This window comes from Spermophilus citellus (genome assembly GCF_964194105.1).
Source record: "Spermophilus citellus genome assembly, chromosome: 1".
NCBI classification, from domain to species: Eukaryota; Metazoa; Chordata; class Mammalia; order Rodentia; family Sciuridae; genus Spermophilus; species Spermophilus citellus.
The window spans coordinates 229,358,912-229,935,627 of NC_138182.1; the positions used below are offsets into that span (position 1 = coordinate 229,358,912).

Here is a 576,716-nt window from a genome sequence, read left to right on the forward strand (position 1 = left end):
ATATAAACTTTTAATTAAATCATATTAAATATAAGTGCAAGGCTGGGGTTGTGGCTCAGTGGTATAGCACTTGCATAGCATGTGTGAGGCACTGGGTTCAATTCTCAGCACCACATAAAAATAAAAGTTCATTGACAACTATGTGTGTATGTGTGTATGTGTGTGTGTGTGTGTGTGTGTGTGTGTGTGTAGCACAATACATATGAAAAAATCTACTATTTGCTAGTCATTTGCTACATCTTACTTACTAGGTCATTGGAGGAGGAGAAAAGGAAAGAAGAAACCATAATGTGTAGAGTAAGTTTAAAACAAGTTATTTCCTTTACAGAATCTTCAAATGCTACAAAGCAGCATTTTCTTCCTAACAAAGATTCTTTGCTTGTCCAAACTTTAGCCAGGCTTCTGAACTTTCTTCTGAGCCCATCTGTATACTTCCTTGAAAAATCCAGTTTTAGCAAACAGTGTGAATAAGTGAGTTTAGCTCTGGATATCTGATCACCCCCATTATCTGATTGGGTTCTTCATTTTCCACCTTTTTCCAGGTAATGTCTGATCATACAGACTTGTCTTTAACAAGAATTCTGTTAGATCAGTTTATCCAGGATTCCCCTTATTATTGATGTTCTACCTCTTAGTAACTTTCCACTCATTGAATCCCACACTGCTTCTTGGCTATGGATTCCCACTTGCCCCACAATGTGTTTGAAGTTGAGACCAGTATCTCCCTGCAACTGCAAGACCCCATTGCATGTTTTCTGTACTTATCAAAGTTGTTTTATAATAAGGTCTTACAATGCTTTAACAAGTGTCATTAAATAGTTTCTTTTTTTCTTTAACACTTTCCACCCACACTCTCAGATGGCTGTTTGTTAATCATTCATCAGTGCACCACTGGGTGCTCCTAAGTCAATTTTTCACCCTCTGGGTCCAGCATTCATTTAAAGTTAGCTCTTTCATAAGTGATCTTGTCATGGTTTGTAGATCTGACCACCACTGGTGATTTCTCACCTGCAGTTTCCTCAGTGTGGGAGAATGTACCTATTTCCATGGTCTCATATTTCATCATTGGAATACACAGCACAGAAGTCCACCTCTGCCTTTTCTGCCAACCACTATTTTCCCACTAAAATGCCCTTTGGATTGGTTTTAATCAAGCCAGTTCTTTCTGAAGCATATAATGTACCTAGCTCAGAAAATTTTTTGCCTGAACAAATTCTGATGATTCCCTTTGCTCTACCATCACACTCAATCACAAATCTCCTAATCATTTGGTAATCTCATATGGGAATAAGATACCAATCTACATTAACCACTGAAGCCCCTGCTTCTAGACTTAGTTAGAAGAGAAAGGCAAGACACAGGGAACCAGCAACTCTCTAACAACAATTCATTAAGGAATTGCCTGCACATTTCTTCCCTATCAAACATTTAATATCTTCATAGATATGATGGTTTCTGGCCATCCTGCATTAGACTACTGTAGGATGGTTGATCTCAGAATTGGTAGTAACATCTGACATCATCTTCTTGGTGAGTTATTCAATATTTACAGTTTAACATAAAATAATATGTTTATAAATTCAGGAAATGAAAATATTTCTATGAGATCACTCTATGTAAAGGGAAGACTGAAAGGTTATATAATACAAGTAACTGCTGTAGTAATCTTACTATTTTAGTACCAAATCTCTCAATATATGCAAGAACATTATTGTCATTATATACTTGGTTTAGAGGAATTGTGGAGAACATTTTCAATCAGTTTTTAAAGGCTTATTATCATATGGTTTAATTCTAAAGTGATTACTGTTAGTAGAGATTAAAATCTTCTCTCAAAGTGGTGCTAGATCCTGGGCATGGCAGCAGGTACATATTGAGTGGGAATACTGACACTTAGATATTCACTCAGCCTGAGGCACTTTGTAAAGAGAAAGCAACTTGGGCTGGAGTTGTGGCTCAGTGGTAGAGCGCTTGCCTGGCATGTGTGAGCCCTGGGTTCGACCCTCAGCACCACATAAAAAAAATAAATAAATAAACAAACATTAAAATTCTCTTTCTCTCTCTCTCTCTCTCTCTCTCTCTCAAAAAAAAAAAAATATATATATATATATATAATCATCCCAAAAGATGGGTAGATATACAATGTGAAAGAGTAATGGAACAAATAGCTCACAAAACTTCAAAGTCTGATCCCATTGACACCATGTGGTAGAAATTCCAGATAAAGAGTTTAGAAAGTTGATAGTTAAAATGATTAATGAAATTATGGGAGAACAAAGGAATGAACTAAGAGAAAATCAGGGAGTGTAAGAATATTTCAATAGATATTCTGAAAAAGAACCAAATGGAAAGCCTGAAAATGAAATACTTAATAAATCAAATTTAAAATTCAGTTGAAAGCACTACAATACATTAGATCATAGAAGACAGAATTTACCTGCCTCAATGACAAGGTATATAATCTTGAAAATAATAAAGAAAAGATTATGACAATAACAAGAATATTCAAGAAATCTTATACAATTTTAAGAGACTAAAACTAAGAATCTTGGCTTAGAAGAAGCCAGAAATACACAAACTAAGGGAATACAAATCATATTCAGTGAAATCATCAGAAAAATTTTCAAACCTTGGGAATGAGATGGAAATCCAAAAACAGGAGGCATTGAGAATGCCGAATGGACAACATATAAAATGATTCTCTCCAAAACACATTATAATTAAAATATCTAATATATGGAAAAATAATAGAATTTTAAGTTACTAAAGAAAAACGGCAGGTCACATTTAGGTGAAAGTCAATTATACTTATCTCTAATTTTCCAGTCAAGACTCTAAAAGCCAGGAAAGCTTGGAATAATATATACCAAACCATGAAAGATAATGGTTGCCAACAATATTGCTATAGCCAATATTGCTATAGCCAGCAAATCTATCCTTTAGAATTGAAAAGGAAAAATTTTTTTTTAAAACTTTTGGAGTTAAGCAGAAACTAAAAGATTAAAAACAAAACAAACAAAAAAAAGATTAAAAACAAGATTAAAAACAGAAACCATTTTAATACATGGAGTTTGAACAATATGCTTTTGAATAAGGAATGGGTCAAAGAAGAAATGGGGGGAGAAGTAAAATATTCTTAGAAACAAGCAATAACAGATATATGATATATCAAAATTCTGAGACACTATTAACACATTTCTCAGAGGAAATTTTATAGCATTTAATTTTTTAAAAAGTTTCCGAATAAATAATCCAATGTTATATCTCAGGGTCCTAGAAATGCATGAACAAACTAATCTCCAAACCAGTATAAAACAAAAAAAAAACAATTAAGATCAGAGCCAAAATTAGCAATCTGCACTCAAAAACACATTGAGAAGATTATATACCATAAAAAGTTGGTTTTATCCCAAAGATGCCATTTGATTTGACATATGCAAATTAATAAATAACTCATCATATAAAATTCAGAATAAAAAAAATTTAAAGAATGAATGTTACAAAGAGTTGGTTCTCTGAAAAGATAAACCAGATTGATAGATCCTTAACCAAACTAATAAAAGAAAAGACTCAAATCAACAAAATTAGAGGTGGTAAAGGAAATATTACCACAGACATTCCTGAAATCCAGAGGATCACTAAAACTATTTTTGAAAACATATTTAGAAGATATTGAAAAATTTCTAGACACATGTGACCTGCCCAAATTAAACCAAAAGTATATAGAAAACCTAAACAGATCATAGCAAGCAATGAGTTTAAAGCAGTAATAAATGGCCTTCCAACGAAGACAAGCCTGGAGCCAGATAAATGCCCAACTGAGTTCTACTAGACTTTTAAAGAAGCTAATGCCATCCTCCTCAAATTCTATAAATTAGAAAGGGAGGGAACACTCCCAAATTCATTCTATTAAACCAATATCACACTCAAAGCAAAACCATATAAAGACACATCAAGAAAACCACAGGGCTGGGGTTTGAGTGCTTACCTCGCACAGATTACGCACTGGGTTCAATCCTTAGCACCACATACAAAAATAAAATAAAACAAAGATATATAAAAAAGAAAAAGAAAACCACAGACCAATATCCATGATGAATATAGATTCAAAGATTTAAAATAAAATATTAGCAATCTGCACTCAAAAACACATTGAGAAGATTATACACCATAAAAAGTTGGTTTTATCCCAGAGATGCCAATTTGATTTGACATATGCAAATTAATAAATAACTCATCATATAAATAGAGTAAGGACAAAAATCATATGATCATCTCAATAGATGCAGAAAAAGTCTTAGACAAAGTTCAGTGCCCATTAACATTTAAAAAAAACTGGAAAAACTGGGGCTAGATGGAACTTACCTCAATGTCATAAAGCTATATATAATAAACCCAAAGTCAACATCATACTGAATGGAGAAAATCTAAAAGCATTTCCTCTAAGATCAGGAATAAGACAAGGATGTTCACTGTCATCACTGCTATTCAATACAGTTGTTGAAACTGTAGCCAGAGCAATCAGGCAAGAGAAGGAAATTAAATAGATACAAATAGAAAAAGAGAAATTTAAATTATCTGTTTGCTGATAACAATACCCAAAAAATTCTACCAGAAGACTTAGAGACCTGATAAAGAAATTTAACAAAATAGCAGAATACAATATCAATATACAAAAAAAAACAATAGCTTTCCTATATTCCAATAATGTATCTGCTCAGAAACAAATAGGAAAATAATTTTATTCATAATAGCCTTAAAAAATACTCGGGAATAAATCTAACCAAGGAGGTGAAAGTCCTCTACAATGGAAATTATGGAACCTAAAGAAAGAAATTAAAGAAGACCACAGAAGATGGAAAGACCCCTCATGTTCTTGGATAGGCAGAATTAATGTTGTTAAAATACTCATATTACCCAAAGCAATTTACATACAGATTCAATGCAATCCTGACCAATGACATTCTTCACAGAACTAGAAAAATGTCCTAAATTTCACATGAAAAAATAAAAGACCTAGAATAACCAAGACAATACTGAGCAACAGGAATGATGCTGGAGGAGCTGGGGTTGTGGCTCAGCAGTAGAGCACTTGCCTAACATGTGCGAGGCATTGGGTTTGATCCTCAGCATCATATAAAAATAAATAAATAAATAAATAAATAAAGGTATTGTGTCCAACTACAACTTTAAAAAAAGATTTTAAAAAAAGTGATGCTAGAGGCATCACAATACTTGATCTCAAATTATATACAGAGCCATAGTAACAAAAATAGCATGGTATTGACATAAAAGCAGACATGAAGACCATTGGAATAGAATAGAAGAAACAGAGACCAAATCTACATAGATACAATTGCCTGATCCTTAAGAAAGATGCCAAAAACATGTTGGTGAAAAGATAGCCTGTTTAACAAATAGTGCTAGAGAAAATAGACATCTATGTGTAGAAGAATGAAACTGGGTACTCTCACCTTGCACTATTTTAAGTTTTTTGAAACTTCAGTCTGTTTCAGATGCCCTGAGAAAAATAATCTCTAACAATGTTATTGACAAATAGTGGTGCAGCTTCAACTACACCAATATTTTCTTTAAATATTCAGTCAATTCTTAGTGTTACTTTCTTCCTGTTTTTTGAAGATAAAATTCCTGTTCTATATTTAGATTTTTACTGTTGCTATGTCTGACATTTCTAAGGTTCCCTTGTACTCTAATCCAGTAACTTAGAAACTTTGTGTGAAAGTGAAGACTGATTTTTTTTTAAATTTTACAGCCCTTTAGCAACATCTTGTGGGTATTTGAAGACAAGAAACATTTTCCTACATGAAGAACAGCAGTTTAGGTGAAAAATCTGACTTAGCAAAAAAAAAAAAAATCTTCTTAAATGCTTAAGACAGGTATAATCTTTGTGATTAAGTAACATGGGTGTGTATATAAACATTTAAGATAAAATATTAATGGCATTTCCTCACTGAGCCTGCTGTGGACTTATTTGTAATTACATTATATAATAGGCATTATCGTAAAAGAACCTTATAAAATATCCTAAGCAAGAGTACCAGAACAGTTCAAAATCTCCAAAAGTGGGACTGAGAGTACAGCTCAATGGTAGAGTACATGCTTGGCATTTGCAAGGTTTGGGGTTCAGTCCCCAGGGCCAAAAACAAAATAAAAATTCCAAAAGCAACTACCCTAGGTACACATATGACTGCACATATGATGGGATGCTACATCATGTACAACTGTAGAAATGTAAAGTTGTGCTACAGTAGTGTACAACAAATCAAAATGCATTCTGCTGTCATATATACCTAATTAAAATAAATTTTAATAATAAAAAACTCCAAAAATAAAATTAAGAGCTTGCATAGAATGACATCTACCAGAAACAGATGTTTCCAGAAATGTAAGCAGAGAGTAAGAAAGGAAAGAGAACGGGAAAAATGGGATAAGGAGGGAACACAGTAAGAAGAATACACAAAAATCAGAGGGACCCAATAGATTTCTAAAATCTATATTTCTTATCTGAAGATAATTGCAGTCTAGTCATTGTTCTTTTAACCAAGGGCAGGTTTCTCTTCACCCTCAAGCCTGTTTAAGGTGCCTATTCCTCTAAAGATCTTTGCCATTCTCCCCTTTGACTTGCTACATTACCTCTCTCATCTTGTTTTTATAAGAAGTTCTGACCCTGGGTAGAGATGAGTGGTAATTAATGAGTGGAAGAAGAAAACCTCCTGACTTCTGTCTATAGATGCAGATGAGGAAACCATGGTTGCAACTCCTCCTGTCTCCCATGCCCTGCCACCCCATCTGAACTTAACTTGAAACCTACCAAAGGCAGCACTCTCCTTAAAAGGTATAATCAAATACCTGACAGAGGGTCCTATGACAATCAGTACCCTGAGAAATAGAGGCTCAAAAAATCAATGTAGAAACACCAAGTCAATATTTGGTACAGTATTCAAGAAAAGATGTAGAAAATAAAGGACAACCGTGCCCTGGGAAAAGGAAATGGAAAATACTTTCTCTCCCACTTTTCCCATATTAAGACTTAACAGAATGTAATTTTGAGTCTTTGACAGAGGGTTAAATTAGAGGGGAGTATTTTTCTAGATTTCTTGCATTGTGTTCCTGGTGCCCTGTATCAGTGCAGCTTGCAGGACACACCTAACATATAGTGTACACCTTAGATTTTAGTAAAGCACTTGAAAATATATAACTAACTCCCATATGTCAACTAATAAGGCTCAACTATCCAGGAGAGGTGTTCAGCAATTTGTGTTTTTAGCAAGCATTCCATATGATTTTTTATCACCAGGCAATTTGGGAAACTCTGGGCTAAACACACAAAAACTGATGAAGAAAATAAACCCTCTCTCTTTCTGTCTCCACACTCACTCGGCACACAAACACATGCACATATATATTTTTTAATTTCAACATTTATTCAGGTGAGGGTGAAGGCAGGTGTCCAAGTTTCCATTTCAACATAGATTTGTGTGTTGGTGTGCTGTTTGCAAGTCAGATTGATAACATGATAAAGGAGTGGCAGTGATGGGATTATTTGTACTTGCATCTTTATCTGGTTCTAGCTGATGGTGAAACCCACCTTCTTCAAGTCACGCCATCTAGGAGCAGAGCCAGAATTATTTCCAATAAGAATCCTCCCCTCAGTTCCTTCTGGTAAACTGGGTGAATGATTCTCCTCCATCAGTTAAAATTCCTAATTAATAGGACAGAAAATCATTTAAAGTACCATTGTGTGCTTTTGCTGTGGACTGAAGGATCCTAGACCATTCTTGTCATTGCCTGGGTGGCAACGGGATGGCACCACTCCAGATTTCTGAGGCCTTTTTATTGTTCCTGGTGTTGACTGTCCAGATGTCCCAACCAAGACTGGCATGTCTTCTGTCCTTGACACTTCCACAACTGTTATTTCACTCTACTTATGTTTTACAGTTTGGGAGTCATATTAAGGTTAAAGAAACACAGATTTTTTTTTTTCCTTCAGCACTTTCACACAGGTCCTTGGAAAAAGTAAGATCAATATATTTCCTGCTGACTTCAGAACTGTCCCTTTCCAAAAGGTCTCATCCTTTCAGACCAAACTCTGGTACCCTAACACCTCAGGTTGAGGATAAGATTTCTTCTCAGAACTTCTTTAGTCTTTCAAGGCCCTCTGTTCCACATACTAGGACTTGCTTGAACTTGCAAATAAATCAACTTATCCTCCCATTCTGTGTCTGTCATTGCATAAAATATCTGGAAGAAGTTGAAATGAAGGGTTGAAACATTGTTTGAAAATCATCAAATAACTAGATTGTAGGAAATCCTGAAGAAACTTTTGGGGAATGTTCTAAGAGACAGTTATAGCTGACACCATTTTTTGAGCACTAATATGCCAATTGCTTTACACAGATTTAACCTCATATTGATGTTGTAAGGTAAGATGAAGAAAGACATTCAGAAAACTTAAGCAATTTGCCCCAAGTCATAGGGATAGTAAGGGAGAGGAGATTACATTTTACAAGGTGTTGGGGTAGGTACTAGGTTTCACTGTCATTTCCATCTTTACAGCCTGAGCTCCTCAAAGTTCAGCACTGCCACATCAAGACCCTTAAAAGTAAAAGAACTCTGAGATACCAAAGTAGTTAAGATCCCAGTGGATCAAGATTGTACAGTCCCTTTGGGAATCAGGAGTGGCAAGAGACAGGAAGGCAGGAGAAGGTCACAAAGACCTTGGTTCTTCTTTACTTCAAGTACCAAGCATATAAAAATGCTATACTTGAGGAATTGAGCCTCAACACCACCTATTATTTTGAAATATCTTATTGATAAAATTATTCTAGAAAAAAAAGTTAAGTTCCGATATTACCTAAGAATCCTCTGACTTTTCCCCTGATGTGACTTTTCTTTTTTTTGGGGGGGGGGGGGATTCAACTCAGGGGCACTCAACTACTAGGCCACATCCCCAGCCCTATTTTGTATTTTATTTAGAGACAGGGTCTGACTGAGTTGTTTAGCACATCGCTGTTGCTGAAGCTGGCTTTGAACTTTTAATCCTCCTGTTCCAGCCTCTTGAGCCTCTGGGATTACAGGTATGCGCTACGGTACCCAGCTGATATGACTTTAGTTCTGGACTTGAGAGAGAGCGAGTGGTTGAGCATAGAATCTCAAAATCTGCAACGTGGGCTGGGGTTGTGGTTCAGAGGTAGAGTGCTGGCCTAGCATGTGTGAGGCACTGGGTTCAATCCTCAGCACCACATAAAGTAAAATAAAGACATTGTGTCCACCTATAACTAAAAAATAAATATTTTTTAAAAACCCTTCGGTGTGGACTGATAAACAGGGGCAAAAGTTACTTCAGGAATCTATTCAATCCCAATGTTTTCCTATGAATCTCTTTAAAGTGTTTTCAGTAAAGTAAGCAATATACAAAAATATAGGAAAAAAGCTTAATACATATAATCATGCCACTGAATGAGATACTTCCTGTGTTAGGTCTCCAAAGGAAGGTTCTTTGGTGTTTGTTTATGCCTGGATTTGCCACTCTGACTGCCTAATTCCTCTCTGATTCTAAGCGGGAAAAAATTCAATAGACTAGAGGCTTAACTTTTTTGGGTCTTATTTTCCTCATCTACATATTTGGGCTCAATATGCATCCCTGACTACCTCATAAGAAGGTTGGGAGACTTGAAAAGAGATGATAAACTTAACTTTGGGATTCGAAGGAACTCAATAACAGACGTTTATCTTTTCTTTAATTATGTTTGATATAAATGAAGAATGGGACTAAACGATACATCAGAGAAACCAGGGAGTTGTGCATGCCAAGTTGTCATTCTACCACTGAGCTATGCACCCAGCTCAATTTCACCTCTTTTAGTGATAAAACTAATACTGGTAAAATTATTTATATCTGCTAGCCAACAGAATTCCAAATACAAAAACCAAGAATAATTAAAAGGACTTGCCCACCCACCATTGGAAATTTTAGCATCCCTGCCCTGCCCCACTATACTCCTTCAGTAAATATATGTGAGTATGGGCTGAACTTCCTTGAGTGGGATTTATGGGTAAGTTACAGCAAAAGTGAAGTTATGTCACTTTCAGCATTATACATCTTTCTTGCCAGTACTGTGTCTCTTGCCCTCTTGCTTGCTCTTTCTGATGTTTCCAGTGTCATATTATGAAATGCTCTATGGAAAGTCTCACATGGCAAGGAATTAAAGAAAGCTCCTGCCAACAGCTAGTGAGAAACCAAGGCCACAGACCAATCATTAAAGATGAACCAAATCCTGCCAACAACCACATGAGTGAGTTTGCAAGTGGCTCCTCCCAGCCAAACCTTAGAATGATCGCAGCCCATCTGATACCTTGGCTGTGGTATTGTGAAAGAAGTACAAGTCACAAGGTAATTGCACTGGGTTCATCAGAGCAGCTAGCAGCTTCCCTGCCTATATTACCTAAGATATTGTTTGAAAAAGCAATTTTGTTCATTCCAAAGAGCTATACATCATATAAGAAGGGACAGTTAGTGATGACAGGTGAATGTGCAGTAATCTGTCTTGGAGAATTATAAATGGACATAAAAAGAACCCAAGAAAGCAAGAACCCAGTTTAGAATTGACATCTGTCAATGAAACAAAGTCCCCAAATTCCAAAATGTCCAGGGCACACAGCAACTGTATAGGGAATAAGAAACACCTAGACTTTTCAGGAATTAATAGACACAGCCCTGAAACAACATTAATTCACGGAGACCCTAAATGCCACTGGAACCACAGGTCAAAGTAAAGACTTAGATGACCAGATAATAAAAGAAGTTTTGGTTCAAGTTTCAAATTACAATATGCTCAGTAAGTCCACATATCTACCTTGTGTCATATCTCTACTTCCTGAATATATAATTGAAGTAAACATACTTGAACCCTGGAAGAATTCCTGTATTAGTTTTCTAATATGTGAAGAAAAGGCCATTATAATAGGAAAGTAAAATAAAAGTCCCTGTAACTTCCCCTCCCTAACAGCATAAAAAAATAAAAGCAAAAACATTTTACAGAGATAACAAAAGCATTAACATTTTGCAAAGATACGTGTATTTACTGTCATCATTAAAGTTTTGAACAACCTGTTTGGACAATGAAACCAGTTGATTGATCTCAGAAAATGTCTGTAGAATTATCCCAAACCTAATCAGGTAGTTCTTCAGACTGCAACTGCTGCTGCTTTCCTAGGGAATAGTACTTTTACTTGAACAAATCAATAGAGCTACTGACACCTGGGGCACAACTATTGACCTGACAAATGCTTTTCTCCTAATCTACAAGAAAAACCAGAAACACTTTGCTTTCACTTGGCAGAACCAGCAGCACTCCTTCTCAGTGTTGCCTCATGATTATGTCAACTCTCCTGTTCTCTATCAAAATTATCAGAGATCTTGCTTTGAAAGGGTAAAGTTTCTAAGCTGCAAAGCCTGAGTTAAAATGTAAAGGACCAGGCATTGTAAACCTGCTTCTAAACTGCAAAGCCTGGGTTAAATTCCTGAGGCAGTTAAGACAATGCCCTACTGGCCATCTGGTTGTTTAATAACTTAGGACCCTGTGTAGCCCGGCACGTAGGCATCCAGGCCCCGGAACCAATCAGTTTGAATGTGTACCCCGCTTAGAAGTGACCAATCACCCCTGCCCAGCCTGTTCCCACCAATGAATGTACTAATCAAGTCTAAGAATTATTGTTTGATTTTCCCGTGGTGTATGGTGATTTGTTAAAAGAGACTGTGATGTATGCAAAGCCCCCGCCCTCCCCCCCAAAAAAGTGTACTTAAGCACTGCTCAACCCCTGCCTGGGGCTCTGGGCTGCTCTATCTTCCTGAGTGAGCCTGGAGCCTCAGCATGCTGAATCAATAAATCCCCTTCTGCCAATTGCATGAAGCCAGTCTCTTGTGGTCTCTTCCTCCGACGTTTCGCCAGTCCCTTACAGCTTGTCTTTTTTTTTTTTTTTTTTTAAGAACAATGAGTATTCCAACCACCCAGATTACAGTCTTCTTCTTTTTTTTTTAAGAGAGAGAGAGAGAGAGAGAGAGAGAGAGAGAGAGAGAGAGAGAGAATTTTTTTAATATTTATTTTTTAGTTCTTGGCGGACACAACATCTTTGTTGGTATGTGGTGCTGAGGATCGAACCCGGGCCGCACACATACCAGGCGAGCGCGCTACGGCTTGAGCCACATCCCCAGCCCCTACAGCTTGTCTTAAATTACATAAAATGTCACACTAATCCAGCACACTGATAATATTTATTGGTCTGATATGTAGGAAGAAGCAACTTTTTTAGAAGCCTTTAAAAGACCTATTTTACCCAGGATAAATGATGAAGCCTGTGAATATTCAGGGACCTGCCTTGTCATAAGTTTCTTGGGATCCAATGGTCTGAAACCTGTCAAAATATTCTTTCAAAGGTGAAATACAAGTTGCTTCCCCTGGCTCTACCTATGCCTAAGAAGCATAATGCATGGCGGATTTGTGTGTGTTTGTGTGTGGTACTGGGGATTGAACCCAGGGCCTTGTACATGCTCATTACCACTGAGTCCCATCCCCAACCCTTGGACCTTTTTTATAGTAGTAATAAAATACAACATATTGACTATGCTAAGTAGACCTATTTAGGAAATAAAAGAACAGATTTCCTTTTTTTTTGCATTATTTCTTTGTAATTTAAGTCAACAGCTTTCAACTCCCCATTTACACTGAAAACAGAATACTTACTGATTCAAGCTGAACTCATCTAGGTTGAATTGCTTGTGGACATAGAGACAGGAAGCAGAGCTTGTATTGCCAGATGCATCTAATTTTTATTATTTCTTGTATTTTGGCTGACAATTTTGAGTAGGTAGTAAGTCTAGGTTGCAATACAAGTTACTCTTTCACACAGGCTTTATGAACTTGATCCTAATGATCAGGGTACCCAAAGGTTTTAGGGCATGTATACATGGAGTCTCTTGCAAGCACCCATCAGAAATTTGCAACACACCTCTAATGGTTGGGAGCAAATCCATTGTCCTCTTCTGTATATAATTATTCTCCTTTTGAGAAACAACACTTTGGCTTGCTACTGTTTCCTGGAAGAGATTTAACTATTTAACCATGAGTCATCAAGTGCTTTTGAAATCTGAATTTGTGCCAGGTGTGGTGGCGCACAACTGTAATCCCTGTGGCTCAGGAGGCTGAGGCAGGAGGATTGCGAGTTCGAAGCCTGCCTGAGCAACTTAGTGAGGCCCTAAGCAACTCAGTGAGACCCTGTCTCTAAATAAAATATATAAAAGGGCTGGGGATGTGGCTCAGTGGTTAAGCACCTCTGGGTTCAATACCCAGTACTAAAAAAAAAAAGAAAAAAGAAAAAGATAGAAATATGAATTTGAGCTTACTATCAGGTACTAGATGTTATCTTACCCACAAAGCCATCGGTGTGCAGTGGCAATCTACCATTAAGTGAAGTTATGTATAATAAATATTGGTCAGTGAAGAATTAATTGTACTTTAGTAACTGTACCCTACACTTCTAAAAATTGTACTAGAAACCTCACCTGTACAAGAGATAATTTAGATGAAGAGATTTTACACATTGAGCCAATGAGATTTAGATGAGATATAAGATGTTGAACTGATGCTTCATTGGGGTGATACTCTTGAGAATCTTGGGAAAGGATGAATGTATTTTGCATTTGAGAGAGAAATAAAGGCACAGAGGATTTACTAATGAGTGATAGAATTCCAAGGTGACCCCACCCAATATTCCTGCTTTTCTTGTGTATATGCCTTTTATAGACTCCCTTCTCATCTGCAAGAAGAATCCACAAACATGTTTGAATATCACTCCATGATAATGTTATCATTATGTGGTAAAAGGGGTTTTTCAGGTGAATTAAGATTCCTAATCAGTTGATTTTGAGTCAATAAAAAATAGTTTATCCTGGGTAGGTCTGAGCAAATCAGATGAGCCCTTTTGAAAGAAGGTCTAACAGAGATGGAAGAAGGCAAAAAGTTTTCAAGGTACAGCAAATCTCCTGTAAACTCCCAGATGCTTGGGAGGCTGAGGCAGGAGGAACACAAGTTCAAAGCCAGGTTCAGCAACATAGTGAGATCCTAAGCAACTCAGTGAGACCCTGTCTCTAAATTAAAATATTAAAAAGGGCTGGATTTGGTTAAGTGCCCCTGGGTTCAATACCTAATACCAAAAATAAAACAAAACAAAAACCTTCCAAGTGTCATAGAAAGAACCACATTTCAGAGAATCGTAGGCAGACTTTATAAGATGAAAATGGACCCCAATTGACAGCCAGCAAGAAATCCAGGGCTCCAGTTCTTGCACAAAGAACTGAATTCTAAACCAAATGAGTTTGGATGAAGACGCTACAATGTAGATAAGAACCCAATTATGCCTGATTCCTTGATTTTAGTCTGATGAGACCTAAAGGAGAGAATCCAGCTGAACCTGACCTAGACTTCTGACCAAGAGAACTGTGAAATAATAGATGAGTGTTGTTTTAAGCCACTAACTTTGTGGTAATTTATTACTTAGCAATAAAATACTGATACATAAACCAGGCATAGTTGTGCATGACTATAGTATTGGGGACTCAGAGGCTAAGGCAGGAAGTTTGCAAACTGGAGGCCAGCTTCAGCAACTTAGCAATACCCTGACTCAAATCAAAAAGGTTGAGGATGTAGCTCAGCTATAGAGCACCCTGGGTTCAAATACCAGTACCCCCCCCCAAAAAAAAAGAAAAAGAAAAGAAAAAGAAAAAAGAAAGAAAAGAAAAAGGTGATACATATTCCTATTGCAATGATATGGGACTTTTAATGTAATAAGTGACCCAGTTGTCAGTGTTAATATTTTATTATTAAAAAATAGTTAAAGAGGGGCTGGGATTGTGGCTCAGCTGTAGAGCGCTCGCCTAGCATGGGCGGGACCCAGGTTCATCCTCAGCACCACATAAAAATAAAGGCATTGTATTGTGTCCATCTACACCTAAAAAAAAAAAAAGTAGTTAAAGAGATGTAACAAGATATCATTTTAGGGCTGGGATTGTAGCTCAGTGGTAGAGCTTTTGTCTAGCACACATGGGCACTGGGTTTGATCCTCTGTACCACATAAAAATAAATAAATAAAAGTATTGTGTCCATCTACAACTAAAAAGAATAAATAAAAGATATGATTGTAAAAAAATTATTAAAAAAATAATTACTACAACATCAGCTTGACAAGAAGGAATGAAGGAAGGAAGAAAAGTTAAGGCGGAGAGAGGAAAGAACAGAGGAAGGAAGTGAAGAAAAAAATAGGACTCTAGCAGACTCAGAAGTCACCAGGAAGTTGACTGAAAGGTGACTCAGCTCCCTTCAACACTACTTCCCTAGCTCATCACTCTTCCTCCTGGACTCATACATGAGATGATGATCCCTTCCTTCCTCCCCAGAGACAACCAGTGTTATACTAAAGTGTGTCATTCCCATGTTCTTGTACTTTTTTTTTTTTTTTTTTTGTACAGGGGATTGAACCCAGGGGCTTTCAACCATTGATCCACATTTCCAACCCTTTTTTGTATTTTCATTTAGAGACAGGGTCTCACTGAGTTGCTTAGGGCCTCACTAAATTGCTGAGGTTGGCTTTGAACTTGTGATCCTCCTGCCTCAGCCTCCCAAGCATCTGGGATTATGGGCCTGCACCATGGCAGCCATTTTTTCTTGTGCTTTTGATACCTGAAGAAGATATTAACTATTTAATATATGTTTCAGAAATGTTTATCATGTTTAAATGTTTATTTGGCAATTTGATTTTCTTATCCTGTTGCTTTTTATATATTTTCAAGTTCACTCATTTTTTTCTTGTTTGAGAATTCAATAATACTGATTTCATTAACTCATTTTGTCCCATCATCCCAGATGTGGAATACCTATAAAAACTAAATCAGAGTATATAAAATATTATGCAATTATATAACATATAGTATAATTATATATAGTTATATAATTATTATATGTTAATATGTTACTATGTTAATTTAATTAGTATACTAATATATCTAATCTCTAGATTCCTATTTGAATGCACCTGTGTCAATTTCATTGAAATACTCACAGAATTGAAAACTTGGGACTCTATATGTTAACAAACACTTTCTTTAAACCCTGGTGTAGTATTTCCCTGAGTTTCAAACACCAGTCCTTTATAAGTCATCTGTAGCTAACACTACAGAGAAAAACCTAGAGTGAAGAGGAAATAACCCTCTGATAGTATTTCCTTCAAGTGATAGAATAAGCATGGTAACATTACCATCCCTGTAGTGTATAGTTGGTAATCCTCAAAGCTCAGAGGCAGCTCATCCTTGGATCTCAAACCTGTTCTTTGTCAGTTTGCTCCTGGCTGCTTTGTCTAGTACATTCTAAAAATCTTTTCTTCTTCTAACCATATATATACATAGGTGTTTTTTTTTTTCAGGGTGGAGTAACCAGAGATTGAACCCAGGGGTGCTTAACCACTGATCCACATCCTCAGTCCTTTTTTAAAAAACATTTTAATAACTTTATTTTATTTATTTATTTTTATATAGTGCTGAGGATTGAACGTGTGCCTCACATATGCTAGGCAAGTGCTCTAACACTGAGCCACAAACCCAGCCACCCAGCATTTTTTTTTTTGGCAGGGGGGCGGGTACCAGGGATTGAACTCAGGGGCACTCGACCACTGAGCCACATCCCCAGCCCTATTTTGTATTTTATTTAGAGATAGGGTCTCACTGAGTTGCTTAGGTCCTCATTAAGTTGCTGAGGCTGGTCTTAAACTTACAATCCTCCTGCCTCAGCCTCCTGAGTTACTGGAATACAGGCATGAGCGACTGTGCCTGGCTGAAATTTGCTTTTTTACAAGAAATCTTACTATGTGGTAGACTTCTTGCTTATCAGTGTGAACAGATCTACCATCCAAGAATTAATCCATTCATTCATTGCTATTAAATAGTACATATATAGCTAAGATTTCTTCAGTATATTCACGATGCTAAGTGCTCTACATACATCATTTTCATTTATAAAAAAATGTTTGCATTAGATATGATATATTATTATTGACCACTCTTTCTTAATCAATATAAAGCTGAAACTAAACAGCTTGTCCAGTGACTAACAGCCAGGATGTTGTTGAGCGAACACATGTACTCTGATTTAATCACTATACTATATTGCCTTAAGTAATAAACACCTGGTGTTTCAATGATGGCAACTGCCCTATTCTAATCTATACCTAGTCTTCTCACTAAATTGTAAATTAGGTAAAATTCAGTCATTGCTTCTTGTTATCCTCACATTATTCTATAAAATGCCTTACTCAAAAATGGTGCTACCTTATATGTTTATAGGATTTGAAAGCTACACTATTGTCTATGAGATGTAACATTTACATCATCATTTGTTACATTGAATTAGCTACCAATGAGTACGATTCAGTGTATTAGTCAGGGTTATTTAGGATGTATATATAATTATGAGAGATTTGTTAGATTGGCTTAGATGACCAGAGGCTGAATAATCCCACATTATCTGTCAGCAGGCTGGAGAGCTGGAGAAACCAGTAGCTTCTCAGTCCAAGAAGCTGGACCCTCAGCAAGAGAAACCAATGGTACAGTCCCAATCTAAGGCTGAAGGCCTGGGAACTCCCTGGAGAGTTGCTGGTATGAGCCCATGTTCAGAGGCTGAAAAGATTGGGGTCTTATGTCTGTGGGGGATGGCAGCAGCAAAAACCACGCCAGCTCAAGAATGATACAGTTTGTCCCACCCCCACAGGATGGGCTTCCGCCTTCTTCCACTTTTTGTTCCACCCAGGTCCCCAGGTTATTGGACAATACAGCCCGCATTCAGAGTAGTTCTTCCTCACCTTAGTTTGCTGACCCACATGCCAATGTCTCTGGAAACACCCTCACAGACACACCCTGAAGTGTACATTACTAGTTTTCTAGGTGTCTTTCAATCTAGTCGAGTTGACAACTGAGATTAACCATCGTGTAAAGGCTTTTTCTTTCCAAACTCAAAACCGAAGAATCTTCTAAGTAATATTAGAATTACGGCCATCTGTGCTGGGGCTATAGCTCTGCAGTAGAGCACTTTCCTAGCACATGTGTGGCACTGAATTTGATCCTCAGCACCACATGTAAATAAATAAATAAAATAGAGGTATTGTGTCCATCTACAATTTAAAAATATAGAATTATGGTTATTAGTAAACTTAATTCTTATTATTGCTTATTGCTTTCCTTATGAAATTCTTGTAACATGCCAAAATTAAGGATGTTTCTCCTCTATGGGCAAAACCATATTCTGAGTCTTCTGACCCAAATAAGATAGAAATTCTAGGACCAAAAACCTATTGTAGGATTTTATTGTCCTATTCCCCATCAAATGCAATGCCAACACCTAGATATTATTCGCACTATTCATGCTCTCTTCCTAAAGATATGGCTCTTCAATTTTTGAATTTCCATAGACTCTAAACCTAGTGATAATAGAGGTGAGCTCTGTGGGCATGATCTTACAACCATACATTTCAAGAGCAATAGTGTGAAATAACACAATTTCATTCAAAGCATGAAATGTGGACCCACGGTGACATCCAAACATAATCCTCTTTTACCATATTTGGGAGACTAAGAATCAAGTTCTTCCCTAATTTTTGTGATAATAATAATAAAAAGAACATGAGGCATAGCTTTTCCACAAAGGGGTATTTAACAGGGGATTTGTAGGCATTAGTACTTGCCCATCAGTATAGATCTAAAAAGTGACCTGAACTTTGACATGCTTTGCTTAAGAACAATAGATAATGTTGATCCACTTGCTTCACAGAAAGTTGTAAAATGAGTATAAGTTGATATCAAGATGTTTTAGGCTCCATGTGATAGACTTTTCTTTAATATTTATTTTTAAATTTTTCAGCGGACACAACATCTTTGTTTGTATGTGGTGCTGAGGATTGAACCTGGGCCGCATGCATGCCAGGCGAGCGTGCTACCACTTGAGCCACATCCCCAGCCCATGTGATAGACTTTTTAAAGGATCTTCTGTAACATTTGTCAGCTATACTTTGGAATTTTATGTATCTAATAAAATTGCTCTTAAATACCAATCCTTAAGGATGAGATCACATGTCTTAAGACTTTGGGTATATATATATATATATATATATATATATATATATATATATATATATACACACATACACACACACACACACACACACACATACACATACATACTTTGAGGGGATGCCCAGTACTTTTGTAGCATATATCCAATCTTACCAAAATCTTCGGGATTTGTCCTGCTGTAAGACATGCTAAACTCATTCATTCACTCAACATGTAATTTTGAGAGCTATATTGTGGAAGACACTGCTAAGTCCAAAGAGTAAAATGGGAAATTAATGGTGGACAAAGCAGACAAGGAGCATGACCTCAAGTTGCATTCTCAGGAAATGAGACAAGCAATTGTAGGCCAGTATAAAAATTGCTATGATAAAGGAAGTACAGGGTGCCATGGGAGCTAATCCAGGCTAAGGGATAGGAGAATTCCTAGTGGAGTTGACATCTTACTAGACACCTGAAGAATGAATTAGATTTTGCTAGAGGAAAAGAAGAAGATAGGAGGTAGAGAGACACTGTTTTGTATGGAAGTGATAGAGTAATGGAGGAGGTTAATTATGAGAGAAAAAAAGAAAATAGTGGCCCTGGGCCACAGTGTGGGAGAGTAGATGAGATGAGAGATGAGATAGGAGAGGGAGATTGAGGTAAAGGATCAAACAATGCCACAGGCAGAATAGAAAAATAACTAAGAAGTTTGGGTAGATTTTTTTTCTGATGAATCTGTTTATTGGCTAAACATTTGCTTTTCATGTTGTACACAATCCCCTAACTTTTAAAAAAATTCTAACTTGTTATAAATGGCAGCAGAATGCATTTCAATTCATATTATATAGAGAGAGCACATTTTTTCATGTCTCTGGTTGTACACAAAATAGAATCACATCACTTATGTCTTTATACATATACTTAGGGTAATGATGTCCATTTCATTCCACCATCTTTCCTACCCTTATACACCCTCCCTACCCCTACTTCTCCTTTGATCTATCTAAAGTTTGTCCATTCCTCCCCCCGCCCATCCCCATTATGGATCAGCATTCTCATATCAGAGAAAACATTTGGCATTTGGTTTGGGGGATTGGCTTACTTCACTTAACATATCCAATTCCATCCATTTACCTGCAAATGCTATGATTTTAGCTAATATATTTCTTGACAAGGAAGGGAGAGCAATCTCAGGGCAATGTGGCAGGGGAAAAAAGGCAGATAGCAGTGGATTTAAAATATATTATAGGAGATGAGGAAATGGAGCCTTTTCATGAACTTTGTTTATGTGTGAGATAATGGACAGTGGTAGTATGGGAAGAAAGAGTAAGGTAAAGGAAGATAGCAAGGGTAATTGTGTATGTGTGTGTGTGTGTTTGTCTAATTAGAAGATTATCATGTTTTATATATGTGTATGTATATTTAAAAAATTATCTCCCTCCCACCACTGCCCAGTATACCCACTTCCTCATCCCCACAATTATAATTAATAACTATTATGGTTTATGTATCCTTCCAAAGTTTCTTTATGCTTACACAAGATAATAAATATTTTATTTATCCCTATTTTGTACAAAATATAGCATATTTTGATGCTATATTTTCTATATTTTTCTAAATAATATATCTTGGAGCTTTTTTTGTACCAGCAAATAGAGGATGTTTTATAAAAGTTGCATAGCATCCCATTGTTTGGACATATGGTGTACCAAGTTGTTTAACTAGCCTCCTGTTGATGAGCTTCTTTTGCAATTTTGAATGACCCTGAAGTGTGTCATTTTGTCCATTTTCGAGTAAAGCCCCTGCTGGCCCACCAGCACTATCAGTTATTCCTTCCTCCATTTCCCACTCGCAGATTCTGAGACAAGGGATTGAGTACAGTTAGTTTATGGAGAGGAGATCCCAGGAAATAAGAATGAAGGATTAGGGAGAGTGAGACAGGGAAGAAGGAAAAGTCAAAGTTAGTATGGCTTCTGGAAATTGCCAGCACCTCCTGAGAAGTGTACAGAGCACTTCAGAATTGTTCAGTGAAGGACAGAGGAGCTGGAACATCTATCCAGGTTGTCCCTAAATGCATTAGTTGCCCCAGATTTCTAGACTGAATTTTGCCCTAAGAAAAACTCAAAAAAGACTACTTTCTGCTCAACTGTCAAACTTTTCAGTGCAATGTGGCTGAGATCTGGGGGGGGGGGGGGGTGCTGAAGTATGTGATGGTGTTGCCAAAAACATCAGTTACATGAGCCTTTGTGAAAATTAGAAAAAGGCACCCATCTAAGCAGGGGTAATCTTGGATTCTCATTGCTTGGTGAGTAGAGAGTATCTCTGCATGAATTTGAAAATGTTTTATTTTTCTAAGCTCTTCTCATACCTACCTGAGGGTCAGGGTACAAATAGTAAGGAGAGCATAAACAGGATTTCAGTTCCCTGACTTAACTTGTTCAAACAGTGAATGACCTGTACAGCCAGACTGGGTGCCCCTGAGTTATCAATAGGAAAATTCCTAACAAGTGGGTCAGAATCTTTCTCCTACTTGGTTTCCTCATACATATGAACTGATAGACACTTAGACTTGAGGTGATTCCACTGCAAATCTATGGGCTCTTCCTCTGTACTTCATTCTTCCTGAAAATTCTATTCCCCTTGGCTCCCACAAATTCCAAACTCCATTCCTCAATTCAGGGTGGCACTGGGCCTCATTGGTATTGATCATGGACCCTGTCTCCTGGCAGTGAACTGGGACACTCAAAAGGTTTACCTTGTTTGTTTCCTAAGTTGCCCATCTCACAGTTCTGTGCTACCTGATAGTCAATGTCCCAAAAAGTCACCTTTTCATATATTTGGTTCAGATTTACAGTTGTTTAAGGTGTGCTAGAAAACACAGTACCTTCATGACCAGAAATGGAAATCCCTATACAGGCATTTTTTTTTGATAAATCCAAATTATAAGTGCCCATATCTTCTTATTGCCAATCACAAGGCAGAATGTCATCATTTTTTTTACCTTTGCCAATCTGATAGGAGAGAATCTTATAGTTTTAATTTATACATATCTTAATATCAATGATATTGAGACTAAGATTTTTATGAGCCATTTGCTCTTTCCTGTGAACTTTTTATTCGTATTCTTTGCCCATTAATGCTGGTTATTGGTCTTTGCCTTAATAATTGCAGAAATATTTATAATATTTAAGTCCACTACTTCAAAGGGTCACAATATTGACATTGTGGTACATTCTATACCACTGATGTTGTATTTATAAGTTACCATAATATTTTACATTTTATATTTCTATTTATCAAAGTATGAAACTTTAAAAAAGCTTGCTAGTAGCCATAGTAATGATCTCAGTAATAAGAACACACATGTAACCATATCTTGAAACAAGCATTTCTAATATAGATATATTTATTACTATATGTAAACACCTTAAAAGTAGGAAACAGATCTTACTTTTACAATTCAAGTTTTTAAAATACTTTAGGATCTCTCTCTCTCTCTCTCTCTCTCTCTCTCTCTATATATATATATATATATATATATATATATATATATGAACATAAATTAAATATGTGCTATCTTTTAATAGTGTTCTCTGATATGCCACTAGGTAACTGATATAACATAAAAATGCCTAGGCTTTAAAAGAAAAAGAATGCAGGAAGGGGGGTACTGTGGATTTAACCCAGGAGTGCTTAACCACTGAGCCACATTCCCATGACTTTTTTTTTTTTTTTTTTTGAGACAGGGTCTTGCTACATTCTTTAGGGCCTTAATAAATTGCTGAGGCTAGCCTTGAACTTATAAACCTCCTGTATCAGCCTCCTAAATCACTGGTATTACAAGTATACACCACTGTGCCTAGCTTTAAATTTTTTTCTAAATTTACCTTCTGATTACTTTTTTAGACAATATTTTCTTCCTTCATAATGCTCATTTTCATTATATGCGGCCTATTTTTTTTTAAGAGAGAGTGAGAGAGGGGAGAGAGAGAGAGAGAGAGAGAGAGAGAGAGAGAGAGAGAATTTTTAATATTTATTTTTTAGTTCTCGGCGGACACAACATCTTTGTTGGTATGTGGTGCTGAGGATCGAACCCGGGCCGCACGCATGCCAGGCGAGCGCGCTACCGCTTGAGCCACATCCCCAGCCCACGGTCTATTTTTTTTAACCCTTTGAGGAAGGATTCAATATGTCTCTACTTTCACCATGGAGAGCCAACTTTTGCCAAAAAAATTTAAAAGCAGTGTATTTTCTCAAGTAATTTTTGTTATTGAAGTAAAATATAAATATGGTAAAATGCATAGATCTTAAATGTACAATTAGATAAGTGTTCATAAATGCATGCATAGGACTGCAATATGATTTTCTTAGGCACTATGTACTTTTGCCTTTGTGTGCCCTTTATTCTACAAAAACTTTAAAAGTAGGTGTTGGGAGTGTAGCTCAGCGATACAGCACTTGTCTGGCATGTATAAAGCCCTGGGTTCAATCCCTAGCACTGAAAATTATATCTTATGACATGTTGGTAGAGCAACCAATATAATACAGGCCTTGTTCATTATTATTACATCATTTTTTACTTCTGATTTTAAAATAGATTGAATTTAAAATATCTTCACTGTTCTTAAAAGTACTGTGGGCCCACAACACTGTGCCTAGTATGTCTGAGACATGTCAGTTCCATGTATACACCTGTGTGACCACCATCTGATTGTGCTATGGAATATTTTCTATTACTCCAGAAAGCTTCTTTGTGCTTCCTTTCAGTTAGTCCCCAACCCCATAGGCAAGCATGTTCTAATTTCTGCCATTATTTTTGTCCAATATTAAACTTCATATGAATAGAATCATTTACTAGGTAGCCTTTTATATCTGGCTTCCTTCATGAACAAAATATTTTTGAGATTCATCTATGTTGTGTGCATTAGTAGTTCTGTGCTATGTAATATTTTATTATGTGAATATACTATAATGTATTTATCAATCATCCATCCTCCTGTTAGACATTTGTTTCTAGTTTGAGCTATCATGAATAAAGTTGCTTGAATATTCTTGCAAAAGTCTTTTTGTGGACATTAAAATTTATTTTCTTTTGAATATTCAAGAGACTATCTCTAGAAATCCTAGGTCATAACATAAGGGTATTATTTCATTAATAAGAAACTGCCAAGTTGGGTGCAATGGTACATACCTGTAGTCCCAGCTACTGAGGAGATTGAGGGGGAGGATCACTTGAGCCCAGGAGTTAGAGCCTAGACTGGAAAACAGCAAGACTCCAATCTCAAGGAACTGTTTTCTAGTGGTTGTTCCATTTTATACTCCCGTTGGCAACGTAGGAGAGCCACATTTTTCCATACCATTGTTTAAATTTGTTGTCTTTTAAACAAATTTTGAACTGCAAAATGGCATTGCACTTGCAACTTTTTTTCTGAAAAATTTTAAAGGGAGGTAACAAAGGAGGCAGTTATATTACCTCATCTAGCATTTTACTAAACAAAACAGTACAGAAAAGTCCCTTTTAGACATTTTTTAAATTATGTGTGTGTTCATGTAGTACTGGGATTGAAGCAGGGTCACTCTACTTTTGAACTACATTCTAAGTCCTTTTTATTTTTTATTTTGAGACAGGGTCTTCCTAAGTTGCTGAGGGTGGCCTCAAACTTGCAATCCTCCTGCCTTAGGTTCTTAAGTTGCTAGGTGAGCACCACTGTGACTAGCTTAGATATGTCTTTTCTTTTTTGTTCTTGCAGAACTGGGAGTTGAACCCAGGGCCTCATGCATGTTAGGTAAGTATTCTACCATGGAGCTACATCCCCAGTCCTATGTCTTTTGTTTTATAATAGTTAATGATTCTCATTTTTCCTCTTACTTGTTATCCACCAGCACTACCTCGAGATTCTGGCTTTAGTAACTTTTAGATCAGAGGTTATTTTGGTGAAAATAGTTTCAGGAAAGTGGTTGGGGTAAAATAGAATATGATTGGATTGACTGGATGATCCATATTTCAATTATCTTCATGTTTTCATAAAGAAAGCAATTCACTCACCAGATATATGCTTTACTGAATATTTCACGAGAGCAATATAAAAGTGCTTATATTGCATAGCTGACAGAATTTCCTAGAGAAATCCTCATTAGACTTTTCCCAAGTCCTATTCTTTATTATCTGCCACCAGTTCTCCTTCTCTTCCTCCTCCTCCTCCTCCTCCTCCTCCTCCTCCTTTTAATATTTTTTTGGTTGTAGATGTACACAATACCTTTATTTTATTTATTTATTTCTATGTGGTGCTGAGGATCAAACCCAGTGCCTCACACATGCTAGGCAAGTGCTCTACCACTGAGCTCGAACCCCAACCCATTCAGGTCACCTTCTTATTCAGGGTATATCTCCAGTCTGCATAGTTCCATCTGTTCATGATGACTGTCATAAGTTTGAAGAAAGCCAATGCACTGAAGGAAATATCAAGCAGAGATTAACCATGTTTCTAGAAAGCAATGGGGGTTTATACACATGAAAGAAAAAAAATGTTCTGCTACACTGGTTTTTTGTTTTCTGGGTTACCTTTGGTGGACTGATTATCTATATGGTATAAAAAGACACTTCCTTCTGTGTAATAGTAAAGTCATCAATGACTAGTCCACCTGTCATCTTGCATAACAACATCTTGCCAAAACAAATAAATACTGATGCAAAATGAAATAAAGTACACCCACCACCACTACATATGTTGCCTTGTGCTATCCAAAGGAATTGGCTCCAGATAATAAAATGACCATGCAATGCCCAAGTCCCCCAAATGGTGTAATATTTGCATAGAACCTACATATATCTTCCTACATTTTAACTCATCTCTAGAGTCCTTGTAATGCTAATATAATGCAAATGATATGAAATAGCTGTTATATTGTATTCTTTAGAGAATGACAAGAAAAAAGTTGACACATGTCCAATACAGACGGATTTTTTTTTTAAGAACATTTAGAATATTTTGAATCAGAAGACTTGGAATTGCAAATATGGAGATCCAGATGCATACAAACTTCACTGTTCCTGGAAATTAAACAGAACCATGATCTCTCTCAAGGCTTCCTTGCATAAATATGGTTGTGCTATTGTACTATAATGGCCTGTTTGATTCTTCAGAATGAGCTGTAGCCATCTCTTAGCATGTGGCAGAAAAAGTAAAAACCTTAATGAATGTTTATAAAATGCTAAACAAACAACTCACACTATCAGCCCTTCATGAAAAAAAATTGCAATACCAGAACATCTTCTATTTTCCTTTTAAAATTGGAAAATGAAAAATACCTGGGTGGAGTTTAGAATCACATAAAAAAAATGAGAAACAAGGGAGAAAGAGTTTGGATTTAGCTAAAAACTCTATAGAAAAAAAACTCTGTAGAATTTCTTCTCATCATACCACTTTATGCTTTTTTTTTAAATCTAAGAAAAGATGTGTTTCCTTAATGACTTGGTTTTGAAATTGCTATTGCTTAGTATTGTACAGCTGAAGGGAAGTCTTGAGAAACCTAACCATAAATAAAAGGGATTGAATGGAGTCTTTGCTTAAAATCCAGGACACTTCCTTCTTCTCTGACATTAACTCTACACTTATTGAGCAACTAATATAAACTAATTGGGGATGGTACAGTTCCTAACTTAGTTTGGGTTCTCACACCAGTGGGGGTGAAAGACAAGTAAACCAGTTATTGCAATGTACTATATAAATGGGAGACACTTAACTCAGTCAGGAGCCTGGGAATACTTTTCAGCTTTTACAGTCTTGGATACACTAGACAGACAAACAAAGACATCAAACTCTTCTATGACTGATGTTTTTTAATACCTACCCTTTGATCCTCAATCATTTATTTGTTTTTATAGTGCTAGGAATGAAAGGCAGTGCTTCACACAAGCCAAGCAAGCACTCTACCCTTGAACTATACCCTCACAAACCCTAGAATCATTTATTGAATAATCAATTTATTTAATTAACAATCCACTTTTCCCCAATTGAGTTTTATTGTATATTAAGTTGTTTTGCATATTATAATGGTTATTTATATAAAGGTCTAATTGGGAGGTTCATTTTCTATTACATTCATTTTTTGTATTCTATGTTGTTTATAAATGTTTCATTATTATTATTTTATATTTTGCTATCTGGAAGTCCTAGTCTCCCTGAATACTCCTTGTAAAAATCTCCTTGCAATCTTACCAATTCTTTTTCGAAAATTGAAGGATTATTTTCTCAAGCACTCTCTTCTAAAATAATTCCAATTTAATAGGGGTTACACATTAACATAGGCTGCATCTGACATGTTTATACCCTTCAGTCCTCTCATTCATGGATATCGGTAGGATTTGTTTATAAGGAACAAAGATTTATTCATATTGTTTTAGAAAATTAGGAAGTTATCATGAGAAGAAATAACATATTTATTTGTATTCTGCATGTATCTCTGAAATTTACTGTTTTCTTCATGGCATACATCTTTTTAAAAAAAGTTACTTATGATATTTTAGATATATTAGTTGCTATCAAGAATAGGATTAGTTTCCCTTTTTATTTTCTAATATAGAAAAGCTATTTTCTTTCCCAAGTCCTATAATTTCTAGCAGTTTTTCCATTGGTTCTTTTAAGATTACTTAATAGTATATATTGTAAATCTTGGTATATTAGTAACAATAACAAAATAAAGTATTTATATGGTGCTTATTAAATGCTTTACATATTAACTAATCAACTCTATGGATAGATACCACTGTTGTCCTCATTTTATAGATAAGGAAACTGAGGCTTAGAAAAGTAAGTAGTGGGGACTGGGGCTGTACTTCAGTGGTAGAGCACTTGCCTAGCATGTGTGAGGCACTGAGTTCGATCCTCAGCACCGCATTTATTCATACACATGAAAGAAAAAAAATGTTCTGCTACATTGATTTTTTTTTTTCTGGGTTACCTTTGGTGGCCTGATTATCTATATGTTATAAAAAACACTTCCTTCTGTGTAATAGTAAAATCATCAATGACTAGTCCACCTGTCAGCTTGCATAATAAGATCTTGCTAAATCAAATAAATACTGATGCAGAATAAAATAAAGCACACTCACCACCACTACATACAGAAAAGAAAGAAAAAAGAAGGAAAGGAAGAAAGAAAGAAGGAAAGGAAGGGAGGGAAGGAGGGAGGCGGGAAGGAGGGAGGGAGGAAGGAAGGAAGGAAGGAAGGAAGGAAGGAAGGAAGGAAGGAAGGAAGGAAGGAAGGAAGGAAGGAAAAAGAAAAACAATAAGTGGAGCCAGGAGGAAAAATCAGATAGTCTGGCTCCATATCTGGCCACTAAATCTCTATGCTAAACTGAATGGCAATATTCATGTGTAGAGAACTCCTTCCTCATTTTTCTTTTTTCTTTTTTAGTTGTAGATGGACACGATATATTTATTTTTATTTATTTATTTTGATGTGGTACTGAGGATTGAACCCAGGGCCTTACGTGTGCAAGGCAAGCGCTCTATCACTGAGCTACAACCCCAGCCCTCTTTTTTCTTTTTACCACCCCATCCACAGAGTGTGTGTTTGTGTGAGTGTGTGTGTTCGGATGTTCATTATTTAATAATGAATATATTTGCCAATAATTTGCTTTACAAATAGTGATACAATGATTAACTTTGTACATAAATAATTTCATGTGCAGGTATAAAACTTTGGGTAAATTCCCGGAGGTGAAACTTCTGGGTAAAAAGTAAATACATTTCAATTTTTAATAATTTTTAAAAAATTACCAGCAAACTGGGAATAGATGGAAAATGCCTTAAATGAATAAAGGATGCCTATGAAAAATTTATAATTACCAATATCACATTTAATGGTAATGGAATAAGGCAGAAATGTCTGTTTCCACCACTTCTATTCAACTTTTTTTTTTTTTTGGAGATAATAACTATTGCAAAGAGGGGGGAAAAAAAAGGCATAATCATAAAGAAAGTAAATCTGTCCCTATTTAGAGGTAGCTTATATTTTTAAATCTCAAGGTTTCTACAAGCAACTACTACTAAAACCAATAAATGAATTCAGCAATATGAAAAAATCAATTGATATTTATTCCAGCAAATAATTGGAAAATGAAAAATTAAAATCTCATGTGCAGGCTTACCAAAAGCTATAAGGATGAATCTAATAAAAGACATCAAAGGCCTCAACACTGATAACTACAAAACACTGCTGAGAGAATGAAATAAATGAAAGCTACATCAAGTTTAGGGGTTGGAATGTTAAGCTGGTAATTTTCCCAAATTGACCTGTAGATTTAACACAATCCGCTATGAAAATTCCAGCAAATTTTTAAAATTAGAACCAATAAGCTAATTCTAAAATTCATATGTACAAAATATGTGAACTGACACTTCACAAAAAGCATATATAAATGGCCAAAAAGCACATGAAAGATATTCAGTATTACTAGTCATCAGGGAAATGTCAATTAAAACCACCATGAGAAACCATGGCATACCTATTACAATGGCTAAAATTTAAAAAGTAATATCTGATTCATGAGGATATGGAGCAACTGGGAATTTTCATAACACTGCTGGTGGAAATGTAAAATACTACTACCACCTTAGAAAGCAATTTTACAGGTTCCTAAGAAGTTAAGTACATGCCTACCATCTGACTCAACCATTTTACTCCTAGTGGACATTTTCTACTCAAGAAAAATGAAACCATATATCTACATGAAGACTTATATATAAATGTATTCTTAGCAGCTTTATTTGAAACAATTGCTTGTGCTTTGCCTAAACCAAGACTACAAATATTTTACTCCTATATCTTCTCCCAAAGTTTATAGCTTTAGCTCTTATATTTAGGCCTATAATCCATTTGGGGTTAATCTTAGTATATTATGTCAGATAAATATACAAACTCGTTCTTTTGCATATGGATATCTAATTGTCCCAGTACCATTTGTTAAAAGACTATTCTGTTTTTTTTTATAGTATTCATGGTACTCTAGTCAAAATTTGATTATAAATGTCAAAATGTATTTCTGTACTCTAACATTTATTCCATTGATTTATCCTTAAGTCTATCCTTATGCCAGTACCATACTGTCTTGATCAATATAGATTTGTAGTATGTTTTGAAATTGGGAAGTAAGTCTTCCAACTTTCTTCTTCTTTTTCATATTGTTTTGGCTATTCTAGCCCCGTGGCATTTCCACACAAATTTTAGCATCATCCTTTCAATATCTGCAAAATATAAATACTGCTTTCAATTTTTTAAAAGTGTAGAATAAAATGTTGCTTGAATTTAATATAAAAATAAACCACAAATAAAATTGAAAGAATTGCACACATAACTATTTTTCTTCCAAACTGATTTAAAGTGAAGGAAAAACATGATGAAAATCATTGACAGGTTTTAATCATTCATTTTTTAAAAAATAGTATGCTTCCAGGAGGCTGAGGCAGGAAGATCACAAGTTCAAAGCTAGCTGCAGCAATAATGATGTGCTAAGCACTCAATGAGACCCTGTCTCTAAATAAAATATAAAATAGGGCTGGGGATGTGGCTCAGTGGTTGAGTGCCCCTGAGTTCAACCCCCAGTAACCCCCATAATAAATAAATAAACAACTACTTCTTGACTTCCTACTAGGAAATATGAAGAAAATGGCAGTTTTATGTATTCTTTTTGTAGTCTATACCCATCAATGAATTTTTCTTAATTATTATATTTAAATTATCAGAGGTTATATTTACAGTCTGTTTTGTAATAACAATTTCTGCCAATATTCTTGTCTTAGTTCTATATTTAAATTGATGTAAATTTGACAGTATTTTACCACACTTTCTCCATATTTAAATCCTCTATTTTCATTTATTTCTTGGGTCACTGAATTTCTTAGACAGGTAACATTTTCCAGAGCACTCATCATTTCTGCAAGTTATGAGTTTCTTCACCTTTGTTAAAGTGTGCACTTGCCTTTATACTTGAAGGACAGCTTGCCTGGTTTTGGTAGATTTGGGTCACAAATATGTGTTTTCCAAATATGTATTAAGTATTCTTTCATTTCCTCTTATCCTAGAATTTTGCATTTGTCCTTTTAACTCTAATTCCCCAAATCATCCTTTTTGTGGGCTAAATTCATCATCTATAATATTTCCAAGAATGATTCATGAATGTTATATTCCTTGAGAACCTTCATTTTTAAGAATTTCTGCCTGCTGCATTTACAATGTAAAGTTCAGTCTGACTGGGTATAATATTCTTGGGCAGTACTTTTTCTCAGAGTTTGTAGATGACTCTATTATCTGAGATCAACATATTTTTTTTTTCTTGTGTTTCTTTGCCTGGAATCTAAACAGCTCTTTTTATTTGTCTTTTACTTCACCTTTATTTTTTGGGAGGTGGGGGTTGCTGAGAATCAAATTCAGGGTCTCACATGGGTCAGGCAAGTGCTCTAGCACTAAGTTATACACCCACCCCCCAAGCCCTGTAAATAGGTTTATCTTTATGTAAGAGGCTTAGGAAACAAACTAGATGATGTCCCTCCCCCCCTTTTTTTATGGGCCAGGCTATATGAGCAATGACCAAACAGATTCCATTTTGCCCTGAGACTCCATGCCATGTAAGAAATGCTTCTCCCATGGGAAAGCCCCACCTCTATACCCATAAATAGTTGCTTAGTAAAGCATGTTTGGCAACATAAAATGTCAATTCTTTTTTTTTTTAAGAGAGAATTTTTTTAATATTTATTTTTTAGTTTTCGGTGGATACAACATCTTTGTTTGTATGTGGTGCTGAGGATCGAACCCGGCCGCATGCATGCCAGTTGAGCACGCTATCGCTAGAGCCACATCCCCAGCCCTGAAAATGTCAATTCTTATACAATGTAGAATTGTTCTCTCTTTGGTTTCCATTTTTCTTAGACAATGTACCCAGAGATTGATTGTCTAGACATTGGTAACCATTCTTTAACTTATACTCAAGTAGGGATGTTTTGGACCACCCCTTTTTCTGCTTATGATTTTAGATCTCATAACATTTGTTTATGGTTTTGAATCATAGCAACAGCCACTTATGCTTTAATATGGTTTTGGACTATAAAAGATGTACTCAAATCCTAGGAGGGGGTTGAAGGGTGTAGACTTGCAGCCTACCACTTGGCCCACCAAGTGTGGACTGTAGTTGGTGAATAAAGTTTCTGTCCCCTGCTTTTAGATGGACTGGGTGACTTATTGCAATCTCTCCTTAACATTTTCATGCTAGGCAAGTACTACTCCTCCACTGAGTTTGAGCTACAACTTCAGCCCTAGATGATATCTTAATTATAACCATTCTTTCATTTTTTTCTTCATAAATTACATGCCCCTTTCAACTAGCAGTTGTACTTTGTATTCTCTAATGTGTTTTTGGATTCTTTTAATAACATTTTATTTTAACAAATTTTAAAACATACACAAGTATACAAGAATAATATAATGTAGTTTCAGGTACCCATAATCCAGCATCATAATTTATCAATATCCCCCATCTTGTTTTTGAAGGCTTGTTTTGTTTCATCTGGAGAATTTTTGTTTTGGTTTGGTTTTTGTTTATGATATGTGGATTGAACCTAAGGCTTTGTGCATGCTGGGCAAGTGCTCCACATCCCAGCCACATCCACAGCCTCCATTTGGAGAGTTCCTTACTTTAAGGATAACATTTATCCTTATGTTAGATAACATTCTTTTGTCCTGAATATTTTTTTAAAATATTTGTTTAGTTGTAGATGGACACAATACTTTTATTTATTTATTTATTTTTATGTGGTGCTGAGGATCCAACCCAGTGCTTCATACATGCGAGGCAAGCTCTCTGCCACTGAGCCACAATCCCAGTCCCATGTCCTGAATATTTATAATCTATTACTAGTTGCTTGAATCATCATTTTCCTATGCATGTTCTATACTATCTTATGCCTTTCTGTTTGTCAGTAATTCTATATTTAATCTACTCCAGAGACTGCAATCAGTCTTTTCCTTTCTTTGGGGCATGTGATACCTCTATCTCTAATCCGGTTCTAATTCCATCTAACTTTCTTAGCTATTTATAGAATAGGGACTGAATGGGAAGAGGACATCTGAATCTAAGTTTTCTTGCCCAGCTTTTCTACCCTTTTAGATTTTAGAAAATCTAAAGAAATAGATTTCATTTCTGAGGGTATGCTTTTTCTATTCCCACTTTCTGTATTTTCTTCTTCTCAGAAACCATCAGTATACTTACTTCTCTTCTCAAATATAGTTTGAGTTTGTTTTTTTTTGTACTAGAAATTAAACTCAGGGGTTCTTTATCACTGAGTTACCCACCAGCTCTTTTAATTTTTGGTTTTGAGACAGGGGCTTGCTAAATTGCTTGAGGGCTTTGCTAAATTGCTGAGACTGGCCTCAAATTCGAATCCTGCCTTAGCTTCCTGAGTTGCTGGGATTACAAGCATGTTCCACCACACATGGTTTTCAGATATGGGTTTAAAAACACATGGAGGGCTGGGTAAGGTGGCGCACACCTGTAATCCCAGGGGTTTAGGAGCCTGAGGCAGGAGGATTTTGAGTTCAAAGCCAGCCCCAGCAAAAGCAAGGCTCTAAGCAACTCAGTGAGACCCTGTCTCTAAATAAAATACAAAATAGGGCTGGAGATGTAGCTCAGTGGTTGAGTGCCCCTGAGTTCAATATCTCACACCTCTCCCCCCAGCAAAAAAAAAAAAAAAAAAAAAACATATGGAGGAATCCACAGATCTCTGTGCCTCAGAGTCCAATATTTCTGCCCTCAAACATGCATGGAATACAGCATATTTTGATCATTGGCAAAAACTTTTGAACCTTACAAACACTCAAGTTCACCTCACTATCATGTACTGAGAATGGTAGAGTGTAAGACACTATTTGGTGAATAGGCATAGTATTCCCATGTTTACAGAGAGACATGCCTTACACAGACAATCCCAGTCAAGAGCCAAAATGCCCTGGTAAAGAGTCATTAAAACACTACATTCCCTGTAAGTGCTACATATGGAACTTCTCTTCAGTTTGCTAGACTGAGTAAATAAATGGTGTGTCGCAAGGGGGCAAAATTGCTACTATGCAGTCAAGGAGAGAAATAAAGAATGTCCATGCACTTCTGTCCCTTTTCAATGCTTTATTTACTCAAATCACTCAATACAGTTTCAGACTATGGGTTCTTAATCCAGAAAACGACAATCCTTAATGCTAGGCACTGCAATAGACATAATCAATTCACAACAAACAATTCTAGATTAATTAATTCACAGCAAACAATTCTAGATTAATTCTAAGCACTGCAAACACACTTACTCATGACAGGCTAATGACAGACATTTCCTCTGCATGCTAAGTTCAAAACTCTTAAGCCTTAGGCTTTATGTCCAGAAGATGCACACGCACTCGGACTGAGGTAACCAGGTCTGGAACCAAGGCAGGCTTTTCCTGGCATGGAGTGGACGACCAGTTGAGAGGGTCATAGGGAGAAGTTTTGGCTCTCACCAAGGTCCAGACAGGCAGTAGAGTTTGGGAGCGGTGAGAATCACACAGAGGTTCAGGAACGATGACAAGTGATGGGATGTCAGGTCCTCATCAGGCTCTCCAGCTCGAGTGCATCCTTGTTTCGGCTGGCTGAGTCCCAGTTCATTTGCTCTATACTAAATTTTGGGGCTTTGGACCCCCCTTTCAATCCTTACCAGCTACCACTGGATTTCTCAGTGACATCATTTATCCTGGGGTCAGAAACATCTGGTCTGGTGGTCTCCACCCTGATCTTCTCGCCTTTCCCTCTTATCAGGCAAGGGCAGCCTGCCAAGGGCTTCACTCTATTCATCAGGGTGATGGGAAGTAACTTATCTGAGGCCATACTGGAGGGCTCTGTGGGTGTGCCCGGTGAAACTGCAGGTTTTAAACTGGAGTAAAATGGAGTTGCTTAGGCTCAGGCCTAAGGCCATCCTAACTTAGTGCTTCCAGCCAGACATAAATACTCATTTTTCATAGCCAAGAGTGGGCTAACTCCAAAAGTGTTTATCTGCCTTTAGCTCACTGGCTTCACTTCCACAGCTATAGCTCATGAGGGAACATACAACCAGCCTAAAGCAGATGGAGATGTTATGCTCGAATTCAGAACCCCCAAAAGACCACCAGAGACCAAGATCGATGTAAGCAGCAAAGAGGTGTTTATTGCGAGCTAGCTTGGTCCTCAGCACGCACACAGCAACTGGTGACACTGAGAGGCCCCGAGCCCAGGGTTTGCAGCAGTTTTATACACTCTTTGAGGAAGGCAGGGACTTCACATACATCTCAGCAAATCATCACACACCGAGGGAAAATCATAAACAACTCTAAAACATGATTAGCACATTCACTGGCGGGAACAAGTTGGGTAAGGGTGATTGGTTAGTACAAGAGGGGGATTCGTTTGAACTGATTGGTTTAAGCCACGAGGGGAGTAGTGCTTTCAACTACATGGTCTCCCAACATGTTATCAACCACCATAAACTACTGGGAGGGTCATTTGGCATCCCAGGTATTTTCCCTGTCTCATGCTGATTGGTGGTTGCTAGGGGGTTGTTATGGGTCCTCACCTAGCCTGAGTCAGGGACACCTGGCTCTACAGATCTCTCCTGTTATTTGTAGATAAACAACTAAGCAGGGTGGGTATGTGCTTAGGAGTGCTCTGTGGGTCTTTCCACGCCCCCTTCCTTGGACAGGCTTTGCTCTGAGGTAGAGGCTGGTTTCTCAGAGACACTTGGGGAAGTACAAGTCTGGGAAAAGGAACTCAAGAGACAAGAAATGTATCAGCACTTTTCGCCCCAGCTGTCTCCCAAGCACCTGTGTTCCCAGAAGATTCTGAAATTTTCAAGAAATTCTGTGAATTTCTCAATTTGCTTAATTCCATAGTCACATAAACTGCATAAATTAATGAGAAAAATAATTCTGCATCCATGTGTTTCTTGAAGTTCAATAAGTGACTCAGTCACTTGAAGTAACCTGAGGAGCTTTGGTTAAATCAGGTGGTCCAACCCATAGTATTCAGGCTCTGATTTCTGAAAGTCAGGAACAGTTGCTGACTTTTTAAAGGTGTTTGAATGTTTTTTATCCATAGCTACCCATCTTGATCTCTCTGAAGCACTGTCTTTCTCTTTCTTAACACTCTTGTGGTTCTTAGTTCCACCACCAATTGTCTCATTGATCCACCATTTCAGGTCGTCATTCCCCACATCTGCTGGTAGAATGTTTTCTTTGATTTCATAAGATCTGATATGGTATTTTCAGACTTGTATCATACTAGCCATTGTGTTCAGTAAATAGAAATGAAATACTTTCAGACTCCAGAATTTGGCTGAATGAGCAGCCATTTGCAGTCCTCTCTCCTTTGCTATTTCACCAGACATGGGTTAGAAAACTTAAATATTCTATTTTATTTCTTCTCTTGCATTTGAGGGTGATAGAGTTATGGCCAAGAAGACATAAGCCAGAACTCTAAGCAATAAGTTTTGTGAAGAAATTTAAGGGACGTCTTTTTCTCAGAAATGAGACAGCTGATATGCCTCTTCATCTTATTATTTTGAACTCAGATAGTAGTTGGAATTTCAGCTACCATCTTGGAACAATGTGGGAAAAGCCTACAGAATTGTAGAGGTGCTATATCCTGTCACTGTTGAATTGATGAACCAATGCCAAAAACTACTGTAGATTTTGTGATGAGAGATTAAAAAAAAAAGTTTAAACCACTCTGAGTTAGTTTCTCCAGAACTTTTAGCTTAAATGAATAATTTAAAAATAATTCCTCCATAAAACTGATTTTTTTAGTACAGAAAAATATATTCTGAATAGTGGAATGAATCTGACCTAACTTTCGTACGTACATATATGAATATACTACAGTAATCTTACCATTATGTAATTTAAAAAAATGTAAGTAGCAGAAAGATCAACAGAATAGACAAAAGGAAAGGGTGGGGGGGCGTGGCAGGGGGAGGAGGAGAGCAAAAGGTAAGTACTAGGGACTGAATTGGAGCAAATAATATTCCGTGTATTTATAATTATATCAAAACAAATCCTAATGTTATGCATAGCTAATATGAGTCAATAAAAAATGAAGAAAATAATTTTGGTATTTAGGCAATGACTCAAAATGTACATTTTTTTCCAAAATGTAAATTTCACTAATTCCATGCTGCCTATAGTTGTTTTGTAATTACAAACACTTTCACAAGTTGCACTCCTTAATCATGGGAACAAAACCATCCACTTTATTGAAAGTTTCACATATATTAAAAAAAAATACTGCTAAAATGGAGACCAAGTTTGTAGCACATGACCATTAGGGGACACAATCAAACTATATCCAAACCATAGCACCTTTCTTCTCTATACCAGACTATACATTTTTCCCCCTTTTGGAATAAGAATGAGATCTAGAGACCAAGGCTGGCCAAACTATTTTACTTTATTCCCTATTAAATACAATGCCAAGCAATGTCCAGATAATACCATTGAACTCTTTACCAAAATTGGGATGTGATTATCTGGTGGTCCAGCCAGTCTTAGATTCTAAAAGAAAGATGCTGCCCTTGATTTGGGATAGGGTAAAAACAGAAAGCTCTAAAGCCTGTAGCCAAACTCCTATGGAACTTACAGAGCAATTATTTCAGAAAAGGACTGGGCAAGAAGAAGGCTGTCCTGGTGGCTTTCATTACCTTCTTTGGGTGTGTGCATGCGTATTATTGAGAATTTAACCCAGGGGTGCTCTACCACTGAGATACACCCCAGTCCTTTTTTATTTTGAGACAGAGCTTCACTAAGTTGCTTAGGCTGGCCTCAAACTTGCTATCCTCCTGCCTCAGCATCCTGAGTCATTGGGATTACAAGTATGAACCATTGCATCTGGCTTTCATTTTCTTCTTCTTCTTCTTCTCCTCCTCCTCCTCCTCCTCCTCCTCCTCCTCCTCCTCCTCCTCCTCCTTCTTCTTCTTTTTAAACAGGGAGAGAGAGAGAGAGAGAGAGAGAGAGAGAGAGAGAGAGAGAGGGAGAATTTTAATACTTATTTTTTTTTTTTTAGTTTTCGGTGGACACAATATCTTTCTTTGTATGTGGTGCTGAGGATCGAACCCGGGCCGCAAGCATGCCTGGCGAGTGCGCTACTGCTTGAGCCACATCCCCAGCCCTCATTATCTTCTTAAGGCAAAAATTATTAACCCACTGTGACATCAATTATAATTTTTTAACTTTACCTGGTGTGCCTGGGTCAAATTTCTTTCTAAATTATTTATAATGGCATGTGTATCAAAGCAAGCAGGAGTTCTAACCAAGAGACATTAAGCAGAATCTTCAGATACTTTATGTTCTGTTCCCTGGGTGAAAATGTACAGTCTATCTTTCCGGAAGAGGCACAGAGAACTTGTTAATACATTGACTGAGAATAGTGGTTAGTTTGTTAACCTATTACTTCACTCATCTATCTTTTTTTATGTCCCCAAAATCTTCCTGTTTCTGACTTAAGTGATCAGCAAATGTATTAGGTGTTTCCTGTGTATTTACACAGTATGGGAATACTATGGAAAATACAGAAATGAAACCACCAGTTTTGAGCTGGGCACATCATTGCCCAAAATAAAAATCACACTCCCCAGCTCTCTTGTTGCTAAGTATGGTCTTATATTTCTGGCAATTAAGATAAAAACTGTGAAAAGGAAGGTGATTCAACTGCGAAGAGATTTCTTTTTCTTTCTTACTTCCCCTTTTAAAACTTTAATTCTCTTTCCAGAGGAGCTCCAGTTGCACTCTGGGACAAGAAGATGACCCCTGAGGATGGAAGACACAACATGAAGATGGTGGAGCAGAGAGACAGAAGGATCCCAGAAATCATCATGGACTGTCATACCAGGTCTAGATTATCTATTTCCAGTTTCGTGTACCCAAGAAAGGAATAAATGCTTATCTTGTTTACTCTGATTTTATTTGGAGTTCTTTGTTATGTGTAGCCAGATTGACAGAGTTAGGGTCTTATATACTAGATCATTTTTTTTTTTTCCCATGAGTGACAGTAATTCTGTATTAAAATATTGCCCTGAGCAATGCTCTTCAGCTTCTCCTTCAATAGGGTTGCTCTGGAAAGCTGAGAAGTGTTCCCTTGAGCCATTATTCTTCTATTCTTTTTCACTTTTGCCTGGTAAAATCTTATTCAGCTCTTTCCAAGCTCTTTTATTCTTCCTACCATTACCATTTCCTTCTGGCCTCTCTTGACTGAGTTTTCTATCAGGAGCTTTAGGCATGTGGAACCTGGCTAAGAACTTTGTTCTATCCTTTGTCTTTCATTAACTCCTTTGTTAATCAGTCACCTTGGCCAAAAATTCCTAAGAATCTCAAGAATGGATGCTCACACCCCATCACACATGTGCCATTTCTACATTGTGTAAGCATTTTCCTGAGGATAATAAAGCAATTAAAATATAATCCTTTAAAGCAATTCAAATATAATTTGTACCTGCCACCAATGGACTCTACAAAATAGGGAAAGGATTAAAGAGAGGAATAGGAGGGGGACAGGAACAATAGTAGAATGACTTGGATATTATGATCCTATGTGTATGTATGATTACACGACTGGTGTAATGCTACATCATGTACAGCCAGAAGAAGGAGAAGTTATACTCCATTTATGTATGATGTATCAAAATGCATTACTGTCATGTATAACTATTTAGAACAAAAGAAGGGGGAAATGGGGAAATTGTAAGGGGAAAAAACGATCAAAACCACAGTTAAACAGTGAGAGCAGGTTTTGGGGGTGGGGGCAGCAGAAACCTTTGTGTGCACACTCTCCAGTAAACACTGTTGTGTTCTAAACCATGACACTGTCCTCTTGTATTATATGACATGCAATATTTTGAATTAATACATGCTGTGTGATTGGTTAAGCTTCTAATGCTCCATTGCAAAAGATATTTTTCATAACTTTGATGAAGAGTTGTACTTATTTATTTCCTATCACAGGTCCCAGCTGTGTTTGAATTTATATATTCCAGCCGTGGGAAGTTTTTTCTTTTTCTTTGACCTGCACAATGTTTTTTGTTTTGTTTTGTTATTTTAAATTTCAGGATTTTAAAAAAAACCAGTATATTTCAAGTGTTAACTGGCCACACTTAGCTTTTGGTAGATACTTTATGATTGATTATCCCTCTTGCCAAAGGTCAAGAGATATTTACTGAGGGCCTATTCTATGCTATGCAAAAGGTTAGGTCCTCAAGGTACATAGTTAACTAAGACATTAAAAAATTCACCATGTCTATCACTGTAGATAGGGCCAACCACAGAGCATTGTATGTTTTTCAAATTATTTGGTAAAGAGATATGAATAAAGTTCCTAAAAAGAGTAGTGGAGTATAGTAGAACCAATATAAACTTTAGAACTGGATTCAAATGCCAGTTTCCCTAATTGCTTCAAGTTGCTTAACTTTCTTTCATTTTCTTTCTTTTTTTGTAATATGAGGAGAACAACACTTATTTTATAAGGATTATAAGAATCTAACAAGATAATAGTTCAGAGAGTGCATAGTATTTTTCAGTTACCATGTTTAAAAGATAGGGCCTTAAAAATCAAGTGAAGTGCAATACCTATCCTTAAGAAATTTTCACAAAAGATAATAAGACTAGTTACAGAATATTATGGAAATATTATGGGTGTTCCAAGTATGGAGAGAGTGAATCACGAGAGAAGGTTGCATAAGAATGGTCCTTGAGGTATATATAATTAGGATTTCAACATTTAAAATTGGTAGGCATATCCAGGTTAAACTAAAAGATCTCAAGAAAAGACACAAAAAGCTCATGAATGTGACTGAAGGGCCAGTTACTTTGGCTGAAATGGGTTCACACAGAGAAGTAGTGAAAGGTGCGCAAGAAACATGGGGTGAGGCCATTTTGGTAGTCTCAAGTTATTGAGTCCAGTAGACATGAAAAATTCTTGATGATTTAGGGGCAGGCCTATGGCATAATAGGAAGATTACTGTGGCAGTCCTGCAGGACAAAGTGGAAGGCGGAAGCACCCAGGAGTGGGAAGATCAGTTAGCAGAGGTTATTGCACACTACTTTAGGTAAGAGATGATAAAGGCCTGAACCAGACTTGGAGCAGAGTGAATTAAGAGAAGGCACAGGAGTGGCGAATTTCAGAAAAAATTAATGGTGTGCAACGGGTGCCTTCAAAGGGGGTATATATAGATAGCTGGAGGCATTTACACTCATAGGTAAATCTCAGAGAGCTGTGGTTCAGATTCAGCTTGAGGTTTGGATTGCACCTCGTTGCCACCCTCCCTTTTTTATATTCCTATTTTTTTTTTCATGGCCACCTCTGCTTCCCTCCATCTCTCTTACACTAAGTAACTGAGCTCTTTACCCTCAATCAAACCCTGCGTTATTCCTCAGGCTCCAATTCTGCTTCATACTGCTGTCTTTCATAGTAAACTCACAGCCAGGACGACTGCTGGTCAGGCCCGGGGGCTACAGGACATTCCACCCGCCAGAATCCCTATAGCCTTCGCCTAGGCACTTTCCGTGCTTGCGCCCCCACGGCTCTTCGGCCAATAGGCAGGCACTGGTGCTGAGGCTCCACTAACTATTGGTTGGCTGGGACGTGGTGAGAGATGGTGCGGTGCTGGTTCTCGGCTTGGGGAGAGCTGTGGGCGGTTGTTAAGGCGACCGTTCGTGACGTAGGCCGTCAGGCCGAGCAGCCTCCAGATGATTGGCTAGACGATCGGACGATCCTTTCTTATTGGTCGCAGGCTCGTCATCCCCGAGCGTGCGTAAATCCACAGTTCCTTCCGCTCCGTGTCTCCGTTGACTGGAGACAGGCCGAACACCGGCGTCCGGGTTCGGTGGCCTCTAGTGAGATCCGGAGGTGAGACTGGCAATGGTCACGAAAGAACAGGGCGGAATGGGGCGGGAGCGGGATTGGGACCGTGTTGGTGGAGGTTCTCGAGTTTCTCCCGACCCAGGAGAGTGCCTGCGGGCAGCCCCCGGAGACCTAGCGGGAGCTGCGGTTGCCCTTCGCCGGTGTGGTGTGGCGTCCGGGTCCCGCGGGGACTGTGAGGAGACGTCCTTGAGGCCCAACTGGGCGGGCGGCGGTCCGGCCTTTTTGTGGCTGCCATCACCGTCTGTGGACCAACAGGGCGTAGCCGCGTTCGCTGGCCCTGTCCGAAGGAGGCTTTGCTGGCCAGGCAGTCGCCATCATCTGGGTGTTCGGAACGGGTGCCAGGCAGGGTGATCACGGAGGCCCCTTAATTCGAGAAATGCTGGGAGTTGGAGGGGGAGTGGGGCCGGCAGATCGCGGAGTGGACGGGAGAAGCGTCCTTAGGGTCCAGGCTTTCACGCCCAGGGACTGCTGTTAGTCGGGACCTTTCTTTTAAGTGAATGGAAAGACCTCCCTAAATGCTGCTAACTAACCCAAAGCGGTGGATTCGAGTAATGTGCCCGGTTATTTCCATGGGAACCGGTTGAGTGGACGCGGAGCCTAAAGAGGGGCTCACCCAGGGACTGAAAGGAGTCTTTTTTTGGTTCTAAGAGGCATAGTGTCTTTGATGCTGCAGTCCTTTAGTTCAAACCCGATATATTTTCCGGTGTTATTTGGTTTGGGTTAGGAAAAATGCACCTTGGAGGTAAAACAATTGATTTCTCTGATAGGAGGAGGTTGATGTACTCCATTTTAAGTGTTCATAGGAAGTATTTCATTATTTGAGAATATTCTTACTTGGATTTGGTCCTGCAGTCATAGGAAACATTATAATACTTAGTACTTGTTCATGATTTTAGCAACTCACAAAGTAGTGAATGATTTTTGTTTACTTGTGGACTTATTTTCTTATACGTGCAGTGGAAGACTTTTTATGGGTAATCCAGCAAAGGTACACAGTGTATTTTGGGGATAGACTGGATTTTGCAGGGCTGCTTTGACGTAGTGTCTTTCCAGAACTTATGATAACTTGGCAGTAAGGACAATGGTGGTTAGTATCATGAAGGTTTAGAAAATTGTGCATAGATTCCTAAATTAACATTGAATGGTTGTACATGTGGCATGACATTTTGAGATGAAGTGGGTGTATGAGGAGTTTGTGGCATGTTTGCACACTATTGGATTTGTAGACCATGGACAGACAGCCATTTTATGGGATCCACTTCAACTTTGGTTCCCCTATATGAAATTGCCATTATTTTTCAACTTTTTCCCCCTACAAAACAGCCTTTTTTACCTACAAAAATGGCAGTTTCATATGGTTTCACTTACTACTTTGTCAGAGAACTTTGAAAGAACTTCATAAGTGAATGAAGAGAGTTTGTGATTTCAAACAGGTAACATGTAATAGAATTGAGTATAGAATCCAGGTATCTGATTTCTAGTGCAAGATGATGATGATTTTATAGGATAGTAGATTGAGTATATGGTTCTAGCCTTCAAGAGGTTATCATGTATACATTAATTACTTTGAGACTAGTGATATTGATGCTATATAATCAAATACGGGAATGTATAACATAGGAGGAGTGCTGAATGGGAAGAAAGAATCATGGTACAGTGCTAAAGTATCCTTTTCAGCAGTTGGCTGGGGTAGGTAGTTTTAGTAGCAGAATTTAAGGGTTCTAGTGAATTTAAATTATCCATATTTTTAAAGAATATGTGAAATGTTTTTGGCAAACTTCAGTCAGAATAAGCAACACATATGTTGCCTATTTCTGTAGTTTGATTTAAAAAGATATTTTTATTATTGCAGCATGGTGTAAATACTGTTTATTAAATTTGTTTGAGCTACCCTATAGCCTGCTAGTACTATTCTCAACTGCTGATCAAGGGGGAGGATTGGATTCTGTGACAGTAAATGGTTTACATAATCACAGTGAAATGGGAGGGTGCTATGAGAAATGACATTGATTACAATTATAGTTACTTTTGACACACCTTTGTAAAGTTGCTCAGTTTGTATTTCCAAATAGGTGTGGTTCTCAGGGTTTGGGGTGGCTCACAGGTTAACGTGAATGTTTTTTACCCTGAATGTTGAAAAGATAACTTTACACCCAGGAGAGAAAAAAAAAATGGTTGCAAAATTGACAATACCACCAGGAATATAAGAGAAAACATAATGTGCCTAATGTATAATTATGAGTTATGCTAAATCATTTATAATCAAATTGGGGTTCCTTCCTGGTAGCAGTTCAGATTTTAATTCATCTGAATAACTTTTTGATAGTGATGTATTGACTCAGGGAAGAATCCCCAAGTTGAGGAGTTTCTGTTTTTTTTTTTTTTTTTTGTGGTGCAGAGTTAGAAATAATTTTGATTTATTTTTGAGTCTTTAGTTTAATTTACTCTCTGCAATGTCGACAGTTGATCCTTTAGACCATTTTATATAGAATTTTCTGTTTTGTTTTAAATCTGGGAAAGAAGTTATGTATAGAAACTGTCATGAACATCTAACCTCTTATGAGGATTTTGGTTGTCATAAGAAGGATTTGAACCTATGGTACATTTAAAGCTATCCAGTACTTTAAATCTAAGTCCCTGTGAATTAAATAGAACGTATTTTATTGTTCATTTTTCAGGTTTTTGTTGCAAGATACTGGAGGGAAAAATGATGAGTAAGATTCAGGGTATAAGGTTGAAAAGCATGAATAAACACAGGCAGGTGCAAGCCTCATTTATATACCTTTTTGACTGCTAGTCTTTTAAAACTGTGACCTACAGTTAAAAATGCTTGTTTTTTTGGAAGCCAGAATACACACTCATATATATGCCACACAGAGTTTTAAGACATAATACCCATACTGTGTATCTTACCCCAAAGCTATTTTATATTGTTTTCTATTTTATTAAAAATGTTTGTTCTGACCAACAGAATTGATTTCATGATCTGATTAATACAGTGAAGGCTTGTGACCTGCAGTTTGAAAACCAGTTAATCTGGCTGATGTCCCGGTATGGTTGAAATGTAGAGAACATGAAGTGATACATTAAGAGATGATACTTGGTAATTGGTTTCATTCTTAAAGCTACTTGTTTTTCTTTTCCCTAACCCATTGTTGACAATTCTGCTAGCAGAAAAGCAACCACCACAATAAAATTCTTATCCCTTTTTATTAGTGTAGAAACATCAGAAAAGACTTTTCTTTGGTGATAGCAACATTAGGGAGGTTTATTAAACATCATTTTGCTAGTGGCTTTATTCTACATGTTTAAGAGAATGAAATAGTATAATGGGTTTCTGCCTTTGAGGAGGTTATAAATTAATGTGATTTACTGGTGCTTGCTCAACAGATATACTCTTTGATATTTACCTGTTGTGTAACCAGAATGTGGATAGTGAAGAGGGTGTTTATATGTATTTTATATCTGAGTAATTAGAAAATATGAATAATGGTTTTCACTTTTGTTTTCAGCTTTATTGCTCTCCTTCTTGGCACAGATAATAAGAGCTGGGATGTTTATATGGTTTGACCATAAATGCTTGAATTCATATAGTTTTTAAGAACTGGCTGTTTTTAAGTTGGTTGTCAGTGAGTAATAGAGGATTTAAGTGTTTGAGTAAAGAGGTAATAACAGGGTCCTTTTGACTATAATTATTTTCCAGAATTATAAAGAACAGTATAAAATGGTCATGTGTAGGACTTTAAGCGTGTAAAGCAGGGTTTGCAATATACTTTTCCTTAAAACTTTCCTAAAAGTACAGTCAGGTATGTGTTAAATTTTCACACTTGATATTCATTCTTTCCAGGATCCAAGGAATCTATAGCTACAATGTTGTCAAGACTTTTCCGAATGCATGGCCTCTTTGTGGCCTCACATCCCTGGGAAGTCATAGTGGGGACAGTAACACTGACCATCTGTATGATGTCTATGAACATGTTTACTGGTAATGACAAGATCTGTGGTTGGAATTATGAGTGTCCGAAATTTGAAGAGGTCAGTGGAATTAATTTGATATGGATCATAGTAAATTACACTTTTAATTTCTAAAGAATATCTCCTTTTAGAGAAAATAATCCAAAAAATTATGAGTAAAACCTTTATTTTAATATTCATAACCTTGTGTCAGTTTTCCATTTATTTGCATGGTATGGGAATGATCTAGAAATACTCTTCTTTTGTCTTATTTACACAAATCAGTGTAATTGACTTTATTTGAGAAATATATCTTTTAGAAGTAACTAAAGTGAAAAATGATCATGATAAACTGGCTTAATGATGGACTTTTTAAAAATTGGATTTAATTTTTGATTTGTATGTTTGATATTTTACTTGATTTGTATTATGCCTGAATTTGTATTTTCATGAAAATATATAAACTAATGACATACAACATAAAAATTCTTACTTTTGATTGCTTATTTTATTGGAGTTTTCTTTTCTCTTTCTCCAACAGGATGTTTTGAGCAGTGACATTATAATTCTAACAATAACACGGTGCATAGCAATCCTGTATATTTACTTCCAGTTCCAGAATTTACGTCAACTTGGATCAAAATATATTTTGGGTAATGCTTTTTTATATTACACTTCTTTGGTATGTCATCAGATTTTTTATTTACTGTGGGGATCAACCTGTTTGTTCAAATCAAGTATTTGGAAATGTGTGTATTGCTGAAATTGTGCTGCATGCATTTACTAGTTTGCTTTCTTATTACTGAGAAGTAGACATTCCAAATTTTAAGATCTTAATAATCTAGAAAAAATATTATTAGACATTAGAACATTGCCTGAGACTAAATGTTGTTATTTGTGTAATAAAGCATAGATTTTTTTCAGAGTTGAATTTTGTTGTTTCAGGTATTGCTGGCCTCTTCACAATTTTCTCAAGTTTTGTGTTCAGTACAGTTGTCATTCACTTCTTAGATAAAGAATTGACAGGCTTGAAGTAAGTATTAAATGTACTTTCTTTGAAAATACATTTTTATTGCTTTTACATTTTATTGTTCACAAGTAGTGAACAAAATTTTTATATATTCTAGTGTTTTCCCAGTGCTAATTCCAGGAGATTTTAAAAGTTAGAATGATATTTTGCTATATGGTTTTAATATACAGTTTTAATAAAACACTGAGAAGTATTTCAGTATAAATATATTTACATTTAACATTGAAATGTTTTTTGAAAATATTTTGGGCAAATATTATGTTTAGCTTTGAGGATACCAAAGAAGTAAAGTGTATACTTTTTGCAGGAAGGTAAATATACTGTGGATCATACAAAGTATGGGAGGAGGGGAAAGAGTTTTGTTTTAAAAAGATTTTTTAAATTATATGTTTTCCTCTGTTAAATGTACCTGTTCATTTTATCTATTTTCCAGTGAAGCTTTGCCCTTTTTCCTACTTTTGATTGACCTTTCCAGAGCAAGTGCATTAGCAAAGTTTGCCCTAAGTTCCAATTCACAGGTAAGTATTATTTTTAATACAGAATGTGAGTAGTATTCCTTTTTTTTTTTTCTTTTTTTAGTTTACATTGATAAGAAGGATCAATAGAGTTTCTTCATAAATCAAGATTTAGGGGTTGCCTGAAATTTTAAATTTAATTCTTTAAGTACTAAGACTGTTCTGCATAAATACCCTGGGAATAGTTCCATGTATCTAATGACTCAAATATAATTGCATAGCTGCTGGATTTTGAGTCTTCTCCATTTTCCATTTTGAATGTTTCAAAAGTTATGATAAAATTACTTTTGGATAAATAAGAATATCTACCTAGCAAAACACACAGAGGGAAAGAGCAGGATACAATCTAATGGAGGAGGAGAATACCAGGGCCAATTCATTTTTAAATCTTTTGAAATAACACAAGCATTATTTCCATCTTAAGTTTCATCTTGATGTTCATTAATCACTTTTAAAACCTATTTTTTAACATTCTTGCATCAGAGTATCTTGAATATAAAATAATTTATATTTCTTCCCTGATTATATATTGATGAATGTTTATGATCACTTGAGCATGTTGATAAGGAAATAATTTAGGTTTCATAATACTAATATGATCTCAGAACAAACTTAGACCTAAGAGTTTCTGTCAGTGGTAGCCAAAGTATAAAATGTTGTAGAGTTTAATTATGTGGAATTTAAATGACAGAATTAATGTACTACTTTAAAGGAATATTCCTTAGAAATATGTTATTCGGTGAAAAGGGAAGCAAAGTAGTATGTTTTTTGTTTGACCCTCTATATTACCAAGCTTTGTATCTTGAACACGTTAGTCTGATTATTTTATTCTTTGAATAGTAAATTAGATTTTAGTATAAGTCCTAGAATGCTGTCTAACATTTTTTAAAGTTATTTTGTAGCTTATTCTCACTGATAATTTTTGGTCTGTATTTTAGGATGAAGTAAGGGAAAATATTGCTCGTGGAATGGCAATTTTGGGTCCTACATTCACCCTTGATGCTCTTGTTGAATGTCTTGTGATTGGCGTTGGAACCATGTCAGGTTTGTGAGCAAGTTCTCATACATTTTAAAATAATTATTGTCACTAAAGAGGAAAAAGAACTTTTCCAATTTGTATTATTTATTATATTATTATTTAGTTGTAGATGGGCATTATACTTTTATTTATTTATTTAATTATTTTAGTTTTCGGTGGACATAATCCCTCTATTTTATTTATTTTTATGTGGTGCTAAGGATCGAACCCAGTGCCTCACACATGCTAGGTGAGCACTCTACCACTGAGCTATAACTGCAGTCCCGTGTTGTTTACTCCTAAATTCTGACTTTTAGATTATTCTCAAAAGCTTTAAATTATATTTTTGTGTGGGTGTATCTGCCCTAGCATCCTTATACCTTAGTGAAAATGTAGTAGCAAATTATTTACTTGTGTTTTATTCTTTCCATCTTATCTTTCTGTGTCCCACTTTGTTGGGGTTTATTTTTGTTTTTTTTTTTTTTAATATTTTTTAGTTGTATATAAACACAATGCTTTATTTTGTTTGTTTGTTTATTTTATGTGATGCCGAGGATCAAACAAACCCAGGGCCTCACATATACTAGGCAAGTGCTCTACCACTGAGCTACAATCCCAGCCCCCCCCCGTTGTTGGTGTTTTAACCAATATTGTATTCCAAGGCTGTTCTAGAAAGATCCTTCTACCCATTGCTATTTCCAGACTAAAATTAGTGACTTGGTTCCTTGTGTTTTAATTGTCATGTATGAGACAGTGTAAGAGTGAGAAATTGGACACATCTGAGTTATTAGATCTACTTAACAGGGTGGTTGGGAAGATTTAATCAGATAACATACAGTACCTTTTAGCAAGTAAGCACATTAACCTCAACACGTTTCCTCATACTCAGTTACATAGTAGAGTATTAGATACATAGGACTCCATTATATAGGATAAAAATTATTTGGCTTGGAAATTTATCAAAATGAATATAGTATGCTATTGTGGAGGTTTCCTAATAGGCCAAAATTTTATGACTTCCTCACTTGGTTAGTTAATTATAGTTCTAGTGACTCTCCTTGGTATTTTACAACCCTCAGTAAGGAAGCTTATTCTTTGAGAAGTAAATTATCTAACTTTCTTTTTTTTTTTTTTAGTTGTAGTTGGACACAATATCTTTATTTATTATTTATTTGGTGCTGAGGATCGCACCCAATGCTTCACATATGCAAGGCAAGAGAGTGCTCTACCACTAAGCTACAGTCCCAACCCAAATTATCTAACTTTTAAGGGAGCAGTTGGTTGACTTTCTTTCTTTCTTTTTTTTTTTTTTTTTCACTTTCAAATATATAATGTTTCTTCTAAATTTCCTGATGGTTAATTATATATTATTCTGTCTTTCAATAAAGATTTTTATATAGCAAAGAAAATATGTTTTTAAATTTTAAAAATATATATACCTGATAATAGAAATTTAGCTCCATGGTAGAGTGCAAAGATCTTGGGTTGAACCCCTAGCACCAGAAAGAGAGGAGAGTAGGAGGGAAGGAGGAAAGGAAGTTAATTTAGTTGTTAATTTTCAATCTTGAATTACTATTTTTATTTATTATTTTTCAAAAAGATCAGTAAAATAACCCAAATTATAAGAACATAAGGAGGCACCAAAGAGATTATATGGAAATTAGAGTTCAGTGGTTCACAAGAAATATTTATTTTGATACTATATCAGGAATTACATAACTGGCAATATACTCTCCTTTTTGTCCTTGGTAATATTCGATCAGTAGTGTAAATTGGAAGGGGGAAGTTCTTCAGTAGATCCTGTCCTCTATACCTTTGTCTTGAAACTACCATTTGATAAAAGAGGATTGAAAACATGTTAGGTGTGTACTGAATACTACTATTGTGCCTGATGTAGTGATGTGTTAGGAACATGGGAAAAGACAAGGTCTTTGGTGCCATAGTTCTTCTTGTTCACTAAGCCTTGGCATTACTTTTGAGTTGATGATTCTGTTTCCAGTAAATGGCAAAGAGTTTAATAGTCATATTTGTCTACCTGCAGCAAAAGTCCTTGTGATATGTATCATTGAAAAAACATATACTTGGGGCTGAGGTTGTGGCTCAGTGATAGAGGGCTTGCCTAGCATAAGTGAGGCACTGGGTTCGATTCTCAGCACCACATAAAAAAATGAATAAAGATATTGTGTTCATCTATTAAAAAAAAAAAAAAGAAAATACATATACTTTACTAGTTACACATTGAATTTTTCTTTAAGCAGGGGTCCGTCAGCTTGAAATTATGTGCTGCTTTGGCTGCATGTCAGTTCTTGCCAACTACTTTGTGTTCATGACTTTTTTCCCAGCTTGTGTATCCTTGGTATTAGAGGTAAGAACAATTCTTCTGGCAAGTATTAGAATAATATTTTGCATTACATTAGGCCACTTAAGGAAAAATCAGTACCTTCTAACATAATATTGACTTATTTTGTAGCTTTCTCGGGAAAGCCGTGAGGGTCGACCAATTTGGCAGCTCAGCCATTTTGCCCGAGTTTTAGAAGAAGAAGAAAATAAGCCAAATCCTGTAACTCAGAGGGTCAAGATGATTATGGTAAAGACATAGTTTTCTTCTCCCTTCCATATTCATAGTTCCAAGGTTATCTTTTTAGTCATTTTTGTTTTTTACTTCCTGTTCTTTTTTATATAATTTTTGGCTTTTTAAATGATATGATATTCTTCTTCCCTTTTTTCTTCTTTATTTATTTGAGGTTCCTGGTCTTAGTCTCTCTCACATAAATAAAAATTTCAAGTTCCTCCATCTCTTTCTTGAAAACCTGTTCTTTAGGCTATTTCATTATTAATGGGACCACACTTTAGCCATATAACAAGCTTGGGGCTTTCTTTATCATGGTAGCAGGGTGCTGTGGAAGATAGTGGCTGCTTGTTCAATTTCTAAGAATGAGAAATTTAACTTCTATTGATAAGCAGAAGATATGATTTTTAAAATTTTATTTCAGTCCTTAGGCTTGGTTCTCGTTCATGCTCATAGTCGCTGGATAGCTGATCCTTCTCCTCAAAACAGTACAGCAGAACATTCTAAGGTTTCTTTAGGACTTGAAGAAAATGTGTCCAAGAGAATTGAACCAAGTGTTTCCCTCTGGCAATTTTATCTCTCTAAGTAAGTTAATTGAAATCTGCTTTGTTATATATTAATCATAGTACTTTAATGAAGTTTAAGTTGTACCTTTTATATTTCTTAATAATATTTTAATTTGCTTTCTTTTATTTAGAATGATCAGCATGGATATTGAACAAGTTATTACCCTAAGTTTAGCTCTCCTTCTGGCTGTAAAGTACATTTTCTTTGAACAAGCAGAGACAGAATCTACGCTCTCACTAAAAAATCCTATCACATCTCCTGTAGTGGCCCAAAAGAAAGTTCCAGATAATTGTTGTAGACGTGAACCTATGCTTGTCAGAAATAACCAGAAATTTCAGTCAGTGGAAGAAGAGACAGGGATAAACCAAGAAAGAAGAGGTAATTTCTTATTCTCCTCACTTTGAATTCTTCCATTGCTGATTTGTCAAATATTTGAGTCCATTTAAAAAATTATGTTCAGTGTTTTGAGATATCTTTTGATCTCTTGAACAGTTGAAGTTATCAAACCTTTAGTGGCTGAAACTGACACCTCAAACAGAGCTACATTTATGGTTGGTGGCTCTTCCTTATCCGATACTTCATCTGAACCAGTGACACAGGAATCTGAGATTGAATTTCCCATGGAGCCTCGGCCTAATGAAGAGTGTCTACAGATACTTGGGAATGCAGAGGTGAGGACAACAGCATAGACTTAAGCTTTGAATTTTTCTTTAAAGTGAGCTTTTTTACTAAAGGAAGAAGAAGCTATTAGTAGTACTAAGTACTTCTAAATTCTAGCACTGTTACTTGTCTTTATTCCCCACAACCTTATTGGATAGTGGAATTATTTCTGTTTTATGGATGAGAAACATGAGGCTCAAGACATTTAATTAATACATGAGGGAAATGGTAGTTAGAAGTAGGGTTTGAGCTAGGCATAGTGATACATGCCTGTAATCCCAGCAGCTCTGGAGGCTTAGCAGGAGGATTGCAATTTCAAAGCCAACCTCAACAATTTAGCAAGGCACTTAGCAACTCAATGAGACCCTGTCTCTAAATAAAATATAAAAAAGGGCTGGGGATGTGATTCACTGGTTGAGCACACCTTTGAGTTTAATCCTCAGTACCAAAACAAAAAAAAGTGGGGGAGGGTTGATATTTTCTGATTCAGAGTCAAAACTTTTTCTAGCTTATTGCTATATATCAGAGAGATGAACAACTATTTTATTTCATGTGTTGAGGCCTGAGAAATATTTAACAGGGAGATGAACTTCAAAGATAGAAGAAAATTTGTTTTGTTTTTGTTTTGTAGGCCAACTCATAAGGAAGCTGGCTTTCTTGAGATTTTAAAAAAATATTCTTCTTGGGCTGGGGTTGTGGCTCAGCGGTAGAGCACTCACCTCTCACCTGTGAGACCCTGAGTTCGATCCTCACACCACATAAAAATAAATAAATAATATGAAGATATTATGCCCATGTATAACTAAAAAAATATTTTAAAAAATATTATTCTAGAGCTGGGGATATAGCTCAGTTGGTAGAGTGCTTGCCTCACATGCACAATGGGTTCAATCCCCAGCACCATAAACAAACAAAAAAACATTCTTCTAGTTGTTTCTGGACCTTTATTTTGTTTATTTATATGTTATGCTGAGAATTGAACCCAGCCTTACACATACTAGGCAAATGCTGTACCACTGAGCTACAACCCCAGCCTGCCCTTCCTGAGATTTGAACAGGGTTTTTTAACCTACATAACTATGAGTTCATTCATAATCTGGTTAATTATTTTTTTCCCATATGTTTATTAGTTAAGAGGTACTCCCCCCATATACTTTATTAAGGTATAATTGACAGTGTTGTGTATGTAGGTTGTATGTTTGGTGTTTTGATATACATTGTAAATAATTACCACAGTCAAGCTTATTAACATACTTCTCACCTAACACTCTTTCCTACCTCCTTTCTTCCCTTCCTTATGAGAACACTTAAGATCTACCTTTTTAGCAAATTTCTAGTCTATAATACAGTATTGTTAACTATAGACCATTGCTGTATATTATATCTCCAGAGCTTATTCATCCTTATATCACCCTGTAAACCAACATTTCTTATTCCCCAAGCCATTGGCCAACCATCAATCATTTTACTGTGGTGGTGGTGGTGGTGGTGGTGGTGGTGGTGGTGGTGGTGGTGCTGCTGCTGCTGCTGCTGCTGCTGCTGCTGCTGCTGCTTCTTCTTCTTCTTCTTCTTCTTCTTAACTATCTTTGATTCCCTATATAAGTGAAATCTTGCAGTATTTATTTTTGAAGTTAATTATTAATTTTTATGTGCTTATGTGTAAGAGTGCAGGTGTGTTTGGTTTTATATAAGTTTTTTTATAACTGTTTTTGTTATACAGGGATAGCAAAATTTCTGGGTGGACATCAGAATCTTAACAGATTTTTTTTTTCTTTGAAACTCTCTGGGAAATTTGTCTCTGGCATTTGTTTAGTTTTATAAATAATTTACATTCATTTTTATATTACTTCTATTCAGATCATTTCCCTACGTATATATGTATAGATATCTATAGATGTATAGATAGATAAGTATAGACATGTCTGTCTATACACACACACACACACACACACACACACACACACACATATGTCTACATGTGTATTTGTGTATAATTTTTATTTCCCCTCATACTGAGGATTGAACTCAGGGCCTGGCCTGTGCTAGGGAAGCACTCTACCACTGAGCTACATCCCCACCCCAGTTCATCTCCCTCTAGAGAAAGCCAAAGACTTTTTTGACTTCTCCTCTTATAGTGCTTGTGTTTTAGCTCTTCTGAGAGCTGGTATCGTCAGCAGGACTATATAGTATTTGTGTGCACAACAAATATTTATCACATGTTGTAATACTGTAAGCAATAAATATTGGTTGGAGTACTTCATTTAATTTATAGATGTCTTGGGCTTACAGAGAGCAGGTGTACTGCGGAGGAGGGAAGCTGGACTGAGTCCAAATACACTGTCCTGGGTTCTGATCTTTTCTTTATTGCCTCCTAAAATAAGCTGGTCCAGTGTACTACTTTACTATAATTGAGAGTGCTTAACATTGTGATCTTTCAGACTTTGGCTTTTTTTATCTTCTCTCTAAAGAGGTTTGGTATTGAGCAAGATATATGGGCTGAATAATTCTTTATCTTCAGATATCTGAAGTTTGGAACTTCCAACTTGAAAGATGAAAGTAGTTTTGCTAGGTTAGCTACTATATTTATCTTTACTCAATATGAAGATTTATTTTGATTAAGCAAAATGCCATATGCTTGAATCTGTTTCATCTTCATTTTTTATTCATACATATTTGAGTTGAATCATGTTATTGTTCTATAAACACAGGTCCCAGCTCTGGGTTTCTGTTGTTCCTGTCACCTAGGGTACCTTCCCTTTCCATATCTTTAAGGCATATGTGACCATCTTTAGAAAATCTGCCCCAATTCCAACCAGAAGTGACCTTTCTCTCCTGAAGCTCCCTTGTAGACTGCATTGTTAATGCCAATAAATATGTTAAAAAATGCTCAATGTCTTTAGCCAGTGAGGAAATGTAAATCAAAACCACCTTGAGATTTCACCTCACCCCAATCATAATGGCAGTGGTTTTAAAAAATAATAGCAAATCTGGTGAGGATGTAGAAAAAGAAATCTTTCAGTACAATGGGAATGTAAAATAGTACAGCCACTATGGAAAACAGTAGAGCGGTTCCTCAAAAAATTAAAAATGAACTACCATTATCATCCAGCTATACCACTCCTGTTTATATACCCAAAGAAAATGAAGTTAGCATATAAAAGAGATACCTGTATACCAAATATTTTTTTGTGGCACTGATCACAATAGAAGAATAAAATAATGTCATTTGTAGAAAGTGGATGGAACTGGAAGACATCATGTTAAGCAAAATAAGCCAGACACAGACAAGTATTCCATGTTTTCTCTCATAATGTGGAAACTTATTAAAAAAAAAAAGCCTGACAATTATCAAGAATACAAGTAACAATAAATGTTGGCAAGGATGTGGAGGATGTGGGGAAAAAGGTACACTCATACATTGCTGATGGGACTATAAATCAGGGCAACCATTGTGGAAAGCAAAATGGAGATTTCTTAGAAAACTTAATGGAACCATTTGACCCAGTTGTCCCACTCCTTGGCCTTGGCATATACCCAAAGGACTTAAAATTAGCATACTATAATGATGCAGCCACATCAATGTTTATAGCAGCTCAGTTCACAATAGCTAAGCTATGGGACCAACCTAGGTGCCCTTCAACACATGATTGGATAAAGAAAATGTGATATATATACACAATGGAATATTACTCAGGAATAAAGAAGAATGAAATTATGGCATTTGCTGGTAAATGGATGGAGCTGTATTCTATCATACTAATTGAAATAAGCCAATCCTCAAAGGCCAAACATTATCTCTGATATGTGGATGCTAACACAAAATAAGAAGTGGGGATAGGAAAGAATACAAGTTCATTGGATTAGACAAAGGGGAATGAAGGGATGGGAGGGGGGATGAGAGGGGGGATGGGAATAGGAAAGACAGTAGAATGAATCAGACATAACTTTCTATGTTCATGTGTGAATTACACGACCAGTATAACTCCACATCATGTGCAACCACAAGAATGGGAAGTTATACTCCATGTACTACTGCATATATGTATAATATGTCCAAATAAGAAGAACAACAAAAAAGGCCTGAAAGTAGATGAGAAACTGTTAGGGAAGGGGAAGTGGACCTAGGGGTGGTGGGGAGCAGAAAGGGCAAGGGTGGATATGATTGAAATATGATGTACACATGTACAGAAATGTCACAGTGAAACCTATTAATTGGTGCAATTAATGTGAGTTAATGTTTATAATTTAAAAAACTATAATATGTGGTATTCATGTTATTTTAATTTGGCATTGTTTATATTAAATGAATTGTTTATTTTCTGGAATATCTGTATTAAAAACGGTAGGGATGTAATAGAAAAGATTTATATTACTTTAATTTAGCATTATGAATAGTATGAATAGTATTTAGCATTATGAATAGTATAGTCCTTCAAGTCTTCTTGACCTCCCTTTCTGACCTCCTTCCCATTTTCTTTTCCATTTCTTTAGAAAGGTGCAAAATTCCTTAGTGATGCTGAGATCATCCAGTTGGTCAATGCTAAGCATATCCCAGCTTACAAATTAGAAACTCTGATGGAAACCCATGAACGAGGTGTATCTATTCGCCGACAGTTACTTTCCGAAAAACTTCCAGAGCCTTCTTCTCTCCAGTACCTGCCTTATAGGGATTATAATTACTCCCTGGTATGTTGTTTTCTTGATTAGAGAAGTTTTTTTTATAGCTTTTAATCTTTTTTTCCCTTGACTAATTTTTTTTATATGTACATTTTTCCTTTTAAAATTATTTTACTTTAAGTTTGTATTCTGCTTATAATGGAGGCCATAGAAATTCAAAATCTTTTACTTTTTTATAGTCATTACTGAAGTTTTAGTATTTTCAATATTTTTAAAGGGCAAATTAAAAATTTTGTTGAAAAACAAAAAGATTAAGAAAGTTATTAATGACAGGGGCTAGGATGAATTTACTTTGTATTTATAATGGTGTAGATTTTCACTTGGTGCCTCATTTTGCCTTTTAGGTGATGGGAGCTTGTTGTGAGAATGTTATTGGGTATATGCCCATTCCTGTCGGAGTGGCAGGACCTCTGTGCTTGGATGGAAAAGAGTTTCAGGTTCCAATGGCAACAACAGAAGGTTGCCTTGTGGCCAGCACTAATAGAGGCTGTAGAGCAATTGGTGTAAGTTGGAATTTATTTATTTGTGTTTCAGGATTTTTTTTTTTTGGTACCCAGGATTGAACTCAGGGGCATTCAAACACTCAGCCACATCCCCAGCCCTATTTTATATTTTATTTAGAGACAGGGTCTCACTGAGTTGATTAGCGCCTCGCTTTTGCTGAGGCCAGCTTTGAACTTGTGATCCTCCTGCCTCCCGAGCTGCTGGGATTACAGGCGTGTGCCACCATGCCTGGCAATTTGTGTGTTTTAAAATATATCTTTGGCAAGGCAACCAGAACAGATTTGGGGACCATGAAGGATAACTTTTGGGACAAACAGAAGTATATTCTGGGTTAACATGTTTTTGAAATACATTACGTAGCTTGGTGGAGGTGCCAGCAGCCGAGTTCTTGCAGATGGTATGACTCGTGGCCCAGTGGTGCGTCTTCCCCGAGCTTGTGACTCTGCAGAAGTGAAGGCCTGGCTTGAAACACCTGAAGGGTTTGCAGTGATAAAGGAGGCCTTTGATAGCACCAGCAGGTAGGGGTGTGTGTGTGTGTGTGTGTGTGTGTGTGTGTGTGTGTATTTGTATAGATATGCTTATTTTAGAAATAGTGCCATTTTCTGTGATTGTTAAATATAATTGATAATATATTGACTGTTTGAGATAAAATAATCAAACTTAAGATCTGTTCATGTAGAATGACTAAAATTTATGTTTGGAGCATAGATATTCAAATGAATTCCCCCATAGAGGTAAAGTAGTTTTTTTAAAAAAAAAGCATGAGATAGAAAATCTAATTAGACTGTTGCCCAGCAGTAGAGTTTTTCAGATAAGATTTTCCAAGCAAGATTAGTATTAGTATAGTAGGTTTGCTTTAATGCAGAAAGTAAAATTTACAAAGGAGCATAATCAATCTATAGCTCACCCCCTTTCATCATCTAACGATGAGACAGAGTTGAAATAGTATACCTCATGTGTTTAGTTAAAGAAACAATAAATAATCTCGATGAGTTCTTAAGTGTGAATTGAAGTGACTGAAATAGATTCGCGGGGGGTATTGGGGATTGAACTCAGGGACACTCAACCACTGAACCATATCCCCAGCCCTATTGTGTATTTTATTTAGAGATAAGGTCTCACTGAGTTGCTTAGTGCCTCACTTTTGCTGAGGCTGGCCTTGAACCCTCTGTCCTCCTGCCTCAGCTTCCCAAGCTGTGTGCCACCATACCTGGCTGTGAAATAGATTTTAAGATAATTTCCATCTTAAAAGAATAAAATAAAATCTTTGCTTTTGTTTACAGATTTGCACGTCTGCAGAAACTTCATATCAATATGGCTGGACGCAACCTTTATATCCGTTTCCAATCCAGGACAGGGGATGCCATGGGAATGAACATGATTTCCAAGGTGAATTTGGGTACAGTGTATCTGAAGGATACATGGGTAGATGTAGAACTTGTAGGAATGATTGTCCCAGGAAGTGTTATTAGGTGGTAGGGAGATAGAGATGAGGAACAGACTTGTCATTTATGTCCATCTCTGTTTTGTCATGAGGTACCTCATACATATGTTACATACTCAAAGATTGAATTGATTTAAATCCATTGAAGGCTAAATATTGATTGATTTGGCTTCTGTTATACATCAACATTTGTTGATTGGTGTTTATATTTGATACTTTTAATTTAGACTTGGCATTGGACATGCACAAAGTTTATTTCAGAGAGGGTGGGAAGGATCTTGGGATTAACATTTCAAAATTTTGCTTAAAAAATTTAAAGTGGAGATGGGGCTGAAATATAGTCCAGTAATGGAGTAGATACATGAGGCCCTGGGTTCAAAATGATGAATACTTAATTCATTTTAATGCTTTGTTTTGTTTTGTTTTTTGATTGTTAATAGGGTACAGAAAAAGCACTTTTGAAACTTCATGAGTATTTCCCTGAAATGCAAATTCTAGCAGTTAGTGGTAACTACTGTACTGACAAGAAACCTGCTGCCATAAACTGGATTGAAGGAAGAGGAAAGACTGTTGTTTGTGAAGCTGTCATTCCAGCTAAGGTTGTCAGAGAAGTAAGTGATTGGATGAATGCTTTATTTTGTTTTCTATTCTTCTCTTTTCCTTGTCCTTCTCCTTTAATTGAATTAAAAAATTTGAGAAAGGAATAATAACATTTAAAAAAAATTTTTTTGTAGTTGTAAATGGACAGCATGCTTTTATTTTATTTGTCTATTTTTATTTGGTGCTGAGGATTGAACCCAGTGCCTCATGCATGCTAGGCAAGCACTCTGCCACTGAACTACAGTCCCAGCCCAATAACATTTTTAATAAAGTTAAATTTATGAGGTTATCTTTTCCGTTAAAGATGGCTGTTTAATTGTACCTTGTCCATTTGTCTATGGCATTCACAGGAGCAAACATTACTGATACCTTTTTTGAGGACAGGGCCTCAGTGGGGCTGCATCTAAATTCTTGCTTTCTGGAGATACAATAAAGTAGATCTGGATAACACCCCTGTGAATCTCCTGGGGGAAGATATAAAATGTGTACAATTGTGATTTAGGTACTGAAGACAACAACAGAAGCTATGATTGATGTAAACATTAACAAGAATCTGGTGGGCTCTGCCATGGCCGGGAGCATAGGAGGCTACAATGCCCATGCCGCAAACATTGTTACCGCTATCTACATTGCCTGTGGACAGGTGAGTCTCAAGCCTCCACTTCTCTTCTTTGTTACATTGTTCTAAGTGAAGGGATTTTACTGTCTTTTTTTGTTGTTTATCTTTCCAGGATGCAGCACAGAATGTTGGTAGTTCAAACTGTATTACTTTAATGGAAGCAAGTGGTCCCACAAATGAAGATTTGTATATCAGTTGCACCATGCCATCTATAGAAATAGGAACTGTGGGTGGTGGGACCAACCTTCTACCTCAGCAGGCCTGTCTGCAGGTATGACACATCTGGCACAGAAACCAGTAATCTCAAGCCTAGCTCTAACTGTTGGGGTTCAGTTTCTAGCCAATACTACATATCATTCCCCTCCATATTTTAGCTGGTACTGGTATGGCTCTTATTCTCTTGTTATAGGTCTTGATCTTTTGTTTCCTTCCCAGTGGATCCAAATTGAGAGAGTAGATTAAAAGAGCACATGAATGTACATTGCCAGCCAGCTTGTGGATTTTGTTACTATGGTATATGAATTGTTAGTCCTAGCTGTAAATTCTTGGAAATTTAGTACTTCATCCACTGGAGTCTAATTTTATGCTATTGTCATTATTTGCCCTTATTTTAGTTGATTTTGTGATAAATTGTTATTCCTGACTTTAAGGGTGAATCGACTATCTTTCTCTTCTGGCCACAGATGCTAGGTGTTCAAGGAGCGTGCAAAGACAATCCTGGGGAGAATGCCCGGCAGCTGGCCCGAATTGTATGTGGTACAGTAATGGCTGGGGAGTTGTCACTGATGGCAGCATTGGCAGCAGGGCATCTTGTCAGAAGTCACATGATTCACAACAGGTAAGACAGATAGCTTGAACATGTTTTATCCCTATACTTAAAACTAATTGCAGTATGAAAGCTTAATATTCAGACACTGTACTCTCAAATTAAAATTTCGCATTCCTAACATTTTCTATATTGCTACTTTGTCTTTTTCTGCATAGGTCAAAGATAAATTTACAAGACCTTCAAGGAACTTGCACCAAGAAGGCAGCTTGAATAGGCTGACAGTTCTGAACTGAAACATGGGCATTGGGTTCTAAAGGACTAACATAAAATCTGTGAATTAAAAATCTCAATGCAATGTCTTGTGGAAGATGAATAGATGTGATCAGTGAGACAACTGCTTGATTTTTTTCGCTTTCAGAGAGGTTTGAGGTCCTTTCCATGCAGACTCCTCATATTGGAAAACAGTTTGCTTTGTATGCTGTGTTCTTTGGAAAGATCTCAACATGGGTATTATGCTTTAAAGTATCACAGATGTAGATGGTCATCTACATAGAGTTCACTTCTGAAAGCACATACAAGCTAAAAAAAAAAGGTGTTTTTTCTTTTGATGAAATGATGAAGTTGATGATGATTAGTTTGAGATTGTCCTTCCCCCAACCTCTAATGGGTTAAAAATGGATTTTTAAATTATACTGTAGCTGATAAAACTTCTGATTTTATAGTTAATTTATTTAGTCTGAGTTGTAGAACTTGACAATATAAGAGCTAAGTTTATTTTTTTGTAAACTAATAATTCATTTGGTGCTGGCCTGTTTTGATGGGGTTGTAACCAATATTCTTGTTCAGAAGGGGACCTGCTTCTTCAAGGGAAGAATTACTCTTCTCAAACTACAGAATAATGTGCTAAGCAGTGCTAAATAGTTCTCTATCAAGAAAACAAATCACTGCATTTATCTCTGTAGGCTGTTTGTTCAGAGAGGCCTCTTGTCTAAATATAAATGTTTGTCTGATTGGCTATAGCATGTCTTTCAGCATTAGGCTTTAAGGAACAGTTTTATGCTCTTTACTAAAGATATCAGGTCTGTGTTGCTTAGACAAGGTGACTGTCACGTATAAGCAAGTCTGTGACCTGTCTCAGAACCTAGAATGTAGAAACAACAGTTGTGAAAGAAAAACACCATTTCTCTAAGCGAACTTTAATTTCCTTAAAGACATTTAAATTTATTTAGCTGAAAGTTTTAGATAGGTTTTTTTTTTTTTGTAAACAAACTGTATCAAAACTGTATATGTTGTAATAAAGCTTCTTATGCTAGGAATTTATTGAAAGTGTTCCAGAAATAAAGAAAAATCAACTTGTATGCTGATAAAAAACAACAAAACATAAAAACACCTCTAGTTAGGGCCAGAGAAGATAGTGTTCTTAAACGTTATCCAGGAAATCCTGGCTTGCTTGCCAAGCCTAACATAGGAAAAGTCGGCCTGCACAGCCACTGATGGAGCCACGTGAACGGCCTGGAGTTGTGTGCCTTGTTCCTGTGGCTAGGAGGCTGGTGACGGAATCATCCACACAGGGCTTTTTAATGGACCCATAAAGCTCTTAGCTTCCTCAGGGGGTCAGCAGAGTTGTTGAATCTTAATTTTTTTTAAATGTATGAGTTTTGTAAAAATAATAAAGAACTCCTTATTTTGTATTACATCTAATGCTTCAGTGTTGGTCTTGGAAAGCTGATGTCTCATGTGGAAGGTGGACTCTGGAGAACATTCCAAGATGCCATGGCAGCAAGGAGCCTCTTAGTGGTCGTATCCGCAGTATTATTATAGAAGATCGACCTTTTCTGTTCTGTATAACGTTTAAATAGCTCCTATTGTGACTTTTCAGCTAGTGATTATTTATCTGAGTATCTTCATGGAAGTGGCAGTGAACAGTATGTTGAATGTTAATTTTGGTGATTGTAACCAATTTTATCTTGCTAAATTAATGTTTTGTACAATTTCTGAACTGTATACATTTTGTTACAGAGGACTTTTTTCCAGCTCCAGTAAATTATGAAAAGGAAGTTAATACGGATAAGTGTAAGCAGTAGCCTTTTTTGTTTGGATTAACTCTAGACCTGCGGCCTGGAAGCTTGCAGTTTGGCAGAATGGTAATCTATGATTCATACTATTTGGTCATGATCATTTTTCATTCTCCATTATGTTGTCTAGCTCCGCAACATGAATGGCAAGCCAGTGTTTTATGTGAATTAAAATGGTCTATCATCTCAACCAGGCTACTTTTGAATATCAAGGGTGGAATTTTAGCTGAAAGGAAGAGAAAATGAAGATAGGGCAGCCAAAACCAAGTAGTCATTTCAACTGTGTATTTAAGCTGTATCAGAAGGGCATTTGTACAGCTTTGTATAGCTGAGATTAGTTTTGTTAGAAGAGCTTTTATTTACTTGCAATTATTGACTCCACTTTTACTGTAGTGAGAGGTGAAGATGTTGTGTATGTTCTATTGAGAACATGAGCCTAGATACAAGAAAAAGGGTTTGAGTTTTTTCCTGAAATGACCTGACTAAACCTGGGTCATCTCCCTCAGGGCTCTCAAGGGAGATTTGGCACTCTTAGAACAGGCTAGACAGAAGATGGTGAAAGTCTTTGAAACCTGCTTTCTGCTTGGATCATAGCATGTGGCAGGACAGGCGTGCTAGTATTACAATAACAAATACCTGAAGTAAATCAACTTTAAGAAAGAAAGGCTATTTTGGCTCACACTTCGGTGGTTTCAGGCCATGACTGACTGTTGCTTTGGGCCTGTGGCAGTGTGGTACATCATGGCAGAAGTACATGGTTAGTCCCATTCACCTCACGACTGGGAATTAAAAAGGAGTGAAAGAAAGACCAGGGTGCCTTAATAGACTTTGAAGGCATGTCCCCATGACTAGAAGACCTCCCATTCTGCTACATCTCTTATTAGAGATTCCACCACCTCCTAATAGCTTCTCAGGCTGGTGACCAAGCCTTTAACAATGGGGGCATTCCATATGCAAACTTTAGCAATAGGATTTTTCTGCATTTTCAGAGAGGAAAATAGAATTAAATCCAAGAATTAAATCACATTGAAGGGCCTGAGCTCAAACAAGTACACAGAACAGCAAAACACACCAAAATCAATTCACTGTACAGGAGATTGAGGTAACCTTTATGCTGGAAGCTAAGAGGAGATAACACGATTTAGTTATTGTGTTAAGATTAACAGATTCTGTTTTTCACTGTGGTATACGTGGAATATTCGTCCCTCCCCTTTATTTCCTCTCCTCAGCAATTCAGGGCTCTCAAGGGAGATTTGGCACTCTTAGGTCAGGATGTGAGTTAGATTCTAACGGCTGCTCCTGAAGACCTTGCATCAACAACTGGAGTTAGGAGGTGGAATACAACAGAATGTTCTATTCATTTTCAAACATAAGTGGGTGTCACATCACCTAGAGGACCTGTTCGATGAGATTGCTGGGCCAGCCCCAGGATTTCTGTTTCCCAATGTCTGGGGTGGGGGCCAGGACTTTGGCAGCTCTAACTTCCTGCTGCTGGTACTCTTTGACACTTAAAATTTCGGTGCAAATCAATAATATTAGAAAATTGTGTTTATTCAGAAACACACAGCTGGAAAGCACCAACAGAAACCAAGTGCTGGGAAATGAAGAATTGGAATTAATCCTAGGAAGATTAATTAACCGTTTAAAAAATGTTTGGATTTGGTGCTTCTCCCCCAACCCTACCTCCATAGTCCCTGAACAACACTGAAGGTCTTTGCATCTTCAACAGATGCACTGACACTTTCTGATACTATTTCCCTCTTGTTACCTATGCTTGCAAAGGTCCAAATAAAACAACAGGGGAGTCCAAATAAAACAACAGGGGAGCCGGATGTGGTGGGGCATCCCTATAACCCCAATGACTGGAGGCTGGGGCAGGAGGATAGCAAGTTCAAGGGCAGCCTGAACAATTTAGTGAAACTGTCTCAAAATGAAAAGGGCTAGGAATGTAGCTCACTGGTAGAGCTCCCTGGGTTTCAATCCCCATTCTGCAAAAAATAAAAACTAGCAGAGGGCAACAAGAACAACAAAATAATTGAACCACTGTTAGAGGGTGGTATGTACCACTATCCACTCGCCGTTCTTGTCCCACCTGCCCTGTCACCCTGAAGTTTGACTCCTTTGTACTTCCCCAGAGTGTAGCACTGGAGAAGCCCATTAAACTTGGCATTCCTGTGGGTTAATTCCTGAAGCCAGTTGGCAGGGAAACTAAAATGGGAGGGCTTTGTGCCAGGTGATAACAAAGCGTGCAGGTACCTTTTTTTAAAAAAAATTTATAGTAGAATGCATTTTGACATATTGTACACAAATGGAGCACAACTTCTCATTCCTCTGGTTGTACATGGATCAGAGTCACCTTCCGTTTGGTCAAGGAACTTGGCAAGAAAGCATCAGAAAGTAATCCAAAACGGAAGGGCAGTTGCCATCTATCTGGCCTGTGTTCATTATGTCACTTCTTTGTTTTCAAGTCACTTGTAAACTGAAGGTAATCGGGGCATAGAGGAGGACAGTTAAGGAAGCAATTCTGGCTCAGTCAGCACTCTAACACAGAGAGTTAGTCCTTCCTGATGTATGATAGAAGAACCTCACCAACTTTTTTGTTGCCCTGAGACTTATTTTCACTCTACAGTGTCATTTTTTAAAATATGTTTTTTTTTTTTTAGTTGTAGATGGACACAATACCCTTATTTTGTTTTTATTTTTATGCGGTGCTGGGATCGAACCTAGTGCCTCACAGAGGCTAGGCAATCGCTCCACCACTGAGCCACAACCCTGGCTCTACAGTGCCATTTTTGATCTACACTTGGGCTATGGCCTTATAGGACTAATACAGTGAAACTATCACTTCTTGCTTCAGTCTTTTGTCATCTAGGGCAAACCTGTGAGAGCCCTCCTTAAGCCTTCCTCTCAATACTTAGTTCTGTGTGGGGCAGCCCACCCATCCCAGGTCATGGCTTCTTAACTGATCTAAAAGCTTTACTTACAATCCTTGTTAAGTAACCAAAGCTTAAAACTGGCTTGCTGATCTAACCTCCAATTTTAATGGGAAAGTCTTGGGGGAAAAGCCAGTCTTAACTTGCTCAGGACAGATCTTACCCAGGCCAGTAAGAATTGAAACCCTCAACACCTCATCAGATAAAAAGTAATGGACACATGTCTTCAATAAATGTGTTTCTTGATGAATTAATTTTGTACATTATCAAAATAACAAAAATATATATATGGGCTAAGGGTGTGGCTCAGTGGTAGAGTACCAGCTGGGCATGTACATAGCCTTGGGTTTGATCCCTAGCACCACAAACAAAACTAAAGCTGAAGATCTTTTTTTCTACACTCTAATGGCAAATCTCACCCACATTCCTCGGGACTGAGCTTTTTTCCTTGTTACCTTAGAACAAGTACCTTACATTTAAAGGTCCTCAATGTTTGTTAAATGGCTGACAGACTCAATTAATATAATTAGCACTTATGCTGAAGAGAAAATAAATCATTTACAATAGGAAGAGGAAGGCTGTGTTGAGGGAGCTGGAAATCCACAGACCTCCATTCCAATCCTTGCTCTGCTACTATCTGGCTGGGACATTTAGGTCATTCAGTTCATCCTCTCTTTCCTTCAGTTCCCTTATTTGTACAGTGAGCAGGGGGTTACTGGCTTCCGGGGCCTTATCTAGCTGCACATAGTTTATGAAGTGCTATATTTATTTATTTTTTTTTTTTGTGTGTATATATATATATATATATATATATATATATATATATATATATATACACATACATACACACACACACACACACACACATATACATACACACTAAGTTCCACTGATAGTCTTGATATGTACACATCCTTTATAGGACAGATATATCCTTGTGGTGGTATATTAAACCCCAAACAAGCCAAGTGACTTAGTTCTGCTCAGAGCCCTAAAATGTTTGTATCTTTGCCAATATTTCTGTGCCTTGCTCATCTTCCTCTCTAACACAAAAAAGTAGGACCTAGAATATATTTGCAGTTGTCTTAGTAACTCCTCACATTTTTACATTGCTTTAAAAATTTTAAAGCATTTGTAAATACTTTTATCTTGTTCTTCCCCCCAAACCTTGTAACTGTGGTAGGTGGCTTTGTATTACTTTATAATAAAGTTTCCAACAGACATAGATGTGTTTAATTACTTGCCCAAGATCAGTTGTTTAAGTGAGAAAGTTAGAAAGCTGTCAGTCTTCTCATTCTTTCTTAGTTTGTTGAATTTACAGTAATTAGAAACATGAAAATTCATATAGACATAAGAACAACAAAAAGTATTGGATGCTAAGAATGAAAGAAAAAGGTCAAAATCATTGATTATAAATTATAGCTTTAAAATGAATAATCAGGGAGCTCAGAGCGTAACTCAGTGTTGGAATGCTCAGCATGTGCAAGGCTCTGTGGTCATCCCCAGCACCCCCAAAAGGGAAAAATATCATTAATTTGATGCTATCAGTGTGCAGAGAGGTTGGTGAGCTTGTTAAAACACTACAACACCCATTTCTTAGTCTACCTTTTGAGAACACAACTAAGAATGAAGAATCAAAGATCTTTGCATGTGTCTAATGTACCTGATCTCAGAATTTCTTGTCTTCTAAAAAGTTTGGTTATAGCAAAAACAATAAAGCCCTTATGACAAGAAGATAAAGGCCAGATATTGTTTATTGTTGTATCTCCAATTCTGGAACACTGCATGGCACATAGTAGGTGATCAATAAATACTGGGCTGAGGATATATAGCTCATTGGAGCCTAGCTCAAGGCCTTGGGTCTGATTCCCAGCATTGCAAAATTTATTCTGGGGAAAAAATTATTCTGGGAACTGCTTTGGGTACTAGGAAATCATCTATATCTATCAAGTTACTAAATAGTTTGGACATTGACTAAACCTCAAATTAGCTGATGCAGATTCCCTGCTGCTGGATCTAGCTACCATATAAGCCTCACAATTCTAAGAAATAGTAATAAAAAGCATGGTAAATTGACTTGGGGGATATATCCAAAGTTTGTTTTCATCAAAATCTTAAGAGGGCCCTATGGAAGATGGCTCACAAAACAGTGATACCTAATTGGAACTTGTCCATGGGTTGAAAAATCTGAGATAAAATAATGCTCCTTGGGCTTGTTTGTAGTGGTGTTCTATGTTTCTTGTTTCATCCCTCTAAGGCACAAAATGGTGGTCAAATTTCATTTCTTTAAAAAAATTTTTAGTTGTAGTTGGACACAATACCTTTATTTATTTATTTTTATGTGGTGCTGAGGATTGAACCGAGGACCTTGCACGTGCTAGGTGAACGCTTTACCACTGAGCCACAACCCCAACCCCTGAAATTTCATCCTTTATTGAACTCCTTCCTTTATCTGATGGGATTTTGTGGAGTCAATATTGAAATATAAGATTAAACATGTTAGCTTTCTCTATTCCATTAAATACTATATCCTAGTTGTTAGGAACTTAGACATTTCCTCATTTGTAAAGTAAACATGGTTCCACCAACCACCACCATCATCTCACAGGATTGCTGAGTAGGGAGAAGTCAGAAAAGCATGCATAGTACCTAGTACAGACACAGGGAAGCATCCTTATTGGGCAACTCATAAAGCCTGCAAGATTAGAAAATTTTGATTGGATATCTTTTTAGGTTTTTTTTTTTTTTTTGATACTAGGGATTAAACCCAGGGACGCTTAACCATTGAATCACATCCTCAGCCCTTTTTAATTTTGAGAGTCTTGCTAAGTTGCTTAGGGCCTTGCTAAGTTGCTGAGGCTGGCTTTGAACTTGTGATCCTCCTGCCTCAGCCTCCCGAGCCACTGGGATTACAGGTGTGCATCACTGTGCCCAGTAAGACTGGGCATCTATTAACAATTTCAAAGGTCTTTATATGTTCTAGTACTAAACTCATGGAATTCTATGGAAGAGAAGAAATAAAATAGCTTTGCTTCTTGTGTAAAGTTATTCAAAGTACATAGATGTGGAAGATTCACAGAAGATTTGTTTTAGTACATGCAAATGATGAGTCCAAGTGTAATCAGGCAAGAAAATCCCCTTAAAATGAATAAATTATCCTGTGAGTACATTAAATACCAATAAAAATACTTTAAGTACATTTTGCCAAAAAAGTGTAAGAAAACCTAAAATACAATGAAAGTTTGAAATTGCTAGAAATATACCTATCTGCAGGTTATATTCCAAAGTTGACTTGCTAAGGCAGACTTTAGTTAAAATTGCCCTTGAAAAACCCACTAGGACAACCATGTACTGTACTATTTGTTAAATGCAGCTCAATAGCCAGATTTCCCTTCCAGCACCCGACTATGCATTAGTTTTTGTTGAAATGCCAGACATGAATAATTTAAAGGAAGTAGGAGTTATTTTGGATCAGTTTCACTTTATGGTCAGCTGCTCTGTTGCTTTATGTTCAAGGTGAGGTAGAGCATCATGGTGGGAGAGCTGCTCAGCTCATGGCAGTCAGGCAGGAGAGGAGAGAAAGAAGACCCACGCCTGGGATAAGAGATTCCTGAAGGACACACTTCCCAGTGATCTCCTTCTTCCAACCATGCCCTACTACCTAGTTTTCTAACACAATATCCAACAGATAAATCCACAGATGAATTATGCCCTCATGATTCAATAATTTCCCCCATAGATCCACTTCTGAACCTCACTACACTGGGGAAAAATGTTCAAAACATGAGTCTTTGGGGGACATTTTAGATCCAAACCACAACACAGATTAAGTAGTTGGCTTGTGTTTACTGGTCAATCATTTGGATATATTTTTGAACATAAGTAATATGCTCATCACTTCTGAATACAAGCATGGAGGGATGCCATGGTTGCTGAACTGCAAATTCACATTTCTCCTCTAATGGTTGGTCTAGGGCATAATTTCCCTAAGTTCAACAAGTGAAGGTGACCATATTATTTAAATAAAATGAGAATTATATATTTATGACTAAGTGCATACAGTCCAAGTATAAGTCAAATGTAATGTATGACCACTGGCACTGTGCTTCCCTTTTAGAAACAGCTGTGTATATAGCTTCACCCTCCAGCAATCTTATAAAATACTGAACATGACCCACAGTAATAATTTCATTTTAAATTGTAACTTACCACACACATATGTATATATGACACAAGATTAACAAAATATTTACCTTTATTATGTGCCATGTACTTGATTATATCTCATCCTTTTCTATTTTGTTTAAAAAATAAATTTAGGTTGAATCTCACAAATAGTTTTCTTGTTCCCCTAACTGGGATCCAGACAAACTTATTATTTGAAGAAAACTGGAATATTTCAAGAAAGATTTTAACTACTCCGAGAATTAGGTAAGAAACAGACAATATCTTGGGGTTAAGGAAGACAAATCAAGCAACATTTGTCCATAATATTTTAATACTTTTCCACTTTTAAATACTGGTTTTAATTTTGTGATTGTAACATGGAAGATCCAACTTTATTATTTAAAAAAATCATCATAATCATAAAGCTATTATAGTTACACTCTACACACTCCCAAGGTACTTTAAAATGATTATGTTTTGAGTCTGTAGATGAACAATGACAATAATCCAAATACATTATCTGTACAACCTGGACTAAATACTGGTGAAGTGTTTAATTGGACAAACAACTGATAAGCTTAAAGATAACCAGCACAATTTCACAAGAGAATCAGCTCAGCCCAACGAAAATTTTTTTCAACTGCAGTTGACACTGATGTTTAGGTGTACAATTAGTTGATGAAACTGAATGAACAGGAAACCCATTCTTCCTTCTCCTTATTTTGCCTTCTTCACACCTCTCAGAAACATCCCCCTTGCCTCTGCAGCAATCCCAAACTAAGTGCTGCAATGATCCTTCCCCACTGCAAAATTACAAGTCCTTAATTCCAACACTGCTCTCTCAATTCAGTGGGCATTCAGAGACAAAACCCCCACAACACCAATATTTTTCAGGTTTCTAACACGGCACAAAAGAGTAGAAAACAGTAAAAGTGGGAAAAGAGAATTATCTGTGGATGAGAAAACATTATGAATATTCAGTTTACAGGAATTGGCCATATGAAAATAATTCTAGAGGGTCTGAATATTGTCTAAAAGGCCAGTTCCTCTCCAAATTTTAACCTCTTTTGAACTCTTCATATTCTGGAACTCTTTTCTAAATCTGATTAGGCAGGATTAACTCGAGTGAAGTACCAGTGCAGTTATCTAAATGTAAAATGTATCTTTACTTTTCTTCCTTTTTTTAATACAAATATTTTTAGTGTAATCCTTTTATTTACAGAAGAAATTGCAAAAGTATATCACATTTAGTGCAAATGCGACTAATGATTAGATTTAGATACTGCTTTGTAAACTTTCCATATTTTTGTAAAATAAAGCTATCCAATTTAGTTATCAAAGAGCTACTTGTCCATGTTCATGTATTTACCAGAAATGGCAAACAGAGAAACATTTATAGTGGGCATAGAGATTTTTTTCTTTTTTAAGATTCCCCTCAGCGCCTATGGTGAATACACTTTCCCTCCCAAACCCTCCCATTTTCCCATCCCGACCCCACAGCTGATTGTAAAATAAAATACACATTTGAGGTATAAACTTTTTTAAAACATCACATTATAAAATGTTAACTGGTGATGTAGTAAACTGGTATGATAATTTGTCTTATTTGCCTTACTAACATTACCACCATATAGGCACTTTTCCACAGTCAAATTATGAACAGTATTTTTCTGTAATAAGGCATATTCCATGCACATCATTTAAAGAAAGGTAAATTAAAAAACAGAAAAGATTTATGGAGCGTGAAATTTGCGTGCATGTAATGTAAGTATATGTTTTATATGTATTTTTCTCTCTGTACAGAATAATAAATATCACTATATCTGATGCAAGAAATTTACTTCCAGGATTATGCATATTAAGTGATCAGACTAATCCCATCATTAAATTATCACCTTGCATTTACATTAGACTCCATTACCACGTATGAATATATACAGGGCATGTTCTATGTGATGTGATTTTCTGCTTTACAAAATGGGTCTGTTTTTTGTTTCTAAAGGGATAAACAACTCAGCAAAGCATCTACAAAATGCCTCTGATTTATATAAATATATTGTGTATAAACACAATGAAGATTTTTGAAGTGGGCAGTCATTTTGACTTCAATGAGTACCATTTCCTTGCCTCAACTCCATGCTTCAAGGTTTTTTCACAGAGGACTAAAACTAAAAAAGATATTTTACATGTTAAGTTCTTATAGTAACTAGGGAAAGCATTTCATTTTGAATCATGTATAACCCTTTACTGCTCTGCTACGGTTTCTGATCAAGAGGCAGAGAGGAGCCCTGCTCAGATTTTCTATGCATACCTTTGCCACTTTTTTAAACTAACCCGAATTACAACAAACATATCTGTTACTAAATACTAAAAATACTGAATCAAAATGTCAAATTCAAACAGTCTGATTTGCTTTAAAAAGTAATACCATATATTCTTTTATAAATTTCAGGAACACGTGAGCTCATTTTATCCTGACCATTTTACCAGAAAGTAGTCTATATCCACAAGATTTGTACAAATATTTCTGTCTGAAGGCAGGCAGAACCAATTTAGGAATTACTAAATTGTGTTTGCAACAAACTGAAAAAAATTTGTAGCATAGTACACAACTAAAAAATACAATAGAAATATAAAGATATCTGGGGGAAAAAATAAAGCTTTTCACTCTTTCTCCATCAGAACCAAGGTTCTTCATAGGAGTAAGACTATAGAAAAGGCAAAATCACACGTTATTGACAGCCCTCATTATTAAAAGACACTTACATGACAACATGAATAATTATAGAAATCAGCAGCAATGAATTCTATGATTATACAAAGCAAAAATTCAAAAAAATTCTGGACACAGATTTTGACTGTAGGCCTGAAAAAGAACCCTATCTGGATATGTGGTGCACAGAAAGCACATGCCCCATGTGCATTTAACTTTTGTGCTTCTCTTTTGTGCACAAACTCTGAGACAACCAAGGATCTTAGGCTGGACCATAGGAAATTAAAAATTCTGAAAAAGTTTCCCAAAATTAAAGCATCAATTTCTAGTTGTGATTTGAAGTTGATTTTTTTCTCTTCTGAGCACGCAAATAAAAATATAGCCATATACATGTAATTTTACATGTATTTATAGTTATATGCTGAGCCAGGAGATCTAGCACGAGACAGCTAGTATTAGATGTTCAGTTTTACTATTGCAATATTTCTTCATTTTTGTACACAAGGTCAAGGTCTTGGGCCACACACAAGGCTGTAGATCCTATGTTCCAGCTTAGAGCATTCAATATTTTCTTTTTGTTCTCCAACATGGAATGTCACACAGCCTTGCTTTGACACTGCAGAAAAGAAAATGACAAGTAAAATCCTCAGCACTATATAACTAACAGCTGCAAGACTACTAGAACAGATTCCTCCCACCTTCTAGATTCATGAAATACACAGCATCTCTATTAAAATTTATCTTCTATGGATTTTTACCTTCATGAATGTGAAATTATTAGTCTTATATATTTGAAGTTGATCTTCTCGGCAAGGAACAGAAAGTATTAAGCAATCTTTTGAAAGTGAAAATTTACTTTTTTTGGTACCAAGGATCGAACCCAGGGATGCTTAATCACTGAGTCACATCTCCAGCCTGTTATTTTTTTATTTAGAGACAGGGTTGTTATGTTAGGGCCTTGCTCAATTGCTGAAGCAGGCTTTGAACTTGTGATTCTCCTGTCTCAGCCCCACAAGCTGCTGGGATTACAGGTTTGTGCTACAGTGCCCAGCTGGAAAGTGATAAAAAATTTTAAAAAGAGCAAAGTGTTATTGGTAAACAAAGAAGAAATCAACCAGTATAGGTCTCTGCAGTTTTATCCCATAAACTGGTATTTATTATTCTTATCCTTCAATAAAATTGCCACACAATACCATTTATCAAGAATATCAAAAATTTACTCAAGCTATGGGAGAAGGGTTTACCTTATTTAAGAAACAACCAGGGACTGGGGTTGTGGGTCAGTGGTAGAGCGCTTGCCTGACATGTGTGAGGCACTGGGCTTGATTCTCAGCACCACATATGAATAAATAAATAAATAAAATAAAGGTTCATTGACAACTAAAAATAAGTAAAGAAAGAAAGAAAGAAAGAAAGAAACAACCATGCTCAAATCCTTTGTTAAAGAGTTTTGACTGTATTAAAATTTTTGGAACTCATTAACTTTACAGAACTTCTCTAAAGATGATACACACTATTAAAACTTAGTATCTTAAATTAAGTGTGTTAACATTTCGAGGGTTTCTACTCAAATATACATCTTTCATAACTGTTGTGAAAAATTGCTACTCTAAGATTTTCACCATATTTTAAGGCTTAAATTTAGACCTTTTGTCAGAAAAAAAATTCAACCTGGACTCAAAGAACCAGGGCTGAGATTTAATCAGTCAATCTGTTCAGTATATCTTTGTATACATGCATAAAGATCCACAAATAATGGTATGTCCTTCCTCAGAGAGAAATTTTACAAAAAGACCCTTCTAGGTTCACAAAAGAAAACTACATATGCATGTATGTGCATATTACATGCATACCATACACCCAGTAAAACACTACTCCAAATCCAACATTCTAGAGGCAAATGTTATTAATATCTTGGCATGTTTATCTCAAAATGTTTACATGTTCTGTATACAAACTACATTCTGATTTCTCTTGCCTTACACAAGGTTATATTTTGCCTTGCTTAACTGAATATGCAGGCTGTTTTAGTAAGGAAGTCAACATAAAACATTAAAAGGGAGGCCCTATTAGCAAGGTTGAGGTGAAGAAGAGGAAAGGCAGATGCTTGATCTTGGTTAGGGTGAAACAGAAAACACTTTAGAAAGCTAAGGTCACAGCAAGAGACATCCAGCTAAGTAGATGTCAAGTGTGTACAGAGATAAGCCATAAAATTTCTGGTTTATTTGATAAATATGGCACAGAGACAGAATCAAACTAATGTGCCTAGATCTAGCTTTAACAATCCTAAAGTACAAAATGTTCTAAAATCATAATGCACTTGTGTAGTACACTTAATGCTTTAAGAGAAAGAATTCCTGAAATGTTAGGCTATATTAATAAATGCTAACATTCAAGTAACTAAGACTAGAACCTGTTAAATGTTTCACTGGACAAACTAAATATCTGAGATAAGAGTGTTCTATGTTATGCTAATGTCTCAAAGTAAATTTAGTCTTTGGGGTTATTTTTTTAAACAAAGATACAACAGCTTTAAAAATCAGATTTAAAGAACTGAAACATGCTTAAATTTACTCAAAATAAGAGAAACAAAACTCCACTGAGACAGAATGCATATATTTTGCCTATCAAGATGAGAAAGAAATCTGAAAATTTTGTTTCACACGTTGCCCTCCAATCCATTGTTGCTGGTGGGAAGGTAAATTAATACATCCTCCATGAAGGGTAATATCTAAATTACAAATGCAAGAACACAAACTTCCGAGTTCAAAATGACACATGGATACAATTGAATACTGTCTTAGGAAAACTTAGAAAAATCTTTTATACCAAATACAGAACTAATTAAATTATGTATATCCATATAATGTAATACTGTATAGCCATTAAAAAAAAACTAAGAAGCTCCCAACCAATATGGTAAGAAGTTCAAGATAAGTGCAAATAGGGTTGGGGATATAGTTCAGTTGGCAGAGTGCTTGCCTTGCATGTACAAAGCCCTAAGTTCAAACCCCACCACATTAAAAAAAAAAGGAAATACAAGATGCCCAACAGTACACGAAATGCTGCCTTCTCTTTAATGCTACTCCCTCTCCCCCCAAAAAAAGGAAAGTGAAAGAGGCACTTTCATTTGCTTGTTTAGGCCATTAAAAAAAAAAAAAATCTCTAGAAGCCAGGTGTAGAGGCTGAGGCAGGAGTATAACAAGTTCTAAGTCAGCTTAGGCAACTTAGTGAGACACTGTCTCAAAATAAAAAAGGGCTGGGGATGTGCCTCTGAGGTAAAGCACCCTGGGTTCGATTCCCAGTACCACAAGAACAAAAAACAAAGACAAATCTCTAGAAGTTACTCAAGAAACTAGTAACATCATATATCACAATATGCATATGATACTCTACACAGATTATACAGTATATAATTAAATAATACATAATTATTTTTTGATTGGTGGGCAGAATAAATGGGGGGATAGGGTAAGTTTCACTCTACACTTTTGACTTTTGAAACATGTTAACGTATCACTTGTCAAAAAAAGATTCTAGCTCCATGCATAAAGATGTTCGGTGCGATAAAAATATAGAACTGACCCAGGCATCATTATGGTATTGGTCAATAAATTCTGCAACATTTCTTTAACAGATGTTGAAAGAATGAGCTTTATTCTTTATATGGACATACCGTAAAGATTATTGTTAAATGAAAAAAGCAAGCTGTAAAATACTAAGTATAAATACATTTTTTGAAGCACTCAAAAATATGTCAGTATATGCATAGAAAAGTTTGGAAGAACACACACAAAGAATAACAGTTTCTAGGAAAGGAAAGAAACAGGGAATTTACACTTCTGAAGCTTTATAGTTACATGCAAATTCCCGTGTTCTTTCCTTTTCTTTAAGTAAGCATTAATAGAAGTGAACAAACAAACAACTTTTAAAGGTTACAACTATAATCTTTATGTGGGAACATCACAAAACACAGCAACTAGTTTCAACAACTAAATTTTAATGTCTGCAGTGATACTAGTGTCAAATAAAATTAACATATCTTCCAGTACCTGTTTATACTAGAACAAAATAGGTTTTCCTGCAGTTTTTTCTTGAACATAAGAAGTAAAACGTTTTAGAAATTTAGGATACTCTCGCTTTGCCACTGCCCTTAACACTGAGGCTGGTGCCCATCCTCCAGGATTAACTGCAAGATAAAGGAAAATTAAATCCTATTAAGATATAATTCTCCATGTACATGTGAAGCACTTACTTTGTTTCTTTGCTTTTTAAAATTTTCTCATACTGGAACACTTAGCATCTCTTAAAGTCACCATCTATTAATTCCTTTATACTAACCCATCAGATACGATCAGAAAGCAAATAAAAAAGCATTTATTATCTTTCTAAAATATTCTTGGTTCGCTAAATTACATTCAAATATTAGTAAAAAACATTTTAAATTATTTAGGGTGTTTTTGTTCATCAACCTCTAATATAATTAAATAGTAACTTAGGTAAAATTGTTTCCTTAAATATATTTATAGTTATGACCCTGAATAAAGAAGGAGGTTTGAGTATTTCATAAGAGAGACTGCAATGACTACTCCAGGTGTAAAATGGGTGTAGTAAGAAATGAAAGCAAGTGAGAAAAAGGATTGTCCAATAATATGTGAAATATACATGAAATCAGAAGCTAATAAGGACCAAGAGAACAGTGATTCAGAAAACAGCCTGATCACAAGAAAAAAAAGTCTATTAATTTTCCCCCACTGCTCTAATCTTAATTATAAATACATTCTATCAAGGAAATATCTAATAAAATGGTTCTTAAAATCAAGAATATATGTGATAGTGACCCAGAGATAAAGTTTTAAAATTTGTAAATTCTCATATTATAGGGTTTAGGGTGAAATTCAGCAAGTGTACTTTAAAAGACTCCCAAAAAACTCTTTTATACATCTCTCCAAATTAAAAAAAATTAATAATCTAAAGGATAAAAACTAAAAAAGACATGTTTTCCAAACTCTCAGGATTATATGTCATGATTAAGAATCTCTACATTATCAATTAGAAAAAAAAAATACATACCATTTGCTACATATGTAATCTTGCATAGAATGTTGTCCCTGCTTATCTCCTGGTTTCCTTCTGGTGGGCTTACCAAGGTTTGACAAATCATAGCAATATTTATTTTGGCACGGACACATCGATTGTTTAGCTGCCAAATAAAAACAACAAAGAACCAGTATAATAAATACTAGAAACCAGCTTAACCATAATCACAACTCTTATTAAAATCTCCAATGAAATTATAAGCACCAATAAATAATACATACCAAATATGATCTGACACTGGAATTTTCCCTCCTCTTAAGTAGTAAATGGAGGTAAATCAATGAAATAGAAATTAAGTAGTAGTTAAAAATGGCTTAAGACACAACTGTGGGAAGTTGCTTACATATATATATATATATATACACACACACACACACACACACACACACACACACACACACACACCATTCACTCGGTTCATTCCAACCTCAACAGGAAAGGAAAATAGACCTGGTAGGACAAGTTCATAGAATGACTCTTGCCCTCAGATAATACATGTACTATACTGTTCCAAGAGGTTGATAAAACATAAAACTTAAGATGCAAATCAAGTTATCTGTGCATGTGTATGGGGGGTATTTGTTTATCTCCTTTACCCTGCATTGTACATTTATTTATTTAAATTACTTAAGGGTGTACTGGGGGATTGAACTCACTGAGTTACATCCCCAGGCCTATTTTATATTTTATTTAGAGACAGGGTCTCACTGAATTGCTTAGCACTTTGCCGTTGCTGAGGCTGGCTTTGAACTCGTGAACCTCCTGTCTCAGCCTGCTGAGCTGCTGGGATTACAGGCGTGAATTACTGCACCTGGTTTGTGTATTTATTTTTATATAGTACAAATATACATTCATATACTGTACTTACAGGGGCACTGTCATGATCCACAGAGAAATTACAAACAATCCAAGTTTCAGGGTCATTTTCAGTCAAGGCTGGTATCTTTCGAATAGCAGAAAGATATAATACATCTCGCTGAGAAGCAGGCCACACTCTCTGTGGAAGAATTAAATCTTTTTGAAAATTTTAATTATTTTTTATTCAGATGTTACACAGAACTAAAAGAGAAACAAATGTAAAACCAATTAAGTGTCTTAGATGAAGGTGAAATTTGTCAAATTTTAAACTGGAAAGCATCAGGGAATACCTACCAAAGCACTAATTACGAACACCGAGTAAATGGCTTTAAGCACAATATAATTAAAGAATATTCTATCTTCTTTAATTGTAGGAAATTTTCCATTTTAACCAATTTTTAGTGTTAATTCAGTGGAATTAATTACATTCACAATGTTATGTAATCATATCCTTTATCTATTTTTGAAACTTATCATCACCCCAACAGAACTACTCTGTAACTATGAAGCAATAATGGCCCACTTACTTCCCCTTTCTTTGGTAGTGATACATATAGAGACTCAAAGGCTTAAAAATCAGATTTTAGGGACAAGAGAACCATTCCTTTGATCTAGTACATTTGAAAGAATTTTGATTTAGTACATTTGAAGAATCAATTGCAAATTTTGATATAGTACATTTGAAGAATCATTTAGACCAAATATTTATTTCCATTATAAGAAATGCAAAGAAAAAATGCTCTGTTAATGACATGGAGCTTAGGTCTACTTTCAAATGATCGAAAAATAGCTTTTATCCTTCCTAAGTTATCTTTAATTTGGGTGTTTGGTGTACGTAAATAAACGTAGCCTTTATTACAGTATCTTTCCAGATTATTGACTGCAATAAATAGCCAACAACTCACTGTCAATACATCACAAAGTATTTGGAAAGGGAAATGGCTCATCTTTTAAAGATATAAAATTTCATGAAGTTGATCATAGTAGTGTTGGAGAAATGTATGTGAAGCAATGTAAACAAAAATTTATTACTGGCTTCAAAAATACTAGCCCAACATTACTTTATAAATAAGCTGAGCATTGTAGCATGCTTGTAGTCCCAGCTACTCAGGAGGCTGAGACAGGAGGATCACTTGAGCCCAGGAGTTTAAGGCCAGCCTGGGCAATGTAATGACATCCTAGCTCAAAAACAAACAAAAAACCAGAACTAATGAATGCAAGTATATCAGAATAATAAGAACAAGTGAATTAAATATCAGAAGACAAGCAGGCCTCTTTAAGATTATATTATAAAAGTAGTAAAAAAAACAAAAAAAAATTTGAGGGGTACTGGAGATTGAACCCAGGGGTGCTTAACCACTGAGTCACATCCCCAACCCTTTTTATTTTGAGATAGGTCTTGTTAAGTTGCTTCGGGCCTTGATAATTTGCTGAGTCTGGCCTTAAATTTCTGATCCTCTTGCCTCAACCTCCTGAGTTGCTGGGATTATAGGCATGTACCATTATATCCAGCAAAAAAGGCAAATTTAAAGGGAAAGTTATTAGGGACTGGGTTGTGGCTCAGTGGTAGAGCGCCCACCTAGTGTGTGAGACCCTGGGTTTGTTTCTCAGCACCACATATTTTTTTTTTAAAAGAGAGAGAATTTTATTATTTATTTATTTTTTTTAGTTTTCGGTGGACACAACATCTTTGTATGTGATGCTGAGGATCGAACCTAGGCTGCACGCATGCCAGGAGAGCACGCTACCGCTTGAGCCACATCTCCAGCCCTCAGCACCACATATGAATAAATAAAAAACAAAGGTATTGCCCACCTACAACTAAAAAAAAAAAAAAAAAAGAAAAAAAGAAAAAAAGAAAAGAAAGATATTATACAGTGTTATTTGAGTTTGTTGAAAAATTATTCCAGAACAATCTATCTATTCTAAGAATTGGCAAATAACTGTAACTTTAATTCTGTTATATATTATTTTAATATTTTTTGGTTTTATGTGTTAATCCTAATATAACCTATAGGAACCCGCCTTCCCCCCATTATTTATCAGGCAGAGTATCTTGGGCAGGTTGTTTCCCAGGTTTAATTATCTCCTGGTAATGAGATTCTTCTGATTCTAAATTATTAGTCATTTATCTTCATTATAAATTATAGGGCAATTAATTGACAATTTAACATTTACAAAATTTTAGATTTCACATTAGACCCCAAAACCTGCATCCTGAAACAGAATCTCCATTATTATTCATTTCTCGAGCAGCTACCAAGTAAAATGAAGTATAGCTCATAATTATTAGATAAATCTCAAATAATCAGACTGGGCTCAGTAAATTCATAAGAAGCCTTATTTTCACATATTCCATTCAATTAAATAACTTAAGAGAACAATGAAGTCCTCACTGAATTGAAAAATGAAGTATTTTGAATCATTTTATTTCTTAGATAACAAACAGTACTGTTTTTGGTGGATATCTCCAAAATGGAATTATTATTTTACATATAATATATCTTACTTGGCAATTTTCAGAAGGCAAATATCAGAATAAGGTGAAATAAATGTTAATTCAATAATTCTAAATATCTAGAATAGCAGAGGGAGAGATGATATGAAGAAATTATCATCATCAAGAAATTATGTGAGAAATCATGTTTCTGTGTTCCCTGGTGTATATTGACCAACATCTCATTACTCATACTAAGCAACTTTTCCTTCTTTTTCAAATCTATTGGTCTCAACACTGGCTTGTAACATACATTCAATCCCTTGTATTAACTGCTATCCAAGGAAACTGGGATTCACTTTCATAATTAGTACCTATCATTTATTATCTTTTGAGACTAGATGCTAAAAAAGTATTTAAATGGATTTCAAAGGTTCCTTTCTAGACATAATAAAGAGAAACTAAATACAGAGCTTTAGCAAACATTCTGTTTCTAGATTACATTTCTGATTCTTGACTATACACATTTCTGCTCTAAATGAACTGATATACCTTTCAAATATATTGACATTCATGAATTATTAATAATTCATGAATATCAATATATAATGTCTCTGAATCTTTTCTGGCATTTACATTTCTGCCAAATTTTACTTCGGAAAACAAGTATGTCTGAATTTGAATTACACTGGCATCTTTTGGGATGGATGAAGAGATCTTTACCTTGTGCGTTTGATAAATGATGATTGCATTATCAGCTAATGTTTCCACCACATGAAAGTTTTCTATAGTTGCTGAAATTAAGAGAATAATATTAGTAGTGAAGAAACTGTAGTGCCTTTTCTAGAATGTGATCAGTTTGCTTATGCAGAAAGTCAATTGCAAATGGACACTATGGAAAAATGAACAAGATCCTGCCCTACCTCAGCTAAATCCAAATGGAAAATAGTCAATATTACTAGTACTACAGATTTGCTTTCATGTTTTAGATGGTGCTGTAAGGTCTGATCACCAGGAAATAAGTCTCATTTCTACAGCCCAATATCAATCTTCCATAGCAAGAAAGTAATTCTTGGGGCTGGGGTTGTGGTTCAGCGGTAGAGTGCTTGCATAGCACTTGTGAGGCCCTGGGTTCGATCCTCAGTACAACATAAAAATAAATAAAATAAAGGCATTGTGTCCAACTACAACTAAAAAATAAATATTAAAAAAAAGAAAGTAATTCTAGTGAGTACATAACTAAGTTTCAAAAATTCCCTAACACTATATCTCTAACTCCTCCTCCCTAGTTATTGAAGTTAAACTATTTTGTCTTGGTTTAAGTGACTATATTTGTGAAAGAAGAATGTCAAACTGTCAATGATAAACATCTTGTGATTTTCTTAAGTATCCGTATTCATGAAATTTAATGTCTTAGGAGAACAGATACACACTAAGAATAATAATTATCCACAACAGAATTTATCTAGAATTTACCACAGAAACAAAACCATATGGGAAAGAGTAGTCCATAGCAGAGAAATCTTCAATTTCAGTCCTTGTCAATGCACTAGTTCCATGGCAAATTTGTTACAGAACTAGCTCTGTTGATAAGTCACTAGACCAATCTAAATTTTTACTCTATTTGTATGTAAAATATCTACCTACTACGCAAAATTAGTGAGGAAATGAATCAAATGGCATGAAATCTAGGAAACATTCTGAACAGTGAAAAGATTTATTTAAAAGTAAGGTACTGAATGTTTTCTCTGATATAAGGAGGCTGACTAAAAGTGGGGTAGGGAGGGGAAGCATGGGAGGAATAGATGAATTCTAGATGGGGCAGAGGGGTAGGAGGGACAGGGAGGGGGCAGGGGATTAGCAAAGATAGTGGAATATGATGGACATCATTATCCAAAGTACATGTATGAAGACACAAATTGGTGTCAACATAGTTTATATAAAACCAGAGATATTCTGCTCTCATTTATTTAAAAAAATCAATTAAAAAAAAATAAAAGTAAGGTATGAGGACTGGGGCTGTAGCTCAGTGGCAGAGCACTTGCCTAACATGTGTGAGGCACTGGGTTCGATCCTCAGCATCACATAAAAATTAACAAATAAAATAAAGACATTCTGTCCATACACAACTGCAGAAAAAATTAAAAAAAAAATAAAAATAAGGTATGAGGTTAGGGCTGTGGCTCAGAGGTAGAGTGCTTGCCTAGCATGTGTGAGGCACTGGGTTTGATTCTCAGCACCACATATAAATAAATGAATAAAATAAAGGTCCATACATCTAAAAAAAATTAAATTAAAAAAAAAAAGTAAGGTATAGGGCTTGGGTTATAACTCAGTGGTAGAGCACTTGGCTAGCACACGTGAGGCACTGGGTTCAATCCTTAGCATCACATAAAAAGATAAATAAGATAAAGGTACTGTGTCCACCTACAACTTAAAAAAAATAAAAAAACAAAAAAAAGTAAGGTCTGAGGCTGGGGATGTAGCTGAGTGATAGAGTGCTTTGCCTTTCATGCATGAGGCCCTGGGTTCAAACCTCAGCACTGCAAATTAGTAAAGTAAGGAATTATTAGTTCTCTAATGATTCTCCAGATATTTTCTACATGATTTTGTAGATGATAGCCATGAGAATGAACATATAATAGTTATGTCATAATCTCTATGTTCTAATCTTGAACAGAAAATAAGTTTGAATTTGATTTTAAATTCAAAACAATAATTGGATTAAAATATATTAATGATGCTTACTTTCCCAGTCATTGCGAACATCAACATTCCAGAAGTAATTGCAGACTTCATGTCCTGTAACACCTTTAACTGCATGTGTAGCTTTCAAAGGATCCAGAACAATGCCGTTTTCTTCTACTTCTCTCCTGTAAACCTAAAGAAGGCATATTTAAAAAGCTATTTGAGGGCTGGGGTTGTGGCTCAACGGTATAGCGCTTACCTGGCACATGCAAGGCTCTGGGTTTGATCCTCAGCACCATATAAAAATAAATTTTTTCAAAAAGGTATTTAAAAAAAAAAGCTGTTTGAAAAACATAAATCAAACTCCTATAGTTTGAAGGCATGCTTTTAAATTTAGCTGTTTTTTTTAGATTTTATCTATGAAAATCTATTTATAGAATATATTCTGCTAAAAGGAAAATTTTCAAATTAACAGATAATAAAAATATTTAAAATGACAAATCCAAGGTAAACTTCAACTATGTATATATAATGAATAATCTAATTACTATGAGTTAAAATAAATATATTAATTTAAATTAGACATTATTTACCAAACATTCTCAGAGATTATTTCATGTTGTCAAATAGGGTTAGATGAATAAAATATACTTAAAGACACTATTTTAAGGCTGCTTTATTCAATGCTATATCCCTAGGATCTAGAATACTATCAGAAACACAGTAGAGGTGGGCATAGTGGTGCACACATATAATCCCAACTACTTTGGGAGGTTGAGGCAGGAGAATCACAAGGTTGAGGCTAGCCTGGACAATTTAGTGAGACCTTGTTTCAAAAAACAAGTAAACAACAACAACAAAAAAGGGCTGGGATTGTAACTCAATGGTAGTGCATCTGTTCCTAGGTTCAATCCCTAGTACCACCCCATAAAAGAAAAAAGAAAAAAAAAACCAGTAGAAACTCATTTATTAAATCAAACAATGAAAGTTAAAATGGCAAAAAGAACAGATTTATCTTGTTTTAAATACTGAGGCTGTTTACTTTAAGTGCTCAGTAAAATTAATCATAGTTTGTTACTTTAAAGAACTCTAATAATTCTTTCAAGAAATGAAGAAACATGAGGAGAACCAGCTCTAAATGCTCATGGGGCCAGAACACTGTTAGGCATTTCACACAGCTTTCCCTTTAACAATCTCTCTTGCCAAACTACCTTTCCCCAAATGCTTATTTATTCACTTTATTGAGAACACTATTTTCCCAGTTACCCAAACTGAAAACTCACTTTTAATTTCTCCCCTCACAGTTTATATAGCTATTACGCTTTTTACTACTCTTCCAACAGCTTGACTTTTCTACTGTTGCTTAAGTATTTTGGGTGAGCTTTCATCACCTTGTGCCTCTTATTAAGTGGTCTTCTTGGTCCCTAGTTTCTTCCCTACTTGCTTCATCTTCCTAAAATGACACTTTGCAATACAGTGGCTAACCTACTGCTATTCCCCTTTGTGCACTACTTTATGCTTTCCACAATCTACCCCCAAATTTCCTCTAATGTTATAAGCTTGTAGGGAGACTTATTCACTACTCCTCATTCCAGGTGGAGGGACTTCATGGAGACATCACTCCTAAGGCAGGAATAGTGACTTATCTGAATGGTGAGTACAGAGGGAAGAAAAAGGTAGGCTTGGTTCAAACCCTTTTTCTGCAGAGAACATGCATTCTAGTCTGATTTTGGGGCCTGATTCTTGGGGAAAGAGCTGTGATTGTCCAGCAGTGTTAGGAGCATTATGTTTAATTCTGCAGTAACCTTAGGAAAACTTTGTGGTATTGATCTAAAGCCATTTTCTACAGTCAAGTTATCAGAATTATAACTAATATTCTGTTATCTCACTAGTCTGTCTCCTCAAACCCAGAGGTGCTTAACCACTGAATCATATCTCTGGCTCTTTTTATTTTTTACTTTGTGACAGGGTCTCACTGTTGTTAAGGACCTCACAAAGTTGCTGAGGCTAGCTTTGAACTTGTGAGCCTCTTACCTCAGTCTCCCGAGTTGCTGGGATTACAAGTATGAGCCTTCTCTTATTTCTTAATTATTTCTTCATTTCCCTACCCACCATGCGTAGAGGAAGCCTCAGCATTAATATTGTATCTCACTTGCTAGAATAATTTTTGTTGCCGTAGTCTATAAAAATATTGTAAATATAAAATTTGCTTAAGTTTTTCCTCCTACATTTTTTTGTCTACAATGTCCTCTCCTTACATTTGTCACAACCTTATTTCTATCTATTTCCAGATGCAATTCAAATGTTTCTTATTATAAAACAATTGAGTTCTTTCAAATTACAGAGCTTTTTTCTAATTTTCTTCACCAATCACATGCATTCTTTACTCAATACATTATCAGATGGAGCCAAGTAATAGTATCTTTTAAATGTCAATATCCTCTTCCTCAATTAAAATTTTAGTGTAGCGACAGTGTGATTAATATTTGTCTTTTAGTATGAGATAGTTCCAAATTCAATGCTGTTTTTGCTTCTCAAGTCTAGCTCTGTATCTTGTTCTACTTCTTGCTCTTATTCTCTCTTAGGTTTAGGGATATGAATGAGTAGTTTACCAGTGTCCCCCCTTCACCAAAATAAATAAATAAATAAATAAATAAATAAACAAAAAAAAAAAAACAAGGGGAAAGAAAATAAATGACACTTGAACATAATATTCAGTACTTAAAATATAAGAAAAAAAAAAAAAGAATACCAGAGGGCCATCAAGTAATTGTGGTCTGTTTACATCTGAACAGCCAAATTTTATTTTCTCCATGACCTAGGCAAAATTTATTTTCCCTATGGCCTAGGCAAAATAGAATGGTTTGGTCACAGATTTATACTATGATCATAAAGAAATTATAAAAATAAAACCAGAGAAACAAAAAGACATTTTATTTCTCAATATCTGGTACTTCTTTAATTTATGTAATAACATTTTAAAGTAATCATAAAATGCTGTCTTTATTTATATCAATAGTAATGATAACATTGCTGAAACAGATCTACACTGAACAATGTATAACATTTCAGTGGAAATTACCTTCATTTCTCCTTCTTCTACAACCAACTGCCAATTGGCATCTCCACCTACATCTTGTAATGAATAAGTCATATGGTTCTGCACCATCTCTTCAACCTTGAAAAGAAAAATAAAGCCATGAGAATGAACATATAATAGTTATGTCATAATCTCTAAACCAGAATGGTATTCAGTTTACCGCAATTCAGAAATGGTACTCTAAGACAGCTGAGGTTAGTTTAGTAGGTTTTACACAGTGTTGAAGAGTTTAGTCCACATTCCAGATATCCAGATTAATGATAGAAGGGAGAAATGCAGGGAAGGAAGATGCTTCACTCAAGTAACCAGATTGGCCTAATGTGTGTCTAGTGATTGAAATAAGCATTTCTTTCCTGGAAAAATGAAATATTGTACACTTCACTATCAAATACAGAGTGATGTCTTAAAAACATCAAATCATGGAATTAAGGTAAAAGAAGCATAAAGAAATCATCTAGTTCATTATTACTATATTGAAGATAATAAATCAGATAGCTTATGTCAAAGGTTTCCCTACAAAAAAGGGGAAAACTTTCTTTATTTCACCAATATACCTGTTTTTATCATAAATATAAACCAACTTAAAAATAAACAAATTTCCTTTTACGTGATCCCAATTTCACTGTTCTGAATTCTTTTAGGGACAAATTAGCTTTTAGTTTATTGTTTCAAAGTGTCTAACTAAATTTCTTTTTTCTTTTTCTTTGTGTGTGTTTGCTCGCACACACATGCATGTGCTCTGGGGATTGAACCAGAGCTTCACATTTGCTAGGCAAGTGTTCTACTATTGACTGGCCTGTCCCAGTACCACTAAATTTCTTTTACTGAAATTTAAATGCAACTTCAGTTTTTAATGATCACATATTACCCTTACGCATCTCAAGCAAAGAAAAGGTGAATTTATATTTCACGATCCCAGAATCCTTAATTATATTTAGAGCTAAGATTTCACAAAAGTGTTTTTTGCAGTCTCTCAGTTTGAATTTTTTTTTTTTTTGGTATTGAGGGTTGAACCCATGGGCCCTTTACCACTGAGCTATATCCCCAATGCTTTTTTAAAATTTTTATTTTGAGAACATGGTCTTACTAAGTTGCTGAGGATTTTGCTAAATTCCTGAGGCTGACCTCAAACTTGTGATCCTCCTGTCTCCACCTTCCAAATAGCTTGGGATTACAAGTGTACATTAATGTGCCCAACCTAAAATGCTTTTAAACAGAACTTAAGTGATAAAAAAGATTGTGCCAGCAAAATAATTTTATGCAATAAATACATTAAAGGAAGAAAATGGTTAAAAATATGTACATTATATTTTATTTAAAAATTTATTTCTAAGTTTAACTAATTTCCCATAAAGTCTATTGCATTCATTAGGGATAAAAAAATAAGAGTTAGATTTAAAATATTTTAAAATAAATAGATTGAGTCAGACAATTTAAAAATTATTAACCCCACTATATCGTTTTTTTGTGTACTAAGAATGTTATCAATATGTTATAGTGATGTGCACTTCTTCTGCATCACGATTTCTAGATCTCAGAATGCACTTTTTTTTCAGAGTAGGGTCGGGGAGGTACCAGGGATTGAACTCAAGGGTACTTGACCACTGAGCCACAACCACAGCCCTATTTTGTATTTTGTTTAGAGACAGGGTCTCACTGAGTTGCTTAGCACCTTACTTTTGCTGAAGCTGGCTTTGAACTTGTGATCCTCCTGCCTGAATCACTGAGATAATAGGTGTGTGCCACTGTGCCTGGCTCAGAATACACTTTTTGGTACTGGAGATTGAACTCTGGGGACTTCAACCACTGAGCCAAATCCCCACCCCTTTTTTCTGTATTTTATTTAGACACAGGGTCTCATTGAGTTGCCTAGCACCTCGCTTTTGCTGAAGCTGGCTTTGAACTCCTGGTCCTCCTGCTTCAGCCACCCAAGACTCTGGGATTATAGGTGTGAGCCATGGCGCCTGGCCAGAATGCACTTTTGATTACTATAAGTTGGTTTGCTTTTAAGTGTATCCTGATTTGGCAATCATCATACAAATCATACATACATCATTCTGACAAAAATGTTAACGTTGAGATTCTATATTCTGCTTTTGGTACTAAAAATTTTATTCCTTTATTTTTAATTCTTAAGACACTGTGATGCTGGGTTTCAGATTTGAGAGAAACTTAAAAATTTAAACATACATTCTATAATTTTACAAAGCTTCATTATAAAACATAATTTCAGGTGTTACTTAAGAGAAATCTGTTTCTTTATAAGAACTTTGAATTCTGCTTTGAGAAGAGGCAAGGATGACTAAGGCAAGATTCTAAGTTATATATAAAATGTATCTGATTTCTAAAAGAGGAAGAATAAGAACAGTTGCTCTTAGTACCCACAGTAGTGTTGCCTTAATTCATTTGTCTGTCACATTGAGATCTGAAGAAATTTTTACCATGTGTACATCCCAAAAATCTTAAAAATCTTTATATTTGAAGATACAGGAGAGAAACTAAAAGTTAAGAATACCTGTGTTTATTATGAGGTAGATTAGAGGCAGAAAGAAATGCTTCCAAAGAAAAACCCTACTTAAAATGGGTAACTTGTGAGGGAAGAATATGAAGAAGAGGATTTTTTTTATCCTGTTAAAATAAAGAGAGTTTTGTTTAAATATCTTTTTAGTTCCATGTAGCTTTTTTTTTCTGAAAACTCTGTAAGTAATTTTGGTTTTGTTTGGGAAATTATTCCTGAATTAGGTATTTTACACACACACACACACACACACACACACACACACACACACACACACTTGTGGATGGACATAATACCTTTATTTTATTTATTTTTATGTGTGCTGAGGACCAAACCCAGTGCCTCACACGTGCTAGGCAAGCGTTCTACCACTGAACAACAACCCCAGACCCTGAATTAAATATTTTAATCGTCTGTGAAACTAGATGTGTTTCATTTTTGTTTTGGCCCAAATAAACCAGAGTTCATAAATATAAATCAATAGGAGATAGCACAAGTTAAAATAATGCACAGAAAGCACATTTAACATTCTTTCTAGATAGATTAAAAGGATATTCCTATAACAATTACCACTACCATCCATAGAAAAACAGTTTTAATTTCCTTCACTTACGAGGGCTTAAAAAACTACAACAAAGAAACATGATATATTCATTACCATGCTTCCAGGAAATTAAACTAAAGAACTAAAATACTGTGGCAGCCTCTACAAAGCTTTCTTCATAGAATTACGCTAACTTCCTTGAGGCAATAAATAAGAAGATAAAATCTCACTAAAATAGATTTTATATTCACTGCATGAAATATGAAATAACCAAGTTGACTACAGAGGCAGTGACTTGGGCACCTGTAATCGCACTTGATCTTTCACAGATTTAATCTAATGATTTGATCAGTTTACTGTATAGTCATGACTCTGTCAAAAGGATGTGGGAAACAAGGAACCATTAAATTTAATGACAGAAATAAACACTAGCCAGCTGGGGGTGGTGGCATTCACCTATAATCCTAGCTACTCAGGAGGCTGAAGCAGTAAGATTACAAGTTCAAGACTGCAACTTGACGATACCGTTTCAAAATAAAAAAGGGCTGGGAGCTGGGCATGGTAGTGCATGCCTGTAAATCTCAGCAACTTGAGAGACTGAGGCAGGAGGATTACAAATTCAGAGCCAGCCTCAGCAAATTAGCAAGGGCTTAAGGAACTTAGTGAGACCCCCATCTGAAAATAAAAATTAAAAAGGACTGGGAGGACTGGGGTTGTAGCTCAGTGATAAAGTACTTGCCTTGCTTGTGAAAGGCACAGCACCACATAAAAATATATACATAAATAAAATAAAGGTGTTGTGTCCATCTACAAGTAAAAATATTTTAGAAAAACAGTGCGGGGTGCTAGGGATGTATAGCTCAGTGGTAGAGCACTTCCCTAGCATGTTGCTAGGCCCTGGGTTCAATCTCCAGTTCAATAAGAAAAACAACAGAAAGTCAAATGTACCGATTTATTAGGGTCAAATTTGATATTCCAGGAACTACTGTTACCAGTATTACCTGCTAGCATTTTAAAAAACACAAAAAGATTGGATCAAAATCATTGAAGCAGATGAACAGTATTCCAAAGTTTTAATTAGTCGAAGCATAATTTTAGAAATCATGCCCTTGATTTTTATGGACATACAGTTGAAAATGAGCCCACATATGTAGCATCTTCATACCAATAAACTATGAAAAAAAGGATACAAAACACATTTGAGATAAAAGGTCATTACTCGATTTTAACCTTTTCTACCATTTTGGATTCAAATTACTTAGTCTGATGCCATTTTGAAGCTACTAAACTGGATTTTTCTAACACTATTAAAACAAATCTGAAAAGAATATTGCCCTTTGATGGTGCAAACAAAAATCTAGAAGGACTCCAAAAACAGCTGAGATCTCCTTCTCTTAGCCATGTGAAAGAAATACAATTTTGCTTATTGTTAACACAGTCACAAAACCATAGAGTGGCTTGTTAGAAAAATTTATTAATGACAAATTAATAGTGAACTGTTAACCTGAATTAAAAATGGCCAAGAGCATAAATAGTGACTTTACTGAAGAAATTCAAACAGCTAAAAATGAGAAATGTCACCTGTAGTATATCAATTGGCAAAAATTATCTAAATTATACCATTCAGTGTCAGCACAGTCAAAGAATACTGGTTTGGGAATGTAAGCTAGTTCGACTTTCCTAATTAACAGCTTGGTAATAAGAATAAAAATAACTTAGAAATGTTCACAATCTTTGTCCCAGCAATTACATTTCTAGCAATATATTCTAAGGAAATAATTGGGTAAGTGTGTGAAGATGTAAAAAGATACTGCATGTGCAAGGATGCTCACTGTATAACAAAGAAAAAATAAAATAAAAACCTACATATTCATAGTAAGTGAGTAGGTTAATCTAGCATGCATCATATCAATAAACATATAGATATATGGACCTATATTTATTGGAGGGAAAATGAATCTGAAAGCTAAAAAAAGTTATAAAACAATCTAGGTATAATTATTTATTTTGATAGGAAAAAAGATAATTATTAAGATGTGTTTATTTATCACCATATGTTTTTATTTTATTTTTTGTGCTAGGGATTGATCTCAGGGCCTCCCCCACATGGTAGGCAGATGCTTACCACTGAACTCCATCCACAGCTCTTTTAAAATTTTGAGACAATGTCTCACTAAGTTGCCCAGACTGGCCTTCAACTTGAGATCCTCCTACTTTAGTCTCCCAAGTAGCAGGGATCACAGGTGTGTATCACTGTGTCTGGCCCTGTCTTTTATTTTTATATGATAAATACAAGAATATTAGAAGTAATTAATTATTCTACTTTTTATCTATATAAATTAAGATATATTATTCATATAATAAACAAAGGGAGGGGTGAAATAATTATCCAACAATAATGTGTTGTTATTGACAGAGTGGGAAAGGGCTATTTTGCATAGAGCCTTTTTTTTTTTTTTTGCAATGGTCACACCACACATTAACCTGCAGATAAATTTATATCCTTTTGATTTCTTTCTTTTTCAGTAGATGATTTTTCCCTAATGATTCATGAGGAAACATCTTAAATGTTAACTGTGTTAAGCAAATAAATATGACCAAATAAATAAGTTTATAAATAAATCCTTTCTTCCTTCTGAAGAAGTTTGTGCTTCTTTCCAGTTTGTGCTACAGTCATTATTTCAAAAAACTTGCAGTTCTTTATAATTTCAATTTCTCAGATTGAAGCAAATCCATTCCTTACATCTGCTCATAAGAAAGAGTCATATGTTGATCAAGCAAATACACTTATTTTATTTGAAGCTATTTTCAAGGCATCTTTTAGATCTATGTTTCATTATCCTACCCAATCAGGCCTATGAATATAATTTCAACAAGAACAAGATAGCCATGAGCTAATACTTATGTAGATAGCATAACCAAATTACAGAGGTTTGGAAGACTTCTGTATGGGAATTGATACCAATGATTAAAAAAACTATATGTGATATCTATATGAATATTCTGGATTTTAAAAGATGTTAGAGTAAATATGACTTCATTGAGGTATTATGTTTACTATTTGGCAATTTTTGTGTGCGTGTGCCAGAGAATGAACCCAAGGTTGGTATATGCTAGGCAAGTATTCTAACACTTTCCAAATTACTGAAAGTGATAGCAAAGCTCTGTATACCTATAATCCCAGAGATTAGAGAGACTAGCAGGAGAATTCTAAGTCTAAAGCCAGTCTGGGCAATTTAGCAAGACTCTGTCTCAAAAAAAGGGGGGGGGGGCTGGGGATGTAGCTCAGTGGTAAAGTACCCCTTGATTCAATCAACAATATGGGGGTTAGGGGGTGATGACAAACTTTGAATTCATTTTTTAAAAAAATTACATATAACAACAGAATGCATTTTATAATTCTTATTTACATATAGAGCACAATTTTTTATATCTCTGGTTGTATACAAAGTATATTCACACCAATTTGTGTCTTTATACATGTACTTTGAATACTAATGTCCATCACATTCCACCATCATTTCTAACCTCATGCCTCCTCCCTTCCCCTCCAACCCTTCTGCTCTATCTAGTGTTCGTCTATTCCTCTCATGCTCCCTCTCCCTATCCCACTATGAATCAGCCTCCTTGTATCAAAGAAAACACTCGGCATTTGGTTATTTGGGATGGACTAACTTCACTTAGCATTATGTTCTCTAACTCCATCTATTTACTTGCAAATGCCATGATTTTATTCTCTTTTATTGCTGAGTAATGAATTCATTTTTAAACTAATTATCAAAATATTACAAAATGAAGAATGTGGGTACCTCAATTATTTTAAGGAATGTGGAGTTAGTGTATATTATTATATATAATGCAACACAATATAACATAACATGCTTCTAATGTTAATAAATACCTTAGAGCTTCTTAATTTTCTTAATTTATAAGTCTCTTCAGGATGTGAAAACTGTAAAATGTACAAACTCAATTTAGTTGCTAGTGTAATTTCACATTGTGTTAGAAATGGAAGAGTGTCCGAGATAACACTTTCTAGGTTAATGTAAACTCTAGGTCTATATCTGATGCTGTATTCTCATTCATATTTTTTCTCTCTCACTGTGGTACTGGGGATCAAGCCCAGGGGAGCTCTAACTCTGAGTTACATTCCCAGCCCTTTTAAAAACGCTGTAATTTTGAGACGGCCTAAATTGCTGAGGCTGGCCTCAAACTTGAGATTCTCCTGCCTTAGTCTTTGAGTCACTGGGATTATGGGTGTGTGCCAGTACACCCAACTCAATGCTGTATTCTCAAGTGTGATTATACAGAATCAATTTGCTAGATCCTTTGATAATGCGAAAATAAGAGTGTAATTTCCTCTGAAATAAGCAATCTTATCAACTTGGAATTCTTTATATTCTAAAGGCACTGTTGAATATGAGATGCAGTCTAATCAACAGTGCAGAGCCCAAGTGTGCTAATGGAAACAAATGCTTTTAACAAGAACAATAAATACTTGAAGTCATGAACATTATTTTCTTTATTTTTACTCTTTTGGCATATAAGAGTGCAAAATAATCAAATACTGAAATGAGACCTGATCAATTCTAAGCACCACATATTAGAAAAAAGATTTATGAGCAAAATTAATTTTTCTCAATTTATATATCAAGTTACATAAAAAGTTCCAGAAGAACTACACCAAAGAAGTTACAACTAGAGCAAGAGCTATTCCATGCTTGTATAATTATATCAAAATGGATTCTACTGTCATATAGAACTCTTTTTAAAGAGCCAATTAAAAAGTAAGCTACAATTTGGCAAAGTCTTATTAACATATAGGCAGCTGCCCCTTAGCTAATAGCATTTAAAGGCTTTCAGCTGTTCTATGGAGCTACAGCTAGGGTCTGAGTTTGAGTTCTGAAGCCCAAATTCTGACTGGCTTACGTTCTTCCCTTACTTTCATTACACTTTCCTTTATTTATATCCTATGCATTCCTACATTTCAAGGGAAAACTGTGACCAGTATTGATAGGTTTTGGTCTATGATTTTATTATTTTAATGCAAGGTGGGGTCAGCAGAATAAAACAGTCTCCTGGCATTTAGTTTTGTCATTGATTCACTGATTATAATGAGTTATTTTTTAAAAAGGCATACATAAATGAGTAGGGAAAAAAGAAATAGTATATCTGGTTGTGGATGAAATCTAATCAAGAATTGCTACATCTTTTTCTCAAAGATGTTCAAGGCAAAAAAAAAAAAACCTACAAAAATCAGAAAAATGCATTTCACGTCTTAATCTTCTTTTCTATTTCACAGTTAAGAATGAATACAAATTTTATTTGTATGTGGAAAATAATAAAGATTTAAACTATGATTTAAAAACATTTTAAAACACTTTTATACTTATTTTAAAAATAATGTGTATACTGATTAGTTCAAAGAAATTATTATAATGACAACTTATTGAGCACTTACTATGTTCCAGGATCTAGCTAAATCACAAAAGTGAAGCACAGAAAAGTTAGGAGAACTTGCAAAAGCCCATGCATCTAACCAGGATTTAAAATGGCCATTTTAACTAGATAGCTCAGGTTCTTAACATTACAATATGCAATGCAATAAAATGCAATCACTATAAAAATATAAAATTAAATGATAAAGATCTGAAGCAGGACTGGGGATGTAATTTAATGTAGAGTGCTTACAGAGCACAGAGTTCAGTCCCCAGGACGTACACAAAAAAAACATAAATAAACAAATAAACAAACTAATGATGTCACTAAAAAATATTCCTCTTATAGTAATTATGATTTTGAGTATAGAGACTACACACCCAGCTTCCTGTCTTAAATTCTTACGGAAATTGGTTATTCGTTCATTTAGCATGACTAAATGATCAATGAACTTAAAGCCAATTTCCATAAATTTACCATATAAACAAATAATAATTCATAGTATCCACAGGTAATTTACAGAAGGAAAATATAATGTGTTCAATGGAGCTTAGCATTATAGTGGTAATGAGGCAAATATTTAAAAAGTTATTTTCTTGTTGAACATAAGGAGGAGATATTTTAAGTTACATTAAAAGTTAGACTGCTAAAATCTGCTTTGATGCCACAACATATCCTGCAGCTCATGTCCATGAAAGTTGTTGAATCCTGTCTGAAGAAACATATTTCATTAAAAAAAAAAAAAAATCAGGTAACTTCTATTTGTTTCAATTCCATTTGAAAATCTTTTTGGAGTATCTTCAATAAGATAAAAAATTCCAAGCTATTAACAGTAGAGTATATAAAGTAAAGGACACATGCAAGCCTGATAGAGAAATTATTTAGTGGATAAGGAAGGCCTTTTAATGCTTATTGTTACTATTTAAGATTAAAAAATCAAAACAAGTGCCCTGACCAAAAGATGTCTAGGAATAGGGCAAGCAGGTTGAAATACAGCACAGAAAGACTCAAATCCACTCAATACATTCATACAGTACCTGGGAGCTGAATCTGTGAACATCGTCAGAGGCACTGACTAGATCAATGGAAGACATGGAGGAAGAGCGACTATAGGGCTACCAGAGACAGACAAAGAAAAAACCAAGTAATCAGAACAAAGGCACAACAGAGCTTTCAGTACCAACTTCCAAACACAAGATAAAGAAAGAGAAAACAAAGCACTATATGAAACAAGCACAGCAGCAAGTGCTGATTTCATGCACCTATTATGTATTACACTCTAAAATCATTCCAAAAAGAATGTAGTGCTTCCAATAATACCAAATAAGACAACTTAACCCCAAAGAAGAAAGAGATGTATTAATATAATTGGTTATACTTCTGGTTAACTAATTACTCCCTGTCCACCCCCTTGCTTTTCCCTCCAATAATAATAATTAATAACAACAACAACAACAGCAACAACATTGTGTTGAGAACAAGATTTTTGATTTTATATGGAATTTAACACACACTACAAAAAAACTTACTAAATTCTTGGAAAGGTGAGAAAATCTATATTACAAGATAGTTCCATCAATAGTGAAGAATGTAAAATATACTTTAAGTAAACTCTGACATTACTTTACCTTTTGGACAAATCTATGAGTCCCCACAGAAGAAAAGGCATCTCCAGATGGTAATGATGTAGGCCAATGCAACCTGACCTTTTCACTCTGTGACTAAAAGAGCATATATTGTTAAGATATGATCGTTTTAAAGTGTACTTGCAGATTAAGAAGGATACTATAACCTGGAACTATCAACATTTAATTGGTAAACATTTTAGTATTTAAAAATATTTGAATAACGAAATTTCTTCACAGACTTCAACAAGTCTTGCCCAATCCCAACACCGGCTTCAGATATCCCAATTTAGTCTCTTCTGACTGTAAAACTACATTAGACAAGGATTAGCTCTTTGATTTTGCTCCTAGTTAGTCCCATTCTTCCCCTGCATAAGATTATCTATCATGAATCAATCTTAACACTGCTGCCAATTTTCTTCTATTCAAACTGTAGCCAAATTATTTCCATTATTCTACTTCATCAGGCCCAAAGGCTTATGTGTCATTAGAACCAATATCATCATTTGCTTCAGTTATATTCTTAAGAGCACATCATATGATCTCTTTGCCTTCTTTCCATGAAAGCATTCTGTCTTCATCCCATCATCTTACTCCTATAAGCTGAGACGACCTCCTTCCTCTTCTTCGGTTTATCTAGTTTCTTCTCACTATTCAACAAATATTTGCTAAAAGTAATATACTAAAACTATACTGTGCTATTGTGTTTGTGCTCATCTTTTAACTATAAAGACAGTGATTTCTAATCAATGCTGTCTCAACATAACATCTCATTCCCTCACTCACCAATTTATTGTATACAACTTTCCCTATGTTAACAAGTAATGTAAACTCAAAAAAACGTGATGTATCACTTGGAAAATACTTATGCAATGGCTGTGTTGTTAAAAAAATGCAATATACATTGAGCACAAAGAGGGAGATGATTTGAACTGATGGAATTTATTTCATAGATTTTTTTAAAGCCTACTACTGAAAAGTATTACCACATTGTAATTATTTTTGTCATATTGATGTACAGATGGCTAGTAGACAAGGAAAATCAGGGTCTGTTCAATGGCTGTTTTCTTAACATCTGCCAGAATGAAAGAAGGGATAGAAGCAGATTTGATAGCCCCATGAATATTTCTTTTTCTAAAGCTTACAGAAGTTTACACTGATCCTCTTAAACCCAACTCTACTAATATACTGATATTGAATACAGTCGCATTTTAAAGCCAGAAAGGATGCTTTGAATCATCTTTTATAGCTCCTTATTTCACATGTTAGAAAATCAAAGTCCAGAGAATTTGTTAAAACTCAGAGTTACAAAGAGTCAGTGGTGAAACTAAGACCAAAATGTCTTGACTGTGTAAGTTCACTACTCTTCCCCAAATAGCACCTTCTAGGGGGTTAAAAAAAAAAAAAGTCAAGGGAAACAAATGATGCTACCTCAGGTAAGTACGTTAGGCATTCAAAACACAATAATGCTATTTCAGGAACTACTTTAGGCATCCAAAAGTAAAGCCCACTTAGGATCTGAAAGTTCCGACTCAACTGAGTGCTGTGTAGCATTTTTTGGGGTGTAAAAAAATGAGTAGTAAGCTTTACAAAAAAATGTGATTTAAAAATATAATGAAAATAAATATAAGAAACCAATAGGTGACTTACTTCAGGTGATTTACTCTTGGCTACTTGAACAGCAAATGGGCATAATAATCATGACTGCCTTAATAATGACAGGCAATGAATAAGCCAACATTTCATTTGTAGTATAAAACTGATATACAAATGATTATTTGCAAGGCACTTTATAGTCACAGTTTATTTATGCTTGCCCAAGAAGGCAAGAGATTCTACCACAAGTAATATAGTTTAAAGATGGTGTGGAGTATGGGGAGGGGAAATAACTAAAATTGATCTTTAAATGCCATCTAGTGGTAAAATGTGGAAACTACATTGCTACACAATTGAAGCAAGTTATCAAATTAATCTTCAAACTAAAATTAAAGGATTTAAGAAATGCTTTCCTTCAATTTCCAAAGAGGAAGCTGGTTATAAATGCTAGCAATTCAATGATGATGATAAAACACTAAGTAAAAGGAAGAAAAACTAATGGTGAGGGTCTTAAAGGAAATAAAGGAGTTAATAATAAAAACTGAGTGCCAATATCCAAAAAGAACCACCTTAAAGTTTTAATTATCTTCCTCTCGAATTCTTATGCTACTTGAAGAGAAATTCAAAGAAACCTTTTGTTCACACTAAATACATGCTTGATATCATAAAGGTCAAAGAATGATTAAAATTGGAGACTTCAAGGGGAACAGGAAGAACATTTCCATTTAAATTCATGTTAATTATGTATACTTCCTTTAAACAATTGTATAGGTCTTCTCATCTACTGCTTGGAAATTAATAGATAAAGGAACTGAGTTAAAGATTCTTCCACATTTATGACTTAATTTTGATAGTTGATTTTTTTAGGATATTAATATAGCTCACCATTTTCAAGTTCTATTAATATGAAATAATATACATCAAAGAATTCCTATAGTGTTTGAATTTCAGCTTAGAATTTTTAATAATAGATATACCTGTTCTTCTATTTTATCTTGTCTATCAAGAGCAGCTTCAACAGCATCAAAGAACTCTTCTTCATTAATCAGACTGTTTGGACCTTCCTATTCAAATACACAGAAGAAAAAAAAATAACAGTTAATTTAAAGAAGTGGAAAACACTGATAATCCTGGTATTAACTTTAGAGAAAAGTTGAAAACTGACCCAATAAACATTTATTGAATACACATTTAAGAAACAGTCAGATAAAGACTAAGGGATGTCCTACGGTTTTACCAATAAGTAGCTGTAAGATTATCACAAGGATAAGTAATACGCTCTGTAAAATCCTATCAGTGTTAAAATTAACTCACCCAACACTCATATTTACCATATACTGTTTTAAGTATTAATCTAGAGTAGGGGTTGGTGAACTATGGCCAATGGGTCGAATCTAATCTGCTACCTACTTTCATATGACCTGTTAGCTAAGAATTTCAATTTTACAAAGTTGGAAAAAAAGTAAAAGTAGTAACATTTCATAATATGTTAAAATTATGTTATCATGTTCATTTGTTAATGTAATTATTTTTGACTGCTTTTGTGTTGCAGTTATAAAGCTGAGTACTTGCAATTGATAAGGGATATATAAAGATCCTCCTGCCAGGACTTCCCATGGACTTTAAGAAGGTTCTTCCTAGTTGAAGGCAAATGTTTCAGAGAAAGAAAAGCTAAGTTGATGCTTGAAAGTCTCATTAGATGACAGAATATGGTCATCAATCACCTGGGGAAACTTGTTACAATGAAAATTCTTAGACCATCTTGCTCAGATATTCACTTTCTGGGTCTTGGGTAGAGCCCAGGAAAATACTTTAATGTCTCTCAAGTGATTCTGATACAAATAGAATCTCAGCTGTATCAGAAGATGAAAGTATAAAGAATAGCAGCAAAATGAAAACAAACAACATATGTTTCTGCTATGATGAACCAAGTAAGTGGAATGTAAATAAAACAATAACTTCATATTATGATAAAAGCAGAGCATGAGCAGGTAGGCTTGGGTCTAGGGTTCCCTAAAATTTAAACCAAACCACCAAAAAAGTAAAAAGGGGATACATGAAAATTGCTGGAATCTTCTCAGCTTAATAATCCTTAAGTTATAAGGCCTCTCCTTATAACTTAACCACATCAACAATCTTTAATTTCTTATTCAAATACAACACATATACAGAACAATGTACATCTCAATGAATTATCAAAAAGTAAATGTTTCTCATCTAAGGACCAGCTAAGACACGAGGTCCTGAAAATAGATAGTAACGAATACTCTAGAGCCTTCTTCCTGTAGGATTCACTTTATAAAGTTCAAATATTTCAAAGACACAACTGACATCAGTATAATTGTGGTCTCTGCTGATCAGAGAAAAAAACCAAAACATTCAAAACCTACTCCAAATGATTTTTTACAATTTTATTGGTCATATTTACATCTGCATTTAAATAATAATAATAATAATAATAATAATAATAATAATTCAATCTATAGTGGATTCTGGTCCTTACGTAATCACATCAGTTTATCAGTTGGGATCTGCAGCTTTTAAAAAAATCCTATATTTTGGCATGCCAACAAGGAGGGTGTGGGATTGTGATTTGCTAAATTAAATGGTTTGTCCTGTAATAAAGGCAAATTCGATGAAGAACTAAAGTAGAACACAATTTTCTTTATTAAAAATGACTTTTAAAAGCTCAACATTTTAACTCATCATGCTTAGTAAGGGAAGCAGCTACTTATTGGTAAAACCATAGGACATCCCTTAGTCTTTATCTTAATTGCCCTCAGAAGCCACTTCTTATGTTAAGGACTCTACCTCTATAAATTCCTAATTAAGTTCCCTAGCTTTAAATTCCTAATTTTCCCCCTCTTCTTCTCTAAGCACTTTTCTTGGGCTCCTCTGAAGGCCTTCTGTGCCTTTAAATGTTGGTGCTCCTATAGTCCCATATAGATGATGTTCCTTGACATACCATGAAGTTACACTGATAAACCCAGTGTAAATTGAAAACATCATAAGTTAAAATGTATTTAATGCACCTAACTGTTCAAATATCATAGCGTATATGTAACTATATCAGTTGTTTATGCTTGTGGTTCCCTGGCTATTTGGGAGATAAAGTTCACTGCAGCTGCCCAGATGACAAAGTATCACATACTGGTAGTCCAGAAAAGATAAAAATTCAAAATAGTATTGCATTTGCACCATCATGAAATCTAAAAATTATAAGTTGAACCATCATGAGTTATGGACTGTCTGTACTTGCTCTCCCACAGATTCTCACTCATTTCCAAAGCTTCAGTCATCATCTTACTTGTGAATTCATAGCCAGGCAATCCTTCTTTTAAGACACAGAGCTTTACAGCTACAAGATGTCTAAAATCAGCTCTTCTCCTTCCACACCAATCTGCAGAAACCACAGCCTAATCTTGGATTCTTCCTTTTTCTCTCATTTGATCACCACACCTTTCAATTCTACTTTTCAAATATCTAATTTGCCATTGTCTTTCCATTCTTACTACTTCTACTCTAGTTCAGGCTATCTTCAATTCTTATTTATAACTAGCTCTTATCATCAATCCATTTTTCTCACTGCAGAAAGCAAGAATGATTTTCCTAAACTGTGAATCTGAAAACTTCATTTAAAACCCATTGCCTCCGCATCTGAACTGATTCTTTTTTTAAATTTTTTTTATTGATTATTTAAAGCATTACATAGCTCATGATATATCATCTTTCATACATTAGACTCAAATTGTGTTTTGAACTCCCATTTTCACCCCAAATATAGATTGCAGAATCACATCTGTTACATATTCACATTTTTACATAATGCCATATTAGTGTCTGTTGTATTCTGCTACCTTTCCTAACCCCTACTATCCCCCCTCCCCTCCCCTCCCCTCCCATCTTCCCTCTCTATCTCCCCTGCTGTTGTTCAAAAAAGTTTATAGTCAGTCTTATCATTCCCTCTTCTCAATTTGTAGCTGTTAACACCCCCCACAGAAATACTTTCAGTTCCCTGGCAAAATGCTCTTACCTACAAATGTTTTCTTCCTTCCCAGCCTCTAAAGCAAATACTCTCTGGTGGCTATTCACCTGATCAAAAGCCTATTTACTTGTTTCAGCTAAAGTGATATTTCCTTTGGAAAGCCAGACCCAATAACTTGTTGGGTTGAGAATGCTTCAAAGCATAAATTATTACAACTGAATAACTTAGCCATTCTTTCCATTATACAATCAGGCCTTCTAGTAGGATTCTTATCTTCCTTTACCCTCTCTGCCTAGCATAGTGGTCTTAAGGAATGGATATAGTTGTAAAGCAATTTCTTAGGTTACAGATGACGGAAACATTTAAACTTTAATAATTAGAGCATCAAGGAAGTCTAATAACTAAAATAAAGACAAAGTGTGATTTAGTGTCTAAAATCTATGCAAAACAATAAAAAATAGCTTGAAACTCCAAAAAGAAAAGGAAAGCATAAAAATAGTTCTAGTTTATTTAGTAATTATAATGTTTAATTTAGCATTAAAACTCACAGGGATTCGGGGCTGAGGTTGTGGCTTAGTAGTAGAATACTTGCCTAGCATGTTCGAGGCACTGGGTTTGATCCTCAGCACCACATAAAAATAAATAAGTAAAATAAAGATATTGTGTCCAATTACAACTTAAAAAATATATTAAAAAAAAACTCACAGGGATTCAGTAAGAAAAAAAAAATTGGAGTACCCTTACCTATTTTCTTCATGAAATAAGGTATTTATTTAACAAATACCAGTGGAATAAATATAAATTGTGTTATATCACAATTTCTAAAAGTCCAGATGTATTAATATATTTTAAAGAGAATGTTTCTATTAAAATTAAATGTTTCTACTAAAATATAAATAATTATTTGAATAGAGAATGCCTTTCTAAGCATGATATCACATGTGAAGATAAGTCTATCAAAAGACAGAGATTAATTATATGAAGGTTAAAACTTGCATATGGCAAAGCCAGCAATAAAAAATGTTTTAAATCTACAAACATGATTTTTGGCTTTGTAATAAAACACATCAAATAACTAGGCCCCTTCTTCTCCCTCTATCCTCATCTTTTTTCCCTTAAAAAAAAAAAACAAAAACGAAAAAAAAACCTGTATTGAAAGAAGGAGAAATAAACAAGTATACAATTTTATTTATATACTGCTGGTAGGCTATAAGAAGTTACCATATATAGTTAAAGTAAAAACATGGAATTTCTTGGATTATTTTTATTTTCTATAATCTTATAATGTGAAAAAATAATTAAGAAAGTTGATAGGTCTCCCAAAATTAACCTAAAATGGTAAAACTGTCAACTTCAGAATAAAAATTGTCATCATAATGGTTTATTTTCCTAGTAATGTGGACTTATAAAACTTCAGTGGAGTTATTTAATTTTTTCACATTTGATATGTTTGATAATAATTTAAAAATATTATAACTCAAACCTCATCTTTATAGAGTCCCACAGCTGGAAATCTATTCCAACATAAAAAAAAATATTCAACCCGCAGAGACTCTTCTATTTCCAGAGTAAAATGGCGAGAAATTTTTCTTCTCAGAGTGCTCAACCACTGAGCTACATCTCAAGCCTTTTGCATTTTTTTATTTTGTGACAGGTTTCACTAAGTTGGTGACGCTTGCCTAAAACTTGCAATCCTCCTGCCTGAGCTTATTGAGTTGCTAGGATTACATATGCTTGTTTTCTTAAATGTAAGCTAATCATTTATCATTGTATTATTACCTCAGTGATACTCCTTGCCTTCTCATTTTTTTTGAGAGAGAGAGAGGGAGGGAGGGAGGGAGGGAGGGAGGGAGAGAGAATATCTTTGTTTATGTCACCAATGTTTCTTACATGTTTTCTCTAAAGAAATATCATAGAAAAACAACTTTAAGTGTGTGTGTATGTGTATATGGGGGGGATTTCATTAATTGCTTGGCAAATAAAAGGAGAAAGAAGTTGATTTCAAATAAAAAGGTAATTAGAATAATTCATGCTCTGCAATGGATAAAGTCTCATGGTATAGTACACACTAAATCTTTTGCCTGCAAATTGCTCAGCTTTTTCATTTAGATGCTGCTTTTATTTATTTATTTTTAAAATGCGTAAGTGAATAACATTAAAAATGATCATACTCAAAGAAGAGATAAAAACTTGTCCTATAAAATGAAAAGGTTTAAGGACTGGGGATATAGCTCAGTTGGTAGAGTGCTTGTCTCACATGTACAAGGCCCTGGGTTTGATCCCCAGCACCACACACACACACACACACACACACACACACACACACAAACAATAAAGTGAAAAGGTTTAATATTGAGCCATTTAAAGCCTATTTAACCCAATCTGTCCCATTGTTGCAGTTGCAGAACATCTATAAAAGCTTAAATATAGTATATAATATATAATTATAGTGACATTAAGAATATAATTATATAACAGTCATTAATATATATGCTCTAAATTATGATTTACAGTCTATTTTAATGCATTTGTGTCAATTTGAAATATTCACAGAATTGAAAACTTGGGACCTAATGGGTTAAATAAATATCTATTTCAGAGAAAACTCAGCATTTATATGCATTTAAATGAATTCTGAGAATAAATTATATATTTATAATACTTAAGAGTTACAAAGTATTTACTTAAGTCACTTTTGTGATAGATATGACTTATGTGTTTCTCTTACTAAGACCAAAATATAAGTTCATACTTCATAATCTGGTCCTCCAAAGTGTGATTTTTTCTTAAGTTCTGCCATTGCATTTTTGTATGCTTCCTCTATTCTTCTTCTTTTTTCAATTTCCTACAGGAGAAAAAAATATTATTTTCAGTGGGCATTTTAATTATACTGAAGTCGTTTAGGCTGATTTCCTCTGCATTTCAGTGAAATTTTGTAATTCAACAAAAAATAATTCCACTCCTGTGAAAAATAAGAATATTATTCCACCAAAGAAAATACTTTACTCTGGGCTACATATTTCAAACAAGCAACAATTTAAATCACTGCTAAGATTACCTTACAGGTTATGTATTCAATAATTAACTGTCCAAGAGTCTAGAGTATGTTAAAAAAAAAAGAAGAAGAAAAGAAAAGAAAAATCAGCACCAGAGAAATGCCTGTATTCCTATACTTTTTTTCAGTAAGCACTATATTTACTTTGGTATGAAGAAAAAAAAAGCAAGCATAAAATAACTCAATAAGTGGAATAATGAATGTTTAAAAAAAGAGTCCAAAAAAGAAATTTCATTTACTTTCTCATGTAAGACTTCAGATACCTACTTTAGTCCTTTTCCTTCACAGACAGGGTCTACATCTCTGAAGAGTTACAAGATAGTCAACACTTAAAATAACAAAGGCTGACTAAATCTCAAACTATTGCCACAACAATGGGGTACATGGGTTTAAATATAATATAGTCCTGAATTCCAGCAAGTCTATAAAAAAATCAACCAATCAAGCATCCAACAAACAAACAAACAAACAAAAAACAATCTTTATTCCCACACAAGTACTTAATTGCTAAGTCTACACAAAATTCACAAGATGTTAACAAATAAATACCATGCCTGAACTAAAGCTAGTGTAAATCAATAGTTTGTCAGACCCCAAAATTTCAGTAAAAATTGTTGTGTACTCAAAAGAAAAGGAACTGATCCAAGAGAAGGTAAAATTAAAAACAGCAGCAGCAACAATAATGGCACACACACATACTCCTAAAAATACTAAACTGTTAGAAGAGCAACTAGAATTCTCATCTTACTGGTGGGAACACAAAATTAATATAACTTTTTTAGAAAATGGTTTGTCAGTATCACTAAAGCTACACAAAAGGCCCATGAACCAACAAGTCTACTCTCAAGAATATGCCCAAGAGAAATGAGTATATATGTTTACCAAAAAATATGAGAATGCTTAGAACAGCTTTCTTCATAATGGTCCCCAAATAAAAACAATTTAAATGTCAATCAACAGAAAATTGGATAAATAAATTGAAGTCATATAATGTAATACTATATAATAATAAAAATGGATAAACTACCACTAAATATAACAATATATAGGAATCTCATAGTCAATGTTGAGGAAAAAGGAAAGCTAGACACAAGAATATACTGTATGGCTTCATTTACACAACGGTCAAGAAAAGGCAAAACTAATCTATGATGAAACAAATTAGAACTATGGTTACTTTTTTTCCCCTACCAACTAAGCTATATACCCAGCCCTTCAAGTAGTATACTTAAGTTTGGTATCCTTCACTGTATGTATGCTTTACCTTAATTTTTAAAAATGGAACAAATAAGAATGTACGACATAGCAATAATATTAAGTAGAATTAGGAGAAAGTTTAAAAAAAGTACATGAAATTATATACTGGTGAGTCTTAATAATGTAAACAAACTATCTTCAATGAACAGATTTTATAAAATTGGGCTGGGGTTGTGGCTTAGCGGTAGAGCGTGTGCCTAGCACATGTGAGGCCCTGGGTTCGATCCTCAGCACCACATAAAAATAAATAAGTAAAATAAAGAAAGGTATTTTGTTCAACTACAACTAAAAAATAAGTATTTAAAAAATTAACTAAAATTGTTTTAACTTAGAATTTCTAGTATTTTTAGACATGAGTGGTTAAAAATTAAGTATACTTCTACAGTAGAAGGGATTTTATTATAGGCAACCATAAAAATTATCACCACCAAATAATATTAATATTTCATTAGCTAAAAGAATACTGGAACTGACATTGGAGATCTACATGAAAAGTATAATTTAAACTATTCTACTATTAAATAACTGTTATTATCATTATCATTACATATTTAACTGCTCTTCTTAGATTTTAAGCTCCTTAGGGACTATTTCCAGCTTATCATTGTTTCTCCATTCCTATCTTACAGCAGGTATGAAAAAATACTTCTTGAATGAAATAATATCAGTGGAACCACAGTGTTATCATTGTATCTTCTTTGTGAATTCTATGAATTACCCTAAAAGACATTTATTAATAAACCACTATCTATATTCAAAAATTTTCAAATCTTCCTTATTTTGTGTGTATAGAATATAAAAAATCATTAATATGTGTATATGTTACATTCCATAAAGAAAACTAGAAAGTTCTTGAATAGGGAGTTGTTTATCAACAAATAAATACAAACTGTATATATGTATACATACACATAGTTGTACATATACATATATATGCACTCATATATACTGTGTATACACACACACTCTATTTTTCTTACATTCCTTGTAAAATATAACTGGGATCCTATTATTTTGATCTTGAAAAAAAATTATACTGAAAACAGTAAATAAAATTTAATACTGTATAGACCTGTAAGAGAACAACTAAATATAGTAGTTTTCAGATTTCAATTAATACAGCCATGCTTTATGGCTCTTCTTTCCTTAAGAGTGCTGCAAGGAGAAGCAGTAAAAATACCTCCCCCACCCCAAGATCCTTTGGTTTGTTCTTCATATTACTACTCAATAAAGAAAAAGAAAGGATAAGATTATCAACAATGAAGGCAATAAAGAGTCCACTTCCTTGTGTAACATGGCAAAATGAGAAACTTCAATGATGAAAACATGAAAAAGACATACTGCATAATGCAAAAGGTTTTAAGAAATTGTTTTAAATGAGTTATCTTTTGAGGCAGTGTGATTAGTATAGGTGACTAAAGAATATAACCCCTTAGTAAAAGATGAATAAAGAAACTTTAAGAGAAAGTTGTCAAAAGTTATAAATAAGTTAGTCTAAACAAACTGAATGATATTCTTGAACAACTGATACAATAAATTTAAGGAGTTGTCCTGTTTTCCAATGTATTATTTGTTCTGTGCAGAGGGATAATTAAGTTTGATCCACATTGAATTGAAATCTCTGAAAATAGTCTGGCTCCAGAATGATAATGAAATATTTATACAGTAGTCCCCCCTTATCTGCAGTTTCACTTTCTGCAATTTTCAGTTATCTATGGTCAAAAAAAAGGGTGAGTACACTAGAATAAGATTTTAAATGAGAGGTAGAAAGACCCCATAAAAACATAACTTTTATTACAGTATATTGTTACAATTGTTTTATTTTATTATTGGCTATTTTTTGTTAACCTCTTACTGTGCCTAATTTATAAATTAACTTTATCATAGATATGAATGTGTAAGAACAAAAATAACACAGCATATATAGGGTTTGATATGATCTGTGGTTTCAAGGAAACCACTAGGGGTCTTAGGACACATACCATGCAGATAAGGGGGAATATGCTGCTAGTCAATTCATCTTTTCCCCCACCCTGGGGTACTGGGGATCAAACCCCGGGCCTTTATGCAGGCTAGGCAATCTACCACTAGATACACCCCCAGCCCTAGTCAATACATCTTACTCTCACCTGTACTTCAGAATTCTGAACAGTTCTCTTCTCTTCTAAAACATGAGAACCTTCTCAAACACATAGTGCTAGTCAAATCCTGTGGCCATTCTGCCATTACATCAGATGACATTGCTTTCCTTAGTGTCTTGCTCAAATTGAAAGACCTTCAAACACTGCAAACAATAAAACTTTCTGATGAATGATAAGATTCTGATTGCTGTCTAGCCTGGTATCCACAGCTGACGTATCAGAACAGAGAAAAATCTCTTTAATTCTGTTACCTAATGACTTCGGACAAGTTTCTGGGCTTATTAGTTCCTTATTTTATAAGATGATGGTTTTGGACTACAACTTAGATTTTCTAAGATATGTTACAGTTCTTTAACATTTTATTACTTCACTAAAGTTGAATTATGAACAGAAGTTTCTCCTAAGCAAATCCAGTAAGCTATACTTCATGCTAAAAACTATAGTTTCATATTCTAATATTATCATCAGTGCTGCTTATTAAACAAAGGTGTGAAAATGGGAACTAGGGCAAATATTTGAACAACACAGTGTATGCTAATAATATCACAATGACCCTTCGAAAAATACACACCTATGAATTAAGTAAATGTTTAACTGCATATTTAGCTAGCTCATATGTTTTAGTTAGCTCATATAACTTGAATACAATTTCACATACCACACAAAAAGGTAAGTAATACTAAATGGTTTATTGCTTTTATTTCAAAGCATTACTAATACCATCATAAAACTTTTTATATTAAATCCAATGAAGAGAATATATTTTATAGTAGCTAAATATATAACAGATGAATCTTATTTAAGAAAATGAGTTTAAGAGTCCCATAAAGTATCAGAAGTAGTACCACCTGCTACTTCTATCAACCCAATGGACTCTTGCCTAAGAACTTAGTTTGGTTTAAATGTTCAATTGATATATAAAACTCAGATAAAATCTAATTTTTAAGAAATTAAGAACTAGTCTTACCTTATCCAGTCTCTTTTGCCAGCTGTCCTCACGCTTTACCATTAATTCAATACAATGAGAAAGTGTAGCAAGGATTCCAGCAGTGGTTGCTTTAAAAGTTATGGCTTCCCCTTTAAAGTCTATACCATTAATTCCTTTTGGTGTTACATGTGGAAATACTGAAAAAGAAAGATATTCACTGAAAATCTTTCAAATGAAGAAATAACTCATCAGAATTTAAGATTAGAAAATATTTATAAAACTAGCAAATCTGAGCAGGTTTTTGAATTATAGTTTTTCTCCTGTTGACCAATATTTAAAAATATCCTATCCATACTCCATGAGCAAAGGTTTATGACAACATGTGCATTTTCAAGTTCTTTTTTTTTAGATTCTACTTCCTGAAATATATTTGCTGTGCTGCACCCAGTGAATCAGGTGGTAGGAGGAGTAATACTTAAATAATAACATTCTGACAGCTTAGAAAGGGACCTAATTATGCTAAGAAGTACCTTACATTTTAAGAAATCTGGGATTTAAAAAATATCTGAAGATATACTTTACTATAAAGTAATATAACTTAAGAAAATATTCAAATTAAGTCTAGGACCAATTAATATGTTAAATACCTTTTATGTTTTATAATATAATTATAAATGATTAGTCTTTGAATGAAATGAAAAATCTTAAAACTCATAAGATACAAGAGATAATAATTTATTTTTCTATAGCTAGTAAGAAAACATTCTGATAGAACCTTTTAAATGTCTTTAAAACTCAGATGTAGATGATAGTAAAGGTACAATCTGTAAAAGGACAAAGTGATAAACAGTACTTCATCAAAATACAAAACTTCTGCTCTTGAGGACATTGGTTTAGAAAATGACAAGAAAAGCCACTGACTGGGAAAAAAAAATCTCTGCATGGTATAGATTAATCAAGGTCATACCCAGAATATAACAAGTAACCTCAAAATACATCAACAAGTTGAGTAATAAACAACCAATCAAAAAAACTAGGCAAAAGATGTGAATACACTTCACCAAAGGAGACACAGATGGCAAATAAGTACATGAAAAGATATTTAATAACATTACTAGGGAAATGCAAAATTAAAGCCACAATGAGATACCACTACACATCTCTTAAAATGTGTGAAATTTAAAAAGACTCACCATACCAACTGTTGGTGGGGTGGTAGAAAACTGGAACTCTCATTAATGGCTGGTGAAAAACAGTTTGGCAGTTTTTTAAAAAAGTTAAACACACGTCTAACATGTGATTCAGTCATTCCACTCCTAAGTATTTACCCCAAATAAAAAAAATATATATGGCCATGCAAAGGCTTATATATGAAAGTTCATAGCAGTTTTATTTGTAATAGCCCAAATTTTAAACAACCCGAATGTCCACCAATGGATGAGTGAATAAATAAATTGTGGTATTGTGTTATACAATGGAACACTACTCAGCAATAAAAAGAAATCAACTACTGTTACATGCAACAACAATGATGAAAGAAAGAAACTAAGCAAAAAAAGAATACATACCATATGAATCCACTTAAATAACTTCTAGAAAATGCAAACTAATCTACAATAACAGAAAATAGATCAGTGGTTGTTTGGGGTGGGGAGGGATGACAAAGTGGATGGGGGGCCAGGTGTGATGGCCCACATCTGTAATCCCAGTGGCTAGGGAGGCTGAAGTAGGAGGATCACAAGTTCAAAGCCATCCTCAGCAACTTAGTGAGACCCTGTCTCAAAATAAAAATTTTAAAAGGGTTGGTTGGGATGTGGTACAGTGATTAAGCACCCCTGGGGTTCAATCCCTAGTAGAAAAAAGAAAGAAAAAAGAAAAAGAAAACAAAGAAAGTGGATGGAGAAAATTTATAAGGGCAACAGACCATTCGAACTTCTTTGTTTTCCATCACTCTTACCAAGATTGCTGTTTTATTACAAATTATTCTTTTCTCTAATTATCAACTTAGAAATTCAAAGACATCCCTGTAAGAGAATGTGTGCAACTATAAGAATGGGTTCTTACTGCTAAACATTTGCTAATTTATATACATGAATTAATATAAGATGAAAAAGCATGGTGAAATGTCTTTGAAAACATCTTAAAACAGCACTTACTACTACCAAAAGCAGCCACCTCAAGTCCTTTTCAGAATGATACAGAAAGTATGTAACAGATGTTTAAAGTTTTTTAAAAAACTGAAAATAAGGGTCTTACACAATAAGACCTCTGAAATACACTTTTCTTATGTAAGGAAACATTTCTCATATTAGGAAATGAAAGTCACAAAGACAAAACATCATTGTAATTTGCCATCCAATAGGTAGCTCTAAATATAGGTGCTTTGATCTTTGCTCCAGGTTTCTTACACCTTACAATGTACAACTGTATTAATCTCAAAGGAAAAATTTAAGCAAAACCTCCAAGTACTTGAAAGTTTTTGATTAGTTTGCTTATCTGAATGTCTCCACTGAAGACAAGAGGAAAACATTCTTTAAGAGACAAAGTGATGTGCCTGAATTTCCTCTGGGAAAATGATACCAGGCAGTAAGAGAACATATACAGTTTGTAACTATGTGCATGCTGGGACAAATGGAAGAAATTACAAAATAACCTATTAATCTAGATTTGTAAGTACTTAGGCTCCTAAGATTATCATTCAGATCTATAGTTCTTCCAGTTGAACTCTGACCTTACACATTCGTACACTCAGAAAATAAAGGAACTCGTAAGATAACACCAACATGTCAGAACTAAAAATAAATCTGACAGAAGCTGAAAGATTTAGAATCCCTTCATTTCACTAAGACTCTTATGCTCTATTTTATTTATTTACTTTTACCATGCTATATTTTGTTTTCATCTATCTAAAAACCAATGGATAGTCAGAAAAATACAACATAATTAATGCCAATTAATCGAGTTGGTGGCTCTAGAAGATCTATAAAATGTAATGGTAACAATTTTACAGACTGGCTTAGACAGAATGAAGAGGAACAAATAAATGCAGGCATCATTAGTGTTCCTTGCACAGCTCAGCCAAGAAACAAAAGTGGCTACATAGGACTGTTGAGAAAGAACAGCAGACACACTTCTTTGGTGTGAAATATGAAGAATTTATCAAAGAATAAATCATCTTTCAGCTCTGGCAACAACCTATTCTTTAAAGTATTATTTGGGAGAAAATAGAAAGTAACAATAAAGGTTTTTGTATTTCATGGTAACAGGGTAAACATGGTTTTCATTAACCTTTTTCTAAATTTGGACATATAGCCAAAGAATCTGTATATATTTTAAGCAAAAGATTATCCATTTTCATTGCGATTAATAAAAATAGTAAACCCAGGTTTAATGGACATGAAGATATGAAATAAAATAATCTTTTCAGTAGGTAAAGGTAATACTGAATAAGTTTTTAACAGTTGGTAGGATTAGAATGTCTGCCAGCCCTGGAGAAAACAGGGTGTCAGGAATCACGCCTCTGGCTCATGCACTCTTGCACATCATCGCAGACAACCTGCAGGGGGATTTCCCAGTTGTTCAAGAATTTTTTTTCAATTTCCTCCCAAAGAAATATTCCAAATAATCATGTATGGTGCAGAGTAGAAAGGGATTACTGGAGAGAAATCCTTCTTAACATAGAGGATTGCAGCCAGATGCAATCATGCCTGTAATTCCAGCAACTTGGGAGGTTGAGCAGGAGAAGCACAAGTCTGAGGCCAGCCTCAGCAAGACCATCTGAAAATAAAAAAATAAAAAGGGCTGGGAATGTAACTCAGTGGTAGAGTACCCTGGTTTCCCAGGTACCCCGGGGTGGAAAAAAAGAGGAACATACAGAATGGTAACTTTGTTAAAATCTCTCTTCATCTGTCTACTAGGACAAAGAGGAAACATGACTGAAGATTATAGACCTGATATTAACCATACTGGGTTAGATAATCAATTGGTTTGGGACAACGACCAAAAAACCTGATGAGAACAATTAGAGGGGGAAAAGATTATTTTGGGGCTCACATTTTCAGGGGTCTCAATCCCCAGACAGCTGGCTCCATTGCTCTGGGACCAAGGTGAAACAGAACATCAGGGTGGAAGAATGTGGTAGAAGAAAGTGGCTCAGGACATGGCACTAGGAAAGCAGGTGTGTGTGTGTGTGGGGGGGAGAGATCTCCTCTCACCAAGGACTAAATATATAACCCAAAGGCATACCACCAGGGAGCCACCTCCTCCAGCCACATCATACCTGCCTAACAGCTGCCATCCAGTTAATTCCTATCAGGAGATTAACACAATTATTAGGTTAAAACTCACAACCCAGTCATTGGACTCCTACTAAACTTTTTTTCATTGTCTCACACATGAGCTTTTGGGGGTACCTCATATCTAAACCATAATAAATTGGTTAAAAACTTAAAATTAATTGATAATTAATGTAACAGCATGTGCACAAAGAATAGGTATGAGCAATGTATGTTATAATATTAACACTAAATTTTTTTCTCAGTGAGATTTATCAAAAGCATGTTTCAATTTGCTAAATCAATATATCTCCATTTTATATAGATAGTCTGACAAAATGCTCTGATAACATACTTTGTAAATAATTTCCAAATAATTATTTGTATTATGTAAGAAGAGATTTAAATTGGAAAATTAGACAGAAAATATAGCTAGAAATAGAATTAAATGTTACAACTTAAAAATAAAATACATATAAAAATCCTATACTGGTAGCCATCTTCAACATTTAATGAAATTTAATCAAAAGAAATGAGAGTTTAGGAATATTGGGTGATATTATTCATGGTAGGTACAAAAAGTCACTATATAACTTTAGATTGATTTAATCTAAATTTAGAGTCCAAAAGTTCTGAGTTTTAATAAATTTTAGTCTTTTAAAATATAGCCTATTGAGATATAATTCCAATATCATAAAATTCATTCATACACTACATCCAATTCAATGTTGTTTTAGTATATACAGAGTTGTACAACCATTATAATCAATTTTAGGACATTTTCATCAAAACCCCCTTTTAAGCAACTTGGGATCAAATAGTTTTACCCTCCCACCAGAGTCACTCCCCATTTCCCCCAAGTCCCATGTCCCCTGCCCTAGGCAACCACTAGTCTACTGTCTACCTCTATAATTTGCATCTTTTGGACATTTCATGTAGACAAACATAAAAAGTAGTCTTTTGTAACTTAGTTCTACTTAGCAAGTTTTCAAGGCTAAGCCATATTTATATAACATGTATCCAGGACTTTATTCCTTTAAATGGCTGAATAATATTCCATTGTGTGGATATATCACATTTTGTTAATCTACTCATCAGTGGATGGACATTCAGGTTATTTCCATTTTGGGCTATTGTGAATAATGCTGCTATGAACATTAATGTACAAGTTTTTATATGGATGTGTTTTCATTTTTCCTGTATATAGATCCAACAGTGAAACTGTTATGTCAAATGATATCTTCAATGTTTAATCTTTTGAAGAACTGCCAGAATGTTTCCAAAACAGGTGCACCATTTTACATTCCTTCGAGCAGTGTATGAGGGTTTCAATTTCTCCACATCCTTACCAACACTGTTATTTCTTTTTTTAAAAAAATTCTTTTTAATTATATATATAATATCAGGATTCATTTTGACATAATTATAAAAACATGAAATATAATTTGCTAATTCAGACCCCGCTACTCGCTATTACTTTATTTCTTTCTGATTAAAGCCACTGTAGACAAGAAACGGCATCCTATTTGCATTTTCCTTAATGATGTTTAGGATCTTTTAAAAAATGTACTTATGTATGACTACTTGAATATCTGCTTTGGAGAAATGTCTTCAAGTACTCTGTCCATTTTCAAACTGAGATATCTATTACAACTTTGTAAGAGTTCATTATATTTTAGATATAAATTATTTGTCAGATATATGATTTGCAAATATTTTTCCTATTTTGTGAGTTATCTTTTCATTTTTTAAAAAGTATCCTTTGAACCTCAAAATTTTTAATATTGGTAAAGGTCAATTGATCTATTTTTACTTTTGTCACTTTGGTGTATATCTAGGAAGACTCTGCCTCACCCATAGAAGATTTCTTCTGAGAGTTTTTCTTTGATCCATTTTAAATTAGGTTTTTTTTTTGTATTTGTATGATAAGGAATTCAATTTCATTCTTTTATATATGGATATTTAGCTTCCCCACATCATCTGTTGGAAAGATTAGTTTTCCTAATTGATATGACTTGTCACGTTATAGAAAATCAATTGACTGTACAGTGAGGATTTATTTCTGGACCCTCAATTCTATTCAGTTGATCTATGTGTCTGTCATTCTTCAAGTAATACACGGTGTCTTAATTACTGTTTCTTTGTAATAAGAAATTTGGAAGTGTAAATCCCACCAAATTTTACCTATAGCTGTCACCAATGCATTAATGTATATGACTAATTCATACATCCTAATCTTGCCCCAAAGACAGTTAAGTAAAAATGATTTTTAAGTGATACTGGCATATTTTTTTTTTCTAAAAAAATAATGGTCACACCCCATTTTTTTTTTAAAGAGAGAGTGAGAGAGGAGAGAAAGAATTTTTAATATTTATTTTTTAGTTCTCGGCGGACACAACATCTTTGTTGGTATGTGGTGCTGAGGATCGAACCCGGGCCGCATGCATGCCAGGCGAGTGCGCTACCGCTTGAGCCACATCCCCAGCCCAACACCCCATTTTTTGACAAAAATTTTGGTATAAAATCTGTAATGATTATACAGTGAATGCAGTATTTTGTTCTTTTTTAAGATTGTTTTGATGAATCTGGGTCCTTGGCATTTCCATATGAATTTGAGGATGGGCTTATTAATTTCTTCAGAAAGCTTACTGCAGATTTTTAATAAGAACTGCATTAAATCTGTAGATCAATTTAGGAAGTAGTGAATTCTTAACAATATAAGTATTTTGACCTCTGAACATGAGATGCCTTTCCATTTATTTAGGTCTTCTTTAATAATGTACTATAGTTTTCAGAACAGAAGGTGTGTACTTTTGTAAATTTATGCCTAAGTGTTTTATTATTTTTGATGTTATTATAAATGAGTGTTTATATAATTTCATTTCAATTATTCATTTTAAGTATATAAAATACAATTTATGTTTTACATATTCATCTTATAACCCTTAACTTGCTGAAATCATTCATACTTTTAATAGTCATCAGTGGACTCCTTACACTTTTCTTTATATAAGATCATGGCATCTGGCATCTGTACGGATGGTTTCAAATCTGGATGCCCTTTGTTTTCTTATTAAAGACATTAAGGATGGTTTTCTTTTGCTTCCTGCATTGTCTAAATTCCTATTTCCTTTTGATAGTAGTGACTGAACTCAGGAGTGCTTTATCACTCAGATACATCCCCAGTCCTTTTTTATTTTGAGACAGGGTCTCACTAAGTTGCTGAGGGTCTCCCTAAATTACTGAAATTGGCCTTGAACTTGTGATCCTTCTGTCTCAGCCTCCTGAGTCACTTGGATTACAGCTATGTGCCACAATGCCAGGCTCTGTTTTTCTAATTTGCTGTTTTGGTCACCATCTATCATGTTGGAGTCTTTCTTCAAATATCTAAAGATCTTGTTCACATTTAAGAGTTATGTATTAGAAGCTCTGTATGCATTAGCAGGGCTTCTGACTAGTGGCTTTCATGAAGGGATTTTGGTAGTTGAGATACCTTTGTCATGGTGTAATTCCCCAAATCTCTATTTACAGATTTTTTCCGTGGCCATTCTGTTTTGCCAGTTACCTTCTAATTTTCTGTCATACACCACAATTCTTGGAGATGAGAAGAATGAGGCAGTAAAATACCAATAATCAGCATGTATGTACATTTTTAGTTCATAACTTTATTGATACAATATACCTATTTTTAGCTGGGTCTAGTATTCCTAAATCTAGAACTCTCTAGTTCAATTTCTAAAGAAGATAAGCTTCTGTTCTGTTTTGGGAATGAAGGTGGGACAGCTGAGTTTATGTGGGATGAATGATCAGGCCTGCAAGTTTTAAAACTTTTTTCAATAGTATTTCCTAAATCCAAACAAAGTACTTGTTCTATTAAAGCATATTATTATTCATTGTGAAATTAAAATGTACCTGCAAGAACCATCCCCAAACAGTCCTCTAATTCCATAAAGATACATTAATCTAGATGACTTAGTAAGTTTTAACATTTTAGCCCAAAGTTATAAGGGCAATTTACACAATAAACTTTAAGCTAGCACTTTGCAAGAGTAGAAAGGGAGTAGGTTATAAGGAGAGAGTCACAATGAAAATAAGAAACATGGAGAGAAAAAAAGAAGGAAAAGGTAGGGGGAAAGAAACATTAGATTTTAGTATCTATAATAGAATATTCTAATATGATCTCAAAAATAGAAAATTACTTCCATCATGAAACAGTTTTAAAAGTGTACTCTCACTACAGATTTTATCCACTTAAAAAATAATTTCAGTAAAATTAGATATTTTTTTTTCTGCAAAAGTCTTTTTTTTTTTTTGTATCTTAAAGATTTTCAGAAATCCATTTTAGTTTTTTCCTAGGAATGTCAAAAGAAGAGTACTGGCTATAATTCACAGTAATCAACGATTCAGAATTCCTCCGACTGGTTTATTCATTAAAAACACAGCAACAATCAATAAACCACCTTACTCCTAGGTATATAAGCAATTATACTTGTAAAAATTAAGCTACTTCAGTAATTTCCCTTATAATAATAGTTATTACTTTTTTGACACCACTTTATCAAACAGAGAACTACATTCTAAAGAGAATATACACTCTAGAGAAAGGGTGAAGTTAAGTTCTATAACAATAATCTCTAAGAAAAACTTCTTCAGTACTAAAAATTGATTGTGTCAGTACTAATGAAGTAAATGGGCTAAAGGAAATCTGAATTTAGAATGAGCTTTTGTTAGACAGTGAGTTGCCATTATTATATAACACCAAAGTGGCTATTTTATCTACATGATTTTTCTTAGATATTTTAACTTGGATTCCAAGAGGTCCACTGGTTTTTAAAAATTATTCAACTAGGAATTAGTCTTTGTTGTACAGTGAATTATTACATACCTTTAGAAAGTATATATTATTCAGCTGTGGGAATACGTATTACTTACATTTTTCCTTATTGCCATTGGTACTGTGCAAGAATTCTCCATCAGAACGTGTTGTAGGGAAGTCATCTTCATCATCTTCTACCACTAAATAAAATACATTTAAGGATATTAGAATTTTAAAAAAGAAATCAATTACATTATTCTTATGTTCAGCTGAGTCAATTATACTCTAGATTCTGTGAGTATAAGATTTTATTCATCTTTTATACTTTCACTGTTCATAAAGGCATACTCAATAAATATGCTATGGAATGCCATTAAATACATTATTTTGAAACTGTACCCATTCTCACTGTTTAAGGGATGACTAATAATTTCGTCTTATTAATCTCCTCCTATAAAATGGGGCCATTTTATAATTTTCAAAACACCTAAAAGCGCTGAGGACTGTAAAAGGATATCTTACATGCAGAAGGTACCTTAGTCTTAAATCTGCTATTTTTTTTGTATATGCAAGCAAAATAAAACTACTTCAAGATGTGATATCAACTTTCATTTATCCCAATGTGTATGTGTACTTAAATATCTCTTTTAACTTACTCAATTACAAAAAAAGAAATAATTTTAGAAAATATTCAGATTGAGTATATAAGGTGTGTATTGAACATAAATGGATTTTGAGTTTAGACTGGGTCCTATCCCAAAGGTATCTCATTATGTATATGCAAATAGTTCAAAATCCAAAACTCCAAATACTTCTGATCCTAAGTAGTTTGGATAAGCAATAGCAATCTGTATTATTTTTTGAGGTACTCTCTACCAAAGCAATTTCATTCTAAACCAATGTCTTACATACTTGCCTATATTTTCTTTATCCAGGAGTACTTTGATTCTATAAGGAATAGCCCTCTCTTTACCTCTCTCTCCTATGAATATGAAGCCCAATTTGATACTTTATTCTCTCCTCCCTTGAATGAACAGTAGGAATCACCACCTAAAACACCTTCATTCTGTACTGTTATTTTCTAATTACTGGAATCTGCTATTCAGTTAAAATAAAAATTTTAAATAATAACCTATTATTTACCTTGTATTCATTCTACTCAGTGGATGACATCAATAGCCAATGGACATTTTTCTTTTCCAGTTTTATCATTCTTTTTAGAAATAGATCTCCACTAGACCCACTTTTTTTTTTTTTTTTTTTTTTTTTTTTTTGGTACTAGGGATTGAACACAGGGGTGTTTTACCACTAAGCTACATACATCCCAACACAAGTTCTCACTAAGTGGCTCAGAACCTTGCTAAATTGCAGAGGCTGGCCTCAAACTTGCGTTCCTCCTGCTTCAGCCTCAGCCTCAGTCTCAGCCTCGTGAGTTATTGAGATTACAGTGTCTGGCCTATTTGCACCATTCTTACAGGCTTTGTTACCCATAATGATGCTTCTGCAGATACCTTAGTCCCAATATAAACCATTTTCCCAGAGTCTGTTTTTTGTTTGTTTATTTTTGGGCTTCATGGTTGTACACAGTAGTTGAGTTCATCCCAACAAACTCATACCCTTTGGGTCTTCAATTATTTGTAAGTATAGTCGATTCTAAGAAATCCATTAATATAGCACACTGCTATTTTTTTATTGGTTGTTCAAAACATTACAAAGCTCTTGACATATCATATTTCATACATTAGATTCAAGTGGGTTATGAACTCCCATTTTTACCCCGTATACAGATTGCAGAAGATGGGAGGAGAGGGGAGGGGGGATAGTAGAGGATAGGAAAGGTAGCAGAATACAATAGTTACTAATATGGCATTATGTAAAAATGTGGATGTGTAACCGATGTGATTTTGCACACTGCTATTTTAAAATCAGTACTCACAGCTGGGTGTGGTAGCACATGCTGAAATCCAGTGACTGGGGAGGCTGACGCAGGAAGATCACAAGTTTGAGGCTAGAATGGACAACTTACTGACACCTTATCTCAAAACAAAAAATCAAAAAGACTGGGAATTTAGATCAATGGTAGAGTATCTTAGGGTTCAATCCTGTGGCCCCTCAATAAAAAAAAAAAAAAAAAAAAAAAAAAAAAAACCTCAATACTTCTCTTTGGACAAGATCTTGACATTGATTCAATACTATCCTAATTAACTGTTTTTTAAGTGCTATTAAGATGCCTCAAAGATGGACAAGGAGTGCTTTGTTGGGAAGCAAAGAGGGAAGGCCACCCTTTTCACCAGATTTAACTCTTGTTTTCATCAGTTTTATATATTGAACATTGGGCTAAAAAAAAAAAAGTTGAAAATCCCTGTTTGTTGTTATTTGGCTATTAGGTTAAGACTATTTAATCCAAGAACAGTTGGGATTTAATCTAAAAATTAATCTTCTTATTGCTCTTCTTTTCATTGTTAATGTAATTATTTGAAGTAAATTACTTAACATTTCTCAACTTCTGTTTCTCTTATTATAAAATGGATCTTATACCCAGCACATAGGATTGTGAGAAGTAAATGTGAATATGTTAGCACTATAATAGCAAAAACTTAAAAAATACAACATGGTTAATTCAGATTTTTGCAGAGGTAAGGGAAAGCAGGAAGTGCAAGATCCAAAGATAAGATTTAGTATAATAGATTTGATCTTGGTAAAAGAGACCATTCTGATCAGAATGGAGGATATGTATTAAGTGATTCCAAATCATGTCACAAAAATACACACAGAGAGATGTGAAAACACAAGTAGAATAGCCATCTATAAGCCAAAGAGACAGGCCTAGAACAGATCTCTGCCTTATCACACCTGGAAGAAATCAAAGCTGCCATCATCTCAATTTCAGAACAGTGAAAAAATAAATCTGTGTTTAAGCCATCTAGTCTCTGGTACTTATTGTTATAGTAGCCCTAGCAAACTAAAACATTAGTCTATGCTGTTGTCAAATATGTAGTAGAAAGGATTCAGAGTACAGCTTAAAAATTATTTTCCAAATTTCCCATGCATCCCAACTTTTACTTCTTCCATCACCACTTTCTATCCCTTCAATACTATAACACTGTTAGTGTGGATAATTTATATATAAACAAAAGCCTCAATTCTGTATGCATTCAGTTTTATTTAAAGGACTACTTATCTGCAAACAAAAAAAATTTTAATTTGATAAAAAGGGTATACTTATTTTTTGAAATAAAAATAAGTATACCCTTTTTATCAAATTAAAAAAAAAAAGAACAGAAGAATTTTGGAGGGAAAAAACCCCCAAAACTTAATATACCTCAAATATAAAGAACTTCAAGGTACTTAATTTAGGCAAAATTAAGTACTTTAAGAGGAGTATGGATTTCTGCTTCTGGGCAAGATGAAGTAAAAAGGGACTGAATTTATTCAAGCACAAAACTAAAAAACTGAATAATATATGTAAAACAATGTTTCTATTCTTTTTTCTGGTGGTACTGGGGATCGAACCTGGGGTTGCTCTACCAATGAGCTACACTGCCAGTCCTTTTATTTTTATTTACTCTAATTACTTATACATCCCAGTCCTTTTTTTTTTTAATTTTAAAATAGGATATCACTAATTTGCCAAGTCTGATCTTTAAACTTGCTATGCCTCCTGTCTCAGCCTCCTGAGTTGCTGGGATTACAGGTGTGCAGCACCACACCTGGTCAAACAATGGTTTTTAAGACATTGGATATTAGGCAATAAATGACAGTGATCCCTAAGAGAAGGGAAACAAAAGATGTGAGCTCTATGATTGTTCCAGCTCATTGACCTGGGAGTTTCTAGGCTATAGAATAAGAATAGGGAACCCAAGGAAGAGGCCAGTAGACTCCTGAGATGAGGAGATAGAGCTGAAAGTCCAAACAAACAAAGGTAACTAGAGCTTCTCAAGGAGAGTACTGTAGAGGAGAAAGCTACACAGAAAGAACATTAAACATCAGGAGGTTTCCTTTGAGTACTTGGCAGAATACTGAGAGCACATGCAAATTAAAGAACCACAGAAGCTAGAACCTTCCAAAAGGATTCCAGGTAACAGTATTCAAAACTAATGTGGTGGTAGAGAAAAGTACCTGTTCCTGCAAGGCAGACTGGGAAACCTCCTAATTCAAAAGAAACTGGTTGGAAAACTCAGAAAAGTCTTACCTTAGTAATGAAGAGAAATAAAAATATATTACTGAAAAGTTGTGATGCTACACATAAAGTACTTAAAGGTAGACTATAAACAATATATAATTAATATACAAACTGCAAACCCTAAAGTAGCCACTAAAATAACAAAATTATAGCTAAGAGGCTAACAAAGGAGATTAATGTCATTATAAAAAAAATTAAAAGGGGGGAAAAGGGAACTAAAAATACAAAAAGAATTTGAATTCAGAGTGTGTGTGTGTGTGTGTGTGTGTGTGTGTGTATATATATATATATATATATATATACTTTTAGTAAGACCAAGAAATAAAACCGCCAAATGACCTAGTCATACTAGCAATAAATTTAATACTAGTTACTATTACAATGAAAAGTAGTTTATTTTTGTTTCCACAGTAAATCAAGAGAAAAATTGAAGGACATGTCCACTGACATTAGCAATATCTTCAGGACTACCAAAGGAAAAGTAACTTTAAATCTCAAATTAAAAATTAAATGATGAGAACTGGGGTTGTAGCTCAGTGGTAGAGCACTTGCCTAGCATGTGTAAGGCACTGGGTTTGATCTTTAGCACCACATAAAAATAAATAAATAAAACAAAGGTATTGTGTCCATCTACAACAACAAAAGGTAAAAAAAGTTAACGGATGAACCACCCTATTTTCTTTTTTTTCAAACAAAAATTCACTAAAACTATTTTTAAATGTATATATAATGAAGAAGGTTTCTTCTATGAGAAAAAAGGGCAGATGAAGAGACATGAAAGGAGAGCGAAGGACGAACAAGAGAGAGAGGAGCATAGAAAGAGAAAGGAATCAATTGATACTAGATCTAAAGAATTTAATGTATGCTTGTGTCCTCTAAGATTCATCAAGGGGTAAATTTATTAGACATAATAATGTAAATGCTCCATATTATAAGAGACCAGATACTATTTTTTAATTGAATAAAGAGAATCACTTAAAAATGTTCCAGAGTATCTGGTATGGATGACCAGAAATGTATTGGAACATGTTATTAGAGTACTCAAGTTACATTAATGCTGAGATCAGTTACACTGGGAGTTTGCAGCAAAAGTGACTATAATCACTTTTATTACTTAAAGACATTCATTCTCCAAGTAAAAATAGTGGTAATAGCCTAATTAACCTTTATCCCTTTGAAGTTCATCCTTGGAGACAGCATCAGCACAGGCATCAAAGTACTTCTGGAGAGTATCAACTTGTCTACATAGGATGTCTCTAAAGGTTTCCATTTCAGCCAATTTCTCCCGTAAACTGTGGCCTTTCTGCAAGACACAAGAAGGGAGGCAGTGTAATTCAAGTGAAACAAAACTGGACTGACTTTATTTGGTCTATGGTACTTCATCAACATTTAAAGTCTGTACCTTATCACTAAAGGAATGGATAAAGAATGCTACCAAGTTCAAGGTCATACTTCTAGGAATAGGCTTGAAGCTGATTAATCTAGTGACTTGATAATGATAAACCTGTAGCAAATAAGGTAATAATGTGTGACAACTTGCACGGGGGATTGAAGCCAGGGACATTCTACCACTGAGCCACATGCCTAGCCCTTTTGATTTTTTATTTTGTGATGTTGCTAAGGTGCAGAGGCTGGTCTTGACCTTGTGATCCTTCTGCTTTGACCTCTTGAGTTGCTGGGATCACAAGTGTGCACCACCATGCTTAGCTGTAATATAACATTTTAATATTTTCAAATTAGACATTGTGAGGAGAAACTGACAGACTTGGAAATGGTAAAAAATATTCCTGGATATACTTGCACAGTATTTGTGAGAGTCATTTAGGAAACCCTGATGACATCTGATCATGTGAAAGTTTTTGCCCGTCATTGCATTTGAGCTATTTTACAATTCTTTTAATAAAAAACTGAGTAATGTATGTGATTCCACAAAGACCCAAAGGAACTCTGTCCTGCACAGAGGTGATGATTTCATCTGTGTATATTAATCAGTTTTGCACTAGCAAATTCATTTCAGTATTCTTTAGATTCTCCTTTGAAACAATTTTAAAATTAATGTCTTAGCTCATTAACACATTAAAAAAAACTTATATATGTTCATTTTGAGTCATGATTTTACTCCTTAAAATTATTCTATAAAAATCCAAATTACATGGTAGAAAAATTCTTAAAAAAAACCTATCAATTAAATTAAACTCACAACATCCAATACTAAAGTAAAGTTATGTTGCCTCAACTTAAAACATTCATAAACTCAAACCTTGAATGAAGAGGTGGATGTTGCAGAATAGCCACTTGCTCCAGACACCAGTGATACCATTGAGCCATGTCGACGCAAGCTCGATTCAGATCCATATCCTGATTCAGTCTAAAAAGGAAATGAAGTACATGAAAAGATTTTAAATAAAAAATTAAGAGAAGACAAAGAAATCAACAAGGTTATTATAACAACAGTGAGCAGTTTAGATTCATACAATAGTCCACTGATGTTAAGAAATTCCTTTTAATACCTAATTATCATTTAATTTAGAAATTTACTGAATAAATACCACATGTTGGGCTAGGAGGCTAAAAGAGTGTTTAAAATATGAAATAAAGCAGTGTTTAATAATAGTCTCTTTCCTACTAGTAACTATGAAAAAAGTCAATTTCACAGATTTCAAGTAAAAAAGGGGTTACCAGAGACTGAGAGAGGAATGGCATCAGTATTCCATAGGCATAGTTTCAGCTAGGGAAGAGAAAATGTTCTGGAGATGCAAGGTAGTGATGGCTGAACAATCATGTTAACGTACTTAGTGCCACAGACTGTATACTTAAAATGGATTAAGTAGTTATTTTACATTATGTATATTTTATTGTAATTTTAAAAAATGAATAGGATAAGACAAAAAAGATAATAGGAAAACTTCCAACCCTATTTCTTTATAGATAATAAGGCAGTTATCCTGACAGCTCAACTATCACTGCCTACTTTTCCTATTACATCAGCAGTTTGTCTCTTTATTTTCAACCATTCTTTCTTTTCTTCTTCTTCTTCTTCTTTTTTTTTTTTTGTACTAAAGATTGAACCCAGAGGAGCTCTACCATTGAGCTTCATCTCCAGTCCTTTTAATTTTGAGACAGGTCTTGTTAAGTTGCCCAGCTGGCCTCAAACTTGCAATCCTGCCTCAGCTTCCTGAGTTTCTGGGATTACAGGGTTGTGGCACCCTGCTCAGCTATTTTCAACCATTCTTAACACATTACAGTTAAAGGATTTAACAATAAATTGTAATTATATTTTATAATTACTACTTGACTTAGATCTTTCTGGAAGCAGACTGCATCTTTTTCATTTTTGTAGCCACCTTCATAGTTCATGGCACAAAGAAAATTTCAATTTTGTGAGTCTATTAAAGCCTTCACACCATGGAACCAACTGGGACTTTCAGGTGAGTAGGTATAGATTTAGTGCTGTGATAATATATTTCATTTTAAAGGAACTGGTATATTTCATTTCATCCATTTGATATTTTACTTTTCTTAATACAAATGCAGTACTAATCAAGATAAAGGAATTAAATGTTTGGAAAAAAATGGCTTTCTTGAACCTGAAATCAAGTATTCTGGATCTTTGATGCTTTCTACTGTTACTGTTAAAAAGTAGAGTGAATCAAATGCTTCTGTGGAGCTGGCATGATGGCATACCCCTATAATCCCAGTGACTCGGGAAGCTGAGGCAGGAGGATTGCAAGTTGGAGGTCAGTCTGGATAACTTAGCAAAACCCCTCTCAAAAAGAAAAAAAAAAAAGGGGTTGTAACTCAGTGGTAGAACACTGCTGGCTTCAATCCCCAGTATGCAAAAGAAAAAAAATGCTCCTGTGGAAAAATCAAGGTATTTATATTATATCATTTAACAGAATATCATGTTTGTTAATTTAAATAGGGCCAGGTGTAGTGGCACATACATGTAATCCCAGTGGCTCAGGAGGCTGAGGCGCTGAGCAACTCTGTGAGACCCCATTTCTAAATAAAATACAAAATAGGGCTGGGGATATGGCTCAGTAGTCGAATGCCCCTGAGTTCAATCCCTGGTGGTACCAAAAAAAAAAAAAAAGATTTTAAGTAGGCATTTATATTTAACAAGTTTTCCTTCATTTGAACGGGAAAAAAAATCCCTGTTTCTATGTTTCTCAAACATTCAAAACTTTTAATAATAGAGATCAGTTCAGAAAATGAAGGAAGAAAAAGACTACATTGTGTAAAATTTTAGTTACAGTCACTAAAGTTAAGAGGTAAAACAACATCTAATTACTTTTGGTACCAAACTTATAGCAACAATTAGAAACTGTTTTTTTGGTACCAGGAATTGCACTCAGGGGCACTTGACTGCTGAGCCACATCCCTGGCCCTTTTTTGTATTTTATTTAGAGACAGGATCTCATTGAGTTGCTTAGCACCTCGCTTTTGATAAGACTGGCTTTGAAATCATGATCCTATTGCTTCAGCCTCCCAAGCCACTGGGATTTCCTGGCGCACGCCACTGTGCCCGGCTAGAAACTGTTTTAAGCTTACTTCATTCTCAAAATTAAGATTATAAAACATTAAAATTATATACAATGTGTTTTCTGTGGAAAACATATAAAGCACGGGATGTCAGAGAAAAATTACAGATAAGATAAATGCCCCAAACTTCCCTATCAGGCTATTATGAGATAAATAAAATGTCCCAGAGTTCTTTTCTTTTTTTTGCGGGGGGGGGGGAGTTATAACAAAGATTTAAACAGGTTTATTTTACCACTGAACTACATCCTTAGCCTTTTTGCTTTTTATTTTGAGACAAGGTCCCACTAAGTTGCTTAGGGCTTTGCTAAACTGCTGAGGCTGGTCTTGAACTTGTAATCCTCCTATCTCAGCCTCTTGAGATGCTGGAATTATAGACATGTGCCACCATACCCAACTCACAGTTCTTTAAATAGTCTGCCTTTTTCTGTTACCTCAGAACTCTAGTAGCCATGGTCATCATAAAGTTTGGTTCCTGCCACCATTAAGTGCCTCAAAGTTATTAAGAACTAGAATCATATACTTCATAAGTTCATTTAAATGTAAGAAAGAAAATGAAAAAGAAAAGCAAAGACCAATGGGAAAAGAACAGAGGTTAGAAGTAGTAGCAACAATGGCAAGAAACCGAAAAGAGGAATGAGACCCTGAAGATACAATAGTGACACAGTCTCAAAGCTTGAGCAAAGTTGCTGCCACCTGCTAGCATCAATAAGAAGGCTCTGATGAAGAAGAAAAAGAACAGGGAGGGGAAGAAAAAGAAAAAAGGCAGAGGATGTGCAAAGGAAGAAGAGGCATCCATAATGAAAAGAGCAATACAGCTCATGAAAAAGAAATGGCTATCATTAGGCAAAGACACTAGAAATTTATCCCTGTGAAAATGAACAGCCTCTTAAAATTCAACTTTTAGCACACACCAGGCACCAAAGTAGAACTGTGACACTTTGATGATGCTTGCTTATAACCAATTCTATCTACAAAAGGTATCTCTAATTATGTAAGATTAGATGGAATCAAACCTCTTCTCCAAGATTTACATCATTCCACATGCCCCCTACCTGCTGCATACTGGAGGTTCAACCCAGGAGCTTTTACCACTGAGCTTGTCTCCAGCCCTTTTGGTTTTTTATTTTGAGAAAGGGTCTCATTAAATTGCCCAGGCTAGCTGTGAACTTGCAATCCTCCTGCCTTGGTGTCTTGAGTAGTTGGGATTAAAGCTGGATGCGCACGCATCACTATACCTAGCCACCACTCCACATCTTAATGCAAAGCAGTACCTTAGGGATAAAGTAAAATAAGTTATTTTGGTGGTTAGAAAACTATTAATAGAAGGACAAGGCATGAATTCACAATAAGTGGGAGTGCTGAGGAAGAATAGAGGTTCTTTGGTGAGACAGAGGAGAGTGAAGGGAGGGGAGGGGAGGGGGCATAGGGGTAGGAAGACTAGTAGAATGAATTGGACATTATTACCCTATGTGCATATATGATTACACAACCAAATCTGAGAAGTTATACTTCATTTATGTATGATGTGTCAAAATGCATTCTACTGTCATGTATAACAAATTAAAAATGACAAAACATGAACTTAGTTGTATGTACATTATACTTCAAGAAAATTGATTTTAAAAGGTAAAGCTAATGTATGATAAAACAGAGCAAACCAGGTGCAGTGAAAGCACTGATTATTAAAGTGGTACCAAGAAAACTGTAGGGGTATAGAGTATACTTGTTAAAACTCAAACTGTGCAGTTAAAATAGGTACATTTTAAGAATGTAAATTATATTCCAATAAGATTGATAAAGAAAAAAGTAAGCATATTTCAATATCATAGAATTGTACCAAAGGGAATTCTAATTACAGCAACTGTACTGTTCACACACAAAAAATGACTTCATATCAAATAATGAGACTCTGAAAGTCCTAGAGCCAACGTGTCATGCTAGGTCTTTCACCTTAAATGGCTCTGGTTATTTTGTCCCCTTTCCTTTCACAATAATGCTAACTTGGTAAGTGTAGCATTGCTACATTTTGTCTTTGGGTTTGGTAAAGTTTTCCTGCTACATTTAAACTTAGAGGACTGCAATTAGAAATAGGAAGAATGTTAGTAACAGATGACAAATATACAGAATTTCAGTATCTCAGATACCTATGTGTAACTCATTTCTAAATAGAATTAAACTGAATTACCTATCTAAATACACCTCTGGACATCTTATTGAAAAATACTTAAAATCCAACAATTTGAAATTTAAATCCAAATGCCTACCATCTTCATTTACTTACTCATATAAATGAGTCTTTAGAACAGGTAAAAACTTTTTTTTTTTTTTTTTTTTTTTTTGGTACTGGAGATTGAACTCCAGGGGCACTCAACCACTGAGCCACATCCCCAGCCCTATTTTTGTATTTATTTAAAGACAGGGTCTCACTGAGTTGCTTATTAGCGCCTCACTATTTCCTGAGGCTGACTTTGAACTCAAAATCTCCTGCCTCAGGCTCCTAAGCTGCTGGGATTTTACAGGTGTGCACCTCTTGATTATTTTAAAGGTCTAAAGTAATATGAACATTGAAGCTTTATTAACTATTTTTCTTTTGCCTTACAACTTCTTCTATTTTTCTATTTAGACTATTTCAAAATAGGTAACAACTTACAACAAAAACATGATAAACAAAAGTCCGTTTATAGCAATACCGCTGCAATACATGTTAAGTAATAGATAATAAATGTTTATATTGTGAATAGTTCACTTAACTATCTCTAACCAATTTCATTTAAGTAAACTTCATGATAAATTGTAGAAATCATTCCAAAGAAAAAGAAAATACACATCACTCATGAATCCCAACTCTATTGTTATTCAGTATAAATAATGAAGACTCATTGCTTTTTAATATAATTTTAGTTTATAATAAAAGTGAGTCACAGAAAAATAGTCTCATTATATTAAAGAAATACATTAAATTGACTGACCTTCTTATATATGACCCAGTTCTAAATTTGTTTTGGATTTCTCTCAAAAATCAAATTTATCATCAAAGATATGTTTTTTTTTTTAAAGATAGAGTGAGAGAGGAGAGAGAGCGAGAGAGAGAATTTTTTAATATTTATTTTTTAGTTATCGGCGGACACACAACATCTTTGTTTGTATGTGGTGCTTAGGATCGAACCCGGGCCGCACGCCTGCCAGGCGAGCGCGCTACCGCTTGAGCCACATCCCCAGCCCCATCAAAGATATGTTAAACAACAATAACAACAACAACAACAACTTTGACATGGGGGCAAAAATAAATTCAAAAGAAAAGTTAGTGAACTATTTTGAAAAGCAGCAATGCTTGACACATCTATTTTGGCTTTCCAAGATGCTGACCTTGAAAGAACAACACTCATTTGAATTTGTTTTTTTGAGTGTAGAATGGAGTGAGGGAAGAATGAATGAAAATGGGAAGAAATTACTTTATGACACTGCTAAATGTTCTTAAAAATTGTAACATACTTTGGGCTGGGGTTGTGGCTGAGTGGTAGAGCACTTGCCTAGCATGTTTGAGGCACTGGGTTTGATTCTTAGCACCACATATAAATAAGTAAAATAAAGATCCATTGACAACTAAAAAAAATTTGTAATTAATATACTTTCAAAATCTCATTGGTACAATTTTAGGAGTAATATTTTAAAAGCACGCTTTATTATTTTTTTTAAATCCCACTCACTGATCCACAAGAAGTTGCTCTCATTCACAACTTCCAATCACTGAGAGAATATTTTGAAAAACATTAAATTCTACCCAAAATTAATAATCTGGAATTCAACAATAGTTACCACAAGAATGTTTTTCCCTTTCAAATAAATCTGCCTTAAGATCCCTCATACAAATTGTTTTGCAAAAAAAAAAAAAAAAAAAATTCTTTCTCAAATTTGCTAGTGTTTGTAAGTAGTGCTCCTGAACACATTTGGCATAAACCTAAAATGCCATTTTGGTTCAATGAAAATTTACTGAAATAATCTCACACAGAACAAGGTTTACTTCTAAATGCCACAATGAGACTATACCTTTGTTATATTAAAACACTTCATTTAAAAAGAAAAAAGAGAAGGGATCTTTTGGCCAGTAGAGGGAGTCAGTAGCATTTTTCAAATGTTTGCTTGGAAAACAGATACAAAGGTTACTACTGGTCAATGTACAATAGTAACCTTTGGATTAATTCCTTGTGTAAACCTTTATTCTGTATACCTTTACGTTTTAAGAACATTTAAAAGTATTTATAAGTTACATCATACAAAGTAATGAATATAATAAGATAGCAGAAATGTGTAAAAACTAATTTGAAAAAACTCCTTTGAGTCACAACTAATCATATTTAATCATACGGAAGATAAATATTACCATTTTGCACAGTCTGTTCATCAGTCCACGTACACCCTAAAAGAAGTTGTATAAGATACAGCAAAAAGGTTGACTTTTTAATTTTTTAAAATAGCACCTTTTGAAATATTTATTTTTTCCTAGTAACAATCTCTAGCAAGAAGCAAAGCAAGGAAATTGAGAAAGAAATTAAGTAACTTCCTCATGGTGTCAGAAATTACTGAGTTATTAGTGACATAGTTCCTCTTTCCCCCCATCCTGCCCAAAGTACACTACAGGTAAACATTATTAAATATCACCATAAAAAAAATAGTAACCTTTGGACTAATTCCTTTGTGTAAACCTTTATTCTGTATACCTTTATGTTTTAAGAACATTTAAAAGTATTTATAAGTTACATCATACAAAGTAATGAATATAATAAGATAGCAGAAATGTGTAAAAACTAATTTGAACTACAAATGCCCCTCCAAAAAGAACTACAAATGCCCAAACACAATATGGTACTAAAGAAGTAGAGGAGTCATAGCAGCTGCCCTTCTTCTCCATGATTTCAAACCTTTCTTTCTTGCACTTGTAATTTAGGACTTTTGATTCTATAATGTATTTATTTCTATATCTACAGGGTGGGAGAATTAAAGTAGGCTTATCAGAGAGCTCTTAAGTCCACGCTATTTACCAAAAGCTGTTTAAGAACCCAATCTAGGGCTGGGATTGTGGCTCAATGGTAGAGTGCTCACCTAGCACGTGCAAGGCCCTGGGTTTGATCCTCAGCACCACATAAAATAAATAAATAAATAAAATAAAGGTATTGTGTACAACTACAACCAAAAACATTATATATATATATATATATACACATATATACGTTTTATATATATATGTTAATATACATTTTATATAATATATAAAACAACCCAATCTATAGCATAAAAGGTAAACCTGCTTTGATACTCTGAAATTATTTTTTATTTTCCTCCCAGTACTTGGGGTTAAACCCAGGAACCCAGGAGCACTCTGCCACCAGCTACATCCCTTTTTTAATTTTTTTGAGATGGTGTCTTGTTAAGCTGCAGAGGCTGGCCTCAAACTTGTGATAGTCTTGCCTCAGCTTCCTGGGTAACTGGAATTACAGGTATAAGTCACTTTGCCTAACTCATCTTTTTTTTTTTTTTTTTAATCTGCCTTAAAGGGAGTCTAGAGGTCTTATTCTCTTAGTGACAGTAAAATGAATTGTGATAAACAACTAGATAAATAAAAACAAGGTCTTTAAAAAGAAGTGTAGTAAACATATCCCCACTCTAGCATTAAAAACAAATTCTAAAAGGGAGATTTTTTTATTTGTTTCGCTTTCAGAGAAAAGCTAATAAAATACTTGAGTAATTTAAAATGTCTATTTTATATATTAATTCATGAACACTACTCTGGAAACTATAAAAACATAAACAAGAGTAAAAGCTAATATTTACTTTGCACCAGACATGATACTAAATGCTTTAAGAGCATTATCTCACTTAATTCTATTTTAATAGCTTATGTGAGATAGGAATATACTGTTATACTCATTTTATAGGTGGTGTTGTGTAATATCTTCTGAATCACACAACTATGAAATAAGGAAACTGGAATTCAATTCCAGATTTAAATGTCAATGACATTAACCATTAAGTTATGCTGCCTCCATAACTAGACTGTGCTTCTACTTCTCTCAAATCCTTTTTTCACTCTTCCCATTAATATTTCCTACTTTGGGTCACTGAGTATCTCATTTGGATTAATCTTCCTAGTGCAGAGTAGTTCTTTAAAAATAGACATTTAATTCTTTCACTTCTTATTTTAAATCCTGTTCAGCTCCCAATTTCTCCTGTAATCAATTGCATACATTACTTATAAGGAAGGTCTTGTTAGAGGCAGAAATACAACTAAATTATCAGCCTTTATATTATTTACTATACAATATTTAAAATATGTTGCATCAGTGTTGCTATAATGGTCTTTTGTTCTAGCATGTAGTTGTTGTAAGAAGACATTACTTGTTCTAAAATACTGGAACTATCTTAACCATTAAACTACCTTAACCATTTCTAAGCACAGAGTTTGGTAGTTTTATGTATGTCCACATGTTGTGCAACTGATCTACAGAACTTTCTCATCATACAAAACTGAAACTACATCCATTAAACAACTATTCATTTCTCACTTCTCCCAGTCCTTGGCAAACACTATTCTACTTTCTATCTCTATGAATTTATTATATAAGAAGAATCATACAGTTATTTGTTGTTTTGTGACTGGTTTATTTCACTTAGCATATCAAGCTTCATTTACATTGTTAATATATTGCAAAATTTCCTTCCTTTTTAAGGCTAATATTCCATTATTTGGATATACCACATTTTGCTTATTTAATTCATGCACTGACGTATACTTGGGTTGTTTCCATGTTTTAACTATTGTGAAAAATGCTCCTACGAACATGGGTGTACAAACATATCTTCAAGAATCTTCTGATTCTATTGGCTTTATATCCAGAAAATTAAGTGCTGGTAATTCTCTTGTAATTTTTTGAGGAATTGCCACACTGTTTTTTTTAACAGTGGCTTTATTATTTTACATTTCTACCTACAGCACGTAAGGTTCCAGTTCTTCCAGATGTTTGCCAACACTACTTTTCTTTTTTGGATAGCAGCCAAATGGGTGTGAGATAGTGGAGTTTTAATTTGCAATTCCCTAATGACTAGTGATGTTGAGTTATCTGTGTGTGCTTATTGGCCACTTATTTATCTTCTTTGAAGAAATGACTATGTAAGTCTGTTTCATTTTTAAATTTTTTTTAATGCTTAAGCTTTAGAACTTCTAAAATAGGATATGGACATTAATTTCTTATCAAATAGATGATCTGCAAATATTTTCTCCCATTCTGAGGTTTTCCTTTTTGTTTTTGTTGTAGAATTTTTTTTCATGTAATCCAGTTTGTCTATTTTTTTCTTTTGTTGCCTTAGACTCTGGTGTCATATCCAATAAATGACTGCCAAACCCAATGCTGTACTACTTTTGACCTATTTTCTTCGAAGGGTGTATTGTTTTAGGTCTTACCTTTAGATCTTTGATTCGTTTTGAGTTAATTTTTGTATATAGTGTGAAGCAAGGTCCAACTTCACTCTTTTGAATGTGCACCTCCAGTTTTCCTAGCACTATTTGTTGAAAAGTCTATCCTTTTTCCTGTTAAATGGTCTTGGAATCCTTGACCCAAATAATTTGATTATACACTGTAGATTTTATTTCTGGGCTCTCTTATTTCACTACCCTGGTCCACATATGTATTTATTACAGTATCAAACTGTTTTGGTTACTGTGACTTTATAGTAAGTTTGAAAACCAGAAGTTTAAGTCTTCAACCACTGATCTTTTTCAAGACTTTTTGGGTATTTGGGGTTCAGATTACACATGAATTTTACAATAGGGTTTTCTGTTTCTGCAAAAAAGTCATTAGAAATTTGACTGGCAATGCATTGAACATGCAGATCACTTTGAACAGCCTGAACATTAACAATATTATAATAATTTTTTATGCTATTTTAAATTGAACTGACTTTGTATCCTGCAATTTTTCGAGACTCACTTGTTAATTCTAACAGGTGTGTAGGTGTGTGTGTGTGTGTGTGTGTGTGTGTGTGTGTGAGTTTGTGTGTGTGTGTGTGTGTGTTTGTGTGTGTGTGTGTGTAGGACTTCATGGTTTTCTATTTATAAAATATTTATAAACAGAGATAATTTTACTCTTTTAAAATTTCCAATGTAGATGTCTTTCATATTTATTGTCTTACCTAATTTTCTGGCTAGAACTGCCAGTATTATGATAAAATAGAATTGGTGAAAAGTGGTATACCTTAAACTTGGAAAATGTCTAATCTTTCACCACTGAGTATAATGCTCATTATAGGTTTCTCTATTTCTCTCTCATACACACACAAATGTCAGGGAAGTTTCCTTCTATTACTAAACTATTGAATGTTTGCATCATAAAAGGATGCTGAATTTTGTCAAATGTCTTTTCTGCATCTATTGGATGATTGTGCATTTCCCCCTCTCTTCATTCTGTTAACATAGTGTATTATCATACTGACTGATTTTTCATACGATGAACTATCCTTGTTTTCCAGGAATAAGTCCCACTTGATCAGGTGAATAATCCTTTTGATACACTGCTAAATTTGGTTTGCTAGTATTCAGTGAAGAATTTTTACATCACTGTGTACTTAAGAAATATTGATCTGCAGTTTTTTGTGGTATTTTTGGCTTTGGTATCAGAGTAATGCTGATCTCATAGAGTGAGACAGTAAGTGTTATCCAATTCAATTTTGGGGAAAAGTTTGAGAAGGATTGGTGTTAATTTTAAATATTTGGTAGAATTTGCCTATGAAGCCATCAGGTTCAAGGATTTTCTTTGTTGGAAGATTTTTAACTAACTGATTCAATCTCCTTACTAGTTATAAGTCTGTTCAGATTGATTGATTGATTGAGATTTATAACATAAATCTTATATTTCTATGAATTTTTCCACTGCATCTACTTTATCTAATTTGTTAATTTTTTACATTACTCTCTTATAAACCTTTTTCTTTTTTTTTTTAAGAGAGAGAGGGAGGGGGAGGGAGGGAGGGGGAGAGGGGGAGAGAGAGAGAGAGAGAGAGAGAGAGAGAGAATGAATTTTTAATATTTATTTTTAGTTTTTGGCGGACACAACATCTTTATTTGTATGTGGTGCTGAGGATCGAACCCAGGCTGCACGCATGGTACACGAGCGTGCTACTGCTTGAGCCACATCTCCAGCCCTAAACCTTTTTATTTTCATTTAATCAGTAAAGTTAGGATGTTGATTTGAAATTTTGGTTTTCAAGCATTTATGCCTATAAATTTGCCACTGGGCACTAATTTTGTGCAACATCTCAGTCTTACTTTCACTTTCAGTTGTTTCTAAGCATTTCCTAATTTCCTTAGAGATTTATTCTTTGATCCATTGATTATTAAAAAATATGTTTAATTTCCACATTAAACTGTGAAGTTTCCAGTTTTACTTCAAGTTATTGGTTTCAGTTGTGGTCAGAAAAGACACTTTGTATGACAACTTACTCTATTGAGATTAATTTGTACTCTAACACATGATCTACTCTAGGGAGTGACTCATGTATACTTGAGAAGAATTTGCAAGCTATTGTTCAGTGTATGTGTATAATTGTGCCTCAAAGCATTAACTAATAAGTTTTTTAAATATGCATTAGTTTTTTAACACTGAAAACAAAACATGAATTTACAAACTAGTTATAATACTACCAGCTTTTAGATTATTATTTGTTTTTGGAAAAAATATAGTAGTCTTTTAAATCATATAGAAAACAAAAAGTAGAATTACAAACTATTGTTTCAATGCTATTAATTTGTATAACTGCCCACATACTGACTTACCTTTACTGAGATCTTTATTTCTTCATGTGACTTTTGGTTACCATCTCCTTAGTTTACATTTTACCTTGCAGGACTCTCACAGGCATTTCTTTCAGTGCAGGTCAATTGGTAAACAATTCCTGCTTTTATTTATTTGCAAACGTCTCAATTTCAAAGAACAGTTTTGCCAAATACAGGATTCTCGTTGACAGCCTTTTCCTTTTAGCACTTAGAATACACCAGCCTTCATAGTTTCTGATGAGAAATCTGCTGAAAATCTTAGTGAGGATCACTTGTATGTGATGAGTTGCTTCTTTCCAGTTACTTTCAGGATTCCTTGACTTTTGAAAATCTGATTATGTCTTAGGGTAGAGGCTCAGTTGGTAGAGTGCTTGCCTTGCATGTACAGGCCCTGGGCTGAAGCTCCAGCAATACACACAAAATACACATATGCACACACAAAATATGTCTTAGTTTATATCTCTGGGTTTAAATTATCTGGAGTCCACTGAACTTTTTAGATATTGGCATTTGTGTCTTTCATCAAATTTGGGGAGTTTCAGCCATTATTCCTTTAAATATTCATTTTTGCCCCTCTATCCTTCTCTTCGGCTTCCAGAACTCACACAATGTGTATGCTGGTCTGATTGAAGGTGTCCCAGAGCTCCCACAGGTCTGTTTCCTTTTCGTTCTTTCTTTTTTTAATTTTTCATTTATATATGACAGCAAAATGCTTTACAATTCTTATTACACATATAGAGCACGATTTTTCAAATCTCTGGTTGTATACCAAGTATATTCACATCAATTTGTGTCTTCATACATATTCTTTGGATAATAATGATCATCACATTCCACCATCATTTCTAACCCCATGCCCCCTTCCTTCCCCTCCAACCCCTCTGCCCTATTTAGAGTTGGTTTATTCCTCCCATGCTCCCTCTCTTGATCCCTCTATGAATCAGTCTCCTTACATCAAAGAAAACATTTGGCACTTGGTTTTTTGGGATTGGCAAACTTCACTTAGCATTATGTTCTCTAACTCCAACATTTGCCTGCAAATGCCATGATTTGATTCTTTTATTGCTGAGTAATATTCCATTGTATATATATAAAACAATTTTTTAATCCATTTATCTATTGAAGGGCATCTAGGTTGGTTCCACAGTTTAGTTAGTGTGAATTGTGCTGCTAGAAACAATGATGTGGCTGTGTCCCTCTAGTATGCTGTTTTTAAGTTCTTTGGGTATAGACCGAGGAGAGGAATAGCTGGGTCAAATGGTGGTTCCATTCCCAGATTTCCAAGAAATCTCCATAGTGATTTCCATATTGGCTGCACCAATTTGCAGTCCCACCAGCAGTGTATGAGTGTACCTCTTCCCCTACATCCTCACCAACACTTATTATTTGTCTTCACAATAGCTGCCATACTGGCTGGAATGAGATGAAATCTTAGAATGGTTTTGATTGGCATTTTTCTAATTGCTAGCGATGATGAACATTTTTTCATATATTTATGACTGATTGTGTACCATCTTTTGAGAAGTGTCTGTTCAGGTCCTTGGCCCATTTATTGACTAGGTTATTTGATTTTTTGGTGTTTAACTTTTTGAGTTCTTTATATACCCTAAGATTAGTGCTGTATCTGATGTGTGAGGTGTAAAGATCTGCTCCCAAGATGTAGGTTCTCTATTCACCTCAAAGATTGTTTCTTTTGCTGAGAAGAAACTTTTTAGTTTGAATCCATCCCATTTATTGATTCTTGATTTTAATTCTTGCGCCAAAGGAGTCTTGTTAAGAAAATTGGGGCCTAATCCCACATGATGGAGATTAGGGCCTACCTTTTCTTCTATTAGATGCAGGGTCTCTGGTTTTATTCCTAAGTCCTTGATCCATTTGAGTTGAGTTTTGTGCATGGTGAGAGACAGGGGTTTAATTTCATTTTGCTGCATATGGATTTCCATTTTTTTCCAGCACCATTTGTTGAAGAGGCTATCTTTTCTCCAATGCATGTTTTTGGTACCTTTGTCTAATATAAGATAATTGTAATTTTGTGGGTTAGTCTCTATGTCCACTATTCTATACCATTGGTTTACCAGTCTGTTCCCTTTTCTTCAACCTCTTTTCATTCTGTTACTCAGAAAAATTTCCATTGTCATATATTAAACTTCACTGATTCCATTTGCTCAAATCTGCCTTTGAATTCCTTTAGTGAATTTTTCATTTCAGTTATTGTAATTTTCTGCTCTAGAATTTCTTTCTTCTTTCTTTTTAGGTTTTCTCTCTTTTTAATTTTTTTTATTATAGATGGACACAATACCTTTATTGTATTTGTTTATATTTCTATGGTTCCAGGAATTGAACCCAGTGCTTCATACATGCTAGGCAAGCACTCTACCACTGATCCATAACCCTAGCCTAGGTTTTCTCTTACTTGATAGTTCTGTTTTCTTCAGATTCTCCTTTTTTAATTATTTTGAACATCATTATGGTAGTTGATTAGCCATCAGATCTTTTTTAGGGGCAGTTTCCATTGATTACATTTTTTCTTTGAAAGGGTCAAACTTTCCTGTTTCATTGTATAAACTATGTTTTTTGGTTTGCTTGGTTATTTTTTTTTTTTTTTTGTTCTTGTTGTTTTTGAAAACTGGGAACCCTTAAATCTAATAGTGTGGCAAGTCTGGAAACTGGATTCTCCCCTTTCCCCAGGGTTTACTGTTTTTATAACTGTATTTGTGTGTTTTATTGTTATAGGAGGTTTCTGTGCCAAAAATCAGCCCAAGGTGTAAAGGTGTATTCTTAGGTCTTTTCTGAACTTGTGCCTTTCCCTATACATGCAGTCACTTTCTAATTTCTCCCAGTTTTTAAAAAAGCATCTTAAACTTAAATGTTGGTCCTCAAAATGGGAAAAAAATAAAAATGATGGAAAAAGAATATACTGGCCTTTTAAATACCCTGAAAATCACTTTGGCTGGAAGGAAAGGATCTTGCCATAATGAGGGGGAAGGAGGCAAAACAACAATGGTTGCTCAAGTCTTTGTCTAGGACTCTGTGATTATAAGAGCAGCAAACAGAGTTTGGAGCACAGATCCAGATATTTGGAAGACAGGGTTCTTTGTGCCCACCCTGGCTCCCACAAGCTGCAGTACAGGCTGCTCAAGGAACATGGTCATCTGCTTGCCTTGGGGATGGAGCTGAAATTAACCCAAATCATCAGCAATTTACCATTTAAATGCTACCATTCTCCTGAAGTTACAAGCCTTCAATAGCCTCCAAAGTTACAAAATAGTTACATCAGATAGATTCTGCCACTTTTCCAGGTGGAGAGACAGACTCCTGATTCTTTCTCCCCTGCCAGCTTCTCTAAATCTTTTCTCCACCTATAATGTTTTTTTAGGGAAATGTACACAGAGTAAGAAAATATAGCAAAATAAAGAGTAACTATTGGGTTATAAGACTGAGGGTAGTTTTTGTATTTTTCCCCTTTTAATGAAAACTATTAGTTTTAAAAAACAAGGGAGGCCATGTGTAGTGGCATGCCTGTAATCCCAGTGGCTCTGGAGCTGAGGCAGGAGGCTCATGAGTTCAAAGCCAGCTCCAGTGATTTAGGAAGACCCTAAGCAACTCAGTGAGACCCTGTTTGGAAAAAAAAAATTAAAAAGGGGGACGTGGCTCAGTGGTTAAGTGCCCCTGGGTTTAATTCCCAGTACATCCCCCCCCCCAAAAAAATCAAAACAAAACAAAAAAAGCACCCAAGGGTGGGAGAAGCCAATAAAATGTATATAAGAAAACTATTGTTAAGAATGATTTTAAAATACTTGATAAGAATTGTCTGATCTATAAATTCAAGCATTGAAATTGAAGAGGCCATCAAAAGCCTACCAAGAAAGAAAAGGCCAGACGGCTCAGCCAAGTTACACCAGACCTTTAAAGAATAACTAACACCAATATTCCTCAAATTATTCCATGAAGTAGAAAGGAGGGAACCCTTCCAAACTCATCCTATGAAGCTATTATCATCCTGATTCCAAAACCAGACAAGACACATCAAGGACAGAAAATTTCAAACCAACATCATTTGCATAACAGATGCAAAAATTCTTAATAAAATACTGGCAAATTGTATACAAAACATATTAAAAAGATAGTGCATCATGATCAAGTGGGATTCATCCCAGGGATACAAGTTTGGTTCAACACTCGGAAATTAATAAACATAATTCATCACCATCAATAGACTTAAAGACAAGAATCACACCATTATCTCAACAGATGCAGAAAAAGCATTTGACAAAATACAGCATCCATTCATGCTCAAAACACTAAAAAACTAAGGATAGAAGGAACATACCTCAACTTTGTAAAAGCTATATATACTAAACCTGAGGCCAACATTATTCTAAATGGAGTAAATTGAAAGCATTCCCTCTAAAAACTGGAACAAGAAAGAGATGCCCTCTTTCACCACTTCTATTCAACATAGTCCTAGAAACTCTAGCCAGAGCAATTAGACAGTAACAAACTAACAAACAAACAAACAAACAAACAAAAAAAAAATGAAAGGGATAAAAATAGGAAAAGAAGAACTCAAACTAACCCTTTTTGCTGACAACATGATTCTATACTTAGAAGACCCAAAAAACTCCACTAGAAAACTTCTAGAACTCATAAATGAATTCAGCAAAGTAGTAGGATATACAATTAACACCCATAAATCAATTGCATTCCTATTCATCAGCGATGAATCCACCTAAAGAGAAATTAGGAAAACTACTCCATTCACAATAGCCTCAAAAATAAATAAAATATTTGGGACTCAATCTAACAAAAGAGGTGAAAAACCTCTACAATGAAAACTACAGAACCCTGAAGAAAGAAGTTGAAAGAGGGTGGTGTATTCACCAGATTGGACAGGGCAAAGTGTGGAAAAGGAGAGATGGAAATGGGAAAGACAGTAGAATGAATTTGACATAACTTGCCTATGGTTCATATATAAATGCACAACAGTGTAAACGCTATATATCATGTACAACCACAAAAATGGGAATTTATACTCCATGTATATATGTCAAAATACATTCTACTGTCAAGTATAATTAAAAAAAGCAAATAAAAAATAAAAAAAATTGTCTGACCTAACTGTACAGGTAAGTTTTTTTTCTTTTTAAAATAGGGTTGACTAATGATTTAGTTTTTGTTTAAGTATTTTTTTCTTTTAGTTGTAGATGGACACAATACCTTTATTTTGTTTTATTTTTATGTGGTGCCGGGGATTGAACCTAGTGCCTCATGCATGCTAGGGAATCGCTCTACCACTGAGCCACAACCCCGGCCCTAATGATTTAGTTTTCAACTATGCAATCATTAAAAAAAGGAGGATATTACAATGTTACTACTCACTGATCAATGTTCCCATAATCCATTAAATTTCATTTGCATGTAAAATGGGAATAACACCATTGGAAGGCTTCTTCTGTGAAAATTAAAAAACACTTTGCAATATCTAATTATTCCTTCTATCATCAACAGATCAGAGAGGTACTACTGAAAATGACAAAGGGTTAAAAGTGAATACTAATATAAGCATCCCTATCACTGACCTCATCTTGTCTGTTAAATACATGGAATTCCTATGTGACTGAAAAACAAGACTAATTTTAAAATACAATAACATTAACCTGTAGGACATTCATTTAATACCTATTCCTATTGTCCCTACCCCAATGTTATTTTTCACACTTCAATATCAAACAAAGAATATCTGCCAGGCAATAAAGACAATATTAACAAAATAAAATTATTTGCTAAAAATAATTATTTTATGAACAGTAGTTTTAAGTTCCTGATTTTTAAATAAACATTTTCTCCTAGCTAATGTCCAATATACTCAGTAGGTAAAATTAGAAAAACAGTTTCTTCTGCTGTCAATGTGTAAGTCATCCCATCCACCATTTCTTTCCACATAAAAAATACAAAAAAGCAGAATCCTATCGGTCGCAATGGCTGTCAGAAATCTTCCCTCCTGATCACTGCAAAACTAGTAAATCTATATTAAATTATAAAATACATTTCTAGGACATTACACTTGTGTAACTGCCAACCCTATTCTTTCCTTTATGCAGAAAATTACACAATTAACTATAACTGGATAGGATGGCCAATGCATAATAACCTGGTATGAAAAAGAAATTATTATTATTATTTTTTTAAACTTTGAGAAACTCCAAGAGATCCAGGAAGGGTTGAAGCTGAACAGAAATTAAGAGATAGGGAAAAGGTCATGACAAACTAAGGAAACAAGAACCAAAGACAGAATAAGAGAGCAAAATTTATGAATAAACAGGAACCATGACAGATAAAAGACATAAGAAGATGAAAATAACCTACATTATTTAGCTGGGGGCAGGTGATTAGACAGTAATTGTGTTTTGTTAACAATAAGACCACACAAAAATTAAGTATACAACAGGAACGTTTTCCGCAAGAAGGCATTCTAAACTTTCTTGGTTTGGGGTAATTTTATCATTGTTCTTGGAACAGACTGTTGCCTTTTCTCTGTAACCTAAAGGGTTTAGTCAAAATTATGACAATCAACATTTGTGGGATCTTCAAATTTTCAATATTCATTTGATCTTAGTAGACATCTATGTTCAATTTTAGTAAGCACTGCCAATTTTTTTCCCCAAAGTATTTGCTCAACTGCCATTAGCAATGTATGTGATGCTCTACATCCTCACCAACACCTGGTTTTAAGCTTTCCCTCCCTCCCTTCCTTCCTTAAGCTATTCAGTGGATGTACAGTGGTAGAGTTCACTGAGGTTTAAATTTGCACTACAGGTATAACCAATGGTATGACATATTTGCATACGTTTATTAACTATTTGGATTTATGAGTTCAAATATTTTAGCTCCCTCCACCATCTGAACCTGTGCTAGGAACCAAACCCAGGACTCTGTAAAATGCAAGGCGAAGTGCTTTACTGAGTTACATAGCCAAACTCTGGCCTACTTCCCCCCTTCCCTTAAATAAGTTTTTTAAACTCATTATACTGATTTCCGAGAAATTCCCTGGCAAGACATAGAATCTTGTCACGTTATATTTCTTCAACTAGTTATATAATATATATTAGTTAGCAATCTCAATACTGTCTTTCCTTACTGTTCAATATAAAATATTTCCAAATCTTTTTTGCCAACTTGATAAAAGATAACCACCTTTCTACACAGAAGAATGCAGCTGAAAACTCCACAAATTACTGACCATTGTTCCTTCTAAGATGATGTACTTTATTAAGCATATGGGTAAAAGAAGTTCAAATTGTAGATGTTGGTTCAGATGAATCCATCTTTCAAAAAAATAGCAAGCAACAACTGATAAATATAAAACTGATAAATATAAATTTAAAAAAATAAAGTTCCTTTACAAGCCCTTCAGAGTTGTATTATTTTTATTCTAGAACACGACAAATATTAAAGAGGCTGGGCACCTTGTTTTCCTCCTTGATTTCATCAACCTCAGCAGGGCTGATAGTGTGAAAACAGCCTAAATTTAGTTGTTTTAAAAAAGAAAAAAATCATTTACTAACAAAATGACATGGATTGCTACATGCAATTTAGTGATTAACTCCCACTATTAAAAACTAATCCAATTTCTGATCTTAAAGAGCAAAACATTCAGTGGTAAAATGAGGTTTCTTTGTACTTAGGTCAGTTGTGATTCTATATAGTAATTTTTCCACAACTTATCTGAGAAAATGGTAGGGTTCTAACTATTCTGGCAGCTACTATATTTGCTCTTCCCTCAAAATTTAAAACTCTTAAAGGGGAAGTAAAATAGATTTTAACTTCTTTCTTCCACCATTATAGTACAATGCAAATAGGTAAGTGGGTAAGTTTTAATACACTAATGAAAATACTCATTATAATTTAAAAAAATTTATATTTGCATTTTCCTCCAGTACTTGCGGGGAGGCAATCAAAAGCAGGGAATCATGCATGCTAGGCAAGTGCAATGCCACTTAGCTACAGCCCTTTTTATTTTGGTTTTGATACAAGGTCTCATTAACTTGCCCAGGATAGGCTAGAAATTGAGATCTTTCTCCCTTAGCCTCCTAAATAGCTGAGATTATAGGTATGTGCTATTGTACTGAGCTTCATATTTGCATTCTAAAACTTTGGCAAATTAAACAGATTTGAATTTTAATCTAAGTTTATATGGTAATAATTTATAATGCAGACAAATATAGAAGGATCCATATAGTGGTTAAATTTTTTTCTAATATTATAGTTGATTAAAATTGGCACACAAAAAGATGATATGACTTAACATGACCTTGATATTTAAAAACTGCTAAGTGCCAACAGGTAGTTCTGCTATCTAGCTCCTTTGCCCCCTGGCCTTGGTTCTGGGCAACAAATATTTATCTATTTTAAAAGTTTCCTAAGACAATGTCAAATTTTAAGACAAAAGAAGTTCAAGGTGTCAAGAACAAATTGCTCCTAAAATTAGAAAAATTGTAGCAAAGTGAAACTGATCCAGAGATAGCCAACACTATTTTTTTCTTTTTTTTCTTTGCAGTATAGGAATTAAACCTCTATCACTGAGTTATATAGTCCCAGTGACATGTTTATGTTTTTTTTTTTTTTTTTTTTTGTACTGGGGATTGAACTCAGGAGCAGTCAACCAGCCCAGTTTTACTGAGTTGCTTAGCACTTTGCTGTTTTGCTGAGGCTGGCTTTGAACTTGCAATCCTCCTGCCTCAGCCTCCTGAAAATCCGGGCATCACTGTGCCTGGCACAGTGACAAAGTTAAAAGTCGTGGCATCATTTAGGAGTCTTGAGTATCATAAAAATGGTTCAATCCATGGAAATTGTTTGCCAAAGGAAGATTTTTTTTCCACACTTTTCAAGTAAATGTATGAACTCCTTTTCAAAAACTGTTTTCCACATAATTTCCTCAGACTGAGAATAAATCTTTCTTTTGAAGGTATTCATTGATGCTTCACACATAAATCAGGTCTTCACAAATGAACAGAAACAAATCCACAAATATTAAATTGAGAAAAAAGAGTCTGCAGGTTCCCACTACAGAAAATCAGTATCTGTAAAAATTTACTACTTGGAATCTTCCTCCCTAATTATTTACTTTGCTATAGTTCCTCATGACCTGGATAATTTTCACAATGTGGAGAAAATCTCTGAATGGCCCATGATTACCAAAATTTGGGGATCTGCTAAGGTTGCTCCCATGTGAAAATAAAGAAATATCATGATTACCACAAACTATGTCTGAGCCCCAAAACTTAACGTTTTCAAGAGGATTCCTAAATATACTAGTGCCAGGAAAGCCTATCTGTTTGGTTTTATGGGGAGTTGGGGTGGGAGAGTGCATTTCTTTCATAAAAAGCAGAAACTTCAAATCAACATCATATGTACTCTAATTATAAAAAAATTCTAGGAATGATCTTAAATTTCTTTTAATAATATAAATTTATACATGATTTATAACATTTTGTTGATTAGAAACTAGTGAGAAAATGTACAGATATGCCCTTTGATAATCTTTATTAGAAAAATGAGCATTTAAGCAAAAAAAAAACAACCATCTTAACATTAATATAGATTTTACTTTATAAAGAATTTTTACAAACACCATCTGATTTGAATGGTAATATGGGAGATGATGAAGAGATTTTAAAAAGCCAAAATAAAATCCCATCTTCAGAAATAATTTATTCAGTGTTGTCTCAGGATAACTAAATGCAAAATATTAATGTATATTACTTGAAAAAGTCAGCACATAATTTCATAATAAAACTAACATTCTAATATATATATATATATATATATATATATATATACACACACACACACACACACATATGCACTTTTCTATGTATTAAATTGAAAAAGAGTCTCTGAATTTAAGAATAACTTTGGGAATACCTTTCTCCTGCAGGGGTTACTTTTTAATGTCATACTAAATTATGCAATTTCTTATATATGGAGAAAATATGAATTAGAGAATTATCTAAGACTTTTCTTATAGTGAACAAGTCATTCTGGAAGAGTATAAATCCGTAATGTATTTGTCAGTAAACATTTGAAGGGACAGAAAATCCTCCAAATAATTTCCCCATAAAATGTTTAAAAATACTGTATATTATTTCAACTGCAAATTTTATGTGACCAGTGCTTTGCTTTGCTGATTCCTAATTAATCATATCATGTCTAAGCCTTTAAGGAACTTGTAGTCTAACATAACACCACAGATAAGAAAAATATATGAATGTTGTGATAAGCAGTCCATGATTTAAGTTAACAAAATATATTTCACATAAATACATTTTTATATGATGGAAGAAGCACTTGGTCAAAAGCCCTGGTTCTCAGGTTGGATAAACCTAGTGTGAATACCAGTTCCTTTACTAACTAGTTTGGACAAGTTACTTAGCGTTTCTGTGCCTCAAAAACAATCTATAAAAATAGGATAATAATGCTCATAAATGTGTGGATAAAATGTGTGGATTGGGTTATTTTGCTTGTTTGTTTTTCTTTGGGGATGGTAACATATGGCATATTGTGACCTTTCTTCCTATAGTTAACTTTTTAAGGTCACACAGGTAGTACACAGTAATTCCAGGATCATCCTGTCAGGCATACATTCATCCTCAAAAATGTTAGCTAATATTACCACCATCACCATTATTATCATACCACCATTACTATTGAACATGTTCTGAAGATAGAACTTCTGTTTTGTGTGTATGTGTGTGTGTAGGTGGCGGGCAGGGAGCAAGTGAGATGTATCAATACATAAGAGTTTATTATAATAAGCAGAAAAGCCTCTTGGAAAGATGGAACAGAAACCTTCAACCTCTTCTTCTAACATTTTTTTTTTCTGTTGCATGGGAGAATTTTTTAATTTTATTTTTTCATATTCATAAACACTTTTAAAATTTATTAAAAATATATTTTAAGGTAAAGCCTCAAACAGCTTTAAAAATGAAAAGGATTCAAGAAATAAGACTATTTCACTATGACAGAAAGTGTGGTATCCTGAGATGTCAGTCTGGAAATAAATGGAAGCAAAGTCTAGCCTTCCTTCTCAAGGCAGAGTCTGAAGGAGGGCTCAGAAGATGACAGAAACCTTGAATATAGCAAACAGAGGTTTCAATCTCTTGGATTTTGAAAAATTACTAAAACCTGCGTGGAAACTCTAAGAAAAAAAAATGGGGGAAAAAAAGAAAGGAAGAAAAAACAATTCTAAAGGCTTACCCAATACCATTAGAACAACAACAACAAAAAAGATAGGTCTACTGTTCCAAATGTTCTGTCTAGCCATCCTAAGGGCAGCCAGTATACTGGAGATGTTAATTACAAATAGAACAGAATGAGCTGAAATATGGGAACCCAGGCTAATTGTGAAGTACAATTCTTGGTTTATTATGATTGGGTTATTTTGCTTATTTGTTTTTGTTTGGGGATGGTAACATATGGCACATTGTGACCTTTCTCCCTATAGCTATATGGCATATAGCTACATGGCATATAGCTATATGGCATATTGTGACCTTTTTCCTACAGCTAGTATGCAGGATTCAAATCCATATTTGCCAGACTCCAGAATCTAATACTGAAGAACTAACCAATACAACATTACTCTGTCTTTTGACAGTCCATGAGCAGAAAGAGGAATTCATATTTATCCTTTATATACAGGTAGAGACAGATGATACACTAAGAGGTGATTTACGGGAAGTGTTTTCTAACTACTGTTAGAAAAGAGAATTAACACAAAATCAAATCCTAAAACACCATGAACTAAGGACAGTATAGTCTCAAGCAAGGTACTTAATTTTAATCTAAACCAATTTCCTCTTCTGTAAAACCATACTTTCCATACTTTTCAGGATGCCAGAGAGCAAATAAAACTCATAGTACACTTAACCTATCATCATCACACCTTAACATTTTGATATTAATATTGAAGATTAAGACAACAATGGATGCTTAAATGGTAAAATTACTAAATTTAGGCTCAAAACTCAATATTACTAAACGATACTGAAGAATAAATCAGGAAACATCTCTCTCCCTATCCCTGGGTATTAAGGAAAAAATAAGAGAACTTTGCTGATATATATCTGGTGATAGCGTTGGAAATCTCTCCCTCCTATATTAGTTGAATATTATTTTCAGAGTTTATATTTTACTTAAAAATTCAGTGATGTGCTGCTTTGTTGGCACATATCACTTACTTTACTTTTGTGCATTAAATAATTATTAATAATAATAATTTCTTTGTCTATGAATCAATGATCTCTAGAAATAAGAAAGGGAAAGTCTGTGCAATATATTTGCAACCATGCAGTTGAATCCTTCTTCCACGGAACTTAAAAATCACCAAAAATGTGTAATCTTAACTTAAAACCCATTGTTCTAAGAAAGACCCAAAGATTTATCTAACTAATTTTCAATGAGGCAAAAAAATCAACAATATATGAAAGAAATATATGCTTCATGCATTCATCTTTACTCAAAAGAGAAGATAAAAATGGGAATTTCTGTTGGACTTTACTGAGGAAAGTGAGCAAAATAAAAATGATTTAATTAAAACACACACACAAAAACTAGTCCTAAATCTAAATCAACTGATTAAGCCTTCAAAAGGTCATCTCATTAAAAATACAGAAATGAGTTCTACTTAATAACATCTTCAATCACCAGTAAAAGGACTGGCTCTGATTAAATATATGAAAATAGTCCACTCTCCTCCTTATATGTACATTTAGCTACTCTCACTTAATGTAAAACACTTATTCCAGAAACAACATGGCATAATTTATTGAATTTAGTTTGACTTTAACACCCTCGCTCTTTCCACCATGCCATAAATAGGGATATATAGTCACTTTGGTAAATAACATTATATGTCATTTATTCCTTACTGTAACTTTAGGCAGAAATACCACCCTTGACAGCTTAGAATACACACGAAGAGGTTAGTTAATTCCATGCCCAATGTCACAAGTGGCAGCAGCTCCTATGTTTCAATCCAGGTCAGCCTGGTTCCAAATCACTGAGATTCTGGAATTCTGAGTTCATTATCTCTTTTAAATAATATAAAAATGGTTCTCATTTTTGCATGTTTATTCTCTCTTCTGTAGTAATAATACCAAGATAATTATGACTTAGAAAACATTTTAAATCAATATAGTACTCAACCTAAAAAAAAAAAAAGAGAGAAATTCATCATAGTCAAGTTTTCTTTATGTTGAGGAAGACTCATAATAAATCAATAAAGAAAACAAATGATCAATATCAAGAAGATGTGCATATGGCATTTTAGACCAGACGGGTTTTTCTTGTTTTGAAGTACGTATGTGCTATGACTGATAAAAATAACCAAAACAGGTGTTTCAACTAGAAGTCTGTGAAACCCATACGAGCAAGTACAGACAAGAATGTGAACAGGCATAAAGTTCTCTTAAGTCACACTTAAGAATGGCATGGTGATTTTAGAACTTTACTTATATCTTGTTTTATTGTATTACTGAATTAGCTAATAAGGCAGATTTATTAATATCAATGTGTTTCTTTAGTCTGCTTACCATTTACTAATAGCAATAGTCAAAGATTAGTTTTAAATTATAATAATGTGGCTTACATAATTATATCAAAAAACTTTTTGTATGATTATCATTAAATAGCTTTGTATTTATAAAGATTAAATAATTTTCAAATGTTTGCATTAAGAACCTACCCAAATGGTTTAATGTGACTTAAAAAATTAACATTAAAGCTTTTACATATTAGGGTTTTACAATCTAATGTTATTTCAAAAATCCTTTTTCCTTAGATCATTTAAAAAGGTATTTATTATAAAGCCAATCCCAACATAAAAATTAAGATATGCTTAGTGAAACAGGATATATTTTGTTTCAATCAACAATGAAAAATATTCACTCTAACAAAGACCTTAGTGTAAATCAAAATTAGAAATTAAATTATTTCAAAAATTTACATCTGTACTATTTCAGTCTTTATAGCTCATATAATGCTCAATTTTTAAATAGCATATCAAGATTGCTTTAAAGAAGTTATCACCAGGATTAATCCTCCATGAACAATAAATACAGAGCTCTTACCTTGTGCTGTTCTATGGCATCTATCCACTGCTGTCTATGATCTGGGTCCTGAGCACGAAGATACCAGACACTATCATTTACACTAATATCAAATCGACATTCATCAAAATCATGAGGCTGTGGAGAAAACGAAGAAAATGAAAAGCAAAAAGCAAAGCTAGCTATATTCTTAAAAGTACTATATCCTATAGCAAAAACATAAGCATCCTCATTCTGTGCTGCTGGGAGACTTGTTATTCATTAATTTTTTTCTCAAATAACTTCTTTAAAGATGTTTCAGATAACAGAAAACATGTCATAGTTACCAAGTCCAAGTTTCATTCACTATTCCTACCAATGACTTGACATATAAACCATGAACAACTATTTTAAAAACAAAATTAACATTGTTCATCAAATACTTCAAGTTAGCTTAATTAGTAGGAACACCTCCAAAAGCACAATTTTTGAAAAGGACAAAAGTAAGTTTCAGAAAGACATTTACTATCTTTTTCCTTACTCTATTATTCAAAAGTAAATTCCCATTAGGAAAAACTTTATTTTATTAAATATTATAAAATTTAACAAAACAAGATAAAATAGTTTTAATACTTCTCCCATAATATCTAAAATTAAATGCTAGGCTTTTATATGTCTTTGACAGTGACAGCCAGGAAAGTTTCCAAAGAAGAGCAAAAATCAAATGAACATTACAAGACCTATGTGAGAAAGCCAGAGGAAACTCTCTGCACCACAGTAGAAGCATCCAGTGAAAAATGCCAACTTTTGATTCTGTGCTTTAGACTCTTCATATGATATGTAAAATGAATGTTTTATAATCTTATTTTTCCCCAATAAATGAATTAAAATATGACATGATTACACCACATTTACCACCTCTTCTACTAGGTAGGGTGGAATCAATTTCCTTTCCTGTGAGCAATCTTATCCTTAAAGGGGAGAGAATCCTCTCTGTTCAGGGTAATAACAAACTTATTGGTTGAATAAAATCTACAAAGTTGTACCTCCGGGGTATATTGTTTATTCTTTTCCTCCTTTAACAACATCAACCTTTCATTTCTTTATCAATTTATTTAGCAAAAACAATAAAACTCCACAATGTTCTTTAGCCCATGAAATAATTTCTCTTTTAAGACAAAAAAAAAAAATATCATGGTTCTGATTGGCTAAACACACAAATTAAACACTGCCTGAGTTACTATGTGCTGGGCCTCACAGTGCTACAGTGGAAGGAAAGTATGCTACAAAGAAGTAAAAGGGGAAAAAAAAGAAGTAAAAGAGAAAAACAAGATAATGCATACCCCCCACTTCAGTATGTACAAATAAGACATGTAAAATGTATGTTTTATATTCTTGTTTAACATTCATAAAGAAAATAATGGCTATAAATTTAACTGTATGCTATACATTCACATATTTGAATGATGGTGCCTAGTTACTGAGAACAATTTCTTAGAGGAAATGCAATATAATACTATATTAAGAACAAAGTAAAGAAATTAAAAATAATGAGTCTATTTTTTTATTTTAAAATTTTTTATTAATTAATTTTTTTTGCAGTGCTGGGATCTAATCCAGGAACTCAAACACATTAGGAAAGCTCTCCACCTCAGTCTATTGTTGTAAGTTAACACAGAGGTTTTTAAACTTTCACTCCATGATCTTTCTTGTTATATTTCCATCCCCCTATTTCTCAAAATGTTTTTGTGTTGTGTTCAATATCCTCATTAAAGCTTTAGAAAAATAAAAGTTCATAATTTACTAATTTCAGCAAACACTTTTCTATACACACAAAGAACCAATTTTATCATTAATTTCCAAAATAGATACATAAAAGATATGCACCATTTATCAAAATATATAAAAAGTTTGTGAACAAAGAAGTTGTAAATTTAATAAGAGAAATAGTCTATAGGTGAAGAAAATGACAGATTTGGTCTTACCAAATGTGCAAAATTTGTGTTTAAGAGAATAAATTGAAACATGTTCAAGAGAATAAATTAAAGATGATAACAATTATGTACAATATATAATATTTGGTAAGATAATAAATGACTAGTATAACATAAATAGATAACATAAGGTATGTTACTAGTTTAAGCGTTTACCATACTATATTTCTTATTTTTTGGTATATTTCAACTACTTACTAAAAAAATTTTATTGTAAAAAAGATATGTCATTATTATATTACCAGTAGTTTATTGCATCAGAGGCCACACTAAGTGACCTATACCATTCAAGGTTTGTGTAAGTACACTCAAGGATATTTATACAATTAACAAAGTACCTAATTACACATTTCTCAGAAAGTGTCACATTAAGCAATATTTGGCTATAAGGAGTAGACAAGAAAGGAAAAGCAAATATCTTAAATGGTGTTTTCAAAGATGAGAATGCAACAAATTTAGCAGAAAAATATACTACAACCTGGAAGAACAGATCCAAAAAGATCAATACAAAGACATTCTGTGAATAAAATAAAGGAAATGCTAGTCATTATTTCTCAATCATTTTATATGATTCCCACAGACCTTCCCTCCTCCAAGAAATAGTATAGAATAAGATTTCGTCTTCCAGTTTTTTTTAAAACCACAAACCACTGTAATATCTAAGGTTTCATTCCCTTAATAACCAAGGTGTCACTACCACTGAGAATACATATGCTACAGAAGAGAGTCATCTACAATAGGTGGGTCTCATGTTATCTCATGTCAGCATTCACTGTTAAAGATAAAAAATATTCCAAAAGGTGAAATGAATATATGGTTCTTACATCCACTATCTATCAATAACCTTATAGGAACAAAAGAAGCATAAATACACAAGTGAAAATACAAAGTTGGGCTGGGGATGTGGCTCAAGCGGTAGCGCGCTCGCCTGGCATGTGTGCAGCCCTGGTTCAACCCTCAGCACCACATATAAACAAAGATGTTGTGTCCGCTGAAAACTACAAAATAAATATTAAAAAATTCTCTTTCTCTCTCTCTTAAAAAAAATACAAAGTAAAGTAATGGACTTGATAGGTTTGAGAAAGCTGAAAATTAAATATCTACAAGAGAAAAGAACACAAAAGAACCAAGTCAATTTGTATGCAATGCTGGAGAAGGGAGGGAACCTAGCCCTAAGGGTGAAGAGATGGGTGAGGCTGAAAATAAAACTGATTGAGCCATTCAAAGATGCAAGTAGGCACCTGAAATCCCACATGCTCATCCCAAGCATTGATGACTGCCTACTTAAGTCTGTGCAGTAACCAGAAGCTCCACTCTCCACCCCCTTGCAATATGAAATCATTTCTACACAGCATAGGGTGGGCTCTTTAAAGAGAGTAGTGAAGGAGATAATGTGAAAGCCTTCATAGTAAAAATAACTTCTTGACTCCCAGAAGGCTAGGAACCATACTTGCTCCTTCTAAACCCTTCTGTAAGAAGAATCAATCATCTATGGGCAAACTAATAAAAAAAAAAAAAGCGGGGGATGGGGGGTTGTGAGGGGTTTGGGGGGAGTAGTTAATGATATTTGAAGGTTTCATACTCAGGCACTTTATGACCATAAAGTTTTAAACTGTGAAGAAAAATTTACCTTTCAGAACTGGAAGATGTGCTTCACCAGAACAACAGAGTAACCAAAAGGGAAAAGAAGCAAAAAGATCTAGGAAAAGAATGCAACAAAGGGATTTCTCAGGAAGACAATAAGAAAAAACACCAGCAGCAGAATTATGTAGAAAGCCCCAAAATCTAGATTAGAACAGTATGACAAGAAACATTACAAGAGATTTTTTTAGTTTGGGGGTGGGGGGTAGAATGGAAAGACTAACTGACCATTGAATTATCTGCTGTTACTATCTTTTTTTTTTTCATTCATTTTAAGCATATTTTTTTCACCTCAATGAACCTAATTATAATATTTGCTTTAAAATCCTTATCATATAATTCTTAATGTGTTTCATCTTGAGCTTGATATTTGTTCAGGTATTTTCCTTTGAGACTATAGCAATTTCCTGGCTTATTATTATATTGGATAATTTGGGGCTAATATTAGACATTATAAATGTTAGCTGTGAACTCTGGATTCTGTTATATTACTCTGAAAAAAAAATGCTGGTTTTGTTTTGCTAGCACTTAACTTGCTTTGAATCAAATTGTCAAGTTCCATTACATGTTTAACTACTTTCAATCTGGCCATCTCACATAATTGCTGCCCTTGAGTCAGGTAGACTTGGACAAAGTTTTAAACTCAGAATTTGGGGTTACTCTTCCCTAGCTCTCCCCTTTTTTGAGGTTCCCTATCTCATTTTCCAACAGTCTTGGTTGTACCAGGTAACTTTCCCAGGTTCAGTTAGTTAGAAAAAGATGGTTAGTTGTTTTTTTTTTTTTCCTTCTTGTTTTTTAGCAGCACTGGGGACTGAACTCTGTGGGGGTCAGGGGGTGCTTTACCACTGAGCTATAGCCTCAGCTCTTTTGCTTTTTCATTTTGAGACAGGGTCTTGCCAAATTGCTGAGATTAGTTTCAAACTTGTGATCCTCCTGCCTCTCAGCTTCCGAACTCACTGGGATTACAGGCATGCACAACTACATCCAATTTTGCTGCTTTTTTTCTGTTGGAGATTTGACTTTAATTCTCTCCCGTTTTCAAATATACTGCTAAAAACTAATGAAGGTCAAAACTTATAATTATCTAAGTTTAGCACCTAACTCTTACTCACAAAGTACTAAAATTTCTATGAACAAGACAGTTAAATAAATCCTATTAGATTCAGGCAACATGAATCAGTGTTCTAAATCACAATTGACAGAAACTGACTCTTGTTCACTTGAGAAATTTATTTAAAAAGTATCAGGCAGTTTTCATTGCTAAGAAATCTGAAGAACTGAAATTAGAAAATGGAAAGGAGCCAGGAGAGATTAGGTGACAAAACCCCACCCACAGGTATCATTTATATGGATAGAGCTGCTTCCCCTTCTGGACAAATGAAGTCACTACTGGCACTGCTTCTAATAGAAAGTAGATACTGCTGTGCCAGCACTATCAGAATAAAAACTTTTTGTTCTGTTTCTTTGTTCTAGAATCAAAGTAAAGTTGGAGAGGGAAATAAGGAGGGAGGGAAGAGAAGACAGCAGAACAGCAGTATAAATGGCTAATGTGCATGCTCATATGCTAAGAGGATTTTACCATATATAAGAATGGTGGGATGGGAGAGGAAGTTAAGTATCTGTCCTTCATAGGTTGTATATGGGAGACCTTCTATTCATATAGTAGGGAATTCTCAAAAGCAAGGGAATTTTAGTGAAAATTACCATTATTGTCTTTGATCAGCCTTTCTATACTATTCTGTGCTATTGAAATCTATATTCTGCAAACTGTCTTTCTCCTTTGTTAGGTTCTGCCAATATGGGGCACTAGATGGAGATCAGAAGCCAGGAAGACATAATTTTTGATTTTCTGTTTGCATACTTTTTAAAATCAGCATGTGCCCAGCAAAAATCCTTAGCCCTGACAGCAGCCATTATGTCCACTCTCCAAACTCTTTTACAACTCTATGTACTATCTTCATCTAGCTATTTCAGAGGGTCACTTTTTTTTTGGGGGGGGGAGGGTGTTTCAAATACTGTAATGTGTGAAATTAACATCAAATAGGAATTCCACAAATTTAATAGAAAAAATACATTAATCAGCTGAATATTAGATAAATGTCAAACTATTCTAGAAAGGGGTTGACATCATAACCACACCAGTGGTTAAATGTTCATGTTCCCAAAATTGTATACATTGGTACATGGCTTCTTAGATTTGTTTTTGCATATAAACTTTTTATGTAAGGAAGTTTACATTTGTTTTACATTTAAATTAATTATTTTTTAATTTATTGGTTCTTTTAAGTTATGCATGACAGTAGAATCCATTTTTATATAATTATACAAGCCATGAACTGTATCTTGTTCTAATTAGGATTTTTTTTTGGGGGGGGGTACCAGAGATTGTACTCAGGGATTGTACCAGAGATTGTTTCACTGAGTTGCTTAGGGCCTCGCTAATTTGCTTGGGCTAGCTTTGAACTTGTGATCCTCCTGCCTCAGCTTCCCAAGCTGCTGGGATTACAGGTGTGTGCCACTGCGCCCAGCTAGGAACCCATTCTTATGGATGTACAGGATGATGGGATTCACTATGCCACTTTTTACATATGTGAGGTAAGCTCTATAATATTTCCCTTCCAGATTACTGAAACATTAGTACCAGTCTGAGATGCAGTTGCAGAAGGCATTTCCTCTACAGCTCTGCTAGTAACAGTAAAAGATTAATGACAAGTGCCCTCCTCTATCTGAGCCTCAGTTCCTCAGTACTTCTGGGTTCTAGAAGTACTCACTGGCAAGGCAGTTCTTTCAACTCAGAGGATTAAGTCTCATTTCAGGAGGCTCCTGAGAAAAAGGAAAAAGGGCTGGCTCTCAGTCTTGTCATTATAGCTTGGTTAAATAAAATGGCAATGAAATTGCCTGGCAGCACAACATACAGCTTGATCAAGCAAAAGATTTGTTCACTTAGTACTATGTCATGAAAGTTAGTTAAAAATAAATGATTCTAGACATTTGTCCAATCTTAAGAATACTGAATTTAGCCCCACTATGGTTGAGACATTCCCTCTGATGGACTACATGAGATAATCACCATTGCGCAAGCTAACACCAATGAGGACAGAGATGTTTCAGAAGGCCAACTGGCTATATATTCAGAACCTAAAACAGTCATTAATCTTGGGAAAGTCCCCATTATTCAGGGAATGAAAACATTGCTTTGCAAATACAGAAACTAGATCTTGTCAGTGTCCCACATAGACAGGGAGACTAAGTCTAAACAATCATGCTGTTAAGAGGTTTAGGTATCTATCAATGAACATATACTGCCAATTTAATAACTTCAGTGAGGAACACCTACCATAATTAGACATTTCAATTTTCTGGTAAATGTGTCCCTTATAAGATTCTACCCAGATAAACTAAAAAATGATATGAAAGTTTCAGCATGGATTAAAATAAGGAGAGTTAGAAGACTTTGAAATGGCCAGTAACACCAAATATAATGCAATATTTTTCTTACTTTCCTTTAAAATGAGAATCTGTTCACTACTTTAATTTTAAAATATATGTATACGCTGACATATACACGCAATATAATATGGCTGGGCACAGTGGTATACAACTCTAATCTTAGTGACTCAGACTGAGGCAGGATGATTGAAGTTTGAGGGCAGACTTGGAAACTCAGAGAGACACAGTCTCAAAAAATAAAAAGTACTGGGGATGTGGCTCAAAGAGTTAAAATGCCCCTGGGTTCAACCCCAAGTCCAACCACACACACACACACACACACACACACACACACACACACGATTAGACAGATAAAAAGTAAATCAATGGGGAAGGAAATAAAAGCCCTACTGGAGTATTTTTCCCCTTCAATATCATAGCCACTCTCCGCTAATGGCTCCTGAGATATTTCACAACATGGTGAGAAACAACAGTTTTACACACTCTTTGAAAAGTATGCTGTCCTTAGGGTTGGCTTTTCCTGAACTTGCCTAACATTTTTTTAAATTTGATATTGATATTCTGTTTAGGAACTTAACCATCAGCTGATTTTCTTTTACCAATTACCAATTTTCAATTGAGCCTTTCCTGGAATAGTTGGTGTATACCCATACACAGAACTCTTCTATTACATGTTAATTTTCTAGCCTATCAAGATCCAAGGATGGTAATCCTCATTAAGTGGAATTAGGCCCCAACTTCCTTAATAGGACTCCTATAACAGAAGAATTAAAACTAAGAATCAATAAATGGGATGGACTCAACTAAAAAGTTTCTTCTCAGCAAAAGAAACAATCTGTGAGGTGAACAGACAGCCTACATCCTGGGAACAAGTTTTTACCCCTCACACATCAGATAGAGCACTAATCTCTAGGGTATATAAAGAATTCAAAAAGCTAAGCACCAAAAAAAAAAAAAAAAAAAAAAAAAAAAAGCAATCAACAAATGGGCCAAGGACCTAAACAGACACTTCTCAGAAGAGAATATGCAATTAACCAACAAATATATGAAAAAATGTTCACATCTCTAGCAATTAGAGAAATGCAAATCAAAACCACTCTAAGCTTTCATCTCACTCCTGTCAGAATGGCAGCTATTATGAAGACAAACAACAATAAGTATTGGCGAGGATGTGGGGAAAAAGGTACACTCATACATTGCTGGTGGGACTGCAAATTGGTGTAGCCAATATGGAAAGCAGTATGGAGATTCCTTGGAAAATTGGGAATGGGACCACCATTTGACCCAGCTATCCCTTTTCTTGGTTTATACCCAAAAGACTTAAAAACAGCATACTATAGGGACACAGCCACATCAATGTTTATAGCAGCACAATTCACAATAGCTAAACTGTGGAGCCCTTCAGTGGATGAATGGATAAAAAAAGGGGGGGCATATATATACACAATGGAATTTTACTCAGCAATAAAATAGAATAAAATCATGATATTTGCAGGTAAATGGATGGCGTTGGAGAAGATAATAGTAAGTGGAAGTCAGACAATCCCCAAAAAACAAATGCCGAATGTTTTCTCTGATATAAGGAGGCTGACTCATAGTGGGGTAGGGAGGGGGAGAGCAGGGGAGGAATAGATGAATTCTAGATAGGGCAGAGGGGTGGGAGGGAAAGAGAGGGGGCAGGGGATTAGCAAGAATGGTGGAATGTGATATACATCATTATTCAAAGTACATGTATGAAGACACGAATTGGTGTTAACATACTTTATATACAACCAGAGATATGAAAAATTGTGCTGTATACGTGTAATAAGAATTGTAATGCATTCCGCTGTCATTTATTTATTTTTTTTTAAAAAATCAATAAAAGAAAAAAAAGATCCAAGGATGGTATATGGTCTCTTGTGATCTTTGGCAGGTTATTTAAACTCTTAAGTTTCAATTCCTAATCTATTAAAGTGGGGGAAATGGTAATAATTCTTTTTCAGGATTGTCCAGAGTATAAAGTATAATACAACATTTTGTAGGTGGAAATGTGGAAAGCATTTTGAATGACATACGACACAGCAAAAGCACTCAACACTGAGTGTGTGACAGCATAACTATAATTACTTCGAAGGGAAAATACAAACAGGCTTTTTTAAAAATCAAATTCAGCTTGAAATGGTACAGCCTCTAAAATGTCTATTTAATTCCATCTACACGGATGATGTAAATGTATAACCTGACAACACAAATATAGGAGGAAAAATGAAATGTTTTTTAGATAATCTATTAGTATAAAGTATTTAAAGTTGTCTGTATATTAAATGGTAAGTTAAATACTTCTTACTTCCAATTTTTGATATGGGGCTTCAGATAATAGTACTCCAACTCTGCTGAAATTTAAGAACTTAGAAATCTTGACATTGTTTTCTTCATTGTTATTTATCATTACCCCTTATATATAGTATACATAACAAAACAATTGTTAAAAGGAAAATGAGGGTGGGGATGTGGCTCAGTGGCAAGTGCTACCCATACATGAGTCCCTGGGTTTAATCCCCCAGCACCACCCACCCTCAAAAAAAAGAAAGAAAGAAAAAAGAAAAATCAAATCACATTAGTCTCTGTTCAAAACCCTCAATGACTCTCCATTGCAAAGCAGTATGCCTCTTCCAACCTACCTCATGGCCTTTATATTTGCTCTTTTCTCCTCTTGGAACACTTTCCTACAAATTCATCCATTGCATACTTAGCCTCTTACTTCCTTAAGGTCCCCCCCCCCTCTTATTTTTTTTCTTTTTTTAGTTGTACATAACAGAAGAATGTATTTTGGCAGATTATACATACATAGAGTATGATTTATTCTCTTTTGGATCCCACTCTTGTGGTTGTACATGATGTGGAGTTATCCTAGTTGTGTATTCAACTACAAGGCTAGGAAAGTTATGACTAATTAACTCTACTGTCCTTCTTCCTTAAGGTCTTGATTTAAGTGAACTCTTCCCTTTGTCATCATATCTAAAATTTCAAGCTCTAACTCTATTATCACCTCTTCACCCATATATCCTTTCTGTGCAGTTCAGTTATAAGCAAAGGTAGTAAGTTTTTAGGTGATCAAAATGATACCCTTTTTAGTATACCAAACCTATAAAGATTAGAATACTGAAATTTATCTATTGATCAGGGCACTTCCTTCCCTAAACAGCAGTAGAGATGATGAAAATTATTTTGTCCCTTTTTGCATGTGTAATAGCTTTCCTTGGAGGCACAACTGATTCCTTGTCCAGTGCTATTATGGAGAAACTGTACATCATATCCAAAAGACAGCCCACTCTTAATTTCTAAAAATTTGAATGCTAGCTGATAAATGTCGAAGGAGTTTGCAGAGTTGGCAAATAACCATTTTGCAACCATTATAGAAAAGTCTGGATAGGTAAGCATCATAAATGGTTGCTGAATCAAAAAGAGAAAAGTTTGATGAGAAATAGGATTTTTACATGGTCTTATAAATCTTACCACAGAGCTTACTTTCTAGTTCTAAGGATAAACAGTTAACATACAGCAGAAAATCTGGACGATCCCTTGACCCTCTGACTGGTGCCTGAAATTAAAGGCATAAGTGAGAAGCAGATACCATCTGTGTCTCTGACATAATACCCTGAGGACACTATATCACATTAGTAGTATTCTGTCAAGGATATATAATCTAAATAGAATCATAAAGCAGCAGCAAACTCTAAATGAATATTAGATAAGTGGACTGTACTTTTTTCAAAAAAATATCAATGTTATCCTAGAAAAAGAAGCTAAGGCATTGCTCCAAATGAAAAGAAACTGAAGAGACATAACAACTAAATGCAATAAACATTCTGGACTGAATTTTGTAATAAAGGGGAAAAATATGCTGTAAAGAACACGGTTGGGCTGGGAACAGTGGAGCACAACTGTAATAACAGTGATGAGGGAAGAGGGCTAGGCGGTGTTGCTGAATGCTAAAGAGAACCATGGGTTACACACACACATACACACACACACACACACACACACGACACTGCTGGAACTACTGATGAAAATGGAATATAGATTGCAGGTTAGAAAAAGATATTACATAAAAATTTCTGAGGGACTGGGGTTGTGGCTCAGTGGTAGAGTCTCGCCTAGCATGTGCGAGGCCCTAGGTCTGATCCTCAGTACCACATAAAAATAAATAAATACAATAAAAGTATTGTGTCAACTACAACTAAAAAAAATACTTATTAGAAGAATTTCTGAATTTGATAATATGATTGCCTGAGAGAATACATTTGCCTTTGGAAATTAAAACAGTATTAAGGGGGAAAAAAGGTTTGACATATACAATGTACTCTCAAACGACCCAGGAAAAAATAGGCATGGGTACTTGTATAGAGAAAGAAAATGATGGAAAAAAAAATGTTGTGGTGTTAAAATATTGGTGAAGAGGGGAATTATCTACATTATTCTTATACTTTTTCTATGAAATTATTTCAAAATTAAAAATATATATATATACAGAAAGACACCATCAGTCAATTTTATTTCTTCTTTCTTCAAAACAATTCTCTCTGAAAGCCAGCTGCTTAATTTCTCTTTATATCCCATTAATAAGGACAGCCAAAACTCATTAGACATTTGAGAAAAATCCAAGACTCACACCAAAAAAAGGAAACAAAGGAACTTTGAGGAAAGATTCAATGATTCAAGGATCACAAAATAAATTTATACACAAACTACCATGTGATACATCATGTACATTCACATAGGTGCACAAACACATACAATTCCAGCTACCCCTCTCCCCTATCTCTGGACTTTTACTTGTTGCTGCTTCTATTATCTTCTCTGAATATCTAAGAAACATCTCAACATAATCCAAACTTGTCAACCAATTTGCCTTCCCAAACCTCTTCTGTAGTCTTTCACATTTCTGTAAATGGTAACCATTTGCTTAGACCTAAATCATCTCATTCATTTTCTCATGTCCCATAAAGAATTCAGCAGTAAGTCTGAAATCCTTGTCAAAACTCAATGATACTTTTTTAATGACTGTATTGGAATAATATTTTGCATATACTGAATACAATAAAATTAATCTCCTTTTTAAAAAATGTGGCTACTAGAAAAATTTTAATTGCACATACATAATTCACATATTTCTACTGGACAGTGATAATCTAAAACATTCATTCATTCATCCATACAATCAAGCAACCACTACCCAAATATTTATAAGAATCAATGATTTGCCAAGTAGTATTTAAGATAGTAAGGATACAATGGTGAGGATGAACAGGCCTGGTCCCTAACTTTTGCTGAGCTTACAATAACTGAATAACCACAAAATAAATGTGAAACTTTAATTGAAATAAATCATACTTTAAAAAGGTAAATAATGTTAAGAAAGACTATAACAAAAGGATATATAATCATGTTCTCACTCATTTGTGGAAATTAAAAAGTTGTTTGTAGAAGAATGAAATAGAGTAGAGGCCAGAAAATCGGGGGGGGGGGGGGGGAACACCAAAAGTTAACTAAGGAAACACCAGAGTAATTAGTTCTGTTTCTATAGCACAATAAAGTAATTTTTAGTTAAAACAATCTACCATACACTTCAAAATGATTACAAGAGTACAATATTCCCAACACATAAAATAATTAATGTTTTATGAGATGGAAATGAGTATTACCCAGATTTGATTACTATACACTGTAAACATGTATCAAATTACCATAAGGTACCCCATATAAAGATGTATAAAATTATGCCTCAATAAAACAGAACAAAAGCATGTAACCAAGTCAGGAAGATGAGGGAAGGCTTTCAAGGAATACTTGAGTAAAGAGAGGAAGGATGAAAGTGAATGAAAGAAGAAGAAAAGGAAGAACATTCCAGATAGCAAGAAAAGCACAATTGTAAAGATCTTGTGGCAAAGTAAGGAGTAGTGTTGCTGGTGTAATAAATACCAGCAACGTGGGAAGCTAAGGAAAGAGGTTCATAAGATCAGCCTGGGCAACTTATCTGGGGATGTAGCTCAGTGGTAAAGCACTTCTGTGTTCATTCCCCAGTAACAACAGGGGGGGAAAAATCTTGTGGCAGGAGAGAGTAAGCCTAGATAAAGACACTGAAAGAAATATAGCATGACTAGAGGTAAGACCATGAGAGGAGGCAGATGAGATTTAAGAGGAAGGCAATGGTCAGACAATACAAGACCTTGTAATATAGGAGAGTCTGAAGCTGAGAAGACAGAAATAATAAAACATTCTTTTTGTTTGTTTTTTAATCACTAGGCCAGATATCCTTTCACTTTAGAAGTTCAGATACTAACTCCTTCATCTTAAATTACTTAAAGATATCAATAACGTATGCAAACAAAACAAAATTCAAGTGCAACAAAAATGCTCTGTATAGTCCTATGCAGTCCTTTGTAATGCAAGGTTCCTAACAATTCAGAGAAAATCAGATGAAATCTTCAGACTCCTTTTCAGAGCAACGTTTTTTAAAGTATAAAACAAAACATAAAATTATAAAGGAAACCATTATGTAGAACTCGTAACAAAAAAGCTTTTAATGAGATATAATATGTAGGTTTAAATTAACACATTAATATATGGTAACCAGTAGTATTTTGAAATATCTGCAATATAAGTAATTCCATTTGACAACATTGGTAATTCTGAAAAAGTCACTAGTACTAACAATATTGCCACGGTTTTTGCTATACTGATAAAGAAAATGTAAAATCTCATTGAGAATCAGTAAAAATAAATCCACTTATGGACTTCCTGAACTCAAATTGTATATCTAAGAAACATCTTTTAATCACAGATAGTAGTCTATGATTAAAAGTTCCCACAACACTTAACCAAATTATATTGTTATATCATATGTATATATGAATGTGATAATAAATTCCTCTATTATATATACTTATAATAAAATTAAAATATGGAGAAAAAAGTAGGTTCCCAAGGTTTGATTATAACCAAAGTATGAATTTTTAAAAATTATTTTTTAGTTGCTGACAGACCTTTATTTATTTATATATTTATATGTGGCACTGAGAATCGAACCCAGTGCCTTATACATGCTAGGCACAGGCTTTACCACTGAGCTACCACCCCAGGCCTGAAGTATGAATTTTTAAAAAATACTATTAAATTCTCAGAAAATATATTCACTATAATTCTTTTAAAATTTAAAATTTTTATTTTTATCAGTTAAACATAATTTTAAATGCTTTCTCTAAAGTCTCAATATTTAAAAGATTATTTGGATGGATATAAGATCCTTGGTTCACACTTTTGACTCTTAAAAAAAATGTCTTGTTACCATCGTTATCTTTGTAAAGTCAACTGCTAATCTAATTTCTCTGCTTTCATGATTAGTCCTTTTTGCCTGAAGGTCTTAAGGATTTTATGTTTGAAATTTAATAGTTTTAGTATATCTTTTTTTGGGAGGTGGGGGGATACTGGGGATTGAACTCAGGGGCACGTGGTCACTGAGCCACATCCCCAGCCCTATTTTGTATTTTATTTGGATACAGGGTCTCACTGAGTTGCTTAGAGCCTCGCTTTTGCTGAGGCTGGCTTTGAACTTGTGATCCTCCTGCCTCAGCCTCCTAAACTGCTGGGATTATAGGCATGTGTCAGTGTTCTTGGCTAGTATGTATCTTAATCATTCTGGGTGAGTTTGTCTGCTTTTCATCACTGTGACAAAATACCTGAGGTAGTCAATTTAACTGAGGAAAGGCTTATTTTGGTTCATAGTTTCAGAGGTTTCAGTCCATGTTTAGTTAGAGTCACTACTTTTGGGCCTACGGTGAGACAAAGCATCATGGTGAGGAATACATGTTGGAGCAAAGCTGCTCATCTTATGGTAACTGGGAAACAAAAAGAGGAGGGGCCAGAATACCCATATTCCCTTCAAGGATACACCACTAATAACCCAACTTCTTTCCACTAGGCCCCACCTCCTAAAAGTTCCACCACCTCACAATAGCACCATTTCCTGAGTACCATGGTCTCATTTACTGAGATCCTGTCTCAAAAAAGCTTGGCCAAGTACCAAGCTTTCAATACATGGGCCTTTGGAGAACACTCAATATCTATACTACAGAACTGGGCTAATTTTCCCAAGTTACCTGGTGAACTTTTTAAATGTATACATCCAATTCTTTCCCTGTTCCTAGAAAGTTTTCCTGGATTACAGTTTTAAATATTGTTTCATTAAGTTTTTTCTTCTTCTTCAGTTATGCCAATAATATGAATATTATTCTTTCTTTACCTATCTTCCATTTCCACTAATTTCTTTTTGATTTTTTTTTAACCTTACTTTCATTCTCTTAGCTGTTTACATCGTACTTCATTTCAATCTATTCTTCCTTCAATATCTGGTATTTTTTTCTTCATTTAATATAGATTTTTTAAAAAATATTTTTTAGTTTTCGGCAGACACAACATCTTTGTTTGTATGTGGTGCTGAGGATCGAACCCAGGTCGCACGCATGCCAGGCAAGCGCACTACCGCTTGAGCCACATCCCCAGCCCCTTAATATAGATTTTTTATTGTTATTTGCTTTCATTTTTTTTTCTTGAACAAATGCTCTTCATTTTCTCATGTTCTTTGGTAAGTTTATGTTCTTAATTTTGAATTTCTGATTCAAACTCATTTTTCATAACCTCAGTGGAAGTCTAATCCTATTTGAAGTATACACTAAGAGTTCTTTTGCTTCACAGTTATTTTTAGAGGAGAAGGGTAGAGGAATTTTCCTAAATTGATGAAACTTTTCCCCTGATTTTATATACAACTTCTTTATAAATTTTACTTTTCCTTTTATTATGTTTTTGTAGTTTGGGGCATTTTACAATACTGTAGTTCAATAACACCCTTTTCTGTCATCTGCTAAAGTATGGATGTTGAAAGCAGAATTTTGTTTTGGTAGCAAGGAGAAGGTTGGGAGACTTCTGAGTTTTTTTTTTTAAAGGTCCTTATATTTTTTCCTTTACCATCTATGTCCAAAGGACTCCTCATCTTTCTTTTCTCTCTCCCAGGTGCTATATATTTAGAAGACTATCTCTCCAATTATATTTACTCCCTTATCAGACTCTATCCCTTAAGTGGCTACCTAGCCCTTAAAAGGGGCTCACATTACATGGTATGGTGGTACATGCCTATGGTCCTAGCTACTTAGGAGGTCAAGGCAGGAGGATCACTAGTTCAAGGCCAGCCTGGGCAACTTAGTGAGATCCTGTCTCAAAATAAAAATTTTAAAAAGGACTGAGGATGTACCTCAGAGGTAGGGCCCTTGCCTAGCAGTTTGATGCCCAGGGTTTAATCCTCAGCACTGCCACCAAAACAAACAAACAAAAAAACCAAAACCAAACAACAATGACAACAAAAAACTCATACTCTGAATCACTTTCCTATAGGTCCTTCTGATTTACTCAGTTACTTTTTTGTTTGTTTTCAGATTAGGGACAGACAATAGACATTCTTTGTGGTAGATCTTCCAACTCTCCTTTCACTAGCAGTCCTTTTTAGTGACATATCTTGGTTTAATTTTGCTCATGACAAGGCCTTGTAGCATGGGGTGGATGAACTTATAAGATTTGTTACCTTTTTTTTTTCACATGTAATCTTTTTGTAGTTTTGGCATTATTTGCCTACAACGATTGGTAAAGGTGTCATTTTGACCAGAATTTATACATATGAAGTTATTTTCTATTATTTCAGGAGAGAATTTTTTAGGAGGCTATTTGTCACTATTTTTAGCTACTATTGTCTTTTACCTACCTGGAAGTTTAAGGAATTAAATGGTTCTTCAAGGTTTAATATGAAAAAACAACAGTATTTCCACCCCACCTTCACTTTCCTCTTCCCAGAAATAATCAGTTTCATCTTGTACCTGATAACTTGTAAAATACTTAGCACAATTCTTTAACAGTTGCTCAGTCCTTTTTTGCTTTGTAAAAAATATATATATATATATATATATATATATATATATATATATATATATATATATATAAAATGACAAAAAAGTTGAGGAGGGTCCTTATAGTGGTTCACTGAAACGTTGTGACTTAGGTTGGGCCCAGGAGGAGAAATAAGTTTTTTGACAGGGAAGAGAAAAAAGGCATTCCAGAAAATGGGGAAATGAATGGGCAAAATTAGCAAAGAATAGCAAGGTACCAATCAGACAGCCAGGTTGACAAGCAAATGTTCATCTCTTCTTCTCATAACTCTTCCCATTTCTATGACAATTTTCCCTAAGTTTGACATTTTATATCCATTGTCTATTCAGACTGTCAGAACTAACAGCTTTTATGTATAAAGACTAGATTGATTTAGATGTCAGAGCAACTATCAAAGTCTAGAGAGTAAGCAGTTAAGAAACTGAGATAGTTTAAACCATTAGTCATGTCCATTCTTTATCTCAGCACAATTAATTTTCCTGCTTTAGGAAAGTGGTTCTCAAATTTCAGTACACACCATAATTACCTGAACAGTTTGTTGAAGACAGGATCTGGACTCACACCCAGAGTTTCTAAAATGCATTAAATCTGTGACAGGACTGAGAATTTGTATTCCTTACCAAGTTCACAGCTTACACTGATGCTACTGCCCTAGAAACTTCACTTTGAGGACAATGACCTCTGAACACATTTTCTTTTTAATTTAATACTGCCTTGTTTTGATGAAGCCTATCCCCCAAAAGCTACCTGAAGAAAGATGCTTACGGATATATTTTAATTTTTTATGGAAAATTTCAAACATAATCGAAATTCAAGAACACGATAATAAACCCATTACCACTATTCAGCTTTTACAATTATTAACTGATGGTCATTCTTGTTTCATCTATATATCCAACAATTTACACCCTCCTAAGTGGATCACTTTGAAGCAACTTTAAGGCATATTATTTAATTTCTAGATAGCTGAGTATGTATCTCTAAAATGAGATATTTTCAAAAACCACAAAAGGTAAACTTTTGGGATCGTATTTTAAATGTTTTTATTCTATCCTGATAATTGCTTAGTGGTTTGGCTGGGTACAGATTTAGTACTAAAAATAACTTTTCTTCAAAGAATGAAGGCACAGTTTATTGTGTTTTAGCTTCCAGAGTTGTTCTTGAGAAATCTATGGTCATTTGGAATTCTTGTCCTTTGTTGTGATTTGCAAATCCTTACCCCCACCGCATTTGGAAGCATGGTTATCTTTCTTCCTAAGTCTGATTTCCCACAATCTGGCTTTAATGTGAGTCTTTTTTTCATCTATAATGCTGGGATTTCATTAGCCCTTTCAATGTAAAAACTTATGACCTTTATTTTTGAAAGTTTCTAAACAGATCTCAGTTTCTCAGATTAATTAACTCATTTAGCACTTGTCCATCTGCTTTCAGCTTCTACAATGTTGTCTTTTGTTGTATCCTCTCCTGTAGTCTCTGTCTTTTGGGGTTTAAAACTTTTTAACCCCTCAACTATTATTTTCATGGGGTAAGAGAGAAAAAAGATGCATCTTTACCTGGATGAATTTCCTAATGTCTTTAAAGCTAAATGAAAACACTTTAAAACAGCACTGCTTTATGAAATTGCGTCAAGGTGTAAATTTGCAGGACTCTCTACCCAAACCTCTCTCTTATCCTTAAGACATTATCACTTTAGAGATGACTTAATTTCTGGATGAGGTAGCTGGTCATGGCTTCTTAAGTTCTTGATTCATTATGATCAATTTATAAGGGATCTATTTTTTTTTCAAATGATGATTCCTCATTAGTGGGAAAGAATATTTTTAAAAGAAATAATTGTTGGATAAATGTGTATTCTCTAACTTGGAGACCAAGAAAATATCTTAGCTTTCTTTATAAGTCATGGTTTTCTTTCTTCAATGTAGAAATGACAAAGGTCAAGTCTACACAGCACTTACTCCAAGGAAACAGCTCAATGATAATGCCAGTTTCTTTGGTAAATTCAATAAATGATGAGTTATCAGCAGGTAACTTTACAGCTTTGTCACTTTAATTAAACAAAAGAAGACAGGTGAGGTGGCACATGTATGTAATCCATGTGTACTCCCAGCTACTCAGGAGGCTGAGGCAGGAGGATTGCCAAATTTGTGGCTAGCCTGGGCAACCCAGTGAAATCCTGTGTCAAAATAAAAATAAAAGGCACTAGGGATTTAATTCAGTGGTAGAATGCCCCTAAGTGCCATCCTTACTACCCCCTCCAACAAAGACTACATAGAAAGCATATAAAGATATATTTTTACATATAAATAATATATTATACAATACATTATATAATAGTATATATTTATATATATTTAACATTGTGAAACAGAACTACGTGGTGGAAGAAAATCTAAAGAAAATGTATGATATCTTTTCAAACACTACATGCCACATATCCTGGCTCTAATGAGTCAACTCCATCTTTGACCTCCCTTTGATAAAGCCAGCTTCTTCTATCCTTTTAAAAAAAAAAAAAAAAAAAAAAAAAAAAAAAACAGGTTTTATTTTCAATACAAATATTTCACAAAATAAAGAAATTCTGAGTCTACTATGTGCCAAGAATTGTACAAAGCAAAATGTTATTTCTTTTAATCACATATTCATTCCATACTTGGATTTTATCTCCCATTTTAATCAATTACAGAAGCTGAAGCTCACAGAAATTTAGTAATTTGTCTCAAGTTACCTTTTGGCCATTAAAAAATATAGTCAAGATCTGCACCCAGGTTGGACTTCACAGCCCATGCATAATATTTCAAGTACCTTATAAATTAATATAAAATGCTAAATTGAAAAAATAGTAACAACTGATGTTTGTGAAGCTTAAAAGACCTTTAGAAAAACAATAAGCTTCTTGCTAACTAATTCAAGTAGGCAAATCTTGAAGATAAAATGTATCCCTCTTTTTAAGAAAACTAGAATGCTAAAACACAGATATTTAACAGATTACAGAGATTTAACAGAAGGCATTAACAGTAAGCCTCAAATTTTAAAAAGCTGCTTTATATCATATTCATGCAAGTTCTACACAAAATAAAATGCAATGTATATGCAATTTTCCTATCCTCATGGCATGTAATAAAATAATACCAGATGGGAACAGAAGACTTGGGTTCTAGTCTTAATTGATAATTTGTGTTATGGGTTGGGTTGAACTATGTCCCTTCAAATTCATATGTTCTAGTCCCAATATCTAGTACTGCAGAATGTGACTTTATTTGGAAATAGAATCATGCAGATATAATTTGGATGAGGTCACACTGGAATAGGGTAGGCCCTTAATCTGACTTTTGTCCTTTACAAGAAGGGACTATCTGGATACAGATACACACAAAGGGAGAATGACCCTGAGAATGTGAGCACAAAAATAGCAGAGAATGGAGTGATACATATGAAAGCCAAGGAATCCTAAAGATTGCCAGAAAACCACCAGAGACAGGAATGAAACAGGTTCTCCCTCCCAGCCAACAAATGCTCACACTGTGATCAGGACTTTTGGCATCCAGAAGTGTGAAGCAGTAAGTTTCTGTTGTTTAAGCCCACCTAGCATGTTATGGTGGTCCTAGAAAACAAATTCATTTTGTGATTGTAATTTTCCAATAAGTTATTTCAACATTCTGTATTCCGCATTTCAATAGGTATCCTTTTTTTATTCTAAGATCTCTTTCCAAATACTTTAAATATTTTCTATATTCTTGGTATTTAATTCTATTATTTGAATTAAAGTCATGTTATCAAAAGAAGGAAGACATTATTTCCAAATGGGAGAGTTGATATTACTAGTCTCTTAAGGCATAAATCTTACTAGAGTTAAGATTCTAATTTCCTTAAAAATTCACTGGCAAGGAACCAGGCACTAGTAGTCCCAGGTATATGAGAAGCTGAGGTGGGAGCACCATTTAAGACCAGAAGTTCAAGACCATCCTGGGCAACATAGTGAGATCCCATGTCAAAAATAAATAAATAAAATAAAACCAAAATTTATTGGCAAATGTTCCTCAAATGAGAATTAATTTTTATCTAGTAGTTTTACTTTTGCATATATCTTCCTCTCTTTCTTTAGTTATCACTAAGGCAGTTCAATATAGCAAAATTACACACTTGATAGAAGGCCTATTTCTCAAATTTTTCATTCATCTAGAGTTCCTTGTATAATGACTACTTATGGTACTAATCATCTTTGGTGATATCTATTTTGCTGATCATTTCTGAAAATTCTATATTAAAAAAAGTTTATATCTAATTATTCTTTGTGTGGCACTTCTAAAATCTGTTTATTTTATATAGTTCTCTTCAATTTTGAACATTCCTTTCCCTTGCTTTTACATCTCCATTGATCTCTTATAATTTTGTCAGGATCTTTCAACTTCCTCTTGCAATCACTATTTAAGAGTTATTTGGCTTGATGGGGGAGGTTATTTGGCTTTAATGTTTTGTTTTAATCTATTTTTACTACCTCTCAGGTTTCCTTCTGAAAATAATAAAACGTGAAATGTCACATTTCCCTATAACTCAAACTATAATAAGAATAATATAAATTCCACTCATTTGATAATTTTAAAAGGTCTACAAGATTATTAGTTGTATGAAGTCAGATGTCTAAAATAAGAACTGGGACTACAGAACTTGGGTAAGCCAATACTAAAGACACTACTGTTTCCATTACACCAAAACTCTACACTTACTCCAAAAGACATCTAATTTCAGTAAATGCAAATAAATAAATTCTTATATCTTCACAAATAGATAATTAGTAGTTTAAGGAAGTGCCTGATGAAATATTAGCAATGTAATTTTAAAGGAAGAAGGCATATGAAAATTAAGTAAACAGAAGAAATTAAGAAAAACCTACAATACACATTTTATGTAATGAAAGTGACATTTCAAATGGGGGATTGTGAATTATTCAATTAATGGTATTAGGATACAGGGTTAGTCATTTGAAAAAGAAAAGCTACAACTTACACATTCCTCAAACTAAAATAACTTCAATAGAAATTAAAATTCATATGTAAACTCTAGATGAAAGTGTAGCTACATTTATACAGAGATACAATCTTTGAGGAGAAAAACCTATGTGAACATAACCAGATATAGGAAAAGGTTAATAAAAATTTTTAGGAGGCCTTAAAAAAAAACTAAACAAACTATAAAACAAGCAAAGGAGAATCAGATAAATGACAACAGAGGGAAAAAAAATCCGCAATAAATATGACAAATATCATATAAAGGGCTTCTACAAATTAATAAGGAAAAAAACAAACAGAAAAAAAGAGGAACAAGCAACTGGAAGTAGAAAAAATATAAGCAGGCTATAAACATACGTGAAATTTTTCAAGTTCATTAGTAAAATATGCAATTTAAAATAATAAGACACCATTTTGAACTAACAGTTTGACAAAGTCAACTTTCTTAATACTTGAGGGAATGGGGAAACACATGTACTCATACACTATTGGTAGGAGCCAAAAGTGCTATACTTTTGACAGAACACTTGACAATAACTAAAATTTTGAAGTGTATGTTTGATCCAATCATGTTTATAGTAAAAAAAAGAGAGAGAGAGAGAGCATCTCAAAGTCAATGTCAAATAGGGAAGAGGCAAATAAGTAAGATAAAAGGCATCCACAAAATTCAACAGAATGTAGTAGTTACATCTAAGTGTATTGGAAGAAAATAAGGGCAGAAAAAAAAATGAAGGCTATAAACAAATAAATGCTGCTGGGCTGGGATTGTGGCTCAGCGGTAGAGTGCTGGCCTAGCATATGCAGGGCGCCCTGGGTTTGATCCTCAGCACCACATAAAAATAAAATGAAGATATTGTGTTCAACTACAACTAAAAAAAAAAACAAATAAATGTTGTATAGGCACATAAATGTTCAGGAAGAATGATAAGAAATTCACCTTCTGTTGTTTCTTGAGTACAAAAACAACTAAGTACTAAGGAAGATAAGTGTTTACTTTTTAACTTTTATCATATAAGTGTTTACTTTTTAACTTTTAGCATATAACAGTCAAAATAAATACTGGTCCTTTGTGTTCAAAATATTTCTTTAAAACTGTCTCTAGAATGAGTAGAATTTGTTTCCTTATTAACAATTTCAAACAATACCTGTTTATCCAACTTAACTGACATTCACCCAAACTTTTGTTTTAAAATTGAACATATAATTGGAGCAGAATGTAATAAAAACAGAAAAATACAGTAAGATTTTCCTTAAATACATAATAATATATAAATCAGATTTAGACAGTAACAAATATAGAGTATACCTTTTTCTTTTATGAACAATAGAAATTTTATCAAAAGAAAATGTGACTTTGAATGGGTCAATAAAACCAGTATTTTTATTTTAGCATACTCATTTTTAGATTTTAACTATAACAGCTCCCTTAACTCATCTCCATTTAACTGTCCTGTCTTAGTCAACACTGTTGTTTTTGCTGTTTATTAATTATGTCCATGGCATGCTGACCACGTAAACTAATAAGATATATCTACTATAATAAGACACTTCTGATGCCAGTAGGTAAATTATATGGTTAAAAAGTCAATTGTTCATTCTTGAATCTGTTTTTGCCAGTAAACTTGGTATAGTCCTTATGAGACATGAATTAAGAGTATAAAAAGAAAGGGCTGTTTCTATGTAAACTAAGTTGAAAAAGTTGTTAAATTAAAGGAGACATAACCGCAAATAAGGAAAATCATAAAAATCCCCAAAGAGCTTATACTTAGGGTCTTTAAAAAGTATCTTTAAACTTTTGTTCCATTTTAGAGAGATCAAAGCTGAAAACTGCAGATCATGCATATGGATACAGTAAACACAGGAACAACTTCTCTCAACTCCATAACAAGATGGCAAATGACTATATATATTTTAAGTTAAAAATTTTAAATAAGATTGTATATGTTTTTATGATTTCCCTGATTTCTTTTAAATAAACTACAAAGTAACTGTCCCTGTCTCATCAGTTCGTAAAAACTACATGTCTACACAAAATAACAATATGTAGTAATAAACATTCAAAAATAACTTTATGGGAAAAAGTATTAGAATGCAATATGCTCCACAAGGGCAAGGATCTTTATTTTCTTAAGAGATGTATACCAAGTACCTAGATTAGCTACTGGTATATAGAAGACACTTAACGAATACCTAAAGAACAGAACTTACCGTGATCACAGCCTTGCTAAGACAGATGGATCCCCTGCATCCATATTCAGTTTCATCCTCAGATTTGTAGTAACTCAAAGTATTGTTTTTCAAAACTACCCAACGATCCTGCCACCCATGAATGTAGTTTGTCCACTGGGGTGGTTGGGGAAAGAAAGGAGACAGGGAAGAAAAAAGTCAGTATTTTAGAAATCCAAACTTTTTGAAAAAGCAATCTAATTTTAAAATCAAAATGTGAAAAGTCTTAACTCAACAAGCATGATTTTGAAAAGTAGAGATTTTATAGACTGTCTAATGATTTTCAGTAGTTTTTATAATATTTTAAATAAATAAATAAATAAGAAATACAATATAGCATTTTTAATAACCTCGAAACTTTGAAGAAAATCAAAGCAGGAATTTGGCTAAGAATTCTGCTTCGTAGTCCCTGGCTCCTGCCACCCGTGTGACATTTAAATTGTTCTGTCATAATTAGTATACTCAATAAAAAATAAATAAGTTCAGTTAGTCTCTCTCCTATATCAAGTATTGCATAGTCTTCCAAATCAACAGTAGTATGGTGCCAATCATTGCCAAAATTCTATTTTTGTTGTAAATTATTTTCATATGAAAATTTATGATGGTCCTAACTACATCAAAACTAAATACTAAATCATTAATCTTTAGTAAGTATACATCAACTTTAATTTTTCCCCTACAGAACTCAATGCTACATATTGAAATGATTAATTCACTTTTCAAGTTTCCTTCAGGATGTGTTTTTTTTAAACCCAGAAGTAAAAATACAAACATAAAATTGGATGTCACAAACATACTAGGATTATCATTCTCTAATACTGTACTTAAAAAGTGACTTCTGTGTTATTAAAGTCTTGATGTATAGTGAAGATTACAACCAATAAACTGGCAAAGGTAGAAATATAACCTCTATGAGAATATTAATTTCACATTTTTATTTATTCTCCAAGGATTTAAGTATAAACAATCCCCAAACTATCTGCTAATTCCAAAAACTAATTCAAAATGGATTGTTAAAATGTAATAAACTGGCTCAAGCTTTTTAACCATTGAAAAACCTTTGTTTTCCTATTCCCTAATTCAGCATGTTGAGATTGGCTCAACTCTTAAATCTTCTAAGCTCCATTATTCTAACCTCTCACTGAGAACTCACCCATACTCTTTTTCTATGGTCTCCCTAATTGCTATTTTCTTATTTCTGCTTGTGACTTACTACCATTAGTTACGAACTTGATTAAGCAAAACTGAACTTACCTCCTCCCTATAAAGTGTATTTCCTTCTTATGTTCCTACTATCTTGACTGCTTTTGCTACTTCTACAGTTATACAGACTCAAAGCTGGATCAAGATTAGTATATAACATGAAGAAAGTGGTGGATATAGGATTAAACAGACTCACCTACTTTACTACATGTGTAAATAGAGTTCTAACACATCACTTGACTTTTGTAAGCTTGTTTCTTTGCTTGTTTATCACTGAATAACATAATGAAAATGCCTAGCATAGTCAAAGAAGATACTCAATACGACTGATCTGTCTCACTCCTTACAGAGCTCACCAACAAATCCTATCAATCTTTCCTTCATATTAAACCTTTAAATTTTCCTCCTCTTTCCAATTTTCCTATCAAATTACCAAGTTCCTGGATTACTGAGAAAGGCTTAATAATCTGACCTCTTCTATTATCTTCTGCTTTTCATAACTTACCATAATCTCATTTACTTATTAAGCATATTTGTTTACTTTTCTTATTTAGTCATTAAGAATGCAGCTCCAAAACTCACATGAACAACTTCCATTGCATAATATACAGACAAATTAGATCTTGTTTCCCATTACTACCCATCATGAGGCTAGTTACTATGTGACTGTGATCAAGTTATGTACTTACCCTCTCATGTGTTGGTTTCTCTGTCAGTTCTATCTCAGAGTAAAGATTAAGCAAGAATAGACTAAGAACAGTGCCAGGCATGTACTATTTTCTCAGTTTGAGGCAGAGTTATGCATAGCTAATGAAGCTTAACCTTCAATGTCTCTCACAGGTCAGATCCTATCCAAAGTGACAGATGAGGCCCCAGCAATTGTGTCTCTATAATTTTGTATTATTTTTCTTATAGAGGAACCAACAGATTATATAAGGTTTAGGACTATTTAGTTAGTAGATGTTAGCTGCTTTTATTACACCTGGAAGGCAGGTTTCTGCTTTGTTCTCATAATGTTTATTTTCTCCCTTTCCCTTTTTATACAGACAAGATAATATGCTAGACCTACAGAATAATCAGGAATCCTGTCACCAACAGTCTAGCAAGCATAAATTCAGAAGAAAATGTATTTAGTGTAAGAAATCAGTAGCCAGGCATGAGGTACACACCTGTAAATCCAGCAACTGAAATAGAAAAATTCCAGGCTGAATCAGGAGGATCACAAATTCAGTAAATTCAGGAAAACCTAGGCAGTTTGGCAAGACCCTATCTCAAATTAAAAAGTAAAAAGGGCTGTGGATGTGGCATAGTGTTCTTGGGTTCAATCACTAGTACTAGGTGAGTTGGGTGTCAAAATCAAGTTTCAGTCAAAATGCTATGGGAGCTGGCCCAGGTGGTGCATGCCTATAATCTCAGTGACTTGGGAAGGTGAAGCAGGAGGATGGAAAGTTGGAGGCCAGTCTCAGCATCTTAACAAGACCCTGTTCTCAAAATAAAAAATAAAAAAGACCGGAAATGTAGCTCAGTGGTAAAGTACCCCTAGGTTCCATCCCACCTTCCCTTCCCAGACTGCTATGGGATTTGAAGGAAAGGAGATCTTAAATAAATAATTGGTGAAGTAAGAAAAAGCTTTATGGAAAGGACAATATTTGAGATGGACTCAAAAGATCTGCAGCCAAGAGGTATGTGGAGAAGTAAGAAAAACCATAAAGGATGAAGGAAACTCAGAACAGTTTGATATAATTTATTTTATCCAGGCTTAGTTGCTTTTAAGTCCTACAAAGGCAAAAGTCTTTTCCCAACCATGATCCACCCTGGTATTTGTAATTACCATACAGAATTATTGTGTATCCATTATTTCAGGAACTTAACTCTCTTGAGAAGTGATTTTAAAAGAATGTATGCTTTGTAGATATTTCATGTATTTCAGATTATCATATAGAAGAAAAAAATTGGACTGGCATATTTTTAATATAAATTATACACACATATCCATTCCAGATCCACTCCATAACAGGGGAGGAAAAAAAACCCTAGTTTTTAAAAACTAGTTAAAAAACCTATTTATAGTCTCAATTCAAAGAAGAGATACCAAGATCTAACTCTTGTTTAAATTATCAGGTAAGCACAAAGGATTTGAAATATATAACATGTACTTTAAACTTAAAAACATGTAACATTCCTGGTATATGTATTTAACATAAAATAATCTTGATGGAGCTCAGTGGAGTGCTTGCCTAGTTAGCATGTGCAAAGCTCTAGAATTGCCAAACAAAACATCAAGAATTAAAAACTTAAGAGAAAACAAGCCTGGCGTTGTGGCTCAGACCTGAAATCCCAGTGACTCAGGAGGCTGAGACAGGAGGATCACAAGTTCAAAGCCTGCTTCAGCAAAAGCAAAGTGCTAAGCAACTCAGTCAGACCCTGTCTCTACATAAAATACAAAATAGGGCTGGGGATGTGGCTTGGTGGTTGAATGCCCCCGAGTTCAATCCTGGTAACCAAAAAAAACCCAAAAAACAAAAAACTTACAGAAAAATTTACATATAACCATAAATTGTTAAATTTCAGGGAAATTTCCTTCTTAGCTGTTAACAAGAATAATACCAATAACTTTATTCCTGTTGATTCTATATATGCAGCCACAAACTTGAAGTTATTTCCTTTCCGCAGTAGTCAAATAGTGTATTTCTACACACTTAAAACACCAAAGAGATAGTCTTCCATTTTTTGATCTACAGTATACCTACTACCTTATCATGCGTACAGTGAATACTTAGAGCACATGACTTTTTTCCATCAGCCACTCTGCTCCCCAAACTTTCCACAAGTGATTATCAATAGGTCAAAAGTACAGCATGAAAAAAAAAAAGTACAGTGTGTTTTATAAAGCACTTAATATCACAATACTAATGTGGCAGTTCACTTCTCATATAAGTGAAAAGTGATGAAACTGAGAATTGCTAAGAAGCAAAGAACTTATTTCATAACTACCTTCATATGACAATGTATACATATTATGCACTGTGTTCAATACAGATGACTAAATTATAGGATTTTTTAATTTGAAGAAACCCTGGAGAACTTCACTTTATTGAAAACATCCCAATGAAATTCCAAGAGCAATCCCAGTATCAACTGACACGCCATAATTTTTCTGCTATACAAATAAAAGCTAACACTTGTAAGCTGTACATCTGACAAACTCATGCCTTTCCTAGGTCTTTATTATTAGCCTTCTAAAGACATTATAAAGGCCTAATATGAAACAATTCCACAAATGATGTCCAAATGATTCGAATATAAATACTGGAAGCAGAGTGATTTCTTAATAGCCAAGGTTGCACATGACATGGTATCTTATGACCAGCTTGTTGAAGGACTGGCCCCAGCTCCCACTCTCCAAGTTAACTCTAGCTCCAGCCTTTTCTAAAAGTTTAACAGAAAGGGAAGTCAAAAAGACTATGCAAGTACCCATAACAAAAACTTAAAAAGAAAAAAGTACTATCAAAAGATCACCCACCTTCGGCCTTATAATAAGTGACTATTTCCCTTGCTAAAATCTTGAAAAGGAACTTTTCAAAATACATAAAAACTAAGATATCTTTTCCTTACCCTGGAAACATTACTGCAAAAATATTTTATTATTAAGTAATGTTCTTCCTGGACTAAAAATCGGTCTCTGACAAGTTCCAAATAATATTTCTTATACTCATCACGTGCTAATTCAATAGCTCTTTTCTGAACTAGAGTAAGGGGTAAAGGGGAAAGTATAAAAGTGCTCCACAATCACATCTCTCCCTGCATTTAAGATTACTACCACCTAATAGTTTACCATCTTAGATTTCAGGACTATAAAAGGAGTCAATTTGGCTTGTCAAAAGCCATGTCAACGAGCCCCCAACCCTTTTCGGCCCTGCACCCCCAGACTAATCTCCTTTGAAAGGTCCGATGTGAACCGCCCCCACGCCCACTAGTACGGACGCCACCGTTGCCCAACCCAGATTCCTAAACCCCGGACAGCTGCCGCCCCGGGTCCCAAGTCACGGTACACATCTCGCTTCCTAAACTAGATCCCAGCTTAATATATGCGTTCTCTGGTCCTCGGCAGCTACTGACAAGCCCCTGGACAGGCGAAGAAGACCTCTCTCCACACTCCACCCTTAGCCCAGGCACTCCTGCGGCACTACACAACCCCACACCCGGCACATTCCGCAGCCCCCGCCCCGGGACGGTCCTGAGTGTCTCCTGCCCAGCCCCACCCCACACACTCAGAGGCTCGGCTCTCCTAGCCTCGCAGCAGGTGAGTCTGGGCAGCTGGCCCTAGAACCCGCGAGTTGCTCACCTTGCTGAGAACCCCGCAGCGCTCCACAGGCGGCCCGGACTCCGTCTCCGGGTCCTCCTCCGATCCCGAAGAGTTCCAGCTCTGGTTATCCGACATGGAGGCGCGACAGCCAAGCAGGAGACCGGCCCCCGCTCCGTGAGCTGCGCCGGAGGAGGCGCCCAGTCCCGGGGTTGAAGGGTCGGGGGATGCCGAAGCGAAGAGTGCGGGTGGGGAAAGGAGATGGGACGAAGTCCACCAGCCTCCACGACGCCGTAGCCGCCGCGCCTGACACCGAGCGGACCGGGGAAGGAGGACGAGCGGCGAAGGAAGCCTGCCCTTCCAGCCGTCAGCCGCCGCCGCCACCGTTGCTGTGACCCCTGCGCTGCGCCGGGCGCCGCTACCCGAACTCGTCCCTCTTGATGCCAACCTCAGTCAGGGAAGGAAAAAGGGAGGAAGAAGGGAAGAGAAAAATCCAGCTGCAGAGACCCGGGTCCACTCACACCTCCGCTAGCGCCGCCATCTTCCTGCCTGGCCCACTATTTACCCTCCCCTCCCCTCACCACTCCCCTCCTCTCCGTCCTCCCATTCTCCCCCTATGGCCCGCCCCGTACCCCTCCCGACGTCTGACGCCACACGCCAAGGGCTTGAGATTCCCCTCACTGAAGCGTCCTACCTCCGGCCTTCGCGGGTGACTATGGGTAGAAAGGTAGGAGGGGCAGAGAGTGGAGAGGGCGGAATAGGGTCACCGCCGAGCTGCATTCTGGGAAGGGTGCTGCTTGTACTGTCGCGCAGCCTCCTGGGAGTTGTAGTCACGATCCTGGGCAAGTGGTGAGTGTCCTGCGCCGGGAAGGCTTGTCGCCTTGGGAACCGTCAAAAGGCAGATGCGCTTCGTTTGACAGTAGCGTGGCTGACCCCCTGACCTCGCTTCTCTGTCCCTACCTAACGTGTTTATGACGAACCCTGCGGTCTTGCGGGTCAGGAGGTGAGATAACTCTCCGGTAAGGATGTCGGGGTTACCTTCTATGGCGGCTTAGGGGCAAGCTCAGGAACCTACTGAGGCTTGCCTGGGCAGGAATGTACCGGACGCTTCCGCCTTCTAGCATGGGCTAGCAGGGCGGGATTTGTGACCTCTCTAGTGACAGGGATTCCTCTCCACATCCACTCAGCTCACTTCCCCGCCGCGTCTAAAGAAAACAACCATCACTATTAAAATCTCGATCTTCGATCTTGCCCTTTGTAAGTTAGACGTTTCCCGCCTTTAAAAGAAGAATTTCTTCATTCCCTCTCACAAATAATTGTGAGGTTTCTTTGCACGGTTAGATTTCTAGAATTTTATTTTGTAGGAAGTAATTTTGAGATTGTCAGAGAATAAATGACATTGGAAGAATTTTTAAGTAAAATTAAAACTTCAAGCAATAGTCTGGAGTTTGCTTTTAATTGAAAATGATTATCTTTCTGAGACCTATATGAACCATCTGTACTTATTTCCGCTCCCTGAAAGGTAGATAAGGTTGTAGTAGAAATTTTCTAGTATAAGAAAGACCAAAGTGGTATTGTTTTATTGAATAATAAGGGATTAGGCAATAGAGGAGTATGTTTTTAATGCTGGAATTGGTGATAAGAGAAATTGAAGATCTAACATCATGTACATTATAAGTTAACTTTTACTGTGAGATCTTTAACTTCATAGCTACAGTTCTTTCCTCTAGTTAACTACTTTTATATCATATTGATTTCCACATAATTGCCAATAAAAAAATTCTTATTAAACCATGGGTTTTAATTTTCTCTCCACAGTGGATGGGAAGATAAGGGTAAATTTTGAGTTTAAGGGAAAAGACCCAGTGGCTGAAAATGCCTCTTGTAGTAGTGGAGACAAGACAACTTCACTGGGATCTTCAGGAAAAAATGGAATGATGGGAAATGTCTATGAGAAGGACCTGTGATATCTTTTCATATCTCCAGATTGACTCTTCTAGATGCTAAATTTTCAGTAAGTCAGCTATAAATTGTTTTCCCATTGTGAAATCATGATAGTGTGTAATTGAAAGCCATTCAAATGAATTAAGCCATAAGAGGTAAAGCTTTTGAAAATACTTTGTCAACATGCTAAAACATAATCCCAAGGTTGTCATTCAAAAAGGAGAAAACTCCATTAGCACATTTTCTGTCTTTATTGAATTACAAAAAGTATATCTTTATAATGCTGAATTAAGTTTTGCTTTGCCTTGTGATTGCCAAATTATGGTGATATTTCCAATTTCTGAAATTTTAAGCCTTCAATTTTAAGATCATTACTCTTAAGTAAATGTGAATTGAGAAATTCATAAAGCAATTTAGAATTATGGGAGCATAGTATATGTTTGCTTTTATTTTTTATTTTTATTTTTTTTAAGTTTTTTTTTTTAAAGAGAGAGTGAGAGAGGAGAGAGAGAGAGAGAGAGAATTTTTTTTTAATATTTATTTTTTAGTTCTCGGCGGACACAACATCTTTGTTGGTATGTGGTGCTGAGGATCGAACCCGGGCCGCACGCATGCCAGGCGAGCGCGCTACCACTTGAGCCACATCCCCAGCCCCTATGTTTGCTTTTAAATTGAGTTTTATCTTGTATTTTATACCTTTCTAACTTGTGTGTGATTGTAATCACCAGCTCTTGGGTCATTAAGGTGCCTACTAAGTGTGAAATCGCATTATTTTATTTACTATTAATGTGAGAGAAATTATCTTTAAAAAAGGTTTTTGCTGCATTGTTCCTTTTACTTTTAGGATTAAAATATTTTTAAATACAGGAAAAATTTTGTGTCATTAGAATGTCACATGAGAGGTTGAGGTTTACTTCATTACTGTTAGTGGAAATAAATCAAAAAGCAAGAATAAAATACATGAATTTTCTTTATTCATTGATCAGAATAACTTTTAAGTTTTCTGCCTTAGGACTTTCCCCAACCCTCTTATTCATTTCCTAAATTTTCTTTTTACTAAGTTAATTTAGAACTTAAATTCACCTGGAATTTATTTTAGTATATGAAATGACGTAGGAAATTAGTTTTTAAAGATGGCTATTTGTCCCAACACTTTGTTGAACAATCTGTTGTACCTTTATACATTTATGAAATGAAGAATCTCTTTATCTGGACCTGTTTCTGGACTCCTTTCTTTTTCATTGATCTATTTATCTCTACCTATGTTAATGTCATACTAATTTAATTATTTATTAACTTTATATTATTTTCATATATATACTATCAAAATTCCCCTGATTTTCTTTTTCTTTTTTTTATATTTATTTTTTAGTTGTAGTTGAACACAATACCTTTATTTCACTTATTTATTTTTATGTGGTGCTGAGGATCGAACTCAGGGTCTCGCACGTGCGAGGCAAGCGCTCTACTGCTGAGCCACAACCCCAGCCCTTCTTTTTTATTTATATATTTTTTCTATCTTCCAGACAAATTTTAGATTAGTTTGTCAAATTGCATGAAAAATTGTGTTGAGATTTGGATTGAGAATGCACTTTTTTTTTTTTTTTTAGGAAGAAATGACCTTTCAATATTATTTGCATTGGCTAGATACTTTAAATATGTGATATGACTTATTCCTTAAAAATCATATAAGGTGGAGTAGAGTTGTAGCTCATTGGTAGAGCATTTGCCTAACATGTGTGAGGCACTGGGTTCGATTCTCAGCACCACATATAAATAAATAAAATAAAGGTCCATTGACAACTAGAAAAAAATATATATATAAGGCGATGTGTTAGCTTTCTATCACTGCAACAAAATATCTGAGAGAACCAACATAATATAACCAACATAAATGAGGCAATGTTTATTTTGGCTCACAGTTTCAGAGGATTCCTCCTTTATGTTGATTGTTTGGCCCTATTGCTTTAGGCATGTGTACAGAGTCCTTGGTGGAGCTCTGTTCACTTCAGGGTATCTATAAAGCAAAGAAGGAGGGGGAGAGGCCAGGGTCCCAACATCCCCTTCAAGGACACTACCCACTGACCTAACTTCATTCCACTGAGTGCCACCTCCTTATGATTCCACTACCTCCTAATAGCTCCAGATGCTGGCAACCAAGTCTGGCATATAGGCCTTTGGGGGACAACTAGGATCAAAACCATAATAGGTAAGGTTTGTTGGTCCCATTTTGAGGATGAAACCAAAGCTCAGAGAGGCTAAGTAACTTAGTGTTGCATGGCTTCTAAGTGGCAGAATTAAGATTTGAACTCAAGTCAAACTGATTTAAAAGATCATACATTGTTTTGAACAACCAATAAAAAAAATAAAAAAATTTTAAAAAAAGATCATACATACTAGGTTGGGGATATAGCTCATTGGTAGAGTTCTTGCCTAGCATGCACAAGGCGCTGGGTTCAATTGCCAGCACCATTAAAAAAAAAAAATACATACCCTTTTCTGTGCTTCAGAATACTTCTAAAAGTGGGAGAAATTGTGTAAATAAGTAATGCATTCTGTAGATAAGTGCACCCTACCAATGATGGTCTTAATTCAGCTAATTTTTTAAAATCTTTCATTTGCCTCGCCCTTAAAATTTTGCTGTCTTTTTTAACTCCAACATCAATTCTGTAGAATTTATTATTTCTATTCTATTTCTAATATTTCAGATGACTAAACCAAATTATAGGAAAATTAAATAGTTAGGCAAGTATTTTACCACTGAGCTACATACAGCCCAGCCCTATGCCTATTTTTAGTCTATACTTCAATCTGTTTTTCCACCTCAGTATCCCAAGAAACCCCTAATCCTACTTCCATTTTTCTGTCCTTTATCTTGGTCTCAAATCCAGACTTCTTTTTTGGTAGTACTGGGGATTGAGCACTCTAGCCAAGTGCTAAGCTACATCTCCAGCTCTTTTTTTAAATTTTATTTTGCAATTTGAAATTGCCCAAGCTGGCTTTGAATTTGTAATCTTCCTGCCTTTTCCTTGAAGTAGCTGGGGTCATAGCCTTGTTCCACCATATCTGGCTTGATGTCCTTTTTTCATATCTCACTATTATATTTTTATCTTCAACTAAAGGCAATTGATTATGATTTGGAATGGTTAATAGTAATATTAAGCCAGGTTATCCCTTTTATTGAGATGAATATTTAAGTAGGTACTGCCAGTGTTTACCTTGCTTACTTTTTCTTTTTATTTGGGATCATCCATATTCCTTTTAAATTAATTTTTAATGGATTCTTTTATTAATATGAATTATTTCTCTGTTATGCTGTACTTCCTTGCCTTATTCTATTACTTTGTTCCTAAAGGTGACTTTAGCTATCTGTCTTAGACTACTTTATGTGTTAATTTTTATTACTTAACAAGGACAGCATTATTTTGGGAGTGGGAGGGAAGAGGTGGATGTGATATTCATTGATAACTTAATACACTGGGTATAGTAACTTAGGGATATGTCATATCCATAGAAAGTTCTAACATTCAAGTATATTAGACAGTGATTTCAGAAGTGGAATTTCAAAGGACATGTGGATTACCCTTTTATCCTTTTTCACAAAAGAGAGCCATGCCAGGCATATTTCAAACAAATATTCTTTCTTATGGTTGAATAAAATTGAAAGTGTTTTTTATTATATATGTTCAGTTTTTTAGAATAAAATTTGTTGGGGGAAGTTGAGTATTTCATAAATTTGGTGTTTTTTTTTTTACTTTATTTATTTTTATGTGGACTAAGAATCAAACCAGGTGCTTCACATATGCTAGGCAAGTGCTATTCCACTGAGCCACAACCCCAGCCCAATAGTTCATAGATTTCACTAGAACTATAAAAATTCCTTCAATCTAAAAAGTATATGTTGTACATTAATAATACTTGAACAACCATATTAGTGTTACTCTTAGCACATACACATTTCTTTCTTTTATTTATTTTTGGTCACACTTTTGATTCTTTATATTTGAACTTCTTTTCCTGTGTGGAGAAATTCCTTTGTTGATCAGTATTTTAAAGTTATGCCATATAAAGCAGTGTGATATTTTTAGCTAGAAGCCACAAGATACTTATTTTGTAAAGATGTTTTGCTTTTTGTCCCTAGTCCATTCATTGTTTCACTTTTATTATAATTTCAAATCCTCTTATTCTTAGACAAGCTTAAAAACATTTTAAAAATATTTTTTTAGTGGTAGGTGGCTGTATTTTATTTGTTTATTTTTACGTGGTGCCGGAATTGATCCAGTGCCTCATATATGCTAGGCAAGCGCTCTACCACTGAGCCACAATCACCCCTTAAAAAGATTTTTGTGGAACATAAATGTTACTATGGTGATACAGTTTATAAAAATACAGTTTTGTTTTTATCCCTACTTAAGATGTTTATTAAGATGCTATTTGATATTCCTGACAAGTGTTGTAAAAATGAAATGCATATGTAATCCCAGTGGCTCAGGAGGCTGAGACAGGAGAATTGTGAGTTCAGAGCCAGCAAAAGCAAGGCTCTAAACAACTCACTGAGACCCTGTCTATAAATAAAATACAAAATAAGGCTTGGGATGTGGCTCAGTGGTTGAGTGCCCCTGAGTTCAATCGCTGGTACCCCCTCTCCCAAAATGAAATATATACAATGTTTTCCATGGATTCAATACTTTCAAACATTTTACTCTCTCAGAATCCCACAGTAAGTGTACAAAAGTACTGATATGTATTCAACAGATGAGTATTAAAGATCAAATTTAAAATTTAGAATTTGCCTATCACATGGTAGGGTTTTAGTAAATCTTTATTGATGAGTGCAATAAGTTGATTGATGATTGAAAGGAACCTTTGGGAATTGCAATTAACAAGAACTAGGGGACTAGGTTTGTGGCTCAGTGACAGAGCGCTTGCCTAGCAAGTGTGAGGCCCTGGGTTCGATTCTCAGCACCACATAAAAATAAATAATTAAATAAAGGTATAGGGCTGGGGTTATGGCTCAGAAGTACAGCACTTGCCTGGCACATGTGAGGCACTGGGTTCAATCCTCAGCACCACGTAGAAATAAATAAATAAAAGTATTAAAAAAAAAAAAAAGAACTAGGAAAAAAATTCACTATAGTACAATTACAATTAACCTAAGACCAAAGAACCAAATTTTATCATAGTTTTCTGTAAGGAGAATGTATTATTTGTTAGGAGGATCCAATGTCAGACATTTTAGGATCATTTAATTTATTATTCACTCAGCAAAAATATTGCTATCAATGAATATTTTTCATATAAGGAAATTAAAGTTTGAAGAAGTTAAGATTAAGTTGTCAAAGGTCACATCTAGTGAATACTCTTGTCTCAGACTTTGGCCCTTAGAAACTTGTAATGTGTACTGTATTACATTTGTGGGATGGGGATTAGCAGTTTTAAAACTTCTATACAATTATATTAGATTTAAGAAAAAAGACAAAAAGCTATTATCCTCAATTACTTAAAATGATTAAACATTTCAGCATCTGTCAAAGCCAAACTATATTCTAAGTATATTATATCAGTGTTTTTTGTTGTTTTTGTTGTTGTGTTTTGTTTCTTTGACAGTTTTCTTAAAAGAAAATTTATTTACATACCTTTTTTTGCCACATAACCTTTTAAAGCTATAATAGCATATTATGTAGCTAGTTTATGTATTTTTCTTTGATTGCTAATGTGTACTAAAAACAAGTCTGTGTTCTGATTACCCATAAAGAATTGAAATGACCTCTGGTACCTAATGGAATTATCTTTTTATCTTTCGTTGATAAAGGAATAGCTCATAGATTTTTTTTTTTTTTTTTTTTTTTTTTGTGCCAGGGATTGAACCCACAGGTGCTTAACCATTGAGCCACATCCTCAGCCCTTTAATTTTTATTTTGAGACAAAGTCTCACTGGATTCCTGGTACTGTCCTCAAAATTGTAATCCTCCTACTCAGTCTCCCAAGTCATTAGAATTACAAGTGTGTACCACCACACCTTGCTGTGTTGATTTAACACTTAGCATATCAAGAAAATGGTCATTAACATTATTTTATTTTTTTATATTTTGAGCCATTTTAAGAATAATCAGAAGTAACAATATTGTGGTGAAAACAACTTTATTACAAATTATAATAAAAACTGAAATATAGGAAACTCAGATTTTTGTTAACTGTATTTTCCTGAAATGGATGATGTCCTTTGAATGTAACTAGCTGTCCATTGACTCTTATGTTTGAACCTGGAACTATCTATTCTATAAATAAAGATTCTAGATCTCATATGCATCTTTAATAGATTTTAGCTTATTCTAGTTACTTATCTTGTGCTTCTGTCATCAAAATCCAACAACATTGAAAATCTTGACATCATGATCTTGTTAAGAAGAAAAAACAACCATGTACCCCTGATCCTCTTTGTGAAACATTTCATTTGTATTTTTATGAACACTAGTTAAAATTATAAGTCTGATAAATTTCTCATTTCCACACTATCAGTTTCTTTCCTGTCCCCTTTATATATAAGTCTTCCTTAAGCACTTGTTCACTTATAAACCATATCAGGTAACTTAGTACACAAATATAATAAAGGATGAAAATACTATCATACAACATCCTTTTAGCCAAATGCTGTGTTCTGCGTTGCTGTGCAAAACACATCATGATGAAGTCCTTCCTGTTGAATGACTAACTGGATGGGAATGCCGTATTTCCTCTTTGTCCTTAAAGTCACTTGTTCACTCATTATTCTTAGTTTCAGAAGTATCATCCCTGATTCATTTGAGAATTCATAGTTTGAGATTTTATTTGTATGGTCAGTTTTGTCATAATCTAGAGACTATTTGTTCTTTGCATTCTAATCTGCCTAATAATTTTGAAAATGGTCAGTGTTTCTCTCTTTGACATTATAGATAGAATGAAAAATTTAGGACTCTGAAATGTGTTCAATGAAAGCTACAAAACAGTGATGTCTATGCTTTCAAAACATGATACTGTGAGCAACACCACATAAAAACTGAAGGATGGTATAATCATAACTTATTTTCCCTACTAAGTTATCTTTCTAGGTGATCACAGTATTCCATTTTTTACTTAACTTTGGGATAGCTGCTAAAAAAATAATTGAACAGTAATGCTTAAATAATTCTAAGGATGATGAAGTAGGAAAATACTCAAGATATAAAAAAATTAAGACCCCTAATATATCATTGTATGTCTTCAATTTATAAAGACATTGAACAGATCATTCAATAACCACAGAATGAAGGACTTTTATTGTTAAAAATGAACACTTTTCTGTTCTTTGGAAGACTTCTAAGAATAAGACTTGAATTATTAATGCTTACAAATGAAGTTGCTCAAAGAAGAAACTCAAGCATTAAAATTTGGCCTTATATATTGTAGGATATATTGAGGGTTAATATAACCACATTCCTTCCTTTTTTCCCCACAACCAAACCTGAACTGGTTTTGTTTCCTTTTCCTGTCCCACATTAAAGGGTTTGCTATTGTAAGTCATTCTAAAATAATAATAATTTGCTCCAATGAGGCATTTCTTATCTTAAAAATCAAAGCACATCTTAATATCTTTGCTAAATCCACTGAAATTTTTTTAAAATAGAAGATAATATCACATATAAAAGATGAACTATTTCCCCATTATGACATCTAAGTAGACCATTTCGGTTAGTTAGAAATACTTAAAATATTGAAAGAAGTTTTCAGGTTTCAGCATAAGAAAAGCTATTGTGTAGATCTTGCTGTAGCAAGCAGTTCACAGTAGAACCACATTGTCTAAATCACAATCTGAGAGAGTTATGACTAAAGTGAGTCAAGGGGATCATGGCTAATGTAAAGTAATATTTACTTTAGCTGTCAGGCAGACATATGAAAAGATATGTGAAATGAAGAAATGCCTGTGTTAACTCTGGAGACAAAGGCCTTCTTCCAACAAAAGAAGAGATTCCATCTAGGGATTATTGCTTGTTTTTGTGGAATAAGCACCCAAACTATTTTGTGGATAAGATTAAGTTAAACAGGTATATAATTCAAACAGATTTCATGGGAAATTTTGAAGCCTTAAAAAACCTTTTTTCCTCGTCTGTAGTAAGAGCAGTTACTTTGAAAAACGGGGGAAAAAAATGATGTATATAAGAATTGTAAGTGAGGTGAGCAAGACTGCCCTGCCACATGTCAGAAACAGAAAACCAGATATTATTAGGCAGATGAAGTGGGAGCAGGACTTGAGGAAAGTATTCATTGGAAAATACAGGAAGCTGGTTAGCTCAGTTCTTTTGTTGTTGTTTTTTAGTTGTAGATGAACGCTTACCTTTATTTCTTATGTGGTGCTGAGGATGGAATCCAAGCCCTCACACTATGCCAAGTACGTACTCAACCACTGAGCCACAACCCCAGCCCTAGCTCAGTTCTTTAAGGAAGAGATGAACAGCTCAAAAAGCCAGATTCAGGAACTGTATCAGTCCCATGTACGCGCCTTAATGCTTTAGGGTTGAGTGAGTATGTTAATCCAGCTGAAACCAATCTGGGATTAAAATTTTTGAGGAGTACAGAGTTTATTTGGCTGTTATCCTTCCTTTGAATCTTGGAGAAGAGTCAGTGTTGTCAACAAACATCTGTCTTAAGGTGGAATAGCTATACTTTCTAGAGCAAAACAGTTATTTTGGTACTTTAGGAATAGGAAATGAAGAGTATATAAATCTATTTTCTTTTGCATTTTTAAACCTTTGGGGGCAGGCGCTGGGGTTTGAACCCAGGGTTCTTTACTGATGGGTGGTAAAGTACATCCCCAGTTCTTTTTTTTTTTTTTTTTTTTGGTGTGGGGGGGCAGGGTTTGGCTAAATTGCCGAAGCTGGCCTCAAACTTGCAATCCTGTCTCAGTCTCCAGGTTGCTGGGATTATAGGCATGCACCACCACACCTGGCTCACTTCACTTAATTCTTGAATTCTTTTTATAAGCTACCACAAAATCTTTTGGGAATAAAGTAGAGAAGTAGAATATCAGGTAGACAAGAAGGTAAGTAGATCGGTTGGAAGTAGAATTCCATGTGTTTCCTTTATTCATCCTAGAGTTTACTGGGCAGAACCTGATAATATTCCTTTTGTCCATTGTTTTAAGGTGTCTTATTAGATAGTTCCTAAGAATTTATGAGCATAGATATTTATCACAGCTTTTTTTTAAAAATATTTTTCATTGTAGATAGACACAATACCTTTGTTTAATTAATTATTTTTCTGTGATTCTGAGGATTGAACCCAGGGCCTCACACATGCTAAGCAAGCACTCAACCACTGAGCCACAACCCCAGCCCACAGCTTTTTTTTTTTTAAATAGGAAAATTTGGAAATAACCTGACTGATGTCCTTAGGGGGGGATCTGTTAAGGAAGATTTTCCAACCATACACTGTAATACTACATAGTCATTTAAAATGATGTTATAATGTTGGAACTCTCAGGCAGAGATTTTGAAGCAAGAAGGAACTTAATTTTTTTGTTTCTAGGTTTTAGGCATATGTGATATGATTCGGAAGAAAATAATAATGATTCTCAGAGTCTTTTTGTGAAAACCATCTGTTAAAATTCATCAACAGTGAGCAACTGTTGTTATTTTGTGCAAGTTGTTAGTGCAGGCTTTGCATAGTAACAATTTCAACATATATCTATGTTCATACAGTTAGAAATTTGGGAGAAGTTTTTCCAAAGAAAGGAAGATTACTATGAATTTTCCCTTTTCTGTAGTTTACCCATTCTTTTACCTTAGTGATAAAATACACATGAGAAAATTATATAAGAGCTGGACATTAGTAGAACAAAAATTTAAGGGAAGGTGTTGAGGTTTTCCCTAAAATTTCACTGGAAACGGGTTATGTTGCTAAAGTGTTTTAATAAAATAGAGAATATAGCCCTGCCATAGACTGTTAATACTTTAAGAAAATTTAGAACTGCAGAACAGGAGAGCCAAGAGTAATTTATTCAGACATAACTAGATACATCTAGAATACAACACTGAAACAAAAGATGGAAAATATCCAGGTGGCTAAGAAATATTAAGGGGAGAGTAAATGAGAAAAAAAAAGAAAAGAAAATTTAGAACTCAACAGCGGTGGATCAAGAAACGATGTGGGGGCTGGGATTGTGGCTCAGTGGTAGAGCACTCGAGAGACCCGGGTTCGATTCTCAGCACCACATAAAAATAAAGGCATTGTATTGTGTCCATCTTAAAAAAAAAAAAAAAAAGATATTCTCTCTCTCTCTCTCTCAAAAAAAAAAAAAAAAAGAAAGAAAGAAAGAGAGAAACAATGTGGCTCAGTGGTAAAGGGTTTGCCTAGTGTGAGCTCTGAGTTCAATCTCTAGCACTGCCAAAAAGTAAAAAAAGAAAGAAAGAAGCAATATCAAGGTTAGGATACAGAGGAAACTTTGAAACAGTTGGCAAAGAAGTCATTGAAGGGGATCATCTTTCTGTGACAGGAAAATAATAGCTCATATAACTCTTTCTGATATTATTCGGTATTTGCCTTTCAATAATATAGAATATAGTGTAGTGATAAATAGTATAATCATAGCTCAGTATTATAACCCTACTGGCTTCTTTTGTAAAATAATAAATTTCTAGATTGTAGAATAGTGACCAAAAAGGTACTGCAGGAGAATGAACTAACTATTTCTTAAGATTTGTACATTTTGGGCTTGGGATGTGGCTCAAGAGGTAGCGCGCTCGCCTGGCATGTGTGTGGCCTGGGTTCGATCCTCTGCACCACATACAAATAAACATGTTGTGTCCTCTGAAAACTAAAAAATAAATATCAAAATTTTCTCTCTCTCTCTCTCTCTTTAAAAAAAAAAAGATTTGTACATTTTATCATATACCTCAACTAAAACAATTGATTTGTTCAGCATCACATTTATAAGGACAGGCATTTTTGCTGCCATGATCTAATAAAGAAAGAACCTCTCAGCCAACCTTTTGTGTTATGAAATATTAAACTTGTCAAAATAGAAATTTATACTGTCTTAGAGAATTTTGAGTTGATATTGTAGTGTGTCTCAGAATATTTTTCATTCTGTACTAAAGATAGTTTCAACTTATTGTTTTGTAAGAGTGAATTTTATGTACACAGGATTAAGTAGTGTTGATGTTTTGACTGTCCCATTCATTCTTCATCAGAACCAGCTAAGTTAACAGAAAAAGGAAGAGGGGAAAAGATGATGGAAGAGAATATATGTATGGTTCCTGTATGTGTAGGTCTTACTCTGAAGGTGGAAGCTAAAAACGAAAAGTTGTTTCATTCTCATCATGTAAAAATTGTTGGCATGTGATTTTAATACATGTTTTCATTTATACATACATAAAATAATTGGAATGGAATATGGAAAAATAATAATCTGTGAAAGTCTTGGGTTACAATTAACAACTTTCAAGCTTTAAAAAATAGTTTTATAGGAATGAAAATGAAAAGGACTTTTTAAAATGTCCATCATCTAAGATGTATTAACTTGAAAAATACTATTTTCATTTCAGAGCAATATTCTTAATTCATTGTATTTAAAACTAGACAGTAAAAAGAACAATCTGAAGTTTTATGCTGGATGTTTACTTTGTTAAACAAAAGTACTAAATATTTGAGCATTTGAGAGATTTAATTCCCAATTCCCTGCCTTGCTAGGGATGGTACCCAGAATCCCAACCCCATTTGGGAGATTTAAAAATAATATTCATGGCAGGTGTAGTGACAACACCATAATCCCAGCAACTTGGGAGACTGAGGCAGGAATATCTTACGTCCAGGTCAGTCTTACCAACTTAATGAGACTCCCAGCAATTTAGGGAGACCCTGTCTCAAAATTAAAAAAAAAAAAAAAAATAGAAAGGGCTGGGGATATAGCTCAATGGTAAAGTTGCCCCTGGGTCAATCTGCAGTACTGCTGCTGCTTCTTCTACTACTACTACTATTACTAATAATGATAATGATCATTTTTATATATATTAAAGTTTTCTGAATAAGTTAATGGGGTTTGATTTTTTACAGTAATTAGAAATGGGTAACAAGCTCCACATAGGAACTTTTTAAAAAAACATTATCATTTTCTGTATATATTTATTTATTTGGTGCTGAGGATGAACCCAGTCCTCATACATGCTAGGCAGGCACACTACCACTGAGCTACAGCCCCACCCCTCCACATAGGAACTTACTCTGAAGTTCAGTTTTCGATATTCATACTTCTCTTTCTCTCACTCTCTCAGTCCCTCTATCTTTTTTTCCCTGTCTTATTACCTCAAGTGTATTTTGCATATTTTCTGGTAGATTAATTCCAGGTGACTTTGCTCAATATGCTAAGTACTTGTGATATTGTTTACATAATTTTGTGTTTTTTTAATAGTTAGAGAGAATGCTAAAAATTCTTCCTTAGAATTCCTTATGAAAAAGTCTAACTTGCCATCCTTTCCATACCAAAAACAGAGTTTTGCCTTATATTTTAAAGTGGTAACCTGAATAGTTGTTGGTAGAATCATACCAGGAAGAATTTTGAATATTTTTGGAGAAATATGTGCCTTTAAGTCAATACACTAAACCACAGGAACACGAAGTTCTTTCCTTTGAGTTGTGCATTACTGTTTGTGCTTCTTAGTTGAAGCAAAACAGGCTGTATTTGCCTATTTCCCTTTTCAAAAAGAAACCCCTCCCAACTTTTGTTTATAAAGTTACAGTCACATCCATTCAAATAATTTGGGCTTTATATGTGACAGTAATCCTACTACAAATACTTATTTGAAAGCAAAAACCAATAAAATTCACCTATGTAATCTGTGACCTTTGTTTTTTCTTTTGGATGCTTTTTATAGTTGCTTGTCTTTATTTTAAAGGAAGAAAAGTAAGAAAAGTAAAACTACTGATTTTCATAGCTCTGGAAATTTGGCTTAACTTTAATAATAATAATTACGATAATAACTGTTGACTGAGATCTTGTCACGTACCAGACACCATACTAGGCACTTAACATTTATCTGTTGTCCTCATAAAGCCATTTGAAGTAAGTCTTACTTCATAGGAAAATCATACTTAGTGATATTATGTGAATATCTCTGCTAGGAGCCCTCTTTTAACTTTATGGATTTCTAGATAACAAACTGACTGAAGAACTAATGGGAAAAATATAGATAATCAGGACTACTAAGAGACTTTATAGAAAAGTTGAAAGGATTTTGGAAAGACCTATAAAAGACCTATGAAAGCATGCTCACCACAGACATAAATATTAGACCCAAAAGAAATTCATAGTGATTCAGATATACCAAAATTTAGTATGTTGCTATTATGGTATTAACTTTCTGTTACTCTAATAAATACCTGAGATAATCAAACTATAAAGAAAAAAAGTTAGCTGGGAACCATAGTACACACCCATAATCCCAGTGAATTGGGAGGCTGAGGCAGGAGGATTGAAAGTTTGAGGCTAACCTCTGCCACTTAGCAAGACTTAGACTGTCTCAAAAAAATAAAACAAAAAGGACTGGGCTACATGCTCAGTGATGGAAGTATCTCCGAGTTCAATCCCTGCTTAAAGAGGGAGAGAAAAGGTTTATTTTGGCTCATTACTTTGGACATTCCAGTCCATTGATGGGTTGGCATGTTGCTTTGTGCCTGTGGCAGAGCAGCACGTGTATGGCAGGAGTGTAAGGCCCAGCAAAACTGCTCACCTTCTTTCTTTATTTTTTTTAATGTTTATTTTTTAGTTTTAGGTAGATACAATGTTTTTCTTCTATTTTTATGTGGTGCTGAAAATCGAACCCCGTGCCTCTTGCATGCTAGGCAAATACACTACCACTTGAGCCACATCCCCAGCCCTGCTCACCTTATTTCAAGCCAAGAAAACAAGAGAGGAAGGAGAAGAGACTGGGGTCCCACAATCCCCTTGTAAGGCACACCCCTCAATGACCTAAAGACCTCCCACTAGGCCCAACCTCTAAAACATCCCACCACTTCCCAAGTCTTTGGAGGACGTTCAAGATCCAAGTTATAGCTATGCCCTTGGTCTTGATAATTTCTTTGATTTAGAAATAATCAAAGTGATTAGGCTTCAGTTTAAAATAGAGAGTCAGAGTAGCTCTCACTGAGAAGGTGACATTTAATCAAAGACCTGAAGAAGTGGTGGGAATTTAGTCAAGGGGCTATCTGACCCTCCAGGGGAGGGGAAACTGGCAGTTTACAAAAGGGCCTTGAGTTGAGGCTGGAATGTACCTTGACTGAAGAACAGTGAGCACGCAGAAGAGTATTAGAAAAATACAAGGTAAACAAGTAGGAAGGATTCAAACTCTTTAAGGCCTTGAAGGTCATTTTAAGGATTTGTGTTTTATTTTGAAGTGAGATGGGGTAGCATTATACAGTTTTTCAGCATAAGAGTGATATGATCTAATTTGTGATTTAAAAGAATCATTTGGACTACAGTGTTGATAATTAACAAGAATAGCATGGGTAGAAGCAGAGAGACTAGGAGACTGTTGAAATTAATCTAGGCAGGAGATGGTGGATCAGACTAAAGGAAAGCAGTGAAGATGGTTGGAAGTAGTTAAACTCAGGATGTATTTTGAAGGAGCCCACAGGATTTCCTGACAGTTTGATTGTGAATGTTTGAGAAAGAAAGTCAAGAATGATTCTAAGGCATGAGCAATTGAAAGTGATTCAAATTGTCCTCAACTGAAATGAGGAAGTAAGTAAGTGGAGCTGGTTTGGGGGAATGGAGGGAAATGAGAAAATCAGTTTGGGACATGTTAAATTTGAGATGTTATGAATTTGGACTGGTATTGCAAATTTGGAAGTCATAGACATATAAATGACAGTAAATATATACCTATGAAATTGTACTTCAGTTGGGGTTAAGTAGTCTTCAACAGGGGAAAGTAGTATAAAACTAACTTTGTCTCACAATTTTTCCTGGTGCCAGCATTTCTGATAGCCCACTTCTAACCCAGTTAAGAACCCAAGCCAATTCTTAAAAGAGTTTAGCTAGCTAATTAATATAAGTGTATAATTAGTAATATAAAATTGTTCATTTTTCTTTTCAATAGTGTTTATTTTCTTTTCATATATTCATCATTTAAAGGGCAAGGTGGCTTAGAGGTGGAGTTCTGTGTTTAGTTTTTGGACTCACTTTTTAGTAGTTTGGGTATGGTGAAATTATAACTGAATTATATTTGCCTGCTTTACTAGAAAATGCCAAGTAATTGAATTACTGAAGACTAAGACAAAATACAGGGTCATATTAAATTGCATCTGACAGTTTAAGGAAAAACAATGAAAACGGAAAAGCAGCCTGGGCATTCAGAAGCAACATCCACACCACTGGTTCCTATATTTTGGGGCATATTGAAATCACCTGGCATCTCTAAAAATACTGCTATTTATCTGGCTCTTACTCTCAGAGTTTCTGATATATTTAGTATATGATGAAACCTGAGTGGGCATCAAGATTTTTAAGTTCCAGAGGGAATCTAATGTACAACGAAGTTTGGAAATTACTATGGTGTCCATGTTTTTTCCTAATGGAACTGCCATTAATAGTCACAGTATTCAAAGTCCCTACTAAAATTATTTTTATTCTTTGTTGTTGCCCAAAATGGAAACCACATTGTTTGTTTGTTTGTTTGTTTGTTTGTTTTAAAAAAGAGTCCTCAAGAGCCAGACCTGGTGGTACATACCTGTAATCCCAGCAACTTGGGAGGTTGAGGTAGGAGGATCTCAAGTTTGAGACCAACCCCAGCAACTTAGTGAGACCCTGTTTCAAACTAAAAAATAAAAAGGGCTGGGGATGTGGTTCAATGGTAGAGTGCTTGCCTACCATGCATGAGGCCCTGGGTTCAATTCCCAGCACCACATGCACCAAAAAAAGAACAAAAGAAAGAAAAGTGACTCTTACAAAAATGAGAACTTGATATCAAGATGAGTTTTCATAAACAGACCTTACTAAAGTAGCATGTATTTTCCATTGGGGGAGGGGGGAAGGTCCTCAAGGCAGATTGGAGTAAATGAGCTCTTGCTAAATCATGCAAATAAGTTACTATCATTGCTGTAGATCTTTTCACCTGGCCTTTTATTTTTTTCCACATTTTTAATTTCATCTGGCCATTTGTGTCTAGCATAAATGAACCCCAAATTGGAGGCAGCTGTGATATCATGGTAACTCTATTGGAGTTGGAATAAGACTTAGATGCAAATTGAAATTCTTCCACTTACAGGCAGAGTTATGATGGGCAATTCATTTAACTTTGCTGAAATTTTAATTTGTTTTCTTGATAATTTTTTTTCTGTTACAGAGTTTATAACAGTTGTTATAAAGAGTTTTTAAGGCTCATATAATGTGAAGATAAACAATAAGATCTACGTGTAGATATTAAAGTATTTATTTGAAAGGCTATTTCTATTGTTTTCTTTTGGTTTGCAATGGAGTCTCTCTATTGCTCATCCTGACCTCAAACTCCTGGGCTCAAGTGATCCTCCTGCCTCATCTTCCTGAGTAGCTGAGACTATCTATATCTATCTATCTATCTATCTATCTATCTATCTATCTATCTATCTATCATACCACCATATCTGGCCTTCAAAAGGATTTTTCTTAATCTTAGGAGTGACATAACATTGTACAATGTAAAAGTTTCCTGCAAGTGAATAGTTTTTTTCTGTAGTTTTCCCCACTGTCTTAATGCTCTGGCCAAGTGCAATGGTTTGTAGTCCCAGTGATTTGGGAGGCTGAGGCAGAAAGATTGCAAGTTCAAGGCCAGCCTTAACAATTTAGTGAGGCCCTAAGCAACTTGGCAAGACCCTGTCTCAAAAAAATTTTAAAAGGACTGGGGATGTAGCTCTTGGGTTAAATCCTTAGTAAATAGTAGTAGTAGTAGTAGTAGTAATAATAATAATAATAATAATAAGGTATACAATAGAATTTAAAGCATAGTAGAGAAAGTGTTATTTTGTATTTGCTGTAGTGTTCATCTATAGTTTTGGATTCAGACTTGGTTTTCAACAAAGATGTTGCCATGTTAAAGCAAATTTGTGTCAGCAGACATGTTCCAAAACCAAGATTCTTCTCTTTTTATACTGGCAATAATAATATCTACCTTTCAGGGCTCTTATGAGGTTCACTTTTAAAGCCTCAAGTGTAATGAGTAGCTGGCACAAAGCATGCAGAAAATGTTAATTTCTGTTTTTCTTTCAAGATTTCAAGTAATCTTGGAATGGCATTTCTTGTAGAAATAGATAAAGCAATCATGAAATTCATATGGAAAAACAAAAGACCCAGAATAGCAAAAACAATTCTAAGCAGGAAGTGTGAATCAGGTGGTATAGCGATACCAGATTTCAAACTATATTACAGAGCAATAGTAACAAAAACAGCATGGTACTGGTACCAAAACAGGTGGGTAGACCAATGGTACAGAATAGAGAACACAGAGACCAATCCACAAAACTACAACTTTCTTATATTTGATAAAGGGGCTAAAAGCATGCAATGGAGGAAGGATAGCATCTTCAACAAATGGTGCTGGGAAAACTGGAAATCCATATGCAACAAAATGAATCTGAATCTCTTTCTCTCGCCATGCACAAAAGTTAACTCAAAATGGATCAAAGAGCTTGATATCAAATCAGAGACTCTGCGCCTGATAGAAGAAAAAGTTGGCTCCGATCTACATATTGTGAGGTCGGGCTCCAAATTCCTTAATAGGACACCCATAGCACAAGAGTTAATAACTAGAATCAACAAATGGGACTTACTTAAACTAAAAAGTTTTTTCTCAGCAAGAGAAACAATAAGAGAGGTAAATAGGGAGCCTACATCCTGGGAACAAATGTTTACTCCTCACACTTCAGATAGAGCCCTAGTATCCAGAGTATACAAAGTACTCAAAAAATTAAACAATAAGAAAACAAATAACCCAATCAACAAATGGGCCAAAGACTGGAACAGACACTTCTCAGAGGAGGACATACAATCTATCAACAAGTACATGAAAAAATGCTCACCATCTCTAGCAGTCAGAGAAATGCAAATCAAAACCACCCTAAAATACCATCTCATTCCAGTAAGATTAGCAGCCATTATGAAGTCAAACAACAACAAGTGCTGGCGAGGATGTGGGGAAAAGGGTACACTTGTACATTGCTGGTGGGACTGCAAATTGGTGCGGCCAATTTGGAAAGCAGTATGGAGATTCCTGGGAAAGCTGGGAATGGAACCACCATTTGACCCAGCTATTGCTCTTCTCGGACTATTCCCTGAAGACCTTAAAAGAGCGTACTACAGAGATACTGCCACATCGATGTTCATAGCAGCACAATTCCCAATAGCTAGACTGTGGAACCAACCCAGATGCCTTTCAATAGAAGAATGGATTAAAAAAATGTGGCATTTATACACAATGGAGTATTACTCTGCATTAAAAAATGACAAAATCATGGAATTTGCAAGGAAATGGATGGCATTAGAGCAGATTATGCTAAGTGAAGCTAGCCAATCCCTAAAAAACAAATGCCAAATGTCTTCTTTGATATAATGAGAGCAACTAAGAACAGAGCAGGGAGGAAGAGCAAGAGGAAAAGATTAACATTAAACAGAGACATGAAGTGGGAGGGAAAAGGAGAGAAAAGGGAAATTGCATGGAAATGGAAGGAGACCCTCATTGTTATACAAAATTACATATAAGAGGTTGTGAGGGGAAAGGAAAAAAAAAACAAGGGAGAGAATTAAATTATAGCAGATGGAATAGAGAGAAGATTGGAGGGGAGGGGAGGGGGGATAGTAGAGGATAGGAAAGGTAGCAGAATACAACAGACACTAGTATGGCAATATGTAAAACAGTGGATGTGTAACCAATGTGATTCTGCAATCTATATACGGGGTAAAAATGGGAGTTCATAACCCATTTGAATCTAAAGTATGAAATATGATATGTCAAGAGCTTTGTAATGTTTTGAACAACCAATAAAGAAAATCTGAATGGTAATTTTTCAGGAGTTAAGAATTCTTAACTATCTTTTTTTTTTAAATTTGTCTTATTGATTTCCTTATGTGTCCTACTTATGGATGCTTTTAAAAGCAGTATTTATTTTGTATGCTTTTTCAGATAGTAAAAAAAGAAGACATTTTACATTTACACCATGTATAGCACAAAGGAGAAGAATGACAATGACAGTGATGATCTTCTGCTTAGGATGGGACTTAATGATAATAAAGCAGGAATGGAAGGATTAGATAAAGAGAAAATTAACAAAATTATAATGGAGGCCACAAAGGTATGTTTTTTGTTTCCTTTCATATCTGTAATTTAATTACTTTTAAACTTTCTATTTCAAGGAAAATCGTTGTTTTGAATATCCTTTTTATTAAATATTTTAATATATATTATTAAGCAATGAAAAAGTAAGGAATACTCTTCCTTCAATTTTTTTTCTTTTTTTTTTTTTTTTTTTTGGTACTAGGGATTGAACCTATGGACACTTTACCTCTGAGCTACATCCCCAGTCCTTTTTATATTTTAGTTTGAGACAGGATCTCACTAAGTTGTTTAGGGCCTTGCTTAGTTGCTGAGGCTGGCCTCATACTTGAGATCCTTTTGCCTCAGCTTCCCAAGTCACTGGGATTACAGGCATGTGCCACTGCACCCCGGCATAATCTCCCTTTTAATTTTTTGCTCTTGCCATTCCACTTTCAGTGGTACATGGCTATAATCCCAGCTTCTCAAGTTCAAGATCAACCTAGGCAATTTAGCAAGACTGTCTCAAAAGAAAAAAACAAAAAAAAAGGACTGGGGGGTTATAGTTCACTGGTAGAGTGCCCCAAAGTTTAATCCTCAGTACTGCCAAAAAAAAAAAAAAAAAAAAAAGCAAAATGATGTACAAGTTTTTTTTTTTCTTTCTTTCTTTGTTTTGGTGTGTTTTTATTTTTGTTTTGAGGTCCTGGGAATTGAGCCCAAGACCTTGCTCATGCTAGGCAATAACTCTACCACTAAGCTACATCCCTAACCTTTTGAGACAGATTCTTACTAAGTTGCCCAAGTTGGTCTCTAACTTGGAATCCTATTGCTTCAGCCTCTTTTTTTTAAATTTTTAGTTATTGATAGACATAATATCTTTACTTTATTTATTTATCTTTAGGTGATGCTGAGATCAAACCCAGTGCCTCACATGTGCTTGGCAAGTGCTCTACCGCTGAGCTACAAACCCAACCCTGCTTCTGCCTCTTGAATAGCCAGGATTATAAGCTTGTGGCCCTGCACCCAGCTGCTCTTTTCTTTTTTTTTTTTTAATTCTTTTTTTTCTAATACTTATTTTTTTGGTGTAGATGGACACAACACAATGCCTTTATTATTTTTTATGTGGTGCTGAGGATCGAACCCGGGTCCCGCCAGTGCTAGGCGAGCGCTCTACTGCTGAACTACAATCCCAGCCCCTGCTCTTTCCTTTTTTAACCCCAACAGGAGAGTACTATAATTGGTAGGTTTTCTGTCTTTTGTTTTTGTGGTGCTGTGGATTGAACCCAGGTCCTCTAGCATGCTAGGCAATCACTTTACCCTTGAGCCACATTCCTAGCCCCCAAATAACTGCAAATATTTTGTTTTCAGTTTTTATAATTGAAGGTCTTTCTAAGTAAAGATCTGTATTGTTGTTTATGCTCACATGTGTGGGCATAATTTATTAATCCAGTCAGAATCTTTATTGATGGACATATAAGTCATTTCTAGACTTTAATTTTTATAAATAATACACGCTGAATAACCTTATACTTCATAACCTTGCATGTGTACAAGTATACCTATAGGAGAGATTCCTAGAAGTAGAATTGCTGCACAAAAGTACAGATAGCATGAAAAAATATATGAATGTGTAATTTTTGTGAGTTATTAAATCATCAAACATTGATTGTATCAATTTTTACTTCTACCACTGATATGCGTACGTGTGTATTACTAATACCAGAATTGCACTAACAGATTGTATTATCAAACTTCTGGATTTGCCAAGCTGAAGTAGTAGTATAATGTAGCTTATAGCTTTAACAAACAACCCAATAAAAATATGGGCAAAAATATGAGTAGGTATTTCAGTAGAGAAAATTTGCATATGGTTCATAAATACATGAAAAGATGCTCAATATCATTAAGGAAATACAAATTTTAAAACTTCAATGAGATACTATTCACTCTGCTATCCAGAAAGCTATAATAAATAAGACAGATGATCACAAATGTTGACAAGGATGTAGAGAAATTGGAACTCTCATATGTTGTTGGTGGGATTGTATAATGGTTCAGTCACTTTGGAAAATAATCTGTCAATTCCTCAAAAGGTTAAGTATGACCCAGAAATTCAACTCCTAGGTACATAGCCAAGAAGAATGGCAATGTATGTCCACACAAAAACATATACCCAAATGTTCTTAACAGCATTTTTCATAATAGTCAAAAAGTAGAAATAATCTAGTATCTGTCAACCTGATATGTGGATAGAGACTATGTTCAATGTTAGAATGGATATGTTGAGTGGTGGAATGATAAATAGCTTTAAGGTATATTTTTACACTTTTTATTATTTTTTATTTGTTCTAATTAGTTATACATGATAGTAGAATGTTTTTCGATTCATTGTACACAGATAGAGTACTACTTTTCATTTCTCTGGTTGTATATGATGTAGAGTCGCACTATTCATGCAATCATACATATGCCTAGGGTAATGATACCTGTCTCATTCCATCATCTTTCCTACCCTATTGCCCCCTCTTCCCCACTCTCCTCTTTGCTTTATCCAAAGTTCCTTCATCGTTCCCATGCCTCCCACCCCTTATTGTGGATCATCATCCACTTGGTCATTTATGTTAAAATTTTGGTGGAGATAACTGATGACTCAGCTAACTAAGGTCTTGGATATGTCCTGTGGATTCTACTTAGGACAAAGTATTCTTTTCTGAATGCAGATCTGTACTCAGCACAATAATTCTATGATTTAGAATTTATTAATTCTATGATTAATGAATACATTTTATAGATAAGGAAACAAAGAATAAGTAATTTCTTACTAGCTGGTTCACCCATCTAGTAAGTGGTAGAGCTAAGTTTGAATTCAGTTCATTTGATTCCAGAGTCTATATTCTTAGCCAACAAGGTATACTATAATAATGCTTTCCTTCAGACATATTTCTTATGATTTATTTTCTCCATAGGGATCCAAATATTATGGAAATGAACTCAAGAAGGAAAAACAAGTCAACCAACGAATTAAAAATATGATGCAACAAAAAGCTCAAATTACCAGCCAGCAACTAAGGAAAGCACAATTACAGGTATTAATTCAATTGTTAAAGTGAAAGTTGGTGGAATAGTAATTGGCCTTTAAAATATGTTGTTTTTGAGTCATAACTTCAGATAAGATGAAATCTACGTTTTCATTATATTGTAAAGTATAGAAAGCTAAGTTTCATTATATTGTAAAACATACACATTCAGCAAGAGTACCTACTTTGCTAAGCATTGTTATACTCATTTACAGAGATTCTACATCTAGACTTTATTACCTCCATTATACTAAAGAATAAATGGAGTCTTTTTTTTTTTAATTTTTATTGTTGGTTGTTCAAAACATTACATAGTTGTTGACATATCATATTTTACACATTTGATTCAAGTGGGTTATGAACTCCCATTTTTACCCCATATACAGATTGCAGAATCACATCGGTTACACATCCACTGTTTTACATATTGCCATACTAGTGTCTGTTGTATTCTGCTGCCTTTCCTATCCTCTACTATCCCCCCTTCCCTCCCCTCCTATCTTCTCTCTCTATCCCATCTGCTGTAATTTAATTCTCTCCCTTGTTTTTTTTTCCTTTCCCCTCACAACCTCTTATATGTAATTTTGTATAACAATGAGGGTCTCCTTCCATTTCCATGCAATTTCCCTTTTCTCTCCTTTTCCCTCCCACCTCATGTCTCTGTTTAATGTTAATCTTTTCCTCTTGCTCTTCCTCCCTGCTCTGTTCTTAGTTGCTCTCATTATATCAAAGAAGACATTTGGCATTTGTTTTTTAGGGATTGGCTAGCTTCACTTAGCATAATCTGCTCTAATGCCATCCATTTCCCTGCAAATTCCATGATTTTTGTCATTTTTTAATGCAGAGTAATACTCCATTGTGAATAACTGCCACATTTTTTTTATCCATTCTTCTATTGAAAGGCATCTAAATGGAGTCTTAATTAAATAACTTACCAGCCTCATAGGACAGGTAGTTGCCAGAACTAGGATTCAACCCAAAACTTGTTTTTTTTTTTTTAATTATAGACATGCTTTGCCACTAGAAAAGGCCACAGGATAAATTGGCATATTTTCTGTAATGCTGATTTTGCAGAAAAGGATTTGGAGGAACATATTAACTAATTAAATTAAAAGGCAACTTAAGCAGGCTCACACCTATAATCCCACTGACTCAGGAAGCTGAGGTGGAGGTACTGCAAGTTCTGGGCCAGTCTCAGCAACTTGATGAGTTTTTTTGTTTTAGATCAATCGTATTCTCTATCTTTGCACTCTAAAGTAGTTATTTTCACCATAGGCAGTAAAAAAAGTAGAAAAGATTTGGGGATGTGGCTTGGTGATAGACGGCCTCTGGGTTCATCCGCAGTACCACCACCAAAATAAATAAATAAAAAAGAAAGTAATTTAAAACATAACTATGTTATAGTAAAACACACACACATACACACACACAATATATATACACACACATATATACATATATGTACATACACACACATATATACATATATATATACATATGACAAATGTACCTGAATTTTAAAAATAAAACACAAAGTTTCTAAAAACATGGAGACTTTAGATTTCTCCAGTATTTAGGGAGAATAAACAACTCAGAGTTCCCTGTGCTATTAAGAGTTATTTCATTAGATCTGGACTCTGTGTCACACACGTGTAATTCCAGCAAGTTGGAGGTTGAAGCAGGAGGATTGCAAAATCAAGGCCAGACTCAACAACTAAGCAAGGCCCTAAGAAATTTAGTGAGCTCTTGTCTCAAAATAAAAAAATAAAATGGGCTGGGGATGTGGTTCAGTGGTAAAGTGCGTGCCCCAGTACCAAAAAAAAAAAAAAAAAAAAAAAAAAAAAAGTTATTTTATTAGAAAAGTTAGGAAGGAACCAAGGGACTGCAAGTTCTAGGCCAGTCTCAGCAACTTGGTGAGTTTTTTTGTTTTAGAACAACCCTGTTTTGATCATTCTTGTTTTCTATAGTAATTGTGGAATAGTAAGTAATAGGAACCAAGGTTCAGGGCACCATGTGGTAGATTGACAATTCAAAGCAGTCACATTTCTGCTAATAAAGCTAAATTCATAGCTAGACAAGTTTACTCTCTTTTCAAAATCTGATTCAATGCTAAAGCATTACACTATACATAATAATAAAATTATAATATTAATTAATATGCTATGAAATCTTTCTTGTGATAGAATTCAGGGATCATAAATTATGTTTTCTTCCCTAAACTATGTATCATTTTTGATATATGCTTTCCTGAAGCACAGGATAATTTTAAGTATTATAATGTGGTGACAAAAGATTATTTGTCTGTTAGATCATCATTTTTAGTGGTTCTTAGCATTCCACTGTATGTAAGTAACATAATTTTATTTATTTTACCCTACTTTGGTTCCAGTTTTTTTGTTTTAGTACAACCCTGTGGTGATCATTCTTGTTATCTATCTTTGCACTCTAGTGTAGTTATTTTCACCATAGATGGTACTATTTTACATTTTCAATATTGTAAGTATTGTTTTCCTCACATACTTTTTTTAAGAGTAAAATTCCCCTTTATTAGATTATTTTAGTTTTGATATCAAAGTTAGATAATGACAGTCCCCCCAAAAAATTCTAGATTAAACTTACACATAGAGTATGTACAAATATACTAAATAAACATTAAAAATACTGTCCAATGATGTATATAAAATGAGTACATCACAATTATGCTCTTTTTAAAAAAAATTTTATTCTAATTTGTTATATATGACAGCAGAATTCAGTACAATTCATATTACATATATAGAGCACAATTTTTCATATCTCTGCTTGTATAAAAGTATATTCACATTATTTGTGTCTTCTTTATACACGTACTTAGGGTAGTGATGTCCATCTCATTCCACCATCTTTTTAATAACCCTTTTGTCCCCTCCCTCCTGCTTTCTCCCTTTGCCCTATCTAGAATTGGTCTAATCTTCCCATGCTCCCTCTCCCAATCTCACTATGAATTTGTCTCCTTATGTCAGAAAACATTCAGCATTTGGTGTTTTGGGATTGGCTAACTTCTCTTAGCATTGTATTCTTCAATTCCATCCATTTACCTGCAGATGCCAGGATTTTATTCTCTTTTACTGCTAAGTAATAGTCCATTGTGTGTATATACCACATTTTCTTTATCCATTTATCTACAGAAGGGCATCTGGGTTGATTCCACAATTTAGCTATTGTGAGTTGTGCTGCTATAAACATTTATATGGCTGTAGTATGCTGTTTTTTAAGTCCTTTGGGTATAAACCAATGAGTGGGATAGCTGGGTCAAATGGTGTTTCCATTCCAGGTTTTCCAGTGAGTGTTCTACTACATTCCATATTGGTTACACCATTTTGCAGTCCCACCAGCAATATGTATATGAGTGTTCCTTTTTCCCCACATCCTTGCCAACATTTATTGTTGTTTGTATTCTTGATAGCTGCCATTCTGACTGGAGTGAGATGAAATCTTGGAGTAGTTTTGATTATTTCTCTAATTGCTAGAGATGTTGAGCATTTTTTTCATATATTTGTTGATTGATTGTATATCACCTTCTGAGAAGTGTCTGTTCAGTTTGTTGGCCCATTTATTGATTGTTCCCCACATATTTTTTAGACCTAGATTTTATCAGTTTTATAACATCTTTTAGATTTTGATTTTACAGTGTCCAAAATATTACCTCATGGTTGTTTTCATTTATCTTCCTTTTGTTATACCATAAAAAGTAATCTTTTCACACTTTAGCCATTCTTATTTTCTTATTGTGAGACTGTCTCCTTTTATTCTGTTTGTGAGGATGTAGGTCAAGTAGCTGGCACAAGAAACCCAAAAATGTACTTGAAATAAGATAAGGCTATTTCTTTCTCACATATAGGTGGCCACAACTAGTGGGGTACCATAGTAGTTGAGAGACCCAGATTCTATAAATCATGTTGTTCTTTCATCTCCTGGTATTATCCTTACTTGGATTTACAAAACTGGATTATCTCTAATCCATATTCCATTTCCTGGTAAGGAAGAAAGACTGGGAGAAAAATATCAAAACTAAGTAGTTTGCTATTAAACAAGTAAAAAAAAAGTTACACGCATTGCTTAAACCCACATTCTTTTGGCAGTAGTTTAAATTACAGGGCCCAAAAAAAAAAAAAAAAAACTGAAAGATAAGCTGTAATATATATTCTCTAGCTGGATGGCTATGTGCCCAGCTAAAAATACGTTACTATGGAATGAAGGAAGGATTTGGAGCTTCGATTTGGAGCTTCAACTAGCAGTCTGAAGCAATATCCTTTGCCCACATTTCTCCATATTTCTAGGGAGTTTATATCCATTTCTCTTGATTTATAAGATCTTATCATATCTTTAGGGTTTTTCTCTTGCCATTTGATATAAATATGTTTCCAGTATGTTGTCTTTTAATTTTGCATGAGTTTTTTCCCTATACAATTTAAAAATGTTTATATAATCACATCCATTTTTTTAAGACTTTGTTTTTAGTGCTGTTTTTGAGTTCACAGCAAAATTGAACAGAAGGTGGATTTCCCATATACCCCGGCCCCACACAGGCATTACCTCCCTGACTAGTATCATCCCCCATAGAGTGGTACATTTGGTATAACTAATGACCCTACATTGGTACATCATTATCACCTAAAATCAATAAATCATTATTTGTGTTGTACAATTTATAGGTTTGGACAAATTTATAATGACATGTATTCAGTATCATAGCATACAGAGCAGTTTTACTATCCTTAAAATCCTTTAGACTCTGCCTATTTATCCTTCCCTTTTACTAACCTTTGGCAATCAATCACTGGTCTTTCTAATACTTTCAAAGATTTACCTTTGCCAAAATGCCGGCGATAGTTGGAATCATACAGCATGAAACCTTTTCAAATTGGCTTATTTCACTTATGGTATGCCTTTAAGATCACTGCATGTCTGTTCATGGCTTAATAGCTCATTTCTTTTATGTGCTGAATATTATTCCATCCCATCATCTGGATGTACCAGTTTATTTATCTGTTTGCCTACTGAGGAGCAGGTTGATTACTTCCAAGTTTTGGCAATTAAGAATAAGCTACTACAAACATACATATGCAGGGTCTCTGTGTGGATGTGTTTTTAATTCCTTTTAGTAAATGCTAAAGAGGGTAATTGTTGGATCATATGGTAAGAAACTGTTTAGTTTTAAAAGAAATTTCTAAACTCTCTTCCAAAGTGTCTGCACTATTTTGCATTCCCGCCAGCAATGACACATTCATACCAACATTTACTGTTTCAAATATTTTAGATTTTGGTTATTCCAATTGATATATAGAATAGTGGTCTTCATTGTTTTTAATTTGCATTTCCCTGATGGCATATGATTTTGAGCATCTTTTTTTTAATATACTTATTTGCCACCTGTATTATCTTTTTTGGTGAGGTGTCTATTAAATTGTTTGGCCCACTTTTTAATCAGGTTGTTTTGTTTTCTTATTGTTAAGTTTTTAAAATTCTTTGTATATTTTAGATAATGGTCCTGTATCAGTTATGTCTTTTGCAAATATTTTCTCCTAGTCTGTGGCTTGTTGTTTCACTCTTTGTGGAATTTGCTTTGATATAAGGTATGAAGTACTTTTTTTCGTAAAGGATATTATATTTTGCCTAAATGGTGATTCAATTGTCCCAACACCATTTATTGAGTCATAAGATCTTTCTCCACTGAATTGAAATGAGGTACTTTCAAATACTATATTCCCATTACACTTTTATTTATTTCTAGACTCTCTCTTCTAATCAATTGACTCTTTTCCTTTATCAATACCATATAGCTTTAGTTATTTAAAATTAAAAATATAGTTTAATATTCTTCCTCATAACTCTTCTTTCAACTTTTTTTTTGTTTTCTCCTGCAGTTTCTTTTTCAGATAAACTAAGTTTTTAAAAAATTTCATTCTATCCAAAACAACATATTTATTTTTGGCAAGTTTTATTGATTTGTAGTCTACAAAATTTTTTAATGTTTCAGAACTTTTATTTATTTATTTACTTATTTATTTGATTTTAATTTGTTATATGTGACAACAGGATGCATTACAATCCATATTACACAGATAGAGCACAATTTTTCATATCTCTGGTTGTACACAAAGTAGAGTCACATCCTTCATGTCTTCATACGTGTACTTAGGGCATTTATTTATTTGTATGCGGTGCTAAGGATTGAACCCAGTGCCTCACATGTGCTAGGCAAGCACTCTGCCACTGAACCACAGCCCCAGCCCTACAAATATTTTTAATGTAAGTTGTAAAGATATAAAGTACGTGGGAGCGGTGCTAACAACTTTTAGCTGTTCATACTATTTTTTAAGTTTACTCTTAAATATGCTAATAATCTGAAGGAATGAAAATGCCTTTCATTGTATAGAGAAGTGCAGATTTTGTTCCAGTTTAGTCAACTGTTTCATGGGAGGCTCTCTGGCATCTTTTGCAACAGGAATGACAGGAAATGTGTTTTATGTTGATTGTTGAATTGTTTCATTTGTTGAGCTTCCTCTAAAAGAAATTGTATGAACAGGAGGAGATTGAGGAAGTCCTAAAGAGTCAAGAAGGTCTGCAAGAACAGAGATGTTTTCATGGGAAGTGTGTTTCTATTTTCAAGTCTAAAATTTGCAAGTGCTAGATTTTATTTGTGTGATACGGTAATGTGAACTATTGCTAGTCCACCTGAGGTAAGTAACTTCTGCAGGCATGAACTCCCAGGATGTTCATCCAGAACCTAAGTTTTTCCACCCTATCCTACCCTCATTAGACCTCCTAAAGACACAATTATTGTTATCACTGCCAAAATATTCATAACAATATAAGTTCATAAACAAATATCCATGTTATATTAAATGGCAACTACACAGCAAATCAGTACATTTTGTTCATTTTAACAATGGACTTTATTAACTCATACTCCCTCAGTAGTCTTTAAGGAAATACTAAGTCAAGCAATTAAAAGCATTAGTTTCAGCTGGTCATGGTGGCGCACACCTATAATCTCAGCTGTTTGGGAGGCTGAGGCAGGAGGATCAGAAGTTCAAAGTCAGCCTCAGCAACTTAGTGAGGCCCTAAGCAACTCAGTGAGACCCTGTCTCTAAATAAAATACAAAAAGGGCTGGGGTTGTGGCTGAGTGGTACTGGGTTCAATCCCCAGTACCAAAAACAAAAAAAACCAGCATTATTTCTAAAATAGTCCTCTAAATGTAATAGAAATGGGAGGGTTTTTTTTTAAGTAAATAAGACAATTATGGATATGAAATACACCATTAGTATTCTTTTTGAACTTACTTGAACTTAAATGTTAAAGACTTTAAAAAATCTATTTTAGGGAAGCATCATAAGATAATAGAAAGGACATATGCTTTGGAGTAAACTTGTTTCCAGGTCTAGCTCTACCATTTATCAGCTGTATAACTCAGGGAAAATTAAACTTACTGAGCTTTAGTGTCCTCATCTATAAAATAGGAGTAATAGGGGGCTGGGGTTGTAGCTCAGTGGTGGAGCACTTGCCTAGCATGTGTGAAGCACTGGGTTTGATCCTCAGCACCACAAAAAAACATAAATAAAATGAAGGTGTTGTGTCCATCTACACCTAAAAAATCTTAAAAAAATAGGAATAATAATTATAATCACAGAATTACTTTGATAATTAAATGGATTAATTTAAGAAGCACTTAGCATATTATTTGACATAATATACTCAATAAATGTCACTTGTACTTTTAAAATTAGAGGTATTATTGTTAAAATCTTACTTTATCCTTAGATAAGTTCATCACATTAGTGGCTTTTAATTCTTTTCAATGACTTTTGGAAGTTAGTGTAGTCCCACTTTATAAATAAAGAAAGTAATGATGAGAGAGCAGTTAATCTATCCACTGTCATATAACTAATGAGTGGCAGTGCTGGGACCTAAACCAAAGCCCTTATGTTTAACCCCATGTGACACACACTGATTCTCAGCAGTGACAGAGGGAACAAGGTGCATGTTACAGACTCAGATCAGAGCTTGAAAATCATTGGGAGGGAAAATAGAAGAAAGGGAAATGTGAGAACTTAAGTAGAAGAAACTAAAAAAACAGTGGTGGTGTGCATCTGGTAGATGTAAAAAGAAAAGTTCAGACAAGGGTGACTAATGAGAGATAGTAAAGGAAAGTGGAATGTATGAGTCATGCAGTGGGGAGGTTTCCTTTTGGCAACTGCACACTTGAATTAAGAAAAGAGAATACATTGCCAAAGAAATTGTCATAGCATTAATATATGAGTCGTAAGAGAATTTTTTACCATATGGTTTGCTTTCTATTTATTGTCTTTTAGTTTTCTGGATAATTTCAGGCCAAATCATTTCAGATGCCACTCCCTCACTCTCACTCTACTCATATCCTAGGCATATTATCTAGGTTGTAGATTAGCTTTTAGTCTACCCTGTTTTTACTAGTCTTCATGATTTGTTTACATCTACTCAGGATGCCATTCTCAAGTCCAAAATGAACACTGCCAGAAGAAACAGTTTAAATCAGGATGATAAATCAGGATAAAATTGAAAAGTTCCTTTTGTTACGCACAGTGTCTCACTGCAAGAAGTTAACCTTCTCCAAAATTTTTCTAATACTACTTTTTTAAAAAAAACAAATTTAATATATTAAAGTTATATGTTGATACAAATTTAATTTCTCCTACCAGCCTCCCCTCCTGTCTCTTCTGTGGGGAAGGATTTACTGGTAGATAAGAACTTTCTCCTGAAGGTACTCAAAATTCAGCATCTAATACAATAAGTGCCATGATAAGAGCAGGAATACAAATGAAGGAATATTAACTTATCTGGCACAAAGGAAAAAGATCCAGTTAAATTACAGAGAGAGATGTAAGCTGATCCTTGAAGCCTTGTGACAGGTAGGAAAGGCATTCTAGACAAAAGAACAGCTTGAGGAAAGCACAGAACACCTCAAGTCTTTCGGTGACTTGTAGACTAAACAGGAGCAGGCCCTCTGGAGATTCTCACTGTGGCTGCTACAGACAAATGTGATTCAGGGTGATTGTTTCTAAAAAAAGAAATTATAGTTTTAATCTATGGCTAGTGTACAGCTAGTGTCACAATAATGCTAAGAAGGAAAGCCATGAAAAAAAAAATTCTGCAAAGTGGAGATAAGGGAAGTCCAGCATATAGGGGGAAAAGCTACATACACTGTATACCCTTGTGCCTCTCCACTTTGTGTGTGCATAGCAGGATGGTTCTGGGGATCGAACCCAGATTCTTGTGCATACCAAGCAAGCAGTCACCCACTAAGCTCCATCCCCAGTTATACATGACAGCAGAATGCTCTTTGATTCATTGTACACAAATGGAGCAGAATTTTTCACTTCTCTGGTTGTACACGAAGTAGGGTCCCACCATTCATACAATCGTACATGTACCTAGGGTAATGATGTCTGTCTCATTCCACCATCCTTGCTATCCCCATGCCCCCTCTCTACTCCCTCCCCTTTTCCCAATCCAAAGTTCTTCCACTCATCCTGTGCTCCTCCCCATTATGGATTAACATCTGCTTATCAGATAAAACATTTGGCCTTTGGTTTTTTGGGATTGCCTTACTTCACTTAGCATGATATTCTCTAACTACATCCATTTACCTCCAAATGCCAGAATTTTATTGTCTTCTTGCTCAGTAATATTCCATTGTGTGTATATGCCACAGTTTCTTTATTCATTCATCTATTGAAGGGCATTTAGATTGGTTCTACAGTTTGACTATTGTGAATTCTGTGGCTATAAACATTGAGGTATCTGTGTCACTGTACTATGCTCTTTTTAAGTCCCTTGCGTATAGCTGGGTCAAATGGTGGTTCCATTCCAAGTTTTCTAAGGAATCTCTATACTGCTTTCCAAATTGGCTGTACCAATTTGCAGTCCCTCCAGCAATGTGTAAGTGTGCCTTTTTCCTCACATCCTCACCAACACTTATTTTTGCTTATTATTCTTGATTATTGCTGTTCTGACTGGAGATGAAATGTTAGAGTAGTTTTGATTTGCATTTCTCTGATTAATATAGATGTTGAACATTTTTTCATATACTTGTTGATCGATTGTATATCTTCTTCTGAAAAGTGTGTGTTCAGTTCCTTAACCCGTTTATTGATTGGGTTGTTTGTTTTTTTGGTGTTAAGTATTTTGAGTTCTCATATATCCTGGAGATGAGCACTCTATCTGATGTGCGTGTGGCAAAAATTTGTTCCCAAAATGTAGGCTCTCACTTCACCTCATTGATTGTTTCTTTTGCTGAGAAGAAGCTTTTTAGTTTGATTCCATTCCATTTATTGATTCTTGATTTTGTTTCTTGCGCTTTAGGGGCCTAACCCAACATGATGAAAATTTAGGCCTACTTTTTCTTCTATTAGATGTAGGGTCTCTGGTCTAATTCCTAGGTCCTTGATACACTTTGAATTGAGTTTTGTGCATAGAGAGAGATAGGGGTTTAGTTTCATTTTGCTACATATGGATTTCTAGTTTTCCCAGTATGATTTGTTAAAGAGACTATCTTTTCTCCAATGTGTATTTTGGGTGCCTTTGTCTAGTATGAGAAACTGTATTTATGCAGGTTTGTCTCTGTGTTTTCTATTCTGTACCATTGGTCTACATGTCTGTTTTGATGCCAATACCATGCTGTTTTTTGTTATTATGGCTCTGTTTAATGTCTGGTATTGTGATGCCTCCTGCTTCACTCTTCTTGCTAAAAGATTTCTTTGGCTACTCTGGGTCTCTTATTTTTCCAAATGAATTTCAAGATTGTTTTTTCTATTTCTATGAGGTATGACATTGAGTTTTTTAATTGGTATCATATAGCACTTTTGGTAGTATGGCCATTTTGATGACATTAATTCTGCCTATCCAAGAGCATGGAATATCTTTTCATCTTCTAAGGTCTTTTTCAATTTCTTTCTTAGTGTTTCTATAGTTTTCCTTGTAGAGGCCTTTCACCTCTTTTGTTAAATTGATTCCCAAGTATTTTTTTTTTGAGGCTATTGTGAATGGGGTGGTTTTCTTAATTTCTCTTTGTGAGGATTCATTAGTGATGTATAAAAATGCTTATAATTTTGAGGCAGGCTCTCACTATGTTGCCTTGGCTGGTCTTGAATTTGTAATCTTCCTGTCTCAGCCTCCCTAGTTGCTATGTTTACAGGTATGAGCCACCATGCCTATTATATTTGCACCTTCAAAGAAACTTGCTCAGCAAGGCAGGTAGTGCTTACCTGTAATCCCAGCAGCCTGGGAGATTGAGGCAGCAGGATCACGAGTTCAAAGCCAGCCTCAGCAACTTAATGAGGCCATAGGGAACTTGGTGAGACTCTCTCTAAATAAAATACAAGAAAGGGCTAGGGATGTGGTTCAGTGGTGGAGTGCCCATGGTTTCAATCCCTAGTACCAAACAACAACAACAACTTGCTCTAAGGATCTCCACATGGTGGAAGTTGATTTTATTCCAGGATTCACCAGCACTTGCCAATTTGGGGCTGTTTTTCTCTGTTTTTCATTGCTTTGTTATATAGCTATATGCTCATACTTTTAGTAATAAATTGCATTTATTGAACTTGTACCATGTGTCACTGTTCCATGATTCTTACATGCTCTTATGATTTTATTTCAATGGTTTTGGCAACTTGCTTACACGTTGCAGAGATAAAATTGTCACACAGTAACCCTCAGCTACCCAGAAAGCTGGAATTATTTAGCATTAACAGAGGCAAGCCACAAAAAGCAAGTTATAAATGAGTATGTCTGTTTCATAAACCCTTTTCTTACTTGCCTACTTTGGTTATTTCTACCCTCTTTTGTTTCTCTTTATTCTTTTCAGCCCAATTTTTCTCTGAAGAGTCAAAGATTAAGATAATTTGACATATGTATTGAAGTTAATAAAGTATTAATTATTTCTTAAGTTTTCAAATTTTATTTGTATCAACTAACATTTATCAAATGCATAATGACAGCAGTTCTACAGAGGGAATTTTTACATTATACTTTGGTGTGTTTGGGTTATATGTTACTGTTCAGTATAACAAGATATGCCAAAGAGGTATAATATTTTGTTGTACATTTTCTTTGTTGCTATTTTAAGACACATTTTGAGTCAAATAGGAGTTGTTTATTTTACCTAAATTGAAATTTTCAGTGCTAGTAAGTTCTCCAAATTTATAAAGCAATAGAATATTTGATATAAGCAGTTGAAATACTTCTTCATTCAATAAATATTTATTAAGTTTTTACTATATATATAACCTGGGAGTATGGAGAGAAGAGTTGTGAAGAAATGACATTTAAGAATAAGCGGGGGCGGGGGTTGTGGCTCAGTGGTAGAGTGCTCGCCTAGCATGCACAAGGCACTAGGTTCAATCCTCAGCACCACATAAATGTAAAATAAAGATATTGTATCCACCTGAAGCTTAAGAATAAATATTTAAAAAAAAAAAAAAAAGAAGCTGTGGGGCTGGGATTGTGGCTCAGCAGTAGAGTCCTCATCTAGCATGTGCGAGGCCCTAGGTTCGATCCTCATACCACATAAAAATAAAATAAAGATATTGTGTTCAACTACAACTAAAAAATAATAAATATTTTTTTAAAAAAAATTAAAGAATAAGCTGTATTTGTGAAAATAAAAGCAGTTACCATTCTCAATAAAGAAAATAAATTATATACCCATAAACACTGATGAATAGCCATAAAATTTGCATCCGTAGGATGGATGGATGCACAAACGGATGGAGGCACATAAATGCCTACTAAATTAAAATTAATGTTATGATTAATGATATTTCAATATTATGTTGTCTTAAAGTGTGTTAACTCTTTTTTTTTTTTTTTTTAATTAAGGTTGACAAATTTGCAATGGAATTAGAACAGGGCCGGGATTTGAACAATACCATAGTGCATGTTGACATGGATGCCTTCTATGCAGCTGTAGAAATGAGGGACAATCCAGAATTAAAGGATAAACCCATTGCTGTAGGATCAATGAGTATGTTGGTAAGTAAGCAAAGATCAAAAACAGAAAGGGAATTTCATAGCATATTCTGGTAGGCCTTACTAGTTCACAAAGGGAGAAACTTTTACTGAGGTGTACCAGTTTGCTGAGTATTTTTCTGGGTGCTTTATAAAATGCTCAGTTGGTTTCTTTCAACGTACATTAAGGTACTGTTTTTTATTTCCACTTGAAAAGAAAACAAATTCAAATGATTAATAACTTGCCCAAAATACAGACCTATTAAAATGGTACTGACATTGTTCTTTTTCATGGCAAATTATATTTTTTCACAAGTGTTCTACTTAAAGAAGAAAGAAAAAGGAAATGTCATTCTAAAGCAGAATTTTTCATACTATGCCTACAGATTAAGTCCACCCTGCCACCCTCTTTTTAAATACATTTATTGGAACAAAGTTACAGCCATTTATTACTGCTGTTGCACTAAAAGAGTAGAATTGAGTACTTACAATAAAAAATATGATCATAAAGCTTAAAGTGATTACTATCTGGACTTTCACAGAAAAGATTTGTCTACCTAGTTCTAAAAGTGAGCTATTTTATTACTATTTTACATTTAGAACACACTTTAATAGTTTTTTTCAGAATCTTCATTTTTTCTGATCACTATGTTGCTTTTTTTGTTTGTTTGTTTGTTTTTACTTCTTCCTTGACCATAGAAGGTAAAGGTGACCAGGATACAGGATAGCTATATGTGGCTGAAAATGTATTGAGAATTAAAAGTACTAGAATAGATAGATGGGTTTGGCTATAAAGAAACATACCATGGCTGGGCACAGTGGGGCACACCTATAATCTCAGTGGCTTGGGAGGATGAGGCAGGAGGATCACAAGTTCAAAGCCAGCCTCAGCAACTTAGCAAGGCCCTAAGCAACTCAGCGAGACTCTGTCTCTAAATAAAATACAAAAAAGGGTTAGGGATGTAGCTCAGTGGTTAAGTGCCTCTGGGTTCAATCCCTGGTACCAAAAAAAAAGAAAAGAAAAACATACTAAAGAGAGTTATTCCCTGTTGTTGCCTCCTTCTGGTGCCTTAGATAGCTATACCTTAATCCCTACAGAGTTATTATTATTTTTAATTTATAATCTGTGTATTTCCTATCTCTATTCCTATAAGTATATACACAACTGACAAGTCTGGTTCTAAAATAATGTTTATCGAAAGGGTACTTAACTCCCGTTTCTTACAAATCACCAAAAAACATTTGAAAAAAATTATATTAATAAAATATAATACTCTATATTTATATATGTGTGTTTTATGCATACACACATACTGTAACCTTGTTAGAACTATAACCCACTGCTTTTGAAATCTACAAAAAAATATCTTTCAGACACTATCTATCCTGATTATTTGCTATGTTTAACAAAGATTACCCTTTTTGTATGCTGAACTAAATTAAATTCCCTTCTGATGAGAGCTGAAGCATAATTGTTTTTGTCTTAGTGAACTCATAAAAGTGTATCTACAAATTAATAATGAGTGTGATGGTGCATATTTGATTATTCCAGCAATTCTTTTTGGTGAATTTAATGGATTTTGAGTTGGCTCTAAGAATAGGAACTTAGACCTGTAGCATTTTCTAGTGCTGTATAAGAAACCCTTTAGTAGTTTATAGACAACCATGTCTTTTCTCATGATTCTATAATTTGTGCAGAGTTCAATGGGGATAACTCAACTCTACCTCAACTCTACCTGGGGTTAGCTAGGGCTGTTTAATTGGAGCCAGAGAATCTAAAATGGCTTATGTCTAGCACTTCCACGGAAGCAATTAGAGTGGCTTCCAACATTTGCACTTTCTTCTCTCCATGCTCATCCTTTAGTAATGTACCACAAGGTCTTTGCAGTGGTTTGCTGGATCACAAAAAAGCAAGAGTAGAAGCTGAAGGCTTCTTAAGACCTAGGCTTCAGGACTCACATTGTAGCATTTACCACACATGCTTTTGTTCAAAGTTAGTCATAAGGCAAGTCATTTGGTATAAGGAACTAAAATCTTACCTTTTGAGTGACTTGTAAAAATGTTACGGCTCTGATTCATGATCTACCACAAACAGAGGAATTCAAATCTTTGTTTCTGTTCTACTGTAGATATAGCATTCATATTAGTTCCATTACACTTATTTATATTTATAGCATTGGTTTGTCTTTCTAGTATGATTTGCATTTTCCTTTTTGGATCACTGAGCAAGGATTAGCATAGTTTTAATCCCTCTCAAGATTTTTAAAATACCTTTTGAAATTTATTAAAGGAAAACTAATAATATTTTGTGATAATTCCTTCATTTGATAGATTGTGTTCTGCTTTTCTTTGAATTTTCACTTGAGATTCCATATAAAGATTCTATTTGTGATAAAATTTTTTTTAGTAAATGGTACTGTGGTCTACCAGATTGACATATGCTACTGTCAAATATCATCACTAAGGATTTAATAAGTAATATTCTCTGTTTTACCCTCATACTTTTTTAGTTCCATCTCCTAGTCAAAATGGTTTTACCAAAAAATATATTCATGCGTTGAGAAATAAAACTTAATTCATTTTGGAGACTTAATTTGGTTAGACCTTCAATTGTTAGTTGTTGTTCTAGGTAAAAATTTCCACAAATACCAAATTGAGCAAATCCAAAAATATACTACAGATCTGTCATCCCCAGAAATCCAAAATCTATCACTCAAAAATTTCAGATTTTGGAGCATTTAGATTTTATTTTAGATTTCCAGATCAGGGATGCTTAACTGGTAAAATCTGTGCAAATATTCTAAAGTCTGAAAGACTCTGTAATCTGAAATAGTTTTGTTCCCAAGCACTTTGGATAAATGATACTCAACCTGTATTATTCTATATTATTACTTTCTATTCTGTGACTTTTATGTAATATTTAAATTATTTGCACTATCCTATTAACTATTTATTCTATACTATTACTTTTATATAACAACATCCACTATCATCCAGACTTGGATATGTACTATATTACAGGTATGTCTTAAAACAAATGAAGTTTATTTTCAGGGGGGCTGGGTTTGTGGCTCAGCAGTAGAGTGCTCTCCTATCATGTGCGAGGCACTAGGGTCAATCCTCAGCACCACATAAAAATAAGTAAATAAAATAAAGATATTGTGTCCAACTACAACTAAAAAAAAATTATTTAAAAAATGAAGTTTACTTACTGGAATTATGAAAGAATCTCTTTATTAGAATAGCTTAATTACTATCTGGTATCACATTATAAATGTAAGACAGCAGTTGAAAAAGGGTCATGGTATTATCATACCATGATAGGATAAAGACAAACTGTGGGTTCAGTGATTCAAGACAGTGGCCTGTAATAGAAATATCCTTGAATTGAAAATGCATATCAATAATGTGTTTCTTATGAATGCATGGATCAACATGTCCATTGACTTTTGTTTATTTTTCTCTATGTGGCCAATTCTTTTTCAGTCTACTTCAAATTACATTGCAAGGAGGTTTGGTGTTCGTGCAGCCATGCCAGGATTTATTGCTAAGAGACTCTGCCCACAACTTATCATAGTGCCCCCAAACTTTGACAAATACAGAGCTGTGAGTAAAGAGGTAAGTTGATATCTCACTCCTACTTAATATTCTTTCTCTGGTTTTCTGTCACCTAGAGAGTCAACTCTAAATACCTTAGCACATCAGGATTTTAGTAAATGATACTGTGGTCTACCACATTTAGTCTCACCTTTAGTCTCACCTTCAACCACTTTTTTACATTATATATTGAATACTGAGCTGTTTATGGTACCTGGAATAGACCATTCTGTTTCCATGAATTTTTTGCATCTGCTTAAAAAACTCATCTCCCCAAACTTTGAGTAACCTTAGTAACTTAAAATTAATTATTTTTTTTCCTAATATGAAAAATACATTTTCTTCTAGAACTACTTTAAATTGACAGAATCTACTCATCATTAATTTTAGTCTCTTCTGAGTGTTTTTAAGCAGTGACAGGATTCACTTATCTTAATTACCTGCTTTCCTTGTCCCACGATCTTGTGAAGTTACTTGAACATATAATATCTTAGAAACATTAAATCAAAGAGAAAAGGGAGTAATTCATTGCTTTGAAAAGGATCTCTGAAGTATAAAGATTTGATTATTTACTAAAATTCCAAAGTATCTTATATGAAAAATAGCTGTTTTCTCTGTTTTATAAGAACTGCCTATCCTGTAGCGCTGGGATTTAATTTGAGTGCTATATCTACATCACTTTTAGACTGCTAGAGTAAATACTGTCTTTCAGCTGTCTGAATGAAAGCACTTAAAAACTATGGTCTGCCACTTGTTAAACATTTAGACATGCAAGTAACCTTTAAATTCATCCTTTTATTTGTACTCCATCTCATTTTACTAGAAATGATATCCAAGTTTTTAAAAAATATTCTTCAAAATAGTCTGTTAAAGCAAGTGCTCTGTGCCTACTTGAGAAACAGTGGAAAAAGAGAGAGCAGTACACTCAAATTTGATGACTGTTTATCTCTCTTATTGTGTTTCTAATTAAAAAATAAATAAAATGCTAATTATGCATATACGCTTTTAATAAGTTAAAAGTCCCATAAAGACTATAAGAATGTTAAGTACTACTTAAACTCAGTAAAACTAGACAGTGTGACAAAGATAACTAAATTGGTTCTAGTTTTCTTTCATCTGTTTATTTACATAAGTTGGAAAAATCTTAAGATTCCAGCAAAATCTACATAGTTAATTTGCAGATAAAAAATCAACTATAGATATTTTTGGCTTAGTTTAGAAAGCTTAAGGAAGATCGATTTTTGTTTTGGCCAAAATATTGGAGTAGATTTAACTGTTCTTCGAACTTTAAGTGCTTGATTTTTTTTACCTGGAACATATCTACTTTTGTTTGCCAGTTGCCTAGGAAAAGGAAGTAAGTACTAAGCAGTGTCTCTAGAGAGTACTTCTCATTCAGAATGTTAGTTGTCTGCTAGCTTCAGACTTTCCAGAGTTTCATTTTTACTAGAAAGATTCTGTTTGAGTATATTATAAAAATGGTTTCTCTACAAGAACAAAGCTATTTTAGGCCTTCTCTGAGTAAAACTATTCGGAAATTCCCCTTGACTCAGCTGTTCATAATTACATTAAGCTAAAACACTTTCTTTTTATAAAGAAACAAAAGTTTTCTCAAGATATAGTAGATGGATTTTAAATGCTAGATGAAATGTAACATAATTTGTTATTATTTTGTCAGTCATTCCCTCTAATTATAGCTAATACTTCAGTTGTAAAAAACAATCATCAAAAAAATTCATAGTTTCATGTAATAAAAATCATCTTATATAAAAGGAATTTCTGGATTGTATCACTGAAATTCTAATCTCTATATGTATTTCCTTTATCCCATGAGGCAATGCCATACTTTTCTGTATAATATAATGTAATCATGAAGTTATGTTACAAATTTTAACATCTTTTCCATTTTAGATGCCAGTAAATAATAAACTTTCATTTCCCAGTATGGATACATGCATTAATGTGTGTATTGAGAGTTGTTTTTTGTGCATGTTATAATTAATTGAATATAAAAGTATTTTACGTAAGATTATCCCTTTTTAAAATGAATAAAAATTATCCTAAAAGATAAGAGTGGGATTACTTTTAGCTAGCTTCCTAAAACCTTAACCATTTTCTTTTCTGTCTACCATAATGATGTCATCTGAGATTTATTTGAATTGCTTACTATATCAAGATGTAGGTGGCTAAAGAGAGATTGCATCAGATGAAACTATTTCATGGTCTTCTGCCTTCATGATCTATTTTAAGACAAAAGAGAATTTGACAAATATGCACTGGTAGTAAATTATTTATTCCTTAAATCTATGAGCTATTGATTGCAGGATCATTACTGTTGTTGCAAAGAAAGAATATTAATGTTTCTCATCAGCTATATGTGACAGGAGGCTTTGCTGTGGCAGCAGAATTTAAGCTTCTTTTGTTCCTTTTGAAGGTTAAGGAAATACTTGCTGATTATGATCCCAATTTTATGGCTATGAGTCTTGATGAAGCTTACTTGAATATAACCAAGCACTTACAGGAAAGACAAAATTGGCCTGAGGACAAAAGAAAGTATTTTGTCAAAACTGAAAATGCCATAGAAAATGGTAAGCAATTTATAAGAACTATCAAACTAAACACTAAGAAACAGAAAAGTAACCCTTTGAATCAACCCAGTTAACCATTAGCATGTGTAGGTGGTAGGACTAGATATATCTTTATAAAAATGAAAAATCAGAAATTTAAAATATACCAGGTTTAAGTTAAATGTATAAAATATCATTTTAAATCAAATGAGATTGTTAAATCTCCAAGCACTGTAAGTGCTGAGTCCTTGTACAAAGTAATTTCTTAAAATCTAACAGTATTTTCTTAAAATCTAACAAAGAGTTTAGATTGCATTAAAACTGAGGAATTTGCTGGGGCTGTGGCTCAGTGGTAGAGCACTTGCCTAGCATGTATAAGGCAGTGGGTTCGATCCTCAGCACTGTCTACAAATAAATAAAATAAAATAGAAGACTGAGGAAGTTATCTGTGTAAGGTAGCTTTTTTTTGTATTGTTCTTGATAGAAATTAGATATTTTAAAAAAGATATCAAAAATGTTGAGTGATATTCTTTTCTTTTCTTCATTTCCCAAGTTTTCTACAATTTGGTTCTAGTATAGCAATTATTACTGTTTTGTACTCTGCCAGAATTAATGACTTTCCTTTCCCTTCAGTGACTTAGACTCTATCATGACTCTAGAATACAATGAGTCAGAAGTTTTATGGCTTCATAGATTTTTTTAAAAATCACTCCCTTTATTATCTGTTCAAAGCAATGCCAAGAAACATACAGATATTATACATATTATTTTATGTCTACTCTGTAATATAAATTTGGATGGTGGATACCAGTCTATGTAAGAAACTGAATAACACTCACTTTTTAGCACTTGCGGTTCAGATGGAATGCTTTAATCCTGGTAATACCATACAGTGTACTCTGATTACCTCAGTTACGGGGATTACAAAAATATTTCAGTCTGGAAGTAAAAAAACAATTTTAGCAGTTAGGTATATTTCCAGGCCTCCCAAAGAAGCAAAATGCAGTTGAGATGGAAAAGGTAACATACCATTCTGCAGTAGCTCTAATAATGTAACAGGAGGTACCAATCTTTGATTTCTCCTGTAGCATTCTACTATTGCAGTGACTCACCTGAAGACAGGGTGTGAGAGGGATTAGCCCTATATAACAGCATAAGGAACTCTGCAGGAGCAGCTTATGAATGTGACAGGTACCTTACCTGGTCTGCAGTTTTTCTTCTACAGCTTTTATTACCTTGAGTTCCACTCATGCAATGGGGAAACGGGCTCCAGTGAATATCATTTCAAATGTTCCGTACTTTGAATCCCCTCTGAGTTACTCTGAACTTTAAAACCAGATATAAAAAATGAAAAGGAACTGAAGCAGATAAGTAATAGTTAATGTAAAATAGGGTTCATATGACCTGAGAATTCTAATTTGGAGGTTATATCTGTGACATAATTTCTATTACCTACCTTAAAACTTGAAACTAATCAGGTTTTTATCATATAATTTGTTATCTTTTTAGAAAAGTTTCCTAAAAGACTAAATTTATTTTTCAAGTAATATACTTTTATGTGTATCTTGAAACTTAAGAAATTTAATTATTGTTACTGTATTTACCTTAATTTGAGAAGCATATGAGATATTATGAGAACATTTTTAAGTATGAATATAGATTTAAGTGTATTTTACATTATATTTTGAAAAATGCAAATAAAATGAGGTAATAATTGGTATTTTATTTTACTTTTTAATAATTATAGTTTATAGTCTAGTGATAGTAAATGTTCCTTTCCTTAAACTTAGACCTTGGTTAATCCAGTCAGACCCTAAAAATTTGTATAAAGAAACATAACTTTCACGGGCAATTTGTATTTGTTGCAAATGTACCCTTAGTAAAAGTGATACTTTGCACAAGCAAGTCAAAATAAAATCAGATTTAAAAGAAGGAAATAAAGATTTGACATTTGAAAAGTTTCTTCCAGGGATGAAGAAAAATTATTTTCTCTCTAAAAGCAAAACTTACTTTTCAGATATAATTATTCTATTTGCCTAAAGCTTTTTTTCCATATAGAAGAATAAAAGGCAAGAAATACTTTAGTTTTTAAAGAAAAAATGTAATGCATTTCAAAATTTAATGAACTTTACATAGGGTAGATCCTTTTAGAATGTATAATATGAAAAAAGATAATTTTTTTAAAGAAAAACCTGGACATTTTTTTTCTTGATTGAACAGTTATAAAATATAAATTATAGCATTTCTGATCATGTTTTCTAGAAACTATTAAATTTGCTTTGTCTTCAGAAATAATGTGAGGAGAAAGTAGAAAAAAGAAAAATTTAAAGAAAGAATGAAGCAAAATCTAACTTGTGAAATACGTACCTCTTAAAATGAACATGAGTTACTGTTCCCGTTTATAATTTAGATCAACCAGAAAAGGAAGTGGATAAACTGAGTGAGCATGAACGGACCATCTCTCCACTACTTTTCGAAGACAGTCCTCCTGATTTGCAAACCCCATTGAACTTTGAAGAACAAAACAATCCTCAAATACTACAGAATTCAGTTGTTTTTGGAACATCAGCTGAGGAAGTGGTAAAGGAAATTCGTTTCAGAATCGAGCAAAAAACAACACTGACGGCCAGTGCAGGTCAGGATCTTGATGCACAGTGTGATTGTAAGTTTTGGGCTGACTAATTCAAGTGTCATATTACCTTCTGAAACTTTACCTATTCAGAAGAGCTGTGAACCTACAAGTAAGTAGGAATTTAGCAGAAAAGCACATGAGCACAAAGAAAAAAGCCTATCATAAATCTTATGTAGCTCTTCTTTTGTAAATGCAAAATATATTGTCATTGGTTTTTCTCATAATACTTGATTAGTTCTTCCTTAGGAGACTTCATTCCTGTCTTAGAATATGTGCAGGAGAGAACCCAGAAGACATCAAGATGGAAGATAAAAAATAAAAAAATCCAAAACACCAGCTAGCAATGTAGCAATTTAGGACCAACTGGTAAAAGGGGAAAAAAACAAAAACAAAAAACAGCTTTGCAAATGTCAATAACCCATAAGGGCATCACTATGATGTAGCATAATAACTGATATTCATCATGAGGACCCTGTATTATCTTGTAGTACTCATGTTATAATTAGGTTAATCTTTCTTTAACAAAACATGACAATGAATAGTAAAATTTAGGAAGATATGTATAAAATTAAAGTGAACTATTTGATGGCTATATTTGAATATATCTGTTTCAAATTACCTTAATCTCTCAGACTCCTGGAAATTGTTAAAACACCTTTCTGAAAAGTAGTAATTTAATTTGCTTTGTGAGTAGCAAAAGGGATGAAATGTTTTAAATAAATATACAGAAGCTTTTTTTTTTCTTTATGTGAATAATTCATTAAAAAAAACTTTTCAAAGAATAAACATCCTTCACAAATTACATTCTGGATCTTTTCTGAGTAATGGTTATAGGGCCACTATAAACAACCCTGTATTTCTACTAAAGATAGTAAGTAAACTCAGATAGTAAGTTATATTTAATATTACTCAACTCAGAAATTATTTTTAGATTTTAAATATCATGGAGAATTAAATATTCCCATTTCTTCTGCCCCAATAACTAATAAAATTCCTTTTCTTAAAACCATAGCAAGTACGCATGGTGGCATACTCCTGTAATCCCAGTGACTTGAGAGGCTGAGGCAGGAGGATCACAAGTTCAAAGCCAGCCTCAGCAAATTAACAAGGTTCTAAGCAACTTAGTGAGACCCTGTCTCAAAATGAAAAATAAAAAAGGCTGGAGATGTTGACCAGTGTTTAAGTGACCCTGGGTTCAATCTTTAGTACCAAAAAAACAATAACAACAAAAGGGGGAAAAAAAACCCAAACCATAGCAAATCCTGAGGAAATAGATGATAATAAAATGTTATCTTTAAAGTGGCATTATGTATCGTTTCAGATTATTTGCATTTATTTTTTTCTGTTTTGTTATCACTTAGTTAAAAATAAATATGTATCAACTTTTATAAGTAGAATGTTCTTTTAATTCTTTTAAGGAATTGCCCCCAATACAATGTTGGCAAAAGTTTGCAGTGACAAGAATAAGCCAAATGGACAATATCAAATTCTCCCCAACAGACAAGCTGTGATGGGCTTCATCAAAGACTTACCAATTAGGAAGGTAAGATTTTATATAAAATTTATCGGGGGAGAGAAACGGAGAGAGAAGGGAAAGCATATGGAAATGGTAGGAGACCTTCAAGGATACATAAAATTATAAGAGGTTATGAGGGGCAAGGGGGAGGGAAAAAAAAAGGGAGAGAATTGAACAACAGCAGGGGAGGTAGAGAGGGAAGATGGGAGGGGAGGGGAGGGGAGGGGGGATAGTAGGGGATAGGAAAGGTAGCAGAATACAACAGTCACTAATATGGCATTATGTAAAAATGCGAATATGTAACAGATGTGATTCTGCAATCTGTATTTGGGGTGAAAATGGGAGTTCAAAGCACAATTTGAGTCTAATGTATGAAAGATGATATATCATGAACTATGTAATGCGATAAAGAATCAATAAAAAAAAAAAAAAAAAAAAATTTATCATCTGGTACATGTTCTCTGAATTCTGAAGAGACATCATTTAGGCTGATAGTAATTCTTTGCTGAGAAGTTTTAAAACAATAGATAAGAGGCAAGAATTATAATTGGTGGTTGAATGTGGACTTGATGAGATCTTTCTGTGAAACCCTAAAAATCAGGTTTAGGAAGCTTATTTCTAGAAACTTTTAGGAGCATACTTGGATGACAGCTTTTAAGTGGATTCCTGCAAAGGAGAAAGAAATAAAAAATACTTAGAAAAGTCCTTTCCCAACTGTACCTTAATAGAGTGCTACCAAATAGGTATATTTCAAAGATGTTTAGAATTTTTATTATTATATAAAAAAAACACAAAAATACTTTACCATCTTTAAAATGATAAAATTATCTCTTAGGGGTTCCAGAAAATGGTATATTTTTATTACTCTTCAGAGCTTCCAAATTTTTCTGCATAGATATCTTTTTTTTTTTTTCAGTAATTACTCTATACACTATATAATGTTCTAGGCTTGCTTTTTTCACTTGGTTTATGTGAATAAAGTTAAATAAAGTATTTTTCAATGTTCAGAAAGAAGTCTATCAAAGTATACAATGTATATGATTATTGGATAATATATGTAAGACATAATTATAAAGTAGTATTTTCTAATGTGTTTTTCAAAGTATAAATAGGTGTTTCATTTAAAAAAGTCTGGATCAAAGAGCATTGGGGTGGGCTGGGGCTGTGGCTCAGTGATAGTGCACTTGCCTGGCATGTGTGAGGCACTGGATTTGATTCTCAGCACCACTTATAAATAAATAAAATAAAGATCTATCAACAACCAAAAAATATTATTTTTTAAAAAGGGGGTCACTGTGTATATACTAGTATATTAAAGATTTCTAATTTTGAAGCAAAATTTTCCATTTAAATTTGTTGACTGTACCATTCCCTAAAGGTATATATGACCAACAACTCCTTTTTTTTTCTTTTTAAATTTTTTTTTTGTAGTTGTAGATGGACAGAATGCCTTTATTTTGCTTGTTTATTTTGATGTGGTGCTGAGGATAGAATCCAGTGCCTCATTCATGCTAGGCAAGCACTGTGCCACTAGCTATAACCTCAGCCCAACAACTCCTTTTTTAGTGCCTTTAAAAATTAAATGGAATCTGTTTAGGAAATGTGACCCGAAAGTAACAAAATCAGTTTTCTCACAAGATTTGTGATGATAGTAACATTATTTATACCTTTAATAAGATTACCCTCTCAGTTCTTATCTTAATTTAAAATTAATGATAAATATTGATTCTCTTCTAGGTTTCTGGAATAGGAAAAGTTACAGAGAAAATGTTAAAGGCCCTTGGAATTATTACTTGTACAGAACTCTACCAACAGAGGGCATTACTTTCTCTCCTTTTCTCTGAAACATCTTGGCATTATTTCCTTCACATCTCTCTGGGTCTAGGTTCAACACATCTGGCAAGGTATATATAGTAATTCTGCTTTATTATTTGCTGAAATGTCAATTTTAACCATTGAGATAGAGACTATAAAGATAACGTGTTTTAAAATCTTCCAAGACCAGTTTGATTCAGAATATAATGTTTGGGTTAGAAATCAACAGATTGGATTCAGGAGAAAAGCAAAAGAAAGAAAAAGACTTACACTTCAGCAGTTGAGTAGATGGACAAAAAAATCAATGGTTATTTTATTTTTTATCTCTGCCTTATTCTTTTTTTAGAACATAAGAGGAATGCTGGTTGTCAGATTGTTGAGGAAAAAAAAGATGGCTTATATTCCATAATTCATTCTTTAAGCAAGGAGTTTTAATGATTCTTTGAAAGCCTTAATGAACTGACAATATTTTATTTCTTTTCCAGATACATAAATGATTTATTCTTTGATTATTGTGTTAAGCATTGTCCTAGGAATTAGGGATAATGACAGTGACTAGGAGAAAGTCCTATATTCATGGAGTTTACAGACTAGTATGTGGGATAGAAAATAACCATTAAACAAATGAGGAAAGTAAAGTAGAATGAGGGTGCAAAAAATGACTTGGGAGCTGGGTACACTAGCACATGCCTGTAATCCCAGTGGCTAGGGAGGCTGAGGCAGGATTGTGAGTTCAAAGCCAGCCTCAGCAATTTAACAAGGCCCTCAGCAACTTATAGAGACCATGTCTCAAAATGGAAAATAAAAAGGGCTGAGGATGTTACTCAGTGGTTAAGCACCCTTGGGTTCAATCCCTGGTACCAAAAAAAAAAAAAAAAAGACTTGCGGCTGAGTGGGGGTTGGCAGCATTCATCCAGAGGCAGAAAATTGAGGGACCCAACGATGCAAAGATCTAGGAGACAGGTAACGGCTAAAGAAGCGGGCCTGTGTCTTTTTTTTTTTTTCCCTCCATCCATTTTTCATCTAGGTCTTAACAGAAAGTACCCCCACAGCTGGAAAGGTAAATTGTTAAGGATAGGTGAAAAGAAGGGAATAAACAGACACTTATCAAAAGAAGAAATAGAGATGACCAACAAACATTATGATAAAGTGTTCAACATTATTAGCAATCAGAATAGATAATAGGCAAGAATTATAATTGTGGTTATAATTTCATCTCATTTCAGTTAGAATGGCAATCATTAAGAATACAAATAATAATAAATGCTGGTGAGGAGGTGGGGGGAAGGTACACTCATAGGTGGAGATTCCTCAAAAAACCGTATGACCCAGCTATCCTACTCCTTGGTATTTACATTGAAGAACTAAAATGACCATACTATAGTAATGCAGACATATCAATATTTATAGCAGCACAAGTCACAATAGCCAAGTTATGGAACCAGCTCAGAGGCCTGTCCACAGATAAATGGATAAATAGAAAAAGAAAATGTGGTATATATACATAGTGGAGTTTTACCAATCATAAACAAGAATGAGATTACAGCATTTGGTGGTCCATGGATCAAACTGAAAACCTCATGCTAAGTGAAATAAGAGACTCAAAGTCAAGGGTCAAATGTTTTCTCTCATATGTGAAGTTAGATCAAAATAAGGGGAAAAAACAGAGTGGGGTCAGGGATGGGGTGAGGGGGAATCCCATGATAACAGAAGGGAGATCAGTTGTGTAGAGGAAGAGAGTAGATGGGGAAGGAGGAGGGTTGGGAAAAGGGAGTAACTTCAGAATGAAATTAACAAAATTATGAATTTCATCTTTATGTATATCTATAAAGTACCAATTTTTTAAAAATTATAAATAAATACAAGGAAGGTGAATAGGGGGCAGGAGGAGGGGAGAGAAAGGGGAAGTACTGGGGACTAAAGTGAAAACAAATTATTTTCCATGCATGTATGATTGTGTCAAAATGAACCCCAACATTATATATAACTATAATGCACTAATAAAAATATTTTAAAAAGAAAGAATAGGAATCACAGAAGTCAACCTTGGACACTATTTTTGCAATTTTGTCATTATTTTGTCATCCTGTACTCAAAGTGACTTATTATTATAATTAAAATAAAAGACAACAATAAAATTGCTGAGAATGTCTATAAAATTAAAAACCAATTAAGCCTGCTAAATCTTAACAGATTGCAAGGCTGTATTATAATTCTCTTGCTGCTCTTTTTTTATTTTGAATTTACAGTTAACTCATTTTGATCTTGTGGGTAAAATGAAAGATGAAGATATCACAGCACTATAACTAACTAGTATTTGAAGGAATCAGGAAATAAAAATGTCTTCCGTAATCCAAAAATTATTCTCTTTTTATTTCCATACTGCTTGTAAGCAATATAGTTCTAACACAGCATATATTGGTATTCAGAGAGAATATTAAGGGAAATCTGTGAGTGTTTTATGATAAAATAGCAGATCTGCCTTCCCCTCAATCCATGTTCTCTGTTCCTGTACTGTGCTTTGTTTTTTGAGCTAAATGCTTTCTTCTTCTAAGGTATTTCATATTTACTTTTATATTTGTCTATCAGTCTTTTCTGAAATAGAAAATAAAGACTTGTTTTTTTGTTTTTGTTTTGTCACTTCAAGGGATGGAGAAAGGAAAAGCATGAGTGTTGAGAGGTAATGTTTTGTTATTTATTATTAATTGTTCATAATGTTATTTTAAACTAATTTCTAAATTAATTTTTAGTACAGTATTTGCAAATCACATCAACAGTTTTCAGCAGTTTACAATGCTGCAATATATACTTCAGCATACATGCTACAATATACTTCGGTACGGGGTATTATTATCTTTGGTTGTGCCACTCTCAGTGGGAGAAAAATTAACTGCAACCTTTTTTTTTTCTTTTTTTTTTTTTTTCCGGGGTCTGGAGTTGTACAGGGAATTAAACTCAGGGGCACTCAACCACTGAGCCCCATCCTCAGCCCTATTTTGTATTTTATTTAGAGACAGGGTCTCACTGAGTTGCTTAGTGCCTCTATGGTACTGAGGCTGCTTTGAACTCTTGATCCTCCTGTCTCAGCCTCCCAAGCCACTGGGATTACAGGCATGCACCACTGTGCCCAGCTAACTGCAGTCATTTTTATGCATGTTGATTTTACTTCTGTTCGCTGAAAACTAGGCATTTTAGGATTCTAGTTTCTAATTTCTAGTCTTGAAATTGAAGATTTATTTGGGAATTCTTTTGTTTTAAATATTTTTTTTAGTTGTAGATGGACACAATAACTTTATTTTTATTTGTTTATTTTTATGTGGTACTGGGGACCGAACCCAGTACCACATAAAAATAAGCGCTTCACCACTGAGCTACAACTCCTGCCCAGGAATTCTTGAAACTCATTAAATATTGGTTGCATGAGCAGAGGCATTAAATGATTGAGCATCCGTAGTCTGAAAATCTGAAGTCTGAAATGCTTGAGTTTCCAGAATGTTCTAAGTGCCAATATGTCACCACAAATACAAAATTTTAACACCTGACTTTATGTGATTGGTTGCAGTCAAAATACAGGCATACTAAAAATATTGTGTAAATGTGCCTTCAGGCTAAATATATAAGGTGTATATGAAGCAAAAGAATTTCAGGTTTATTCTTGGGTCTATCCCAAAGTTATCTTGTTATATCCAGGCAAATATTCAAAAATTTTTTAAAAATCCAAAGTCCAATCTATGTTCTTGTCTTGAGTATTTCAGAGAAGTGATCCTCAACATGTAGTATTATATTCTTGGTGAATGAGAGCTTAAAAATGGGCTAATTTAGTGGGCTTACAATCTTATTTGGAAGTCAAATGAAATATTGATATGGAACTTTATTATTTGAGAAAATGTTTTTTAAAAGTCTCTCAATTGAAGATGGCGGCGAAGGGAGTGCATCACCCCAGTGCGCCGCGTCACTGTGCGGGAGAAAGACAAGGAGAAACAGCTGAAGGCTATCTTGTTGGGAATTTCCAGTGAAATTAAGGTGCTCCAGAATCTAGTGGACGGATTTCCATCGCGCGAGGTTCGGCTGCGGGGGCTCGGTCACGGGCGATTTCTCTGCACGGAGGGTCGCATTGCCTGATCTGCAGACCGCCCCGCAGTTGGAGTATGCGGCACGCACTGGGAAGCGGCGAGGTGCCGGAGCGGGAGTGCAGCGATGCGGATTCTGGGGGCTCCTGCCAGTAGTGCAATGGCCGTGCTTAGTGCTGAGTTCCGGCTTTGAGACAGGAGAGAAGCGGTCCAGTTCGATTCTCGACACCGGTCGGACCACGGAGGAGGACAGCAGCCGCCATCTTGGAGAGCTGATGTAATCATCCCTGTTTTCTACTGATCTCAGCTCATTCAGCTACGGAACAGGTGATTTCAGGCTGGTATTTGCCTGCGTCTCGCAGACAGATCGCTCAGGCTCGGGGCTGGAGAACCTGTGGAGAATACTCCTTGGGGCTCGCTCCTGGCAAGGCGTGCGCCGGGCTCTGAGCGGCCGGATTCTGGTTCCCCGGGCTGCTTTGGCCCAGGGCTGGGGAACCCGCGGGGGTCGCTCCTTGGAGCCTGCTCCTAGCGGAGCATGGCCGGGATCGGAGAGGCCGGGTTCTGGCTCCTGAAGCTGCTTTGGCCCAGGGCTGGGGAACCTGCGGTGTCTGCTTCTCGGTCCGGGTCCTGCTGGGTGCTGTGGGGGCCAGGGGGGCAGAGTGGAGCTGCCGCCTGTGCCCAGAGTAGGCCAAGTGACCCGCCGGCGTGGCATCACGACACCCCAACTGCAGCTGGGGCCGAAGAGAGTAGCCGCCCACGCCTGGAACAGGACCAGCGACCCGACGGCGCGGTAGCCAAGTCACCCCATTTGGAGTAGGGGCTGTGCAGAGCCGCTGTCTGAGCCTGCAAGGTAGGCAGACCTGCAACCCACTGGCAGGACAGGCCCGGTAGCCTGCCAGCGTGGTGGACAAGTAGCACCGAGGCAGTCACGTCACACTGGTTGGAGTGGGGGTGGATCAGAGCCGCCGCCCGTGTCCGGAAAAGGCCCAGCGACCCGTTGGAGAGGCAGTCAGGTACCCCCACTGGGAGTGGGAGCTGAGCAGAACTGCCGCCCGAGCTCGCAAGGTAGGCAGACCTGCGACTCACCGGTGGAACAGGCCTAGAGGCCTGCCAGCGTGGTAGACACGTCACACCAATTGGAGTAGGGGCCGAGCAGAGCCGCTGCCCACATCCGGATCAGGACCAACGACCCGAGGGCGTGGTAGTTACGTCACCACAATTGGAGTGGGGGCAGAGCAGAGCCGCCACCCGCGCCCGCAGGGTGGGCAGACCTGCGACCGACCAGCGTGGTAGACAGATCACCCTAATTAGAGGAGGAGCACAGCCACTACCCGCCCTGCAAGGGAGATTTCCCAACTATACAAGAGCAATATAAATAAATAGGGGGAAAATTTCAAAAACACAACAGTTTCACCAAGCAGAAAGAAATGCAAGCAGTATGAAAAGACAAGGAAAGAAAGGACCACAAGCAATGCAGGTCAACTCAACTTTAGAAGAGGTAATAGCTGCAATAGATGGAATGTCAGATAAAGAGTTCAGGATATACACGCTTCAGATGATCTGGAGTCTCAAGGAAGACATGAGACAGCAAAATCAGACAATGAAAGATCACTTTGACAAGGAACTACATAAACAAATCCAGGAAGTAAAAGATCAATTTCACAGGGAGATAGAGGTAATAAAAAACAAACAAATAGAAATCCTAGAAATGCAGGAAGCAATAAACCAACTTAAAAACTCAATTGAGAATACTACCAGCAGAGTAGATCACTTAGAAGATAGAACATCAGACAATGAAGACAAAGTATTTCAACTTGAAAAGAACATAGACAGCTCAGCAAGTCTGCTAAGAAACCATGAGCAGAACATCCAAGAAATATGGGATAACATTAAAAGACCAAACTTAAGAGTCATTGGGATACAGGAAGGCACAGAGCTCCAAACCAAAGGAATAAACAATCTATTCAATGAAATAATACGAGAAAACTTCCCAGACTTGAAGAATGAAACAGAATCCCAAATCCTAGAAGCCTACATTATGCCAAATGTGCAAAATCATAAGAGATCCACACCTAGACACATTATAATGAAGATGTCCAACATACAGAATAAGGAGAGAATTTTAAAAGCTACAAGAGAAAGGAAGCAGATTACATTTAGGGGTAAACCAATCAGGATAACAGCTGATCTCTCAACACAGACTCTGAAAGCTAGAAGATCCTGGAATAACATATTTCAAACACTGAAAGAAAATGGGTTCCAACCAAGAATCGTGTATCCGGCGAAATTAAGCTTCAGGATGGAAGATGAAATTAAAACCTTCCACGATAAACAAAAGTTAAAAGAATTCGCAGCTAGAAAACCATCTCTTCAAAAAATCCTTGGCAAAACATTACAGGAAGAGGAAATGGAAAATAACATTGAAAACCAACAGTGGGAGGTAGGACAGTAAAGGGGGGAAGCAATAAAGAGGAAAACAAATCAGGTTTAGTAACATTAATAAACAAATATGGCTGGAAGAACAAACCATATCTCAATAATAACCCTAAATGTTAATGGCTTAAACTCACCAATGAAGAGACACAGGCTAGTTGAATGGATCACAAAACAAGACCCAACAATATGCTGCCTACAGGAGACGCATTTGATAGGAAAAGATATACATAGACTGAAGGTGAAAGGTTAGGAAAAATCATACCACTCATATGGACTGCGGAAACAAGCAGGAGTGTCCATACTCATATCTAATAAAATAGATTTGAAGCCAAAGTTAATCAAAAGGGATAAAGAGGGACACTGCATACTGTTCAAGGGAACCATACACCAACAAGACATAACAATCATAAATATATATGCCCCAAACAATGGTGCAGCTATGTTCATCAAGCAAACTCTTCTCAAGTTCAAGAGTCTAATAGACCACCATACAATAATCATGGGAGACTTCAACACACCTCTCTCACCACTGGACAGATCTTCCAAACAAAAGTTAAATAAGGAAACTATAGAACTCAATAACACAATTAACAACCTAGACTTAATTGACATATATAGAATATACCACCCAACATCAAGTAGTTACACTTTTTTCTCAGCAGCACATGGATCCTTCTCAAAAATAGATCATATATTATGTCACAGGGCAACTCTTAGACAATATAAAGGAGTAGAGATAATACCATGCATCTTATCTGATCATAATGGAAAGAAACTGAAAATCAACGATAAAAGAAGGAAGGAAAAATCATGCATCACTTGGAGAATGAACAATAGGTTACTGAATGATCAATGGGTTATAGAAGACATCAAGGAGGAAATTAAAAACTTCTTAGAGTTAAATGAAAACACAGACACAACATATCGGAATCTATGGGACACATTGAAAGCAGTTCTAAGAGGAAAATTCATTGCTTGGAGTTCATTCCTTAAAAAAAGAAAAAACCAACAAATAAATGATCTCATACTTCATCTCAAAATCCTAGAAAAAGAAGAGCAAAACAACAGAAAAAGAAGTAGAAGGCAAGAAATAATTAAAATCAGAGCTGAAATTAATGAAATCGAAACAAAAGAAACAATTGAAAAAATTGACAAAACTAAAAGTTGGTTCTTTGAAAAAATAAATAAAATCGACAGACCCTTAGCCATGCTAACGAAGAGGAGAGAGAACTCAAATTACTAGCATATGGGATGAAAAAGGCAATATCACAACAGACACTTCAGAAATACAGAAGATAATCAGAAATTATTTTGAATCCTTATACTCCAATAAAATAGAAGATAGTGAAGGCATAGATAAATTTCTTAAGTCATATGATCTGCCCAGATTGAGTCAGGAGGATATAGACAACCTAAACAGACCAGTAACAATAGAGGAAATAGAAGAAACCATCAAAAGACTACCAACTAAGAAAAGCCCAGGACCGGATGGGTATACAGCAGAGTTTTACAAAACCTTTAAAGAGGAACTAACACCAATACTTTTGAAGCTATTTCAGGAAATAGAAAAAGAGGGAGAACTTCCAAATACATTCTATGAGGCCAACATCACCCTGATGCCTAAACCAGACAAAGACACTTCAAAGAAAGAAAACTACAGACCAATATCTCTAATGAACCTAGATGCAAAAATCCTCAATAAAATTCTGGCGAATCGGATTCAAAAACATATCAAAAAAATTATACACCATGATCAAGTAGGATTCATCACTGGGATGCAAGGCTGGTTCAATATACGGAAATCAATAAATGTTATTCACCACATCAATAGACTTAAAGATAAGAACCATATGATCATCTCGATAGATGCAGAAAAAGCATTCGACAAAGTACAGCATCCCTTTATGTTCAAAACTCTAGAAAAATTAGGGATAACAGGATCATACCTCAACATTGTAAAAGCAATCTATGATAAGCCACAGGCCAGCATCATTCTGAATGGAGAAATATTGAAGGCATTCCCTCTAAGATCTGGTACAAGACAGGGATGCCCTCTCTCACCACTTCTGTTCAACATAGTCCTTGAAACACTGGCCAGAGCAATTAGACAGACGAAAGAAATTAAAGGCATAAAAATAGGAAAAGAAGAACTTAAATTATCACTATTTGCAGATGACACGATTCTATACCTAGCAGACACAAAAGGGTCTACAAAGAAACTATTAGAGCTAATAAATGAATTCAGCAAAGTGGCAGGATATAAAATCAACACGCATAAATCAAATGCATTCCTGTATATCAGCGACAAATCCTCTGAAACAGAAATGAGGACAACTACTCCATTCACAATATCCCCCCAAAAAATAAAATACTTGGGAATCAACCTAACAAAAGAGGTGAAAGACTTATACAATGAAAACTACAGAACCCTAAAGAGAGAGATAGAAGAAGACCTCAGAAGATGGAAAAATATACCCTGTTCATGGATAGGCAGAACTAACATCATCAAAATGGCGATATTACCAAAAGTTCTCTATAAGTTTAATGCAATGCCAATCAAAATCCCAACAGCATTTCTTGTAGAAATAAATAAAACAATCATGAAATTCATATGGAATAATAAAAGACCCAGAATAGCAAAAACAATGCTAAGCAGGAAGTGTGAATCAGGCGGTATAGCGATACCAGACTTCAAACTATACTACAGAGCAATAGTAACAAAAACAGCATGGTACTGGTACCAAAACAGGTGGGTGGACCAATGGTACAGAATAGAGGACACAGTAACCAATCCACAAAACTACAACTATCTTATATTTGATAAAGGGGCTAAAAGCATGCAATGGAGGAAGGATAGCATCTTCAACAAATGGTGCTGGGAAAACTGGAAATCCATTTGCATCAAAATGAAACTGAATCCCTTTCTCTCGCCATGCACAAAAGTCAACTCAAAATGGATCAAGGAGCTTGATATTAAATCAGAGACACGGCGTCTGATAGAAGAAAAAGTTGGCTATGATCTACATACTGTGGGGTCGGGCTCCAAATTCCTCAATAGGACACCCATAGCGCAAGAGTTAACAACTAGAATCAACAAAGGGGACTTACTCAAATTAAAAAGTTTTTTCTCAGCAAAAGAAACAATAAGAGAGATAAACAGGGAGCCTACATCCTGGGAACAAATCTTTACTCCACACACTTCAGATAGAGCCCTAATATCCAGAGTATACAAAGAACTCAAAAAATTAGACAATAAGATAACAAATAACCCAATCAACAAATGGGCCAAGGACCTGAACAGACACTTCTCAGAGGAGGACATACAATCAATCAATAAGTACATGAAAAAAATGCTCACCATCGCTAGCAGTCAGAGAAATGCAAATCAAAACCACCCTAAGATACCATCTCACTCCAGTAAGATTGGCAGCCATTATGAAGTCCAACAACAAGTGCTGGAGAGGATGCGGGGAAAAGGGTACACTTGTTCATTGCTGGTGGGACTGCAAATTGGTGCAACCAATTTGGAAAGCAGTATGGAGATTTCTTGGAAAGCTGGGAATGGAACCACCATTTGACCCAGCTATTCCCCTTCTCGGTCTATTCCCTAAAGACCTAATAAGAGCATGCTACAGGGACACTGCTACATTGATGTTCATAGCAGCACAATTCACGATAGCAAGATTGTGGAACCAACCTAGATGCCCTTCAATAGATGAATGGATAAAAAAAATGAGGCATTTATACACAATGGAGTATTACTCTGCATTAAAAAATGACAAAATCATAGAATTTGGAGGGAAATGGATGGCATTAGAGCAGATTATGCTAAGTGAAGCTAGCCAATCCTTAAAAAACAAATGCCAAATGACTTTTTTGATATAAGGGGAGTAACCAAGGACAGGGTAGGGATGAAGAGCTTGAGAAGAAGATTAACATTAAACAGGGACGAGAGGTGGGAGGGAAAGGGAGTGAGAAGGGAAATCGCATGGAAATGGAAGGTGATCCTCAGGGTTATACAAAATTACATATAAGAGGAAAGGAGGGGTAAGAGAAGAATAATACAAGTGGAAGAAATGATTTACAGTAGAGGGGGTAGAGAGAGAAAAGGGGAGAGGAGCAGAGGGGAGGGGAGGGGGGATAGTAGAGAATAGGATAGACAGCAGAATACATCAGACACTAGAATGGCAATATGTAAATCAATGGAAGTGTAACTGATGTGATACAGCAATCTGTATACAGGGTAAAAATGGGAGTTCATAACCCACTTGAATCAAACTGTGAAATATGATATATTAAGAACTATGTAATGTTTTGAACGACCAACAATAAAAAAAAAAATTTTAAAAAAAGTCTCTCAATTATTTCCTCAAAGCAGCAAGCTGTCACAGGCATTTAAGAACCACTGACCTAGTAGAAGGTTGGATTTGTATTTCACATGTTATTTCTGACCAAAAAATCTGAATGAATTTTATAAAACAACATACTCAATAAATGGCTTTGATAAAAATTGCTGTTTTAGGTTGTGATTTACATAAAAGCAATCTGAGAGAGAGAACACATTCATCCAAAATGTGATTATATGAGTAATGTTGTACAGTTTAAAAATATTTCTTTTGTACTTTGTTACTAAGAAAATTATTGGTATGTGGGAATATATTCTCCAGTTTTGTTTCTGAAAACTCTCCTTGGCTTTTTTTTTTTTTTTTAAGGTGCTGGGGATTGAACCCAGTGCCTTATGCATGCGAGTCAAGCACTCTACCATCTGAGCTATATCCCCAGCCCCTCTTCTTGGCTTTTTAAAAAACTGTATTAGAACATCAAATTTGTTATAGGATTGGGGAGAGGGAAATTGTAATTCACAATCACACATAAAAACCTAACTTCTCTAATATGTAAAGAACTCATATAATCAATAAGAAGCATCAGTGTGCCAAATATCTAATTAGTTAAGAGAAAGGGAAACAAAAAATGACAGGCTATATGAAAATATTCCCATTCTCATTTATAATTAAAGAAGAACAAAGTTCTCTGAGATGGCATTATTCACTGATCCAAGTAACACATCTTTAGGGACCAGTATTTGACCTACAACAAAGGGTAAGAAATTTGGTAATATCTATCAAAATCACAGATGAATTGTTATATCTTTGAATTAGAATGTTATGCTGCCATATAAAATGAGGATACTAATTTCTCATTGGTAACACCAAGATAAATTGAGAAAAGCAAGGTGCTAAATAATGTATGTAATATTCTATTTATATAAAAAAGGGTAAAATTATTGCTTGTTTGCTAATATGTACATATTAGCCTAATGTTTTTGTGGTTGTTGTTTGTTTGTTTCTGTAACCACATACCTGAAGCTATATAACTTTTGAAGAAAAGAGGTTCATTTAGCCTGGAGGTTCAAAGGTAAAGGCCTACATCTGCTGATGGCCTTCTTATAGCTCCAAGGCAGTGTAAGGCAAACACATAGCAAAAGATAGAGCCATGTTATGTGTTTCTTCTAGTGACTCTCCCTCTCCTTATAAAGCCACCAGTATTCAATCATGAGGGCTTCCACACCCATATGACCTTGTCTAATTCTAATCACCTCCTCTAAACACCATAGTTGATGGTTTGCACCCTTTTACTATCTCACACTAGGGATTAAATTTCAACACATGAACCCTTGGGAGATATATTCAATTGAATATTTCTGGAATTCATATGAATAAGAAGCCAGAAAAGTTGGTTGCTACTAGGGAAGAGTACTGAGTAGCTGGGGATAGTCTTAGAATTGGGGATGCTACTGAATCACCATTTGCTCAGGGTTTTGTTCTCACTGCTCTGATCTCTCTTTAATGTCTGACTCTTTAATGTTAATATTATCTATTTCAATATCTTTTTGAAGATATTCAGTTTTGCATTTATTCTTACCAGCCCTCCATTTCCACTTATCTACTAGATAAGTAGATAAGTACCTGGGTACTGAGCCAACCCATTAAATCTACTTAAAGACATCTTTGTCCAGAGCTAGGCACAGTGGTATACGCCTGTAATTCGAATGACTTAGGGGGCTGAGGCAGGAGGACTGCAAGTCTGAGGCCAGCCTTATCAACTTAGCGAGACCCTGTCTCAAAATAAAAAAAGGGGAGGAAAAAGAAAGAAAGAAAAGGATATTCTGTCCAGAAAATTCATGTGCAGTATGATGTTCTCATCTGTGTTTTCTTAAAATAGTCTTCTGTAGCAGAATCTATATACATATATACCTGACTGAACGTATTAATATTATAGAACAAGAGTACAAAATTGCTTCTTAGCAAATCAATTTACCTATCTATATGGTTTTTTATTATTTATATAGATTGTAGGTGTTTCTACTTAATTGTGTCTTAGTTCATATGAAAACTATTTGTACAGCAGAATATATAAAGTAATTCTAGACCATTTAAATATACTATATCATTTCAAAATTATTTTGAGTTAACAGTTTGCTTTGTGCACCAAATCATTGTTGTTTCTCTAGGACCTTCAGTGAAATAAGTAAAGCAGAAGAACAGTACAGCTTGTGCCAAGAACTTTGCAGTGAACTCGCGCAAGATCTCCATAAAGAAAAGCTTAAGGTACTTTATTTTAATGTGGTGTTCTAGTTTTTAAAATTTTTAATGATGCTACTTGAAACAAGTTAGATTACCCATTTCTTAAAGCTCAATACAAAGTAGTTAATGTTGGAACAGAATATTCTGTCCCCAACAATTAGAGACAAATTTAGTCTGACCCATATCTGAGGTCTACAATGAGATCATTCTATGAAAAAGAAACTTGTGATGCTGGAATGCTTCCAGTATCATTATACACGACTTTATACTACCTCCAGAGTACTTTGAGAGTATATTGGCCTTAGAAAGGCAAAGAAGAATTTCCCCCAGAATTGTACTCACATATTATAAATGCCTTTCCAATTAGCCTTTAATATTTTTCTCACATAAACAATGACCTTCTAGAATAATAGGCATTTTGTTTCAAGACTTTAATCCAGGTTGTTTACTTGGGGTGTGTGTGGGGGAGCCTGGAATGCTTTGAACTTTCTGTTTTTTAATCTTTTCTCACAACAATCCATGTTTAGTATTTCCCAACAATCTCAAACCAGGAGTGGAGTTGTTCTAAAGTAATAGAAAAATATTAAAAAGTTATTACAAAAAAACTGGAATATCTGAGGAGCCTTTTTCTTATAAGCTTCTCTTTTGATGATATAACAGAGTTCTTCTTAAAAATATATTTTAAATAAACTTTTAATTTTAGAAAAATTTTAGATTCACAGAAAAGTTACAAAAAGAATATAGAGAAGGAGCTGTGGCTCAGCAGTAGTGCACTTGTCTAGCATGTGTGAGGCACTGGGTTCAATTCTCAGCACCACATATAAATTAAAAATAAATAAACAGCTAAAAATAAAAATAAAAAAAATAAAAATAAATAAAAAATAAAAAAATGATAAAAAATATAGAGATTTCCAGTGTAATCTTCATTCAGTTTCCTCAATTATTAACATTTTATGTTAACATAGTACATTTGTCAAAACTAAGCAAGTGACATTAGCACATTATTTTAAATAAACTCTAAATTTTATTTGGATTTTGCTCATTTTTCTGTTAATCACCTCTCTGTTCCAGGATTCAATTTAGGGAACTATGTTGCATTTATGTCTTCCTAGTCTCCTCTGGTCTGTCACAGTTTCCCAGTCTATCCTCTTTTTTCATGACTTTGAAAATCCAATCTGGGTTTGTTTGGTGGTTTTGTTTTTTAATAATTAGATAAGGATATAAGTTTTTAGAAAGAGTATCACAAAGATGAAATGCCCTTATTGTATCCTGCCAGGTGGTATATAGTTGTCATATGACATCATGGGTGACTCTGGATTTTATCAGTTGGTTAAGGTGGTGATTGCTATGCTTCTCCACTATGAAATTACTGCTTTTTTCCTTTGAAAATGAATTAGTAAGTCTTAACTCACCCTCAAATGAAGGAGAATTAAGTTAAACCTCCAGGAATACTAAAATACGCACAATATAAAATTTACAATTTTTGCCATTTGTCAGTGTTTGGTTCAGTGGCATTAAGTACATTCACTTTGTTGTGCATACATCCCCACCATCCATTATCATTCTCAGATGAAACTCTATACCCGAAGACACTAACTGCACAGGGAGTTTTTACACATAAATTATTAAATATAGTATTTGGCATGTACTAGGCACACAGTAAATGTGAGCTTTCAGTAACACTTTTTAAATGAGGATCTTTTATAAAAAAAAATTTCATGCCTTTTTAGAAATTGAATTAACTAAAATTCAATAAGAAAAAAAATGATCAGTTAACTTTCCCTTTATATAAGGGTATCTTATAAAAATTAAGTTGGGTATGGGAATAATAGTTACTATCTAGAAAAGAATTTTCATATTATGTATAGATTTTAATTATTTCTTGTGATAGTTGTTATTATCATGTTTTATAAAAATTTGTTATACTTCCACATTCTTACATGTACATAAAAGACATTTCTTAACTTAGGGGGTTTTTTGGGGGGCCGGTTCTGGGATTGAACTCAGACATTCAACCACTGAGCTACATCCTCAACCCTATTTTGTATTTTATTTAGAGACAGGATCTCACTGAGTTGCTTAGGGCTTTGCTGAGTTGCTGAGGCTAGCTTTGAACTCAAGATCCTCCTGTCTCAGCCTCTGAAGCTGCTGGGATTACAGGCATGCACTACCATGTCCCACCCATTTCTGGATTTTTCTAACCTGTAAATAACTTTTTTATAATAGAAAGCCTATATAATGATATATTCTATATGTTATAGGGTAGAACTGTTACCATTAAACTGAAGAATGTGAATTTTGAAGTAAAAACTCGTGCATCTACAGTTTCATCTGTTGTTTCTACTGCGGAAGAAATATTTGCCATCGCTAAGGAGTTGCTAAGGACAGAAATTGATGCGGATTTTCCACGTCCCTTGAGATTAAGACTTATGGGTATGTTTTTTTTTTTTTTCTTAAATCTATTAGATTTCCCCCAAAAAATTCTCACCTCTATTTTGTTTCTTAAACCTGACTATAAAGTACTTTCTGTGCTGCTGCCATTTATTGGAACCTGATGCATGTAAAGCCATGATTATTGGTTTGATTCCATTTTGAACCAATTGAAGTGTTTCTTATTATGTACTGGAATAACGTGGACAAGAAAGGTTTCAAAATTCAAACCTATTCAGATATTAGAAAACAGATTCACTGCATAGTAAGTATATTATGTAATACTCCTTTGGGAGTCTGGATCAGTGCCCCATGATGAAATAACATTAATAAACAAAAATATATTCACATACAATAAGGACTCTTAATTAAACTTCACATTAATTTAGGCATCATTTATCACTTGTTGCTTACAATTTTCAGAACTTTTTGGATTTCAGAATTACAAATAAAGGATTGAAACACCATGAAATCACATCTCCAGCCATTATATGATAAAAACAAATAGACCATGTTTCCAAAGTGAATTATGTGAAAGAATGTGTATGGATAAGCAGTACAAATGTCCACTTTACTAGAGTGGCTCATGAGCCATACTTTCATATAAAAGATAGCATACCCTGAATCAAAATAACGAATGTTCATTAAAAGAGCCAAATAACAAGTTATCTATAGATGCTTTATTCATAGTTGCCTAAAGATGTCCTTCAGTTGATGGATAAATAAATTAGGGAATAATCCAGACAGTGAAATAATATTCTGTACATAAAAGAAATAAGCTATTTAATGATACATGCTTGTATAAAGGAAAGTAAATAAGCATGCCTGTAATCCCAGCAGCTTGGAAGGCTGAGGCAGGAGGAACACAAGTTCAAAGCCAGCCTTAGCAACTTAGTGAAGCCCTAAGCAACTCAGCAAGACCCTGTCTCTAAATAAAATATTAAAAAGGGGCTGAGGATGTGGCTCAGAGGCAAAGCACCCCTGGGTTCAAGCCCCAATACAAAAAAAAAAAAAAAAAGCTATCAAGCAGTGAAAAGATATGCAGGAAACTTACAGGCATACTGTTGGTAAAAGAAGCCAGTCTATAAAGGTTCCGTACCAGATAATTCCAGCTGCATAATATTTTGGAAAAGATAAAACCAAACAACAAAATATTAGTGGTTTTCTAAGGTTAGACAGAAGGGATAGATGGATAGGCAGAACACAAAGGAATAGAAGGGCAATTAAACTATTCTGTGATTTATAATAGCGAAGATATGACATTAGAAATTTTTCTAAACCCATAGAATGTACAATGCCACGAGTGTGAACTCTAATGTCATATCAATGTAGGTTCATCATTTGTAACAAATGTTCAACTTTGGTGTAGGATGTGGATAGCAGGAGAGGCTGTACATGAATAGCGGCAGAGGATATATGAGAATTCTCTGTACCTTTTGCTAAATTTTGCTGTGAACCTAAAACTGCTCCAAAAAAAAAAAAAAAATCCTTAAAAAAACAAAAAAAGCTAAAGGGTCTGGGTAGTTGATTTCAATTTGTTGTTTTGTATTGAATGCCATTATATGTCAGATATTAATTGAAAGTTCTGTCTTCATGTGAACTGCAATAGATTGCTAATATTTAATGATACATGCTTGTATAAAGGAAAGTAAATTTCCACTCATAGTATCAGCTTTGAAAACAGATCCTTTAGTTAAAAGAATATTGGGCTAGGGAAATAGCTCTGTGGTACAGTACATACTTAGCAAACACAAGGCCACACACACAAAAGGAAATATATACAGCCTTGCTTATTATTTCTCTGTAATCAACCTTTTATGTAGATGTCGCAACAGTATTATGTAAAATGTTTTTAATATACCTGTTGGCTTTGTTGAATTTGGAATTAATTGTGATTGGTTTAATTTAGGTGTTCGGATATCTGGTTTTCCCAATGAAGAAGACAAGAAACACCAACAAAGGAGCATCATTGGCTTCTTACAGGCTGGAAACCAAGCCCTGTCAGTCACTGAGTGTATGCTAGAGAAAACAGACAAAGATCAGTTTGTAAAACCTCTAGAAACATCTCATAAGAAGAGTTTCTTTGATAAAAAACGATCAGAAAGGAAATGGAGCCACCAGGACACATCTAAATGTGAAACTATAGTTAAAGAAAGTTTACAGATATCACAACCATTCCAAGTTTTAAAGAAGAAGACAAGTGAGAATTTTAAAACATCAGATAATTCAGATAACTTTCAGATATTTACCTGTCCTGTTTGCTTTAGGGAACAAAGAAGCATCAGTCTGGAAGCCTTTAATAAACATGTAGATGTGTGTCTTGATGGACCTTCAATTAGGGAGAACTCAAAAATGAATTCTTCAAATGCTTCCTCTACTGAAGTTAACCTGAAAGAAATCACAAAACATTCTTTTTTACTTTGTGAAAAGCAATATTATGAAACTCATCAGAAAAATGTAGAAATCACTTCAGTAGATTGTGTAAATTTGGTAGAAACTAGAAATAATTCATCTAAAGCAGGAAGTGTAGACACTGAGCACAGCAAGGAGGAGTGTTCTAGTCTTCCAAGCAAGTCTTGTCTTGTTTCATTGGAAAATCAAGATGCTGAGTTACTAAGTAGACAAGAACCACTCCAACCTTGTGTGTATCAAGTGACAGCAGGCCAAGCGCTAGTTTGTCCAGTTTGTAATCTAGAACAAAAAACTTCAGATCTTACGCTGTTCAATGTGCACGTGGATGTTTGCTTAAATAAAGGTATTATCCAAGAACTGAAGAATGATAAAATTTATCCTCTTAACCAACCCAAAGATAGCTCCAGAAGTACTGGTGAGTTTGTAGTCAATTGAAAGAATTTGATTTTCTAGGAATATGTAAGATTGTTCATTCTGAACACATATTATTAAAAGGGTAGTTTGTATATGCTGCCAGCCAGGAAAAAGTTACCTGACCATAGATTAGCATTAAACCCATTGACTCCCAAATTTTCAATAACCTGAATATTGTAACAGAATTGATACAGGTGCATTAAAATAGTTTGAAAATTATAATCTAGAGCTTATATGCATCATATTAACATTCTGTTATTATTATACCCTTTAGTATAATTATATTTAATATGATTATATTTTATATAGCATAATAGTTATAACTTATATAATTTATATGTAATATAATTATACGTCAATATATAATTCTATTATTATATAATTATAATATTACATTATTATATAATTCTAAGAATAATTGTTTTTAAAGCTATTGGTTTGAGTTAACCCATTTTGTCCTAACAGAAGTGGAATACTTATACAAAAATTAAATATAGTATATATAATTATATAGTATATAATTAAGAATATATGTTATATGTAAATAATTATATTCATAATATATTTATTAGTGCATTATATTTATACATAATAGTGGCATTCATTTTGACACTCATAAATTCATATAACATAATGTACTCTGTATTTCAATCCCTCATACTTTCCCTTTCCTCCTCCCTACCCTTATCCCCTTCCTCTACTCTATTTAATCTTCCTACTGTTTTGTTTTTTTTTAATTGGTTTGTTATAGTTGTATATAAAAGTAGAATTCATTGCAATATGTTCACACGGGCACATAGCATAATTTACTCAACTTCATTTGTAATTCCTCCCCTTTCCCATCTCTTCCCCTCCATTCCTTTCCTCTATTCATCTGTTCTCCCTTCTATTTTCTTGAGATCCCCCAAGAGAGAAAACATTCGACCCTTGATTTTTTGAGTCTGGCTTATTTCACTTATCATAATGTTCTACAGTTCTATCCATTTATGAGCAAATGACAATTTCATTCTTCTTTATGGTTGAGTAAAACTCTATTGTGTATATATGCCATGTTTTATCTGTTCACTGTTGACAGGCACCTAGGCTGGTTCCATAACTTCTCTGTTGTGAATTGTACTGCTGTACACATTGGTGTGCATATATCACTACAGTATGTTAATTTTACTCCTCTGAATAAATACTAAGGAGTTGGGATAGCTGGGTTATATGATGGTTACAATCCTAGCCTTTATAGGAATCTCCACACTGTTTTCCAAAGTGGTTGTACTAATTTTCAGCCCACTAACAATGCTGTTAAGTGTATCTTTTTTCCCACATCTTCATCAGCAATTATTGCTATTTGTATTGTTGATATTGCCATTCTAACTGGGGTGAGATGAAATTTCAAGGTAGTTTTGATTTGCATTTACCTGATTGTTAAGGATGTTGAATATCTTCGAATGTGTGTGTTGGCCAGTGGGTTAACTGAAATCAATAGCTTCTGAATTTAGGAAAAACTTCAATTTGGACTTTATTTAGCATATAATGAACTCAAGTCATCTAATAAAAAAAAAAAATTCCTTCAAAGAACATTTGCCAAAGTATGGTGGCAAATCATACATATATTTTTATATATTTACATAGTTAAGATATCTCTTAACTTGTTTTTGGTAGTGCTAACTACCAAATTCCAAAAATGATATTAAGCATAATGCTAATAAAACTAAGTAAATTATGAAGACATGCTATAAAGCTAGTTTCTGTTATGTAAAATATGAACTATATAGTACCAATAAAATTTTTAGTATCTTTAATCAGTCAGCTTTAACATTTTAAATTTTTACACAGATTTTCAATTATTTTATGTATTCCATTATGGAATTTCTTGACTTTCTTCCCTCTATAGGTAGCTCAAACAGAGTACAGAAGACTAGAACAAAAAGGTATGACTAATTTGAACTTTAATAAAGCTAGCTGTAAAACCATTATGTTTTGGGGGTCAAATTTAAAGGATGTCAGAATTATAAGTCAACAAGTAACATTTTAGAAGTTATTTGAAAAATTATTTTTAAAAATCTCTTCCTGTATTTTAATTGTGTGTATGTGTGTGTTTCATTTCAGGGTAGGACTAACCGCAAAGTACCCAGCATCAAAGAAAATAAAACCGAACAATCCCAGATACACTCTTGATATATTTTTTAAATGAACATTGAATATTTTATCATCAATTTTAATTGACACTTCTTATTTTGTAATAAATGAAATTATTCTTTCTCATTTTAACTTCATAGATTCATGTAGTGAAGGCAAGTACAATAATTCCTCCCAAATGATGTTTCCTTTTCTAAGAATTTAGAATATAGGTTAATTTATTTTTGTATTTATTTTAATTTTTTGGTACCAGGAATTGAACTTTGAGTACTCTACCACTGAGGCACATCTCCAGCCATATTTTGTATTTTATTTAGAGACAGGGTCTCACTGAGCTGCTTAGTGTCTCACTGGCTTTGAACTCTGGATCCTCCTGCCTCAGCCTCCTGAGCCACTGGGATTAGAGGCGTGCACCACTGCACCCAGCTTCTTTATACCTTTTTTATAACAGTGAGAATTCCATTTCTGTTACACATCAATTGGAAATCATTCCTGTAAAAAAAAATTTTAAAAGGAAAAGTAAGAAATGAGATCAGAAAGTGATTTACTGTCTTTTTCCTTCCTCTTTTTTCAGTACTGGGGTTTGAAACCAGGGGCATTCCACCATAGAGCTATATCCCCAGTCCTTTTTTATGTCTTTTTTGAGAATGTCTCACTAAGTCTTATTAAGTGGCAGAGGCTGGCCTGAAACCTTTGATCTTCCTGCCTCAGCCTTCTGAGTCATTGGAAATACAGGTGTACACCTCCATGCCTGGCTTCTTTATTACTTTTCTAGTAAATATAAAAAGCATATTTAATGATAATGGATCTTAGAGATTCATAAACCTATTTTAGCCTAAGAATTTTTCAGCACTTAACCACTTTATAGGCATTGAACTGCTATGTTTGATCTTATATCTTCAGGTACTTCATGAGCATTCATAATTAAAATTTATCATCAGTTCTATGAAGAATATTAGCTTAACAGCATGAACGATTTTGTTAACTTCAGGAAAATAATATCACCATGGTGTGATAGAAGGATTTTTACTTAAAATATTGTTTCTTTATTTTTTCTTTTTAAAATTCTTTATCTTGTGAATAAGCACTTGCTTCACTTTAAAAAATATTTGATATAATATCCAATGTAGTTTTTTTTCTAATGTAGGACTCTTATTATTATTTTTTGAAGTACTCTACTACTATGCTACATCCCCAACCCTTTTATAGGACTTTTTTTTCCTCCTTTGGGTGCTGAGGACTGAACCAAGGGGTACTTTACCACTGAGTTACATCTTCAGTTCTTTTTATTTTTTATTTTGAGGTAGGGTCTTGCTGAGTGGCTTAGGACCTCCCTAAATTGATGATTCTCCTGCCTCAGTCTACCAAGTTGTTGGGATTACAGGCATGTGCCATCATGCCCAGTTCTAATATAGGACTTTTAAATGGCAGTATTTTATTCCTTGGCAGTTAATGTTTTCACTTTCCACAGATTTGTTTAAAAAAAAACAGATAAGTTATTTTCATTCTACAAGAGAAAAACAAGCTCTGTTCTGTTTTCTATCACATTTTTATTAATATTTGTAAAAGACAACTTAATAGTAGTTAGGTTAAGTAGTTACTCCAAATACTTTTTTTTTCCCAAATACGTTTTTACTATCAATTAATTCTTATCAAAAAACAGTTACAGGACATGTCTAAATGTTAAAAAAAAATTACAGGGAGGGAGGTTAGGGAGGATGGGTGCATGGAGGGCAGGAAAGATGGTGGAATGAGATGGACATCATTACCCTATGTACATGTATGACTGCACATATGGTGTGATGCTACACTGTGTACAACCAGAGAATGTAAACTTGTGCTGAATTGTATACAGTGAACCAAAATGCATTCTGCTGTAATATATACCTAATTTCAATAAATAAATAAATACAGGGCTGGGGCTATATAGCTTAGGGGTAGAGTGCTTGCCTCAAAATGTGTGAGGCATTGGGTTCAATCCTCAGCACCACATAAAAATAAATAAACAAAATAAAGATATTATGTCCATTAAAAAACAAATTACATAATTGAATCATAAAATGGAAGCCATTTCTGTAGTGCTTTAAGGAGCTGAATCTTTTTTCCTCACATTATTGTTTGCTTCTCATATTTTAGTTCATTATCTAAATATACAAGGAAATAATATTGGAGAAGCCTTTGACTAAAGTGGTAACTTCACTTTTAATTGCTGATTGTTTAAAATTAGGCTTAGTGATTATTAGCCTGCCAGCCTCATACCTGATGTTGTCATACACCATGGCACATACAAAGTTGTAGCATTATGATTCTTGATTGTGTGATTTCCATATGTTAATAATCTACAAAGTTAAATTCAAATGAAATTGGTTTAATATGTTGAAAAGTAGAAACATCGTATTTAATTGTTTTCTATCTTGCCTGAAATATTTTTATTGTTTTCAGCATCAAGTACTAAATTATTTTCATTCAGATGATCTAATTAATTGAATGCTAATATGTGGTAATATTTAATACTAATTAAAATGAAATTTTAAAAGTTTAATTGATTTGTGTTATGATTTTCATAAGCCTCCTGTGTTTCTGCAGAACTTCTTAAAGGTAAAATGAATTGTGAGAGCTGTATCCTAATCAGTACATCCTAATTTGAATGGACTGATAGGCAATTATAAATGAGTGGGCATGGCTACAAAAGGTGGGTCACTGAGGATGTGCCCTGGATGGGTTGTTGTTCCTGCAGTCCCTTCCTTTTCCCCCTCCTTCTCTTTCTTTCCACTGCCTAACCCCACCAGGAACTTAAGCAGCTTTCCTCCACTGGGTCCTTCCCCCATGATGTGCTGCCTCACTTTGGGTTCAGGACTGAGACCTCTGAAACCATGAGCCCCAAATAAATTTTTGTTTCTCTAAGTTGTTATTGTTGGGTATTTTGGTCACAGTGACACAAAAACTGACTAAAACAATCTGTTAGCTAGTTGAGATGGTTTCCTTACTTTGCTACTCTTCTCTCCCTCTGGTGATTCCACTCTTATTTTTTCTGCCTGGAATTCTCTACATCCTTTACTATCTGTTTTGCTAATTCATCAGCCCGTTCCCTTTTTATTATAATTTTGGTTTGGAGCATTTTTAGAAGGGATAGCAAAACTATAAGGAATAATAATAAATACCCATAATCTTATTTAGAGGGTCAAAATATGAAGAACCACTTGGGAGACCTGCAACATATGTTACTGGGTATAAAAAAAAAAAGCAAAACACTATCTGGGAAGTTAAATTATTATAAAACAGAAAGAAAGAGGAGACAGTTAATAGAAATTTAGACAAAAGACTTTAAATGACACTTCATGGAAAGGAAATTCAAATGACCAGAAACATGAAAACATTGTCAGCCATATTTGTCATCTAGAAATGAAACATAAAACTACAAAGGGGTAAACAATTCAATGACACCAAATTTTAATGATAATGTAAACTCTTTGAAAATAATCACTTTGAGTGCTAATTTCTGACCCAACCCCAATTGGAATTCCACAGTAAAGAATGAGGAGTGGGGATGGGGCTGTAGCTCAGTGGTAGATCACTTGCCTCACATCCCTGAGGGATTGGGTTCCATCCTCAGCACCACATAAAAATAAATAAAGATATTGAAAAAAAAAAAAAGAATGAGGAGTGGGGTCTGTTACCTCTCCTTGAATGGTTTGAAAGGTACATGGTTTTTAAAGTTCTCTAAGCCACATACCTAAGTGAAAGTGAATCTCCCTTGTCATACTTTGAATTAGTTCCATCAGCTACTCAAATTATGGACCTTTTGTTCAAATATTTGTTTTAAGTAATACAGTTTTTCAAAATGTGGTGTAAGAGTATTTTTTGCCTACACATTGTATATAGTTAATAAGGACACTAAACTGGCAGACCCTTCCTCTGACATAGTAGTAAAACTTATTATATAATTTATGAATAAAGTAAACTAAATCCAAATTATTTACAGAATTTCCAAAAATCACAGACAGTAAGAACCAATTGCCTCTGTGCCAGAGATTTACTATTATTAGGGGGAAATAACAATTCCAACAGCAAGTAATGAGGTCTGACTACTCATACCTCAGTGCTTAGAAGCGTGGTCCCTACCTGACTGAAGTGTAGGGAGGGGACCAAGTTACCATGCTGAAGTACACTGACTCCTTTTGTGATAGTTGCTTAGCTTCCCATTGGGTGTCCCAGAGAGGCTTTCTGGGTGGGTCTGAGGATGTGCCCAGGATGGGTTGTTGTTCCTGCAGCCCCTTATTTTCCCACTTACTTCTCTTTCTTTCCGCTTCCTGACCCCACCAGGAACTAAGCAGCTTTGCTTCATGGGTCCTTCCCCCAGGATGTGCTGCCTCACCTTGGGCTTAGAGCAATAGAGTTGGCTCTCTGGACTGAGACCTCTGAAACCAAGAGCCCCAAATAAACTGCAGCTCAGGAGTTCCTGTACAGGATAGTTCCCAGACACTTGAAGAATGAATTCTCTGGGGCTGGTGTTGTAGCTCAGTGGCAGAGCACTTGCCTTGCATGCATGAGGCCCTGGGTTTGGTCCTCAATACCACATAAAAAATAAATAAGTAAAAATAAAGATATTGTGTCCATCTGCAACTAAAAAAAAATAAAATAAAATGAAGGACAAATTCTGAAAGACCTATGAGCAAATGGTGCTGAATGGGTTTTTTTAAAGCCACAGTCTTAGTCAAAGGATTATTAAATGATGAATTTTAAATTCAAAACAAAACCCCTCATGGTTTTTCTTAGAAATTGGCAAGTAGAACCTAAACTTGATATAGAAGAGCAAAAGCCCAAGAATAAAAAAGTAGAACAGTCCCTTTTAGATATCAATTATATAATAATTAGTATCATTTTAATAGAGTGTTATTGGCATGAAAAGAGACATTTTAAATAACAGTATAAAAAGTATTGACTTAACCAGAAGAATGAGAAATTATACTCATGTATGACATGTCAAAATGCAGTCTACTATCATATATAACTAATTAGAACAAATTAAAAAAAAATAAAAGGATTGACTAAAATAAATGGTCTTTGTATGAGGAAAAATAATCTGTAGAGGAAAAATAAATTTGATCCATTCCTTTCTGTGTCAGTAGTCCCCAAGGCTATGTTCAGGTTTAACCTCATTAGAAAAGACTAACAGAACTCAGAAGTTGTAATACTTGTGGTAAGATTTGTAGCAGTGAAAAGATAACAAAATCACCAAAGAGAGGAGTAGGGCCAAGTCCAGGAGAAACCAGGCTCAAGTGTCCAGGTGTCTCCTAATGGAGTCATATGAGACATACTTCATGAGATAATACATGCAAAATATCACCAACCAGGGAAGCTTGCCCAAAAGTGGTGTCCACAGTTTTTACTGGAAGTCAGTGACATAGGCATGCATCACCCATGTAACTGACCTTAGTCCTGAGCCATCCAGAGATCTAATGATACCTCCTGGCCCAGGACCTCAGGCTTCAAAAACATTCATTTGCCATAAGTCATAACTTTAATATGAACTTTCTCATCGACTACTACAATATGGCTATTGTATTACAATGTTCTTACCAGGCTGGGTAGCTGAAGGGCTAAGAGACCATCTCTCAAGATGATCAAGGACCAATACTGAAGAGAGCTCCTTTGAGTAACCTGAGCCTTTTGCATTAACCCTTTTTCATGCACTTACAAAATGTCAGTTAATTAGAATTGTATTAGAATGAAGTATAAAAAAGATAAGGATCGCTTAGGGGTAGCTTTTTTCTGCTTCGTTTTTAAAATGCAGAGAAATTTCAAACCCAAAACATGATTGGGGGATCTCAGGTAAAGATGATAGTCTATGTATTTGCAATACATCATTATTAGTATATAATGCAATAAATGGCATAAATAAGGCCTAATGTGATTGTGTGCATGTGTATAATACCCTCTTCAATGGAATTCAAAGACCCCTTTTAGTATCAGTCTTTGTATTATTCCTGTAACCTTTAGTTATACATTTTACCTTAAATTTATGTGATAGGAATAAGCATTGTAAGAAGTATTTAAATCCAAATTATTCCGTCAGAAGTGCTTTCACTTGAAAGGTAGTGTGGGAATTGCATGTTTTTAGGTCATAGCTAACAATGAGCTGTGAAATGCATGGCAGGGTCACAGGTTTACTTTAAGTACTGCCAAAGCAGATGAGTAAATAACTTGTAGCAGATAATCTGTAGAAAAACATTAGTACACAGACCTTGAGAGTAAGCAAGTAGAAACAAAAGGAGCTAATTAGGGCAAGGCATGAAGAAAGAAAGACTAATGGAACTAACTCTTGACAGAGTCCAGTGAGGTCCTTGAGAGGGCTCTCTGCTTGAGCCTTACTTGACCTTTACCTTACTTTCACTTTCTCATCTAATAAAGTTCTCTTGCATGGCTTTTCGTGTCTGACTTTAAATTTTCTTTCATTGGAACACAAGAGTCTGTTTCAGCTCCCCTCTCTCCTGTGACATATTGACTGTATCGAAGAAGGAACCTTCAATAAGAGATTTTAGTATCCACATTATTACTGCCAGCCACGTTAGAGTTTAAGAAGGAAATTTGGCATTAAGTATAATGTTTATGTAAAAGGGCTGGAAGTTAGTCAAGGGAGTACAGCGATTAATAGGAGATACTTTTATTGCCCTCATTTTAAAATGTCTATTTGAAACTAGTTATCTTTTAACTCATCCCCTTATTTCCATCTCTACCTTTGTCAGTCCCAAAGCTATTACTGAATTCTAACTTGCAGTTTCTTTTAGAGTATCCAGTTCTTTCTGTTGTTTTTGTCAAACCCTTGTAATTCATTTCTCAGTTTTTCCTTCTCCATGATATGTACTTTTTTATAGATTAGCAGTAAAAAAAATGCTTTTATAATATCATTTGAGTTTTTTATGACTTTAATTTTATTCAGTACCTCATGCATGCTAGGCAAACGCTCTACCACTGAGCTACAACCACAGGCCTTCACTTGAGTTTTAAAAAATTGAAAATATCTCTCTCAAGAGAAGGACCCCCTCCAGCGAGAAGAAGGGAGTGATTTTTAGTATATGATTATTTCTGTGATATAAATACTCCCACACTGACAGATCCTATCACAAGCTATGTGATGTTAACCAGCTCACTATAGTCCTCCAAGTTTAACCATCAACTCTTACAAACCAATGAAAGCTGGCTTCCCATGTATCATTGTTCATGATGCACTCCAAATACTGGATTGGTATTCAGGGCCAGTCACTCTGCATAGCTTGTAGTTTCCTGAATAGACCAAGCCATTTTTCCCTTTGACTCTTCTCTGCTCCTTCTGCCCAGACTGTGCTTCCTGAATGCTCTTTTACCCTGCCACCATGTACAACTCCCCATCTTTCAACTCAGCCCAAGGGCTTCCTTCACAATAGTGTCCCTTGTCCTCTGGAAAATCTCATCAAGTCACCTCTCTGTGTTCCCATTTCTCATTTTCTCTTTATGAAGGCCCCGAAACGTTCTTTGCTGTGGTTTTCTATGTAGGTCTCTTCCTACTGCAGGCCCATCTTTCATTTATTTATGAAATTCAGGTATGAATTATGTAGCCTGGCACAAAATAAATGTCAACAATCACAAATGAATGAATAGTGGCGCCTATTACTACCTGATTTTCTCTGGGAAAATAGAGTGGTGGTTGACTTAAGTAGCTGTATTCAAACTGCACCCTAAGGGACAGACATTCCAGAAAGACAGAATTGCATTATTTTTCCTGTTATTATATAATGCCTGTTTTTAATAAATGTTTTACTACTATATCCTTTTAGAGTGTCTTGAGAGATTTTAAACAAGGACTCAATTATGACTATTAAGCTAGAGCTAAAAAAAAAAAAAAAATTTGTTTTTGAGAAAATACTCCAGTTGGAAAACTATACCTGCAGCTGGTAGCTGAATTTTGTTTTAAAAAAGTAATGTTCCATTTTGAATAACTGATATATATTAACATGATTAGTGCTGGTAGGATTTTAATGAACTTCACAGTGGTGGTTTATTTCCCTAGAGTAAAAACTGTTCTTTCTTATATAATTAAGGAATACTCACTTTTGCTTTGTAATACATAACTGAATTATAAGTTAAAGAAATCCTGAAATGATTTTAAATATGGTGAATAGTACTGAAAACAATTTCATTTATTAAATAAACCATAATACTGAGCTGTTCCCCTTACAAGTGTGAGGCTATTTATGACAATCTTCAATTAATAACTGATACAGTCAGTAGAAAGTTGAGGGAGTTAAAGAATCTAGAGGCAGATGGTAGCAACCCTTCTAGCCTCAGTCTCTAGACTATTATCTAATAATAAATAATAATTTATTATTATTTCACAATCTTATCACACACATGCAAAAAGAGACAGAGTCCAGAGGTAGGGGAGAGGGATAGAGCCCTAAATCAGAGACAAAAAATGGTGGGTCAATTCTGGGGTCAAATCTACTTCTGTTTAATGAGAGCTAAAATTTTTTTCACTCCTAGAACATGCTACACTTCCAATTTGGCCAATGTTTCATTTTCTTTTTTTTTTTATAATCCATTCATCAGACATACTGCTTAGGAGCTAGGGATTCAGGGCAGAAATCTTGGTTTTCCTTCAGTGTTTCTACTTTTCTGTCATATTATTAGAGCTTTTCTCCCTGCTGCGAGTCTTGGCTGGATTTCCCCCTGATTCCAGGGCAAGAAGGGAAGGATGGAAAGTTTAGGACACAAAATATACAGGGGAGGAATCCATGAGAGGCAGAGATCCAAAGGCTTCTGTTTTTGGAGGGAACCAGGTTGCGTGGGACCTGGTGACCACCTTGAGGCTGCACAAGGGTACACCTGGAAGCAACCTAGGAGAACACATGGGTTCTCAAAGAGACCGGCTTTCCTTGGATCTTAGAAAACTTGGAATCTGCCAAAAATGGAAAACTTTGAGTCTAAGAACAAGGTGTATGCTTGACCCCTGATATCAGTGGACTCCAAAAAAGGTAAGTCATCTTGCAAAAATGTTACTTTGCCTACTGTGTTCAAGTCTCCAATTTTGCTAGAGACTATGGACTTTGTTCACATCAACTTGTGTAAAAACAATAGACAGCCCTATACTGTCAGTGAACTAGCAGGTCATCAGACCAGTGTTGAGTCTTGGGGTTCTGACAGAACTATGAAATTCCCAGAGTTTGAGGAGGCAGGACCTACCATTCTGGCCATGGTGCCTTTGGAAACATATACAGAGGAGGCCACATGTTTGAACCAACCAAAACTCGGCATTATCAGCACAGTAGAGTAAACACAACCCAAGAGTGATATGCCATCTCCTCTGCCTTGGCTGCCTCAGCCTTACCAGTTCTGGTTATATCTAAAGGTCATCAAGTTGAGGAATTTCCTGGACGTTCTTTGGTAGTTCAAGATAAAATTAAAGGTTACAGGGGCTGGGATTGTGGCTCAGAGGTAGAGCGCTCCCCTAGCATGGGCGGGACCCGGGTTCGATCCTCAGCACCACATAAAAACAAAGGCATTGTGTTGTGTCCACCTACACCTAAAAAAAATTTTAAAAAACATTAAAGGTTACAAGTAGATCAAGGAGACTGTTCTTCTTAAAGTCTGGAATAATTTAAGGAAGTTCTATGCCTCTCAGCCAGTGAGAGCTGTCAAGGGCAAAATGAGAAACCATCACCATATTCAGCGCAGGAGGCCCTGTATCATCTGTAATGCAGACAGTGCTATCTATCATCAAGGCCTTCAGAAACATTCCTGGAATTATTCTACTCAATGTAAGCAAACTGAACATTTTGAAACTTGCTCCTGGTGGGTATGTGGGATGTTTCTGCATTTGGACCAAAAGTGCTTTTGGAAGTTAGATATAACCGTATGGCACTTGGCATAAGGCTGCTTCCCTGGAAAGGGAGAGAAAAGGGAAATTGCATGGAAATGAAGGGAGACCCTCATTGCTATACAAAATTACATATAAGAGGTTGTGAGGGGAATGGGAAAATAAACAAGGAGAGAAATGAATTACAGTAGATGGGGTAGAGAGAGAAGATGGGAGGGGAGGGGAGGGGGGATAGTAGGGGATAGGAAAGGTAGCAGAATACAACAGTTACTAATAGGGCATTATGTAAAATTGTGGATGTGTAACCGATGTGATTCTGCAATCTGCATTTGGGGTAAAATTGGGGGTTCATAACCCACTTCAATCTAATGTATGAAATATAATATGTCAAGAGCTTTGTAATGTTGTGAACAACCAATTAAAAAAAAGAAAAAAAAAGAAATAAAGCAACTCCTAAAACTGAAAACAAACTGAATAAACAAACCCTAGTAGTCAAAGTAGATAATAAAAATATGAGGAAAAAAAAAAGAGTAAGTATAATCTCCCTTTGTACAACATGATCAATACAGACGTTAGCAGAATCTTGAAAAGTCCAAAGGTCCAAACAGCCCTCAGGGCACAATATTAAGACCATTCACCACAGAGTCCTGAAAATGAATCCATTGAAAAACCTGAGGATCAGGTTGTAACTAAACCCACAAGCAAAGATCAGGTGCTGGAACACCATTCTTGCCAGGCCAAGAATTACAAAATTGAGGTGGATAAAGCAGCAGCAGCCAAGTGAAATGAGAAGGGGACTGTGGTAAAGAAACAAGGAAAGAAGGCTGCTAATATTAAGCAGAAGCAGCCTGTGGGGAAATGGCTGCACCTACAAGAAACCAACAGCCAAAAATAAACCTGTCTCAGAAAAAAAGAAGCCTGTGTGTTAACTCCTAAAAAATCTGTTTCATTCCGTGAAACGAAATGATTTTGAATAGCTGATTTTGAATAGAGCTGATCAGAGAGTCAGTGACAATACAAATAAAAAAAAAAGAAAAGAACTTTAGCTAAGCACAGGATCACCCAGAAGAGACAAATGTATTTCATTAATTCTCTATTTTAGAAATCACTAAGAAAAAATAATATCTAAAATGATATCCAAGACAGTGAGTTCTATAGGTTACAACTGCATAAATATGGGAAACCAAAGCTTGTATGTTCAGAACAAGAATAAAATAGAAATAAATTCTCCATGATGAAAGGCAGCAAAGCAACCTGCATGCTCAACCTTGGCCTTGGTTGGTAGGCAGGACTCCCCCTGAGAATGTTATCTACAAACCAGTAACATAAAAACTTGTAGTCTGGATTCACACAGATGGTGTGATGCAAAAGTGCTCAAGTAGGGAATTTAAAGTGATCTCAGATTGATATTGTTCCTTGTATCTAACAGAAGCAAATGCACTTCCTCTTAGGAAGAATCTAAATTAAATCCAGGCAGTTTTAATATCTCAATTAAAGAGATGTTAAAATATGCAAATTGGGTGTTTCAGAATTAATGAAAATTATCTCATACTCTTGCAACTCACAACCCTGTAGGCCAGGTACAGCAATGTAACCTGAATGTTAGCCAGGGGTATAAAGGAAGTATCTGTGAGTGATACTTCTGAGAACTTCCATTCTGTTGCAGCTGTGACATCCTTGTGGCCTCTTCTTCCTGTTTCTTTCCTGTTGCCTAGAAGCAGATGCTTCTTATACCTGAGCTGGGGGTTGCACCTGGGGATGATGAACTCATGGGTTGTTGGGTATGGTTCCTGAGGACTTTCTAGAACAGAGACATCAGTACAGGCCTGTGGCTTCTAAACTTGCATGAGATGCCTTGTTTAAGGTATAGATATTTGGGGTTTTCTGGTGGTTATAGCTAAATCCTAGATGATATAGGACACAAAGATTATAAGGGGTCTCTGTCCACAGGAATGAAGAGTCACCACGTGACAGTTTCCAGCCTATGTGGGAAGGGCTATAATCGATGACTATATAAAGTGGGAATCTAGGGAGAAATCATGACAGGAGAGAGGGAAGAGAAATCAAGGCAGGTGTTCTTAAGGACAAAGAATCCTTGAACAAGGCCTGGACTTAAAGGTTTACTTCAGAATTGAAGAATTTCCTTACTGTAGGCTTCTTCCTTTGTTGATAAGTTACCATTTACCTGAATAAATTATTCATAATTATTCATATTTATTTGACAAATAAATCTCAGACCTGGTACTACTCTAAGCACTGGAGATGTAGCTGGGGAAAAAATTAACAAAAATCATACCTTCATGAAGCTTACTTTCTAGTTGAGGACAGACATTAACAAATACTGGCTATCATTTCAGTGACAAGTACAATACAGGAAAGAGATAAGCGTAAAGGAATGGAGAGTGAAGGCAGGGGATACTGTTTAGAATATTTTAAAATATGGTGATCAAACAAGGCTCCTCTAAAGAAGTAACATTTAAACTGAAACCTGATACCATAATCGTATGAATGGCCAAACCATTTTTAAAAACTCAGAAGTGGGGTTGGGGGAAAAAGGGTTCTAGGCAGAGAGAAATGGAAGCTGAATGGCTCTTCAGCAGGAATCCCTGAAATAGCATCAAGAATGAGAAAGAATTGTAGGGCCGGAAGTCAGAGACATGAATCCAGTTCATGTGGGGTGATATCTCTTATGAATTAGCATAACTTAGAATTAATCTTCTGGTTGGAAATTAATTTGCTATTTGAAACAGGGAGGGAAATAGTCACAATATAATTCCTAGCTTTTCATGTAGCCCAAGCTCTCAGAAAAATTAAGAAAATGAAGTTCAACCAAGGCTATAATTTACACAATGCATAGCCTTAGGGTTTTTGTCTGCTAAAGTAGTTTATATCACAGTACTTCTATAGGGTGTATAGAAAAAGATGATGATGCATTTTCTCTAGTCATTGATAAGAGGGTATTAGCAAAATTAAACTGCTTGGTTTAGAATTAGAAAGCAATTTGCATGCCATGAATTATTTGGATAGCACAATTCAGATCTTTGTGTACTTGGCTGTTCAATTTCCATTGATAGTCTTTTGGCACTGTTTCCATTGTCATTATTTATAGTGTATATTTTCTTCTGATTTTTAGAAATTGAATTGTAAGAATACTATATATACATATAATTTTGTGTTCGATTCTTTCATTTACATATTGTATATATTTTTCATATTTGTACAATCTGGTATTTCTATATAATATTCAAGTCAGTGTATTTGCTATTGTCTTGATGGTATCCCATTTATAAACATGAGGCCTATTTAATTAATTTTTATTTTTTAAATATCAATTGAACTCATGGGTACACTCTACCACTATGCTGAATCCCACCTCTTTTTATGTTCTCTTTTGAGGCAGGGTCTCACTAAATTGCCCAGGCTTGTCTTGAACTTGAAGATCCTCCTAGCCTCAGCCTCCAAGCAACTGGGATTTTTGTCAGGTGCCACCATGACTAGATCATTGCACTCTTTTGTAAAAAAGAAAGTTTGAAGTTATAGGCGGTGTTCTGAATACAATAATATTCTGCCTCAGTTTTCTTTTTTCAATAATGAGGAAATATTGTTTTGAATCTAATGTTTCGAATTTGATGCACTGTAATTTGAAAGGAAAATATGTTTGAAACGACCATTGAAATGATAAATTTATATTGAAATGAAAGATCTCATTAATTCGTAAGAATACAAAATAAATGAAAAGCAAATTACCTCTCACTTTTGAAGTTTATTTGGGGGATCAGAATTTCTTTGATCTGTCTCTGTATTATTTAATTTTTTCAAAAGAATGAACCAAGAAAGATGATGATTGCGTGATAATTAATGAGAAATTAAAAGTCATGTTTTTTTTATTCCAAAGAAAATTCTGAAAGCCTATTTAGAAATTATTTGATATTGAAGTTCCTGTAGTGTTAGTTATAAATGGAACCTCAAGATTTCTCAAAATTATACAAAAAATTAGTGGAGTATAAAAGGGGGAGTTGATTGTAGCTGTGGATTTCTTGGGATGTTTCATTTCAGGTAGACCCAAGCCACAGCACCGCGCGTGCCACACCTGGAGCCGGATTCTCCAGCCCTGCCCCGTCTTGGGCAGTACTGGAAAACCTGGAGCTTGTGGCCAGCAAAGGGCCCCAACAGGGAGCGGACTCGGTCCAGCGTTCCCGCCCTGGCGGACCTCCGCAAGCAGCCGGAGTCAGGCTCGGGCTGGGCTCAGCAGGCTCCCGGGAAGCCATGAACCCCTCCTGGCGCGCCGCGGACAGTGGGGCTGCCGCCAGGCGGCTGCTCCTCGGGGCTGCGACGGCAGCAAAGGGGCTTCGGGAAGATCTGAGGGGCGCGGCTTCTCGGCCTTGGAAGGGCCTGTCCCGGACCCCGAAGCAGGAAGAGCCTCGAGAGGAGGAGGTGGAGGCTGCAGGACACGAGTTGCGTAAGTCCTGGGACAAGGTCTCATGTGGTGCAGACCCTCCTGATGGCCAGTGGGGTGGTCTGTGGCCAAAAGACTTGAGAGCGTACCCAGTGCAGCGGCCCTGAGGAGAGAAGCAAGCCCGTGCGGGGATTCAGCCTTAAAAGGCTCTCAAGTTCATCCTCCAACACTGAGCCCCTTGCTGGCTGGTTTTCAGCTTTGGAATCCTACCCCACCCAAGTTTTGAGTCACAGTTCCCCACCCTCATGGTGGGTGGTAGGAAAGTATTACTTTCCAATTTAAGGAGAAGCTATTTAAAGAAATGATTAAGCCCTTTTGCAAATAAGAGTTTCATGTTATCTTATATCCTGACTTAGGCACTGATTTCTGTGTGACCTAAGTCACTTAATCTTCTTGCACTTAAGTTTTTAAAGCATGGAGCAGATTATCTTTGCCTTGAGAATAACATATAGCATAAATTGAGGCACACTTTTGAAGAGTCTTCAGAAGTTAAAAGTGATTTGAGTCTGTTAACAAGAGCACACCACATACTGGCTGGGATGGCCTCATTTCCTAAAGGCCAGCCTTGGAAGCTCTGGGCCAGTTCCTTAATATAATATGCAAGTAGTTCATTCATTCAATTATTTATTCTAGAAATATTTCTGAGGGCCTACTATTTGCTAGACATGTTCTAGATGTGGGAATGCAGAGAACAAGACAACCCCTCACTGGGCGTGGTGATGCTCACCTATAATCCCAGCAGCTCTGGAGGCTGAGACAAGATCAGGAGTTCAAAGCCAGCCTCTGCAATGCCAAGGCCCAAAGCAATGGCAAGGTCTCACTAATGAGCTCCTGTCTCTAAATGAAATACAAAATAGGGATGGGGATGTGGCTCAGTGGTCGGGTTCCCCTGAGTTCAATCTCCCGAATCAAAAAAAAAAAAAAAAAAAAAGACAACCCCTCTTCTGACTAAGCTCACAGTCTTTTGTGGTGGTGAAGGGATAATAGGTAAGTAAGGAAATAAAAGAGCAAAATAATTTAAGGGATGGGTCTAAGTGCTAGAAGGCCATGAAACAGAGTGATGTGACTGAGCCAGGAGCACAGAAGGACTTTAGATTTGATGACCTAGGCAGAGAGGATATTTGGGCAAATACCTAGATGACAGGAAGTAGCTAGCCATGGAAATTTCAGGTAGAAAAGCATAATAAGCAAATGATGAGGAAGATTGAAATTATTATGTTCCAAAAAGAGGAAAATGACCAGCATTGCTGGAACATAGGAGGTGGGGGGGACTCTGGCTCCTTCTGGTCTCTATTTCTTGATTGCTGTGAGGAAAACAGGCCTTTACTACCATGTACTCCTGCTACGATATACTGTGTTACCATGGGACCAAAGTAACAGGACTAAGTGACTGTGGACTGAAACCTCTGAAACTGTGAGCCAAAGTAAACCTTTCCTCCTTTTGATTATCTCAGGTATTTTGTCATAGTAATGGAAAGCTGACTAATACTGGTTAATAGGGAGAACCAGTTCATGCAAGGTCTTGATGCCCTGAGAAAGAGACTTCAAGTTGATCTTGTCAGTATTTCTTTGTCTTAGCCTTTCAAATATATGTATATTGGTATCTCACTGTGGTTTTAGTTGGCATTTCCCTGTTCCATTGAAGTCTTTTCTCTATTTCTAATTGGACTGTTGTTTTCTTACTGTTGAATTTTGAGAGTTATTTATATATTCTGGGTTTAGGTCAGTTGTCAGATATGGGATTTGCAAATATATTCCTCTAGAATATAATTTGCCTTTTTTATTATCTTAATAGTGTTATTTGTAAAGTGAAAGTTTTATGTTCGGTAAAGTCCAATGTCAATTATATCTCTTATTGTCATGTGATTCCTAACATTTGTTGAAAGTATTAACATTTCTCCATTGTCAAAACTTATAAACCCTTGTCAAAAATCAGTTGGTCATATCTGAGCATCTATTTCTAGATTCTGTATTTTATTTTGTTGATCTGTATGTCTCTTTTCCAATACCCTACTGTATTGATTACTGTAGATTTAAAAAACCATTGAGTACCGCCACAGGTGACTTAATCATTTCAGGGTCACTCAGGTGAATTGAGCTGGCACTAAAAAATCACACAGACACAGAAAGTACCTTTTTCTTGGGGTTCAGTGACAGGTCCTCTACCCCAGTTCCTATAAGGGAGGTAAGAGAGACTGGCAAAAGAGCCAGAGCACACCTGAAACCATCCTATTTATTGAGGGGAAGACACTTGAGAAAGTTCCACCCAAATGAGGTAAGGGATTGGGTTTCAGGGGGGTGTAGTCCAATCCCATTGGGTGACGTCCACTCCCGGAGCCGCAATTCCTTGCTAAGCGAAGGTGAGGTCCACCTGCTTTCGAGCCACAGTGGAAGCCAGTTCCACACCTCCATCGCTCAAGGCTAGGGGTACGTGCTTAGCTCCTACGTGCTCAGCTCCTGTTCATGCCAGCCCCAGATAATCAAGTACTATGATGCCTCTAACTTAATTCTTCTTTTTCAAAATTGTTTGGGCCACTCAAAATTGTTTTGTGCCTCTCTATATAAACTTTGGAAGCAGTTTGTCTGTAACTACAAAATGGCATTGCATTAAATTTATAGATCAATTTGGGGAGAATTGACATCTGATTTTGAATCTTCCAATCCATGAATCCATGATTTACCTTTTCATCTATTTAGTCTTTGATTTCTTTCATTGACCTTTTGTATTTCTGTAGTATTCCGAAACTGTATGTTGGATTTATATGCAAGTATTTTTATTTTTTTGATCAACTATAAATTGGTTTTGTTTTATTTATTTATTTATACTGAGGATTGAACCCAGGGGCACTTTACCACTGAGCTGCATTCCCAACCTTTTTTATTTTTTATTTTGAGACAGGGTCTCACTAAGTTGCTGAGCTGACCTCAAATTTGGCAATCCTGCTTCAGCCTCCCAAGTCACTGGGATTACAGGTGTATGCCAGCACACCTAGCATAAATTGTGTTTTTAAAATTTTGGCTTTATTTGTTGATTATCAGTATATAGAAATATGATTGATATTTATGTGTTGACTTTGTATAGTGTAACCTTGCTAAACTAACTATAGCTGTTTTGTACATTCCTTTGAACTTTATGTGTGGATAATCAAGTTATCTGAAACTATAGTAGAGATAGTTTTATTTCTTTCTAATCTATATGCCTTTTTATTTATGTTATACCAAATTTTTTTAAAGGGAGTGAAGAGAGTAGAAATCATTTTTTTATTCCTAATCTCAGAGACAAAGAAAATGTTCAGACTTTTATGATTAATTGTGATACTGGGGCTGGGGATGTGGCTCAAGCGGTAGCGCGCTCGCCTGGCATGCGTGCGGCCCGGGTTCGATCCTCAGCACCACATACCAACAAAGATGTTGTGTCCGCCGAGAACTAAAAAATAAATATTAAAAATTCTCTCTCTCTCTCTCTCTCTCTCTCTCTCTCTCTCTCTCTCTCTCTCCTCTCTCACTCTCTCTTAAAAAAAAATTGTGATACTGACTGTCAGTTTTTTGTAGTTCTCCTTTATCAGGTTGAAAAAGTTTCCATTTATTCCAGATTAGCTGAGAAGATTTTGGTTTGTTTGTTTTGTTTAAAAATTTTTTTAATCATGAATGGATGTTGAATTTTTTAAAATATATTTTTTGCCTCAGTTAATATGATCATGTAGTTTTCCTTAGGCTATTAATATGAGCTATTACATAATAGATTTACAAATATTGAATATATTCTTGGGATAAGCCCCCCTTGATCATCATGTATTATACTTTTTTATGTATAATTTGATTTGATTTGATTGTTTTTTGAGAAGTGTTGTATACTGTGTTTATGGGGGTTTTAGAATCAAGGCAATGCTGCCTCTTAAAATGACTTGGGAAGTGTTTCTTCTTCTGTTTTCTAAAAGATATTATATAGATTAGATGTTATTTTTTTAATATTTTGCTTTTTAGTTGTAATTGGACACAATACCTTTATTTCACTTATTTATTTTTATGTGGTGCTGAGGATCGAACCCAGGGTCTCGCAAGTGCTAGGTGAGCGCTCTACCGCTGAGCTACAACCCCAGCCTCTAGATTAGGTGTTATTCTTTAAGCATTTGATAAAATCACCAATGAAACCACATGAACATGGATATTTCTGTTGTGGAATATTTTAAACTACAAATCTAATTTCTTTAATAGTTAGAGGGTTATTCAGACTATCTATGTAATCTTGAGTGAATTTTAGTATGTTATATTTAAAAAATTATTCCATTTCATCTGAAGTTATTCCATTTCATTGTTTGATTTATGTGGATAGAGCTGTTTGTAGTAGTCCCTTATCGTCCTTTAAATGTCTATGGGTTCTATAGTGCTATACCTTCTTTTATTGCTGATATTGGTAATTTGTGTCTCCTCTCTTTTTTCTTGGTCAGTCTGGCTAGGTGCTTATTGGTTCATTGATGTCTTCAAATAACTATCTTTTGTTTTCCTTGATTATTGTTTATTATTTTTCTGTTTTCAATTCCATTGATTATTGCTTTGACCCTCTGTCCTCATATTTTACCATTGTTACATTTCTTCTTTCTGCTTGCTTTAGGTGTTTATTTTGCCCTTCTCCTTTTACTTTCTTGAGGTGTTAATTTTCTTACTTTTTTTCTAACACAATCATTTTAATGCTATAAATTTCCCTCTAAGTCTTACTTTAGCTGCATCCCACACATTTTGACATATTTTATTTAATTTTCATTCAGTTCAAAATAGTTTCTAATTTCCCTTGGGATTTTTTTTTTTTTTTTAAATCCATGGTTCAATTGAAAAACAAGAAGAAGAAGAAGAAAAAAAAAAGATTTGATAATGTGAGGCCTACATTCCCTAGCAAGCAATATTCTTCTGGAATTGTATAGTATTTACCTAAACCATACACCCACCCACCCTCTCATCCATCCAATAAATATTTATTGAACACCGACTAGCACTAAGTACTTTCTCACAGAATTTGTATTCTGGAGAAAGAAACAAAACAATGAACAAGTGAACAAACATGATGTCAACTAATGTTAAGTGATATGAAGAAAATGAAGTAAGGCATGGGGTAGAGAGTGAGTGACAGGAGAAAGAGGATTGTATGGTCAGATATGAGTTTTCACAGAGAGTATCATTTGAGTAGGGGCCTGAATGAATTGAGGGAGGGAGCCTCAACTTGTTTTGTAGTTCAGCAAGGACCCTCTCCTCTCCTGACCCTCTGTCCTCATACTTGCCCAGCTCCTGAAGACATTGGAGTTTTGACCCCCAAAGGATTAAATTATCATTTAACCTTTCCTTGATGTTATACATTGCAACTGAAAAAGCACATATTGTAAGATATTGTAAGATATCCCTACAAATATTATGTAGCTAAGCTGAAAAATTGGTATGTTTATGATGGCTGGGTCATTTTCCCAACTCTGTCACCTATTAGCTGAAGGTTATCAGTGGTGTGCTGGTAAATGTTTGACTATCAGCTCTCTGGGATTGAAAAGGGAGAAGTCCTTTTGTAGCACTTTCCAGTTTCCTTTGTGTAATATTTCCACTCGCCTGATACAACCTACAATATGATATCACTGAACACAGAGTTGGGAATATGCAATCAATTCTTTTAAATCTGTAGAAGCTAGCTCCTGCATACTCCAAAAGTAGGTTTTATGATCCTCATTTCATAAATTAGGATACAAAATTCAGAATTGTTACAAAATTACATAATTAGTAAATTGTGAACAAGGCATTTTGAACATCTTGGAGCTCCCAAAGGTTCTGATGTAATTGGCTTGGGCTGAGAACCTGACATACATTTCTTGTTATTTTCTTTGTGAAGCCAGAGCTGAGAACTATTGAGTTAATCAATCAAGAGTCTTTTATGGTGCTCCCCACTGTTTTAGGAAGCAATCTAAAATTTGTTTTTCTTATAGATTGTGGTAGAAAAGGAGAAAGATATTCCATTTCAGGTACAAAAGAGAATAGAATCCGTGTGTCATATTTCAGGACACAATAATGTCTTCATTTGCTTTGGATCATACCAAAGAGGAACAAGGACCTGGAATTTGAACTTGTGTCCCATTATTTTAATACACAGGGGAAAAGAGCTAAGGCCAGAGCTGTGTGGGAACCAGGAGAGGGAACTGGTTGGCAGTGTTCTGAAGGGTCTCTCTCTCTCTCTCTCTCTCTCTCTCTCTCTCTTGAGATGGTCTATTATTGGTTCTGATTAACCTCAACTCTGATTTTATCCCCCAGGGTTGGGGCTTTCCATTGAGAGTCCTATAGCTCCCCACCGTTACAAAAACCTCAACAACAACAACCAAAAAAAAAAAAAATCCCAGAATTTTCTCTAGCCTAGCTGGCAGAGTGCATTAGCTAAAGCATACGACAGAAGTGGGTGATCTGATTCTTCAATTCAGCAGTCTACCCCCAGACTCATACCCTGGACATGTGGGGTGTTTGAAAGCTTGGGAATTTGATTCTGATTTTCTGGGACAGTTTAAACACTAATTATCTTTAAGACATGGGCAAGTGACTTAATGTTTAAATCTGTTTGAAAACTTCATCTGTAAGATGGGGATGAAAGTTCCTAGGCCATCAGATCATTTATTGTATAAAAACCTTATCACATTCCAACATTTGTAGGTAAAGCAGAGGAGGAAGAGCCAGTAATTGGAAATCAACAAGTGGTTTGACAGGAGAAAACATGTTACAAGGAGACTGTGGTCTTTGGTGTCAACGTCAGCCAAGGGTTCAGTGTACTTGATAGAGAAGTTGTGATTGGATTTTGGCAAGATGGAGTGACTTCATAAGAGCAATTTCAGTGGAGTGGAGGGGGAAAAATGATTACCTTAGATGAGATTGTGAGATAAATAAATTGAGAGAGCAATTAGACAACACTTCCAAGAAGTGTTGAAAATTTTCCAAGTTGAAAATGAAGGAATGTGAACTCAGGGAGGGTTGAATGTTCTCTCTGGTATGTGGATGCTATCCCATAGTAAGGGAGGTAGGGAGAGGAAATATAGAAATTCAGGGGATTAGACAATGGGAATGAACAGAAGGGAGGGGAGATGAGAAAAGGAAAGACAGTAGAATGAATCAGATTTAACTTTTCTATGCTCATATCTGAATACATGACCAGTGTAACTCCACATCATGTACAACCATAAGAATGGGATCAAAATTGTAACGGGTTGCACTCCAGGTATGTATAATATGTCAAAATACACACTACTGTCATGAATATCAAAAAACAACAAATAAAAAAATGAATAAAGCAAAGGACTTGACAGAGAGTTCATCCCTTTTTGTCTTTCTACCTTCTGCTGAGGACATAGCATTTACAACAGGTGCTATCTTAGAAGCAGAGAGCAGCCCTCATCTGACAACTGAATCTGCTGGCACCTTGGGTCTTGGACTTTTCTGTCTATAGAACTGTGAGAAATAAATTTCTGTTCTTTATAAATCACCCAGTCTCAGATATTTTGTTATGGTGACAGAAATAGACAGATATCATGAAATCTAAACAGAATAAGGAAAGAAGGAAGGACCTGGTGATGAATAATATGAACAGATGGTAGAAACAGTAGCTAGGAGGACTTGATTAGGTTGCAGAATTTCTGGACTTGATGCATTGTAGCAGGTGAGTGAATGGAAGAGAAGTAGTGGTCAGAGAATGGGATTCTTGAAGTGAAGATATCAAAGGTAGTGTAGTTTGATGATTAGGTCAAGAGTGTGTCCCTGAAATTTGATGCTTGAGGTTGGATGGGAGAGGTAAGGAACTTAGTTGGGGGACTAAGTGGCCAGGGTATTGGACTAGTCATCTATAAGGATGTTGAAGTTGTCTAGTAAGATGAATAGAGTAGGGATAGGAAGCAAGTGAGTGATCAGTGATAGAAAGAACGAACACGTAAATCTATACTCAAAGTGACAAAGTACCATAGACTGGCAGCTTAAACTTTGGAAGTTTATTTTCTCACACATTTGGAGACTAGAAGCCAAAGATCACTGTGTCAGCAGGTTGGTTTCCTCTCAGGCCTCTTCTCGACTTGTAGATTGCCTCCTTCTCCCTGTCTTTTGATGATCTTACCTCTATGTGTGTCTGTGTCCCAATCATCTCTTATTATAGGGACATCAGTCAGATCAGGTTAGAATCCAGCTGTGTAGCCTCATTTTACATTTATTACCTCTTTAAAGGCTTCATCTCCAATTACAGTCACATGCTGAAGTACTAGGGGTCAGGGTTCTAACTCAGGAATTTTGGAAGGATACAGTTCAACCCAAAATAGTATCTTCCATGAAGATATTCCTTGGCCTTTGAGTAGACTTGGCAATGTTCTGAAGGGTCTCTCTCTTTTTTTTTTTTTTTTTTTTGAGATGGTCTATTATTGGTTCTGATTAACCTCAAATCTGATTTTATCCCCCAAGATTGGGGCTTTCCATTGAGAGTCCTGTAGCTCCCCACCATGACAAAAACCTCAACAACAACAACCAAAAAAAAAAAAAAAAAATCCCAGCATTTTCTCTGTACTAGTTAATAAATCCTACTATCTGAATGTGTATGTATGTGATATGTAATGTTTACAATAGGTGTAAATCTACTTTATGTCCTTTCATATAAATGAGAACAAAATGCATTCATTCATGCTAGCCTTTGTGTATCTTTATATAATGGGCTACATTTTAAGATTTTGTTCCTGATATCAGGCATCTATAGAGAATTCTGCAGAAAACAGTTTTATCTTTGTAAGCTATAAGAGCATTTGGGCTCCTCCCCATCTAATGTTCTACAAACATTTTACAAATGATGTCCCATGGGAAGTCTGTGGCCACCCTGTGAGCTCCTAAGCCACATATCACATTACTGACTTCAGGGTGGTCCTCATGAATAATGTTTTCTTTGAGGCCAGGAACAATGATAAGGCTGTGAAAACACTCACAGTATGAGGAAAAGGTGGAGTCTTAAAACTATAACTTCATAAAATACTGAAATAAAGTTTCCATTTCCTAAAAAGCAGAATGTGAAAGACTCAAGCTGTTATTTCAAGTGTTTAGAGTTATAAGCTTTGCCACTTGACATGTGATTTCTCTGTGGCCTCCTTCAATTCCCTTGGTCATGCTTGCTTGCTTTCTTTCAGTACTGCCAAAAGAGAGAAGCTTTCAGAATGCCGCTAAAAGCAATAATTTGGATCTTATGGAAAAGCTGTTTGAAAAGAAGGTTAACATTAATGCTGTGAACAATGTGAGTAGAAATCACAAATATGACAAGTGATTATTCTAAGTGGTGGCGTGGGTTTACACAGGTCAAATGAAATAATAATAAAAATTTAAAAGATTAGGCTGGCTGAGATTTGGGAGCTCTCCTTTGTTGGGAATTCCAAAGTATTTAAGCTAAAGGTAAAATCAAGCAGTAGAAAAGGCTCTCGATGTTTTATGATCTTATGAGAGGAGGAATGCACAGAGTCTTTATGCAGATCTGTGCAAAGTCTGTGGGTAGGCAGTGGAACCCACTATCAGGGTTATGGGCCTGGACTAGGTCCTAGACTGTACCCTGTGGATCATTTTGATCTCACATTTTACAAAGGCAGAACATCTTTTGTTACACAATCTGGGTGTTTCTCTTCAGCAAGGTCCTTTGTGGTTGGGTTTCCAAGTTTAAAATCCAAAGGAGTACGTGGATTTTTATTGTACTGCTTTTGAAATATAGAGCATTGACATATTAAGCAATGAGACCTTTCTGAAAACCTGCTCTTCCTTGCTTGTTCTTCAAGTGCCTGGGTTTGGGGATAGAAGTCCACTGTCAGAAGCGTGGATTCCCTACTGCTTGATTTTATGAGGATTTCTTGACAGCCTCTCAACCCAATATATATCAAAAACGAACAGGTTGGGGGCTGTATCAATTGCTTAGGACAATTATTGGAGCTCAATGAAGAATAAGTTTCCAGGCCCTTACTTGTCCAGGCCTTTCTTCTTCTCCTTCTACTGCTGGAAGCCATTCATGACCCATATGTGAACTGAGCCATGTGTGAACTGAGCGATGTTGAAGCTATTAGGCAGGGAAGCCCATTTGTAGGAACTCCCAGGTGGAACTCCCTGGTTTGAGAATGCCTACTTCAGGTTGGCACCCTGTTCTAGCTCACCGCTCAAGTTCTAGCATAGCCCCAGAGATGGGAATGACTTGCTGGAGCCACAGAGCCTCCTTGGAGATGGGAGTGGCTTGTCAAATGCCAATCAATCTGTTTACTGCAATACCCCTGCCCCTGCTAGCAGCAAGCACTGATACCTCATATCCTTCTCCTTTTTCTCCTTCTTTTCCTTCTCCCTCTCCTCTTCCTCCTTCTCCTCTCCCTCTTTCTCCTCTTCCTTCTTTTCTTTTTTAACCAGGGATTGAACCCCCTGGGGTGCTTAACCACTGAACCACATCTCCAGCCCTGTTTTTTATTTTGTATTTTGAGATGGGATTTTGCTAAGTTGCTCAGGGCCTCACTAAGTTGCTGAGACTGGCTTTGAACTTAAGAGCCTTCTGCTTCAACCTGCCTTCTGCTTCAACCTCCCAAGCCGCTGGGATTACAGTAAACATTAGTTTATTCAGTCGTATAGGAGAATAAAATTATGTCATTTGCAAGAAAATGGGTGGAACTTGAGAACATTATATTAAACAAAATAAACCAAACTTAGAATGTCCAGGGTTATATGTTTTCACTTATATATGGAAGGAAGCTGGAGGGCAAAGAGGAAAAATAGAAAAAAGAAAAGGTGGGGAGAGACCTCATGAAAATAGGAGACCAGTAGTGTAGAGGAAAGGGTCCATGGGATGGAAGAGGAGAGGCACAGGGGAATGAAATTGACCAAATTATATTGTTATATTGTATGCACATACAAGTATATAGCAACAAATTCCACTACTGTGTGTAATCACAACGCACTAATGAAAAAGAAGAGTAAGAGATGTGTCCAATTGGAAGGAAGTTAAGTCACTGCGAGTGTGCCAGTTTCACCATTTCTCTCTATCTTTGCTTCTGGGCCATCTTCAAATGAGTACCTTTGTTCCACCATGTACTCCCTGCCATGATGTTCTGCCTCCCATTGGACCCAAAAACAATGGAGCCAAGTGGCCATGGGTTAAAACCATAAGCCAAAATAAATCTTTCCTTTTTATAAGTTATCCCAGATATTTTGTTGCAGTGATGGAAAGCTGACTAACATATTCTCAGCAGAAAAAATCTCATTATTAATGATTGCATACAAGGAAAAATCCAACTTTTACTGTTTGAATGCAATCTGTTATATTGGTGTATCCTTCAGCGGATTGCCAAATTCTCTATCATCTGATAATAGATGACAGGAGTTTTCTGAACACAGTTCTTATAACTTTTGTAGCAAAAAGTGGAGCTAAATATCCATATACTCAACAGAAAATTACAGCCATTCAAGAAACAGGAATCCAGAAAAAAAGTTAAATAATGATCAGATGACCAAGAACACAAATTATGTTTCCTCAGATGAACCGCACAGCCTTGCATTTTGCAGTGGGGGGAAATCATTTATCTGCGGTGGATTTCTTACTGAATCACAAGGCCAGGGTTGACATTGCTGATAAGGTAAGCTCATCTTCCATTGGCAGAATGAATTATAGTATAACCAATGTATAAGGAGAATCTGATCATTCCAATCTGATCATCTTTCATGCCCACAAAATATTTCCATTAACACATTTTGAAGAGATCTTTGTATTTGGTGATTGTTTACCATTACCTCAAGGACTTGGGCTTTACTTATTTTCCCATATTGACTTTATGGCCAATAGCATGCATTTGCAAGAGTATGATAATTGTCTAGAGCATAATCTGGCACGCGGAAGACAGAAACTAACTGGCCCTAGGAAAATAAATCTAGATTTTTACCCTTTGGACTCTGATGATAAATAAAACTTACTAAATACATACTATGTACCAGGCACAAAGTAGTAGGACTTTAGTATTTAATGCTGCTTCCTAGTGAACCTTATGATAAAAGTGTTGTAATACTCAATTTACAGGTGGGGAGACTGAGACACAGATTAAATATCTTACCCCCCCAAAATTATACCTGAGAAGGAGTGAAGGCAGGATTTTTTTTATTTTTTTAATTGTTGGTTGTTCAAAACATTACATAGTTCTTGACATATCATATTTCACACTTTGATTCAAGAGGGTTATGAACTCCCATTTTTACCCCGTATACAGATTGCAGAATCACATCAGTTACACTTCCATTGATTTACATATTGCCATACTAGTGTCTGTTGTATTCTGCTGCCTTTCCTATCCTCTACTATCCCCCCTCCCCTCCCCTCCCCTCCCCTCTTCTCTCTCTACCCCATCTACTGTAATTCATTTCTCCCCCTTGTATTATTTTTCACTTTCCCCTCACTTCCTCTTGTATGTAATTTTGTATAACCCTGAGGGTCTCCTTCCATTTCCATGCAATTTCCCTTCTCTCTCCCTTTCCCTCCCACCTCTCATCCCTGTTTAATGTTAATCTTCTTCTCATGCTCTTCGTCCCTACTCTGTTCTTAGTTACTCTCCTTATATCAAAGAAGACATTTGGCATTTGTTTTTTAGGGATTGGCTAGCTTCACTTAGCATAATCTGCTCTAATGCCATCCATTTCCCTCCAAATTCTATGATTTTGTCATTTTTTAATGCAGAGTAATACTCCATTGTGTATAAATGCCACATTTTTTTTATCCATTCGTCTATTGAAGGGCATCTAGGTTGGTTCCACAGTCTTGCTATTGTGAATTGTGCTGCTATGAACATCGATGTAGCAGTGTCCCTGTAGCATGCTCTTTTTAGGTCTTTAGGAAATAAACCGAGAAGGGGAATAGCTGGGTCAAATGGTGGTTCCATTCCCATCTTTCCCAGGAATCTCCATACTGCTTTCCAAATTGGCTGCACTAATTTGCAGTCCCACCAACAATGTACAAGTGTACCCTTTTCTTCACATCCTCGCCAGCACTTGTTGTTGTTTGACTTCAGAATGGCTGCCAATCTTACTGGAGTGAGATGGTATCTTAGGGTGGTTTTTCTTTTTTTTTTTTTTAAAGAGAGAGTGAGAGAGGAGAGAGAGAGAGAGAGAGAGAGAGAGAGAGAGAGAGAGAGAGAGAGAGAGAATTTTTTTTAATATTTATTTTTTAGTTCTTGGCGGACACAACATCTTTGTTGGTATGTGGTGCTGAGGATCGAACCCGGGCCGCACGCATGCCAGGCGAGCGCGCTACCGCTTGAGCCACATCCCCAGCCCTCTTAGGGTGGTTTTGATTTGCATTTCTCTGACTGCTAGCGATGGTGAGCATTTTTTCATGTACTTGCTGATTGATTGTGTGTCCTCCTCTGAGAAGTGTCTGTTCAGGTCCTTGGCCCATTTGTTGATTGGGTTATTTGTTATCTTATTGTCTAATTTTTTGAGTTCTTTGTATACTCTGGATATTAGGGCTCTATCTGAAGTGTGAGGAGTAAAGATTTGTTCCCAGGATTTGTTCCCTATTTACCTCTCTTATTGTTTCTTTTGCTGAGAAAAAACTTTTTAGTTTGAGTAAGTCCCATTTGTTGATTCTAGTTATTAACTCTTGTGCTATGGGTGTCCTATTGAGGAATTTGGAGCCCAACCCCACAGTATGTAGATCATAGCCAACTTTTTCTTCTATCAGACGCCGTGTCTCTGATTTGATATCAAGCTCCTTGATCCATTTTGAGTTAACTTTTGTGCATGGCGAGAGAAAGGGATTCAGTTTCATTTTGTTGCATATGGATTTCCAGTTTTCCCAACACCATTTGTTGAAGATGCTATCCTTCCTCCATTGCATGCTTTTAGCCCCTTTATCAAATATAAGATAGTTGTAGTTTTGTGGATTGGTTTCTGTGTCTCTGTTCTGTACCATTGGTCCACCCGCCTGTTTTGGTACCAGTACCATGCTGTTTTTGTTATTATTGCTCTGTAGTATAGTTTGAAGTCTGGTATCGCTATACCGCCTGATTCACACTTCCTGCTTAGCATTATTTTTGCTATTCTGGGTCTTTTATTTTTCCATATGAATTTCATGATTGCTTTCTCTATTTCTACAAGAAATGCTGTTAGGATTTTGATTGGCATTGCATTAAGCCTATAGAGAACTTTTGGTAATATCGCCATTTTGATGATGTTAGTTCTGCCTATCCATGAACAGGGTATATTTTTCCATCTTCTAAGATCTTCTATTTCTCTCTTTAGGGTTCTGTAGTTTTCATTGTATAAGTCTTTCATCTCTTTTGTTAGGTTGATTCCCAAGTATTTTATTTTATTTTTTTGAGGATATTGTGAATGGAGTGGTTGTCCTCATTTCCATTTCAGAGGATTTGTCACTGATATACAGGAATGCCTTTGATTTATGCGTGTTGATTTTATATCCTGCCACTTTGCTGAATTCATTTATTAGCTCTAATAGTTTCTTTGTAGACCCTTTTGGGTCTGCTAGGTATAGAATCATGTCATCTGCAAATAGTTAAAATTTAAGTTCTTCTTTTCCTATGTTTATGCCTTTAATTTCTTTCGTCTGTCTAATTGCTCTGGCCAGTGTTTCAAGAACTATGTTGAACAGAAGTGGTGAGAGAGGGCATCCCTGTGTTGTTCCAGATTTTAGAGGAAATTGAAGGCAGGATTTAAACCCAATTTGTCTGATCTCAGAGACCATGCTGTTAGCTACAAGTCAGCTTAACTACTTGTCTGCCTAGATTTCAAAACCCATCCTGAGGATTTCCACCTTCGTTTAATGCTTTATCAGGGCATAAGGAAATCAGCTATAGAGACTCAATATTATGTTTAGCATCTCTAATTATGGAAGAATATGATAGACTTATTTGAAAATTCTTTAATCTTAATTAATTCCGTGGACCATGGTTCTTAAATTTAAACTATTCAGAAGAATCTTCCAGAGTTATTTTATCTTCTCTAGTCTGGGACTCCCTAGAGGGTAAGGCTCAGTATGGCTTTACCTTCATATCTCACAGGGGCTGTGTGTGGGCTTTACTTATTTTCCCATATTGACTTTATGTGTGCTTCGTAAATGTTTGGAAGATAAATGGAGTCAGATGTACCAGTTAGTTGGTTTTTGTTAATCATCATACACAAGATGTAGACTTGATGATGGTGGGAGTTTCTCTTTGTGTCACCAGTGGGGCACATCCCTCTCTAGTTTATTACTATGATATTGGTGGCAAGTTGATTGCTATGTAAGAAAATCAGAATCAAAAATTACCACTGAAAGCACTCTGACTTTGCGAATATGTTTACTTGTATTAGTGGCTATGGTCACTAAGAGATGTGTCCTTCAGTCTAGAAATTGTAATTTGATTATTTTGAAAATTACTTAACCTGCAAATGATGCATTGGTAATAGATCAGTCATTGAAAATCTGATATAATATTTTAATTTTACTTTAATTTTAAAATTAGCATGCTGTACAATTAGCTTTCTTTTTAGTGTACAGTTCTATAAGTTTTAATACGTGTACAGATTCATGTAACCACCACAATCAATCTGAAGGTCAAAGTGGCTGGGCATGTAGTTCAGTGGTAGAATGTGATTAACATGCACAAGGCCCTGGCTTCAATCCCCAGCAACACAAAAAATTCAGACAGTTGCAACATCCATAAATTTCCCTCATGCTGCCTCTTTGTAGCCAAACCACTGTTAAGAATATGCCCTTGAGAATGTCACATAAATGATATCGTATAGTATATTACCTTTTAAACCAGCTTCTTTCATTCTGTAAAATGACTGAAGTTCGTTCATAGTGTTGCATGTGTCAAGAACTCCTCCTTTTTATTGCTAAATAGTATTCCAGTTTACGGATATGGCAGAGGTTTATCCACTCACCATTTGGAGGACGTTAGGGTTATTTCTAGTTGTTAGCTATTATAATAAAAGCTGCTACAGGTATTCATGTATAAGAATTTGTTTATAAATAAATAGTAAAAATATAGTATAAATATCCAAGAGTGAGACTATTGGGCTAAGTACTATGTATATGCATAAATTAACAAGGAGCTGCCAGCCTATTAATTTAGTTGGTTGTGCCATTTTCATTCTCACCAGCCAGGTAGAAGAGTTTCACTTATTCTGCATCCTCATTGGAATTGCCATCCTCCCCCCCTTAATTTTTAGCAACTCTCACAGTTATGTAGGGATCTAATTGCAGTTTTAATTTGCATTTCTCTAGTGGCTAATGGTATATGACATCTTTCATGTGTTATTTGCCATTTTTATATCTTCTTTGGTGAAGCCTGTTCAGATTGTGTTCCACCTGTGGTGCTGAGGGGTGGGGACCCAGGGCCAGATAAGCACTACCACTGAGCAACATTTCCAGCCAGATCTTTTGAACATTTCTAAAAATCAAATGTTTTCTTATTGTGGAATTTTATAAAAATATATATTATAAATAGGTGAACCATTTAACCTAGGACAACCAAACTTGGGGAGTCCAGTGGGGTTTGTGGATGGATCATTCTTGCCTTGTATGAAATGAATCTGAACAAATATTTCTTGTAGCATACCAATCCTTTGTTAGGTATGTGATTTGCATTATCTTATCACTCTATAGCTTGTGTTTTCAGTGTTTTTCCCAGAGAAAAATTTTTAAATTTTGATGAAATACAATGTACCTATTTTTAAAAATGAATCCTGATATTGGAGTTATATGTAAAGATGATTTGCCTAAGTTAAGGGTATAAAGATTTTCTCATATTTTTTTCTAAAAATTTTACAGTCTTGTATTTTATTTTTATTTATTTATTTATTTATTTTAGGTGTAGATGGACACAACACAATGCCTTTATTTTTAAGTGGTACTGAGAATCGAACCCGGGTCCCGCTCATGCTAGGCAAGCGCTCACAATCCCAGCCCTCGTATTTTACATTTAGATCTATAGTTGCTGTGTCCTTCAAAGTTTATACGTTGGAAATCTATTCCCCAATGCAACATTATTGGAAGTTCATTAGTGCATAGGGCTCTGCCCTCGTGAATGAATTATAATAATGCTGTTATCTCAGGAGAGCATTCTGAATAAAATTCTGAATAAAAGAACAAACTTGGACCATCTTCTCCACCTCCCCTCATTCATGTAATGCCTTCTTCTACTTTATGATGTAGCTAGTAGGCCCTCACCAGATAGGTCCATCCGTCTTGGGCTTCCCAGCCTTCAGAACCATGAGTCAAATATATTTCTGTTCATTATAATTACCCTGCCTGTGATATTCTGTTATAGCAACACAAAACAGACTAAGACAATGGTTCATTCTGAATTAATTTTAGTTCAGGGTAGAAATAGGTTGTGATTTTTTTTTCTTTTTGCACATCAACAGTCACTTTTTAAAAGTCATTTCATTTTTAAAGACCTTTTTAGTTCTGTTCAGATATGTCCCAGGAACCAGTCTGATACTGGCAGTGGTCAACACATAAATCAGTTCTCTAAGTCTTTGTCTAATGTTAAGAGTTCATCCACGTACAGTTCAGGAGCAAGCCCAGGAGTGCATACCCAACTTCATAGGATGCTTCTCTTTTCTTTTTCTTTATTAAAAATTTTTATTCTAATTTGTTATACATGACAGCAGAATACATTACAATTCATATTACACATATAGAGGACAATTTTTCATCTCTGGTTATATACAAAGTATATTCACACCATTCTTGTCTCTATACATGTACTTAGGGTAATGATGTCCATCTCATTCCACCATTTTTTTTTACTCCCATGCCCCCTCCCTTCCATTCCACCGCTTTGCCCTGTCTAGAGTTCATCAGCTTTTTCCTCCCCATGATCATCTCCCCCACATTTCTCAGTCTTCCAGAGCTTGCAGGACCAGAAAAGTACAAAGAAGGAAAGAATTTTCCCCACCTTCTTTATTCATTAGAGGCTCCCTCTGCTTCTTAGACTAGAAAGAAGGGCTTCTTTTGGAACTCTTTCTGTCCTTGTGTAGTTTCGTGGTTGGTGCTGCCTCAAATCCAAGTTGGAAGATATGGAAGGAAGAAGATAAACAAAAATCAGGAAACTCACAACAGGATTTTTTGTACTCTTGAGTTCTGGTTTCCTTTCCTAAGCTACCTGCAACCATTTACTTTTCAGAGTCTTCAGATAGCTGAATTTTATTCAGAGACTTTAGTTGCATTTGGTAGGAGAGACAGGGTGGAGTGCATTTGCTCTATTTTAACCATAACCATAACCCAAAATCTTCAACCTGATATTAAAGCAGACAAAATCATACAACAAACACCCGTGAATCCATGGCCTGGATTGAATGCATCTTTTCTCCAAGCTAGCATAGCTGAGGATTGCCAAATTTCAAATGTATTAAATTCAGGTTTGGCTTATGTCAGAGTGTAAGCAAATTATTCCTGAAATGATGGAGAGATATTTTTACCAACTTGTTCTTTTCAAGGCTTTCTAAGCATATATTTGTGTTACCCCATATCTGAAGCACGTCTCTAATTAACATCAGCTTCTATCAATGTTGCCTTGTAAATTGAAATGCTATCAGATGGGAAATTCCTTATGTATCTCTGGTGCCAGCCTTAGAAATTTCACCAAAGATTTTTGTAATGAATTTTATCATTCGCAGAGATGTTGGTACATAACTGATAAAATGTTTATCATCATAATGCAAGCACTACCATGGTTTTGTCATTTCTGGCAACTGTCTTATCTTATCTTATAAGCCCCTAATTTGATTTGGCTGATCTGTCTTCAAAGTTTCAACACCCATTTGCAAAGAACTAACAATTGAACCCCTTCATCTTCAATGTATATTCAGTGTCCTTCATAAGTCTCAATGCCAGTTACTGGGGATTCAACCAGAATCATGGCCACCACCTGGGAATGTTAGAAATGAGGAATTTCAGGTCCCAACCCAGATCTTCTGAATAAGAATCCCTAATTTAAAAAGATTACCCAATGCCAGGTGCAGTGGTGCATGTCTGTAATCCCATTGACTCAGGAGACTGAGGCAGGAAGATTGCAAATCAAAGGCCAGCCTCAGCAATTTAGTGAGACCCTCAGAAACTTAGAAAGAACCTGTCTCAAAGTAAAAAATTTGAAAAAAAACTGGAGATGTGGCTCAGTGCTAAGGCACCCTGGGATCAATCCCCAATACCAAAAGGGGGGAAAAAGATCCCCAGATGATTGTATCTGGTATGAGATATAGTCCTGGTTTTGAGTCTCCTGTTATCTATCTGGGGAGCAAGGACAGAGACTATAACATATGAGTACTATGCAAGGTATTGCATGCTTAGGATCAAATGCATGACCCCACCACTGAGGACCTCCAGAGTCAAAGTGGGTAGCATCCCCAAGTTTTGAGAAATGGCAGACCAGATAAAGGGAGGCCTAAGGTGCTTAGAAGATGATTAGCATCTGCTTTCTGAGTTGCTTCTCTGGGAAGCTCTTAAAGTTTAAGTGTTCCCCAGAGGAAATTATTATTTTTTTTTTTAAAGAGAGAGTGAGAGAGGAGAGAGAGAGAGAGAGAGAGAGAGAGAGAGAGAGAGAGAGAGAGAGAGAGAGAATTTTTAATATTTATTTTTTAGTTCTCGGCGGACACAACATCTTTGTTTGTATGTGGTGCTGAGGCTCGAACCCCGGGCCGCACGCATGCCAGGCGAGCGCGCTACCGCTTGAGCCACATCCCCAGCCCCAGAGGAAATTATTAACCTCACTTATGACCATACTGGTAATGCAGATAACTTGTCAGTGACTGGCATTTTGTACTTTCCAGAGCATGTGAGGCAACTGTGAGTGTAATTCATGACACATACTCTTAAGCATGCCAGTTGCATAGCCGGAGACTTTGTTTTAGGAAAGTTCTTCTGTGGGAATTTACATCTCTGTGTAGTGATTCACTGCCTCAGAGGAACAATGGCTCTGCTCAGAATTTGTGGTTTCAGAGATTCCATTACCAGCTTTTAGATTTTATAATCAGCACTTGGAATTTTTAAATGTTGGCTGTTCAAGATTAGGAATGACCTCTTAGGGAAGAAATAGAGCTCCTATTAAAATATAGTTTCTCACCTGTCCAAATATTTCTGGTCTTTTATGCCCATATGTAAAACCAAATTTGGTAGTACTGAATATGGAGCACTGATTTGTAGGGAAGCCTAAATCAAGAGGTGGAACTGTGGTTAGAATACATTTTTTGAAGAACCTTACCTAGAGGTCATATATCAATGTTCCTTGTAAAAGAGTGAAGAAGTTGTGAAGAGTTTGAAGAAAACTCTGGAATTTTAAATATTTAAATGGACTGACTCACTGTGTAGTGTGACAGCTAAAATGAAAATTTAATAACATATGTACATTTAGAGCGAGGTTTGTTAACAGTGGCAATATTGACATCTGGGGCCAGATAATTATTTGTTGTGAGGTTTTTCTTGTGCATTGTAGGATGTTTAGCAGCATCTGTGGCCTCTACGTACTAAGTGCCCATAGTACCCCTCAGTCATTACTATGCAAAATGTCTTGAGACACTTAAAAATATTCTCTGGAACATTGATTTAAAATTTGTAACTCAATAATATGGGATTTGCTATTTCACTCTCCCAACTTGAGCTCTACTGAGAATAAGTGAATACATGAATGTGATTACTGGAGAAGCCAAAATAAACACTAAAGGATTTATACACTTCAGAAATAGAAGCACCCCACATCCAGGCTTGGTGGCACACACCTACTCAGGAGGCTGAAGCAAAAGGATCACAAGTTTGAGGATAGCTTGGACTAGTTATGGAGACCCTTTCTCAAAATTTAAAAAGGAAAAAAAACTTAAAGTATGCTGAGAGCCATAGAATCGGAATGACGCATGGCATTTTTGCCAGAACAGAGTAGTTGAGAGGTGATGCCAGCAAGCCATTGAGATGATAATGGTTGTGTTAAGCTGTGTATTCAGTTGTATATTAGACCCCTGCGGTCCTCCTCAGCCTGCTACTTTGGAGTTCTCCAGGGGATTCCCGGAGAGTTCCCATTGGTTGGGGAAGTGCCAGAGGAGGGATTTCTGGTTGGGGTGTGGTATGTCCCGGGAGAACGCCCCGAATGCAGTGTCCAAGGGAGTGTGGAGAATAAAGGAGTTCCTGTTTTGAACCTACAAGGCTGTGTGGTGGCTCGGTTATTTTGTGCCCAGCCAGACTGTGGCAAAAGGATTGGAGACGTAACTCAGTGGTAGAACTTGTCTAGCATGTTCAAGACCTCAGTAGAGGATATGATAGGGAGTGCCCTGAAGACCTTCATTCCTTGTTTATTTACTCCTGCTGTGTGCATCTAACAAACGGGTATCCTGGATTACAAGCACAACCAATTTGGAGGACAAATGAGATGTAGGGAGAGGGCTTGCCTTTGGCAGGCAGTTGTGCAGAGGTAATGGCTTAGGTTTTGATGAGAATAAAGGAAAAAGAAAAGGAGACGCATGAACTTTAAGATAAGGAATGTGAGGGCTGGGGATGTGACTCAAGCGGTAGCGCAATCGCCTGGCATGCGCTTGGCACTGGGTTCGATCCTCACACCACATAAAAATAAAGATGTGTCTGCCGAAAACTAAAAAATAAATATTAAAAAATTCTCTCTCTCTCTTAAAAAAAAAAAAGATAAGGAACGTGAAGCTGAGAGTTAACTGAGTTAACTAACATCACAGTACTTGAAAGTGGTAGAAAGTGACCAGAGTTTGGGGTCAGTTCCACTTGATCATAAAGACTACTGTTTATTGCTTGGTAACCTGACACTGAAGGTGCAGATGAGGTTTTCTCAGTTTACTTGCCTCTAAGCCCACTGTCCTGAGATAGCCAATGTTGACAACTGGCTACTTCCTTCCACACTTTTCTTTCTCCTAATTCAGTATATTACTTACTTACAATTGCCCAGAACTGACAGGTCAGTAAGTCCTGAGCCAAATCTCTATTTCAGCCTAAACACATACTATGCACACATCTATATAATTTTGTGTAAACAGAGTCCTTTTAGATAGATTCTATATAAATGGGAACCCTATATAACTTGTCTTTTTCAATTTTCTTATCTTTGTGTACCATCCCCCTGTACTCAACAATCACTAGGTGTTTGTTTATTTCTGAGATAGGTGTGTGTTCATTTCTGTACTTATCTCCATGCACATGTGATCATATCTATGTCAATATCTCTACCTGCTACCAACCCACCTATAAATAGATATAGATATACACTTACACGTATGGGGGTTTTGTTCACTGTATCATTTATATAAAATGGGATTATATTTTGTTTTATGTTTTTCCCATATTTAACAAAGCTTATAGAAATCTATTGTTATAGAGCTAATTCATTATTTTAATGGTTGCATGATGTAACTATTTCATAATTTATTATCATTCCCCTATTGATGAACATGTACCTTGTTTCCAATTTTCAGAGCTAACAATATGTTCATATATTTAACATTAGGCCCTGAAATTTTATTTTCATAGTACAAATTCCCAAGAATAGGATTGCTGGTTGCATTTTAAATTTATAGTGCTAGATTGTTAGACAATAATGGTATCTATTTCCTCTAACACCTCAAGAGAGCACCTGTGTGCATTTTTCTATTTTTTTTTTCTTGTTTTATTTTGTTATTATTATTTGGTAGTATTGGGTATTGAACTCAAGCGTGCTCTACCAGTGAGCCATATCCCCAGCTCTTTATACAGGGTCTCACTAAGTTTCCAAGGCAGGCCTTGAACTTGCCATCCTCCTGGTTTGTACCACCAAACGTGGCTTTTTTGTCATTGTTGATTTGTGAGAGTACCTCATATAATAGAGAATTGCCATTTATCTTTATTAAATGTTATATTCACAAAAAACACATAAAAATAAATATATTAGAACAAAATTATATTTTTTTCTAATTAATTAATTCTAAAATATATATAAAAGATATATTCTTAAGTGTAATTTGTTTATTGACTTCATGTATGTTCTATTTTTCCTTTTTATAAAATTGAGTTAAGAGAGTATATATTATAATCTAACTTTTGTCCTAATATATTTATTTTTTATGTATTTTTTGTGAATATAACATTTAATTTTGGGGGGCTGGGGATGTGGCTCAAGCGGTAGCGCGCTTGCCTGGCATGCATGTGGCCTGGGTTCGATCCTCAGCACCACATACCAACAAAGATGTTGTGTCTGCCGAAAACTAAAAAAAAATAAATAAATATTAAATTCTCTCTCTCTCTCTCTCTCTCTCTTAAAAAAACATTTAATTTTATATATTTCTTTTGGATAGAGAATCATTTGTGCCTATCGCTTATTAAATATACCCACTTTTCACATAAAATCGAAATTTTTTTTGTATATTAAATTTTCCATTTCTTAATATTCAATAATCTGGTATTAACTAGTCCTTATTGACTGAGATTGTAGGCTATGGCTCATTCATGTGATAGAGTCTTTTCTTCTCTCTGCTCGGGGAAGCACGGCCTGACTGTAATTCACCTTGCGGCCTGGACTGGAAGCTTTGAGATCATGCTCATGCTGGTTAGAGCTGGAGCAGACCAGAGAGCCAAGAACCAGGTAGGTCTGTGGATCACACATGGATGTGAGCTCTCACCTCACCTGTGCAGGAGGGAGAAGTTCCAAGGCCATATCTTTTCCCTCCCTCTATCCTCAGGATGGAATGAATGCCCTTCACTTTGCAGCTCAGAGTAATAATGTGCACATTGTGGAGTACCTTATTCAAGACCTGCACCTAAAGGACCTGAACCAGCCAGACGAGGTGTGTTTGCAGTGGGGGGAACAGGTTTCACATACACCCCCACTAAACTTAGCTTTCTTCCTTCCTCTGGTGCAGCTGCCCAAATAGCAAGCACAGACAGCCCTGGCCTGGTAACCAGCTTCTCCATCACTGTGGCAGACCACAGCACAGAAGGGAAGTGCTGCTGTTGGCAGTGACCCTGGCCTATGCATGTGGGGAAAACTGGAAGTATGGAGGAAGCAGCTAGATTCCTTCTTCTTTATTCTTTCATCCTGTCCAGGATGTGAACAGTGTCTACCCCTTTAAGTATTAGAATGTGTGCCTAAATTTTATTCTTTAATGCATGAACTTTTAAGAATGTCTTTGATCCAAAGCTGTGAAGTAACCAGTTATGGAATATAATTCAGTTCTACTGTATTTGTCTATATTCTTTTCTTTTTTTTTTTTTTTTTGAGGGGGTACTGGGGATTGAACTCAGGGGCACTCGACCACTGAGCCACATCTCCAGCTCTATTTTGTATTTTATTTAGAGATAGGATGTCACTGAGTTGCTTAGGGCCTCGCTTTTGTTGAGGCTGGCTTTAGGCTGGCTTTGAACTCCAGATCCTTCCGCCTCAGCCTCCTGAGCTGCTGGGATTCAGGCGTTCGCTTCCGTGCCCATCTAGGCCTTTTGAATAGAGGAATACCCTTGATTTTTCAGCAGTGGACTGTACTTCATGAATGAGACTTGTTTTGCTCTATGCCACAAGACTATTATTCTTCATGACATTTTGCTAGAAGTTGGTCAGTACTATTCACTTCATTTCACCTATATTAAAAAAAAATTACATTTTCTTCTGACTTCAACCTTAGAAACAACAATAAAACAAAAACTTTTTTTTTCAAATATGATCTATAAATTTCTTTTACTTCTTTTGCATATGACCAAACAACTATCCACTTACAGAAGCAGATAGACAGATGTTCTATGACATTAGCTATGTGACTTGAAGCAAGTTTACCAACTGCTGAAAGCCTGGGTTTCTCCATCTGTACAATGGGAATAATAAAATCTACTTCATGGTAGCACCAAGATCCCCTGTGAGAGAAGCCCCCCCATCCCCCCAACACACACTGTATTGGCAAGCCTCCATTCTTTGATGTAAATGATTGATACTTCCTCAATCTTATGTAAAAGTGCCTATGCAAATTAGCTTTTCTTTTTCTGAAGGAGGAGTATCAGGGATTGGACTCAGGGGCACTCAACCACTGAGCCACATCCCCAGAGTGATTTTGTATTTATTTGGAGACAGGGTCACACCTTGCCATTGCTGAGGCTGGCTTTGAGTTTGCGATCCTTCCGCCTCAGCCTTCCAAGCCGCTGGGATTACAGGTGTGCGTTACCATGCCCGGTGTAAATTAGCTTTATGATGAGCTATTCTGCCCCTTCCAGTTAGACATCACTTCTAAGCCATTCCTATGTAGCAAGTTGGAGCAGTCACTGTTGGGATGCTTAAATGAGGTATTGACTATAAAATGCTTAGCAAAGAGCTAGGTTTAAGGTAAGTGCTCACTATATCATCGTCAAACACCACTTAGTGTTGGTGTGAGGAGGCTGATCTTTGCATTTTGATCCATGCTGAGTAGGTGGTGTGGTTTGGATCTGAAACATCCCCCTAAAAGTTCATGTACTGAAGGCTTTGTTCCCAAGGTAGCAGGTGTTCCGAGGTGTGGCGTTTGGAAGGTGATTAGACCATGAGAGCACTAAACTCTTTAATGGAGGTTGTGATGGATTCATACTTTAATAGGCTATTGGGAGGCGGGAGAAACTTTAGGGTGTGGAACCTGTTTGGAGGAAGTATGTCACTAGGGTCATGCCTTTGAAGGGCATATCTTGTTCCAGAACCCTTTCTCTCCCCACCCTTCCTCTCTTGATCATCATTGCTTCTTGACTGCCATGAGGTGGGCAGCTTGCTTCACCATGCCTTTCCACCATGATGTTCTTTCTGCCTTTCCAGAATGATGTCCATAACAATGAAGCCAGGTGACCATTGACCAAAACCTATGAGCCAAGCCATGCATGGTGGTGCATGCCTGAAATCCCAGTGACTCAGGAGGTGGAGACAGAAGGACGGCAAGCCTCAGAAACTTAGTGAGACCCTCAGCAACTTAGCAAGACCCTGTCTCTAAATAGTCTGTGGATGTAGCTCAGTGGTAGAGTGCCCCTGGGTTGAATCCCCAGTACCAAATAATATTGGTAATAAATAAATAAATAATACTTGTCAGGTCGATGGCAGTGACTTAGAAACAAAGCACCAAGCAGCCTTGGATCGCGAAAGAAACATCAATCAGGCACGATAGGAACTACCTGTCAATCCACAGGGTCTCCTGGCCAATCCTGGATCTCAGCCAGTTCCCCAACCAACTCCAGTGGGACAAGGGACTCTAAAACTCCCTTTTCCTGTCCCAAGCCCTTCCTTCCTGCCATAAGCTCCATAAAAATTCCAGTCCTGTCAAGCCCCCACGTGGTTTCTCCTCAGACCCTCTTCCTATCTGCTCTGTCAGTCTGATAGAGTTCCTCCCAGGAGTAAAATCTCAATAAAGCCTCATTCAGCAGCCTTTTAAATCTGCCTCCTTTTTGGTTGCTGCTGTTGCCTGACCTTACAATATTGTGATCCAAAATAAGTCTTTTCTCTCTTAAATTGTTTTTCTCAGGCATTTTGTCATAGAGATGGAAAGCTGACTAATTCAGCAGGGATGCAGCCTATGAATGAATTCCATTCAGTTCAATTCAGCAGATATTTTTTGAGGGCTGGTTATGTATGATACACACATTTTTTTCTCTTTCCCCTTTCAGTGAACTCTGACTCCCATGGGAGACAGCGGTGTGTGGGAAAGATCTGGCAGGCTGTTGAATTCAAAGGCCAAACAGGTTTACTGGGAGCTTTTCTATTTCTTGAGCTTCAGTTGGTCAGCTGCTTCCTGTCCATTATCATTTCAGCTGGTTTGGGGCTTATCCATGCTTCTTCCTTCTGCTTTGTTTGTTGAAGAAAAGACTGAGGATTCCTGGCAGAGACTGTGCAGAGCCACATATCTATTAAAATATCTTAAGATGGGTTCAGGGACATACAAGGAATGAGTGAATGATAAGACCACTGGGTCATGTAGGGAAAGAAGACTCTCTGAGTCCAATTTTAGTCTTACATGAAAATTATTTAAAAGATCTATCAATGGAAATGACAACAAAATCTCCTCTTTTTACTAAGATATATGAGTGAGGTCAAATATGTTGACAAAAGTCAGTTGGAATCATGGTTGCTAAGGACTGAGGGTGTGTGTGGAGATTTATTGTCTAATAAATTGCTTAATGGGTACAGAATTTTACTTGTGCAAGATGAAAGGATTATGCAGCTAAATGGTTGTGATAGTTACACAGTCATTTGAATATAACTAATACCCCTAATACCACTGAACTATATACTTAATAATGGACAAAATGGTAAATTTTATGTTATGAATATTTTACCACAATAATAAAATGGAAAAAGAAGCCAATTTGGTGCTGGACTCAGGAACTCATGGTCATGTTACTGGATTTAGACGTCTGGTTTGCCTAACGCTGAAGTACCAAAGTTAGACAGATGAGTGTTGGTAGGAAGGAATGAGGTTTATTCCAAGCCAGCCCTGAAGAAGGTAGAAGGGATAGCTCCTCAAGACTCTATCTTCCTGAGCTCAGGGTTGCATAGGTTTTTTTTTTTGTTTGTTTGTTTTTTTTTTTTTTGGTGGGGAGTTGAGGTAGTGAGGCTTCAGGCTGGGCCAAGTCTGACCTTCCTCAGTGAGGGCCAGTGTCTTCTCCAGGACATCACAATGGATTTCAGCCCCTGAAGTTAGTTACTAAGGACTTGTGTTGCAAAGATCATCTTGGTTCTGTGACTATAAGCAAAGGTTTAGCAGTTAACATCTAGCTGGGCTTCTCATCAGCCAAAGGTTTAGAGAGGGGTATGAGAGCAAAAAGGAAGTTGTAGGGGGAGGACAATTTCAAGGGGGCCCCTGCTCAGTCTGTCAGTTCATCAAAATAGATTTGATAGAAAAGACAACTCTATCTTCATAGCACTACTCTTTTGCCTTGATTCTTATCAACAGCAAGTATGGAGAGCCTATTTACTTGCCAGAGTTAGTAAAAATCCTTTTAGATCAGGAGGGAACTCCAGATGCTAAAAAGGAAAACTTTACTGGGAGGAGGCTTTTAAAAGAGAACGGACTTCACTGGGCACAAGAGACTTTGGGTGGAGCTGGGGGCATGCAGGGCATTGGGAAATATTTTGAGGTTTCTCCAAGTTCCATAGCCCTGGGAATCCCTCAGCAGGCAAGAGATTAGAGGAGCCAGAAACTATAGGTAAAGTAGTCTAGATATTTTGAATCTACTTTCGAACTTCCATCTGGTGATCAAAACCAAATACTCAGACAAAAATGTTGAGGAGGGAGGGAAATAGAAAGGAAGGCCTCACCAGCCGTTCATATATTGGTTGGGCATTTACAAGAATTTGGTGCTACAATGTTTGTTGCTGAAAGCTCAGTCTATGTCCCCAATGCCAATCCAATAATGAAGACATGGTTTTGAGAAAAAGGAAAAAGAAGGTTTATTGCTTTGCTAACAAAGGAGAAAGACTGGGGACTCCTGTCCCCAAAGCTGTTATTCATCAGCAGGAACAGGGGGCTTTTAAAGAATGACTCAAAGGCTCCATTCCATATGTTCTCTGTTGGTGTTGTCATTCACTTATTTATTTAGGAGATAGTCCTTTCTGAGATCTTCTGGAAAGATCTTTCTGAGATCTTCCCCAAAGTCTGGATTACTTCGTTCCTATGGTGGGTTTGTACTCAAGGACAAATAAACTCTGTCTAGGATGGGAAAGAAAGGTAATCTCCTGAGATTAGGGAAAGAAGAGAAAGAAACATGTTCATTTTAAAAATAAATTGCAAAGTAGCGATGGTTATATTTAAAGCATAAAGTGGACTACTGTCACAGTTGTGTTGGTTCCAACTACAGATGAAAGAGAATATCCGGTGGGCTTTATCTTTTTTTTTCTCTTTATTTATTTAGTTTTTCTTTTTCACCTAGTGGTCTCAAGGAGACTGAATTGGAAGTCAAATGCAAATGAGTTTCTTGTTTTGATGGGGTGGGAAAAGTGAATACAGGGAATTTGAGAAGACATTCATTTTCTCATTCCTCAGCATCCACAGGGGATTGCTTCCAGGACCCTCTTGTGGATGCCAAAATCTACAGCTGCTCAAATTCTTATATAAAATGGTATAAGATTTACATACAACTTACATATATTCTCCTGGATACTTTAAATCATCTCTGGATTATTTATAATAACTTATACAGCATAAATGCTATGTAGTTGTCATACTATATTTGTTTAGTGAATGATGACAAGCAAAAATATCTGTACATAGTCAGTACAGACACTTTTTTCCCCAAATACATTGGATATGCAGGTGGTTGAATACACAGATATGAAATCCACAGATACAAAGGCCCAACTATATAGACCGGAGGTAACAGTTAGCTAAACATATGATCTGTGGTGTGTATGGAGAATTCACCCAGTGTCATACCCCATGCCCACATCAGTGCCACAGCTTCAGGTTGAATGTAGCTCTCAGTACTTTTGACCTCATTCCACATATTCTTTCCCCACTGAAATCTTTAGTTATTCAGGTTTCCCCTTATGCTGGAGTTGTTTTAAATTCATCATCCCAAGTAAGAAAAAATGTTATGGGATGTGAATGTGCATAGGAGAAATTATGGAACTATTGTGATGGGTTTCCCTGGGTGACATCTCAAGGATGCCTATGATAAACAATATCGGTGGGACTTTGGTGTCTGTTTGCAATTTTTTGCTGAATTAGATAACCCTGGCACTAAATTTAGAGCTAAAATTTTTTTTATTAAATAATTTCAGCCCCTAAGGTTTGTTCACAAGCAAAAAAAATAAAAAAATAAGTGCAATGATTTAAAACATTAGGTTAAATACACATTGAGTAATGAAAACAGGAATAAGAATCCTGGATCCTCCTTATTTTAATTGGGAAATGGAATCAGGATCCTGAGCCAGGGAGGCATGGGGATCTGTCCCAGGCCTTGTTGCCGAAAGCTTGGTCCTGTCCCCGATGACGATCCAATAATGAGGACATACATGGGTTTGAGGAAAAGGAAAAAGAAGCTTTATTGTTTTGCTAGCAAAGGATAAACACAGGGGACTCCTGTCCCAGAGGCTGTGATTCTGCCTCTGGAACAGGGAGCTATTAAAGAAGCGGCTCAAAGGCTACATTCTGTGTGTTCTCTGTTGGAGTTGTAATTCACTTGTTAATTTGGGTATAGTCATTTCTGGGATCTTCTGGTACCATCCTCCAAACCTGGATTACTTCATTCCTATGGTTGATGTCTACTGAAGGACAGATAAATCAGCCTAAAATGGAGAAGAAAGGTAATCCTGTTTCCCCTAAGATTAGGGAGGATCAGAGAAAGAGGAAGAGAGAAACATGTCCTTTTTAAAAATCAGTTGCAGTGCCAGTGCAGCAAGGGTTATATTCAAAGCATCAAGTGAACCACTGTTACAGCCTGAAGCCGGGGCCTCCATCCCACTCTGTTATCTTCCTGGTTGAAGAGTCTGCCTTCCAAATGAAGGAAGTCCTAGGAGACAGCCCTACTCAAACAAATTAAAATGATTAAGAACTGAAAGAAGGAAATAGAGAGAGAGGAGAGGTGGCTCAGCAGCTACACAGGGCGGAGTGGAGACTGAGACCCCATTTACAGCCTGTGTATATAGGAAAGTGAAGAAGGGGGGACTAGGGAAGGGCCTTTCAGGTGTTTTCAGTCCTAGATAACAATTTCCTCTCTCATAAAGATGGAGTGTTTGGGATTTCTTTTCTTGACAACTGAGTATTGATGGAGGTTTAGGTCAGGCTGAATCAGAGTGACCTTGAGGTGACTTGTTCTAAGACAGAGGTATGTTTCAATACAGCATAGCCTGTGTCAATTTCTTCCTAACAAGAAGAAACTATTTTTTTTTTGAAAAATGCATAAGTCTTTGAAATTCCTTTTGTTATTTTACCTAATAACATGTACTAGTTGGGAGAAAAGATTTATATCATTTCACTATCACCTCATCTTAATTTATGCTACTTTTTTTTTTTTTTTGGTGCTGAGGATTGAACCCAGGGCTTGTGTATGCAAGGCAAGCACTCTACCAACTGAGCTATATCCCCAGTGCCATGCTACCTTTTGATGTACTTATAAGATAGTAAACATTCTTATTTTGTATATTTTGGTTTTTACATTTTTTTCTTGATGACTACATTTTTGAATTTTTTTAGTTGTAGGTAGACACAAGGCCTTTATTTTTATTTTTTTATTTATTTATTTTTCAGTGTGGCGCTGAGGATTGAACCCAGTGCCTCACCTACACTAGGTGTACACTCTACCATTGAGCCACAACCCCAGCCCCTGATGATTACACTTTTAAAAGGCACTAAAAGTTCAAAGTCATTGCTATTTTCTTGGAGAGGAAGATGCTTCATCTGTAGTAATTGTAGTCTTCTCAGAACCTCCCATGTCTTAGACTTTGGGAGTGGATACTATCTCTTTATTTAGCTATGTAAAGATACAAAGCTTTGTAGCAACCAAGGTAAAAGAGAAATGTTATTTTAAAGTTGAACAGATCTCTGATCCTTCTAGTGGGTTATGATTTACCAACCCCCAACTCATTCAGGAATATGATCCTCAGAGTCAAATGCTAATGGTATTAAAAGGGTGAAAACTTAATCTAACTGATGTTTAGAGGGGGGAGCCTCTGGGAAGTTATTAAGACTAGATAAGGTCATTGCATAGAATCTCCATGATTGAGTCCTCATGGCTTTTTGCGTAAAGGGAGGCGCACACACACTTCCTATCTTTTGCCATAGAACCCCATGCACTGCCTCAGGACTATGTCAGCAGGAAGGCCATTACCACATGAGGCCTCTAGACCTTGCACTTTTAGAACCATGAACAAAAATTAACTTTTCTTTATAACATATAATTTCATTATAGCAATGAAAAATAGACTAATTCTATCCCCAAACCAATAAAGATGTATTAGAATCCTTTCTGTTACAAGCAACAAAACTCCATCTTATTCTAGATTAAGAAATACAGGTCAATGAGGAGATTCCAACATGGCGGCGGGTGCAGAGAGATCAAGTCTCTGACCTCTTCAGCTGTGCGGGCATAGGGAGTCGTAAACAACCTAAATCTGTTTGCTCAGGATCACTAGGCAATGCTGAGCTGACGTGGATCTGGGGCGAACAGTCTGGGCCTCTCAGAACACACACTGACCCCGGATCGGCTGAATTCAAGCTCCCGTTTGCCTGCTTCCCGCAGACAAACAGCTGTGACTCAGCACTAATCCATCCGGCTGAAACAACTGGTCAGCCCTTCTGATCCTACGGAGGTAAATGCCTACCGAGCCTTCATAGGTAGTGGCCACAGGTTTGAAACGGGGCTTGGGAGAGACAGTAAGGACCTACCCGTTGCATTGGTCACCCGACAAAGGGAAACAAACTGTCGCCATTTGCAAGAGATACCACCATGGCAGAGAACTGACGTCATCAGACTGCGGCGGAGGAGATAACCTCATTGAAACCTGCGGCTACAGATGTGTAATTCCCTAGCCTTCCCTCTCCACACATCGGGGAAACCTTAAGGGTCCCTCCCAGCTCTCCCATAAGGGCCCCTCCCAGCTCTCCCGTGAGTGCGATAGCCAGAACCAGGGAATCAGAGGTGGTGCGGGACCCGCTGTTTGGAACTACTGCTCCCACCAGTGCTGACAGCTGAGGTCTCTTGCACCAGCTACCGGGGGCGTGGCTACCGGAGGGCAAGTAAAATTCGCTGAGGATTCTCAGCCCCAAGCTCTACAAACTTAGGGTCTGAGGGAATGGCAAACAGGGAGAGTGTGCCCAGTCGTTCATAAAAACAGGGCTCCCGGGAGCAGCAGACCTGGCGTGTAGCCAGTATTGTGGTGAGCGGCACCCGTGAGAGGGGCCTGGCTAGAGGAAAAGTGGGAAGTGACTAGACACAAGAGGAGGCCCTAGGCACTCAGGATTGGAGACTCGCCCAATCTGGGAGGAGCTGCTGCACAGTGATTGGTTCCCGCGTATTGACAGGAGAAGCTTGGCCTGGTGGGCACAGCGCCACCTACTGGAAGACAAGTTAATCAAACTCTAAGACTGCATTTACTATTTTTTTTCTTTTCTCTCTTTTTTTTTTTGATTTGGGTTTTTCTTTCATTTTCATTTTTCTTTCTTGTTTTTTTTAATTTTTTTTTACAATTTTTTTTTTAAATTTTTTTCTTCTAATTTTAATTTTATTTTTTTATTATTTAAAATTTTTTCTTTTTTATTTCCTATTTTTTTTCTTCTTTTGTCTTTTCATTTCTTTTCAATTATCGTATCCCCCCTTCCTTGAATTCTACCTGCTTACTCTCATTCTCTTTAGTGACTTCTTCCCTTCCCTTCTAATACCTTTCCTCCCAAGCATCTAATAAATTTATAGGAGTAAACAGTAACTCATCAGTCAAACAGAACAAGAAGTAACATGAGCAGCTTCAAAAAGCAAGGAAAAAAAGAGTACAAACAATGCAGGACAGCCTAAATATTCAGGAGGACCTAGAGTCATTAGAAAAAATGGTCATATAAAGAACTCAAGGAACACCTTAGACAGATGGAATGGAACCTTAAAGAGGATACGAGACAGCAAATTCAAGCAGCAAAAGAACACATTGAGAATGAATTACATAAACAGATAAAAGAAGAAGTTAATCATCTTTATCAGGAGATAGAGATTATAAAAAATAATCAAACAATAATTCTAGAAATGAAGGAAACGATAAACCAAATTAAAAACTCAATTGAGGGTATCACTAACAGAGTGGAGCAAGTAGAAGCCAGAACGTCAGATAATGAAGACAAAATATATCATCTTGAAAAGAGTCTAGCCAACTCAGAAAGGCTGGTAAAAAATCACGAGAAAAACATCCAAGAGTTATGGGATAACATAAAAAAACCAAACTTACGAGTCATCGGGATAGAAGAAGGTACAGAGATTCAAACCAAGGGAATGAGTAAGCTGCTGAATGAAATAATTACAGAAAACTTTCCAGAAATAAAAAAGGAAACAGATGTACAAATTGAAGATGCATACAGGACAACGAGCACACAAAATCACAGTAGACCAACGCCAAGACACATTGTTATGAAGATATCCAATATACAGAACAAAGAGAAAATATTAAAAGCTACAAGAGAAAGGAGACAGATTACATTCAGGGGTAAACCAATAAGATTAACAATGGATTTTTCATCACAGACACTGAAAGCAAGAAGGTCATGGAACAATGTATTTCAAACACTGAAAGACAATGGATGCCAATCAAGAATTCTGTATCCAGCAAAATTAAGCTTTAGGTATGAAAACGAAATAAAAATCTTTCATGATAAACAAAAGTTAAAAGAATTTGCAGCCAGAAAACCAGCATTGCAAAGCACTTTGAGCAAAACACTACACGAGGAAGAAATGAAAAACAATAACCAAAACCATCAGTAGGAAGTGCCTCGGTAAAGACAGAGGGCGAGGGGAAGGATAATCATGGAGAAACAAACTAAATTTTTTTAAAAAAGGATAAATAATCAAACATGGATGGAAGTACAAACCATATATCAATAGTAACTCTGAATGTTAATGGCTTAAACTCTCCAATAAAGCGACATAGGCTGGTATCATGGATTAAAAAAACAAATCCAACAATATGCTGCCTCCAGGAGACACATCTGATTGGACAAGACATACACAGGCTGAAGGTGAAAGGATGGGAAAAAATATACCACGCACACGGTCCTCGTAAGCAAGCAGGGGTGGCCATCCTCATATCGAATAAAATCGACTTCAAGACTAAGTTAATCAAAAGGGATAAAGAAGGACATTATATACTGTTAAAAGGAACTATTCACCAACAAGACATAACAATTATCAATATTTATGCACAAACAATGGTGCTGCGACATTCATAAAACAAATTCTCCTCAAGTTCAAGAATCAAATAGACCACAACACAATAATTATGGGTGACTTCAACACACCTCTCTCACCATTGGATAGATCCTCCAAACAAAAGTTGAATAAAGAAACTATAGAACTCAATATCACAAACAATAACCTAGACTTAACTGACATATATAGAATATATCAACCATCATCAAATGGATATACTTTTTTCTCAGCAGCGCATGGATCCTTCTCAAAAATAGACCATATATTATGCCATAGGGCAACCGTCAGTAAATATAAAGGGGTGGAGATAATACCTTGCATTTTATCTGATCATAATGGAATGAAACTGGAAATCAGTGATAAAAGAAGGAAGGAAAAATCCTACATCACATGGAAAATGAATAATATGTTACTGAATGATCAATGGGTTACAGAAGACATAAAGGAGGAAATCAAAAAATTCTTAGAGATAAATGAAAATACAGACACAACATATCGGAATCTATGGGACACAATGAAAGCAGTTTTAAGAGGAAAATTCAACGCCTGGTGGTCATTCCTCAAAAAAAGATAAAACCAACAAATAAATGAGCTCACACTTCATCTCAAAGCCCTAGAAAAGGAAGAGCAAAACAACAGCAAATGTAGCAGAAGGCAAGAAATAATTAAAATCAGAGCAGAAATCAATGAAATTGAAACAAAAGAAACTATTGAAAAAATTAACAAAACTAAAAGTTGGTTCTTTGAAAAAATAAATAAGATCGACAGACCTTTAGCCACGCTAACGAAGAGAAGAAGAGAGAAAACTCAAATTACTAACATACGGGATGAAAAAGGCAATATCACAACAGATGCTACAGAAATACAGAAGACAATTAGAAATTATTTTGAAAACCTATATTCCAATAAAATAGAAGATAGTGAAGACATCGATAAATTTCTTAAGTTATATGATTTGCCCAGACTGAGTCAGGAGGATACACACAATTTGAACAGACCAGTATCAATGGATGAAATTGAAGAAGCCATCAAAAGACTACCAACCAAGAAAAGCCCAGGACCAGATGGGTATACAGCGGAGATTTACAAAACCTTTAAAGAAGAATTAATACCAATACTTTTCAAGTTATTTCAGGAAATAGAAAAAGAGGGAGCTCTTCCAAATTCATTCTATGAGGCCAACATCACCCTGATTCTGAAACCAGACAAAGACACCTCAAAGAAAGAAAACTACAGACCAATATCTCTAATGAACCTAGATGCAAAAATCCTCAATAAAATTCTGGCGAATCGGATACAAAAACACATCAAAAAAATTGTGCACCATGATCAAGTAGGATTCATCCCTGGGATGCAAGGATGGTTCAATATACGGAAATCAATAAATGTTATTCACCACATTAATAGACTTAAAGATAAGAACCATATGATCATCTCGATAGACGCAGAGAAAGCATTCGACAAAGTACAGCATCCCTTTATGTTCAAAACATTAGAAAAACTAGGGATAACAGGAACTTACCTCGACATTGTAAAAGCTATCTATGCTAAGCCTCAGGCTAGCATCATTCTGAATGGACAAAAGTTAAAGGCATTCCCTCTAAAATCTGGAACAAGACAGGGATGCCCTCTATCACCACTTCTATTCAATACAGTTCTCGAAACACTGGCCAGAGCAATTAGACAGACGAAAGAAATTAAAGGCATAAAAATAGGAAAAGAAGAACTTAAATTATCACTATTTGCAGATGACATGATTCTATACCTAGAAGACCCAAAAGGGTCTACAAAGAAACTACTAGAACTAATAAATGAATTCAGCAAAGTGGCAGGATATAAAATCAACACGCATAAATCAAAGGCATTTCTGTATATTAGCGACAAAACTTCTGAAACGGAAATGAGGAAAAACACTCCATTCACAATATCCTCAAAAAAAATAAAATACTTGGGAATCAACCTAACAAAAGAGGTGAAAGATTTATACAATGAAAACTACAGAACCCTAAAGAGAGAAGTAGAAGATCTTAGAAGATGGAAAAATATACCCTGTTCATGGATAGGCAGAACTAATATCATCAAAATGGCGATATTACCAAAAGTTCTCTATAGGTTTAATGCAATGCCAATCAAAATCCCAACGGCATTTCTTGTAGAAATAGATAAAGCAATCATGAAATTCATATGGAAAAATAAAAGACCCAGAATAGCAAAAGCAATTCTAAACAGGAAGTGTGAATCAGGCGGTATAGCAATACCAGATTTCAAACTATATTACAGAGCAATAGTGACAAAAACAGCATGGTACTGGTACCAAAACAGGCGGGTGGACCAATGGTATAGAATAGAGGACACAGAGACTAATCCACAAAGTTACAACTATCTTATATTTGATAAAGGGGCTAAAAGTATGCAATGGAGGAAGGATAGCATCTTCAACAAATGGTGTTGGGAAAACTGGAAATCCATATGCAACAAAATGAAACTGAATCCCTTTCTCTCGCCATGCACAATAGTTAACTCAAAATGGATCAAGGAGCTTGATATCAAATCAGAGACTCTGCGTTTGATAGAAGAAAAAGTTGGCTCCGATCTACATATTGTGGGGTCGGGCTCCAAATTCCTTAATAGGACACCCATAGCACAAGAATTAATAACAAGAATCAACAAATGAGACTTACTTAAACTAAAAAGTTTTTTCTCAGCAAGAGAAACAATAAGAGAGGTAAATAGGGAGCCTACATCCTGGGAACAAATTTTTACTCCTCACACTTCAGATAGAGCCCTAATATCCAGAGTATACAAAGAACTCAAAAAATTAGACAATAAGATAACAAATAACCCAATCAACAAATGGGCCAAGGACCTGAACAGACACTTCTCAGAGGAGGATATACAATCAATCAACAAGTACATGAAAAAATGCTCACCATCTCTAGCAGTTAGGGAAATGCAAATCAAAACCACCCTAAGATACCATCTCACTCCAGTAAGATTGGCAGCCACTATGAAGTCAAACAACAACAAGTGCTGGCGAGGATGTGAAGAAAAGGGTACACTTGTATATTGCTGGTGGGACTGCAAATTGGTGTGGCCAATTTGGAAAGCAATTTGGAGATTCCTGGGAAAGATGGGAATGGAACCACCATTTGACCCTGCTATTGCCCTTCTCGGACTATTCCCTGAAGACCTTAAAAGAGCATGCTACAGGGATACTGCCACATCGATGTTCATAGCAGCACAATTCACAATAGCTAGACTGTGGAACCAACCCAGATGCCCTTCAATAGATGAATGGATAAAAAAATGTGGCATCTATACACAATGGAGTACTATGCAGCAATAAAAAATGACAAAATCATTGAATTTGCAGGGAAATGGATGGCACTAGAGCAGATTATGCTAAGTGAAGCTAGCCAATCCCTAAAAAACAAATACCAAATGTCTTCTTTGATATAATGAGAGCAACTATGAACAGAGCAGGGAGGAAGAGCAGGAAGAAAAGTTTAACATTAAACAGAGACATGAGATGGGAGGGAAAGGGAGAGAAAAGGGAAATTGCATGGAAATGAAGGGAGACCCTCATTGCTATACAAAATTACATATAAGAGGTTGTGAGGGGAATGGGAAAATAAACAAGGAGAGAAATGAATTACAGTAGATGGGGTAGAGAGAGAAGATGGGATGGGAGGGGAGGGGGGATAGTAGGGGATAGGAAAGGTAGCTGAATACAACAATTACTAATAGGGCATTATGTAAAATTGTGGATGTGTAACCGACGTGATTCTGCAATCTGCATTTGGGGTAAAATTGGGGGTTCATAACCCACTTCAATCTAATGTATGAAATATGATATATCAAGAGCTTTGTAATGTTGTGAACAACCAATAAAAAAAAGAAATACAGGTAATTTATTAACTCCTAACTAAAGTGTTTGAGGGTGTATCTGAATGGTTTCAGGGTTGACTGGATCCAGTTTTTCTTGTCTCCTAGACTTTGGTTGGCTATGTATTGTCATTATTCATAGATATACCCTTCACACAATGGGAAAGGTGGCTATTAGCAGCCTCAGGTTTATATCCTTGTGGATTTTATCAGTAAGAAAGAAAAATCCTCTCTCATCAAATGTTGACACACAAATCTCAGAAATAATTGTTAGGCCCTGTTTGAATCATATGCTTCATACTGAAACAATCACTGTGGATACATGATCAATATGGATTATGTGATCACCTCATGGGACAGGAGGCAGACAGGTAAGACCTGGTGGTTGGCAGCACTAATTGCACCAAATGGCGCGCGCGCGCGTGTGTGTGAGTGCGTGTGCGTGCGTGTATGTGTGTGTGTAAGTAAGGAACTAACAAAAACACTTCACCTGCTGCATGCAAATTTAAACTTTGGTTAACTTTCTGGCTTGTGTCCTTGCAAAGTAGGTAAAGATAGAAGATTAACTACCTTACTTAGCAACATTGCTTCTGATAAAAGGACCCTTAATTAGTGCATTATATCTGGGCTGGGAGGAGCTAAAGATGAATTTTAAGTACCCGAGGAAGCCAGACTGTGGATTTTTCTTGTATATAGTGATTGTTGTAACGAGCAACATGTCTTATGGGGACCCTGGAAGGTGTACCCAAGGGATGGTTATAAGAAATATTTGTTCCTGTGGGCCTTCTAAGCTGAGGTGGCTCCCACACCCATGTAATGTGGCTTTTACAACTAAGTCACTTTGCAACTAAGCTGTCACCTGAAGGGCCAAAGACAATAACTCCTGAACAGCTGTGTGGACCATGATATGAAGAGGCACTGCTGACATCAATAAGCTGCAGCTTCTGTCCTACATTTTCTGAGCAGTTTGCTGCCAAATGTGGCCTGTGATAATTGCTTGAGTCTGAAGTATTTAGATGAACCTAAAATGATACCCTGGTGCACATTTAAATTACTCTCATAGTTCTGTGACGTAGGGAAGTTGCTTTAAGGAAGCCCTTCAGTGACATGACAGAAACCCAACCCAAACTATTTTAAGAAGAAAAAAAAAGGGCTTTATGTTTCAGTCAAAGTAGTCATATGAATGGCCCAAGTATGCCTGAATCCAGGAACTCAAATGATATCATCAGGGCTCTTTTTTTTTTTTTTAAGAGAGAGAGAGAGAGAATTTTAATATTTATTTATTTTTTCTTAGTTATTGGTGGACACAACATCCTTGTTTGTATGTGGTGCTGAGGGTCGAACCCGGGCCGCACGCATGCCAGGCGAGCACGCTACCGCTTGAGCCACATCCCCAGCCCCATCACCAGGGCTCTTAATCTCTTTCTTCTTTTCAGTTTGCTTTGCACTGTGCTAGTTACTGATAGCTTAGCTGATGACACCAAAAGAAAAATAATATGTGTCCAGAAAAAGAAATAGAAAGAAAGAAAGAAAGAAAGAAAGAAAGAAAGAAAGAAAGAAAGAGAAAGAAAGAAAGAAAGAAAGAAAGAAAGAAAGAAAGAAAGAAAGAAAGAAAGAAAGAAAGAAAGAAAGAAAGAAACCCACGGATGACTCTGATTGACTGGCCTGATGTGGCATGTGATCGTTATCATTTTGCTATATTTAAAATGGAATCTTGGGCTGGGGATGTGGCTCAAGCGGTAGCGCGCTCGGCTGGCATGCGTGCGGCCCGGGTTCAATCCTGAGCACCACATACAAGCAAAGATGTTGTGTCTGCTGAAAACTAGAAAATAAATATTAAAAAATTCACTCTAACTCTCAAAAAAAAAAATACAATGGAATCTTGTCTTCTGGCTGTGAGGAAGCACCTCCTCTGATGCTTGGGAGGGTCTATTCTTCTTTTATTTTATTCTCTTATTCTTATTTAAAATTTTTAAAAATTTGTTTTAATTAGTTATGTATGACAGTAGAATGCATTTTGATACATTATATATAATGGAGCATTTTCTCATTCTTCTGGTTATACATGATGTAGAATCCCACTGGTCATATAGTTATATATGTACATAGGGTAATAATGTCTGATTCATTCTACTATCCTTCCTACCCCCATATCCTTCCCCTCACTTCAGTCCCTTCTACCTAATCTAAAGTAACTCTATTCTTCCCTAGCCACCCCCAATGTGAATTAGCATCCGCATATCAGAGAAAACTTTCAGCCTGGGAGGGTCTCTTTTGAACAGTGCTTCTCTTTGTTACCATGAAACTGAGTCCATGTTTTGAGTGACAGCCCAAAATTGAATCTGATTTAGGGTCAGAAATCTTGTCAACTCCCTCCCCTAATTAGTTGGAAATGCTATGACCAGAAGGACCTTGCTGACCACCTCGTTACCCTTAAAATGTTGTCAAGTGTGTAATAAATGCTAGAGTTTGTGATTTATTTTCAGAGAGGAAGGAAACCATTTCTTTTGGCAGCCGAGAGAGGCCATGTTGAAATGATAGAAAAACTCATCTTTCTCAATCTGCATACTTTGGAAAAGGACAAGGTGAGCTTGATTTTGATTTCTTTGCTGAAAGGGTAGTAACAATTGGTGTGTAGATTTGGTGATGGCATTTTGGCCCACAATAGATTTGGAGATTTGAACTATCCAGGGGAAATCCATTCAGTTTTGCTGTGGATTACCCAGATTGGCAGTTTTGTTCCATAAATGCTTTGAATTCAGTTGACTATGTGGATACTTTCCCACTGTCAACTGCAACCCTCTCCCCTCCTCCCCTGAGGTCTGCTGTGGACTCAAATCTCACATAATTGGGAAGGGGAAAACACCAGGGTATATATCTGTATCTATATCAACATCTTTAAATTTTTTTTAGTTATAGATGGACACAATATATTTACTTTGTTTATTTATTTTTATGTGGTGCTGAGGATCGAACCCAGTGCCTTACATGTGCAAGGCAAGCGCTTTGCCACTGAGCCACATCCCAGCCCTATATGAACATCGTTGATGATTTTCTTAAGAGAAATTCCTATATTGTGGAATTGTGGGTAAAGGGTTCTACACTTCTAAAATTCTTTTGAAGCAGGCTGTGGTAATGCACACCTGTACTCCCAGCAGCTCAGGAGACACAGGAAGGAGGATAGCAGGTTCAAAGCCAGTCTCAGTAACTTAGCGAGGCTGTAAGCAACCTTGGGAGACCCCGTCTCAAAATAAAAAATAAAAAGGCTGGGGATATCGTTCAGTAATTAAGAGCCCTTGAATTCAATCCCTGGTACCAAAAAAGTAGAAAATAAAAAATAAAATTAAGAAAATAAAATTATTTTCTAACATATGATATGATATATGTTACTAAAATTACCTCTGAGAAATCTTTAACTAGTTCACCCTCACATGGGTTATGTGGAATTACTTTTATTCTCCCACATTTTGCTAGCAAACTGATAAGAAAGGTGAACAAGGAGTATGAATGGATTTTTTTTCCTTACTGGTCCACTTAGCTATATCTTCATTTAAAACTTAAAAATACACAAATCTTAAAAAAACTGTAGATAATGTGGCCCACATTCTGATCTGTGGCTTTAACCAAAAAGAAAGCTTCTAAAAGTCCCACTGCAGCCCTGCAGCCCTGACAATCGGAGGGGTGTGCTCCTTGGCACAGGAGATTCTACCTGCATTGTGTCTCTGTTGCAGGAAGGAAACACGGCCTTGCACCTGGCTGCAATGCATGGCCACAGTCCTGCAGTGCGGGTGCTGCTAACTCAGTGGCAGGAAGTCAATGGGACCAATGAGGTATGTGGAAATACTCATTCCAGTTAGACTCAGGACTTAAATGGGGAAGGGTCAGAGGAACAGCTTCAAGAACGGAATCGGAGGAAGACAAAGATATTAGTGCCACAGCCTGTAAAATGTGATGCTAAAATATTTCTACTTTTTGACTCAAGGTATTCCATAACACTTCATTTGTTAACCCATTCATTTATTCACCCAATTATTTAAAAAAAAAAAACTATTTGTGTAATAGGTAACTAGTCTGTGTTCTTATGCTAGAAGCCTGCAGGGAAAGAAAGGCATGCCAGAAAAATAATAATGCAGTTATAGTTGTATATGAGGACACAAAAGAAAATCATTTCAGAAATTACAGTCTTCACAAGGAGGCAATGTATTATCTGGACCGTGGCATTTGAATGGACATTGGCAGGAGGGATTTTGAGAAGGGCATGAGTGTAGAGTATTTCAGAGAAGAGCCTAGCAAAGAAACTGATGCATGGAAGAGCATGGTTTGTCCTGGGATGGTTACACTCAGAGTGAGAATCGAGGGACTGGGAAAGGAGGAAGTTGAGTGGAGTACAGCAGATAAATGATGAAGGGCTCTGCTTACCAGGGAGAGGCTTTGGCTTTGACCTAAGTACCAGCAGAGGGTAAAGAGTTTTAAGCAGTGAAGAGGGATAGGAACCATCTTGGGTATAGATGAACTGTGAATATGACACAAAACTACTTTCTTACCACCTAGACCATTTATTTTATGCTTCTTGAAAGAGGTGTTTTGACTTTCATCTTAGATTGTTAAAAATCATACACATATAAGGGAAAAGTAAGTAAATAAGTTGTTTAAATATTCCTTAACTTCAGGTTGACTTGGATTCTTCAGAATCACTTTCTTATTCAGAACCATTTCGTCTTTGCCTTCAAAGGTGTGCGTGATGCTGTGTTTATGTGTCCACATAATAAGAAAACCCACTATTTTTTTTCTAGTCCACCAACACCCATTCTGAAATAATGCACATGCTCCAACAATGACAGCTATCTCATGTCTACCTTCTGCTTGACTGAGATTGTGAGATGAATCTCAATTTCAGATGTTCACATGTGAAATAACATATGTCTTAGAATTGATGGAGTATGGTCATAAAAATAGCAACTGTGGACTATATAATGAAAATTGAAGGCTATACATGTAAGCATGATGATGCCTGGGAGAAATCACTGTTCCCTTTGGTCCAGAGATACCCACCAGAAGAGTCCCATGCATCCCTGAATACTCTAAATCCACCAGTATCTATTTGTATGATCTTGTGTACATTACACAGGTCCTGTTAGCCTCCATTTCCTCAGCTGTAAAATAAACTTGTAGGAAGATAAGAAGTTTGAATGGAAAGTCTGCGTCATATACTTAATACTGGGAATAGTGCTGGGCACATGTATAAACAAAGTGGTATTTATTCTTTTCACTTTTCATTGTACCTATGTTATCACAGGTACAATCATTGGGATCATGGTTTCCACATGTATGTGTAGTATGCAGTATTATCAAGCTTTTTTCTTCTCTTCCAATTCCTGGGAGAATGTAAGCCAGATTTTCAGCCAAGGATCATAGGAAAAAAATAGAGCCTTTATTTGTTTATCTTTGTGTGTGTTCACTCTTGTCTGACCTTGGCATAATGATGATCAGGTTTAGTTGGTGTGAATAGCTTAAACAAGATTCCAGGTGTTTTAGTTCGCTTTTTTCACCACTGTGATCAAAAGACCTGACAAAAACAATTTTAGAGGAGAAAAAGTTTATTTGGTGCTCACAGTTCCAGAGGTCTCATCCATAGACAGCCATCTCAACTCTGTTGCTCTGAGCCCAAGGTGAGACAGAGCATGACGGCAGAAGGGCATGGAGAAGCAAAATAGTTCAGGACGTGGCAATCAGGAAGCATAGACAGCTCCATTCAGCAGGGATAAAATATAAACCCTAAAGAGAGGCCCCTAAAGAGAGGCCCCTCCTCCAGCCCACTCTACTTACTTACAGTTACCACCCAGTTAATCTGTAGATCAATCCACTGATTAGGTTAAGGTTGTCTTAATCCAACCATTTTACTTCTGAGAATTCTTGCATTGTCAACACATGAGCTTTTGAGAGATACCTCATATCTAAACACTAAAACCAGCAATTAGAACTTCTTGAATGAGAGTTATGAATCATCCATTAAACTCAAAAAGAACATGAAGGGCTGGGGTTGTAGCTCAGCAGTAGAACGCTCGCCTATCATGTGTGGACCCTGGGTTTGATCCTCAGCTCCACATAAAAATAAATAAATAAGATAAAAGTATTGTGTCCATCTACAACTGAAAAAAAAATTAAAAAAATTAAAAAAAAAGAACATGAATTACTTAGGGTAAATCTTGGATGTGATTGATCTTCACATATCACTACAGAAGTTGTCTAAACCTATTCTTGCTTCCATAACAAAAATACATTAGACTTGGTATTTTTTTTCTTTTTGGCACCAGGGATTGAACCCAGGGGCACTTAACCACTGAGCAGTATTCCCAGCCCTTTTATATATTTTATTTGGATACAGGGTCTTGCTGAGTTCCTTAGGGTCTCACTAAATTGCTGGGACTAGATTTGACCTTGAGATCCTCCTGCCTCAGCCCTTTGAGCCACTGGGATTTCAGGTGTGCCACTGCATCCAGCTAGACTGGGAAAATTTTTTTAAAAATTCTAATTTGTTATGTATTGACAGCAGAATGCATTACATTTCATATTACACATTAAGAACACAATTTTTCATATCTCTGGTTGTACACAAAGTAGAGTCACACCATTCATGTCTTCATACATGTACTTAGGGTAATGATGTCCATCTCATTCCATCGCCTTTCTCACCCCCATCCCCTTCCCACCCTCCCCGTTGCTCTATCTAGAGTTTGTCTAATCCTCCCATGCTCCCCCCCCCAACCCCATTATGAATCAGCATCCTTATATCAGAGAAAACATTCGGCATTTGTTTCTTTGGGGATTGGCTTACTTCACTTAGCATTATGTTCTCCAACTCCATCCATTTACCTGCAAATGCCATGATTTTATTCTCTTTTAATGCTGAATAGTATTTTGTTGTGTATATATACCACATTTTCATTATCCATTCATCTACTGAAGGGCATCTAGGGTGGTTCCACAATTAGCTATTGTGAATTGTGCTGCTATAAACATTGATGTGGCTGTGTCCCTGTTTTTAAGTTCTTTGGATATAGACCGAGGAGTGAGATAGCTGGGTCAAATGGTGATTCCATTCCCAGGTTTTCCAAGGAATCTCCATACTGCTTTCCATATTGGCTGCACCAATTTTTGGGTGAATCATCAATGTATGAGTGTGCAGACTGGGTAACTTGTAAATTATAGAATGTATTGCTCACAATTCTGAAGGCTCGAAGTCCAAGACAAGATGAAAGCAGGTTTGGTGCCTGTTGAAGGCTGCTCTCTGCTTCCAAGATGGTAACTTGTTGCTGTGTCCTTGTGTGGAAGAAGGAGTGAATGCTGTGTCCTGATGTGGAAGAGAGTAGAAATGCCAAATAGACTCTCTCAAGCCCTTTTAGAAAGCCACAGATCACATTCATGAGGATGGAGCTTGACCTGGTCACCTTCTAAAGGCTCCCACCTCTGAACATTATTGCATTCAGGATTAGGCTTCAACATGAATTTTGGAGGGACACAAACATTCAATCATAGCAGAGATCAAAATCTATAATTATAGGATTTAATACAAACCTTCTTTATCTACTTATGTTTGCTCTGATCTTTAACATTGGAATGTGTGCACATGGATTTCATTCACTTTTTAGCTGTTTTGGAGTCAAGATATACTGGAGAGAACACAAAGTCCAACACACTTTAATTGCATATTAGGGTAGGTTTCAATTGCACAAGTAAAAGTGTACAGTGATAATATTATCCTTTTGAATGAGACCTGTAATGTTCATATGTCATTGCAGTCTCTGTTTTCTGTTCTAAGCTGTTGCTAGATCAGTGAGAGTAGCCCATAAAATCATGCTCCAGAGCAGTGTTCTCCAAACATTCTTGGTAGCAAACTCACATCAAAAAAGAAAGTCAGGCATGCCTTTATTACATACATTTATAATTTAATTAATTATTATAAAACATGCCAGAACTAGATTTTTTAATTTGAGAAAAAAATATAAAACATAAATAGTAGTTTTATATTTTTTTCACACTAAAGGATTATCTTATATTCATCTTGTATTATATTATCTTATATTCAACTTATATTTATCATTTTGCCCTTTCAGTTTTCTTTGTGTATGTGTGTATATTTAAAATATACATTTTTAAAAGAATATATATGGATGTGTATGTATGTATTTGTATGTGTTGTGTGTGTGTGTGTATATAACACATATATGTTTAAACACAAATATGTTTTTAGCACCTGCCCAGAATTCATTTAAGTAAGCTTTGGCTCTTGGACATTTAGTTTATTTCAATCTTTTTTATATTGTCAAGAAACTCTTTGTATATAAACGTTGGTTTGAATTTCTTACTCTTTCCTTTGGGTATGTTCTTAGAGGTTGATTTTTTGGTCAAAAATATGAACATTGACTAGGCTCTTGATACATCAAAGTGGTGAATTCCTTATTTTCCTTATTTTTATCTGTTCTAATTAGTATACATGACAGTACAATGCATTTTGGATTTATCATATGTCAATGGAGTATACCTTCTCATTCTTCTGGTTGTACATGATGTAGAATTACAGTGGACATGTAATCATATACGCATTTTTCCTTTTTTTTTTTGCAAATATTTTTCCCTTTGGAATTTGCCTTTTGGCATCTTTTTTTCCTGGAAAAATGAGAAGATAGATTATGCACAGTGATTCCTTTTTAGGTAGATTGAAGGCCTTAGGCACTATGGTGCAGTATTCCCACTTTGTCAGATCGGAGCACTGGTTCTATGCTCCTGCCTCTCTGTTAACATGATTGCTTACTCCTAATCAGCTACAAGTACAACCTATGGACTTACCAGATGCACTTGTTAAGTAGGATAATGTTTTAGGGGTAAATGGTTAAAAAGTGGGGAAGGAATTCTGCATTTCTTTCATGATTTTAGGAAAGAGTTTGCATGAGGAAGGGGACATATCCAAGCAGCTATTACGTGAGACCAATTATTTCTTTTTATTTTATGTTTTGGTCTAAACAAAACTCTCAACTTTTTTCCACTTTCATTTACCATAAGTTTCAGAAAACTGAAGTACTGAGTCACTTTTTAAAAGACTAATATTGCTTCTTAAACAACATGAAACATTTGAAATCATTTGTAAAGATTCAAGCTGTTACTTGGTGCAATTGTACTTCTAATTTTGTATGTTTCATACTGCATTATAATTCCTTGTTCCCAAAATTATCTTTCTTAATAGTCTGTTACTTTCTTGTGGGCTGGATCTGTGTCCAGTCCATCTTTCCAAACCCAATTCATATAGCCTAATAAGTGTTTGATAGAAAGGTTAGTAGAGGTTAATTATGAATGGTGGATGAAAAGTCTTAAATAGAGTAGACAGTGCCAGCTTTGAAGTCAAACACTGGACTCATGTCCTGGCTTTGTCAGTTTCAATCTGAGGTTTAGTTTTCTGATCTGTAAAATGAAGATAATATTAACCCTGACTTCACAAGATTGTTGTATGATTTGGCTGTGCCAAAGCATATCATCTTGGCAGTATACGTTGGCACATAGATGCTGAATGATATCCATTTAAAAAAATAAAGTACGACCAATGTGATCCTGCAATCTGTACATGTGGAAAAATAAGATTAAGATTACGTACCCCATTTGAATCAAATGTATGATATGTCAAGATCATTGTAATGTTTTGAGCAACTAATAAAAAAATTAAAAAAAAGAAAGAACGTAACTCATTGTGAAAAAAAAATAAGTACAGAAGGTATAGAGAAAGCACACTGTTTCTCAAAGTGATTTCATTCCACTGCAAGGGGCATTTAATTTTTAACTTATTTTCTCTTTTGTTAGAATGGAGAAACACCATTCTTTTTGGCAGTTGAAGGAGGTCATGAAGAATGCAGCAAAGTGCTACTGGCAGCAGGAAGTGATATCAACATTCCAAATAAAGTATGTGCCTTGGGCTCCATTCACTTACACAGTGGGTGGGGGACTTAGATGGTTCTTTGGTAACTCTGGCCCTGCATTGATCACTCGCTGGGTTCTTGTAGAATTAATGTTTATATTATGTTTTGTTTTGGGTAAGAATGATTTACCTCTGACATTCTCCATTCACATCTCCTCAGAAGCAATGCAATTCCTCCCATTCATCTGGGGAAGGAATAAATGAAAACTGGACAAAAGGAGCAAGTACTTGTCACATCTTAAAAACAGGCACTTTTACTCTACTTTGTTTTCTCCATAGCAACTAACACATTCCTGTTTCATACACTGTAGATGTTAAAAAAATAGAAGTTGATTGTGTGAAAACTCAAGTGATAATTTCAAGCCTGGGGCCTGAAGAAGGCAGGATGGTGCCGCCTTCTAAATACAGAGTACTTTTGTATTAGTGATGCTGTAAGAGCCTTTGAAACTCTCAAGACTATTATCTTCACTTTTTAAAAGAACAGATAGCTATAATTTGAAAAGCTAAGGAACTGTGTTAGTCAGGTGTTTTTTTTTTTCCTACTGTGACCAAAAGAACAATTTTAAAGGAGAAAAACTTTATTTTGCTCATAGTTTCAGAGGTCTCAGTCCATTGATGGATGGCTCCATTGCTCCATTGTTGGATGGGTCCAAGGTGAGGCAGAACATCATGGCAGGAGAGTGTGGTGGAGAAAAGCAGCTCAGGACATGGCTACCAGGAAGCAGACACACCACTCCCCTCAACACAGACAAAATATAAACCTGAAGGGTACATGCCCAGTGACCTATTTCCTCCAGCCACACCCTACCAGCCACTCAGTTAATCCCTATTAGTAGATTAATGCACTGATCAGGTTAGGGTTCTCTTAACCCAATCATTTCACTTCTAAACTTTGTTGCATTGTCTCACCCATGAGCTTTTGGAGGACCCTTATATCTAAACCACAACAGGAACTCATCCAAGATGAGACAACTAGTCAATGGCAGTACAAAGATTTGAACCCATTCTGACTCCAGCGCCTTCACTTTTAACCACAGCAGTGGCCTTGACCTCAGATAGTTTATTTTCTTTTTCTGTTTTTTTCCCCCTAATTAGTATTAAATTATGATGAAAATAACTCATGACAAAAAACTTGGATAGAACCAAATGGTGTATGATAAAAAGTATCTTACTCCAAACTCACAGGTCAGTTTCATTCTCTGAAACTAAAATCATCACTTGTTTACTCAGTCCCCAGGAATTTTCTATGCATTCATGTGGAAAGTGTGACTTGACTAAATAAATGCATACTCGTACATACACTGATATGACATGAATGGTAGCACACCATATACTATATATACTGTTCTGTATCTTGTTTTATTTATTTATTTATTTGCTTTCGGTACTGGGGATCGAACCCAGCAATATTCTACCACTGAGTTACATCCCCAGCCCTTTGTATATTTAATTTTGAGATAGAGTCTTGATAAATTGCTGGGACTGGCTTCAAACTTGCAATCTTTCTGCTTTAGCCTTCCAATTCACTGGGATTACAGGTATGTGCCACCACGCCTGGTTGTTGTTTTTATTTTAATTGCTGATATCTTAGGATCTTTATATCAGCATAATGTGTAAACAATTTCTTTTCAAAAGGAAATTCTAGTGTTTAAATATTAGAATCAGAATAAAGTCTCAAATAGGCAATGTTTTAATTCCCTTTCAGTCTGCTGGTAGAGTATACTTTCATACAACCCTTTTGAAAAGCATTTTGTCACTTTATTTTTATTTATGTATGGGAAATTATTTTAAGGGAATAATCTATCTACGTGTATTAAGAAAGATGATGAATTTGTTATCAGTAGCCAAAGAATTAGATACAACCTGTATATACAATGAGTGGTAGGAGAAAGTTGAAATAAAAAATTGGTGCATTTTTTTTTAGTTGTTGATAGATCTTTGTTTTATTTACTTATTTATATGTGGTGCTGAGAATTGAACCCAGAGCCTCACATGTCCTAGGCAAGCACTCTACCTCTGAGCTACAACTCCAGTTATATCTATTTTTTGGAAATTATGTAGCCATTAAAATTATAATTATAAATACTGAAAATATATTGCATATAAAATATATATCATAAATAAAATTAAAATAATAATATATAGTATATAATAAATATTAATACAATAACAGTAGATTTATATTTAAATGGTCAAGGATTGTAAGAGAGAATAGAAAATGAAGATAGTAAGTTGCTTTTTACTGACGTTGAAAGGTTACTGACACAATAAACTAACACAGCATCAAGAATTTGTGGAGCCATGGAATATTCAGCATGTGAAGAGTATGTTGTTTTTCAGTTGTTACACAATACCCCTGTCTCCTGCCCCTATCCCCAATCTGCATCCACCTGCAAGTCCCTGGGGAAGGCCTCTCTGCTTACTAAAACTCTCTTGGGCTTGCTTCATTGTTCTGTACCTGCTCTCTCGTCTGTGCTTAATTATTTTGCTCTCATAGGTATTTTGTTTTGTAATGATTTTCACATGCATGGGCAAACATTCTCCCCACTGGACTAAGACTTCATCATCTCCATTGTCCACATCCTTATAGCTGTGGCCTCGGGCGCTTTGTTATTAGCCTCTAGGCAGATAGAAATTGTCAGAAGTCCATTCTCAGCTTTTACTAGTGCTGTGGTTTGAATATGGTTTATCATCTCACCCCTCATTAGCCCCCCAAGCTCATGCAGAAATTGAATTGCCAAAGTCTTATGTTAATGGTATTAAATGGGTAGAAGCTTAATCTGACTATAATATTTACAGATGTGGTCTTTGGCAAGTGATAATCACTTAGCTCACTGGGGTGATGGTATTCTGGTAACGTTTGTATCCTAGTAGCTCTATAAGAAGAGAGAGACCATGTATACTGAGATAAACACATACTTTTGCCATGATATGATGAAGCCACGAGGTTTGGACATCTAGCCTCAAAAATTTTGAGCTAAATGCGTCTTTTTTCCCTTATAATTTGGCTTGCCTCGTGTACTTAATTTTAGTAATGGAAAGCTGGCTAATGCAGTTTCTTCTAGAGTTTCTGCCTAAGTTCATTGGCACATTTCCCAGGTCAGTAACCTACCACCACCACTGCCTAGACCCATTTTTGCCATCCCAGAGAAAATCCCAGGGAAACAAAGCAGTGTGATGCAAAAAAGCCAGCAGCTTGTACAAATGTTATCACAGATGTGTTGGACTTGTTTTGCTTTCATTTCTGTAGGTGATTGATGTGTTTGATCTTGGAAATATTTCACTTGGTGACACTGATTTGTCTTGGTTTCCAAGAGATTGCTTTTGTGTTATCTTGCCCTCTCCCTGTCACTAAGGAGAGAGGATACATAGTGGAGTCATTTCTGAGGAGGTAATTGGAGTAAGATTATGGATTTGGTTGACAGCAGGCTTCCTCCTTTTGTGTTAAATGGAGGATTTTCCCAGGCCTAGCTAACTGCCCGGGGGGGTCTACTTAGGACTTTTGTAGACCCTAAGAATGCAGATTTCTAAAGGTCCTACCCCACATCTTATCAAATATATTTAAGTGCCCCCACATTCCACTTTAAATAATTTTTGTTTTGCTGTTAATTACTCTAAAGGGCTATTTTATTTTTGGCTTTTACAATTACTTGGCTATAATAAGCACCCAATTTATGATCGACTCTGGTTTCTTAAAATTCTGTGTATAATTGGAAATTGAAGAAGGTGAAAAAATGTAACCTATAAAATTGTTTACAAATGCAATGAATATTTTATGAATATTACATTTAACAATCAATAAAGTATGAAGATGTTGCTTAAATATTTATTCACTTCAATTTCATGGTTTTCTTTTGGTATCTTGGAACCAATACATATATTTTTAGGTTTCACATATTCCTTTACCTCTTAAAAAATCTGTGGGTCCTACACACGTCTGTAGTGTCTCACAGGTAGCATGCTGCAGATTCCCATAGCTCCTCCGGCTGTAGGAATCTGGCTTTGAGTTCTTGAGAAGTTTGTTCCTGCTTTAGGTAGCCTTGGATCTTCCCAGTGGGGGCACTTCTGACCATTCTGATTGAAGTGTCCCCTTATCCAGGAAGGTTTTCTTGGCCACTCATTGGAAAACAGCCATCCAGTCATGTTCCCTCACTTCTCATTACAGCATTTATAACTAGTCAATATTATTCTTAAATAAATATCCAGAATCTATTAAATAGATTTATTCTAAATCTCCTGATTTACTGATTTTCCAGTCTACCAATCTGGACCAATTGATTGTTTACCTCCATTGGGATGAAATATCATAGATCTTATCAAATTTGTTTACCAGGGCTAAGGGTGTGGTTCAGTGGTAGAGCGCTTGCCTGGCATGTGTGAGGCATTAGGTTTGATTTTCAGCACCACATATAAATAAGTAAATAAATAAAATTAAGGTCCATTGACCAATACAAGAAAATATTTTTAAAAAATTATTTTTAACCAACATATCCCTCTACTATCTAACATACTGCCTGGCACATAATAGGTGCTCAATAATTTTTGTAGAATGAATAAAATGGTAGTTATGATTACTGTACACATTTCCTAGTTCGTTTATCTTCCCAGGTTCCTGTAGTTTGAGAGAAAGAGTTAGGATGTTGTGATGGGTATCTCCCCAGCCCCAGAGATGTCCACATAAGCCCTGGAACCTATGAATATTTAGGTTATATGGCAAAGGGGAATTCAAATGGAATTAAGGTTACAAATCAGCAAATGTTAAAATGAGATTATTCTGAGTTATCATCTAGATGGGCCTCATGTAATGGGTCCCTTGAAGTAGGAGAGGGAGGCAGGTTAGGAGGTCAGGATGATGAGTGTGAGGAGAGCCCAGCTAACCACTGCTGGCTTTGAAGATGGAAAAAATGGTGTGTGAGCCAAGGAATGTAGGAGGCTTCTAAAAACTGGATGAGGCAAGGAAACTGATTCTCACTCCAGAAAGGAACACAGCCTTCAATCAAACACCTTTTTTTTTTTTTTTGACCCCAGTGAAATCCATTTCAGAATGTTTTACTTCTAGAATTATAATACATTCCTATTAAGCCACTAAATTTGTGGCAGTTTGTTATAGCAGCAGAGAAAACAAATGTAGGTGGTTATGCCATTTTTATAGATGAAGATGGAGGAGCCCATACTTGATAAGCCACTTCATGCTGGGTCACATAGTAATTAGCATCCTCCCAAGCTAGGATTCTGTTAGTCAGAGATATACATATCATTCCTGTTAACATCTGTTCCAGTTACCTATTGCTTCATAGCAAAACAACCCAGTGGCTTGAAACATTAGTGTGTATTATATTCCATAGCTTTGTGGTGTTAACCCAAATGGCATAGGAGAAAGATTCTCTAAAGAAGAAGTTTATATGGGATAGCAAAGCATTGCAATAGCATGATGTGTGCCATAGAAGTAAATTATGTGCTTATTCAAAGAGGTTAAGGCCAGGGGAAATTTTTAAAGGCAAAATGAGAAGGATTACATAAAATATTTTGAAACAATAATCTTTGGCTACTCGGATTAATAACAAGGTGGCTGCAGTCTAAGATTAAACAGACAGTTGTTGGGCAAATGTCCTTGTGAAAATATTTGTGTGTGTGGAGGGGGGGGAGTGGATTGCAGTGGCCTTAATTCAAGGTTGTGGTTCTGGCAGGCTTTAGTGAATAGTTCTTATTATCAGGCAAATATGCACAGGATCCCCTTTTTTGCAACCTTCTGTCTTGACTTATCTGTTTATTAGGCCTTGACAAAAGTGACTCTGTTTTGATTCTGACAACTTTCACAGTGGGCTGACTGCGCTCACATGAGAGAGTCTTACTTTTGGTCTATTATGTGATTATAGTCTGATGTTGGCCAGGATTTTGGTCATTTAAAGCCCTAACTAAGCCAGGTATCCAAGATGGCTCCTCACATGCCTGGAAGTTGAAGCCAGTTCTGTTGGGAGCTCGCCATGGGCTCATGACCTGAGCACCAACATATGGGACCTCAGTGTGCCTGAGCCTTCTTACATCACCACAGCAGCTGGACTAAGAGGAAGTATTGCAAGAGGCAGAGAGCAGAAGCTGCCAGCCTGATTAGGGGTCATGCCATCACTTCTGCCATACTCTGTTGGCCAAAGCAGTTACAGAGTCTACTAAGATTCAAGGGACTGAAGAAGCAAACCTTCCCTCCTGAGGGAGAATGGCAAAGTCACATTGTAACAGAGCATGTGGGACGGGATACCAATGCAGCCATTTAGGGAAAGCAGTTTTCTAGAGTACCCTTTTATAAAAAAAATATTTTTTAGTTATAGGTGGACACAACATCTTTATTTTTATGTGGTGCTGAGGATCAAACCCAGTGCCTCACTCACACCAGGTGAGCTCTCTTCCTCTGAGCCATAACCCCGCCCTAGAGTACCCTTTTATGGAGCACCTGAAAATACTTTGTGGCAGTCTTATGGCTGATCAGTCAACAACTAATTGCATTATTGCAAGGTGCCATGCTGGGCAGGTTGGAAGTTCAAGGATTACCAACAGCAGGCTGTGCCCTGGAACAGGGTGCCATCTAGCTTGGGTGCTAAGTGCAGACAGTGAGCTTAGGGAAGCCTCAGGAGGCAGCTGGAAGCAGAGTAGAAAAAAGGTGCTAAAGGAGTCAGGTAAAAGGACAGAGAGGCAGTCCTTCCCATGGGTGGAAATCATACTAAACTGTGAAGCTGTACCTGGCAAAGAGGAGATCTGGTAGTCAATAGAGACAGGGAGGGAGGAAATCAATGAGGCATTTTTTTTAATGTTTTATTTTTTAGTTGCAGTTGGACATAGTACCTTTATTTTTTTAAATTTATAATTATATGTTGCTGAGGATCAAACCCAGGGCCTCACACATGCTAGGCCAGTGCTCTACTGCTGAGCCACAACTCCAGCCCCCATTGAGGCCTTCTGGAGACTAATAACCAAGTCACCTATTTCACTCAAGGAAGACATTTGCGGGCAGTGTAGAGAGACGACCTGGTTCTAGTTCACTTCCTACTTCTCCAAGCAGGGATTTAACTCTTATTTACCTGCAGCAAATTTGTCTTAACTCAGGGTGCTATAAGAAAATACCATTAAACTGGGTGGCTTTAACAACAAACAGGGCTATTTCTCATAGCCCTGTAGGCCGGGAGTCTGTTAGGGAGCTCGTTGGGTGAAGTTCTAGTGAGTGTTCTCTTCTTAGTTTATGCACAGCTGTTTGTTGTGCCTTCGTATGGCAGAAAGAGGACTAGAAAGTGCTCTGGTTGTATTTTTTTTTAATAGGGGCATAAATCCCATTCACCAGGACTCTATTCCTATGACCTTATCACCTTCCAAAGGCCCAACTTCCAAAAGATGTGTAGCAATTGGGATTAGGGTTTCACCATATGTATTTTGAGGGGATACTTGTAGTCCATTGCACAAATATTCCTGAACTCTGACAGCTTAATGGGAGACACTTTGAGATAACAGTCTCTGCCCATCCCCCCAAACAATTGATAACACATTGGATTTCCTTTTCAAAATAGTTGTATTTTGTCATTATACTAATTGTTCATCGTATGATGAACACTGCATAGCATGTTGGGTTTTGATGGGGATCCTCCCTGCTCTCTCGACCTCTCTCTTGCAGCTCAATGTCAGTGTTTTGCAGACTGCAACCCGGAATGGCCACACATCCCTTGTCAACTTTCTTCTCAGTGAGAACATCGATCTGCACCAGAGGATGGAAGTGAGTCTATTCTAGTTTACACAGGTTTTGGTCCTGGCGCCCCAGGCTGGTGGCCAGGGAGATGTCCTTTACAGATATAGATGTATGGGATGAGATGTTTCACAAGGGAGGGATTCTTTCTGGGAAGCCTAACTGACTTTTTTTTTTTTTTTTTTTTTGGAGGCTAAGTCTTAATCTTGAGAAATACAATCTCAGGGATGAATTTTAGAAAGTCACTGAAGTTCCAGAGCAAAATGAAATCTTTGTGTTTTAAATATTTGTATTCACTGCAATAAAACTTTCTCCTGTGTCTAGAGATGCTGTGACTCTCGTTGGAATCTCATCAGTCTGGGAAATGAAGCTGCTGTAAACATGAAGAAGAGTGATAATTTTTCCATCTTGCTGAATGATCTTGTTTTTCTTGTGAAAGACAATCCTTTATAATGATTTAGGTTTTCTGAAGTTTGAATTGGCTTTGGTAGAATTAACAAAGGCCCTCTGTGCTGGAATTGGACAGGAAGGTTTCCTTTATTTTTCACCGTATTCTTGTTTCTCTTGTGAGAATATTATTTCCTCCGATCTTGCTGAGACATTATTATTTACTGCATTAACTTGAGAGTAAGGGATGTGATTTAAACCATGTCTGATGGTTTTTGGAGCATGGAGTTAGGGAAATTGGCTCTGAACTAACTGGTTTCAGGCCAAGGATGCTTCCTGTTTCTCAGGAGGAGCTGGGCGCCACAAGGCGGGTGGCCCTGGCAAGAAGGATGCTGCCTGCTTCTTTGAGGTGAGGGATGCTTTCTCTGTGTTCAGGCTTAGAGCTTCAAGGGAGGAAGTATTCCTGAACAAAGGAGGCCTATGCAGCCTCACCCTCAGATGGCACCCACAAGCTTTCCTCAGTGCTGTCTTCTCCTTTTTCCCCTCAGCCAGCCTCTGATCTGCTCAGGTAGCAGCCCTACCTGCCCCTCCTCTCCTCTCCCTCTGTGTGCTGGTGAAACTTGCCAACTCACTCCATCTCTCTTCCATCTGTTTTCCCCTGTCTCCTGAGAAGGAGTCTGCTGTATATGGAAGTCAGGAAGGTCTTGGTTCAATTCTGGTCTCTCCCACATTCTTGCTCTATGGCCTTGCCAAAGTTACTGATCCTCTCCGTGTCTAATGTATAAAGTAGAGAATATAAAATCGAGTGCTAAGATTGCCATGAATGACATGGTTTCTGAAAAGCTGTCAGTTAACCTACTGTTTAAGACAGTTTCCCTAGTGCTGGGGGGAAGTGTGTAGTAAGTACATTGTGAGAATGTGTTGAATGTGCCCAACTGATGCTTATCGTTATCACCTGTTACACTTGACCAACGTTGCTCTCTTCTGTCCCAATCGCTGGCTCTCGCATGCATCTGTGTCCCCTCTCTCCACTCACTCTGCTCCTGTCTCTCCTACCATGCCCCTACCCCTGCACACAGTCTCCTTGGATCTTCTGCCCAAGCTCTCTTGCACCTGCACCCCTCCCTCACTCATGACCCTCACTGGATGCTCCTTCCTCAACCCTCTCCTGCCCTAATTGTTTTTGCTCCCCCTCTCCACTTCATCGACTTTCCCCTACCTCTTACTCCCTTCCAGCTTCCTTCTCTCCTTCCTCAGACCTGTTTTCTCTTGTGCCTCTGCAGCCTGTGCAGCTGGGTGGATGAGGCAGCAGGGGAGCTTGGAGGCAAAGTGTGTGATGGTGATGGGATGTTTCTGTAGTCTGAAGGGTGGTAAGAAGCCAGGGTAGGGATGGGTGAGAGGGGTCATGAGCTCAGAAGATAGACAGTTTAGCCACAAAGGAGGCGAACAGGGAGAAGGCTGCAAAAGGTTTGATGAATACATTGTGGCTGGACTCTGTGGAGGCAGGAAGGCTGAACCTGAGAACCTAGTGCATGAGTAAGTGGAGATACCGGTTCTGCAAGACATTCAAGGGATTGAGGGCTTTAGATCATATCAGTTCAGGAAATGCTGAATGTGTATACATTTCCCCTTCTGTGGCTGTTTCTATTGTCTTTTGGCTCTTTGAAGGCTCTGAGAAGTCCTGCAGTTCAGCCTGTTTAGTACTTCCTTATTCATATTTGAGGTCAGCTCTTGGTTCTTCAGGAAAGCATTTTCTGTCCTCCTGAAAGGTCAACCCTTCCCAACCATCACACATACCTTTACAGCACTTTTGACCTTTCCTTCCAAACACTTATCACAATTTAATTACATATTTGTGTGACTTTCTAAAAAAAAAAAAAAAAGAAGGAAAAAAAGAACATTTGTTTGCCCCAGTAGATTAGAAGATTTCTGAGAATGGACTCTGGTCACTACTAAATCCCTGGCATTCTGAAAAGAGACTGGCCCATAGTAGGTGTTCAGTATATAGTTCCAGAACAGTGGATGGGGAGAGCTGATTGCTGGTGAGCTGGCTTGCTTCACACACAGCCCTCAGAATGATAATATTTGCAGAACTCTTAACTATGTGCTCACCACTGGGTTGGGCAATTTTAGTACTCAGAGAAGATCAGGAAATGTCTGCTGAAATGAGTTGTTTTGTGATTTGAATGTTGAAACCAGAATCTTTTGAATTTAAAAATGTTTCTTATTTCTGCAGCCTAAGGAATCCCCTCTTCATTTAGCAGTTATCAACAACCATGTCACAGTGGTAAACAGCTTATTAAGTGCACAGCATGATATTGACATCTTAAATCAGGTAAGCCAAGCAAATCAGAATCCAAAGAGTTTATTATGTTTCAACACAGTTGTGCATTTATGGGGAGTTCTGATGGAGTTCAAGTTGCCTTAAAGGTTCCTGGGAGAAGCATGTGCGTCTTATTTTATCCTTTTTTCTTCTGTAACTTCCATTACACCTTCATACTTTCTCTTTCAAAAGATGTAACTGGGGTTTAGCCAGTCTATGATCAGATTGTTCACATTGAACATCTGTAGCGAGCACTTGTGATAAACAGTAGCTCAGAGGTAAATTGCCAGAGGCCCTTTAAATCAAAAGCCACTCCTGCTGTGTGAAATGTGTGAAATGTTGTCCTTGGCCAAGAGCCCTTCCCCACAAGAAGGAAGCTTTGTTTCTACATTAGAGACAATAAATGTATCTTGCTTTGCCCGAAGGCAAAAAAGACCTCTTGGAATACACTGATGGCTAGGAATTCAATCAAAAGGAGCAGAATCAAATGCCTCATTAAAAGCTTTCAATCTGTCACTGGTTGAAAATGAGAGTTTTAGGTAGAACAACAGAGCTAAGCCGAGCTGTCTGGCCAGGCTGCTCTCTGGGGCTGAGCTGCCATCTTCCAGTGGACGTCAGGAAAGGAAACCCCAGCTATGCCCTGCAAGTTAGGGCATGTTTGTTCTAACGCACCATGGGGTGCCCATTTCCTCCTATGCAAAACCAGAGCATGACTCAGGTCTCTGTGGTCTTCTCCACCTCCAACCTCTGAGTTAATTTTTGCTGTGAGCTAAAGGAAGACGTATCTCCATTTCTGTCTCTTTCCTCCTCCAGGAACTCTTCCTTCTTTTTATATCTTTCAGGATCACAAAAGATCGAGTGAAGGGAAAACCCTCTTGTTATTAAATTTATTTACTTATTGGATTATGTTAATGCCATGAATCTTTTCTAATGGGTAAAATGTTTGTTAAATACCCAAAACCTGTGTTCATGTGTGATCTGTTTCCAAAAACTGGCAGGATGCAGTCTAGGGAAGGAGCATTTATAGAACTAGATTTGATCACTTCAATGTTTTTATTAGACCAGAAAAAATACATATGTGAAATCAGAAAATTTGTACACAACACACACACACAAACACACACACACACACACACACACCAGGGATTGAACCTGGGATACTTAACCATTGAAACACATCACCGCCCTTTTATTTATTTCTTTTTAAAAAATTTTGGGACAGCATCTTGCTAAGTTGATTAGAGCCTTGCTAAGTTGCTGAGGCTGTCTTTGAACTCGCAATCCTCCTGCCTCAGCCTCCCAAGCTGCTGAGACTATAGGCATGTGTCACCACCCACAGTAGAAAATTCATGTTTTACATGTAAAATATTTATACAAAATAGCATAAATATAGTAAAAAGGTGAATGTGTTTGTAGGCTCCACCAAAGAAAGATAACTCTTGTTAATGTTTTGGTGCATTTAGTGTCTTCTAGACCTTAATAGCTTTAATATCCAAATGCAATTTTATTGGTACCTGATGTATTATGCTTTATCTCTGTTCCATTTTGGTGTGTACCTTTGGAAGGTTTGTGAAAAGGGTGGAGTCTTCAATGATGGAGCCCCAGTGGAGCACACTGCCATCTACAGGTGGACCTTTAAGAAATGCTTTTTCATAATCAAGTCAACCCCTCAAGCGAGTTGGCCTTGTGTTCTGGTAGAAAGAAAGTACTGGGCTTCTTGCTGTTGCCCAGCTGTGTGACCCAGGAGAAGTTACTTCCCCTCTATGTTTAAGGGGTTGGGTTCGATAATATCCAAGTTCCTTTCTGTCCTAGTATTTGAAAAATGTCTTCACATCAGCATTACTTTGGTGAAAGGTTAAGGTGAGTGGTTTTCTTATGAGAGCAGCACACTTTTCTTTTGAAACACCCTCACAGGAAAATGATTACCCACAAAAGAAATAAATCTTTCATCCTTTCACATTATTATGTGTAAAATTTAGAGAACAAAGAAAAGCATCAAGAAGGCAATGAAAATAACCTCTAATCCCTTCATCTAGACATTATCATTGTTATATTTCCCTGTCTTTTTTTGGTATGTATCTTAAATTAAACTCAGCTAGGTATAGTGCTGTTGTCTCCTAAGATTCTTAACACTACATCATAAATATTTTCTATTTGTAAAAATAATCTTTTATTTGTTTACTTATATGCTTATTTATTGATTACAGTGCTGGGGATTGAACCCAGGGCCTCCCATGCTAGGCAAGTGTTCTACCACTGAGCTACAGCCCCAACCCTATAAAAATAATGTTTGAGTTTTTATTGTGGTAAAATACACATAGAAGTTACTGGTTTTTGAGCTTACCATCCTGTGATGTTAATTGCATTCACATTGTTGTGCAACCATTACCACCATTCACCTCCAGAACTGTTTTCATTTCCTCAGACTGAGACTCCACACCCACTAAAGAATAACTTGTTATTTCCTTCTACCCCAACTCCTAGTGACCACTGTTTGTTTAACTTTCTGTCTGTGAAATTTGACTACTCTAGGTAACTCATTGAAATCTCTGTCTCTGTTTTTCTCTCTCTGTGGCTTGAGATGGGATCTCATTATGTTGCCCAGGCTGGTGACAAATTCCTGTGTTCAAGTGATCCTCCTGCCTCAGCCTCCTGAGTAGCTGGGACACAGATGTGCACCACTGTACCAGGTTCTGAAATAACCTTTTAATGGTTGTCTATTATTCCAATATATAGATGTAGTATAATTTGTCTAATGGCTCCTTGTTAAATGTATAACTTCCTTTCATTTTTTTCACTATTAAAAATAATACTGCAGCTGGGCATGGTGGCCTGTAATCCCAGTGGCTCAGGAGGCTGAGGAAGGAGGATCTTGAATTCAAAGATGTCCTCAGCAACTTAGCAAGGCTCCTAGGCAACTCAGCAAGATCCATCTCTAAATTAAAATATATAAAGTGTTGGGGATGTTGCTGAGTGGTTAAGCACCCCTGGGTTCAATCCCTGATACTACTACTACTACTACTACTACTAATAATAATAATTTTAAAATATAACAATACTGCAATAATTGTTCCTATTAAAAAACACATGGTTGTATCCATTTTTCCTCAAGCCTATACAGCACACCCATACATTCCCTTTGTCTTTTTACTATGCACGTCTTTACCCCTCTTTAATGTTCTTCTGTTACTTCTTTATGATCTCTCATGTCAGAGACAGCAAACCCCTCTGCATGTAGCAGCTGATCTTGGAAATGTGGAACTGGTGGAAACCCTGCTGAAGGCTGGCTGTGACTTAAAGGTTGTTGATAAGGTAATTGCACCAACTTGACTCAGGTCAGCGGAGATGGTAATGGAGGTCTCCTTGTCAGCTACCAGTAGGGGAAGCATCGGTATTCCCTTTGGTAAATGGGCACAAACTGGAGAAACCTTGCATTTTCATAGTCACGAAAACATCCCAACTTTGATTGAGATATGTCAGTAAAAATTTTTACTCTAAATAATGAAATATGTGCTTTTAAGATTCAAATTATTCATTGAATTTTTAAAAAGATCATGGATTCACATGGTCCCAAAATTTTGTGTATTATATTACATATAATATTTTCATATTATATTTATATGTTATGTAATGCTATGCTTATATATTTAACATATTATGTATAAATATTATATTATACATATTTTAAATATATTTAGTATATATTTATTTTATATTTATATTATATATTATTTTATAATATAAAAATACTGTACACAATATTTTTTTTTAAAGAGAGAGAGAGAATATTTTTTAATATTTATTTTTCAGTTTTCAGTGGACACAACATCTGTATTTTATTTTATGTGGTGAGGATCGAACCCAGCGCCCTGCGCATGCCAGGCGAGCGCGCTACCGCTTGAGCCACATCCCCAGCCCCTATACATAATATTTTAAACATATATTATGATATATAATGTGATATATAATATAATAATATATAATTATATTTATATGACATATAATCATATTTACACATATATATTGTTATATACAATATTTATAAGATTATATATAATTTTTACTGTAAGCCCTTACCATATATACATTTTTTCTAAATATAGTATATTTTCTCTCTCTATGTAAGCATATATGTTCAAAAGGTTTGCAGTAAAAATTTCACACACATCCTTGTTCTTACTTGTCTGGTTCCTGTACTACCATGGCCATATGCAGCCATTTCAATACATTTCTTCTGTTCCTTCCAGAGTTCTTTTTGAATATGTAAACAAGCATAAGTGTATTGTACCTTTATTTTATTCTTCCATCTTTTTAAGACAGTGGTAACATAGCTATATGTTCTAGTGTTAAGAATTTTAAAGTGTAGGACTTTACATATTAATTATGAGGAGTTTCTTCATTTTTTCTTTTGCAGCTGCATGGGTTCTTAAGTTGTTCCTCAGCTTTTGATAAAGCTGCAATGAACACACTTATATGTATCTAAACTTTTTTTTCCTAAATTTAATAAAATTTTAATTGTGGTAAGTACACATAGCATAAAGTTTACCTTCTTAATTTTTTTTTTTTTGGGTGCTGGGGTTTAAACCCAGGACATCATGCATGTACTCTACACTCCCTGTTCAAAACTTAATTTTTCCTTCCTTGTTTTCACCCATGCAGTGCATTAGCTTAGCACCTCCCTAATTCATGCTATCTACCTCAAAATCACATGCTATGTTTATACAATCTGAAGTAGCTATGTTATTTTGCTTTTCTCTGATTCTGTTTTTTTTTTATTTTTAAGATTTTTAAAAACTGATGCATTCTAATTGTGCAATATAGTGGGCTTCATTGCTATGTATTCACACATGTACATAATTTGGTCAACTGTTTTTTTTTTCAAATTATAAAAGTAACAAGCCCTCAATTTGGAAAATAGATAAAGTATACGGAAAGGAAAACACAACCAATCATAATTCCATCTCTTGGGTGGAATTCCACCACTTTCCCCTATTGTGGCTAGTTAACTTTGTTAACATTTACCATTAGTGTTTACCCACGTATTCTTTTCTAATTTATTCAACTTTTTCATTCATACCTCACAAGCTCAGGGCAATTTTGTGAATAGAGAATCCATAGCATTTGGTAGAAATTCATGTTGGGGTTTCTGGTGCTATTGACTGGATGTCCAAGTAATCATGGTCGATGCTACTGCTTGACTTTGTTCTCAAAACAAAAGCCCAGTGTTACTAGGCCTTGCAATTCGATTTTCCCAGATATCCCTTCCGTCCACCTTTTTCTTTTCTGGGTCTGGCCCATAGTTGGCATCCAATACATATTTAGTTGGTAAATAAAAACAATGCTTTCTACCTGTTCCCATGATTTTTACCAAAGATGAGTGTTTCTAAAGCTGCATTAAAGTCTGGATGGGACAAAGGGAGTAAAAGTTGGGTTGGATTTGATTTTCCCAGAAGCTTGTCTTGGGGCCTGAGATGTCACAAAGCTCCCAAAGGGCCTTATAGCCACCTACTCCTTTACCTGCAAGGGCAGATGTGCTGGGACTTTCATTCCAGCATCTACTCTATAGGAAGATTTTTCTCATGAGTCTGAAAACTCTGGCTTTCAGATGCTGCCTTCCCAAAATAGGCTAATTATGGTGATTCAAATGGCTTTATAAGCCAGAATTTAGGCAGCATGCAATTAGAGGCTTGCTAAATGCCTGCAAAATGTAGTTCTTCCTAATTTCATTACTGTCTCTTTTGATTAGAGGTTGATTACATTCATCCCTAATTTTCCACCTCACCTGGATTTTTGTGCCTGGACTAATAGCCCAGGCATTTGTGTGGGTGGGAATTGTACTTGCTGCCAATATCCAGCCATGTCAGAGAATTATTGGGATAGATTAGATCTGTAAGTTTAGAACCATAGTTTCCTAAGAGCAGAACGTCTGGAGTTATCACTGACCATTAATTCTGATTATTTTCAGGATTCCTAAGCGAATTCCTCATGGGTCATTTGAAAAACAAATAAGAACTACCATCTTTTGTCAGGGAAAAATGTATAGCTGTAGAAGTTGTGCACTGAATAAAATCTAAGAGATGCTGTTTGCAAAGCTGTTACCCTGGCTTTGAGCTATATTCATCCTGAGAAAGGAGCACCTTTTTGTAATTTGTATATGATACCATATGGGCTCCAAGAAGAACACGCTCCACATGATGTCCAGGACAGTCCCTTTTGCTCATTCCATTTTGTTAGGGTGGTGATACCTCACCCTTTTTGTTAGAGGCAGTGTGCTATAATAGAAAATAAAAATTCTAGCCATGAGTCCAGTGAACTGAATTTTAGTTGTGTTGTGTTATTGATATTGTTCTTAATAAGATGCAGCTCTTTTCTGTCTTATTACTCTGCCCTCCTCAAAACATGGCTCCCACTTCAGAGAAGGAAGTGGAAGTCATATTTTGACACTTCCACTTCAAACTCCTGCCATCATGTCAGCATTCCATTCAGGAAGAGATGGAGTGGAAGGACAATGACATCTCTCTTTAAAAATACTTTCCATAGCCAGTCATGGTGGTGTATGCCTATATTCCCAGTGACTCAGGAGGCTGGGGGATCAAAATTTCAAATCCAGCCTCAGAAATTTAGTAGGTCCTGTATCAAAAATAAGAAAGGATGGGGATGTGGCTCAGTGGTAAAGTACTCCTGGGTTCAACTCCTGGTACAAAAAAAAAAAAAGATGTTTCTCATAAATTGCCTATGCCCTTCCATTTACATTCCATTGGCCAGAATGTGGGTCACTTACCTAACTGCAAGGGAGGTTAGGGGTGGCACATGGTCTAAGTACTTTATATGCATTATACATTATCCTCACCACTACACCTTGGTGTAATTATGGAGCCCCAAGAAGCCAAGGACGGCTAAAGTTCACCCAACTAGGAAGTGGTAGGATCAGATCTGAACCTAGGTCCCTTGTTCCAAAGCTAGAGCTCCTAACTACTAGGTGATAGCACCTGACCCTTACTTTTCTCTTTTAACTTTCAGCAAGGAAAGACTGCGCTGGCTGTGGCATCTCGGAGCAACCACAGCCTTGTTGTGGACATGCTTATTAAAGCAGAGAGATACTATGCCTGGAGAGAGGTAAGGCAACATCAGCAGAGCAGGAGGGTCTTCCAGCAACCCCTGTCTTATTGGGCAGTGTTTCTGCTCTAGAAGCCCTTGCCACTATAATTATAATTTTCCCTTTTGTCCTGTGCTGCCCTCATTCACAGAATGAACAGCTGCCTGCTCCCTCTCCTTTTCCTTTGCCAGCATCAGCAGTAGAGGGAGTTCAGTGAGCTGGGCCGCCTCATTATTGCTGGCTCTAATGGGTACAGTGGATAAGTCCCTAATGGGTGACTCCCTGGCTGTGCCTCTGTTCTCTGGTCTCTGGCCATATTCTGTTACAGGAGACTCTAATGGCTGGTTAAAAGGTTCCTATTTATGGCTCTGTAATTTTCAATGCACCCTCTACTGGCTCTCCACCACTCAAGTATTCTGAGACAGTCACAGAACCTTATTCATCTGAGAACATAAAAAAACTTGTCTCTAACTCACCTTTTTCCTTTCTTTCATTTTTATTTGCTCTGATGTCTGTCACTTGTGCAGCTTCTCCACAGACTGTCCTCTCCTCCAAGATTCAAGTCTATACCTTCAGGCAGGATTTCATTATCAGATACCAGCCTCAATTTCTAGTGATACATCATTTCCAGCTGAGGCTGCATGGCTACCACACTCCAATGTTACCGCAGAATTCGGGTTCTCATCATGTAGGTGTCTCCCCTGGAGGAGCCACACACCTGGATTGCTGTCCATTCGGCCCATCCTGGGAAAAATGCCTTAAATCCTTAAAGGGAAAAATATTTATTGTCTACTCTCTCACAGTCCTTTTTAATCAGCTCAGTAGTTGGGATATGCCGTTATGTATTGCAAGGATTAGGACACTTCCTGAGAAGTGTGTCATTAGCAATTTGATCATTGTGTGAACCTCTTAGAGTGTACTTACACAAACCTAGATGGTTTACCCCACCACACCTGTATGCCATGGTGTAGCTATTGTCAGTCTATATGTCATTGTGTATGTCATTGTATATATATGTCATGCAGTACTTGACTGTGTCTGGATCCCTTTAAAGGCCATGGTCCTTGCAACTTTTCTCGCCTATATGTTTTGCCTGTTGTGTCAGTCAGCTTTTTGTTGTTGCGACCAGAATGCCTGACAAGAACAACTTAAAGGAGGAAAGGTTTATTTTGGCTCATGGTTTCAAAGGATTTAGTCCATGGTCGGCTATTCCAAGGTAGAAACACGGTGGAAAGACATGGCAGAGGAAAAGTGCTCAGTTCATGGTAGTTGGTAAGCCGAGAGGTGGGGAGTGGGGAGGGGGAGAAAGAGAGAAAGACAGGGGCAAAGGAGAGAGTTGAGGATAAAATAAACCTAGGGCATGCCCCCAGTGACCTGATTTCTCCAACTAGGTCCTACCTCCCAGTAGTCCATCTAGTTATTAATGGATTAATCCATCAAATGGATTATTCCACTGATTAGGTCTAAGCCCTCATGATCCAATCATTGCCTAAAAGCCTCACCTCTGAACTTTGGGGTATTGGGGACCATGTTTTCAACACATTAGCTTTTAGGGGACATTTTAAATCCAAACCGTAATACCTGTAAAGTGACTAAAAAAATGTTTTAACAAATAGAACTCCCTGTTTAATATCCTATTTCTATTGTTGTTCTCCTTCCTCTTCTATTTCTATTGTTTTTCCTCCTCCTCCTCCTTGCCCTTTTTCCTTTTAAGCTCATTTTCTCAAATTTCCTATTTTACTGAGGACAACTTCACAAATTTCCACCTTTTATCTTGCTCTTTAAATCATTGCTTCCAGAGACTGGGGTTGTGGCTCAGTGGCAGAGCACCTGCCTCATGTGGGCGAGGCATTGGATTCCATCCTCAGCATCACATAAAAATAAATAAATAAGTAAGTAAAATAAAGGTATTATGTCGTCTATAACTAAAAATTAAAAAAAATGTTAAAGTATTATAAATCATTGCTTCCAGGGCCAGGGATATAGCTCAGACATAGACTGCTTACCTAGCATGTAGGTTGGATACCCAGAACTGGCAGGGTGGAAGAAAAGATATTGTTGCTTCCACATTTTCTTTGAAAATAGATATAGTCATTTGTTCTATTTTTTAATGCCTGATAATGTCTTTAGATTCTTGGTGGCTAGATGAGTATAAATTATTTTTCCACCAAACGAATAAGCTCTTTTTCCCAACAAATCTTTAAGATACAAGAGAGAAACTTTGAAAACCATATGTAATTTATAAATATAGCTGAAGGAGGGTCCCAGAAATGGTAAGTTATTAATATTTTTTTTTCTTGATACTGGGATTGAACCAAGAGGCACTTTATCACTGAGCCAAATCCCCAACCCCCACTCTAGCTTTTTTTTAGTTGTCAATGGACCTTTAATTAATTAATTAATCTATTTATAGGTGGTGCTGAGAATCAAACCCAGTGCCTCACACAGGGTAGGCAAGTGCTCTACCAGTGAGCCACAACGCCAGCACCCCATCCCTTTTTATTTTGAGACTAAGTGCTGAGGTTGGCCTTAGACTTGCAATTCTCTTGCTTCAGGGTCCTGATTTCCTGGGATTATAGGCATGCATCACTGCCCCAGCAAGAGTTATCAATCTTGATGACAGCTGGGATTCTGAGGTCTAAGGTGGGAGGAAGACTTGAGACTTGTTTTTTAATATATAGCCTTAATTTTTTAAAACCAAATGAATTTATTATTATTTTAAATCTTTGTTCATCAAATTTGTATTCTGGACTCATATGAAATGTTTTCTAATAAAAGGATTAAAGATGTGATTTAATTTCCTCTCATATTTATTATCTATTTATATAGCAATTTAACCATCATTAAATCATCCATCATTTTTTTTGGGGGGAGGTGGTACCAGGGATTGAACTCAGAGGCACTCAACCACTGAGCCCCATCCTCAGCCCTGTTTTGTATTTTATTTAGAGACAGGGTCTCACTGACTTGCTTAGTGTCTCCCTGGCTTTGAACTCTGGATCCTCCTGCCTCAGCCTCCTGAGCTGCTGGGATTACTGGTGTGCACCACCGTGCCCAGCTTAAATCATCTATCATTAAATTCAATGATTCAGAGGCAAAAGGGAGCCTCCTAAAATGTGGCTAGTGTTATTTTAATCTCTACTGATTTGGCTTGTGTTACTATTGCAAATAGTTTAGTGCTTTGGCAGATACTTTTGTCTATTTAATGCTTTTACTAACTGTTGGAAATGACCGGGGCTTTCCAAATCCTGTGCTCTTTCTTATGGAGGTTTGATCCTGGTATACATGAAACATGCAAGTTTCTCTAAATTTTCATAAAATACATGACTGGTGATGCAGCTCAGTGGTAGCATGCTTGCCTAGCATGCATAAGGCCACAGGTTTGATCCCTAGTATCCACCCTGCTCCTATGAATGCTGTAATGCAAAGGTAAATACAAAATCATTCTGCCCTCTTCTTTTCACCTTGGTCGTTTGGAGTTGTGATGTTGGTAGGCTCATCATTGTTTCAGTACATGGAATGAGGTGAAGTACCTACAGTTCCCAAGTTTATTGGATTTTCTCACCCTCAGCCTTATCTCTTAGGATTCCTGAAAGCTAGGCACTGTGAAAATAAAGCTCAGGTGAGGCTAGAGAAGATCTTGCATTCTTAGCCTCTTAAACAATAGTTGGGTAATTCATATCTCTATTCCTATTCCAACTTCTGTATACAAAGTATAGACCCCAAGTCCAGCTGATCTGCGTGGAGCCCAGGCAGGCCCAGGTCAGCCCCCACCTCTACCCCGTCCCTGTCTCAGTCCAGGTCCAGGCCTAGGCCCAGGACAGCCCTGCTGATCCCAGTGGAGCCCAGGCAGGCCCAGGTCAGTCCCCTCCTCCACCCCTTCCCTGTACCAGCCCAGGTCCAAGCCTAGGTCCAGGACAGCCCTGCTGATCCCAGTGGAGCCCAGGAAGGCCCAGGACAGGACCACCCAGTGGTAAGGAGTCCAGGCAGGCCCAGGTCAGGTCTGCGGACCCCTGTGGAGCCCAGACAGACCCAGGATAGCCCCACTGAACTGTGGTGGAGCCCTCACTGAGGTTCCCAGTTTACCAAGACTGTTGTCCACCCCGCCTGCTGGCCTCCATCTTGGAACACTGCAGCTATCACCATAGCCCTGCCCATGTGCTGACAGGGCCTAGAGGCAGCTTCCTGCTGCATCATCATGTGTCACAGCATTGCATCTCCCAACAGGTCGTCCAACGCCATCTGACAGCCCTCCCTTTCAGCCCCAACACTGAAAGTGGTTGCCTTCATCTCGGGACACCTCTACCAGCATCTCAGGTTACCTCTGCTGCTGCTGTCACTATTTAGCTTGCAGCAGCTTCGATCTTGGGTCACGGGTTGGGAACTGGAAGCCCAACATGAAGACGAGACATCAGTAACCTGAAGGGACACTAAAAGATTATAGGGCAGAAATTGTAACATCTTGGATCCACACTGCTAGAGGGGAAGACACACAGGAAGCATGAAAAGACAAGGGAAGAAAGTTCCCCAAACAAACCAAGATGATTCAACTATAGAATTCACAGCACAGTAGAAGAAATGTACGTAATTAAAATGATCTGTGAATTAAAGAATGACATAAGAGAACAAATAAAGGCAACAATTGATCAGGCCAATAAAGAGATAAGAGAACAAATACAGGCAACAAAAGATTACTTCAAGAAAGAGATAGAGATTCTAAAAAACCAAACAAACAGAAATTCTTGAAATGAAGAAAATAGTAAACCAAATTAAAAATTCAATAGAAAGCATTACCAACAGACTAGACCACATGGAAAAAAGAACCTCAGACAGTGAAGACAAAAATACATAATCTTGAAAATAAAGTTGACCCCACAATGAAGATGGTAAGAAACCAAGAACATAACCTCCAAGAATTGTGGGATAGCACAAAAAGACCAAATTTAAGATTTATTAGGATCGAGGAAGCTGCAGAGATTCAAACCAAAGAATAGACCCTAAAAAAGGTCTTGCCCTTCTCCTTAGCTACATTTTGTAGGAGTTGGTAGAATTTCCTGGAGGAAATTTTTGATTCCCTGAAGGGTGCATGACGAGGGCTGAGAAGCAAGCTCCACCAATTTTTTTTTCTCGTAGGTGTTGAAAATTTGGGTCCCATATCCTTTTTGTACATTTTCTGCTCCAGCATTAACTTCCATCTTGTTCTTCAGATATCTTGAAGCCTTGACACTTGATTTTACTTTGAGATTTACTTTTTTTTATTGGTTGTTCAAAACACTACAATGCTCTTGACATATCATATTTCATACATTTGATTCAAGTGGGTTATGAACTCCCATTTTTACCACGTGTACAGATTGAAGAATCACATCGGTTACACATCCACATTTATACATACTGCCATACTAGTGTCTGTTATATTTTGCTGCCTTTCCTATCCCCTTCCTATCCCCTTCCTATCCCCCCTCCCCTCCCCTCCCCTCCCTCTTCTCTCTCTACCCCATCTACTGTAATTCATTTCTTTCTCTTGTTTTTTCCCCCTTTCCCCTCACATCCTCTTATATGTAATTTTGTATAACCCTGAGGGTCTTCTTCCATTTCCATGCAATTCCCCTTCTCCCTCCCATTCCCTCCCACCTCTCGTCCCTGTTTAATGGTAATTTTCTTCTCATGCTCTTCCTCCCTGCTCTGTTTTGAGTTGCCGTCCTTGTATCAAAGAAGACATTCGGAATTTGTTTTTTAAGGATTGGTTAGCTTCACTTAGCATAATCTGCTCTAATGCCATCCATTTCCCTGCAAATGCCATGATTTTGTTATTTTTTAGTGCTGAGTAATATTCCATTATGTATAAATGCCACATTTTTTTATTCATTCATCTATTGAAGGACATCTAGGTTGGTTCCATAGTCTAGCTATTGTGAATTGTGCTGCTGTGAACATCGATGTAGCTGTATCCCTATAGTACGCTCTTTTTAGGTCTTTGGGGAATAGTCCGAGATTTTATTTAAGTGAAAGACAAAAATAGAGACACTATACAAGAAAAAAGAGGGATTAGATAGGAAATCCCAAGCCTCTTGGGGGGCTGGCTCACAAGTCCTTAACTGATTTGCAACCTTCTGTAGTGGGATTATCTGGAGCCCTGTTGGCATGTGCACGACATGCAGTTCTAGGAAGCCTTGACACCTGCTTTTCTTTGAGAAATTCTCCAATGTTTTTGGCTTGATTCTGCAGAAGGGACAAAAGGAAACTTTGAAAAAGTCAGAGAACAATGTACCAATCTAGGCACAGTGCTGTTGGGCTGAGTATGACTGCAGTGGCTTACAACACAAAGATATCCACTCTATCTCTCTCTCAGCCATCTCTTTTCCTATCCTTTCCCTGAGTTAGGCTCTTAGTCTTTCTCCTCAGACTCATCAGAGAACAGGATGAATCCAGGGACCAGCTATGGGGCTCAATCTAGGTTCCACTGAAGCTTTAATATGAGAATGTCAAATATCCAAAAGAAGAAAGGGGGGTGTGGGTTGAAAGTAAGACCATTAACAATATGTTTGTTGTGACATTCTCTTTGCCAGAATATCCCCTCTGTTCTCTTTTGGGGTGGGCAAATAACAGCAGCACAAGACACAAGATTGCAAAATCCCTCATGCTTTCTTTTCAGACAGATGGTACTCAAGCTTTTTATTGCAGACATTTTTTTCTCCATCTTGGGTGGCAAAAAATGACCCAGTCACAGATGACATTGAAAACATAGTCTTGGTTACACCTTACCGATTTTTAATCTAAAACATACATACATTCTGAAATGAGGCAATATGTGGGCATGTCTGGAATAATCAGGTACAATTATTTTTGAATGTAGGAGCATCCTGAGAGCATCAGGGAGCCACTAGCAGGCTTTACTCTGACATTCAAGCAAGACCACAGTCTGGAGACAAGGCACATTCGCACACTCCTCTGGAACCTGGCTTACCGTCAGCTGAAAACCAATGAGTGGCAGAGGCTAGCTCACTTCTGGAACTTTACAGATGACCAGATCAGAGCCATAGAGGAACAGTGGTCAGGTGAGTGTGCACTAGATGACGTGGGCAGGAGACATGCAGTGTTAGGAGCAGCAGTCCTTCCTGCTATTGGATCTTCCAAGTAAGTGCCTGGAAGAGCAGAGTCCAGGGGCTCCTGGGGAGTAACAGATGACTTATGTCCATGGAAGTGACTGGAAACTTTGCAGAAAGCTAACACTTGGGAATCTGCAGTAAACTGAAATTTTCAAAAGATAACTAGTTTAGTTGAGCCATATTGAAAAGGTGGTCATTAGCCTATAAAGAAATTAATGTTCCCAACTGAATAGACACAAAGAAAACAAGGGTCTAACAGGTGCTATGCCATTGGGAAGCCAGTCTAATTTCTGGTGTCCCTTCAGATTGTACTGGGGTGAATGAGTTGAGTGGCTCACTGTTTGGGACTTATACTCTACGAGGGAATCCCTTCAACCAGGTCAAGGGGAAAGAGGACATGGCCTTGGGGAAGATGTGGCTATCCCATGACAGACACAGACTCAGAGGGTTCCATTGGTTAGATGATTCCAAACAGTGAAATCATTTCAGTCAGACTTAAGCTGTCAGGATTAGTGAGGTTAGCTCAGCTGGATTCCTTAGCTTTGCTTTTTTATGACTTGACCCAAACCTGGGAAATACAGAACAATTTGCTTTGCATTATTCAATTTTGTTACTTTTTTTTTTTTCCTTGCAAAGCTTCCTATTCAGAGTATTCCCCTTACAAGGATATTCTGAGGTGGGAAGGTGCCCTCATTCAGAGGTTGATTTGCCTTAGTTATTCCTGAGAATTAAATGGTAGAACCCCAGCTCCATGAGTGTAGTCTACTTATACTACATACAAGCAAATTATGCACCTCTTTATTGCTGATTCTAAGCATACATTTTCATATGAACAAGTGGAATATAATGTATTAGAAACATGGAATATTGACTTGTTTCTGAAAAGATTTCTTTTTGTCACTGTGTTAATATTTTGGCTAATTAGGCAGATAATGTTCTATGACAGCTGTGAGATATTTGAGCTGAATTTGAAAATCTCTCTAACTTAAATGACTTGAAAACATGGTGTATATTAAGAATTCTTGCCTGAGCTGAATGTGGTAGTACACATTTGTAATCATAGTGGCTTGGGAGGCTGAGGCAGGAGGATCACAAGTTTGAGATCAGTCTCAACAATTTAGTGAGGCTGTAAGTAAATTAGTGATACCTGTCTCAAAATAATAAAAAATAAGAAGGATTGGGGATGTGGCTCAGTGGTAAAGTACCTCTGGGTTAAATTCCCAGTTTAAAAAAAAAGATACTTGTCTGGGCTGGGGTTGTGGCTCAGTGGCAGAGCACTTGCCTCACACATGTGAGGAATTGAGTTCAATCCTCAGCACCACATAAAAATAAACAAACAAGATAAACATTTTTTTTTTTAAAAAAAAGCACTTGCCTGTAGAATAAAGGGGATTTTAAAAGTGTTTAAGTCAGATCTTTATGGAAAGGCTGGGGGTATAACTTAGTGGTAGAGCACTTGCCTAGCATATGTGAGGCCCTTGGAATCAAACCTCAGGACTGAAAAACAGAAAACAAAATCTTTATGGAGTACCTGAAATGTATATGTCTCCACCAAGCAAGGAATAGTAAGCCTTGTGCATGTGGGATAGAGTTTATAATCTTGTTGACCCAATAACATTAACATTTACAATAATTACATATGGTAATTCACGCTAAGGCTACTGGCATTGACTGGGGAGTTTGTGGACCTTTGAGGCAGAGAGGGACATATCAAATGGCACTGAAGAAAAGTTTGTCAAGAACAAGACTAAGAAAGGAATAGAGTGTTTGTCTTCCCAGGAGCATATTCTTCATGCATGCAGTTTCCTCTTCCCCAAATGCCTGCCCCTCTACTGTGAACAGTGAACTTTCTCCTCACTCCTACAGCTCAGGCCCTCCCTTTTGTGAAATCTGTCTGCTTCTGCAAGGGAGTCTGTTATGTGTCTGCGACTATGAATTCTTGTTGAGAGTGACAGAGGTTTCTGCATTACATCTCATCTAGCATCTCAACATCCCAGCATCTTTCAGGGGTTAATTATTCAGGGAGTATTTACCAAGTGAATAATCCTGACCCAGGAAGTTGCAGACTCGTATCAGGGCCCTGTTCTTGAAATTGGAGTGGTGGTATGGTACATGCTGCTTGGAGAGCGATTTATAGATCACCAGCAGCAACAGCAGCAGCAACATCTGGGAGCTTGTCAGACATGCAGATTCTCAGCGCAGACATACTGGATTAGAATCTGCATTTTAACAAGATGCCCCAGTGCAGTATGCACTTGAAGTCTGAGACGCACTACCTCAAAGCTCCACATTTCATTAAGATTGACTTTGCCGCCAGGCAGGCACTATAGCTGTTCAATCCTTTGTGTATGTGCCAGCACAGCAGTTGCCTGGCCAGGGCTGAAGTGGATGGGAACACTGGTCATAATACACACTGTTGAGAGGAACTAGACAGGCTTCCTCCCATCACTGGGCTTTTGAACTGGCAGCTCTCAGAAAAGGAATGGATGTGTGACCACAGAACATTTAGTTAGAACTGAGATCACAATTGAATGACACATCAGTTGGTGATGTGTCACCTTGAACCTCTTGTGCTTGGTGCAGGAAACGAAAGCTTCCGTGAGCATGGCCACAGGGCTCTGCTCATCTGGTTGCATGGGGTCCTGATGACACAGCTCGATCCTGCCAAGCACCTGTATGAAGAGCTGGTACGTGCCGGTTTCCCAGAACTAGCTGGTGAGTTATAGTTTTTCATGAGCAGAAACTCCACCCTTCAATGACAGGAGACAGTGAACAGAAATCCCACCCTGAAGAGCAGCAGTCTCAGCTGGTGTCAGTTGTGGCTCACCCAAAATATGGAGCTGAGGGAGGGACTTCTGCTTCTGTGAGGCACCCAGTCAATCCTCTTCACATTTTAGCCACATGATGCTCAGTGCCAGCCCTATGCTGGGCATTCGGAAAAGTATGGAAGTTTTTTTTATTTGTGGTGTGTGTGTGTGTGTGTGTGTGTGTGTGTGTGTAGGAGGAATAGGCCAGAAATGCTAAACAATCTCCTATCTTTATAGAATGGTTCTCCTCATCCAAGAGTTGTCTTTCTCAACGTGCCATTTTGCTCCTATTGGGAAGCTCTGCCAGTTATTGTATTTGAAAATGTTATCTCTAGAGAAAAAACAACAGACAGGTTATTACTATGCCTGCTTAGGATATTGCTAAAAAATCACTCTGCAGCATCACTGATCCTACTGTCAGGGAAGATATTTTGAAAACTTAATAAATTAGGTAATAACTCTCATGTAATAGCAACCATTGAAGCAAAGTACAGGGGCGTCTGCCCTTGTTTTCATTGAAACAGTTTCACCCGGAGCTGAGAACATAGATGAGTGAATCAGAGCACCCACTCAGTATTGTTTCCAGGAGTGTAAGGTTACAGGAGGAGTGTGTGGATGATTGATACCTACCTTCCAGGACATTTCCCTCATAACATTAGGGTCCCCCCTGGACTTTAAGTTTAATCTTTCCTATGAAAGTGTTCATAAGAACTTTCAGGGAAGACCATGGAAGTGGTGAAGGGTCTGTGCTCTGAAGCAAGACTGCATGGGTTCACCCCTGCACTCCAACACATACTATATGACCTTGATCAAATTCTATGACCTCACTGTGCCAGCGTTCCCATTGATTAACTAGGGAGGGAAATAAAAACATCCACTTCAGAGGGCTGTTGTGGGATTAAATGAGTAATCATGATCGGTCTATTATAAGTGCTTACAAAATGTTAGCTATTAATCATTAATGTTACCCTATGTTTTCCAGAAAAGATTCGTCAATTCAAAAGCAAAACTGACTCAAGCTCCAAGAAGTGTACAGTTTCATAAAAGCCTAAAGAAATTTTTTTAAAGGGACTTCTTCCTCGGCATTTGCTTCTTTTAAATGCAGTTTCTTATTTCTTCCAGCAGTTTGATTTTCCTCTTAACTATGAAGATGGTGGTGACAGGACCTGCTAGCAAATGGGAAAAGAGTAATACTGTTAGACTTTCGTACCATGGAGAGGTTACTTATTCTTTTTGGCTTTTGCTTAAAGCAAGTTGTGTCTTTCCCACTTTTGTCATTTGATTCAACACCTGTAATGGCATGATCTAGAAGAGTATTTTTGTACCTCATGTTTTAAAAAGTCTGATAGTGAGAGCAGCATGGTGACATATGGAAAAACCAAAGGTTTTAGAATAGAGATAGTTTTGAAATGGGTTTTGCCACTTATTAGCTGTGAGCCTTGGACATGTTAATATTATTTAAGTTCTCAGATCTTCACTTTTCTTTTCTATAAAGTGGGAAATGTCTTATTCCATAGGGTTGGGGAGAAGAAGGCAGAATCCTGTGAAATGCTGGACCATCTGACCATTGCATAGAAATCATGAACTGTTACTTCAGTAAGGGTTTGGAAATATTGTCACTGGTGGCATTAAATCACATACATGTAATAGATTTCTTAGAAAAGACCAGAAATATATACACAAATATAGTTTTTCATTTCTTGATGATGTAACTGTAAGTGATTTTTATTTCCTTTGTATTTTTGGTATATTCCATTTTATTTCCACAATGAACACACATTATTTTTTTGTAGTCTAAGAAAGGTATGAAATAAATGTGAAATCAGGTATCAGTTTGTACCAGTTTATGTTCCCCTACTCATTATCATTTAAGGTCCTCCATTCTCAAGTTCTGACTCTAAATCTACAAGATAGGTAATAAATCATGAATGTTTGCATACGATTATTCTATCATGAATTTATATATATATTTTTACATCTTTGTCTCATTCTGATTATAGATGGTTCACTTAATGCTGTAAATGTTCAAAACTGGTAATATATTTACATGATCTCAAAAAAAATTTTTTAAAGGTATTGAGTGAAAAGTCTTGTCTCCATCTGTTTTTAAAACTATGACCAGCTTCCACTGACCTCACTGCCATTCCTCCCCACAAACTTGAGTAACCTGTTTCAGTAAAAATAAACAAATATATATTCTTGTTGTATAAAAAGCTTTATTGTTGAATTTGTTTACTTAGGCCAAAATTAATTGCTTGGTGCTTTAGATAACATACAAAAACTTCTAGAGCTTAGATAAATTTAAACAGATAGTTACAATTCTTTTTTTTCCGTATTTTTTATTGGTTCATTATAGTTGTACATAATGGTGGGATATATTGTACATATTTGTACCTGTCCACAATATAACAATATAATTTGGCCCATATCATTCCCCACTATTTCCTCCCTGGTGCGCCCTTCACCTTGCATTCTGTTCTTCTACTCCACTGATCTTCCTGCAATTTTCATGAGATGCCCCACCCCATAATTTTATTTTCCTTTTTCCTCTCAAGCTTCCAAATGAGAGAAAACATATGCCCCTGACCTTCTTTTGCTTTTCTTTCCTTCTTTTTTTTTTTAATTTTGAGAAAAAAGAAAAAAGAAGTTTTATTTCTTTCCTAGCAAAGGAGAATCACAAGAGATTCCTGTCCCAGAGGCTATGATTTTAAAGAGGTGATTCAAAGGCTATATTGGAAGTATTCTCTGTCCAGAACTTTAATTCCCTCATTAATTTGGGACATAGTCATTTCTGAGAGCTTCTGGTGCCATCCTCAAGTCTGAATTACTTCATTCAAGAACAGATAACTCTACCTTGGATGGGGAAATATGTCTCATTTTTCTACATATGGATAACCAGTTTTCCCAGCACCAATTGTGAAAAAGGCTGTCTTTTCCCCAGTGATTTTGGAATCTTGGCCTACGATCAGATGACCATTATCTGTGATTTGTCTGTGTCTTCTATTCTGTATCATAGGTCTGTGTGTCTGGTTTTAATGCCAGTGCCACGGTACTATAGCTCTTTAGTATAAAGTCAGGTTTTTTTTTTTTTTTTTGCTTAGAATTGCTTTAGCTATTCTGGGTCTTTTATTTTTCTTTTTCCAAATGAATTTTAGGACTTTCTTCCCCCTAGTTCTGTGAAGAACATATTGGCATTTTGATGGATATTGCATTGACTCTATACAGTCCTTTTGTGACCATTTTAACAATATTAATCCTGCCTACCCATGAATATGGGAAGTCTTTTCATCTTCTGAGGTCTTCAATGATTTCATTTTTTTTAAAAAGAGCTATTGTAAATTGGATTGTTTTCCTAATTTCTTTTTCAGCAGATTCATTTTGGGTGTATGGCAAAGCTATTGAATTTTGTATGTCAATTTTTAAACTTGCTACTTTGTGAAATTTATTAGCTCTAGCAGTTTTTTGATCTTATAAATGTAGGATCATATCATTTGCAAACAATCATAATTTAACTTCTTCACTTCCTATATTTATCATTTTAATTTCCTTCTCTTGCCTAATTGCTCTGGCTAGAATTTCTAGTAATATATTGAATAGCAGTGGTGAGAGCAGATATCCTTGTCTTGTTCTGGATTTTAAAGGAAATACTTTCAGTTTTTCCTTATTCACTATGATGCTGTCTTTGGGTTTTGTCCATTATTCTTGAGTATAACACTCATCAATATTTTCTTTAGTTTGTCCCTATGGCTTTGGATTGGATACTGAAAAGCATCCTAGCTGCAGTCTAAATTCCTCAGAAGGTAGGGCTTAAGATCAAGGTTTATGTGTAACATCTTTTTACAGGAGTGTCAATCTAGGGGTGCAGGAGTGGAGGAAAAGATCTGGGGAAGGAGGAGAGTCAAGATAGGTGTTACTAAATTGGTTACTCCTTTTATCAAGCTTCACAAATTATTTGATCTTGAGGTTACTCTATTCCAAGAAAAGGAATGGACTAGTGCATCTTAGGACAATTCATACAAGGAGGAAAGAAGAAGACTTGATTTGTGGGTCATAGGAATGGCATAAGAGGAAACTTCTATCTCTCCTGGATATCCGGGGAGTTAACAGAGAAGCCCTGGGGAAGACATGTCCACAAAAAGGGTGCGATCATTACCCTAGGTACATATCTGATTGTACAAACGGTGCATCTCTATATCGTGTATAACCAGAGAATTGAAATGTTGCACTCCATTTGTGTATGATAAATTGAAATGCATTCTGCTGTCATGTACAACTAAGTAGAACAAATAAAAATAATAATTAAAAAAACAAAGGGTGCGAGATAAGGGGCTGCTGCTTTGTGCTCACATAGCCTGCTGAAGCCCATGCTGAGCAAAGTTGTTTGCAGTAAGAGTTAGGCCAGAACCCAGAACAAGTGTTGCTTAAATATCTAATAGATATTAAGAAACAGCCTGATACTTGTAATTCAGAAAAGCCTTACGGTGTTCCATTAGAAAATAGGAATTGTTTGCCTATATCAGTTTTGTTTCTGATGTCCTCTTAAGAGTGTGAGGCAGCAACTATTTCCTATAATAAAGTTACAGAATATAACTAGATCATGTTCAAAAATAGAAGAGGTTTCAGATTATTAAGCCATCCATTTCTGTTAAAGATACAGAAATTGGGGCTTTTGACAGCCTCTTCAGAACCATTTTTATGTACTCTATATAAGTGTGAAATGAAATAAGTAGGGTAGGTAGAGGAGGATCCTTCGATTCACTTAAATTAAGTGTCAAGCCCAAGATAACACAGCCAGTAATAAAGCCATTGAGAAGCCAGGTCTTTTTCTCTTAAATCAGTTCTGCCCAGATGTTTTCTTCAAGTTGGTCAACCACTGAAGAATTTCTGCCCATGTCTAGCAGGGTCACACCACCATTATTAATCTTGGTCTTAATCTTTTTAATTTAAAAGTAAAAATAACTTAGTTTTTGTTAGTTTTATAGTAAAGTTCCTTCTCAAAGTTTTATATAAATTACAGTTAAGTAACATTGGAAATTATTTGTTTTACAAATGATATAGAGAAAAAATGATGAAATGATGATGTAATCAGTGACAGGCTGAACATATTAAAAAATGAAGTTTCTTTTTTAATTTAAAAAAGTTTTACTTAATTGCTTAAATAAAATAACATTAAAATACTTTCTACAGTATAGTTACAAAGGATGGTATATCTTGAAAAAGTCTATAATTTTGAAAAGATGAACATGATGTTCTAGCAATTCAGAAAAGTTAAAAACTAAAGACTTCCAACTCTTGGTACAGTCTTTACCAGAGGAATTAAAGGACCTTGCTGTGAACATATTCACTTTAGTCAACCACTTTTATGGACTGAATGCTTGTGAGAGACTGGGTGTGGGTTGTTCTGGTTCCAAGAGATCTTGAAACTGAGGTACCACCTTCAGGATGAACGGTCCGTGAGTATTTTACAGCTGATGCTTGAGGAATGGTTTGCTGAAAAGATAAACAACTGTTTTAATAATCCCACAAGACTTTATATATAAAGTATCATTTTTTCATTTATAATTTATCCAAACAAACCTTTGTTAAGCATCAAACAGATACCAATGAATTCAATATTCAAAAAATACCAAGCCCTTCTCCAAAAGGAACCCATACGTAGTTCAACACCTGTAATTTAATATCAAAGCTGTATTTCAGAGCCAGAGTCCTCAAAAAGTGGAAAAAGGTTATAGAGACTAGGTATAGAAAGGAACTCTGTGGTGTTTGGAAGAGGGTCAGCCCCAAGCCATACCCTCATTCCATTCAGTTTCCTCCTCTCTGAGTGTTACTATGTGGAGTCCAATTGTGGGGGCATAGGGAACCCTGAATATGTTGTCTGGTCCTTGCTTCAAATCAGAGTCAAAAAGAGGGGCCTCATGTTTCACCTGGTTCACCTGGAAGCAGACAAAACTTTCTATAGTCATATAAGAGTAATATTCCCAGAAGCCTGGTGCTCCCTCAATATGGACCACAACTTTTGAAAGAAGGACACAACTAGATATTGGGGACACATATGGAGGGGAAGATATGTCCACCACCTCAGAGGTCAGGGGAACATCTTGGATATGAGCACTGAAACATTAATGTCAGGGCACTTACATGTAATATGTATAAGTACATGTTATTTACACAAGTACACATTACATGTATACATATGAATACTCAGACTTTTCTCTATTATACCTGACACAACTTCTTAGTAGCCAACAGTGGGATTTTTAATCAAGATAATTTCTCATGTTAAATTAAGTTCTTACTCAGGTACACATAGATTTCTATTAGGATCTTCCATTTAGAGAAGTCATCTTTAAAATACTTAAAGTAGGACTAGGGTTGTGGCTCAGTTGTCGAGCACTTGCCTAACACATGTGAGCACTGTGCTCAATCCCCAGCACCACAAACAAAACAAAACAAAACAAAAAACAATAAAATACTTAAAGTGAAGTTATAATTGGTCAAAACATTTACTACGTATTTAAAAAACTGTTAAGATATACTTTCTTTTTTAAAAAAAGGTCTGTATGTCAGATTCTGCCTTAAAAATAAGAAAAATTCTCTGTTTAACAAAATGGAAAAATAACTTCCATTTTAAAAGTATCAGTGGTAGAGCGCTTCCTCACATGTGTGAGGCACTGGGTTCAATTCTCAGCACTACATATAAATAAATGAATAAAGGTCCATCAACACTAAACAAATTTTTAAAAAGTATCTTATATGTTTCTTTGTTCATAAATAAATGGATAGCCATTACAAATTAGAGATATTTTTGTAGCTGTTATAAAATTTTAGTTGCCAGCTACCTAATCTGATCCATCAAATAAGCTATTTCTTCTTGAGTAGAATAGGGACAGTTGAAATAGATTAAAGTTGCCAATGGTGTTATGATATACAAAATATGGCAGAGTTAATGAAGTAGCATCAGGAGCAAGCAATTACCCAGCAGATGGGACTAAGGGGTCACAAGTTTATTAGTAAGAACTGTCTCTGGTAGTTCTAGATCTTGATTTCTAAGATAAAAATGAAACTATCATATAATCCAAGTTAAGAAATAATGAAAATAGTTTATGGGTATCCAATTCATAACTACTAGAGAAATACTGCACATATTGATAAGCAGAGCAGTTAGGAAGAAATAACAGAAATGTAGTTGAAAGTTTTTAGTTCCATGACTTTTCTTCTGTAAAATATGAGTTCCTAGTTGGGCATGGGTGCATCCCTATAATCCCAGAGGCTTGGGACGCTGAGGCAGGAAGATTGCAAGTTCAAAGCCAACATAAGCAATTTAGTGAGACCTTGTCTCAAAACTAAAAAGGGCTGGGGATGTGGCTCAGAGGTTAAGTGCCTCTGGGTTCAACCCCTGGTATAAAAAATAAAAAAATTTCCTATCACTATTGTAAAAACAAAGGTTGTCCCAATTAAAAATAAACACATGGGGATCCAACATGGCGGCCGGATATCTCCACATAATGGGATCAGAAAGACCAATTAAAACAGCTACATTCTATCTACTGAGGAACTTCTAGCAAAATTCCACTGAAAGGAGACCTGCCGGGAATTAGTAAGTTTATTAGAGGTGACAGTTTGTCCCAGACGAGTGAATCTTGGCTGGCCACGCTGGCGCAGAGGTCCAATCCCGCGGACACCGCCCGCGGCTGGCGGCCTGGTGAGAAGGGTCCCTGCCCGACCCGGCAGACGGCTCCCGCCATTCCGGCTCTCCTGGCGGCCCCACTCGCTCTGCGAAAGGCCACCCCGCCCGCCTGGATCTTAGCCACGCGGCCGCAGCTGCCCGGCTCTACAAGCGGCCCCCGGCAGCCCGGCTCGGCGAGAGGGGTCCCCACCCGGCCGGCAGACAGCCCCTGCCATCCTGGCTCTCCTGGCGGCCCCGCCCGCTCTGCGAACAGCCACCCTGCCCGCCCGGCTCTTAGCCATGCGGCTGCCGCCTGCCCAGCTCTGCAGGCGGCCCCCGGCGGCCCGGTGCAGTGAGAAAGGTCCCTGCCTGGCCCGGCCGTGCCCTCCTGGCTCTGCTAACAGCCCCGCCCACCCAGCAAACGCCCCCCCTCCAGACAACGTGAAGGGAATCTAGCCAAGCCTTTATGAAATAGCGAACTGGGAACTAAAACCAGAGATTGTGTCAGACCAGAGACAAGCCAGTTCCACCCCTCCCTTCTGACACTCCGGCAAGGAGCCAGGGGCCCACCATAGCAGAGAGGGGAAGTCATCAAAGTTTGGCCAAAGAGATTCCTTCCCAGCGGAATCTACTTTAGCAGGTGTGTGACTCCCACCCACATCAGATACAAACAACCGGGAAACTTCAAAATCTCTCCAAGGGCGTGACCGTAAGGTCCAAAGAACTCTCGACCCCCAACTCCCCCTACTACCAGTGACGTGGGCGTGACTGTAGGGGCAGAGGGAAGCAGAGAAGACTCCCCACCCCCAACTTCCCCAACCACCAACTGAGAGGGCGTGATGGTAGGGGCGGAGGGAAACAGAGCACACTCCAGACCCCAAACTCCTCCTACCGCCAGCGGAGTGGTAGTGATTGTAGGGGCTGAGGGAAGCAGAGGGGATCCTCCACCCCCAACACCCATTACCACTAGCGGTGACACCAATGGTCTTAGCCGCCAGATTCCAAAGGTGTGCCCACCAAAGGGATCCGGAAAAATTAAACTATTGACTCCCAGACCACAGCTCCACAGCACTGGGGCTTAGATGAAGGACAGAGAGAGTGCTCAGTTGTTAGGGAAATAGAGCACTCGGTGGGGCTGAAAGTGTAACCACATCCTTGGGGAACCGCCTCCGGTGAGCAGGACCTGGCTGGCTGGCAGGAGGAAGGGGAGGAGGGGCCGTAGAAGTGAAACGGCTCTGGACCAACAGGATTGAGAGACTCCTAGGAATCGCCTTACAGGGATTGCTGTGGACACATTGAGGGCAAAACTCAGCCCGGAGGGCACAGCTTTGCCTACGGGAAGAGAAGAAAATGGATCTCTAAGACCTAATTTTATTTCCTATTTCATTTTATTTTTTTCTCTCCCTTTTTCCCTCTTTCTCTCCCCTTCCAAGTTTTATTTTTCTTTCCATTCTCCTCTATGCTATCTATCTCCCTCTCCTTCTTTCTTTTCAAGAGCACCTTCCTTCCCCTTCCCCCCAACTTTCATCCCAAGCATTACATCCTCCATTGCGTGTAACTGTCTAAATGCAAATAGGTGAATGTTTCAAGGCCGTCTATAGTGCTCCTAAATACCTAGCTACTACCAACACCCTGATTCAATCGACGGTTAGTATCCCCCTTCAGTAGAGCAATCTTCTAAAGTAGCCAAGACATACTAACCCTTATACCTGCATAGCACCTAACCTAAAGTCCTAAGAACAAAAAACAAATCACTATATGCATACAAAATCCGGAAGCCCTTTATAAATTGAATGAATCAGCTCTAAAGTACAATAAAGCCCAACATCTATAGGCATAATCTCCCACCACAAAGGAGAGACAACAGAGATAAACAAAGCCAAAACAAATGTATAGGAGAAAGCAGTTACAAAGCAGTCAAACAGAGCTGGAAAGTAACGTGAACAACATGAAAAAACAAAGGAAAAAAGGATTACAGATAATGCAGGACAATTTAAATCTACAGGAGGACCTAGAAGCATCAGAAACATGGACAGGGAAAGAAATCAAGGCATACCTAACTCAGATGGAACGGAATTTTAGAGAAGACATGAGACAGCAAGTCCAAGAATTGAAAGTATATTTTGAAAACGAACTAAACAAACAAATTCAAAGGGCAAAGAACGAGCTTTACCAGGAGATAGAGATCTTAAAAAAAAACCAAACAGTGATAGAAATGCAAGAAACCATAAACCAGATTAAAAACGCTAACGAGAATATTACAAATAGACTAGATCAAGTAGAAGTCAGAACATCAGATAATGAAGACAAAGTTTATCAACTTGAAAAGAGTATAGTCAACACTGAAAAGATGCTTAAATCTCACGAGCAATCTATCCAAGAGATATGGGATCTCATCAAAAAACCAAATTTGAGAGTCATTGGGATAGAAGAAGGCACAGAGGTTCAAACCAAAGGAATGGACAACCTATTAAATGAAATAATCCTAGAAAACTTCCCAGAGATGAAACATGCAATGGACTGCCAAATCCTGGAAGCCTACAGGACCCCCAAACATCCAAAACTGTAATTGACCAACTCCAAGACATATAATTATGAAGATAGCCAACGTACAGAACAAGGAGAGAATATTAAAAGCTAAGAGGGAATCTGCATTTGGGGTAAAATTGGGAGTTCATAACCCACTTCAATCTAATGTATGAAATATGATATGTCAAGAGCTTTGTAATGTTGTGAACAACCAAAAAAAATAAAATAAAATTAAATTAAAAAAAAAAAAAGCTAAGAGGGAAAGGAGGCAGATTACATTCAGGAGTAAACCAATTAGGTTAACGGCTGATTTTTCATCACAGACTTTGAAAGCAAGAAGATCCTAGAACAATGTATTTCAAACGCTGAAAAATAATGGTCTCCAACCAAGAATACTGTATCCAGCAAAATTAAGCTTCAGATTTGACAATGAAATTAAAATCTTTCACGATAAACAAAGCTAAAAGAATTCACAGCCAGAAAACCAGCACTGCAAAGCATTTTGGGCAAAATTCTACAAGAAGAGGAATGGAAAAATAGTGCCCAAAACCAACAGCGGGAGGTATCTCAGTAAAGGGAGAGGAAAACAACCAAAAAGTAAAAACTAGCCAAACTAAAATAAATAAATAAATAAACATGACTGGAAGTACAAATCATATTTCAATTGTAACCTTAAATGTTAATGGACTAAACTCACCAATCAAGAGACACAGGCTAGTAACCTGGATCAAAAAAACAAATCCAACAATATGCTGCCTTCAGGAGACTCATATGATAGGAAAAGACATACACAAGCTGAAGGTGAAAACGTTGGGAAAAATCATACCACTCACATGGACCTTGGAAGCAAGCAGGAGTGGCCATACTCATATCGAATAAAATCAACTTCAAACCTAAGTTAATCAAAAGGGATAAAGAAGGACACTATATCCTGTTAAAAGGAACTATCCACCAACAAGACATAACAATTATCAATTTATATGCACCAAATAATGGTGCAGCAACGTTCATAAAACAAACTCTCCTCAAGTTCAAGAGTCAAATTGACCACAACACAATAATTATGGGTGACTTCAACACACCACTCTCACCATTAGACAGATCCTCCAGACAAAAGCTGAATAAAGAAACTATAGAACTCAATGACACAATCAATAACCTAGACTTAACCGACATCAATAACCTAGAATATATCAACCATCATCAAGTGGATACACGTTCTTCTCAGCAGCACATGGATCTTACTAAAAGATAGATCATATATTATGCCATAGGGCAACTCTTAGTAAACATAAAAGGGTGGAGATAATACCATGCACCATATCTGATCATAATCGAATGAAACTGGAAATCAATGATAAAAGAAGGAAGGAAAAATCCTACATCACATGGAAAATAAACAATATGTTACTGAATGATCAATGGGTTACAGAAGACATAAAGGAGGAAATAAAAAAATTCTTAGAGATAAACGACAATTCAGACAAAACATACCGGAATCTATGGGACACAATGAAAGCAGTTTTAAGAGGGAAATTCATTTCCTGGATTTCATTCCTCAAAAAAAGAAAAAACCAACAAATAAACGAACTCACACTACATCTCAAAACCCTAGAAAAAGAAGAGCAAAACAACAGCAAATATACCAGAAGAGAAGAAATAATTAAAATCAGAGCGGAAATCAACAAAATTGAAACAAAAAAAACCATTTAAAAAATTGATAAAACTAAAAGTTGGTTCTTTGAAAAAATAAATAAGATCGACAGACCCTTAGCCATGCTAACGAAGAGAAGAAGAGAGAAAACTCAAATTACTAACATACGGGATGAAAAAGGCCATATCACAACAGACACTACAGAAATACAGAAGATAATTAGAAAGTATTTTGAAACCCTGTATTCCAATAAAATAGAAGACAGTGAAGACATCGATAAATTTCTTAAGTCATATGAGCTTCCCAGATTGAGTCAGGAAGACACACACAATTTAAACAGACCAATAACAAAGGAAGAAATAGAAGAAGCTATCAAAAGACTACCAACCAAGAAAAGCCCTGGACCGGATGGGTATACAGTGGAGTTTTACAAAACCTTCAAAGAAGAATTAATACCAATACTTTTCAAGCTATTTCAAGAAATAGAAAAAGAAGGAGCTCTTCCAAATTCATTCTATGAGGCCAACATCACCCTGATCCTGAAACCAGACAAAGACACTTCAAATAAAGAAAACCACAGACCAATATCTCTAATGAACATAGATGCAAAAATCCTCAATAAAATCCTGCCGAATCGAATACAAAAGCATATCAAAAAAATTGTGCACCCTGATCAAGTAGGATTCATCCCTGGGATGCAAGGTTGGTTTAATATACGGAAATCAATAAATATTATTCACCACATCAATAGACTTAAAGATAAGAACCATATGATCGTCTCGATAGATGCAGAAAAAGCATTCGACAAAGTACAGCATCCTTTTATGTTCAAAACACTAGAAAAACTGGGGATAACAGGAACTTACCTCAACAGTGTAAAAGCTATATATGATAAGCCTCAGGCTAGCATCATTCTAAATGGAGAAAAACTGAAGGCATTCCCGTTAAAATCTGGAACAAGACAGGGATGCCCTCTCTCACCACTTCTATTTAATTTAGTCCTTGAAATACTAGCCAGAGCAATTAGACAGACAAAAGAAATTAAAGGCATAAAAATAGGAAAAGAAGAACTTAAAATATCATTATTTGCGGACGATATGATCCTATACCTAGAAGACCCAAAAGGGTCTACAAAGAAACTACTAGAACTAATAAATGAATTCAGCAAAGTGGCAGGATATAAAATCAACACGCATAAATCAAAGGCATTCCTGTATATCAACAACAAAACTTCTGAAATGGAAATGAGGAAAACCACCCCATTCACAATATCCTCAAAAAAAATACAATACTTGGGAATCAATCTAACAAAAGAGGTGAAAGATTTATACAATGAAAACTACAGAGCCCTAAAGAGAGAGATAGAAGAAGATCTTAGAAGATGGAAAAATGTACCCTGTTCATGGATAGGCAGAACCAACATCATCAAAATGGCAATATTACCCAAAGTTCTCTACAGGTTCAATGCAATGCCAATCAAAATCCCAACGGCATTTCTTGTAGAAATAGATAAAGCAATCATGAAATTCATATGGAAAAACAAAAGACCCAGAATAGCAAAAGCAATTCTAAGCAGGAAGTGTGAATCGGGAGGTATAGCGATACCAGATTTCAAACTGTACTACAGGGCAATAGTAACAAAAACAGCATGGTACTGGTACCAAAACAGGCAGGTGGACCAATGGTACAGAATAGAGGACACAGAGACCAATCCACAAAATTACAACTTTCTTATATTTGATAAAGGCCCTAAAAGCATGCAATGGAGAAAGGATAGCATCTTCAACAAATGGTGCTGGGAAAGCTGGAAATCCATATGCAACAAAATGAAGCTAAACCCCTTTCTCTCACCATGCACAAAAGTTAATTCAAAATGGATCAAGGAGCTAGATATCAAATCAGAGACTCTGCACCTGATAGAAGAAAAAGTTGGCTCTGATCTACATATTGTGGGGGTCGGGCTCCAAATTCCTTAATAGGATGCCCATAGCCCAAGAGTTAAATACAAGAATAAACAAATGGGACTTACTTAAACTAAAAAGTTTTTTCTCAGCAAGAGAAACAATAAGAGAGGTAAATAGAGAACCTACATCCTGGGAACAAATTTTTACTCCTCACACTTCAGATAGAGCCCTAATATCCAGAATATACAAAGAACTCAAAAAATTAAACAATAAGATAACAAACAACCCTATCAACAAATGGGCCAAGGACCTGAACAGACACTTCTCAGAGGAGGATATACAATCAATCAATAAGTATATGAAAAAATGCTCACCATCTCTAGCAGTCAGAGAAATGCAAATCAAAACCACCCTAAGATACCATCTCACTCCAGTAAGATTGGCAGCCATTATGAAGTCAAGTAACAATAAGTACTGGTGAGGATGTGGGGAAAAGGGTACACTTGTACATTGCTGGTGGGACTGCAAATTGGTGTGGCCAATATGGAAAGCAGTATGGAGATTCCTAGGAAAGCTGGGAATGGAACCACCATTTGACCCAGCTATCGCCCTTCTCGGTCTATTCCCTGAGGACTTTAAAAGAGCATACTGTAGGGATACTGCCACATCAATGATCATAGCAGCACAATTCACAATAGCTAGACTTTGGAATCAACCTAGATGCCCTTCAATAGATGAATGGATTAAAAAACTGTGGCATTTATACACCATGGAGTATTATGCAGCACTAAAAAACGACAAAATCATGGATTTTGCAGGGAAATGGATGGCATTAGAGCAGATAATGCTAAGTGAAGCTAGCCAATCCTTAAAAAACAAATGCCAAATGTCTTCTTTGATATAAAGAGAGCAACTAAGATCAGAACAGGGAAGAAGAGCATGAGGAAAAGATAAACATTAAACAGAGACGAGTGGGGTGGGAGAAAGGGAGAGAGAAGGGAAACTGTATGGAAATGGAAGGAGACCCTCATTGTTACACAAAATTACATATAAGAGTTTGTGAGGGGAAAGGGGGAAAAAAAAACAAGGGAGAGAATTAAACAACAGCAGATGGGATAGAGAGGGAAGGGGAGGGGGGATAGTAGGGGATAGGAAAGGTAGCAGAATACAACAGTCATTAATGTGGTATTATGGAAAAAAGTGGATGTGTAACCGATGTGATTCTGCAACTTGTATTTGGGGTAAAAAATGGGAGTTCATAACCCACTTGAATCAAATGTATGGAAGATGATATGTCATGAGCTTTGTAATGTTTTGAACAACCAATAAAAAATAAAATAAAATAAACACATGGGCTGGGTTGTGGCTTGGCAGAGTATTTGCCTATCATGTGTGAGGCACTGGGTTTGATCCTTAGCATCACATATAAATAAATAAATAAATAAAATAAAGATGCATCAACAACTAAAAAAAAAACCTAAAAACAAAAAACCACAACATACATGTAGTCTCTTTATGCCTTACCTCACAAATGGACAATCTCAGGGTATCTATACATGTTTTCTGTGTTGATAAAAATAGAAATGGTTTCATTTCTTGTCAATTTTGATAACTGATCCCACACATTAAACAATTTATAGAAGTCATAGTCACCTATGGATTTCAGGGCCTGTCCAACTTGTGAAACCCAACATAAAACTAAAATAAATTCTCCATTGTTTCCATATCTCTTGATGTGATTCTTCCATCTCTTCTACTTCCCTAAGGTGAAACTTCACCTGAGGTTCAATTTAATCCAGCTGCTTTGATTCATTTATCTAGTAACCACACAGTATCCAGAAGAGAAAGGACTAAAAATCATTTAGGTATGGTGGCAAATGCCTGATTATAATCCCTGTCAGCCTTAGTGACTTAGCAAGATCCTGTCTCAAAAAAAAAAAAAAAAAAAAAAAAAGAGTGGGGCGCCAATGGGGATGGAGCTCCTCAGTGGTAGTGAACCCCTGGGTTCAATCCCTAGTACCAAGGGTAAAAAAAAAGAATGCATACACCTTTTTGTTAATACTTTGACATCTTAGTAGACAGAAATGTTGTCTAATGTTGAGGAATTTTATAAAGAGGACATTCTCTTAAATGCTTTTTTAAAATTAATGTTTTAGAAAGTTTTCTGGATCTGGGGATCCAGGTCTTTTCACATGCCAGGAAAGTGCTCTACCATATCCCCAGCCCAGAGGGCATTCTCTCTTTTAAAATATTTATCCTTTAGTTATAGGTGGAAACAATATTCCTATTTTATTTTTATGTGGTGCTAAGGATAGAACCCAGTGCCTCACACATGCTAGGCGAGCACTCCGCCTCTGAGCCACAACCCCAGCCCCCTCATTCTCTTTTAAAAGCAATCAATATTTCTTTTTAGGGATGTGTTGTTATAACTCTCTCTCTTTCTTTTTTTTCTTTAATTGTCAATGGACCTTTATTTTACTTATTTATATGTAGTGCTGAGAATTGAACCCCATGCTTCACACATGCTAGGCAAGCACTCTACCACTGAGCTACCACCCCAGCCACGATGTTCTTATAACTCTTTTTAAAAATTATGATTTTTGAGATAACTCTTGATTCACATGCTTTTGTAAGAAATAAAACAGATTTCCCATGTTCCTTTTCTGGTAATTTTTAGTAAGTTAAATATGCTTATGGGGTTGGGTTTATAGCTCAGTTGGGAGAGTGCTTGCCTAGCACGCATAAGGCCCTGGGTTCAATCCCCAGCACAAAAAAAAAAAAAGAAAAAAAAAAAAGAAAAAAGAAATTTGCTTATGGTTTACAGTTTATAAAGTTAGTTTTATATCTCATTTAATTTTCACATTATGTCATTTAATGCTGAATTCTTACAACAAACCCAGGGGCTGAATTCTCTTACCAATCCCGTTTTACAGAAAAGAAAATATAGCTCAAGTATTTTACTTGATTTATAGGTCTCAAAAACAATAATAACCAAAGGTGAGGTATTAAGTTAGGTATTTTCTGTTTCAAATTCCAGGCACCTTTCTTTTCTTTTTCTTCTTCTTCTTTTTTTTTTTTTGTACTGGGGATTAAACCCAGCAATGCTTAACAACTGAGTCCCAGCCATCTCCCCAGCACTTCTTATTTTTTATTTTGAGACAGGGTCTTGCTAAGTTGCTTAGGGCCTTATTAATTTGCTGAGGCTGGCTTTGAATTTGAGATCCTCCTGCCTCTGCCCCTTGAGCTACTGGGATTACAATGCATCACCACATCTGGCTCATTTTTCTTTATATCACATAAATTGATTGCAACTTTAATTTAATACTAGAGATATATGCTGGGAATTGTACTGAAAAAAGGGAAGAAGACTTTTTAAAAAAGCAAAAGCTGGGTGCAGTGGTACACATCTGTAATCTCAGAGACTCAGCAGACTGAGGCAGGAGGAACAAAAATTCAAAGCTAGCCTGTGCAATATAGAAAGCCCCTGTTTCAAATCAAAAACAGGACTGGGGCTGTGGCTCAGTGGCAGAAAACTTGCCTAGCATGTGTGAGGCACTGGGTTTGATCCTTAGCACCACATAAAAATGAAACAAATAAAATAAAGGAATGCTGTCCATCTATAACTACAGAAAAATTTTTTAAAAAAGATCAAAATTAAAAGGAGATAAGGATGTGGCTCAGTGGTTAAGTGCCCTGGGTTCGATCCTTGGTATAAAAAAGAAAAAAAAGCAAAAAGTTAAAAAAACTATAAAAGTAGGAAATTTTTCTTGTAATTAAATTATCTGTTGAATGAATAACTGGTTCATAAGTAATTCGTTTTTGTCTTAAATCATCATATACTTTACTGTTTTGACCACCCAGATGCTGGATTACTTTTGTATTTGATAATTTTTTTAAATTTAAATATACATATTTTTTTAGTTTTAAGTGGACACAATATCTTTATTTTACACTTATGTGGTGCTGAGGATCGAACCCAGTGCCTCGTGCATGATAGGCAAGCACACTACCACTGAGCCACAACCCCCCCCCCCCCCCGTGTATTTGATAATTTTTATACTATTTAGAAGAAACAATGTTTCTTAAATCAATTGCTAAAAATGGGAAAGGTAGATTTGGTAAGAGGAAGTATATCCAGATTGTAACAGTATGAGGCAGAACAAGTGCCAATCATAAATTCTCATCTTCTCAAAACCACACTGAAGGATTGAGTAGTCTATAAACTCTCACTCAAGAAAAAGATTTTTTGACAATATGTCATGGGATGTGGACTTACCACTGTGACTGGATGATGTTTTTCCACGATAACTGAACTCATGGGTGGAGAAACTCCCATTATAGCTAAACTGCTATTAATTCTGTTTTTTGGAGCAAATTCACATCTCCCTGTGATCCGGGCTGTAATTGTTCTTCCAGCTTTCTGATGTGCTGAAGTTACAACTCTTGGCACATACTAAAAAACAAACAAAAAACCCCCAAACAAATGAAAAACAAAGAAATATACTGTTGGTAGAAAATTCATAGCAAAATCTAAAATACTTTTAGCTCTATAACTTACAAAGAAAATACACAGCATTTAAAATAACTGTATATTCAGTCAACTTTGATATAGAAAAAATAAAACTATAAGATTTTAGGGACTTTAAAAACACTTATTTTGAAAAATGATGTATTTACTGGAAGTTGCAAAGACAGTATTGAGAAGTCCTGTGAATTCCTCATTCAGTTTCTGCAATGATTACACCTTATATATAGTGAAAGCACACAAAGACATTGATGCCAGGAAGCTGACCTGATATAAAGCTTCTGTATAGATCTGTATCATTTTATCACATGTTGATTTCTGGGACAGTCACTACAGTCAAGATGCAGACTATTCCTTCACCAAGATGTCCATCATGCTACCATTTACAGTCTTGCCTGTCTCCCCCTTCCTCTAACCATTCTCCACTCCTGTCAACCATTATGAAGTCTTTTTTTTTTTTTTTTTTTTTTGTGGGGGATGGCGGTAGACAGACTGAACTCAAGGACACTTGACCACTGAGCCATATCCCCAGCTCTATTTTGTATTATATTTAGAGACAGGGTCTCACTGATTTGCTTAGCACTCCATTTTTTGCTGAGGCTGGCTTGAACTCTCCTGCCTCAGCCTCCCCAGCCACTGGGATTACAGGCATGTGCCACGTGCTTGGTTAGGTGTTAATGAATTTTTTTAAATATTTATTTTTTAGTTGTAGTTTGATATAATATCTTTAATTAATTTGTTTATTTTTATGTGGTGCTGAGGATCGAACCCAGGGCCTTGCCCATGGTAGGTAAGCAATCTACCGCTGAGCCACAACCCCAGCCCCTGAATTCTTAATAAACACTTTAAAAATAAAAAAAAAATTAATGGCTGACAAGAAAATTCTTTGCCAACACTTGAAGACTGAAATAAAATAGAGCTTGGAATATTATTCCTGCCCAATCTCACTTGAAAGGTATAAATACTGCCTTCTTCAGCAGCTATTCTCACCTGAATAGGTGAAAGAATGCATAAAACTGGAGAGGTTCAGACTGAGAAATAGCAGAGTAGGTGAAAAAATACCCACAGATGATAAGCTGTACTCTAGCTGAGAATCACTTTAGAATGCCTCAAGTAAGAAGAAAATATGTATTCCAGTAAAAAAAGAGTTTTTAAAGAAATTTCTATATTCTCATTTGAATCAAACAAGAAGTTACCTTAAATGACTTGCATGTTTACCAGTCAGTTGTTTTCAAATGGTTGTCACTTGTATTTGCTAATAATACATAAGTAAAATGGCATAAAATGATGAAAAAGTTGTTTTAAAAGTGTTTATGAACATTGTAAAAAGAATATATAAATATACATTATAAGAAAAAATTACTGCTAACTTAGGTGGAGGAAAAACACCTAGAATGATTTTATAATTAGACAGCTTTGAAAGTTTTGCTAGTTCATGTTGTACTTTATCGAAACACTGGAAAACAAATTACATTGAGTATAACTTATATTTAAAAAGACAATTTTAATCAGTAATTATATCCAGGTGGCTGCATATTAAAATTGGCAAATTAATACGTTTTATGATAAAATAATGGATCTGTACATGTCATTTAAAAAATCATTCTTTGCTTTAGTTGACTTTTTTAGTAAATGACCATTTTCCAATCATTTTAGAGATTATGTGTCAGTTTAGCTGACTTAATTCTGTAAAAATAAAAATTCTAGCATTTTAAGTTGTATCAACATAAACAACAAAATCAGAAGGGATGGGAGGGAGGAAATGATGTATTTAAAAACCCAATATTTATATTTTAATATTTGAGAGGGAGACAATACAGATTATTGGGCAGGAGAAATTTCAACTCTAATAGTTACTAATTGTGTCCAGGGGTATTACTTATGCTGTAAGCCTCAATTTCCTCATTTGTAAAATGGAAGAAGCAGTACCAATTGATGATACCTTACCGCTTTTCATTCTGATTAAAAAGAAAGTTAGAAAAGAAACCTTCCTAAATAGCTTTACCAAATAGCTTTAAAATCCAACTAAAAATACTTTCCCTTAACTATTTCAGTGGAGTTAGAGTATACTGCCACCTATTTTCCAACCTTGTAAATTGCAACGAATTTGCTTGTATAACTGCCTAATTTTTTTTTGAAAAATGTTTTCAACTATGAAATACTGACATTTTCTTTAACATATGAAGATGTCAGTAGAAAGAAAACTAGGTAAAGAGATCTTCTTATTACATTATATAGGAATGCTTCTTGATCCTAATGCTCTTTGTTTTCTGAACACACATCCTTTTAGCCACTGGAAATATCGAGGAAGACTAGGTAAAGTTTTGAATGATCATAGGAAGCCTCTGTGATTAAAATGAAGAATGATATATAACCAGACCTGGATCATAAATCTTTTTTCCTGTTCCCAACAATGACTATTTTCACATTAAGTCAGTCAACATTTGTTTCTACCATTTATTATTATGATTTTTTTAAAAACAAGTCACATTTGAGGTAAATCTGGATATTGTAATTATATATGGAAAGAAGAACACCAGTATTATACTCACAAAGAGATTTACTTATAATTTTCCTTTCTCCCTAGCTCTAGAAGTTGTACTTAGCTGAATGAAGTTGAATTTTTTGAAGGGGTGGATATAATGTGTGGGAATGGGGGGATGGAAAAGAGTTGTTTACACAGTGCTGTTTTTTTCATGTTTCAAAGACTTCAAAATTATCTCAGGTGGTCAAATTATTTTAAAAAGTTGCAAGAAAAAGGGTGGTGAACAAACACTAATTTCTCCTCAAGCAATATTCAGGTTTTCATATAAATGCAGATATACTGGTATATTTTAAGAAGGGAATTCTGAAAAATCTAGCTGTGTGTTATCTTCTTATGCAACATGAATGACAAATCAAAAATTTAAATAAACACTCACTGAGCTCATCTGTATAGGATCACATTTCAAAATGTGTAATCATGGAAAATAAACACAGCTGAACATATGTCAGGATTGATTTTAGTGTCTTATTTCTAAATCAAAACTCCCCCACATATTCAAATTTCTCTTAGCAGCCATATACTACATATTTTTCAACCTTTGTTAAGAACAAACATGATAAATAGCAGATCCCAACATATTTTTCTCTAAAGTTAGTAGCTCACAAAAGGTAGAAATTCAAATCAACTAGAAGACTTAAGATATCAGTTTTCTGGTTGACAGAATGCCTTCTTTTGCTACAGAGAACTTTCCAGGGAAATGGTACCTGCTGGTGGCCTGCCAGGTCGGGCAGGGGGTTAAGACCAAAAATCTATTCTGTCATCATCTTTTCTGTTATGTGAGAGGTTAGGAACTCGGGAGAATCATCTCAGGAGCTTTACAAAACTAAAGCCTTTGTGCCAGAGTAGGGAAGAGGGCCATAATGTTGTTTTTAAAAAGCTCCACAAAGGTGAGTTTGACAAATTTAGCTACACCTGATTCCCTTCATTCCCTTTTGAGAAGCACTGTTTGAAGAATACAGTGAGGGGAGCAGGAGACTGAGGAATCACAGCCATGATGACTGTGTCAGGGGCTTGGTTAATTTCACTCCTGGCAAGTGCTCAAACACTATCCCCATTCAACACTCTGCTCTAAGCACTTCTCTAATAGAAACTCAGTGAGTCTAGGAAAACTATTCCTTTCTGGGTTCCAATCACAACTTAACAACCTCATCAAGATGGAGTCACTAGAGAGCACTGCTGGTTGATATATCTGTATCCAGGAAAAGGAAAAGCTAAGAGTTGAACAGAAAATGTATAATTAAATATATATTAACCTCCTAAACCCTTGAAATACCCATTAGCTTGCTTCAAACTGAGAAAAAGTCCATCATAAATTTTTAAACTATTTTTTTCCTGAATGTTTTTTTGAAAAAAGGTAAAGAAAAGGTTCTTTATTATTATTCTTTAAAACAAAAGAAAAGGTTCTTTTGTTTTAATTATCACTATTTTTGGATTATGATTTTCATTACAAATAATGTTTTAGCTATTTTGTATACTGAATAGTTTGTATGGATTGGCCTAAATACAAAGATATTTTTCTCCACAGAAAAATGTTCTGAGTTCAAAATATGCAATTTACAGGGTTAGGGATGTAGCTCATTGGTAGAATAGTTGCCTAGCATAAAAGAGGCTCTGGGTTCAATCCCTAACAACATTCACATACACACTAAAATAAACAAAATTTACAAACAAGATTTTGAATTCTTTCATAATTAGCACTTGTATCACTTGTATAAACTGTACTAACCATTTCTTCAGATGTAGTAGTAGCTGAGGATGCTGCACCATGAACGGAGACTGGAACTGGAACTGGAAAGTGAACGTGAACAGAAGAAGCAGATGCAGCCCCAGCAGAAGTCACGGAAGCAGCAGAAGGAATTGCAGTGGCGCTGGCCGTTGCAACTGGCACTGTAGGCGAGGGCTGCAGCAAATGCAGTGGAACTGCTGAGGACACTGGAGGTACTGAAGGATCCAAATGAGTAGGATATTCTTTTCCTTGAACACCAGGGTTGTATTCTTCTTTTTTATTATTTGTGAAATCTATCCCTATAAATTACAAATTTATCTCATTAAAATTCCTTTAAGTTAAGATTATTCTTCTCCCCTAAACAATGAAAATATATAATGGTTAAAATTGGTTCTAATGAAAATGCAGACATTTGTCATTTACTGGAGTCAACTGTTCAGTTAACACAGTCTGTCAGTACTAACTGGTAATGTCAGCATTAACCACTAAACATGAGACTACTTCCTTCAACATATGAAAGCTAATGATTTGCTTTAGGTAAAAGATAAAAATAAATCATGTGCTCAGTTGTCTTACCATCATAACTACCACAGTAATATATGGTCATACAGAGCCCAAGGCTTTATGTTCTTTGCATTTCATATAACTATCCTGATAAATGGCCACATATTTAGATTTTTAGAACTATTTTCTGATATCACCCTATTTCCTTATTTCCATTTATTGCTCCTATTCTATTAACAAAAACAACATATCTTTATTCCTGACTTTAGAAAACTATAATAAAACAATAAGTAAAACTAAAACCTTCATTTTGAAACCTCCAGATAACTTCAGATAAATAAGAATTAAAAGAAAGAATTTTGAAAGAAATAGGTTCTTTAAAACAATTTTTAATTTTTTTGATCTGGAGTGTCACTTCATTGCCCAGGCTGGTCCTGCTCTCTTAGGCTCAAGTGATCCTCCTGCCTCAGCCTCTCAAGTAGCTGGGACCACAGGCATACAACACCATGCCTGGCAAGAAATGGGTTCTTGGGCTGGGGGGGGGGGTCAAAAAAGAAACTGGTTCTTGCAGGTGGGCTATATAAGTAACAATTCTGCATATCATGAAAGAACAAATCTGCAAACTTTTTTTTTTAATATTTATTTTTTAGTTATTGGCGGACACAACATCTTTGTTTGTATGTGGTGCTGAGAATCGAACCCGGGCCGCACGCATGCCAGGCGAGCGCGCTACCGCTTGAGCCACATCCCCAGCCCCAAATCTGCAAACTTTACTGTAGAAATACTACTCCATAGACTAAATTTTCCCATAGCTGAATCTTAACCATAATCCAAGAAGTAAATGATTTCAGTTTTCAAAAACTAGGACAAACCTAAAATTCTTCATATTTTACATCCCCTGCCCCCTTAGTATTAGAAAGTGGTTAGTTTCCACTTAAAAGATTACATCTCTGTAATTAGCTCAATGGTTTGGAAATTCAATGAGATAATTCACGAGACAGGACATAGGATATTATGTATACCCTATGTTTAAATGATCTTCTGTTATCTTCTTTCCATTTAGAAATTTGGGTTTCTGCATAAATCTTTTTCTTAAAACTAGCTGTGTATAAGTGAATAACAGTGGCCAAAAACATGATGCACACCTGTAATCCCAACGACTTGCAAGGCTAAGGCAGGAGGATCACAAATTCAAGGCCTGCCTCAATAATTTAGGGAGAACTGTCTCAAAATAAAAAATAAAAAGGGCTAGGGATGTAGTTCAGTGGTAAAGCACCCCTGGGTTCAATCCCTAGTACAAAAAAAAAAAAAAAGTTACTTTGTTAACAAAACTTAACATTGATTATAGTGCCTAGATCCTTTGAAATCTTCTGATGAAAGGGATTAATTCAATATAAAAGATCACTGCTTTAAAACCACACACACATGCTGGGTACATTGGCACACACCTGTAATCTCAGTGGCTCAGGAGGCTAAAAGGAGGATCATGAGTTCAAAGCAGCTAAGCAACTCGGTGAGACCCTGTCTCTAAATAAAATACAGAATAGGACTGGGGATGTGGCATAGTGGTCAAGTGCCCCTGGGTTCAATTCCTAGTACCAATCCACCCCTCTCTGCTCACACAAAGTTTTAACATGTTTTTGACAGAAAGTGATGCTGTGTATCTCTTTTTAGGTGTTTCGTAGCCAGGAGTAGGTAAGAAATATTTACTTAACAAAATTATCCAAGGAATTTGAATACTTAGAAAAAAACAAAAATAGAAATTTCCTATTTGGCAGCATTAAAAGAACTTCAATACATATTAAAAGTATTAACATTTAGCTTAAACACATAGCTTAAATATCATAAGTAACTATGTCTAGTTTTCATGATGGACTTAAAGCTGGATATGACACCATGAAACTAAAACTAATCAGTACCTAGATGACACATCCATTGCAGAATATTAGCATGACAAACTACCCTAATCGCTGGAACAGCCTCAAATTATTTTTTGAAAATAGGCAGAAAATCTTCAATGAGAGACCAACCTGAATCATTTCTGTTTTGAAACATAGTCATGGCTTCGAGATTTAATGCACACACCCCCCTCATGAAAGCTTTCTTCATGGAATCTTCAAAGTGTTCTTTTTCTTGTTGCAGTCTTTGAATCTCAGTTTTTGCATTTTCCAAAGCTCCAGATAACTAAAATAAGAATTAAAAGAAAAACATTTGAGACACAGGATGAATATTACTGTGTTAACTTTGATCTAAATTACTTGCAATATTTTTGTGTAAATTTTTTTATTTATATATGACAGCAGAATGCATTATAATTCTTATTACATATATAGATCATGAGATTACTCTTATATGAAATACTAAAAACAGCTTGCCACATACTTGTTCTGTGATTCAACTTATTTGCAAAGGTGCATCCACTGACAAATCATTTTTGTTCCTAACCATCAAGTCAGGTTCAAATAAGCAGGGTTTTTTATCAGCCCCATGAAGTTTGCTGGTGTTTTCATTATGCAAATATGTTATTCCTTACCATAAAAAAGATTTTATGCAGGATATTAAACAAAATACACTTACATGAGCCATGGATGGTTCTTAATCCCTTTGGGGAGAAACTGCTAAATTGATGCAATTTAACAGAAATTTTAAAAAGTAAATGTCATCGATAGAATTTATTTAAAAAATTTCTTTTGAAAAGCATGAAAGGAACATTTTCATTGTAGCTACACTAGGAAGACAAGGGGACACATGTCCTTAGCCCTGGCTTTGAGAAGCTAACAATGACCTTGAGGTTTTATAGAAAGAGAGCAAGGGTTGGAAAGTTTGCACACTGGAGGCTTTTCACAGCTGCCAAAGCAGGTGATCTTGATCAGGTGTGGTCTGTCTGTTCTCACCTCAGGATTGGTCAGGCAGGGTCTTGTCCCCAGTAAGAAAATTGCAGTTGCCTGGGGCTGTGTGGGGGGGTGGGTAGTCACTCATTACAAGATGTTTATCAGATTAGACTTTTTTCCTGGGATCCAAGGTGACTCAGACCAAAGGAGACAGATGCAAAATGGAAGCACAGATACCAAGTCTTTAATCCTGTTTTTAAATACCCATTGAACATTTATGGGCAAAAACAAAGTCTTAAGTCTTTGTTACAGTTCCTTCCTGTCTTTAGTCTATTCTTCAATCTTGAGGGATCTAGGGTGTCTGCCAATCTGACTTTGCAGGTTTCTTGGTTTTCTGATAACCAGTCTTAAACAATGACTAAAGCATATAAGCAAAGAGTCAGATGCTTAAGCCGAAAAGTATAAATACTATTATAAATTATAAAGCAGAATACAAAAAAGAGTCAAAGTCTGAAGATACTCAATTAAACAACTGTGTAAGGTTCTCCTTCCTTTTAAATAGTTTTGTGAGAATGGACTACTAAAAAATATTATAATTAAGATCAGGAAAAAAAATAGGAATTGAGGGTCCTTGTTTGAGCTATGTGTTCTACCTTCTGTATACAGATGCTAGGTGCAAGGATTTTAGTGTCAGGTAATTATGTTTAAGAACCCCTTCTGCATAACTTCTAGGCTTTACTAACTGTTGGTGTGGCTGATACAAGTGCACATCTCAAGTTATATTTTATTTATTTTTTAATTTATTTTTTTATGGTGTTGGGGATTGAACCCAGGGCCTTGTACATGCAAGACAAGCATTCTACCAACTGAGCTATATCCCTAGCCCTTAAGTTACATTTTAAAGGGCCACTGTTTTGCCCTTTTAATTGTCCACACTTGAATGTCCTTTGACTTTTCTCCCATCCTCATATTTGTACACTTATCTTTGGTTATATTTCCAGACCAGTAGGTGATTCTTGTGTTGACCAAAAATTATTTATTTCCTGTTGTTAAGATCAGCCAAGACTCTTCAGGAGTTAATTTTAGGAACTTTAGAGGCACCTCTTGCCTCTTTAGTCTTTTCCTCTATCAGTTGTGCCAGGATGGGTGAGTCTTGCTGACCACAAGTGGCTTGCCTTGGAAGCATTAAGGGGACATTTTCCTCTCCAATGACCCTTCTCTTTGCAGAATGTACACTGGTTGTCTTCCTGTTTTCTAGAGTCCTTGTGATCCCCCTGATCAGGAGGTTGGGTGAATTGCAGGGCCCTTAGGTGGGTCCCACTGTTCCTGGATGACCTTGGAGGGCAGGGACCAAAATACTGGCTATTTTTCTTAAACATTTTATTCTCCTTGATTTTAGTGTCCAAGTCTTGGTTTTTGAATACCCAGAAAGCCAGTTCCATGTTTTTTTTTTGTTTTGTTTTGTTTTTTTAAACTTTCTGATATGGGCAATTGAACCCAGGAATGCTTCAATACTGAGCTACATTCCCATTTTTAAAAATTATTTTATTTTGAGATAGGATCTCACTAAGTTGCTGAGGCTGACCATGAACTTGCAATACTCTTGCCTCATCCTCACATGTCAGTGGAATTAAAGGCGTGTTGCTCTATGTCTGGCAATTATCTACAGAAGTTAAAGTGCCAAGTGAACAACACATTTTCCTACAGACCAAACCTAAACTGCATTTTTTGAATGTTATTTTTGAATTGGGGAAAATTATTTGTATTTTGAAAATTTATTTTATATAATACTAAGAATTTAATGCCATAATGTTAATTTTTTTTCTCTTAGGCATTTGTTTTCAAGAAACCTCTGTATTCCTCAGAATGGTTTTTATTTCATTTTGGGTCCCAAATATTTTCCCATGGAAACACTGCTAATTTATTATTAAAAGTCAAAGAAAATAATTTCTGATTTATTTACATCTGCTTATAAGAACATAATTTAAATTAATATAGAATAGACATTTTAAATTTTTATTCCTGACTACATAAAGACTAGAAAAGAAGCCTAACTCTAAATTAATAGTGAATCTATTCATTTACTACATTAAAAGAAAGTAAATTAAAAGAGTTTACCATAGAAACTTTGGCTTCATAATCATTAGAAATCTGAACACAAACTTCTTCAGCTCTTGCTTGACAAGCTCGTTCTACCACCTCTTTCCATTGTCTTTGTATTATGGAACGCCAGCCCTTCCAGGTTTTCTTCAGTAAAGTTCTCTTGAAGTACTGGTCAGCTAGTTTGCATTCATAAACCTGAAAGAAAGTAATGTACAACCTCAAAAAACCACAGGGGATGGTAACTATATTGTAGTAATAACAATAAACGTAACATAGTGGTAATGTGTTAAGGATATTACATTAATAATGTACATACATTATCATTTAATTTTGTATAATCATATTATTCTTGATGCATTTAGGAGAATAGGCTTAGACAGGTTAAGTAACCTCTCTAGTCAGATTTGAGTGAGCTTCTATCCATTATATCCTGGCTTGATACTGCTTATAAAGCTAGTGGAAAAAATTTAAAAACAAAACAAAAGAAATGAAATAAAGAAACTTGCCATCTTAGCTACAAATCTGCATTAGCCTTTTAATTGAAAGCAAGGCCAGGTAAGTAACAAAGAGTGGCTGTAAGGCAAAAAGGGTGGTGGCTGTAGCTTCAGATGATACTAACCTCCCCTTGGGCTTGGTGGCCACCATCAGAAACAAAATTAATTTAACTTAGACATCTTGCCATTATATATAGTGCCAAACAGATCCAAATGGGAACATAATCTTTATCAATGGATTCTTTTTTTTTTTTTTTTTTTTAAGGATGGAACAATCCTTTATTTTATACACCTTGAAGTTTTCAATCATCTTTCAGTGGCAAAGAGAGAACATGAAAATCAGCCTTCAGCCATCAGGAGCTGCTCTGTTCAGGGCCTAGGATCTCCCTTGTCCCAGTGGTAAGGTGGAGGGGTGTACTTCCCTTCCTTTTTGAGCTTGTCTAGCTGCTTGATGGCTCTCACATGTTACATTAGTTTTTTGCTGAAGCAAAATTCTATGAAATTATCATATTCTATCTTATACTCTTTTTGTGACCAGATATTACCAATTTCATGTGCGCATTCTACATGTTCTTTTTTGAAAGCATGGAATTAAGAAGGAATCTTTTAATTTATTTTTTTAATGTAGGATTTTTTTACTTTACCTTTATTTTGTTTGTTTATTTTTATGTGGTGCCGGGGATCAAACCCAGTGCCTCACACATGCTAGGCAAGTACTCTACCACTAAGCCACAACCACGGCCCCCAAGAAGGAATCTTGTAGGGCTGTTCAGTACTTTGGATTGTCAAATGGCAATCTATGTTAATGCCCATCCTTTTCTCATGTCAAAGAAAAGGCATAGTGTCATTGTCTCCTTTCTGGTTTCAACTTTAGGACAATCAATGAATTCTTTTGAAGAAGTAATTCTAATGTACAACTTTCTTAAATTTGAAAAACTATCTAAAGAATGATGACACCTTAACTATTCCGCCAACATTTAAGTATTAATTCTTATTATGTGTCTCTTGACAAATAATTTTCAAAATATGGTATAGTCATTTTAAATAGCTTGTTTCAATATGATTAACGTGGATTTAATTCATTTGGATTTATAAAACAATGAAAACACTAGAGTATTCTTATAGGAGAAATTCTATTTCACAACAATAGCTTTTTCCTTAAATACTAATCTCTTGAAAACTAAATGCACAGAGACTACTTCAAAGATCACAAGAAAAAGAATATGTATGTATGCATATGTGTATGTATATATATGTATGTATATATGTGTATACACACACACACATTTCCATCTCCTATACTCACGGGTTTTCATACTGTTTTCTTGTCTGATACACACACACATTCTCTCTCTCTCTCATACTTTTCTACTCACTTTTGATACAATAATTTATTATTCTCACAGTTCACTATTTTGATATCTAATTTAGTTCTTATTTAATTAAAATAAAAAATGTTCAGGCTTAAATTATATAGAAATAAAAAAAGATAAACAGCATGGCTTTGATTCTTATACTAAGGCAAGTCTACACAATAAACATTGGTACTATTTTTTAATCCACAACTGTATTACAAATGTAGTAATGGTTTTTTATGAAGAGGCTGTATTCAGGGGCTGGGGTTGTGGCTCAGCAGTAGAGCGCCTGCCTAGCACATGCAAGGCTCTAGGTTTGATCCTCAGTATCATAAAAATAAATAAAAATAAAGGTATTGTGTCCAAAACTACAATTAAAAAATAAGTATTAAAAAAAAGGGCTGTATTCAGGTATTTTACTTTATTTGAGATGGGGTCTTGCTGTGTTGTCCAGGCTGGCCTGATCTCAAATCAATCCTCCAGCCTTATCCTACTGAGTAGCTGGGACCACAGGCATGGGCACTGAACCCAGACAGGTATTTTAGAAGTAGAAACAACATAGGAATATTTTATGATTGCAAATTCTTTTTCTATATAACCTCATCTGAGGTAAAATCTATCAGGGCATTTATAATTTAGGTACAATCCTCATTAAACTGCTATGGAGCAGCACACGATGTACCTATCATAATATATATCTTATGTTAATAAATTCTAACTATTTTTACCAAACTACATCAAAATCAAATTCCTTTGAAATAAGAGCAATCATTTTTAAGTCATAAATTCATTTTTACTTACTAGAAAGTAAATTTTTGACCTAGAATTCTAATAAGGGGACTAAACCCTTTCAGAAGTCTAATATCAGTCAGTGGTCTTGTCTTTTTAATACTTACATCCTGTCTGGAGCTGACGTGGCCAATTCGCCAGTGGAAGAATGTTCTCATTAACTCTATTCTTTCCTTTTGCTTGCCTATGGCATGAGACAAGCTGGAAATCACCTGTAAATAGCAATTACTTAATTATTGTGATCTTACAATACAGAAAGAGAGAAATTGACTTATATATCAAAAATGCTAGAGAATAGCTATGGATCTCTGCCATATTCATTTAGTCTCATTATTATTAGAAAGACCAAAAAAATTCTCCACATTAATACTCTAAAGATTAATGAATGCAGAAGAATTGTCTGTATATCTTGTTAACTTTCAATAAAAGTTTATGAATATTAAAATTAATAGTTATTAACATTTAATTCAGGAAAAACAAATGTACACTTGAAAGTTTTGCTACATATTCAAAAAAGTTTTTATTCTGTAGACCTGTGAGCAGGGCCAGTTTTTAAATATCTTTCTGGTACCTTGGATATAGAAATTTATCAATAACTTTAATAATTTTATGGTTTCAACAGTTTTCTAAAAGCAAATAATAGTCATTTTTATGTACTTCTTCAAGGATATTATCTTGTCCTTTAAAAAAATTTATGAAGGTTTTTAACAAATGACCCAATCAATAAATGGGCCAACAAACTGAACTGACACTTCTCAGAAGAGATATACAATCAATCAACAAATTTATGAAAAAATGTTCAACATCTCTAGCAATTAGAGAAATGCAAATCAAAACTACTCTAAGATTTCACCTCACTCCAGTCAGAATGGCAGCTACCAAGAATATGAACAACAATAAGTGTTGGCAAGGATGTGAGGAAAAAGGCACACTCACACATTGCTGGTGGCACTTTAAATTGGTGCAATCAATCTGGAAATCAGTATGGAGATTCCTTGGAAAACTTGACCCAGCTATCCCATTCCTTGGTTTATACCCAAAGGACTTAAAAACAGCATACTACAGGGACACAGCCATATCAATGTTTATAGAAGCATAATTCACAATAGCTAAATTGTGGAACCAACCCAGATGCCCTTCAGTAGATGATAAATAAAGAAACTGGGGTATATATACACAATTGAATATTACACAGCATTAAAATCATGGCATTTGCAGGTAAATGGATGGAGTTGGAGAATATCATGCTAAGTGAAGTAAGCCAATCCCAAAAAAACAAATGCTGAATGTTTTCTCTGATATGTGGATGCTGATCCATAATGGGGATGGGCCAGGGGAGCATGAGAGGAATGGAGGAACTTTAGATACGGTAAAAGGGAGGGAGGGAAAGGAAAGGGACATGGGGGTAGGAAAGATGGCGGAATGAGATGGACATCATTGCCCTACGTACATATATGAAGACACAAATGGTGTGACTCTACTTTGTGTACAACCAGAGACATGAAAAATTGTGATCATGTGTATTGAATTGAAATGCATTCTGCTGTCATGTATAACAAATTAGAATACATAAATATTTTTAAAAAGCACACACACACACACAACCTATGAAGGTTTTTAAATCCTAAGGTAATATTTTCTCTTATAAAGAACTTAGTAAATGAAATATGTATCTAAAAATTGCCACATTAAAAAGATACTTAATAAACTGGGGACTTATATTCCTAAAAGAGGAAGAGGCACACAGTCTTAAGACATTCATTACATTCTATTTCAAAATGGATGGTGATGCATGGCTGCTTACTTTATTCATTTTCATTAACTAAACACATGATATGTAACTCTTTTTTTGTGGTACTTCAAAATTAAAAAAATTAAATTTAAAATATTTAAAAACCTTAGAACAGGGTTTTGAAGGTAATAAAGAAAAAGACTCACATTAATATCCATTGTTTCAAAAAACATAAAAAATGTTCAAAATTTACATTATACCCTCTAAAGAAATGCATATTTAACAAAACATAAACTTTATCTAGCTCACTGAAACATCTGAATGCTGCTTGTGCAGACAAGCATCGAGTTGTCTGCCCTGAGTCCTTCTCTAAAAGCCACCATCTTACCCAAAAATGATACAGGGTCTTTGGGGGCATATACACTTTGTTCAAGGTGCTGTCTGGATGCAAAAAACTACCACAGACCTGAACATGACCCTCAAGTTCTTAGGAAGCTAAAAGAAAGTGAAACAAAAGGTATTTTTTTTTTTGTCAAGAATTATCTTTATCAAGGAAGAAAGACATGTCACAAACAAAATTTGGGATAAATAAAATGCCCTCTTTAAAAAATGATATAAAAAGTGGGTAATACTGATTCCTTAATATTCTCTTAAGGGCTTTTAAGAAAAAAAAATTAGAAAAAAATCCCACAAAAATTAACGAATGTACCTACATTTAGCAGACACTTAAAACATCAAGAACACCAAAGTCAAAGGTCAAATGATATTACATTGGTATATTTAATAGGAAGACTAAATCCTATGGTTATGTACTTATTTTTCTATTAGTTTCTGAAATGATTTTTCTCTTTGTGGTCTTTTATGAGCTAAATAATCATTACTTCCTGAAATTTATTACCTAATAAGGCATTTACTGACTCTCAATTACAAAGAGATAGAAAAAATTAGACCTCATCTTTTCTCCCAATGGAAATTTCAAAGGTTTTTTGCAGCTCTTTCAAGTCATTGATCTGGTTGCTTAGTTGTTTTACATGTGCTGCATGTTTTTCTTTCTCTTTTTTCATTTCCATTCGGTGCCAGTCAATAAAATTAAGTTTCCATTTACTTAGTTCAGATAAAACGTTTGTCTGAAAAACAAATATACTGACAATTAGTAGTTTGTTCCTTAATACCATTTCTTAAAACTAAAGTTAGGAAACATAAAAAAAAAAAAAAAAAAAAAGTCAGAACAAGCAGTCAATATAGGAGTCACCAAAAAAAAAAAAAAAAAAAAAATCACAACATGCTAATGATAGAAGTTCAACAATCCTGGCTCTTTGAAGTTTACATTTACCACATCAAGGAATTTTTTTTTTTCTTATTTTAAGTTATCTTATAAGAAGTCTTGTCATTTAAAATTTTTTTCAGGCCTCATTCACTAAACTTCTTTGTTTATTCAAGGACTTTAAACGTCCATATTAAAATGGATCAGATAGGCTGAGCCTAATGACTGGAAAGTTAGTTAGATAGAGGTGGTAGTGGAAACTATGGGAGTTGAAGCTTTCTTCCCCAAACCATTTATCACAATGGTCACCTTATGACAAATTGCTAAGTTTTTTCTCCCTACTGACTGGCATAAACAAAAGACCAAATAATCATTAAAAAATATAACCTGGATAACAAGTAAGGTTAACTAAACACAAAACAATTTGAATGTTGATTATATATTATTCCAATGGACTTAACACTATTATTAGAAATATGAAACCTGGGCTGGGGTTGTGGCTCAGTGGTAAAGCACTTGCCTAACATATGTGATGCACTGGGTTTGATTCTTAGCACCACATAAAAATATATAAATAAAATAAAGGTAATGTGTCCACCTACAACTAAAAAAATAAAAAGAAATATGAAACCTGTTTCAAGGGGATAAAAATGGTAGAAGCTATGCTAAAAGATTATTTCTAGAATAATCTATTTCTAGAATATATAATCCAAATATAGAGAAATATGAATGCTACAGAACTCACATGACCATAATATTTTCCATGTATATAAATATTCAACTTAATTTTCCTAAACTATGTTTCAAAAAAACTTTGCCATTTTTGCCATACTTAAAAAAATTTTTATAGATTTGCATTATGTATAGTAGTTGTTATAAGAGTGGCTAAAATGAATATATGTTGCTAAAAATGAAATTTAGGACTATCGACTAGGCTGAGTCTAATGACAGGGAAGTTATTTAGATAGAGATGGTACTGGAAACTATGGGAGTTGAAGCTTTTGTTTTATGTAAAAGGAAATATTTCTATTAGCCATCTTTAAGATTTGTTTTATTTATTTTTTTGTTTATTATTTACTTACTTTTTGTGGTATTAGGGATTGAACCTAGATGGACTGTACCACTGAGCTGTATCCCCAGACTATTTTATTTTATTTTGAGGCAGGGTCTTGCTAAATTGCCCAGGCTGGCCTTGAACTTGTGATCATGTTGCTCTAGACTCCTAGGTGACTGAAATTATAGGTGTGTGCCATTGTGCTTAGTTTGTTGTTGTTTTTGAGATAGGGTCTGACTATGTTGCCCAGGCTAGTCATGAATTTTTGGGCTCAAGTGATCCTCCTGCCTCAGCTTCCCTGATAGCTGGGAATGACAGATGCTGGCCTCCATCAGTCAGAACTAGGATATGACAAAAGCTCAACAGGTGTCAGTCACACCAAAGCTAAGCCTTTCAAAACATCTGAGAAAGTCTATGAAACATATAGAACAGTACTAACAACTTTTTAAAACTGCCAAAGTTATGATTTCTAACCTAGTAGCATCAGCTGGGAGCTTAAAAGAAATATATAATCTTGGGACTCTGCCCAAGACCACTGATATGAAGCTACAGTTTAGCAGGATCCCCAGGTGGTTCAAATGTACATTAAAAACCAAGAAGCATAAATCTAAGATACTGTACTCATCTTCTCAGGAAACCAGAGAATTTTATTTTTTAAGATAAACTTTTAAAAGACAATAAATAATCAAGAGTAAAACTACAGGGGCTAGGACTATGGCTCAGCTGTAGGGCGCTTGCCTAGCACAAGGCCCTGGGTTCGATCCTCAGCCCCACATAAAAATAAATAAATAAAAATAGAGGTATTAAATCTAACTACAAAAAAAAAAAAAAAGAGTAAAACTACTGTACTATATATTGTAATTGAACAACTACCGATACCTTAAGATTTGAACTCCAAAGATCAAGCATATTTTCCATCCTCTGAAGGTTTTCATCAAAAACAAGACCATCACCCACAAATATTTCATGGGCATCTGTAAGAGCAGAATTAGACCTTGATGAGGAAGAGTCACCTAAAAGATGTGAACTGAAAAAATCCATGACTGGGTGAGAAGGCTTCCTTGGTGATGACACTGGTGATGATCCTAGAATAAATGAAAAATTGTAGTAGTTGAGCCAAATTAAAAACTTTGCCAAACTTTTAGGAAGTAATACTGAAAGGCTATAAGATGTCTGCTATCAATAAAAGAGAATAAAATCATGGCATTTGCAGGCAAATGGATGGAATTGGAGAATATAATGCTAAGTGAAGTAAGCCAATCCCCAAAATCCAAATGCCAAATGTTTTCTCTGAAATAAGGAGGCTGATTTATAGTGGGGTTGGGAGGGGGAGTGGAGCATGGGAGGATTAGATGAACTCTAGATAGGGCAGAGGGGGTTGGAAGGGTAAGAGGGGGCATGCAGGTAGGAAAGATCGTGGAATGAGATGGACATCATTAACCTAAGTATATATATGTATGAAGAGAATGAATGGTGTGAATATACTTTATATACAACCAGAGATATAAAAAATTGTGCTCTAAATGTGTAATATGATTTATAATGCATTCTGCTGTCATATATAACAAATTAGAATTAAAAAAAAAGTTGTTTGCTATCTATGGAGGCTGAGAGAAATTATCTTTCAGGTATATACCTTAATCTGGCTATTTTAAATTTCAGTATTATCATTGATTTAGGATTAACCTGCATGAGATGCCTCCTACACTCCCCTCAGCCCAACAAATGACCCCTATCCCAAATAAGGATGCTTTATATATCCTAATCCAGCCTGAATTGCAAGTATTATCATCCATATCATCACATTAACATGAACTAAGTACTAAGTTCCTATAATAAAAATGTTGAAAGGTCAACTCTTATAACACATGCTACCTTAATGTTACCCTAATAATACCTAAGAAGTAAGTATAACTATCTTTATTTTAATGAGAAAACTAAAGCTCAGAAAGAATTAAATAATTGACCAATGTCAGAATGGTTCTATATAGGTCATTAATACTTTATTAATAACATAATTTATAGCATAGCATAATCATCACCATTGCATTAATTCTACTGCATCCTAATCTTGCCCCAAAGACAGTTTAGTAATAAATGATTTTTTAAGTCATACTGGTAATATTTAAAAAAAAGCTTCACATAATGGTCATACTTTTCTTTTTGCACAAAAATTTGGCATAAAATCTACAATGATTATGCATTGAAATATGATAACACTAGCATAGGTCTTAATATGGATAAGATTCAACAATATAAATAGAGAGGGGCTAATAATTTAATTTAATTTACCAGATACTCTGTTGTAAGGCACTCTTTTAGCTTTTAACTTGCTGGGTGAGAAATACATACATCTATCTATACACATATACTTATATAAATAACTCCCATCCCTTGTCCTTATACAGGGAGGTGGGGAAGACCCTGAGCCAGAAAAAGAACTCTTGCTATCTCTAAAAAGTACAAAACAAAATGAAATTAAACCTTTATTTCTCACCATGCACAAAACTCAACTCAAAGTGGATCAAGGACCTAGGAATTAAACCAGAGACTTTGTGCCTAATGGAAGAAAAAGTAGGCCCAAATCTCTATCATGTTGGATTAGGCCCCAACTTCTTTAATAAGACTCCTATAGCACAAGAATTAAAACCAAGAATCAATAAATGGGATGGATTCAAACTAAAAATCTTCTTTTTCAGCAAAAGAAACAATCAGTGAGGTGAATAGAGAACCTACAGAATGGGAGCAAATTTTTACCACAAGCACATCAGATAGAGCACTACATCTAGAATATATAAAGCACTCAAAAACCTTAATACCAAAAAAAAAAAAAATCAATAAATGGGCCAAGGAACTGAACAGACACTTCTCAGAAGAGGATATACAATCAATCAACAAATATATGAAAAAATGTTCAACATCTCTAGCAATTAGAGAAATGCAAATCAAAACAACTCTAAGATTTCACTTCATTCCAGTCAGATGGCAGCTATCAAGAATACAAACAACAATAAGTGTTGGCAAGGATGTGAGGAAAAAGGCATACTCATACATTGCTGGTGGGACTGTAAATTGGTGCAACCAATATGGAAAGCAGTAGGAGACTCATTGGAAAACTTGGAATGGAATCACCATTTGACCCAGCTATCCCACTCCTTGGTTTATACCCAAAGGACTTAAAAAACAGCATACTATAGGGACACATCCATATCAATGTTTGTGGCAGCACGATTCATAATAGCTAAATTGTGGAATCAACCCAGATGCCCTTCAGTAGATGAATGGATAGGGAAACTCTGGTATACATACACAATGGAATGTTACTCAGCATTAAAAGAGAATAAAATCACAGCATTTACAGGTAAATGGATTGAGTTGGAGAATATCATGCTAAATGAAGTAAGTCAATCCCAAAAAACCAAAGGCCGAATATTTTCTCTGATATGTGGATGCTGATCCATAGTGGGGATGGGCCAGGGGAGCATGGGAGGAATGGAGGAACTTTAGATAGGGCAAAGGGGAGGAAGGGGAAGGAGGGGGCATGGGGGTAGGAAAGATGGTGGAATGAGTTAGATATCAATACCCTAAATACATGTATAAAGACATGAATGGTGTGACTCTACTTCCTATACAATCAGTGACTTGAAAAATTGTGCTCTATATGTGTAATATGAAATTAACTACATTCTGTCATTGTGTATAAAAAATTAGAGTAAATAAAAAATTTTAAAAAAGAATATAAATGCAAGTAGACTATATGGGTCAAAATACACAAATTTAATGCAGACATTTCTTCTATGGTAAGAACACAGCTGACTGATACTGGCTAATGTATGAACATGTAATAACAAATCCCATCATTATGTGCAAGTATAATGTATCAATAAAAAATGTGGAACAAAAAAAAAAAAAGAACAAAATAGAAAGTTTAATTTTTTGTCACACATTTATGTTTGGAATTAGAGACTATCACCATTTTTCATGTAGCTCACATTTGTTGTGAGTTCTAATAACCAGGATTGAAGGACTTTGCTCTCTTCCTTACTGAATGAATAGAAGACAAACCTACTAGGGCTGGGGTTGTGGCTCAGTAGTAGAGAGCTTGCCTAGTATGTGTGAAGCACTGGGTTTGATTCTCAGCACTACATAAAAATAAAGAAATAAAATTAAAGATATTGTGTCCATCTACAACAACAACAAACAGACAAACCTACTCTAGAACTTGCTGGAGTTCTGTAGATTTTTAATTGTTGAAAAAATATACATACCCTCTAAGAAACAGAATCATGTAACTTAAGAACTTGGAAGGCCTGTCCAAGATTATACTGCCAAAGACTTATTACAAGTAAGGAAAATAAAGGGTAGAGACATTTTTAAAATGGTGGCTTAAATGGTTTCCACATAGAGTAACACTGAATCACATAATAAGGAAAGTATTCCATTTTTATTTTAAAAATTATTCTCAATCTGATTCTAGTATGCTTTTAAAACCTTAGTTTTCTCTAGCCTCATGTTTCAGAAAAACTGTCATTTTCTCTATTTTATTTTATTTAAAAAATTTTTTAGTTGTTGATAGACCTTTATTTTATTTATTTATATGTGTTGCTGAGAATCGAACCCAGTGCCTCATACATGCCAGGCAAGTGCGCTTATTGCCGAGCCCTAGCCCCAGCCCACTCCATTTAATTTTAAATATCAAAAACCTTGCCATTCTGCAATACTTTGTTTTGCCTAGAGACCATTTACATTGCTAATCTCTCCTTTCAAAAAAGAAAAAACGCTGATTTTAGGCCCAACACATCACCACCCAACAATGTTGTAATAAAACTTAATACTTTGTTTTCAATATATTTATTTTTACCATTACATTCATATTTTAACAAATGCATATTAATTTTATATTCAATAATAACTGAAACAAAGTTTCTTTTTAAAATGAAATGAATTTAAGCTAAAAAGTGAACATATATTTAAAAAAATAATAAATTAGAGAACAGATGGTATAAAGATATGACAGAACCATTACATTGATACACATATGCCTGAAAGTTGGGAAATAGTGCACTATAGTTTACAAAAGATTTAAGTTAGTCAAGCTGTCCAACATCCCATTAAATCTTTAAAACTGGAGCTGGAGTTGTGGCTCAGTGATAGAGCGCTTGTCTGGCATGTGTGAGGCCCTGGGTTTGATCCTCAGCACCACATTTTATGTAAGTAAATAAAACAAAAGATCCATTGACAACTAAAAAAATATATATAAAAAAATCTTGGGGCTGGGATGTAGCTCAGTGGCAAAGCGTCTGCCTTGCATTCGCGAAGCCCTGGGTTCGACCCCCAGTTCCCAAAAAGACAAAAACAAACAAACAAACAAACAAAAAAAAACCCATCAAAAAAAAATAAGATTAAAAAAACAATCTTTAAAAGTACTAATTTTCTAACTTAGCAGTTTTGAAACAGAATACTGAATACATTAACCGGTCTTAATTGTACTATTTTGAAATTTACTAAGTTATTTTAAATATTATCATTTAAAATCAATTGGTAACATTAGCACTTAAAAAATCCTGCAAGTAATATGCTGATATTATTTCCCTTATTATATTGATAATGTTTATCAAACCACAAAATCTTGCATATTAATAAAAACAAGCTAAGGAAAGGTCATACCATCTATCTTTGAATGACTGGAAATATTTAAATCAGATCCTTTTCCAACTTCCATTGCAGTTTCTCTTACTGCAGAGCTGCTTCCTGCTGAAAAGAAAGTTTTATTTTTATTAAATGGAACCACTCTTGAATGCTTAATCATATATACCTAATTAAAGAAGGCAGTAGTATGTAAATAAGATTTTAAAACAAAGAAACTACAATATATGCTGGTGATACAAGAACACTAAAAGAACAAGAAAGAAAAAAATAGAAAAGCCTTATTGTATCATTGATAAACTCAATCAATGAAATATAGATGAAAGAATTCAGTCTATTACAGCATTCAACTCATTCTATTAGAAATGGATTTGTTATCTTCTAATGACACTGGGTATTTTCTGTGCCTGTGCTTTCCATTAGCTGCAATCAAACCAAAGCATTAGCTCTCCCCAAACAAGGATTTCCCTGCTTCAGTTTCAGAACTTTTAGTCAATACATAGAGAAAGCAAAATAGGGAACCCTCACAAGACTGGCATTAGAGGCTTATATATACTTTCCCAACTTGAACACATCCTACTTACACCAGGTGACTGCAATACCAAGAACAGAGAACACGTGATGATAAGTTTACAAAGTCCATTCTAACAAAGCCTGCATCTGAATCAGGATATTTATACTTACTATATATTGTATATTTTAATCTTAAATTCTTTTTGGAAAAGACAGAACGTAAACAAATAAGTACTATCTTACATGGAAGAAAAGAGTAATGATCTTAAATGCCAGATGATTACCTTGAAATGTTGGCGAACTAGGGCAAGGAAAGGAGTTGTGTTACTAGTAACACCAGGAGTATTGCTGGCAACATGAGAGGAGACAACTTTTTGGTAATCACCATAAGGGTAGAGGCATATAGAGCTACAGTATCAATTTTCCTATTTAAATGTATAAGAGAGTATGTAGTGTTTTGGGTTTGCTCAGTAGGAACTGCATGTTGAAGTACTTAGTGTAATCAAAACACGATCTAAAAAAAAACCCCAAAAAACCAACATGATCTAGACCACTGATGCAGAATGAAAAAAATCCAAGGTTCCTATCTTTTGAAGGTAATAAAATGTAAGTAGAAAATTTTGTCAGAATTTTAAAAACAATTTTTTAAGGTTCTAGGCCTGTAGTCCTATTTGTCATTCCAACACAGACTGAAGACTGAGGGGCAATGAAAAATTGTTGTGAACAAGCCAGCCACAGTGGCACATGCCTATAATCCCAACAGCTTGGGAGGCTGAGACAGAAAGATTACTAGTTCAAAGCCAGCCTCAGCAATGGCGAGGTGCTAAGCAACTCAGTGAAATCCTGTCCCTAAATAAAATACAAAACAGGGATAGAGATGTGGCTCAGTGGTTGAGTGCCCTTGAGTTCAATCCCCAGTACCAAAAAAAAAAAAAAAAAAAAAAAATTGTGTACAGAGGGTAAGGAACAGAAACTAGAGCTGTGACTTACTGAAAATCCAGGAGCTGTGTGACTCTTGAGTTGTTATGTCATGTGCCTTCAAGAACAGGGATCCTTATGCCTACATAAGTATAAACCTACAAAATGCTATCTGTCCATTATGAGGACTGTCTGAGGAAGGCATTCTGGGCCCTTTGAAAGAACACTTATTTATAGTTAGCTGTTTGGGATTTGTACTTTACTGAATAAAGAATGGATAGGTCCTCCTTTCTCTACCTTTCATTCAATTAAAAAAAAAATTTGTTTTCTTTTAGTTGTCATCGGACCTTTACTTTATTTATTGATATGCAGTGCTAAGAATCAAACCCAGCGCCTCACACATGCTAGGCAAGCGCTCTACCACCGAGTCACAACCCCAGCCCTCCTTTCACTCATTTTTATCAGCTATTAATTCTGTTGTTGACACAGTCTCATTTATGGATTCATCTTTTACTAATGTTCTCCCACGAACAATCCTCGATGCCCAAATACTGCTGAAACAGTACTGATATGTGTTTCGTAAAGTAACTTGAGAGATTCTAGGGCTACCTAGGGACAACCTTTAATGTAGGGCTAGGGCATTTAGTTTTTGTTTTTTTGGGTTTGTTTTTTTTGGTACTGAGAATTGAACTCAGGGGCACTCAACTACTGAGCCACATCCCCAGCCTTATTTTATATTATATTTAGAGACAGGGTCTCACTGAATTGCTTAGTACCTCACCATTGCTGAGACTGGCTCTGAACTCTCCATCCTCTTGTCTCAGCCTCTCAAGCCACTGGGATTATAGGCGTGTGCCACCACGCCTGGCTAGGGCATTTAGTTTTAATCCAGCCATAAAACTGTGGAATAAGAACTCAGATGCAACATTAAGAGAGATACAATTGCTATAGCATTGCTTTAACTGTATTACTTTTTATAAAAGGAAGAGTTAAATGAAGTTGGGCTGGGGATATAGCTCAGTTGGTAGAATGCTTGCTTTGCATGCACAAGGACCAAAACTTTTAAAGTACAGTGGTATACATAAAAACTTAGTCTTGGGCTGTAGTTGTGGCTCAGTGGTAGAGTACTTGCCTAGCACATGTGAGGGACTGGGTTCAATTCTCAGCACCACATTAAATAAACAAACAAACAAATAAAAAGATATTGTGTCCATCTACAACTAAAAATTAAAAAACTTTAGTCTTATAAAAAAAAAGAGTTAAAATAAAAATCCAGCCAGGAATAACATGGTAAAATGTAAAAAGATCCCCTACATCACATTAATGAGAAGAACTGCTGATCTGAAGAGACATTTTCAGAATCATAATACAGTATCATTATTAAACTTGAAAATATCTTAAATTAAGAGATATTTTTAAAAATATACATAACCTTGATTATGAAGAATATTATCAATGGGAGTAGGACTTCTAACTTCTGGCACCACTTCTGCCTTCGGATGAGATGGCTGTGACTGTGAAGTACTGGATTCCATATTTGGAGTCACTATAGCATAACGAAGTAGTTCTTCATATTCTTCCTATGAGAAGCCAAAAATCAATATTGTATTTTAACAGCTATACTGCATAAAACATTCAACCTGACTGGACCTTTTTGTTAAGAAATTTAATTACCATAATAGATTAAAGCTTATCACAATATAGTTTTAGCATTTATTTCAAGCTTGAGTCCTTCAAGTGCTTCTTGTGTGATTTTTAAATTTATGATTAAAAATGTAATCTTAGGAGTTTGAAAAGGTGACAGATTCTGTTAGTGATTCAATACAATTAAAATTTATCTACCATTTCTTTCTTATGCTTTAGATGAATTTAACTGAAGATGAGGCATGCTAATAAAAAACTACCATTATTACTGCCTTATAATGAGAATCAGAAACTTCTGTGTTGATATTATGTATCTAAAATAAAAGAAGCAAATTGGATACTTAGGCTTATAAAATTGCACTGGCCTTTTATCTCCCTCTAATTTTAAATGTACATTTGTCAAGCAGCTAAATTGGTTTCACTGATTTTGAAAAATAATGACACAAATTTGAGTTTATAAAATAAATCTATGATTGTAGTTCTGTTTTAATCTGTTTTCATACTGAACTTTAAGTAAAATTGTTTGAAAAAAAGGGTTTATGCTGGTCTATGTTTGAAAACTGTTAGTCTTTGTGGAAATAATATAAGAGTGAGTTGGTTTGAGTGTTAAACTATATTACATATTTAACATAGACATTTATATTCAGTAAATATTAGATATAGCAAATACAGATTTTTTTTTTTTTTTACAGTGTATGGTAAGTTTAACAGCAGAAGAGAAACAGAGACATTCTAAAGAGAACCTTTAGGAAAATCTAACCACCAGAATTCCCTTTACATTGCTATAATCAACTTCTTTTTTTCCTTCCTGTACTGAGGATTAAACCCAGGGGAACTCTACCATTGAGCTACACCCACAACCCTTTTTTATTTTTTATAGAAAGGGTCTTATAAGTTGGCCGGGCTGGCCTTTAACTTGCAATCCTTCTGAGTTAGCTTCCTGAGTTGCTAGGATCACAAATATAGGCCATCACATGTGACTATAATCACCTTTTTGTTAGTGATGTCCCTTTATCACAATAAAAAGACTTTTCTGAGTTTTAAATTGACATTTTCTGATAGAAAATAAAAGTCAGTATTTAGTTTACGGTTATCACTAAAGCAGAAGGCTCTTAACATGAAAAAAATCATTTAGAATATCAACATACAACTCTGCTGCAGGCCTAACCATGGACCCTCATGGAGGAATGCTTATCTTGATCATTGTGCAGCAGGGAAGTCCTAACAGAACACTATGTTTTGGGACAAAGTGCTGTCAGAACACTGGCAAGCACAATTTCCTTGCTCATTTGATAAGTTATTCCCTTGCTGGTGTGGGGTTGGACTATGTAGTAGTTTCTGGCCTCTTGGGTGTTTTGGCTTCCATAAGATGATATGTATGTATTACCCCTGGCCTATCATGACTGTTATATGTAAATTGGCACATACCTGCTATAAAAGTTATTTTTGCTGTGCAATGAAGCAGATGCTGTTCTCTGAAATAGTCTCCGGAGGGATTTCTCCATAACCTCAAGCTCCCCACAGTAGATGTTGGAGGGATAAGCCCCCCAGCACAACTCTAATTTTTATGTTGACAAAAGTAATTACCATTCTTTAAATGGATTTAAATGCCCTTAAATTTAAAACATATACTTCTTGAGCCATATGTTTTCTACTTACTAAAATAAAGTTCTCAAAGAGATTGATAAGTTAGGGTTAAACACAGGTATTTGTTGGTTCCTATAAACCTGAATGTATATTTATTAGTTTATATAATAAAGTAATAATACAACATAAAGGACTCAAGTGTATATACTCTCTATGGTGGAAACTGCTAGTGGTCCATTTCCCCTTTATACCTTTTAAGTTAATAAAGTTCCAGGGTTTGACCTGGGCAAACGGCCACCCAGCTACATTTCCTAGCCTCCCTTGCTGCTAGGTTTGGTGAAAACACCTGGTCTCTTGGGATGTGAATGGAAATGATGTGTACAGATGTAGGTGAATTCCTTAAAAAGGAAACTGATTGTTTTCTGTTCCTCTCTTCCCATGGACTAGGGGTGGAGTAAGTCAGCAAACATAATCACAATACAAACACAATCAATACCCTATAGGGCATGGCAGAGCAACAAGAGAAAGAGGAACAAACTTTAAGATATTCAAGACATTTCTTATTTAGTTGTTAAAGCAGCCAAAAAACAAAAACAAAAACAAAAAAAACCCCTAACTTATACTTCTCAAACAGGCCTTTAATTTTGGCTAAGAATATATACAAGTATAGCTGTTATAGACTGAAGCTGTAAAACTAAGTGTGGCTGTATTTGGAGATGAGGACTCTAAGGAAGAAATTAAGGTTAAATAAGTCACAGGCTAGGACCCTGATCTGATAGGGTTAGTGTCCTTATGAGAAGAAACATTAAAGAGCTCGTGTTCTCTCCCTCATGTTCACTTACTGCACCAAGGAAAGTTCATGTGAGGACAGAGTGAGAAGATAGCCAGAAGAGAGATCTCACCAGAAACTGACCTGGCTGGACCTTGAGCTGGCACTTTTATCTCCAGAACTCTGAAGAAATAAATTTCTGTTGTTTAAGTCCCCAGATCTATCTATCTACCTACCTACCTTTTTTTTTTTTTTTTTTGCAGGCAAAGGATTAAACCCAGGGCCTCACATATGCCAAACAAGTGTTGTCTACCACGAAGCCACATCCCCAGCCCTCTATTAAATTGTTTCTAATATTTTTTTTAGTTGTAGTTGAACACAATACCTTCATTTTATTTATTTACTGTTATGTGGAGCTGAGGATAGAACCCAGCACCTCGAATGTGCTTTACCGCTAAGCCATAACCTCAGCTCCCTTTATTGTATTTTTTAATGGAGGTCCAAGCTGACTAATAAGAATGCTCTTAGGGGATGAGGCTGCTCAGTGGCAGAGTGTTTGTGTAGCTTGTGTGAGCACCGGGTTTGATCCTTAGCAATATATATATATATATATATATATATATATATATATATATATAAATAAAGAAAAGAAAACAAATAGAATAATGGCATGCTGTCCAGCTGCAACTACAAAAAAAAATTTAGGGTCTCTTCCCTCTGGTGGCAATTAGCCAAATCAGCTCTGCTCAGTTAACTGAATATTATTTCACAGACAGTAGGCAGGGAGGGGAAAGTAGAAGTCAGTGTCTTTCATTTGTGGCTTTTAGCCTGACCTCTATCCTAGAACAGAGAAGTTAAAAAAAAAAAAAAAAAAAAAAAAAGAAAAGAAAGAAAAGAAAGGAAAAGAAAAAGAAATCCAAACATAATATTTCAAAGTTCTCACAATAATCACGAAGACTCAAAGGGGAGATAAATAGGTATATAACAATAATATTCAATGATCATATGAATTCTAACTTATTTTGAAGAAAGATTTGAAAAATAAATTATATAAAGAACTATTTTTGAGTTTCATATATGTAGATGTGCAACAAGTGGGGTATTTTCAGTTAAGGATTAGAATAAATAACATTGTTTTTCTAAATTGTCAAAGATAACCTGTCTTAAGGTTAAATAACAATCCTAGAGTAAGAACTAGAGCTTTTAATTTGGCTGATCCCCAAACCCCAGTGCTTGCACTGATATAACCTTGAAATACAGTTCAAACCATACTTTAACCATCTGAGTTAGGGAAACTTGCTCACAGATCAGAGTTGTGCTTATGAGAAATTATCAGCATATAATAAGCACCACAGATATTGCCTCAGCATTTACCATCTTCTGGTTTATGAAGCCATCACATAATATAGACAGTAACCAAAAACCCCTTAAGAGGAATAGTAGTTTATGAGGAATTTTTGTATTAAATATTTGATTTTACATATTTACTATGTATGTAAAAGTATGTATTTATTTTGTGATATTTTAAAGTTTTTTTTATATTTATATTTTAAAGTTTTTCTAGAACTAGAATCCAAAATAACAACACTGAATTCATAGGAAATATGTGCAGGCTTTCAAGTTTATTCCAATAACCAGTAGGATCAAAAGCTGAGGGTTACTAATAAACATACTCTCAGTTGGACTGACATTATAAGCAGGTAACCAACTATACAAAATAATTTCTGGTAGGTCTAGGAGGCTCTTCCCTTTATCTTTCTCAAATTCCATTCTAGAGATTTATTTACAGATTGAATGACCAACTATAATCTGGGGATAAAACCCAGGGCCTTGCTGTGCTAGGCAAAAGTGCTCTACCACTGAGTGACATTCCCAACCCCAATTTTTATTCTTTAATTTAAAACTTTGACTCTAGACAAAAATGACAATTTAAGACTTTATAGGATATTTGTATTTTACTATAAATGAATTACTAAGTTCTTAACTGAAGGAAGTTTGGATGAAGTAAAGATGAAAGGTGCAAAAATGCATTGTCACCTCAAAAGACAGCACTACACAGAAAAGATACCACCAAAAGGGAAGGCCAAGATGACATATTTATGTCACAATTGTAGACCAATTCATCCTAGTAAATGTTCAGATATTTTTTCAGTACATCCCAATTTCTATATCTATAATTTCATATAATAAAAAAAACCATTTGTTCAATAAAATATTTTTCTGAAATTTATCTCATATTATACACAATCAATGAACTTACATACAAACACAATGTGCAGCTTTTCCACTTTTAAGTGATGTTAACTATAAAACTTAAAGTATACCAGGTAGGTATTCTCTCATTTAAAATATAACAGAAATCTGAGTCTGTTTTTGATGATGAAACAAAAATAAAAGAAATAAAAAGTATTTCATGTAAACACTACCCCTTCTGTAGTCAACTTATCTGTCAATGTCCAGGGCCTGTGCAAAAGCCTCTGCTGAATGTTGTGGCAACAAGGACTAGAACCTGAACAAGTAGAACACAAGGGAGTCTCAGGCTCCAGAACTTTGGATGGCTTAGATACTGTCTCAACTTGCATTAAAAGTAAAAGTTTCAAAACAGGTAGTAGGGCCGGGGTTGTGGCTTGTGGTAGAGTGCTTGTCTACCATGTGTGAGGCACTGGGTTCAATCCCCAGCACAACATAAAAACAAATAAATAAATTAAATAAATAAAGGTATTTAAAAAAAAAAACAAGTAGTGTATGAAAAAATATCAGGAAACATTTTTTTCTCTTTTCTGTTAGTTGAATTCTTTGTTCAAAAAAATGTTTGAAGAGTTCATGACTATTTTTCTGAAAAGTTAAAACAATGTGAAGTAACTCCCAAAAATCTTAAAGTAATTGCCAAAGTTTATATTTTTGTCATCTGAAACACTCCATTGTAAATGAAATGAATGAAGAATTTATGCCTGGTTTTCCCATAAATTATCACTTGTTTAAAATTAAAAAAGTCATGACATGTCTTCTTACCTGAAGATCTGCAGAGACAAAACTGCCTGGATCGGAGTCATTTTGTATAACTGGAACTGAGCATTTGTCCTCATCTGATGACATTCTGCAAAAATACTATAAAATGGTAGAAACTAATTTTAGTATTTTCCCTTGACATTTAAATTAAAATGGTTTTAAATATATATTCTTACCTGCAAATAATCTTCATGTTATGTGTTTAAAAAAGTATTCATTTAATATATTGAGAACTTTTACACAAAAATCACTGGGCAAGGAAAAATAATGTTTATATCTAGTAAAATACATGAAAAGTCAAAGAAAAGTGTTTTAGAAAAATTCCCATTGGGGTCTGTTGAGAATAATAGATTGTGATCACTGTTCTTTAGCAGTGTGTGACAACCTGAATCCTGTGTGCTTTTCTGTGAGATACTGAACCAACAGAAAATGAATGATTTGCATAAATTCTCTTCTGGGGAAACCTATTTTTTGGGAATATTATATTAAGAAAAGCAAGCTTATACAGAACTGATTCAAATACACATACAGAAAAATTATTGAAATTCCTAACCAAAACAAATAAATAAATAAATATACCTTAAAAGACAAAAAATAATTATTTAAACTATGTGAACACCAGTTAATGTTAAGACATTGGTGAGGAACTGTAAAATGAAGTCCCTGTATTGTAAACCATCTGTGAAGTGGTATGCATATATGCATATATATATATATATATATATATATATATATATATATACACACACACACACGAAAACATATATACATAGACATACACATAGATATTTATTTTTACATTTATATAATATAAATGACAGATGAAAAACTTGCTGTTAGACCCTAAAATAACAGAGGTACACAGTATGGAGATAGAAAGAAGGAGATAGAAAGAAGGGTAGGATTATGAGTGTGAAGAATTGGGAAAGAAGCCAAGGAAAGTTTTTATAAAAAAGATGGTTCAGGCATTGAGAACTGAAAGACGAGTAAGTCTCATCCTGAGAGATGGATCAAAGATAAAAAGGATATTCTGGGCACCAAAGCAGCGTAAGCAAAGACAAAGAGGCATGGTACAAATGCTAAGGACAACAAGAAGTTTGGCAAGGTTGAAGTGAAGAGTACAAAGAGGGCTTGGCTAAGGATGAAATGAAAAGGTAAAGAGCAGTCAGACCATGGAAGAAAATGATTTGTAATATTAAAAAGATGGATTTTTATTCTAGAGAAGTTATTAAACAGGCCGCATTGGGGATATCTCTGAAGCATTTTTCTTTGACCTTTCATGTATTTGACTGTACTATAAACTCACTTATGTTGGGATTGAGTATTTTTTCTTGCCTAGCATATCTGATATTAAACTCATTGTTCCTCCTCCCAAGCTGCTCGTCTTCTTATATTTCTTACCTTAGTAGTAGCACTATAATTCCATTTAGTTACCCAAGCCAGAACCTGGAAGCCCTCAATAATTCCTCTCTTTCAAGTTGCCTCTGAAACACTGGGATAAAACTGCAAGTGCATAGTATAGTCAGCCCTCTCTGCATCAGGGGGTTCCACATATGTGAATTAAACTAACCATGGGCCCAAAATATATTTTTTAAAAATTGCAGATATACTAAATGTTAAGTACAGACTTTTTTTTTTTTTTGGTACCAGGGATTAAATCCAGGGGTGATCAACCAGAGCCACGTCCTCAACCCTTTTTTATTTTGAGACAGGGTCTTGCTAAGTTGTTTAGGGTCTCACTAAGTTACTGAGGCTGGCTTTGAATTTGCTATTATCCTGCCTCAGCCTTCCAAGTCACTGGGATTATAAATGTGTGCCACTGCACCCTGTGTACAGATTTTTTTTCTTGTCATCATTCCCTAAAAAATATAACATGGCAACTATTTACCTAGCACTTATATTGTATTAGGCACTATAAGTAGTCTGGAGATAATTTAAAGTATACAGGAGGATATGCATAAGTTATATGCAAATACAATGGTACATTTTACCATTTATAAAAGAGAATTGGGCATCTACAGATTTAGTTGTCTCTATGTATGGGGGTGGTTCTTGGAATCAATCTATCATACTAATATTGAGGGACAATTGTATATGGCTATACTGGCTATGAAGTACTTCAAGGACTGCCATTTATGATGACTAAAATGTGAATACAAGGCAATAAGAACGTAAAGTGAAGCAATGTGGGAGTCCTCTACTGGAAGTATAGGTTGGCGATCCAGTCTGAGGAATCATTAGCATAACGGGGTCTGCCAAAAAAATGGGAATGGGTGAGATGACCTATTACAAGTAGTGCAAGAAAATTCTTATCCTGAGGATCAAACATTTGAATTGCATTTTTAGCATAAATGCACTTGTGTATTTCTCTAGAAAAAGGACCTTTAGTTTCCAGCATGTATGTGTTCAGAGGGGATCATAACCCTAAAGTTAAGGAGCACTATTGTGAATGAGAAGAGGGTTAAAGCCATAGCTGCTAATATTTAAAGTGAAAGAGTCAGGAAAGAAGACTGAAAAGGAAGTCAGAATAGCAGAACTATGAGAGCAGTGTCACAAAGACTTCCGGAAGGGATAAGTCAGTCACATGCCAAAGAAAAATGACCACTGCCCTGATTTTGCCAATCAAAAAGTTGATGGGACATTTGCTTGAATAATTATGTTGGAAATTGGAACAGGTCTCTATCACAGTGGGCTGAAAAACACATGAGACAAGGACATTGAACTAGAAAGGACAGATTCAGAAAAAAGTGCAATATCAGAATGGAAACATAGGTTACAACTAGATTGCCGAAAGGAATTTCAATTTTATTCAGCATTACTCTGAATGATAAGTAAACTAAAACTCCCCATGACTGTCTTTAGTTAAGCCAATTAGAGAGATCAAATGAGCACATATCTGCAGCAAGGAATGGCTGCTTCACTGACTAACTCTTCCACTGTGGTAAGTTGGTTCATTTATATTTTCATTCACATTTTCCTTTAGGATTTGTTTGCAGATCCTGTAAGTAACAGGAAGGGGGAGTGATGTGATTGATGCCAATCATTTAAAAAACGAATGAGCTGGTAAGTATGGGCAAATCTCAAAAACTGTTTCTTAAATATAGATACTGCAGACAAAAAAAAAAAAAAGATTATACTTTTGGAAATTTGCTGTTTGCCAGCTACCCTGCTTTATGCTAACAAGGTGTGACAATTAAACTGAACCCCGACAACCAGTAACATTTTCCATACTGTTTCTAGGTTCAGAAACAAAGCAGAAAAATTAAGATTGCTTTCATGGGTGGCAGATATACACTATTCCAATACGTTATCAGTGTTCCCTAACATAAGGTATCAGGAACCACAAGATAAAAAGTTTTGCATGGTTCTCAATGCCATGGATATAACGTCCTGGCAATTACCCGGCTGACAGGGAAAGAGGAATTCGGGAATTCAAACGCAACCTCAAAGCGGCAGAGGAAGAAACGTGCAAACTGGCAGCAAGGTGACGATCCCAGCGCCCTTCACTGATCCTAGCTGCTGCAAGGAGGGGGAGTGCGCTAGCCCCTCTTCAGGGCAGGCACTAGAGGTGGAGGGAAAAAAAAAAAAAACAGTCGCCAAGTAAGCAAAGGGATATAAGCTTTCTTCCATCATTTTCCAATCTAGCCCTGTTTTAGTCTAAATCTTACGTTAAAACAATAAAGCGTTATACCTGGTTATCCCCCGCCCCTACTGTTTAAATGACCAGAACCTACGACGACAGTAACTGGTACACTTTACCACCCTTCCCTCTAGTCTTCTCTTCTCGAAAGCCTCGGAAGGGAAAAAATATCTTGACCCTGAGCACAAAACGCTCAATGGTTCGCTCTCGGAGAAGATGCCCCCAGGGTCTCCCGGGTGGAGGAACTTTAAATCTCCCACCATACCTCGGCCAGCGATGCAGGGCCCTCGATGCAGAGCCCTCGGGGCGCCACTATCCACCCTCTGGGCGCTCCACCAAATACCGACTCCTCACTCTTGTTTCCTTGCTGCGTCGCCGCTGAAACCACAGCAAGCCCTGCTGCTATCTTAGAACTAACCTGACAGTTTCAAACTGCAAGGAGGAATTAAAGACAGCTCTGTGCATTGGCCCCCAGCGTCAGCAATCTGCCGTCTGATTGGTCCACGGGTAGGGGGCGGGGCTTTGGGCAGCCGCGGGACAAGCCGGAATTAGGCGATTTAAGCGAGCTCCGCCTCTTGGTATGGGCTGGTTCCTAAGGGCGGGGTCCTAGGGAGCCCCACTCGGGCCTGGGGCTGAGAATTGCGCGTGCTCACTTCGGTTCTGCAGAAACGGTAGCTCGGGATACAGTTTTGGTTTGGTTAGAGGTTGCTGAGGGGGACTGACGTCTGTCAAGATAGAGTTACTACTGGCTTTCAGCAACGCCAGCAGCCTAGGCGTGGGTCATCATTATTTAGTCTAAATAAGAATCCTCTGCGTCCATAGCTACTTACAGGCGGTGGAGCACGCCTATAATACCAGCGGCTCGGAGGCCGAAGGAGTTCAAAGCCAGCCTCAGCAAAAGCGAGGCGCTGAGCAATTCAGCGAGACCTTCTCGTTGAATAATATACAAAATAGAGCTGGGCATGTGGCTCAGTGGTTGAGTACCCGACCGGCGGGGTCCCCCCGCCAAAAAAAAGAGTTCAAATTACCGATCCCCTTGTTAATTTCTTGAGTCTTGGATGAAGACAGTGAATTTGAATATTTAACAAATACTGCCATTAATTCTGATGCAGAGATGTGGGGGTTATGCTTTAAGAAATATCTGGCCTAGACAGCAACGCAGGCCCTTTTAGGGGAGTACTGACCTTACAATCAGATCTTAATCTGGCTTCACCACCTACTCATTGTCCCCTTGGATAATTAAATCTACCCACATAAAGGGCAGGGGGTAGGGAGATTAAACAGTTAATATATTCAAAACACCAACCACATAGACAAAAAATGAGTCAACTTGTATTGGCAATAGATATATACAGGTGGTAAGGGGTCCAGCCCTGGGGTACTCCAGTCTGAAGAACAAATAATAAGATTTGGTGAGTTTCCCTTCCTTCTATTACCTGAAAGATGAGATTTCTTTTTCTGTGGATAGAAGTGGAATAACCTGGGTCTCACTGGTAGAGTTAGACTTCTACTTATTCATACCATGAAGTAAGAAGAGCCACCAAAAACTTCTTTAGCATAAATTATGTCTGTTTTCTTTTTCTCCCATGGTTATTATAAAGGACAAATTGCTACTAATAGATAAAAATTAGTGCCTCATTCTAATATCTGCTTTTTAATTTGATTACCATTTGGTGGACCCCATCCGCTATAATTGTTGCTGGTTCACTTTTCATGTGCCATCCTGGTATAGGCTCCAAGTTTCTGTTCCCTATCTCCCTTTTACAGGAAGACTTTCACAAAAATCATAAGCCATCTCCATTCTTGTATGAAACTACAGAAACAGAGACCAAACCTCATCTGGATGATACAAATTTAGAACTGATTCTTTCCCCAGAAAAGGAGAGAATTTAAATTCAAACAAACCCACAATAATTTAATTGCCCGCTTGAATTCTTTGTAATTATTCATTCAACAAATATTTAACATCCATCACATGTGAAGCATTTGTTGATGTAGGGATACAGTAGTCAGCAAAGCAGACATGGTCTGCCTTCATGGAATTCAGAGTCTACTTGTAAAAAACAAATATTAAAAAAACAAGAATAAGGAATAATTACAAATTGTGTTTGAAGTAAGGAGAAATAAAGAAATACCTGTCTGAGTAGGAACTATCCAGTCAAGAACTTACTTTATCTAATAAACATATATAGTGCTTACTGTATTCTGGAAACTATACTGTGGTACTCATTAACTCAGTTCTAAGAACATCTGTGACATAGGTGCTATTTCTATCCTCATTTTTCAGATACAGAAATTAGGCACAAAGAGGTTATGTAGATTGGCTAGGTTAACATAGCTATAAGAGCAGGTTTGGAGTCCATATGCTTATCACTCAGTATGTACTGTTGGGAACAGCATGACCAAAGTCTTGAGGTAAGAAAATATTCATATCTGACTAAAGGAACAAAAGCCAGTTAGACTGGAACTTAGTAGATGAGAAGAAGGTGGCATAGGAGGAGGCTGCACGTAGAGGTAGAGAGACAACTGTGCAGAACGTATTAAGGGTATGAGATTTTATGAGTCCAATGGGATGTTTTTAGATGTTCAGAAGAGAGGTGAAAACAATATGGACTAGAGAAATTGCAATGGAGATAGAAAACTTATGAGCTAATTTTGGAGGTAGTGTTGATGGGACTTGATGGACTATATCTGAGATGAAGGAGAGAAAAGTGTCAAGGACCCCTAGTTTCAGATTTCTGGCTTGAGCACCTGGGTGGATGGCATCCTCATACAGTGTTGAGGAGAACACTGGAAGAGGAACATGTTCTGAAAGGGGAACGTCAAAATTCAATTTAAAATATGCCTGACAGAGGAAATGCCTGGAGGTATCCAAGTGGATAGTCTATTAAACCACTGGATATAGAACTCAAAAAAGAGTTCAGGGCCTGAGAATATAAATTTGGAAGCTTTTGCATATAGATACTGTGGAGGATTGCAAAAATGGCTCCAAATTTTCCTGTATCTATGTCCTTTGCCTTGTAACTTTGCCTTGTTTTCCCACTAATGATCTGGAGGATGCTACGTGATGCAAACAGAAACTTTTAAAATGCTTATGTGATTGCCTTGACTTGCTCCTACCCTCAGTTATAACCATGAATGCATGATGAGGCTAGCCCCCTGAATGAAGAAAGATACATGTAGTACAGCTAAGTTGCCTCAGTCATCACAGCTAAGCCCATGCAAGATAACCCTATAGCCAACTTGATGTCCACAGTGGTGTTTGTGTCCAATCAAGACCAGCAGGTCCATTCAACCAACCTTCAGAGTCACAAACTAAATAAGTGTTGTTTGTTTAAAGCCTTTGTGTTAGGGTGGTTTGTTATGTGGACTTACTATAGCAATATAGAATTGATAAAGATATAATATTTAAAAGCTAAAGAACTAGGTGAGAAAGTGTGGGAGGACACAGTGGATATACAAGAGCATTCATAACTGAACCTGATGTTCTCTAATGTTTGGAGATTTGGTAGCAATGGAAGAATCAGCAAAAAACACTGAGACGGAGGTGCTGGAGAAGTAACAGGAAAACCAGAAACCTGACTGTTGAGAATTTGCTTTAGTGTGTTTCTTCTTTGGATCCCCACCATTTTTGGTTAAGCCATTGTTGAATTTGGCCTCGTGTTTCTCGATTGCACCCCTTCATTTCCTCTTTTTACATTATATTCTTTGTGCTGCTCATAAGTTGTTTTTTTAAAATATCACTGGATTGGATTGTATCATTTGTTTCTAAGAATCCTTCCATGTTACTGCAAGCATTCAAAGCTCTTATAAGCCTAATCGTACCAAATATCAGAAGGGCTAAATTTGAGTCCCCCAATTTACCACTTACTAGGTGCAAAACTGGGAAAATTGTGTAATCTTTATAACTATAAAGCTCCATCTCTTCAATGTTAAGAAAATAATAGAACATATCTAAATCCAAATCTAAACCTGAACTGGAACCTAAATCAATCTATTTATCTATATCTAGTTCATAGTAAAATAATCAAAGGTGGGCATATTACCTGTCTACCTAGACTCCATTTTCCACCCGGCCTTTCAGATAAGTGAGGCCATGGATGAATGCAAGTGAAGACAGAAGTGAAGTCTGTCACTGCCAGAACTGGGATATGAGACATATGTTGTGCTTTTTTCAAGTCTGATTCTCCTTTCTCACTGTTGGGCTGAATGACCACATGGAATAGAATTCCTCTGCTAGTTATGTAATATGAGAAAACAGACAAATCTTGTTTTTTCCCCTGCATAATTATATTTTTGAGTAAATATGCTTCAGTCTTTAATAACATATCTATATCTGTATAGATAAGTATATAAAGTCATTGGGAAGTAATATGTGTAAAAGCATTTAAATTTTTAAAAAAGATTAACCTGTTGCTGGATGCAGTGGTACATGCCTATAATTCCAGCTACTCAGAAGGCTGAGGCAGAAGGATTCCAAGTTTGAGGCCAGCCTGAATAACTATTATAGTTTGGATCTGGAGTGTTCCCCTAAAGGCTCATATGTTGAAGTCTTAGTCTCTGATGCCAGAGTATTCAGAGGTGGGGCTCTTGGGAAGTGATTTGATCATGGTGGCTCTGACTTAATCAGTGGATTAATGCATTGATAGGTTCATAACTTATGGCATTATTGGTAGGTCATAGAAAATTGAGTAGGTCGGGCCTAATTGGAGAAAGCAGGTAAATGGAGATGTTCCCTGAAAGAATATATTTTGTTCCTGCCCCCTCCCTCTCCCTACACCTCACTTCCTGGCTGCCACAAGGTGAACTTTCCTCCAACATGCCCTTCCACCATGATGTGTTGCCTCATCTCATGCCCAAAGCAATGAAACCTGCCAACCATGGACTGAAACATCTCTGTCAGACAAAAGAAATCTTTTCTCCTGTAAGTTGATTTTCTCAGGTATTTATCACAGTGATAAAAAGATGACCAACACAGCAACTTTATGAGATGCTTTCTCAACTGAAATAAAAAAAAGCTGGGGTTTGGGGGTTGTTGCTCAGTGATAGAGTGCTTGCCTTGCATGTGGAAGGCAGTGGGTTCAATCCTTAATACCCCATAAAAATAAAATAAAGGCATCGTGTAAATGACCACATGGAATAGAACTCCTCTGCTAGTCCATCTACAACTAAAAATAAAATAAATAAATAAATACATAAAATAAAGTTATATATTTAAAAAAGGTCTGGGGATGTAGTTCAGCAGTAGAGCCTTGCCTAGTATGTACAAGGCCCTGCGTTCAGTTCCCCATATTGCTAAAACAGACAAACAAGCAAACAAAAAGCTTACTTACTTTTAAGTCAGCCAAGTGAGATAGAAAGAACATTGGTTTTGGATTAAACTTCCCCAAGAAATAGGCATAAAGCCTAGGTGGCTCTTGGTATTGGTTGGGGAGCTTGTCTGGGGTATATATTATTGGTAGAAAGAGTTGAAATTGGTGTTACGTTTTTCTGAATGGGTTAGGGAACTAACTGGAATCTGATCTTCCTCAGGTCATCTCTGATCCATCTGAACAGGCTTCTCTTACCATATTATTTGTTTAGCTAGGACTTTTGGGGAACATGCCTCAGCTTGGGATCTTCAACTCTGAAAACTCTTGTTCAGCGTATCAACCATGATCTGGTTCATCATTTTCATTTTATGGTGGAAAAAATTAGATCCATGATGAGATCTAAGAGAATTCTGTTTGCATTCTTAAAGTTGCAAATTTAAGAAGCAGCTCACATGGTGTGTGTGTGTGTGTGTGTGTGTAATAAATAAATTAATAGGAAAGGGATGGAGGTAAAGATGTGAACAGGCTTTAGGTTTTAGGAACAGAGCCCTTGCCAGGGCCTGCGTGTAGATAAAGGCTGCCATGATGATTCCTGTAGCCTGGTTTCTTTATGAGCTAAACCCATGGCTATTTTTCCATCAGATGCTAGACTCACAGATTTTCTTCTCTGCTTCTGCCTCTACCTTCTCCATCATCATCTTCTTTTCTTTTTTTATAATTTTTTTAAGATGTCAATGGACCTTTATTTATTTATATGTGGTGTTGAGAATCGAACCCAGTGCTTTATACATGCTCTACAACTGAGCCACAACCCCAGCCCGTCCATCTTCTGGGTCTTGCTATGTTGCTCAGGCTGGTCTTGAACTCCTGGGCTCAAGCAATCCTCCTGCCTCATCCTCCAGAGTGATGAGACTGTAGGTGTGTGCCACTACTCACGGCTTTCTTTTCTTTTCTTTTTTTAATTCCTTTTTTTTAGTCTATTTTTATGTGGTGCTGAGGCTCGAACCCAGGGCCTCACCCACTGAGCTGCAACCCCAGCCCTCTTTTCTTTTTTATCTCACATATTTCTCATTTAGAATTCCTTGCCTTTGTCACAACCCCCCAGTCTGGACTGTTTCTTCAGGTTACAAATGGCTGACAGTAATTTATTCTCCACAGATGAGAAAGACAAAGCCACTGGAGCTCTCATTCCCTGTGAACTTTTGAACATTGACGGGCTTTCTGGAAACAATGCTCTTATTTTTCTAAGTCAGTGACTTGATAGTGAAAACTGACTTCAGGCAGGAAGATGGCAATGGATTAATTTTGGGCAAGTGACAAAACAGGTCTCCACATAGAACTGCTGTAGCAGATAACACAGTCTATTAGAATCCCTGTACACACTGAGAGATGAAAAAAACAAACAAAAAAAGGATTCACTGAACATATTTAACTGAGGCAGAACAGAGGGAGAAAGACTGTATCAATAAGGCAGAAATGTAGGGTAGATGACGGAGAACATCAGTGCAGTGGTGTACCCATGAGGCAGCCCACCACTTGGCAAGGTGTTAGGAATGTACTCAGAACATTTTGATTCTTCAGATGCCACAGTTGCATTTTATTACACAGCACTCCCTGGCCCTTTTATTGCAGCAGAGGGTTTGATTCTTGGCTCTCATTATTAGGCTTCTGTTCTTCCTAATTGTGGAAACTCACTTTTGTGAGTCTCACCATTTAGCATCTTCTGCTCATAAAAAAAATTTCCTGTTTTAGTCTGATTTTTCATTGCTGTGACTAAATAACCCAACCAGCACAAGTGTAAAGAGGAGGAAAAGTTTATTGGAGGGGTCATGGTTTCAGAGGTCTTAGTCCACAGAAGGCTGGCACCATTCCACAGGGCTTGAGGTGAGACTGAACATCATGGAGGAAGAATGTGGCAGAGGAAAGCAGCTTACATGATGATTGAGAAGCAAAGAGAGAGACTCCACTCTCCAGATACAAAATATATATCCCATAGCCATGCCCCCAATGAACCACTTCCTTTAGCCACACCCATCTGCCTTCAGTTACCACTCAGTTAATCCCATCAGGGATTAATTAACTGATGAGGTTAAGGCTATAACCCAGTCATTTCTCCTCTTAACTTTCTTGCATTGTCTCACACATGAGCTTTTGGGGGATACCACATATAAAACGTAACATGTCTTTACTCTTAGCATTTGTTTCTCCTACAAAACAATCTAAAACTTGCTGTGAGAGCTCAATTAATTCATTTTCAGGGAATAGTATTACTAAGTCCCACTGATGTTTTGAGTACTTTATAACTGCTTTATTTTTGGATCTTTAGGACTTTTGAGGATGTGTTTGCAGGGTTCTTTAGCTCAGTAATAAGGATCTCTGTAATTTTAAATTATGGTTCTCCTTTCCTTATTCTTCCCTCATTCCCTTCTTTCCTCTCCCCCTCTCCCCCTTTTTTTAATGGAGGGAAGGAAAGAGAGGCTAGATCCAGTATTCCAAATCTGATTAGAAATGTGTGGTAGAACTTATTTCATTTTTTTTGATAACACCATTTGAATGTTTTTTCCCTTTTTAAAAAATATTTATTTATTCTAATCAGTTCTACATGACAGCAGAATGCTCTTTGATTCATTGTACACAAATGGAGCCTTTTGTGTGAGAGGTGATGCCAATCATTCTGCCTCCCATCCACGAACTCACTTCAAATTTCAATTGTAAGTCTATTGTTTGTAATGTGGAATGCATTTTCCTACAGAAAAATGAAAATGTATCTTTGTATTCAGGTAATTTACAAGTTCATGACAAGGCTGAAACATTGTTCACAAATAATATAGAAAACAATACTGTTGCAAGGCTAGTAGATTCAAGGAGAATAAGAGTTTATTGTATGTTTATCTTGAGTGCTGATGCAAAAGAAAAAGGGCATTTATGTAGAGAGAGCTGCCTAAAAATGTGTTGAATGCTTAGGGAATTGATGGGAAGCTGGCAGGAGAGGAGTAGACAAGGCAAGATTGGTGTTAAACAGATGTGTATTTCCTGCTCTGAGACATATCCTGGGATCACCCATGCTCCCAGCCCACTGTGAGCTTCTGTACCCACTAATCTTATATTAGTTGCTGTATGAGTTGGTGTTTTAGTCAACTTTTTCGACGCTGTGACTAAATGCCAGATACAAATCATTTTCACTTTTGAAATGGGTTAACCAAATCATTTTATTATCTTCCTCAAGTAACTAGACAATGGCATAATGATTTTGCTACAACTAAAGTTGGTGGTGAAGAACCCATAATATTTGGGTTTTATTGTTTAAACACAGTTGATTATAAAACACTATCAACTGTACCAACACAACTGTAGAGGAGGAAAAGTTATATTTAAAGGCTCATGGTTTCAGAGGTCTCAGTCCATATATAGCCAGCTCCATTCCTTGGGGCTCAAGGTGAGGCAGAACATTATGGAGGAAGAGTATGGCAGAGGGAAGCAGAGAGAGAGTCTCCACTTGCCAGATACAAATATATACCTCGAAGCCACACCCCCAATTCCCACCCCCTCAGCCACACCCTACCATTTCAGTTACCATTCAGTTAATCCCCTATCAGGGGATTAATTTACTGATTGGATTAAGACTCTCAGAACCCAATTATTTCTCCTCTGAACCTTCTTGAATTGTCTCATACCTGAGCTTTTGGGGGGTCCTCATATCAAACCATAATAGTTGGCATAATAATCTCACTATTTACAGATTGCAGATTGTCTTAATGTAGTTTCCATTTCAGAATTTGTGGGGTATAATGAAAGGGGACTGAGGATCCTAGATCATAGGCTCCAATATGTTGCTTACTATTTGCTTACTCTTAATATTGGCTAATGGAGACATTTATCTTCATGAGCAAAATAATCCATTGCCTTGTCCTAAATGTGGCAGTAAGAAATGGAAAGCTCCATTTAGGTGGCCCTGAATCTATCCTGTAACATCCTCAATATATGAGACTCATATAAAAATGAAATAGTATCACTTAAGCCACTGACTTTGCTATTTCTGCTAAAGTAATGCTTCCAAATAACTATTCAGCTACAAATTTTCACTTTTGTAGGGTTAACTAACTCATTTTATTATCTTCCTCAAGTAACTAGACAATGGCATAATGATTTTGCTACAACTAATGGTGGTGGTGAAGAACCCATAATATTTGGGTTTTATTGTTTAAACACACACAGTTGATTATAAAACACTACCAAGGTTATTTAAATGATGTCACCAACAATTTAGATTAAAAACGTGGTAGTTTAAGTTCTACTAATGTATATCTAAAAATCAATGATAAAGTTTCACTGTGGATTTTAAAGTAGGAAGTGCTGGTCCTGTAGTAAATATCTGATCATACATTTGATCTAAGTACTTCAAATGAAAAACATTTTGGTCTAATTCGACCTCTTCATAATCCAATTAATTGGCTCCAATCAGGCTGTGGACTTAAATTTGTTAAAAAAAAATTTATGTGAAACTTTAATTTCCAAGGTTGTAGGTTCAGGCAGAGTATTTTCTGGTATGAGAATTTTTAAATGAAATACTAATGAATTTTGGTTGTTATATCTTGGATCTGAAGTGTCCCCCAAAGGCTCATGCTTTTTTGGGGGTACCAGGGATTGAACTCAGGGGCACTTGATCACTGAGCTATATCTCCAGCCCTATTTTGAATTTTATTTAGAGACAGGGTCTCACTGAGTTGCTTAGCGCTTCACTTTTGCTGAGGCTCACTTTGAACTCCAGATCCTCCTGTCTCAGCCTCCTGAGCTGCTGGAATTACAGGTGTGTGCCACGGTGCCCAGCTAAGAGCATGTTCTTCTTTAGATTAAAATTTAAGTTAAGATTACAAGAGACCATGATAACCCTGTCTAGGTTGTAATTCAAATAATTGAAATTACAGTGAAGATATTGACCGAAAAACGTGGAGAATAAAGGCATTAATTTTATCATGATAATGAAAGAGTTGACTTACTGAAAAAAGTTGACTTACTGAATTTCTAGGAATTAGCAGTCAGATAGATTATCTGAGCATTAATTTAATTTAATTTTATTTTTTGAGCATTCATTTTAAAAAGCTTTAAAAATAAATTGTTAACTCATTTATGGCCAGTGAATATGTATACACATACACTCACACACACACACACATACATAAATATAATATAATTATATGATAATGCTAATTAATTATATGCTAATCTTTCTTTTTTCAGGCAAAAAGGATTTGAGGGAAACTGACTAGCAGTATAGCTACCAAATACTCTCATTTAGGAATTACTTTTTTAAAAAAGCAAAATCTAATTGCTAGCATTGTTAATTAAATATCTTTCCCCTTGTAATGAGAAAAATCCTAACCATAAGGAACTTTCTTTGCCTGAAGTCCTGGGGATTGAAGCCAGTGCTTTGTGCATCCGAGGCAAGCAATCTATCACTAAGTTATATCCCCATTTTTGAGCTATATTCCTCCATTTTTGTGTCACCTGTGGCACCAAACACAGACCTTATGTTTGGCGAGCCCTAAACATTAACTGAATTAAAAATGCTGAATACTTATAGATTCGTCCCCTCTCTATAAAATGATTTGCTTGCAGTTGATCCAAACCTCTCTCTTCATTTTATGGAGGCCTGTAGATGCCTCTAAAACAAAGTTCAGCCTGTGGCATGACTCAGCAGCACAGGGTCAGTGTGTGTCCCTGCCTGGTTGGCTTCAGAGTCAAAGGAAGTTTGTCCCAGCCACACCAGGTGGCAGTGTGACCCATGCCTGCACAGACACCAAGCCAGTGCAGGAGGAAAAACAATGCAGCGACTCTATAAAGAAAATATTTGAAAATAACCTAATGTGAAAGGGTAAATGAACACAATTTTCTGGATTTAAGTCAGAGATTCAAAGATTTGCATGATTTATGATTGCTACTTATGGGAAGAATACCATATAGAAGTTTTTTGTCTATATTGTCAACAGGTTCACAGAAATTAATATGTATCCTGCCAGGCAAGAGTAAATCTTGGCATTTAGATAATGGGATAAAAGTGATCATATTGAAAGTTAATATTATTAGATTATTTAGTACATAGAAGAATAGCTGTAAAAGACGTAATTATTCTTTGAAACTAAAGTGATCAGACTATTCTGCCTGTCAAAAATCAAGAAATTCATTCAATTTTCAAGATACAATGTTTTTAGAGTTTCAAAATGGTTGAATTTTGATGCAGATGAGAAATTTGTGTAAAGTATTTTTTCATGTCTATGGATACATTTATTATCTTGAAGTTGGGATATCAGCTTAAGTCCTACTGAATTTGAGATATGGAGAAATAAAAGTCAATTAATTTCAATATTCTGGTATCAGTAACATATCTTCCATGAAGTAGCATGCTCTACAGTACTTGGCAGGTATCATGGCTCTACATTTCATTTGGTCTTCTGAGTATGGTTGGAACTGTAAGATAGAGGAAGCACAAAGAGAAATTTTCCTGTAGGGGTTATTGTGGACATTTGTTATTGTAGGTGTTTCTGACTGCCCAGTGCCTTTTCAACTCTCTTCTCATGTTTGGAAAATTTCCTGATTTGAGTCCCTCTTCCCCAGGTTGTAGCAGGAAACTTGCTTTCCCAGATCCCCTTGCTACAGATCACAGGTGTATGTCTTGGACTCTGCCCATCAGATGCACTTGTATGTGACTTTGATTGCTAAGTGAGCAGTAGAAGAAAGAGGGAACGCAGAATTTCCTTTCTGGCAAAGAGGCCAACAGAGGTGTTGGGCTCTTTAGGAGTATCCAGGCCAGAGTCTTTAGCATCTGGTCCTGAGCATCTCCATGTGAGCTGGGCAGCATTTGACAAGTCATGGCTTAGGTATTGCGGATGGCAGCTGGGGCATTTTAGCTATAGCAGCTCCTGCAGAGTAATTGGACATTGTTCCTGACTGCTCAGCATCCACACTCTCTCAGAGCTTCTGTGAGCCACCTACTAGTTTTTATTAATTCCTTTTTCATTTAAGCCAGACAAGGTTGATTTTGTTTGCCACTGAAAACCCTGACTGAAATAGGAATGATTGGACATGATATTTTTCCTGTTGCTTCTTTTTGTCCGACTATAGGTAGCTTCCTCTGTGCCTGGAGAAACTATCTTACATTGTCCTTAGAATTTACAGTGAACAAGAAACTCTCACTCCCAGAATCCTATATCAGTTAAACCTCAGGAAAGATTTTGAGGTACTTTGCTTAGATCATGTGCCCATATTTGATCAGGGGACAGGGAGGAGACACAGATTTGGGAGTAACTTGTAAAACTGTTATCATATGATAAATCTAGGGAAATTTTATATGAAAATATGAAAGGAAGAAAGAATATAATAATTATAATCTCAAATAGATCCAAAAAATAAGATAAAGCAACCACAACTGAGTAGAAGTAAAATCATTTCTATATTTTAATCTATAAGTAGCATGCTTTCTATAATTAAGGGAGGAGAATTTTTAGTCTTTAGGACCAGAGCCATACTAGGAAACACCTAAATTAAGCTCAATATCACTCTTTTAGAAAAGCAGAAGTCCAACTAGTATCCCATCTCTCTTCTAGTTATAGAATTCCTCTTTATTATGGGAGATGCTTAACATGGGGCCAGTACCACTCTGCCCATTTCTCCATTGCCCTAAGGAAGGCAGGTGACCTGTCTCTAGCTAATCAAAATACTCTCCTGCCTATTCCCTGTTCATATACGGGCACATGATCCAAGAAGGACACATGGGTCTGAGATTTGGATGTGGGCCTGAGATTTGGATATATGAACTCTGGGAGTGAGAATCTCTTGTCCACTGGGTTTGCAAACTCTATGCACAATGTAAGCTGCTCTTCCCAGCCACTTAGAGGAAGCTAAGTGGAGAAAATGAGGCAACATACAAAGAGAATGAAATGAGATGAGAAATAGAGAACCTACAAGCCCTTATAAGGTTGTTTTGAGTCTCTGGTCCAGCTATGCTTAAACAATTTTGATTAAGCTGTTTGATTGGATTTCTGTCAGTTAAAATATAAAAGAGTCATGATAATATAATGAACCTATTATTCTTTGTTACTTATTTACTCTTTTCCTACCATCATGTCTGCATTATGCATTCAACAAAACTAAGGAGAAAAAAAACACCTAGTATTTTCTTTGATTTAAAAAGATTTATTCCAATGCCTATTATATAGACATTGGAAAACATTAAAAGGTACATAAGCATGAATATACACAAGAAATGTTAAACCAGCCAACCCATAAACTTACCACTCAGAAAAAGACAACTTTGATAAAATAATTCCACATATCTATGTACATTGACAATTTGGAGCATTACTACAGTGCTAAATAATATAATATCACTAAATAATATAAAAAATAGGGCTGGGGATGTGGCTCAGTGGTCGACCATTATTTAGTGACAGGGTCACTATATTATATTATTATATTTATATTATTTAGTGACTGAATTGCTCAGCACCTCACTTTTCTAAGACTGGCTTTGAACTCCTGAGCTGCTGGGATTATAGGCAAGCGCCTGCCAATTTTTTTTCTACTGTGTACTTAAGTTGCCAAACCATTTTGGGGAGTCATATTCAAAACCGTTACTTGATAAGTGTCAGAATAGTAAGTGGTGATAGATATGTTTCCCAACAAGATGTGAGCACAGACTGAGAAAAATATATTTCCTAATTCATTAGTCCTCTCCTACAAACTCCAGCTCATTAATACATTTGGGATGGAAGAGAGTCTATGTTGAATGTTATGCTTGTTTTACCAATTCCCCTCAATGGATACCAAGAAGATATTATGACCTCATGTATAGAACAGGAGACAGGATAAGGTTGAGGTGAAGGAGAAGCCTGTAACAAGACAGTTCAAATGTTAGTGGCCTACTAGTCAGGGCTTTAGGGTGGACTTCTGTGGAAAAATTAAGCCTTGCATCTTATGTTCCAATACTACTGCTTGGAAGATTTAGAGACTGCACTATCTAAAGGAAATTCTATTGCCCTTCTTCTTAGGACCTGTACAAGTCTAGATGCCCCATCTGTCAGTGGCTTTAAGAACCAAAGTAGCTATCAAAAATAGATTTAAGGAATATAAACGTATGCATGTGTGTGTGTGTGTGTGTGCGCGCGCGTGTGCGTGCTCGCGCACGCACACATGCATGCTTGGCATATACATGTATATGTGTGTATAATATTTATGTATGTATATATATATATGAAATTCTTACACAAGTATATACTGATGCTTACCTCTTCAACATGTGCTTATTGGTGCTATGTTGGATACTCTAGGATGACTCTGGGTCACTACTCTCTGAGACACCATAATTCTAATGTACATTCAAATGTACTTACTATCCATAGTGGTTGAACAGCAGAGAAGCAGATCTCTCCTCTGAACCAGTGCTCCTGAGTTGTTGACATTATCCTTAGTCACTAAGTGCAGAGACTTGGAGAAAGGGCTATAGTCCCTGAAGGACAGGACTTTGATGACATTCTGGAGTTACCCCAGTGGCTTTGGTGAGTTACAGCCATAAATACAGAGGAGGATGGAGCAGTAGATCAATTTAGCACTTGGGGGAAACTGTTCCATGCTCCCATGGGGATGGTTGATTATTAAAGAAAGAGAAGACAATAGTTCCTGTGGTTAAGTCAGGAGCATTCTTTAGTCTGGTGGTTGAGAAATGAAGAAAAATATGCAAAGAAAACTGAAATGAAAAGTGGCTATAAAAGGAGAAGAACCAAGAGAAAAATTCTGGAGGGTAAGGAAAGAACCAGTTGTGGCTCTGAAGTCAAGAAAAAGCCATGGGATTTGGCTACATAGAGACCACTATGACCTTGAAAAAAGCAATTTTAGTGGAATTATAGAAATTACTTTTTGAGTAGTGTTGTTGTGAAGGGAAGCAAGAAAATGGAATGGGGTTCAAGTTCAAAGATGATTTTCTTGATAATGGAAGATACTGCAATGGTTTATGTGGTGTTGGAAATGTCTAGAACAGTCAGAAACACTGATGTTGAAGGATAGGGACTGCTTGCTGGAGTGATGTCCCTGATAGGTGAGAGGAACTGAATCTCCAGGTAAAGGGATGGACACTGGGTAGGAGCACAGATGGTTTGTTGACTGTAGCAGGAATATGAGGGCCTAGGCATAGGTGGATTTTGTGTCATGGGTACGATTATAACTTTTCCAGTTCCTTCTACCTTAAGGAATAAGGGGTAGAGTCAAAAGTGACAATAAGGAAGGGGAAAGATAATTGAACTTTGAGTAGATATGAAGAAGACAACATTTGAAATAATTGTTGAGAAGGGGGACAGAGGGTTGAATTGGGCAATGTTGGCAGCATTAGGGACCATTGCGGGTTAGTGGTCAAGAATTTAAAATGAGTCCATTTAGCCTGGTTGTGTGGTGTTTTAGTCAGCTTTTTCACTGCTGTCACCAAAAGACCTGAGCCACACCCTACCTGTGTGTGGTTATCAATCAGTTAATCCATTCAAGTGGATTAATATATTGATTAGGTTAAGGCACTTATAACCCAATCATTTCACCTCTAAACTTTCTTGCATTGTCTAACACATGAGCTTTTGGGGATACCTCATTTCTAAACCATACCATATGGTTTTCTCCAAACACATTCAGTTGATTAGGTACAGGTGTGGGTAGACAGGGAGACCTAATCTGCAATATGGTTTATCCAATTAAAATGCTGGGCAAGAATGGTTGGAGGTACAGTGCAATGATTCTAAAGATAAACCATGGAATTTTATAGGATAAGGGAAAAAGGGAGGACATGAGGTAGGAGAGAGAGAGTGAAACACTGGCAAGCCCTCTGGGCTCAGAGAATCATTTCATTGGTAACATAAGAAGTGAGTAGGAGGCAAAGAAGGTGGTGGTCAAAAAGAAAAATTTTTGAAATAGAGATTTAAAAACACTTTTTGTAAAAAAAGATTGTTTATTCATCACTTTTCAATAATATTCTTACTTTAAATCACCTTCTAAGGGTATAATTTATAGTAATGAAATTTACATATTTTGATAAAACATACACTATTAAAATGCCGTCAAAATTGAAATGTAGAAGATTTCCATCTCTCCATAGATGATTTGTGCTTCTTTGCAGTCATTCTCCTGCACCCTTATTCTAGTGAAATACTGGTTCGTTAATTAATCACTACAAGCTGGGTACAGAGGCACATGCCTGTAATCCCAGTGGCCTGAGAGGTTGAGGCAGAGGATGGCAAGTTCAAAGCCAGCATCAGCAATTTAGCAAGGCCCTAAGCAACTTAGTGAGACCCTGTCTCTAAATAAAATATAAAAAGGGCTGGGGATGTGATGCTCAGTGGTTAAGCACCCCTGGTTTCAATCCCTTGTACGAGACAGAGAGAGAGAGAGAGAGAGAGAGAGAGAGAGAGAGAGAGAGAGAGAGAAATACAAATACAAGTGAGCTTTAACTATTCCAGTTTTTCTTACAGGTGGAATCATGGAATCATGTAATATGTACTTTATTTTTATTCCTGTCCACTTTTGCTCAGTGTAATGTCTGTGAAATTCATCCATTGTACTATGCGTATCTGTACTTGATTCATTTTTATTGCTGAGTGATATGCCAGTACAATTTGTTTCTGTATTCATCTGTGGATAGACATTTGGCTATTTCCAGTTTGGATTATTATATCTATCTATCTTCATGGAGCCCAGAGAAGTCCACAATTAACATTCAAGGGGAGAAATGTTTAGTTCTTTGCTCTTTGAGGGACTTTGAGGTCAAGGTGAAAGCAACTTTTTAGCTCTTCTTCACCTGTGTTGGAGCCATCATAGCAACGGTCCCTTGATTCTATAAAACAGTTAAACTGAACAAAAATGTACATAAACCAGATGGAAGCATCCACTACAGGAAGAAAGGCATTAAAAATGAATAATGAGACCATGGCAATGAAGAATCACAGAAAAATACAGAGGTCACAATATTCCACCCTCATAACTAGGTGACCTTGTCCTGAACCAAATGACCTTATTCTGTACTACTTCCAATCTCTGCTTCTTAGGAGGACACATTTAAGTGTATTGTTAAGCAATCCATTCTTAAGTTGACCACCTTCTAGTGGAGACAAAGAGAAAGACTCTCCAGAAGGATGCTGTATATTTGGAGGGTGGTGTTGGCTAATTGTACAATTTTAAATGTTATGAGGCAGATGGTTTTGGTCGTGCAGTGTAATCACTAGACCACTACCCATGAAGGTGGGTCCAGAGGGAAGCACAGTCATCCCTGGATCCCTGGAGTTATATATGTCGACAGCTGGATTTGATGTTCTCTTCTTAAATGTGAAATATCTCTGGAATACTATTGATTTAAAGACTGTCAAGGTCCCCCAAAGTAAAAAATATGTATTCCATAATAAATAATTCAATTTTAAAGTTAAGATTTATGTCTGATATATTAGAACTTCTCTTTCCTACACAATTCTTAAATACCTGACAGAGCCTCTGGCATGTACTGAAATAATCAGTCGATTTTTAAGAAAGCAATCAATATCCCCAAATGTCTCATCACAAAATTAGGAATTATGTAAAGATAATTGAAGTAAAAGGAAAAGAACACATTGTTCTCCTGACTCATTTCAGTTCTTCCCTGACAATGAATTTTCATGAGTTGCTTGTGGACTATTAAGGTAAATTGGTATTTAAAAGTCTGATTATTTGTGACAGGAGTTCAATATTTGTAGGCTTTTGTTTGTATATTTACATCTACGCTGAATATAAGCACTTGTGAGTGAAATACCTTCTGTCTATAAATTGCTCATTTAGTATAGTACTCACCAAACATCTTTTAATGAATGCTTGTTAGATTGAAACAGTGCTTTATAACTTATCCTTAAAATATTTCATTAAGAAATGGAGGGGAAAGTATTCTAGAGCAAAATATGAGGAGCATTTATTACTTTGGGGGGAAAGATTTGGTAGAATAAATTTTTGGAATACCGAGAGCTTATATCTTTAAGAGCTATCTTTTTTTTTTAAAAAAAAAACCAATCAAATAACATTTTTTTTTCAAGATGTATTGCTTGATTTCTTGCCATCTTAAACAGAACATATAGCATATAATCGACAAGTTCTGTAGTTGATGATTATTCAGGTCAGTTCATCAAAGGTGTTGCCCTTGAGGTTTATTAAAGTGTACAGACACAAAGGAGGAGATCTGAAAATGAGGCTATGCAGCAGTTTGGGACCATTTATTAAGTGACATGTCTGTCTCCTCTCTCCTCTCTTTTCCCTCCTTCCCACATGCATTTTCTTCTAATCTTCTGTTCATTTGAACTCACATAGGTTGAGGGTTGATTCAAGGAGCCAAATGACCTTGGTTATTTCCTCACTAACTTCATTTTACATTATTTTTTTAGCTTTTGATTTTGAAGGGAATTGGGGGCACGAGGCTGACTCCAAATGCTTTCATGTGGGAGTCAAGTGCATATATTCATAGACCTTTTCTCTATTTTGTTCATCTAGGTCCTTCAGTTCATTAAAAAGTTAGCCAGAGGGCAACTGCTGGACACATGGCATATTGCCCACGTACTTCAAAGTATAGGAAGAGTGTGAATGGCCTACTCAATATGTGACTTATTTTTGGATTAACTTTAAAAATTTTTTTTACTTTGTAAAATTGGTGCACATTATTATACAAAATGATGGGTTTCACTATAGCATACTTATATATACATAAAAATATGATGTGATCAATTTGTCTCAGAGGCTTCTTTTAAAACAAGAAAAAAATTTTAAAAAGTCATGACTTATGTCTTTCAGAAGGGTCCCTGAGACAAGGATTCAATTCAAAGTACTTTATTTTGTCATATAAAGGAAGCAGCAAAGGAGAGTCCTCAGGCAAGGAAATGCAGGTGCTGACAAAGTGGCAGTCTGGCAACATGGGCTGAAGGGTTCAGGGTAAAGGGAAGTGCACTTTTATTTTGAGAATGAACTAAGAGACAATTCTAGCTTTCTTGTTTCTGGAAAAAAAAATTGCTATTGATTAGATCTACCTCCTACCTATCTGTGTAGCCTTTTCTGGCTTATATCCCAAATGAATTAGTGGATGAATTGTTTAAGTCAATTCTTTTTATTTTTTGGTACCAGGGATTGAACTCAGGGGCACTGGACCACTGAACCACATCCCCGGCCCTATTTTGTATTTTATTTAGAGAAGGGACTCACTGAGTTGCTTAGTGCCTCGCTTTTGCTGAGGCTGACTTTGAACTTGGGATCCTCCTGCCTCAGCCCCACCCCCACCCCCCAGCCACTGGGATTACAGGTGTGTGCCAGTGTGCTGGCAGCTTAGGTCTATTCTATTCTTACTTTTAGTCTAATTTAAGCACTGCCAATTTAAATTTCTTTTTTCTTTTTTTAATGGTCAGGTAGGGTTGGCATAAGTGAGTGAGTGGCTGGTTTTCCACTGTTGGATGGCCCATTACTCAGATCTGAGATGCTTGAATTTATGCAGCAATGATTTTGAAAACGATGCCAGTCACTGCCTGTTTGTAACAACTTTATAATGTCTTTAAAAGATGCTCAGCTGTGGAAGTAATGAATATAAATAAGGAGGGGTTCTGTCTCATGCTGTTGAGGAAAGCTGTTTATGTCAGCTTGCATATTTTTCTTTTGGATCCATCTCTCCCCAAATCTATCTAACCTGTGTGTGTGTATGTATGTGAGCACGTGCGCGAGTGCATGTGTATGTTATGGGTTACAAATATACATACCATTTCCAGGGTTGGTATGTGACTAGAGCTGGACCAATCTTAGTACATTATTTGGGCACATTGTGGTGGAAATAGGATCCATTCATGACCAGTTTTTTTTTTTTTTTTTTTGGTGTGTGTGTGTATGCACATATGCATGAGAGGCAATGGGGCTGGGAAGAAACTAAACCACGGATACTGGGAGGATGAGGTTATCTTTCTGCTAATTCAGAGTAATATAAGACTGGGGCTGATTGTGGTCACTGTCTACTCTCCATGGTGGGAGGGAGATTGCCTGCAGAATGCCACCACCTAGAGACAAACTGATAGAGACAAAAAGTCCTGGAGGCTTTAGTTTCTGACTTTGGCTGTGCTTGGACTTAACCTCAGGCCCTTCTGAATCACTTTTTTTGTAAGCTAATGTTTCTTTTCTTTTTCTTCTTCTTCTGTTTTCTTTGTACTGCTTCTTCCTGTTTTTCTTTTTGCTTATACTATTTTAAGTTTGGAGGAATAGAGTTTTGACTGAAATACATCCTCGGAACCGGCCAAAATTAAGGACAAGAAGAAAATGTCTATTATTAGGAAAAATTAGAGAGATACAACTTGACGATTAAAAAAAATCTCCTGAAACATAACATAAATTGATTTAATATCAACTAACAGGATAGTTTGTGAAACCAGAGTATAGGTGAAATTGTGCTAGCCATCTTCAATAGTTCTTGCTGTATAATATCCATGGGGGAAAAAAATAAGGATGGCTGATGTTTATGTGGATTTGCAGAAGAGAAAACTACTTTTGGGTATTTTTGCCTCCTCACTTCCAATTCAAAATATTTATGGAAGTTGGTAAGTGAGTTTATGTATTTATATATAAATTTATATATTTATATGTATATAATACATATTTACACACATGTATATATATGTACACATATATTTATATATACTTGTTTATGACTTTAATTGCTCAGTATAACTATTTCCAAGCTAAGCGATTAGGATGTGAAATGAAACATGAAAATACTTGCTGATGTGCAATATAAAGGGAACATACTGTAAAGTAAATCAAATGATTCCTGTAATTCCTTTGAGAATTTATCAGAAAACCATGAGATAGTAGCTGAGGTTTGGCCCTGGAAATCCCAAAGGTCCATTCTGGATGGTGAGTCTTGCAGCAAATTCCTGATCACTGCTAATCATCAGACTCTCACTTCTGCCAAACAATGATCTCAGCTATAGATATACTTCTTTAAAAGCAACCCTTAGTTATACAACAAAAACAAAGGGTTCCTAGAGCAGTGCTGGGCCAGGGCCTTCCATATCTACATCTCCACGGAAGCAGCTAGGGCTGTTAAGAGCAAGGAGTGTCACACATTGGTTGAGACAAATCAGTTGCTTTTTTTCTTTCTTTTTTTTTAAGAGAGAGAGAGAGAGAGAGAGAGAGAGAGAGAGAGAGAGAGAGAGAGAATTTTTTTAATATTTATTTTTTAGTTCTCGGCGGACACAACATCTTTGTTTGTATGTGGTGCTGAGGATCGAACCCGGGCCGCACGCATGCAAGGCGAGCACGCTACCGCTTGAGCCACATCCCCAGCCCATCAGTTGCTTTTTAAACTTTTTTAATTTTAAGAACTTTTACACTTTTAAAAATCATTAAAAAACGTATACAGGTTTTGTTTGGGTTGCTTCTATTGATTTTTACCATATTAATAGTAAAACATAAGATTTTGACCATATTAAATTAAATACTATGCAACATATTTATTTCCTTTTAAATTGCACATCAGCAAGTGTTGTCATGTTTGGGATTCATTTCACACCCTATCCCTTATTTCTTAGTTCTGGAAATAAGGTTATACATAGCTATCAAAATTATAAACATATAGTAAATTAAAACAGAAAAATCCCTGATATTGGCAAGCTGACAAGCTCATGGAGGAGGATATGGATAAAATAAATTGGAGTAAGTATTCTAATTTGTTTTGAAAGATTGGATTTTTTTGTAATTGGCAACAAATATTGTCCATTGTTTTCCTTAAAGAGATTGAAATGTGAAGCAAAAATATCTATTAATGTCCAAATCTGAATGATCATACATTATCAGTGTTTTTTTAAAGGGAAAAAAAGGTATTCCAGGAAAAAATTGTCCAGCTCAGTTTTCAATGTCAATACTCACACAATTTGTTTTCCTCGAGCCGACCATTGTCTTTGGCATGCAGCAAAGTGCTTTGTGAGTACTTCTCATTTCATAATAGAGTATTAAAAGGTATGTGCTTAGGGATGGAGAATTAACACCTCTTAGTGTATTGTTAAAGGCACTAAGAGAAATTTATTTTATTTTTCTTTTAAAATACGAGTGTACGGCTCTGAAGAATACAATTACTGAAATAATTTGGTGGCTGGACCCGGTGGCACATACCTGTAATCCCAGTGACTCTTATTTTTTTCAAGTTTATGATGATGTATATGTGTTTTTGAAAATTATTCAAAAGTTTAGTACTTAGTCTGATGTGTCATGTGAAGAAGGCCCATTTTTAAAAATAGTCAATTATATCAACATCACTTAAATACAAACAATGCTTCTTCCATTGTGATGTTTTCTTGATCAAATATTTAAAATTTGTGTATACTAGTGTCTGTTTTATTCTTCTATGGCATGCGCTATAAATTTTTTTTCTTTACCCTTTACAACCTTTCAAAAGTTTAATGTTCCGGGGGAGGGAGTAACAGAGTGAGCTCGCATAAAGACTAGGGGAAAACTAGAGACCCCTGACCTTCAACTCCCCCTCCCATCAACAGCCAAAACGAAACCTGTCTAGCCAGCACTGGGGGAGGGGCAAGCAGAAAAAAACAAAATGATAGAGTGTCGGGGATCCCAATAGGCAATTGTGCGACCCCGGAGATCCGGGCTGACTGATCCCCGCGGCCTGCCCCGCGGCTACAGAAGGCGGGACACCGCAGAGAAGCGATTAATTAGCAAGCAGGGAGGAAAGTGGCTGCCATTCGGTGGAACCCCGCTGGCCAAGCCGGCACTGACCCCCAGGCTGAGTAAGGGATTTCAGACGGGGAAGGAAGCAATACAGTCCCGTCCCCCACAACAGAAACTCCACCAAGGCGATCAGCGGCCACCATCTTGGAGAGCTAAAGTATCCACCGCCACTCTCTGACAGACTGCAACAATAAAACAGGTCTGTGTCACTCAGCCCATCCCCCATACATTGGGGAATCCGCATAAAACCTCTCCTAGGCTTTCCGGGGGAGGGAGTAACAGAGTGAGCCCACATAAAGACTAGGGGAAAACTAGAGACACCTGACCTTCAACTCCCCCTCCCATCAGCAGCCAAAACGAAACCTGTCTAGCCAGCGCTGGGGGCGGGGCAAGCAGAAAAAATCAAAACGATAGAGTGCCGGGGATCCCAATAGCCAATTGTGCGACCCCGGGGATCCGGGCTGACCAATTCGCCCGGCCTTCCCCGCGGCTACAGAAGGCAGGGCGCCACAGAGAAGTGATTAATTAGCAAGCAGGGAGAAAAGTGGCTGCAATTCTGTGGAATCCTGCCAGATGAGCCCGCACTGACCCCCGGGCTGAGTGCGGGATTTCAGAGGGGGAAGGAAGCGGTACAGTTCTATCCCCCACAACGGAAACAAAACAATAGAGTGCCGGGGTCCCCAATAGACACCCTCCACATCCAACAAACGGCAGGTCCAGAGTACAGTTTGAACTGCCGAGAGCCATCACTCAGGGGAAATCTGGTCTAGCAGGAGAAACCAAGACTAGCAGGAGAAACTAGGGGACTAGAGGCCAGGCCCTCGCGACTGGGCGGCTGGAAACCGCAGGCCCGCCGGCGACAGTTAGCCCACTGCCCGCGTAACTGGGTGGTAGGAGAACGCCCGCCTGCCGACTACCGATCGCTGGACTGGGTGCCTAGAGATCGCCCGCCCACCAGCGACAGCCGGCCCACTGCCCGCGCGACTGGGCGGCCGGAGTCCACTCCCCCGCCGCGACCGATCACCCGCCCACTGCCTGAGATACTGGGCGGCTGGAGACTGCCCACTTACCTCGACGGGGAGCTGAAACCAAACAGAGACAGTCCAGTCACACAGCCCCATTAGGACACCCCAGCAAGGAGCCTGGGGCCCGTCATAGCAGAGTAGTGACGTCACTGGAGCTCGGCTGTCAGAATTCCTTCCCAGCAGAATCCATGTTAGCAGGCACAGTTTAACAACACAAAGAAGAAACAACAGAGTAATACAGAACCAAAACAAATCTATAGAAGAGAGCAGAAACACGGCAATCAAATAGAGCTAGAAAGTAACGTGGACAACATGAGAAAACAAGGGAAAAAAGGAGTACAAACAATGCAGGACAACTTAATTCTACAGGAGGACATAGAAACATCAGAAGCAGGGATAGGGAAAGAACTCAAGGCATACCTAACTCGAATGGAAAGGAATATTAGGGAAGACATGAGACAGCAAGTCCAAGCAATAAAAGTATATTTTGAAAATGAATTAACAAACAAATTCAAATGGCAAAGAATGAGCTCTACCAGGAGATAGAGATCTTAAAAAAAATCAAACAATAATCCTAGAATTGCAGGAAAATATAAACCAAATTAAAAACTCAAACGAGAATATTACAAACAGACTTGATCAAGTAGAAGTCAGAACATCAGATAATGAAGACAAGGTTTATCAACTTGAAAAGAATATAGTCAACACAGAAAAGATGCTTAAATCCCATGAGCAATCTATTCAAGAGATATGGGATGTCATAAAAAAACCAAATTTGAGGGTCATCAGGATAGAAGAAGGCACAGAGACTCAAACCAAAGGAATGGACAGCATATTAAATGAAATAATTCTAGAAAACTTCCCAGAGATGAAAGATGAAATGGATTGCCAAATCCTGGAAGCCTACAGGACCCCAAACATTCAAAACCATAATAGACCAACTCCAAGACATATAATTATGAAGATAGCCAATGTACAGAACAAGGAGAGAATATTAAAAGCTACGAGAGAAAGGAGGCAGATTACATTCAGGGGTAAACCAATTAGGTTAACGACTGATTTCTCATCTCAGACTTTGAAAGCGAGAAGATCCTGGAACAATGTATTTCAAACGCTGAAAAATAATGGATTCCAACCAAGAATACTGTATCCAGCAAAATTAAGCTTCAGATTTGACAATGAAATTAAAATCTTTCACGATAAACAAAAGCTAAAAGAATTCGCAGCAAGAAAACCAGCACTGCAAAGCATTTTGAGCAAAATACTACAAGAAGAGGAATTGAAAAATAGTGCCCAAAACTAACAGCAGGAGGTATCTCAGTAAAGGGGGAGGAAAACAACCAAAAAGTAAAACCAGCCAAACTAAAATAAATAAATAAAGAAGCATGACTGGAAGTACAAATCATATCTCAATTGTAACCTTAAATGTTAATGGCCTAAACTCACCAATAAAGAGACATAGGCTAGTAACCTGGATCAAAAAAATAAATCCAACAATATGCTGCCTTCAAGAGACTCATATGATAGGAAAAGACATACACAGGCTGAAGGTAAAAGGTTGGGAAAAATCATACCACTCACATGGCCTTCGGAAGCAAGCAGGAGTGGCCATATTCATATCGAATAAAATCAACTTTAAACCTAAGTTAATCAAGAAGGATAAAGAAGGACACTATATACCGTTAAAAGGACCCATCCACCAACAAGACATAACAATTATCAATTTGTATGCACAAAACAATGGAGCTGCAACATTCATAAAACAAACTCTCCTCAAGTTCAAGAGTCAAATAGACCACAACACAATAATTATGGGTGACTTCAACACATCGCTCTCGCCATTAGACAGATCCTCTAGACAAAAACTGAATAAAGAAACTATAGAACTCAACAGCACAATCAATAACCTAGACTTAACCGACATATATAGAATATATCAACCATCATCAAGTGGGTACACATTCTTCTCAGCAGCACATGGATCCTACTCAAAGATAGACCATATATTATGCCACAAGGCAACTCTTAGTAAGTATAAAGGCGTGGAGATAATACCATGCACCATATCTGATCACAATGGAATGAAATTGGAAATCAATGATAAAAGAAGGAAGGAAAAATCCTACATCACCTGGAAAGTGAACAATATGTTATTGAATGATCAATGGGTTACAGAAGACATAAAGGAGGAGATGAAAAAATTCTTAGAGACAAATGATAATACAGACACAAAATACTGGAATCTATGGAACACAATGAAAGCAGTTTTAAGAGGGAAATTCATTTCTTGGAGTTCTTTCCTCAAAAAAAGAAAAAAACCAACAAATAAATGAACTCACACTACACCTCAAAAACCTAGAAAAGGAAGAGCAAAACAACAGCAAATGTAGTAGAAGACAAGAAATAATTAAAATTAGAGCAGAAATCAACGAAATTCAAACGAAAAAAACCATTGAAAAAATTGATAAAACTAAAAGTTGGTTCTTTGAAAAAATAAACAAGATAGACAGGCCCTTAGCCATGCTAACGAAGAGAAGAAGAGAGAGAACTCAAATTACTAACATACGGGATGAAAAAGGCAATATCACAACAGATACTACGGAAATACAGAAGATAATTAGAAAGTATTTTGAAACCCTATATTCCAATAAAATAGAAGATAGTGAAGATATTGATAAATTTCTTAAGGCATATGATCTGCCCAGATTGAGAAAGGAAGACACACACAATCTAAACAGACCAATAACAAAGGAAGAAATAGAAGAAGCTATCAAAAGACTACCAACCAAGAAAAGCCCTGGACCGGATGGGTATACAGCGGAGTTCTACAAAACCTTCAAAGAAGAATTAATACCAATACTTTTCAAGCTATTTCAAGAAGTAGAAAAAGAAGGAGCTCTTCCAAATTCATTCTATGAGGCCAACATCACTCTGATCCCAAAACCAGACAAAGACACTTCAAAGAAAGAAAACTACAGACTAATATCTCTAATGAACCTAGATGCAAAAATTCTCAATAAAATTCTGGTGAATTGAATACAAAAACATACCAAAAAAATAGTGCACCATGATCAAGTAGGATTCATCCCTGGGATGCAAGGCTGGTTCAATATACGGAAATCAATAAATGCTATTCACCACATCAATAGACTTAAAGACAAGAACCATATGATCATCTCGATAGATGCAGAAAAAGCATTTGACAAAGTACAGCATCCCTTTATGTTCAAAACACTAGAAAAACTAGGGATAACAGGAACTTACCTCAACATTGTAAAAGCTATATATGCTAAACCTCAGGCTAGCATCATCCTAAACGGAGAAAAACCGAAGGCTTTCCCTCTAAAATCTGGAACAAGACAGGGATGCCCTCTATCACCACTTCTATTCAATTTAGTTCTCGAAGTACTAGCCAGAGCAATTAGACAGACAAAAGAAATTAAAGGTATAAAAATAGGAAAAGAAGAAATTAAATTTCGTTATTTGCGGATGACATGATAATATACTTAACAGACCCAAAAGGGTCTACAAAGAAGCTGCTAGAGTTAATAAATGAATTCAGCAAAGTTGCAGGTTATAAAATCAACACGCATAAATCAAAGGCATTCCTGTATATCAGCAAAAAAACCTCTGAAATGGAAATAAGGAAAACCACTCCATTCACAATATCCTCAAAGAAATTAAGATACTTGGGAATCAACCTAACAAAAGAGGTGAAAGATCTATACAATGAAAACTACAGAACCCTAAAGAGAGAGATAGAAGAAGATCTCAGAAGATGGAAAAATGTACCCTGTTCATGGATAGGCAGAACTAACATCATCAAAATTGCGATATTACCCAAAGTTCTCTACAGGTTTAATGCGATGCCAATCAAAATCCCAATGGCATTTCTTGTAGAAATAGATAAAGCAATCATGAAATTCATATGGAAAAACAAAAGACCCAGAATAGCAAAAGCAATTCTAAGAAGGAAATGTGAATCTGGAGGTATAGCGATACCAGAGTTCAAACTGTACTACAAAGCAATAGTAACAAAAACAGCATGGTACTGGTACCAAAACAGGCAGGTGGACCAATGGTACAGAATAGAAGACACAGAGACTAATCCACAAAGTTACAACTATCTTATATTTGATAAAGGGGCTAAAAGCATGCAATGGAGGAAGGATAGCATCTTCAACAAATGGTGCTGGGAAAACTGGAAATCCATATGCAACAAAATGAAATTGAATCCCTTTCTCTTGCCATCCACAAAAGTTAACTCAAAATGGATCAAGGAGCTAGATATCAAATCAGAGACGCTGCATCTTATAGAAGAAAAAGTTGGCTCCGATCTACATATAGTGGGGTCGGGCTCCAAATTCCCTAATAGGACGCCCATAGCCCAAGAGTTAATAACAAGAATAAACAAATGGGACTTATTTAAACTAAAAAGTTTTTTTCTCAGCAAGGGAAACAATAAAAGAGGTAAATAGAGAGCCTTCATCCTGGGAACACATTTTTACCCCTCACACCTCAGATAGAGCCCTAATATCCAGAATGTACAAAGAACTCAAAAAATTAAACAATAAGATAGCAAATAACCCAACCAACAAATGGGCCAAGGACCTGAACAGGCACTTCTCAGAGGAGGACATACAATCAATCAACAAGTACATGAAAAAATGCTTACCATCTCTAGCAATCAGAGAAATGCAAATCAAAACCACCCTAAGATACCATCTCACTCCAGTAAGATTGGCAGCCATTAGGAAGTCAAACAACAATAAGTGTTGGCGGGGATGTGGGGAAAAGGGTACACTTGTACACTGCTGGTGGGACTGCAAAATGGTGAGGCCAATTTGGAAAGCAGTATGGAGATTCCTGGGAAAGCTGGGAATGGATCCACCATTTGACCCAGCTATCGCCCTTCTCGGACTATTCCCTGAGGACCTTAAAAGAGCGCACTATAGGGATACTGCCACATCAATGATTATAGCGACACAATTCACAATAGCTAGACTGTGGAACCAACCTAGATGCCCTTCAATAGATGAATGGATAAAAAAATGTGGCATCTATACACAATGGAGTATTATGCAGCACTAAGAAATGACAAAATCATAGAATTTGCAGGGAAATGGATGGCATTAGAGCAGATTATGCTAAGTGAAGCTAGCCAAGCCCTAAAAAACAAATGCCACATGTCTTCTTTGATATAAAGAGAGCAACTAAGAACAGAACAGGAAGGAAGAGCATGAGGAAAAGACTAACAGTAAACAAAGACGAATGGGGGGAGAGAAAGGGAGAGAGAAGGGAAAGCATATGGAAATGGTAGGAGACCTTCAATGATACACAAAATTATAAGAGGTTATGAGGGGCAAGGGGGAGGGGGGAAAAGGGGAGAGAATTGAACAACAGCAGAGGAGATAGAGAGGGAAGATGGGAGGGGAGGGGAGGGGAGGGGGGATAGTAGGGGATAGGAAAGGTAGCAGAATACAACAGTCACTAATATGCCATTATGTAATAATGTGAGTATGTAACAGTTGTGATTCTGCAATCTGTATTTGGGGTAAAAATGGGAGTTCAAAACCCAATTGAGTCTAATGTATGAAAGATGATATATCATGAGCTCTGTAATGTTTTGAACAATCAATAATAAAAAAGTTTAATGTTAATATATTAAGAAAATTCTGTGGAATTTGTTTAGGTGTTTTTTTAAAATCTATATGCTTTTAGGACAGAAATCCAGACATTCATACAAAGTTAATGTATTGAAGTGGATAAAATTTTATATTCTGACATACATTATTTATGAAATGGGGATAGTAATACTTGATAGGTTTATTGGAAAGATTAAGTAAAAGGTAAAAAAAATTTAACACCTTGAATAATCAATGGCATACATAGTAGGTGCTCATTAAATAAAACGGCAAAATACTAATAACTCTTATTATAATTCTTTTGCCTTTAAATTCTTTTTTGTGTCTTTTATTATCATTAGTACTCAGTCTTTCAATCCTTGCATGTAATATGTCTCTTTTAAATATAATTCTTTTAGGTATTTTTTAAAATTAAAGCTTTATAGTTATACAGGGTAGTTAGTTAGGTTCATCCTGACAAATTCATACATGATCTTCTCTTTTTCCCTCTTATCTTCTCTCCCCTCCCATTCTCCTTCCTCTATTGTACTGGACTTCCTTTCATTCATCTATTAATTTATAAATATTACTATTTTATTCCCTCAGCAAAATTCCATAGTTTTTAAAAAGTATCACTCACACACTTTTTGGTTAGATTTATTCATGGATTTTTAATGCTTTGTGTGATTTTTGCATACACTTGAGTTTCCCCAATTCATCTTTTTGGTCATTGATGATGCTTAGGCAAGACTTTGATGATCTGTACTTATCTTCTGTCTGACTACTTTGCTGAAATATAAAAAAATGAAATGAAAAGATTTTCAATTGATTTTTATATGGGCTGCAAATAATGATTTTGTATTTGTTTCTAGTGAAGTGCTTATTTTTATTTCTGTGTCTTTATTTTTTAAAATTGAATTTGACAAAAGAATGATAGTGTATTTTCTTGCTTGGGCCCTTATTTTTAATGGGAATGCTTCTAGTATTTTTCTGTCATTGTGTTAGCTGTTGGTTTTAAGTAGAGGTTTCTTAGCCTGTTGAAGATTCATTCTCTTTCCAGAGCACCAGCTACGATTCTCATGCTACAAATTCAGGTGTGCAAGAAAAGTAACTGACGTAAATTTGCATTCTGAGCTTGTATTCTACCAAAGAGCAAGGCCTTGATCTCAGATACCTAAGGGCCTCTCCTTTCTCTTTCCAGGGGATTTATACTGTGCCAGAGCATTCGGGTAGAATAGGCATATCAGACACTGTGTCTTCTTCTCTCATCTATTTCTTCATTTCTCTTGCCTCCTGACGGTGTCTGAGCCAGTCAACTATGAGATGTGGATGAAAGCAGCTGGGTATGAGGAGAGCAAAGATTGGAGTATTCTTTCACCTCTCTTTCCTGTAGAGGGCACAGGGGTGTGGTTAAAGGCACAGATGTTCAGTGAAGTTTTCTTGCCCTTATCTCCCTTCTCTTTCCTTGACAGCTTCATGTCCTACCATTGATTTCATAACTCATCAAGTATGGGGTGAAGCAAAACATGAGGCATTGAATGTAGACCGTAAGCATAGGGAGAACAGGATTGAGGAGAGAGGGGAGAATGAAAAATAGGAAAATTCTAATACCAAACAGAATGAGAGGATAAGTCAGCCTGCATGAGCTGGCTGCTTTAACACGCATATGTTTGTGCATGTGTGCACATATTTATATATTAAGGTTTCATATAAAGGGTAGAAAATCAGGGCAGTTTAAAGTATAAATGCAAAGAACAGGTTTTGACAGATACTCGTGATATTAATATAGCATGTAGCCTGAAGAACAGAGGTAAATGACTTATTTTGCCAGAGTGTGTCGAAATAACAGTGTTTTGATTTCCTCTGGGAGAAAAGCTGCTCCACATTTGAACTGTTCCTTGGAGAATGCAGCAGGCAGGATGACTAGCTCTTGGGTAGCTATGATCAGTGGTGTGGTCTCCTTTCTGCACATCACACATTGCCATTTATTTCTTAAGCTGCAGTTTTGTGCTATTATTTTTTTCCATCTGATTCATTCTGAGTCATGGGGAGCATATTCTCATTGTGATGGGGTGCACTGCAGAGAGGGCTGACTTGCTTGTTCTGCACCATTAAGTTCTTGCTCATGTCTTTCCATCAGAAATGGTTGGCAAGTCACAGCACAGCTAAAAAAAAAAAAAAAAAAAGAAAAAGAAAGAAAGGAAGAAGGAAATGTGTGAGGGTTTTGCTTGGGAGGATTCAGACTAAGAGAAATGGGACTAATTAAGAGGGTCTTATTTTCGTCCTTGAGGGAAAAAAGATAAATATGCTTGATGAGCAACTAAATTTCTCTGTCTGTCCTGGTTCTCAAGCAACCAAGGAGCCATTTGACAGTGGCATTCTCTGCTGAGGAAGCAGTCTATGTGACCATGGCAGATTCCTGGCCTTCAAGTAAGTTTTGGGTGGAACCATGTTAGTGGCAGAACAGTATTACCAAATGCCAAATATCCTTGGCCATTATCTTCTCCATATCCACTAATTTATAATCCTACAGCAAGGAATTGAAAGGTATCATTCCAGTCACACTGAAAGGACATGATTTTTCCAGGATGTGGGATGTTTCTGCTCATTAAGGATGTGCTGATGCTGAGCATGGGAAGATTTAATTTGAACAAAAAGGACTTATATCAAATGAGAGTTACTGCCAAGGAGACAGGACAAGGGCAATATACATTAGGGAGATTAAAAATCTAGAATAGAATGAACATGTGGTACATTTTCCTCCTTTCCTTCTCTCTGTCCTTAGTTCAATTATTTCAAACACAAGTGTGGTACATTTAGAACATGGAGACAATGAATCAAATGATCACTCTTTTGACCTCTTTTTTTCCCTCAAGCATTAAAATTCAATTGATTTGCTATAGTAATAATTCCATTTAAAGAGACAAGGACCAGGGCTAGGGATGTGGCTCAAGCGGTAGCGCGCTCGCCTGGCATGCGTGCGGCCCGGGTTCGATCCTCAGCACCACATACCAACAAAGATGTTGTGTCCGCCGAGAACTAAAAAATAAATATTAAAAAAATTCTCTCTCTCTCTCTCGCTCTCTCCCTCCTCTCTCACTCTCTCTAAAAAAATAAAATAAATAAAGAGACAAGGACCATAACATCAGTAAAATGGTAGAAAAAAGGCAATTGGTTACATTAGTGGTGAGAAATTAGAAAGAAATGTATTGATGATTTAGAATCTATTCTGTATGTATTCATATTTGTATATGAAGAAGAAATGCACAAAATGGAGGGTCGTGGGAGATGTCACATCTTTTCCTTGGGATAAATCCTTTAACTTGGAAGTCCTTGCATTGTTGTAAATTATTAAAAAAAGCATATTTGCCCCCTCCCCACCAACTGTGCAGCTTGCAGTAAAATCCATCTTTATGCTTCTCAATTCAGCTCACATAGCCTTCTTGTAGGCTACAAGAAGGTTCAAGCTGTTCTAAAACAGTCATCACGATCCATTACACTCTGTTCCCTGTAGCTTTTGTTCCCAGTTGCATGTGATACTATAATTGTAAAAGAAAATTTAAAATATATGCTGACTTTACACATGGAAGGATTTTAGTTTCAACTTGTTCAAAGCATTCTTGAATATAGCACACAGAATGTAGAATGAATAATGCAGGGCAAAGGCACTATTTTAAAAGGCTACATCAAATTAATGTATCTTTTATTTTAAAAGAAGTGTCTTAGAAAAATGCTTCTTGAGGTTTTGGCTTAATTTACATGGGTGAAATAGAAAATTCAGACCAATCACTTAAACCCTAAAGTTTATTGCAAATATCTTTACCAACTATATCAACTGAAGTGAAAGCACTTTACCTAATCACACATTAAAAAAAATTCTTTAAAAATTCTATTCTTAGCTGGAGATTTTATCAACTTCATTTCAAATAATGATGTATGATATTTTAGATCATGTTTGAGGTAAAAATTGTCCTTTTCTTTTTCTTTTTTTGGATGTTATAGTTTACAGGGAAAGACCTATTTTTGTGAGGAGTAGAAAAACAATGAAGAGAAAACTAGTTATCCCTTTATATCACTTTAGGGAAAATCCCTTGTATTTCCCCTGGGATCTAACTCTTGTTCCTTTTACTCATTTTTTGCTTCCTGTCTTTCAGTCATGCAATCTTCTCTGTTACCTTTATTCTTCCTTTCTGTATCCAGTCAGTTACCAGGTCCCACCAAGGCTTCTCATATAAAACTGTTCTACTCGGAATCTCAGAATTTAATGTCTCTGAAGGGGATGCCTGTAGTTCGGTTTTCTTTTTCAAAACTTTTTAAGCAGCAGAAACTTTCCTCCAAATGCTACACAAAAGCCCAAAATTACTTATAAAAATAAAAACAAAGCAGATAAAAATGAATCTGGTTTGGTTCAAGCAAGAGTGGTAGGAAACATACAGATCCTTACCTATTTGGCATTCTTGCTAGCTTACTGTTGTCTCCAAAGATGTTAACCCCAAAGGATCTTTGGAGTAGAAGAAATACACATCCAAATAGATGAAGTGAGTTTTCCAGAATTATGAAGTCAATACAGAACTGGTTCTAGACATCAAGTTAAAGTTGAGTGCTCTTTTGGCTACATCACCTAAATCCACCACCCACCTGATTTATTGCAATGTCTTCTCAGTAACCTTTAATCTCTCCTCTGCAGTTCCCTGTTTACAGAACATAAGATATTTTGTGGTCTTTGTATCTGTCCTCTGCACCAGCTCCTATGGGTCTTTATTGCCAATGAGATCAAGCCTAAGTCTATGGGTTCATTTCAGGTTCCTTATAATCTGAACATTTTCTTACTTTGTTCCCTAATTCAAAGCCACTGTACTTGACTGTTTTTTCCCTGATTCTTGAAGCACCTCTAAGCCTTTCGGTATACTGTCCCCTCTTCTTCAAATGCTGTATTTCCATCTAACCTGTCCTTCAAGTCTCAGATCAGGCCCTTTGAAGAGCGCTCTGATAATACTAGTTCACAGGTACCCCTTTTGTCTTTTTTTTTTTGGTACCAGGGATTGCACTCAGGGGCATGTGACCATTTAGCTACATCCCCAGCCCTGTTTTGTATTTTATTTAGAAGCAGGGTCTCACTGAGTTGCTTAGCACCTGGATTTTGCTGAGTCTGGCTTTGAACTCATGATTCTTCTGTCTTAGCCTCCTGTGCCACTGGGAATACAAGCACATGCTACTGTGCCTTGCCCCCATTTTGTCTTTAGAAGAATTATAATTCTGAATATTCTGTATTTTTGTTTTTGTTTTAAATTTCGTATAGATAAGAATAGGAATTATTTCTTCAGTGGAAACACAAGTTCTGCAAGGACATAGACCAAATTCTAGCCAGATTTTGTAGGTAAATTAAATTGGACTGGAGGGATTAAAAGTAAATTCCTGCTCTTGGTGACCACACAAGATCCACTATAATACTTTTCATGTAGCTGATGATGGTTTCTCAAGTTTCTTTTCTCCCTGCCTGCATTCTTTCTTTCCTTCTTTCTTTCTTTCCTTCTTTCCCTTTTTCTTCTTTCTTTCTCAGGGATTGAACCCATGACACTTAATCACTGAGCCACATCCCCAGACCTTGTTTTATTTTTTATTTTGAGACAGACTCACTGAGTTGCTGAGGCTGGCTTTGAACTCATAATCTTCCTGCCTCAGCCTCCTGAGCCACTGGGATCACAGGTGTGTGCCACCACACCCAGCTATTTTTTTCTATTTTCCTTTCTCAATGTAGAAAAGTTTTCTAAGCATATTTCCCTTTTGATCTTACTCTGTAACTATGCAGCCAGCCTAATCATTAAACAATTCTAGTTGAATATAAAGAAATGCCAATAATAATTCATCTTTAATTGCCTATTTCCATAAGTTTCAGTAAATATCTTTAACCTTGCTTAGAACAGTGAATATAATTCCTTTTAACAATTAGAAAAAACTTGTTTTTTTTTCCTTGAAAAGAGGTGTCCATGCCTCTCATATCCAGATGATGAACTCAAGCAGAACTCTATACCTTCTCTACCTAAATATCTACCACTAGAACTCAAAAGGGTGATGCTGTCACAGTTATTTGAAATGAAAAATGAAGTCAGAATTCTGATTGGTTATTGGGATTGACAATGAGGAATAGCATTGTTAATTATGTGATGGATATTTTCAATATACCTCTGTTAATTGTTTAAAACTTCATTTTGCATACTAAACTCAATCTATTAAAAGCTTAGTGAAATATTGAATGTAATTAACATTATTTAGTTTTCCTAATCTGTTTTGAGTATATTAGGTTAAAGATGATGTTTCTAAGTGAAAGACTAAGAAGTTTAATTGATAGTCATTTGCTGAATTTTGGAAAAATTTTTTGATTTATTTCCCAGAATTGAGAAACCGATATCTCTAATGATGGTAACAAATCTCTTCACAATTAATGATGATTTCCATTTCTTTATTTTCAATAAAATTGAGAAAAATTTAACTGAGTTGTCAGTTGATAGATCACAAAAATAATACTTGAATATGTGCCACTGTGTGGTTTTGGCATGTAAAGTGGAAGAGTTCAAAGAGTTGATTGACATTTTTATAGCAAGTTTTGCTCCAGTTCCATCTATTTTTACATATGAACAAAGATTCTCACAACTTACAAAAAATACACATTAGAATTGATGCTGAACTCAATCTTGTTCTAGCAGTAAGTAAACATGAAATAAATAAATAAATAATCATCCATCCCATTAAGGAAAATTTTTCTAATTTTTTCTTTTATGTGTAAAATTTAAAATGTATTTATATTGCTTTTGAGAAACTATATATTGATAATAATTGTAATAATAATTTAACCCAGAAGGAAGATTTAATCTTCAAGAGAGTTATGAGTCAATGAACTTATACACATATTTTGTTGCAGAGAAAGATGAAAGGTGATCAGTAAGAGTATAAATACATGTCACGTGAAGATATTCTGAGGGAAAATGGAATCAAAATGCAAGTTCAAGGAAAAACAAGAATGATATGATTTTCTGAGTGTTAATTTGTTATAATATGTCTTTTCAGTAAGTGATATTGGGTATTAATAGCTTTGGTATTTAGATATTCCTTGGTTACATAGTTTCATTCTTTTAAAATGTCAATATTGATAATATACTAGAGATAAACTATTTTGCCACAGTTTAGATTTAAAAGGAGAAAATTTAGATGTGAATTGACAATGTGTGAGTGGATCTATTGTTTTCATGGTAATTTTAAAGGATTATGAGCAAAATCTTGGTAACTCTTCCGAGTAGTTCTGAGTCATAGCCTTTGCTCCTTCAGCCTTGCCAAGTACTTCCTTCCCATTTGCTCTCTGCTGTTGAGATACACTGGTCCTTTTTCAGCTCTTTGAATGTTCCCAGTTGCTTCCTGCCTAAGGGTTTGCCCTTTCCCATGTACTCAGCGACACCACTTTGCCCCCAACATTTGCTGAACCACTCATAATCAGATGGTGTCCATTCAGCCTTTTGAACCAAGCTTCAATGAGAAGTCTTATAGAAGTCCTTCCTGTGCCTCTTACCAACCCCTAGCCTCTAGAGAACCTTGACCTTTCCTGTGTATCACTTATTACAATTGTGATTTTTAAAAATTGATTTTCTAAATGGCAGAAGGGCAAGATAGTCACTCTATCATGTTCGTAAGGCAGTACATTACAGAGATGGGTGCACACAAGCAACTATATATTTGTTGAATGAATGAACCATAACAGCTTATTCTTGTTTAGCAGTATGTGATCATAGGTACGTATAGAATATAATTCTTCATTTAAGGAGGAAGAGAATTGTATGTTCTTGAAGGATAACCAAGAAAACCTTATAAGCAACTACATGAATCAAATAAAAGTATATTTAAGATCTTGAAAGAGATAAAATCAATATCGAAAAATTGACTATTACACACAGATTCTGTGTCAGTTTGAATTCTGTAAGAAGCAATCATCAAAATTCTGTTAGATTTGCAAGAGATTTATTTGAAAATATGTCTGAGAAAGATATTGGGGAGAGAGAGACAGAGAGCAGAAGTGGGTGGGGACAGCCTGCAGACTGATGCAAATCAGACTCCTGTTGAAGAAGAGGAAGGAAGGAGGATTTGGCAGGAAGGAAGTGAGAGGGCAGAGCAGTTCTAAGAATGTGTCAGGCAGACTGATGGACTGCTCTCCAGTCAAGTCACTGGAGAAGTCTGCATACTATAAGAAAAGACCTGATTAATGTCCTAAACAGGAAGAGTCAAGACTTGGGGCCATCTGGGGGAAGCACAGATATAGTGCTGATGTGATCATGTATTTGGAGGGGTGTAGCTGGGGTTGTGGGTCCATTCTGATTCATATAGCAAGAGATCCAGCACATTTCCATGGTTCCAGCACCCAGAAATTTAGAGGAGCATCATCTTCACCACCATATTCTAATTTATAAATTAGACACTCTACCCAGGACTGGGGCAAGGTTTTCATTTTTTAATTCCCAGTTTGTAATGTGTGGGGTGTATTGTTCTTTGACAAAGGGTGAGCTTATTCAATCAATGTCACCAAGCTTCCAGGCCTAACTGCTATTTGTCATTAGCTAATTGAGTAGTCCTGACAATAGGATCTCATTTCTTTGTGGCCACCAGTCCACTTATAATTGAAACTGAAAGGTTGGTCCTTGATTATTCCAATGTTGGGTGAGAAAGAGTGAAAAACAAATGAGGAATAAACGCAGAGCTTTAGCAATCAGTCCTTCATTGTAGTTTGAGCTCTCTGGGATCACCATTTCCAAAATATCATAACAATTAACAAGATTTCCAAGAATAGAAATACAAAAACAGTTAACTATAAAACCACCTCCAATTCTACTGGAGATAACCTGGCAGTGAGTTCCACATTGGAGAAATGTGGAGACAAAGGGATAATATGTTAGTTCTCACAGGAGCCAGAGAAAAATAGATCCTGTCATCTTGGGTCTTCTTCTGTCCTTAGTAGTTATAACTGAGCCATCGGTTCCATTTGTCTCTAAAGGAGTTTTGTTAATGGCTCTGCTACTATCTGTTATCAAGTCACCTTTGGAGGAACAATTTCAAGCATCATCACCACGGTGATGCTGCACCGATCAATTTGTGCTCTTGTGCTTGCAGAACCCAGAGTCCACAAGGCTTGATTTTAGGTCCAGTTCTGTAATCTCTTTTGGGTATATGGAATTATGATTTGAATACACAGAACTCTCATACTAACCATGTGGAGGTATAATATTAACACAAAATGGAGGGATAAAGTCTTTCAAACCTGCTCCCTGTCTTGTTTTCTGACATTACCAGCACAAGGCAGCCTGGTTTTGAGTAGCTATATAATTACATGATGGTTTTGCTGCTTTTTTTTTCTTTCTTATTGCCTGATTCCTCACATTGGACTATTTGTAGATTTTCCTGAAGTAGAACATGGATCGAGAACTGCAAGGAATATGTGCTTTTCATATGTAGCATCAGTGTCAAAGGAATATAAAGCTCTCTGGTCGAGATAAGCTCAGAAACTTTTCTTGATTTCCCTTTTGTCTTATGGATTGCCATGGTGATAGGAGAAGAGTAGAATTGAGAGAGAACTATAACATTGGAAGCTGATAAAAGCCACATGGCTATTTCTGACTAGGACATTAATTCTCATGATGTGAAGGATATAATCTGTCTAAAAAAAAATCTTCTAGCATCTCTCCATCCAAATAATAGGCTCGGTTCCCTTTTGTATTCCTTTAAGTTCCCCGATGAGTTTAGAGGTTGTGGTTGATGGGAAATGAGTTCTTGTTCCTATAACATTTTTAGTTCCACCCATACAATAGTTTCATCTATACAATGGAGAATGAAAATTATAGTACTGTGGGGTTGCCTGAGGGCGTTTAATGGTGTTAGATAGGAAGTATGATGGAGAAACTCGAATGGAGGGTTTCTTCTCAGCTGTCCTTTCAGCATACAAGGATACTTATGTCTACAGAAAGAACATGCTGGAGAGAGAGAGAGAGAGAGAGAGAGAGAGAGAGAGAGAGAGAGAATATATGAATATGAATCAGAGAGGCCTAACCAGCACAGCCACAATAGAATACTGCAGAATACACTGGAGGGAAGGAATGCCTTCAAGCTCATCTGTGGTGGTAACTGAGACCTTGGTAACTCTACACAGGCAAGTGCATGAACCAAGACAAAGCTGTATGTAACCAGACGCAAGAGCTCTGGAGAGAAGGCAATGTTATAGCACAGGGGAGGCAGAATGTAGGGGAAAGGGACAAGAACAATGGGACTCACAGTGGAAGATCCAGCGAGCAACATCCAGACACTACTTCCTAGCCACTCTGCTTGGGACAGTTTCCTGAACTGTGTACTTTAGAACACCAGACCTGCAAGATGTTACGATATGACACACTGAAGAGGGCTCTGTGGTCAAGTAAATTAGGAAAATGCTTCTACTGTGTCCTCCCACATAGTGATTTATAATATATATTAGACATATTAAGTAAAGAAAATGGTTTAACTTTGTAATCAGTGTTTTACAAAGCTTTTTGTTTTTCTTATCACTTTATCAACTTCTTATAGGAACCATGTTCTGTTGAATACAGTATGCATATTCTATATGAGCAGTTACTGGTTTGTAGTGTGGAGGAGTAAGAAGTGGATACCAGAACCCAATGAGTAGCCTTTAGTGTTCTTGTGTATATGTACACAACTGTTGTGTATTAGGATCATCTGGTGGCGTCTGTAAGACAGGCCCATCCCAGACCTCACCCTTAGCCTAAGAAATCCGAGTCTGGATGATAGAACCTTAGGATCTTATTTTAGTCATAACTGTGACCAAAATACCTTACAGGAACAATTAGAGGAGGAAAGTTTATTTTGGCTTACAGTTTCAGAGGATTGGTTCAACTGACTCCACAGCTCTGGGCCAAAGTGAGGTAGAATATCATGGAAGAAGAACAAAGCAGCTTAAGACATAACAGGATACAGAAAGACCTCTGCTCACCTGGGACAAAATATAAACCCTAAAGGCACTCTCCCAGTGATCTGCCTCCCTCAGCCATATCCTACCTGCCTACATTTCTGACCCAGTTAATCCACTCAAGTGGATTAATGCACTGATTAGGTTATAGCTCTCATAACCCAATCATTTCACCTCCAAACTTTCTTGCATTGTGTCACATATGAGCTTTTGGGGGACACCCCATCCAAACCATAATAGATCTGTGTTGTAAAAATATTTCCCCTACATGGTATCATTCACATGTAGAATTTTTAAAAGTTGATCTCATAGAAGTTGAGAGTAAAATGATGGTTATCAGAGACTAATGAGTATTAAGTTATAGTTATAATAAGAAGTGCAGGTGTGCTATTCAACAATTGGATGACTCTATCTAATGATAATGTGCTGTATATTTTTAAAAAACTAGAAGAAATATCTTGAATGTTTTAACTACAAGGAAATGATCAGTGTTTAAGGATATAGAGAAGCTTACCCTGACTTGAATACTACACAATGTAGACATGTGCCAAAATGTCACATGGTAAATAGGTAGTTTTTATGTGTCCATTAAAAAAAGAATTAATGGGGAACTGAAAGATTTGCATAAATTTAAATGTGTTATTGTTTATAGGAAAATTTAATAAGTATGTCAAATCTTAAATATGGAAGTAACTGCTAACAATTTTCTTGCCCAGAATAGGTAAAATCAGGTAATTTTTTTTCCTTCCAGAATTCTGCTTTAACAAAGGTAATTTTTGTCTGAATGTGTTACCCTTTTTTTTTAATGGTTTTTATTGGTGCACCATAACAATAGGTAATAGCAGTACTCATTGTGACATATTCTTTTTTCTTTTTTTCACAATACCTTTATTTATTTATTTCTGTGTGGTGCTGAGGATTGAATTCAGGGCTTCACACGTGCTAGCCACACCACAGCCCCGACATATTCTTAATGCACGTAATTTGATCAATCTTATTACCCCACATCTTCTTATTTCCTCCCCTCCTCTCTCACAAGATCCTCTTCCTTTATTCTACTAGCCTCCCTTATATTATTAATTTTTTACACTTTTAATATTTTTATTAATGCATTATAATTATACCTAGTAATCGGGTTCATTGTGACATATTTATATAAGCACATAACACAGTTTGCTCCAATACTTTCCCCAGAACTTCCCTTTCCCTCCCATCTTCCTTCTGCCTGTTCTCCTCTCTCTAATCTTCTGGTTTTCCCATTGGTGCATTATAATTTTACATAAAAATGGAATTCATTTTGATATATTCATACATGCCTACAGCATAATTTGATCAATTTTATTCTCTTGTTCTCCTTTTCCTCCCTTTCTCCCTCCCCCTTAGTCCCCTACCTCTACTCTACTCATTTCCTTTCTATTTTCATGAGATCCCTGCCCCCCTTCTGTTAAATTCCTTTTTTCTCTCTACCTTCTTTATATGAGAGAAAACATTTGGCCCTTGACTTTCTGAGTCTGGTTTATTTCACTTAACAGGATGTTCTCCAATTCCATCTGTTTTAGACAGCTTTTTCTCTGCCATAACCAAAAAGACCTGGCAAGAATAATTCAAGGAAGAAAAAGTTTATTGGGAGCTCATAGTTTCAAAGGTCTCAGTCCGTAAATGGCCAACTCTACTGCTCTTGGCCCAAGGCTAGGCAGAACATCATGGTGGAAGAGTGATGGAGGAAAGTGGCTCAGGACACTCAGAATATAACCCCAGGAAGGAGGAGAGAAAAGGATGGGGGAGGGTAGGGAGAGAGTGCTCTCTTCTCAGCAAGGACAAAATAAAAAATCCAAAGGTATACCTACCTCCTCCAGCCACACCCTACCTGCCTACATTTACCCCCAAGTTAACCCCATATGAGGGGATTAATGCAATGATTAAGTTAAACCTCTTTAAAACAGAATAATTTCAGCTTTAAAATTTCTGGCATTGTCTCACATGAGCTTTTGGGGGACATCTAATATCTAAACTATAACACCATTTATTTACCAGAAAATGACAATTTTCATTTTTCTTTATGATTGAGTAAAACTCCATTTTGTGTGTGTGTGTGTGTGTGTGTGTGTGTGTGTATCTCGCATTTTCTTTATCCATTCATCTGTTGATGGACACCTAGATGGGTTCCATAACTTGGCTATTGTGAATTGTACTGCTATAAATATTAGTATGATGCATCACTAAAATATGCTGATTTTTAGCTTTTTTGGATAGATACCAAGGAGTGGGATACTGGGTAATATGATGATTACATTTGTAGTGTTTTGAGAAATCTCCATCCCAATTTCCCTAGTGGTGGCACTAATTTGCAGTCCAACCAACAATGTATGAGGGTACTTTAATTCTGCATCCTTGCCAGAATTTATGTTTTCTTAATGGATGCCATTCTAATCTGAGTGAGAGGAAGTCCCATTGTACTTTTGATTATTTCCCTTATTGCTAAGGATGTTGAACAGTTTTTCATCGTTTGTTGACCATTTGTATTTCTTCTTTCAAGAATTGTCTGTTTAGTTCATTTGCCCATTTATTGATTGGGTTACTTGTTTCTCTGATGTTAAGTTTTTGGAGTTTTTAAATATATTCTGGATATTCATTCCCTGTCAGAAAAGTATCTGGCAAAGATCTTTCTCCCATTTTGTAGGTTTTCCCTTCACATTCTCTGGTTTTTTTTTTTTTTTTTTTTTTTTTTTTTGGTGCTGGGGACTGAACCGAGGGCCTTGTGCATGTGAGGCAGGCACTCTACCAAATGAGCTATATTCCCAGTCCTTCCCTTCACATTCTTAATTGTTTCATTTACTGTGCAGAACAGTTTAAATTTGAGGACATCCCACTTATTGATTCTTGGTTTTATATCTTGAGTTATAGAAATCATGTGAAGGAAGCCAATGCCTGTGCCAATACATTGGAGTGTTGATTATGTTTTCTTCTAGCAGCTGCAGTGTTTCTTTTCTAATTGCTAGATTTTGGATAAATTTGGGTTTGGGGCAGGGTAAGAGAGAGGGATCTAGCTTCATTCTTCTACATATGGATATTCAGTTTTCCCTGCACATTTGTTAAAAAGGCTGACTTTTCTCCAACATATGTTTTTGGCACCTTTGCAAGGATCAGATGACTGTAACTGTGTAGGTTTGTCTCTGTGTCTTCTATTCTATCCCATTATTCTTCATACCTGTTTTTAAGCCAATACCATGTTGTTTTTGTTACTATAGCTCTGTAGTATAATTTGAAGTCAGGTACTATGATGCCTCCAGTAAAAGTAATGCTCAGAATTGCTTTGGCTATTCTGGATTTTTTATTCTTCCATATGAATTTTAGGATTTTAAAATTTTTTTTAGGTCTGTGAAGAATGTCATTGGTATTTTGAACAAGACTGCATTAATCTGTATGTATATTGCTTTTGGTAATATGGGTGTTTTAACAACATTAATTCTGCCTATTGTTTTTTCAGTGTTCTATAAGTTTTATTGTAGAGGTCTTGGTTAGATTTACTCCCAGGTCATTTTTTTTATTTGTTGTTTGTTTTTAGCTTATGGTGAATGATGAAATTAGTTTCTTCATTTCTTTTTTAGCAGGTTCATTATTATGTGTAGAAAAGCTATTGACTTTTGTGTTTATCTTGTTTCCTTCTACTTTGCTGAATTTATCAGCTCTAGATGTCTTCTGGTGGAATTTTTGGGTCTTCCAAATATAGGATCATATAATCTGAAAACAGACAACTTAACCTCTTCTTTTCCTATTTGCATCTTTTAGATATTCTTCTGTTGCCTAATTGTTCTGGTTGGAATTTCAAGTACTGGGTTTAAAATATATATATATATATACACACACATATATACATATATATATATGTGTGTGTGTGTGTGTGTGTGTGTGTGTGTATGTATGTATACACAAAAATATAGTTGTAGTTGGACACAATACTTTTATTTATTTATTTTTATGTGGTGCTGTGGATCCAACCCAGTGCCTCGCACAGACTAGGCCAGCACTCTATACTGCTGAGCCAGGACCCCAGCCCACTCCTATTAAAACCGGTTTTAATAGGAGTGGTAAAAGTGGACATCCTTGTTTTGTTCCTGATTTTAGAGGAAATGCTTTCAGTTTTTCCCTATTTAGTATGATATTGGCTTTGGGTTTGCCATATATAGCCTTATAATGTTGAGGGGTGTTTCTTCTATTCCTTGTTGCCTCTTATTTTTATTTTGAAAAAAAAAATAATTTCATTGAAGCAATTGAATGAAGGAAGACCAAGACAGGATATTATACAGAATGGTCCTATAGACCCTCGATTCAATAGAGCTGCAGAGCTGCAGAGCTACAGGTCATGTGACTTCATTTTCATTGCATTCTAGTTGGGAGATGGCGTCTCTGAGTTCCTGATGGAAATAAGGAGGAAGGCAAAAGAGGTTCCTGAGTCTGCTCACTTTACAGAATGTTCATGGGAGTCCCACCCAGCAATATGTGCTCATCAGAACTCTGTCACTGCTAGCTTCTAGGAACACTGGGCAAAATAGTTTGCCTGCTGGGTACGTGGTTACCCCATTCAAAATCAGGATAGTGTGGGTAAGGAAGGAGAATGAATAGTGACAGACACCCTGCAGTGTCTGCCACTCCTGTTATTAGACATTTTCTGTTTGCCATGATGGAACCAGAAATGTCTTGTTTTCTTCTTGTTCAGTGTAATATGAATGTACATTCACACTGTTTGATTCACAATGCAATCCATTTTGATAGGGACCAGTTCATATGCAAATGTGTGAGCTGAAACACATGACATCTCCCAGTGAGAACTGTAATACCCATTGTCTTATCATGTCAACAATCATTGGGAAATGCTAAGCTCTTATTTCTTTTTCACATTTTACCCAGTAACATTTATGGCATATGTTTATTATTCTATTTAATGCACAAGACTTGGAGATTGTATATTTGATAAGAATGGAAAAGGGGCAAAAGAAATAGGAACAATAAGGGAATTTTATCAAGGCTGCATACCAGCACTTGATTGTTAAATAGCACTGTTTAGAACTTTACTGCATAGTGTTTTTGACCATAGATGTAGTTGAAAGAGTAAAATGAATGTATAAATGATGTGAAAGCAGAAATGTTAATAAATTCTCCATCAATCATTGTGTCGTGACTATAGCAGCATGTACTAATATTCAGGAAAATGCTGTTATTTTTTTCTACAGCTCCCACCTTATCCTGGAAACACAAGATTTTCTTAGCACAAGGATTTTTGTCTTGAGAGATACTCTGGCCATTATAGACATCTAATGCAGTAGTAATAATATTTTACACATTTCCTTTCAAAGTGAGGCTCTCATGGGTGGACCTAGATTTTGTAGGACCTGAAAATTAATGAAATTTTTAGGATCTTTTAAGGAAAAGAATGCACAGCCAGATATAAATGTGAGAATTTATTTAGAATAAGAGGAGATATAAACACAAATGATAAATTATAAAAGCTAAAAAATACACAAGCATCACAGAAACCCAGGAAATGTGACATGGTATTTTAGTGAATTCATTGCTTGATACATCTTCTATAGCACTTCCCCCCACATTGTTTTAGGCTGCATAATCTTTAATAATACTCTTCATATGACAATAATTTTGTAATATAATTTTTCTGTAGAGAGAATAGAAATAAAATTTAATCTTTATTGTGGCTGATCAAAAATTATAATAGCTTAGAAAAGTTCTAGCTTTACTATTCATTATTGGTAATGTATAATGTTTAGTATTGTTAAATTTTGGAAAATCTCTGGCAAGTTTTTTTTTACATATGCACTTATATTTTAGGGTATTTCAAGTCTTCTTTTGCAGTAACTAATTTTAAATATTCTTTAAACAGATGATGCTCAGTTGCCAGTTTGTTATCATTTGTCCTTATTGTCTTTGCATGTTATAAGCTTTCCATTTTATCTGACAGGAGAAAAATTTCACTTTGACCAGACGTTGGTGGGAATCATGTCTTTTAATTCTTATTCTATACGTCTGATATTAAAAGAATTTCACATAGACTAGCTCTGGATCCTTACATATCACTGTTTTCCACCACTAACTGCCAAATTACATGAGCATCATAGAATGATGTTCACTTCTGGATATGCTCTGGCACTGCTGTGTCATGATACTGGCACAATGGGTATTAGGACTATTCTTGAAAACCATTCCCACAATGGGATAATTGTCCATGACTTGTCTACAAGGGAAGTGCCTGCGTTCACATAAGTGTGTCCCACCAACCCAGATGAATTATACCCCCAACTCAATTTAAACTTAACTGGATCCCCAAAGGCCCATAGATGCTCTAACACTGCACATGTGATGAAAATTATGACAGAGTAAATGTTTCAAGTCATAGGTTGTACACAAAGTATTTTCACACCATTCGTGTCTTCATACATGTACCTAGGGTAATGATGTCCATCTCATTCCACCGTCTTTCCTACCCCATACTCCCTCCCTTTCACTCCCTCCCCTTTGCCCTATCTAAAGTTCCTCCATTCCTCCCATTGCCCCCCCACCCATGAGCATTATGAATCAGTATCCTCATATCAAAGAAAACATTTGGCCTTTGTTTTTTGGGGGATTGGCTTATTTCACTTAGCATGATATTCTTCAACTCCATCCATTTACCTGCAAGTGCCATGATTTTATTCTCTTTTAATATTCCATTATGTATATATACCAAAGTTTCCCTATCCATTCATCTACTGAAGGGTATCTGGGTTGGTTTCACAATTTAGCTATTGTGAATTGTGCTGCTGTAAACACTGATGTGGCTGTGTTCTATAGTATGCTGTTTTTTAAAGTTTGGCAAGAACAGTTTTAAGGAGGAACAGTTTGGGGGGCTCAGGTGGTTTCAGAGGTCTCAGACTTTATTTCTCAGGGCCTGAAGTGAGGCTGAACATCATGGTGGAAGTGTGTGGCAGAGGAAAGGAGTTGAGGATATGGCATCAGAGGGTGGGGGAGACACACACACACACACACACACACACACAGAGAGAGAGAGAGAGAGAGAGAGAGAGAGAGAGAGAGAGAGAGAGATTTCCTTACCATGATAAAATATAAACTCCAAAGGCACCCCCCAAAGGATACACCTCCTTCAGCCACACCCTACCTGCCTATAGTTACCACCCAGTTAATCCATTCAAGTGGATTAATTCACTAATTATGTTAGTGCCTTAATTTCACCTCTAAACTTCTTGCATTGTCTCATATATGAGCTTTTTGGGGACACCTAATATCTAAACCATAACACTTGCTAAGTTTAATCATTTCCATTTTTGATTTGCACAGAGAGATGTGACTCTTCCTTTCACATGAACACTTGTTCTCTGACTCTGGTTGATTAACAACTCCAGTTCCTTCAAGTCTCAGCTTAAATGTCACTTCCTTGCTGAAGTCTGTTTTTTTTTGGCCATTGGCATCTAGAAAAGTGCTTGAAATACAGTAGATATTTAATTAATTTATTTTATTCCTATTTTTGCTGATAAGGAGTGCTGCAGTTAACATTACTGTCTACATATCTCCAACCATTTTTCAGATTATCATATTAGCATTACTTACCTAGACTAAACTAACCATATAAAATTTTTAAAAGAATTTAACCTTTATTGTATTCATTTATTTATTTTTAATGTGGTGCTGAGGATTGAACCCAGTGCCTCACCCATGCTAGGCAAGGGCTCTACCACTGAGCTACAGCCCCAGCCCAGATATGAACATTTTAAGACTCTCTTTCTCTTTGTTTGATATAATTATACCAAAATTGCTTTCTAGCAATTATTCCAATTTCTACTTATACAATCAGTGGAGACTTTCTACATCTCAGTGAGCTGGCAATTAAATTTTGGGGGCATTGATTTCAGGCTTCCTGAATTCTGAAACTTTATTTTGAATTGGTTTAAAATATATTTTTATCCCCTTTTTATTTCCCTTTGTTTCCTTCTTATTAAACAAATCTCATTTCAGTGAGCAGCCAAGTTACTCTCACACAATTATTTATTCTCCTACAGTTTTCTTATTCAGTATCACACAATCTCTATTCTGAAAGGCAATATAATTTTTTGCCAAGACCACATATGATTTCCCTAGAGGATTTTTTTTTTGCGTGCCTCAAATTGAGCTGTCATTCAGTTCACTGATCCAATAAGAGTGATAATACATTTTGAATAAATAATTTAGGAATATTTCTCATGTCAAAGCAAAAAGTGCTTTGAAAGATAAACTGATATTAACAGCAATAATTCAGAAAAATAGTAACTTATGCTTTAATATGTGAAAGCCATACTATATGTTGCAAATAATCAACTAATTTTAATATCTTAATTTACAATATTACATAGCAATTGAGGGGATTTAATCAGATAATGTAAATTCTTTTATAGACCATATGGCAAAAGCCAGTCACCAAACAGGTAGGTTATGAGTTTTCCCCAGCTGGGTAGGCATGAATAATTCAATTTGAAGTTTGGATATGCTGATGTTTTATATTAACTCAGAATGTTTGGCAGCCTATATCAGAGGATGGCAAGCTTTTTCTGTAAAAGGCTAATTGTAAATATTTTAGGCTTGTTGGGACCATGGGGGTCTCTGTCACAGCTACTCCACTCTACCTCTCTAGTGCAAAAGGAGTCATACACAATAAGTAGACAAATAGATGTGGTTCTCTTCCATTCCAGCTGTTTGAGGAGGGCTCAAGCCCACTGACTGCTGGCCTATGAGATGGATATGTCAGACACAGGAAGTAGAACTCCAGAACATCATTGAGTCCAAAGCTGGGTTAGGGTTAGGGTTAGGGTTGTTAGAAAATATAGGAACATTTATAAAACATGTTACAAAGAGTATTAAAAAACATATGTAAGACATAATTAAAATAAAACCCAGGTATACAAAAAGTCTGAAATAATGTCATAAAGGTTTTACAAGCTGGAATGAGAGAGATGAGAAGAAACTGTATAAGATACAGTAGAAGAGACTCTCTTCCTTCGACAAGAGGGAAAATGGTTCAGAGGTGCTGAGGGTGCAGGTGGTGGGTGAGGATGATAATGCTGCTTGGATTGTAACCTAGTTTCAATGCCAGAACCCTCAAGATAAAGAACCTTGTTTCTTTAGCTGTCTAGGAGGGGAAAGAACTTCTGAGATGGGTTTTTCTTGGTGTGCAGTGAATGACTTCTGCTTGGTCTCACTCCACTCTTTCCACAGTGTTGATCCTTGGAAGCCATCAAAGAAACTAGATTATCCACATGCAACCCAAATTAGAATGGCCCAAGACATCATGGCATCATCCTCCCCAAGATATGAGTGCATATGTTGGAGAGGCCCTGAGGTGCTGTCTCATTTGTGGGAAGCCCTTTAGTCCCTGGCATGCCTTCAGAGTGAAGGCATATTTTTTATCCTCATTACTGCAAAATGACTGCTTATGCTTCTAGATCACATCCACAGTTCAGGCAGGAAAAAGGCAGAAGGGCAAAGTGGGTATCAGAAGATTTCCACTTATATATCTTTGGCCAGGACACTGTCAATAGCAATATTGGTTGCCATAGAGGCTAAGAAATTTATAATTTACTAGCCTCCAGGCAGTTGGGTTGGCCAACTGTACTGAATGCTCAGCATCTTTAGGACAGACCCTTCCCCTAAATTTCCCAAAGTATAGTAGAACTTAGGCTGTGACTTTATTAAAACAATCTTTATTTTTAAATAGTTTAAACTCAGAAGAATATGTAAACATAGAAAATAGTTCCTTTATAGCCTTTAACCATCTTCTCCAAATGATAATATCCCATATGCCCATGGTACATTATCATAACCTAGGGACCGATGCCAATACTATACCATCAACTCAGATGCAGACCATGTTTAATATGTGAGTCTTATATGCACCCTTTTCTCTTCTTGGCATTCAATTCAATGATATTTTATTGCATACCTGTACTGGACTAACCATTACCACAGATAAATGCTCTAATGTACCCCTTAATAGTCACACTCTTTCCCAACCCCTGAATGGTTGCTTGTCTGTTCCCCATCAATGTTATTTTTTTCTTTTACTTTGAAAGCATTATATAAACAGAATAGCAGAATATATAGCCCTCTGAGGTAGACTTTTTCACTAAGCATAATGTTCTTGAGATCCATCCAAGTTTTGGGTATATCAATAATTCATTCTTTTACTGAGTAATATTCCATTGTATGGATATACAAGTTTGCTTATTCATTCACTCCAAGTAGGACACTGGCTTGTTACCAGGTTTTGACTATTACAAATAAAGCAATTACAAACATCCATATGTAGATTTATGTGTAAACATAAGTTTTCTAGGATAAATCCCAGGAATACGATTATTGGATTGTATGATTAGTATGTGTTTAATATTTTTAAAAACTTCCAAACTATTTTCCAAAATAGCTGTACCATTTTATATTCCCATTACTTATAATAGCCAAAATACAAAAATGTTTCAACCCAAATATTACCAACTAATGAATGGATAAACAAAATATGGTATATCCATACAATAGAATGCTATTTCACAATTAAAAAGATTGAAGTACTGAAGCAAGTTAAACATGAACTACCTAAAAACATGTATTATATTAAAATAAATAAACCAGGAACCAAAGATCATACATGTTTCTATTTATATGCAATGTCTAAATAGAAAAACATATTGACAGCAAGTGGACTAGTGGTGGGTGTGAGGGTGGGGGTGAGTAATGACTGCTAGTGGGCAAGATATTTGGTGTTCAAGTGAGACAAATGCTTTAAGTTATATTATAGTGATAGATGAAAAACTTGGCAAATATGCTAAAAACCACCAAATTATATACTTAAAATGGGTGAATTTTTTGGTATGAAATTATATCTCAGAAAATCTATTAAAATTTATATGAAAATGGAAAATATCTAGAATAATCCTGTTGGGAGTCGCCCAAAGACTAACTTCCCCATCCCCTGAGACAGTGTCAGGAAGAGGCATCCAATGGTGAGCCCTGCTGACTCTCATGATCCTTACCCACCAATCAGAAAGCACCCCGTGCCAACTGTCAAACTGCCCCTGGCTCTATAAATATGCAGAGCTGTTCCTCAATAAATGGGTATTTTCTCCCACAACTAGTCTTGACTGTTCATTCTTCCATTGGTGCCGAAACCCGGGAAGGGGAATTACTCGCTGTTAGAGGGCCCCCTCTCTCAAGGCTTGCCGTCCTCATCCACTCTTTCGAGTGCTGCTACTCACATAACACGGGCTCTTTAGTAGGTGAGTTCCCCTATTGGGTTTCCAACTTCAGACGGGCTACGCAGGGGCTTTGACCATGATCGACTGGCAAACCTCTGACGCCCAATCTGGAGGAAAGAACGCACCCTACCACTACTTTCACGGTCACGGTGGACTCTCTGGAACCCGTTCGCAATTCTCAGAGATCTGTTTAACTTCTGCGAGTGCTCAAAAAAGTGGAAGGAGATCCCCTTTGTTGAGGTTTTTTTTCTCTTCTTCGTTCTCACCCCGACCTATCTGGCAGATGAAACCCCTCCTTACTGACCTCCCTCGTTGGCTCCATCCAGCCCCTCAGGTGCTCCCCCGACTCAGCCGACACCTTTAGTCCCCCCCAAACTAGGTCCCTGCTCCCTCGTCCCACAAACCATGGCCCCCTTAAGAGAGGTTGCTGGACCTGAGGGCATTATCCAGGTACATGTCCCTTTTTCTATGAATGACCTCATGCAACTCGAGCGAAGGTTGGGCTCATTCACCACAGATCCCACCACTTACATAAGAGAGTTTCAATGGGTCCTCCAGGCTTATAGCCTCAGTCACCATGAGATATATATATATAATTGGCTAACACTCTCCTTCCTGAGGAACGTACCAGAGCCTGGGAACTTGCCAGAGCCCATGTGGATGAAACTCACTGAGTTAATCCCAGTCACCCTCCGGGGCCACTTGCTGCCCCAGATCATATTCTCAACTGGGATTATAATACACAAGCTGGCATACAGAGTAGGGACTGATTCTCCACATGTATTATTGCTGGGCTCAAAAAAGCAGCGCTGTAAGGCTGTCAATTTCCAAAAATCACAAGAGATTCAAAAGCGAGAGGAGACTCCATGGGAATTTCTGGATCGGCTTAACCTAGATCCCGAAACTCCAGATGGCCGTCATGTCCTTATGACATATTTCCTCTCAAAGAGCTACCCTGACATCTGGGCCAAACTAAAAAAAGCTTGAACAAGGCCCTGCCACCCCACAGACTGAGATCTTGGTGGTAGCTTTTAAGATTTTTCACAACCCGGAGGAAATTGAGCACCGCAAGCACAAGGCTGAACACAATAAATTTCAGATGCTTGCCCAGGCCCTGCAGGGTGCTTTCTCAGGTTGCCTACCCATCACTGAAGGTCAACCCCCCCTCCCCCCGTACCTGCTTCAAGTGTGGTAAGGAGGGACATTGGGCCAGGGCATGCCCTGCACAACACACTCTGCGTACCCCATGCAAGGGGTACAAGGTCATTGGGGCTCTGACTGTCCTAGATCTCATAGGAGGCCTATGGCCAGGGAACCCTCTGACCTTCTGGGCATGGCAATCGATTGATGGAGCCTTGGGTCCTTGTCCCCGGTCATAACAATCAATAGACAGGAACCCAGGGTGCGGATTCAGGTGGATGGATGCAAGTTTGACTTTCTCCTTGACACCGGGGCCTTCTCAGTCCTGAAGAATTCTGGGGGCAAACAGTGCCGTCCACCTCTCCTATTGTTGGGGTAGGAGGAAAGACCATCTATCCAAGAAAGACTCCCCCTATTACTCTGTTCCATAGACAACTTCCCATTCTCTCAGACGTTCCTAGTTATGCCCCAATGTCCAGTTCCTTTGCTCGGCCGAGATATTCTCTCTAAATTCAATACAACAATCAACATCTGGCTCCTGGCATCAGTCAGGCCCCAGAATAGGCCTGTTCATCTTTTCTGGCCCTTTTGGCAGAAGACTGGCCATTTTGCTCTACTTGTGAGACTGACATGAAATACCATACCAAAAAGGATCACGACCCCTTACCTACAAACCTGGTTGACCCGATTGTATGGGATACCCACACCCCCTCCACTGTTTCCTACCCACCAGTTAACATTCATCTCAAAGATCCCAACACCTGGGCTGGGGATGTGGCTCAAGCCGTAGTGCATGTGGCCTGGGTTCGATCCTCAGCACCACATACAAATAAAGATGTTGTGTCCGCCATAAACTTAAAAAAATAAAATAATAATAATTAAAAATTCTCTCTCTCTCTCTAAAAAAAAAAAAAAAAGATCCCAACACCTTCCCCAATCAGGCTCAATACCCTCTGTCCACAAAAGCTCTTCTGGGCCTATAACCTATTATTCAGGACCTTCTACGACTCATAAACACCTCTGTTAGGCCCATACATCCTTTGGTTCCCAAACCAAACACCTGCTGTCTCAGATCCAAAGACCTTTGACAAACTAAAACAATTGTATAAAACAAAATGTATACTTTAAGTATTTGTAGTTTGTCATATCTCAGTTACATCTCATCAAAGTTATTTTATTTATTTTTTCTTTTTCTTTTTTATTTATTCTAATTAGTTATACATGATGGTAGAATGCATTTTGACACATCATACATAAACAGAGTATATCTTCTCATTCATCCAGTTGTACATAATGTAGAGTTACACAGGTCATGTAATCATACATGCACATAAGGTAGTAATGTCCAATTCATTCTACTATCATTCCTACTCCCATACCTCCTCCCCTCCCTTCATTCCCCTCTGTCCAATCCAAAGTACCTCTATTCTTCCATATCTTCCCCCTTTTTGTGAATTAAATATCCATGTATCAGAGAAAATATTCAGCCTTTGGTTCCTTGGGATTGGCTTATTTTGTTTAGCATGATTTTCTCCAGTTCCACTCATTTACCTGAAAATGCCATAATTTCATTCTTCTTTAAAGTGAATAATATATCATTGTGTATACATACCAGTTTCTTTATCCATTCATCTATTGAAGGGCACTTAGGTTGGTCCCATAGTTTAGCTATTGTGAATTGAGCGGCTATAAATATTGATGTGGCTGTGTCACTGTAGTATGCTGATTGTAAGTCCTATGGATATAAACTGAGAAGTGGGATAGCTTGGTTAAAGGTGGTTCCATTCCAAGTTTTCTGAGGAATCTCCATACTGCTTTCCAGAGTGGTTTCACCAATTTTTAGTCCCACCAGCAATGTATGAGTGTACCTGTTCCCCTCATCCTCACCAACACTTATTGTTGCTAATATTCTTGATAATTGCCATTCTGACTGGAGTGAGATGAAATCAGAGTAGTTTTGATTTGCATTTCTCCAATTGCTAGAGATATTGAACATTTTTTCATATATTTGTTGATCAATTGTATATCTTCTTCCATGAAATGTCTGTTCAGTTCCTTAGCCCATTTATTAATTGGGTTATTTGTTTTTTTGGTGTTAAGTTTTTTGAGTTCTTTATGTATCCTAGAGATTAGTGTTGTCTCTGATGTCCCTGTGGTAAAGATTTTCTCCCAATCTGTAAGCTCTATTTTCTCATTACTTATTTTTTTAAAGAGAGAGAGAGAATTTTTTAATATTTATTTTTAGTTTTTGGTGGATACAACATCTTTATTTTTTTATTTTTGTGTGGTGCTGAGGATCGAACCCAGTGCCCCACACATGCCAGGCGAGTGTGCTACCACTTGAGACACATCCCCAGCCCCCTCATTACTTATTGTTTCCTTTGCTGAGAAGAAGCATTTTAGTTTAAATCCATCCCATTTATTGATTCTTGATTTTATTTATTGTGCTTTAGAGGTCTTGTTAAGGAAATCAGATCCTAAACTGACACGATGAAGATTTGGTCCTACTTTTTGTTCTGTTAGGCTTAGGGTTTCTGGTCTAATTCCTAGGTCCTTGATCCACTTTGAGTTGAGTTTTGTGCAGGGTGAGAGATAGAGGTTTAATTTCATTTTGTTACATATGGATTTCCAGTTTTCCCAACACTTTTTTGTCAAAAAGGCTATCTTTTCTCCCATGTGTATTTTTGGTGCCTGTGTCTATTATGAGATAACCATATTTATGTGGGTTAGTCTCTGTGTCTTCTATTCTGTATTATTGGTCTACATATCTGTTTTGATGTCAATACCATGCTGTTTTTGTTTTTATGACTCTGTAGTAGAATTTAAGGTCCGGATTGTGATGCCTTCTGTCATTAAAACTATTTTAAAGCAATATCAACATATGGTGAAATATAGAATAATATAAAATTGAGCTAAATCCATGCATCACCAAAGTCATTGTGATCATCCATGTTATAATTCATTGGGTAATTACCAGTTCCCAGTAATTCTTTAAAGCACTTTGCATGTTTTAGAGCATTTAGTTATCACAATAACTACACAAGGTAATATTACAACTATCAGCTTCTACAGAGGAGGATACTGAAGAATACAGAGGTTAGGAAATTTAACCAAGGTCCTTCAAGCTGAAAGTGGCAGATATGATCTGACCCTGATGATTTATTTATTTATGTATTTATTTTTAAAAAATTTTTAGCTGTAGTAGGACACAATACCTTTATTTTACGTATTTTGTGTCATGCTGAGGATAGAACCTAGTGCCTTGCTTGTGCTAGGCAAGCACTCTGCTGCTGAGCCACAACCTCAACCAACCCTGATGATTTAACAGCTGAGATTGTATTTGTCAGATTAGCCATTTATAAATGAAAACTGAGAAAATGTGTAAGCATGTCTCAGAGAAAAGATCCAGAGACAGCTAGCTAACTGAGACATGTGGGGCCCTAGGCAAACTAAGGCTTCAAAGCCCTCTTCAAGGCAATACTATTTAATAGTTCTTAAATATTTTTGTAGGGGTAATAATAATGTTATACTTCTTAATGTTATAAACTAACAAGGATTATTCAGAAAATTTTTTACTTCTGTGAAATTTTCTTTTGTTTCTCAGTTTTTAAACTGAGGCTTATGATTTTATTGATAGAGCTAACATTAAAGCATCTGGTGAATCTTATTCATGGTAGAAGCTATTTTTTCCCACCTGTTTATGCATCTTGTCCTTTCTTCTGTTACCTTTGAAAGTAAATCAAGCAAGCTATTTGGAAGTGCATTATAGAATTTAAGATTTCTTTCTTCTTCCACAATAAGTGCATTATGCTGCACATTATTTTGTTTTAAAGTTTGGTCAACTTTCTGACTTCTGTTAGATAACTGGTCTCTGCATTGGCTGGTGCCACAGACTCTTGGGCCATTTAGACATTTTTTTGTGACACAAAAATACTCAAGGGAAATGGGTTGGTGCTAGCAGAAAGTATTTTTTCCGCTTTCACTCAAGACTACTTTCTACTTCAGAGAAAATGCTGCCAAATTACATTTCACCAATTACAGAAGGGATTGATTCTGGAAATCTGAGTTCATGCATTATATGTCTGATTGAGTCCAGAATGTTTTACATGCTCATTACAGCTGGCTGTTGCTTGGGAGCCCATCCCTTACTCCAGTTTGGGATATCCAATCCCTAACAATGGAATCAAAGATATACTCAAAGAAATAGGGTGGAATTGAGATAAAGAGGGTTCAACTGTACTGAAATCTATCTGAAGAAAGACTGTGGACAAGAATATGGGAAGGACAGGCTGGAAAGTGAAGAGTCACCAGGTAAGAGCTTGTTTGGTGTTTACCCAGCAGTGCTGAAGATCTTGAAGGTACTGCACTCTCTGTGTTGTATCTGGGCCCTCTGCACTTTTGAGATCTTTAGTTTTTTCTATAAGAAGAATAATGAGTTAATGTGGGATGAAGGGAGAATGTATTGATCTCTTCAGATCAAATGATTGGCTTCAGTTTCAAGCTAAACACTCTCCCAGTCCATTGTGAGTCTTTTTTTTTTTTTAAATAATGCTGAGTAAAGAAGGGAATCCACCTTGAAGGGTAGCAGTACTGTGGTTATTGATTCATTGCCTAATCACTAAAGCTGATTTTTCTTATTTGTAAGTGAGATTCAAATTGACCAACAGTTGAGGGAAATTACCTGCTAGCTTTTTTTCTAAACTATTAAGAATATGCTCAACAACAACAAAATAATAGAATTAGACTTATTCTTATCCTACTCTTCTCCAGAGACTTGACAGGCTAAATAATTGGTCACTTTTGTATTCCATTGTGATTTATAATAGCAATATAGCTTCTGACTCAGAAAAGGCAGGTGTTGATTTATGACTTGGGAAAAAATGGTCAGAACATTGATGTGCCATCAATATGGGTAACAAATGGATCACTATAATCTTGACTAGGAATTTGGAAGTGTTTAATTGGATATGGAATACCTAGAAGTCTTTTATGATGACTAGAGACAACAATGAGAAGAGAGAGGTTGTTAACTCTTGGTTCTAATGAATGATGCTAGATGAAACTTTTTCATATCTTGGTCTTTTCATCAATACAACACAAATGTGAAGACTATTTGACATTTTGAGTAAGGTATTTTGACAGGGCTAAACCCAAAATGTTCAAAAGACTTGATTCAAGAAAGATGGGCTCAGGGAGTTTGTGAATAGATCAAATTATTATTATTATTATTATTATTATTATTATTATTATTATTATTATTATTATTATTTGGTGCCAGGGATTGAACCCAGGGGAACTTAAATACTGAGCCACATCCCCAGCCATATTTTTAAAATTTATTTAGAGACAGGGTCTTACTTAGTTACTTAGTGTCTCACTAAGTTGCTAAGGCTGGTTTTAAACTTGTGATCCTCTTGCCCCAGTTTCCTGAGCCACTGGGATTATAGGCATGTGCCACCGCACCCAGCAATATCAAATCATAAACAATAGCAGTATGGTAGGTATAGTTCCCAAATTTTCTTCTATGAACAGTATTGGTATTATAATTAGGAAAAATGATACATGCAATTTAGACAAGAAAATGGATTTAAGCCTCATCAGTGAGCATCATTCTGTATAGAAAAATCATGTGGGTGAGAAGAATCAGCAGCATAGAGTCAGATACATGGCATTCTTTGCTTTTTACAGCCATATGGACTCAGTCTTAGTCTGACTATCTTCCTATCCTGTTGCCCTTTCTTCTTTCCTTTCCTGTCCCCTCACCCCTACTTTCATTTTGCTAATGTAGTAAAGGCTGGGGGCAGAATAATGGCTCCGAAAGATATCTAGATCCCAACTCCTGGAACCTGTATATTAACTGAATAGGGCAAGAGATTGTCCAGATGTGATTGTTAAGGATCTTGAGATGGGGAATATTAACTTGGATTATCCAGGTGGGCTCTAAATGTAATTGTAATTATTCTTACAAGAAGAAGGCAATTGCTTGGCATGATGGTGCATTCCTGTGATTCCAGTGACTTGGGAGTTTGAGCAGGAGTATTATAAGTGCAAGGCCAGCCTTAGCGACTTAGTGAGGGCCTAATCCTAAAAAAAAAAAAAGGGTTGGGGATGTATCTCAGTGGTTAAGCACCTCTGGGTTCAATCCCCAGTTGAAAAGAACAAAAGGTAAAGAGAGATTTGCCTATAGAAGGAGACAATGTGAAGACTGAAGATGCTAGTCTGTTGGTTTTGAAGATAGATGAAGGGGCATAAGCCAAGAAATGTAATGAGTGTAGCTCTAGAAGCTGGAAAAAGCAAAGGCATAAATATTTTCTAGAGCCTCTGGAGGGAGTGTGCCCGTCCCCCTAGCACCTTAATTTCAGCTCAGTGAAATTGATTTTGGATTCCCAGCTTTTAGAACCCAAAGTAGAAGAGGATAAACAGATATTGCTATAATCCACGAAGTTTGTCACAACAGGCATTTGAAACTAATACTGTCATGTCCATGTCCACAGGTTTCATATCCACCACAGATTAAAAATATTCAAAGAAAAAAAATCACATTTTAACTGAACATATATGAACTTTTTCCTTGTCATTATTCCCTAAACAATCTAGTAAAACAACTGTTAACTTTGTATTAGATATTATAAGTAATGTAGAGACAGTTTAAAGTATGCAGAAGGATGTATGTTAGGTGACATGCAAACATTATACTATTTTGTAGGAGAAACCTTGAGCACTTGTGGATTTTGGTGTTTGTGGAGGGTCCTGGAACCAATATACTAAGGATACCAAAGGACAGCTAACTGTACATTGGTCATATCCTGAGTGAGCAATGGGCTCTAGGAGCCAGCAACTTCCCTGGGCCCTACACTGTAATGGGAGTACCCATCGTGCATGCAGGCCCTTCTCTTACTAGTAAGGATCAATCTTCATGGCTTAACAGTTGTACTAAAAGGCTTCTAACTACCTGAGAAGAAATGAGATAGCTGAAAGAGACTAACAACCCCACGGGCACTGTAGGCTGGACACCTGTCATCCCAAGCCTCTCTTCTGTGCACCAATGTCCGTCTTGGCCCAGCTTCTCTGAGTCAGGTTCAGGGAGTAATGTGTGGTGGTCTGATCTGCTCTGAAGGCTGTTGAGGGCCACAACAGGGATGACACATGGCACTTTTGTCAGAAGTAGTGGTTGAGAGGTGACGCCAGTGAGTTCTTGCGGAGTTCCTGTTGCGTTCCAGTTGAGATCTCGCGGGGATTCCCGGAGAGTTCCCATTGGTTGGGAAAGTGCCGGAGGAGGGATATTTCCGGCTGCTGGTTCCTGGAGGAGCCGTGTGGCGTTAGGGAGAATTCCTGGGGAGCATGTGTGGAGTGTGCTGGTGGAGTTCAGAAATAAAGTTTGTTCCTGCTTCAGTGGCTCATGATTTGTGCCCAGCCAGACTGCGGCAGAAGGCTGGCAACATGGAGAGATTGCCCGAGCTGGCACAGCCTTCTCTAGGAGACCCTCTTAGGCCAAGTTTGCCATAAAATTTGTGATGGTTCTCTGTCTGTTCAAGACATTATAACTGACTCCAGTGTTCCCCAGTAAGGCGGACCTCTGTCTATAAATGCCTCTCATTACAGAACTTAGTGGCTACTGCCAGATGAGGATCTTGGCTCAGAAGGTTTCCCATCAAACTCCTGGGGTTGTGCTCTCTCTGAGAACACTTATGACATCTCTAGGCAGACCATATTCCCCCACCAGACTGTGGGCTGAAGCGACCTGATTAGATAAAAAAGAATGCCTTTAGAATCTCTTATATGAATCATGAATAGCATCCCTGGAAAAATCTCAATTATGAGAAACCTCAAACTGTGAGGACTAATTAGGTGTGGGCGTTAATTGTTCTGAACTCATCAGAGAAAGAGGTGTTACAGAAATAAAGATTTTTAGCTGTTTTTTCTTTTAAAGCCGTGAACAAGTACTTTAACATGTGTTATCTCTGTTGGTATTTTTACGTGTGGGAAATCAAGAAGTATTGGGTGCCACTGTTTTTAGTATCCCTCTAATACTTCCTGAGTCACATTAAGCCAAACTGGGCTTTGGTTTCCACTTTAGGTATCCATTGCCCTGCCTCTGCTTCTAGGTGATGTCAAGCTCAGCATCGCATCTCCTCATCAATTGTGTCACTACCTTGTTGGCATTCGAGGTAATAAGATATTGTTACTTCTAACAGGTTCCCAGCAGCCTAGGAAATGAACTCTTTGGTTTCCCTGGTTGAGCTTAGTTATGCCCTCTTCTTGGTCATTACAGAGAAACTTGAACTTGGCAAAAGTAAATTTGTTTCATTCTAAAGGAAGACACATTTATGACCTTGATTTTTAGCACATGGGCTAGCCCAGAGGGGATAGTTTCGTGTCTTGGTGAATTCAAGAATAGGAGAGCTGGCTTAATTAAAACTCTTATCTATCTTCACATTTTCATGCATTTCTTTTGTACATAGTATTTTGTTAAATTTCTTTTTTGTTGGTTCTTTTTAGTTTTAAATGACAATAGACATAATTATAAAATCATGGAATAAAATTTGTTCTAATTCAGTCCCTAATATTCTCCTTTCCCTCCCTTCCTCCCACCCCCTATATCCTTCTCTATTCTCTACTGATATTTTTGCTATTTACTTATAGTTTTCTCTTAATTAGTGTCTTGTGGATGTACATGATGGTGAGATTCACTGTGGTATATTCATATATGTGCATAAGAAAGTTAGGTCAGATTAATTCCACTGACTTCCCTATCCCATTCCATCTTCCTTCCTTCCTTCCCCTTTGTCTATTCCATTGATCTTTCTTCGGTTCTTTTTTTTTAATCCATCCACCTGGCTTATTTTGGATTAGCTTCTGCATATCAGAGAAAACATTTGACCTTTGACTTTTGGGACTGGCTTGTTTCACTGAGCATGATAGTTTCCAGTTCTACTTATTTACCTGCAAATGCCGTAAAGTCATTCTTTATGGCTGAGTAATACTCCATTGTGTATATATGCCACATTTTCTTTATCCATTCATTTGTTGAGGGGCACAACATTTTAAACATAAATGTATTTTGTTTGAGTTATGAGATGAAATGTTAAATGGGAGAATCTTTATAAATTTGGAAATTTATTCATTGCAAGTAGTGTATGCCTAAAGGTCACCAAATGTGTCGATTTTTTTAGAATACAACTTTTCTCAGCGCCTACTATTTGCACCCTCATAGCACTATTTCAGAAAACTATTCAGAGTAATTCTGGAAACTGTAGTCATCAGATAATTAAAGCTGTCTTCAGAAAAGAGAAGCTGACATACAAGTAAGAAAAAAAAATTTTGACAGGTTAAGGTTTCTTTTATTACCATTCTGAAACACCTAAGTTTTAACTTGATAGGAATTGTGAACCCACATATTTCTGGGAATGATGCACTAAACAGGATGACCATGGGTATACTAGAAATATTCTGTGTATTTGTAGATACAAAATGTCTGTGTATCCTGTAAGTTGCTAGATGGAAGCAGCTGACTTTTTAAATTTTTTTCCAGCAAGAAAGGGAATCACTGAACTTTGACACTTAACACAAGTAATGAAAGCAGATTTTTTGACCCCAAATCTCAGGTAAAGAGATATCCCCAGCTCCTGGTTTAGTTATTTTGGAAGACATTGCTATAACATCTTTTTCTACTTATTTTGTATTTAGTAATTGCAGACAATCACCTAGTCCTTTTAATTCCTGAATATTTAAAATGTTGATGTTGTGAGGGGATCTCATGAAAATAGAAGGGCGAGGAAGGGGACCATGGAGAGAGAGGAGCAAAGGGAAATGAGAATTATTGGGCAATGAAAGTGACCAAATTACATTGTTATGTTGTGTGCATGTACAAATATGTAAGAACAAATTCCACTGTTTTATATAATTATGATTCACCCACAAAATAAATAAAAAATAAAATGGTGATATTAATGATATACTCTCTTCCTCTTTGATAAAATACTGGTGTGCATGACATAAACTATAGATTTATTTGCTTAATTTTTCCTGTAGCCTTTTACAGTAAGAATCTGGTCAATAGATACTGCTATGGCCAGAGTGTGCTAGCTATTAAAGAGAGGAAAAGGATTACACTTTTATATTCTCCTAAACATAAATGCCACTTCTAAACAGTTGCTGAAGTTCATTGTTCATTTCCAAGAAGGCATGAGCCATAGAAACTGAATCCCCATGACAGAGCTGTTCTGTAACAATGAGATTCTGTGTAATTGAAGGCTTGCTTGTTCTTAAAGTTTAAACAAAATATTATTGGAACTCTCATTCATTGCTGGTAAGAAAGCGAAATGGGTTAGCTTCTTTGGGAGGGAGGCAAGCACTCTACCAACTGAGCTCTATCCCCAGCCCCTGGTTTAGTTATTTTGGAAGACATTTTAGCAGCTTCTTACAAAGATGAACATAGTCTTACCATATGATCTGGCACTAATGCTCCTAGGTATTTGCCCGAATGAGTAGGAAACATCCATAAAAAACTTTTGTATGAATATTTAACAACATTTTTACTTATAATCTCCATAAAACTAGGCAAAACAATAGGTGATTGGATGAATAAATTAATATGTTTATACAATGGAAAATTATTCCATGCTGAAAGAAAATGAATTACTGAGCCACACATAGACATGAGGAAAACTTAAATGTGTATTGCCAAGTGAAAGAAGTAATTCTGAAAAGGCTACATGTTGTATGATTCCAACTTTTGACATGCTGGAAAGGCAAAGCTACACAAATAAAATGGTTAAAAGATGGGTAGTTTCCATGGATTCAAAGGGACAGGGAAGGAATGAATATGTGCAAGAGATGTGAGGATGGAAAATTATTTTATATGATAATCAAATTGTGAACATTATGCATTTGTTGAGACCCATATAACTTTACAGAATAAGAAATAAAACTTAATGTATGTAAATTGAAGAAAAATCATTTAAGAGATTCAGGGGATGCCAACACAGAATGAGAACAAGAGAAAGTGATAAGAGCATCTAAATGGATTATAAATGTTTGAAATAACTTCGCTTAATTTGAGAGAGGAAAAAAGTACAGTTCTAAGTAACTTTGGAAATGAGAGGCTGAAAGCAAAGGGAGTATATATTAGCCCTGCACTCTAGTTGATAAAGCTGTCTCACGAGAGTACCGGTTAACCATTCAATACTGCTCTACTTGTACATAGGAACTGAACAGTTAAGTATCTTCCGTGCAGAATTTTAAATAATTTATGTAGGTACTTTGCTGTAAAGGATAGGGAACATTACACCAACACTGAAGTGTGGACCATGTACAGTGACTTCTCTCCAAAGTACAGTGTCGAAAGGGATGGGGACAAAGAATAACTTTGTAGTAGAGAATCCTGACAAAAACTACTTCAGCCAGATGATGAAGGTCAACATCTATGGACCCTTGTCATGTCATGATGAGAATGGCACTTTACCTCTGTGACACTTCTCCCCAAAAGCCTGCTCCTAAGAAAAATATCAAGCAGATAATGAACAGTCCTATAATGGACCTGATAAGTACTCCTCAAAACTGTAGAGGACATCAGAAACAAGGAGAGTTTGAGAAAGTCACAGCCAAGAGGGCCTAAAGAGACATGAACACTAAATATAGCATCATAGAAAGGACCCTGGAACAGAAAAAGGACATTTAGTGAAAACTAAGGGAATTTGAAGAAATGATACTTTAGTTAATAATAATATAACAACATTTTTCATTACTTGCAACAAATGTATCATATCAATATAACATATTAATAATATGGGAAATAATACCCATATGGGAACTCCTTGTATGATCTTCTTGAATTTTCTGTAAATCTAAAATCATTTTAAAATTAAAGTTTATTTTTGAAACATCTGTTATCTAACAAAACATATTTTAGTTTAGTTGTAGTCTACAAACAACTGGCAGGGATTTTCTACTTGGTAAACAAACTGAATATTGCATGTATATAAAATGGTATTTCAGGGGACAAGTAAAAGGGTTTTGTGTCCACCATTTGTGTGTGTGTGTGTGTGTGTGTGTGTGTGTGTGTGTGGTTTATAGGTTTAGTTTATTTTGAAGCAATCAAATAGAAGTCTATGAAGACTCATACACTTTTCCAGCTTGTGGGGAGCCATTCTGACACGTGATTGGGTGACTCCCGTTAAGGGCCTGAGGCGCTCTGGCTGTGTCGGAGCTATCCCGACCCTTTCCTGATGAGAGAGCCCATCCGTGTGGGGGTGTGCGTGACCACTGACCCTGGAGACCCAATCACTGGCCCTGACCTTGGAGTGCAGCCCCCCCTCAACCTTCATTGGATGGAATTCTCCCCTAAATCTCTTGTCCCCCAAATAAAAGGCTGCTCCCAGGCGTGTTCGCTCTCTCTCTCTCCTGCTAGCCCTCCTACTGGGCAGCTGGAGGCGGGAACCAGGGAGGCGAGCCGTCTCGGACCTAGCAATGTAAAATAAGGTACTGGTTTGTGTGTTTTATTTTGATCTCTTCTAACTAACTTAATGCCTAGAACCTCATTAATGAAACCACTGCGCAGGCCGCGTGGTAGACCAGCTAGTCTGCAAATCCCAAACCTAAGCCTTAGGAAGTCGCTCCTGCTTTATTCAGGACTGGGCTTTTACTTATACAAGTGTGCTTCTAATTGGCATCATTGGACTTACAACTATATATTTCACAACTATAATCAAAGGTGGTGAGAGTTTTATACTTATATTGCTATCTGAAAACTCTCATTATGAAGACTTTCTCTGTGTTGAAATCTTAGAACACCATTAAACCACTATTTTTTTATATGCAGAACTATATAATGTAGTCAGGTTATAGGGGAGCTTTGCAAATGGCTGAGGAACATTTATAGTAACAGCTCTCTACTGCCAGAAAAATGCACTGAATCTGCTCTAGACATTTTAGTTTTTCTATTTTTTTCTATATTGTCTTGACTATACATCTCTTGATCAAGGCAATGCTATTGCCTTGTGAAAAATACAATGATGGGATTGTCAGCAGCTGCTGGCCAGTTTCCTGGCCATTCAGGGCTGACAATCATTGATGGGCAAAAGGTTACAATACTGAAATTGCCATATTCAAGTTGTATAGATTTATTTAAATATTGAAAGACAGGACATTTAGGATGTCATATTAAATGGCAGAAAACACCTGATGTGGAAAATATGAAAATACTGAAGATGACATGGCAAAACATTCAGGTGATTTCTTAAATGATAATCATTATAAAATTGAGAACACGAAGGTCACATGAAAGCTTTTGAGTAAGATCTTATACTATGTTACAAATTCGAAATTTATAATGGTTTGACAAAAAGTCATGCCTAGTCAGACTGTTATAACACGTGCAGTGGAACAAATTAAACTTCTCTCCTGCCCCCATAGTTAGGGGAAATCAAGTCATTAGAATTTAAGCATGGCACAATTTATGGTCATCTAATGTAGGATGAATTGTCATATAACAGGACAAGAAGGATCCAATATTCTCTTCATTGTAAGATTGTGATATTTATTTATGTGAAATAAGATCAAAATTATGCCATAAATTTATCATGTGCATTTGAGGGTAAAAATTAATTCTATGGTTACAAAATATATTTAATAGTTTGGATCTTTGAAGAGCAAATGAGCTAGAACCTGGAGTAGAAGATGCCTTCTGCCTCTCAGTGCTCTCTCCCAGCCCAGAACCAGCAAAATCTGCCTTTGCCTTCTGCACAGTGAGGTAAGTGGAACCAACAGAAACACTCTGGCAAGACACACTTGGGCTTATGGAGGCTGCAAGACTTTGAGGGAAACGGTGGTGCCTGAGACTTGCCTATTCTTCTGGGGACTTGTGGTAGATACTAGGGGAGAAGCTGGGTTGTGATTATATGTTGCAGAGACCCTGGAGGTAGACAGGGTTAAAGGAAGAGGGCTGTGGGAAGAGGAGGGATGGGGTGGTGGTGATGATGGTGGTAGATTAGGACTGAGTCACTCTTCCAAAACCCCACCCCACCAGGCTCATCTGTGAGGCTCATCTGTGAGGCCGATCTGTGAGGTCTTCTCCCCTGTGTGGAGGAAGGAAGGAGTTACAATAGGAGAACAGTTCCCACTCAACTATATCTCTGGTTTTCAACAAGTGGCTGTACTAGACTGCGAAGGCATCTCTATCTGCAGATGACAACCCAGTCAAGGAGTGTTTAAAGAAAGGCTAATGTCCCTGACACTACTGTCCTTGGAGCATGGTTAACACACTGCTTGTGAGGGGGCCACCTCAAGGGAGAGGGCAGAGTAAGGAGCTGCTTTTCAGAGAAATGCCGTCCACAGCATTCCTGCCGCAACAGCGGCATGAATGAGGACATGGGGCCGTGGGGGTGGGGAGAAGCAGCCATTTTGATCCAGGGTTTTGTTTAGGTTTTTTTTTGAGGCAGGGGACTTTTAATGATGCTGTTTTAATGCAGCTCTTTGGAAGCATAAGATCAAAATGGCAGAGTCAAATGTAAATTTTTTTTTTGTCTTTTATTACACAGTAATGTGCACAGTAGTTGCCTCTTACCCTCATGCTGAAGCTATGCCCAAATCTTAGCAGGGGATTTGTGTGGGGTGGGAAAAAATATTTTTTTCTTAAGGCAAACGATGGGCATTTGATTCCATCCTGGTACTTTTCCTTTCTTCACTGACTCCTCCAAAGAGACTGTGGTGCTAAAGGAGCCACAGAGCTCCTTTGAACAGCTTCCCTAAGAAAGTTCCAAGGAACAGATTACAAACATCAATATAGAACTAATAAAGATTGTATAACTTTGTTAGGAACTAAGCTGCAGCAACATTTATGCCAGGAGGACTGCAAGGATGCTGTATAGCTTAAATCCTGGGACCAGCTTATAAGATTATGCCTAAGGCCTCCTGCGTGGTCAAGCATGGCATAAAAAGCATGACTTAACTTATGGGGAAATGAGTCCTATGTTGCTCAATTACTATTCTTCAGCCAAGTTTTTTTGTTTGTTTTTAAATCAGATATAGTTACTGCCTAGTTTTAGCAAGTAACATATATTAATCCTAGACAAGATTAGTTGAAGGCCTCACAATAGGATCCATACAGAATTAAGAAGTTTTCTTTCTAACTTTTGCTGTCCCTGGATATTAGAACATGTGGTTGAGACAAACACCAGAGAAGCTTTTCCACGGCTCCATTTTTTTGCATTCCTAGTGACACAGTGAATACTTTCTGTACCCGATTATTCTCCCCTATGTCAAATACCCTAGGTCATGTGCCTTCTGCTAAGACTCATCAGGAAAGGGATACAGAATGTTAGGCAGCTAAAAATACTGACAACCCCCTCCCCACTACAGTCCACTCTATTGGCTGCCCATCAAAGCACAGCTTATTTCACATATTTAATTTCTGAAAGAAAGAAGGAAAGAAAAGTAAACAAGCAAACAAGAACAACAAAACCCACACAAAACATCACTTTTTATATAATGCAACCCTTTCTTCATGTCCTTTCCCAAATGTAGACAGGTTAAGTTTCATCAGTTGCTGATACATTTTCAAATCCAGCTCCATTTAGCTCGGCAAACCTCTCATAGGTATTCTGTAATTTATGTTACATAATGTGAAATTAACCACCATCAATGTGTTATATAAAATCATGATCCCATTGCCTCTTCCCCTTTGCAAATAGAGCTCCTTGACCAGAAGCAATAGGCTAAGTGATGCCATAATGGTGAATCAGCCTTTCAGTGAGTGCATGGAGGACTTCTGGCAGCCACATCACAGGGAAAGGCTGAAAATCTAGATCCAGAATAAGTGTCAGCTACCTATACTTTTCAATTTCTCTCTCTTTCGTGAAGGAGGAGATTCAGTGTTATCAGTCTGCTATCAGATTTATGTTATGCTTTTGGGGGACACTGGCATCACTTACCATCTTTTTGTACTTCTATCTGAGATTTAAATTCCCAGGAGACAGAGGGTGTCTGATTTACCTAGGTTTGACTCTATGCCTAACCACTGGCCAGGGGTGAAGATTTAAGGGGGATCATGATTGACAGAAACAAAAATTATAATTAAGCAATTTAAAGGATAGGGATGCTTGAGAGGCAAAAAGGACAGATATTATGTACCTTCCACCCTTTGAGGCTTACTTTTTCTCCCTCAATATCACACACTGATTTTCATGCATTTAAGGCTTTTAAATGTCTCATCCTAATATAAAGAAACCCATCTGTTGTACTACCAAGTACACATTAGTTATTGTATCCAGCTCCTAGTTCAGGCTCTCTGGGTAAAGTCCAGCCCTCTTCCAGTTCCACTGTGATGCTGCATTGATACTCTGAAACCTGAAACTGGTTGCTTTATTTTTAGAACTTCATTTGTGTAGGAAAGTCACTGATTGATACATCTTACTCAGATTCATTCCTTTTCACTGAGATTGATCAATTTTTCTGTGGAAAAATATTTCAATTTTTCAATTTTGGCCATTGCAAAGAATATAGCTGTAAACATTCTTGTGTGCATCTGTGTACACATGCAAGCTTCTCTAGGGGATATCCCTAGGAGAAGTATAATTGAGTCCAATTTGTGGCATTTCTAACTTGCTCTATCATTAAATTTCTTTCTGTTTTATTGTTCCATCAACTGGGTGTGAGAATTTTATTCCCTGGTTTCTTCAACAACCCTTGTTAATATTAGATTTTTAACATTTTTGCTTATCTGATTTTGTAATATGGAACAACATTGTGGTTCTTATTTTCCTCTCTCTGATGTCAACCTATGGTAGATTATTATTATGAAGCCTGTTTTACAGATGGGGAATCTAAGGCTTAAAAATTTTTTTGTTCATGGTCTTTCTGTCAGTAGAACGCTGAAAATCAAGAGCAATCCAGGAGCAATCTATCTCCAAATGCGAACCATTTATTATCTTTTCCCTAAATATTAGCATACAGTTCACTGTTAGTCCAGTGTGTATTGTGTAGTGCAGAATCAGAGAAGATATTTGTATTTTTCTCTCCACAATGTATTTCCAATAGTCTTTTCTTTGTAAGTTTTGTCTGAATTTTTCATTCATGTTTTCTATCCTTTTCAATTTCCTTTCTTCCATTTTCTCTGTTTTTTCTTTTGTTTTCCTTCTATCCCTATATTTTAAAAGCATGATTTTTTTTAAAAAGCTGAATTATCTTGCATAGCTTTGCACAGGATTGAGAAAATGAAGTGAATAGGCACAATAAATTTTGAAATATTAACCAATTTTCCTTTACATTCTATATGAAGACATTTCAAACCCACTATCAAGGTTGAAATGGAAAGAAACAAAACCGAATCCATTTGCCTGTGCATAATTTGAAAATGACTGTTAAGCAAAAGTTCTCTTTGGAGCAGCTGCTCCTGATACACACCACTTGTCTCTTTTAATTAGAACAAAATTTAAGCTTCCTTGGGAACTGAAATTCTGCAGCAAGTTTATAATTAACAATAAAATGTTGAATGGATAGTTACCCCACCATTCACTCCTGCATTCATTTCTCCATTAAATTTCGTTGGCAGTTTCTATTCTTAGCTCAAGGAATTACCACCTAAACAAGTAGTGTGAGAAATACAGTTGCAAAGCAAAATCACAAGCTCTGGGTCTTCTAAACCTTACAGTTGAAGAGCAGTGAAGCAAGTTCATCACAAGCACCAAGTTCAGCCAATTCCTAGGCCTCAGGGTTTGTTCAAAACAATATACAAAACCTTAACCTTACATCAATATGTTTATACAGAACATTAAAGCTGGTCTTTACAGTGTTGCTCTTTTTCTTACCTGAACATTCCTCTTTCCTGTGGGCCCAGGCAGCCTCTCTGTGTCCTTGGAACATTTTGCTTTTGGTTTATGATCACTACCAGGATAGAATGAAAGATCTGAGATAATAGGGCCCTGGACCTGTTTATCTTTGCCTCCTCAGAGAAATTGGTACCTTGATTGGCACATAGTTGGTGCACAATATATGATTATAAAATTAAGCCAAACTAAATTCAGTTAAGGTAACAAACATACGCCGTCTAATTCTGACCATGTCTACGAAGTACTAGCACTGAGCCATGATGAAGTGGTTTGATCATAGCAGATCCCATAATCTTCAGAACCCCAATTGTGGAATAAGACACTCAGTAGAAAATTCAGTTTCTTAGGTGGAACATTGGAAGTGAGATTGTGGTAGAGATCCGGTAGAGAGCCAATAAAAGCAGTGCTGTCTCCTCCAGTACACCTGATCAAGTGGAGATGATGCTTTATCTTTGGAGAGAAAGATTCAATCATGTACACAATTTACTCTTAAAGACTTGTGAGGGTTATTGTGGATGAAGGGGATTGAAAAAAAATCCTTCCAAGGTTCAATTAGAAGAAAAAACATGCAATAATTTGAAGAACACTTTTTGAAAAAATAGTAAAAAATGAAGACTTTAATATCCAGACAAGATATTAATATGCAATTTATAGTTGTTAAAACCTGCAGGCACTGGTTGAGGGATAGGTCAACTTGTTTATCTATTCACATATCCAAAGACATTTGGATTGTTTCCAGGTTTTGGCTATTATAAACAGAGCTTCTATGAACATTCTTGTACAATTCTTTCTGGGTTCTTCAAAAAGTGTTCTTCAAATTATTGCATGTTTTTTTTCCAATTTAACCTTGGAAGAATTTTTTTTCCAATTCCTTTCATCCACAATAACCCTTGCAAGTCTTTAAAGTAAATTTTGTACACGATTGAATGACAAAAAACTGAATAAATACCTAGGAGTAGAATTGCTGGGTCTTATTTAAGAGTAGGTTTAACCACATAAGTGATATACTCTTTTCCAAAGTGGCTACATAATTTTGCATTTCCATTAACAATGAATGGAATTTTAGTTGCTCCATATCCTTCCCAATGTTTGGCATATCCAATATTTATTAATTTGCTGTTTTTGTGGTAGTATAGTGATTAACAATATAGTTTTAATTTGCATTTTCCTGATGACTTAGAAAAGCACTCATTTTAAATTTTGATCAAGTTAATGGAATGAACTTTTCCTTTAATGATTCCTATGTAAGAATTTTTGCTTTTATTGAAGTGTAAAAGTTTTCCTTTATGTTTTCATGCAGAAATTTTATAAATTTTGCTTTATATTTTGGTCTTCTCTTGTCTACGCACTCAAAGCTATAAATTTCCCTTTAAGTTCTGATGTGTATTTCTATGATGGGAAGTCAATAGGTAATGTTTAAAATTTAACAACTGAAATGGTATAATGTAAACAATTTCTTTAGAAATTGAAGATAAGGCTAGGGACATAGGTCAGTAGGTAGAGTGTTTGCCTTGCCTGCGCAAGGCCCTGGTTCAATCCCCAGCAACACACACACACACACACACACACACCCCAAACAAACAAACAAACAAACAACAAAACCAATGAGGATAAACACTTGTGCTAGTCTTGGTGCATTTGTCTTGGCTCTGTCATTCATTGTCCACTTGTTCTGATTGTCTAATAAAAAAGAGAGCTGTCTGCTGTCTATCTACTGAATTCTCCAAGGTGCCATGTTTGTTGTAGAAAGCTGGTTTGGTCAATGAGAAGCATTGTCAGGAAACCAAATGGCAAAAGTAAGAGAAAACACATCATATTTTTCTCCCCTTCTTTTATGCTTCACTATCATCCTGAGAATTCCCTTTGCTTCTCTCCTACTCTGGATCTTCCCTTTCCTCCACCTATTGTCTTATTCTTTGATGAAGCATAACTTAAAGTAATTTATTGTTACCCATGATGGACTGTTTGGGCAAAGAATTTGAGGTTGAAAATATTTTTTCTCCAGTATTCTGAGGATATTGATCTCTTTTTTTTTCTAGTTTCCATTGTTACTTTGGGATGTGCAATGCTTCTCTTATATGAACCTTTTTTCCCTCCCTTCCTCTCCCCCAAAAGTTTTGGATCTTGTCTTTCTCCTCAGTCTGCTAAAATCTGACCATAACATACCATGGTGAGAGTCATATTAATTCACTGTGCTGTACTACCTGTGGATCTTTTCACATTGAAACTCACGTTCTTCAGATCTGTCTTATTTATTTATTTTTTCTTTTTTTGTGGTGCTGAAGATTGAATCCAGGGATTTCTAGCATGCTAAGCAGATTTTCTTTTTTAAATGTGCTTTGTTTCTTTGAAGACATCCTTTTATTCATTTATCCTATTTTCTCTTCCAAAAACTCTTATTAATAGGATTGAATGCTGCACTTTCTTTTTCTTTTTTTCCCTACCAGCATTTTCCATCTCTTTGTCTTTTAATCTGTCTTTCTAGGAAATTTTCTTAATTTTATCTTCTAATTTTTAAATTTAATTTTAAAAGTATGTATTAATATTTTAATTTCAGAGAGCTTCTTTTGTTTTTGGCTTGTTCCTCTGTTTTTATGGATGTAATACTTTCTATTATCTCACTGATTTTATTTCCTTAGTCTTATGCCTTTAATTTATTTTTCTTGTATTTACACCAATGAGGTCTTCAAATACAATGTTTAATTATTATTATTTTTATTTGTAAATAAAACTGTATGTAAATACATTTCAAAATATGTATATATTGTGGAGTGGATAAATAAAGCTAATAAACACACATTGCCTTATATAATCATACTTTCTTGTGGTGAGAATACTTTAAATCTCTCTTAGCAATTTTCAAGTACACAATATATTGTTTGTTATTAACCATCTACCATGTTACATGGTAGGTCTCTTGAAGTAATTTTCCTATCTAACTAAAAATTTGTATCCTTTGCTTTACATATCCCCAATCTCAGCACTGCAATCTCTAGTAACCTCCCAGCCCTACTATTAACCACTGGTAATTGATTAATATTTCTTTAGATTCCAAATAAAAATGTGATTATGTGGTATTTGTCTTCTGGCTTTTTTCACTTAGCATAATGTCCTCCAGTTTCAACCATTTTGTTGCAAATGACACTTCCTTCTTTTAAAAGTTAAATAGCATTCCACTGTGTATATATAATAAACTTTCTTTATCCATTCAACCACTGCTAGACATCTAGGTGATTTCACGTCCTGGCTGTTATGAACACATTGCAATGAACATGGAATGGCAGAGGTCTCTTCAGCACACAGATTGCATTTCCTCTGGATGTGTATCAAGAAGTGGGATTGCTAGATCATATGTTAGTTTGATTTTTTATTTTTTGAGCCTTCTGTACTGTTTTCTATAGGGCTGTACTAATTTATGTTTCTACCAAGAATCTCATTATTTTTTTTTTATTTTGAGGTTTTGTTTGTTTCTTCTTTCTACCTTTTCTCCCTTTCCTCAGAGTTCTTTTTCTTTGTGAACCTCTGTGATCTGCATTTTATATTAGGTTTTTCTTCACATGACTTATAATCAGTGGCTGCCATTCATATTTAAAAATGAGCTCCTGAAATACTGGATAGAGATGCTGTGTCCTGAGTGGAAGTTCTAGGTCCTTCTTGAAATGAAAACCCAAAGTTGTGTGATTTAATAGGTAGTCTAGTCCTTACTCTAAGGAGAACCTTATAACACACACACAAACACACACACACACACACACACACACACACACACATTGCTATTCTGCTATTCTATGGAGATGGAGATCTATATCTATATATCTATTTTATGTATGTCTCCACTTTCCTGCCTGGGGTGACATAGGAATGACTAGCAATATCCTAGAAGCTCATTAGGACTTGGGTTTAGTTTGTATAGTTGCCTTTTCAATAAGTCACCTCATCTGTATACTCATTTTGTTTGATCTTCCCCAGGTCAGAGTCTCTCTGGATCAATTTCCTGATATTCTGCTCCCTGACCTGGTCTTCTTCATTCCCTATCTAGATGGGCTGGTGAAGTTCATTGGGGTCCTATGTACTCCTTATAAAGATTTTCAATTACTACTCTTGCTTTCAATCCAACCTAAACTTCTGTACTCAATGATAATCTAGTTTATTCAGTTCTTGAGGACTTCCAAGGTTCTGTGACTGATCAAATTTTTGTCATCAATTAGCTTACTTCTTATTGGATCTCATATATATATATATATATATATATATATATATATATATATATATATATTTGTCCATCTTATGTATTCTATTTTAAAGGAAAAAAAATAATCTTTCTGGGTGCAATGGTGTGTGCCTATAGTCTTAGCTACTTGAGACAGAAATTGGAGGATTGCTTGAGCCCAGGAATTCAAGGCCAGCTCCGGTTGTCTCAAAACAACAACAAAAACCAAAAATAAACTTGAAATAAAAAGAAGCAATTAGAGAGTTATAATTAGGCAAATTTGTTTGCTGCCTAATTCTACTTAAAAACTAAAATGTTTTTGGATGGACCTGGAGATCATTATGTTAAGCAAAATAAGTCAGGAACAGGGAATCAAATACAAAATGATCTCACTTGTGTGGAATCTGAAAAAGTTGATTCTATAGAAGTTGAGAACAGAATGGTGGGATAGGGAAAGGTTGATCAATGGATATTAAGCTGCAGTAGAAGGAATGAGAAGTTTGGGTGTGCTATTGTATAGTATGGTGACTATTGATAACAATAATGTAGTGTGTATTCCAAAAAGCTAGAAGAAAGAATTTGGAAAGTTTTTGCTACAAAGAAATGATAGAGGTTTGGGGAAGTAAATATGTTTAATTTAATTTAAATCTTATGTAATATAGACATTTATCATGTGGTATGTCATCAATATGTACAACTTTTATGTTTTTGTGTATAAGATTAAAATTAATCATGATCATATTTCAAAAGAATAAATAAGTAATAAAATGTTTTGTTATTAATAGTAAGGTGTTAAAGAAAAATGGAAAATTATTTATTAGATATTGGCTTCAATTTTCTCTTCATTTTGCTATTTTTGGTCATAAAATACAAGAAGGAAACATGATTTAAGAGGTTATACTAACAACAAAAAATTATGATATTAAGAGAAAAAAACAGACTAGAAATTTGTGGATTCTGCTTGATCACAAATATTTAAATAAATATCAAGTTTCAGGATCAAAATATGAAAAAGTTGATCCTATAGAATTTGAGAGCAGAATGGTGGGATAGGGAAAGATTGATCAATGGATATTAAGCTGCAGTAGAAGAAATGAGAAGTTTGGGTGTGCTATTGTATAGTATGGTGACTATTGATACATTTTTTAAGTACAGAGCAAAAGTAAGCAATATCCTAGAAGCTCATTAGGGACTAAGGTTTAGTTTGTATAGTTGCCTTTTCAATAAGTAACCTCATCTATACAGTGTATACTCATTTTGTTTTCCTTTACTTTTCCTCTGTACTTAAATAAAAATAGTAATTATAACCATTCTTTGCTTTTCCAAAGAAAAACGTTTAAGCCACTGAAATGTGTGGCTTTGTGATACAGATAATTAATTAATAGAACTAAAATATTTTTCAATTTTCTATTGTTATATAACAAATGGCCCTAAAATTTAGTGGTATCAAGCATGCATTTTATTATGCTCACAGATGCTATGGATCGAGAATTCAGATGGCAAGAGGCTGGCTTATCACAGCTCTATGATATTTGATACATCAGAGGGAAAGACTTGGAGCCTAGGAGTGATTAAGTGGCTGCAGACTGGTGTCATTTGGAGGCAGCTTTACCCAGAGATCCAGTGGTTGATGTTGGCCATTGCCTGGAACTTCAGCCATTATACCTGTCTTAACTCTCTGTGTAGCCTAGGCTTCCTTAAACTGTGCTGGATGAATTCCAAGAGCAAGTTGCTAGTGTCTTAAGGTCTGATCCTGGAATCCTATTGTGTCACTTCTACTATGTTCACACAGCCCAGATTTAAGGAGAGAAGACATACCTCATCTTGGGATGGAGTATAAAAGAATTTTTGAATAATTAAAAAAAAAGCAGTCACATAACCTATAGGTTAGGCAGTATTTTGTTGTTGTTGTTGTTGTTTTTGAACAGGGTCTGGCTTAAAATGATGAGCTGGGTTAATTATTTTGGTTCCTCAAAAATTCGAACTAAGGAATACAAAGGAATGATTTGGATAGAAGTGGTAGATAGAGATGAAAGAATTAAAAATATGAATTATAGATACAGCCCTGGTAAACCATGTTATGAAAAGCCAGAAAGTATGAGAAAACTGTTTATCCATCAAGCAGAGACACAATGAAGAGAAAAAGAGAAATGGAATAAAAGAAAATTCACATAGTCCTAAAGAGAGGGTTAGTAACAAGAGTTTCATTCAACAATAATATAGTTCCAAAATGAACTGGGCTGGACAACAAGTTGCTTCTGTCCTCAGAATTTTGACTGACATGTAGTGAGAGCCATATTAGAGAGATATAGCTGTGGGAAATGGTTGTTGCTGAGTGGTAAGAAAGAGCCTCTGAGTGCTCATTGTTTACATCTGAACTTGGTCATTATAGGCTGGGGAGAGGTGTGGGATAATGGGAGCAAGAAAAGAAAGTACTTCATCATTTCTAAAGATGGATTATTTTATAATGCATATAATTGAAGTGGACAACTTAGTAAAGATCTGACTTAATGCAACCAAGGGAATTATTTTCATTAATAAGGGAATTGATGAAATTTTAAAATACATTTGGATAATAGGTTTTCCCTGAAACTTGGGAACACTTATTTGGAATATGTTGATCATGTGATTATAAATTCAGTGGCATACACTTTTTAAAGAAGTATTTTGAAAATTACAATTACACTAAGATTTCATGTCACTCTAGTCAGAATGGTAATTATCAAGAATGCAAGTAACATAACACACACACACACACACACACACACACACACACACCAAATAACCTGATCAATAAATGGGCAAAGGAACTGAACAGGCACTTCACAGAAGAAGAAATATGAATGGTCAACACATATATGAAAAAATGTTCAATACCTCTAGCCATTAGAGAAACACAAATCAAAACTACACTGAGAGAGACCCAACATGGCGGCGGACGGGGGAGGCAGCACTTTCAATACCTCCTCATTAACGGGACCAGAGAGACGCATTAATACGCTTAGATTCTACCTGCTGAGAAACTTCTAGCAAAATTCCGCTGAAAGGAGACCTGTCGGGAATTAGTAAGTTTATTGGAGGTGACAGTTTGCCCCAGACGAGTGAGTCTCTGCCACATGGCGCAGAGGTCCAGACCCACTGGCCGCTGCCGAAAGGCCGCTGCCCGTCAGGTGCAACGAATGGCCCCTGCCCACCTGGCTCCGCGAATGGCCCCCGCCGGTGCAGCTCAGCGAACGGCCTCCGAGGCGCGGCCCAGCAGGCGCCGCGAAGGGACTCTAACCAAGGCTTTATGAAAAAGCGAACCTGGAATTAAAACCAGAGATTGGGTCAGACCAGAGACAAGCCAGTCCCACCCCTCCCTTTGGACACTCCGGCAAGGAGCCTGGGGCCTGCCATAGCAGAGAGGTGACGTCACCAGAGTTCGGCCGATGAGATTCCTTCCCAGCGGAATCCACTTTAGCAGGTGTGTGACTCCCACCCCCACCAGATACAAACAACTGGGAAACTTCAAAAATATCTCCGAGGGCGTGACTGTAAGGGCCAAGGGACTCCTGACCCCCAACTCCCCCTACTGCCAGTGACGTGGGCATGACTGTAGGGGCGGAGGGAAGCAGAGGGGATTATTGACCCCCATCTCCCCTTACCACCAGCGGCGACACCCAAGGCCTTAGCTGCCAGTTTCCGAGGGCGTGCCCACCAAAGGGATCCAGAAAAATTAAACTATTGACTCCCAGACCACAGCTCCACAGCACTGGCGCTTAGATGAAGGACAGAGAGAGTGCTCAGTCGTTAGGGAAACAGAGCACTCAGTGGGGCTGAAAGTGTAACCAGATCCTTGGGGAACTGCCTCCGGTGAGCAGGACCTGGCTGGCTGGCAGGAGGAAGGGGAGGAGGGGCTGGAGAAGTGAAACGGCTCTGGGCTAACAGGATTGAGAGACTTCCAGTATCCACCTTACAGGGATTGCTGTCGACACATAGAGGGCACAAGCTTGGCTCAGAGGGCACAGCCCTGCCTACCGGAAGAGAAGAAAATGGATCTCTAAGACCTAATTTTATTTTATTTTTTTTGTCACCCCTTTTCCTTCTTTCTTTCTTTCCCTTTTCAAGTTTTATTGTTCTTTCCATTCTCCTCTATTCTATCTATCTCTCTCTCCTTCTTTGTTTTTAAGAGCACCTTCCTTCCCCTACCTCCCAACTTTCAACCCAAGCATTACATCTTCCATTATGTGTAATTGTCTAAATGCAAATAGGTGAATGTTTTGAGGCTGTCTATAGGGCTCCTAAATACCTAGCTACTACCAACACCCTGATCCAATCGCCTGTTAGTATCCCCCTTCAGTAGAGCAATCTTCTAAAGTAGCCAAGACATACTAACCCTTATACCATCATAGCACCTAACCTAAACATAAAGTCCTAAGAACAAACAACAAATCACTATATGCATACAGAATCCGGAAGCCTTTATGAATTGAATGAATCAGCTTTAAAGTACAATAAAGCCCAACATTTCTAGGCATAGTCTCCCACCACAAAGGAGAGACAACAGAGGTATACAAAACCAAAACAAATTTATAGGAGAAAGCAAAGACATAGCAGTCAAACAGAGCTGGAAAGTAACGTGAACAACATGAAAAACAAGGGATAAAAGGATTGCAAACAATGCAGGACAACTTAAATCTACAGGAGGACCTAGAGGCATCAGAAAAATGGACAGAGAAAGAACTCAAGGCATACCTAACTCAGATGGAACGGAATTTTAGAGAAGACATGAGACAGCAAGTCCAAGCATTGAAAGTATATTTTGAAAACGAAATAAATAAACAAATTCAAATGGCAAAATCTCTATCAGGAGATAGAGATTTTTTAAAAAAAATCAAACAGTAATCCTAGAACTGCAGGAAACTATAAAACAAATTAAATCTCAAACGAGAATGTTACAAATAGACTAGATCAAGTAGAAGTCAGAACATCAGACAATGAAGACAAAGCTTATCAACTTGAAAAGAATATAGTCAACACAGAAAGGATGCTTAAAACTCACGAGCAATCTGTCCAAGAGATATGGGATGTCACAAAAAAACCAAACTTGAGAGTCATGGGATAGAAGAAGGTATAGAGGTCCAAACCAAAGCAATGGACAACCTATTAAATGAAATAATCCCAGAAAACTTCCCAGATATGAAAGATGGAATGGATTGCCAAATCTTGGAAGCTTACAAGACCCCAAGCATTCAAAACCATAATAGACCAACTCCAAGACACATAATTATGAAGATATCCAACATACAGAACAAGGAGATAATATTAAAAGGTATGAGAGAAAGGAGGCAGATTACATTCAGGGGTAAACCAATTAGGTTAACGGCTGATTTCTCATCACAGACTTTGAAAGCGAGAAGATCCTGGAACAACGTATTTCAAACGCTGAAAAATAATGGATTCCAACCAAGAATACTGTATCCAGCAAAATTAAGCTTCAGATTTGACAATGAAACTAAAATATTTCACGATAAACAAGAGCTAAAAGAATTCGCAGCCAGAAAACCAGCACTGCAAAGCATATTGAGCAAAATACTACAAGAAGAGGAATTGAAAAATAGCACCCAAAACTAACAGTGGGAGGTATCTCAGTAAAGGGGGAGAAAAATAACCAAAGAGGAAAAACTAGCCAAACTAAAATAAATAAATAAATAAACATGACTGGAAGTACAAACCATATTTCAATTGTAACCTTAAATGTTAATGGCTTAAATTCACCAATCAAGAGACATAGGCTGGTAACCTGGCTTAAAAAAACAAATCCAACAATATGCTGCCTTCACAAGACTCATATGATAGGAAAAGACATACACAGGCTGAAGATAAAAGGTTGGGAAAAATCATACCACTCACATAGCCCTCAGAAGCAAGCAGGAGTGGCCATACTCATATCGAATAAAATCAACTTCAAACCTAAGTTAACCAAAAGGGATAAAGAAGGACACTATACACTGTTAAAAGGAACCATCCACCAACAAGACATAACAATTATCAATTTGTACACACCAAACAATGGAGCTGCAACGTTCATAAAACAAACTCTCCTCAAGTTCAAGAGTCAAATAGACCACAACACAATAATTATGGGTGACTTCAACACACCGCTCTCGCCATTAGACAGATCCTCCAGACAAAAGCTGAATAAAGAAACCATAGAACTCAATAACACAATCAATAACCTAGAATATATCAACCATCATCAAGTGGATACACGTTCTTCTCAGCAGCACATGGATCTTACTCAAAGATAGATCATATATTATGCCATAGGGAAACTCTTAGTAAATATAAAGGTGTGGAGATAATACCATGCACCATATCTGATCATAATGGAATGAAACTGGAAATCAATGATAAAAGAAGGAAGGAAAAATCCTGCATCACCTGGAAAATGAACAATATGTTGCTGAATGATCAATGGGTTACAGAAGACATAAAAGAGGAAATCAAAAAATTCTTAGAGATAAAGGACAATACAGACACAACATACCGGAATCTATGGGACACAATGAAAGCAGTTTTAAGAGGGAAATTCATTTCCTGGAGTTCATTCCTCAAAAAAAGAAAAAACCAACAAATAAATGAACTCACACTACATCTCAAAACCCTAAAAAAGGAAGAGCAAAACAACAGCAAATGTAGTAGAAGACAAGAAATAATTAAAATCAGAGTGGAAATCAACGAAATTAAAACAAAAAAAACCATTGAAAAAATTGATAAAACTAAAATTTGGTTCTTTGAAAAAATAAATAAGATTGACAGACCCTTAGCCATGCTAATGAAGAGAAGAAGAGAGAGAACTCAAATTACTAACATACGGGATGAAAAAGGCAATATCACAACAGACACTACAGAAATACAGAAGATAATTAGAAAGTATTTTGAAACCCTATATTCCAATAAAATAGAAGATAGTGAAGATATCGATAAATTTCTTAAGGCATATGATCTGCCCAGATTGAGTCAGGAAGACACACACAATTTCAACAGACCAATAACAAAGGAAGAAATAGAAGAAGCCATCAAAAGACTACCAACCAAGAAAAGCCCTGGACTGGATGGGTATACAGCAGAGTTTTACAAAACCTTCAAAGAAGAATTAATGCCAATACTTTTCAAGCGATTTCAAGAAATAGAAAAAGAAGGAGCTCTTCCAAATTCATTCTATGAGGCCAACATCACCCTGATCCCGAAACCAGACAAAGACACCTCAAAGAAAGAAAACTACAGACCAATATCTCTAATGAACTTAGATGCAAAAATTCTCAATAAAATCCTGGCGAATCGAATACAAAAGCATATCAAAAAAAATTGTGCACCATGATCAAGTAGGATTCATCCCTGAGATGCAAGGATGGTTCAATATACGGAAATCAATAAATGTTATTCACCACATCAGTAGACTTAAAGATAAGAACCATATGATCATCTCAATAGATGCAGAAAAAGCATTCGACAAACTACAGTATCCCTTTATGTTCAAAACACTAGAAAAACTAGGGATAACAGGAATTTACCTCAACATTGTAAAAGGTATATATGCTAAGCCTCAGGCTAGCATCGTTCTAAATGGAGAAAAACTGAAGGCATTCCCGCTAAAATCTGGAACAAGACAGGGATACCCTCTCTCACCACTTTTATTCAATTTAGTTCTTGAAATACTAGCCAGAGCAATTAGACAGACAAAAGAAATTAAAGGCATAAAAATAGGAAAAGAAGAACTTAAATTATCACTATTTGCTGACGACATGATTCTATACCTAGAAGATCCAAAAGGGTCTACAAAGAAACTACTAGAACTAATAAATGAATTCAGCAAAGTGGCAGGATATAAAATCAACACGCATAAATCAAAGGCATTTCTGTATATCAGCAACAAAACTTCTGAAATGGAAATGAGGAAAACCACCCCATTCACAATATCCTAAAAAAAAAAAAAATACTTGGTAATCAACCTAACAAAAGAGGTGAAAGATTTATACAATGAAAACTACAGAACCCTAAAGAGAGAAATAGAAGAAGATCTTAGAAGATGGAAAAATATACCCTGTTCATGGATAGGCAGAACTAACATCATCAAAATGGCGATATTACCAAAAGTTCTCTACAGGTTTAATGCAATGCCAATCAAAATCCCAACGACATTTCTTGTAGAAATAGATAAAGCAATCATGAAATTCATATGGAAAAACAAAAGGCCCAGAATAGCAAAAGCAATTCTAAGCAGGAAGAGTGAATCTGGAGGTATAGCGATACCAGATTTCAAACTGTACTACAGAGCAATAGTAACAAAAACAGCATGGTACTGGCACCAAAACAGGCAGGTGGACCAATGGTACAGAATAGAGGACACAGAGACCAATCCACAAAATTACAACTTTCTTATATTTGATAAAGGCCCTAAAAGCATGCAATGGAGGAAGGATAGCATCTTCAACAAATAGTGTTGGGAAAACTGGAAATCCATATGCAACCAAATGAAGCTGAACCCCTTTCTCTCGCCATGCACAAAAGTTAACTCAAAATGGATCAAAGAGCTTAATATCAAATCAGAGACTCTGCGCCTGAGAGAAGAAAAAGTTGGCTCTGATCTACATATTGTGGGGTCGGGCTCCAAATTCCTTAATAGGACACCTGTAGCCCAAGAGTAAATAACAAGAATAAACAAATTGGACTTAGTTAAACTAAAAAGTTTTTTCTCAGCAAGAGAAACAATAAGAGAGGTAAATAGGGAACCTACATCCTGGGAACAAATCTTTACTCCTCACACTTCAGATAGAGCCCTAATATCCAGAATATACAAAGAACTCAAAAAATTAAACAATAAGATAACAAATAACCCAATCAACAAATGGGCCAAGGACCTGAACAGACACTTCTCAGAGGAGGACATACAGTCAATCAATAAGTACATGAAAAAATGCTCACCATCTCTAGCAGTCAGAGAAATGCAAATCAAAACCACCCTAAGATACCATCTCACTCCAGTAAGATTGGCAGCCATTATGAAGTCAAGTAACAATAAGTGCTGGCGAGGATGTGGGGAAAAGGGTACACTAGTACATTGCTGGTGGGACTGCAAATTGGTGTGGCCAATATGGAAAGCAATATGGAGATTCCTGGGAAAGCTGGGAATGGAACCACCATTTGACCCAGCTATCGCCCTTCTCGGTCTATTCCCTGAGGACCGTAAAAGAGCGTACTATAGGGATACTGCCACATCAATGATCATAGTAGCACAATTCACAATAGCTAGACTGTGGAACCAACCTAGATGCCCTTCATTAGATGAATGGATAAAAAAAATATGGCATTTATACACAATGGAGTATTACGCAGCACTAAAAAATGACAAAATTATGGAATTTGCAGGGAAATGGATGGCAGTAGAGCAGATTATGCTAAGTGAAGCTAGCCAATCCTTAAAAAACAAATGCCAAATGTCTTCTTTGATATAAGGAGAGCAACTAAGAACAGAGCAGGAAGGAAGAGCATGAGGAAAAGATTAACATTAAACTGAGATGAGTGGTGGGAGGGAAAGGGAGAGAGAAGGGAAATTGTATGGAAATGGAAGGAGACCCTCAATGTTACACAAATTTACATATAAGAGGTTGTGAGGGGAAAGGCGGGGGGGAACAAGGGAGAGAATTGAACAACAGCAGATGAGGTAGAGAGGGACGATGTGAGGGGAGGTGAGCGGGGAATAGTAGGGGATAGGAAAGGCAGCAGAATACAACAGTCACTAATATGGCATTATGTAAAAATGTGAATGTGTAACCGATGTCATTCTGCAATTTGTATTTGGGGTAAAAATGGGAGTTCATAACCCACTTGAATCAAGTGTATGAAAGATGATATGTCATGAGCTTTGTAATGTTTTGAACAACCAATAAAAAAAAATAAACTGAGATTTCATCTCAGTATTCTTGGCAATTATCAAAAATACAATTAGCAATAAATGTTGGTGAGGATGTGGGAAAAAGGTACACTTATACATTGCTGGTGAGACTGAAAATTGGTGAAACCACTCTGGAGAGCAGTATGAAGATTTGTTAGAAAACTTGGAATGGAACAACCATTTGATCCAGTTATCCCACTCCTTGGTATATATCCAAAGGAATTTAAACAGCATACTATAGTGACACAGCCATATCAATATTTATAGCAGCTCAATTCACAATAGCTAAGCTATGAAACCAAACTGTGTGCCCTTCAACAGATGAATGGATAAAGAAAGTGTGATACATATATACATACATATGCATACACAATGGAGTGTTACTCAGCCATAAATAGAATAGTTTTTTATAACATTTGCCAGCAAATGGATGAATCTGGAGACTATCATGGTAAGTGAAATAAGCCAATCCCAAAAAACCAAAGGTCAAATGTTTTCTCTGGTATGTGGAAGCTAACCTAAATAAGGGAAATGGGTGGGGGAAGAATAGAAGTGCAATAGATTAGGCAATGGGGAATGTGGGAAGGGATGGGGGATAGGCAAAGGAATGACTGTGTAATGAATCTGACAATTTCCCCATGTACATATATGAAAAAACACAGTGAATCCCACCACTGTGTACATTTATAAGGATGAAACCCTAACTAGAATAAGATATATTCCATTCTTTTACATTTATATCAAAATGGATCTTGCTGTCATGTATAACTAAAAAGAAACAATAAACAAAAATATAAAAAAGAATAAAAGTAACAGTAAGTGTTGATGAGGATGTGGGGAAAAGGGTACACTCATACATTGTAGGTAGGAATGTAAATTGGTGCACCCTCTCTGGAAAACATTATGAAGATTCCTCCAAAAACTATGAATAGAACCATCATTTGAGCCAGTTATCCCACTCCTTGGTATATATCCAAAGGATTTTTAAATCAGCATACTAGAGTGACACAGTCACATCAATGTTTATAGCAGCACAATTCACCAAAACTAAGATATGGAGCCAAAATAGGTGCCATTTAACAGATGAATGGATAAAGAAAACGTGGCATTTATATGCAATGGAGTATTCCTCAGCCATAAAGAAGAATGACTTTATGACATTTACCAGCAAATGGACAGAACTGGAGACTATCATGCTAAATGATATAAGCCAATCCCATAAGATCAAAGGTTAATGTTTCCTCTGATAATGTGGATAATGACCCCCAATGAGGTGGGAGGGGGTGAATAGAAGTTCAGTGTAGTAGAAAATGAGGATTGAAGGAAAGGGAGGGGGCATGGGAAAAGGAAAGACAGTGGAATGAATCTGATATAACCTTCCTATATACATATGTGAGTACACCACTGTGAATCTCACCATCAGATACATCCATAAGAAATTAATAATAAAAAACCTATGGGTAAATTGTAGAAAGAACAACAGAGAGAAGGGGGCAGGAGATGAGGGAATGGAGAGGGAAGAAAAGGTACTGGGGACTGAATTAGAACATGATATACTCTATGCTTTTATAATTACGTAAAAATGGATTCTACTGTCATGTATGACTAAAAAGAACCAATTTAAAAATGTATTTTGATACCCAAGAAAGTATGTATTTTCCTAATAATTTTAAATAAGGGCATTTTTATTTTATCTATGGCTATATAGTGATCATCTCAGCTAGAGATAGAGGAATAGTAGGCAGTCATTAAGATGCCACCATCAAAGAATATCAATATTCAAGAAAATCATCATTTTATTAGAATAAAAAATTCTGAGCTATTATTTATACCTATATGTGTATTTTTTGGCAGAGTCTTTCTACTAAATATTCACTTAAAATGCTGCCAACAGAGTGTTTTGAGCTGCCCCTGATATGACGGAAACGATATGATGTGAAGTCAGGTCAAAGCAGGGCTATACCTGCTTACAAGGGTCGTTGCTTGAAAAACTTCTGGGCTTTTTACACATTTATACCACAGCGTGGTAACATTTAATATCTATTGTTGTTATTTAACCTAATCATTGTACCAAAGGTATAATTGATCTTTCTCCTGTGGGAGGAACACAGAATAACAATGCCCTAATTTTTGTATGTCTCTGTACTATAATGACAGGCTGTCATTTTCTATAATTTACCAGAGATTATGAACAATGTGCGTAGGCTGAGTGTAGTTGCTTGGTAACCATCTTTTAAAACTTTCTTAAATGTAATTGCTTCTCTGCCAGGAAAACATTGATCTTGCAAATTTGCATTGGACTGCTCTTGAAGCAACTCAACATATTAAATATCCTTGCACTTTTTATTTCAACTTATTTGCCTTTTAAATTCTGTTAAGGTAAGCCACCTTTGTTATGATCATTATTTGTCTTTGAACAAAGAAAGGCTTCCAAATGATTATCTGTACACTGTCATTTTTCCTACTATTTTTCTGTATCTCTTTTCATATTGCTTTTTTTTTTACAGTTGAAGGTAAAAACTGGTGAAGAATCATGAAAATCCCCCATTTCATCCTCAATTATTCTAAATGCTTTCAAACACCACAGATAAGTTTTTAAAAACCTGGGTATAAAAATTGGACTGAATGTTCAAATTGAATGTTCTTAGGGCTACTTTTCCTGATTTTACCTCTGGATACTAATCAAACATCTATATTACTATTTAAGAAAATATGAAGTCTAGCAGACCCCTAGCATATAACTCTATTTTTAAGGGTTGTATGTGCCTGTTCTGTGGTTAAAAACTAGAATTTAGTCAAATATATGTAGTTAGTATTGCAAGGTAGTATTTCAAATCACTAATTGCTGCACTATTTAAAGTCCATATTGTATAGCTACCTGCCTTTTTCCATATGGCAGAAAAATCTATTGATGTAGGAATAGTTCACAGCTGAGAAGAAAGTTGTCTTACTCTTTCATTCTAAGTTTGAGGTGGATATGAGATAGAAGAGACTATAAATAGATTTGAGGCACTGAAGGAACATGCTTATATTTCTGGCCACCAACACTCAGACTTAATAAATGACCTCCAAGCAAGAGGAGAGGAAAGTTTAGAAAAAGGAAAAAAATAATAATAAGGAACTAGAAGCTGTGTGGAAACTATGTACCTGTCTCGACCCCTTAAAATCTTTCTTACACCTCAGAATCCTAGAGAGGAAAGCTTGGCAAAATTGCAGATGGTATATATGTAAAAAAGTGGGCCAGGAAAAAAAACCCTCCCTGAAATTTTTCACATGAATCCTGAGATCCAGATATTCCTGGGGCCTAGGATGAGGATATAGAAGTTAGCTAAGAGTGAGAGCTGTTAAGTCTGTCAGGAAGTCACCTTGCAGAGCTGAGAAGGTCTTCACCAAAAGAATACTTCATGCACTTCTAGCCAGGGATCACATGGAACACAGAATTGAATGCAGAGTACTGGTAGCACCAGGGCACAAGGAGGGAACCATAGTCAAGGGCTCTAAGCTCTGCCCCAGGAAACACCGTATGCTCCATGAGAACAGACACACTATATCATCAGTAAACACTAGTGGAGACATGACCTGAGAGAAGTTACTTACATCCTACAAGGCCATAGTGCTCTCATAAGCATCTTTGGGACTCAAATACTTCCCTGAAGAGACGCTGAAAAAAGACAGAGCATTCAGCTCACTAAGTTTTAACTTGATAAATGACTTGATTATAAGTCACATTTTATTGAGATAAAAATCACTGCTAGACTGAGAACATCTAGAAAAATACTTGTTCCAAGTTATTTAACATTGTCCAGGGAAACAAATTCTATTGAGTTTTACAAATAAATTGCACTTATTTGCACTATGTTGAATTCATACCTGTGTGGCTTAGCCTGATTGTGTGCCACAAGACATAAAGGGTTGAGGGGATAAGTGTGGTAGGAGGCAAAAGAGGAATCAAGTCTGAGTGAATTGAAGTGTCCATCCCATATACAGCCTGGTGATATGACCTGGTGTAGGCTATTTGGAAATAAGCAATCCTTGCTTGAACCCTGTTTCCACTGACTGCCGGTTATGTTTCAGGTCAAATTATCTGATGGTCCTGAATTTGATTTTTATTATCTGCAGAAATACAATGTTTAATATCCAACCTTATAGGATTGTCATGAGGTTTTGAGACAATAAATATTAAAATTTTGGTATATAATGTCTGGAATATAATTACAATGTATGATATCTTTAATCTCCAGTGATTTGCTCATGTCCCTAGCCCTGCCCACCCCTTCTATCCCTAACAGCCTCCAATAAGAAAATGTTCCCCAGAAGAACTTCTTCTTTATTCACTTCTGTAACCATAATGACTCACACAAAATAGGAGCTCAATAAATAGTTGTTGAGTGAATAAATTGGGGCTAGGAAGCTCTAGGAAGACAGCTAGGACTTTTAAAGCAGACTCACACTCATAGTCTCCAGGTGTTAGAATAGGAACATATCCCACATGGAAGGAGAAAGCTTAGGCCTTAGTGGGAATGAAGATTGGAAGAGCAACTAATAATGAATGGTAGGTCTCAGGTGAGAAGGTTTTGATGAGAGTGAGGGAAACAAAAAGGAATAGAAATATATGATCTATAGACACAAAACAATCTCAAGCTTTCAAAGTTTATCTTAATAGACCACTGGTTATGTTTTCTAAAACTGTGATGTACATTTATGGGGAGGTTCCTGGGTGTATGTTTCTAGTGTGTGTTTCTGAATGTATACAATATTTGGATTCAATTTTTCAATTTTACCAGATTGTTTTGGGTTGGTCTATGTATATTCTTCCTCTTCCTCTCTTTCTCTCATCTTCCTCTAACATTTGCCTCATGCAAACTGAGTTTTCTGTCTGAAAAAGGTAAATAGAATTTAACTACATCACAAGGTCAGTACTAATACTTTATGAATCTTTAAGAGCTTGTAAAGATGAAGGAAGTTTAAAAAGATTTTCATTTGACATTTCAAGACCACTGCAGGTTTTTAGAATACAATTAACCTTTAGACCTGGCTCATTTTTAAAATGGGTAACAGTCTTGACCTTGTACTAAGAGCAAACTCTTAAAGGATAATGGGATTAAAATATAGCATGTTTTCCTTCTTTTCTTCCTTCCCCCCCAAATTAAAAACCCCCAAAATCTCATATTCATAATTTTTATTATTTTTATCATGACTCCTGGGAATGATGGCTAATGGTTTTCTGAAGGAAGAATATTTCTATTTTTGAAGAGATATCCTTGACATGGTAAATGATCCTGTTCAATTATGTTTTCCTTGAAAATTCTCATCATTTGATTTTCACATTTTTTGACATATAAGGAAAGCTCTATGCACTAAGTGGTCTGCCCTGACATTAGGACATCCTTCATCAAGCCCTAAATAAGTGTTCTTTTATTCATGAAAAAAGGAAAATGTTAATTCTTAGGTTCTTCTGAAAATAGCAATTACAAATACATGATTATTTGAAGACTGTATGAATATGTCATCATTCAATAATCCAGAGGAAATGTTCCATGCTTTCTGCAAAGATCTTTCTCTGAGACCAGCAAAGTGTTGACTAAGAAGAGCAACAATAGAATCCCACTGAAAACCAGGATTCAGTCTAGTAAGTCTTAAACTTTAATACTTTAGCAATTGTCTGAAAATTTTTTTGAGCCACAGATCTCTGGGTCCTATACTCAAGGATTTTTACTTAATAATTGTGTAAAGTCTTTAATGGTGGTCTCCAAAAAGATATATTCCCATTCTTACACTGGAGCCTATGAGTGTGACCTTATTTGGAAAAATGGAATCTTTGTAGATATAATAAAGGCTGTTGAGATTAGATCATCCTGGATTATCTGTCTGGTAAGTATAACAACAGAAGCTACAGAAGAGAAAAAGACGTACAGGGAGACACTTATATGAAGACAGAGATTACATTTTGGCAGCCCTAAACTAAGGAATGCCTGGAGCCACGATAAGCTGGAAGAAGCAAGGAAAGATCTCTCTGCCACCCTCCAACCCCTTCAAAAGCTTTGAAGTGGACACAGTCCTGTTGATATCTTTATTTCAGATTTATGCTTCCCAGAATTGTGAGAGAATAAATTACTGTTTTTTAAGCTGCCCCATTTATGGTGGTTTGTCATGCAGCCCTAGGGAACAGGTGGGGACTGAGAACTTGCATTTCCTACAAGCTGCTACTGCTAAGTGGACCATACTTGGAGTAGCACTGATCAAGTAGCCACTTCAAGGGCTGGGGATGTGGCTCAAGTGGTAGCGCGCTCGCCTGGCATGCGTGCGGCCCGGGTTCTATCCTCAGCACCACATACCAACAAAGATGTTGTGTCTGCCGAGAACTGAAAAATAAATATTAAAAAAATTCTCTCTCTCTCTCCCTCTCCTCTTTCTTTAAAAAAAAAAAAAGTAGCCACTTCAAGTTTAGATGGAAAAGGACAATTTAAAAGACATCTAATTAAGACAGGTGGGTGTAAGGAGTTTAGATCATCAAACATCCTAGGACATCTGGAGGTGAACATGATTGAAATTAAGAAGTTAGTTTTCTCCTTTCTGCTGAATGAGTGGCCTTTTGCCCATGGGGACCTATTAACTCCTGGTTATCCTAAGACCTCTGAGATTAAACTTCTGTTCCTGAATGAGAGACTGTAGATTAGGGCAGCCTTTAGTGTAACAACACTCCAATAACACCCTTTAATTTTTTGTGTGTGGGGGGGCAGGCAGGTGCTGGGGATTAAACCCATGGCCTCCGGCATAATAGGCAAGCACTTTACCACTGAGAGAATTGAGAGAATTGAGACCACCCTTGGGTTCTTTATAGCATTCATTCTCATTGTGATGATTTGTTTCAGTGTCTGTCTGGAATATTGTCAATTATCTAAGGCAGAAGCCATAAATGTCCTTAAACCACTGTGTGCCTAGTTCCTAACACAAAGTCTCAATAAAAATGTCAATGAATAGAAGATGAATCCTGTCTTCAGTAAGGTGAAATTAGAGGCTCAGAGATTATCTTTTGGAGTTTTATTAATTTTTGGAGTTTCTCTATTTACTGAAGATTTTTTAAAAAAAATTGTTCTAATATTATACATGACAGTAGAATGCATTTTGACATATTGTACACAAATGGAGCACAACTTCTCATTCCTCTGGCTGTATATGGTGCAAAGTCACTCCAGTAGTGTAATCATACACTAGGGTAATAATGTCTCTTTCTATTGTCCTTCCCATCCCCACAGCCCCACCCCTCTTCTTACTCCCCTCTACACAAACCAAATTTCCTCCATTCTTCCCTATCTCCCTGCCCCACTGTGGATCAGCATCAGCTTATCAGATAAAACATTCAGCTTTTGTTTTTTTGGGATTGGCTTATTACACTTAGCACAATATTCTCTAGTTTCATCCATTTACCTACAAATGCCATAATTTCATTCTTCTTTAAGGCTGATTTACTGCAGTTTTTTATTAAGCAGTTTTATCAAATAAAATGGGATGTTAGAAATAGAACAACAGATGATTATTAGGTACTTCTTTCTGTGCAGCATGATTTACTGAATTAAAATCCATGTTTTATAAATACGCTCACAGGCTGTCAGTTCTAGTGATTGGTGTGATCTAGCTTTTCAATTCTCAGGCAAGTTGACATTCTGTCAATTCAGGTTATATACCTGCAAAAAAGATGACACTTTGTGGAAAGCACTCATTTTAACACTCAGAAAATAGTTATGTTTTTATTAAGCTCTTAAAGACAGGCTTTGAAATTGCAACTTCTTTTTTTTCTAATAAACAATTTGAAATTAGCTTTTTAAGTGGGTTATTGCTTTTCATTTCCAAGAACAAAGTAATCAGTTTGCTACTATGAGTACCTTACACTGGTCAGAATTTATTGTTGAATCACCAGCTAGCACACAGCCTGGTCTTCAGTTTTGTGGGGGGTTATGAGCTCCAGTTCTACAAGGTGATCCAGAAAAATGTAGCAAAAATTATTATTTAACAGTCACTCATTCTTCTTCAATGACATCTCTTCAAGAGGGTTTGTCAACTAGATGATATGTGTATTAGCAACTAGCTGAACTATATATTATGCCAGTAGTACAAAGTCTAAGTTTTAAATTCATATCTGTTTGAATCTAAAAGACCACATTCTTTTCACAAGTGTGCTGCTGTAGGCAGTGCTATTCAGGCTAGAATGTAAAAGGATGTGGAAGACTTTTTTTTTTTTTGCCCATAATAACACCATAAAAAAGTTCAGACAACATAAAATTCACCTGTGAAACTTTTGAAGCCTGTTGGGTGTCAGGAAGCCTTTACAAACTGATTATCAGAGAGAAATGTCCTTTGTATGTGAGTGGTATCCTCTGGCTGCTTCCGGGCAGAAGCATTGATTGGATACCGATTGGAGGAGGAGAAAGTCTGTCAGATCCCAAGGGACTTGACTGACCTACACAGAAAGAGTGGGCAAGTAAACATCGATTTACCCCGAGTGGATAGATTCACAGAAAATTACTCCCAACATCATAGTCAAACCAATGAGAACAAAGGTAAGTTAAAAAGTTCTAAAGGCAACTAGAAAGAAAAAAGACACAACATATGCTGACAAGAATTATGACTGAAAAATCGAACTATAACAATAGTGGAATGACATATTCAAGCACTTAAAAAAAACGTTCAATCTAGAATTCTATATACGTGGAAATATTTCCCTTCAAACATAGAGTAAAATAAAGACATTTTCAGGAAATGAAAACTGAGAGAATTTGTAGTCTAAAAATCTTTACTACTAAAAATGCTGATGGGGCATTTTCAATTGAACAGAAATGGGATCAATAGAAAACTTGGATCTTCAATAGTGAGCAAAGAGTGTCATAAACACTAAAATAAGTGATAAATATACAAAATTTTAAACATTTCCTTATATCTTTGAAAGCCATTTGACTATTTAAAACAAAACCATCATAAATACATGATAAAGATATCAAAAAGAGAACCTGGGGTTGTGGCTCAGCGGTAGAGTGCTCACCCAGCATGTATGAGGCACTGGGTTCGATCCTAAGCAACACGTATAACAACTAAAAAGAAATATTAAAAAAAAAAACCAAAAAAGAGAAAAAGGGATGCATAAAAATGTACTGTTGTAAGCTTTTAATACTATATATAAAGAGATTTTTTTCAGATGAACTGTTTTGACAAGTTAAGGTGATATGTAGAGTAGAACAGGAAACAAAACTGGTTCTTGTGGATCAGAACAAAGTTTCCCTGCCTTATGATGTTGGAAATGTTGGAATAATGCAGTTCTTGGCTTCAGAAATCTTGGAAGAAGGGGCATATCAAATACTGTTCATGTGGACTCAGATATCATCTGTCACATGGATTCCAAAACATTTAAATATTTAGTCCTTGTTCAGAGAGAACCAAGACTTGTACCAAATTTTTATGGCCAGAAAGAATCTTGCTAGGGTGTGCTGGTAAATGTTCAAAAAGTGGGTCTCTGAACAAAGAAAACCCCTGATGGGCAGTGTTTGCCAGTTTCTGTGTGTAGCCACTACCAGCATGACTGATTGCAAGCTACGAACGTGGTAACTTTGAACTTGGGCTTGGAAGAATGCAGAGCAGCAAACATTCCATAGGGAGGCAACAGATAAGTTCTCAAGAGCATAAAGATAACAGAAAATTGTAGCAAAATTCGAAAATGATGAATTTTGAGTACCAAATACCTTTGCATTTAATATTGGAAATATTAAATGATAAAGGTAAAGATAAAGATCATATTATTTGCAGATAATCTGCTTGCTCATGTAGGACATTTAGTAAGTTTCATTTTTCTTCACATGTAGCTTTTTCATTTGCTCTTTTTATCTTCAATTGTTCTTGTTCAGATTGGTTTTCATGCAGTCTTGGCTTCAAATTTTGTTGTTTCACTCAATTATTTGGGTGTGATTCACTTTGTGAAATTAATGCCTGTGGTATTTTTAAAGACAAACATTCTGATAGTGAAACATTTACTAAACAAGATTTTGTGTCCAAATAGCATTATGAGCAGATTAAATGTCACTCTTTCCTACTGTTTTTCATAATCTCAAACTATATTTTCCTGATGATTTATTTTTCTGAATTAGTTTGTTTATTCAGGTATCTTTAAAATATACCAAGCTTTCAATTTACAATAAATAACAGATATAAACTTGGGACATATTCCAACTTTTTTTTATATAGAAAGAAAGCAAGCAGCTTATACATAGCTCTAAACATTGTAATTTTGAATTTCCTCATTATTTTATTCTATGCAAAATATTTTTCCATGTTATATTCTATATGTCATATTTATGGTTTTTGTTTTATGAGAGACATGACAAACAGTATCAAGGAATGTTTTGTTGAATAATTCATGGTTATGATTTATTAGATACAAAGACATAAGAAAGGGCTACGACGGTCTATTTTTTCTAGAAAAAAATTGACCCTGATTCTTTTGTATCTTCTTATCTACATTCATTGCATAATTTTGAAACCAAGACATTTTAGTACCCTGTATACTTTTGCACACCCCCCTGCTTGTCCAGTGTCATTCATTCTTCAATCCATGCATCCATGCATGCATGCATCCATCCATCCATCCATTTAACAAATAGAACATGCTATGTACCAGCCCATTGTCTCCTGCAGTGAAAAGCTGACAAAACTGAGGGACAGATTCAGGGATTGATAGAATTAAAGATCTCCAAAGACATAGAAGTCATCAAGCAAGGCAGATTTTTTACATCTGTTATGCTCATTTACCCTGAGTGGAAAACCTGGAACCCCCAAATAGGGATGAGGACACCTGGGTGGATGCTTCTGAGGAATCTGACTCTCTTGTCTCCCCCAAACCTTCAGTTCTGCAGGACAGCACACCTTACCCTAGAGAGCTGATACTTCCACATGCTTCGAGACACTGGGGTTGCCCTCAGCATGCTGGCAAGTACTCTCTTCAGGAACAACCCCAGCTCCTCTGCTGGCTGCCAGGTACATAACTAGGTTAAATTCTAGCATAACCCTGTTGGAGGCATGCTGGGTCTGATCAGCAGGGAAAGAGATTACACCCTGGAGAAAGTGTGAGAATTAACTAGCTTGTACCAACAGAACCAGGAGAGCACCGTGATGATTGGATTTTTAAAGATACTTGGAGAGACTGTATAAATAAGAATTCATTGACAGAGAGACAGTTTCTTAGGATACAGCACTTAATTTCTTGGCAAAGACCCCAGATGATGGGACACATTTACTGGACACATTTACATTCACAGAAGTCTGGAGAAAGTGACAACCAAACTGAGCAAAGCTAAGATGCCTTAGTCACTGGGACAGATGTTGAAGGAAGAAATTTAGAGACTTAAGGAAGTAGGCAGGTTAGAATGGGTAAATTATGGGAATTCAAAAGACACTCCAAAGGATATTCCATGGGAGGATCCAGAGAAAAGCCCATTCACAAAGACCATTAGTAATGTGCTAGAGAATATGTCATTGGCATTCAGGGTGCCTGTCCTCAGAGGGTAAGGCTGTTGGTAAAAAATCCTTTTAAAGAAAACTCACTGTTAGCAATGTGGATAATAGGACCCTAAAGTAATATAGGTCAAGGAACAGCAATTTATTCTTCAGAGCCTGATTGAAGGGGTAGTGTTTGTAATTTGATCATAATTATTAGCATGGCAGCCAAGGGAGCCTGACCCACAGAAAGTTTCAAAGATGATTAATAGAATACAGCACCACTAAGGCAAAATAGTAACAAATAAAGGTACTACTCAATTTGTGCTCTCAGAAGAAATGAAGGACGGTTGACTGAGAGACAGAGGGCAATTGTCTTAATGAGAGCTCATGATTCTTGCTCAGTTCTCAGTTTTGAGACAACTTTCTTATCTGAAATACATTGAATGAAGTGACTTGGTCTCCAAAATGAAGAATTCTGAAATAACATGATAGGTGTATATTTCAATGATTCCCCCACTACTTTTCTAAAAACAAAAAACAAACAAACAAAAAAACCTATAGCAATTTAATAGAGTAATTGTACACTGGGAAAAGAGCAGTTCATAAATATTTTGAGGGCTATTTGAAACACAGTATGAGCTGATATTGGAATATAGACACTGGAAGTATCATGTATCATCAGGGGCTCATTGTTAGAGTAGGGGCATATTGGAGCCAGACAAGAAGTGAAATCCTGGCTAAAATGGAGTTAACACCCATTTGGGATTCTTTTCTTGTGGGATAAAAGCTAGCAAAGAGAAGAAAATGAAGATGAAGCTCCTGAAAGAGCCATCAAAGATATTGACTAAAACCTAGACTTTCTGCCCAAGAGAATGACAAAAGTTTACTGCCTCAGTTAAAATCTAAAGAATGCAGTGGGGCTGGGGTTGTGGCTCAGTGGTAGAGCACTTGCCTAGCATGTGTGAGACACTGGGTTCGATTCTCAACACTGCATATAAATAAATAAATAAAATAAAGGTCCATTGACAACTAAAAATACTAAAAATAAATAAATAAAAAGAATGCAGGGGTGATGGTCCCTGTCATGGCCTCATTTAGTTTGCTAATATGGTCCTGCAGAAACTGGCTGGATCCTGGAGAATCCAAGTTCAACCAAGTAGTAGTCCTCATCAGGCATACAGTATTTGGCTGTTGGTTTGGCAAATATTCTTTCTCATTTTAATCAAAACAGAGGATCAGAAATTATTCATATTCATGTGGGCTGGGTGATAAACTTATTTAAAATTCAGCCATAGAGCTATGTTAACTCTTCTACCCTCTATTAAAATATAGTCCAAAGAGGGGACTGTGTGATTATCCTGCAGAAAATCACACTGATCCATTATATCATGTTGATTGGGCAGAATTAGCAAGAGGTGGCCTAGGTAAGGCACATGTACTCCAGAGGGTAGGAGACAAGGTATGAAGATTCAGGGATCTTGGACTTTGGTAAAGCTTTCAGGGGCCCAGTGTCAGAGCCATGCCAAGATGCCTTCTCCAAGACAAATTGGTACACCTTGTATCCCTACTACAACATAAAGGCCTGATAAGCCTTTTGGGTTCTGAGACAACATATTTCGTATTAAGGGAAACTTCTCCAGGTGATAAGTAAAATGGAAGGTGCCCATCTTTGAGAGGGGTCTAGAACAGGAAAGGGTTCTGTAGCAGATCCAGACTGCTGTGCGAGCAGTCCTACCACTTGAAGCGCTGGAGGTGTTGGTGGTGGGCAAAGATTCACTGTGATGTTTATGGCAAGTTCCAGAGCAAGAATCACAGGATGGGTCCCCAGTGTCCAAGAGCATGGCTGTGCTGTCTACAGCAGAGAATTGCACACTTTTTTAATAAACAGTCATCAGCATTACTCATCTCTGGTAGAGAAGTAACACTTGAATATGAGGCACTGAGTGCTGATATATGTGGAATTTCCTATTATAAACTGGGTCTGTCAGAGCTACTGAGGAGTAAAGACAGGCTGAGCAGAAGTCTTTGGAAGGCAGAACAGTCCATGGGATCACGCCTGAGCAGGACCAGAGGCAGTGAACAATGATAGCCAGATTAGCTCAGATCCCTGTTTTGGCCTCTGTGGTTACACCAGTGCCTCTTTTTCAGTTCACTTATGTGACCAACAAAAGGAGAAGAAAAAATCCCAGGCCTGAATTATAGATGTTTGGCTGACCACTGATGGTTTGGTAGAAGGCTTAGGGCACTTGGAGCTGGCATCTAAGGGCAGGTTGGGATGTGAATTCTTCAACAGCAGATGCAACAGAGTTCAAAGCCAAGACCAGGTGGATCAAGCATCCCTGGAAGATGCCAGCCAGGACAGAGGATGGCAGGTGGACCAAAGCTTCTTTGCTAAAGCTGGCCCTTGGGAATTCATCCTGACTTCAGAGGAAAGCAATGGAGGAGGGGGAGAATCTTAGAAATGCCCCAAATTCCTGGACTGGATTGAGAAAACCCACAGAATTATTGATTATGTTGTTTGACATTAGAGATTGAAATAGATAATCAAATAAAATTTATATTTTACATATGTGAATTTTGTGCTTATAAAAGTGTACATCTGCTGCATTTGTTTAAGTCATTTGTGTTTCTTACATAAAAATGATTTTCACAGACCATTGATCTTTAGAATGTGCCCTTCATGTTGATGGTGAAGATTTCCTGTCCTTCCTCTGGTTCCTTCTCACTTTTAACAACCTCTCATCTTGGGAGGTCTTCTTTGCCCCATCAAGGTCCTATTTTTTTACCTTTTCCAGCAACAATTGTGTTGTGTGCTGGGAGTGAAGTCTGGGTATACTATGTGCCAGACACCATGTTAAATACTGGTAACGGAAGCATGAACTCCATAGTCCCTGCTCTCAAGAGGTGGACAATGTACTGGGAGAGGGAGATGAGGATACAGATAATTAAAAGGCAACTGATAAGAGTTTTGATAGAAATAAATACCAGGTATGTAAAAGATTTATGAAGGACCAGGCATCAAGGAAAATTCAAAGTGACATTACACTCAATTTAAAGGAAAGCTGGACATTTTTTCAATCGACTAAGGGAAGAAATGTAAATATTTGCAGAGAGAGAGAGAGAGAGAGAGAGAGAGAGAGAGAGAGAGAGAGAGAGAGAGACAAGAATACCCTATGTATATTAGCATATGTGGCACTTAAGGAATAGTCAGGAGAGTGATGAGGTTGAAAGAAAAGTTAGGACCAAACCATGGAACTTCTGTATGCAAAATTCTTTAGGGACTGCATTCCTCCTATCCCCACCATTTATAGGAGGGAATTTAAAAGCAATAACAATTAGACAACAGGAAAATAATGTCAACAGATTTGTGACTTGAAATGATTACTTGACTACTGTGTGTAGGTTGGAGGGTAGCAGATTAGAGAGGGGGGGGTCTCTGTGCTCAACAATACCAGGACCAGAATCCCACCTACTAAAATGTAGCTGCTTGCTCTAGGAAACACTTGCTCCAGGAATAGAAGTCAGTAAACTTAACTAGAGAGTCTGCTTATCAAGACTTACTTGAAAAATTTCTTTTCACATGACCACCAATTCAAATCTACTAATTCATGAGGTGAAAGTTGAAAAACATAATGATGAGGGTTGAGAAGGGAACGGGAGGTGAGGATGTGGTCTCCTGTCTGGGTGGTGGCAGAACTAAGGGGAAGTCAGGCTGGTCACCATCCTGCCGCTCCAAAGGACCCCGCCCACATTCCTACTTCCCAGGCTGTCCCTGTACTATATCCCCTGCCCAGCACTCCACCAAGAAACGGTCTCTGGTTCTCTGGCATGAATTGCAAGGCATAGACTTTGCATAGGAGAGTCATACCAATATAATTATGAGTTTTTCCTCACCAGAAATAATATTTTTGTTAATATAGTGAAACCTAAGAGAGAGCAACCAATAAAGCAAGTGATTGTTTTGTAGGTTCTAACTAGAAAGACTTGCTGAATACGTTTGGTTACATTTCTCCTTAATCCTTCCCATTTCTTTAATACTCTTATATTGGAATACCATCTTATCAATACAATTTTCTTTTAATTCTATCAACAGGTCCAAAATTCAAGAGTTTATGGTCTTTCGATACCTGGAAGCCACCCTTTGTCTCAAACCAGAAGAAATGCATTATATCTGCATAGACTGAAAGAATAGACTAAATTTTATTCTTTAGCAAGTCCAGTAAGTTAAAAAGGTCTGTGTAGTTCCTGCTATAGCCTTCATCTGAATTTCTCTGCTTTGTTTTTCTCAACCGGAAAAAGAAAGACAGCTTGGGAATATCTCATATTAACATTAGAAAAATTCTGTGGCTAAGCTCCTTAAGTAAAGGAGTTCATTTTCGCTTGCATTTCCCAAAGAAGATTGAAGTGCTTCCTCCCCACCCCATTAGCAATGTACAGTAGCACTTCCTTAAGTGCAGGTTAGAGAGAAATTAAGGGATTCCTAGACAAGAAACTAATGGAATGCAGACAAAAAGTCCATCACTTCCCTAGATTTCCACTTACATGAATATAAAAGAGCCTAATACAAGTATTGGAAACCGATAATGGAATATATGAAAGGGTGGCACCAATTTGCTAGAATCTTTGTTGGTTGTGGCACAGAGAGGTCTGAAATGGAGGACAGACTAATGTGAATCAGGCTCTCCATTTGAAGACTGGAAAGTCAAGAAGGAGAGCTCTTGGTAGAACCTCCTCCCCATTCCCTATTTAGAAGGATTAGTGATGTGATAGCCTGGCCCAGGGTGAAAAGGAGAGAACATGTATCCCAGCGACATGCCACACTCTGTGGGGCAAAGGATGCTTTTATTCCTGGCTTACAAGGAACACAGACATCTGTTGCAAAGAGCCTCATCTGGCTCCTCATGAGGACAAACATGCCAAACAGAACTGGGGCATTGCTGCAGCTAATTCCTGGCTGCTCAACAAACACAGGAGCTCAGCTCCAGCCTGAGGACTGCTCTTCCCTCTGAAACTGCCTCTGGCTTTAGATCTGGCTTAGTGACCTTTGACTCAGTGACCCAGGCTGGTTAGTATTTATACTCTTAATGAAAAATAACATTAAATCTAAATCTTTACTTTTTATCTTGAGTTTAAAGATTTGAACAAAGATCCAAATAATCTTTGACAGACTCTATCTCAATCCCCCAAACTAAACAAGTAGAGATGACCCTTTTAGGGTGGGAAAACTGATGAAATCCATTAGAGAGATGCACAGATATTGCTGCTTAAAAAGGGGTCAGGATGAAGAACCAGATCAAATGCCTTCTTATGAACTATTGCTACTGTTAAAAACAGAAGGGAAAAGTAGTTTTAAATTTGTGATCTTAACATGATAGGGAAGTGGTTATTAAGTGTACATAAATAAGCAAGGTGATCATGAAGAAAACTGAGGTCAGGAAAAAAAGCATAGGAAAAAATTCCAATTTCCATACTTGAAACCTAATTAAAAATAGTACATAAAAACCTAAATAAATATGGTACATATACATAATGAAATACTATCCAGCTATAAAAAGAAGAAAACCCCTTAATTTACAACGATATGGATGGAACTGGAGATAATTATGGTGAATACAGAAAGACAAGTACTGGGTTATCTCATTCATGTGGAATCTATGATCTCATAGAAGGGAGTAGAATGCTAGCTTCCAGAGGCTGGAGAATGGGGGTGAGATGGGGGCAGGATGATCAATGGGTATTAAGTTACAGTTAGACAGGAGCAAGAGGTTCTGGTGTGCTATTGCACAGTAGGGTGACTATAGACAACAATAATATACTGTACACTAAAAATCAAGAAAGGATTTTGAAAGTTTTCACCACCAATAAATGGTATAGGTTTGAGGAGATAGATACACTCAACCTTATTCAAATGATATCCAATGTATATATGTATCAAACATTACATGGCACCTCATTAACATGCATAATTTTCATGTTTTGTGTATCAATAAAATAAAAAAATTAAAATTATTTTGAAGAATGTTTAATAAAGTGAGAAAAAATCAAAATCTGTATTTGGGTAGGAATATAAGTTGAAAATGCTTTGTAAAGTTGATACTAATAACAATATCTAACTTTTGTGAAGTGCTTTCTATGTGCCAAACTTTATACTCAGTACTTTGTATAAAATATCTCCCTATGATTCAATGAGTATAAGTTCTAATGATATATTTTTTGCAGATAAGGAAACAAGTCTAGAGATTTTGGGAAAGTTCTGTTTCTTTTTCAGAATCCACATGATCTCTAAACTATAAACTGCCTTTGCATTTTAAAAATGCATCTATAGTATACAAAAATAGACTTGCAAGATATCCTATAAAATGATGATAATGGTAGGAATTATTGGCAATTTTTGTTCTTTTTTATTTATACTTTTATTAAAACCTCCAAATTAACAAGCTCAAGCTCTAACCAGCACATGCCCTTACTTGACCTCTTACCCTGCTTTATTTGCATTATTTTCCAATGGGATTTGATGTCCATCATGGTGGTCCTCATATAATTTATGATGTTAAAGCATTAATGAACTTTTACATGTAAACATTAACTCTACACTGGCCATACAACCTACCACAGTGGTTAAATGGGTGGAGCCAGATTACTGAGTTTCAATCTTCATTTGAATTTACCATCCATTATAACTTGGGTAAGTCAACTAATCTGAAAAAAATTAGTGATTGTTTTTTTCAGTAAAAGAAGAAAAATATAAGTAGCTATTTACTTTATTTTCTGTGAAGATTAAATAAATAAATATTTTTAAGACCGTGACTGGCTCATGGAAAGCACTACATAGTGTTAGTATTATCATATTAGTTATTGTCTTATTAGCATACTTATTAAATATTTAATACACACTACATATTTTAGAAAGGTTTTAATTAAACTAAATTCTTTCAGGTGTATGTTAGTCAGTTTTCTGTCACTATGACAAAACACCTGAGAAAATCAATCAACTTAAAGGAGGGAGGGAAGACTTACTTTGGCTCACACACTTTAATAGGCTTCATCCATGGCTGGCTGACTCCATCTTTTTAGGCCTGTGGCAAGGCAGAACATCATGGCAGGGAGCATGTGGTAGAGCAAAGTCGCTCACAGGTGGCAGCCAGAAGGTAAAGAGAGAGTTCACTTTTGTAACAATGTCCTTTCTCCAAACTATTAAGATATAAATCTACAAACAGATTGATCCATTCATGAGGTCAGAGTCCTTATGATCCAATCACTTTCCAAAGACATCCACCTCTGAACCGTGCTGCAGGGGGGGATCAAGCCTTCAACACATAGGCTTTTGGGGGACATTTAAAACCCAAACCATAGCAAGTTATATTTCTGGTTTATCTTATGATAAAATTGACTGAAATAGACAATTTAAGCACTCCACTCAACTGAATTATCACAATGGTATCATTTACCAGGAAGCCTGATAATTAAGGATATGTGAGAAATTATAAACTCCGATGGATGAAGATTGAAGCTTAATAAAAGTGATTTTGGGCCCTATTAAATTTTGGGAGGATAACCCCATTCTTCAGAGGTTTTCTTGGGGAGGAGAGACTGAAAAACAATACCGCGAATTAATTATGCTCCCCAGGTATGGGCACCAACTTTTGAGAGACACCAAAGGGGACCATATAAATGGACTATTTGATGGGCTTTACAGTGGTACTAATAATAAAGGCTTGATTTTTGCCAATGTGGCAATTTAGGAATGAAAAGTGGAACCTGCCAACAATGCCATTTTGCTTGATTGCACCATAATTGCTTTTATGTCATAGATATCCAACTGTGCATAATTAGATACTATTTTAACTAATAATAAATAATGCACTTTGTTTTTACATGGCTAAATAAGATCCTACAGAAGCAACAACCTGATGTCATAGAATAGTGGCTCAATGTGTCCATTAAAGAAGACCTGTCTTTTCTGTTTGAAGAGGTATTGTTCATAGGCAATGTTGAGGGACTTGATTATTTTTATTTCACAATATGAAACTGGCACTTGTTAACTACATTGCAAACTAAATGATGAACTTAAAACATACTCTAGAGAGCTTAATGACAATGTACTCTATTCTTGTGCACAGACAATATTGAATCTTCACAGTGCAATTAATAATAGAAAAAGAAACCTTGAAGATGTTAAATAATACTTGAAATTTGAGGCAACAAAAGCAAGTGTAACAATAGAATGAAGTCTATTTTGGGTGTCTGTAAGGCATTCATGATTCAACATGTGAAAATTTTACATAACCTGCTCATCCTAGAGCTGTGAAACATACAAAAAACTTTCTGCTTACTGTTCCACAGTGTGTCTCTTTGTGAATAAACAAATTTTAGAGAGTCCTAAGTAAATACTTGCCCCATGGCCCATCCTCAAACTCTAATTAGGGTCCAGAAATGCCTAATGTTTTACACTGAAGGGACATTGCACAATTTCTCTGTGTGACAGCTCAACTACCTAAAAATGATGTTCACCTTGGCTTTCATAGGTTTGGCTATACTTCAGGTACTGTTTGAATGCTTTATATTCATTGACTTACTTACTCCTCATAAAAATCTAACAAAACAGGTAAATTGTTGCTACCGCTTTAAAGATGAGGGAAGTGAACCTCGAGTGCTAGGTACATGATTTGCTGAGGTCAAAAACTAATAAGCAAGAATTCATCAACCTCAGAAAGTTTGGGGCTGAGAATAAAGATGGGGTTGAGAATCTCATACCATAGAATTAAGAGATGATTAAATAAGATGAGAGGATTCAATAGGATATCATACTGGAAGGCTCTAGACTCAATATGGGTACTATCAATGGATTTTGTTCTAATGCCACCCATATTCTTGCTTGATGATTTTTTTGTACATTGTGTGCAGAACAGTTTCTGATCGTTGACTTCCTTTTGGTTCCCTTGCTCTGTGGCCCACTACTGACTTTGGGGGCTTTGATGTGAAGCCCTGACCCTCAGGGGCCATTTCTGGTACCCAGACATAACACCCAGATATCTTCAGATAGTAAACATCACCCACCGGTTAGATCATCAGCTAGTATCCCATTTCCCCACTGTCCTTGTTAAGTCACTTTAGAAATAAAGTGAAAAGAAAAATACATTAACTCAATTACTCTTCCAACATGAATTTGTAGTAGTAATTATTACTCCCACTTCAAAGGCAATGAAAACAAGGTCCAGAGAGATTAAAGAACAGTGATTATGGAGGGAGGCATTCCATGCCAGAGCCAGGCTTCATACCCAGGTGTGTCTGCCTCAGTGCCTGCTATGGTATGAACATAGGTAATGACCCGGAAAGGCCCATATGTAAAATTTTAGTCCCCAGTAATGTGGTCATCCTAAGAGGTGCTATGGATTTTTAAGAGATAGGGCCTTATGGGAGTTCCTTAGGTCCTTGGGGATGTGTCCTTGAAAGGGATTTGGGGATCTCACCCATCCCCACCCATCTCTGCTTTCTGTCTGCAGATGTGATCACTCACTTGTACGTGTGCTCCTGCCACAGTGGGCCACCCATGCCAGAGGCCCAAACCAATGGGAAGCTGCCTGATATTGCACTCGAACCTCCTGAACCATGAGTCAAAATAAACCTCTCCTGACCTCATAAGTATTCTGTGATGGGTATTTTATTATAGTAACATGAGGTTGATTAATGCAATGCCCTGACAGGTCCTCCCTCTACATCAGACTGCTTTTCACTAAGATGTCTCAGGAAAAAGCAGGGAAGCTGGCAAGACTCTCTTACACTCTAACCAATCAGGGAAGAAATAGAACCCTGAGGGATGAGGGGGTAGCAAAACTCAAAAGAGGAGAGGAAACCATCTCAGGCCACAGAGAATAGGAGCAAGAAGTGTTGAGAGCCACAGCCAAAGGGGCCCCAGCAACTTCCAGCTGCCAGCAAACTTCCAGCTGCCAGCTGATGATTGGCTCACTGCAGCCCAGCAACTTCTAGCTGCCAACTGATTGGCTCCTCTGCGGTGATGCTCATTGGGCTGTTTCCCTGCCCTTTCATTGGGAGACCTTTTTTGGCTCCGCCCACGCGACCCAGCCAATCGGCCTCAAGAGCAGGAGGAGGGGGGAGGTGGAGAGGCTTGTGGGAAGCCGGTGGTGGCAGTTGGGCTCTGAGGGTTTTTCCTGAGGAGCTGTTTTGTTTAGTGTGTGTGGTTCTAAAAATAAAGTTTGTTTCTTTTGACAAATGGCTCCTGAATTGTGCCCAGCCAGACTGCAGCAAAGAAGCAGGCTTGGGTCCAAGTAGTGATTTGGGAGCTTTTCCAGTAAGTAGAAAGTTCTGGAAGATTCCTTGACAACCATGCCATATATAGAAAAAAGGTTTCTCAAAGAAGAGATGGGGCATTGCACATTTATTGATAAGTTGGGGGGACATTTAGGGCAGGAATGCTCAATAAGGAGAGAACTACCCTTAGAGGACATTTGAGAAATTGGAGGAGGGGTGTTAACTTTTCATTGCCCTCACAGAAATACCTGACAAAAACAACTTGGGGGAGGAAAACTTTTTGGCTCATGGTTTCAAAGGTTTCAGTCCATGGTCAGCTGGCTCCATTGTTCTATCCCTGGGGTGAGGTAGACTGTTATGATGGAAGGTCATGGTGGAGGAAATCTCTTCAGCTCATGGCCATAGGAAAGCAGAGCTAGGTACAGAATATAATCACCAATCATTCCTTCAGGGGGCTACTTCCTCCAGCCATGCCCCACCTACCTACAGTTACCACCCAATAATCCATTCAAATTGGATTAATTATTAGTCCATGAAATTAATCACTTCACTGACAAGGCTACAGCTATCATGATCTAATCATTTTTCCTGTGATCATTCCTGCATTGCCTAACATGAGCTTTTCATCTCATATTCAAACTATAACAGTTGTTTACACAATCACTGGGAGACACAATTGGCATTTAGTAGGCAAAAAGGCCAGGGATAATAGATGTCTTGCCATGCATAAGGTTGTCTCCTATAATAAAAAATGTCACTTATCTTTGTGACTTATGAATATCTTGAATATTTTGCTGGACTTTCAGGGAGATGAAAAACCTGCTTATATAAAGTCAGGAGTAAGGTGTTCTCATGTGCCATTGCACATTTTGAAAAGCTAGAAGAAAGGATTCTGAAAGTTTTCATCATAAAGAAATAATAAATGTTTGAGGATTTAGATGTGTTAGACCTGACTTAAGCATAATGCAATATATACCTGTATCAAAACATCATATGGTACCCCATCAATGTTACAATTTTTATGTTTATATACATATCAATTTAAGAATAAGTAAACATAAAAAACAAAACAAAAATGTATTTATAATTAAATGAACTTAGAATTGAACTTCTTTTTACACACCAACACAAAGTAATTTTTGCAACAGGAACTGAGCATAAGTGGTACTTTTCAAATATAAGTTAAAAATATTTTTGTAATAAAACCTTTCAAATATAAATAAGAAGTACAGAAGATAATATACAATTTTGTACTTGTCTCCTAGGTTTGAGATATGTTAACATTTTCCCATGCTTTGTTTAGATACTTTTAGAAAATAAAAATTACAAATGCTGATAAAACTCAATTCTTCCTGTTGCTTTTCCCCAGCCCCCACTGTAATCACTGTACTGAAATTGAGGTGCAGAATTCCCATAAACCCAAATAACTCTTTTTAGTCATCTGCATGCACTCATAAATAGAGTGTATGTTTTTAAAATTTGCATTATTAATATTACACTGTATGGATGGTGATTTTTTCTCTCCATATTGCATTTTATGTTGATAAATGTAGATCTAGGTCATTCTTTTTTTATAACCCCCTGAATAATATACCCAATTGTATGAATAAGAACTTGGTCTTATTAATAATTTATACCTGTTTGTATAGAAAACAGGAAAATCAGCAACAAAAATACAACATTCATACCAGCACAATATGAAATTAATATCATTATTGGAACATTATGAATTTGTCACCATGCTTTATTTGCTTGGCCCCATAGTCAACCCGCCCACAAACCATCATCACCACCATCTTTGTAGCTGTTAGCAGAATTTTTTCTGGACCTTCCATGATTATTTGTGAGCTATCCCTGCTCTGTCTTGCCCCTGTGAATTCTGAGCCATTTATTTGTTTAAACTTTACTCAAACTTCATCTTCAGATATAATATACTTAGAAAAAATGCACAAATCCTAAATACTGCCTGATGAATTTTTAAAATGAAAAATATACATTAAAAATAGAACATTATAGTATCCTGGGAATCCCCATCTCTTCCCTTCAGTTCCTATTCTCCAAGGGTAACCACCTCCCTGACTTCTAACAGTATACATTAGTTGAGTCAGTTTTTTTTTTAAACTTTGTATCAGTGGAGTCATATAGTGTATATTGTTTTGACTGACTTTTTCACAAAACATTATGCTAATCCATGTTGTGTGTATGTGAAATCTCTTCACTTATTGGGTAGTATTTAGTTATATAAGTATACCAAAGTTTATATTGTGTCCATTCTATTATTTATAGACATTTTATTTGTTTGCAGTTTGGGTCTACTGTGAATTATTGTATATCTTCTGAAGAACAAGTCCATGTAATTGTGTTGAATATATACCTGGGAAATGAATTTCTGGGTCATACAGTATGCCTATATTCACCTGTAGCATATTCCGCCAGAAAGGGTTCCAAAGTGCTGGTACCAATTACACTCCCACCAGTGGTTATCAATATCAGTTATATTAATTGATAAGCAGTATTATCAGTTTTTAAAAAGGTATCCATACTTGTGGATATGTGGTGTAATATCTCATGATATTAATTTCCAATTCCCTATGAGTCCTCATAATCTTAATAGTTCCAGTATTTCCAAAAAGCCCAAGTTCAAAGTTTCCCTGAGACTCAAAACAAACTCTTAGTTGAGAATACCTGTAGAATCAAAATCAAGTTACATACACCCAATATACAATGACACAGAGTAAATATTCCTGTTCCAAAAGGGAGGATTAGGGGTATAGAAAGAAGGGATGAATCGTTTCTTCCACTTATATAATTTTTCTCCTACTCCTCCTTTCCTCTTATATGTAATTGTGTATAACCCTGAGGCTCACCTATAAGTGGAAGAAACGATTTATAGTAGAGGGGATGGAGAGAGAGAAGGGGAGGGGAGGGGAAGGGAGGGGAGAGGGGACAGTGGAGAATGGGATAGACAGCAGAATACATCAGTCACTAGAAAGGCAATTTGTAAATCAATGGAAATGTAACTGATGTGACACAGCAATCTGTATACGGGGTAAAAATGGGAGTTCATAACCCACTTGAATCAATCTGTGAAATATGGTATATTAAGAACTATGTAATGTTTTGAACAACCAACAATAAAATAATTAAAAAAAAAAAAAAAGAAAGAAGGGATGAAGCAAGACCAAACCCTGCTGAGTAAACCAGTCCTGTAGTTCAATGTCCAGCATCCGGGCACATGGCAGCTAGATCTGATCTTCAAAGGGCTTGTGCAGCCCTGTCCCTATGGCCTTTCTGGTTGCAGCCCACATGGCCTCTTTCTTAGGCTAGCTCTGTGTGCATCCAGCAGATTTTCTCTGCAGATGTTCTGTATTACTGACATCTCTTAATTTTGAATGTTGCCATTCCAGTTTTGACTTCATCCTCACAGTTCCATGAGTCACCCTCTAAGAGGTTTTCCACCCTACAGATCCTGACCCTGCTACATGTTTCTCAGCCTCTTAAACCTTCCTTTGAAATCTCAGTGGGAGCCTCCATGACCCCCTAACTCCAGCGTCCTGCATTTCTGCAGAACCAGCACATCATGGGTGATGCCATAATCTGCCATCAGCTCCAGTAGTAGCTGGCCCCTATTGGACCATGGCTACAACAGCCTCTGAGTGCCTGGGCAGCTGAATATGGTGGATGAATCCCAGGGAAACAATTTCCTAGGTGGTCACTGTGCTTTATTTCCTTCTCAAAGCAATGTCTTTCAAAGAAGTTTCCGGTTTTATACCCTGCCATAGGTGTGGGTTTTACTGATTCCTGGTATACCCTCAAGCATCTTTCTTAGTGTAGCCATAAAAAGCATTTGGTTTCTCTCTCTCTTTTTAAATATTTTCTTAGTTGTAAATGGACTTTATTTTATTTATTTATATGCAGTACTGAGACTCAAACCCAGTGCCTCATACATACTAGGCAAGCATGCTCCCACTGAGCCCCAGCCCCAGCCCCCCTGTTTTTCTTTAATGGCACAAATCTCTTCCTTAGTCCCAATTCTACATATACTCTTCAGGCCAAATGGCAAGTTTTTCAAATCTTTCTGCTCTGCATTTGCTCTTGTTTTCATAGTAAACATGGCTAAAAGCTGCCAGCAAGACCCATGCCATTGCCTGCATGTGTTGCAACCTTGAAATTTCCTCTGTCAGGTTATTTACTCCATCACTTTTACATTTAGCCTCAGACAAAGTCTCAGGATATGGACAAAATGTTGACAACTCCTTTGCCACAAAGTAACACAATTGCCCGTAATCCAATTCCCAATAGAGTCCTTATTTCTGTCTCCAATCTCATGAGCAAGGCTTTTACTATTCACATTCCTATCAGCATTTTGGTCTTCTGAGCTCCCACTAGAATTGCCCATTAAGCTCTGCTTACAAAGTTCTATGTAGTCTCCATCCTGTATCTCCAAATGTTTTCAAATTCCTCCTCCAAACAGTTTCAAATTCTTACAGATTACATGGTTAGGTTATTCATAGCAGTACTCCATTTCTTGGTACCTCTTTCTGTTGACTTCTTCTAGCTTTTGTTCCAGGTCCCCAGCCCATTAGTCTGTACCACCTACTCTCAGGGCTTGTCTTCCCCTCAGATTGATGTCACATATGTCAGCCATTTCTGGCAGTACCCTCAACTCACCCAAGAGTCTCTTAATCTTAGACATCTCTTAATCCATTCAGTTGTGTGTAAACATTTGCTCTCTGTATATATAGCAAATATTTTTACCTGTTTTATGACAGAACTCCTCCCTATCTTACTCAGTTAGGAATACTGGAAAAAATGATCACAGACCAAGTTGCTTAAACAACAAATACTTCTCAAAGTTCTGGAAACCAGAAAGTCCAAGGTCAAAGTGTCAGCCAATTCATTGTCTGATGAGGGATCACTTCTTTATTTGCAGATGCCTGTTTTCTCATTGTACTCTCATATAATAGAGACAGAAAGAGGAAGCAGGTACCTGTACCCCTCTTTATAAGGGCAATAATCTTATTCATAAGCATTCACCAGAATAACTTAAATACCTTCCAAAGAACTCACCCTTTATATTATCATATTGGGAGATAGAATTTCTTTTTTTTTCTTGAATGCTGCTTTTATTTTATTTTTTTAGATAATAGTAGATTTTTTTTTATTTTTTTGGTTGTTCAAAACATTACATAGTTCTTGATATATCATATTTCACACTTTGATTCAAGTGGGTTATGAACTCCCATTTTTACCCCGTATACAGATTGCAGAGTCACATCAGTTACACTTCCACTGATTTACATATTGACATACTCATGTCTGTTGTATTCTGCTGCCTTTCCTATCCTCTACTATCCCCCCTCCCCTCCCCTCCCCTCCCCTCCCCTCTTCTCTCTCTACCCCCTCTAATTGCTTGGAAATGGAAGGACACCCTTAGGGTTATACAAAATTACATACAAGAGGAAGTGAGGGGGAAGGGGAAAAATAATACAAGGGGGAAAATGAATTACAGTAGAGGGGGGAGATAGAATTTCAACATATGCATTTGTTGGGGGAGGGAGAAGGTACACAAACATTCAATCCATAGCACTATCCTAATGGTGTCTTTTGATAAACAAATATCTTTATTTTAATGTAGTATGCTATCATCTTTTCTTCTAGAGTTAATGTGACCTATTTAAGAGATCTTTACTTTGACACTTTTAGATTGTCTTCTGGAAGCTTTATCCTTTTCACATTTAAGTTTATAATCCATCTGGTAGTAACTTTTGTATGTAGTGTGAGGTATGGATCAAGATTATTTTTTCATGAGTATATCCAAATGACTTGGACCATGTACAATAAAGGTCATCCTTTCCCAAGTACACTACTAGAGAACTTTTGTCATAATCAGGCAATTGTTTACATGTGGGTTTAAATCCTGGTTGCTTAATCCTGTCACCAATCTTCAATCTGCTTTTGCCTCTATGAATTTATATAGTAAATCTTAACAGCATTTGACCCTCATCTTTCTTTAACAGAATCTGGTGTAGCTAGCTCCTCAGTTTTACCCCCTAATATCCTTTCTTTAGGATAGATTTATGAGTGCTAAGCACATGTAGAAGGTCCTCAATCTTATATAAATTAACGTTTCCCCCTTATTCTTACCATATTCTCTTTCTCTTTTCTCTTGTCTTACCTTGATTATAGATGTGGAAGGGAAGCATAAAAGCCAAACATTCTAGGTAGCAGATGAACTGCCTTCATTCCAAAAGCAAAGAGGAGAAAATTGGCTGCTTTAATGCCAGATGCTTTCTTTGAAGTTCTGAGCTTAAGGAACTGGTGGGGGAAGCAGGATTCATTTCAAACTCTGTCACTAGCAGACTGTCACTCCTCCAACATGCCAACTACTCCCTTGAGTGAGCATGAGCTGTTTCTTTGAACATCAGAGAGAATCAGTCACCAATTTCAAAGTATTCATCTGATATTTGAATTTATGCTAAAATGACTAGCTACTTTAGAAAAACAAACATGTACATACACACACACACACACACACACACACCCCTAAGTGCACCCCAAGTTCAAGCATCCATGACTTATAATACTCTGCTACCATAATAGTAGTTGTCATAGCAATTACAAGGACATAGCAATAATTATAATGGTAACTGGAAGTGCCAAGAGAGGCTTTTCTCCTTGCCAAACTATTCCCGATTAACAAGGAAGTATATTATATTCAATTCACAAGAATTCAAGAACTAGAGAACAGAGAAAATAACCCGGAAAAAAATTGCCAAAATAAATTTCCTGGAACTGAGAGATAGTTTTCCAGATTGGAAGGGCCCAAATGGTATCCAGCACAATGAAGATGCTTTTCAGATAGAGAAGATGCTGAATTCTTCCAGAGACTTGAAACATATAGTGTACAAAAGATTAAAAATTAGAAAGATATCAAGCTTCTTAAAAGAAACTCTGGAGGCTAAAAATTGGTGCAATAGTTCCTTCAAAATTTTATAAGTATAAAAAGATAGAGATAGAGATAGGAGAGAGAGAGAAAGAGAGAGAGAGAGAGAGAGAGAGAGAGAGAGAGAGAGAGAGAGAGAGAGATCCTGTTTAGACTCTCCAGCCTACCCTACATATTTACCTCGCGTGCATGCTTTTTACTGGAGGCTGTTTGTTTTACCAATTATGAGGGTGTGAAGTAGAGGATAATATAGAAAATATAGTTGGGAATTCCCCATGACAGCAGTAGATTTTACAGGAAAGTTTCAACAGGGAACTAGACTAGCACATTATCTGACAGTTTTGACCATGTGGAAAATTGAATTAAGAAGCATTTTTATTTCAGAGCTGTTTGAAGGAAACCATTGGAGATCCAAGCCAAATGGAAAATAAAAGGTAAATTGTCCCAGGGGAAAAAGTGAATACAGAGGGAATATTATTATAATACCCTACTAACTCTTTGATAAGCTATATTTATTTAATCATACAAGTAAAAGACTGGATGGATTTGACTAGAAATATGATTTAATGCACTCATATTGATAGTATGGATGAAGAAAAATATGTGTTAACAGTTGTTATAAGACTTAATTTCTTGACTTCAAAAGAACTCAACAGATCTGAGAATCAGACAAAAATGAGTATTATTATTTTATAAATATGAATGTAGGTACCAAAGGAAATGTCTACAGTAATTGGAAGTTGTTGCTTTTGGGATTAAGAAATAGTAGTGAGAGGAATTGGGCAGGAGTCTGTCATTTTTTCATTATGAATTCTTTAGTACCATTTGTTTTTTTAAATTATGTTTTTTTTAATTGATAAAAGTAAAAATTAAATTGAGAATGACAAAAGAGTACAGTAGCTCCAAATATACAATTGAAAAGTAATCACTACTTGACTGGGGATGTATAGTTCAGTTGGTAGAGTGCTCGCCTCATGTGTACAAGGTCCTGGGTTCAATACCCAGCACCACATGTGTGAGTGTGGGGGCGCGTGCGCACACACACACACACACACACACACACACACACACACACAGTACTATACTCTATGGAAATCAAGAGACAAAATCTTTATGAATACCGAAATTACAACAGCTTCCATGTTTATATATGTGTATATAGCACAAATTGGCTCTCTGCATGTTGGGAGATGACTCTCTCACACTTCTAAATGTCTTCTGTCTGCTTTTGTTCTATATTATATATTCAAGAATGTTTATTTGGCAAACAGGCTTAGGAGACAGAAATAGCATCTGCCTCTAGGACCAGTTTCTTGGCCAGTAACATTAAGTGCCACGTCTCCCTCTGGGACACAGCGTGGGCATATTTGCTAGTAGTTCCCTTTAAAAGATTGGGGTTTCCTTAGCTCAGGGTTCCTCAGCTATAAAACAAACTTCTTGTGTGTTGGACACCCCTGTCCGCAGGGAAGCATAAAGAAGCATTTTGAACATGGAACTCATGCTGGCTACTGGGCCATAAATAAGAACATTCTTTTCTTGACCCAGGAGTCTTGTGTCTTCTGCAGTGGAGGAAGAAAAGGTGGCGGAAGGAGAAGATGAGCTGCTCAACTCCAGCAGAGTCAAACAAATGTTCCACTCTGTCCTGTGGGAAGCTCTGTAGCCAGAATGGCTTTTCAGGATTGTCTCTAGCTAAGTGAGGGTCTTGGGTCTTTTTACTGTTTGCACAGATGAATCTTTGAAGTTACATTATTCCCAGGAAGGGGTTTGAGCCTGCGTGAGTCAACTTTTTCCAGCTAAGGGCGAGCCCAGGGGACTGGGTTCTACTGAAAGCTCTCAGCTGCCATGATTCCCAGGAGCTGCAGTAATGGGTCCCCGTGGGAATCCTTGGGATTTCCTTTAATTCATCTACTTCTTACTAAGAAAATTTCCAGCTATCATTCTGTCTCTTTTGGCTAAGGAAAGCCTCTCTTGGGCATTTCCACTTCCTCGCTCTATCTCCACCCTAATCCAGACTTCTGAGTGACACACTAGATCCACCAGAGGAGGCTAGAGATCTCTTCAGATTCTCTTTTCTCTGACCCTGCCTGGGGCAGCTTCCTCCTTGTCCAGTTGAGCAGAGAGATTCTTCCAGAACTTGAGTTTATTGAGCTACTTGTTATCATTTTCAGCCTTCCATCTGGACTTCTGAACTTTCCTGTTTGGATGCTAAGATCCTGAAGACATTCTGATTTTAAGCAGATATTTACCAAAAACCTTCTGTGCTAGATTCTTTGACATAACTGATGGAGATGCTCTTATTCCTCCCTCAGGAATAACTAAGTCAACTCAGAGCTCAGTCACTTGCAGACATTTGCAGTATTCCTGCCCCAAATCTTGAGTTATCTTTGAGACTTTGGGTAGGGTAAGTTAGAATAGATTCAGTTGCAAGAATCAGAGGCCTGATGCCAAGTGGCTTATGAAAGAGAAAGGCCTACGAGGCTGACCATCAAGGTTTGCATGGGGTGGTTTCAGTTTTACCACTGGAAGTCCTGCACCCCAGAAAACCCCCAGTCCTGGGCACACCAGAAATGTTGGTGACCCTAAGCCTACCCAGGCATCGTGCTCCCTTCTTAGTGGTGGCAGGTGCAACTTGCAAACTTGTACTTTACTTTAAAGATGATGCCTCACTGTACTCAGAATACTAGACCCTGAAAGCCTTTCTGGGTGGTCAGGAGGGTGTCTCTTTCACTCCTGGAATGCATGTGCCCTAAGAAGGTCTCAAGTGACTAGATGCAGTGACACATTCCTGTGATTCCCAGCAACTTTAAGGCCAGCCTGGGCAACATAGTTAGACCCTGTCTCAAAACAGAATAAAGGGGCTGGGGTTGTGGCTCAGTGGTAGAGGGCATGACTAGCACATGGGAGGCCCTGGGTTCAATCCTCAACACTGCATAAAATAAATAAATAAAAATAAATGTATTGGGTCCTTCTACAACTAAAATATTTATTTTAAAAAACAGAATTAAAAAGGTTGGGATGCAGTTCAGTGGTAAAGTGCCCCTGGATTCAGTTATCAGTACCCAAATTAACTAACTAATGAACCAATTAACTAAAGGCCTCACATATACATGCAGTTTCTTGTTCATATGGACAAATTGATGTAGTAAGTGTCATTAATATAGTGCACTCATATGATACCATGGGCAGTGTACCTATAGTAGGACTTGGGGCATTCCAGTTCTTCCCAAATCCTAAACAAACAAACAACAACTGTCTTTTTTAACATCCAACTCCTTATATTTTTGTGCACTCAATGAGGAAGAAGAGCTTAGGTGTTATCTAACCAGGTTTGGACACCTCTGTTATTTATTGTCTTCATGCTGCAACCAATATTGAGACAGCAAAAAAATTCACTTTCCATTGTACATAAATAGCAAAATTTGTCATTACAACACAAAATCTCTACTTAAAAACATCCAAATTATTTTTTATTTGTTCTTTTTAGATATACATGACAGTAGAGCATATTTTGACATTATACATACATGTAGTATAACTTATTCTAATTAGGATCCTATTTATATGGTTATACATGAGTTTCACTGGTCTTGTATTCATATATAAACACAGAAAAGTTATGACTAATTAATTCTATTCATTCTACTGTCTTTCCTATTCCTATCCTCCCTCCCTTCCCTTCATTGCCCCTTGTCTACTCCACTGAACTTTTATTCTTCCCTCCTCTCTTTATTGTGTGTTAGCATCCACTTATCAGAGAGAACATTCAGCTTTTGGTTTTGGGGGGCTGGCTTATTTCACTTCACATGATAGTCTCCAGATCCATCCATTTACCAGCAAAGTCATTCTTTTTTATGGCTGAGTAATATTCCATTGCATATATATACCAAATTTTCTTTACCCATTCATCTATTGAAAGGTACCTAAGTTGGCTCCATAGTTTAGCTATTGTGAATTGTGCTTCTATAAACATTGATGTGGCTGCATCACTGTAGTATGCTGAAATTTAAGTCCTGAGGAGTGGGATAACTGGGTCAAACGGTGGTTCCCTTCCAAGAGAAACATCTAAATTCTTTTTGAAAAATAAGAATAAATTTATTTTTTACCATCATTGAGAATAAGATCTCATATTATGGTTAACTATAACCATTTTTCAATTAAAAAATAGCATTTCTGCTCACCTCAGCCTACTTGTAAATTTTAAGCATGCCAAAGGAGGCTTATTTCTCACTCCAGAGAACTAAAAGGGCACTTTCAGTATTGCCCAAACAGTTCTGTTTACCCACTATAGGGTATGCCAATTACTAAAATGACAGATTTTGCAAAAGATAGTTTATTTATGAGGTGGCTAAGCCTGTAGAGACAAGAAAGCAAATCTCAAATCTACCTCCCTGAAGTTAGAGTTTGGGAATATTTATGAGCTGGGGCATCTGAAAACATTATTGGAAGTTAGGAAGTGAGTGGTTGTAATGGTTAATTTGAATTGTCAACTTGGTTGTATTAATAAAGGCTGAAGGTTAAGAGGCTTCTGGGTGTGTCAATGAGGTTGTATCCAGGAATGACTGACATGTAGAATAGCGAATTGAAGTGGAGACCTTCCCTAAGCATGGGCAGCACCATCCAATAGATTGGAGGCTTAGATGGACTAGAAATTGGAAGAACAAGGAAGCAGCAGCTGGTGCAAGCTTGATTCTTCTTGATCAGGTTCTTGATTACTGCTGTGATCACTTGAGGATATCAGATTCCTTCACTCTTCCACAGCAGATTTTTCCAGTGATTCTCCAGGGGGGTTCCAGAATTCTTCAGTCTCAGACTGGTGGAGCGTCCTTGATCCATCTTGTTCTGAGTTGTCAGCATCTTAGACTGCACAGCTACTGGTTCCTCCAGGTCTCTAGCTTTCAGAAGCCATTGTGGACTATCCAGCCTCTGGTTGTATAAGCCAATTTAATAAATCCCCTTTTATAATTATACTTCTTGTTGATTGTGTCCCTCTAGAGAAGCCTGACTAATAAAGTGGTAGTCTGCACACGTGTAACCAAACTTCATCAACTGTTACCATCATGACCTGCATGTTATCTATACCTCTAAAAGTCAACGAAACACAAGTAATTAAGAGCGGGTTAAGGCTGGAGAATTTATTCAGGAATTGAGTCCAGGTGGTATAGGTTTAAATCTAGAAAGTTTATTTAGGTTGTCGCTTGGTTTCATCACTACACAACTAGATGGTGGCACCACTTTGGTCATAGCCTTGTGATTCAAATAAAATGATGATGCTATGGGTATGGTTTATCTAAGGATGAGCTCAAAACCTCTTTGATTTTTTGCTTGTATCTTAATTCAATTGCTTTTAACTGCACTTGAAATAAAATCCAAACTCTGCTGTGGATTTCAACAGACTGGCTTCTTCCCTTACCACACTTATTTCATGCTCCTTCCTTCATCACTCACACCATCTTAGCCACATAAGTGTTTCATTTTCCCCCAATAAATACATTTCCTCCTTACTTCTGTGTCTCTGAGGAAGCAGCCTTTGCATCTGCTGTTTCTTCACAGTGAAAATCTCTTTCTTGTGCTGTGATATGGCTGCCTCATTCTCAGCCTTCAGGCTTAAGTGACTTCTTCAGATCTTCTTGTTCACCTGATCTGAAGGTCACCTCCTACCCGTGTTGTCGTTTGTCATGGCTACCTACACATGAACTTCCTAGGACCTGCCATAATTGCAATTATTTCTTGCCTGAGCCCCACAAACTGTGAATTCTGTAGGATTAGGGACCATTTCTGTTTTACCCTGAGCTGTACTCAGAGTCTTGCATATTACTCTGTTTGATAGTTTGCTCAGGTGTTCTTCTCCCTGGGTCTTCACATGGTATTCTGTCTGTCCTCTTTATATAAGGACACCAGTGATATTAGATTAGAGCCCATCCTAATGACCTTATTTAAACTTAATGACTATTTCAAAGTTAATTATCATCTTCAAATATAGTCACATTCTGAGGTAGTGGTGGTTGGGACTTCAACATATGAATTTGGTGGGGTGGTGCAAGGATACAATTCAGCCCAGGAAACCCTGTAACATACAAGGAGTTGCCTAAAATACACAGTGAATGAATAAATCACATCAACATTATTATAGAGTCTAAGGATTATAAAATAAAAAGGAGGCTTGACACTTATCTGAGGTGCACATCCTAACATGCTGGTTTAGGTGGTTTGGATTTGGCAGGAGCATTTTCACAAATCACTCTAATTCATAGTCAGTCTTGAGTATTACTAATCCATTCCAATCCCCTGATTTTGAAGAAAGGCCTAGAAAGTTTAGGAGCTTGCCTAAGACCATACAATTAAAGAGTTACAGCTTTAATTTGTGCACTTAAACACTTGGCCTCTTGTTCTGTTTGCAATGCATTATAAAAGTAACCATGTTTTCCTGAACAATGCTAAAATGATCTACGATTTGGGTTGTTGAATTATGTATGAAAATGCAGTCATCACTGAAGAGATATGGCATTGTTCATTCAGTTGCTTAGGCCAATTTGTTACAAACCAGGTATGCTTGTTCAGGGGAGAAGCAAATGTTAGGAAATCTTTATTTATAGCAAATCTTTATTTTACACAGAATACAGTTATAATTCTAATTAGTGTGCCAATCATCTTTGCTCTTCTTGTAAGTTAGGTACACTAGGGATGGGACCTAACCCCTGCTTTTGAGAGTATGCAGCAACAGCTTAGAAACCTTCAAAACTGATACTTACTGACATGAAATCTCAGATGCCTATACTCCTTATTTCTGTAACTTTCCATTATTCTGATAAAACAAAGGAAAAAGGACAGCAAAATTTTAAGGCATGATGACAGTATCCAGAAAGATACCTCCAGGTCTATTTCCTGCTTATAGGAGGAGAATATACGTGCTCTTCTCTGAATTGGGACTCTACAGAGTCCTATACCTCTTTGCTTAATCTCCCACTATGAGGTCTCTGTGATGATTAATGAAGCAAATACAGGAATTTCCCTAAGCTAGAATGTCACTGATCCTAATTTTGTTTGGACTTTGGAGCTGCTCATGATGTAGGTAGGGCAAGGTTTTTCACTGAAGTGGGTAAGAGCTTCTATGTCAGTGTCAGTAGAAGAGAATGAGGAAAATCCACTCAATATCTGTCTTCTGTCATGTTAAGAAAAGCCTTTCCCTATTGGTTTGTTTCTGGTTGGTCATGTGTTGATATTAAGATCTGGATTTTACTAAAATATTGTTTTCTCATCTGAGCAACATTGCTGCATTGATGAGTTTGAATATGCAATGATGAATGTGAATATGGGTTGTGTCCCTCGAACATCCATGTGGTTCCCAGGGTGATGGTATTGGAAGGTGCTATGAACTTTTCAGAGGTGGGACCCAGTGGGAGTTCTTAGGTTATTGTGGGCATACCACTCAAGGGAATTGTGGATCCTCAGCTAATGCTTTCCCTCTCTGCACCTCCTAGCCTGTGGTGTGCCCATTTAATCCAACATATGTTCCTGCCACTGCCCTTCTCTGCTCTCACTGAAGTTCAAACCAATGGAGTAGTCTCATCTTGCATTTGAACGTGAGTTAAATAAGCCTTTTCTCTTTATAAGTTAATTGCCTTAGGTATTTTATTGTAGTACTGTGAAGCTAATACAGTGAGGAAGAGAGGATGATGGTAAATACTCACTGCTTTGTGTCTTGTTCTTAACCACACTGTTTGATTGACTGAATGTTATGATTCTTTCTGATTCTGAGGTATTTGTGTCAGCCTTAGTTTAGGGAGTCCTAATTGTTTTCTGATACAAATCAGCAATTGTGATTAGAATTAGGGACTTTGAGACTTTTGCTATTGATCAGATCAGACCACTAGGGTTAGCCATATGATGATCAGAACTCCAGTTTCTCCCTAATTCTTGCCCATTTGCTTTTATATACCATCTCAGATTTCAAAGGGAATCTACAATGGAGAACACACTTCAGAAAAATGCTCACACTTTAGTAATGGTACAAGGAGATTTCTAAAACAGATAAAATAGTCACTCACATTTCTAGTATTATTTAAGAAAAAATGTTTAATTCATTGTCATTTTGGTCCCCAAACACTGATGCATAATCAATAATCTGTAAATAAACTTGAAGTCTAAAAGATATTGAGATAATTCTTTCAAATTGTTTTATTATCAATTTTGAATATCTTTGTGCCTTATACTTTTGATCTCAAAAAATTTTTGTATCATTTCTGGTGAATAATCCATTAGCTGGAAACTTGAGTTACAACAGATGGCATGAAATAGAAATGTTACCTCTGCAATTTAAAATCCATTTTCTTTCATTCCAGAAGTTTATTTTTGAGGTGTCTGCCTTGTAATCTCAGATTGAAAATGTGTTTGTGACTTGAGAAAGAAATGTGCTACTTACAAGCTTAATCGAATTGCAGAATAAATTTCCTTTTTCATTTTTTTGTCTCCATTAGGGTCTCATCTAGACTGTGAGTGGGCATCACCCACTTTGTGTTAAAAATATCTGTGATATCAGGAGGGCCCATCAGTAAGTCACAGACCCTGATTGGCTTGAACACTCTGGTTCATTAATTATAGCTTAGGGCCAGACAAATTCTAACCTCAGAACAAGATCTGGCCACCTGTTTCCTATTATACTTGCCCTGCTTCTCAGGTTCCTAAAATCTGACCCTTACTCCCAAGTTAAAATTTTTACTGCCTTTTGTAGCATTTACATCTCTCATTCAGTTTCCTCGGACTTGATTTTGGCATTGCATTAAAACTCCAAATCTTATCCCAGGATTAAAGCAATCTGTTCCTTCTCTGTATCATGTATTCTCACATGCTCCTGGTTTGGGTACTGCTATGTTTCATATTATGTTTGTCACTACTCGATTCACTGACCTGCTTGGTGGTAAGATTTATAAATGAGAGTACTTAGGTGAAATTGGGGTGAGCTATGTTGGGAAGCTAACATCTCAAAGGAGAAAGTTCTACAGTCAGTTATTAATTTATTTTATTTTTTGTAGTGCTGGGAATGAAATCTAGGGCTCTGCACAGGGTAGGCAAATATTCTATACTATAGCTAGGAGCTATACTCATAGCCTCAATGGTGACTATTTTAAATCCACCCTCCAATGTAGTCCTTCCTTTTAAGCTATCCACATAATATTTTTATTATTGTTCAATATGCTGATTTCTAGATGACAGCTCACATTTACTTTTATCCTTGGACATATTATGGGCTCCTTATATGACTTAGGAAGCATTAGATAGTCAGATGTATAATTATTTTTTCCTGAAACAAATTGAGGCAGTGGAGGGCTGTAGTTCATATATCTGCTGAGATAACTTTTTATAGGAAGAGAATTGTGCTTGGAAAATTCCTGGATAAGCACTTGGGATAAAAGTTAAGATGCCAAAGGCATAAGTGTTGACAACTGATAGAGTTTCAGAAAAGGCAGCAGATTCTTGTGAATTCATGTGAGCGGACTGGATTTGTCATTTTCAGAAGAGATGAGATGATACAGAAAAGAAAGATGGAAGGACAAGGGCCCTGTTTCTGAGTTGGGGAAGGTACACAAAATGAACCCTTAGAAGCAAGGTTGGGCCTAAAACTTTAGAGAATAGGCACGACTAATAAGGGTTTAATATATCTTTCTCATATTCACAGCCTTACTCCTTCTTGGGAACACCAGATATGGAAAATTTGGAATATATTAGGTAAGGATGTATGCAAAAGCAGGTGAAAGCACCAATTTTCATTTTTAAGTCAATTCAGTATGGTTCAAGTGGTAGGTGAAGGAAGGGTAAAAATTGCCCAGGGATTCTCAGATCCATTTGTCTTGAATATCTATGGGAATACCAAAGATTGGAGAACTGCATAAACAAAGAAATTTTACCCAAATCTCAAAAGGCATGAAGATTCCAACTAGAGGTATCTAGATTATACTCCATATAGCCTAGATATTGAATAAGAAGCAGAAACTACTGTAGGGTATCCTTTAGGTCAAGAGGTCAGGAACAAAATCATCTATGGGGACTTTGAATTGACAATTGGTTGGTGTTAATCAAGCACTCCTAAAAAATCACCAGGGAAGGGTCCTGAGGACTCACTTCTACTTACAAGGGAAATGTTAAACTTATGTTCTCAATTCTCCTGATAATGTACTCCCTGTTCATTATGGAATATGTGCTATTATAATAGTGAAAGAGGGAAATAACAGTGAGGATAAATCTTGGGATGAACTGATAAAAGACATCAGATCTTAACTGTTACTTGAATTGTATGTTTGAGAACAAAATATTGTGTGATATGCTCTCATGATGCAAATGTGCCATTGTGAGGTTTGTAAAGCTTCCTAGCTTCTGTGGGTCTGTCTAACTTCTAACCCTGAGGTTTGATCCAACAAATTTACTTCACACCTGCCATGTGAAAGGCATGGTGTGAAGGTTCTGGAAGTAAAGAACAGGGAGGAAGAGAGATATTCTTTTTGGAAAGACAGGAGAAATCACTAAGGAGACCAAACATTTTTTCTTAGTGCATTATAGTTATACATAATTGTGGGGTTAATTTTGACACATTCATAATTGCACATAACATAATTTGCTCCATTTCAGTTCCCAGTATCTTCCCTTCCCTCCTTCCTCACCGAATCCCCTTCCTCTATTCTGTTAAAGACCAGGGATTTTGATTGATGAATGGCTATTAGTCCAGTGGGCTGGATGTTAAGGGGAATTGTGGCAGAGAAAGTTGGCAAGGTGGTGGGAAACAGAACATGGAGAAATTCTGTTGCCCATTAAAATGTATCATTTTAGTGTAGGGAATAGGAAACCATTGTAGGTTTTGAAGCAGGGGAGGATATTAACAAAATTGTTCACTAATTTGGGAGTATTGTACAGACAGATTGGAGAAGGACAGACTGAAGGCATTTGAACCAATTAGATGACTCTGGAAGGACTCTAGATGACAGTGATGTCAATGAGAACCTCACTGTGAGGACTTTAAAAAATCTAGCCCCACTCAAGTAGTGAGAATACTTGCATAATTGTCAAGATAAACTTTCCCAGAACTTGGAAACTAATCAAACGTTTGCAGCAATACAGGTATTGGTTATTCATGAACACTGGATGCATGTAGGTAATAATATCCATCTCTCTCTCTCTAGCTTTGAAAACCAAAAGTTAATGATCCCAGAGAAAACCAGCTGCTGGAGAGCCATGGGGAGGAGTAAAGCAGAATTAGAATTTCTTTAAAGTTCTGTTCACAGTCAGGAATAGTGGTATGCACCTGTAATCTCAGCTACTCAGGAAGCTAAAGCAGTAGGGTTGCAAGTTTAAGGCCAACCTAGGCAACTTAGCAAAACCAATCTCAAAAATAAGTAAGTAAGTAAGTAAGTAAGTAAGTAAATAAATAAATAAATAAATAAATAAAAAGAATGAGGGGTGTAGTTCAGAGGAACATCTGGGTAGTTCAATCCCCAGTACTGAAGAAAAAAAAATTCCATTCATAGCTAATTTTCATTATCTGACCTGTCTGGTAATTCTATGGAAAATTCCACTCAAAAGCCTTATCTTTATTTAACCTGACCCAGAGCTCACTTGCTTTCTTTGGGAGAATTTGTCAAAAACAACCAATGACAATTGTTTAATTTCCTAGCTACCTGGAGTGGAGTGCTAACACTCTGGTCAAACAATAGCCTAACCAAAAAACTGGGGAATTAAATAACCATAAAACACTCAGAAAAGGCCCTGCACATTCCTGGGAAACTGGAAGGTCACATACATACAAAGAACATAAATGTTCAGGAGAGACCTGAGAAGGACTTAATCTCTCACCTATAATTTACTTTCAGGCTATGCGCAAGCAGGAAGTAAGTGTAATGCAGAGTTGTAAACAGACTGAGTGTTGAAGACCTCTTCCAACATACATACAGAATTCTTTGGAAAAGATTGAGAAATTTATTGGTTCTGGAAATTTAGAGATATATCTTCTAGTCAGTGGCTAATGACTAAGCTAACCAGGTAGATACGTCAATGGCTACACATGACAATGAATACTGTCTTTGCAGAATTACTTTTGGGGAGTCACTGAACAAATAGTAGCAAAAACAGCAGCAGCACCACCACCACCAGACCCTGAGGAGGGGAGAGAGTTTCCATGTATTAAATTTTTAAATGTCCAGTTTTCAACAAGAAATTTGGAACACAAAAAGAGAAAGGAAAATATGGCCTATACACAGGAATGCAAAAAGTAGAGATTGTGTCTGAGGAAGCCCAGCATTGGATTCACTAGACAAAAACTTTATATCACTATTTTAAATATGTTCAAAGAAACCACACCCAAAGAGTTAAAGAAAAATATGAGAATGATATCTCACTGAAAATAAAGATCCAAATAGAAATTTTGGAGAGTAAATAGTTGGTGGAGAGTTGCCTTTGTGCCAAGAACCAGTTGGAGATTAGAGTCAGGAGTGAAGGGTAACCTAGAAGATCTTGTAAAAATATAAAAGGGAGGGAGGGCATGTTGGACTTGGATTTTAGTGTCTCCAGACATACAGTAGGCCCAGAGCCATGTTGTTGAGAAATGTGGACTTAGACTGATACATGCAGAATTTTCCTCATCACTCCAGCCAAAGGTGATGAGAAGGTAGAGCAGGTAGTCTTTTCTGAATTATTTAAGCTTGAGAGGGCTCTGTCTCTTGACTCCTGGAACACGTGAATTTTTCCATAAAACATTAATTTTTATGGAAAATTTTTATTGTAAAAGCTTCAAGACTCCTATTTGGATCTATCCTCTTGTAAAGATAGAGCTGTTATCTTATGTGTCATATACTTTTGTATATGCATACAATACACACAAATACATATATACATTGTATATACTGTTGGTAATCCTGAAGTTCTTAACCACTTGCTCTCAAAACAGTAATCTGGGTCTTTTACTTAATAAGTGGGTAGTACTCACTGACATGAGTAATCTTATAGCCACATGTATAGGAAATTCAGGCTACTTGGTTTGTAAGGAAGGTATTGTGTGAGACTGAGAAAAGAGAGAAGGCTAGCAATTTCTCTATCTAAAGTACAAAAAGGCTGGATGAGCTATCATCTCTTCTTACTTTCACTTTTGTACATCCATCCATTTGAAATGGACCCTTGGATTTGGCTATTTGTCATAGTTATTCTTTCATTTATTTCTCATTCCTCAGGGCTCTAATGATCTACTTTGCCTCTGATGATTTCCAAACTGTGAAATATGTTTTCATTGCAGTTTGTCACCCCTACAGAAAAGCCATTGTTCCATTGCAAAATGTTGTAAGTTTTCTTTTTCCTTTATATCTCTGACATTATAAAACTGGTGCATAATTTTCTGGGCATTTGTTCTGAGATTTGCCTAAAGTTAAAAAATGAAAATATGGCTAACAAGATGATTACAGTGTTTGAGTGATGAAAAGAGGCATTTATATAGGATGTAATATGCTGTATTGGGAATGCAAAGAAAGCCAGACAGAGATACTGGAAGACTCATATGACTGTGCACTTGGTACCAGACACTGAATGAGGTACTTTATATGTTAGAACTAAGGTCTACAAAACCCTGTGATATGTATTCTAATTATTTAAATTTTATACTTGAGTTAAATTTAAGTTCAATGAACTTATATCATTTGCTCAAAATGAAACAGCTTTTAAAGAATAGGAGTACATTTCAAATACTGCATTTGTTTCTCTGATTCCAATATCCATCATTGTTCTACTATTTCAAGAATATGAACATAGAGTTCCAGGGCTCAAAGGGCCTTAGAGGTCATATAATCTTTTATTTTGTGTACATGCAAGACTGAGATCCACCAGGATCAACTTTCCAAGATTACATAAGAAATCAGGAAGAGGAATCTTAAGTGTTATGTGGAGAGTCTGAAGATTCACAAAAAGTCATTTTTTTTAAAAAAAAAAAAGAAGATTATCATGTATTTTGTTGAGTTGAACTCAAGGTTTATTCTTCACAGGTTTTGTCTAGGCTAATAATAAAGTCATTACACACCTAATTCTCAAAAGAAGTGAGACCCACACTTCCTCCTAACCAGCCCTAACTATTCTTCTATTCCACTGCAGAAATCTCAGTGCCTTTCATACTCATTTAAAGCTTAACTCCAAAATCTGTTTAGAAGTTTAGCTTGTACATTTGTGTTATAGACTTTTTCATGTACTTTGGAACCACCAAAAATGTAGAACATGAGACCCTTGTTCTCACAGTTTAGACTTTAGTAAATGAGCTCATATCAACCCTATTTCTTTCAGAATTTACTAAATATTTCCTTCAGAAATGAATTTTGTAAATTGTAGACTCATTTTCTTTTGTCTTACGGAAGTTTCTCCATTTCCTCATCATCCAAATCATTGGCAATTACATAATATTAAAATAGTAAAATTATCAATTTTATCTTCAGAATTATGTTGTTGAGATTTGAGTTTTTTTGTTTACAATGTTATTTCTACTTACATTCCACTTTTTTTGAAAAATAAATGAGAGTCATGGATCAGCACAATGTTTTGAAAGGCATACTCATGACATAAAATCTCCTGGCTAAAGAGGTTTATGTAAGCTTATACTTAAAGCCTGAATTGCACATCATAGCTCAAGACCAAATCTGTGCTCTTCATGTCTTAATTTTGATATATTTTCAGAAAGTTAGAGAGAGACAGACTTTTTGTCTTTCTTGATGCAAGGATTAAATTCCTTCTTACTAAAATATCATTTCTTTTGGGTAGGTTATTTCATTTTTTGACAGCAGATCTTTGAAAGATGAGAATGCCAGGTCACTGGCTGGGGGCCCATAAGATACTTTTGATCTGCATCACTTGGAAATAAGGGTTGTCAAGACCACAGTCTTGAAAAAGAGAGGCTGTGAGTGGGCTTAGGCCTTAAAAGTAGTCCAGCAATTCTGGGGGTCCTATGACCTCTTACCCTCTTGGTGCATTATTGATCAGAGCTCTGAGTATGAACTGTTTTCTGTCCATAATACCAAGAACAAAATTGTTCTCTGCACAGTGAGAAGTGGAGCCGCAAATTCCAACAAAAGATTCATCTATCTGCACAACTTAATGACTTGACTTTATGCCCTCTCCCAAGTTTAAGCCATTACTTCTGGGAAAACATGGTACAATCTGTCCCCCTATCCTTAGGCAGACAGACACAGAGAAAACTAATGTCTAGATGTGAGAATCAATTTTCGTACATCCTCCCATACAGTGGTATTTAGTCTTACTATAATGAATTACTGTTACTCAAGGACATAAATCTTGGTGGGAATTATCATCCCATTAAATTCTTGAGTTGGTTGGATTCTGATAGTAAATACAGAGTATACAGAGTTTACTCTTACAAGAGAGATTCAAGTTCTATTTCTTACTGACTAGCAAGAATGATTGTAGATAATCCAACCATTCTAAAACCTATCAATGAAAACTGGAGGTAAGCATGACTCTGCTTCAAAACATGTCACTGGATCATTGTTTTTACCTCCAACTTAGACTCTAGTCCTTTCATATGATATGTGACCATGAAGTAATGAGCTCTTTTATTTTAAAGGACTCTTGAATGTTCTGGAAGTCTCCAGTGATATTGGAATTTTTTTTTTAACCTCAGGATTTGGCCATGAGACAAAGCAAAGTTACATTCTATTTTCTCCTTTGCTTCCATCCAGAAGCCATTGGTGATGCTCACATGAGAACAAAGGCCCTTGATATATAATAGCCCTCAAATGTCAAGCTTTTGGCTGCCAGCACCCTGCCGGAGTCCTTGTTCTTATCCTTTGGGGAAAAGCAGTCTGATTAGTAAGCAGTTTGACTAATACATGCATCAGAAAATGCATACTGGTGTTGCAAAATAAAATAGAAGAATAAATAGTAGCTCCTTTGTCTGGCTTTGTATCATACTGCTTTGGATAGAATTTCAAATAGAAATTCAGATGGCTCTTGAAATAATATAATGAACATTTAGATCTCTGAGCTGAGGCTACAGTTAAAATTTGAGTACAGGAGAGAAGCATAGTGGTCTGCAGATAGACAATCCATCTTGTCTCGTCTCGTCTCCTAGCTGGCAAAATTAAGTGATTCTTTAGTTCACTCATCTTCGGGTCATCCTTGAAAAATGTTGACTTGCATGACTGTCTGCCTGCCTGTTTCTTCTCCTAAAAATATTTTGAAGGGCTGTGGCTGTGGCTTAGTAGTATAGCATTAGTCTGGCATGCACAAGGCCACGGGTTTGATCCCTAGCACCTGGGAGGGAGGGAGGATGAAAGGGGAGTTTTAAAAAAACTGTAAATCTCTCTACTAATATAACCCTTCTGTAAAGGGTTAAATAGCATCCCTTCAAAATTCACATCCACCTGGAACCTCAGAAGGTGACCTTGTTTGGAAACAGAATCTTTGTGGATACAATTAGTTAAGAAGTCAAACTAGATTAGGGTAAATCATAATCCAATAACTGATGTTCTTATGAGGAAGGACTCCTAGAGACGTGGGCACATAGTAAAAAAGGGCACCTAACAATGGAAGGAAAGATGGAATGATGCAAGTACAAGTTAAGGAATGCCTGGGATTGCCACAAAACCACTGGAAGCTAAGAAAGAAGAATGGAACAGATTGCTCCGTAGAGATTCCAGGAGGAACAATTCAGGTCTGTGGCCTTCAGAACTGTGGAAGAATAGACTTCTTTTGTTTTAAGCCACAAGTTTGGTGGTAATGTGTTAAAACAGTGCTAGGAAATTACACATTATCTTTCAGTCATTGTTGGATGATGCCTACTTTGGGTCCCACTCTGCACAAAAATAGATACAAAAAATACCAAAGTTGTATACAATGTTTCCACAGATGAGCAGGAGCCTGATTCTGGCCCTTTGTTTATTCCTGATCATGGATCTTTTTGACCACCTTGCCTTCTTTGGTTAGAATAGGCATATGTGGCTTCTATAAGAGAAACCAGGGTTGTATATGGCTCCAGAGAAGATAGTTATATATGGACATGTATGTCAAGGGTCCACTGTAGTTGCTGACAATCCCTCAAATCAAGTTCAAATGAAATTTAAGAGATGTCAGTAGGTCTTTCTTGCTCCACCTCTCAGCTTCCTTCTCTTTTTCTGTTGGCCTTACCCTTTCCTGCTGCAGATGGCTTCTCCATGGAAGTTTCCTTCAGGCAACCCCAGGGACGCATGGGCAGACAAATCCAGCTAATTTTGTCTTCGCAGACACATCTTACAGCAGTGGTTCTTAACTGAGATTAATTTTTCACCCCCAAGGATTTTTCACAATGTCTGAAAACAGTTTTGGTTGTCACAATTGGGGCTTGTGACTGGCATCTATTGGGAATGCTGCTAAACATCTTAGAAGATATAGACCAGCCCTCCAAATGGACAGTTATTTAGACCAAAGAAACAATCAGGTTGATACTGAGAAATACTGTTCCAGAGCACTTCTCCTGAAAGTGCTGGTAGAGATGTTTCAGGACTTTGTTTTTGGACTATTTGGTCACATGCCTAAACTTGAACCAATGAAAGTGGCCAGAAATAACTCCAGGCCACACCATTGGCCAGGTGGGGGTCAAATGGCCAAACCTATGGACTACATAGAAGAGGAGTGATCCCCCAAAGGGGGGATACTTACGGGAAACTGTATGTTCACTACAAATTGAGTTTCAGGAGACAGGTGGAAGAACTCAAGTATTTTGACTGTGAAATATTATTTAACAGAAATAAGGTAGTCTTGACCCTGGAACACCTCCAAAGCAGCCCACCAAGGGTTCTGTTATTCCTTTAACAAATGGTTATGGATGTCTGGCCTATGACAGACCCCATGACAGGTGTTGAGGCCAGTATGGTAAACTTCACCATCAGGATTACTACACTATGCTAATAATACTTGCAGGCTAGTAGAGGAAGTGGAAGATACAAGCCAACACTCAAATGAGACTGAGATAAGTGCTAAGAAGGAAAAGAGGCCATGATAGAATAATGGGAATGACTTATCTTGGGTAATATGCAAGAGCAAAGGTGATAAATATACGTTTGTACAGAAATGTCAGCTAGTGGTTGCCAGTGGGGAATAGGGTAGGCTCTAACTCAGACAGATAGCCTTTACATGATGATGGGTTTTGAAAGACTTTGCTTCTTTAGTCTGAGTCTAAATAAGCCATGAAAGAAAACAGATGGATCAAAAATATCTAAATTGCTTTAATGTAATGAAGGCTTGAAAGGAGACAGACTACTCAAAGTGCCTTGAGGAAATCTAATCTAAGAATTTCCAGCATGGGCCTGGATGAGGTCTCTGAGTCCTGTCCCTAAATGGACAGTCTTGTCCCAGCTTCTTCTCATCTCTTGGTAGGAGCTTTGCGGAGAAAGGGTGATTTAATGCTGTGATGCCCTTCACATCAGCCAATGATGCCAAGTTAGACAAGAAGGTCTTTTAAAAAGTACAGGTTTGTGGAGCTTGTTTACATATACCATACAAGTGATCTTTAAACAATTTAGTGATTTAAACAATTTAAACAATTCAGTGATCTTTAGCATATTCACAGATAATTCACAATTAATCTTTATAACATTTTCACCACTCCCACTAGTGGCTACTCTCCATGACCCCCACTTCCCCAGCATTAGGCAACCACTGATCTTTCTGCCTCTATGTATTTGCTTACTCTGGATAATTCAAGCATATAGAATCACACAATACGTGGTATTTTGTGATGCTCTTCTTTCACTTAGCATGTGTTTTCAAAGTTCATCCAGAGTCTAGTATTTATCAATACTCCATTCCTTTTTATGATGGGATTTATACTCCATTCCTTTTTATGATACTTATAGGGATGTGCCACATTTTGTTCATCTGTTCATTTGTGGATGGACATTTGGGTCATTTCCAGCAATTATTTTTATTAATTAGTTGAGTGTATCAGATGAGCTAGGGAAGTGACAAAGTTGTATCTGTCCTGTGGTCATTCTGGTAACATAGTTGGAAGAGAAGCATCTCACCTGACTGTTGACTCTGGGCTTGTTAGTGCATTTCAGTTGGCAGAGATTGCCCTTCCTCTCCTATGGACATCTGGACTTGACTAGACCAACATCCCACAATTCTGTCAGTTCTTGTGTTGTCCTCTCCTCTGTCTGACACTGTAGATTTGCCAGTGGTTTTGCTCCACCAGCCTCTGACAATACTTATTTGAGTGCCAGATAACCTTTCCAGCAGTGCAGAGATGTGCAGTATAATGAACTCCTACGCAGTTGCCTAATTTTGTATTTAAAAGCCTCTTTGATATTCAACAATGTCATTCAATGTTAACAGTTTCTATAGGCATCATGCCTTACAATTTGAGAGAAAAACACTTTGATATATTGTCCCATTTTATTTTCATTTGTGTGCTGGGAGGTAAGAAGATGGACCTTACTGTCCTCTTTTGTCAGAAAATCTAAGACGTAGAAGCCTCAAGAAAGCAGCAGCTCTGACTCCAGAAGTCAGGCTTCCTGAGTGATCCTGTACCTCTTTTCTAGAGGACCACACTGATTGCCAGAGTGCAGCGCAGACCACACCAAGGTGTGGCTTCATTGATCTGTAAATAACAACCCCCCTGCAGGTGTCAGGGTCTTGAAAACTCTCCATACCACCATCACAGGACACCTAAGAATTGTCCTTATTTAGGGACAGCTGTGGCATCTTTGTTCCTGTTTGCCTTTTCTCTGATCTCAGGGATATGTAATGTCAGTCTACACGGGGGAGGTGAATGGATTTGCACAGTCTCTGTGACTGGCTAATTGTAGTTGCTGAGTACATGCTTTTATTTCTGTTGATGCTCCGTGGGAGTGCAAAGCCTGGAAAATGTTATGTCTGGGGGAAGAGAGACACCGGTGAGAGGCAAAACAACAAGTGGGCTCTGGGAAGGAGAGAGAGGATGTGTTCTTGGCAGTGGTGTTTGTGTTTAACATTAATGTAGAGGGTAATGTTGTTTTGGTTTCAGTCTCTTCTACCAAATTGCTGTTGGATATTCAGGAAAGCATGCACCACATAAATACATATTTACCTTTAATTCTTATTTGACCTTTAGTTTTAGCCTCTTTTGTCTTCTAAGCCCAAACTACTGCTAAATATGCAAACAATTTAAGCTTTTATATCTTTTATTTATTTTTCTCAGTTTTCCCCCAAATAACAGGTGATAAAATTGTACTTATTCCCCATCTCCCTCATAAAAGTAAAAAAAAAAAATCACTAAGAATCACACCCCCGGGCTGGGGTTGTGCCTCAGTGGTAGAGCTCTTGCTTAGCACGTGTGAAGCCCTGGATTCGATCCTCAGCACCACATAAAAATAAATAAAATAAAAAGGTATTGGGTCCAACTACAACTAAAAAAATAAATAAATATTTTTTAAAAAGGAGTCACACCCCCACCACCAAGAAGCTAAAATAGTAGGGAGATGGATGATGCATCTTCAGACATAATCAATGCCCCTCTTTGTTGTAAGTCTCCCCTTCTCAGTAGACCCCACAACAGCAGAACCATGTCCTGTTGTATGTCACTGCATCCCCAGACAGGGATTCTCTACCATGTGATGCCACAGAGCGCATTCCATAAATATTCATGCTGTGAATGAGTGAATATATGTAGTAGGCTCAACAACTCTTTGATTGGTACCATTACGTCTCTCAAATTTAAAAGAGTTTTATTTTTTCATTGAAAAAGAAAAAGAAAGATTTCTCTTGATTGTGAAAAATGTCCAAAAATATGAAACTCAGCAAATATAGCCAGTATGTGGTATATGATCAGATGTGACTTCATTTTTTTTTACCACATGTCATTTACTAAATTTTATTCAGAAGTGTGTGTGTGTTTGGGGGGGATGGGGTTGGGGGAGTCCCTAGAAGAAAACTCTGAAGTCCTATTTTGTTTCTTCTCAACTTTAGGTAATAGTCAGTGGAGTATAAGTGAGGATGCAAACTGAATAGTCATTTGTTTTAAAGTGTTCCACAGAAAATTTCTGCAGCATTATTTCAGAACAAAGCCAAAGTAATGTACTTTAGCTTAACAGATTTTGGTCTGCATTACATTGCCCAGGAGAAAGATCAAGCCAGGTGAGTTGGAAGAAACTCAGAATTGTCCCAATTCTCTCTCTCTCCCACATGGCTGGAGAGTACCTATGGCTTAGGGCATAGTGGAAGTCATGAAGGATTCCAGAATAGACCTGAGCCACAGTGTGGTCAGCCAGTTCTGAGTTTTCTGTGAGGTATGCTAGACCACAGGAATAGGTCAGTGAGGGAGAAAGAAGTCAGAGGCTTGGCCCCAGCCAGGAATCTAGTCCAACATGGCATCCCAAATGATAGTGTCCTAACTACCAGGAGGATTGTGGGTTTGGCCAGTTCTGAGGCCCCAGTATCTGATCTAGTGAGACTATTAATTGGAGTACCTAGAAATTGAACATACTTGAAATCATGGGGGTAATCGTGTGTGCTTCTGAATAAACCATTGCATTTGGGAGAAGAAATTCAGCCCATACAGGAGGATGCAAGTATAGCAAGGTAAGTCTCAGGGTTCCAGACAAGTTAGTACCTAGGATTAATCCTGGTGTTCAAAAGTGAGTAAATGATTAGGCAGATATGTGGACAGTCTTTTTTTTTTTTTTTTTTTTTTTTGAGGAGGCTGCATTAGTGCATTTTCTGCTGCTAAAACTGAATAGTAGAAACTGGGTAATTAATAGATAAAATAAATTTATTTCTTATAGTTTTGGAGGCTGGGGATTCCAACATCAAGGGACTGCATCTGGTGAAAGCCTTCTTGCTGGTGGGGGCTCTCTGTGGAGTCCTCATGTGGTACAGGACATCACATGGCAGGACGCAAGCTTGCTAACTTGGGTATATTTTCTTCCTCTTATAGAGACATTAATGCAGTCATGGGGGTGGGGGGCATACCTTCATGACAGCATCGGGTTCTAATCACCTCCAAAAGGCCTCATCTCCAAATATCATTTAGGTGGGAATTAAGTTTCCACATAAGTTTGGAGGGACCAAACACGCAGACCACACATAGCAGGGGCTGTAGCTCTGAAGGCACGTGGGTGTCCAAGTGAAATGCACAGCAATAGAGGGTAAAGTGACAGAATTTATATATTTATTTAAACAAAGATTAAGTGCGGCTCCTACAAGGGAGGGGTCCCAAATGGGTAGCCACAAAATTGCTGCTGGCTAGGGATTCATATGGTATTGCTGAAGGTGACCTTTAAAGCTATTGGATAATGACTTTGTTCATCCAGTGAGAGTGGAACTCTTGGTGATCATGCTTTCCTGTCCAATCAGGATGTTGGTCATGTGCTGTTCACATGCTTCAGCACTGTTCTGCCCTGATTTTTGTATAAGGAATTGTTGGAATTTGTTCGATAGAGGTCCCCACCCTGTCTGCCTATCATGTATCTCATTCCAGTTCTCACAAGTAAATCAATATACACTGTAAGTAAGATAGCAAGACTAATTCCAGATCACCAAAATTTCTGGGACCTGCACAGTTTCCTGGAATATAGGTTAATTGTATTGAAAAGTTTGGAGAGACCAGGATCGATGGACCACTCTTTGGCTCCATTTTAGAAACAGTGCTTCAAAATACCAGCCCCAAAGTGAAAAGGATTGAAAGATTCTGGCTTCTTCTAGAAAGCTAGACTATTTGTATGGGATTTGTAGCCTAAAACCATTGAAATACAAAATACAGTAGAATATTTTTCTTTTGGGTGAAAAAGACCTATAGTCAGTATCAAATAGATCATTAATGTGAATCATTAAAAATACATGCATATACCTTCAATTTTATATTTTAATTTAAAATCTATAAATGTATATTTATTTACCCATTTTTCTTTGTGGAGCTAAAGTCTTTAAGCATGAATCTGCTAACTGTGGTTATGCATCATTTTCAAGGGAAGGTGAGGGGAGAGGAGGTGAGGGGAGAGGAGAGGGAGAAGGAAAGAGAAGGAAAAGGAAGGGAAGGAAGGGGAAGGGAGGGGAGTGGAAACCTCTTCTTAAGTTTTTGACAGTCACCTCCTCATCCAGTCATGGCTGCTTCCCTGTGCAGTATGTTCTCCCATCAGACACTGGGGTCCACCACCGGCACTGGGTCTCTAGGGTCATGCCTTGCTACTTCAGGGAGCACTTGGCAACCGAGGACTTCTAACAGTACCATGGTGGACTAGTTGGGGTCATAGTTCAAGCTTGTTTTGCTTCTCTTGTGAGTCAGGATTATGTCAATGGCACTTAGAAGAAAGAAATTTGAAGACTGCAGCTGTCTGTCCTGAACACAGAGCAAGTTATTGAGGAGGATGTCTCTGAACTAAGAAATGAATTTCAGAGGCAAGATGCTCTGGTGCAGAAGCACTTTAGAAAGCGGAGGCATAGGCAGCAGGTTCTGGAGGACACCCACCTGCAGAGCAAAGCCGGCTGCAGTGCCTCAGGGCTCCTTGGCTTACCTAGCGCAGGTATCTGTTAGTCCCTACACCTTAGAAGCAGACCTGAGCGGGATCTGGCCTACAAGGTAGCATCTGCAGACAGTTTTCCCAAACATCCCCCTCTGTGGACATGACACTTTAGAAGACTTTTTGCTGGAGAATGAGTTGGTGTTAGTTTGTTTGTGTGTGTGTGTGTGGTTTTAACCTAATTTTTTCTCCCTATATTTACGAACTGTTAATTACTCTGATACTTTATTAAATACCCATAGTCTTGGTGAAGTAATTTTTGTGGTTGTTGTTGTTGTTTGCTGTGTAACAAAGTTTAGACTGTTAGTATGATGACACAGATTCTTTCTTGTTTTTAATTTTTTCTCATGTTTGTTTGACTTTTTTGGTTTGTTATGATCTGAGGGGGGAAAAATAGTCTGGGAATCCAGGAAGAAGGAGTTTGGTTGTGGGCCTTTCATAATAACTATTCATCCATGGTAGTATAAAAATATGTAAATTTGCTGTTTCAAAATGTTGAACTACTTCTAGAAGAGGAATCTAATACAATATTTGTAATGCTTCCAGAGCATTACAGAGTGCAGATATTTTGTAAATGGGTCAGAAAAGGGTTAACAAATGAAAGGTTAGTATAGTAATATTACAGTAGATTCTTAAGTTGATGCTACCTTTTACCTGGGGCAAGTTTATATGTTGTGGGGTATTTACTGTTTTTGAGGGGACATTTATTAGAAGCATGATAGGCTGAGTGTTCTTACGCCTGACAGTATTGTATGAGCATGAGTAACAAAGCAGACCCTGTCTCCCCAGCATGACACCTGGGACACAAGTGAATTATGAGGGGTCAGAGCTTACTCTGATTCTTTTACTTTTGAATTTTGTTTTGTCTTACATTTTCCAGATGAGACCATTTACATTAAGAGGGATTCTTGCTCATGGATTTACTTCCAAGGGACCAGAACCTCAGAGTGGAGGGTGATCTGTAGGCTGATCCTCAGCTACTTAACCTCCACAGAAAGCATGGGGAGTCTCTGCATTGGGGAAGGTATCTTGCCCTGTCATTAGAGGAGGTTTTCCTTCCTCTCTTTTATGTAGTCTCTTATTAGATTATATCCCCTCACCCAGTACAACACTCCACTGCCTTCTGAATAGTCAGGCTCTGTGGCTCTGTGTCTCTGTTTGTTTTGTTTTCTCCAGCCTTGAAGATCTCTCGCCACTTGCATTGCTATCTGTTCATGTTCCTGGTCTGGTCTGGGTGCCATCTGGTCCATGAATCTTCCAAATACCCTTTCTTCCCAGAACACAGACTTTTCATTTCTTCTACCATCCTTGCTTGGTTCTTCTTGGTGGGCTAGTGAACTGTATCTGTTTCTGTGCCCCTTGTTACATTGTATGCCTGTAAGACTTAGGCATTGTTCTCTTTGAAAATAGGACAACATATATTTTATACCATACTTTGCACTCACTTTATATATGATACTTATTATTTGTTTTTGTTTGTGTATTGTGTGGGTGATATTTGTCTTGTGGACTTTTGACCTGTGATTACCAGCAGATTCCCTCAGTTAAAATGTACAAGTTAAAGCTATTTTCTTTTCCCCTTTCTCTCTCTTTCTCTCTGACTCTCCCCCCGCCCCATCCCCTCCGCCTCTTTCTCTTTCCACACTGGAGATTTAACCTAGGGGTGCATTACCACTGAGTTACATCCCCAACATTTTTTATTTTTTAATTTGAGACAGGGTCTCACTAAGTTGTATAGGGTTTCACTTAGTTGCTGAGGCTGGCCTTGAACTTGTGATCCTCCAGTCTCAGCTTCCCAGGTTGCTGGGATTACAGATGTGGGCCACCAAACCTGGCCTAGGTTAAATCTTTTGAAAGTTATTTTTACTCACATTACATGGGTGAGTAGAAATATAAGGTTTTAACCTGATCATCTCATGATAATTAGAAGCTGTTATTGGCAGCTTTAGATTTCTTGATTAAAACCTTAATAATCTAATTAAGTTTTGGACTTTTTTTCAATAATGGAGACATTTTTGGTAAAAAGATCATAATAAACTATTCTACTTGGAACTTAGTGAAAATATTTTGAATGACATGTTCTTGTCATTTCTTTATATTAATTTAGACGTTGTCTGTCAAATAACAACTTTTCAATTAAAAAATACTTGCCTTCTCTCAAACCACATACATTTATAAAATTTACCTTTCCAAAAGACTTAATTTATATTTTTATGAAACAATCTTTCCCTCCCATATTTCATCAACAAGAGTAATATTTAATCAAATTATGTAATTGTGAAAAAGAGAACTAGCATAAGCAGATTTGGCAGCAAACCTAGCAGAATCTTTGGTGAACCTACAGCTCAATAGACAAGAGCAAAAGAATGAGGTCATGTCCTACAGCATAGCATCCCTATCTAGAGAAATTCAGCCTCCCATAGGTACCAACCAGCATTTGTTACAGAGGGAGTGGAGAGTGTGGTTATCTTTGTGAGTCGGTTTATTGGAGGTGTAGTAAGTCAACTGTATCCTTAATATGATAAACCAAAATTTAACCAAATATAAATTTAATCTAGCGTACATAATATAAATTTTTTATGGTTAGAGATTGAGCAAAAACTTTTTATGAATACTATGGATGTGAAGATGTTCTTGTAAATGAACACAGTGAAACCTGGAGAAGCTATGACCCTTGCCCAAGGTCATATACCAGAGTTGCAATCTTCTTAACTCACATCTTTATGATGCCTGGATCTCTACTCTTAATCATTGCTGTCTCTACTTACAGTAATAAATGCAATGGGGACTGATATGTGGAAGCTGTCCAATGATCATAGTAAGATTCCTTAAAACAATTACTTTTTAGTTATCCCTTTTAATGTTCAAAGTAAAGAGGTCAGTTAAGCTTTTCATTCTCAGGAACTAGGTTGGACATTATTGTCTGTAAGAGATATTACTGCTTAATATAAATATAAAAAGTCTAAACAAATTTCTTCTTAATATCCTTTGAAGAAATAAATGCTGAGTATTTACACTCTTTTTTCCAATACATTGTGTAATTTTATAGGCAATTGAACAAAATGATAGTGGCAAATTATCATTTCAGTGACAAACAGTTTGCTGTGACTTTAAACAAATGTTACATGTTGGTGAAAAATATAGGGCCTAAGGGGGAAAAATCAGAGTTTTAGAAATAAGAGGAAGAACTTGCTCATTGTAGATTTCTGGGAGGATAATAGGGATGGGTATGGTAAAGGTATGTTATATGCATGTACAAATATGTTGCAACAAAATCCATTATTCTATTTAATTGATATGTACTAAAAAAAAAAAGAAGAAGAAAAAGATTTCTGGCATCTAGCAGCCCTTATGATTCTGCTACTCCTTGGCTCCTGCTGTTTAGGTGTGTGAGATGCATTGTCTGCCCAGAATGAGTGGTTCCTTTCTCATCATCTACTACCCAGATTGTTGTAACTAATAACACTAAAAAAAACCTACCTCCTCAATGATGGCATTTGGGATGCTCATGGTGGGTGATAGGTGTGGTAAACCAGTGTTAACCTCTAAGACTGAACAGATGCATTCCAGATACATCCAAGTCATTCATGAACTTCAGGGTTCAAACAGCTTATATTTCATTGATTAGCATTGGGCTGATTATGGTTTCACGGCGGGTGGAGGGGAGAATTCTTCTTTATTATTTTCTATATTATGTTCATTTAAAAATAAACATACTTTTGTTTTATAAATAGGAAAGATAAAAAACAAAACTGAAAGTATATATTCTATCAGAATAGAAATTTGAGAAGGTTATAGAATCTTTTACAGATTTTTAAAGGAAAATGGTCTGTCATCCCCTGCAACATGACCCAGTGAGTGAACTAGATGACTGTTAATCTCAGGTTTCCAGGAATCACTTGGTTTTCTTTGACTATCTTCTGTCTTTGACTCACTTACAAGTCAGTGATTGTAGAACCTTGTGTGAATTATTGAACATTTAAGCACTAATATTCAGGTTTCTTTGAATTTCAAGTTGAAATGGCTTCCTGATAGATTTCATTCAACTGTGGTTGACAGAAAATAACAATATTCACTTTAATCAAAGTTGTATGTAACTTAGAGAAAAGAACTACAGACCAGGATTGCTTTATACAGATATAAATACTTCTCACTGAACTTACCCAAACTCATATCTGCTCCCAGGCTTGCAGTTATAATAGAAATTTCTTTCAGAGTTATTTCAGTTCATTTCAATAAAAATAACTACCAAACATAATAAAACATTCTTGGAAAGCTAGGAGGGATGCATGGCATTATAAATGTTATTAAAAGAACTAATGAACTTTGCTACAAATAATTTCCACATTCTTATTTACTTCAAAGAATGATACCCGATTAGCAATTCTTAAATACATCTTTTCCATTTTTTTCTTTCTGCTTGGTGCCAGAATTTTCTTGGCTAGTATTGAAATACACTGAATAGGCTGACTCTACTTTTAATTTGAATACTCTATGGGTCTAGAGGCAATGAATCCAAGTTGCTTGAATAAGGACGGAGACAAGTGTTCCTGATGAATGCATATTCTATATAACCAGATATTGAAAAAAAAAGAAAAGAAAAAGAAAGTGATGTGGATTAGGACAATGCACACAAGCTGTGTTCCCACAAAACTGAAGGTCAAAATCCTTTGGTAAACCATCCTCACATATGCAGAATGAGACACAACATTTTAATATACTAACCATTTGAAAAATTTGTTGCTAAATTTTTTAAATCCCCATGACACCTAATATCTTGGCACCCAAACTAGACCAAAGGTATCAATTTGCTCTGGGAAGGAGTATAATAGCTTGGGGAGGGAAAAGGAACCAATCCTCAGGTTTAAGATTCAAATGGACTCAAGCCTCTTTACAGTTTGAAAGGAACAGTTTTGATTTCAAAAGCCTGGATTTTAAATATAAAAAGCCATGATTCTAAAGGAGTGAGTGCATAAAAATTTTTCTATTAGCTTAGGAGATTAGAAGGAGTACATGTGGATATCAGTGTGTGTGTGCGTGTGTGTGTGTGTGTGTGTGTGTGTGTGTGTGTGTGTGTGTTTTCCTGTTCAAGAGGAGCTATAGATTCTACCTTTTGGAGAAGTAGAAGAAAGTTGGAAGGTGCTAAAGTTGGAATGTCTCCCCCAAAATTCAAGTGTTGGAAACTTAATCCCCAGTGCCAACAGTGTTGAGAGGTGTTTTGGTCACAGGGTAATGAAATAATGACAATTATACAAGAGCTTGAGGCTATGAATGAGATCTCTCTCTCTCTCTCTCTCTCTCTCTCTCTCTCTCTCTCTCTCTCTCTCTCTCTCTCTCTCCTTGTATGTGCTAGGCAAGCATTCTATCAGTTAGCTACACCCCCAACCCCTCTCACTCTCTCTTTGCCCTTCTGCCATGGCATAAAAACCCTTGTCAGATATCAAAACCCCCATACTGGATTTCTCAGCCTCCAAAACTGTGTACTAACAAATTTCTATTCTTTTAAAATTATTATTCTTTTTTATTGGTGCATTATAATTATAAATATTATTGAGATTCATTGTTACATATTCATACATGCATATACATAATTTGTTTAGTTTCATGCCCTGTAAATTTCTATTCTTTATAAATTACCCAGTCTCATGTTTGCAGTTACATCAGTACAAACAGACTAAAAGAAAAGACAAGACAGATAGCAGTGAGTATCTCCAAGAAAGTGTCCTGTGCTCCATCCCCCAAGTGTGGCTGAGCCCAGGATGGAAGATCAGAAGTGTGGACATGTTCCAAAACATACATAGACTTGGGTTTCTGTCTGCAGGCAGAATCTGTGCGTGGCTTTTGATTGAAGCCAGGTCAGGTATCAAACATCTGGAGATGCTTCAACATCAACATGATCTTGGAGCAACAGAGTAGAAATGAATGAATGAAGCATCTAGGAAGATGGTCTGAGAGAGCCCATAGAGTCCCTGCATTCTTTTTTTTTTAAAATATTTTTTAGTTGTTGATGGACCTTTATTTATTTATATGTGGTGCTGAGAATCGAACCCAGTGCCTCACACATGCTAGGCAAGCACACTACCACTGAGCCACAACCCCAGAACCCAAGTCACAACCCCAGCCCTGAGTCCCTGCATTCTTAAGCATGGTTCATGGAACAGCACAATATATTTGTTCCTTTTTGGCCAAGAGTAGAGTGTGCATGCCGTCAAAGCCAATGGACCTAGAGAGAATTTGAGGTTCATCAGTGTCAAAGTGGCATCTGATGTCAGCCTGGAGGGATGAAAACAACCTAGAACCAGACAGAACAAATGGTAACTCAAGAGATGCTAGTGTGCATAGTCATGATCATAGACAAGACAACCTGCCTTACCCCCACTGCCATTCTGTCCTACCCTTCACCTCAGTATTATCCTCTTAAACAACTCTCCTCCAGAATTTAAATGAAACTTTTGGAGAAGGAGAGAAGATGGAAACCCTGATTAAATGAGAAAACTCTTCATCCACACAGTTTACTCTATACTAAATTCTCTGTCTATGAAATAAAAGCTTGATATAAAAATTAGATCTATTTATCAAAAAATGAAGCATATTGCCATTTCTACACACCTCACTTTTGTCTTGAGATTTCACGCTCATTACAGAGGTTAACCTGGAATCCAGGGTAACTTTCAGTGCTTTCCCAAAGCATTGAAATGTTCATGGATGTCTATTGCTCTGCCTAAGTTGAGTCCTGACCCAATTAAATAGGTAATAGATCTCACTATCTACCCTACAATTCAGAATTCCTCCAAATCCCTCAGTGTCTGGAGTTGACTGTCTCTTCAATCTTTGTTCTGAACACTTCAACTCCCTTGAAATGAGTCTCTCTGTCCCCACTTGCCTCTTCTTTCTCTGTTGAGTGTTGCTCGTCTCATTCTGCATGGCCCACACTCCAGAGTCAGTGGCCTGCTGCCCATCTGCTCCCAGCTACTCAGGCCAGCCTCTCTCTAGAAGACCCCCAGAGAATGTTTGCCAAGGCAAGGCAGGGAAGCCAGGAATCTGCTTGGGGGAATCCTAGCTGGCTTCTCTGACTCCCAGGATAGGGATTATTATAAATGTAGAAGAAGATTAAGCCATGACCAAGGAATATATAAATCATGAAACATTATAAAGATGGGGAGCTCTAAAACAGAAAAGCTAGGCCTCATTCTATAAAAGTAATATTAATTATAAAAATTCATGAGCACTTACCACTTATAATTAATTACCACATGCATTAACATTTATGTCTACCTGTAATTTATGTCCAACAGGTTTTGTTTTAAGTTTTATTGGTTTGCACCATTACACAAATAGTAACAGTAAATTATTATTTACGGAGCTCCTGTTAAGTGCCAGGTACTATGTTAATCACTGTATATAATTTTAAAATTTAGTTCTACATTATTCTGGAAAAGGAAAAAAAGCTACCAATTTTAAGTTTATGATGTCTCAGGAGAACACATGCTCTGTGAGACCCCAGCAGCTGTGCTCTGGAAACTTAAGATTGAATTCAGTTGAGGCTCACTGGTTCGATTAACAAAAGAAATTGTACAAAAGGTCTCTGTGACATGCCGTTTCCTTCATGGGTCAGGAATTGGTTCTCCAAGGTATGTGATGACTGGAACATTAGGCAGAATTCTCTAGAAGGTCTCTAATCCTGGTGATTGAATCTCAAAATGAAATTTTTGTTCACTGACCTTTATGAAAAAGAAGAAAGACACTGAAAATTTATTATATGAAAGCTAGATATTTATGGATGTGTGCACTGTCCTAATAGCACATTTAAAGCTTGAGGGAGCTTCCAAGAAAATTTAAAATGTGAATAGAGTCTACATTCAAGAGATAAGACACCTTTGAGAATAATATGCTAGATATTTTTTAGACTGTTTATGTTGCTTCGATAATCAATTTCTTTTGGTGAAGAGTCATTATAAGAAACCCTCTTTGTCACGCTCTAAGAGACAGAGTTTTAGCTTTAAAAATAACTGGTGAGGAGCTCCAACTCCGTAGTGTTTCTTCCATCACTAATCATTTGAAGGGTTGTGGGCCATAATGGAAATGCCCAGGGTAAGAAAGCTGGATTCTAGTTTATGCTGGGTCACAAATCTCCAATGTAGTCATGAGTCAATCAACTCTTCTGAGACTCAGTCTTCCTATCTATAAAACAGAATACTTGGATCATTTGTTCTCCAAGGTCCTTTCTGTTCTAAAATGCTGTGTTTCAAAGTGTCAATGATGAAAGATGCCATTATAACTGCAGGTAACCCTGTTCTCACTTTTGTAACTGTAACACTTAGACAAATCTGGCAGAGTTTTGTTCCAGAGGAGACACTGCCCTTTCCATAGATGCTGCTGTGATCATTTGTTTAAAGTCCAGTCCATTGCTGGCCCACTATGTTAATGTCAAATGGAAGGCTGAGGCCATGTTAAACCTCTTTGTTGAAAGGAAGCAAGTTCAATTCGGGCTCAAAATAATCAGATTCTCTTTACAATATCCTACAAAAGCCACTTAGATAAATGAAATTTAGAACATTGACTAAGATCTTCTGCATAGCTTTTTTGTTAAACACATTATTCCCTCATAATTGTTGTGAATTTCATATTGATAGAAATAAATCCTTACTTATTCCTATCTTTTCTTTTTTCCATATGCCTTAACTCCCTCCACTTGTATCTCCTTTCCTTCTTTCCTAGTCCCAGCTTATACCATATATCAGCCAAACAATAGTCTCTGGTCTCTCTGTTTCAAAGTTTACCTTCTCTAGACCAGTCTTCACAGTCAGCTTGTGCTGCAGTCTGGCTGGGCAAAATAACCGGGGGGTGACAAGCAACTTGTGAAGGTTGAAACAGCAGGAGCCACTTTATTACGGGACAGCAGAGGTATATATACTTAACTAATTACACACAGCTTAACTTAATTAACATCATCTAGATACAGCAGTCAGTCATTAAGGAATCCTCATCATCTTAATGTCTCCCTGGCGTTACTTCACAAACCACTCCTCCTGGCAAAGTGCCAGGCGCCATCTTGACTTGATTGTGGCCCTCAACAAGCTTGGCTCTTACTGTTCACTTCATTCCCACCTGTAGAAGGCTTCTTATTGTACTGGAATGAAATTCTAACACTCAAGACTTGACTGTGGTGAATACTGTCTAGTATTGCCAAGACTGGTGCTGGGAATACTGTGGGCAGATGCTTTCAGTGGTCAGCCCCTCCAGGGACAGCTTCAGCTTCAGGCAGCCACGTCATTGAAGACCATGACCTTCCCAGGGGAGTCTGTTTTCAATGACTGATCATTGCAGGGGTGTAAAGATTTGGTCATCTTGGCTCACCTCTGAACAGCTCTGATGGGCCATTCTAGCCCCAGAGTTCCACCTAAGGTTGGCTGTAGCTGTCACTTGGGTTTGCATCTCAGCTCATGTGTTGCTCTTTCCAATCTTTCTTACTTCCTTCCCCTCTTCCACAGATGTTGATCCAAAAGAAATTCTCTAGTTTCATCCTGCCAACTAAACTCTGAGAAATCAAACTATGACAATAGCATCATAGGACCTTGTATTATGTGAACCTTGCCTACTGTTTCAACTTCACCTTGTGCCACGGGTGCTTCAGCACACTACTCCCAAGTCTACTTACAGTTCTTAGATTGTGTTAGGTTCATTCCTACCTTAGCATCTTTGTACATGATGATTCCTCTCTGGGGAGTACTTCTTACAACTCTAATCCTTGCTTATCTGTTAGTTCCCAACTTGAATATTACCTCTGCAGAAAAGCTTTCCCTGACCATGCCCATACATCTTCACTAACCTAACAATATAAATACAATTCTTCACCTCATATAGCATTCAATTTTTTCCTCCATAAGACTGCTTACAATTCATGATTATAAGTTTGCTGTTTATTCACATGTGAAAGTCTATCTTCTTTCACTAAATAGTAAAGTTCACAAGGGCAGGGTTCTCATATAATCTGTTCAACACTTTATACCCATATTATCCTCATTATTTAGCTCAGTTCTTGGCTCCAATTGATGTTTAATAAATCCAGTAGTCCCCCTTTATCATGGGGAATACAGTATTCAAGTGTCCCCAGTGGATGTCTGAAACCGTGGATAGATAGTACTGAACCCTGTGGACACTATATTTTTTTTCCTATACCTGCGATAAGATACAATTTATAAATTAGACACAACAAGAGATTAACAGAATAATTTATTGTAGATTTAGGCAGCCTTTTCTTTCCATTGAGTGGAGAACTCTTACTTTTTCACTTAAAGGAAGCACTTTACAGCTTCTCTTTGTCATATCTGAATTGCCTACACCACTACTCTTACACCTTGAAAACATTTTTTAAGTAAAATAAGAATTACTTGAACACAAGCACTGAGAAACCACAACAGTTGATCTGATAATCAAGATAGGTGATAGGTGTCTATTGGACAGGTAGTATATAGAGTGTGGATACACTGGACAAAGGGATTCATGTACTAGGCAATTTTTTTTTCAACAACTACATTATACTGCTCAGAATGGCATGTGATTTAAAACTTATGACTTGTTCATTTCTATAATTCCCTATTTAATATCTTTAGACTATGGTTGACTGGAGGCAACTGAAACCATGGTAGTGAAACCACAAATAATGTGGGACTACTGTATGAGTAAATGGACTGGAGAATGCATAGGGAAGGCCTGGATTCTTTAGTCCTATGTTTGCTCTCCTTAAGGGCACTATTATTGAATCTAGACTCCTTTAAGATTGAAAAAGGCTACCCTAAGGCAAAATGATCACTGGGCACTGTCACATCTAGTTGCTCAGCTGCATGTTTTGATACACTTCTATATCTAGTGGGGAACATCTGGACTCCAGGCCAGGTGTTGCAATGATGTCCTCATCTTACATTCCTCTCTTAGTTACCCCATCTTTCTATAGCAGTCAGCTACATTTTTCTTTTTATGATCCCTTCATGCTTTATATTCTCACCTTGCCTATCTGACCAAACCTAATTTTACTTTCATCACTATATACAGCCCCAATAAAGGCACCTATACTTTCATATCCATTTGTGAATGTCTTCTTATCTTAGAGCACATCCATCATGTAAAACAGGATCACTATACAATACCATTGAAATGTAGATGCTATTGGTTGACATTTAGGTAGTACCAGACAAAGGCTAGAATTCTCATTCAGTTTCAACCAGTGTATGGAGTACTTACTGTAACTATAGCCATTTGATGGAATTTATACTGGGGAAGGGATTTGCATAAGGTAAGGGGTGACACTGGAATTCAAACCCAGATGATCTGGTGAAAGGGACAATCTGCATCCTAAATTCTCACTAGATTAGACTGTGATTGTATAACTTGCTCCATGGAGACCAAATGACATTTTTTAGTAAACAGATCTGTTGTGAGTCTTGCTTACTTTGGTTTATTTCTTGTTTCAAAATAACAAAAAATTTTAGAAAGGGAAATTAGAATGACTCAGGTCTTAAATAAATCAGAACTGGTTGTACCATTGATTATTTATTAATTATGGTTTTCAGTTCTGTTCTACCATGAGACATGTTAGAAATCTCAGGCATGGTTGAAATCTAATTTAATTTTCCAGTATGAAACAATAATTTCTGAGCTGGACACCCAAAATTAAATTTAAAAATTCATTTAAACCTCAAAAGTAATCCATTTTCACCCACTAGGTATGTAGAAATTATTAATTTTTTAATAAAATTTGTTATTATCTACTATCTGATATTGATTAGAGTGTAACAAAAATGCGTTCTCTCACATATTGGGGTAGGAGGGTAAATGGGTACATGCTTTTGAAGATAATTTAAAATTATCTCTTAAAGTGACTCATCAATTCCATTTCTAGGGGTTTACCTTCCAGAAATACATAGTCATATACAAAGCAATTGATGTACAAATCATTGAAGTATATTGCTCTGTGTGTAAACTGATTAACAGATGTGCAGTAATCAAGACTTTGCAAAAAGGGAGATTACTGGAATCTAAATATGATGCCCATCTATTATTTACACAATTATTTGGGAATTTGAAGGGATAGTAGCAAAGTTTGTACTTTATGCAATTGCTCCTAGTTAATAAATAGTGATAACTGAAATTTGAACTGTGTTGTTGGTGGACTAGTATTATTTAACTACTCTGTGGTAACTGAAATGTGTGCATGTTGGTGTCATGCAAAGTGACAACTGCCTATTTATTGTCAACAGAAATGTATAAATCTATTTACAAAAAGACATGCATAAAAACAATGTTGATGAGGATGAGGGGAAAAAGGTACATTCTTACATTGCTGATGGGGCTGCAAATTGGTGCAACCACTATGGAAAGCAGTCAGGAGATTCCTCAGAAAACTTGGAATAGAACCACCATTTGACCCAGTTTTCCCACTCCTCAGTTTTTACCCAAAGAACTTAAAGTCATCATACTACAGTGACACAGCCACATCAAGTTTATAGCAGCTCAATAGTAGTCAAACTATGGGACCAACCTAGATGCCCTTCAACAGATTAATGGATAAAGAAAATGTGGTATATATACCAATGGAATATTACTTGGCCTTAAGGAAGAATGAAATATGGCATTTGCAGGTAAATGGAAGGAGCTGGAGAATATCATGCTAAGCAAAATAATCCAATCTCAAAGAACCAAAGGCTGAATGAATGTTTTCTCTGATTCATGGTTGCCAATTCACATTAATGAGTGGCTAGGGAAGAATAGAGATAGTTTGGATTAGAGAGAGGGGAGTGAAGGGAGGGGAGGGGTATAGGGAAGAAAAGTGTTGGAATGAATTAGAAATTATTATCTTATGTGCATATATGATTAAATGACTTGTGTAACTCTACATCATGTACAACCAGAAGAATGAGAAGTTATACTCCATTTATGTATGATGTGTCAAAATATATTCTACTGTCATGTGTAACTAATTAGAACAAATAACAAAAAGGCATGCATAAGAATGTTTGTAATAGGTCCATTCATAATGCTGACAAATTGGAAAGAATCCAAATGCCCATCAGAGGTAGAATGGATAAATTGTGATTTAGTCATCAACTGAAATACGTTATAGCAGTAGTTTGAACAAATTTAACTACATGAAATATTATGGATGAATCTCACAAAAATGTTGAGCTAAAAAACCCCTAAAATTTATATATATATATATATATATATATATATATATATATATATATATATATATATATACACACACACACACACACACACACACACACACACACAATATGGTTGCATTTATATAAATTTCAAAAAACAGGTAAAATTAATCTACAGTATCAGATTGCAGGATACTGATTCTTTGGCAGAGGTAGTGACCAGAGGGAGTGCAAGAGGTCTTTGGGGTGTTTATAATGTTCTGTTTCTTGATTTGGATTCTGCTTACACAAACATTTTAGTCTGTGATAATTCAACAATTTGCACATTTAGGACCAGTTTTCTTTTCTATGTGTGTTATGTATCAATACAACTTCTACCAAAAAAGTAACATGTTTCTAACAATAACTACAAGCCTTCAGGTTTATGTTAGATTCACTATTTTAATATGCATTAGAGTAGATTCTGTGAGATAGAACTGTATGTGAACTGATTAACAGATGTAACCAATACTTTGCATGAAGAGAAATGAGAACAGATATTTAATTCTCAGTGTGGAAACTGGAAATTCCAGATTAAGGTATCAGTTTGGTTCCTGTTGGGTGCCCTCTCTCTGGCTTACAGATGGCCACTTTCTTGCTGTGTCTTCACATGGGTAGGGAGAAGGCAAAGGAGAGACAAAGGAAACTCTGTGATGTCTGCTCATATAAGGGCACTAATGCCATTAGAGCAGGGGCCCACTCTCATGACTTAGTCTAATGTAATTTCCTCTCAGAGACCCTGTCTCCACATATCAGCACAGACAGGGTTAGCACTTAAACATATGGACAATTTTTTGATGGGGAGTATAACGCAGCCCCCCGCCCTCATAGCCATTGTCTAATGACTTTCAACAGAGGAAATGAAGATTTGGTATTTCCTCACCTTACTATGCAATCACCCTTCCCATTTCCCGTCTCTTCTCATAATTGTACAGTAACTTTAGGTCAGGTAAAACAAGAGGCAGAAGCATTACACTAGTTAGAATACACTTGACTCCTATGTCTGTCCTTTCCCACCCTGACCTCTGCTCTGCCCTGGCAAGCCCACACAGCCCTGTGTATCCCAGTCCCTGTGCCTTCACTCCTCAGTTCTTTCTACCTAGAAGGTCTCCCACCTTTCCTCTGCCTGGCTTCCCTCCTTGGTTAGACCAACCCCCAGTTCAGCCCCTTCTCTTCCAACAAATGGTTCCCTTGCCCCTGACTTCACTTCCACCCCAGGTCTCCTCCCACTGTCCTTGGGAATGAAATTTACTCTTACAGTTATCATTCCATGTTGAAATTACATGTGCAGGGTCTCCACTTCAGGTCTGTAAGTTTCCTGAATCAAGAAATCTTGCTTTTTTTCATATGTGTAACCCTGAGGCCAGTCCTGGGCTTAGCATATGATAGGCATTCTCTAAGTGTTTATTTAGCAAGCATAATTGAAGTGATAATTGGTGCCTTCACTTATCTGCACTTTCAGGTTTTTTCTTAATATCTGATAGCTCTGCTTTGATGGAACCAAAATTGTTTCTTAATGATTAAGGGTCTTTTTGGTTCACAATAAACTTTGCAGGCCAAGCACAATACACAGACTCTAATAACCTGTAAATAGGAGTCTCTGCCACACTTGATTTACTTCTTAATAAGTGTGTTTTTAAAGTGTGACTGCCCTCTTGACTATCAGAGCTGCCTTGTACTAAATCAATAAAAGAGGATTAGGGGGAAAGGGCAAATAATCCTAATAGCAGTTACAACACTATTTCATGGAAAACCAAAGAAAAAGGCCCAGGGCTAGATGGATTTAAAGTACAAGAGATTCTTAAACTTTGGTTACTTTTTAAATGAAGTGGATAACTACTAGGTCATAAGAATTACCATTTTTAAAATGTAAATTTTCTTTGCTTCTTTACTTCTTAAGGCTCTATAGCTTTTTATACTATGATTATCTAACCAAATGTAAAACTCAAATTAATTTAAGAGTTTGGTAAGCTAGGAAAATTATTTATTGTTTAGCAGGTTTATAGGGTATTAGCAACCAAAGTTTATTATAAGCCAATCACTGCAGTGGCTATTTATTGGAATTTCATACATCATGCCTATTTCTTTTTGAATGACGACTCTGTGATGCTGCAGTCAGCTCTGAACCCAGAGATCTTTCCCAGGGTGTCTAACACCAGCCAGCCTCAGTATTATTATTATTATTTTTTAGCAGGGATGGGTACAGTGGTTTGAACTCAAGGGAACTTGACCACTGAACCACATCCCAAGCCCTATTTTGTATTTTATTAGAGACAGGGTCTCACTGAGTTGTTTAGTGCCCCACTATTGCTGAGGCTGGCTTTGAACCTGTGATCTTCCTGCATCTGCCTCCTGAGCTGCTGGGATTATAGGCATGAACCACTGTGCCCAGCTCAGCCTCAGGTTTATGAGAGAAAATCTAGAATAAAGATACCACCTCCTCTTGCACCACTATTCACTGCTTGCTTAAATCTTTAATAAACTGAGAATACTATCATTTCATGGTTTAAGATTAAAAAAATGGTCCAACTACTTTTATATTTTTCCTCTTAACAAATTGGTCAACCATTTTTTTGAAATGGCTAAAACCAATGTGCTCTGTAAAAATCACATGGACAATTTAGGTGAGGCAAAACAAAATTAAAAATCAGTATTTATTATTGCCCTTTTATCTTTGCATTACTTTTTTCTTTTTTTAGTTTTTTTAAACTTTGAGACGGGGTCTGGCTAAGTTGCTTAGAGTCTCACTGAAGTGCAGAGGCTGACTGGAATTTGAAATCCTCTTGCTTAGCCTCCCAAGTCTCTGGGATTATAGGTGTGTACCACCAGGTCTGACTATGATCTTTGCACTTCTTGCTGAAGATGGAACAATCCAAGTGTGAGACTCTGATTGGATGAGTTGGGTCCATGATCAAGACTTAATTTCCAGAGGTAGGGAGAAATGGTCTTGGTTGTTCTTAGCTTCTTCAACTGTACTCCAACAAAGTCTCATGCAACTGGGAGGTATCACAAAATAGGAAGAACATGAAGATGCTGGTTAGAATACACAATTAAATATCCATTAGATTATTTAATCAGGACAGAGCATGAGGACTAGTAGTTGCGTCTTGATCCAACTAATTTAATCCCATTGAGTGGTGCTGAGAAAGAGAGAAGTCCCCCAACTTTTATCTTTGGAGCTTGTTCCATGATCACTGGCTCTACATCCCTCTTTATCTCAATTTTTCTTTCTTTTCCTGCAGCCTCAATTCAAGAGCCACCTGGACTCTATTTTCCCTATCGCCTCCCTTGGAATTTCTCTCTCCTCCACATTAGGATGATATCATGTTCCTAGCATTCTTTTTTTCTCTTGAAAATTCTGGTGCTTTATATTTGAATGCTGTAGGATTTCTTTCTTCTGTCCAGGCTTTGCTGGATATGGGCATGGGAGGGGCAAGTGAGGGTTTGTGCATTGGTTTGTGGAATGAAAGGAAGATAATGGATGTCCTGCTTTCACCAGTGGCAGCCACAGCTCATTTCTTTCTGAGTTATCCAAGGGCAAGTGTACCTCACTATAGCAAATGTAATTTTTTCTTGGTAACAAAAACATCACATCTCAAATGAGAAAACATTACCCCTTATTAACATTTCTTTGGAATGTCTCCTTACAAAATTATTATCTGGGGCATTATGGATTAATAGCATTTGATTCCACCTTGAACTTATTTATATTAAAAGGGCCCTAATGTTATTTTTTTAATATTCTCCAAATTTATATCAAGAATTAGGTGTCTTATTCCATCCCATAAAATGTCAGTTAATATTAATTGACAATGACTAACAAGTTTGTCTAATGGAATAAAGTAAATTTTTGTATAGTACAATCAACAATTTCTTTCTGAAAGCAGTCTTCTCAGTTGACCCTGTAGAGATGAAATAATTTATCTTGTGTTCTCTTTGCATCCTTCCTCTACACCTAATTTAACCCTTACCACGTTTCATCAAATTATCTGTGTTACATTAGACTGGAAACATATGTAAGGCAGGGCTGCACTTTACACTCTTGTAATACCAAAACATGTTAAATAAGATGCTACTGGTATTATAGTATATATATATATATATATATATATATATATATATATATATATATATATATATATTTAAATGCTGCCTTGCAAATATACATATTTGAGATTGATAATTCAACAGGTTTCATTACTACCAGATCTCTCAGAAACTTTCAAAACATTTATTTATCCAACAAGTATTTACTCAGTACATCCTTTTTCAGCCACCATTCTGGACATTGTGAATTCAGTTAAAAGCAATAAGAAAAAGACCTGCTTTCATGGGGTTTACATTGTTGTGAACAGAGAGACAATAAATAAAGACACAAATAAACCTATGATCTGTTGGGTGGCAATGGGTGCCATGAAGAGAAACAAAGTGGGGTAAGGAAATAGAGTGGAAAGGTCATCTGTCTTTAAATATGAGTGCTTTCCTGTTGAAGTCTCTTTATGTTATAGCCACATGCTTGAAATCAAATAATGATTCTAATTATCCTTTTTGTTTTAGTACCCAGTATTGAACTCAGGGGAGCTCAACCAATTAACCACATCCCCAGCCCTTTTTTATATTTTATTTAGAGACAGGGTCTTTCTAAGTTGCTTAGGGCCTTACTAAGTTGCTGAGACTGGCTTTGAACTTGTGATCCTCCTGCCTCAGCCTCCTTTGGGAGTAAAGGCATGCTCCACCACACCCAATTTAAATTTATCTTTAAAATGAAGGAAAAGAGGTAAAGAGATAAAATTAGATTCCCCCAATCTAATTCCTACCACCCATCCCCCCCCCCTCTCTCTCTCTCTCTCTCGCTCTCATTTGGGATACAACATGCCATAGAATGTTAAAACTATCTTGATTATTATAAACAGGGTTAGAGATAATTCTCTCCTGATAATTTAGATGGCAGGAAGAAAAGGATAAGAATTTTATGGCCTTAAAAAGAGATGAGGGTTTAAAAAAAGAGTTTGTCTCTAAGATCTATTTAGACTATGAAATTAATATACCAAATGGACCTGGCCTTGTGCCTGATGTTTACTGTTTTCTAATTGGATGCAAACATGTCTGTGAATTTTTGATGGTGAGCCAGCTGCTCTGTACTCATTCTGGTTGATTAAAATGCTCTCAGTAGAGATTCTGTTCAGAATTGATCACTCTGCTTTTGCCTGCTGGGAAATGGGAACTGCCAAGTCTTCATAAGCTGAATGGAAAAATTATTTCATCTCAGCAAGTCTCTCTCAGATCCAAGGTTTCCAAATTTTTCAAGGATGAAGAGTCTTCCTGGGTTATTTCCCATGCAGAGGAACTCCAACCCATGCTTCATGGAGATGCTTTGGTCAAGCCAAGAAATAACAAAGGAGATTCCAATTAAATACAGCTGTCTGTATCCAGGGATTTACCTGAACATCTAGAGAAAATTCACACAGAAGTAATTCTGTGAAACAGAAAACCCTTTAAGCTCTATCTTGCCTGTTTCTTCAATAGAAGTGTAAAATGATTGTATTGGATATTTCCACCAAGGAGTGGGCTGTGATTATTATTTCTGAAGGAGACACTCATTCTGGGTATGGTTATAGATTTGTCCTCTCTGCTCACCATGCTTCTTTCAACAACACTCTTCGTGGGTTTAGAGAAAACCTCATTCATTATTACAGTGTCCCACATAACACTTCTTTTCACCAAGGAACTTATAGTAAAGGAAGTAAGGATGTATATAAAGGGCTAATCATATCCCCCATTTTCCCTGCTTAAGTAAAGAAATCTTTTCAAGTGATGGTGAGTAGCAGTAAAAATAATAAATAATGATAGTTAGAAGTCTTTATTATAAAGGGCTAATTAAATATTGTCAGTGAAAATCGAAGAAAAATGATACTACAACTTCCTTCTAATGGTCTTAAATATAGAAAAATTAAACAACCCTGGTCAAAATGTTATAACATTGTTGAATTTGAACTTCACATCCTTTGACTCCCACAATTCCCTTCCCTCACTCTCTTCCTTCATTTCTTCCCTCTTTTCTTCATTCTTTCCTTCCCCTGGTTTCTCCTGCAACTACCTGTAAACACAAATTCTTCAAAATTATACCTTATTCGCTTTTCAAACTCATTGATCTCTTTTATTATCATGGCTCCAAGCAACTCTTATTATAATACCTCTTAAATTTCTATACTGCTCTTCAAAGTTTACTTCTCCCTCTTAAGTTCCAAGCACAAATGCTCAATTTTTTCTAGATAGATCCCCTTGTATGTTCCAGAGGTACCTCAAACTTAACATATAGAAAATATTTCTTTTTTTCCTCATAATATTTGTATCTTGCTTGAGTATTCATGCTCAGTCTCACCATATATAGTAAATGTTTCAGTGACGTGCCTATGTTTCTTAAGTTTACTAATCTAATGTGCTTAAACCAACGTCAGACTTCTAGTATCTATACCTCCCTGCTTGGATACTTTCTCCAGAAACTAAAAAATATTTTTTTCTCTTACGTTACCAAACCACAAGTGCCAGAGCAGACAATCTGAGCCAGTACCCGATGGTAGTTTTTATAAAAATGCCTCAGGTTCTGTGTTAGTCAGCTTTTCATTGCTGTGACCAAAACACCTGGCAAGAACAAATTAGAGGAAAAATAATTTATTTTGGCTCATGGTTTCAGAGGATTCAGTCCTTGGTTGACTGGCTCAGGGAAGAACATCATGGTGAAAGGACATGACAGAGGAAAGCTTCTCAGCTAATGGCAGCTGGGAAGCAAAGAGATGGGGAGAAGAAGGGGCCAGGGATACAAGGCTACACCCAAGGGACCTACTTCCTTCTTCTATGTCCCACCTGCATGTAGTTTTCATCACCTCCTGGTAAGCCTATTAAAATTATTATTTTTTTATGTTTGGGCAAAAAAATCCACTTTTATTTATAATTTTAAAACAGCATATAATACATTAATATTTAATAAAGATGGTTTATATTCTTAGTTGACAAAATTAGGCTTAACTATTTCTATTGTTATGTTTATCAAAATATTTAAAGATAAAGCAATTGTAAGACAAGAATAAAATATAGGAAATATATCATGTAATGACATATTTGATATATAATGATATGTAATCTGTACATCTTCATAAATTCGACAGCCCTGGAATTAACAGTTTATGTTTTTCATATTAATAATTTTTTAAATTAATTTTATTTTTTTTATTGTTGGTTGTCCAAAACATTACATAGTTCTTGACATATCATATTTCACACTTTGATTCAAGTGGGTTATGAACTCCCATTTTTACCCTGTATACAGATTGCAGAATCACATCAGTTACACTTCCATTGATTTACATATTGCCATACTAGTGTCTGTTGTATTCTGCTGCCTTTCCTATCCTCTACTCTATTAAAATTATTAATTCATCAAATGGATTAATCTAGTGATGAGGACAGAGCCTCATGATCCAATCATTGTCTAAAAGCCCTGTCTGTGAACCTTGCTGCATTGGGAGCAGGGTTCAACATATGAGCATTTGGGAGGACATTTCAGATCCAAATCACAACATTTAGCTCCTGGTCCTCAAAGCTCATTCCCATCTCACAATGCAAAATGCATTCAGAATATCTCCAAGAGGCCCCATAGTCCTAACATTTCCAGCGTTGCTCAAATGTCCAATCCAAAGTTTCCTTTGAGACTCCATGCAAACTCTTAGCTATGAGCCCTTGTAAAAATCAAAAGCAAGTTGCATACACCCAATATTCAATGACACAAAGTAAATATTCCAATTCCAAAAGGGAGGAATCGAGGCATAGAAAGAAGGGGACAAGAGTAAGAGGAAAACAGCAGTGAAACAGGTCCTTGTAGCTCCACATCTGGCATCTAGGGCATGTGGTGGTGAGATGTGAGCCTCAAAGGGCTTGGGCAGCCCCATCCTTTTGTTTCTTGTCAGTTGCAGCCCATGGGGCTCTCTCTTGTGCCAGCTCTGCTCCATGCCTGCGCTTTCCTTGGTAGTTAGCTCACATTCATGGCATCTCTAAATTTCTGAGGTTTACAATGAAACTTCAGCTCACTTTGACAACTTCATGTATTCCCTCTCTTTCAGTGATTTCAACCATGCTACATATTGCTTGACCTCCTTGGCCTTCCTTTAAAATATCAGTGAAAGCCTTCATGACCCCCTAACTCAAGTGTCCTGCATGACTGCTGGACCAGCACCTTGTAGATGATGCCAGGGTTTGCCATCAGCTAAAGTAGTAGCTGTGCCTGGGCAGTTGGGTATGATGGAATAAATCCTGGGGAAACAGCTTCCCAGGCATCCCCATGAAAGCAAGGTGCATTCAAGGTCTCTTCTTAAATATTTCAAAATATTTTCACTTTTGCACCTTGTGCCTGCCATGGGTGGGGTCCTATTGACCCCTGAGATGCCCTTAGGCATCTTTCCTATTGTTTCTGTGCAAAGTACTTTGTTTATTTTTAATGGCACAGTTCTCTTCAATAACCCCAACTTCCTTGGCCCCAAATTGCACACATGCTTCTCTGGCTAAACTGCAAGTTTTCAAATCTTTCTGCTCTGCATTTTTGTCCTTATTCTCACAGTAAACCTGGCTAAAAACTGCCATCAATACCGTTGCCACTGCCTAATGCTGTACTGCCTTGAAATTTCCTTTGCCAGTTTAAGTAGTCCATCACTTTTAAACTTAGCATTATACAAAGGCTCAGCTCATAGACAAAATTTACACAAGTTCTTTCCTAGAACATGAATGGTTCTAGTCCAGTTCCCTATAGAGTCCTCTTCCCATCTATAATCTCATAAGCATGGTCTTTAATGTCCGCATTTGGACCAGCATTCTGGTCTTCTGACCTCATACCAGAATTGACAATTAAATTTTATGTACAATATAATAAGACTTCTTTAGCCTGTACCTCTAACTTTTCCAAATTCTTTTGGCAAAGCATTTTCAAGGTGTTCTGAACCACATGGTCAGGTGTAGTCACAGCATCAACTCCACTGCTTAGTACCAATTTTTGTTAGTCAGCTCTTTGTTGCTATGACCAAAATGACTAACAAGAACAAATTTGAGGAGGAAAGTTTTTTTTTTTTGTTTTTTTACTCACAGTTTCAGAGGTCTTAGTCCATGGTCAGCTGGCTTCATTTTAGAAACATCAAGATGGAAAAGCAAGGTTGAGAAAACCTGCTCATGGCAACTAGGGAGTAGAGGAGGACAAAGAGAATATAAATCCTTCCGGAGTTTATCACACCAGTAACCTTTAGGTAGGTTCTATTTCCTAGCAGGTTTCAGCTACCAGTGGAGCAATATGCTGATAATTTCAAAGTCCTCTTGATCCAATCAATCATTGCCTAAAAAGCTATACCTCTGAACTTTACTGCATGGGGGAACATGCTTTCCACACAAACTTTTGGTGGGACATTCCAGATTCAAACCATAATAGGTCCCTTATTCCAAAAGTAGGATAAATCTGAGGTTTGAGTTTTGCACTATTTTCTGGATTTATCTGCCCTCTCTTCCCACCCACTCCCTTCATGAGATTAAGCTCCATTTTCCCATGAGAGAAGTTGTTTACAAAATACACAATTTCTTGGACTGTTTTCCTTTTTCCATATCATTTCCCCATTATCATACCAGTATACTTTGTACCTCAAACCAACTATTTGTTTTGGTCTTGAATCTTTATTTTAGAGTCTACTTCTGGGGACATTAAAACCATGACAGCTGATGCTAAATGCAATTCTAGGGAGTACATTTCTTAGGATAGAGTTTTGTAATTGGATTACTCCCTGGATGATAAGGAACTTATTGCTGAAAGTGAGATAATGGTAAATCCTGGAATGCTGAGCACAACAATTACTAAGATTCACATCAATGACAGGATAGGATGGGATGCAGTCAAAAAGGATGCACTGTCTTATACATTCTCTCTAACATTTGAGAGATATGTGTTAATGTTAATATAAGAACTGTGGAGCTACTCTGTTTATTCTTAAGTGCTTTGATGAGCTGAAAGAAGAAAATGGAAAGCTAAATTACTTTAGGGTGAGATGGGAACTGAAAAGACTATGAGGTAGGATTTAAAGTACCCATCCTCTCTTATAGATTGAGGGTAGTTCAGGTTGACAATTGGAATTAGGATCTGATCATGAGAGTAGCAAAACTGCAAATAAAGTTAACCTCACAGTTCCATTAAGTCCTCTATACCAGGTCTTAAAAAAAGAAGTGTCACCCTGCAAGCAGGATTGTTGATATTCATGCAGATACACCTAGAACCAAATTCTCTGGGAATTGTTGGGACCTGTAAATTATCCTATTGTCCACTGTTAGAGGACAGCAGTCTCTGCCTGCAGAATCTTCACATGAAGTAGATATGTCTCAAGTTAATACCTTCCATTGTGACCTCTAGAACATCTGCTTTCTCCTCCCCATTAGAATAGGAGTGTACAGGGTGAAGTGATAGATGGAGTCCTGGCTCAAGTTCATATCACGTAATTGCAATGGATTAATGGACACACTCCATCATCATTTCCCATTCCCTGAGTGCATAATCAAAAAGGATATACTTAGCAGCTGACAGAACCTTTTTATTGATTCACTGACTTATTGAGGAAGAGCAATGATGATGAGAAAAGCCTAGAAGCACCTGAAATTTCCTCCACCTTAAACATAGTAAAGCAGGAATAAGGTCACATTCAGACTGGAATGATAGAATTAGTAAAACATTCTAAGACATAAAGGATGCATAGGTGTGTTTCCCAGTATACCTTTATTTAATCCACCAATGTAGTCCTTGAAATAATGTATAGATCTATATAGACTATGAACAACTATAAACTTTACCAGTGGTAGCTTCTAGATTCCTAAAACAGATTGACACAACCTCTTGATATGAAACTATTAATCTGGTGAATGTCTTGTCTTCAATATGCGTTGGGAGGAAGGATTCAGATTCTTGCCCCAGGGCTAGATTAATTGTTATGCTCTTATCACACTATAAATCCAAAGTTTCTTTGATTAGCTGGACATTCCATATAGTATCACACTAATCAACTGTATTGTTGACATTATGTTAATTAAACCTGAAATTAGCATATGGCAAGTCCTCTGGTTGCCCTGGAATGACACATTGTGTGGCATATTGTAGGAAATAAATCCCAGGGACCTGCAATACTAACAAAGTTTCTAAGGGCCCAACAAAATGGAACACACCAGGTATTCCTTCTCAAGTAAAAGGCAAGTTATTGCATCTTGTTCCTGGTAGGCCTCTTGGATTTGGGGTACAGAATATACCTTCCTGAGAATACTGCTCCAATCCATTTGTTGGATAACTAAGAAGGCTACTAATTTTGAGTGAGTTCTCTTAAATAAAGGGACTCCAGGCTCAAATTGTCTCTTGAGAACATGCCATGTGATACAGGTAAACTTGATAGAACACAGTGTAGAATCTCTGGAAATCCCCAATAGGATATTTGTAACACAAAATCTCTGCATTTGGAGCAAAGCCACGCCATCTGCATTGAAAAATTAGTCATCATTCCAAAATAAGTTCCTGGCACAATATTGGGCTTTAATGGCTCCTAAATGTATGGCCATGAGAGATCAGGTGATTATGTGACTAGAGATGCTCATTGTGATGGTTAATTTTTTGTGTCAACTTGATTGGGTCATGGGTGCCCAGATATTTGTTATAACTGGTTGTATCTATGAGAGTATTTCTGGATGAGACATCCAAAGCTGCCACTTTTCTTATATGACATACCCTAAATGTGAGGAAACTGTTCTTTATCTATACTGGCTATTTCCCCTTCTTAACTTCTGTGTCTTCTGGTATTTTTCCCCTGCTTCCTTGAGGCAACATTGCCCTTGGCAGGAAGCCCTCCTTGGGCACATTCTTTGAGGGTAATCCCAACTATACCACAGCTACTTCCCAGAAGATGTTTTTGCATCCTTTGCCTTGGGAGTGTAGATCATTTCTAACATGGACATTTATCTAAATCCTGAAGCCTAAGCAATTTCTAGTCACTGTTCTAGCCTTGGAGATTTCTCAGATATAAATTTATACTTGTTTCTTCAGCTCAGAACACATACTATGTTCTCTAAGATTCTCCTTAAAGCTCTATCACCATGCTTGAAGTGAAAAAAGCCCTTTCTTCCTGTAGCAAGAGAGAGGGGTGTTCACAACATACTAACATTTCCCTTCAAGGAAATCCTCTGACTTCTTCAATCTCAAACTTTGACACTCTTTTAAGTGCCCCTTGGTATAAGAATTCCAAAACACTTCCATGGCAAGTCTGCATATGGGATCTTGCAGTTCCCTTGGACAAATGTGGGCACATTTCTACATAAGTTTGTGTCCTCTCATCTTTTGAGCATCATGTAAAAGCTGTGGCAGGACAAATCCCGTATTAACACCTGGAAACACCAGTTTTTATTCACTTGTGCACATATTTTTTCACCATATTTTTCTAACATAATACCTGCTCTTGGCATCATGGCAGCTCCTCAATGTCACAGGGACAAAGAAGACAGGGTTTCTTATCTGAAGAAGCCATGAGGTAAACAAAACATACTTTGAGGACAGGGTGGGGCCTGTCCTAAAAGGAAACTGTTCTCTTTGCTTGCTGCCTGCACAATATGTCTTCTTTAGAATTTCTGCCCTTTGTTCTGTGTTCCTCCTAAGGAAGTCCCAGATACAATCTGGAGGCATCAATTGCCTTGACACTTATCTTGTGTATAGTCTCAAGTGAATGTTAAATAGTTAGGCTGATAATTCCTGTGTATCTAAAACCATAGTTCTCATCTCTCTTACTGTTTGGAATTGTGGATATAATGACATTAATATTTATTAAATGATCCATAGGTGAATCTAAAATGCAGCCAGGGTTGAGATTTGTTTAAACACACACACACACACACACACACACACACACACACACACATATGCACACATACATCCTACAAATCAGACATCTGCTCAAGAATCTGACCTAGCTTCTATAATAATTGGGAGATATGTCAATTTATGTAAACCCACAGAGATGCCATCAAGTACCCTTCAGACACTATTATTTCATAGTTTGTGGGGTCCATTGTTCACATATTTACTCTACATTTATCTTCTGTCAGTTAAAAGACAGAAATACCTGAATTTGCAAATGTTGTGCCTTCTTGTAGAGAAAAAAAGGAAATATAAGGTCAGTCCCATTCAAAATGAAATGAGAAATTGTACTAAAAATCAATAGTCTTTTAAAGACCTGGAACACCATTATTGCTTCTCAGACAAAATTTGCAGTGATGTTTCTATTTCACTTGAGGAAAGTGAATTTGCTGAAAAGACTATTTTGAAAAATGATATTCAAACTTAAGGTATGGAACTTGCTTAAGAATGGTTTCACAGGATTATAGAATCTCTTAACTAGCATGCCCCTACATAATTCTAATTCTTCCTGATGCTATTTTGATTTGACCTTGAAGGTCAAATGAGTTGTTAATGAATAAGTTCTGGAAACTCATGAATTTTTTAAAAATACTTTTTAGTTATAGATGGACACAATACCTTTATTTATTTATTTTTATGTGGTGCTGAGGATTGAACCCAGTGCCTCATATGTACTAGGCAAGCACTATACCACCGAACCACAATCCCAGCCCTCATGATTGTTTTTTATTATAATTATGTTAATGCAAGTGCCTGACACCATTTCTCTCAACTTTTATGACTTTGCAATCTCTTTCTGATAATTATTGCTCAGAAATTTATTGTATTTTTGTTTATAAATACCTGATGCATTCATGCATACATTTATTTATCCATTTCCCAGACTCCACTTAGTATTTGTATTAGAGATACAAAGGTAAGCAGAATGTGGTCTTTGTTCTTCCTTGGGCCCTAACACCACTTTGTACATACTTCTAGTATAGCCCAATTCGATGGACAGTGCAAGTGGATTTATTTGCCTTCCAGGGACTTTGTCTTATGACTTTTTTACCACTAATATTTGTGATCCAGAGCAATAATCAAAATCAGAGCTCATATACCATGCATCTAAATATTTAAAAGTTGAACATTAAGCTATAATGTCTTTACATATAAATGCTTCTCCTCCTACCTTGAAAATATACTTTTGTAATAATACAAATAATTAAAATATGTTAAGCAATGGTTTCTATAAGACTAAAATACAAAAGATATCAGATATGACTGACTTTAATTCTATTTTGCATATGCCTAGGTTTTCTGTTGTACTGGTAGTTCAAATAAGTAACAAAGACGTGCTTATAAATTATTGTTTGTTTATTTTATTAAATTCTTTTTGCTTTTATTCTAGCAGAATCATTGATTATGGTGTTCGAAGCAAGATTCTTATATATTTTGTGTTCTATTAAGGATAATGATGTAAAAGAATAAATATCAAAGATACGTGTAAAAAATAATTAGCCTATTTTTATAAAAATGTAAATTATGAAAATACAAAATAGAAACATCAACTTATTTTATTTTATAAATATTATATTCAAAATTATAAAATATGATTAAATAATACAAAATCTTAAATATAAATTTTAAGACTTGAAATTTAATTTCTTTTGATATTTTAGTTATATAGCATTAAATATTTTAAATTAACCATTTGTAAATTTACAGTCTAAGATCTATTCAGCTACAAGGTAAAGAAGTAATATAATTCTTAATGCATATTATATTTAGTTTATTATAATTATGAAACTATATATTTAAATGCATAGAGAAGCAAGCAATGAACACTCCAGTACTACTGGAATATAAAAACCTGTTGCATTCATGCTATCTGGGAGAAAGGAATCAACAGGCTAAGTTTTAAATGCTTTTGCTCCATGGATCTTCCCTGTTCCCAAAGCCCTGTCCCTCTCTTACATTAGTACAACATAACTAGAATCCTACTGTTATAGTTTAGATTAGAATGTTCCCCAAAGGCTTATGTGTTGAAGGCAGCAATATGCAGAGGTGAGACTTTGGGGAAAGGATTGGATCATGAAGACTGATCTCATCAGTGGATTAGTCCTTTGTTAGCTGAATGAACTACTGGGAGGTTGTGGAAACTGTAGGTAATGGGTCATGGTTAAGAGGAAATAGGTTCCCTGGAAGGGCATTTCTTATTCCTAGCCTCTGTCTCTCTGTGTTTCCCAGCTGCCATGAGCTGAACAGCTTTTCTGTACCAGGCTCTTCCATCATGATGTTTTGACTTGCCTCAGGCCCAAAGCAATGGAGCTGGTGATAATGGGTTGAAACTGTAAACCCAAACTAACTTTTCCTCCTTTACGTTATTATGTCAGGTATTTGGGTCATAGTGATGAAAAGCTGACTCATATACCTACTTAGCACTAGACACAGTCACCTTTTGTTTTGGAGACATTACACAGGAAATGGAAAATGTATTTCCCTGAGACATAAAGAATGTAGTCACAAGAGTAAATATTTAGAGTTACAGGTCACTCTGAGTCAATGCTAAGATCCAGGTCTTGAGTGAAAGAAATACCCATGTATTCTTCAGTGTCCTTGAATATGCCTTTTTTTGTGTGTGTTGCTGATATGTGATTCCCTCTGTACCACACAGGCCAGGGCAAGATGCTCTGTTATCTAGATGCAGGGTGGTGGCATCTTCATATACACAGAGCCTTTCAGAATCCCTATCATGAAAAAATAAAAATATTAGTACTCATTTTGGTGCAATTCAAACTGACTTAGAGTGAGGAAATTTATTGGCTTAGATAATTGAAAAGTCTAGGAGTAAATATTCAAGTAGAACTATATTCAGAGCTTTAAATGACATTGTCAGGATACTGTCACTCTGTTTGCTTTCTTCTGTACTGACTTCATTTTTTTTTCCTATTAGCTTATATCCTTCAGACTTACATTCTTCTTATAATGTTAGCAACTCTAAGAGCAAGGGAGTCTCAGGGCAAATGTTCCCTGGCTCTGATCTGAGTGACTTGGATCATGTGCTTATCCCCAGCATCATTTGTCCTGGACATGGGGTGTGTTTTTTTTTTTCATAAATGAATTCTGAGTTACATGACCAACCCACCCCTCAAAGTCAAGACTTCTGAGGTCAATACCATATGAACTATGTAGACTGAGAGTGGGAAGGGAGTGGTTTCCAAGGGAATAATGGGGAAAGATGCTAGGCAAGCAAAACAAGAGCCATCTACTCAAAAGTGCTCAATAAATGTTTGTGAAATACACACACACACGCGCGCCCATATCATCATCAAGTAAGGGGAAACATGAAAACAATTATGAGTTCACTGTGATATGACCTATCATAAAATATTTGTACCAAGAGATGTGAAGAGAGGAGAGAACATACATCTCCAACAAGTAAGACAGGGATGGGGAGGAAGGCCAGATAGGCAGACAATGAATATTTTTCGATATTTGCAAATTCTTATTAATTCTACAAACTGAATGAAATGCTCTCAATTTTTCTTTTTGTAGTTATTCTTACTTCTTGTTATAAATTAGACTAAATATAGTTGTCTGTCTCTGTTTTCAGAGGATATGTTCCAAGACCCTAGTGAAATTGTGGATAGTACTGAGCCCCATCAGTGCTATTTTTATAGACTTTATACATAAGAAAGTGTTTTTTTGGTGGGGGGCAGGGAGGTGAAGAAAAAGGTTTTAGAAGCACAGGGGATTCCTGTCCCAGAGGCTGTGATTCTGCCATCAGCAGGAATAGGGAGCTTTAAAAGAAGTAATTTAAAGGCTACATTCCACATGTTCTTTGTTGGAGTTGTAATTCACTTGTTAATTTAGGAGATAGTCATTTCTGGGATTTTCTGGTACTATACCCAAACTCTGGATTACTTTTTTCTATTGTGGATGTATGCTCAAGGACAGATAAATCTACCTAAAATGTGGAAGATGGTTAATCTTGTTTTCCCTAAGATTAGGGAAGAGTAGAGATTAGAGAGGAGCAGGGAAAGAAGAAAAGAAAAGTGTTCATTTAAAAAATAAGTTGCAGGGCTGAGGATATAGATCTGTTGGTAGAATGCTTGCCTCACATGTACATGTTCAATCTCCAGCGCACACACACACACACACACACACACACACACACACACACAGTGCAGTGGCAGAGCAGCAGGGGCTATATTCAAAGCATAAAGTGGACCATTGTTACATTTCCCCACTGTCAATTTCTACATTATATTTCTATTGAAAAATGTGCAAAAAAATCTCCAAGCTGCTTCCTGCTGAAAGAGGGCGAAGTTGGGGGAAGTAACTCTAAGTTCTTGTTCTCTTCAGAAGGGGTGTGGACAATTAAGGGTGTTCAGCATCAGAGCACTTCAGAGGTCCACAGTGACAGATAGTTGGTGACTACACAAGGCATACACAGGGAAGGGATCATGCTAAGACAACAATAAACAAGATGACAGAACTTTACCTTTTTTGTAAGCAATTAGCACATAAGCAATGAGTATTTCAGCCAGTCTCTGAAAACCATAAAGACAGAAACTCATAATCACATCAATGAAAAACAGATCAAGGACTCTAGAGTCCTTTGTAATTATTATTAGTCACTCCCACACAAGAACCTTCCTTTATAACTAGCTTCACTTACTTTTGGTAGGGCTGATACAAGTGTACATCTTATCTTTAAAAAAAGAAAAAAAAACATTGTCTTTACTTTTAAATATCACTGTAGGACTGTGCTTAGGCTATACTCTCCTGCCAGGTTAAGACAAAGTTGGTCAAAACTGAACTTGTTCCTATCTACTCTTAAGAGTAAGCTGAAATTCCTCAGAGATCACTCTTGAGGACATGTATGAAGCCTCTTGGCTCCTTCAGCTTTCTTCTATCAGTAGTGCCATCTACCAGGATGGGTCAGGGATAGCCTTAAATTAAAGGATAGCCTTAAATCACTTATACATTTAGAAAACAGTGTCAATGGTCAGAAATGGACTTAGTAAAAGTAAACAGGGTCTTGTTGACCATATGTGGCTTCTCTTAGAAGCATGAGGGATATTTCCCTCTCCAATGACTCTCCTTTTTGCAGAATTTGCACTGTTTGGCTACCTATTCTCTAGAGTGCTCTTGATCTCCCTGATTGGCAGATCCAGTGACTCACCAGAGTTGTAGGGCTCAGATAGGCATCCCATCATTCTTTGGGTTCTGGCTGACCTTAGAGGGCAAGGGGCAAAATGTTGACTGCTTTTTCTTTTTTACTTCCTTGGCTTTGGTCTCCAAGTTTTTGGTTTAAAACACCCAGCAAGCCAGTTTCACATCTTTAAGTAGGAGTAATAGGTTGTAACTTCAAAATCTATAATTTTATATTACCCCTTTCATTTAATTGTGGTCACTCTTAGTACTGAAAGTCAATTATATACTATCAGTCTTGATAGCTTATTATCTCAAATTAGCTCAAGTTGTTTTATTAGCGGCAGTACATCTGGAAAACACTAATAGGCAACAGGTGTACATTTTGCAAGGAAAATACAAAATGAAATTAACAGAGCAAAAAAATATTCAATTTTGTAATAGCTATAAACCAAGAAAAATGATTTTTATAATCTTAAAACTTTACTTAGTTATACATTGTATCCCCTGTTTACTTTGGGATCACAGTAATCTTTACAAGAAAAATCAATATTTTAAACACAACTTTAAATGACCTGGAATCTAGCCTATTTTGGAGCCATTCTAACATGGAGTAAAATTAGAGGCAGAGCCTTACCACAAGTGAGATGGAGCTCTTGACAAATAACACAATATAACATTACATCTAAAACATGAATCAAACAAAGGCTTTAATTTTCTTTTTGTGACAAAATGCTTTCTCCATGTTTTACAATGTCATCTTTAAACAGATTAGTCCTTCCTTATTACTTTCCAAAAATACATTTAAATTCCAATTCCAGCATGAAAAGTAACTGAAAATTGTATATGTAACTTATTGACAAGAGGTTACTTTATCCAGCTATAAAAAATAAATTGACATGAATAAATACCAACCAAATTTGTTAATTCTATACAAATCTGAGACTATTGCTACAGGTAATTTTAGTTTAGAGAATACCAACTTGGCAAAGTGCTTGCCTAAACTTTACATTTAATTAAGTTTAAATTTTAAAGTACAATTTAGAATCTAGAGTGTATGATAACAATAATCACAAGTCTGCTGGGTTAGCAAAAAGCAAAGGATAGCCTTAAATCACTTAAATACTTAGAAAACAGTGTAATGATCAGAAATGGACTTAGTGAAAGCAAACAGATTTAATACAGTTCTTCAAGTGACAGTGTGGCCCTTCTATGTCAGATATAATGTATAAAAGAGAGCACTATTGGTAATCTTGCCAGTAAATTGACATAAACTTTCATTTTATAAACTTTCACACCTGTACCTCCTCACATATATTTAGGGTGTTGACTATATTGCTATAACCTAAATAACGGTTGTTTAACCAGGTACAAGTAATCATTTAAGACTTGAAACAGATACAAACTCTAATTCCCCTAAGACTTAGTTTCCCAAAGTAATAAAACCTAACAGATATAAGAAAATTATCTTGATAGATAAGAGCAGATCAATGTTTCAGACTTTACTTTGCCTTAGTACCTTAAAGTTCAAATAACTTTGCTAATTACAGCCAATTTAATCACAAACACAAGCTTCTTGAGATTTAACTTCATCAAACCTTCTGTGACTTAAACACTCACAACTCATTTACATTTTTGTTTTGTTCTCTTTTATCTTGGACTTCAGCACAAGGATATTACTTTACCAGACAAAATACTTTCTTATCCAGAATATTTCTTTTACCTTTTACTTTTCCATATTAAAATATTTCCATACCTATAACTTTCTTTTATCTTTTCTAGCTTCAGACCCTTTCTTAAATTCATATTCTGAAACAATCCTTATGAATGTTATCTGTGCATATAATTCACGCAACACATTTCATCCCATGAGAGGGTTGGACAATCCAGCATATACAAAAACTATGTCTTAATCTTTTTTTCCTCCCAGGTTGCATTCAAGAGGTTGTACACAGGATATTTTTGAGCCTGACCTGTCTCCATTATCATTATCCCAATTCCATCAACTTTATATGAGTTCCCTACTCTCAATTGTGAGGCTCCTTTTGAGCCTTTTTCTTATACTGGGCATATTTATAAGCAACAGAGGAGGAGGCCCTTTCCATCCTTTAGGCTTCGCTGAATATCCTTTTGCAGAGGCTCCCTACAAAACACAAGTTGGCCTTTGTTTCTGTATCTATTTTTTTCTGGGTGCTGTTGTTTATTCTGCCATCTCCCCACGCACTTAGTTTGATGGGATACTGTTATAGCAAGAATTGCTTTACCCAAGTGATGAATATCTCCTGGCCAAATGGAGATCTTAAAAGGGGAGACTATTCCTCTCCCCAGGAATAAACTGACAGTGCTGGAACCTACTGCCACATCCTTTGTGGCTAGCAGCTTCCACCTTTCATGGACAAAAGGGGTTGGAAGGCAGGGCAGAGGCCAGGCTCTTTGCCAATTTTCTACAGCCCAGGCAACCTCCCTGGGATTTTTTTTTCCAGTTTAAGGCTAGTGACCTTGACCATGATGAGATGATCTGCAGCTGCCTGGGGCCAGGCTGAGAAACAGTGCTGGGAGTATCAACACTGGGTTTGAAAAGAAACACAGAGAAAGACAACCAGAAAGGAGCCCCCATGGCCAAAGATGGGAACCTATAAATTGAGCAACCAAGATCTTTTCCAAGAGACTACCTATAGGATCAATGCAATATTTGCCATGTCTTAAAGGGGGCAGTAACAGATACAAACAAAACAAAAACAGACAGACAACCAGAGGGAATTCCCAAATTCAAGGCAAACAAACAGATGAGAGTCTAGAATAGAGGTATCCCTAGGCTCTTGAATCCTGCTTAACCATGACTCCTATACCATTGGTGCCACAGATGTCCCCACAAAGAGGGACCAGATGTTCCCACATAAAGGAACCAGATATGTGGAATCAAGGGTCTTGGCATGCACACCAGGGGACTTATCAGATGGCCAAAGTTGTGGTGATTTTCCTGAGTTCAGTTTTTTTTTTTTCTCAAAGTGGACCACAATGGAGCAACCTGAACCTTTCAAGGAGAGAAGGAGGTGGTTCCCCAAAACAAAAGGAGTTTCAGCAGCTGCTGGGATGGTCCCTCAGTCCCTCACAGAGATAGCTTCTCTGTTTCAACCCAAGGCAAACTCACCTGTCACATAACTCTCCTGCAGTTGGGTCTCAACAAGTTCACCAGCCACCTTGCATCCTCAGCATGGAAGTGGGGTTCCTTGGAGAGCCAGACCTGCCCAAGAAAGCTGAAGTGGGGGCTGCTTTGGGGTCCTACCTGGGGTAACAAATTTGTTGCAAAAATCTCAATCCTTTTCCCTGATCCCAATATAATACTGAGTTTTGAGAAAAAGGAAAACAAAGGTTTATTGCTTTGCTAGCAAAGGAGAAGCACGTGGGACTCCTGTCCCAGAGGCTGTGATTGTCTAAAGTTTAATTTATAAATTAGGCATAGTAAAATGTTAGCAATAATAGATAATAATAAAATAGCAAAACTATAACAATAACTAGAATAAAGTGGCCAGCCTCACTACTTTTGTGCTTTGAGGCTATTATTAAATGAATAGGATTAGTGTCCTTATGAAAGAGACCTGAGGGAACTAGTTTGCCCTGTCTGCTATATAAGGACACAGTGAAAAGAAACCATCTCTGAATCAGAGATGCACATAGGATATTTTTGAGCCTGACCTGTCTCCATTATTATTTGGTGGCCTTCACAGGACACCAAATCTCTCAGCACCTTCATTTTTTGCTTCCCAGCCTTCAGAATCACAAGAAATAAATTTCTATTGCAAATAAGCCAATGTATGGTATTTCATTATAGCAGCCCAAATGGACTCAGAGAATTATGAAATAAGAAATAAGAGCACATTGCTTCCATACGGGGTAAAAATGGGAGTTCATAACCCACTTGAATCATAGTGTGAAATATGATATATCAAGAACTATGTAATGTTTTGAACAACCAACAATAAAAAAAACAGTGAAAAAAAGAGCACATTGCTTCCTTTCCTCTTGGTTATAATTATGACACATTTATTTATTCGTGGATTTTGGATACTACATATTATTGTGTTGTTGCTAGGGACTCAGGAAGAACAGGTTCCAGAGCTTCTCAAGTGCTAGAAGATTATCTCCAATTCTCCAGAGGAAACAATAGACATCAATTACTTATCCTATCTTTGCTTGACTATCAAAAATGCTCACATACAAATCCTCTCCAGATTGTCAGCTTTGAGGAGGAGTAAGAGAAGAGGCTAAAATTGTCACTATGTTGAGCTTTTGCACAAAGTAATGTGCAGCTAAGGAAGCAAAGACTTACAATTGCATTCAATCCAGCTTCCCAAAGCCAAGTGTTTTCAACATTATTGATTTCCTGCCTTCAAAACAAATTGTAGAGAAAAGTATTGAAAAGAAGGAAACTTTTCTAGTCTATAACTAACCGAGTTAACTATTGGGAGTTTTATAAGATCCAATTTTAAGTTCTTTCTAGGTTAGTTATGATACTTTTGAATATTTCATCAAATCTAATATATTCATTGAAAGTGGGAAAGAAACATGCTTTCAGCAGTCAAAAAATGAAGATGGCCATATCCCAAAGGATTTTTTTTCTGTCATACTGTTAGCATCACATAGTAGAAAAAAAAATACAAAGTCTGAAGACCCAGATTTAGACCCTGGGCTTTGATACTAACATGACTTTTTTTTTTAGCAAGTTAACAAACTTTTAAGCAGATATTTCCTATCTGTCTATCTATCTCTATCTATCTCTATCTATCTATCTATCTATCTATCTATCTATCTATCTCTCTATCTTAACCACATGATTATTCAGGAGGTATATACACTGTGAATACTAAATTTTTTAAAAACTTCTCCCTTTTGGTGAGTCTTTTATTATTCAAATGACCCAAAGTTCATGTTTCTGCAGATAGACCCATCTTTTGATGCATCCCTTCTCAAGATGATGGATCATTCTTGCATTAAAATTTGCTAATAGAACATTAGCTATGTGCCAGGAATGGTTCTAGACACTTAAGATACATAATAAAAATCTCTGCCTTTGCACATACAATCTAGAAGGAGGTAATAAACAATAAGCTGAAAATAATAAGTGACCACACTCATGTTCAAATGTCATAAATGCTATATGGAAAAGGAAAAATTCAGGGTAAGAAGGACCAAGGATTTGGGGATAGAGCTAAAAGGTGATTGAAAGTTTAAATCAGGTGTCAGGCTGAACACCTGAATTTTGAAATGAAAGTTGATCAAAGTCTTGAAGGAGGTAACTCAGCCATGAGATTCCTGGAGCAGGAGCATTCTAGGAAGAGTGAAGTGCTGGTTCAAAAGCAGAAACTGTTATATTTTACGTAGAAGTTTTTGAGACCCAGAAAGGTTAGCCAACTTTCCCTGAATCACTCAGTTATTAAGTGTCAGAATTGGGATATAAGGACAATCTGCTGGTTTTAGAACTGGTCTTCTAATCTCTTCAACATGTCCCCTTTTGGGTTTACAATAAAAATTTGTTCAGGTGGATAAATGAATAGACTAACTACAAACTACCTCTAACTGGTAATTCAGAGAACAGAGTTTGGGAGTATAGGTGGAGAAGGTAAATTTAGGTAGGGAGGAGGAATGAATCATGAGGCCAGATTATCTTTTTTTTCCCTAAGATGGTTATGATGGAGAAGAGGCCTTAAGAGAGATCCCTTTTCCCATTTGTCTACATAAAAGCAAATACACTTGAGCAGCATAATTCCACGGAGATTTGGATTTCCTACTCCAGCAAATCCTACAGTGTAAGTGCTTCATCTGTCCTTGGCAACAGCACTGACTTGAAGAGAAGGAGAAGCAATGGGGTGTGTATATCTTGAACGTTCTCTAAAATGTTCTTTTACTACTAGATCCAGTTCCCTCACCTTCCCACTCCTCATGAGTATGGCTGGGATACACAGGCATGGCCTGAGTGATAGTGAGGATGAAGGGGCTACAGGCTGTTGATATTGAAATTTAAAACAGTGAAGCCAACTTGGTTGTGTTCTGTTCACAACCAAAACAGGGAATGCAATATAAAAAACATGCAAGGAGGTGTTTGACCTTGAGTACATTTTGTGAATTACTCTGTAGCCTTAAAAAAAAAAAAAACAAGCACCAGACTGTAGTATGTTTTTATTGTCTAGAAATGCACTAGGTTTGAATGCTACCATTTCTGATGATTTGGTGTGAACTAGCGGAAAAGTTATTTACCCAGGTTCTTATAGTAAGTACTAAGTTAACTCTTTAGGAATAAATCTAATGGTTTAAAATAATGAAAAAATAAACTCCCTGGTCTATGAAATCATACTGAGTCATCACAGAGATGAGCTTCAGTAATCTACATGTGTTTTTTAGAATGAGAATAGGCAAATGAGGCACATGCTGAAACATCTGTCATCTCTATCGCAAGGTTTGCAACCTGGTGGAAACAGCTCTAATCCCTCCATGGTGCTGTCTGGCAGGCATTCTGAATGAATGATTGACCAAATGAATGAATGAGACAGGCTACCACTTTGAGGTTAGAGAAGAAAGTGTGTCAATCCCAAGGGCAGATACTCTTTTTAAAAATTATTTTCTAAGCAGAAATGTATATGCATATAAATAATTCTGTGGTAAAGACAATGCTCACCTCATCTCCCCTATGGTTAAAGTGGAAAAGATAAATTCTTGTCAAAGGAATGTGAACAAAAATTATGTGTGCCTTCCAGTCCAAAATGGGTAAGACTTCTCTATACCCTCTTTTCTCTTGTCAAGATAAGAAAGCCACATGTCCCAGATGGCAAAGCCACAGAATGGAGAAGGAGCATTTCTACATTAGTCCATGACATGAGTAAGAAAGAGGTGTGTGTTAGGCGTAGCCACTGAGATTTAAGGGTTTTAAAAAATTCTTTTATATCATATAGTACTAAGTACTCAAATTTATACACATTTCAAGAGTCCATCCAGGGAAGAATCAGATAGTGTGTTTAGATAACATAAGCAGAGATCCAGAAAAGGCTTTCTGGCAGGGTAGCCACCAAAATGTGTTTTCCAAGAGGGTCAGCCTAGAAATTAAATAAGAATGTGAGGAGTTTGACACACATATAACATTTTGATTGAGTGATGTGATAAATATGTTGTCTTGTTGATTTAGGTGATATTTAGAATTTATTTAAAACTTAAAAGCTTCCTCAAACCTATTCTTAACCCTCTTCTGTTTTTCATGTCGATCAGAATTATGAAAAACTATATGGGACAGTACTTCAAAGCAGAAGATTTTCACACTGTCTTTACCAAGAGAGGCACTGGGTCTACATTCAATAAGTACTTGTTGACAGAATAACTACATTTCATTCGAATGAATGATTAATGCTGTCTAAGATGGTGTGAACTCTCAAAATATTCAGTGACAATGAATAGATTGACTTTATGATTTCAGTTCATGTGAAATTATGAACATTCATAAATTATGCCAATGAAATCTCTGGAATTATTCATTTTTTTCATTTGTGTTATTTTTACTTTGAATATTTTTGTGGAAGATGAGAATATAGCCTTATTAAAGGGATTGAGAACCATGAATGAAAGAGCTATGAATCAAAATTTAGCTATTATCCATGGGGAAGATCAACTTATAAACTCACTTTTTGTATTATATTGTCATTATTTATTATTGTTACTTATTTTAATAAGTTCTGCCTTTATTGAAGTGATAATGATCATAATTATGAGGTTTTTTAAATTTCTACATACATGTTCAAATTTTTATACCCTTGACTTTCAAGGCAGCAACCCATGTTCGGTCAGCAATTTTACTTGCCAATATTTTATTTTATTTTTTTATTGATTGTTCAAAACATTACAGAGCTCATGATATATCGTCTTTCATACATTAGACTCAACTGGGTTTTGAACTCCCATTTTTACTCCCAGATACAGATTGCAGAATCACAACTGTTACATACTCACAATATTACATAATGGCATATTAGTGACTGTTGTATTCTGCTACCTTTCCTATCCCCTACTATCCCCCCTCCCCTCCCCTCCCCTCCCATCTTCCCTCTCTACCTCCTCTGCTGTTGTTCAATTCTCTCCCCTTTTCCCCCCTCCCCCTTGCCCCTCATAACCTCTTATAATTTTGTGTATCATTGAAGGTCTCCTACCATTTCCATATGCTTTCCCTTCTCTCTCCCTTTCTCTCCCCCCATTCGTCTTTGTTTACTATTAGTCTTTTCCTCATGCTCTTCCTTCCTGTTCTGTTCTTAGTTGCTCTCTTTAAATCAAAGAAGACATTTGGCATTTGTTTTTTAGGGCTTGGCTAGCTTCACTTAGCATAATCTGCTCTAATGCCATCCATTTCCCTGCAAATTCTATGATTTTGTCATTTCTTAGTGCTGCATAATACTCCATTGTGTATAGATGCCACATTTTTTTTATCCATTCATCTATTGAAGGGCAGCTACGTTGGTTCCACAGTCTAGCTATTGTGAATTGTGCCGCTATAATCATTGAGGTGGCAGTATCCCTGTAGTGCGCTCTTTTAAGGTCCTCAGGGAATAGTCCGAGAAGGGCGATAGCTGGGTTGAATGGTGGATCCATTCCCAGCTTACCCAGGAATCTCCATACTGCTTTCCAAATTGGCCTCACCATTTTGCAGTCCCACCAGCAGTGTACAAGTGTACCCTTTTCCCCACATCCTCACCAACACTTATTGTTGTTTGACTTCATAATGGCTGCCAATCTTACTGGAGTGAGATGGTATCTTAGGGTGGTTTTGATTTGCATTTCTCTGACTGCTAGAGATGGTGAGCATTTTTTCATGTACTTGTTGATTGATTGTATGTCCTCCTCTGAGAAGTGTCCGTTCAGGTCCTTGGCCCATTTGTTGATTGGGTTGTTTGTTATCTTATTGTTTAATTTTTTGAGTTCTTTGTACATTCTGGATATTAGGGCTCTATCTGAGGTGTGAGGGGTAAAAATTTGTTCCCAGGATGTAGACTCTCTATTTACCTCTTTTATTGTTTCTCTTGCTGAGAAAAAACTTCTTAGTTTAAGTAAGTCCCATTTGTTTATTCTTGTTATTAACTCTTGGGCTATGGGCGTCCTATTAAGGAATTTGGAGCCCGACCCCACTATATGTAGATTGGAGCCAACTTTTTCTTCTATCAGACACACCTTCTCTGATTTGATATCTAGCTCCTTGATCCATTTTGAGTTAACTTTTGTGGATGGCGAGAGAAAGGGATTCAATTTCATTTTGTTGCATATGGATTTCCAATTTTCCCAGCACCATTTGTTGAAGATGCTATCCTTCCTCCATTGCATGTTTTTAGCTCCTTTATCAAATATAAGATAGTTGTAACTTTGTGGATTAGTCTCTGTGTCCTCTATTCTGTACCATTGGTCCACCAGCCTGTTTTGGTACCAGTACCATGCTGTTTTTGTTACTATTGCTTTGTAGTACAGTTTGAACTCTGGTATCGCTATACCTCCAGATTCACTCTTCCTGCTTAGAATTGCTTTTGCTATTCTGGGTCTTTTGTCTTTCCATATGAATTTCATGATTGCTTTATCTATTTCAACAAGAAATGCCGTTGGGATTTTGATTGGCATCGCATTAAACCTGTAGAGAACTTTGGGTAATATCGCCATTTTGATGATGTTAGTTCTGCCTATCCATGAACAGGGTACATCTTTCCATCTTCTGAGATCTTCTTCTATCTCTCTCTTTAGGGTTCTGTAGTTTTCATTGTATAGATCTTTCACCTCTTTTGTTAGGTTGATTCCCAAGTATCTTATTTTCTTTGAGGATATTGTGAATGGAGTGGTTTTCCTTATTTCCATTTCAGAGGTTTTGTTGCTGATATACAGGAATGCCTTTGATTTATGCGTGTTGATTATATAACCTGCTACTTTGCTGAATTCATTTATTAACTCTAGCAGCTTCTTTGTAGACCCTTTTCGGTCTGTTAGGTATATTATCATGTCATCCGCAAATAGCGATAATTTAATTTCTTCTTTTCCTATTTTTATGCCTTTAATTTCTTTTGTCTGTCTAATTGCTCTGGCTAGTACTTCGAGAACTAAATTGAATAGAAGTGGTGATAGAGGGCATCCCTGTCTTGTTCCAGATTTTAGAGGGAATGCCTTCAGTTTTTCTCCATTTAGGATGATGCTAGCCTGAGGTTTAGCATATATAGCTTTTACAATGTTGAGGTAAGTTCCTGTTATCCCTAGTTTTTCTGGTATTTTGAACATAAAGGGATGCTGTACTTTGTCAAATGCTTTTTCTGCATCTATCGAGATGATCATATGGTTCTTGTCTTTAAGTCTGTTGATGTGGTGAATAGCTTTTATTGATTTCCGTATATTAAACCAGCCTTGCATCCCAGGGATGAATCCTACTTGATCATGGTGCACAAGTTTTTTGATATGTTTTTGTATTCGATTCGCCAGGATTTTATTGAGAATTTTTGCATCCAAGTTCATTAGAGATATTGGTCTGTAGTTTTCTTTCTTTGAAGTGTCTTTGTCTGGTTTTGGGATCAGAGTGATGTTGGCCTCATAGAATGAATTTGGAAGAGCTCCTTCTTTTTCTATTTCTTGAAATAGCTTGAAAAGTATTGGTATTAATTCTTCTTTGAAGGTTTTGTAGAACTCCGCTGTATACCCATCCAGTCCAGGGCTTTTCTTGGTTGGTAGTCTTTTGATGGCTTCTTCTATTTCTTCCTTTGTTATTGGTCTGTTTAAATTGTGTGTGTCTTCCTGACTCAATCTGGGCAGATCATATGCCTTAAGAAATTTATCGATATCTTCACTATCTTCTATTTTATTGGAATATAGGGTTTCAAAATACTTTCTAATTATCTTCTGTATTTCTGTAGTGTCTGTTGTGATATTGCCTTTTTCATCCCGTATGTTGGTAATTTGAGTTCTCGCTCTTCTTCTCTTCGTTAGCACGGCTAAGGGCCTGTCTATCTTATTTAGTTTTTCAAAGAACCAACTTTTAGTTTTATCAATTTTTTCAATGGTTTTTTTGTTTCAATTTCGTTGATTTCTGCTCTAATTTTAATTATTTCTTGTCTTCTACTACATTTGCTGTTGTTTTGCTCTTCTTTTTCTAGGTTTTTGGGGTGTAGTGTGAGTTCATTTATTTGTTGGTTATTTCTTTTTTTGAGGAAAGAACTCCAAGAAATGAATTTTCCTCTTAAAACTGCTTTCATTGTGCCCCATAGATTCCGGTATGTTGTGTCTGTATTGTCGTTTATCTCTAAGAATTTTTTGATTTCGTCCTTTATGTCTTCTGTAACCCATTGATCATTCAGTAACATATTGTTCATTTTCCATGTGATGCAGGATTTTCCCTTCCTTCTTTTATCATTGATTTCTAATTTCATTCCATTGTGATCAGATATGGTGCATGGTATTATCTCCACGCCTTTATATTTACTAAGCATTGCCTTATGGCATAATATATGGTCTATCTTTGAGTAGGATCCATGTGCTGCTGAGAAGAACGTGTATCCACTTGATGATGGTTGATATATTCTATATATGTCGGTTAAGTCTAGGTTATTGATTGTGCTTTTGAGTTCTATTGTTTCTTTATTCAGTTTTTGTCTAGAGGATCTGTCTAATGGCGAGAGCAGTGTGTTGAAGTCACCCATATTTATTGTGTTGTGGTCTATTTGACTCTTGAACTTGAGGAGAGTTTGTTTTATGAACGTTGTAGCTCCATTGTTTGGTGCATACAAATTGATAATTGTTATGTCATGTTGGTGGATGGTTCCTTTTAACAGGATATAGTGTCCTTCTTTATCCTTCTTGATTAACTTAGGTTTAAAGTTGATTTTATTCGATATGAGTATGGCCACTCCTGCTTGCTTCCGAGGGCCATGTGAGTGGTATGATTTTTCCCAACCTTTTACCTTCAGCCTGTGTATGTCTTTTCCTATCATATGAGTCTCTTGAAGGCAGCATATTGTTGGATTTGTTTTTTTGATCCAGGTTACTAGCCTATGTCTCTTGATTGGTGAGTTTAGGCCATTAACATTTAAGGTTACAATTGAGATATGATTTGTACTTTCAGTCATGCTTCTTTATTTATTTATTTTAGTTTGGCTGGTTTTACTTTTTGGTTATTTTCCTCCCCCTTTATTGAGACACCTCCTGCTGTTAGTTTTGGGCACTATTTTTCAATTCCTCTTCTTGTAATATTTTGCTCAAAATGCTTTGTAGTGCTGGTTTTCTTGCTGCGAATTCTTTTAGCTTTTGTTTATCGTGAAAGATTTTAATTTCATTGTCAAATCTGAAGCTTAATTTTGCTGGATACAGTATTCTTTGTTGGAATCCATTATTTTTCAGCATTTGAAATACATTGTTCCAGGATCTTCTCGCTTTCAAAGTCTATGATGAGAAATCAGTTGTTAACCTAATTGGTTTACCCCTGAATGTAATCTGCCTCTTTTCTCTCGTAGCTTTTAATATTCTCTCCTTGTTCTGTACATTGGCTATCTTCATAATTATATGTCTTGGAGTTGGTCTATTATGGTTTTGAATGTTTGGGGTCCTGTAGGCTTCCAGGATTTGGCAATCCATTTCATCTTTCATCTCTGGGAAGTTTTCTAGAATTATTTCATTTAATATGCTGTCCATTCCTTTGGTTTGAGTCTCTGTGCCTTCTTCTATCCCGATGACCCTCAAATTTGGTTTTTTTATGACATCCCATATCTCTTGAATAGATTGCTCATGGGATTTAAGCATCTTTTCTGTGTTGACTATATTCTTTTCAAGTTGATAAACCTTGTCTTCATTATCTGATGTTCTGACTTCTACTTGATCAAGTCTGTTTGTAATATTCTCGTTTGAGTTTTTAATTTGGTTTATATTTTCCTGCAATTCTAGGATTATTGTTTGATTTTTTTAAGATCTCAATCTCCTGGTAGAGCTCGTTCTTTGCCATTTGAATTTGTTTGTTTAATTCGTTTTCAAAATATACTTTTATTGCTTGGACTTGCTGTCTCATGTCTTCCCTAATATTCCTTTCCATTCGAGTTAGGTAGGCCTTGAGTTCATTCCCTATCCCTGCTTCTGATGTTTCTATGTCCTCCTGTAGAATTAAGTTGTCCTGTATTGTTTGTACTCCTTTTTTTCCTTGTTTTCTCATGTTGTCCACGTTACTTTCCAGCTCTATTTGATTGCCGTGTTTCTGCTCTCTTCTATAGGTTTGTTTTGGTTCTGTATTACTCTGTTGTTTCTTCTTTGTGTTGTTAAACTGTGCCTGCTAACGTGGATTCTGCTGGGAAGGAATTCCGACGGCCGAGCTCCAGTGATGTCACTACTCTGCTATGACGGGCCCCAGGCTCCCTGCTGGGGTGTCCTAATGGGGCTGTGTGACTGGACTGTCTCTGTTTGGTTTCAGCTCCCCATTGAGGCAGGTGGGCAGTTTCCAGCCGCCCAGTATCTCAGGCAGCGGGCGGGTGAACGGTCGCCGGCGGGGGAGTGGACTTCAGCCACCCAGTCGCCCGGGCAGCGGGCCGGCTGTCGCC

At 36.4% G+C, this 576,716-nt stretch overlaps 5 protein-coding genes and 1 pseudogene across 21 annotated transcripts; 4 read left to right on the forward strand and 2 right to left on the reverse strand.

Annotated features, from left to right (window-relative positions):
* The first annotated feature begins 42,022 nt into the window (after positions 1-42,022).
* On the forward strand, positions 42,023-63,746 carry HMGCR (3-hydroxy-3-methylglutaryl-CoA reductase). Of its 2 annotated transcripts, none has more exons than XM_081310992.1 (20): positions 42,023-42,110; positions 45,973-46,160; positions 46,621-46,732; positions 47,025-47,112; positions 47,543-47,627; positions 48,563-48,668; positions 50,901-51,007; positions 51,113-51,229; positions 51,636-51,796; positions 51,909-52,156; positions 52,271-52,449; positions 56,930-57,124; positions 57,460-57,618; positions 57,980-58,137; positions 58,903-59,008; positions 59,504-59,674; positions 60,166-60,306; positions 60,395-60,553; positions 60,966-61,120; positions 61,267-63,745. In XM_081310992.1, the coding sequence occupies exons 2-20, from the start codon at positions 45,996-45,998 to the stop codon at positions 61,319-61,321; spliced, it is 2,667 nt and encodes an 888-aa protein (XP_081167118.1). In that variant the 5' UTR covers positions 42,023-42,110; positions 45,973-45,995; the 3' UTR covers positions 61,322-63,745. The 2 variants fall into 2 exon arrangements, with proteins under 2 accessions (XP_081167118.1, XP_081167117.1); XM_081310991.1 differs by lacking the exon at positions 42,023-42,110 and adding an exon at positions 45,090-45,228 and having other exon boundaries at positions 61,267-63,746.
* Positions 63,747-70,908: 7,162 nt separating this feature from the next.
* On the reverse strand, positions 70,909-182,173 carry CERT1 (ceramide transporter 1). Of its 2 annotated transcripts, XM_081286495.1 has the most exons (18): positions 181,776-182,173; positions 176,210-176,344; positions 151,978-152,094; positions 125,744-125,851; positions 124,648-124,786; positions 119,417-119,500; positions 110,250-110,407; positions 105,582-105,674; positions 99,822-99,908; positions 97,252-97,344; positions 96,661-96,738; positions 87,105-87,200; positions 84,083-84,215; positions 82,058-82,128; positions 78,908-79,036; positions 78,013-78,142; positions 76,992-77,128; positions 70,909-73,555 (listed from the first exon to the last, which is right to left on the reverse strand). In XM_081286495.1, the coding sequence occupies exons 1-17, from the start codon at positions 181,869-181,871 to the stop codon at positions 77,001-77,003; spliced, it is 1,875 nt and encodes a 624-aa protein (XP_081142621.1). In that variant the 5' UTR covers positions 181,872-182,173; the 3' UTR covers positions 70,909-73,555; positions 76,992-77,000. The 2 variants fall into 2 exon arrangements, with proteins under 2 accessions (XP_081142621.1, XP_081142620.1); XM_081286494.1 differs by lacking the exon at positions 96,661-96,738 and having other exon boundaries at positions 181,776-182,022.
* A 12-nt stretch (positions 182,174-182,185) lies between these two features.
* POLK (DNA polymerase kappa) lies at positions 182,186-253,739 on the forward strand. 9 transcript variants are annotated; one of them, XM_081286419.1, is made up of 16 exons: positions 182,186-182,752; positions 183,552-183,747; positions 202,838-203,006; positions 205,933-206,052; positions 218,945-219,097; positions 222,560-222,691; positions 225,102-225,255; positions 227,645-227,869; positions 229,285-229,409; positions 231,120-231,286; positions 233,845-233,877; positions 244,215-244,311; positions 246,549-246,720; positions 248,627-249,544; positions 251,429-251,465; positions 251,644-253,739. In XM_081286419.1, exons 3-16 carry the CDS (start codon positions 202,872-202,874, stop codon positions 251,726-251,728), a joined length of 2,553 nt encoding a protein of 850 aa, XP_081142545.1. In that variant the 5' UTR covers positions 182,186-182,752; positions 183,552-183,747; positions 202,838-202,871; the 3' UTR covers positions 251,729-253,739. The 9 variants fall into 9 exon arrangements, with proteins under 9 accessions (XP_081142545.1, XP_081142547.1, XP_081142549.1 ...); XM_081286421.1 differs by having other exon boundaries at positions 182,186-182,736; XM_081286423.1 differs by lacking the exon at positions 183,552-183,747 and having other exon boundaries at positions 182,186-182,766; positions 202,851-203,006.
* Positions 253,740-260,749: 7,010 nt separating this feature from the next.
* On the forward strand, positions 260,750-262,310 carry LOC308656642 (large ribosomal subunit protein uL4-like; annotated as a pseudogene). Its single transcript has 3 exons — positions 260,750-260,939; positions 261,297-261,596; positions 262,056-262,310. The product of its transcript is annotated as a large ribosomal subunit protein uL4-like (transcript).
* A 3,399-nt stretch (positions 262,311-265,709) lies between these two features.
* ANKDD1B (ankyrin repeat and death domain containing 1B) lies at positions 265,710-345,433 on the forward strand. Its single transcript, XM_081295491.1, has 15 exons — positions 265,710-265,985; positions 275,147-275,250; positions 277,511-277,609; positions 289,490-289,588; positions 289,686-289,790; positions 307,212-307,310; positions 308,457-308,555; positions 314,575-314,673; positions 322,347-322,445; positions 325,039-325,137; positions 328,339-328,437; positions 332,146-332,241; positions 339,078-339,279; positions 341,914-342,045; positions 343,120-345,433. Exons 1-15 carry the CDS (start codon positions 265,793-265,795, stop codon positions 343,179-343,181), a joined length of 1,686 nt encoding a protein of 561 aa, XP_081151617.1. The 5' UTR covers positions 265,710-265,792; the 3' UTR covers positions 343,182-345,433.
* A 141-nt stretch (positions 345,434-345,574) lies between these two features.
* Positions 345,575-394,934, reverse strand: POC5 (POC5 centriolar protein). Of its 6 annotated transcripts, none has more exons than XM_081295439.1 (13): positions 394,804-394,934; positions 390,902-390,997; positions 385,322-385,469; positions 382,480-382,563; positions 377,692-377,786; positions 375,445-375,621; positions 372,870-372,974; positions 370,140-370,319; positions 367,221-367,374; positions 364,687-364,985; positions 360,167-360,343; positions 357,415-357,453; positions 345,575-347,627 (listed from the first exon to the last, which is right to left on the reverse strand). In XM_081295439.1, the coding sequence occupies exons 2-13, from the start codon at positions 390,983-390,985 to the stop codon at positions 347,484-347,486; spliced, it is 1,686 nt and encodes a 561-aa protein (XP_081151565.1). In that variant the 5' UTR covers positions 390,986-390,997; positions 394,804-394,934; the 3' UTR covers positions 345,575-347,483. The 6 variants fall into 6 exon arrangements, with proteins under 6 accessions (XP_081151565.1, XP_081151561.1, XP_081151564.1 ...); XM_081295435.1 differs by having other exon boundaries at positions 377,692-377,897; XM_081295438.1 differs by having other exon boundaries at positions 382,480-382,566.
* Between the last annotated feature and the right edge of the window lie 181,782 nt (positions 394,935-576,716).

Excerpts from the sequence above, each read along its gene's own strand:
- HMGCR (XM_081310991.1), top strand. Across the intron at positions 47,628-48,562 it reads CCCTAAGTTCCAATTCACAG|GATGAAGTAAGGGAAAATAT; the intron begins GTAAGTATTATT and ends TCTGTATTTTAG. Across the intron at positions 57,619-57,979 it reads GAGGCTGTAGAGCAATTGGT|CTTGGTGGAGGTGCCAGCAG; the intron begins GTAAGTTGGAAT and ends TACATTACGTAG.
- CERT1 (XM_081286495.1), bottom strand. The coding sequence starts at position 181,871 with ATGTCGGATAACCAGAGCTGGAACTCTTCGGGATCGGAGGAGGACCCG. Across the intron at positions 119,501-124,647 it reads TGAACTTCAAAGGGATAAAG|TGGTAGAAGATGATGAAGAT; the intron begins GTTAATTAGGCT and ends TATTTTATTTAG. Across the intron at positions 96,739-97,251 it reads CTCATAGATTTGTCCAAAAG|CCCTATAGTCGCTCTTCCTC; the intron begins GTAAAGTAATGT and ends TGTCTCTGGTAG.
- POLK (XM_081286423.1), top strand. The coding sequence starts at position 202,872 with ATGTATAGCACAAAGGAGAAGAATGACAATGACAGTGATGATCTTCTG. Across the intron at positions 222,692-225,101 it reads ACAGAGCTGTGAGTAAAGAG|GTTAAGGAAATACTTGCTGA; the intron begins GTAAGTTGATAT and ends TTCCTTTTGAAG. Across the intron at positions 231,287-233,844 it reads GGTTCAACACATCTGGCAAG|GGATGGAGAAAGGAAAAGCA; the intron begins GTATATATAGTA and ends TGTCACTTCAAG.
- ANKDD1B (XM_081295491.1), top strand. The coding sequence starts at position 265,793 with ATGAACCCCTCCTGGCGCGCCGCGGACAGTGGGGCTGCCGCCAGGCGG. Across the intron at positions 275,251-277,510 it reads ACATTAATGCTGTGAACAAT|ATGAACCGCACAGCCTTGCA; the intron begins GTGAGTAGAAAT and ends ATGTTTCCTCAG. Across the intron at positions 322,446-325,038 it reads ATCTGCACCAGAGGATGGAA|CCTAAGGAATCCCCTCTTCA; the intron begins GTGAGTCTATTC and ends TTATTTCTGCAG.
- POC5 (XM_081295434.1), bottom strand. The coding sequence starts at position 390,985 with ATGTCATCAGATGAGGACAAATGCTCAGTTCCAGTTATACAAAATGAC. Across the intron at positions 375,622-377,691 it reads TTTGGAGTTCAAATCTTAAG|ACAAACGTTTTATCTGAACT; the intron begins GTATCGGTAGTT and ends TTTGTTTTTCAG. Across the intron at positions 360,344-364,686 it reads CTACTACATCTGAAGAAATG|TATGTGCCAAGAGTTGTAAC; the intron begins GTTAGTACAGTT and ends TTTGTTTTTTAG.